This window comes from Marmota flaviventris, chromosome 3, assembly GCF_047511675.1.
Source record: "Marmota flaviventris isolate mMarFla1 chromosome 3, mMarFla1.hap1, whole genome shotgun sequence".
Classification (NCBI taxonomy): domain Eukaryota; kingdom Metazoa; phylum Chordata; class Mammalia; order Rodentia; family Sciuridae; genus Marmota; species Marmota flaviventris.
The window spans coordinates 53,714,297-54,236,670 of record NC_092500.1 but is presented as its reverse complement, the minus strand read 5'-3'; the positions used below and the strand labels follow the sequence as shown (position 1 = coordinate 54,236,670).

Genomic DNA, 522,374 nt, shown 5'->3' with positions numbered 1-522,374 from the left:
AATCTTGATAAGTCATTTCCTTTTTTAGTATCATTAAATATCCAGTCTATTATGTTCATCTTATTGCCACTATGGAAACAGGTTCTAGATTTCACACTACATTCTAAAATCATTTTTCAGTTACATGTAAGTATTTTTTACTGATATTGGAATCTTAGATATGCAAATTTTTCTTTACATGCTGTAAGATGCTGTCTTTAATCTGGTGTTGGTCCAAAACTAAATTTTTGCTGCCTGTTTTTCTCTACCCCATTTTTTGGTAATTTGGCAAGTTTTAGCTCTCCCAATTATTGTAATATAAGGACATACTTAGTAGTATTCTGTATCCATAGTAATAACTGCATCAAGCTTAGATGAGAGTTTTTTTTTCATATACTAGCCTTTAAATCATTAATTGACAATTGGCTATAAAGGTAGGTCTGTTAACTTTCTTTGTGTGTTCCTGATGGAATTCACCATAGCCTTACAGCTTTTCTCAGAAGGTAACTTGTTATAAGAGCAATGGCATTTGCATGTTCCAGAGTCAGAACCTGTACAGTATATAAAGCATACAAACCTTGAATTTGATTTTAGTTCACCACATTCAAGGATCCAGGATGCCAAATATATGTGTGAACATTTGAAGCATTTTCATTTGCTGCTTTTTTCCCTTTGATCTAGTTGAAAGAATGTATTGTCGATTGGCATACAAAACTGCCTTTTAATAGAAAATCTAAATGCTGGGGCACATTTCACATATCGACTACCTGAGAAATTGCTTTGTGTCCCACTGTTAATAAAGCAAAAAGTATAATGTTCTTCACTTGAACTAATCAAATACAATAGATTATAAATTGTGTATTGTAAATAAAAGTTCACTCTGTGAGTGCACATTTTGGTAAATTATTTATTTATGTTAGCATTTTAAAGTAAAGGAAAAAAAATGCATTTGACCAGGATAAATGAGGTATGTTAATCATGGCTTTGCTTTATACCTTGATATTAAAGCTGTTTTTTCATCCTGGTATTTTAAAAGCTGCTTTGGGTTTTTTTTCTTTTTTCTTTCTTTCTTTCTTTCTTTTTTTTTTTAATGTAAACTAACCTCCTGCATGACAGAGGTTAAAATTTTGTCTGCACTTGGGTTCACTTGAGTTTACATTTGAAATGTGCATGTTTATTTATACAGATTTCAATAAAGCTATTCAAGGCCTTATTTAGTCTTTTATTTCTTACTCTAAATATTTTGATAAAATTTTTGTATGAGTAGACGACTGTATGCTAGACTTTTTAATTATATAGTTAATATTAGACAGGAAAGCATGTCAGAACAAAGTGAATCCTACTATTAAAACATGTTTTAAAGTAGATTTTTTTAACTAAAAAATTCATTCATTAAAAAAAAAAATGTTTGTGTACTTGCCAGTCACTGTCCTGGAGTCTGGAGATAGAGAGTAAACAAATAATCTCTGCCCTCACAGAGCTTACATTCTTTCTGCCCTCCACTAAATAATAGATTGTATTATTTTTTTTAAGTTTAGAAAAGGTCCAAGTGAACTTTTTCAAGACCTAGATTTAGTCTTTACCCTAATTCTCCATAGAGACCACTTCCTTTTTTTATGCCTGTCATTAATAATAATTAATAATACCATTGAATATGTCAAACTCAAATGTCATTTTTAGCTGTAAAAAATAACTTTAAAATTGTGCAAAAGGATAATAATATAACATTAATTAGATATCCATAGGTAATACAGGGTAGTACAAATATATCTAGGTTAGAATTCTTCTAGCCTTGCCAGTTAGTAATTATTTACTATGGACCAGGCATTTTAGTAAAGTGCTTACATGCATTATCTCAATGCTACAACAGATATGTGGTAGGGACAGTCATCATCCTCACATTTCATATGGAGAAACCAAGATATAAAGCATTTAAGTAATATCCCCAAGTTCACACAATTACTATGTGGTATGGTATTCTAAAGATAATATACTACCTCTCACTGTGTTAAAATGTCTGCCTCAGGATTGTTGAGAGTTAATTTGAGATCGTGTGTTTTATGGAAAGAGATTTGTAAACTGTGTGATATCCTCATTAAAAGTTTCTTTAGTCTGAATGGAAAATCATCTTGAAGTCTAATGGCTTTACTTCCAAAAGTATATTCAGTCTCCATCTCTAAGTATTAAATAAGAAGAATACTGGCTAGAATACTGACTAACCTTTGCCTCTTAAAATTAACTTCACAAATTTATGTACATTTGTTACTATTTTAATTAAATGTTAAATATAAGATGGCTTTTCCTCCTTCATCTAAAAACATGCCCTTCTTTGAACTTCCCCAGAAGCAACCATAGTTTCCAGACTATTTTTCTGATATTTTTCTCATAATTTAGCTTGAATTGATCTCCATGAAAAAGCTTCAGCCTCTGATTCTTTAAATAATCTTGCTTTCTCCTGTAATCTGTGTACTTTGAGTAGTAATGTATTTATCTTTGCTTTTGTAACAACTGGATATAAAAAATACAAAGCATTGATTTGGAGACAAAGAAAATTAGCAAGTACCAAATTAGATATAGTGTAAAGGCAGTGCATTGTTGTGTATTGTTCATTATCAGTTTTACAGTGAGAAATATGCCATTTTATAAGTGTAGGCTTAGGGCATCACAAGTCATTATGTGTTTTAGGTGCTTAATTCATACTTTATATTAAGGAAAAGAATTTCCAGATACCTCTTGATAATAAAAATTTTCACTTTAACCTGAGTTAAGGAAAAAACCTGTTTACTGTGTTCGTATTTTTATAAGCTACATAGAATAACTTCAAAATAACAGAATTTGGAATATATAATATAGAGAGTAAGGCCTGGCAAATAGCTTCCTGGCTACTCATTATGCTACAGCAGGAGGATCCCAAGTTTGGGTGTAGCCTCAGCAACTTAGTGAGACCCTATCTCAAAATAAGAAGGGCTGGGGATGTGATCAAGGTCGAGTGCCCCTGTGTTCAATACTGAGTACCACAAAAATTTAAAAAAAATATATACATACAGTTCAAAAATTATTTTTGGCGAATATATATATACACGGGGAAACAAACTTACCCAACATCATACCTTGGTCTAATTATTCCCTGGCTCTGTCTCTGGGAGCCTAGAACTTGCCAAAGTAGTGAAAGGAAAAGACTCTAGGTTTTCAAGGGGACTCTAGAAAGAAAATAAAACCATTTAAGGAAAGTCAAGAATTGATATATAATACTTTGTTCTAAAATCTCAAAAGACAAATGGGTTGGTGGTCTCTCTTTTTTTTTTTTTTTTTTTCCTTTCTAGAAATGGGAAGCATTTACTATGAGTTTTTTCCCCCTCAAATCAGAAACTTTTAGGTAATTCTGTATAATTTGGGGTGGGGGGGGTAGTTTCAGCCAGGCACTGAGGCACACACCTATAATCCCAGCAACTCAAGAGGTTGAAGCAAGAGGATCACAAGGTCAAAGCCAACCTTGGCAACTTGTCAACACCCTGACCCAATATAAATTTTAGAAAGGGCAGGGAATGTAACACAGTGGTAACCCCTGGGTTCAATCCGCAGTAACAACAACAACAACAAAAAATGCATTTCTGTGACTTTGTTACTAGTTGGAGTTAAATCCACATACACAGAAGTAAAACGATAAGGAAACAACAGTCCTTTCCCATAATGTAGAAACAATCCAATAGTCTTCCCATTAAAAAAAAAAAAATTCACTTTTTAGTTGTAGATGGACACCTATCTTTATTTTATTTATTTATTTTTATGTGGTGCTGAGGATTGAACCGAGAGGCAAGCGCTCTACCGCTGAGCCATAACCCCAGTCCCTTCCCATTTTTCCAGTAATGACAAATTCTTAACATTTTCCAAACTGTTGTTTTAAGCCTCAAATATCATCTCATTTTTAATTCTTAGTTAAGATCTTTCAGAATTCCTAAACTTTGTAACATCTCAAATAGAAGTCTTATTAAAATATTTTGTTTTATAACATTTAAAAAAAAAAGACCATAAAGAAATTCTAGGTTAACAGACATTGTAACTCCTGTTCTGCCTCTGCTCATTTCTCTTAGGTAATGCTGAATTTTAACTAATTTAGACTCATTAAAGTGTTCTGCTTACATCTGTCCTTAAGTGTGTGCCTTCTGTCTTCCAACATTGTATTATCCCTGTACGTAGTGAGGACATTTAATTTTCTTTAAAATGAGAACCATTTTTTCATTAGATCAAAGGGATAATTTTTCATCCAAATTAATCTTATCATGACCATCTAACTAATTTCCTCAAGAAGCCCCAAGCCCAAGCCTCCGGATTTGAATCCCTGAACTACCTAATAGAATCTCCAAAGATTACCTTTTTTCTAATTGCATTTTAGTGGATTATCAGGGACCTCAAAAATTACTTAAGAGAAAGCAAATGCAAAGTATTCTAGAATTGCTGTCACCTGAGGAAAAAAATTGTAAAGATGGGGAAATTATTTTATTTATATATATATATACACACACACACACACACACACACACACATACATACACACACACATTTTTTTTTTCTTAATTCATGTAGGATTCCCTTAAATATTGAATGATGGAGGACATGATGGTTCACACCTGTAATCTCAGCAACTCAGGAGGCTAAAGCAACTCAGTCACAAGTTTGAGGCCAGCCTTAGCAATTTAGCCAGACCCTGTGCTAGGGGTGTGGCTCAGAATCAGGGGACCTCTGGGTGCAATTCCCAATGCCCCTTCCCCAATTTTTTTTTAAATTTATTTTGTTTTAGTTGTAGTTGGACACAATACCTTTATTTGCTTATTTATTTTTATGTGGTGCTGAGGATCGAACCCAGGATCTCGGACATGTGAGGTGAGCACTCTACCATTGAGCCATAACCCCAGCCCAATTTTTTTTTAATTGAGTAATTCTAGTAAAGCTATTCGATTTGTAAAATTTAAGTTCCTTTTGGCCATGTATCTATTGCATGGCTTTTAATACTGTAGATTCCAACAGTATTATTAATATGGGTTATTTGTATATTATCTACAGTGAGATAGGTAAGAATATTCTATATTTAGCATCATTTTTCACCATAGCTCCAAATAAGTCATTGTCTGAATTTTAATTTTTGCAGTCATAAAATGATACCAGTCTCCTGTGGGGATTGAATTCATGAATTTGGAGGTATAGACTATTATAAATTAATCTACAGTGCATCACTCATTAAAGGCTGACATTTTTTAAACCTATGTAACATAACTTTGCAACTTACCCATGTAAAACTTTTTCTCTGCCTTCAGGAGACAGTCGCTAAAGTCATTTGAGTTAATAATCTGAAGGCTGGAGATTATGGTTTTTATTGTGTTTTGGATATTAGTCTTTTCATTCTGACATAACAAAATATCATAGATTGTGGGGAGGACACTGAGACAAGGATCCCAAGTTTAAGGCCAGCTAGGGCAACTAAGTGAGACCTGCCTCACTCGTCAAAAGAGCTGGGGGTGTTTCATTTCCCAGTAACACAAAAAAATTTTTTTTAAATCGGGTGACTTAAGTAACATTTTCTAAAATTTTAGATACTGGGATTCCAAGATCAGGGTGCCAGAATAGTTAGTTTCTGGTGAAGAGGCTTATAGGAATTGAGTCCTCACATGGCCAGAGATAAGAATTGATTATTTAAGAACAACTTTTCAAAAGTAGATCTATTTCTTTTGGCAGGGTTTGATTCACAGTTGGGCCTATGACCTATTCATTGAAGGTCAATGATTCCAGAAGAGAGGTCTACTAACATGCTTAGAAATTTTCATGAAATTTAATTTTCATTACTTTTTAATGAAAATAGGGAAGAAACTATCCTTTGTTTTTAAACAGAGTCCTTTGTACATATGATTCGTGGAGTAGCAAAATAACATTTTGGGACTGGGATTGGAGTGGGGAGCTGTGTCATTTTAACTTATTCAATTTATTTTCTTCTGTGTCTGCTATTCAGTATTCTATTTCTCTGGAGCAGGAATACTTCTTTCCATCCCTAAAACCACAAACTCATGATATTTGAGCATCAAAAAACCAACAACAACCAAAAAAAAATAAACGGTTTTTATTCTATCACCTGGCTTTTGCAATTAAAATCCAAGGTTTTGAAAACTATTGATTTTAATGAAAAAAATTCATATTACAAGTGAACTTTCAGTGTATGAGCAGCTGCTTTATTTATAATATATGATGGTCATTTATACTATAGATAAATGTATACCTAACTCTGTTGTATATGTGTTTTATCTGTCACACTGTAATTCCTGCCTCAACACTTAACAGCATCTTTTACCACTTAAGGCTTTATATATTTTCTCACCATATTTTATTTTCAGTTCTTCTCATCCTTAGTTGCCCTATGAGGAAAGGCATGTACCATGGATATGGCATAGTAACAGGGTAAGAGTTTTCATTACTACTTGGCAATTTACAGAAACAACGTCAAATTAAGTATGAAATTAAGAATAGGTGGGGGAAGGCCCAGTATTAAAACACTGGCAAAATGACCACATCAGACTTTCAGCTCTGAGAAAGAACAGAGTAGCTTGTGTAAGACTATCACTCTTGCATGTATATTAAGAAACTAGCCAGGCATGGTAGTGCACATTTGTAATCCCAACTGCTGAGGAGGCTAAGGCAGAAAGAAGTCAGGAGTTCAAGGCCAGTCTAGGAAACTCAAAAGGGCTGGGGATATAGCTCAGTGTATGAGTCCATAGGCTCAATCCCTGATATAGCAAAAAAAAAAAAAAAAAAAAAATTGTTCAAAGAAAAATAAAAGGCAATGTAATGCTGTGGGGTGTGAAACATAAGTAGGAATAAAGTGTATGTCACATAGACATATATTTGTGTTTTAGTCAGCTTTTTCGCCGCTGTGACTAAAAGATCAGACCAGAACAATTTTAAGCAGGAAAAGTTTATTTGAGGGCTCACAGTTTCAGAGATCTTAGTTCATAGAAGGCTGGCTCCATTCCTTGGGGCTCCAGGTGAGTTAGAGGGAAGCAGAGAGAGGGGTCTCCACTTGCCAGATACTAATGTATACTACAAAGCCACGCCCCCCAATGCCCACTGCCTCCAGCCACACCCTGCCTCTTTAGTTACCACTCAGTTAATCCCAGTCAGAGGATTAATTCACGGGTTGGGTTAAGACTCTTAAAACCCAATCATTTCTTCTCTGAACCTTCTTGCATTCTCTCACACATGAGCTTTTGGAAGAAACCTGACATACAAACAATGACAACTTGTGAAGAAGGGTATAAATGTAATTATACTGCTATAAAAATTTTTATGTATAAAATAGTATAATATTAATGCAAAAGATTGTGACAAATTATAAACCTAGTGCAAGCACAAGAAAGGTATAGGTAAAAACCAGTAGAGGCGACAGAATAGAATAAGCAGTAATACTATCCCCCTCCTCCAACCTAAAGTAAAAGCAGAAAGAAAAAAGGAACAAAGAACAGAGGAACAACCTAAAGTAAAGGTAAGAGAAAGAAAAAAGGAACAAAGAACAGGGGAAAAGCTAACAAAAAACAGGACTATGTAGATTTTGACCCAACCATATCAATAATTAAAATGGTAAATGGTCTAAATCAACATAAGGCAGAAATTGGAAGACAGGATCCCCCCACACACACACCAAAAAATACATAAATAACTCTTAGATGCTCTTTCCAAGAGGCACCGTTTAAATATAAAACAAGACAAGATGAAAGTAAATAAGGTTTTACCATGAAAACACCAACCATAAAATTTAGTGTGGCCATATTAATATCAGATGACTTACATTTAGAGAACACCACACAAAATGAATGTACATGGAATAATCACAAAGATAGATCAAATGTTGAAATGTTGGGCAATAAATTTTTAGTGAATCACAACAGACTGGTGTCATACAGAACGTGCTCTCTTACTACAAAAGTAATCAAGTTAGCCATCTAGGAAATTATAGTGAGTTAAGAAATCTCAAGGAATTTGGGAATATATTTATAATTGATCATGAAAATGGTGTCAAAATTCATGAAGTGAGGCCAAAACAGATGTTCAAGGGAGGTTTATGACTTGAAGCGCTTGTTTTGGAAAAGAAGGTATAAAATCAATTATTTAAGAATCCGCCTTTTTTTTTAAGATGGAATTTTACTATGCTGTCCAGTCTGGTGGCAAACTCATGATCTTCCTGCCCCAGCCCCCTAGTAGCTGGGACTACAGGTCTGTGCCACCATGCCCAGCTTGTATAGTAATGGACTATTATGAACAGCTTCATATCTAAATTTGACAACTTAGATGAAAAAGGCAAATTCCTGAAAGAAAAAAAAAAAACTAAAAGAGCTCACTCAAGACAGATAACCTCAACATTCCTATCACTACTAACTGAATTAGTAGCTAAGTTTTCTAACAAAAGAAAACCTCAGGTCCAGTGGTTCCACTGATGGGTTATACCAGACTTTTAAGAAACAATAGTAGTTATGCAAAAATTTTCCATAAAGTAGAAGATAAATCATCCGACTCACTTTGCAATACCAGTATTACCATATCAAAAACAGAAAAACATGTAATGATACAAAAAAAAAAAAAAAAACACATAGATTCATAGATTAATAAACCTCGTGGGCATAGACACAAATACCCTCAACAAATTGTTAGAAAATTAAGTGTACCAATATTTAAAGATGCATTTTTGTACATCATGACCAAGTGGAATTTTTTTGGGACTGAAAGATTGGCCCCATAGTCAAGAAGTAAACAATATAATTTACCAAATTAACACACTGAAAAATAAAACTCCAGATTGGGAATGTAGCTTAGTGGTACAGTGCTCACCTAGAGTACACGTTAGGCCCTGGGTTGATCCCCAGCACTGAAAAAAGAAAGGAAGAAAGAAAAGAAAATCGTATTGCTATCATAATAAATACAGAAAAGGCCTTTTGCAGCATCCAAGGCTGGGGCTATAGCTCAACGGCAGAGCACTTGCCTAGGATTCATGAGGAACTGGGTTTGATCCTCAACACCACATAAAAAAATTAAACAAAGGCATTCTGTCTATCTACAACTACAAGAAAAAAATTTTTTAAAAGATGCAGCATCCATTTATAATCTTTAAAGTCTCAAAGAATTAGGAAGAGAAATTTCTTCAATTTTACAAAGATGTCTAAAGAGATTCTACTGCCACCACAGTTGCCATTGAAAGATGTGCTTTCTCCCTACAATCAACAAGGATGTCTCCCTCAACATGGTTGTGTTGGAAGTTCTACTCAGCTCAATAAAACATGAAAAAGAAATAAAACATAAATTGGAAAATAAGAAGTAAGACTATATTCAGGGAAAGCATAATTTTATGCATATACAATCAGGGAATCTGTGCAAATACTGCTAGAAGTAGTTAGCAAGACTACAGGATTTTTAAGGTCCATATTAACATTAATTGGTTTTTTGTGTATAAGCAATAAGCAATTATAAATCATTTTAAAGTACCATTTCTATTTTTAATTTTTTTTTGTAGTTGTAGGTGGACAGAATGCCTTTATTTTGTTTATTTTTATGTGGTGCTGAAGATCGAACCCAGTGCCTTACGCATGCTAGGCAAGCCCCAGCCCTAAAGTACCATTTATAAAAGGCTAAAAATCCCAGCAAAACTTTGTAAAAAATTACAAGTTTATTCTAAAATTTACACATAAAATCAAAGGAAATAGCCAAAATAATTTTGAAAAAGGAATGTTGAAGGATTCATAGTATCTGATCTCATGACTTCATGACTTACTCTAAAATTATAGTAACTAAAACACTGAAGTACTGGAGAAAAGACGGACACATAGGTAAATTGAACATATCAGAGTCCAGAAATAGACCCAGACATATGACCAATTGATAATAAATTATATTTACCTAGATGCCAACACAATTCAAAGGAAAATTTACATTTTTCCTACAAATCATACTGGAACAAATAAATACCCATAGCAGGCCAAACTTTGTACCTGCTATTTTTTCAATATGGTTTGAGTATGTCCCTCAAAGACGAGATCATCTCAGATACAGAAAAAAGCACTTTGAAAATTCAACGACTTCTTAAGTAGCTTTATCAAGGTATCATTGATGTACAAAGAATTACACATATTTAGTGTGTACAATTGGATGTGGACATTTGAAAATACCCATGACACCATCACTGTAATCAAGATAATAGGTATATCCAATACCTCCCAGAGTTTTTGTCCCCCTGGATTTTTTTTGTTATTTTTATTTTGTGTTAAAAACACAACTATCCTCTTAACAAATTTATAGTGCACAATACTGTATTGTTAATTATAGGCACAACAGATCTCTAGAACTTATGCATCTAACCTAACTGAAAGTTATATCCATTAAACCATAACTCTCATCCTACATCACCCAACCCCTAGTATCCACTATGTAATTCTCTGCTTTCACAAGTCTATTAGAGATTTAAGTGAAATCTTGTCCTTCTGGGATTGGCTTATTTCACTTAGCATACTGTCTTCAAGAATTATCCATGTTGTCACAAAAGATAGGATATCATTTTTTAAGATTTATATATATATATATATATACATATATACATATACACATATACATACATACACACACACACACACACACAGCATTTTCCTTATTCATTCATCTGTCAATGGAAATGGGCTGTTTCCCTATCTTGGTTATTGTAAATAATGTTTCAATGAACATGGGTGTACAGATACTTCTTTGAGATCCTATTTTCAAATCTCAGAAGTGGGATTGCTAGATTGATATGATAGTTCTATTTTTAACTTTCTGAGGAGCCTCTATACTGTTTTGATGCAACATTTTACATTTCCAACCACAGTGTAAAAATTACAATTTTTCCATATGCTTGTCAATACTTAACCATCCTAATAAATGTAAAGTAACATATTATAGTTTGGATATCTCCACCAAAAAAAAATTATTTTACAATAATTCAGCAAAGTTGCCGGACATAAAATCAAATTACAAAATCAATTACATTTCTATACACTATGAATGAACTACCGCCCCACCCCTGCCAAAAAAAATAAGTAAATAATTCCATTTACAACATCACCAAGAAGAATAAAATACTTAGGAATAAACTGAACAAAGAAGTAAAAAGACTATACGACATTGATGAAAGAAATTAAAGGAGACACAAATATATAGAAAGATGTCCTATATTAATGGATTGGGATTTAATATTATTAACTGTTCATATGATGCAAAGTAATCAAGAGATCCAAATCCATGATCATAAAAATCACTATGAGGGCTGGGGATGTGGCTCAAGCGGTAGCGCGCTCACCTGGCATGCGTGCGGCCCGGGTTGGATCCTCAGCACCACATACAAAGATGTTGTGTCCGCCGAAAACTAAAAAATAAATATTAAAAAAAAAAAACACTATGAAATTTTTTACAGAAACAGAAAAATGATTTCAACAGTCATATGGAACCACAAAAGACCCATAATAGATTTTCAGAAAGAACAAAACTGGAAATAACAACTTTCTGTTTTAAAATACATTACAAAGCTACAATAGTTGGAACAAGATGTTATTAGAATAAAGATAGGAATATAGATCAATGGAACAGAATAGGAAAAACAGGTCAGAAACCATACATTTACCATCCACTGATTTATTTACTTATGTATTTATTTAATTATGCAGTACTGAGAGCTGAACATAGGGATCTTCTACCATGAAGATACATCCTCAGCCCTTTAAAAAAAAAAAAAAAAAAAATTTTTTTTTTTTTTGGAAACAGGGTCTCATTTAGTCACCCAGCTGGCCTGGAACTTGTGATCCTTCTTCCTCAGCCTTCTAAGTAACTGGGATTACAAGTGTGTGCCACCATGCCCAGCCACCAACTGATCTCTGGGAAAACTAGATATCCACATGCAAAAGAATGAATTTGGACCTTTATTTTGAACCATACACACATACACACACAAAAAAAAAATTCAACTTAAAATGGGCTAAAACTTTATGTAAGATCTAAAACTGTAAAATGGTAGAAAAAGAGAGAAAGATTGTTGACATTATTCTTGGGAATGATTTCTTGGATAGGACATAAGAGGCACAGGCAGCAAAAGCAAATTAAGAAGAGGGGCTACGTCAAACAAAAAGCTTCTGCACAGCAATATAAGCAACGGGATGGAAAAACAAACTGGAATAAGAGAAAATATTTGCAAGCTAATTATCTGATAAAGGATCAATTTCCAAAATATATAAAGAACCTTACAATTCAATAGGGGGGAAAATGAACAAAAACCAAGCAAGCCAGACTGGTGTATGAGAACAGGTTCAACATCAAGAGCTTTCATGATGAAACTCTCAGTGAACTGCAAATAAAAGGAACCTTTCCCCATGAGAGAAAGGGCATCTGTGTAAAATCTACAGCCAATATCCTACTTCATGGTGAAATACTGAGTGCTTTCAAAATGCAAATAATATATTCTCTTCCTAGACAGATGGGCAAAAAAACAAGAGAAAAGAAGTAACTAAAGGCTTAGAGATTGTAAAGGGAAATACAAATGTGTTTATCTTGGCTTTAAGCAATTTCAGTATGATGTATCTTGGTGTCATTTTCTTTGTTTCATGTGCTTAGAGTGAGTGATTATTGGTCTGTGGTCTTATCATTATTTCATCAAATTTAGAAAATTTCAGCCATCCTTCAAAAAAATTCTGTATCCCTCTTTTCTCCTTTGAAGAATCCACTTACATATATTTATACTCAGAAGGTGTCCCACAGTTCATTGAGGATGCTTTCATTTTTAATACTTCATTTCTATTAATGTATTAAAGTTCACTAATCTTTTCTTATACTGTTTAATTTGATGTTAATTTCATATAGTGTATTTTTAAAAAATCTTATACTTTGTACTTTTCTTGCCTCCATGTTTGTTTTGAATACCTTTTATATTTTCCATGTCTCTAATTGAGGATATATGGAAAATAATTTTGCTATTTTAATGTCCTTGTCTGCAAATTGTAATGTCTGTATCAGTTCAAATCAGCTTTGTTTGATTAATCTCTCAGTTATGGACCATCTTCCTGCCATAATTAGCATACTTTGTATAATTTGGCCTGGATGCCAGATAATGTGAATTTTAGCTTGTTGGGTGTTGGATATTTTTCTATATTCCTAAAAATACCAAGGAGCTTTGATATAAGATGCACGTAAGTTTCTTGGAAACTGATTGTTTCAGGACTTGCTTTTATGATTTGCTTAATGGATGTTAAGCAGTTTTCAGTCTAGGGCTAATTATTCCCCACTACTAAAGCAAGTCTCTTCTGAGTATTCTGTCCAATGTCACATGCTCTGAACTATCCCTATGGCTGATGTAAACAGGCACTCTTCTCCGTCACATGTGAATGCCTGTCACTGTTTCTATATAATTTCACCCCAAACTCAAGGTGTTTTCTAGTACATATGCACTGATCAGTACCTTGGTGAATACTCAGTAAGTAACCTCTGCATATTTGCTCTCTGAATTAGTAACTCCTCTCTAGTACTCTATCCTGTAAACACTAGCTGCCTAAGTTTCCATGGACTCTCAGCTCCATTTCCTCAATTTAGGGTGTTCACCAGTCTCCTGTTTTCTCCTTCTCGGCACCACGACCTAGAAACTCTCAAGGCAGTCAGCTAGGGAAATCATAGGGATAACTTTGGGTTCCATCTCTCAGTATTAACTGTTCTTTGTTGACTAACTGCTCCAATGTTTTGAGTAATGCTATTTCATATAATTTGTCTGGCTTATTTGGGTTGTTTTAGTCAAGACGATAAATTCAGCCAGGCATGGTGGTGTGTACATCTGTAATCCCAGCAACTCAGGGAGTCTGAGGCAGGAGAATTGCAAGTTCGATTTTTCGAGGCCCTAAGCAATTCAGTGAGACCTGATCTCAAAATTAAAAAAAAAAAAGGTGGGGTGGGGGGCGGGGGGCGGGTGCTGGGGAGACTGAGGAGGTAGCTCATTGCCCCTGTCACTCCATCTTGAATTGAAACAGAAATCTAAACTTCTTTATGGAAAATTCCTAATTTAATCCAGTTTAATTTTAGTGCAAACCTAATTCTAACTCATAACATTTGGATGAAAGGATCAAAGAAGATATGGTAACATGCATTAGATGTAATGCACAAGAGATAAAGCCTCACCTAACAGTAACCCTATGCATAAACAGTCACTAATCCAGTTCTACCCTACCTAAGCTGCTGTGGTTTGTGTATGTCTTATTTTTCAAAGTGAAAGCAGCCTGCTTAATTGAATGAATCAGGCATCATACCAGTCAAGAACGTTCACATACTCACACAGACCAAGAATGAAGGAGGCCCTCTGAATCTGAGGTGTCTTTCTAAGTTCTTTCCATAATAAGTGGTGGTGGCAAGCCCATCTAACCTAGCCCTCTCTTTTGATGAATTAAATATGCTAGGTTAACAAAGGGTGTCATTACAGCCAGAGATGTTGTGTTTACTATACCAAGAAAGCCTTGAAGTTCTTCTTGAGGACTACTGGTGTGCATCTGGATCTATGTTCAAATTTACATCACTGAAAGTAATTTCTGTGATTCTCTTTCACGAGGTTCCAAGATGTGTGAAGCACAGATGATTAGACCTAGGACATATCTTCTGTGAATAAGTCAATGGAGGTACCATTACTTCAGAGAGAAAATACTTCCTGAGGCTGATTTAGAAATTCTGATATTATGTAGACTACAAAAGTTCCCAAGTTATATATTGAGTTTCACTAAGTATATAGGTTTCAAAGTATTTTATATATGAATAAATAACATCATTATATCAACCAGAATTTCTTCTTGTTAAAGAAACCCTGTTGCAGATACTTTATTTTCTTTTAAAAAAATCCTCAAAGTTGGGCTGGGGTTGTGGCTCAGCTGTAGAATGCTCACCTAGCACAAGGGAGGTGCTGAGTTTGATCCTCAGCACCACATAAAAATAAATAAATAAAGGTGTTGTGTCTAACTACAACTAAATATATATATATATTTTTTAAAATCCTCAAAGCACTTTCAAATAGTATTTGGAGGTATCTCTAAGGCAGCAATTAATTCCTTCTGCTTGCTGAGTTAGTGATAATTTTAATTATTGGTCTCAAGAACATGTGTAACTTTCAAGTTAAAACAAATATCATATGTGCTTTCAGCACTATTGCCCTTTTAGCAACTTAAATTTTTGCAATAATTTGAGAAAAGATCACATTTGTGTTTTCAAACTAGGATAAGCTCCAGAGAAGAACGACAAGATAAACCCAATGCATCCTAGAGTATCAGTTTTGCTCAACAGCAAATGGTAATCTGTTTTGCTCAATGATATTTTAAACATTTTATAGACAAACAGATCTGATTTTAAAAAGTTAATGGTTTTTAAGGTAAAATTAAAAACTACTGATTTCCTTCCCTGAGGCTGTTTTGGGTCCTGGTAACCACCTAGTCTACTTTACCCACCCATGTAATTAACTACTCCATTAAGCAATGGATTAATGGAGCTGGTTCTCTGTTACAGTGATGACATCTCTAATATAGTTCATGTTCCAGAAGTATGCAACTTACATGGAATGACTGGCACAATGCTTCTGAAACTACATTTCTCTTCTAATTCTGCTCTTTGTCTTCAGAGCGTTAGTGAGGCAGTGTGCTGCTGTTACAAGTGTGAAGTGTGGAGCCAAGTTCCTCACCTGCAAGTCTCGGCTCCACCACTGACTAGCTATTTAGCATTGGGGAATTTAATTTCTTCTTTCTTGAGTCTCCTCATCTGTGAAACAGGTAAAATATTATTTTATAGGATTACTATTAGGACTATATAAAAATATTTCTAAAGTACTTAGGACAATGCCTATTTGTACCAACTTAATTAAGTTTCTATTTCCTATGCCTGATATGTACTCAGGGTAATGCAAATATTTCTTTAATAAATCCCTGTTAAATAGAGGCAGGGAAGAACCTTTGAAAGAATATGTCCTCTCTCTCTCTCTCCCTCCCTCACTCCCTCCCTCACAGCTTTCTCTCTGCCTCTTGTTCACTCAACAAACATTTACTGAATTATTTTTATGTACCAGGCACTATTTTAGGCTGGTGATTGTATTTGAATTAGAAATACAGAGTTCCTATCTTCTTTCAATGTAATGAAACAAATCAATACTTGATCAGGATACTACAAAGTAATAAGGTGGAGGGGAGGGGGAAGGCAGAAATATAAAGTATTCTGTCTATTCATTCATATATATATATCTCTCTCTCTCCCTCCCTCCCTCCCTCTCTCTCTCTCTCTCTCTCTGTATCTTTAGGAAAATAAACTAAGAAACTTGCAGGACAAAGTACAAGAAGAACTAGCTGATTTTTATTAGAAAAATTGTGAGATTTTTAGTGGTATAATGGATAGTCTTGAGAAACTCTGGTTATAGTCAACTCTAGCCACCAGGGGGCAGGAGTGTCCAGCTGTTTAAACTATTGTAGTTTCTCTGATCTTTATAAGATTTTACAAAGTAAAAAGTGACTTGGTATGTGTGTCTTTGGATTCTTAAATTGTTCATCTGGTTTATAGAAAAAAGTGATTATTGATGTTGCCATGTTAAAATTAGTAAACTGAAGTAAGTTTCCACTGATTATGACTGCTACTTTTGTCTCCCCCGCCCCCCCCCCCAGAAAAAAAAATTTAGCCTCTTGTAATTAACCTCCAAGTTACAAAATGGTTTGCCCTTATGTTCAGCATATATTCTCAACTTCAGAAAGAGATGGACAAAAAAAATTCTTTCAGTACAGCAGGCACCACCAACCAAGCTTGTTATTTAACCTCCTTGTAGTTTACTTAAGAAGTTTGCAAAGTTTGCAAATTTCTTCTTGCTTGAGTCTCCTCATCTGTGAAACAGGTAAGCTAAAGCCTTAGTCTGGACTTCCCAGGGAACCGTGCCTCTTAGGGACTGTGGAGTAAGGACATTTTCAGGTTAACCGTGAAGTGCTAAGTCAAGGATATCACCTTGCTCTCATCTCTTGGTTTTCTGCACTCACAGCTTTTACAACAGGACCATGGATTCCCAGAAGTAAGACACAGCTGAGAACTTTGTTTAAAAGATGTGTGTCCTATATATTTCTAGAAAACATACCTATTTTCCCTTTGTTTAATTCTTGTTTTATGAAAGATACATTTTTATTTCCCACACAACAAATAAATTATAACCTAGCATTTGTTGGGTGATTTTTATAGTTTTCATTTGTGTCTTAATTTTCCTTAAAGCAAATAGATTGGGTACAAAACAGTACTCCTCGATTTCTTTTTTTAATTTTAAAAAGTCTTAGTTCTAAGTATCATTTTTAATGTTTAAAAAATGTTCAATAAAAAATTAAGTCATATATGGTTAAAAGTAAAATTTGTCCCAAATCCCACCAACCCATGATAACTAGTTTGAATGCTTTGCTATATATCTTTCTGTTCTGCTTTTTGTCTTAGAGAAAAACGGAATCTTTACACTGGTTGTGGCAGAAACTGAGAGTTGTCTGCAGTATTTTTTATTCCTAAGTAGTAAGATCACAAACTTCTAGCTCAGCACCATGGTCTATATTGGTATAGATATGTGACTTACGTTTTAGGCAATGGACTATATGTGTAATAATGTGCAATATCTAGCAAATTTCCTTAAAGAGGAGTCATATCCTTCCTTTTCTGCCTCCTCCTTCCTACTGGTTAGATTCTTTTAGTCAGCTTTTTTTTTTTTTTTTTGCTACTTTGACTAAAAGAACTGACAAGACCAATTAGAGGAGGAAAAGTTTATTTGGGGGCTCATAGTTTCAGAGGTCTCAGTCCATGGATAACCAGCTCTATTCCTTGGGGCTTGAGATGAGGCAGAATGTCACAGTGGAAGAGTATGGTGGAGGGAAGCAGAGTGACTGCTCTTGCCAGATATAAAATATATACCCAAAGGCACGCTCCCAAAGACCCACCTCCTCCAGTCATACCCTACCTGCCTTCAGTTACCAGTTAATCCCCACTAAGGGATTAATTTTTGTCATCTGAAGGAAAGTGGATGGAACTAGAGAACATTGGGTTAATGCTTTCATAAACCAGTCATTCTCTAAATGTTCTTGTGTTGTCTCATACATGAGCTTTTGGGGGACTCCTCATATCCAAATCATAACAAACATGGAAGGGCTTTAGGACCCTAAATACCCTAGAACCACCATCTCAGACTGGACTTGCACATTAATGAGAGAGTAAAAATCAAACAAACAAAAAATAAAGATTTATCTTGTTAAAGCCATTCATTGTGTTTTTGCTTTGTGTAACTCACAGCCAAACCTTATTCCAACTGATATACTAGGTAAAAATCTGTATTTGTTTTACTAAAATGTCCTGTCTCTTCTCTCTGTGTAACTATGATAGAAAAGTGTCATCATACTAAAAAGGCTTTTACATTTCACATTACACAGTGAGCATATGCCCACGTAAATAACTGAGAAAACGCGGTTTTTAGTGTACATATGATAATCTAACCAGTTTTCTATTTCCACAATAGATTAATTTATTTCTAATGAGGAAAAGTAAATCTCATTTTTTATGCCCTAAATATTTGTGCACATTGCTAATTATTTTAGGAAAAAGTCCTATGTATAATTGTAGTTATTATAGTTTTGCTTTTTTCTACTGTTGAGATTTTATTATTTTTTAGGAAAAAATTATATATTTGATATTTATAAAAGAATATACATGCAAAAAAAAAGAATATACATGCATACATACATATATATGTGTGTATATATAAATAATATGTAAGTTTGAAGAAGAAGAAGAAATATTATGGAACCCTTTGCTGAATCTCAGCATTAAAATACTGTCAACATTTGAAATGCTTATGGGCTTCTTAGTCTTAACCCCTGTGAACCTCCAGAGAAAATCACTCTCTTGAGGATTAATATCCAGTGTATATACAGAACTCAAAAAACTAAAGACAAAAAAAAAGAGAAAAGCCAATCAATAAATGGGCACATGAACTAAACAGATACTTCCCAGAAGAAACACAAATGACCAGCACATATATGAAAAAGTATTCAACATGTTTAGCAACCTGAGAAATGCTAATCAAAACTATACTGAGATTTCATCTCCTTGTAGGTAGACTGACAATCATCAAGAATACAAATCCACAATAAATGCTGGTGAGGATGTGGGAGAAAGGGAACAATTCTATACTCTTGGTGGGGTTGTAAATAGTACAAACACTATGAAATCAGTACCGAGGTTCCTCAAAAGACTAGGAAGGGAAATACCACACAACACTGCTATACTACTTCTCTGTATTTATCCAAAAGAATTAAAGGAATATAGCAATACATTCATACCCATGTTTATAACAGTACAATTCACAATAGATAAAGTATGGAACTAGCCTAGGTACCTGTCAACAGATGAATGTATAAAGAAAATATGGTGCATACATACACAGTTTTATTCAGCCCTAAAGAAGAATAAAATGTTGTCATTTGAAGGAAAATGGATGGAACTAGAGAACATTATGTTAACCAAAATAAGTCAAACTCAGAGAGTCAAAGCTCATATTTTTCTCTCATATGTAGAAGCTAGAGAGGAAAAAGAAGGGGGGAAAAAAGGAGGAAATCTCGTGAAATTAGAAGGGAGGCCTGTACAGTAAAGGAAGATGTCTTGGGGAGAGAGGAGGAGTGGGAAATTATTGGTAAATGAAATTGCTTATATGTTATATGCACAATACGTTCCACTTTATGTATAATTATAGTGCACTGAATTTTAGAAACTACAGTTCTATATTTTGTGTTATTAATCCCTTTCCTTTTTGTTATTGCATTTGTCTTAGTGCATATATTCAAAAGAGTTGATGAAAGCAAAGTTCTTGGTGCCATCCTTGATTTCTTTTTTCCTTAAATTCAATATGTGAGAAAATCCTATTGGTGCTTACTTAAAGAATAAATCCATAATTCACCACCACTGCAACACTGTACTGCCAGTCCCTGCTTTCTCTCACCTGGATGATTGCTGTCACATCCTAATTTGACTCCTTGCTTCCACCCAGGCCCCTGCCAGTTTATTTTTAATACTTCAGTTAGAGGCATTCTTCTTGAACCCAAGTCAGATTATACACACCATTGGACAGGTGTGTGGGGCTTTTGTGTTTGCTGCTGTCTCTTCTAGGTATCCAGAACATTACCTAGAACAATGTAGGCACTCGAAAATATTTGTTGAATTGAAACTGAATTGAGTACATATATTCTTATATCACATGTCATTTAGCTTTGTTTCTGAATTTTATGAAAATGGAATCTTCCTGTATGTATATGTCTATGATTGGCTTTATCTATTTGATGTTATATTTGTGTTTCATTCATGTTGGGTTAATTCATTTTCACTACAGTGTGCTATTTCAGTGTGTGTCTATGCCATTCTTCTCTATATAGACATTTGGATTGTTTCCATGTTTGTTTATATATACTTACACATAGGTGTGTATATGTGCATTTATATGTTAATATACATGTACACATATGCCTTTGGGCTCTTGTTAGCATGTCTGTACAATAAAGTTCCACAAATGAAATTGCTAGTTTAAAAGATATTTCTGGGGTTTTTTTTTTTCATTTAAATTTAAAAAATTTTTAAATTGTAGTAAATAAAATAACTTTTTTTAGCTCTAATTGTTGCTGTGAGACCAAATTGAAAATGAAGATATCTCCCAGGGGAAAAAAAAAATGATCTTCTAATTCAAAATCCTTTACATGTCCCCAGTAGAAGAGGTTGACTAGATGGTTACCAATCCAGTGTCTTATTGGGTTCCCAGAAGATTAGAGACTCCAACCATTTTACAGGCAGATTAGAAACGTGTGACTAATTTTGTTTCAGGGAGTGGTATATACCTCCTACAGTTTGGGCCCTTAAAATCTCCCAGCAGATCTTTCCACAAAAGACCCTTAGAAGACAGAGCCATGTGACAAAGCAAGTCTGGAGGAAGGCTAAAAACCCACAGTAGACTGTGACATAAGTGAATAATGAACTTCTGTTGTGTAAAGCAATTGAGATTTTGTAGTTGTTACTTTTAGCTAATAGCTAGTAATGATCTGTTTGGGTTTATTATTCCTTTCTCAAGAAACTATCAGGATATTTTCTTTATTTTTGATATTCTGAGAGTTGATTTTCGTAGTAGAGCATTTTCCTTCTAATTGTCCAGAGTGATTGCTGAGCACTTCCAATTGGGAAACTTGCATCTCTTAACTCATTTTCTCAAGTTGTCTTATTGATATTTCCTCCCCGTGCACCTTGCTTTTTTCTTCCTGGCCTTATTTTACAGAAATACAACTCATCAGGTGTTGAATGTTATAGTTAACCCTTTTTGTTCTACTTTCTTAGAGATTTCTCAACTTCATTTTCCATTTATCTCATAAGTCATTTTTTACCATATAATTTCTTAAGAGTGTAACCATAAAAATAAAAATTATCATGATTATAAAAATAATACACTTAAGTAGGTGTGGTCGTGTACTTGTGTAATTCCAGTGACTCAGGAGGCTGAGACAGGAGGATTTCAAGCTCAAGGCCAGTCTTGGCAACTTAATGAGACCCTGTTTCAAAATTATATATATATATATATATATATATATATATATATATATATATATATATCAAGGAATGAGGCTTAGTGGTAGAATACACTGGATTCAAATTATTGAAAAATAATAAAAATTATACACTTAACAGGAGTTAAGTAAATACATGAACTCATACCATTTTTAAGTCAATCTTTTTAAGTCAGTTCTAAACATATAATTTACATTTAAAATTACTTAATACAATTTTTAAACACACTATTACTTTTGATAAATATATACAGTTCAATAACCTTTACCAAAATCTTTTCTCCTCTCCAATTTTTTTATTGGTGCATTATAATTGCACAAAATGGTGGAATTTGTTGTTACATATTAGTACATGCACACAATTACACCCTAACCACAATCTCAATGTATAATATTTCACTCCAAAACCTTCCCACATGCTCCTTTGCAGACCATCTCTCCTATCCTGACCTCAGACCCTGGCACCATTTCGTGAAGAGTATTCTGGAATTCTCTATACTATTTTACAATTTTTCTATAAATCTAAAATTATTCCAAATATCACTCATTTTACAACCCAAACCTCAGAAATAGGATGAAACTACATTAATTTCCTCTTGCTAGTGTAACACAATTAATACAAATTTAGAATTTAATGACTTAAGATAACAAGTTTATTTACCATAAAGTTCTAGCAGTCAAAGTCATGTGAGAAATAGAAAGTTTGATGGTTCATTTTCAAAATCTAGTATTCAGCATTAATTGGATTCAATTGTACCCTTTCCTTTTGCCCCCTCATTCTAAAATTAACTAATCTTGTAGATTGTAAACCCCCCTCCCAGCTCTTCCCATGTGGAGCGAGGGATACTGTTGGTGGACTGCCCTTCCAGGTTTGCTTGCTCACCAGATTCCCTTTGGGAGTGCACCCTTCTGCAGAAGTCTATTTGTCTCACCTACCCACTTTTGAGCATGTGTTTGATTTTTTGCAGCCTTTCATTATTTCTAGTAGTCAGAAGTAGGTCTTATGGTTCAGATCATGGTGTTAACAGAACTACATTTCTTCTGAAGAGTCTAGGGGAGAATTTGTTTCTTTGCCTTTTCCAGTTTCTAAAGGTCATCTGCACATCTGCATTTCTTAGCTCATGGTCCCTTCCCCTGTCTTTAAGGCCAGCAGCATAGCCTCTTCAAATTCTCTCTCTCTCTCTCTCTCTCTCTCTCTCTCTCTCTCTCTCTCTCTCTCATAAACACACGTGCGCGCACACACATACACACACACACACACACACACTATACTTCTGTTGTCACATTTTCTACTGTGACTCTGACTCTCTTGCATCCCTGTCCTAAGGCCCTGTGATTTTATTGGGTCCATGTGGATAATCCAGAATAATCTTCCATCTCAAAATCACATCACCAAAATTACTGTTGCTGTATGAAGTAACATATTTGCAGATTCCAGGGTTTAAGATGTGGTGTATCTTTGGGGACCATTTTCCATCTAACACACATTCTTATGAAAGTCTAGGAAAGTTGGTTATAATCTTGAATGGTGTCATATGTTGGGAGGTACCAGAATATCAATATGAGCATACTTAGGTGGGAGTTTATGGACCAAGTTTCTGTTATACTTTGATTTTTGGATAATGACCACAGATATTAGAAAATAAAGCTAGAGAAAATGGTGTATTTTAACCTGCAACCCCATCAGGTCAAGCATTTGAATTTTTGATTTGCACTAAGAGAGTATAATTGAATGATCCAGGGAAGAGTGAGACCAACTTGATATGGCTGTTCCTGGTTTATGATCATAAATCTAGACACCACCTAAGATGGAAAGATCACCCTATGTAGCAATGGGAATTATCTGATATAATGACAACCTACAGAGGAGTTGATTGCAGCTAATTTCCACAAATTTACCAACTGTACTGCAGATATCTATTTCAATATTACAAAGATGATGCTTTGGTTCAATTAGAAAAAAGTGACAGGACTGTGATGTGGCTCAATGGCACAGAACTTGCCTAGCAGACACAAGAAAAGCCCTGGATTTGATCCCAGCCCCATTTTAAAAAAGGAAGAACAAAAGAGAAAAACAGAAAGCAATATTAGAGGCCCAGTCTCACCATACTAAGAACATTTACTTTATTTTGTAGCCATTTCAGGTAACCTAAAGACCAAAGAGGGAAAAGTATATTAAGTACCCAGGTAATCAGATAAATAGATTGTGGCTAAAACATGTTCTTAATCAAGGGGAAAACTACCTCCAGTAATCATTGAGAACAGGTAGATCCCAGAGATTGCAGAACTGAATTTTCTGAATTATAGGAGATCTAGGTAGAAATACTAATGAGTATTAGCCACACTATAAAAATAATCAGAGTCATGTAGTATTGACCTCCTGGTGTCTATCTGTTCAAGGCTTGGCCACTGCTGGAGAAGAATTTCACAGAAAGAAAAGTACAGGTTGCACAACTGACCCAGGGTATGATTACCATAGTTCCCTTTTTCTTTTCCAAAGGAGCTGTATTTTCTTTTACAAATCCATTTTCCACCATTTTCCTCCCTCCTCTGTTCTCTATGAAACTTAACTTACTATATTAATAGGCTTAACCCTTGGATTTCTGTTAAGTTTGGCCAATGGAAAGCAATGGCAGGAGAGCAGAGGGAAGGCAGAAAGTAAGGGCAAGACCTTACCTCCCCTGGCTCCCTGCCTGAAGGTTCATTGTGTGTCAGCTTGGTTTAGAGGAAAGGCCATCACTGCTACAACTGAAGCTGCTCTCACAGGGTTCCAGTAAATGAGACCTTTCCTTATTTCTTCAGGTGGATTCGGGGTGCGATAACATCTCCCCAGAGTTTTTAGCAGAGTGTTTCACCTTCCCTAAGGATTCATTCAATCCTGTACAAACCTTCATAAAAAGCCCCTTTGTTATGATCTCTTCATATATTCCCTTTGAGAGTTATGGACTACATTCATATGAAGAATTGTTAATTTGCAGATGTGACTGTATTTGGAGATAGCATCAGTAGGGAGGCAATGAGATTAAATTAGGTCATGAGGGTGAGGCTCTAATACAGTAGGTATATAGTAGGTATGCTTATCAAGAAAGGAAGAGATACAGATATCTATCTCCACACTCAGGTACAGAGAGGATGTCATGTAATGATGATACCAGTCTTGGAGATGAGGAATGGGTCCTTGTCCCATTCCCCCTTTTTGAAGATAAAACACCTGAGAAACAAGTGTAGAGAGCAAGTTTTATGTAAGAAAGGGACAGAGGAGCAGAGAAAATGTGGTCCAGAGCTGGGTGCCATCAGGATTGGGTGTTTCTTGCTCTTTTATAGACCCCAGAAGCCCCCACTTTCTCTTTTTTCTCTGTATGTACCTAAGGGCAGGAAGAAGCAGCACAATGGGTAATCATTAGCAACTCCTGGTGCTGGGCATGCTGGGTGTGCTGGGCGAGCTGGGCGCAGGAGGTTGGCTGTTAGCAACCCATTGTCTTTTCTTTGATAACCAGCCCTCTTCTTCTCAAACCCTCCACCCTGTCCTCCCCACCCCTCCCGCCTCCCCGCAGTTTGTTGAGGAATGTGACATTTCTGGTCTCCTCAGGCCAGGCAGGGCTGCAGGCAGATTGCTTTTTGGCTAAGAAAGCATATGGAGAATCAGTACAGTGGGTCCATTTTAGAGAATTATTTTCTTAACCTTATATTCCCACCATCCTCATCTATTTGTCTCCTTACAGTGATGTAGCAAGATGGTAGCCATCTATCTACAAGGCAAGAAGAGAAGTTTCACCAGAAATCAAATCTACTGGCATCTTGATCTCAGACTTCTAGCCTCCAGAAAGTGAATGAAAAAAATACATACCTAGTCCATGATATTCTGTTATGGCAATTTGAGTTAATATATTCCACGGCTGATAAACTAAGCTATAGAATAGATCCTTTACCATGGGGATTTCTCATGAGCCTGGGAAGTTCAGAATGGCTTTGAGCATGGAAATATATTTCTGAATATTACAATTTAATCTTTGACTTAAAGAAATGCAGCAACACTTGACATAGGGAGATATCTGGATCACCTTGAAATTCATTTACTCAAGTATTTATTGAGCATATACCCTCACAAAGTATATATATATATATATATATATATATATATATATATATATATATATATATATACACACACACATACTCAACACTGGAGATAAAGTAATGAAAAAAAAAAAAAAAGTTAAATAGTGCTGTGCTAGTAGACCTGTATTCTGGCAGTAGGACAATAGGAGATGTGGCCATGCCTGGAATTGTAACTGAACAAACACAAAGGGCTTGCTTCTTGGTAAGTACAAAGCCAATGAACATGACCAGAAGATAAGAAAGGAGAAAGACTTACTTCCCCCAGTGAATGAAGAACACAAGAATTATCTGCAAAGTGATGCTCTTGCTGAACAAAGGAAATGTAGGGATTTTGTTTTGGGAGCCTATACATATTCATTTTAGGGGCAGGTGCCTTCCTAAGCATATTCAGCTTAGAAAGTAAATTTCTGAGCAAACTCAGTTCAGGGTCAAAGTTCAAGATGAAAAGATGGAACCAAGCATGACGCATTCCTATAATCTCAGGAATTTGGGAGACTGATGCAGTAGGATTACAAATTCAAGGCCAGCCTTGGAAACTTGGAAACTTAGAAATACCTTGTCTTCAAAATATATTTTTTAAAAAATAGAAAGGACTACAGCTCAGTGGTAGAGTCTCACTAGGTTAAATCTCTAATATAGAAGAAGAAAAAGAAGAAGAAGAACGAAGGAGGAGGAGAAGGAGGAGGAAAGATGATAGATATCTTTCTGGGCATGCTCAGCTTGTGGTCATAGAAAACACGGTAAAAGGTTAAAATGGTGAACAGAAACACTTAAAGACAGACACCAAGGCTTCTGGGCATGCTTCAGTCACCATTATAATGAGCCACGTTTTCTCTAAGAATCTACAAAAAAACTCAGAATAGCTGGGTGATCTTGGGGATCATGAGTGGTTCTTCATTACTCAAAAAAAAAAAAAAAAAAAATTGGCAGTGCTAGAATAGAACCCAGAGCCTCATGCATGCAAGGTGTCAGGTAGATAGTTAGCACTTGGAAGATGAGGGCTTGGTATGTCAAAACCACCCCCAGCCATAATTACTTACCCTTAAGAAAAACCATCCTGTCAAGACCATGGCACACCCTATCAAGTAGCCTGGGCCCTACTTTATTGCACACTATCACAACCCTCACTCACCCTGGCAACCAAAATAACAAGACCCTCACAAAGAAAGCTTGCTGAGGGCCATTCAAAGGGTGATAAATTGACTAAGGGGGAAAGGAAATTGAGAAAAAAAAAAAAAACAAACAGGGATTCAATTTCTTTAAAAACTCCAACTCTGTGAGCACCACACTATCCTCTCTTCAAGGTGGTCCATGCAGTTTCTATGCTGAACCTGAGTAGACTTTCTGGAAGCTTCTCTGGAGCCTCCCAATAAAATTGGAGAGAAGAAGGAGTGTGCCACATTTCTCTTGAGAGGACCCACTCTCTCCCTTGGGAATGTCCCCTTTTTCCTTTTCCTATTCTAGTAAACAGTTACTCTGAGCAACATGTCTGAAATCTTTCTGGCATGATCATAAGAATCAGGGTGAAGAGGGGGCCTCCGAGATTGCCTCAGCTTTCTGGCAGGCTGGTGCCCTGTAACATTAGGCAAGCACTCTACCACTCAGGTGCATCCCTGGTGGCTCCAAAAAGTTTTAACTGAAACTAAAGAAAAGGTATGAAGGTACATTAATGTAAGGATTTGCCCTTGAAGGCTCCTGTCTTGCTTAGCAGCTAATGGAATCTTTAAAATTATCTCCTTCCTTTTATTATAGAGGAGACCCAAAGAGCCAAAGAAGCTGTGGGAGTCCACAGTCACCAGTTCTCACAATCTTTTTTTTTAATATTTACTTTGTAGTTGTAGTTGGACACAATACCTTTATTTTATTTATTTATATGTGGTGCTGAGGATCAAACCCAGGGCCTCGCATGTGCTAGGCGAGCACTCTACCGCCGAGCCATAATCCCAGCTCAGTTCTCACAATCTTACAGGAAGAATTGCAAATGACAGAATAATAAGCAGGAGTTTATTAGAGAATGCAGATATTCAGGACAGACGCTGAATGTGCTGCCTCCAGAAAGAAGAGCATACCCTTAAAGAGTCTGGGGTTTTTAAGGATTTGGGGTCGTTTTGTTCTTGTCCTAGTTTCTCACACCTCCTAAAGCAGTTTATTACCCCCTCTGAACTTTAACAAGTTTTCTACGTGAGGGACTCAATGTCCTAGTTACAAGGGGTGGGTGTGACAATCTTTGAAACACTGGTTCCCTTAAGGGGTTATAATTAACTATAACTGGGGAAGATTTGGCATACCAGTTCTCATTTTCCAGATATTTGGCTATTCTGATAAGAGTCCCTATTGTTCCCAGTTCAGTGACCTATGGACTCTCTTTTATGTATGTCTGATGTCCCCTGTAAGTTATACCCCTTCATTGTCCTTCACCTCTCCACTTGTTTATGGCTAACTAGCTTTAAACAATCCTCAGAACCAATGTATCACAGTGTAAGAAAATCATCTTCCTGAGCTTCTGTCTTTAAAGAGGTGAAAAAGATCTCTGAAGAGTTGCCTAAGGAATGGTAGGAAAAGGATATGGTCAATAGCCTGGAACCTTCTGCCCTGGGTACTTATTCTCTCCTCTCTTTCTCCCTGTGGCCCCTCTTGCAGTACAATAGACCAAGTGACTTATATCTCACAACAGTATGATCTCATAGACTTAAATAACAAGATACCTAGATTAATTACAAATTGTGTTCAGTTATTGCTAGAAATAGAAACCCATCTATAGTGATTCATAATGTAATGGACTGAATTTGCCTCCCCCACCCATTAAGAGCGAATCCCTTCTGCTAAGAATGAAACCTGAAGGGTTGCAACTCCCCTGCTCTGAAAAGAAACTAGGAGTAGAGATCATCCTTTGCCCAGGTCTGTCTAGCACAGGTTAACTAAATCAGCACATGTACATTTCCTTTCTTTTGTTTTACTTCACTGCCCCTGCTTCTTCTCCTTTAAAATTCTACTAACCTTCAGAAATTTCTAAGATGGGATTTTGAAACCATAGATATTTTCTATCTTCCTTCAAAGCTGACTTTGAATAAAACATATTTTTCTTCCAATTTAACTCCTAATATGTCTGGAACAGAGAGCATTATCACCTAGTCTCTTCCTCCTTGGCCAGTATTGGAGTAGCTCAATAACAATAAGGGCTAGTTTCCCCAAAATAGTGGTTGTCCAGGGAAACAGGCAATGAAGGGCTAATAAACAGCTGTACAGAGTCTTACAGGAGATAGGCTTTCTTTTCCATTATTCTTAGCATGCTGTTTCTACCTTTAAGATCACAAGATGGTAGTTTGGAGGTTCCATCGTCAAATCTGCTTTTCAGGTAAAAAAACAACACTTCAATTGAGCTTTCCCAAAATCCTACCTATTGACCTCTGCTTGTATCTCAATTGACCAGAGTTTCGAATTTGTCTATATCTGTATTAGTTTTCTATAGGGAAACAGAGCCGATAGAATATATTGGAGGGGATTTATTTTTTTTTATTTTTTATTTTTATTTTTTATTGTTGGCTGTTCAAAACATTACATAGTTCTTGATATATCATATTTCACACTTTGATTCAAGTGGGTTATGAGCTCCCATTTTTACCCCATATACAGATTGCAGAATCACATCAGTTACACATCCATTGATTTACATACTGCCATACTAGTGTCTGTTGTGTTCTGCTGCCTTTCCTATCCTCTACTATCCCCCCTCCCCTCCCCTCCCCTCCCGTCTTCTCTCTCTGCCCCCTCTACTGACATTCATTTGTCCCCCTTGTATTATTTTTCCCTTTCCCCTCACTTCCTCTTGTATGTACTTTTGTATAACTCTGAGGTAACATCCTCTCCTTCTATTTCCATGCAATTTCCCTTCTCTCTCCCTTTCCCTCCCACCTCTCATCCCTGTTTAATGTTAATCTTCTTCTCATGCTCTTCGACCCTACTCTGTTCTTAGTTACTCTCCTTATATCAAAGAAGACATTTGGCATTTGTTTTTTAGGGATTGGCTAGCTTCACTTAGCATAATCTGCTCTAATGCCATCCATTTCCCTGTAAATTCTATGATTTTGTCATTTTTTAATGCAGAGTAATACTCCATTGTGTATAAATGCCACATTTTTTTTATCCATTCATCTATTGAAGGGCATCTAGGTTGGTTCCACAGTCTTGCTATTGTGAATTGTGCTGCTATGAACATCGATGTAGCAGTGTCCCTGTAGCATGCTCTTTTTAGGTCTTTAGGGAATAGATCAAGAAGGGGAATAGCTGGGTCAAAAGGTGGCTCCATTCCCAGCTTTCCAATAAATCTCCATACTGCTTTCCAAATTGGCTGCACCAATTTGCAGTCCCACCAGCAATGTACAAGTGTACCCTTTTCCCCACATCCTCGCCAGCACTTGTTGTTGTCTGACTTCATAATGACTGCCAATCTAACTGGAGTGAGATGGTATCTTAGGGTGGTTTTGATTTGCATTTCTCTGACTGCTAGAGATGGTGAGCATTTTTTCATGTACTTGTTGATTGATTGTATGTCCTCCTCTGAGAAGTGTCTGTTCAGGTCCTTGGCCCATTTGTTGATTGGGTTGTTTGTTCTCTTATTGTCTAATTTTTTGAGTTCTTTGTATACTCTGGATATTAGGGCTCTATCTGAAGTGTGAGGAGTAAAGATTTGTTCCCAGGATGTAGGCTCTCTATTTACCTCTCTTATTGTTTCTTTTGCTGAGAAAAAACTTTTTAGTTTGAGTAAGTCCCATTTGTTGATTCTAGTTATTAACTTTTGTGCTATGGGTGTCCTATTGAGGAATTTGGAGCCCGACCCCACAGTATGTAGATCGTAGCCAACTTTTTCTTCTATCAGACGGCGTGTCTCTGATTTGATATCAAGCTCCTTGATCCATTTTGAATTCACTTTTGTGCATGGCGAGAGAAAGGGATTCAGTTTCATTTTGTTGCATATGGATTTCCAGTTTTCCCAGCACCATTTGTTGAAGATGTTATCCTTCCTCCATTGCATGCTTTTAGCCCCTTTATCAAATATAAGATAGTTGTAGTTTTGTGGATTGGTTTCTGTGTCCTCTATTCTGTACCATTGGTCCACCCGCCTGTTTTGGTACCAGTACCATGCTGTTTTTGTTACTATTGCTCTGTAGTATAGTTTGAAGTCTGGTATCGCTATACCGCCTGATTCACACTTCCTGCTTAGCATTGTTTTTGCTATTCTGGGTCTTTTATTTTTCCATATGAATTTCATGATGGCTTTCTCTATTTCTACAAGAAATGCCGTTGGGATTTTGATTGGCATTGCATTAAACCTATAGAGAACTTTTGGTAATATCGCCATTTTGATGATGTTAGTTCTGCCTATCCATGAACAGGGTATATTTTTCCATCTTCTAAGATCTTCTTCTATTTCTCTCTTTAGGGTTCTGTAGTTTTCATTGTATAAGTCTTTCACCTCTTTTGTTAGGTTGATTCCCAAGTATTTTATTTTTTTTGAAGATATTGTGAATGGAGTGGTTGTCCTCATTTCCATTTCAGAGGATTTGTTGCTGATATACAGGAATGCCTTTGATTTATGCGTGTTGATTTTATATCCTGCCACTTTGCTGAATTCATATATTAGCTCTAATAGTTTCTTTGTAGACCCTTTTGGGTCTGCTAGGTATAGAATCATGTCATCTACAAATAGTGATAATTTAAGTTCTTCTTTTCCTATTTTGATGCCTTTAATTTCTTTCGTCTGTCTAATTGCTCTGGCCAGTGTTTCGAGAACTATGTTGAACAGAAGTGGTGAGAGAGGGCATCCCTGTCTTGTTCCAGATTTTAGAGGGAATGCCTTCAATTTTTCTCCATTCAGAATGATGCTAGCCTGAGGCTTAGCATAGATTGCTTTTACAATATTGAGGTATGTTCCTGTTATCCCTAGTTTTTCTAGAGGTTTGAACATAAAGGGATGCTGTACTTTGTCGAATGCTTTTTCCGCATCTATCGAGATGATCATATGGTTCTTATTTTTAAGTCTATTGATGTGGTGAATAACATTTATTGATTTCCGTATATTGAACCAGCCTTGCATCCCAGGGATGAATCCTACTTGATCATGGTGCACAATTTTTTTGATATGTTTTTGTATCCGATTCGCCAGAATTTTATTGAGGTTTTTTGCATCTAGGTTCATTAGAGATATTGGTCTGTAGTTTCTTTCTTTGAAGTGTCTTTGTCTGGTTTAGGTATCAGGGTGATGTTGGCCTCGTAGAATGAATTTGGAAGTTCTCCCTCTTTTTCTATTTCCTGAAATAGCTTGAAAAGCATTGGTATTAGTTCCTCTTTAAAGGTTTTGTAAAACTCTGCTGTATACCCATCCAGTCCTGGGCTTTTCTTAGTTGGTAGTCTTTTGATGGTTTCTTCTATTTCCTCAATTGATATTGGTCTGTTTAGGTTGTCTATATCCTCCTGACTCAATCTGGGCAGATCATATGACTTAAGAAATTTATCGATGCCTTCACTATCTTCTAATTTATTGGAGTATAAGGATTCAAAATAATTTTTGATTATCTTCTGTATATCTGAAGTGTCGTGATATTGCCTTTTTCATCCCGTATGCTAGTAATTTGAGTTCTCTCTCTTCTTCTCTTCGCTAGCATGGCTAAGGGTCTGTCAATTTTGTTTATTTTTTCAAAGAACCAACTTTTAGTTTTGTCAATTTTTTCAATTGTTTCTTTTGTTTCGATTTCATTAATTTCAGCTCTGATTTTAATTATTTCTTGCCTTCTACTTCTTTTGCTGTTGTTTTGCTCTTCTTTTTCTAGGATTTTGAGATGAAGTATGAGATCATTTATTTGTTGGTTTTTTCTTTTTTTAAGGAATGAACTCCAAGCAATGAATTTTCCTCTTAGAACTGCTTTCAATGTGTCCCATAGATTCCGATATGTTGTGTCTGTGTTTTCATTAATCTCTAAGAATTTTTTAATTTCCTCCTTGATGTCTTCTATAACCCATTGATCATTCAGTAACCTATTGTTCATTCTCCAAGTGATGTATTCTTTTTCCTTCCTTCTTTTATCGTTGATTTTCAGTTCCATTCCATTATGATCAGATAGGATGCGTGGTATTATCTCTACTCCTTTATATTGTCTAAGAGTTTCCCTGTGACATAATATATGATCTATTTTTGAGAAGGATCCATGTGCTGGTGAGAAAAAAGTGTAACTGCTTGATGTTGGGTGGTATATTCTATATATGTCAATTAAGTCTAGGTTATTAATTGTGTTATTGAGTTCTATAGTTTCCTTATTCAACTTTTGTTTGGAAGATCTGTCCAGTGGCGAGAGAGGTGTGTTGAAGTCTCCCATGATTATTGTATGGTGGTCTATTAGACTCTTGAACTTGAGAAGAGTTTGTTTGATGAACATAGCTGCACCATTGTTTGGGGCATATATATTTATGATTGTTATGTCTTGTTGGTGTATGGTTCCCTTGAGCAGTATGTAGTGTCCCTCTTTATCCCTTTTGATTAACTTGGGCTTGAAATCTATTTTATTTGATATGAGTATGGACACTCCTGCTTGTTTCCAAAGTCCATATGAGTGATATGATTTTTCCCAACCTTTCACCTTCAGCCTATGTATGTCTTTTCCTATCAAATGCGTCTCCTGTAGGCAGCATATTGTTGGGTCTTGTTTTGTGATCCATTCTACTAGCCTGTGTCTCTTGATTGGTGAGTTTAAGCCATTAACATTTAGGGTTATTATTGAGATATGGGTTGTTCTTCCAGCCATATTTGTTTATTTATGTTACTAAACATGGTTTGTTTTCCTCTTTGAGTATTTTTCCCCCCTTTACTGTCCTACCTCCATCTCTTGGTTTTCATTGTTATTTTCCATTTCCTCTTCCTGTAATGTTTTGCCAAGGTTGTTTTGAAGAGATGGTTTTCTAGCTGCAAATTCTTTTAACTTTTGTTTATCGTGGAAGGTTTTAATTTCATCTTCCATCCTGAAGCTTAATTTCGCTGGAAACACAATTCTTGGTTGGAACCCATTTTCTTTCAGTGTTTGAAATATGTTATTCCAGGATCTTCTAGCTTTCAGAGTCTGTGTTGAATGATCAGCTGTTATCCTGATTGGCTTACCCCTAAATGTGATCTGCTTCCTTTCTCTTATAGCTTTTAAAATTCTCTCCTTATTCTGTATGTTGGGCATCTTCATTATAATGTGTCTAGGTGTGGGTCTCTTATGATTTTGCACATTCAGCATCCTGTAGGCTTCTAGGATTTGGGATTCTGTCTCATTCTTCAAGTCTGGAAAGTTTTCTCATATTATTTCATTGAATAGATTGCTCATTCCTTTTGTTTGAAACTCTGTCCCTTCCTGTATCCCAATGACTCTTAAATTTGGTCTCTTGATGTTATCCCATATTTCTTGGATGTTCTGCTCATGGTTTCTTAACAGTCTTGCTGAGCTGTCTATGTTCTTTTCAAGTTGAAATACTTTATCTTCATTGTCTGATGTTCTATCTTCTAAGTGTTCTACTCTGCTGGTAGTATTCTCAATTGAGTTTTTAAGTTGGTTTATTGCTTCCTGCATTTCTAGGATTTCTGTTTGTTTGTTTTTTATAACCTCTATCTCCCTGTATAGTTGATCTTTTGCTTCTTGGATTTGTTTATGTAATTCATTGTTGAAGTGATCTTTCATTGTCTGATTTTGCTGTCTGATGTCTTCCTTGAGACTCCAGATCATCTGAAGCATGTATATCCTGAATTCTTTATCTGACATTCCATCTGCTGCAGCTATTACCTCTTCTAACGTTGAGTTGACCTGCATTGCTTGTGGTCCTTTCTTACCTTGTCTCTTCATACTGTTCGTGTTCCTTTCTACTTGGTGAAACTGTTGTGCTATTGAATTTTCCCCCTATATATTTATATTGGTCTTGTATAGTTGCAAAGTCTCCCTCGCAGGCGTGGGCGGCGGCTCTGCCCCTCCTCCAATTGGGGCAATGTGCCTACCACGCCGGCAGGCCGCTGGGCCTGCTCTGCCGGTCGGTAGCAGGTCCGCCTACCTTGCAGGCGCGGGCGGCGGCTCTGTCCCTCTGCGGGCCGCTAGGCTTGTTCTGTCGGTGGTCGCAGTTCTGCCTACTTTGCAGGCGCAGGCAGCGGCACTGCCCCTCTGCAGTCCTCTGGGGCTGTTCTGCCAGTGGGTCGCAGGTCCGCCTACCTTGCAGGCGCGGGGGGGGGGGGGCGGCTCTACCCTTCCTCAGGCCACTGGGCCTGTTCTGTCTGTCGGTTGCAGGTCTGGCCTGTTCTGTTGGTGGTCACAGTTCCGTCTACCTTGCAGGCGCGGGGGGAAGGGGCGGCTCTGCCTCTCAGCAGGCCGCTGCGCCTCTTCTGCCGGTGGGTCGCAGGCCCGCCTACCTTGCAGGAGTGATTGGAAGCTCTGTCCCTCCGCGGGCCACTGGGCCTTTTCTGTTGGTGGTCACAGTTCCGCCTACCTGGCAGGCGCGGGGGGTGGGGGGCGGCTCTGCCCCTCAGCAGGCTGCTGGGCCTGCTCTGTGGGTGGTCACAGTTCTGTCTACCTTGCCGGCGCAGGGGGAGGGGGCGGCTCTGCCTCTCAGCAGGCCGCTGCTCCCCTTCTGCCGGTTGGTCGCATGCCCGCCTACCTTACAGGAGTGATTGGAAGCTCTGCCCCTCCGCCGGCCACTGGGCCTTTTCTGTTGGTGGTCACAGTTCCGCCTACCTGGCAGGCGCGGGCTGGAGGGGATTTATTAGGGTAATTGTTTCACATGATCATGAAGGCTGATGAGTAGGTAGCACAATAGGGTATCTGCAGGCCAGAGAACTAGCAATGTTAGTAGGATATCTCTATCAAAATCTGGAAGCCTCAGAACTAGGAAAAGTGATAGAATAGCCTTCAGTCAGAGGCCAAAGGACTTTCTGTGCAAGTCCAAGAGTACAAAGGTAGAAGAATCTGGAGCTCTGAGGTGAAAAGGCAGGAGGGAAAAGCATGACCCTTACTGCCTTTTCTTTTTCCATCCTGGGCCCCAGTTAACTGGTTGGTAATGGACCACACTGAAGGCAGGTTTTCACTACTCAGTCTGCCAAGCCATATTCCAATCTCATCTGCAAACACCTTCACACCCAGAAACCATGCTTTACCAGCTGTCTACGCATCCCTCAGTACAAATTTAACTGTCATGTTATCCAACTATGTAGACTAGAAAATATAATCCTCTACTTGGGCAAATTACTATCCTAAATAAAAGTAGATTTATGTTAGAAAGGAAGAAGGTAAAAAAAAAAAATCTCCATATTTTACCCAGTTTCTGCATTCAGATAAAAATTCAGGTTCTCTGGATGATGTTGTCTTCACCATCAGATCCATAAGAGACCTCCTTTTTATAGAGACCTGGCAACTAAAAGGCAAGCTGTCTAATGTACAACAGTGGAGAAGAAAAAAAAAAAAACAGTAATAACCCTCATTTATAAAATAATTCAACTATAAAGGAAGATGAAAATTCCTTCCCTGGCAGTAAAATTTCTTTGCTGATTCATCTGACCCCAGCTGATCTTGCTCTCTGGTAAGATTTCCCTTGTCTGTTGTCCTCTGAAGTTCCTGGCTCTGCCCTATATAGGGGTTCTTCCTTGCCCACTACTCTCTAGGACTATATCTGAGAAGGGTAATGGGGAGGTTGCCTTTATTACACAGCTTTCCCAGCCCACTTGTTGCTGGCACAAGTTGGGAAACATGGTGATTGTTCTAGGGCTCAATAATCTGTTTGCTATGAGCTTGTTTCTCTGGCAATAAGGTTTGGTAAGAACTAAGTAGTTTTTTAGTCTATTTGCTTCTATTCAATTCCACATTCAAATACCTAAAATGAAAAATATTGCCTAAAGCAGAGGTGTCATTTGGAGAATTAAGGGTTCCAGAGACCCATTCAGAGATATGGAAATCAAGCAAATGACTATAATCCAAGAACTGGAGAAAGAAGATCAGAGCAAACCCAAAAGAAATGAGAATAAAAGAAAGAGCAAAGATAAAAGTAGAAATCAATAATTGAAAATTTTGCAAAATAATATGAAATCTGTTTTCTTTCCTAAGTTAATTGATAAACTCTCCTTCTGGATTGAGTCCTGTAAACTTTTGACTATTTTCCAGCATTCTGACAAAGTTGATTCCGATAGTTTTTGCTCATTTTCTTTGTGTTTCCACAAAGTGTAATGGGCTATGTGCTCCCCACTCCAACATTTGACTTAACTCTGGCATTGCATTAATTTTTTAAATTTTTTAAACTAACTTCCCCAAAATAGCTTACAATGAAAATATATAATATTCAATGCATAATGTAGTGAGGGAAAATATTCACTGACTATTCTTGGCTCTGTATTAAGTGGATAGGGAGATAATACTTTTTCAGTACCAATCAAGTGCCTAAGCACTTTGTCAGAAATTTTATATTGATTTCACTGGTCTCAAGAAGAATTCTTGGGCCAGGCGTGGTGGTGCATGCCTGCAATCTCAGCTAAATTGGGAGGCTGAGATAGGAGGATCACAAGTTCAAGGCCAGTGTTGGCAACTTAGCAAGATCCTGTTGCAAAATAAAAAACAAAATAAAATAAAATAAAAGGACTGGGATGTAGATTGGGCTAAAGTGACCCTGGGTTATATTCCCAGTACTGCAAAAAAATAAAAATAAAATAAGACAAAGAATCGTAATAATAACTCTTGTTTGTGAATCAAGCTGTATTTCAAAGATTTAAGCCATTTACTTCTGGCACATACCATATGCCACAAAAAGTTGTTTTTATAGTTAAAGTCTTAAAATCTGAAGACAGAAACATCATCTTACTTGTAGCATTCACTCACTCAACAAATATTTCTTAAGGGAAGGAGGCAGTTACTTGGGAAAATATGTATGGTGGCAGGTATAAGGAAACTCTAACTTGTATAAGATTCTCCTTAGTCCTCTCTGTGGATGCAAGCTACCCAGTGCAAATACCCCCAGTTCTTTACTTTCTTTTCCTTTGCTCAGATTCTTGCCTTGATGATTTTCTCAATACCTTTCTTTCTCTATGATTAAGAACAAGGATCCATGTAAACAGGAACAGATATTTACTGCCAGGAATATGGTTACAGATAATAGATGGGCTTTTCCACAGAAGAGTTGGTATGTAATGGGGAAACAGACAAATAACATTATAATTAAATAGAATATGTGTTAGGTAGAAAAATGCTATGACATTTGAGTGCTAAGACAAACCTAAAGTTTTCTTTCTAAACAAACATTAAATTTGAAAGGAAGTTTCCAATTAATAAGATGTTCACAAAATAGATTAAGGGAGGAGACAGTTCTCAAGCTTTACCAGAATATCCATGAGACAACTTTCACTCCTGAAATACATTAAGGACAAGTTTTAGAGTCAAAAACCTAAGTTGGAATCCTGACTCACCACTTTTTAGCTGGAGGACATTTATCAAGCGAATTAATTTCTTTCAGCTCCAGTTTCCTCATTTGTAAAACAGAAATAGTAATTCTTAATTCACAGGATTTTTTGGTGAAGATTCAATTAAATGAGATAATAAACACATTTAGTATAGAGCTTCCCACACAGTCACTCCATAACTATTTTCTCTCTTCAGACTTCTTCAGAACAAAACATAGTCTAAATGCTGCTTTGCTTGACCTGTCTCTTTCCTGATTTTTTCAGTTAGGAAATGTTGATTTAAAATAATGTGGTTTCTGACCTCTATGTTTGGCTTCATAACTCTAAAGCATATGCTGTGGACCTGGTTAAGCAGCTGGACATAGATATACTGATTGAAATGAGACAGGACTAACCAGGAAGGATGGGAGTATGAAGCTGTATGTTCCCATTTGGGGAAAGAGCAGTAGGTTGAGAAGTGGGAAGAAAAAGCCAGAAGAGAATAGATTGAACCGCAACCATAAGAAGTCTAGACAGGAAGGCGGCTCTTAATATCTGAAAACAGATTAACAAACAACAAATGACATTAATATTCAGAATAGATCATTGAACTTCAAGAAGATCCAGCCAGAGGAACTGTTTGTTCAGTCATATGGGCAGAAAAGCACCTAGGTCCAGAGTGCCTACATCCAGGCAACATTCTGAGACTCAGGCAGGTGGGTATGAAGTGGAGCTGGGGATCAGGGACAAACTCTCCATCTGGGGAGGAGTCTGGGGATTAATAAGAATAATACTAGAGTATTGGAGTACCAGACAGTTTACAAATCAGGGTTTCAAGCATAGGAGACCAAAGCAGTGATATAACTATCAGAACTCAGACACTATTTTGATGCACTGACCCTTTGGAATTGATACTTCTTTGCAGCAGAGGGTGGGGAGAGGCTGACCTATGCATTGTATATTGAGCATTAGCTCTATTTACTAGAAGATATTGGCCTCTGCTCCTCAAGTTGTGACAATCAAAAATATCTCCATACACTGTCAAAGGTCTTAGTGCAGGGACAGTAGGAAGAGGAAGGGACAAAAATGCCTCCAGTCGAGAACCACTGTACTAAAGCATTTCTGTTGAGCACTGCTCCAATGGTAGAAGTCAGGGTGAGAAGATCTCAGAGATGAGCTGACCTGGAAGAGACCAGTGAATGACTTTCACTTCAGTGACTGAACATGGCCCAGTAAGAACAGTGCAGTGAGCATTACACCCAGATTCTTGTCCCTTTTGTCATTTCTGTGGTCCCTATTCTGGCCTTCTCTACTCCCTTTTTTTCCTTCAGAATACTGCATTGGGATTCTCTCATTTCTTTGCCCCATGTATACAAAGTGAAAAGAGGTCTGGGGGAGCCCTCAGCCAATAGTTGATTTGTGTGAAATAGCCCTCTTACCTAAAGGGCTCCCTAAAATTCCCTGCCCTCTATTTATCTGATTGGTGTCTTCCTCTTTCCCTGCTTCCCGTACTATTTTGCTGGTATCTCCAGAGAACACATCCTTAATAAAACACTTGAACACAAATGTCTCTAGGGTCTACTTCCAGGGAACACCTTAATATAGTGAATAAGGCTGGAGTCAGGGATAATCATGTGTGTGAAGCAAGTCCAGAGAGCTTTCAGAATGAAGGTTATGAGTCAGTCTGGCCTAATGCCCCCATTAATGTGGTTTCTGGTGTGAGATTTGACAGTGAAAGAGCTGATTTAAGGGAGCTAAGGATGTTTAGACAATGTGGTCTTTATCTCAGGAACAAGGCTGAAAGCAAGCTAAAGAAAACAAGATCTTAAAGTGATATAAAAATAACAGAACTATTAGAAGAAACACCTTTTTCAACCAGTATCATTTGTTGTTAACAGTAGATACCTCCAGAGAATTCATCACAACTACAGAATGAGTCTGCAATCCTACAGGCCTCGAATACACTGCTGTGGAGTGCTGGACTTCCATCTCTACCTCTGTATCACAGAAAAGAACCTTGCAAATCTGTATGTGGCCCTCTCCTCCCTTTGTTGGTTAAAATGTTCAGTGAGCTGTCAGCAGTGAAGGACATCTATTGGGAGTGACACTGCTTCTGCTTTTTCATAATAAATCTATTTGCGCGTTATTTGCTCTCCAGTGGCTGAGTGATACATGATTTCAGGAAGGATCAGCTAAGTTTTGTATTAAAGATGTCTGTCTTGTCAAAAATAGTATCCTTCATTCTTCATTATTATCGTCATTCCACACAACAGGGACCCACCTTTGATGTACCACATATAAGAATCATTTTAATGTTTTTATTATGTTACAATAAAGACAGGAAAAACTGTTTAAAATTGTTTGAGTGTAAGAAATAGATAAGCAACTTAATCTAGAAGATAATATTTTAAATAGTAACCTATAGGTTCTCTATTCATAATTTGCCTTTTATAACATTTTCCTAAGCATTCATCTGCAATCTTCCATTTGTATGTCATTTAGACCATTTGTAAGCTACAATTTTTAATTCTGAAAATTGAAGCTTTGAGAGTATGTTTTAAGAAATACATAGATAGTATATATTAATTGGTATTAAAGATTTAGCATTTCTGAACTAAGTAAAATTGTTTGAGAAAAGAAATTGTAAAAATGAATTAATCTCAGTAAAACTAATTCAGAGCTAGAGAGTTAAAGATGATGATAGAGTGAGGTTAACTAAAAATAAATTTTAAATTAATAATAGTTATGAACTTTTTTGAAAGACTAGGAATCAAACCCAGAGCCTCACACATGCTAAGCAAGTGCTCTACCACTGAGCTACATCCCTAGTCCAATAATAGGTATTAATTATGTGTTTAACATAATTTTAATCCACATACATGAAAAATTAAATTATAAATAATATATGACCAAAAGTGGGTAAAAATTCATCTACACATCTGTAAGTAAAAATTATTATTAATTCATACAAATAAATAGATTGCTGATGCATTTTCTTCATCATAAATGCCCATGTTCTGAACCATATGAACTCACAAACCTGACCACATCAGAAGCCATTTGGACCTGTGATATGCCCTGCTCTGAGTATAGCTGACTTGTATTCTTTTTGTGACCTAGGAGGTGGCCATGCAAACAGCGTGTCAAATTGGAATACTCCATGTACATTTCACATGCTGAACTATTTAGTTTCTTTCCCTTAATAAATTTGAATGTGATACATAAAGAGAAAGCATGTAATTTATATGGTAGATAGATAGAAGCTAAACTATACAGAGAAAGAAGGAAAGCACCAGAGGCCAGGAGATAGTAGAAGAGCTCTTTGGTAAATTGAGAACGGAGAAAAGTGGATGAATTAGAAAGTAATGAAGGAGGACAAATCAAAATAATTTGACTGCTCTTACATGTAGTAGATGAGGGGTCAGGAAGAATCAAGTCTGTTAGTTTATCGATTTAGGCAACTAGATGGATGGTGGTGATTTTCTTGGAGAAACACAAAAATGAGGACTCACTCATTTTTCAGGGAGAAATGAGGTGCTAATGAGATTTCCAGGTAGAGATATCCATAGGAAGTTTTTTTTTTTTTTCCATAGGAAGTTGAATGTTCATGTCTGGATTTTAATTAGATAAGCACTCTGGAGTTAGAAGTTTGTGTAAGGGTTTCACATCAGGACTCTCAGAAATAGTGAGAATAAAACAGCTTCTTGTTTTATTCCTTAGCGCTAAGTTGAGCAATATACTTGGATGAGGCTGTGTTGGTCTAGGGAAGTTGAGCTAAGTTGAGCAATATACTTGGATGAGGCTGTGTTGGTCTAGGGAAGTTGAGAATAAATTATTTTTTCATGTCTAATTACCTTCTGTACTGTGAAATATTTTACATTATATAACTGAGACTGACGAGCTACCCAGAGAAGACTAGTATAAGATCAATCTGGATTTATGTAGAGGGGAAAGTTAAGTTTCCAGGAGGTTTAATGTTATGCATTCCAGAAGGTCTACATATTTTGAAGGTATAGAAGTTTGCACTTGCATTTTTCAGCTGATATTGCAACTAATTCTTTTGTGTATGCCCTAGATAGGTAAACCTAAGTGATGTCTGTGTTGTGGTATTACTGTTAATCTGAACCTTCCACTGGTATTTGTCATCATGGGAATTATACAGGATAATATAAGTAGAGTGATAGTAATTGAAGCCATTCATATGAATATCACTGAAAGAGAATAAACTGAAAAGAGAGCAGAGAATAGAATTCTGTAAAACACTAATATCTAAGGAAATAAAAGCTTAAGAGGAGAATAAGTGAATGATGTTAGAAACTGAGAGATTGAACAACTAGATGAGTAATATTTGTATTTCATCATTAAACCAAGATAGATATTTCAGAATATTAGAACCAGGTGCACTGGTGTATGCCCATAATCCAGAAACTAAGCAAGCTGAAGTAGGAGGATGGCAAATTTGAGGAAAGCCTTAGCAATTTAGTGAGACCATCAGCAATTAAGCAAGAATCTGTCTCAAAAAAAAAAAAAAAAAAGATTGGTGATGTATCTCAGTGGTAAAACACTTCTGGGCTTAATTCCTGGTACCAAAAAAATAAAATAAAAACCCAGAATGACATTAGGTAAGTTTTTTCTTATTACATATGGATACTTGCTTCTTGTTAAATATATTTTTAAATAAATACATTTTGTAAAAGATTCATACCAAGGGCTCAGAAAAATACATGGATTTCCTAATTTTCAACTAGAAGGTTGAATATTAGGAACAAAACCCATTGATAATAACTCTGCTTAGAAGTGAAAGAGTGCAATGACCATGAGAATTTTCTTTTTCCAACACCCATTTAAAACACTTGACTCTGTTTCTAACTCCTAGCACCAATAATGATGATGATAATAATAATAAAATAAGAATTTAAAAAACTCAAAACTTAATTTGTGCCAGGCATTCTACTTTATCTACCAATATCTCATTTAACCTCTTAACTACCTCATGAGGAAGGTGTATTTTCTTCTTTTAAAGATGTGGAGAGGTTATATAGTAAGTATTAGTGAATACTAGAGAGCTCTAGTTAAGTCATTTACTAATTACCTAGATAGTAACCAACAGAGTTACTAGAGAATTACTCTTGGGGCTTTTTCACTTCAGAACCAGAAGCTTACATAACATGTTAATGCTGTGAAAAACCATCATTTATACTAACAAAAGGTTAACTTTGTCAAGAAATTTATGATGTAATTTTCAATAAAGACAGATTTTGCAGCTACAGGTGATTTTTACACCCATGCCAACATTTATAAATGCTAAATGTTGCTAAAAATTGCTACAATTTTGACAGTATTAAGTATTTTTTGACATGCTGAACAACAAAATATTGATCTGGATATTTGTTTTTTTAAAGTTTACTTGTTTTTTATTCTAATTTGTTACATATGACAGCAGAATGCATTACAATTCATATTACACATGTAGAGCACAATTTTTCATATCTCTGGTTGTACACAAAGTAGAGTCACACCATTTGTGTCTTCAAACATGTACTTATGGTAATGATGTCCGTCTCATTCCACTGTCTTTCCTATCATCCCTTACCTAACATCTCTTTACCCTATCTAGTGTTCATTTAATTCTCCAATGCTCCCCCCTCAATCCCATCATGAATCAATATCCTTATATCAGAGAAAACAGCCTTAGGTTTTTGGGGATTGGCTAACTTCACTTAGCATTATATTCTCCCAACTCCATCCATTTACCTGCAAATGCCATGATTTTACTCTCTTTTAATGCTGAATAGTATTCCACTTTGTATATATACCACATTTTCTGTATCCATTTATCTACTGAAGGACATCTAGGTTGCTTCCACAGTTTAGCTATTGTGAATTGTGCTGCTATAAACATTGATGTGGCTGTGTCCCTGTAGTATAAACCAAGGAGTGGGATAGATGGGTCAAATGGTAGTTCAATTCCCAGTTTTCCAAGGAATCTCCATACTGCTTTCCAGATTGGCTGCACCAATTTGTAGTCCCACCAGCAATGTATGAGTGTACCTTTTCCCCCACATCCTCGCAAACACTTATTGTTGTTTGTATTCTTTTTTTTTTTTTTTAGTTGTAGTTGGACACAACACCTTTATTTCACTTTTTTTTTTTTTTGTATGTGGTGCTGAGGCTCAAACCCAGGGTCTCGCATGCACAAGGCGAGCGCTCTACCACTGAGCCATAACCCCAGCCCTGTTGTTTGTATTCTTAATAGCTGCCATTCTGACTGGAGTGAGATGAAATTTTATGGTAGTTTTGATTTGCATTTCTCTAATTGCTAGAGATGTTGAACATTTTTTCATATATTTGTTGATTGATTGTATATCATCTTCTGAGAAGTATCTGTTCAGTTCCTTGGTCCATTTATTGATTGGGTTATTTGATTTTTTTGGTGTTAAGATTTTTGAGTTCTTTATATATCCTAGAGATGAGTGTTCTATCTGGTGTGCGTGTGGTAAAAATTTGCTCCCATTCTGTAGGCTCCTGTTCACTTCACTGATTGTTTCTTTTGCTGAGAAGAAGCTTTTTAGTTTGAATCCATCCCATTTATTGATTCTTGATTTTAATTCTTATGCTATAGGAGTCATATTAAGGAGGTCTGGGCCTAATTCAACATGATGGAGATTTGGGCCTACTTTCTCTTCTATTATGCAGGGTCTCTGGTTTAATTCTTAGGTCCTTGATCCACTTTGAGTTTTGTGCATGGTGAGAGATAGGGGTTTAATTTCATTTTGTTGCATATGGATTTCCAGTTTTTCTAGCACCATTTGTTGAAGAGGCTATATTTTCTCCAATGTATGTTTTTGGTGCCTTTGTCTAATATAAGGTAACTGTAATTATGTGGGTTTGTCTCTATGTCCTCTGTTCTGTACTATTGGTTTACAAGTCTATTTCAGTGCCAATACCATGCTATTTTTGTTACTATTATTCTGTAGTATAGTTTAAGTTTTGGTATAGTGATGAGTCCTGCTTCACTCTTCTTGCTAAGGATTGCTTTAGCTATTCTGGGTTTCTTATTTTTCCAGAAGAATTTCATGACTGCTTTTTCTATTTCTATGAGGAATGACATTAGGATTTTGACTGGAATTGCATTAAATCTGTATAGTGCTTTTGGAAGTATGGTCATTTTGACAATATCAATTCTGCCTATCCAAGAGCAAGGTAGATCTTTCCATCTTCTAAGGCCTTTTTTGATTTCTTTATTTGGTGTTCTGTAGTTTTCATTGTAGAAACCTTCACCTCTTTCACTGATTCCCAAGTATTTTATTTTTTTGAGGCTATTGTAAATGGGGTAGTTTTCTTTGTTTCCCTTTCAGAGGATTTGTCACTGATACACAGAAATGCCTTTGATTTATGGGTGTTCATTTTATATCCTGCTACTTTGCTGAATTTATTTACTAGTTTTATTTACTAGAAGTTTTCTGATGGAATTTTTTTGGGTCTTCTATTGTCAGCAAATAGTGCTAATTTGAGGTCTTCTTTTCCTATTCATATCCCTTTATTTCTTTTGTCTAATTGCTCTGGCCAGTGTTTCAAGAACTATGTTTAATAGAAGTGGTGAAAGAGGGTATCCCTGTCTTGTTCAGTGTTTAAAGGGAATGTTTTCAATTTTTCTCCATTTAGAATGATGTTGGCCTGGGGCTTAGCATATATAGCTTTTACAATGTTGAGATATGTTCCTGTTATCCCTAGTTTTTCTAGTGTTTTGAACATGAAGGGGTGCTATGTTTTGTTGAATTCTTTTTCTGCATCTATTGAGATGATCATATGATTCTTATCTTTAAGTCTACCAATGTGATGAATTACATTTATTGATTTCCATATGTAGAACCAACCTTGCATCCCTGGGATGAATCCCCCTTGATTATTGTGCACTATCTTTTTGATATGTTTTTGTATTCGATTTGCTAGAATTTTATTGAGAATTTTTGCATCTGTGTTCATTAGAGATATTGGTCTGAAGTTTTCTTTCTTCAATATGTTTTTGCCTGGTTTTGGAACCAGGGTCATATTGTTCTGTTTAGTCATACATGACATATTATACATGTATAATTACACATGTATTTTAACATATTATACATATATGGAGTATAACTTCCCCTTCTTGTGGTTGTACAGGATGTGGAGTTACAACTGGTTGTGTGTTCATATATGAAAATAGGAAAGTTATGTCTAATTCATTCTACTCTCTTTCCTATTACCATCCCTCCTTCCTTCCCTTCATTCCCCTTTGTCTAATCCAATAAACTTCTGTTCTCCTCCCCCCCATTATTGTGTATTAGCATCTGCATATCAGAGAGAACATTTGGCCTTTGGTGTTTTGGGACTGGCTTATTTCACTTAGCATGATAGCCTCCAGTTCCATCCACTTACCAGCAAATGCCATAATTTCATTTTTATGGCTCAGTAATATTCCATTGTATATGTGCCACATTTTCTTTATCCATTCATCTGTTGAAGGGCATCTAGGTTGGTTCCATAGCTTAGCTATTATAAATTGACCTGCTATAAACATTGATGTGACTGAGTCAGTACAGTAAGCTGATTTTAAATCCTTTGGGTATAGACCAAGCAGTGGGATAACTGGGTCTAATGGTGGTGGTTCCATTCATTTTCTGAGGAATCTCCATACTGCTTTTCAGAGTGGTTGTACCAATTTTCAATGTTGAGAGCCACAGCCGAAGGGGCCCCAGCAAACTTCCAGCTGCCATCTGATTGGCTCCTCTGCGGTGATGCTCATTGGGCTGTTTCCCCGCCCTTTCAGACCATGGAGCTGCTCATTGGGGGACTCTTTTGGCTCCGCAAATGCGACCCAGCCAATCGGCCTCAAGAGCAGGAGGAGTGGGGGGGGGGGGGTTGAGAGGCTTGTGGGTAGCCGGTGGTGGCAGTTGGGCTCTGAGGGAGTTCCTGAAGAGCTTGTGTGCTTCCGCGTGTGTGTTCTAAAAATAAAGTTCGTTTCTGCTTGAATTGTGCCCAGCCAGACTGCGGCATTTTGCTTTTCAGAGTGGTTGTACCAATTTTCAATCCTACCAACAATGTATGAATATACCTCTTTCACACATCCTTGCCAACATTTATTATTAGTTGTATTCTTGATAACTGCCATTCTGACTGGAGTAAGATGAAATCTCAGTGTATTTTTAATTTCCATTTCTCTAATTACTAGAGATGTTGAACATTTTTCCATATATTTGTTGACTTCTGTGAAGTATCTGTTCTTTGCCCATTTATTGAATAGCTTTTCTTTGTGTGTGTGTGTTTTTTAAGTTCTTTGTATATCCTGGAGATTAACGCTCTACCTGAGATGCAGGCGGCAAAGATTTTCTTCCATTCTATTGGATCTCTCTTCACATTCTGTTTCCTTTTCTGTGAAGAAGTTTTTTAGCTTGATACCATCCCATTTATTGATTCTTGATTTTATTTCTTGTGCTTTAGGGGTTTTGTTGAGGAATTTGGCTTCTAAGCTGACATGATGGAGATTTGGACTTACTTTTTCTCCTAGTAGTCGCAGGGTCTCAGGTCTAATGCCTAGGTCCTTGGGGATATTTGTTTTTGCTACTAAAGGGCAAATGATTCTGCTAGCTCCCAAGTTTAGCTAATTCTTTTTTTTTAAAAAAAAATTTCTAGTTGTAGTTGGACACAATACCTTTATTTTATTTATTTTTTATGTGGTGCTGAGGATAGAACCCAGGGCTTCACACGTGCTAGGTGAGTGCTCTACCACTGAGCCAAAAACCAGCCATAGCTAATTCTTTAACTTGAAGAAAAAATCTTTTTTTTTTTTTTTAATCCTCTGGCAACTTGTTTGGTATTGGCATGAAGCTATGTATTGTTTCTGGGGCAGTACAAGCTCTCTAGGCATATTTAAATACAGAGCCATTTTATTTATTTATATTTTGGTACCTGGGATTGAACCACTGAGCCACACCCCCATCCCTTTTTTTGTATTTTATTTAGAGAAAGAGTCTCACTGAGTTGCTTAGAGCCTCACTAAGTTGCTGAGGCTTGCTTTGAATTAGAGATCCACCTGCCTCAGCCTCTCTAGCCACTGGTATTACAGCCATGGGTCCCCATACCCAGCAATACAGGGCTATTTTTATGCAGTGCTGGAGATCAAATCCAGCACCAAAGATATCTCTGCAAACAGTTTCCCAAACACCTTCAGATTCATGCATGCTAATATCACTGAGTTATGTACCCAGAACCTTTGAGTCAGGGTCTCATTAAATTGCCCAGGCTGTCCTGGAATCTCAGATCTAATCCTCCTGCCTGAGCTTCCAAGTAGCTGATCTCACAGGCATATCCCACCCATGCCTGTTTGTATATATTGTTTTTAGCTAGTGAGTTAAACTGTGCTCTCTTCAACTCTATATAATATAGAAATATAGAGACTCTAGCAGGCCCATGCTTGTAATACCAGTGGCTGGGAAAGCTGAGGCAGTAGGATCAGAAGTTCAAAGCCAGACTCAGTAATTTAGCAAGGCCTTAACAACTTGAAGACCATGTCTCAAAATAAAAACTTTGGCTCAGGGGTTAGTGCCCCTGGGTTCAATTCCTGGCACCCAAAACAAAACAAAACAAACAACAACAACAACAAAAACCCAAGAAAGAGCCTTCAAAGATAATTTTGAGTCAATCATGCCAAAGCTATTAACAATAAAAATCAAAAAATTTAAACAAAAGTTGGCTATATAGGGAAAGACACCGAGAGGAAGCTTGGATTTAGATTACTGGTCCAATTATTAGCTCATTAAAAATAAAAACTCCTGGGACCTCAAGAATAATGTCTGTCTCCTGAGTCCCCCCCCCCCTTAAATTTACAGGCTTTTATGCATAAAACTTAAAAACATAGGATTTCTCAACCATTTCTTACAGGTTGTGTATTAGGCACAGATGATTCAAACTGCTGTTCTAGTACCTCATCTGCCAACTTTATCTTCCTTGCTTTGCTTGCCAGAAGGAAAAAACATGAAATTATCTTACTCTCTGCTCAGCAACTGAGAAATGCTTTGGGTAAAAGTAGATTTAACTTGGATCTTAGGAGAAATATACAAAGATTTTAGCTTTCACCTCTCATTTATTTGGCACCTCAGATCTAATAAGGGCTTTTATGCTGGCTTTTAAATTTGAGCCTCAAAACCCTGATTTAAAAAGGGTATTCATTCATTCAACAAATTTTACTGCTTGCTTACTACGTGCTGTTGTAGGCTCTGGCAAAACACTAGGTAGGAAAACAGAAAAGTAGGAAAAAAAAAATAGGAAGTCCCACTCGCCTGAAACTTTTCTTTTAGTGGGGGAGAAACCAATGTTAAAAAAGGACAGGGCAGACTGGAAGAATTTCGTCTTTTGCGTGACAGGGGAGCAGAGCGTTTGGAACCGAGGGCAGTTTAATTGACCATTTTACAGATAAAATAAGAGCCGACTTCGCAGTAGTTGCACGGCTGGCGCTTTAACGACTCAATGGCGGGCTTGCCATTTAGGTCCACGGGTGGGGGGGGGGCGAGGAATAATTAACAGGAGGTGGGCGTTGATTTGGGGACTTTAGTCCAGGGATTCGAGAAGGCAGAAACGAAGAGTGATAAGATGAATTCAAAAGGAAGCAAACTATTCACACCAAAACAGAAACGTCAGACCCCCACACGCAGAGCTACGCCAGAGTCTCCTGGAGCCCTACGGAGGCATTTGTCCCTAAACACACTTCGGCGCCGCAGACTCTGCCCTAAGTCTACTAGGACGCCGGGGGTGAGGCTCGGGCGGGCGCTGCCACCCGGAACCGGACCTGCCGGAGTGCGGCCGCGCTCCCCGCCCCGCCAGCCGCTGACCGCCCCGGTTGGCCGCGGTGGGGGCGGTGGCCGCGGTACCCGGAAGTGCAGCTGACGTGTCCCGGCCGCGCGCGGAATTGTGGGCGCCTCGGCTAATGGCGTCTGCGAGTCTAGGGAGTCTGGGGAGCCAGCGCTGAAGCTTCTTGCCAGGTTGGCTGGTGACGCCCGGTGTGGCGGGGCCCCGCAGCCGTGGGACGGACGTGCCCACCTTGTGGGCTCCTGGGCCAGCGCTGGCGGAGCCTAGCGAGACTGGGCGACTGCGGGGGCGCTTCCGAGAGGAGCCGGGGGTGTTAGAAAGAGGCTGCGGGGGGCGCTCGGGCACGCTCCGGGTTCGCAGCCCAGGCCCGGCAGAGCCCCTGTGGAGCCCAAGAGGCGGGCTGAGGAAGGGCTGGAGGCGACCCAAGGAGTTGACAGTGCCACAGCTTATTTGTGTGGCTCTGAAATTAGCTCGGACCTTGAGTGATCATGTCTGGCACCAACAGCCCCGAGGCGGTGAAGAAGCTGCTGGAGAATATGCAGAGCGACTTGCGGGCCTTGTCACTGGAGTGCAAGAAGAAATTCCCACCTGTCAAGGAGGTAAGCTTCGGGCGACGTCGGGAGAAGGCGCCGCGAGCTTGCTTGGTCCTCTTAGACCCAGTCCTTCTCCCTCAGCCTCCAGTCCGGTCTTGATTTTCATTTGTCGCTCACCTTTGCAGGTGATTTGTACCGACTTTTTATAGTGTCCGAGAGAGAGGTCTGGGGCGATTTGATTCTTTTCCACTCTCTTGTCCTCCTGATTTAAGAATGAAGTTGATGGAGTGAGCCAATTCAGTAATTCAGCTTTTCGGGTCTTTTTCAAACTCGGGACAGGCCAAGCCAGAATTGAAAAACTTATATGTCTGTTTCTCGTTCCTAAGAATGAATATCACTGTTGTGAAATCTGTGCTTCTCACTTGTATAGTATAACACTCGATTGGAAACTGCTTTCCTTGTTGATATGTGTCATTCAGCTTATCTCTTATCAATCCCATGAACTATTAACGAATTATCCAGACCCACCTAATTTATAGACAGTGTTGATACCTACAGGAACCATGTTAATTAAACCTTCTTGTTATGAGCAGTACCGTGGCGGGCAATTGGGTTTGGAGTCAAAGCAAATGGACCTGAATTTAAGTTCTAGCCTTACATCTTACTTAACCTCTTGGAGCTTCAAAAAAAATTTTTTTTTCAGCTGTAAAACGGGTAAAATGTGGTTATATAAGATTATGTGTGGCAAAAGGTCAGATTAAAAGGGTGTTGTTAGATAGCTCGTTAAAAATTTACACAAATAAAAGTTCCAAATAGTTCCTGAATTGAATTTAAAATTTAATCACTATTGGCTTTTTTTTTTTTTTTTAATTAAGATGCCACTTAATTATTTTAAATTTTAAAAAGATCTAAAATTTCCTTTTTTTTGAATGACATTTCAGTGATATTGTAAAGGTAATTATTTAATTTCTATTTCTATTAAATATAGTTTTGAATACCTGCAGTTTCACTTATTATTTGCCCTAAGAGTTCATCAAGGGATTTTATGTTTATTTGTTTTATCCTTATAAATATTCTGTAATTAGAACTTGATTAATAAAGCTTGGATTTTAGGCTTCTAAGGAATCTTAATTTTACTATAAGTGCTCTAGCTCCATCATTCTTTAACAGACTCCTTCTTGTATTTAATAAAATAAGAAAACCCATACACACACACACACACAATAAATAAGTAAATAAAGTAAGAAAACACTATCTAATACTACCTAATCAGATGTACCATTTTTGGCATGATAGCTATTACATATGTTTTATTTCATATAGTTTGCCTTGATATTTATTTTCGTTATTTTCACTCTATCATTTGTTGAAAGTTATAACATGTAATTTTGAGGAATTAGGCTGTTTTAAAGAATTTTAAAGAATTATTATTTAATATTTTTAGCTATAAATGGACATAATACTTTTATTTATTTATTTTTATTTTTTATGTAGTGCTGAGGATTGAGCCCAGGGCCTCACATGTGTTGGGCAAGCACTCTACCACTGAGCCACAACCCCAGCCTCAAGAATTATTATTTTTAATTGTGAGAAATATGCTTTCATTTAGAAAATTTCAAATCTTGTTTTGTAATTTCAACAATAAGTTATAAAACTTGTTCCTAGTTCTAAGAATTCATATAAAAACTCTGGTCCCTTTATATTGTAGGTCTTTGTAGGCTAATTTGGGAATTTAATTAACTATTTGTTAAATTACTTCTATTGGAAAATGCATTCAGAGTTCCAAACAGGTCATTAGTAAAGTTCTAGAACTCAACCCATTCCTAATCCTAGGACTTTTCATTAAAGCTAATTAGCTTTTGCTTCAATGCTGGTTAAAGACATATTTAGTAATTACACCCAGTCTTTGTGATAATGATAAGAGTAATTCTTACCATAATTTTGTATGTAGTATACATACTCTGTTAGGATTTGTTGACTGAAAAAATCTTGACTCCCTTACCAGTGACATATGCTTACATTCCTGCTTTAGAAACTGAAAAATGACTTTGTGTCATAGCTTTAAAACAAGGATGAAGTAATTAGCTAAATAGTGATGATTTTTTTTTAAAGGAGGAATACTTCACTTTCATGAATATTTTGATTTAATTTAAACTTCTTGGTAAATTAGTGGTAATGCCAAAATTTGGCTTTTGTTTTTTAAGGAACTGGTAAGTTTGGAGCTTTATTTTTCCCTTTGGGTGCTAGGTAGACCTTAAGGCAAAATCTTTCTAAATGTGAGAAGCTTTTCCTTTTTTTCTTTGCTAGTTAACATTCTCCCAGTATGCTTACAGGTGTTACCTGAAAAATGCTCATTCTGAACTACTCAAGAACTTATTACAAATCTAATTGCATTGTACTTGGAAGGGATACTTTTTAAATAAGTTAAAATAACATTTTATATTTAGTCTTTATTGCAAGTTTTAAATAATTTCTACTTTTTTTTGGCCATGCTACTTGACTATAAATCTTTATTTTTAATTAATAAGCTGAGTTTTAAGATTTCAAATTTGTTACAAAAACAAAGATTTATAGAAAAAAGATATTGATAAAGGATAGTGTCTTATTTTTACCTTTGGAGTTTTTCTACCCTCACCTTATTATGTTCATTTATGAATCTTTCCTTTGAATATTAAGTTGTTTTGTAGTGGCTATAATTTCAGTCTGCTACTTTATGATAAAGATAATTATTAAATAATATTAATAGCAATTATTATTTCTCCTATTTTTCTGCTTATTTTCCTTCAAGCCCCCCCCCCCCCCCCCATTTTTAGGGCAGAACAACTGAAGCAGCCAATTTGTTTGGAAACATTTGTATAATATTATTTTCTTTGCATTAAAACCTTTCAGAAAGACACTTTTACATAATTAATATTCAATGGCCTTAAGAGATAGTGACCTCTAAAGCTTTATATTTGTGTATTTCTTGAATGAGAACTTTTGTTCATTTCCTATTTGTGGGCACTATGCAGTAGTAACAGGTAAGGGGGAGCCAACTGAACCTGGAAGTATAATCTGAGAGTTTGTAAATTTAAATAATTTTTTTTTGTGTGTGTGGTACTGGGATCAAACACAGGGGTGCTTTACCATGAGCTGTTACATCCACAGTCATTTTTATTTTTTATTTTGAGACAGGATCTCACTAAGTTGAGGCTGGCCTCCAACTTGTAGTCTTCCTGCCTCAGCCTCCCAGGTTGCTCAGATTCCAGGTGTGCACCATCATGCCCACTGAAAGTTTGTAATTCTTGAGCTAAGTTTAGTAGTAGTATGATTAGAAAATGTTGGGGTTGGTCATTCTTGGCAGAGGAATTAGCCCATAATATTTATATTCCATGTAAAATACATTTCATACCGAAGATGACTGGGAACCATTAAAGCTCTTTAAAAAGAGTAATGTCATCAGATTCATATTTAGTAACATTATCTTGGCAGTATTGTTGGGAAGAATTAGAAGGTATTGCAAGATTGATGCAAAGATGGCAGATTTTCAAAAGTGGTGATTGCCTGTATTGAAGTAGTTGTAGTGATAGACAGCAGGTTGCTTGTATTGAGAGGAGTGGAAGGGAGAGTATAGATTAAAAAGTTTTTTGAAAACTTTAGGTATGTAATCAATTACCGAAGACAATCATTGGTTTCAATGTAGTAGTTGCTTTATGAGCATATTGTTCTCTAGGAAAAGACTTAAGGTCTTTTGTTTTAATATTTTTTTAGTTGTAGATGGACACAATACCTTTATTTTACTTATTTATTTTTATGTGGTGCTGAGGATTGAACTGAGTGCCTCACACATGTTAGGCAAGTGCTCTACCACTGAGCCACAACCACAGCCCTGATTTATGGTCTTTTTTACCTGCCATCTAAGTCTTCAGGCAGCACCATACGTAATTCCCTATGTCTAATAAGTATATTATGTTAACCAAATTGCCATTAACTTGAATTTCACATTTCTCCTTTTGCTCTTCCTTCATGCTGTGTCATATGGATAATTAATTTGGACCCTTGGTAAATTTGTTTTAATATGAACATTTATTCTCATAGAAGTTGTGAAAAATGTATGTTGAAAACGGAATAGGAGCTGGGTGTGGTGGCATATGCCTGAGCAACTTGGGAGGCTGAGATAGGAGGATCTTGAGTTCAGAGCCAGCCTCAGCAAAAGTGAGGTGCTGAGTAACTCAGTATACAAAATAGGGCTGGGGATGTGGCTCATTGGTGGAGCACCCCTGAGTTCGATGCCCGGTATCCCCCCACCACAAACAAACAAATAAACCCAGAATAGGAGCTTTTGTGAAGGGAAGTAATATTTAAAAACAAAATTTTAAAAAGTAAATCTGCATATAGTTCTAGTAGTGGGCATTTGTTAGTTCCTTCCATAGCATTTATTCCTTTTTGCTACCTTTGATGGTATTCTGCACTCTCCCGTCATTTTTAGCTCTTTGAACTTGGATGAATTAATCTCTTTTTTTATTTTTTAATTTTTTTAATATCTTTTTTTTATTATTAGTTGTTCAAAACATTACAAATTAATCTCATTCCTATTTCCATGGTACCTTGAGTAGCTTAGTCTAGTTGAAATTCTTCCCATCTCTGCCACCCCACCTTTATTGCTGCCCAAGTCACATAATGTCAGTAAGTGCTCCTAGGAAGGAAAACCTTCTTCTTTCTTTTTCAATCTACTGAAAGAGACTCTCTTCTAGATAGTGTCATGAAATTTGAGGTATAGAATAGCTATAGCCATTTTGTGTAAAGATTGGAAGCAGCCTGGGGATGCACCTATCCATACAGATTCTTCCAATTTGGTACTCTTCTAGTATCATAAGCAAAGAAGAACCAAGAGGGTGAGAGAAGTGAAACAGCAGCCCTGATGGTGTGATTCTCTGGCTGTTTTCCTTTGGAGTTTTCTATTAATGAGACAGTAAAATCACTTCTCCCCTGATTATAAATGAATTTGGATTTTGATACTACTTAGAACTTTTTTTTATTCAGGTAGAAACTACTGTTTGAAAGGCATGGTGATAGACGTTAGTAATGTAGAGAGAGATGAATGTAGTAGGTGCATTTTTTGTCCTCATGGCTTACAGTCAAAATAGAGAAACAGCTGGGCACAGTGGCACATGCTTATAATCCCAGCAGCTCAGGGGGCTGAGGCAGGAGGATCACACATTCAAGACCAGCCTCAATAATTTAGTGAGGTGAGAACTTGTCTCAAAATTTAAAAAAAAAAAAAAAAGGCTAAGAGTAGAGAAACACTCATAATGAGATGAAAGGGCTAAAGCACAGGTATAAATCATAGATAAAGTGGAAAGGTTTTTTTTTTTTTTTAAGTTGTTATAGAAAACAGTGTTGGAAGAAATGATTTTTGCTTATGATACTAGAAGGGTACCAAGTTGGAAGAATCTGCTGCCATAAGGCTAAGTCTATCTTCATGTCATTAGCAGTGGTTTAATTTCAGAATAGTGTTGTTACATTAGTGCTAATTTCGATTTGGATTTAATTTGTGAGTTTGTTGGCTTTGTAATTTAAGAACTATAAAAGTTTTTGTTTTTTCCCCCTGACTGTGGGGTGCATGCCTGTAATCCCAGCAATGGGAGGCTAAGAGGATCACCACCAGTTCAAGGCCAGCCTCAGCAATTTAACCCTGTCTCAAAATAAAATAAAATAAAAAAGAAAAAGAAAGAAAAAAGGACTGGGGATATGGCTCAGTGGCAGAGTACCTCTGGTTTCCATCTCTAGTACCAAAATCAAAAAGGTTTTTTTTTTTTTTTTTCTGTTTTTATTGTTGCTGTTATGATTATTTTTTGTGCTGGGGATTGAGCCCAGGGCCTCATGCACTCTCTATCATGGAGCTATACCTGCAGACCAAAAAATTTTTCTTAGTTGTATTTACATAATTATTCAGTGACTGGGCAAGGCTAAGATATCCACCCCACCCCTTTTAAAAGATATCCTTACACTATTTGGTTTTCAGAAACATTAGTAGAGGTAGGTCAGGGGAACAACTGAAAAGCTGAGAAACTGAATATACGAAGGACAAGATTGTAGGCAAGACAGATCCCTTTAGATTGAAAATTAGTTTGAACTGAACTGTGGAAGTGGGATTTGAGAGAAAAAGACTACAAGATATGTTAACCAAATAGACTTTGTGGCTGGTTAAATACGTAGGATGAAAAAGAAAGCCCAGATGTCAGTGATGGGATGGGTAATGCAGCTGTTCAGAAAACAGATTATAGGAAGAAACACTTTTTTTCTGGCAGAAGTTGGAGTTTGGGGTTAAAGGAAGATGATGACATCTTTTTTAACATCTTAAATTTAAGGTACCTTTTAAGCATTTTGGTTAGTTAAGTCCTATAGTTTGGGAGACAGGTCAAGAAAGGAATATAATTAACTGGGTGTGGTGGTGCTTACCTGTAATCCTAATGATTTGGGAAGCCAAAGCAGGAGGATCACAAGTTCGAGACCAACCTCAGCAACTTAAAGAGGCTGTATGCAACTGAGACATATCCTCTCTCAACATAAAAACATAATAATCGTGGCTGGGGATGTAGCCCAGTGGTAAAACTAGGTTCAATCCCCAGTACCCCCCCCCCCAAAAAAAAAAAGGAATATAGTTTAGGAGTCTTCAATTGAAACTATGGAACTAAGAATTACCAGAAAGAATACATTAAATGAGAAATGAGGCCAGGGATATTCTAGGTGTTTCTGGAAGAGTCAGCAAAGGATATTGAGAAAATAGATGCAAATGTTTCTTGACATTAATTGTGGGAGTAACATCTTTTTCCCAACTCATAAATGTTCTCAGAAATATATTAGACTGCTTATCTTTTTTTTTAAATCTTAACCTCTATATAATCTATTTAAGTTTTAGAACTAGCCACTTTTCTTTCTCTTTTCCTCCTCCTCAATTTAGGAAAAAATAACTATGTAATTATGTTAGTTCTCTACATTGTATATGATCAAAATAGCAGATACTTTAATGCAAGAATTAAAGACTCCTTTTTACACCTATAATCCTTGATAAATAGATGGAAATCTGACTCTGAAGATCTCTGTCCATACAGAATACTCTAAAAATGGTAGGGTAGGCTAGGCTTTGGTATGAAATAATACTACAGTAGTTAGGGGACTTGATATATATCTGTGGTCAATAAACATTGCTAGTGGAACTTTCCAGAAACAGTTGATGCCAGTGAGAATAAGATATTACAGTTTCACTTCTGACATTAGAGACTTGCATGTACAAAATAGGAGCTATGATGTAGGTCTAATTATAGCTAACAAATAATCTTTTGTCAATTCCTTGAATTTAGAAATGAAAATTCTCATTATATCTTTTATTTTTATTTATTTATTTGGGTATCAGGGATTGAACTCAGGGGTGCTTAACCACTGAGCCACATCCCCAGCCTTTTTATATTTTATTTAGAGAGAGGATCTCACTGAGTTGCTTAGGACCGCTCCAAGTGCTGAGTCTGGCTTTGAACTTGCTGTCTTCCTGCCTCAGCTTCCTAAGTTGCTGGGAACTTCCCAAGTTACAGGCATGTGTTACCTCGCCCAGCTCTGGTTATGTTTTTTAAAATATTACTTGGCAGCCTGGGCAATGTAGCGAAACCTGTGAGACCTTGTCTCTCAAAATGAAAAGGGCTGGAGATGTGGCTCAGTTGTAAAGTGCCCCTGGGTTCAATCCCCAATATTGCAAACAAAACAACATCACCACCAAAACCCCCCAAATCAAAAACAAACAAACAAGCAAACAACAACAACAACAAAACACTACTTCAGACTACTTAAAAATACTACTATTCCTTTTCCTTATTATTTGATTTAAAAAATTTTTGTTAAAAATGTCATGTGTCAATATTTATTCTTCTCAAGAAATCAAAACAGTGTTTGTCAAATTTGAAATCTCTGTTGACATCTAACATCTAGCATGTCACAGGACAGATTTTGGAAACAAGATTTCAGGCTAGGCATGTGGCACACATTTGTAATCCCAGCAGCTTGGGAAGCTGAGGCAGGAGGATCACAAATTTGAAGCCACCTGTCTTGGAAAAGGGCAAAAGCATTAGGGGTTTATTTCTGTGGTAAAGCACCCCTGGGTTCAGTACCCAATATTGCAAAAGAAAAGGTGTGACAGACTCTGGACAGATAGCATTGATATTCTTGATGGCTTAGTTGTTCAAATCTTGGTTGACACAGAAGCAAATTGAAATACTGAATTTGGACATATTCAGGGTATATAGTGCTATACTGGGAAGGAAGTTAAACTTTTGAAAGTGATGGTGGGAGAAATCTCAGTGGCCACAGATTAACTTCTCCTGGCCCAATAAGACATTTACCCCAGAGAGTTTGAGATAGGATGTGTGACTATTACTTAGCATGCGTAATAATGTCTGTATTTCAGTATTCTTTTATTTTTATAATAGTTAATGTGCTGTGATTTGCAAATCTTCAAACATATTCAGAATCTGGCCACTTTTTACCACCTCAGTTGTACCATTACCATTATCTCTTTCTTACAGTATTGCAGAGGATTCCTAAATTTTACTGTATATTAGAATCAACTGAAGATTTTTAAAAGTACTGATATATGACTTCTGTTAGCAGTCATTCTGATTTAATTGGAATGAGTTGCAGACTGAGCATCAGAATTTTTTGTAAGCTCCCTGTCTCTAACATGTATTGCCTCAAATAATTAGAAAACCAATTTTTCCCTGAAGAATTTGATTTTGATTGTGTTTTTCTGCTAGTAGCCCTGTTAATTTGGGACATTTCCATTTCTTAAAGTTTTAGAAGTTGTAGTGTATCTATTGTGTTTCTTAGTTGAGCATGAAAGCTGACGATGGCTGATTTAAGCTGAAATAAAATTTACTGATAGGACAATGAGTGGTTCACAGAATTGGTAGAAGAATGGATGGAGCCAGTTATAGAAAAAGTAAATCAACAAGGGGAGGTTAAACAGCTGGAACCACAGCATTAGACCATTATTGCTATCTGATGAATAGTGATTAGATGATATTGATTGCACTACTGATAGGGTTGGTCACTCCAGGCCACCACTGGTTCTGCTGCCCTCTGAAACTAGATGTTGCTTTCACTGTTGCTGTTATTGGAAAGAATTATTTTGTCTCTGACTTTTCTGTGCCACTATCCTCCATATTCAAAATCCCTGATAGATGCATCTATTTGGGTAAGCATAGTCTGCTAGGACATGTGAGAAATCAAATACCTGGAATTTTCAGTTTTAATAGTGTAAGAAAGATTTTGTATTCTACCAAAATTCTTGAAATAGAGAATTCTTCAAACACAAGCAAGGACTGCACCTGTTAAAAATCAACAAAGTGAAAAAGGTCTATTGCACATGATATAGCCTACCTACGATGTGTTCTTTATTTTATGCATTAATCTGCTGACTATTAAGGTATTATTTTTTGAGGTATACAGACCAATATAAAATACAAAATAGCCATGTTTCTAGATACTGAAAATATTCTGACTTTCTGTGATGGAAAATAACATATCAATATTTTATGTTAGTTCAATAGAAAGATAACGTGGGCCACAAATGCAGTCAATCCATAGGTGTAATTTTCAATTGCATTTAAAAAGTTAAAAAAGATTTGTACAGTGGTGTAGGCCTATAATTCCAGCAACCCAGGAGAATGGAGCAAGAAGACTGTAAGTTCAAGGCCAGCCTTGGCAAATTAGCAAGACCTGATCTCCAAATAAAAAGGGCTGAGGATGTAGCTCAGTGATAAAAGAGGGTTTACTACCCAGGAAATAAAGATCAAAACCTCAGACATTTAATTTTAATAATTTATTTGTTTCAACCCAATGTATACAAAATATTATTTCTAATGTAATCAATTTACTTAGAGAAGACTTTACATTTTTTGATACTAAACCTTCAAAATCTAGTGTGTATTTTACATATAGAACACAACTCAATTTAAACTGGCCACATATCAAGTGTGACATGTAGTCAGTGGCTCACATATTAGACAGTGCAGTTCTTGTGATGTTCTATAAAATGCTATATGAATTGCAGTTACTGCCAGTTGGGATGAAATATTTTATACACATTATGAAAACAGGAATGAATATTTAAAAACTATAACCAAAGAATAATAAGTGCTTGGTTGTTCATACTCAAAAAAGAAAACTGTCTCCTCAAATACAAAACAGTAATTTCACGTGCAGCGTTTTATAATTTATTTGTGGTAGAGAAAGGGGAGTGTGAGATGGGGAGGAGAAATTCAAATTTTTTTCATTAGGTTTTTAAATTATTTTTATTTTCCAAACATTTAAACTTGTGAAGTGTTGAGATATTTCAGATATTCCTTAAGGCAGAGGAAAGCAACATACAGTTTGTATATGAATAATCAAATTAATCATATTTTATTATATCTATGTGTATGTCACTACTAGGCTTAGTATCTGATGCTTTGAAAAAATAGGATGATAGCAACTGACTATACTTGTAATTTTAACTATTGTATATGACTTATTTAATACCTAGATAATTCATGTTGATAATAAGTTTTATTTTCTAATTGTTTTTATTTTTGTAGGCTGCTGAATCAGGAATAATAAAAGTTAAAACAATAGCTGCAAGAAACACGGAAATTTTGACAGGTAATTTTTTCCATTAAAAATTCAACAATTATGAAAAATTGACTAATACTAAAAGTAGAATCTTGAAAGAATGCCATAAGTTTTCTATAGCATGTCTTTCTCATGCCCTAACATGTTATTTATGATACAGACTACAGGAATGTCCCAAACTGATTATATTTCCCAGAAGTTAATACTATAAAATTCTCTAATATCAGAAAGATTAAAAGTTCTAATTCCTTAAAAGCAAGATTTTTTTTCTTACTGTTCTACCTCTTGCCTCTTAGTCCATCTTTATTATAAACAGTTCATAATGTAGTATTTTATATTTAGTAGTACCATTGAAGTTTTGATTCTTGGAATTAAGTATGGTGATGAAGAAAAGAATGAGAGTTTCTTTTTATGTCTTTTCTTGATTAAACTTGGTTTTCAAAGAGGAATTTTTAAGAGTTTCTATTTGGTATGCTTTTTCTACTCAGTCTACTCCTTTTTGGTTTTTTGAGCTTTCTGTTCTTACCTCAGTAAGGAACATGGACTGGCTTTTTTTTTTTTTTTTTAAAGAATCTAATATATGTGAGTACTTGTGCCACTCTATCTTACATAAGACTGTCTTGTGGGGAGATATTATTTTATAGTAGAGCAACTTCACATGCAAATAAATTACTTGCTTGCTTAAGGTGACATGGTAAGTAATGGAACCAGATTCAAATTCAGAAGTGTTCAGAGCCCAGCTTCTTCTTTCAGATGCCATTGTATCTCAAGCTTTTCACCCCAGCTACTTTCTCCCAAGTGCTTCATATTTAATCATTGCTTGCTCCATTGATCCTTCAGCGTGTATTTCCTGTTCCAACAGTGCCTTTCCTCTCATCCAATGTAAGAGAAAAATAGTCTTATTAAGCTAGTTAACACAAAGACTATAAAGAATCTCTTGAATTTTCATAAACTTTACATTTAAAACAAAGGATACCAATAAATCTCTAATTTGTGAGATTTCGGAGTATTACAAAATGAGATAAAGATTTTAGGGGGTGGTTTAAGAGTTGGGGGGCAAGCGTGGATTTTACTTAGGTTGCTCAGCTTTGCTGGAAATTGGTCCTTAGTGTTAGTTTTCTTGAGTTGCATCTGTTTCTTACAGATTCTTCCCTGATTTTCATCAGTCTATTGGAAACATCATATATTTTTATAACATATTCACAACAGTGAATAGTGTTCTGTGTGCATATTGAGGAGGGTGGTGAATGCAGTAGGAAAAGGCAAAGGTGTTTATGGTTGGGTTGGGAGGGACAGCAAGTAGATTTTGGGAGATGCATGTTGGATGGATTAGCTACTGTAGGGGAAATAGTGTTTAAAGATAAATTATGACCTAAGCTATTTTTAAGATAGATCAATCATATTAGAATATCATTGTGAATATTTATCTTTGGTATTATTATGGTTGATACCATGGTAAGTCCTTAATTATTCTCCAATAATAGAATTTTTCGTTAGTTTGTAGTTGGTGGAAGATAAAAGCCTGATTTCTTCAGAGAACCACTATTTCAGTGTTTTATGCTAAGTAAAATGTCCAATTATAAGAAAGAATAAGAAATTGTTAGTGCACATGAATTTAATATACAGGTAGACTGTTAATTTCATTTTAATTGTATTAGCTTTATTCAAATCATGTTAGAACAGATCTTTGTGCACATATAGTGTGCTTTAATCTCCATAGTTTTCCAGAGCCATTTACTCAAGGTAGATTAGCATTTAACTTGATCCTGTTATTTTTTTTTATGAAGTATTGATAACAATTGATGCCTAAAGAATATAGATTCATAGATCACTGTCATCTTGAAAAAACAAAGATTTTATATTGGTCAATATAAAGTTCCTAAATTCAGAGATCAGTTAATACTGAAAAAATTTTTATTAATTTAAAAAGTTTCCTGAGAAGTATATATTTTTTTAATACTTGAAATCAAAGGATACTGCTTTTGTGTTGTAATGGTTGTAAAGATCCCACATAATTGAGTAGTCAGATGAGACAGAATATTGAATTCTCATATGTCTCTGTATATTCAGAATATATAAAGTTGCTGTAAAAATCAGAGCCCTTAATTAGGCTTAACTAATCTAATTAATGATATTCAGCATAGATTTCTAGTCAGCTTTAGTTTCTTAGATTTATTTTCCAAAGGAACATCATTTATATTGCAACATAAATCTTTGCTTTACATCTCCCCTTTTAAGCATCCTCCTTTAATGTTTATTTTTCTTTGTTTTCACTGCTGTCATGAATGCTGACATAAGTGGAAATGCTATGCCAGGTAATGTCAGCATCGATTCAGATGTACAGATTATCTCAGATTTTTTTTTTCTTTAAAAATGAAACTCTGAAAATGAGAAATAACAAAGTTTTTCATTTATAAGGCCAAATGCCTTAATTCCACCTTTGCTATATATTACAAATTATTATTCTAGCTGACACTGTACTAGAAATTGAAAAGGCATGTGTTAAACAGAAATCACATAATTCTGCTTTTTAAATATATGTTTGAACAAGGAAATCAATGAAGTGTAATGTCTATTAAAATTGTATATTTAAACCCTACCCTAAAACGTAATAGTTAAGTCTACCCATGGCTGCTTTTAGCTGTTGTCAGTACACATACAGAATTTTTACATGAATAATCATTACGTATGATTTGTGTTCTTTTCTCACATGGTTTTCCATCATCTTTTCCATCTCTGCTTAGTCTTATAACTACGAGGTCTTTTAAGTAGCAATGAGTAAATATACTTCGGATATTTTTTCTGACATAAAAGGTAATTTACCTGCTTATTTTAATATGTTCTATCTTATCAATACATTTGCTTGTGATATTTTACAAACAAATATGGAATATATTGTGTAATGTATTTTTAATAAGTATTTATGTAAAAATTAGTAGGAGAGATAGAAAGTTGGGTGATGAAATTCACATATAATCTATATGGAAATACAAGAAATATATTTGAAAAGTGTGTTTGTGCCATTTATTCTGTTTGGCTTACCTGCTCCTTCATTTGGAGTACTTTGCCAGAAACTTAACTTTCCAGATGACTTTCTTCCTGAAATTAGTATCAACATCTTATTCTTTCTTATGTTGCTGGTATTTATCATATTACAAGGGAAAGAATAAATCTCTTATTAAATGTAGGTTAATAAATAAATGACATTGTATAGAAATAGGTCTCTTAATATTGTCTTTACTATTTTTTTCTACCTCTCTTTAATTTTTACATGTTATAATTATTTGAATACATGTATTGTCATCCTTAGTTTATGACAACTAGGTAATAGCACTCTGAAGAAGACAGACCCTAATTATAGAATTCTAATACTGAGTAGTAAAGGCCAATATGGAAATATATAGATAAGATTGTTATTGGAAGATTGATAGGAAATGCACCTAACCCAGCTTGGGAATCTGAAGCTGAGCAAGCCTAAAAGCTCAAAGGAGAGTTAGCCAGGCAAATAAAGTGTAGAAGTGGACTGCTTGAATAAACATATGAGATATATAGCAGCTTGGTGTTATGTGGATCCACTAAAAGTAAAGTGTGGAAGATATGGTTGAGTATACCATCACTGAGGCAGAGATAACTGTTAGATAATTTAGGCTAGAAAATACAGGGCCTGTATCATGTTCACATGTTGACCTGTTGGGCCAGAGATTACATAGTGTGTCTACAACATAATGTGCTTTTGTTTATTTTTTCCTTGGATTTAAAAAATAATAATTTTTATCCCATATTTTCTTATATCATAAGTTTTTTGGGTGGTGGGGTGGGGGTTGTGTCTGGGGATCAAACCTAGGACCTCACACATGCTCTGCCACTGAGTCATACCCCCAGCCCTATCACAAGTATTTGATTTCATCTTTTTAAATCTTTTTAATTGCCATACAGTGTTTCATCAATTGGATTGTACTTCCTTTATGTTAGGTGTATTCAATGTTTAGAATTACTTTATGATAAATTTCTAGAAATTTATAAAGTTGTAATGTTAAAGGGTATGAATATGTTTGAAGTGCTTGGAATGTATCACCACACTTTTTTTTTTTTCCTTTCTGGAAGGTAAACGTTTATGCCTTTACCAACAATATGAAAGTGTATTCTTATAACATCCTTGTCAGCATTATTGTTTTTTAGAAAAAAAAATTGGTACTAAAACAAGGAAATGACTGTTCATTTTACCTGACATTTTAAAAATTTTATTTTTTAGTTGCAGATGGACACAATTCCTTTATTTTGTTTATTTTATTTTTTTATATGGTGCTGAGTATCGAACCCAGTGCCTCACACATGCTAGGCAAGTGCTGTGTTGCTGAGTTACAACCCCAGCCCCTGACATTTATTTTTGACATTGAACATATTTCTCTGTGTGCATTAAATTATTTTCTTTTTCATTTTACATTCACTTCTTCTGAGTTTTGTGTTTGCTTTATCAAGTTATTTGAGCTACTTGTATAGCAAAATATTAACTGTCGATTATGTTTTAATCATATTTTTATGATGCCCTTCTCCTTCAACATAGTTTATAGTCATTTTAATTTTCTTCTAGTTTTTCTGTGTCTTGATTTTTTTCCTTATTTTTTAATATATGGAATGACATAAAGATTTAGATTTTTTTCTTTTGCAAAATTGCTAATTATTCTAACATTGTTGAATAATTTTCCTTTTAGCTTGTAATGTGCTTCTAAAATGAAACTACTATACTTTATTTTTCCTATTATTCTTGAATCATTTAAATATATTTTCAGACCTTTGAATCCACTAAAAAATGTTTAGTGGTGTTAGAAACATCAACAAGTCTTCCCCAGAACCAGATTTTAAGCTTTTTGAAAATAGAAATAATGTCTAAGTCACATTTTATTTCTTTCATAAGCATTACAATTTGTTATTTAAAGGCTGTTAAAATTTATCACAATAAAACTTTTATTAACCCCTGTTTATGTGATTTATAGTGGGGTATCCTAGTTTAATTCTTTTTTTCCAGGATAAAAACTGCAATTATGCAGTGAAACTGCTCAGAGCAAGGAAACCCCTAGGATATGGGGACCTGCTGGACCTCTTTCAGGTGTGTGAAAGTGCATCATTTGATCTCACAGTTATATAATTTGGAAATAACAGCATCTATCAAACACACAGTTGCTCTGTTAAAGTTGCTTATTAAAGGACTTAGGTGGAAAATAAACTTTTTCCCTTCTTCCCACAAAACCTCTTTTTATATCTTAATGGAAGCTGAAATTGTTTTAAAGGATCAAGCGATCCTTCTTTTTTGCTTTTTGAATGATATATAAAATAGTTAGAACAAGATGTCTTTATATTGTTCTACAATTTTTTTCTTCATTGTGATTTCTAAAATCTCTACTCCTAGGAAGGTATTTACATAAAGCTGTCCTTAAATAGTATATCATTATAACCATTGTATGTAAAGAGGGGCATTCTCTCAGTTAAAAGAGCCAGGTTAATTTTAACTTCTGCACTACTGTCACATTTGAAGGAAGAAAAATAAACCAGTAATTTAAAAAAAAAAGATTTTTCTGTTACTGAATTGTGATCTAGATATGGTAGATGTGTTTTGGTTAAATAGATGAATCAATTGTATTATTTAGTTGATCATCTATTCTGGATAACTTAGAAACTGCCATTTTTATATAAATTGGGAGCGGAAAAGTAGGAAAAGATGAGAGACAGGTATTTAATTCCTTTGAATAACATTAAAATAAAGTTTTAAAAATTTATTTTTATTACTACCTTAAGTTTATTTCACCTTGGTAGACCTGAGTGTAACGGATATGTATACACACTTCACTATGATTCATCTTATTTTATTGATTCTAGGGTTCATAGTTTTTTCACTTTTTAACATCACTTAAATTGGTATTCATCTTACAAATGATAGTATCTTTTAGAATCACTGTGGGTCAGGTGTGGTATAGTTTCCTTTGTAGGTGTGTGTGTTAATTTGTTCATATTATCACATCAATTGAGTTGCATGCATTGTTGATATCATATATGTTGAGTATTAATTGCTATTTGAAATGTTCCCCTAACTTTTTAACATTTTATGGTACGATAAAAAAGGTCAGCATCTAAATATTGCAGAATAGTGTCATGAAGAAAATCACAGAAACAATAGTGAGGTCCTCTTTGAAGAAATGAAGTATTCCCAATATTCTCCGTATTCCAGAGGATGAAGTTGTGCAGAAAACTTTTAAGTGATTAGAAAGCATTTCCATTATTTAATTGGCTTTGATTTTCTTTGTGATGTTATGGGTATGTCTTGAATCATTGGCATCTTAGACTCTTAAGAAAATGCATTGTTTTTTTCTTTTATGACCCTTCCTTTATTTATCTGAAGACTTTAGGTAGACAGTTTTAGTTATTTGTTTGTGATACTGGGTGATCCAATCCAGTGCCTCCTACATGCTAGACAAATACTCTACCACTGATCTACACTTCCAGCCCTTAGGAAGACAATTTTAAAGTATAAATGATTAAGTCCTCTTTTAACTTCATTTATCATCAGGATGATAACTTGCTGGGAAGAATAGTGAACCAGGAATTAAAAGATCTATTTCAAATTCTTCTTGTACCATCTACTTACTGTGTCACTTAGACCTAATTGTGCCCTATAAACTATAAGGTTATTGTAATGTTCCAATGAAAAACACGGGCTAATGTCACAAAAATTATGAATGCAACTTGTTTTTACTGAAAATTTTTAATTTTCCTGAACAACATTTAATAATAAAATAAACATTTAATGATAAAGTTTAACATAAATGGGGTAGCTTCAGACTTCAGTATTCAGGCAATGATTGAATTTGGAAGGATGATTTAATCACTTCATTAAAGCTTTATGATTAGCTTTAAGGTCATATTTTAATCATTAATGTTTTGAAACTTCACTATGGAAAATTTTTGTCTTTAGGTTTGAATGAAAACCTTTGTGCATAAGGAAGCAAGGAAAAAAGGAGAGGAGCCCTTTTGCCAGTCTTATTTGCTGTTTTTTTTAGCTATGTTAAAGTAGACCTTTGCATGCTCTACAAAGGTCCCAAAGTACTGAGGGACCTTTGTAGAGCATGCTCTAGGAAATCGTTGTCTTGATTTCCATAAAGAGAGCTTTTTTTTTTAAAGTATTTTTTTAGTTTTAGGTGGACACAATATCTTTATTTTTATGTGGTGGTGAGGATCGAACTCAGTGCCTCATGTGTGCTAGGCGAGCGCTCTACCACTTGAGCCACAACCCAAGCCCCCCATAAAGAGAGCTTTGGGAGAAGTAAAGTAGGACTTAAAGAGTAAAATTAATGTTAGTATTGGTTTTGTACTTTAATAATGGTCTGGATGACTCTCAGTTTCTTTTGAAAAACATTCTAAAACTCAGATTTAATTGTGTTTACGACATGTCTTTCCTCCAAAAATAATTGATGGAATTAGGACCCTTGAAAACAAGTATCAAACTCATAAGTTTAATGTTCTCTTCACATGTTATTTATTCAAATACCTTGAAAGTGACAAACCTGTCTTATTCATCTTTTTGTAGCCTATCAGTAAATGATTATTGACTTAATTCCATTTTATAAATTTAAATGTGTAAATCAGTTTGTGCATTTCCTAACCTCCTTCATTTTTGTCACCCCTTTAAATTTCTGAGAAGACTTGGCTTTGTTAGATATAAATTAAGATTTGAAGTTATAGCATATGTATCCAATTAACTTACAGTATTGTTTCAGTAATATAGGGAGAAATGCTATAATATAGGGAGAAATGCTATTGTTTTTGATGATGTATGTTTATTTCTTGAAAAAGAGATTAGAGCTCTATGAATTTAAAGCATATAATGAAATTCTAAAGAGTTTTTGAATATTCATTAACGAGTGTGGTGGGAATGGTGTGCATACTAACTTCTTACTTATTTTCCCTTCTGCACTGTAAGAAGAAATAGCTTCTGAGAATCCATGTCCTTAAAGAATGTATAGCAGAAGATAGAGAAGAATGAAAGGGCAGAGTGTTGGGAGAAAGGCATAGGAAAGCTGTAGTGATACAAAGTCTGTACTATGCATCCGAAGTATATTAACTCTTATTACTTGATTTTTATTTTGGTGTTTATATTATACAACATGGTTCTTATTAAAAGATTGACATTTGTTGTAATTATATAAAAATGTATTCCTAATTATGAATTAGATTTAATAATTTGTCCTATGTGTGTTCTAAATAAAGCATTGAAAGAGAACAGCTCAGAGGTTGTACAGCCTTTCCTAATGGGTTGTGGAACCAAGGAACCGAAGATCACTCAGCTGTGTTTGGCTGCCATTCAGAGACTCATGTCACACGAAGTTGTGTCTGAGGTAATACAGAAATTTTATTTGAACTGCACATAGAGTCAGATCTGTATATTTCGTATAAAAGAATGAAACTTACCTTTTATTTAATGTAAAAGTTTTGTGAATAGCAATGTACTTGAAGAAAATGGCTTAATTTTAAAATATTGTCAAATTGTCTCCTTAAATACTAAAAAGTTACAAATAAGGATGAAATACATTTTGTCAAGTCATTTGTAATCTAAGTCACAATTCAGTAGTATAGATGGTAATGTTAGAATCAAGTAAGTTTTCAATGTCATTGAAAATTTATTTAATAAAATTCTTGTGTTTTTTAAAAGGTAGGAGAGAAAATGATGACTATTTTCTAGATTATCTGAAGTTCTAATATGTTGTTCATTAACTTAAATATATTGTTAGTATCTAAACTGATGATGGTAAAACAAGAAAAAATATTTCATTACTATGAACCTGCATCTTGCTTTCAAATTTTACCTTAATTTTGTACTCCATAAGTACTACAATAAAAGTGGTAATTCTTTTGGTCTTGGTATGGTTTCCTAAACAATGTCAGATTTAATTGAGTATACAATGTATTGTCAATTTGCATTGTATTTTATTTTTATAATGTATTATAAATGAAGTAATATATAAGAAAAGCAGACTCCTAGTTTGTATATGACCATAACTGGATGAAAAATGCCTGTATTATTGTAGAAATTAGTTTTGATTTTGACTAGGTATTTCAGAACTGCATGCTGTTTGTTGCTATGTTACATTTTTAGGAAATTACCTTTTTTTAAGAATATTATTAATTGGTTGTAAGTATCAAACTTGTTAAGAGATGTGTTTGGATCTATAGATCTAAAAGTATGATTTTTTTGTTACTTTGATAAAGAATATTCTCAAATGAGGTAATTTTGACCCCTTTTTTTCTTTGGCACCTAAAACCTAAATTACCTGTTGACAGTTCTTAAAATAATGTTTTACAGACTGCTGCTGGGAATATAATTAACATGCTTTGGCAGCTAATGGAAAATAGTCTTGAAGAACTTAAGCTACTTCAAACAGTTCTTGTTCTCTTAACAACCAATACAGTAGTCCATGATGAGGCACTGTCTAAGGTAGGAAACCTATTTGTCAGTTGATAAATGCTTTGAGACAGTTTTTGAATAAGCTGGCTGAAAAGAACAAGTCTGGTGCTTTTGGAATCAAAAGCAACTTTCCTGTAGTTATCATGATGATCAGTATTGTACTTTAATAATCATTGGTGCCTTTGTTTTTCTCCAGATTAGACTTAAAATCATGTCAAGATCCTTAAGCAAAGCTCCTTAGGTATTGCTGATGGGTTTAGTTAAGACAAGAGGAAGAGAGAAGAAAGAGGGAAAAATGTGTCATATGGTATTGCCTTGGCTATTTTAGATCCCTATGATAGCTCTCACTTTTCTCTTTTTAAAAATAATTTCACATGTATATGTTATATAAACCAAACAGTTCAAATCTAGTCTCCTTTCAGTATTATACTGGGTAAACCTGCATATGTAATGGTATTTCTCACTTTACCTCTCTCACCCTTGGAACATGTAACAGTTGTTTTATTCTTTATCTAACTCTTTATTTAATTTTTTATAAGGAAATAAACAGAAGGGAGACTAGTAGAGGAAGAGTAATAGGGGGAGGGAGGAAGGGAGGGAAAGAGGAGGCACTGGGGACTGAAATGGAGCAAATTAAATTCCATGCATGTATGATTATGCCATAATGAACCCAACTATTATGTAAAACTATAATGCACCAATAAAAGCATTTTAATTAAAATTATGAAATATTTCTAAAGAATAAAAAGTACAGAGTAATATGAAGAATAATCTTCAATTAATGATTTATTGTCTAAGGATTGTTTTGGATTTTCAATAATAGTTTTATTATAATTTGCATATTTTTAAGGACAGCCTATAAAGAAGGATACCTTTTTTTTTGGTGGCTGGATACAGGGATTGAACCTGGGGGCCCTTAACCACTCACTTAAGCCACATCCCCAGCCCTTTTTAATTTTTTTATTTTGAGATAGGGTCTTACTAAGTTGCTGAGGCTGGCTGCCCTTGAACTTGTGATCCTTCTGCTTTAGTCTCCTGAGCCACAAGGCTCACAGGCATGCCCGACCATGTCCGGCTACTGTCACATTAAACTATGTATATTATTTCAAGTGGTTATATCTCCCTCTTTTCAGTTGTTAATGTGATGTTATTAGGTCATTGTGAGATTTTATTTAATAGCAAATAGTTTATTCTTTTAACTTCACATCTGCTACAGAAAATGTTTTATGTATTTTTGCATACTCTTTTAATCACTGTTCCTCTTAGTTTCTTGCTATCAAATTATTGTTCTTTTATATGTCAGTTGTCCTACTAAAGAAATAAGAACTGATCACAGGGTTCATTTTAGTGTGCTAGCAAATTGGAAATAAAATATTTGGGGATCAAAAATCAACAATAAAGAAATAAGACAAAATTGAGAAATTTGAAAGCTTCCATGTATCTATAAAATATGCCTTCCTTTATACTGAAATATAAAAAATAATAGTGGTATCAAAGACTTATTTCTTCAAAAATTTTTAACAATAATTAAAGTAATAAGGTATAGAATCTGACTTACCATTATATTTTTTTCACAAACAACCTCTTTTTAAACTATGAGACTCTCAGAAGAACATACAGGGCAAAATTATTGTGATATTGGGGTAGGCAAAAATGTTTTAGAGTACAAAATCCATGAACTATAAAAGGAGCCATAAAATGGAGGAAAAAATTAGCAAATATCTGACAATAGACATATATCTAGACTATATAAAGAACTCTTATAAAGATTAACAACTGAGTAAAAATGGATCAATGATTTTGACACTTGACAAAATAGGATATTCAAATGGCAAGCAAACATATGAAAAGAGAATCACCATTATAATTTATCAATGAAATGTAAATTATAACCCCAAGGAGTCATCATTATATATCCATTAGGATACAGTTTAAAAAGATTAACCATTTCAAGTCCTCTTGAAGATATTGAATAGTTCTGAACTCATATATACTACTGGTAGGAATGTAAAATTGTAAATCTATTTTGGGAAACTGTCAGTTTCTTAAAAAGTTAAACTTCATTACCAGATGACCCAGCCATTTCACTCCTACATGTTTTCCCAAGGTGAATGAAAATGAACTCACAGAGACATGTATATGAGTTTTTAAAGCAGTTTTATATAAAGTATCCCCAAACTGAAAACTACCTAAATGTCATCATCAACAGGTGAAAGGATAAACAAAAATTTTATACTTGTATCGTGGAATCTATTCAACTACTCATATAGAACAGCATAGATGAATAACACAATTATTAATTAAGTGAAAGAAGCCAGACACAATACATAGTGAATGAATCTGTTTATAAAGTTGTACAAAATGCTGGCTAATCTCTAAAAAAAAGCAGATGGGTGGTTAACTGTGGCCAATGGTAGAGGAAGAGAAGGACTGCAGAGGTGCCCAAAGAAACTTCTGAGATGATGCAAATGCTGTGTATTCTGATTATGGCTCTATTTCTGAGGACGTGCGTGTCAAACATAACTCATTAAACTATATACTTTGAAGGGATGCAGTTTATTGTTGGAAATTACACCTTAATAATGTTGATTTTAAAGAGAAAGAAAGAATGACTCTATAAAAACACACTATATGTGTATTTATTTATATACCTAGCACTTTGTATAGTTTTTCTCCAGATGATTTAATGACATATCAAGTGTTTAATTCTAACTATTTGCAGAGCAAGTCATTCTGGGGAAATAAAAGCATGATGCATTATTACACACATGTTAAAAGAATCAAATTTTGCTGGGCATGGTGGTACATGCCTGTAATCCCAAGGACTCAGGAGGCTGAGAAAGGAGTATTGGGATTCAGAGCCAGCCTCAGCAAAGTGTTAAGAAACTCAATGAGACCCTGTCTCTAAATTAAACAAATAAATAAATAAAATTATAAACACATAAAATTGTTTGTTTGTTTATTTATTATTTTATTTAGAGACCCCTGTCTCTAAAATATTGCATACAATATTTGTCTCTTAAAATTATGCATATAACATTTGTTGTATCATCAAATCATTTGGAAAACAGAGAGACCCTATCTCCAAATAAAATAGGGCCGGGGCTTTGGCTTAGTGGTTGAGTGTCCCTGAGTTCAATTCGTGGTACCAAAAACAAAAAATCAAATTTTTAAAAAAAGTGTATTTCATATTACATTAGCCAATCTTACATGGCTATATTGGTTACCAAGAGTTTGAATTATTTTAAAATCTGAGGGTATTTTAGTTTTATTGTATAAAAAGGTGAGACACTAATCTCTGAGAAACAGTTATACATAAATTATTTAATTTGAGGTTACATCTGATAAAGTTAATGGCCATGCCTTCAATCTTATTTCACACTAAATGAAAATTGTTTTTGTAGGCAATTGTTCTTTGTTTTCGACTACACTTCACAAAAGATAATATTACAAATAATACAGCTGCTGCTACCGTGCGACAAGTTGTTACTGTGGTTTTTGAGAGAATGGTTGCTGAAGATGAACGATACAGAGGTAAAGTGATAAAAGTTGTTTCCTTTTGATTTGGAAATGTTCTTACATGCGTGATTCATTTTCATTAATTTTTAGCATTTTCCCTGTGAGCACAGAATATCTAAAAACTAGAAAACTTTAAAAATATTTATTTTAAGATATTTATTTTAAAATATTATTATCAATAACAGCAATTTTGAAAATAAATCCCTCACAATTTAGGAGGCTTTTGCTTTTCCATTTGTATTTATAATGCATGCATAATTTTGTATTGAAGATAATAGTTTCACATTTTCTGCAGTTTGTATTTTTTCACATACTGCATTGTTTGTATTTTTACCCAAACATTATATCTTATAGATTTTTCATGTTATTCTTTTATCTACATAATTTAAAATTTGATAGCTACATTGTATTTTTTGTCTATTCTGTAATTTAGTGAACTAGTCTTCTATTGGATATTTGCATGGTATTTGATTTAGAGCTGTTTTAAGTGCTAAGTTGGGAAACACCATTCTAGTTGACTCTTACCCAGTGAATATCTATAGCTGACAGATTAATAATGGCAGATCAGGCAGTTAATTCTTTTGAAGATGGTGAGATAATAGAAGAACTAACCATAAGGTAATCTTTTTACATTTATTTGATACTTAAAGGCACATTGAAAGATCATGTGAATTTTATATCTGTGAGACAAAGAGGCCAAAATGGGATTTTAGGAAAATCAAATGCATGGACAAAGATATAAGGCTTATTAAAGTGATTATAAGATAATGAAGAGTGATTTTTAATGGCATTTTATATAAAAATAGATCCTCAATTATGTTTTCATTCTGGGGACATAGTTCTGAAGTTATAATTAAAGTTTATAATTATATAATTAAATAGCTTATTTAAAATATATCCTTTAAACAGAATATAAGATTTATTAAAGGCCACTATGAACTCCTAAAACCTATCCTATTTTGATTGCAGATATTATAGAACAGCCAGTACTGGTGCAAGGAAATAGTAACAGAAGATCTGTCAGTACTCTCAAACCTTGTGCTAAAGATGCATATATGCTTTTCCAGGTATTTCAGTTGATAAAAATAATTTTTATTGTACAGTTTTTTATGACTTTCATTTTAGAATTTTATATCTAATTTAGTTTTTAGTGTGAAAATGTAAAAATCTATTTCAAAGTAGGTATTAAAATAGTTCTAAAAGATTAAAAAACAACTTTTACATTTACAGTATAGCTAATTAACATAATAAAATATTGCAATTCACTTTAAGGAAATAAAAATGTATTACTAGAACTAGAGATTAGATATATTAGAGATGATTAGTTATACAAAAAAATATTTTTTTCAACAAAGAAAATTTAAGAATAAACCTCTGATCTATATTATATAATTTGATAGAAGCCTACTTTTTATATCATTTCTCATGAATGAATTGTTTTAAATAAAATAAAATTCATCTGTACTGAAAATTTTAATTTTCATTTAAAATGTTAGATCAATTATTTGTCTATCTACTCTATCTGCTATTTATATTGTCAATAGTTATATGATTCTATACATATTTACATATACAATTTAAATTAGCTATTGCTTAGTTTCTAAAGAAGGGAGGCTTTATTCTTTCTTTTTTTTTAATTTCATAAACTGAGTTTTTAGAAAGCACATTTCCTCCTAACACATGAAATTGTTTATTTTTCCAGGATCTTTGTCAATTGGTTAATGCTGATGCCCCTTACTGGCTAGTAGGCATGACAGAAATGACTCGGACATTTGGCCTTGAATTGCTTGAGTCAGTCCTCAATGATTTTCCACAAGTCTTTTTACAGGTAAGCCATTAATAGTATTTTTTAAAAAAATAAATCTTTAATTTTTTTCACAGATATTTTTCAAAAAAACATATTTTTTATATATTAATAAATGCAAAGATTTAAAAGCCCCAGAGTTTAGACATATAATAATTTAGTATTAGCTTACTTTTTTTTTTTTTTTATACTGGGGATTGAATCCAGGGGCTCTTTACCACTTGAGCTATATCCCCAGTCTTTTTTTTTTTTTTTGTGACAGTGTATTTAAGTTGCTGAGGATCTTGCTAAATTGCTGAGGCTGGCCTTGAACTTGCATTTTTTAACCACAGTCTAGCTCTTTCTCTTACTGTGCTGTTTCCCTCCCTAAGTAATATATTTTGTCCATTGTTTTTATCTACAAAATGTGTGAATCAAGTGTAAATAGTGTAAGGTCTTTTTTGGCTTGAGAATTTGAGCTAAAATTACTTTTATGTGGTTCATAATTTTTGGTATACATTAAGCAACTATTAAATGCTTTTGGTGATAATGAATTGTATTTACTGATGATTCCTTTCCTCATGGTACAGTAGGAAAAGCAGTAGATATAACTTGTTCAATAGTTTTGTGTAAAATGGTTGTTATTGTCATAATAATCACTATTGTTTGACTGTCATCTAAATGCTATGTGCCAGATTCTTTACACATCATATTTTCTTTTAATTTTCCCAAATGCCTTAAAAGTACTAGTTATTCCTATTGTCCCCATGAGGAAACTGTAACTTTCAGAAAGTTAAATACTTTGTCTAAGATTTCATGGTTTGTAAGTGATAGAATTGGGAATTAAACTCATGTCAACCAAATTCCAAATTAGTTTCTCTTCCTTTCTTCTTTATTTACATCCTATATCTCAGTCATTATCTTCAAAATATATTCAGGGCCCAGTTAATTCTAAACCATTTCTACCACAATAATCATTGTCAAATCCATTCTCACCTAAATTATTGTGTTAGTTTCCTAACTGATCTCTTATGGTGTACACTTGTGCTACGTGTGTGTGTGTGTGTGTGTGTGTGTGTTGATAGTGCTGGTATATTGAACCCAGGGTCTTGTATGTGTATGTAACACTATATTCGAATGGGTTTTTCAAAGAAGTCATATCTTTTTAGTCTCTCTCTTTTTTTTTTTTTGGTCCTGGTGATTGAACCCAGGGATGCTTAACCACTGAGCCATGTTCCCCAGCCGTTTTTTATATTTTATTTAGAGACAGGGTCTTGTTGAGTTGCTAAGTGCCTTGCTAATCTGTAGAGGCTGGCTTTGAACTAGCGATCCTCCTGCCTCAGCTTCTGGAGTTGCTGGGATTACAGGCATGCACCACCGCACTCAGCCTTTACAGTCCTTTTTAAAAATATGTCAATTAATGTCTTCTTTACCCAGAATAAAAGATGAAGCCCTGTTTTGATATGTGGAACTTGCCATAATTTAGTCTTCAATTTCTTTGGTCTTTTATCTCATTTCATTTCTTGCTTTGGCCTCACCCTTTAGCCACACTTCACCCAAGCACACTCTTGCCTCAAGGCCTTTGTTATTTACTGTTTTCTGGATCTAGAATGCTTTTCTTCCATGTGGTTTACTATCTTATTTCTTTGAGGTTTTTGCTCAATGGTCTACTTAACAGGCATTTCTTCCCTAACCACTTTGTGTAAAATGGCACACTTTTTAATGTCAGCACACTTATTTTTCCAATCCTTCTTTGTTTGTTATAGTATTTATTATCTCCTGATATATAATAACATATTCAGATTTATTATACCCATGAAATTTCTATGTTATTCTTCCTACTGTAATACAGAGAGATAAAGTAATTCTTCTATGAAAGATCTTAGAATTTAGTCCTGAAAAAATTTTTCAGAGACAGATATTAGTTTTCTTTTACTCATCACTCACACATATATTCAAAATTTACCAGACACTCACAGTGTATTGGTCTGTGTTCCATGCCAAGAATATGACAGGTAAAATCCTTGCCTGTATGACCCATTCACAGCTAATGAGGAGAAAGGTATTAACTTAATGATAACACATGATGACTGCTCTTCAGGAAAAACAATTAAAAAAATACTGTGCAAATGAATAACTTGGATACCAAACTTGGTAGACTAGTGGAGATGAATAGAAGAGATGATGCTTAAGCTTGTACTTGAAGGATGAAGTAAGTTAGATTTAGGCAAAATGGAAAAAGAATACTTCGTGCAGAGTGTATTTCAAGAGCAGTTAAATTAGGATAGGAGCTGTTTTCCTTTCTAAAAATAAGCTCTTGGATAGGGGCATTGAAAATTGTACTTAATTCTGTATCCCTTTCTCTAGCACAGTGCCTGGCAAGTAATTGCTGAATCAATAAGTGAAGTAGTTTATAGTTTAGTAGGTGATGAAAAATGCAGTCTTAGAGACGACTTCTATCTTTTTGGCCCAAGCAGTTAATGATTTGCTAAGATGAAGTACTCCGGTGGACAGAACTTTTATTATAAGAAATATATTATTTAGTTTCATACATATTCATTTGGAGTGTCTGTGAGACATGCAAAATGTTATTTGGACTTACATGCGTCTTGAAGTTTGGGGCTAAGACTTATATTCCTTTTCCATAAGATTAAAAAGATTAGCTTGGATGATTTTTATGATTCTTTCTTTGTTTATAATAGTAGCTTCAATGAAATTTTATGTGATTAAAACACCAAAATAAAATATACTTGAAGTTAATCATTAAGTGCAGATCGTGCCTTGTTTGTCACTAAAATGAGACTACTCTTAAGTAACACAGAGAATGAGAATCAAGGAAAGTTTTCTGTATAATATATGATGACTACAAATAAAATTTAAGAATTCTTTAAAAAATTCTCCATCTTATAAAATTGTGCTAGGTTATCATTGCATATTTCATCAGCTTGTGTTCTGTTCAAGTAATCCAACTAGCACAAAACCAAGTTATTTATTAAATCTTCTCTATATGAATGGGATTATTCTTTGCAAAATATAATCAGTGAATTTTATAACTTATTCTACTTTATTAATCAGGTTTTCACTCCTCAGTTGTCTATTCAACACTGTTTGCTTGTATTTGTGAAATCTGTTTTCTTTTATTCTTTGTTTTTAATCACCAATATCCAATTAAAAGTTTCTAGTAATGAGCACCAGTTCCTCAACTCTAAAATAATTCATGTTTCTTTTTAATGATTATTGAAGAAACTGTTGAAATATTAATATTTTGTTCTAAGACCTCTTAACAGCAATGTGAGTTTCAAATTTGTGTGCAAATTGTAAAATAATAAAATATATACTTACAATTAAGCTAAATTATTTATACTGATTTTTACTTGCTAGCAAGACTATTTTAGAGGTATTGAGTACGAACTAATTTCATTCTTTTTTCTTCTTTGCAAATAGCACCAGGAATTTAGTTTCCTCCTCAAAGAAAGAGTATGTCCTCTTGTGATAAAGCTCTTTTCTCCAAATATAAAGTTCAGACAAGGTTCAAGTACTTCATCTTCCCCAGCACCTGTTGAAAAACCATATTTTCCTATCTGTATGCGATTGCTGAGAGTAGTTTCTGTCCTGATTAAGCAGTTTTATAGTCTTTTGGTAAGTGCTATTTTCTATACATATTTGTATATATTCATATGCAGTGCTTTTTAAAGAAAGTGGTCTATTTATGGTGTTAGTTTTTTTTCAATTCAGTTCTACAGAATTTTTTTTTGATTACATACAAGTGTTCTCTCAAGTACTCTAAAATTTCATTCTGTCCTTTTTTTGAATCTTATTTGCATTTATATAGTATTTATAATGTATGTCAAGGAGAGTAATAACCTGTTATCTCAAAGCAGCATAGGATTTATGTTTTAAGAATTCAGCTTTTTATGTAACTCATAATAACCAAGTTATGGAGCCAGCCTAAAAGCTTATTCACAGATGAATGTATAAAGAAAATGTGGTATATATACACAATGGAGTATTACTCAGCCATAAAAAAGAATGAAATTATGGCATTTACCACTAAATAATGGAACTGGAGACTACCATACTAAGAAAAATAAGCCAGAAGCAGAATTCAAAGTTAAAATGTTTTATCAGATATGCAGAAACTAGCCCAAAATAAGGAAAAAAAGAAAAGGTAGGGAGAATTCTATCAAAAAAAGAAGAAAAATCAGTGGAGTTGAAGAAGGGTTAAGAGGGAAGGAGGAAAGATTGGTAAGGAAAGAACAGTTGAATGAATCTGACCTAACTTTCCTATGTATATACAGCAGTGAATCTTGTTATTATGTGTAACCACAAGGCACTACTTAAAAAAACAAACAAACAAACAAACAAAAAACTGTAATAGAAGAAAGATCAGTAGAGTGGAGGGAAGAGAGTAAGGGGAGGGAAGAGGGGGGAAAGGGGAAATACTTGGGACAGAATTAGAGCAAATTATATTCCATGCTTTTTAATTATGTTAAGTGAATCCTAATGTTATATGTAACTATAAAGAACTAATAAAATAAAAACAAAAGGAGAAGGACTCAGTAAGATGCGATATCCATGTTCACATTTCTGACTAATTAAAATTGGAATTGTCTTTATTAATATAGTTAGGAATATTTTCAAGTTTCTAAGATAAAAGTTGAAGATTCTGATTTTTCTATTTCTTGCAGTTGTTACAGAAATAATTTCTAAATAATTTGTAACAAAAAGAATTCAACTTTGTAGCTCATATGAATAATAATTAAAATTATAGTATCCAGTATATTCTGCTTTTATTTATACTATTTCATATGTCTTCACAGATTAAAGCAAATTTATTAAAGATTTGATGGAATCAAGGATAAGAAATATAATATTTTTCTTTACTTCCAATCCATTTTATATCTCTTTTTGCATAACTTTATGATGTGGAATATGTTGTAATATTCTTGATCATAGTGCTATTTCTGTTATGGTTTCCTCCTAAACATTCAAGTGGTATTTCTCAGAAAATGGTTCATTATAAAAAAAAAAGAAAATGGTTCATTATGTTTCTTTTTAGTTTTATTAATTTAAATCAGTATCATATAATATTTTCACATTTGTAACCTATTTTTAATGAACAAAAGTAGACAACACAATAATAGTAAGAGACTTTAGTATCACATTTTCTATAGTGTGTAGAACAAGTGGACATAAGACCAGTAAGATTTGTAGGGAAACACAGAGGGCCTGATCAACACTGTAAGCCAATTGGACTTAAGAGCATGTGTAGAATACTGAACCCAACATTAGCAGAACACATAATCTTCTCAAGTGCACATGAGACATTCTCCAGTATAGATCACGGTAGACCATAAAAGACAAATTTAGGTCTTAACAGATTTAGGAAGATTAAAATCATAGTAAGCATCTTCCTTGACAACAGTGGAATAAAACCAGAAATTGGTAGAAGAAAGAAAATAGGGGCAATAAAGTCACAAACATGGCAATTAAACAACACACTCTTAATGGTTCAAAAAATAAATCAGAAGGGAAATTAGAATATATGTTGAAACAAATGAAAATGAAAATATAACTTATGAGTTGCCATTAAAGTACTATCAAGAGAGAACTTTATGGTAAGGAATACCTTCATAAAAAGGAAGAAAAATCTAAAATTTGCAATTTAACTTTACACCTCAACAGTGTAGAAAAATGAACAATCTAAATCCAAAGTTAGTAAAAGGAACAAAATAATAAAAAATCACAGCATAAATGAAATAGAAAAATAGATACCACTGGGAGTTGGTTTTTGTAAATCCATAAAATCAGCAAACCCTTAGTTAGACTAAACAGAATGCTTAACAATTTCAGAAATGAGAGAGGAGAAAGCTGATGCCACAAAAGTATAAAGGATTATAAAGGACAACTATGAATAGCTATACAACAAAAAATTGTATAACCTTGAAGAAATAAATTCCTTGAAACTGATGATCTACCAAGATGGAATCATAATAAAAAATTTGAATAGAATCATAACTAGTAAAGAGATTGAATCAATAATCAAACATCTCATAACAAAGAAAAGCCTAGAACCAAATGGCTTCACAGGTGAACCCAAACACTGAAAGGAGAATTAACACCAGTCTTTCTCAAAAATCTTCCAAAAAATTGAAGAGAAGAAAATACTTCCAAACCCCCTGTATGACGCTAATATTACCTTGATTCCAAAGTCAAAAGGTATTACAAGAAACTATAAATCAGCATTCCTGATGAATATTGTGGCAGAAATTCTCAACAAACTATAAGGAAACCAAATTCAGTTGCACATTAAAAGATCATCAAGGGCTGGGGATATAGCTCAATAGAGTGCTTGCCTCTCATGCACAAGGCCCTGGGTTCAGTCCCCAGCAAAACACACACACACACACACACACACGTCATTAAAACCATGACCAAGTGGGATATATTCCTGGAACACAGGATATTTTAACATAGGGAAAGCAGTTCATGTTGTCTACCATGTTGTTTTGTTTGTCATGTAAAAAACAAACACATGATCATCTCAACTGATTTAGGAAAAGCATTTGATAAAATTCATTACCCTTTCATAATACTCAGAAAACTAGGAATTGAAGTAAACTACCTCAATATAATAAAGACCTTCTATGAAAAATCAGTAACTAATATCACAATCAAAACTTCAGAGTCTTTCCTGTAAGGAAACAAGGCATGGTTGCCTGTATCTACACTTATATTCAACATAGTACTAGAAGTTCTAGCCAGAGCAATTGGGAAAGAAAAAGAAATGAGTCATCCAGACTTGAAAGGAAGAAGCAAACATATCTGTTTATAGATGACATGATCTTATGTGTAAGTAGTCCTAAAGAATCTGTACAATACAACTTATTAGAGCCAATAAACAAATTCAACATGCAAAAATCAGTTGTATTTCTATACACGAACAGTGAACAATTCAAGAAAGAAATTAAGAAAGCATTTCTATTGACCATTGAATTAAAAAATACAATATTTAGGTATAAACTTAGCCAAGCTGGCCAAAGACCTGTACACTAAAAGCCAAAAATATTGCTGAAAGAAAGACACAAATGGGAAAACATCCAGCGTTCATGATTAGAAGATTTAATTTTGTTAAAATGACCATACTACCCAGAGTGATCTGCAGATTCGGTGCACTCTCTATAAAAATTCCAACAGCATTTTTTACAGAAATAGAAGATCCATTCTAAAATTTATAGAATCTTGAAGGACCTGACTTGTCAAAATGAATCTTGAGAAAAAAAGAACAGATTTGGAGACCTCACACTTCCTGATCTTAAAGCATATTGCAAAACGAGGGTAATCAAAAGCAGTTGGCTACTGGCACAAAGAAAGACATAAAGACCAGAGGAAGAGAATAGAGAACCCAGAAATAAGCCCTTGCATATATGGCTAAATGATCTTTAATAAGAATGCCAAGCTCACTCAATGGGGAAAGGACAGCCTCTTCAACAGTAGAGCTAGAAAAGTTATAATGAGAAAATCGTTAAGGAAGCCAGCACCTACCAGAAGAATGAAGTTGTATCTTTACCTTATATCACAAAAAACTCAAAATGGATATACCACCTAAATAGAAGACTTAAAATCATGAAGTTTCTTAAAAATATAAAAATTTAAAAAAAAATAAAACCACCTTGGGGAAAATATTTATAACACTGGATTTAGCAATGATTTCTTGGTACTGACACCAAAAGCAAAAGTAAACGAATGGTATTACATCAAACTTAAAACCCCCCACACCTCAAAAGAAACTGTCAACAATTTGAAAAGGCATTTTGTGTGTGTGTGTGTGTGTGTGTGTGTGAGAGAGAGAGAGAGAGAGAGAGAGAGAGAGATAGATACTGGAGATTGGTTCCAGGAGCACCCTACCACCAAACTATATCCCTATCCCTTTTTTTGTTTTGTTTTGTTTTAGGTATTTTTGTTGATAGACCTTTATTTTATTTATTTATATGTGGTGCTGAGAATCAAACCCAGTGCCTCACACATGCCAGGCAAGTGCGCTACCACTGAACCCCAGCCCCAACCTTCCCCATACCTTTTTTATTTTGAGACAGAGTCTCACTCAGTTACTGAGGCTGGCCTTGAACTTGCAATTTACCTGCCTCAGCCTCTTGAGTCCCGGAGATAAAGACATGTATCCCATGCCTGACTCAGAAAGGCAATCTTTAGAATGAGAGAAAATACTTACAAGTCATATGTCTGATAAGGGGTTAATATCCAGAATATATAAAAAACTACAGGTCAACAACAATAGCAACAAAACCCCTAGTAACTTAATTAAAAACAGGCAAAGGCCATGAATGGACATTCCTCCAAAGATACACAGATATCCAACAAGCATGTGAAAAGATGCTCAACCTGTCAAATCATTTTAGAAATGCAAAGCAAAATGACAGTGAGATATCACCTCATACCTATTAGGATGGTCACTATGAAAAAAAGAAAAAAGAAACAGGCAAAAAAAAATAGAAAATAACAAGTGTTGGCAAAGATGTGGAGAAATTGGAACCTTTGTGTACTATTGATGGGAATGTAAAATGGTGGAGCTACTGTGGAAAACAGTATGGTAGTTTCTCAAATTAAAATAGAATTACTAGCTTTTTCATAACGGGTTTGCTACCAGAACACAGGTGTTGTGAAAACCACAGCTAAATCAAAGCCAAAATGGAAAGGTCATTAGACATGTAGATTTGGGCATGTCCACCACTACTGGCCATCTGATCTACAAACATGGTGGGATCAACAAAAGAACCATTGAAAATTTTGAGACAGAAGCTGCTGAGATGGGAAAGGGCTCCTTCACATACATGTGAGTCTTGGATAAACTGAAAGCTGAGCATGAGTGTGGTATCACCATTGACAGCTCCCTGTGGAAATATCAGACCAGTAAGTATTATGTGACTATCATTGATGCCCCAGGACACAGAGACTTTATCAAAAATAGGCATATTTCAGGCTGACTGTACTGCCCTAATTGTTGATGCTGATGTTGGTGAATTTGAAGCTGGTATATCCAAGGATGAATAGACCTGTGAGCACGCCCTTTGGCTTACACACTGGGTCTGAAGCAAACAACAAGTCACCAAATAATTGTTGGTGTTAACAAAATGGATTCCACTGTGGCATTCTACAATCAGAAGAGATATGAGGAAATCGTTAAGGAAGTCAGCACCTACATTGAAGAATATTGGCTACAACACTGACACAGTAGTATTTGTGCCAATTTCTTGTTGGAATGGTGACATGTTGGAGCCAAGTTCTAATATGCTTTGGTTCAAGGGATAGAAAGTCACCCATAATGATGGCAGTGGAACCACACTGCTTGAAGCTTTAGATTGCATCCTGCTACCAACTCGTCCAACTGACAAGCCTTTGCATCTACCCCTCTAGGATCTACAAAATTGGAGATATTGGTACTGTCCCTATGGGCCAAGTGGAGACTAGTGTTATCAAGCCTTGCATGGTGGTCACCTTTGCTCCAGTCAATGTCACAACTAAAGTAAAGCCTGTTGAAATGTAGCATGAATCTCAGAGTGAAGCTCTTCCTGGACAGTGGGGGCTTCAATGTCAAGAACATGTCTGTCAAAGATGTTCGTCATGGCAGTGTTGTGGTGACAGCAGAAATGATCCACCAATGGAAGCAGCTGGTTCCACTGCTCAGGTTGATTATCCTGAACCATCCAGGATAAATCAGTGCTGACTATGCCCTTATACTGGATTGTCACACAGCTCACATTACTTGTAAGTTTGCTGAGCTGAAAGAAAAGACTGATAACTGTTCTGGTAAGAAGCTGGAAGATGGTCCTAAATTCTTGAAATCTGGTGATGTTGCCATCATTGACATGGTTCCAGGAAAGCCCATGTGTGTTGACAGCTTCTTGGGCTGTCCTCCTCTGGGTTGTTTTGCTGTTTGTAATATGAGGCAGACAGTTGGTGTGGGTGTCATCAAAGCAGTGGACAAGAGGGCTGCTGGAGCTGGCAAGGTCACCAAGTCTGCCCAGAAAGCTCAGAAGGCTATTTGAATGTTATCCTTAACACCTGCCACCCCAGTCTTATTCAGTGGTGGTCTCAGACTTTTTGTCTCAATTGGCCATTTAAGTTTAATAGTAAAAGACTAGTAAATGATAACAATGTATTATAAAACCTTTAGAAGGAAAGGAGAATGTTTTGTGGACCATTTGTTTTTTGTGTGTGGAAGTTTTAAGTTGTTAGTTTTTAAAATCAGTACTTTCTTCTTTCTTTCTTTTTTTTTTTTAATGAGTATAAGGGATTGAACTCGAGCACTCAACCACAGAGCCACATCCCCAGCCCTATTTTGTATTTTACTTAGAGACAGGGTCTCACTGAGTTGCTTAGCACCTCGCCATTGCTGAGGCTGGCTTTGAACTCTGGATCCTCCTGTCTCAGCTTCCCTAGCCACTGGAATTACAGGTGTGCACCACCGCGCCTGGCTAAAATCAGTGCTTTTTAATGGGAACAACTTAACCAAAAATCTGTCACAGAATTTTGAGACCCATTGGAACAAAAGTTTAATGAGAAAAAAAAAAAAATAGAATTACCATGTGATCCAACAGTTCAATTTCTGGCTGTATACCCAAAAGAAAATATGATATAAAGAAATATTTGCACACTTGTGTTTATTGAAATGTTTTCTATAAAAGCCAAGAAGTGGAAACAGTTCAAATATTTATTGACAGATGAACAGATAAAGATGACAGTATATACATTTATTATGTTATTTAGCCATAGAAAGAGAGAAGTCCTGTTCAGTGGAGCCTTGAGGACATTATGTTGAGTAAAATAGGCCAGTCACAGAAAAACAAATAGTGTGTGATTCCTCCTGTATCTAGAGTAAGTTCATGGAGACAAAATATGGTGATTTCCATGGACTGAGGAATAGGGTCTTGAATGGGTGTAGAGTTTCAATTTTACAAGTTGAAAAAGTTCTAGGGATCTATTATACAACAATGTGAATATAGTTAACACACTACTGTTCTGTATACTTAAATATAATTAAAAGAATGAGTTTAATGTTATGTATTTTTACCATGATTTAAAACTTTTTAAAATGTCAGCAAAATAGTAAAAGTAAAAATAATTAGGATATAGAAATATCAGTCAGTATGGAGTGTCAAGAGATTTTTAAAAAGAGAATGAAATATAAGGATCAGTGTAGTTGTACTGTTATGTTAAATCATTGCCAGGCCTTGTGGTAGTGAAGTCAAAGTGTTTAGAAATTTTTTATTGTCATGAGGCCAAATAAATACCACTTCCCTACTTGTTCCCTAAATATTATTGGCAGGGTTGAAGAAGACTTACTGGTGTGCTATACTTTCTAAAGAATAAGGATAAAGGATTAACTATGTTAGCAGAATACTAGTGTTTTCAGGGATGTACTAAGGAGATACTATGAGTATTTTTATTGCTAACTTTTCTTTATAATTACTTTTGTCTTTTTCTCTAATCACCATTAAGAATTTTTATTTCAAATCTAAAAGATTTTATTGTCTATGGCACTAAATTAAGAGTAAGAATGCAACTTTTTATTATTTTGTTTGATTCAAACAAATATAAAAAACCCTATACTTTTTAGGTAACTGAATGTGAAATATTTCTGTCACTTTTGGTGAAATTTCTGGATGCAGATAAACCACAGTGGCTACGAGCTGTTGCGGTTGAATCAATACACAGATTATGTGTGCAGCCTCAGCTGTTAAGGTAAAACCTCAGCAATATTTTGTAATGGATAGGTTAATAAACTAGTAGTAGGTTAGTAAACTAGTGGGAAGATTTTAAGTATTCCCAAATATTAGTGATTTTTAAACAGAAAATGTGTATAATTTATATATATGTATAAATATATGAAGGGACAGGGTGGAGGCATGGCAACGAATGAAGTCAAAACATGTAGTTAATAATTGCCATCTGTCTGAATTTGCTGAGTAAATATAGCCAAGATCATTTTTTTAGAACATTGACTTCAATATGAACCTTTGTCCTAAATTGGTAAAATTGCTCAGGTGTGATGAAGAATCTTTCGAGTATGGCATTGAAAGTACAATAACAACATTACTTGCTTTAAAAAAATACTAATTTTTTTAATGCATTCAAATTTTTTTCTCAGAAACATTTAAAATGATTTTACAGGTCATTTTGTCAGTCCTATGATATGAAACAACATTCTACCAAGGTTTTTCGTGATATTGTGAATGCACTGGGATCATTTATCCAGTCCTTGTTTCTTGTTCCTCCTACTGGAAATCCTGCTACAACCAACCAAGCTGGTAAAGCATATTCATATTTTGTTTTTATGTTCTGCTATAATTTACAATATTCACTGTTCTGAGAGGGTTTATTTTAGAAATTCTATCTAGAGAAATTTGGATTAAGTAAATATTTTTATAGTAACAATTTATACTTAACAAATAATTTGGTCTTACTGTGAAACAAATAATTTGGTCTTACTGTGACACTTATTTTTATTTTCTTTTCTGGTATATTTTTGTTTCTCTAATCATACGAGGACAAAAGTTTAGATACCATTCGTTTTAGAAGAATCTTCATTTGATTCCTCTTTTAAAAGAGACTAGATAGTTACTACTTTAGGAGGTTTGTCAGTCTCTTTTTTAACAAAAGAGGTTAACATGTTTTAAGTTTGTTTTAAGCTTATTTCCTTTTACCTTCTTTATCACTTTGTACTATCTGTTTGATAGACTTTTTATTTTTTATTCCTACCTTTGGTAAAAAGAGGTCTAATCAAAAGTATAATAAAAATTTTGTTCAGGGCAACCTCTATCAGGTCCCTCTTACCCTGAGGGAGTTCTGTCTCTTCTTACCTGAACAAATCCTATTTTTAAAAATATTTTTTCCATATTTTTACTTACGCTAATAGCTTTTGTATGAAAAAGGAAGTAGTGTTTTAGGGAAATAGATTTCTTTGGTAGATAGAATAGGTTAATAAATTTCATTTATTTGTGTAATACCTATAGTACAGAAAAGAATTTGAAGATTGACCAGGTGTTTGAATAGTATTAATTTGTAATCAAGTAGTAAATTGGTATCTTTGCTTTCCCTCCTTATCTAATAGGCAACAATAATTCAGGTGGCCCAGTCTCAGCTCCAGCTAACTCAGGAATGGTGGGAATTGGTGGAGGTGTTACTTTGCTACCAGCATTTGAATATAGAGGAACTTGGATACCTATTCTGACAGTAACAGTTCAAGGCAGTGCTAAAGCCACCTAGTAAGTAGTGGTGACATTATTTTATAAGGAACAAAATAGTGTTAGGAATAATATTTAATCCTAAAATGCTTTTGTGTGTATTATATTTTAAATTTAGACCCCATATTTCTAATATATTTTAGAGCTCATTTGCTATTGTCAATTTTGAGGATTTTATTTAGAACTGGATTTTGTTTGTTTTCTTTTGTGCTATTTATATAGACTGTTAACAGCATTATAAAACAAATATGATTTCTTTACCTCCTCAAGTTTCCTACAAAACTACGTTTAGCAAATTAATCATTGTTTTAATTTAATGTCTCTCTTCTATAAAATGGAAGCACTGGTATATGTAACTTTCAACGTTCTACATGGGAGGAACGTTATTTTAAATAATTATTCTTGTTGTTAAGGTTAAACACGTGTTAACTCTGGTTCTTAATTTATTGAAACTGCAGTTAGCCATCAGTTTAACAAATAAATATTCAGCAATGTATTATTGATTTTTCTTAATAACTAGTGAAATGTAATACTAACAGAAATAAAGCAATCAATATTACATGGGTTTAATATTGCTTTAGTTACTGTGAGCCAGTTACTGATATACTTTGAATAATTGTTGTATATAAGTAAAATACTATTTTGATGACAGTAAATCAAGACTTAAAATGTAAAATAAAAATCTAACTACTATAAATCTAAATTTTTATGGTATGTTAGTCTGCATTGTATCAATCTGCGTTTTGATACTTAATTATGCTTCTTTTTTTTGCCTAAAATTGTAAAAGTGTAGAATTACAGAGAACTGAAATATCTGTATATTCATTGTATATTTTATAAGACATTACTTAGTCTAATATTGGCTCTGCTTTGGTTAAAAAAAATAATGATAATGACTCTAGTGCATTAGAGGATCATATTGTAAAATAATTAGATTTCTAGTGCCAAAGGAGGCATTAATAATTATCTAGATAGTTCACGTCATTTTACAAACTGACATAAAACAAAACCAACACAGAATAAAATTCTTGCCCTCATGAAGCTTACATTTTAGTGAGTGATGTAGTCAGTAAATAAAAACACAAACATACACTAATATGGCTTGGTTTCATACTCTTCAATTTAGATCTTATATTAATTGAGTTACCTTTGGTAAATTAAATTTTTAACCTCATTCTCTCATTTATAAAATGGGAGTAGTGATATATCTAACTTTCAACATCCTATATGTGAGGAATGTTATTTTAAATATTTTGCTAATCTTCTTAGAGTTAAGCACATGGAAATCATAGAACCTTCTTCAAAATAGACCATAATTTAGGCTGCAAAGCAACTCTTATCAGATCATAATGGAAATAAATTAGAAATGAACTCCAAAAATCTATAGGAACTATGTAAAATGTGGATATTGAACAATACACTTAAAAATTATTTTTAGTAGTTGTGTATGGATAGCATGCTTTTATTTTATTTGTTTATTCTTATGTGGTGGATGGAACCCAGTGCCTTACACATACTGGGCAATCACTCTGCCACTGAGCTCCAGCTCCAGCCCTGAATAATATACTTTTGAATGATGAATGAATGATAGAAGAAATTAAGAGAAAAATTTAAAAATTCTTGGACTTAAACAAGAATAGAGATATAATATACCAGAATCTCTGGGACACTGTGAAGGCAATTCTGAGACAAAAGTTTATAGCTACATAAGTATCTACATAAGAAAATCAATGGTGGGTGCGGGGCGGGGGGGCGGGCGCGATGACTGGGGTTGTGGCTCAGTGGTAGAGCGCTCACCTTGCATGTGCGAGACCCTGGGTTCAATCCTCAACACCACATATAAATAAATAAATAAATAGATAGATAGACAAATAAATTTAAAAAGTTGTTGTGTCTAACTACAACCATAAAGAAATATTTAGAAAAAAGAAAGAAAATAAAAAAGATCCTAAATAAATAACTTAATAAATATCAAGTCCCTTTAAAAAGAAGAGCTGGGCATGATGGTAATCCCAGCTGCTCAGAAGGCTGAGGCAGGAAGATCAAAGCCAGCCTCAACAGTTACAAGGTGCTAAAGAACTCAGTGAGACCCTGGTCTCTAAATAAAATACAAAATAGGGCTGGGATGTGGCTCAGTGGTGTAGTACCACTGAGTTCAATTTGTGGTACCCCCCCCCTCAAAAAAAGAACACACCAATTTTAAAACCAATAGAAGGAAGAAAAATAATTAAGACCAGAGCCAATAGCAGTGAAACTAAGAAAAAAATACAAAGGATCCTGAATTAAAAGGAAGAATTGGTTCTTTGAAAAGATAAGATTAATAAGCCCTGGGCCAAACTAGCCAAAAAACAAAGAGAGAAGACCCAAATTAATAAAATTAGAGATGAAGAAGGATAATTCAGTTCAGACTTCACACAAATCCAGCAGATCATTAGGGACTATTTTGAACACTTATACTGTAATCAATTGGAAAATCTAGAAGAAATGGATACATTTCTAGGCACAGCTGACCTGCAAAAAATTGAATAAAAAGGACACAGAAAACCTAAAGTGAGCAATAACTAGCAATGAGGTAGAAACAATAATAAAAATCTTTCCAACAAAGAAAAGCCAGAAATGGGTAGATTCTCACCTGAATTCTACTGGATTTTTAAAGAGGAACTGATGACAATGCTCCTGAAATTATTCCATGAAATTGAAAGGTATGAAACACTTTCAAATTAATTCTACAAAGCCAGTATCACACTCATACCAAAACCAGATAAGGAAGGACACATCAAGGAAAGAAAACTACAGAACAGTGTCCCTGATGAACTTAGATACAAAAATCCTTATGAAATATTAGTAAATTGTATTCAAGAACATATTAAGAAGATTGTACATCATCACCAAGTTGATTTTATCTCAGGTATGCAAGGTTGGTTTAACATATGCAAATCAATAAATGTAATTCATCTTGTAAACAGAATTAAGGACAGAAATCATTTAGTCATTTGAATAGATGGAGAAAAAGAGTGCAACACAATTCATCAACAATTCATGATAAACACATTGAAGAAACTGAAGAATCTACCTCAACATCATAAAAGTTTATATTTGAAAAACCCAAAGCCAACCTCATAGTGGATATAGAAAAACTGAAACTATTTCTTTTAAAATCTGGAAAAAGCAAGGATGTTCATGTGTAGAAGAATGAAACTAGACTCTTATCTGTTACCTTGCACTAAAGTCAATTCAAAATGGATCAAAGGCCTACAAATAAGACCAGAAACTATGCGACTCCTAGAAAAAAATTGTAGGGTCAACATTGCCACATATAGACATAGGCAATCTCTTTCTCAGTAGGAACCCTGAAGTTCTGGAAATAATGCCAAGAGTTAATAAATAGGATGGCATCTAATTAAAAAGCTTCTGCATAACAAAGGAAATAAGAAAGTGAAGAGAGAGCCTACAGAATGGGAGAAAAATTTTGCTAGCTACTCTCTTTACAGAGGATTAATATCGATAACATATAAAGAAGTAAAAAACCTTAACAGCAACAAAACCAAGTAACCCAATTAATTAGTGGGCAAATGATTAAAACAGACATTTCTCAAAAAAAGAAATACAAATGGCCAACAAATATATGAAAAAAGCTTCCTTCATCGTTAGCTTTAGGAAAATATAAATCAAAACTATACTGAGATTTTTGTCTCAGTCTGGTCCAAATGGATTCCATGAAGAATACAAACAATAATAACTGCTAGGGAAGATGTGGAGAAAATGGAACCCTTGTACACTGTTGGTGGGATTGTAAATTAGTATAATAACTACTGAAATCAGTATTGAGGTTCTTCAGAAGGCTAAGAATGGAACCACCTTATGACCTGGCTATAGCACTTCTTAGTATTAATACTAAGGAATTAAAGTAACCAAACCATGGTGATACATGCATACCTATGTTTATAGCAGCACAATTCATAATAGTCAAATTAACATATGCAACAAATTAACATTAGCCAAAAAGAAAAAATGAGATTATGTCAATTGCAGGAAAATGGATAGAACTCAAAAACATTATGTTAAGCAAAATAATTGAAATTCTGAATGTCAAGGGTTGTACATTTTCTGTTGTATATGGAAGCTGTAGAGGAAAAAGGAAAAGAAAGGTTGGGGGGATATCATGGAAATTCAAAGGGAGGTAAGTAGAATAGAGAAAAGGGACTGGAGGTAAGAGGAGTAAAGGGAAAGGGAAAATACTTAGGAATGATAGTGGCCAAATTGTATTGTTATGAATGTGCACATATGAATATGTAATGACAAATCCCACCATTATATACAATCCCACCATTAAGCACCAATGAAAAATTTGAAGGAAAACAAGTGTGTTTTGTTTTTGACATGAATACAAAATGTAAATCACCCTTTTTCTTAACTATTATAGTACTTAAAGCCTACATCATAGAATTTAAAAATTAGAGTTTTGGGTCTTTAGAATTATTTTCATTTTGATGTATTTTCCTAATAACATATTCTTTGAAAACAGCAATCTGTTGAACAAGATGCTTCTCATTGATTTGTTTACTATGTGATTTTTGTGATAACTGGCCTGATGAAGTCCTGATAATCCATGGACTTTATCTCCCCATTTGAGTTTAAATTTCTTGATCAATAATATCAATATTTTTCTATTAGTTACCTAAATTTTACAAAGTTGATTTGATACATATTAGTGGTTCAATTGCATAAGCTCAGTCAGATTTCAGTTGAAAACTACTAATTAATAACTACTTCACTTTAATACTCAGTTTCAGTGTCTGTGTTTTTTTCATGAGTTACTTTTGAGGAACTGTCAAACTGTTTGCCAAGCAACTGCATCATTTTACATTCCTATCAACAGTGTATAAAGGATTTTAGATTTTTCCACATCCTGAGCAATATTTGAAATTGTTCATCTTTTTGATGCTAGAGATTCTAGTGGTTACAAAGTGGTATTGTGTACTTCCCTAATGATTAACAATATTGAGCATCTATTTTTGTGCTTGTAAACTACTTATCTGTCCTCTTGGGAAATGTCTATTCAGATCTTTTGCTTTTTATAATTTGGTTATCTTTTTATTATATAGTTGTAAGAGCTTTCTTATATCCTAGATTCAAGTCTCTTGTTGGATATCTAATTTGCAAATTTTTTCTCACATTCTGAGTTGTTTTTAGTTTTCTAGATACTGCATTTAGAAGCACAATAGTTTTAACAATAGTTTTGTTGAATCCAGTGTTGCTTTTCCTTTTTTAAAAAATTTATTTTAGTTGTAGATGGACATGATACTTTTATTTTATTTTTACATGGTGCTGAGGATCAAACCCAGTCCTCACATGTGCAAGGCAAGTGCTCTACCACTGAGCTGTAATCCCAACCCCCATGTTTCTTTTGTTGTTTGCACTCTTGGCTTCATGTTACAAACCATTATCTAATGTGGGATCATGAAGATTTTTACCTTTGCATTTAGGTCATTGGTTCATTTTTATTAATTTTGTGTTTTTCATTTTGTGTATTTCATTTTTTAATTTTGTGTGTGGCATAAAGTAGAGATCCAATGTCTCTCTTGTATGTCCAGTTGTCTCAGTACCATTAATTCATTCCCAATTGGATAATTCTTTCTTTGTGGTGTTATCTTGACAGAAAACTATACAATGCTTAAAACCATAATTCCTTATTTGGCATGGTGTAAGACACAAGATTTTTTGTCCTTCCCCCTGAAAGTTTTCTCTAACTATGCAGTAGAAACACTTCTGCAACTTGAACTTGACACTTGTGTTAAGTATTGTTTATACTCTTGGTATATTGTATCTGGAATGATAGGTAAACTAGGTATCTCACAATTATGCTTTTCCCCAATGTGGAAGTATTTTCCTCTTTGTAGTATTGATTTTAGCACCTCATTTTAAAAGCACCTAAAATCAGAGTTTGAAAAGTTTTTAATTTGCTTATTTATTTTGTTTCTAAATCTTTATTTTTCAAATATCAACAATTAATGAAAGTATTGTCACTGTTGTAGGGAAAAATGAAGTAAAAAATTAAAATAATTAGTTATGGCAGGGGCCAGGTCTTAATTTTTCTAATCAGTTTCTTAGAATATGATAAATGGATCTTCTCCAAATTAAACAAACTCAGAAATATCTTTTTATTTTGGCTATTCTATTAATGTCAGTTTTCATAGTCTACAAATAATGGAAAGAGTTTTCCATATTTATTGATTTTGGTTTCTCATTAGTGTTTAATTTTTTCATAATTTCAGCCTAGAGATGCTGGACAAAGTTGAGCCTCCAACTATACCAGAAGGTTATGCCATGTCTGTGGCATTCCACTGTTTGCTAGACCTTGTTCGGGGAATCACTAGTATGATTGAAGGAGAGTTAGGAGAGGTTGAAACAGAATATCAGTCTACCACAGAAGGGGCTTCTTCACCAATGCATTCATCAGAACAGCAAGATTTACAGTCAACATCAGACCAAATGGATAAGGAAATAGGTGTGTATTACCATTCTGTATTTTTAATTATTATTTTGAAATTTACAGAGAACTGGCAAAAGTAGTTGAGTTTCCTTATCATTTACCCTTATTCCCCATTGTTAACACTTTACCATATTTACCTTACCATTCTATTTATGTACATGTCATTGTTTTTTCTGAACTATTTGAGAATAAGTTGTAGATATGATGCCTCATTGCCCCTTAATTACTTTGTGTGGATTTTCTAAAACTAAGTCTCCAACATACTATAGTACAACCACTATTAGAAATTAGGATCAATCCAATAATATCTAAACCCACAACTCATTCAGATTTTGTCAGTTACCCCTATAGTGTTCTTATGGTCCAGGTTTATCTGTTAAATTTAATCGCCATGTGTCTATGCTTTCCTTCAGTGTGGATCAAATTCCTTAGTTTTTCCTTGTTTTATATGACCTTGATACTTCTGAGGAACCAAGACAATTTGCTTTTGTCTTATGTTTCTTCACAATTATATTTAATTTATTCATTTGATGCAGAATTAGCATAGAAATGTTGCTGTGTTATATTTAGTGTGCCAGTGCATTAGAAAGCATACAGTGTCAATTTGTCTCATAATTGGAGATATTTACTTTTATCTATGACTAATATGTCAGCCAGATTTCCTTTGTGTAAAGTCACATATTTTTCTAATAAAATATATTATAAAAGTTCTTTCTTTTCTCCACCATTTGCTATTCTTAGAAATTTATACATTTATATTAATGTAGATTCATGGATTTTAATTTTATTTAGTGTAGATTCATGGATTTTGATTTTATTCAAAAGACTAAATCTATGACTATCATTATTTAGTTTCATGCTCAGACTGACCTGTTTGAAGCTAGCCCTTGTGTCTTTTTTTTTTTTGCCAGGGGGTTTGGGGGCGGGGTACCAGGGTCTGAACCCAAGGACATTTATTCTCTGAACCACATCCCTAGCCCTTTTTATTTTGAGACAGGGTTTCACTAGATTGTTTACAGCTTCTTTAAATTGCTGAGGCTGGCTTTGAACCTGCAATGCCCCTGCCTCAGTCTCGTGAGCCACTGGGATTACAGGCATGTGCCACCATGCCCAGCCCTGTGTCCTCTTTAATACGTGTCTCAAGTCTTTTGACCTTATCTGGGTACTTCCTCACTGTTTAATAAAATAAGATGTTAAGTATTTCTTATCCAGCCCCAATGTCAGTCAGTTTTCCAAGAAGTCTTGGAGAATAGTATTGAAACTATCACATGGCACTAGGGATGCTTCTTGCTACTTGGATAGGAAATACACACAAAACAACAACACATATCTCAATATTTCAAAAATGTCTGTCTTGCTCTATTAAATACTATGACATCATATTAATTTTTCTATTCCAGTTCAATACCACTGGGTTTATTTTTACCTTTCCATATTTGTAACTTCAGTCTCCCACTCTTGTTTGCTCAATGTATTTGCTTATTTGCATGATTTCCAATGTACGTAATCAGAATCCTGCCCAAGCCAGCTTATTATTATATAGCTCATCCTCATTCCCAGCTGGTCCTAGAGATTGAAAGTTTGGCTAATAGAGAAGATGTTAATATATTTTTTAATAAGGTATGAATCAGTTAACTCATGTATAGAAAGATCTTACAATAGATGTTTTCAAACAACTTAGTTTTAAGACTTTATAAAGTTTTAAGCCACTGTAGTATAGCTTTTAATTTTGTTTTTTGTTTGTTTGTTTGTTTGTTTATTTGTGGCACTGGGAATTGAACCCAGTGGCACTCTATCACTGAGCTATATCCCCAGCCCTTTTAATTTTTTAATTTTTATTTTGAGATAGTGTCTTACAAGGTTGCTTAGGCTGGCCTGGACCTTGTAATATTCTTGCTCAGCCTTTGGAGTAGCTAGGAGTCTTTATGTGTACAACCATGCCTGACCTAAAGTTTTATTTATTCGGGTATATTTTAAATACAAAAGATTCAGTATTCTAACAGTTGAGTTGATAAAATATTTGACTTATTGTCAATTAACATGGGAGATTTTAGAATTTGAATTGTCATTAAATATTATGACATCTATTATTGTCATTAAGTATTTTTTTTTTCCTTGAAGTTAGTAGAGCTGTTTGGGAAGAAATGGTGAATGCTTGCTGGTGTGGTCTTCTTGCTGCACTCTCACTCCTTCTTGATGCCAGGTATTAAGTCTTTGTAAGTTTTATATTAGATCATGAGAGTTAAACAAATATTAAAATGGTTTACTTGAATTTGAAGAATTTATTTACTAATATTAGTGTTTTATATAGAAAGAACATTATAACTTATTTTTATTTTTTGACTTTAGAAACATCTTTATTCACATTTCCACCCAGAGAACATTACTTCCAACATTGGTTCGTTTCAAACTCAAAGAAATGTACATGTATGATGATGTGAGAGGAAAAAAAAAGAAAGGCATCACACTAGACTGGGCAGAGAGAGGCGATGGGAGGGAAGGGGCGGGGAAGGGGGGATAGGAAGGGCAGCAGAATAAAATAGACACTAGTATTGCTGTATGTATATACGTGTCTATATAACTAATGTGATTCTGCAACCTGCACACTTGGAAAAATGGGAAACCATACCCCACTTGACTCAAATGTATGATATGTCAAGATCATTGTATTGTCATGAGCAACTAATAAAAAAAAAGAATCTGTACTTCTACTAATGTCGACCAATTTTGAAAAATAATCCATCTGGAAAAACTGTATTAGCTGTGAAAATGACATTTCAATATTTAGAGTGCAGTTGGCTTAAGAGGAAGATTCCCTCTGTGGCCACATGTAGGCTGTGCATTTTTCTAACAGTTCAGCCTTTCAGAACTTCTGAAATCCATTTAGTCTGGAAATTACTAGGGTCTAGTTCAATCAAAAAATAAGCCTGGGTTGCTAAAGGGTATATAGAAAGAACATTATAACTTATTTTTAATTGTTCATATCTTTGGAATACAGTGCGATAAAATATATGTATACAATGTGCAAGTGATCCTTATCATTTCTTCAAGAACATTATTCTTTTACAGCCATTGCTCTTCCTCATCCGGTCCCTGCCCTGCCCTCTACCACAATTGTCACAGTGTCAGTGTTTTAATAGAAAATACAATCCCAAATTATAGAAAATCTATTCATTTTAAGACATACTACTATTTTTACAATGATCATTGTCATATTTAATTTATTTGATTTATTTTTCTTTAGGATTGCAGAATTTTTGCTGATTTTAAAATGCTCCATGTTTTAAGTTAAATCTTTTCAGTTCTTGATAATTTTCTTCCATAATAAATGTGTGCATTGTACGTTGTATTTACCCAGTTTAAATTTTCAGATATTATGTTAATTGGTTAAAATTCCTTCTTAAGTATATTGATTTTTGATATTTTGGGTAGATTTTCTTAAGACTTTACTGAATACCTAATTTCAAGTCATATTTTATAATTCAATTTAAAATAAGTTAATCAGTTAAATAAAATACCTTATCTTTTCAGCACAGATGAAGCTGCCACTGAGAATATCTTAAAAGCTGAACTGACTATGGCTGCTCTTTGTGGAAGACTGGGCCTTGTAACTTCAAGAGATGCCTTTATAACTGCAATATGCAAAGGTTCCTTGCCTCCGCATTATGCCCTTACTGTATTGAACACCACCACAGCAGCTACACTTTCCAGTAAATGTAAGACTTAAGCTTGTACAACGTTCCCTCCATCTTGTTGGGTGATATAGAGAAATGATTGTAGAAATTCTGAGTTCACATCTCTGCTGTTCCACTTACTAACTGTGTGATCTTGGGGAAGTGATTGTCCCTGAGCTTCAGTTTTTTTCCATCTCTTTAATACAGTGGGAGTGGGAGAGGATAATAATATCTTTTTAAAACACAATCATGCAAACAAAATAAAACTATAAGTCTGTCAAAAATTTAACATAATATTGAAATAGTGGTTGATATTTTGTATTAAATGGAACTAGTAGAATGGTTAATGTTTATAACTACTTAGGTTAAGCTCACCTTCAAAAATTCATTTACATTGAATACTTTAAGAGCATGTATAGTATACATTAATGTGATAGTAAAGTTTTCAAACTAAAAATATATTGCTCTCTGACTTTAACTATACAAGTATACTACAAATAGATGTTTAAACTTAATTTGTTCTAATTCCATTTTGTTTATGAAGATAATAACCAGAGTTTTATAATTTTTTTACAATCGATACTGAAAACCACTTAATATTTGCTTAACTTATCTTGGTTTTTATACCCCATGAGTTTTCATAATGTTAGCACACTCATAATAGATATTATTGGTGTTTAAATAAGTGTCATGGTAGAACTTTATTTAATCAAATTAATATTTTAAAATATTCTGTTACTCTTATTGCAATATAAAAAGCATTTTTTTTTTTTTTTTTTTTTTTACTTATTTCGACTTTCCTTTGTATTATAGCATATTCTATTCAAGGCCAAAGTGTTATGATGATAAGTCCATCAAGTGAGTCTCACCAGCAGGTTGTGGCAGTGGGTCAACCTCTAGCAGTCCAGCCTCAAGGGACAGTAATGGTAATATATTTGTTTTTGTTGGTTACCAATTAATTATCAAGGAAACATGTTTTACCCCTTTTGCATTTGCCAAAATTTATTACTGTAGTTATTACTTTCTTTTACCTGGAGAGTATTTTTAGGAGAAACTGGTTAACTATTCAGTCACATTGTAATGAACATGACAACTTTTAGTCAGATTAATTTGTGTTTTGTAAAACTATTCAAACCTGTTTTCTTAATATTTCTGTGTTTTACTTTTAAAAAGTCTTTGAATGCATTAATGCTGCTTTTATAAACTTACACTTTTTAAGAATGCTTAACAGATCTTGCAGATATATCCTTTTTCAATATAGCTAACTTCCAAAAATATCCAGTGTATGAGAACTCTGCTTAACTTGGCACACTGTCATGGAGCTGTTCTTGGAACATCATGGCAACTTGTCTTGGCAACTCTTCAGGTATGTTCAAGTACTTGGGTCAGAGGTTAGCATATTATTACTTATAATTGCTAACAGTTAAACTAAGCATTATCTATTGGTGCTTCACGCAGACCTATGACAGAGTAAGCATGTAAAATGAGAAGTTACAAAGGAATAAATGACATAGCTCATATCATAGAATGTGGTAGAGTGCTTCTCATAATGGCCTAAGTTCTACTGCTTACACTTGGTGTAATTATTTTATAAGAATATTAATTATTGATTTTAATTTTATTTACTAGTAGTTACTACTGCCTTTAATTCTAATTATTAGAATTTTTATAGTTTTATAAGTGTATTTGCTTTGTTTTAATTTTTCAGCATCTTGTATGGATTCTGGGATTAAAGCCTAGTAGTGGTGGTGCCTTGAAACCTGGAAGAGCTGTAGAAGGACCTAGTACAGTAAGTTCTAGTCCTTCTTATCTAATTAGTGCTTCCAAAAATGTCATGTTATATTTAATTTAATATGCTTCTCTTAGGTTCTGACAACTGCAGTGATGACAGATTTACCAGTGATTTCCAATATACTTTCAAGATTGTTTGAAAGCTCGCAGTAAGAGTCAATTTTACATTTGATAGAAAAATATTTTACTAGCTATATATTTTAGATCAAAATATCTTATTTCTTCATTTTTATTTTAGGTATCTTGATGATGTATCATTACATCATTTAATAAATGCACTCTGTTCCTTATCTCTAGAAGCAATGGATATGGCCTATGGAAATAATAAGGTCTGATAATCTATCTTTCTATTCTAAATATAGTATTGCATTTACTCATATAAGATGTTATGATCTCAGTGTTTTGCTAGTAGGACCAATACTTAGTTTGTTAACAATAGACTGATTGATAGGTTTTTACCATTTTGGGTTATTATTTGTAGAAGGGGGAGTAAAGAAGACATGATTTGTGTTACTATTTATATGTCTAAATATGTTATATGACTTAAATTGTGCCCATTTTTCTTGTGCAGTGATTTTCTTTTTTCTTTCTTTTCTTCCTGTACCAGGGATTAAGCCCAGGGGTGCTTAACCACTGAGGCAAATCTCTATCCCTTTTTTATTTAGAGATAGGGTCTTTTATTTAGAGATAGAGTTCCTTAGTGCCTCATTAAGTTGCTCAGGCTGGCTTTGAACTCACAGCCCTCCTGCCTTAGCTTCCTGAGCGGCTGGGATTACAGGAGTGTGTTAACTGCACCTGGCTCAAGTAGTGAATATTTCTAAAAACTATTTTTATAAAGAATAATGCATCATAATTTTTATGAATAGATTTCCTAAAATGTCACAGTAATGCTTGTGATTAAAATTTTTGATCAGAATATTACAGTATTTAAATTAAGGAATACATGTCTTCATTTCTCATGCCTTCATTGGGATCTAAAGGTAGTGACTCTCCTAACTTTGAAATTAAACTTTGTGTTTACTGATTAAATTAATAGAACAGTACTTTTGAATATTGACATTCAGAAACATTTCTTTATATTCAAATTTTCATTTTGTTATACTTGGAAAGCGCAGGAAAATTTGGGCTTATTTATATCTTAGTAATATTTCAAATAAACTGTTTTCAGGCTGGGGATATATCTCAGTGGTAGAATGCTTGCCTGGTATGTGTGAGGTTCTGGGTTTGACCCTCAGAACCACACAAAAATAAAGTCCTTTCTATATTTTGAAATTAATGAATATAGTTTCACCATTTACAAATAGCATGAAGAAAACCCAGTAATTTATTTAACATATCTATATGTATGGTCCAAAAATATGTTGTCTCCTTAATCCTTAATTCTGTGTACTGTGGCTTGTTATCTTTGCTCATGTGACTCACTCTCTAAGAAGAAATTCTCATTAAAGCATAGGTTTATTTATTATAGCATATAGCTAGATAATTACATAAACATTTAGGTGTTTGGAAACATGTATTAAAATTTGCTCCAAATTCAGGCAAGGATACAAGTATAGTAAACTAATCAATTTATTGATATGTGAGTAATCCTCCACCTTTGAGATTCTTAACACAAAACTATAATATTTTGAAGAGTGCCGTAAAGAAAAACATGCAAACTTATAATTTCTTGGGAATTTATGTGTTCATGTAACAAACACTCTGCTGGATGATATAAAAGAAATGACACTCTGCTGGAAGATATAAAAGAAATAGGTTTCTACTTTTAAATAAGATATAAACTGCTTCACTCTAGTTAAATCACAGTTAATTTGGTGTGAGAGTCTAAGCAAATAGTATAGATATTGCTGGGCTTTGTGGCACATGCCTGCAATCCCAGTAGTTTGATAGGCTCAGGCAGGAGGATCACAGGTTCAAGACCAGCCTCACAAGGCTCTGAGCAACTTAGCGAGACCCTGTCTCAAAAATAAAAAATAAAAAAGGGCTGGGGATATGGTTCAGTGGTTCAGTGCTCCTGGGTTTAATCTCTGGTAATCCCTGCCCCCACCACCCTCCTGTCCCCCCCAAAATATATAGTGTAGATATTATTTGATGAAACTTATTTTAGGAATTCTTAATTCTTTATTACATGAGATACTTATATATCTATTAAAATGAGTTAAGTTAGCCAAAATAAACTAGTGTGATTGGAACTAGATAGTAAAGGAATGGTAGGATTTAGATTTAAAAAGGCAAGCCAGGCGTGGTATCGCACACCTGTAATCCCAGTGTCTTGGGAGGCTAAAGCAGGAGGATCTCAAGTTCAAAGCCAGCCTGAGCAATTTAGCAAGGACCTAGCAACTCAGTGAGACCCTGTCTCTAAATAAAATACAACAAAAGGGCTCAGTGGTTAAGTGCCCCTGAGTTCAATCCCCAGTACCCCACCCCACCAAAAAAAAAAAAACAAAAAAACAGATTATAAAAGGCAAATTCATGGAAATCAAAAGATAAAAATTTTACAAGAAATCATAACCAATGAGAGAAAAACAGGAGCTTTGGTGTTTAATAATTGTTGTTATCCTTGAAGAATACAATTTCAAGAGGGGCAGATGTGACTTTTAAGGAAGACTTAGAGGGAACAAATGTTGAAAACATGAATATACTGAGTAGTACTGAGATAATTTCTTATAAGAGTGGATTCACATCTCTCCATTTTAGGATTCAGTTTTATAAAGTGAAATGACAAATATGAAATGAAAATGAAAGCTTTATAAAAATATTCAAGTAATCTGCAAGGCCCTGGGTTCAATTCCCTAGCACAAAAAAGGGGGGGAAATTGAAGTATATATTATATTATAAATGTATTAAATACAGACTTTATAAAAACATTTTTAGATGGAGGTTATTAAAAGTTCATTAGTCAGTTGTGACTTCTATAAAAAGTATTATAAGTGTGATAAATATGCAGATATCAATATAAGTTAATTTTCTACATTGTTAAGAAAATAGATTTAACAATGTCATCTGTTTTGAGTGAGTTAAATGTAGGGATTTCTATTGTAGAGATTACTTTAAAGTGACCAACATCTTGGTTTTGGTCTTCATTTCAGGAATTTGCACTAATGTGTTATGGATGTAATTTATTGTAAGGTTTGTAAATTCTTTCTTAGAAGGTGAGGCTAATAAGTATGAAGCAAAGCATATTACCCAGCTCAGTGTAACAATAGAAGTATTAAAGCAGCTATTTTTCATTGAGTGTTTTCTGTATGCTCACCACTGACTTAATTCATTTAATCACTTTAAACAATTTTATGAGCTTCAGTGTTAGCCTTCTCTTCTTACAAATGAAAATAGAGAGCTTAAGTAACTTGCCTGAGATCATTTATTTAGTAAACAGTAGAGTTTGGATTTGAATTTATCTATTTCTCAACCCAAAGCTTTACTCTTGCTAGTGACTCTTAACTTTGGGTGTTTTCAAAGTCACCTATGGCGTTTTTAAAAAGTAAAAATGCCAACTACATTCTAGGGTTCTTGAGTAAACTTGTTTAGGTGTGAATCCTAGGCATCTTTGTGTTCTTTTAAATGCTATACAGGATTCCTGTGTATATTCTGGCTAAAATAAGGAGAAAGGGGAAGAAGTAATACTAGACATCATTTGAGAGGGATTTCTTATGTGTCGTGTACTTTGTGATATGAGGTAGTTTCTATACTATTATTATCTCCATGTTACTGATTAAAAAGTTCAGTAGAGATAGCAATTTACCTAAGGTTACATAGCTGTTAAGTGGCAGAATCAAGATGAAATCCCAGACAGTTAAAACTTCATAGATGTCACTCACAACCACAATACCATATTTTCTCTAGAATCATTAATTTTTCTGCCATCAAAATTTGTATACACCTCCACATTAGCACAGGCAGGAAGGGTCTTAAAACCTTAATGTACTTAATTCACTGATTTCTACTAAGAAAGATACTATTAAGCATTTCCGTATTGGATATTGTCAGTACTATAAAAATGTTAGAAATATATAATAAAAAAATCTTTAAATTTGTAGATGTTTAAATGAAGTACTCTTATTGTTAGCCATCCTCTAGGTTAAGTATAACTTTTGGACTTTCCCCTTTCCCTGTAAAAGCGGTTTCAATCAAATAATCTAATTAGGATCTATTCTGAATAGTTAAGAATATCTTGACAGAAAGGCTTGTTTTGTGACAATAGGTTTTGTTATATTTATTAAGTAACTTTATATATGCTAATTAATGATACTCATGCTCTTTAGAGTATTCTGTTTTTATTTACAGTTCATGTACTCAGAATTCTCCTTATAATATTAAAATGCAATATGTTTTCTCCCTAGGAACCATCTCTGTTTGCTGTTGCCAAATTGTTAGAAACTGGTCTAGTTAACATGCACCGAATAGAAATTTTATGGAGACCTCTCACTGGTCATCTACTTGAGGTAAACTCTTTCTTAAATATTATATTTTATTTTTTTTTATTAATAAAGACATCCACATTGAGCCAGTAGTTCCAGATAACCAAAGTATTAACTTTCCTTGCCCCTTTCCTGTGCATTTACATCTGTGTATTTTATCAAGGACTAATGTTGTGTAGTGATTGGTTTGGTGAGGGAGTAGATTGCTTTTATTGGCTGAAAATGGGTGAAATTTTTAAATTGATAAATATCAGAGAAATCAGCTGTCAGCTTATTGTACAGTCTCATGATCCATTAGGCCAGTTGGAGCTGAGAGTTAGTAGTAAACACTGTTCATTTACAGATTTTTGCTACAATTATGAGATAACCTATTAGGGGAAAATCTATTTGGTATTTTTAACCATAGATAGTGCCAGGGGATTTTATCGAATTTACATTATCTTGCATTCAGTTTGAGGGTACTCTTAATAATTAGTTGCTGCTTAATAGCCAGCTTCTTGTGTTAGTACATGTGTCTATATACAATTCAGGTTTGTGTTATCGAGGTCATTTGATATTATTTTAGAAACCTGAGAAAGTTATTATTAGAAAAACTGACATACAGAAGGTTTTCTCTTTATTTTTTCAGAATTATTTTTAAGAATAAGTAAAGGATATGAGCTGATTTCTTCATGATTGGATCATCTCATCAAATGGGAACAGATAAAATTTTTAAAATGTATCACAGTCTTTGATTGTGAACTTAATTAAGAACTTAGCATTGGGATTAGAGATGTAGTTCAGTATTAGAGAACTTGCAGGGACCTGGGTATAATCTCCAGCACTGAAAAGAAAAAAAGAAAGAAAACCTTAGTATTTCAGCTTGCCGCTTTTGTTTGCTCTGATGATGTGTCCTTTACTATTATGAAATCCTTTCTTTTCTGTGACTTGTTTTAGTTTCAGCTTTTTTCTTTTGTCTTCTCTTTGTTGCTTCCTCTTGCCCTCATTCAGAAGGTAAGCTTACTGACATTTTTGATGTAAGTTTTCTTCCAATCCTTACTTGATGTAATTTTTAAAAGATGAAAAGAAAATGTAATATTTTAATTTTTCTTTGCTCAACTGATTCATAGTTATGTACACAAATTAAATATTTGATTTTTCAACATATGTACCTTCAGGTCTGCCAGCATCCAAACTCTCGAATGAGAGAATGGGGAGCAGAAGCTTTAACTTCACTTATTAAAGCAGGATTAACATTTAACCATGAGCCTCCACTTTCACAGAACCAGGTAAAAAAGAATACTTAATATGAAATTATCCTTTTCTATATGTAGTTTTTCAAGTAGATAATATTCTAATAGAGGGTTTTTAGAAATGTTTTATTTTATATTTAGGCTATTGATGTCTTATTAAAGGTAAGAGATTCTTGGTCTTCATGAAAAAATTTTAAACACTTCATGAATGACACTGAATTAAGTTAATAAATTACATAGATTGGTCTTCTAGTTTACAGGTTTTACTCTTCATGAAGTGCTAAGGCTTCATTTTAGAGCTTTGACCTTTTTGGTCCTTACATCTCTGACTTTTTCCTTTTGCTATACTACATGGAGAGAAAACAAATGGCAGAAGAAATATGCACAATAAAATAGATTTTCATTTTTAAAATTTTAAGTTATTTTTTACTTTTAGAGTATATTTAAAATATTCATCATTTTGATACTCTTTATCATTCACATATATCTTACACAGTTGTTTCAGTCAGCTTTTTTGCTGCTGTGACTAAAGGCCTGACCAGCACAATTGTAGAGGAGGAAAGGTTATTCAGGGGCTCACAGTTTCAGAGGTCTCCATACATAGACAGCAGGCTCCATTTCTTGGGGCTTGAGGTGAAGCTGAACATCATGGCAGAGTGTGTGGTAAAGGGGAGCAGTTCACATGGTGATCAGGAAACAGAGAAAGAGGTCTCCTATTGTCATATACAAATATATACCCCAAAGCCATATCCCCAATGAAGCACTTCCTCCAGCAACATCCCACCTGCCTCCAGTTTCCACCCGGTTAATCCCATCAGGGATTAATTAACTGATTAAATTGACGTACAACCCAATCACTTCTTCAAACCTTCTTGCGTTGTCTCACACATGTGCTTTTGGGGGATACCACGTCTGAACCATAGCAACAGTTTTTAAAAGTCCACCAAAGTTTTACTGCTTCAGGACTGAGTAGGAATGAAGCATTTAATAAATATTCTCATTGCCCCCACATCTATTGTATTCCAGTTCTACAAATTTACTCAACATGTAATTATTCAGCGTAGCTCTTGGAACAGAGTAGTCAACAAGACAGAAAAGATACATATTCTTTTACATCTTACATGTTAGTGATTTTATATATTTTTCTACATTTTGAATTTTTTTAAAAAAATAGTTGTGTAACTTCTCCAGTATTTTCAATGTTCACCTTAATACTTGATGTATAGTTAGAGCTTAATAAATTATTTGTTCAGTCAGTAACCAAATAAAGAACTCTTAAAGAAAAGAAAAACATGAAAAAAAAAAATGAAGCAAGTGCTTTCAGATACTGAAGAGGATAGAGTCAAGTGCTCTTGTTTACTCTGCAACAAATTTCATGGTTTTATGTCATCTTTGTTAGAATTTGCCATACTTATTCATTTTCTAAACATTTTATTCCTTTTATTCCATCACACTTAGGAATTTTAAATTTGAATACATGTAGTAGTATAATAATAAAGAATATTAAAGGTGATTTTAGTAATTGGTAATTGTTTTCTACTCTTCAAATACTGCTAGAGATATATGTTCTTTAATGAAATTGATTTTTATATGGTTCTATATTTATTATCTTTCAAAGTAAGATACCTACCCTTTTATCTTGAAATATAACATCTTAAAAACTTGGCTTTTTTTCCTCATTAAAAATATAAATGACAAATCTCTAATGAATACTGTTAGAGAAGTCATATTCAATGTTTATTTTAGTAGAAAAAAATTCTGCTTACCTTGGTAGTCTAGAGTGATGGTGAATTTAACAAGCAGTGAAAGCAACAAGCTGGGTGCTGTGGTGCATGCCTATATAGATCCAACACTCAGGAGGCTAAGGTGGAAGTATCAATTGATCCCAGAAGTTCAAGACCAGCCTGGGCAACAAGTCAGATGTTGTCTTAAAAGAAAAGAAAAAATAAATAAAGATAAGAAAAAGGGAACAACAAAGAATTCCTCTCTTTTTAAATTTCTCTTCCTAATGAGTTTCTTGTCTGCTTTTCAGAGACTGCAATTGCTTTTATTGAATCCATTAAAGGAGATGTCCAATATTAACCATCCAGATATACGACTGAAGCAATTAGAATGTGTGTTGCAGATTCTGCAGAGTCAGGGAGACAGTCTAGGACCTGGTTGGCCATTGGTTCTTGGAGTCATGGGAGCAATCAGAAATGATCAAGGGTAAGTTTTTGAAATTAATATCCCCAAAATAATACAAGTAGAAGGGGAATCCATCCTAAAAATCATGCAGTATAGTAATTTTTTATGCATGTCCTTTCTGTATAAATCCAAGACCCATAATAGTTTTTCTTAAACTACCCCCAAGTGGCTATAGGGAATTTTTAGGTATTATTACCATTGTTTTAAAAGGATGGGAATATTGCTGTTTGACCTTTATATTAGAATACAAGGTTCTTATTTACAATAAGATAAACAAACCAATTTAAAAATTTTTATAATACACCCAAAGATTAGACTTTTTATAAGATTTGGATTTGTTAAAACAAATATTTGATAAGATACAAAATAACCTTTAGGAGTGTGACTTCACTGTGTGTATGAGGAAATCTAAGAAATTGCTTTAAAATAACTTGCATTTATTTATTAAACACTTATTCTGTGTATTTCAGATATTGTGCTTACTAGTTATTCTGAGTATACAGATAAATAGCTCGGGCTTTAAAATAGAATCCAAGGAAGTAAGTAATTTGTTATGCCATGAAATTATTAAGGCTCTAGGTGGAAGGGGACAAAGCAAAAATTATAAAAAGATGCAGATGTCATAGATACCACCATGACAGCAGCAAGAGGTTAAGGTGGGAAACAAGAAAGTCTACAAATGCTCTCTAAGAATAAGAGGAGATAGATTTGAGTTATTTAACCAATTAACTCTAGGTATATGGAGGCATGAAAATCAGGCATGATTCTCAAATTTCTGACTTAGGCAATTAGGTTAGTGGATGATGGTATCATTAACTATATAGGGAATACAGAAAGAAGAGCAAATTTGAAGTCGATGTATGATCTTATTTAATTTAGGGTAGAACTCCAGTGGAGAGATTTAGCAGACACTGGATAGATATATTTGTATATAATTCTGCAATAGGACTCATAGTATCTTATTTTATAATAAGTATAGGAGTTTTAGCTGATTGAGATACTTGAAAATATTAAGAAAAACTAAATGTTCTTAAACGTTCATAGTAGTAAATTTTCTTTTTTTTTAAATATTTATTTTTTTGGTTAGACACGATACCTTAATTTTGTTGATTTATTTTTATGTGATGTTGAGGATCGAACACAGGGCCTTGCACATGCTAGGCGAGTGCTCTACCACTGAACCATAACCCCAGCCCAGTAAATTTTCTTAAATGCTATAAAATATTGAGGTAATTAGGCATAATGGTGCACACCTGTAACCCCAGCAACTAGGAAGACTAAGGCAGAGGGTAATAGGTTCCAGACCAGCCTGTACAACTAAGTGAGACCCTATCAAAATAAAAAATAAAAAGGGCTGGGGATGCAGTTCAGTGTTAGTGTGCTTCTGGGCTTAATCCCAAGTACTACACCTCCCTCCCCCCAAATAAAAGAGGCAAAGGGAGATCAGCTTAGATCAAGTTGAAGTTATTTTTCTCAGTGTATATAATAGGACATTATAAAAGTGAAATGAATTAATATGTGGAAAATGTTTAAAAAGTACATGACATACTAATAAAAGGTAGTTATTATAACCATCCTTTTCATTATTTACCATCAGAATTTTTCTTCAAAACCAAATTCTTTTTATTTTTTTTATTTGAAATTCAAAATTCACTCTTCTTGCAGTTTACATTCATAGAATTTTATATTCCTTTGAAGATTTAAAGAAGATAATTGAATATTTATAAAAGAATGAAGAACATATTTTCGTTTATTGAGCAAATTATGGTTATTAACATGTGCACGGCATTGTGTAAGATATTGGGGATACAATGGAGAGAAAAGTAGCTATGCCAATTTACCATTCTTATTCATTGTCCAAATTTTCTTTTGGTTACTTGATGTAAAGTACAAATAGAAATAATACATTGCTAATACTCATTTTCATATCCTTTTTCTTAATCTGCTAATTTTATTTCTTACTATCTCTGAGGTTCTTTATTATTAGTTGTATATTTTAAAGAAAGTATATCATTTTTACACTTATAAATATTGAAGTACTATATGATCTATATTAGGGAGGGTTTTCTTGTTAAAATTGTAAAATAAAATTTTGCTTGTTCAAATTATTGTAAGGTATATGCTTTTACACATTTCTTTTAAATGCATCAATATACATTTCTTTTGTGTTTTCAGAGAATCCTTGATACGAACCGCATTCCAGTGTCTTCAATTAGTTGTGACAGATTTTCTACCAACAATGCCTTGTACTTGCTTACAGATAGTTGTAGATGTTGCAGGTAGCTTTGGACTTCATAACCAAGAATTAAATATTAGTTTAACTTCAATAGGTTTATTGGTAAGTATCATTGCCTTTCTTACGATAGTATAACTTAGAAATTACTGTTATACATTTGGAAGTGAATGCCAAACAAGTATGGTTTTGGCTCTAAGAAAATTATTTGAATGACTGGAATATCAAATATATCTTCCATGAAGAATTAAATAACATAAGAAATAATTCATAATAGCAGAATATTTGGAGAACTTTTGATATATTGAAGATTGACTTTTATAAGGTTTGTTGTGAGATGATGTAGTAAACAAATTATATATACATAAGGAAAACCATTAGTTAATTTTAATGTGAAAGTTTACTGATTTTAAATATACTTTAATAACATTTTCTTGGACTATTCATTTGTAAGTAAAGCTTCAATAGAATTCTGTACCATTTACATAGTCCTGTCTAGGAGACAAGAAATCATAGGAGAAGACCCTGGGCTCTGGGGGATATATATAAAATATGAATTATATTTGACTCTTATTCTTGAGTTATAGACCTCTGAGCCTCATTTTACACATTTTGAAAAAAGAAATAATAAAATCTAAGTTAGGATATTGTCAACATTATATGAAGTCAACATGAAAGGAGCTATATATTTAAGACAATTGTTTAGAGTTTTAAAAATACATATTATAATGCAGACGGTTTATAAAGTTGAACTTAAATTTCCCTCACAAGCCAGGCAAGGTGGCACATGCTGTAATCCCAGTGGCTCAAGAGGCTAAGACAGGAGGATAGTGAGTTCAAAGCCCTCAGCAACTTAGTGAAGCCCTGTCTCAAAATTGAAAATAAAAAACAGGTTGGGGATGTGGCTCAGTGGCTGGGCATTCCTGAGTTCAGTCCCTGGTACCTCAAATAAATAGATAAATAAATAATTCCCTCACAAGCTAGATAAGTTAGTAGTTTACTCTTAAAAATATAATTATGTGGGGCTGGGATTGTGGCTCAGCGGTAGAATGTTTGCCTAGCATGTGTGAAGTGCTGGGTTCCGTCTTCAGCACCACATAAAAATAAATAAAATAAAAGTATTGTGTCCAACTACAACTAAAAAAATATTAAAAATATAATTATGTAAAAAAAAAAAGCATGTTATATATAAAATTGCTTCCCACAAGTGGTTGGTTAGTTCATTGTTATTTACTGCAGGTGTCACGTCTTTTATTTTACATTTATGTTTACAGTATTGGATCCCCTACATTTTTATCAATGGCATAAATTATCATTAATTCTCTTATTATATTTTGGTTGAGAATAAAGTTATAGGCATGCTTGAAGATAGTAATTGTTCTTTTTTTGTATGTAAATTATAAATAAAAACTGGGCATGGTGTCATATACTTATAATCCCAACTACTTGGGAGGCTGAAGAAGGATTGCAAGTTTGAAGCCAGCGTCTGCAATTTAGGGAGACCTGTCCCAACAAACCAAAAAGGTTTAGGGATGTAGTTCATTGGTAGAGTACCACTGGGTTCAATCCCCAGTACTGCAAGTAAAGGAAGAGAGAGAGGAAGGAAGGAAGGAAGGAAGGAAGGGAGGGAGGGAGGGAGGGAGGGAAGGAAGACTATACAGTTATTGTGTAATGATATTAAGGCATTGTTAGTAATTTAACTATGATAGTAATGGTATTATTGGTTATGTTTTAGCAATTGTTTTATCAAGGTGTATATTAATACATTGAAGTACCTTATATTCTCCTTGTTTTCTGCATGTACTTTAACTTTTTCACAAAAAAAAAAAAAAAAAAAAAGTTTAAAAAAAAACTTTTAAAAAAAAACATTTAAAAAAAAAAAGGTCAGGGGAGCAGGATAGTGCTAGAGAAGATGGATTGTTCTCCTGGAATCCGAAACATGATAGAGGAAGTAAAGATGTTTCCATTGAATTTATTCTATGAGAAAGGAGATTTATGAAGTAATTTTTTAAATGTTTTACTATGAAAAGTGAAACAACCACATTACTTATTAACTTATGTGTTTAAAACAAAATCTGTGAATAAAGTGATATTTTTCTGCTTTTTTCCTTAGTGGAATATTTCAGATTATTTTTTCCAAAGAGGAGAAATTATTGAAAAAGAATTAAATAAAGAAGAGGCAGCACAGCAAAAGCAGGCAGAAGAGAAAGGAGTGATTTTAAATCGGCCGTTCCACCCTGCGCCACCATTTGATTGCTTATGGTTATGTCTTTATGCAAAATTGGGTGAATTGTGTGTGGACCCCCGTCCTGCTGTCAGAAAGAGTGCAGGGCAGACTCTGTTTTCTACAATTGGTGCACATGGAACTTTATTACAGCATTCAACCTGGCACACCGTTATTTGGAAGGTACTATAAAGTAGCTTGGGCTTTCAGCTTTTAGTTGAGACATGCTTTTATAGTGTATTTGTTTTTTTCAGTTAAACTTGTTTCTTTTTATTTTTTAAAGAGTTTCCATGCATTTGTATATTTGACAAGACAAAAAAAAATGTCATATTTTAAAATTATACCTCCCACAGAAAAAGTTAAATATTAAAAGTTCCATTTCTGTTGTTCATCTCTTATTTTTTGTCTCATGTTCTATCTGTGCTTTTCTTTTTTTTCACTCCTTTGTTTTCCAAAAGGTAAAACAAGGATTTGTGAAACCAACAATACCTTATAATAGAGTTGAAACCTTATAATAGACCCCAAAATATTTTCTTAAAAATTAATAATATATTTTCTTTAGTTAAAAAGAATTAAAACCATCTTTCCATCCTTATTGTTTAAATTTTTATTTATTAAAAATAATTAAAAATTAAAGTTAAAAATAATTTAACTGAAAAGTAAAAATTTTATGTTAATGGTAAAAGCCCTGTTTGCTTCTGTCTTCTGTTTCACCTCTGTCTCTTGGCTCCTCCTCAGATCCCAAACATGCTTAAGTCCCTCTTTTCTTTTTTTAACCTTAGTTTTATTTATTTATTTATTTTTCTGTGGTACTGAGGATCAAATCCAGTGCCTCACACCTGCTAGGGAAGTGTTCTACCACTAAACTACAACCTTAGCCCAAAGTCCCTCTTTTTTTTTTAATGAACATTTTTTCTAATTCTTGTTTTGCTTTTAAATAGCTTCTGCTTCTTTTTTTCCTCCCCAGATACATTCTACCTCTCTGAGTGCTATTCCCAGCCCTTTTTAGGTTTTGTTTTCAGGGAGTTTTACTAAATTATCCATGCTGGTCTCAAACTTGTAAACCTTCCGCCTCATCCTCCCAATCAGATAGTCCCAGCTAAGTAGCTTCATTTTTAATATTTTTGTTGCCTAAGTTGCAATGATTTTTTTCTTCCTCACTTCCCCATTCCCTTGTTCCTTGTAATTTGATTTCCAAATTATTCTACTTCAGGGTAAGGTCTCTTAAACATTAGAGTGCGATAGAGTCATTTAGCGGATTTGTTTAAGGTTTCTAGCTCCACCCTAGAATTGACCTCCATTATTTCAGATTTTTTGGCCTGGAGTGGAAAATTCAGGAAAATTCACATTTCAGTTAAGCTTCTGGGTGACGCTGATGCTGCTGGTTCCAAAACCATACTTTGAGAACCACAGAAATCATTCATAGACTATAGATGGTCTTCTGTTTCCCAAGTCCTTTGGCCTATACCCAGTGCTAGTCCTATTTATTTTTTGTTAGCATTTAATGTTATTATCTTCTTGAAATTTTCTTTCTTTATCTTTTGTTTCACAGCATGTATATATTTCTCTATTTATTTTTAATTTTGTTTTTCATTGTGCTTATTCCTAAGTGCAAATATTCCCCAAATTATAATTAATTCTTGCTTGTTGATTTCTTTCTTTCTTTTTTTTCTTTCTAGCACCCTTAGCTAGTCCTAGAGCTTCAGTTGTAACCTCAATTTGGATATCTTCCATAAATATATTTTTTGCCTGGAACCTTCTCCTTAACCTTTGTTGTTTTTGTTGTTTTAACATTATCTCCATGGATGTCCCATTGATAACAAGTCTTACATGATGTTCTGTTTAGTTTATTTTAATGTTTTATATTTCATGACCTTAAATATGACTTGAAAATATATGGTTACTTTAATTGGTCAGTTTCATCTAATATGGGGATTAATAAGACTGTCAGAGGGCTGGGGATATAGCTCAGTTGGTACAGTGCTTGCCTCGCATACAGGAGGCTCTGGGTTCACCCCCCAATACCACCAAAAAAAAAAAAAAAAGAATAAGACTGTAAGGTATAAATATTTTTTATACAGCTTCTGGTTTTCTACACTGTTACTTAAGTATCAATATTTTTGTATGACATTTTTATAAATATTTAGGTTCTCTTTCATCTACTGGACCGAGTTCGAGAGTCTTCTACAACTGCAGACAAAGAAAAGATTGAATCTGGAGGTGGCAATATTCTCATTCATCATTCAAGAGATACAGCAGAGAAGCAGTGGGCTGAGACATGGGTATTAACATTGGCTGGAGTAGCAAGAATTTTCAATACCAGAAGATATTTACTGCAACCATTAGGTGTATATATATATTTTTTTATTTTCTTTTATGGTTATACTAGTAATTTATATTAAAGGCAATTTGGAATATATAGAAGATTCTTTTAGAACTCATAGATACTACCACCCAAGCACAATCAATCTTAATTTGCGGTCTTTGTGTTTATGTGTGTACACATGCACATTTTCATTCATTTCATTGAGAAAAAAAATTTTTTTCTTGGTTCTGGGAATTAAACCCAAGGATACTCTACCACTGGGCTACATCCCAAGCCTTTTACCTTTTATATTTGACACAGGGTTTCATTAAGTTACCATGGCTAACTTCAAATTTATGATCCTCCTACCTCAGCCTCTTGAGTCTCTGGGATTATAGGCAGGTGCTACTGAGCCTGGCCAAGAAAATATTTAATATGTATCTACCAGGGGCTAGTCTTTAGAAATATAATGATGAGCAAAATACACACTGTCCTGGGAATGAGGGAGGCACCATAACTATATCAGGCAATGCAAAAATCACTATAATAATAGATGCTACCAAGGAATGTTGTGCATTATGAACTTAGAATAGGTATTTGACTTAGCCAGTGAGATTTAGATAGATTTCCCTGAAAAAGCACTATATTACCCGAGATCTGAAGGTTAAATAGGAGTTAATGAGACATGAAGTGAAGAGAGGCTTATAGGAAGAGAAAAATTGAGGAGAGAGAATGGTGATGACCCTATCATGTTTGAAGGTTTGGAATGAAGAGAGAGAAAAGTGTGATTCCCAATGGGGTTATAGAGGTAGGGAGAGGCTAGACTGTGTAAAATGTGCTCAGAAGTTAGGACTAAATCCTAAAAACAAGGAAAAAATCCACTGCAAGGTTTTAATCGATGAGCAGATGTGTAGTGACATGCACATATGCGTAGTTCAAAAAAGACTACCTTGAATAATGTGTATAGAATGAAATGGAGCAAAGAAGGATGATGGGATACTGTTTGTCTGGTTAGGAAGCTTTTGGTGATACAGATCAGTGGTTCTCAGACAAGACCAATTTTTTGCTCCATAGTACATTTGGCAATTCTGGAAATAATTTTGGTTATTAGAACTGGGAAGAAATGGGTGCTACTGCCATCTGATAGGGGCAAGGGATAATGATACATAGCCTATAATGCACAAGGTTACCCTGCACAAGAAAAATTTTTTAACTAAAAATGTCAGTGATACTGAGATTGAGAAATGCAGGAGGTAGTAGAGAAAAATGAACAGAGATACTTTTGTACATAGTTGTGACCATACTATTTTATTTCCTTTAGTATTTAGGTACAGTTATATACATATATTTTATTTCATTTATTATTTTATGATTAACTTTTTAACCTCCTATGTTAAAAGATAAACAGTATACTTACTCTTCCCAAAGTTATTTTTCTTTTAAACATGGTGTCATTTTTTAAAATACCTTTATTTATTTATTTTTATATGGTGCTGTGGGTCGAACCCAGTGCCTCAAACATGCTAGGCAAGGGCTCTTCCAATGGGCCACAACCCCAGCCCCAAAGTTATTTATTTATTTATTTATTTAAAGGAGAAGCACAGAGAACTCCTGTCCCAGAGGCTGTGATTCTGCCCATCAAGGGGAGCAGGAGGCTTTTTTTTTTTTTTGAGAGAGAGAGAACTTTAATATTTATTTTTTAGTTTTCGGCGGACACAACATCTTTGTTTGTATGTGGTGCTGAGGATCGAACCCGGGCCGCACGCATGCCAGGCGAGCACGCTACTGCTTGAGCCACATCCCCAGCCCCCCAAAGTTATTTTTTAAATCCTTTATAAGCACTTCTTTTTTCAGAAGCAAATAATTTATAGTATCTGTTCCATCTTGCACTTTGGGGCTTCAAATATATTTTTTAAATCTTATTTTTTTTCTTTTCATTGTGAAATTTAGAAATAGTGAAATGTACAAATATTGTGTATTTGCTTTGTCTTGATTAGCCATCACTTCTAGCATCTCTATATTTTTTAGAGAGAGAGGGAGAGAATTTTTTAATATTTTTTTAGTTTTCGGTGGACACAATATTTTTATTTTATTTTTATGTGGTGCTGAGGATCGAACCCAGCACCCCACGCATGCCAGGCGAGCACGTTACCGCTTGAGCCACATCCCCAGCCCAGTATATTTACTGTATTGTAAAAGCTAAGAACCAATAAGTATAGATTTAGGCTTTTTAAAAATGAAGATATAACATAGTTCATGTGGCTTTCATAATTTCTTATAATGTGAAGACTAGGAAATTTTATTATTATTTTCTGGCATAGTTTACATTTTTGACATAAGCATGTACAATATATAATTATATCTAGTCTTATAGAAAAGGGACTTCTTTTATATTTCATAAGATGTTGTCTGTGATTTCAGTAGCCTGGGGCTGTGGCAGCCATAGATGTCTTGGATCAAATTATAAGACCCAAAATGCAAAGGGCCAACAGATTCTTTGAGAAGAGAGAGCAAAAACTCAGTAAAATATTAAAAACACTATGGTGATTAAAGGGGGAAAGGAAAAGGCAACAGTGATGCAAATACTTAGAGAGATGCATGCACTGAAAAACTTGAGGTGTTCTATATAAAAAGAAAAATATTGGTATCATAGAATGAATTTGGAAGTATTCCCTCTTTTTCTATTTCATGAAATAATTTGAGGAGTACTGCTATTCTTCTTTAAAGGCCTTGTAGACCTCAGTTGTGTATCCATCCAGTCCTGGGTTTTTTGTGGTCAATAGGCTTCTGGTAGCATCTTCTATTTCATTGCTTGAAATTGATCTCTTTAAATTGTGTATATCATCTTGATTCAGTTTGGGCAAGTCATATGACTCTAGAAATTTGTCAGTGTCTTTAATATTTTCTATTTTATAAGAGTACAATTTTTCAAAATAATTATCTTCTGTATTTCTGTAGTGTCCGTTGTGATATTTCCCTTTTTATCACGGATATTAGTAATTTTGAGGATCAGATATCACTGAAATTCTTTTCAAAGAAGTCAGATGGTTTTTTATTCATGTTTGGATCCCATAATAAAAAGCAGCCAAAAAACCTAGTTGTATGTGACTACCATGTGCTGGCTATGGTTGAATTAGGTATTGAGTAGTTTGTGTCTCTAAAAAATATTAATAACAGCAAATGTTCCAAGGGAACAAAACTCATGTCAATATTTTCTGGTGATGCTTTTGATACATCAGAAGACTAACAAGTCTTCTTATTGATACCTCCTTGACTAAGAAGATAAGCAACCTGGGGGTTGAAAAGTTCAGCTTTTCCTTCTCAGTTCTCTGTTGTTCTCTGAGCAACAGTTCTTCTTGTTCCTCTTCACTTCTTTTTTGATAGCCTCAAGGTCTCCTTTTGATGCTCAGCAGTATATTCCTAAGTTTCAGTTATTTATAATTTATTTCATTTGAAATTTTCTTGTACCATTCATATAAACTTAGACTTATTACTCTAAATTAACCTTTAAAAATTTTTTTATATACTTTGCCCTCGATTATTGTTGGAAAGTTGGTGACATGTAAATTAAATCATATTCTTTGCACTTTAAATTTAAACAGAAAAGTATTATCTGTGCCTAAATGGCGCAACATTTTAAATCTGAGTTTAGGTTCCACTCTAGTTGGCAAATGTAATGATCTTATTTTGTAACTGGGATGATAACACAGAAGTATTTCATTAAGCTATTTAATAGTTTTAAGATACAATTTGTCAAAACACTTTAATATTTTACTTAAGTATCTGTTTTTTATTTCATATAAATTTTATCTTAATTCTTAATCCTGTCTAAAGTAGGCAGAAAAGTACCTATTATTTCATACTTTCAGCATTCCTATTTACTGAATGCTTCCTCAAACATTTCTTTAAAAAAAAAAGTAAATATTTGGATGATTTATGTACACACACACACACACACGCACACACACAGTCATTTAACCCAGTCACTCCCTCTCTCTCTTTTTTTTTTAGTTGTACATAGCAGTAGAATGTATTTTGACATATCATACAATCACACATACATGGAGTATAACTTCCCGTTCTTGTGGTTGTACATGATGTGGTGTTACACTGGTATGTTCATATATGAACATAGGAAAGTTATATCCAATTTATTCTACTGTCTTTCCCATTCCCATCCTCCATCCTTTCCCCCCATTACCTCCTGTCCAATCTGGTGAACTGTAGTCCTCCTTCCCCCTTATTAGGAGTCAGTATTGGCAAATCAAAGAGAACATTTTGCTTTTAGTTTTGGGGGATTGGCTTATTTCACTTAGCATGGTATCCTCTAGTTCTATCCGTTTACTGGCAGATGCCATAATTGGTTGAGTAATATTCCATTGTTTATATATACCACATTTTCTTTATCCATTTATCTTTTACAGGGCACCTAGGTTGGTTTCATAGTTTAGCTATTGTGAACTGAGCTGCTGTAGACATTAATATGGCCGTGTCACTATAGTAAGTCCTTTGGGTATATGCCGCGGAATGGGATAAATGGGCCTAATGACCTCCATACTGCTTTCCAGAGTGGTTGCACCAATTTGCACTCCCACCAGCAATGTATGAGTGTACCTTTTCCCCCACATCCTTGTCAACATTTATTATTACTTGTATTCTTGATTCTGACTGTAGTGAGATGAAATCTCAGTGTAGTTTTAATTTGTATTTCTCTAATTGCTAGAGATGTTGAACATTTTTCATATATTTGTTGACCATTTGTATTTCTTCTTCTGTGAAGTAACTGTTATATTCCTTTGCCCATTTATTGATTTTTTTTTTTTTTTTTTTTTTTTGGTGTTAAGTTTTTTGAGTTTTTTTGTATATCCTGGAGATGAATGCTCTATCTGAGGTGCAAGTGGCAAGGATTTTTCTCCCATTCTGTGGGCTCTTTGTTCATGTTCTTGATTGTTTCCTGTGCTGTGAAGAAGCTTTTTAGTTTGATTCCATCCCATTTATTGATCCTTGTTTTTACTTCTTGTGCTTTAGGAGTCTTGTTGAGGAATTCAGTTCCTAAGCTGACATGATACAGATTTGGGCTTACTTTTTCTTTTAGTAGGGCAGGGTCTCTGGTCTAATGCCTAGATCCTTGATCCACTTACAGTTGAATTTTGTACAGGATGAGAGTAGGGGGTCTAACTTCATTTTATTACATATGGATTTCCAGTTTTCCCAGCACCTTTTGTTGAAGAAGATATCTTTTCTCCAATGTATGTGTATAATGCCTTAGTATGAGATACTGTATTACTTGGGTTTGTCTCTGTGTTTTCTATGCTATGCCATTTATCTTCATGTCTGTTTTGGTGCCAATACCATGTCATTTTTGGTACTGTATCTCTGTAATATAATTTAAGGTCTGGTATTGTGATGCGTCCTGCTTCACTTTTCTTGCAGAGAATTGCTTTGACTATTCTGGGCCTTTTATTTTTCCAAATGAATTTTCATGACTGCTTTTTCATTTCTATGAAGAACGTCATTGGAACCTTAATAGGAATTGCATTAAATCTGTAATGCACTTTTGGCAGTATGGCCATTTTGACAATATTAATTCTTCCTATCCAAGAACATGGGATATCTTTTCATATTCTAAGGTCTTTTTTAATTTCTTTCTTTAGTGTTCTGTAGTTTTCATTGTAGAGGACTTCCATCTCTTTTATTAGACTGATTCCCAAATATTTTATTTTCTTTGAGGATATTGTGAATGGGATAGTTTCCTAATTTCTCTTTCAATTGATTCATTACCGATATATAGGAACTCAGTTGATTTATAGGTGTTCAGTTTATATCCTGCTTCTTTGCTGAATTCATTTATGAATTCTAGAAGTTTTCTGGTAGAGTTTTTCAGATCTTTTAAATACAGAATCATGTTGTCAGCAAATAGCTTTAGTTTGAGTTCTTCTTTTTCTATTTGTATCCCTTTAATTTCTTTCTTCTAATTGCTCTGGCTAGAGTTTCCAGGACTATATTGAATAGAAGTGGTAAAAGAAGGCTTCCCTGTCTTGTTGTAATTTTTAGAAGGAATGTTTTCACTTTTTCTCAAATTAGAATGATGTTGGCCTTAGGTTTTGCATATATAGATTTTACAATGTTGAGTTATGTTCCTGCTATCTCTAATTTTTCTAGTGTTTTGAAAAGGAATGAATGCTGTATTTTATCAAATGATTTTTTTTACATCTATTGAGATAATCATGTGATTCTTGTTAAGTCTATTGATGTGATGAATTATGTTTATTGATTTCCATACACTGAACCAACATTGCATCCCGGGGATGAACCACATGTGATTGTGGTATACTATGTTTTAAATATGTTTTTGTATGCAATTTGCCAGTTTTTTATTAAGAATTTTTGCACCTACGTTAATCAGGGATATTGGTCTGAAATTTTCTTTTCTTGATGTGTTTATCTGGTTTTGGTATCAGGGTGATACCTAGCTTTTTTTGAGTTTGAAAGGGCTCCCCGCTTTTCTATTTCATGGAATAATTTGAGGAGGTTTGATGTTTGTTCTTCTTTGAAAGTCTGGTGGAACTTGGCTGAGAATCCCTCTGGTCCTGGGCTTTTCTTTCTTGGTAGGGTTTTGGTGCCATTTTCAATTTCATTGCTTGAAATTGATCTGCTTAAATTTTCTGTGTCTCCCTGATTCAATTTGGGTAGGTCATATATCTTTAGAACTTTGTTCATGTCTTCAAAATTATATATTTTATTAGGGTATAAATTTTCAAAGCAGGTTCTGATCATCATCTGTATTTCAGTAGTGTCCATTTTGATTATTTCCTTCTTCATCACAAATTTTTGTAATTTGAGTTTTCTCTCTCTTTGTTAGCTTGTCTAAGGGTTTATTAATTTTATTGATTTTTTTCAAAGAACCAACTTTTTGTTTTGTGAGTTGTTTTGGATTGTTTCTTTTATTTCAATTTCATTGATTTCAGCTTTGATTTTAATTATTTCCTGACTTCTACTGCTTTGAGTGTTGATTTGTTCTTTTTCTGGGGCTTTGAGATATAATGTTAGGTTATTTATTTGTTAACTTTCTATTATGAATGAGCTCAATACATTGAACTTTTCTCTTATCACTGCCTTCATAGTGTCCTAGATATTTTGATTTGTTGTATTGATATTGTCATTTACATCTAAGAATTTTTAATTTCATCCCTGATTTCTTCTGCTATCTATTTATCATTCAGTAGCATAGTATTTAATCTCCAGGTATTAGAGTAGCTTCCATTTTTTTATTTTATCGCTGATTTCTCATTTCAGTTCATTATGATGTGATAAAATGCAAGGTATTATTTCTATTTTTTTGTATTTGCTAAGAGTTGCTTTGTGCCTATGATATGGTCTGTTTTAGAGAAGGACCATTTGCTCCTGAGAAGAAATTGTATTCAGTCTTGGATGAACAAAATATCCTCTGTGTCTGTTAAGTCTAAAATATTAATTGTATTTTTAGTTCTGTAGCTTTTTTATTTAGTTTTTGTTTGGAGGGTCTATCCAGTGGTGACAAAGTTGTGTTAAAGTCACCCAGTTTTATTGTGTGGCGGTCTATTTGCTTCTTGAAATTGACAAGGGTTTATTTGAAAGTATGTAGATGCTCCGATGTTTGGGGCATAAAAATTTCTGATTGTTATGTATTAATGATGTATGATTCTCTTAAGTAGTATGAAATGTCCTTCTTTGTCCCTTCTGATAACTTTGGCTTGAAGTCCACTTTATCTGATATGAGGATAGAAACCCCTGCTTGTTTATGAGATCCATCAGAATGATATGTTTTTTCCTATCCTTTTACCTTCAGTCTGTGGATGTCTTTACCTATGAGGTGAGTCTCTTGGAGACAGGATATTGTGGAGTCTTGTTTTTTAATCCATTCTGCCAGTCTATATCTTTTGATTGATGAGTTTAGGCCATGTACATTCAATGTTATTATTGAGATATGTTTTTTTTTTTTTAGTTTTCGATGGACACAATACCTTAATTTTTTAAAATTTATTTTTATATGGTGCTGAAGATCAAACCCAGTGCCCCACACATACTAGGCAAGTGCTCTACCACTGAGTTAGAACCCCAGCGTCTGAGATATGATTTTTATTCCCTGTCATTTTGATTTATTTTTTGGTTTTTAATTTGAATTAGTTTCTCCATCGATTCACTGTTTTTTTAGTGTACTTCCTCCCTTTGCTGGTTTTCACTTTTTTTTTTTTTTCATTTCATCCTCATGGAATATTTTGTTGAGAATGTTCCGTAGTGCAGGCTTTCTGGTTGTAAATTCTTTTAACTTTTGTTTATCATGGAAGGTTTTCATTTCATCAGCAATTCTGAAGCTTAATTTTGCTGGGTATAGTATTCTTGATTGGCATCCATTTTCTTTCAGAGCTTGGTATATATTATTCCAAGACCTCCAAATATATGGGTCTGGGTTGAGAGATCAGCTGAGATCTGGATTGGTTTCTCTCTAAATTTTACATATTGTTTTTCTCTGGCAGCCTTTAAAATTCTATCCTTATTGTATATATTAAGCATTTTCATAATAGTGTGCCTTGGTGTGGGTCTGTTATAATTTTGTATATTTGGGGTCCTGTTTGCCTCCTATATTTAACTTTTTTATTTCATTCTTTTGGTTTGGGAAATTTTTTTATATTATTTCATTGAAAAGAATGTGCATTTATTTCATATTTATCTCCAAGCCTTCATCTATCCCAATAAATCTTAAATTTGGTCTTTTCAGACTATCCTGTACTTATTGAAAGTTCTCTTCATGGTCTCTTAACATCTTTTCTCCATGGTCAACTTTGTTTTCAAGATAATATATTTGTTATCATTGGCTGAAACTTTCTCTTCCAAGTGATTTAGTCTTTGGTAATGCTTTCAATTGAATTTTTAATTTGGCTTATTGATTTCTTCATTTTGAGGATTTCTGTTTGTTTTTTATCAGAATCTCTCTTTATTGAAGTGATTCTTCACTTCCTGTATTTTCTCTGATTTTACTCCTTGTACTGTCCTTTACTTTGCAGATCAGTTTAACTATGTACATCCTAAACTCCTTCTCTGACATTTTTTCCCCTGTGGTGTCAATGGATTTGGTTATTGGAATATATTGGCTTCTTTGGGGCAATTGTTCCCTGGCTTTTTCATATTGTTTCTGTGTCTACCCATCTAACAGTATGGGTCTGAGGCAGTCAGCTCTGTGGACTTCTAGTGTCCCTGAAAATTTCCAGTACCTTACTGTAGGGGGAGACAGATAATAACAACAATATGCAGTATTAAATCAAATAGTTTCTGTTCTATAATTATAATAGTTATTTATATCTATAATGAAAATTATCACTACAAACAGAAATGATATGATCAGTTATTACCTACAATAAAAATAGCAAGTTTGCAAAAGGTTTATAATTTCAAGTGATAAACAGGGTGACAATAGACGTGAGGGATATAGGATGTGATGATTATGAGGGAGGAGCAGAGAAGAGAGAAGTGAAAGATTAAAGGAAGAGTGAAAATGATAACAATAGAGATCGGCTTTTAGTGGAAAAGAGAGAAAGAGAATCAAGGGAAACGGATAGCTAAGGGAAAAATGTATACTTAAAGTAAAAATGTTTAAAAAATAAAAATAAAAGAATACAAAACAAAACTAAAATATGCTAAGCAAACATCCTACTCCTCAAAAAACTGATCCACAAAAAATAACTAGCTTCAAAAATGCTAGAAATGAGAAAAAAACAGATTGGAATATGTGTAAATGTCCATGTACCATTAATGTCACAATTAAACAGGGGAAAAAAAAAGAAAAAAAAAATCTCAATGAAAAGTTTAAAAACTCTTCCTGTTGGAGTTCAAAAGATTCTTAGCTGCTCTTCTCAGCAGTTTTGGGTGGGGTCGTCTGGAGTGTTATGCTGCACCCTCTGGATTCCTGGAGAGAGGTAATCCTGAGCAGAACTTTTGGAGGTAGGGTTTAGGCTTAGCTGGGCTCCAGGCTCTTTGCTGAATGCCAGTTGGTCTGGAGATTTTAAATAATCATACCTCCAGAGCCCTGTAATTGTCTGTACATGCTGGAAGACTATACCCCAGGGATCTCCCCTGGGTTCTACTCGTGTGGTAGAGAAGCCAATTCTTAGTCCCCTGTGTCACCTGCAGACCCCATGTTTCCTCGTCTTGGGTCAGTCTCCAAATTCACTCTCTCCTGCCCCTGCTCTTCAAATTCCCAGCCAGGTGTGTCTCTCCCAGCCTGTCCATGCAGTCAGATTGAAGCGGGGGAGGTAGAGCCAAGTGGGTTTCTGCAACTAGTTGTCCCCTATGTAAAATTCTCTCCATGTTTGATTTTCTCTTTGTCACGTAAATACACTCTATCATGCATTTTGTGTTTACTGGGCCTGTATTTTGGGCCAAACTAGGGTTTGCCAGGAATCAGATCCCTCAGCTCTTGGCTCCATGCCGTGACTCAAAATGGTTTCCATGACTCAAAATGGTTTCTTCTCTTATCCTCCACATGCAGCCAGGTGAGATGATAGCTGCATAAGGATATTGTGTAGCATGCCTTTCATTTTAATCAGGCATTGTCCTTGGTCTCTAAATATTCTGTACCCAGACATGCCTTAGGCCTCCTAAAAATGTGGTTTCCTTTAATTTCCTTATCCCTCCACATCTCTTGCAGAGGGACCATTCTAGCTGGTGCTTCTAGCCCAGCCTAGGCAATGGCTATGCCCCTGGGGATTTCTTCCTTATTTTATTATATCCAATCTCCTGAGTCCCTGATCTTTGAATGTCCAATATTAAATTCCATTAAAGTATACCCCCCGCCTTTTGTGTTTACTCACCTTGCTGAGAAGCTGCCTGTCTGTTTTCTTGGTTCACTCCACAGAGCAGCCAGGAAACAACCTCCTCTATTTTGCCATCTTGAAAAAAATCTGGATAATTATTTTATGAATAAAATCATTGTGCTTCATTGCAACAGGAATTTTTTTTTTCTTTTGAGCCTAATGGGAACAGACTGCACCAGGTCATAGAGTGCTTCATTATTAATGTAGTTAATTTGTCACAGGAGTCAAGGAATATTGAGCTGATTAGTGGAAACTAACAACTACCATTCAACCCATGTTCTGCTGAAAATAGGAAATAGTATAAACTATACTAATAGTACTAGGAAATAGTATAAACATGTATACATACACATTTTATTTTTAAAACCAAGAAATTATTTGATATTCCTACTATCATCTTGGTGTTTTTTGTTCCTGTATCTGAAAAACAAATTTATTGCTGGATTTCTGGGTTCTGATGATTTTAACTCACGTTGTTAGTACCTAATTATATATTTTTTTAGTTCTGTGTGAATCTTGGAAAAAAATGAAGCAAAATTATTTTAAAGAGTCTAATAATAAGAGAAAATTTGATTACTTTTATGCTAATTGAATTTCTTTCTCTTCTTAATATAGGAGATTTTTCAAGAGCTTGGGATGTTCTTCTTGACCATATACAGTCAGCAGCACTCAGCAAAAACAATGAAGTGTCTCTGGCTGCTCTGAAAAGCTTCCAGGAAATTTTACAGATTGTGTCCCCTGTCAGAGACTCAGATAAGCCTGAGACTTCACCTGTAGTTAATGTACCTGTGCCTGTCCTTATTGGGCCTATCTCAGGCCCTGGTTTAAGCCGGCCATTCATAAGAACAGATTCTATTGGAGAAAGACTTGGAAGATATAGTAACTCTGAGCCACCCATAGTTACTGATGAGCTTGAAGACTTGAATCTCTGGTGGGCTGCGTGGAATACTTGGTATAGAATTGGATCTGAAAGCACTAAGCCTCCTATTACTTTTGATAAACTAACTTTTATTCCCAGCCAACCCTTTCTTACAGCTTTAATTCAGATATTTCCAGCACTTTACCAACACATAAAAACTGGTTTTAACATGGATGACTTGCAAAAGTTGGGAGTCATATTACACAGTGCTGTTTCAGTTCCAATAAGTTCAGATGCATCTCCTTTTATTCTTCCATCTTATACTGAAGCAGTTCTGACAAGTTTACAGGAAGCTGTACTTACAGCTTTAGATGTTCTCCAAAAGGTAATATGATTTTATTGGCTAAGCAGTAATTAATATGGTTTTCTGAAATTTTTTTAACTTTGCTGTATATTTTCGAGGATAAATTCTAGACCATCAAATTGTTCTGTAAGTGTACTTGAGGATAAATTCAGGATTGTCAAGATCTAGTTACTTAAAAGACTCACAGCTTTCTGGTATTTTCAAGAAGGTAATTAAGGCCTGCTTTGAGTCTTTTAAGAAGCTGCCTGCATGCTCTTATTCCAGTTCACCAGCATTTTTGATATGTTAATACAGTTTTTCACAAAAGAATATGGTATTATTATTCAAAAATTAATAAGAATTGGGATTATATTTTGGTATTGTTTTCATTTGTACTTAAATTTAGTTCCTAATTTATTAGAAACCCACATTAATAAAGGATAAGTTTATAAAAGTCTTTTTCTCACAGAAATTTTAAGAAGTTATGTTTTTAGCTTTGGGTTTTGTTATTGCAAAAATAGCTAATCATTAAAACAAGCAGACCTAAAAATCATTGAAAAAGCTAGGCGTAATGGTGCATGCCTGTAATCCCAACGGCTTGGAATGCTGAGGCAGCAGGATCATAAGTTCAAATCCAGCCTCACCAACTTAGAGAGGCCCTGAGTAACTCAGTGAGACCCTGTCTCTAAATAAAATACAAAAAAAAAAAAAAGGGCCAAGGATAGGATATGGCTAAGTGGTTAAGTGTCCCTGGATTCACTCCCCAGTAAAAAAAAAAAAAAAAAAAATCATTGAGCAAATCCAAATTATGAAGTAAAACTAGATAAAAATAAAAGTGTTTTTTAGATTATCAAGGAAATTGATAGCACAATTCAGAATCATTATAATGTTAAACAAAATAAAGGGTCAACTGAAGGTTGGGAATATAGCTCAAATATACACAGTCAACTGAAAAGCCTGCCATTCCAAGACACTCTAACAAAAGCAAAATACAACTAGATTCTAGGTAGGCATGCCTAAAACCCCAGCACCTCCAGAGACTGAGGCAGGAGAATCGCAAGTTTGAGTCTAGCCTGGGCAATTTAATGAGACCCTGTCTCAAAATTAAAAAGGCTGGAGATATACAAGTCAATAAACACTCTGGGTTTAATCCACACTACAAAAACAAAACTAGATTCTGATCACATAGAGATTTTCAGTTGTTAAATAATGAAAATCATGTTTTCTAATTAACCAATTTTTTTTGTTTGTGTTTTGTGTGTGTGTTTCTCGAACATTCTGGGGATTTAACCTAGGGCAATTTGGCACTGATCTACATCCATGCTCCCTTATTTGGGGGTTGGGGAGGCAGTATGGAAATAAGGAGCACTTAGCCATTGAGCCTCATCTCCAGCCCTTTTTTATATTTTATTTAGAGACAGTGTCTTGCTAAGTTGCTAAGACTGATTTGAACTTGCAATGCTCCTGTCTCAGCCTCTCAAACCGCTGGGATTATAGGCATGTGCCACCATGCCCACCTAATTGATTGTTTTATCCAATTAGAGTGATGAAAACTTTCGTAGTAATAATGAAAATACTTCTAATAACCATGATATCACTTAATTGTCTCTGAAGGCAATATAGCTAAGTAGTAACTTGTTCTGTATTTAACCCTTAGTTGCATTATACAGGGAAACAAATGTGGAGAAAATTAAAATTTAAGAGAATCTGGCATTTTAGAAAATTGTGGGGAATACTTAATATTTCTGCCCTGCCTCCCATCTCTCCAGAATGGGAATTACTTTTTGTGTGTGTGTGTGTGTGTGTGTGTGTGTGTGTGTGTGTGTGTGTGGTGGTGGTGGTGCTGGGGATTGAAACCATGGGCTTATGCATGCTAGGCAAGCACTCTACCAACTGAGCTAGATCTGGATAGGGAAGCAACCTGCAGCTGAGGTTGGCGGCACCTTTTTCATTTAGATGTGAGGGAGGCCAGGAAAGGGTTAGCTTAATCATTTTCTATACACCAAGCTGTGCCAGTAGTCCATGGGCCCCTGATTGTTTCTCTGTAGACTGTTCAGACCAAGATACTATCGGGACAGTTAGTTGGTATGTGTCCAAATCACTGCTCACCACTGATGTTCTAGAGATGGTGAGCTAATAAACTGTTAGCTCTTACTATGTTTATCACAGTCCCAATTCCCCATCACCACCATAGGTGGTGTTAGAAAACCTTAATTCCCACCCCACCCCCACTTTTGTATGGACTACAAATAAAACTTGGGGCAATTTGCAGTTTGGAGGAAAAAAATATTAATTTTCCACAATTTGAAGTGAAAATAATTTTTTGTTTTCATTGGGGAAAAAAATGTAGTCTATCAATAATTACTCCCTCCACTGGACATATAAATAAATTGATTATAAAGGGAACCCTCAGTTGATCCTTTTTATTCCCTAAAGGGGAATAAAAAAGTTTTTCTAACAAAATAAAATTATAGGCCTTTCAGAAATACTTGTAATCTAGATCTCTCATTGACATGTTTGATTCAGGTTTTAAAATATATGTAGAAGATAAAAACAACACCTTAACTACCTTTCAAGGAAAAAAAGTATATTTCAATTTTTAAACTCTGTTTTATCAATAAGAGAACAAGTGGAATCATTCATCCAAGTATTAGGAGTTTATTCTGAGCTTTTGATACCTTGAAAACAAAATATATCTTTAAGTCTGAAATTTAGGGAGCTTTATATTTCATTTATATCAGTTCATATCCTTTTTATATGATTATTAATTTATACTCTAGCCATTGATTGTTTTATTCTTTGCATAATTACCTGATGTTGCACAAACCTTGAATGGGAAATTTATTTTAGTATCTTCTAACAGAAAAATTAACAATTTATTTCAGTAAGTGATTTTATACTTTCTACAAGTGTTAGAAAATTTTTGCACAAGCAAAATTTACTTTGGGATTTTATCTTTGAACTATCTAGCAAAACATTTCCTTGATTACAACCAATTTTCTGTCCTAAAGGAAAAACTCTCTTCAACATTGTTAGTTACCCTTATATTATTTAGTGCTTCATAATCTTAGTCTTGTTTCTCATAGGACTAGTTACTGACCAGCCTGACTTGGTTATGTGTGCTAATTGACTTTTTTCCTAAATTATTTTTGCATACATGGGGAACTGATAATTTGATTGTCTGCTTTGTGTATGTAATGTACTATAAGTTCTGATGTCAGGAGACTACATCTGACTTATGTATTGCTAAGCTTCTTTAGGTCAGGTAGCTGGGTACAACGTATGACTGCTGGACTTGTACTTCACAGACACTATCACATTGTGTGTGAATGTGTCTTTGGAGTTATGTAATGAAGCCCTATCTTCAGAATATATGGCAAGTTTCTTAATCTTTTTATATTAAGCTTCCTCATGTGTAAGATAAAAATAAATCTACAACTTTTTGCCTTTTAAGTAGAATTTGTAAGGCATTTTTTTATTTATATATGACAGCGGATTGTATTGCAATTCTTATTACACATATAAAGCACAATTTTTCATATCTCTGGTCGTATACAAAGTATATTCACACCAATTTGTGTCTTCATACATGTACTTTGGATAATAATGGTCATTACATTCCACCATCATTTATAACCTCATGCCATCTCCCTTCCCCTCCAACCTCTGCTGTATTTAGAGTTCATCTATTCCTCCCATGCTCCAGTACCTGACAGAAGGTAAACACTTGAGTAAATGTTAGCCCTTATTATTTTTATCATCATGTTCTCTGGCAAAGACATTAGTACAAGGCTGTGACTAGATGATGTGTTGGTACATGAGTTATTAAGCAAAACCTTAAACTATTTCTTTTCTTGTTTTTATGTATATGGCTTTCAAGGACTAATAAAGAAATATTGCCCAGATTATCAATTTTCATCTTTTTACTAAAATTTGTTTTTAGGTTCATCCTGTATATTTTTCTGATAAACTTCAGAATACTGAAGAAAAGCCAATAAAAATTTTTCTTGGATGAAATTTGTTCCCCAAAAGGGAAGGGGGCTTTCATATTATGCATTTCATAGTCCTAGAATTGCTTAATAAGTCAGCAGTACCACTGTTAGTATGTTTTCAAAAAAAGACCATTGGAAATCAAATGCATAATCAAAAATACTATCATGTAAGATACTTCTAAAGAAATTGTGATACTTAGCTTTCTGGAGCATCCACATGATTAGAGCATCCAACACTTAGAGTGGTAACAGTATCCACTATAATTACCACTTGTTTACTTCCAAGAGTTGAGATCCAGCAAAAGGTTAATAAAGAAGAAAGTAGAACTATTAGAAGCAGTCAGAAAAGATAATTTTCTTTAGAATGTATAAATTTTATTCAAGTTCTCTATTCACTGTTTTTGAGAAAAATAACCAAATGTTGAGAGTTGTTATTAGATGTCTTTATTGTATTTTACTACACTGTAATTGTAGGATGATCTAACTTATGTATATATGGACAGCCCTTGCTTATCTGCTTTTTATCTCAGTGCAGTTTTATCTAAATTTTAGTCATAGATAAATGACTAGGGGGCAGGGATGAAATAATCTGATAAGTTTTAAAAGCCATAGATGGGGGGGGGGCATGGGACAGTGGAGAAACTTTGGACTGGGCAAAGATGAGGGAGGGGAGGAGAGAGGGAATGGGGGTAGGAAAGATGGTGGGATGAGACAGACATCACTACCCTAGGTACGTGTATGATTGCACAAATGTTGTGCCCCTACTTCTTGTACAACCAGAGAAGTGAAAAATTGTGCTCTGTTTGTGTACAGTGAATCAAAGAGCATTCTGCTGTCATGTATAACTGATTAGAACAAATTTAAAAAAAATTTTAAAAGCCACAGATTGCATAAAAAATTTTTTAAAGTTTTTTCTTAAAACTTTTAAATGCTTTTCTAGCATGTGCAAGGCCCTGAGTTATATACCCAGTAAAATAAAAAAAATAAAGCTAAATAAATAAAACTTTAAATTTTAGTTTAGTGTTTTGAGGGTACACTCAAAATACCCTTTTAAGTGTACAGTGATTGTGTTTTTTATTTTGTACAGCACAATGGTATTTTAAATACTCCATAAATATTGCCAATAAATATTTAAATATTTTTAGCATATTTGAAGTCATAATCTACAGTATCAGGATATACATTTTATTCTTTCTGTTTAATTATTTGAAGTAATATATCTAGAGAAACTAGCTAGTATTCATTAAAATGATATGTTATTAATTTGTATTAAAATATTTTCTTGTTTTTAAATCAGATTTATTCAGAGACATTAGATATTAAATATTTAGCCTGTTAAATTTAATATGTAATTTTTTAAAATAAATTTTTATAGATGACTTATTTTCCCAACTGTAATGCACATGATTATTTGTTAAGGTTGGTAGACCAGGCATGATGCAGAAATGATCTATCATTTCAGTGAACTGATATCACTTAAGTAGAAACCAGTATCATCTTGGTCAGTGAAGCACTTTTATTCTGATAGCTATATTACTGAACAAATCAGTTGTAGAACCTCAGGACTGCCTGGGACTTTAAGTACTTGCCCCTTTTCTTCTGTGCTAAGAAATAAATTGTGCTTTATTAACAAGCATTTTTAAAAGCTGATTAACACTTTGAGGCTATATTTTATTCAATAATAGTTTTAAATAGTTTAAATATCTTTCAAAGTATATAAAAGATGGTATAATACTGACATAAAATAGTACAGTCTTTAAGATTCTTGGGTTAACCAAATATGTATATAGTAAAGAACTTCTGCATTCTAATGTTCATATTTTGCTTTTTAGGCCATCTGTGTAGGACCAGAAAACATGCAGATAATGTATCCAGCTATATTTGACCAGTTACTGGCATTTGTAGAATTTTCCTGTAAACCTCCACAGTATGGACAGCTGGAAACAAAACACATTGCAAATGCAAAATATAATCAGGTAATTTACTATAAATTTTATTTATTCTGTGAGATTTCATGGCTTATAAAAATAGTCAATTCCACTTAAGATGGACTTTGATTATCTTGGAAAAAGAATGTTTTTAATTCACATATGGTCAGTTCCAATTAAGATGCACTTTATCTCAGAAAAAGAATTTTCATTCAAAATAAACTTACAGGTGTCTGTTAACAATTTAAGGTGAACAGAATATTATTTGAGAAACCATTTCTGTGTTCATTCCTCCTGGTTTATGACTTTCCCAAGTTGTTCTTCAGAAAGTTTTACCTTTCATGTTACTCTCTAGTACATGTTTCTTGAAAAAAGGTAAATTCCTTGGAACCTTTTTCTTGGTTGCCCTATTGCACTACAAAGCAGCTTTTAAACCCCTAAGCCTAATCTTATCTAAAATAGATACTTAAAATACAAGATGAAGAAATATGTGTGTACTGAATAAGAAGTTGTCTATTACTGGTGTGAAATTTAGTTGGATTTTATGTAAAACATTTTTATAGCAATAGTTGTCAAATTTTGACTTCATTTGGGCTTAGGGGAAAAGTCAATTTCTAAATGCATGCATATGCTGATTTTGTTCACCCAACATAAAAAAATTATAGTTTATATAGTCCAAAAAGTAGTTTTAATATGTATTAACTTTTCTCATTCTATTTGTCTTGCAACACAATGGAATCACAATAGATCCAACTATTTGCACCGGTGAGTTAAAGTTCCTAAAATTGTCCTAACCTATTGGCAACAAATTAAGTATGTATTTCCCAGTTCTTCATAGAAATGCTCTCTGCTTTTTCCAATAGTGTTAATTTTTGCCTGGCTAAAAATTGTTTTTTCATTTAGCACATATCTCTTCGAGAACTTTGCATGTAATGTGATCTGACTTAAGACCAAGGCCTGAACTTTAAGACAAAGCTTTTTTTTTGTTTTTAAAACAACATAATTTTCTTTAATCCCATTTTTTTAACTCTCTGTGAAAATATTACTTTCTAGGCGGAATGGGTAGCCTTGAATTATGTACCATTTGCTGAAAGGTCTTTAGAAGTAGTTGTGGATTTATACCAAAAAACAGCCTGTCATAAAGCAGTGGTGAATGAGAAAGTTCTACAGAATATTATTAAGGTATTTTTTTTCATTTCTATACTTTTATGACTATATCACTGAAATTACTCTTTAGGTAATAGCATTATATTGGGATAAATGAAAAATACTTCTTATTGTTTATTTAGTAACATGTCCTCAACATTCATGAATTGTATTTAGCAAGCCATTTTTCTAAACCATGAGGTCTTTTTAATGAAACATTTAAGAACAAGTGTGCAGACTGGCGGTTATAGCTCAGTGGTAAAGTTCTTGCCTAGCTCACATGAGGCCCTGGGTTTAATCCCCAGAACTGCAAAAAAAAAAAAAAAGAAAGAAAGAAAGAAAGAGAAAAAGAAAGAAAAAAAAGTGTGCAGTAGATTTGTTACAGTTTTTAAATTTTGCCATGTAAGACAATGATAATCCTGTCTCTTAAGACAGTATATATACCTCAACCCTCAATGTTGACTAGTGTTCAGGGAGAAATTGACAATTAGTTTAATGATCATGTAGACTGTTTTTAAAAGTCAGTTCCTTAGTGTGTGAACAATGATTTTTAAAATTTATCTCTTGTTGACTGTGTCTCATTCCTTGTATTTCATCTTTCCCCTTCTATTTTTGTTTTTTTGTTTGTTTGTTTATTTTTTGTGATACTGGGGATTGAACCCCAGGCCTTGAATATGCTAGGCAAACAGGCTACCACTGACACTCCCAACCCTCCCCTCTATTTTGAAGAACAAACCTGACAGATTTCTTCCCTAGCCTGTGGATATACCTTCTGTTTACTAAATAAATACAGGCCAATTTACTTTCTTCCACCAAGAAAGATGGTCTTTCTCTGTTCTTCCTCTTGCTTTTGGCTTCTGCATACCTTTTTTTTTTTTTTTGTGATTCTTTCATGTTCCTTTCTGCATCTTATACATCCTGCGAAAAATGATTAAGCCTTTTATACTACAAGAACTTTCTCTTGCTGGATGCAGTAGTATGTATGCATGCTGGTAATCCTAGTGGCTCAGGAGGCAGAGGCAGGAAGATCTTGAATTCATGGCCAGCCTCAGCAACTTATTGAGGCCCTAAGCAACTTAATGAGACCCTGTCTCAAAATAAAACATAAAGAGGGCTGGAGATGTGGGTTAGTGGTTAAGCACCTCTGGGTTCAATCCCTAGTACCAAAACAAAACAAAACAAAAACAAAAAAACTTTCTCTTAACTCTACTTCCTTGTTGTGACCAGTACGGGTATTAATTCAGAAATCTAGGGGTAATGGGGATTGAGAAAAGAAAAACACATAGAGAAAGGTGGGACCAGTGGTGGAACACTGTCCTCTGATGGACAAACAGTAACCCAGAGATAAGCTCAGCATGTTTATTATATAAGTTTTATCATTAAAAATTATTTGTGGGCTGGGATTGTGGCTCAGTGGTAGAGCGCTCGCCTAGCACATGCGAGGCCCTGGGTTCAATCCTCAGTACCACATAAAAATGAATTTATAAAATAAAGATATCTAAAAAAAAAAAAAAAAAGGTTATTTGTGGGAAAATTTCTGCAAAGCACACAGACTAAAGGACCCAGCACTGATGAGATATTAGTGTTATCTTGTTGTGCTCAGAATTCTCTATCCTGCCTAGTGCAGTGATGCATACCTGTAATTCCAGCAGCTCGGGAGGTTGAGACAGGAGGATCACAAGTTCAAAGCCAACCTCAGCAACAGTGAGGTGCTAAGCAACTCAGTGAGACCCTGTCTCTAAATAAAATACAAAGAAGGGCTGGGGATGTGACTCAGTGGTCAAGTGCCCCTGAGTTCAATCCCCTATACCCTGCGCCCCGCACCCAAAAAAAAAAAATCTCTATCTCTGGGAGCTGGTGCCTGAGCTCAAGGTCCAGACTGATACAACTTCATGCCTTTGCACAGAGCCACTTCAGGTGTCATCATAGCAACTGGGCAATCTTGACTTGCATCTTTGTACAGGAAGTTCCCAGAGCAAATACAGCCGTGATGTAGTCAGAGATCGGGATCCAAGTCACCACTTTCCACACGTCCTACACAAATTGCCATCCTCTTTTTGCTTTCCTTTATTTCCAAATCCCATATGACAGCTTGTGGCCTTCATCTAGCCACCACTTACTCTTACTACATGTTGGCTTATGTCCATATTACTCTATAGAAACTGATTTCTGAAGTGGTAGAAAACCAAATTTTCAAATCTGTTGTTTTCTTACTCTTTATCTTCTTTATAGAATGGGAATACTTCTGCTCTACCTTCTTAAATTTCTTTTTTCCCCTGAATTTTGTGATACTTCTTTCTATTCCTCAACACATATCTCCCAAAACTCTCCCTTCATTCTTCATTTTTTGAACATATTTTTAAGCATTTCTATGTACCAGGTACTAACTAAATACTGGAGATTATAAAAATGTAGATAAGTTCTTATGTAATAAATGATAGAGTATGCTGAGTGCTAAGTGAAGACCATAGAGTAAAGGTCACTTTTATTCAGGTAGACCTTACTTCAAATAGTGTCTGCTGTTTACTTCTTGCCTTTTGAGTTTGGGCAAATGAATTTATTTGAGAGTGTTTCTTATCTGTGACAGGATAATTGCAATATTACTTATATGTCCTAACTATAGCAAAGAGAATTTGTTGAACATTTAATGATGCTTGTCTTGCCAAATAGTCAATGCTAAATAAAAAAATTATTTCCTACCACAGACAAATAATTGAACTGCTGAGAGGATTTGGGATAGGATTAACAGAAATGACACTTGGAGGAGTGAGAGTTTGCTAAAACAGACAGGGAGGCATTTTAGCTAAATTAAGATGATGGAATATTTTCGAGAAATCTAGAGAAATTCCGTTTAGAGAGGTCACGGAACCTGGAATAAGTCTGAAAAGGTACCTGAAGGTTTTAAAAATCATCATAATATCAGACTTTATTTTTCAATCATTGAAAGCTCAAACACTGAGGAATGCCATCATATCATCAGAGGTTTGGTTTTTGTTTGCAGTACTGGAGAGTCTCATGCATGCTTAGCAAGTATTTTACAAGCTACATTGCCAACCCTTATTATTTTATTTTGTGGCAGCCTCTCTGAATTGCTCAGGATGGCCTCAAATCATCTGCCTTAGTATCCCAAGTAGCTGGAGTTACACAGTTTGTATTTTTAAAGGAATTAAATGATCCCTTTTCTGTACTCTCAAACACTTTGTTGATACCACTTCTTACTGCATTATATTGTGTTTAATTGGACAAGGCTCTTTTTTTCTTAGAAATTGGACACCTGTGATGTCTGAAACTAAATTTCCCAGTTCAGTATGCATTTACTGAGCATACACCGTTGTACACTTATTGTACACTTACTCCTGTATTATTTCTTTAAACATTCTAAGAAATAAGATGTTCCAGTTGAATAGATCAACTGTGCTTAATATTCAATAAGATATTAATTGCAGAAGTCTATCATAATTTTCTTTTATCTAAATTTGAGTTATGAAATGTTTACTGAAAATGATCTGTGTGGCCTTTAGTATTCCTTTGGTTACAAATCACATACAGTCAGGCTCTGATTAGCTTTAGCAATAAAGAGAATTTTCAGTATGCTTAATTAGAAAATTCAAAGATAGAGGACGTTAGGACTGGTTGATCCAGTGGTTTAACAGTATCATTAAAACTCAAATTTCTTTCTCTGTTTTGCTTTCTAAGGGTTGACTATATCCTGTGTTTCTCCACATATCCAGTAAAAGGATTGTGTGTGTGAGCACACAAATACATGTACACACAGTTTTTTACCACATTCTTAAATTATTAAAATTAATGTTAGAAGATGGACCAGCTTTGGTCCCATATACATTTTGTGGGTGGAGGGGATACCAGGAATTAAACCCAGAGGCTCTTAACCACTGAGCCACATCCCCAGCCCTTTTTTACATTTTACTTAGAGATAGGGTCTCACTGAGTTGCTTAGGGCCTCATTAAGTTGCTGAGGCTGGCTTTGAATTCAAAATCCTCCCACCTCAGCCTCCCAAGCTGCTGATTTTACAGATGTGTGCCACCATGCCCAGTCTGTACCCATTCTTGAACCAGTTCACATGGACAGGGAAACGACATGTTTTGATTATCTTATTAACTTAAGCATGTCTTTACCTGAATTCCCAACCTGGAAGTGGAGTTAGCTCCTCAGAAAAGAAATAGGTTTTGTGGAATTACATGCATGGGAAAGCAGTAAATAGATTCTGAGTAGACTAATATCTGTTCTTGGAGGCCTGTTTCATGCAAATAGGAAATGGTTCATACATTAAATTGGGTGGCAGAGGATGACACTAGGTATTATATCCTTGAAATATAAAAATTTATCTCTTAGAATTTTTTATGTAAAAGCTGAATTTTATCTCTAACTCAGATTATCTAAGATGATACCAAATTTTTAGTGATTGAAATTTCTGGGATAATTTGCCATAATAGTTTTGTCAGTCTAGTCTTCTAATTGTTGAAAGAACTATGACTCAAAAAGTTCATTCTCAATCACCAAATTATTTTTACAAAAGCCATTTTTTTGAAAAATTGACCAATTTTTTAAAAGAGTCTTAACATCTTGGGCACTATACATAACTCAGATGCTCTACTCCTGTACTTTTGATAGTCAAAGATAAGTCATATTAATTGAATTTTCAGTTTCATTAAAATATTTGGAAAAGAAAGATACATAAAAATATTAGAATGGAATATAAAATTCAAAGAATTTTAGAGATAAAACTTCAAAGTAATGACATTTTAGGTTATGTTTACTCTCCCCTAACCATTAATGGAAAAATATAAGCAGTATTAACCTCTTTTGGACGGAGGAGCCACATCAATGAAATTACTTTTCTCTTAGAACAAAAATGGCATGATTTTCTAAATCCATAATGTCGAGTTGAGAAAAAGTGCAAAATTGTAAGTTTCTTACTCTTTAACTTTTTAAATAATATCCCCCTTTTTTATAACTAAAAACTGAAAATCAGGGCGGGGGCTGTGGCTCAGCAGTAGTGTACTTGCCTGGCATGTGTGAGGCACTGGATTCTATTCTCAGCACCACATATAAATAAATAAAATAAAGGTCTATCAACAACTAAAAATATATATATTTTTAAAAACCCTGAAATTCGAAACCTTATTTTTTTTAGAGTTATTGTTTAGAAGATAAAGACAGGATTTCAAAGTACATCTTTTGAATTTGAGGGTGTAGGACTCGGTGGAAGAATATGTACTTTTAGCACCACAATCCCCAGCATCCAAAATAAATAAATAATATGTTTTTAATAATTAAATAATATTTTTTTTCGGAATTAGGTTTGAAGACCATGTTTGAGACTCTGCCTTTCTAAAAAAATAACATCTTCTCTGAGTGAAAATACCTATGCTATTATTTTTCTCTCTGCTTTAGTATTTTGTTCTTAAGTAATTTAAGTTGTATGTGTGTGTTTTAATTAATACTTATCTTAGACTATCTTTATTTTCAGGCTCTTAGAGTTCCTCTCAGTTTGAAGTATTCCTGCCCTTCTGAAAGCACATGGAAGCTAGCAGTATCTTCACTCCTCAAAGTTCTTTCTATTGGGCTACCTGTTGCCCGACAGCATGCTTCTTCTGGAAAATTTGACAGTATGTGGCCAGAACTAGCCAACACTTTTGAAGACTTTCTTTTTACTAAAAGGTCAGCTCATTTATTTAAAAGATTAAGACAATTTTTCAGAAATTGGCACATGATATATGCAGTTGTTCTAAAACCATGTTGTTTTTTCAATAACAAAGTAATTGATTAGTAGATTGTTAGACTATATATAAAACATGGCTGGGTTTGGCATTTATCCACTAAGTACATTATCCATGGTCAGTGGTATTTTTTTGCTTTTTGCAATGTTTTGTAAGACAGGAATCATACATATAAGACCATATGAGTGCAACATAATTAAGGAATTATGATTTTTAACTTAATGAAACTAAGAAGATTGATTTTTTTTTTTTTAATCTGAGCCCCACTTGGTGTTACAAGAGGAAAATTATTTTAGAAAATCAGTGTTTTCTATGTTGATATATTCTTGAATTCTTTAACTGATTTATACATATTAAGCCTCCACGAATAATCATATCTTTTTCCATGATATTCCTCCATTTTTTGATCTGTAAGCTGCTTTGCAAAGTAATCTAATAACAAAAAAAATACAAGTAAAATCAAAATCAACTTGAAGAAAAGAAAGGCTTTGGACTGCATTAAGGGGTGTTATAGAAAGTAAATTATTTGTTTCCAGGAGTCAGAGAAGGGAGAAAATGGGGAGTGACTGCTACTGGGTACAGTTGCCTATAGGGTGATAAAAATGTTCTGGATTTTAAATGGTGATAGTTGTACAATTTTATGAATATGCTGAAAATTACTAAATTCTATACTTTAAAAGGATGAATTTGGTTACATGTGACTCCTATCTCAATAAAAAATTTAATATACCATACCAGTAGCAGTCACTCCCCATTTTCTCCCTTCTCTGACTCCTGGAAACAAATAATTTACTTTCTATTTCTATGGATTTGCCTATTCTGGATACATCACATAAATGAAACGTACAATATATGACGTTTTGGGTCTGGTTTCTTCCCACCTGGCATACTTTGAAGGTTCATCCATGTTAATAGCATGCATCAGTCCTTTTATTTTATTATTTCAGTCCTTTTTATGGCTGAATAGCATTCTGTTGTATAAATAAACCACACTTAATTTATCCATTCATCAGCTGACAGATATTTGGGTTGTTCTCGTTTTTTTGGCTATTATAAATAATGCTGCAATGAATACTAGCATACAAATTTTTGTATGAATATGTGTGTTCAACTGTTTTGGATAGTACTTAGTAATTTTTCTTAAAACATATGGTTCTGCTGTGTTGTACAGGCTGGCCCTAACTCCTAGATTCAAGCAATATCCCTGCCTCAGTCACCCAAGTACCTGGAGTTACAGGCATATGCTACTGTGCCCAACTTAGTACTTAGTGATTTTTAATGTACTATATACAGACCATAAATTGTATGATTTCCTGATAGCCCACTGTGTACACTAGAATAAGTACCATGTTTTGGTATTAAAAGTTTGGCTGAATGAATTTCTAATACACCTGAAGTGTCTACCAGATTACAGTCCCTATGTTTTTCAATTCTGTTACCTTTTTTCTTATTTAAATTATTTACTTATAACAATTGCAAAGAGGAGGGCTAATTCAGATTTTATAAAGCATATAATTATTTCAACAATAACAGGAAATAAATAATTCTGAGAGAACCAATGGGGATTTCAGACTCTGGCTCACATGAATGAATAATAAAATGGTCATGAACATAAACAGTGAAATATTAACTATTTAAAACTGCTGAAAGGGGCTGGGGTTGTGGCTCCATGGTAGAGTGCTTGCCTAGCATGTGTGAGGCACTGGGTTCTATCCTCAGCACCACATAAAAATAAACGAATAAAAATAAAGGTATAAAAAATACAATAACACTGTTTTTAAAAACTGCTGAGAATAGGATAGTATTATTACAATAATAATGATGGCTAAAATTACACATTATAATAAGAGCTTTATTTGTATTAATCTCACGTTCCCACAGCAATCCCATGCAGTATTATAATTATCCTTTAATCAACAGAAAACCGGGGCTTCACATGGTCAATAACATGCCCAAGAACACACTGCAAACACAAGGCTGCAATTTGAACCTGATTTATCTGATATTTAAGCCTACACTGTTCTCTTTTATGTTGTAATATAACAATAATGATAGTACACTTGGGTTTAGAGGTATTTACAGTTCTCTACCTAGGACATATGGGAGTGGACCTTGGTTGCATGATTTCCACATTTTTCATTCAACAAATATCTGCTGAGTACCAACTACTTTGTATCAGGCATTATATTCTTGGTGTTCAAGATCCAGTTGTGAACAAGACAGACTCAGTTATGGAACTTACATTCTAGTGTACAAGTCCTCAACTAACTCTATAATCTAGTAGTAGGAACTAGAGGAAAAAAATTACAAAGACATGAACCCAAACCTAAACCAATGGCAGGAATTTTATAACCACTACCAGCAAAGCAGCTTCACAAATCCTATCTGTATCTCTAGATAAAATTTGTTTAATTCTAAGTTACAACCAAGGAATGTACATGTCTATAGTCATACTAAAAGATCTTTGATAATGGTGGAGATAATTAATGATGGGTTACCAATAAAAAAAATACATAAGCCTTGCACAGAAGAGCATGCCCGTAATCGATCAAATTACTACTGGGTACAGTTGCCTATAGGGTGATAAAAATGTTCTGGATTTTAAATGGTGATAGTTGTACAATTTTATGAATATGCTGAAAATTACTAAATTCTATACTTTAAAAGGATGAATTTGGTTACATGTGACTCCTATCTCAATAAAAAATTTAATATACCATACAGAATTTGATAAAAAGTACAAATAATACTATATCAGTTTGAAGGTTTTTTTGTTTTTTTAATTTTTAGATAAAATCCTAGAAAAGAATTTGTTAAAAATTACTGTACTCTTGGGCTGAGGCTGTAGCTCAGTGGCAGAGCACTTGCCTAGCATGTGTGAGGCACTGGGTTCTATCCTTAGCACCACATAAAAATAAATAAAAACATTCTGTCCATCTACACCTACAAAAAACTTTAAAAAAAAATAACGTACTCTTTAAATGCAGAGAATTTAAGTCTTATATAGGCGATTTTTATCTACAGTATTGTGATTAAGAGGAGTAAAATTTTCAGTTATTAGTTTTGTTTGTACCTCTCCTCTCTTACATTTTATGTGACAACCCAGTCTGGTATTTCTGATACATGATGCAAATAGCATTAATATTATTTGTGTGTGTTCCCAATAAGATGTATGTATATATGGGGTGTGTGTGTGTGTGTGTGTGTGTGTGTGTGTTGGTTGAGGTACTGGGAATTGAACTCAGAACTCCACACATGCTACTCAATCACTGAGCTACATGCCTAGCCCCTTTTCATTTTGCGACAGTGTCTCACTAAGTTGCTGAGGCTGCCCTGGAACTTGGAATCCTCCTGCTGCAACCTCCTGAGTAATTTGATCTCTACCATGGAGCCACAACCCCAGCCCCTTTCAGCAGTTTTAAATAGTTAATATTTCACTGTTTATGTTCATGACCATTTTATTATTCATTCATGTGAGCCAGAGTCTGAAATCCCCATTGGTTCTCTCAGAATTATTTATTTCCTGTTATTGTTGAAATAATTATATGCTTTATAAAATCTGAATTAGCCCTCCTCTTTGCAATTGTTCTCTTTTTTGTATAGAACTTTAATACATTATATTTATTACACATTAATGATTTAATTTGTCTCTGAGTAAATAATTCAGCAGCTTGACCCAGGCTCTCTTAAGTCACTGCCTTAAGTGAATTCAGATACCATTATGATAATTTTTACTGCAGTTGCAGATGAGGCAATATCTTTGCCTTTCTTTCTTTTTCATAGTACTGAAAGAAGTTTAATGCTACCGGTTTTTAATTTGGAATTGGACCAAAGTGGGGTTTTTTTTAGTGTTTCTGTAATTTAAAAAATTTTTTTTAAATATCTTTTATTTGTTCTAATTAGTTATCATGAAAGTAGAATGCATTTTGACCCATCATACATAAATGGAGTATAACTTCTCATTTGTCTGGTTGTATATTCTGTAGACTTACACAGGTCATGTAATCATCTATGCACACAGGATAATAATTGGACCAAGTGTTTTTATAGTTAAGAGTTTTTATATTTGTAATTAGCCTAGTTTTTAAAATATTTAACAATGTTAATTAGAAATAGTATTCTTTGACATAAATAACAATGTCCCAACCTGGGTGGAAAGATATAATTTTTTATCATTTGAGTACTGTTTATCTATTTTCTGTTTGTTTTTCCAGGGACTATTTTACTATTAAAAACTTGGTATTTTGTTTATGTTTTTTAGCATACCTCCAGATAATCTCTCTATTCAAGAGTTTCAAAGAAATGAAAGTATTGATGTTGAGGTGAGGAAGCTATTTAAAACATTTTCCTGTGATCATTTGTGAAAACCAAATAGTAGAAATGTTGAAGTTATAAAATTGCTAACAGAATAAGGTAAATAGATTAAGACTGAACCTAAAAGCATTAAAACTCTTACAGATTAAAGGTTGATTTTTAAAGCACTGACATTCTAAAAATAATCCCTTACGATTTCTTATAGTCTTTTGCTATATGCATGTTGTCTATCCATTTAATAAGTTTATTAAAAAAGCAGGTTGATTCACTAAAATAAATCCATAAGTGAACATGTATGTGTATTTAAATGTTTATTCTGTAATTTGGCATGCCAGGTATCTATACTTCAGATCAGTGACTTGCTTAGTGTTTTTTTTTCATTTTTAACCAGCTGTACATACAGCTTGCAGAATTATTAAGGCAATAGTTTTTTTAATAATACATTTTGAGGATTATAAATGGAATTTGAAGAAGCAGCTTTTTTAGCTATGGATGTTTTGTTGATGGCCTTTTGGGATCTTTTTTCTTTAAGTTAGAGGAACTTTTAAATAAATAAAGTTATTTTAAAATGTACATTTAAAAAGCATAGACATCATCATATATATATAAAACATTGCTTTTTTGACATTACTGTGTTAATACTTATGTGAACTTTTCTTTTTCTTTAGAGGACAAAATAATAAGCTGTATGTTAGAATAAATTATTTGATCAAAATGAAAACAAGTAAATTCTCTTATAGCTCATAGTTTCTCATTGTAAGAAGGTGATTTAAATCTTAATTTGGGATATTTTATTCTAATATGGGTAAGTTTCATATGCTGGCTATTTTCTTTCTGTAGCTCTCCTTATAGTTATGCTGAAGATCAACATGAATCCAAATGATGGCATAGTAAATAGTTATAGTATTGACTGTTTTGATAGATGAGGGAAACAGACTAGTTATCAAGTACAGTAAACCCAAAAAATGTTTATATACTAATATTAGGAGGGTTCTTTAACTGATTTCCTTTCAAAATAAATTTTAAAATTTACTCTAGAAGTTATGAGTTAGTCTCTTTCAAGAAGAAAAAATGTATTTGAATTTTTCCTTTTTTTTTTTAGGTAGTTCAGCTTATTAGCACTGAGATACTACCTTATGCCAATTTTATTCCTAAGGAATTTGTTGGTCAGATAATGACTATGCTTAACAAGGGCTCCATACATTCTCAGTCTTCTTCATTTACAGGTATGTTATTTTAATGATTTTTTTTTAATTTTTAGGTGTTAGAAAGTATTGAAGAAAGTCATTTAAAATGTTTACTCTCTGTAGTAAATATAAATTGGAGACTGGTAGGATAATTTTTAGGAAGGTAATATAGAACATTAAACCTTATGAGGAAAAATGTAAATATTCTGTGGATATAGTTATATTTGTAAAATGATTAATTAAATGACCTAGCATTTATGTAATCTGATACAGACATAGAGGCTGACCACAGTTACCAGTTTTGTGAGGTCATGGATGCCACTTATTATTTTGGTTAACTTCTTTTAACTCTCACTTCTGTAATTTTTAAAATGAAAATATTAATACTAACCTCTCAGAACTATGAATTACAGAATTAGTCCATAGGGGAGGGAAAAACATGATACCTTAAACATTTATTAAGGGAACATTTAATGAATGAATGCTGTATACAAAATACTATTCTAAAATGTTATTCTTCAAAATATTTCTTTGAGGATAGGTACTGTGATATTATAGAAGGGGAAAGGGATTCATTATGGTTGAAAAAATTGCCCACAATCTTAAGGCTGGAGGCCAAGTTCATACTAAAAAGAACTGTATGCTTCTTTCTATCCCATCATTGTACCTTATTTGGGAGGTGATATATAAGTTGGTTTTTGGTATTTTAAAAAAATCTAAACCTCTGCTTAAGTCTTAAATGTAATTGTGGCATCCCAATGTATTTTTTCAGCATGATTATTTAAAAATTGTAAATTTATACAATGTATATTCTTAATCTGCAGAATTTATTGGAGTTGTGACTAGTATTTTGTGCTGAGTACTTTAAAGAACATTTATATATGCAGTCTGACCACTAGATGTCTCTCATACTGCTTACTTTACAAACTTGTTTTTTCCTAGCCCTAACAATTTTAAAAGCTAACCTGGTAACTTGCAGGTTTAACAAACATGAGACTCTCAGAGAAAAAAAAATTTAAGTCCATTTATAATGTAATCACCTACAATCCCAGCTACTCAGGAGGCTGAGATAGGAGGATTGCAAGTTTGAGGCTAAACTCAGCAATTTAGAGAGGCCCTAAGCAACCTCGTGAGAATCTGTCTCGAAATAAAAAGTAAAATGGGCTGGGGATGTAACTCAGTGGTAGAGTACCCTTAAGTTCAATCCCTGGTACAAATTAATTAATTAATACATTTATAATATTTTAAATTATATTATAATATAGTTCTATATATATATCTGTATCCAGGCATGGTGGTAACGCATTTGTAATACCAGCTACTCAGGAGACTGAAGCAGGAAGATTGCAAGTTCAAGGCCAACCTGGGCAATGTAGTGAGACCTGTCTCAAAATTAAAAACAAAAGAATGAGGATTTAGCCCAATAGAGAGTGCTACTGAATTTAATTCCCAGTACCCCGCCCCATACACACAAAAGGTGTGTGTACACACAAACACACACAAACATATAATCTTTAATAAAATGCATTAAGAATTAGGTATAAATATCCTAAGCTAATTGAGGGCTGAGTTACCAAGTATTCTTTTTTTAGCAGTTTCTTATTCATAGTACTAAATGTACCAAGATAAGAAAGCTACATGGACATCCTTCCAGGTATTTTTGCCATAAGACACAAATATCTTCTGAGCTTTAACTTGTATTTTTTTAAAAAAACATATACACACAAAGTCATTCCTTGCTAAACAAGGCCAACCTATAAATAAAGAAGTCACAGTGCTCATATTGGTTCTCCATTCTTAAGTATGACCTGACATCCACAATTCACAGACAGAAAAGAGAAAGACCAAAATAAATGAAAAGGGAAGAAAAGAAACTAGTGAAAGTGGGGAACAATAGCACATGTCTGTAGTCCCAGTAACTCAAATGACTGATACAGGAGGATTACAAGTTCATAGCCAGCCACAGCAACTTAGGAACCCTGTCTCAAAAAATAAAAAGAACTGGGGGATGTAGCATTACACCCCTTGATCTAGCACACACAACCCCACCCCCACCAGAAAAAAAAATAGAAACTGGGAAGAAACAGATAAATGCATAGCCGTAGAAAACATAAGAACACAATAATAATTAGGATCGTTGAAGGGATAAGATTTTTATATTCACGAAACAAAAAATGTTATGAAAAAGGAACAATAAGAACTCAAACACTAAAAATATTGTAGCTGAAATAAACTTAGTGAATGTTGGCAAAAAAAATTAAGGAAATCATCCATAATATAAAGTAAAAACAAAATGAACAACATAAGCAAAAAGAAAGGAAACAAATCCAGGCAGTCAAACATCAGACAGCAGATCTTCCAAAAGGAAAGAACAAAGAAATCTAGGACAGGAAATTGTCAAAGAAATAAACTGAAGAAATAGAGCTACATATTTAAAATGGTCACTTAATACCCCAAATCATGAAGTCAGACAAAAGACCTTCAATAAGGCATGCCATCAAAAATATCAAAATACCTAGGATAAACAAAAGATCCTTAAAGATCTCAGGAAGAAAAAATTCCAAAATAGCATTAGAATTCTTAGTAGCAATACTGGATGCTAAAAACATGAAACAGTGGATGTTTTTAAATTATTATTATTTTTTGGCAGTACTGAGGATTGGTTGGTCCCCTGGCCTCAGGCATGCTAGGCAAGCACTCAGTTGAGCTACACCCTTAGCCCTTGAAGCAGTGGTTTTAGAATTGTAAATGAAAAGGATTTTTAACATGAAGTTTCTTACCCAGGCACACTTTGGATAAGTATTAATACACAACACTAATTCTCAAATTTTAGCATGTATTATAATGGAGGACAAGCTGTACTTCCAGATTTACTTCTGCAGTATGACCAGAGTAGGAATCACATTTCTCACAAATGCTCTTGTGATGCTGATGTTGTTAGGAACCACACTTTGAGTACCACAGTAAAATGATGACATTTTCCAGAAGTATAAGGTCTCAAAATTTTTTTTTGTCCATTCAATCTTTCTTAGGAAGCTACTATGCTGCATGAGCCAGGCACGGTGGCACCCACTTGTAATCCTAGCAGTTCAGGAGACTGAGGCAGGAGGATTGCAAGTTCAAAGCCAGCCTTAGCAACTTAGTGAGGCCCTAAGCAATTTAGCAAGACTCTGTCTCAAAATAAAAAATAAAAAGGACTGATGATGTAGTTCAGTGGTAAAGCACCCCTGGACTCAAATCCCCAGTACCACCAAAAATGAACAGCCCCACAAACATCCATGAAAACAAAGAAGTAAGCAAAGACAATGATGTGAGATCTAGGAAGTAAGATATAAAAGGAGGAAGGATGAAATTGGTACCCAGGGTGTTGGCCAAAGACTACTTTTAGATCACCACTAAATAGCATGATTGGAAGACAAAACTAGTCCAGATTGGAAAAAGAAGTCATCTTCCAAAAATGATGTTGCCAAGAGAGGGGAAGAGAGAGTGATTATTGAGTTTGGCCCACAGAAAATTGTTTTATTTAGAAGTATTTTTATAGTGCTGTTGAATGATATCAAAAAACTTAGATAAGAAAAATGGTAAATAGAAGAAGTGACATGGGGTAGATGGTTTGCCTTATTTTTAATCTTGCAAGGGGGAAAACTGTTCATTTTATATATATATATATATGCGTGTATATGTATACACACATATATATGTACATGTGTGTGTGTGTGATTAGTTATAGGTTGGTCATAAATACTTTTTCTGAGACTGAGAATTTCTTTACATTTCTAGTTTGGTAGAATTGTTATTGATGTATATTAATTTGACATTTTATTAACCATCAAAAATTGTTAACTTTGCAGAAGCAGAGATTGATATTCGTTTGAGAGAAGAATTTTCTAAAATGTGTTTTGAAACACTGCTCCAGTTTTCCTTCAGTAATAAAGTCACAACACCTCAAGAAGGCTACATCTCACGAATGGCACTCTCAGTGCTTTTAAAAAGGTCTCAGGATGTACTACATCGCTATATAGAGGATGAAAGATTAAGTGGTAAATGCCCTCTTCCAAGGTGTGTTTTTTATTAAAGGAAATGTACTTATGTCATGATTATTAATAAAAAATACCAAAAAACAAAAATAAAAAAGATAACTCTGAAAACCAAGTATTTTCTTAAGTGATTTGAACTAAGGATGTTCATAGTTTTATTTATTCCATACAGTGTAAATATTCGTAGATTTTTCTGCAGATAACATTAATGTGTTTTATTATGGGGTGGTTTTTCAGACCCTTTGTGGAGGTTAAGGTACTATGTGAAGTATGTACTAAATTACCTTTTTGAATCTGAAAAAAAATTTGAATTCCTAATTATGTCTTCTACCAAAGATTTCTAGATAGAAAAGTATAAGGACATGATCTTATTTCTCTAAAGTGAAGATAAATTACATTCTAGGAACATGTTTGTTTTATAGTCATTTCTAGGTTTCTCTCTATATCAACTATTTACATCTTAGATTTTTTTTTTATCTAGTCTGTATATATATAAGCCCATGATCCCAAACTGATCTCCTTCTCATCTATCCCATTTCTGTCAGTAGAAGGGGCTCTAGGCCTTTCTGCTAAGCCAAAGCTAATCAAAATTGGTATACAGACCAGAATTCATCAAAAGATGCAGTCATAAATTAGGGTAGACACGGGCATGGTGGTGCATGCCTGTAATCCCAGAGGCTTGGGAAGCTGAGGCAGGAAATGGATTGCAACTCTATATTTTAGAAAGGAAGGAAATGTTGGATTGCAACTCAATTTTTTAAATATAAAAATTAGAGCTTAAATCAAAGCGAATGAAGCAGACAGAAAATAATGTGGGAGGACAAAGTTATCAAAGTTAGGAAAGGGTCAAGAAAATCACTGTGACTTCCATCTCATAAATTACTATAGGAGAGGCAAATCACTTACCTTAAATCTTTGTGTACATTCTTATTTACTTATAATAAATTTCAAAAGTTAGAATTGATTTGTCAAAGGATGTAGACATTTTAAAGCTTTTTATATGTATTACTAAATTGCTTACCAGAGGTTTATATTTATGTCTGGAAATTTACATTTTCCAGAAGTGTATGTATGAATATCCTTTCCTCAGTTTTTAGCATTTTAAAATGGTTTACCAGTTTATCATTTATTTCATCTTTTTCTAATTGATCAATGAAAAAGAGCCATATAATAGCTTACCTTTTTATTTAATTACTAATGCTTATTAGCCATTCATAAATCTTCTTTTAGAGCTCAGCATATTTTGAAATTTCTAGAACATAAATTATAAATCTTCACATTTAAATTTAAATGAAAGAACATTGTAAAGACAGGTGTTAGTAATTTAGTTATGGGCATGATTAAAAATTGATAATCAAAATTGATTTCTGAAGTGTATTTAGAAATACAGAAATAAAGTTGCTTTGAGTGGGCTATTTTATTTATTAGATTATAATATATTGATTTCAGAAATCATCTTTTCCTTTATGTTTTTATGTTCTGAGTATTTAACTATTACCTTTAAATTGACCTTATTTATGGATGTCCTGTGGCGTTATATTGTGTCAATCTGTTTGTTGCAGTATTATTAAATTTTCTAAAAAGCTATACACTGCGGCACAATCAAATACTTTCTATGCCTACAAAAAGGACTTAAAATAGTACCATGTTTTGGTATTAGAAAAGTCCTATCTATAAAATGAAAACAAACTCATGTCAGGAATAAGTGGGGGCAATGGGGGCTATAAAGCAGAAGAGGTTTATTTCTTTCAGGAGAAAGAAGTGAATCAAGCTATTCTTGTTGGTCCTGTACTCCTAGGTTCATTCTTTGTTGCTAATGTCTCCATATAGTGCTACCTTAGGGTTGATTTCTAGCATGTTTCTTGTTTATTAGAAAAATTGTCATTGCAATTTATCTACCTCCCTCCCTCCCTCTCTCCCTTCCTTCCTTCCTTCCTATTGGTACTGAGTATTTAACCCAGGGGCACTTAACTACTTGAGCCACATCCTAGCCCTTTTTTTTTTTTTTTTTTTTTTGAGACAGAGTCTCACTAAGTTGCTTAGGGCCTTGCTAAGTTGCTGAGGCTGGCTTTGACTTTGTGGTCCTTCTGCCACATTCTCCTGAGTCACTAGGATTACCCATATGGCCACTCTGCCTAGCATATCATTGCTATTTTGAATGTGCTTTTAACAGCATGGTAAAATATATGCCAAGTGGTAAGTGTATTCTATTTCCATTTAATTTTTGGCAAATTTCTTATACTAATTAATTAACAACAATGAAAACCTCTTGTAAAGATGTTTTAAAATCACATTATAAAGTATTTTAAGTAGTGCCAGGCATGGTGGCCTACGCCTGTAATCCCAGTGTCTCATGAGGCTGAGGCAGGAAGATCTCAAGTTCAAAGCCAGCCTTAGCAAAAGTGAGGTGCTAAGCACCTCAGTGAGATCCTGTCTCTAAATAGGGCTGGGGATGTGGTTGAGTGCCCCTGAGTTCAATCCCCAGTATCTCTACCTCCAAAATTTAAGTATTTACATGAAATATTTTACAAATAAATTTAGATTTACATGAGTAGTTTGCCCTTTTTAAATTGATAATTTATAGTAAGAATAGCTACTAATCAAATTTGCACACTGAAAAATACATATTTATATGTACTTATTATTTAAATAATGTATGAAATGACTTTTCCTTTTGTAATAATTTTAAATTAACATTAACTTTTAATTACATTGTGTTCAGTATTTTTCTGAAGTACATCTGTGTGTACAGACCTTGAAGACACACAGTATTCACAGTATATTTTAAAATCTTGATGGAAATAATTTCTTATTTCTTTTAGACAACAAGTAACAGAAATCATATTTGTTTTAAAAGCAGTCAGTACTCTCATTGATTCACTTAAGAAAACTCAGCCTGAGAATGGTAAGTGCTTAGAAACTCAGTTATCCTAAAATTCATAGCATTTATGTTCTATTTATGATATACTTTTATGTTAAATTTTAGGACTAGACTTTATTTTCTCCCCTTCTCATGACAACAAAACACTAAGTCCATTAGGTTGTCAACTAAGTTAATTTAATTCATAATGGGTTTTTTTTTTTTTGGTCTTTAAAAAAATATAAATTGGTTTGAATTCAGGGTGTTGCATGGACAATTCATATTTCATAAATTTTTAATGTAGAAGATCATTAACGTTGGGGTGATAGGTGAATGGAGGACTTTCATCTTCTATTTTTACTGATTTTATAAATAGAAGCTGTATAAATAACTTAAAGTTATTTTCACAGTGCTTTCTCATTTGTTTTCCTTTCTGATAGTCATTCCTTTCCAGTCCATTCTTTTTTTTTTTTTGGTGAACTCAGGAGAACTCAATCATTGAGCCACATCCCCAGCCCTATTTTGTATTTTATTAAGAGACAGGGTCTCATTGAGTTGCTTAGCACCTTGCTTTTTTGTGTGTTCCTATAATAATCCAAGAGTCTATTGACTTTTCATCTGGCTATCTAGGTGGGTTTCAATGTATATAAGTTTGTTTTAAATGATGAATGTAAGGTTTCCCAGAAGATGACTGGAATAGACTCTTTAAACTTCCTAGACCAGTGGTGTTTAGCCTTTTGTTTTTGACTTCTGTTAAGTTGCAAAATTCTTTTTACAAATGAAATGTGATATGGATTCCTAACATAAAAACAGATAAAAGCAGAACAGCTCTAGTCTGACTTTCCACACCCTTACCAATACTCTTCCTCTTTTCTTTTTCACACCTCTATCCTGAGAAAGCTTCTTTTTGGGAAAACAGATTTAATGAACAGGTCAGCATTTTCCAAGATGTATACTAATGAGTTACCTTTATGATGAATGATATTTTATTCTTTTTACATTACAGTTGATGGAAATACCTGGGCACAAGTAATTGCCTTATACCCAACTTTAGTAGAATGCATCACCTGCTCATCTTCAGAAGTCTGCTCTGCACTTAAAGAGGCACTGGTACCCTTTAAGGATTTCATGCAACCACCAGCATCCAAAGTTCAAAATGGAGAATCTTGACCAGCTACAATACATTTGAAGGAAGAAAAATATCCTAAAGATTGTTTGCTTCTGAGTCTTCTGTAAGAAGGACATTTCTTACTACAAATGATTCTTGGCAACTGTTGTTTGCCTCCTTTGAATTGTAATTACCTGAATTCAGTAATTCATATTACAAGCTTACACATCAACAAAGGCTCATGAATGAGTAGCAGTGCAAGCCTTTAATAAATTAAACTGATGGAAGGGATCAGTTAATGCTATAACATAGCTGCTACCATATCTTCAGTTGGTGATTTAAAAGTGAGCTTATGTACAGTTTGTGGTGTATGTGTTAATGATGTACTTTTTAAAAAGAAAAGATATTTCAATTCCGTCAGATTTATTAGGCTGGTGTTTTTGCACCCTTTTTCAGGTACAAAATTGTACTAAAATTTTATGCAAGATTGTACTGTAACATTCCATATTATCTACAACCAGCCTTTGTAAACAAAGGGAACTGATATACTTGTGTGTATAATAAATGGTACAGTTCTGTATAAAATAGTTGGATTTATTGTTTAAATTTTAAAAATATTGATAATGTTAAATGCTTGAAGCTCTATTATTAATTCAAAATTATTTGCTCACCTTTTTTAATTTGCCTTCTTATGCAGCAAATAAGTTTACCATGTAAATCATACAGTTAGCTTCTTGTTTATTTTATATGTATTGTTAGTGACCATTAACATCCAACTAGAAAGGTCATGAGATTCTAGATTCTCTAGATTCACTAGAAAGTTTCATAATCAGCAAATAGTCTATGACCTGCTGATTTTGCAACTTTGAAATATAGGTTATTAACCTAATACATTGAGATAATTATAGCACTATGACTCCATCATACCTCATTTATTTAAATATCTCTCCAAACTTTCACTTAAGTCTGTCTGTTTTTATATTTGCTGTCTTTTAAAGACTTTTCATATTTTATATTTCTACTGATTTTTTTCCTGTGACTAACATTTGTCACTGTCTTTGAATTATTACCCAGACAAGATTTCAGATTTCCCAAAATTTTGCCTGGGAGATTTTGTTCATTTCAGTGCTTCATTTTGTAATGTTTTCACGAGAAGGAAAATAACTATAGTAACCCACATGTAAAAAATGTGTGTATGTATTTCAAAACAATGACAAGTGTATTTTTGAAAATAGACAAACATTTAGAAGTATAGTAAACTTACTGTCTTGGAGTAAAATGCTAGTTTTTGTTTCACTCTCCTATCCTAGTGAAGAAGAAAAGTGCTCTTGAGTACATTAACTTGTTTCTTTAAAAACTGACCTAGCTCACTGTATTTTTTATTTAATGTATTATGCTATTATAATATTTTTCTTCTGAGTTAAATTTTCATAATCACTTATGTGAAAACATGAAGATGTTTAAAACAAATGATTATTCATAAGAAATAATAATGGTCTTGGTATTATTTTAGTGTACTGGAAGGATTTTTTATTTTAATAGAATTTATGAATTTCAGCCCCTCTAGAATAATCTTAAAACTGCAAGGAGATGTTAGAATTGAGTAATGAAGGGAATGCAATTTGGGAGTCTCTTGTAATTGTTTAATTATTTAATTTGCACTATTATCTGTAAACATGGTAAGGCCTAGTTTTTGAGGGAATGTGTTTGTTTATATGAATCAGTGAATTTCTATTTTATTATTTCACCTGATATTAAGGTAAAATATGGCTTTTCATAGATTTTACTTTCAGCATTTTCCTTAAAGTTGTGGGGAAAAAAATTACCCAAACTTAATTTTCTATTTTTGAATAGGTTAAGTTGGGAATTTACAAAGTATGAATATCATGATAGAGTATTGAAGTGGAATAACAAGGGTAGTATACCATTTTAGTAACATGTTAAAAATATTGCCATGAACTTACATGAAGTAAAAATGTTTATTTTTGAGAAATAACAGATCAATTGCATTCAGAATGATTGTTCTCCAGGTTAAATATGAATCAAGGGTATACAGCATACATTTATGTAAACTGAATAGTTTGAGCTAATACTGTTTAACTTTCAATACTAGGACCATGCCCTGCTGTTCAGAACACATTAATGTGATGAATGTGAAAGTCTTAGTGTCAAGCATGTGAGCTGCCCCCTGGGTAGAATAATTGACAGACCTTTTCCCCCAGCATATCTCCTACAGCTCTCCAGGAGTCACTGATAGCAATTCATGCTCTTGAGCCAAGCTTTCCTCTAGACTGTATTTTTCGAAAATATCCGGACTCCAGGGAGGTTAACACATTGACCTGGCCTTATTAGTGTGAATTGGGTTCTTTAGAAGAACTAGGTTGTATAAAATTGCTCGATGCCAAGAGATTCAAAAAGGAAGCTCCCAAAACTATGTTCATTTTGTTGCACAAGTGAGCCTGTTAACTAGTCCTTGAAATAGTACTAATAATGTTCTCTGGGATACATATTAGAAATACAAAGTATTTAAAGCCTCACATGATCACTTTTTGTCACTGACAAGGCCTATGTTGTAGATTGATGAACAATAGGCAACAATTGGATGATTAATGAGGTTCTTTTCTATTTTGTTCTTTATAAACAAACAGTTTTTAACTAGATTGATTTTCAGTTTCCAACAATGTTAGCACTGCCAAGAAAGAAAAGTTCGTTCTGTAGTGTCTTATTTAGGATTTCTTTTTAACTAGTGTTAAAAGTTTTATTAATTTTATTGCATATATTCATGAGTAGCATTTACTAGGAGCCTGTTTGATGCCAAAAGGGGAAAAAATGCTATGAAGTCTGACTTTAAGACTTTATTTTTATTTTTAATTTTATTATATAAATAGCTAACTTCTGTGTTGTTTCTCTCCTATTTTCCTCCCTGTGGTTATTGATTCCAATTTTGCTACATTCTTTAAAGAATGTCAGCAGAAGGAAGAGATGAACAAGTTAGTGATATATTTTATCATGGACGATTAACATTTACTTTAGGTAGCAGGCCAAAAACAACTGTTATATGTTCTTTCTCATATAACCTTGAGTATTTTGTTCATTATCACAATTTGGTACCACTAGTCCCAGGTAAAAAGATCCAAATTAAAAAACTGAGGGTGAGGAAGCATAAATTATTGAACAGAACTAGGAAACAACTGAAAAGTATAGTATGCATTAATGAAGTGGTCATTATTACATTGATGTCAATGAAGGGCAGTGTAGTTATTGTATAATGGCTAATACATCCTCCATATAGAATAATCTAGATGGGTAACTAAATCCTTAAAAAGACTGCTTGCTATATAGGGGGATCTGTCTAGCCAAGGCAGAATACTTTCAGGAACGAACCTACCTTTGATTACTACAGAAATTAACTGGAAATGTAGAAACCCTGGAATGGATCAAAGTCTGGACCCTAAATATTGTGGTCTATAGTATTTTTGTTTTTGTTTTGTTTTTGATAGAAAACTACCAAAAATGTGTACAGAAGTGGTCTCTTTGGAAGCCTTGCTAGCGGCCTAATATGTTCCTTAGATTTCCACTTAGTAGATTTGGCATTTTGGCAGATATGTGTAATGTATTATATTTTACTATGCTTAGTGTTGCTGGATCATATTTATTTACATTATTAGTGAATTTTGCTTTTTTAAAAAAATCACCATTTGTGAGAAGAACAAGAATTCATATCACATGGTGTGTCACCAACTTATATTTAGTGGGTAAATAGTTTTTTAATATTTCATGACCATTTGGATTAAATTTTTTTGTACTTCTGGAAAGTAGAGTGATGCTTTCATTTTGCATGAAAAGTTTTTATAGATTGGAAAAAGAAAAATAATATCATTATGTCTTGAATTGTATGCATACCACTTCAGATGGGGTTAGATAAAATAAATTTCCTATAAATTTAGTAATTCAGAATATACCAGCAGTGTTTTTTTTTTTTTTTTTTTTTAAAAGACATGCCACGAGTCCTTTGAATCTGAATACACTTAGTAATTTTGGCTAATTGAAGGCAGTGAAGCTGAGATTCTGCCTATTCTTTGACTTTTAGCAGTATATTAATTTCTCAAGATTCTCTTTCTTTTTCTTTTACAGTACTAGCTATTAAACTCAGGGGTTGTACCTGCTAGGCAAGTGCTCTACCACTGAGTAACATTCCCAGACCTTTTCTTTTATTATTTTGAGACAGGGTCTCACTAAGTTCTTAATACAAGCCTTGGACTTGTGATCCTCCTGCCTCAGCCTGTGGAGTTGCTTGGGATTACAGGCATGTACCATTGTGTCTGGCTCTGTTTCTTATTTCTAAAACAGATATTATAGGTTGCTACTTTTTAAAGAAGAAATGAATAATTTGAGTTTGAAATTGATTTCATGCATAATTATTCAGGTCATTTGATAAATGTACCACTATATTCTAACGTTTTTATCATCCCCCTCCTCCCTGGCCCACCATAGGCATCTGTTCTGTTTTTCTTTTTTTTTAATATATTTACCTTTTCCTCTTACTTTCTTCTGACTTTTCTCTTTTCATTTTTTTATTCTCTGCGTCTTCTCATTCTGTTTTTCCTTTAATTCACCTCTCACTTGATCATAAGTAGCAGAACTATTAACGGTAGAACCACAGTTCACTACCTAATAAGATTTTGTAAGTCCTTCACTTTGCCCACTATGCTTAATGTTAAATAGAAGAACTTTAACTTGTTCTTCATTTTGCAAAAAATGAAGTTCCCCTGCCATTTCAAAATAGAAGAACAAGATAAAGTAATTGGTGACTATAGCTTCTACTGTCTTTCTGAATCCACAGGATGCAGCAAGCAAGATGCTCCCAAAATGGGATTCTATAAACATGAGGGATGCAACTGCTAAATTTGGAAACGATCATGTCTTTGCTGTGATGTGAATATAGAGAGATGATGCCACTTTTCTCAAGGAGGAATATTTAAAATCAATTTACTTGAGGGTTTTTTGTGTGACTGTGTTTCGTTGTTTTTTTCTTTTGGGGGAAGGTTGTTTTGTTTTTTAAAGATAGGTGCTTTGAACTGTTTTAGATTTATGTTGTCCAAATATTACTTATTGATAATATTTGCACTGTCTACTTTGAGGAAGGATTTGAGGAAGCCTATTGTCCTTATATTTCATCCATTTGTTTTTCTGTTGCAAAGTAGTAATTTTGTGGAACACCTAGGACACCTAGTTCTTATCTCTGAATCTTTCTATACTATCCATATGCTTGTTGCTTATGGTTATGCAGAGGTCAATTAAAACATTCCCAATTATGCTATGGGATTGATTCTAGTCCATCAAGTAAGAAAAAGGAAACTATTGAGTTTTGAGAACATTTTTAGTTGCTGCAAATGATGTTACCTTAAGTTATATTTTAGACTAAAAGTCAATGAATAGAGCAGCCAAGAAAGATCTCCTAAACCATGCCTTTATTTGGAAAACAATTGCAATATATTAACAAGTACTTTTCTGTATGAAGCTTTACTAGATGGAGAAAAATTCCAAAGCTACAATATTTCAGGCTTATTCTTTTTATCTAAATAAATAAATAAAATATTAAGCTTTAGCCCCAACTATGCAAATTTTGTTTGCTTTCCCGCTTTTACTACCTCTGTCACAATTTTAACACCTAGCATACAACCCCCATCTCTTAAGGCAGTTACCATATGGTGTTTATGTCAGACGATATATTTATCTAATTTTGTAAGATTCTGTTTCAGTTCCCAACACAGTTCTTAAAAGTAATGCCACTGTTGTACTTTTTCCTGATAATTTTTACATTGTTGATGTGTATCAGGCTACATATTATAATCATGAAAGTCTTTGAGCTTCAAACTGAAATGTTCTTTGTAGTCAAGGATATATTTTTCAAAAAGCTACATTGTCATAATGGTAATTGTATATATAGATCCTGAATTTCTTTTACAGTTATTAGCATGATTCTAGGTTTTTATTTATGTGCCAGCAGAACTAGTTTTCTCATTATAATATAAAATCATAATTTTTTTGATAGTGTACCTTCAGATTTGATCATTGATTCATTTTTCTTTACTATCTTTTGTTTGCTTTCTCATCCCCATTAATTCTAGACATTATTGACACCCCACATTATTTGACTGTTTAAAAACAATAGTAATTCAGGTGTTGCACATCTGTAATCCCAGTTACTTAGGTGGCTAAGGCAGGAGGATCACAAGTTCCAGGCTAATTCAGTCAATTCAGGAAGACTGTTTTAAAATAAACATTGTTTAAAAAAAAAAAAAAAAGCTGGTATTCAACTCTTTGAGTTTAGTGGTGGAGTGTCCCTAGTCCGTCCTTGATGTACTGAGAAAAAGGGTGGTGGTGGGGACTTTATAAACCAAGTCTGGAGCCAGACTGGTTAACTTCAAATCACAGCTCTTTTATTTACCAGATATATGACCTGAACAATTTAATTAACTTGTTTTGGTTTTCTCATTTATGAAACAGAGTTAATAGTGATATTAACTATTGTTTATTGGAATATAAAGAGTGTTATAAAGCATTGGGCCTGGCACATGGTAAGTTTTAAGTAGTAAGAAACATTTGGCACACATAATTCAAGAAATATGCAAAAAACCCATAACTTCTCATGCCATAATAGGAACTAATTATTCCTTTTACTGGACAACCACCAACTATTAAGAATCTACTGTGTGTTCTTTATTGTGTCCTTGTTGATATGTGACAAAGTCATTAGAGGATCTTAGGTGCTGCTCATAGCTAGTTGGGGGAACCACGTGCCTAAAATAATAAGAAATACAAGAGTATATCAAGAATAGATTTGTCATTAACATTTTAGCTCTGATTTTGTGTTAAGTATTGAGTTATTAGTCTCTTCCCTTATGGAGGTCACACTATAAACATGAGGGATGCAACTGCTAAATTTGGAAATGATCAAATTTAACAAATGTTAAATGACCTTTAACAAATGTCCAAAGTACAAAGAAAGACAAGCTTAGATTAATATGGGATCATAAAATAAGGAAACTTAGCCTAGTCATCTGTGGTTCAGGTTATTATTGCTATTAGTATTCAACAGAAAAATCAATAAAGAAATGAAAGAGATGGGCATGGCAAAGACTTCAGGAGGCTGAGGCAGGAGGATCTCTAGTTCAAGGCCAACTTCAGCAACTTGAGCCCTAAGCAACTTAGCAAGAACTTGTCCCCCCACCAAAAGAAAAAAAAAAAAAAGAAAAGAGGGCTGGGGGTGTAGCTTAATGGTGAAGTGCCTCTGGGTTTAGTTCCCAGTATCAAAAAGAAAAAATAGAAGAAAGAAAGAATCAGTGGTGGAGACAGAACTTAAAATGAACCTTAGAAGCTCAGGCTTTCCAGTGAGTCTAAAGGATATTGGAGGGTATTTTGGCAAGTAAAAGTGAGAAGGCACATCTGAAATAAGAGGAAACTGATAATGCATTTTGGTTTGTAAAACAAGTCGGCTGTGAGAGATTGAGGCTCAATCATGAAATTCCTTGAAAGCTAAGCAGAATACTGTGTGGCAAGGTTTGGTATTTTTAAGAATAAATAATGAAACTAAGGAAGAAAAACTCTAAGTTATAAGCAGGATAGAGTATAGGAAATATGGAGGAGAGAAATCTAAGGTGTTCCAATTTTCCTGCTGAGGTGATGATAAAGATTAGCTGAAGGTGGTCACATGCAAAGAATGCTTAGACTCCCACATATTATAGGTGGAGAGAGTTGATGATGATAGCACACTGTGGATGAGTATACTGATGTCAGCACTGTAAAAAACAGGTTAATTGTGGAATATGGTAGGGTAATAGCTTGATTAAATTTGGTTGGAGACTTTATTGCTCTAGCAAATCTGTATACCTTAGACCAAACAACTGTTTAATGGCCACTTAAAATGCTATGCCATTATGACAAATGAATTTGCTATGGTGCAAGATAATGTGATCCACTATACAATGAATTAGCAGTAAGAGTGGGGTCACAGCAGCTGTATCATTGCTTATCAAGCAGGGTGGTGTGAATTTTCTACACTTTCTAGAAAGGATCATTGTGATAAATAGTTGCATTTATGCTTTGTCAAGTAAAGCATTTAATTCCAAGTGTATATATACATGGACACCTAAACAAATACATAAATATTCTTAATTGGAAATAGTTCAGGCAAAAGTGCTTCAGCAGTTGCTTTAAAATTAGCATAACATTGGGATCTAACAGTGGACATATCCATATATATTTTATTTTCTGAGTATGCACATATAAATATGAAGCCCATCTGGGTTTTGGTCCTGAAAATGGTTTTTGTCCCATCACATAAAGCATATAGAACAAAAGGGGGAGGCAGGCGGTATTTAATTTGCAGTGAGATTCTTGGCCTCTCTTCTCCAAAATTAAGATTTTTTTTTTAATTTTAAAGAATTACATTTGTTTTGTATGCATTTTTGCCCAATTTTGCTGTGAATCCTCCAGATGCTGTGAAAGGATCAAAATATGGACAAAGTCCCAAAGTGTTATCTGAACACACACTTTATTTCTCTCCATTCCATGATTTTGCTAGCCTGAATTTCCAGGAGCTTCATGACTACAGTAAATTAAAAGTGAACGCCTAACTGGTTATGGTGGCATAAGCCTATAACTCTAGCTACTTAGGAAGCAGAGACAGGAGGATTTCACTTTGGAGGCCAGCCTCAGCAATTTAGCAAGGCCCTAGCTCAGTGGTAAAGCGCCCCTGGGTTCAACCCAAAATATCAGGGGAAAAAAACAGGATGTCGAGATAAATTTTAATTTCAGCTTAACTTTTAAGAAAATTGTCCAGACATGCTTAAAAAACGTACTCATCTGAAATTTAACTGGGCCTCCTGTGTTTTATTTGGCAACTTCTAGGGACTTCTTCTTTTAAATAATTTGTTAACGTACTTAAAAATTTCTAAACGAGAAGTTAAAAAAAAAAAGTTTGTTTTTTTTTTAACAACAGATGAGGCTCCATAGCAGTCAGCCTTCTGCCAAATTTGGCCTAAAAAAGTGGGAAAGAGAAAACAAAAACCACAAGTCTCAGGAGCCTGCGCATTAAAAGGAGCTGTGCAGCAGCTTTCCCGCCAGTTTTCCGCGGAATGTAGCACAGCGGCCACGCCGCGGGGGTGGAGCGCTTACGGCTGTGTCCTTGCCAGATAGGAAAGGAGGTGCCGGAAACTTTAAACGCCGGCCAGAGTACAACGTGTCCACTTAGGCGGCGGTAGGCGCCGCCATCTTCTTCGCCGGCCGAGACGGGGAACACACTGGCTCCACTTTGCCGGCTAGAGCAGACTGGGGGGCCTTGCCGCGGCCTCAGCACTCTGGTGACGTGGAATCGGAGTCCCCCTTTTAGGAGCTGATTTCTGGTAGCACGTTGAAATCCGCCAAGGCGGGGAACGAGGACGCCGCCTCGGTCCCGGATGTAAGATGGCGGCGCAGGGGGCGGACTGGCTGGGCGGTCACGTGGTGGGGAGTAGCGCGCCAGCCTCCTTAAGTGATCTCTATGGTTCGTCCGGACGCACTGGAGCAGCGGAGCGCGAGACGGGTCGTGTGTCCGCGCGTGCCGAGCCGTCGTCACCCAGCCCGCCGCGCAGCCCGGTTTCAGTTTGACAGGGTTTCTGTGTTCTGTTTTCGCCTCTTGCAGAGCTGAGCGGGATTTCCCCGAAGGATGCTGGGGAACGGGTGGCTTGGGGACTTCCGGGCTATCCCTCAGCTTCGTCGGGGCGCTGGAGCCCGCGGCCGTCTTGGCCGGACGCGTCCGCGCGGAGAGCGGGCAGACAGCGGCATGGCAGGGGTGAGGCGGGAGGGTGCGGGCCCGCCCAGCCCCCACCTCGGGCTCGGGGCGGCGGGCGCAGGACGTGGCAGGCACCCCCGAGGGCGGCGGGCGAAGCCTGGAACGATGCTCGCCGCTTTCGGGGTTTGCTGGACCTAGTCGGCGCCTCGCTGCGCTTTTACCGCCCATTTCCTGCTTTCTAGCGGCGCAGGGGACGAGCGCCCCACGGGGCAGAGGAGGGCGCGGCTTTCTCCGCAGGACCCCACCGCCCCTTCTCCAGAGCGGTCGATGGCGCGGAGATCGCGCGGGTAGCCGAGCCGCCTGTGGCCCCGCAGCTGGGCGCGCGACGGCAGCGTCCCAGCTGGGCGGGGTCTCGGGCGCGGCGGGGAACGCCGAGGAGGAGAAGGCGAGGCGGGCCAGCGACGGCCGAGGAAGGATGCCGAGCGGCCCCAGCCGCGCTGCCCTCCGCGTGGTCCGGTGGCTCCCGACACCATGGCCCTGGCTGAGGTAGTAGTTTGTGCTGTTGGTCGGGTTGTGACATTGCCCGCTGTGGAGATAACTGCGCAAGCTACTGCCTTGCTAGTGCTGGTGATGCTCAGCGCCGCGAGGACAATGGCTGGGAATCCCCTTTGTTTTCCGGGGCGCGGGGGCGCAGGGACAGCCTGCGGAGCCCCGGTACCAGCGCCGCGGAGACCGTTAGCTTCGCGTCTTCCCGGAGGAAGGCGCCAGGGCGGAGGGGTGGAGGCGTTGCGTGGGAGAGCCTAGGGGAGAGCGGAGCCGTCCGATTCGCGCTCTGGAGGGAAGGAGTGGAATTGTGTGAGATGCCGACACGCAACTTTTCACCCCAGATCATTTTAACTGTGCTTTCAATGGTTAAAGCCAAATTTAATTTGTACCTGCTCCATTCGTGATCTGTAGGGCGGAGTGGAGAGAACTGTGGTGTCGTGCAGAACTGGTGTGGGGACAGAAGGGTGAACCCCGTAATTACAAAGTTTATGCCTTACCACCTTAGATCTATGTTTTAAAAATTTTAATATTGTCTCGATAAATTTAGAATTTCTTGAAAAATGTAAACCTAAAGCAATTTATAGCTTCTGTTTTAACTTTTGTTTGCAACTCCTTGAAGGAGATTGAGTTTGTAGTCGAACTGCACTATTCCGATTTTTTAAATGTGTAAAGCAAAAATAAATTATTTCTACATTGTGCTGTGTTTTGTTTTTGTTTTTTTCTGCTTTCTTTTTAGTTAAACTTAAGAAGGTCCAATAAATTCTGGTGCAGTGGGATTTCAGGCTTTCAATACCCATGTTATGTGGTACTTTATATCGTGTTTTAGTATGGAAGTCAAGACTGTAGGAGTTGTAAGGTATGTTTTCTAGAAACTAAGAGTTTAAAATCTAAGAATATCTAGTTTGATTCGTCAGCGACTTCTACTTCTAATAGGAAAATACAGTTTTTATAGAGAAAATGTAATTTGGGTAACTAATGAAAATTACTTGATATTTTAAATATCCTGAAGTCTGTGTGGAACATAACCTATTTTTAAATTTTTTTCACTGAGAGAAGTAGGTGGTAAATATTAGTACTTTTTTCTTAAAAACTTGTATTTGAGTTGTGCAGATCGTTTGAATGTATTGTCACAATTTTCTATTGTTTTTAGATACTCTGTAAAAAAGGGGGAAAAAAGCAATTCTTTGCTAAGAAAGATGCACATACAAGGAAAAAACTTTTTGAAACCAATTGAATCACTTTTGTCCTCTTCTGTAGGAGTTTGGTGCTTTTGTAATTCCAAAATGATCTAATAAGCCTACCTTGATTGGATTTTGGTTTAGCCTTGTGGATGACCTTAATCTGATCTCCTCAGGATGGAGCCATCTCATTGTGAGGACATGAAGAACCTTATCTTGAATCTTAACTTGCAAACAATATTTGACTATTGGCTTTGTTTGCTTTTGTTGATTGCAAAGAGCAAAGTAAATTTAGGACTTATTAAGTGCCTGTTATTTTAAATGATGAAAACCTCTGGGATGCTTTATCAATCTTGATTTACAGAGAAATTAATAATAAAATTTTTAAATTTCGTTTTCCAGGACACTTAACCAAGATAATTTCTAACCACTACACAGTTTAACCTTTTTATGGAGAATCAACAGTTGCTAATTTACATCCACCTTGAAGTAATATAAATTCTGTTGGTAGTTTAGATCAGAAACTCTCAGTGGCCTGAACAGATAAACTTACTTGTAGTTTGTCTTGTGCTATTAAAGTAAAATTTGTTCAAACTAAACTGCCTACACAGTTAATTTTTTGAATTATTAGATATTTAGGAACTTTCATAGGTTGTTCTTGTTTGCCAAGTTACCAGAGAAAATGCTGCCATCAGCTGACTTTTTAGTCCCATAGTTATATTTTGCTTTAATCTTTTACTTTAAAAATGAATCAGCTTTTTACTTTCCCAGTTTTCTACATGCTGATGGAAACTACCAACTGAATATTTTCATTGTTGACAGTTGCCTACAAGGAGAAGTTGCCTTATCAAAAAATATAGCTTTCCAAGTCAGTATTATTGACATTTACTTGGTGTAATTAACTTTTTGTAAAAGGTCTGCTGTCAAGCATTTAAGTAATTTGTAGTCGCAAAAAGCCACCGATGAGAAGAAATAAGGCAGTATTTTGAGAGCACTTCTCAAGAACTGAATCAAAGGAAAGATGGGTCATGGCAATGACATTTTAATAAATACCATTCTCAACTGGAAATAGATAACATGGTATATGTGTTGTACCTTGAAAAGACTCTTGGGGTGCACAGTTTTGCTTCATATCCCAAGACTTCCTAAATGTTGTATATATATAAAAACTTCATTTATGAGTTATTTTAGATAATTGCCTTTTGACATGTAGTCAAGGCTGACCAACAAGGATGCACCCGAGACATTTTGTCCTGTGAAACAGCACCAAAGGATTTTTTTTTTTTTTTTTTTTTTTGGTGAGAAAGAGACACTGGGAATTGAACCCAGGGCCACTTGACCACAGAGCTACATCCTCAGCATTTTTTATTTTCTATTTGAGACAGGGATTTGCCAAGTTGCTTAGGGTCTTGCTGGATTTTTACTGAGTACGGTCTAAAAGGTGAGATCCTCTTGCCTCAGCCTCTTGAGTCATTGAAATTATAGGATGTGCCACTCTGGCTGTCTCAAAATCATTCTTCCTAGAGGCACTTGACAGAGATTAGTTCTTAGGAAATAGGACTGAGGAGCCAAGAAGGCAATATTTCCTCATAACTACATATTCACACTCCTGTTTATTCCACCCCACCACCTCCATGGCGACGAAACCTGACAAAAGAGATACTTTACTTTCCCACCATATAGCCCCCTTCATAATTTCTGCAACAAAAGCAAATGGAACAATCTTTAAAAATGAATTAGACCAGATCTTTAATAACGAAAAGGAGATTTGTGACCATCATATAATCCAAAAAGCTATTGATGCCACTAATAGCTAGATAAGGAAAAATATTAAAATTACCCACGATTGTCTAAAGAAGTTCATTATTTTTTCAGATTGCACTGTTAAGTACCATGGGAAAAGTGAAGTAATTTTACAGGTAGGTCATTGCCCCAAGGGAAAACAGAAAAGATAAAATGTGAGTTGTTTAAGAATCAAAATGTGGACAGATGAAAAAGTTGCTAGTGACCTACTTGCCTTTTGAGACCTGGCCAAAAAAAAAAATGGGTGAAAGAACTGGGGGTTGTAGTACTTAGAATCATATAATAAAATAATTTTGAGTGTTCTATTATGTCTGTTGCTTGAAATCTTGAAGATAAAATGCAATTGTAGTTGATAACTGAATAACATTCTAGGTGACTAAGGTTTTAATTTTGTATTACCTGCTACTAATAAACTGCATGTCATCTAAATTTAAGAGAAATACTAGTTCTTCATGGAATATAGTGTTTTCTTAAGTTGAAAGTTAAATATTTGCTGGAGGGAGGGGTTGCTAAATTTCCATTTTATGCTTACCTTTATTTAAATCATCCAGCAGAGCGCCCTTGGATTCAATTCCTGGAATGGGATTGGTGAGAGGGAGGCATGTAGATCCTGGGGCATGGATGAGCTGGTGTTGGTCATATTGCTCAATAAGGCAAAACAAATCCTATCTGTGTTTAATGTCTTAGTGAATGAAACGATATGTTCTGGATAAACAATTCTTCATTTTATTTAACAAATAAGTTGAATACCTATTATATTTCAGACACGTGGAATACAGTTGATAAATGTGTTATGAAGTTTGCATTATAATTTATTTCTCTAATAATTACAAATAGGTAATGAGGACTGTCAGGGTACCTGAGATTGTTTCAATAGGAGTTACTCAGGTACCTCTTGAGCCCTTGCTCCAGAACCACTATTGGTATTGTGCTTCCACTTAAAACACACCCATTTCCCATTGTTTTTTTTTACAATTTTTTCTTCTTCCTCTTTTTTTTTTTTTTTTTTTTAGTGTTATTCCCAACAGAGCTGCCTTCTATCCCCCCAACTGGGGATAACACAGCAGGAAGTATTTGTCGGTGGAACTATAAGACCTTTAAGAGCTTAACAATGTAGCAGATGTCTGACAACCTTTTGGAGAAATTCTACCCATGGAGAAATCTAAAGGCTATACACAAGATGTCACATTTTGTGATGGGCCTCGTAAATGTTGCGAAAAAGTTCGAAAAAGCAAGAGCACGATATTGAGGGTGTCCAGTGTGGGGTGTAGAATTCACCTCTCTGGAGCTGAAGTGTGGGATTATTTTAATGGTATTAAAGACAACCCATAAGAGCCTTGCAGTCTGAGAACAGGAAAGCGGCAGGTGCTTTATTTATCCTATCTTCTTTATGCCAGTTACACCTAAGGGTAATTAAACAGTTGTGAGGAAGATTTTTTTTTATATTTCAGTTTAACAATGTAGAAGGTATGAAGAAAATAGATGTTGACATTTACAAAATTTAATGAAAAAATAAAACTACGTCTCTTCAATGGCTGTTGAAACTATTAAGGCAAATGCTGATGGGCAAGTATTTAATTCATGAATCAGGCTGGACCCACTGATGGATCTTCACATGACAGGTAGATATTCTGTGCCTCCTGAGGTGATGGAATAAAGAACACCATCAGGGAGTTACAATAATTCAAGTTAGATTTGCATCAAGCTTCTAGATCTGACCATCAAGTTATAAGAAACTTGACAGAGGAACATGTTAAGTAACCACAGGGGTGCAAGTAGCAAAATTCACGCTGGGAAACTACAGGATAAATAATCTTATAATAAGTTGCAGGAAAATGGGAGGTGAAATCTACACATTAAAATTAAAGCTGGGGGCGTTGGGATTGTGGCTTAGCGGTAGAGTGCTCGCCTAGCACTGACGGGACCCACGTTCGATCTTCAGCACCACATAAAAATAAAGGCATTGTGTTGTGTCTATCCACACTTAATGTTTCTAAAAAATTAAAGCTGGGCTGGGATTGTGGCTCTGTGGTAGAGCCCTTGCCTAGGACATGCGAGATCCTGAGTTTGATCCTCAGTTCACATAAAAATAAACAATGAAGACATTGTGTCCAACTACAACTAAAAAATAAATATTTAAAAAATATTAATTTAAAGTTATCAGTTAAAATGTATAGCCCTTGTTTGGATTCTGGTTGATCAAAGCCACCTGGAAAAACATCTTTGAGACAATTGGAATAATTTTAAATACAATGTTTGAAATTGAAGAATTGTTAAATTTTGATAGTAGTATTGTGTTTTTTGTTTAAGTCCTTATCTTTTAGGAAATATATACTACTAAAGAATTTACTTACAAAGATATGATACATAGACTTTGCTTCATGCTTCAGAATAATTCATGGGGTCAGGAATGTGCACAGTGGAACTACACATGACAAAGTTGACCTTGTATGGGTATTTGTTGATGCTCAGTGATGAGTACCTAGGACTTCTTTATACTCTTCTACTTTTACATACATTTGGAATGCTCTATAATAAATAAATAAATAAATAAACAAATAAATAAATAATACCTTAAGAATGGCAAAGGAAATATGAGAAACAGCTTGGTTGTTGGAAAAACCAAAGTGAAATGAGAAGACATATGAAGACACATCAAAGTGAGTAAAGTACAGGTAAGTGTTCTTTGGGTGTCCTCCCAGACCACTTTGAAATAGTACATTGATCCCTATCATGAGATCAATCCATTTCCTTAGAATCCAGATCAGATTTACTGACTGATACAGAAGTTCATGCATGCCTAAAACATGATACCACTGTTTAAATATAATTAAAACAAATTAATAAGGGATGTGTTTAGAACTTGTACTGAGTACTTTGTATAATACTGGCTTTAATGTTACCCTGTTAAACTAAATTAAATATAGACATTTTGTTGGTTACAAGGTCTTTTTATAGAAGTATGCCTTCCTAGCATACTTTTTAAAAAAATACTCTAAAACAAGTACTCTAATCTAAATCAATTTACTGGGGGAAAAAAAACTGTTTGTCATGAACTGCTTTCATTTAGTTGTTTTTCCTCTTATTCCTCCTAACTGAAACCTTGTACCCTGTGGCCAACATCTCCCAATACCCTTTCCTCTACAAATACACACCTGGCAACTATCACTCTAGTATCTGCTTCTATAAATAACATTTTTAGGTTCCACATGAAGTGATACCTTGCAGTATTTGTCTTTCTGTGCCTGGGTTAATGTCCTTATGTCAGGACATTGAGCATAATGGCCTCCAGGTTTATCCACATTTTGCTGGTGACAAAATGTTTTCTTTCTAACAATTTATGAGATTTTTGTTCTACTTAATGATTTCAGTTTTTTCTTATTGTTCAGTATATTTTACTGATGTGATATGCAGTATTCCCACTAATGTATTATAACCCTTAGCAATTGGTTGTGTTTCTTCTATATATTAATTATCTAAATAACTGAGTGCCATTCTTACTTTGGATATAATAGCACACTGTAATAGTTAAAGAAAATGTAATCAACAATTTGTTGTGGGTCAAAATAAACAATGATTTTGCATTTTACTAAGCACAGAAATGATTGTGTTCCTGAATGTCTGCCACCAGCCAGGTATACACATACATGTACAAATAATATAATATTGAATAGAAAATTTTTATTGAAACATTATTGCAGATATAATTCTTTTAAATTTAGAAGCATTGTTAAATAGTTTACTCAAAGTATATATTCTGGTGGGTTTTTAGTTTAGTGCCTCTTAACTATGTATATTTAGTAAACCACTGCCTGGACTCATTATTTACCTTTTGAACTTAGCTCTGACCTTAGCTGTTATGTGGACATTTTCTAATTTAACACTGGGACTTCATTTATCTTAGAGGACTATAAACAATAATTGCTGTTTGCATAGATGTTACAACTACTAACACATTTAGTATACTCTGGTGACTATTCATGAACCCTATGGAGATCATTGTAGGGGAATTGGCTTAATATTTCTTAAGCTCTTCCAGTTTCTACTTATAACCTCCTCCCTTGTTGACTATCTTATTAAAGGGATTCAGAGCCACTCTTTCCACAGTTGGGCATTCTCCAGTAGTCAAACCAAGAAGGAAAAAGTTTTACCACTTCCAGGAAATCGGGAAAAAATAACCAAACAAACATGTTACTCCCAAAGTTAGTATGCAGGTTCCCAAATGGCCTCTGCGCATTTTGTTTCACAGTCCATCTTTTTGTTCCCTTATGTACTACTTATTCTTCCCTATTAATAGAATGATTTTTTTTAATGTTTTTCTGTGTGACTGTGGTAAAAATAAAAGTCATGACAAACTGATGTATAAATGCAGTTGTGATGAGATGTCAGGCCTTGTATGTGTGTTTAAGAAAAGGTAAGAAAAATATAGTGGTGATCTTATAGGTACATATGTGATTTATGCACTGTGAAACTGTTGGAACTGAAGATGATGAAATGCATACAGTTGAGCTAGACTAAGTGGAAAGTCATGTTAGGGGACAGATGGAGTTTTGAAGTGCTAAAAGAATGAGAGAATGAAACTGGGGCCATAAAATTGCTAGAAAGAATGTAGGTTGATTTATTCCATAAATTGGAGGCTCTGGGAATAGAAAAGACAGAAGAACAAAAACAGGAAGAGATGCACATCAGAACTGCACCTCTGGATGAGCTCTGGGGAAAGGTATGTTTTCGGAGGGAAAAAAAAAAAAAAGAAGAATGAGGATTATTCGCTTTTTTTTTTTTTTTTTTTTGAGAAAGGATCTTGCTAAATTCCCCAGGGTGGCCTTGAGCTTGGGATCCTCCTGCCTCAGCCTCTAGACTTGTTGGGATCACAGGCATGCATCACTGCACCTGATTTTTGTGTCTCTTTTCACCTCTTCTTCCTCGTTTTTCTTATTCTTCCTCCTTAGAAATGATAAATCATTCTTAGCCTGTGAGCCATTTGAAATAGGCCATAGGCCACATATTTCTGACCCTTACTCTACACCTTAGCTTTCTCAAAGGAATATTCCGTGTTCTCCCCCATCCCTTTTCTTCTCCTCCTTCTCTCAATAAATGCAAGGGAAAAAAATATTTTCTTGGAGCACAAAAATTTGGAATAATTTAATACATTTAAATGTATGTGGCCCCTGACCTGCTTTTATCCATCATCACTCAGATTTGTGGCTGTAATTGTCAACCATTTGGGGCCACAGGACAACAGTCTTTAAGCCTTCCTTTCTGTCTGTCATTTTCCCAACTGCAGTGTTTTAAAAACATGTCTGAAAATTCAATGACACTTACTCCAGTAAAAAAAAAAAAAAGAGTGTATTCCCTTCCCTTCAACCTAACCTCAACAAAGAGGGTATGACAAAAATGACACTATGTGACTTGTGAGACAGGGTTATAAAAGGTGATAGTCTCTCTCCTTCCCTCCCTCTCTGTTTTTGGAGTTTTGACCTCCATGTCAGAATAGCTACCCTGAAGCTACCATGCTGAAGGGACCACAATGAGATCACATAGAGATGGAGAGAGGTCAGCCAAATCTCAGCTGCTCCTGCCCAGCTTGCCAGGCTGGGTACACCAGGTGCCATTTATGCAAATGAGTAAGCCTCAAATAACTGGAATGACTGTAAACAAACACAAAAATTCTCCTCCTTCTCAATCTCATATGTCCATATAGGCCGGGTGTCTAGCACAGGTCTTCCCTGGAACATAGTTATTCTTTTGTAAATATTAGTTTCCTTTATCATTCTTTTTCCCTGTCAGTTATCTTTCTTTCCTCAAGATATCCAGCACCTCCTGCTGACTTTTAATTCACCAGGATGAGCCCCTACAATCCCCTTTACCTCCAGCCCTCTCCATATGCTGCACTTTCTGATCTTTTACTGTCATCCATCCAATTTTGAATTTACTTACTTTATTTTTTCAAAACCTTGCAGAAGGACTAGATAGCTAATGGGAATAATGCTAGAGTATTAATACAAAAATTTTACTTGGATATATGCAATAGGAACTCTTGGTGTTTGCTCCATGAAACAGGCACTTCTGTAGGTTAGCTGAGTCTTCTTTGGGTAAAGCCCCTGAAGTTCATACTCAAGCCATGGCATTCGATACGCTTTTCTAGTGGATATTTTTTTTTAATATTTGTTTTTTAGTTGTAGTTGAACGCAATACCTTTATTTATTTATTTTTATGTGGTGCTGAGGATCGAACCCAGGGCCTCGCACAAGCTAGATGAGCACCCTACCGCTGAGAGCCACAACCCCAGCCCTCTATTAATGGAGATTTTTTAGAGATACAGTGCCATGTAGAAATCTGGCTCCTCTTTTTTTTTTTTTTTTTTGGCCATCTGAGAAGATTTGGGGTCTAAGTCAAATGTATCTTGTCTCTTCCATCATTGGTGTACAAGTTTCCAATCTAATCCAAATGTCAATAGAAATATTGGAGGAGAAACCTAGAAGAAAGAGCATTTTTGAAGGAAAAGGAGTTGGAACAAAGGAGAGCAGTCTTACTTGAATTGTTTCATCTTGGAAAATAATTTTGCTCATGTAATTATGTGAGTGAATAAATATATGCATATAAATACACATTATTTAACTATTTTTTATTATCACTATGTGACCAGTGTACTGGCTACTATAAAATTAAACTCCTTTTTCTACAGAACTAGTTCCAACAAGAGTTTGGCACTGTGCCCTGTGCAGGCCTGGGAAATGCTATTTTGCCATACCTCAGAGGAAAATTTTGCATGATATTAGGCCCTGTTTCTTACTACAATGATATGCATTCTTAGATTTAGAAATTATATAGAATTCTCAGGAAATTCTATCAATAATAGCATCTTTCCATAAACTAAAGGCTTGCAGAGCCTTAATTTAAAAAAAGAAATCATCTAACTTTAAGAATGAATTTATTACTAAGTGAATTTAATTCACAAAAAGAATTTTCCCTATTGTTGGTTTTAGCTTTGTTTGTAAGTAACATTTGTAGTTGTTTGGTTTGATTGAATATTGAATTTGAGTTCAAAGATGCATTTCTTTTGAGGATGTAATCTAGAGGCCAAGTAAATAATGGAAAATCATAGTTTCTAGGTTTTGCCAAACAATGTTCTCTTGTTTTTCAGTGGCAAAGAGTACATGTGGTTTTCCTCAGCATTTTACAGAATGGAGCTTCTCTCTCTCATCAATCAACCAACCAACCTACCAACCTTCCTTCCTTCCTTTCTTTATTCCTTTCTCTCTCTTTCCTTCTTTCTTCCTTTCTTTCTTGTCCAACAGTACATGTCCCCCCCCCCCAGTATGTTACAGATTGGAGCTTTTCTTATCAATCTTTCTTTCCTTCCTTCCTTCCTTGCTCAGTCTCTTTTCTTTCCTCTTCTTGTTTGCCTAGTTTGTGTTTTTCTTACTAAGTAATATGTGGTTATCTTTAAGGAGAAAGCATGTGGTACCAGAAACAAGGGGCAGAGTCAATTATGTCTTGCTAACTTGATGTGGGATTCCAGATGAGTCACGAATCATGAAGTTGGGGGTGCAAATGCTGTTTAAGGAGTTGAGAAGATGTAGATAAAACCCAGTATCTTCAGGCCGTCAATGATGAACTCCTACATATTTCCATTTTCACCACTTAAGTTATAGCATTAGATGATTCTTCAGTGAGTTATTCACTGCAAGAGGAGGCAAGGACTTCAGAATCATGTAGCTAGGCGTTATTTCCTCTCTGTGCCATTTAATAGTTACGTGCCATGAGGTGAATTTATCCTTAATTTCCTTATCTGTAATACCTGCCATGAGTTTGTTCTCAGTACCCTAGATAATACACTGAAGGTACCCAGGAAAGTGCTGATGTGGGGAGGTGTTTCATAAATGTTAGCTACTTAAGATAGTATAAAAGGTATTTTTCGAATGTGTAATATGCCCATATATTCTCAATGTTAATCTCTCTCTCTTACACTCATACACACAGTGTTTACCATTCTAACTGTCTGAAATTACATATCCAGTCTACTATTTTAAGAGTGGATAAAACCTAGTATCTTGGTATCTTAAGAGTGGGCTTTTGTAATCAGGGAAATGGCCCTGGTTGCCAGTGTAAAGGAATATTTAGGAAACAGCTCAGTAAATGATAAAAAGCAGAAAAGTATTATTCAAAAAATTATCAAAGAATATTCTCCTTCCCTTGCCCAATTTTGATGTCAGCTTTATAAAAAACAACAGCCAATCTGACTTGTTTCTTATTGATTGAGCTCTGGCCAGCATAAGACTTGAGTACCCTTCCTTGCTTGCTAGCAATTGCAGCAGCAATTGTATAATATTGCTTGGATTGAAAAATAAACGGCCAGGTGTCATTTTGCATGACAGCCTTCTAGTTCTGCAGAAACTGTAAAACTGACCCAAACAAATGGTTAAAGTCCCCTGGGATTTTGGATTTGTATATTGCTCCATCATTAGAGTACTAGATCCTCTTCACTGCCCTGCAGGGCAAGGATGCAAAGGCACTGGGCACTGTGCAGCACTGGTGACAAGAGGCGGGGCCAGGTGGCATGCTGCTAGTAGGCTGTCATCTGTGGGAGGGACTCTGTCTTTGCTGGTGTATTGTTATGACAAGTGTCTTTTTAGTCAAAAGTAATAAATGTCCCCTTGTTTAAATGACAGATGGTTAGGATTATTACTTCTGTTTGTAGCAAACCCATAAGTGGGAAAACAAACAAATAACTGACAGAGTTCTTGGTTTCAAGAATGCTAAGGGAAAAAACCAGGTGCAGTGGTGCACGCCTGTAATCCAGTGACTCAGAAGGCTAAAACTGGAGGATCACAAGTCTGAGACCAGGGTGGGCAAGCTAATGAGACCCTGTCTCAAAAATAAACATTAAAACCCCACAAAATTAAAAGGGCTGGGTATGTAGATTGGTGGTAGAATACCCCTGGGTTCAATCCCCAGTAGGATGAGGTGAGAATACCAAGTGAAAAAGTGGAGTTAGTAGTTTCAACAAGGTTACATAATGCTTGTGGCCAATAGAATAATGGTGTCTAATGAGGTCTGAATCCTAATTTCCAAAATCTATGAATATGTTAGATTTACAAGGTAAAGGGCAATTAAGACAGCAGATGGATTTAAAAGGTTGCTAATTAGCTGACCTTAAACTAGGGAGATCATTCTGGATGATCCAGATGGGCCCAATATAATCATAGAAGGACGTCTGAAGAGAGAGAGAGAGAGAGAGAGGTGTGACTACAGAAGCAAGGAGCATGATGCTTTGTAGGGACTCCACCTGCCATTGCTGGCTGTGAAGATGAAGGAAGGAAGCAGTGGGCCAAGGGTTGCAAGCAGCCTATAGAGACCGGAAAAGCTAGGAAACATAGCGCACCTTAGTACTTCCAGAAAGTCCTTGATGCTAGCCCACTGAGGCATTTTGAACACCTGAGCTCCAGAACTAAAAGATAATATAGTTTGTGTTTTTTTAAGCCATTATATTTCTCATAATTTGTTGCCACAGCAGCAAAAAAGAAAAATGAGTATAGCATTTAAGTATGAAATATTAAATATTTAAAACTGATGAATCCAAATTTCATCTCTCCCCCTCTAAGACAGGTGTTACAAACAGTGAAATGGCAAGGCAAAAGCAAAGCAGAAGAAAGCAACGGTGAAGGGCATGGCTGGCCAGCTGCCGACTGCAGTGGTCTTTCTTGAATTCCTGTATTAATAGAGCATCTGCTGCCTTTGACCATGAGGGGTCTTTCCCTCACTACCTCAGTCTCTGTGTCTTCATGTTGCTTCCATTGAGCTTTCTTTCTTTTCTTTTTATTTTCCCTGCTGTGATTCCTTCTTCATTTTCCTCTTCTTGCATTTTCCTAATTATTTTCTCTCCGTTCTTCCCTCTCTATCCTGATAGGAGCTAGCAATGGTCCACGCTGCTAGCGTGGAAAAGAAAAAAATGGGCATTCCTAATGTTTTCTCCCTTATTTACCACACCAACATGGCCCTGTGGGAGAATCTTGAATGAAAGCTAGTGAAGAACAAGAGGAGTCTGCAGGAAAAGAGGAGGCTCTGAAAACAGTAAGGGCAGAAAGTCATGGGTATGGTGATACATAGGAGATGCCACCTCATCTGGTTGACTTAGCTGTCACCATTTTCCTTAAAGAAGTTATTACAATGTTTGTGACGCCATTGCAGAATTTCAATATTGTTCCTGTGCACCTGGTAGGACAGTAGAAGTTCCTCTATTTCTCTAAATAGTTAATGGCGCAGTAACAGTTCTTGACAGAGTTTTGAATGCAAAGTTAAGGACTCTGAGCGCAGCCAGCCCCATTACCATCTGTGATCTGTTCAAAATTTGATACATATTTTAAGATAGATATTTACTGAGCCTCACTGTATATCTGGTGAAGCATCAGTTAGAGGTAGTGTGGTGGGCCTCGAGTGGCACATCCAGTGGATTGTTCTGGTGGAGAACAATCTCTGGGTATCACTATAAGAAGCTGCTATTGTTTGGCATAGTAGATAAGCAATGTACTGGAGTTGTGGTCCTGAAGACATGGGCTCACCTAATTTAGACAAAAATAACAAAAAATTCCTTAGCCTGTAAGTCTGGGACTCCAAAAGGAATGGTAACGTTTTTCTTTGGATCCAGGCAGGTGCTTCTGGAGCATAAGGAAAGAACACTACATTGTTTCTGTTTTTTCTGCACCTTTGACATGCTCTCCTAGATGTGCCAAATAATGCCTTGATATTGTTTTCAACTTGTGTTGTTATTTTCCAAGTTTTACCAGAAGATGACTTTGTATTACATGGAACCAAATTTTTAAAAGGGACCATCCCACAACTTTAACAGGTCATCATGCTCTGGGCATACTGTCAGAGAAACATTCTCACTCATTAGAAACAGAGGAGGGGATTTCAAATGTTTAATTCTAAACATACACCAGCATTGCTACAGCCCTCTGACTGGCCTCCTTGGCTTTCCCTCCACCAATATCGTCCATGAGCTTTTGCTAGAGGACAACAAAGCAACATGGGCACCACCTCCTCGCTCCTGCCTCCTTATCTGAGTTAGGTGTTCTTATAACATCCTACACCTTCCTGTTTGCCAGCAGTAGTGACCCTGTAGTGTAGTTGCCTGATTACTTATTTGTATCTCCCACTAAACTCTGATCCATGGTGTCTGGCCCTGGCCAGTCTTTGTGAGTTTGTCTGTAGACCATTTAGCTCTTGTGCTGGGAGCATTGAGGGAGTGAAAGCCACTTTGCTCCCTAATAACTTATACTGATTCCCCAGTGTTTTCCAGATGAGGCCCAGACTCTGTTTCAGTTTTCAACTCCTCTGACTTTTCGTGTGTACAAGCCTTCAGATCTCTTCTTTGTTGTCATCTGGTTCTTGCATCTTTATACTGTGGGTTGTTTCCTCTGCCTGCCCACCAGAGGCAGCTTGTCTCCAAAGACAGCTTTCAGCAATTTCTTCTCTTCTATATAAACATGCCACTCTGTCACCGAGAGAGATGGAGTCTATTAATTTGCCCCCTTGAATCTGGACTGATCAGTGACTGATTTCACCAACAAAATATGGCAGAAGTCACATTGCCAAGTCTAGATTTTTCATTTGCTCTTTAGAACTGATAGTTTCAATTCAGTTTTTCTTTAGAACTATAGCTTCTATGTCTCATTTCCCAGAACCCTGCACTGCCCTTAAGTCCTGGGAATTCCTTTGGAGAGAAGCCATGTGGAGGAGTCTGAAGCAGCAGACATGAAAGTGAAGAACCCCATCTTGGACAATCAGCCCAGTAACTTGAGGTAACTCAGGTCCCAGGTGCTATCTAATTATAACTATGTGACAGACCCCAAGTGGGACATTCCATGAACAGTCATCCAACAGAACCACTGACTAATGATATTGTTTAGCCAGTCAGTTGTAGGGTGGTTTGTTATATGTTAATAGATATCCACAAGACCATTCTTCAAAGTCGCCAACCTAGATTTTTCTATGAAGCCTTATCTTGCTAGTTTAGTTAACACTGATTTCTTTCTTCTCTAACGCATATAGAACACATTGATACCACACACTTTGTTGTCCAACTGTAAACTATTTTCTAGTTTACAGTATGACCAAACAATATAATCTTTGAAGATACCAAACCATCGAAATACGTCTTTTGTAATTCCTTCAACAACTCCTACTACTGGACAAAATGTAAAGAATAAGCTGTTGAATAGAATTAAACATTTTCTTGGTCAGTTTTGCTCTCTGCCAGTATTTTAGCTTTGACTTTTCTTCATAGTATCTTTTAGAACATTCTTTCAAATCATGACTAGGGAAAGTTTGGCAGCCTTTAGGATCCTTCCACATAAAGCCAACGTATTGTAATGCAGTGATTTTCCAAGGGTGGTCCAGAATCAGCAGCATCAGCACCTCTGCTGTCTTAGTCCATTTTGTTCAGCTACAACAAAATACCTGAGACTAGGTAATTTGTAAAGAACAGAGACTGACCATTCTGAAGGCTGGGAAATCCAAGGTCAAGGGCCCTATATCTGGTGAGGGGATTCTTGCTGAGTCATCCCATGGCAGAAAGCAGAAGGGTGAGAGCAGAGGAGAAGGGGCCAAGCTTATCCTAAAGTATTAAAGTATAATAAGGATCACTCTCATAGTAGAAAGAGTCCTTGGTTTTATAGCCAGAAGGCTTAGAAATTTTTCATTCTGATACTTACTAGTTGTATTTTCTACTTATCTCAGCCTCTCTTTCCTTATTTGCAATATAATTCCAACTCTGCTAACCTTCCAGGGATAGGAGAGTCAAGCGATATTTCTGCGATCCTCATTCTTAAAAACTGTAGAAGCAAAATAATGAAAGTCAAAGTCTGGTTCTTCACTCACAAGGTAGAATGAGATAAACACAGGGTAGGTTGCTTTTATATTTAATTATTTTTCTTCCTTTCCCTTCCTGTCCTGAACTCCATATTATTGTGATTTGGCAGGCCTTAGGTTTCACAGGTTCATGAGCAATGGCTTATGTAACAGTCATAAGTCAGGTGCCAGATTGTCTGTGTAGACTTCTGCAGCAGTGGTGACCTTCACAGCAATTTTTACTTTCTCTCTCTCTCTCTCTCCTTTTCTTTTTTTCCAAGAGCTGGGGATGGAACTCAGGGCTTTGTACGTGCTGAGGACACAGTCTACCAGTGAGTTACTTCCCAGCCTTAAAGTAATTTTTAAGACCCAGGTGATTTTATAGTGACGTAACTGAAAAAAGACAAAACCCCATTAAAATTAAGACATTCAATAATTTCACTAATAGAGGTAAGAACTGAACCAGGGGAATGTAAGCCAACGAAACAAGTTTTAATTGAATTTAACAAGTATTCCTGAAAAATCAAGCCATATTCATAAGAGATATCAACTAGTGAAGTTCAATTTACTACATGGGAAGTGCTGTACCCTAATTATAAATCTGGTGAAATAAAGGGGAACTAAAGAGGAAGCATAATATAGTTTTGAGTGAACAAAGTGATGAAGGCCCCTTTGATGACTGGACAATTTCATAAAAGAAAAAGATCCCTTTCCAGAATTCAGGGCATGTTTCTTACAAACCACCCATGTTTCTCAGTTGCAGTTTACTGGTCCCCAAGATAGTAAATCCACAGGAGGGTAAAGGAAGCCAGTGATTCTTCAATCTGTGTGATTGTCTAATCTCAAAGATTGCTCCAGTGATTATCTAATCTCAAAGAAAAGCAATCTCTGCTGTCTAGGGCGAGCTAGTCTGGGAGTTCCAATCAGATACATGGAGCTGTTGCTCAATTTCCAGTGCCTTCTATCTGCATAGGATGTGAGTATGTGATTTGGGGTAACCCTTGTCCTGGACCAGGAAGATTCAGGCCTCACGGTTCCATCTTCTAACTGATTCATGGAGTGAAATTGGACACATTATTTCCCCTTTCTGGACCTCAGTGTACTCTTTTGTACAATGGTTGTACTCTCAGGCTTTCCCATGCCTAAGATAAAGAGGATCAGTCTGGAGGTGGAAAAACAGAGCTAAAGTTTAAAGAAGGAATCTGCCACCTTTAATAATGGAAGGCAGTGGGGCTCCCTTCCACATGAAATGTCAAGGGAGTGGCCGCCATTGACAGTGCTGTAGTGTATGTAACATTGCAAACAATGATTCCCTCACATAACAGTGACTGATGAGTGGACTTTTGGAATAATGAACTGCGTGGTGGACACACACAAAAAAATAAGGAATATAGCTCAAGGAAAACGAAAGCAAGAAAAGCAAATTAATTACCTATAGGCGTGCTGCGGTTTCTGTGGAAGAGTAGAGTAGCACAGGAAGGCAGGCTCTGGGTCTCTCCCAATGCTACAGTCACCTCATTCACAGGGCTCTTGGCAGGATTCAGTTTCTCGTGGGCTGTTGGTCTATCCTTTGCCATGTGGGCCTCTCCATAGAGCATCTCACAATGTGGAGCTAATGGTATCAGAGCAAGCAAGGAGAAGGACAAGAGTAAGTGCCAGCAAGAGAGTGCTGGCAAGATGGAAGTTGAAGGGTTGTAATTGCCTACTCTCAGAAGTGATATCCATCATGACTCTTGTATTCTGTTTTTTAGATCGAGTCACTATATCCACGCTCAAAGGAAAGGGGTTGACACAAGGGAGTCAGTACAAGGAGGTGGGATTATCGGGAGCCACAGCAAGGGTCCCTCCCACAAAAGGCTTTCTATATCCATTTTTATCTGGAGAATTGCCTAGTTCTGAGGCCGTGAGGGAAGACAGTCACATGGCAAGGAAAGACAGAATCTCTCCTCCTCCTCTTCTTCCTCCTTCCCTGCCCCTCAACCTCAGGATGCCTCTAGCAGCCCATTGTGCATCATTGGGTGAGATGGATCTGGTGTAAGTCATGATGGTGCTTGCCCTGGGAGTGAACCTGGCTCTCCACAGCATGGGTGCAGCTCACTACCAGAGAAAAGCCCTAATTTCCCTTTCCACTCTGTTGCGTTCATCTTTCTCTTTTGTTCACGCTCTCTTTTCAGTCAACCTCATACTCTTTCAGGCCTTTTCCCTCTACCTATCCCTTTTCTTCTCTCTTGTAAGCTTTACTGTTTGCCTGTGGCTAGCATAACTTTCCATCCCTCTTCCCCTTAACCTGTTCCTCACCCTTCATGACCCAGTGCAGTGGGCAGCATACATGGGAAACATTCCCTGGTTCTAGAAGATTCTTCAGCACTCTCTGATTTTCTCAGAGCTCTTTTCACCTCCATTGTACTATCTCACATGAGCATTACATATTTAGGTGTTTGCTTCCCTAAACTGTGGGCTTCTTATTCATCTCCACATTCCCTGCAATATATGAAAGGGCTTCTGTAATGTTTGCAAAATGAATAAATAAAAACCCAGAGGCTGTCAGAGTCCCGGGAACTGCGGTTCACAAGCTCAGCTTGGGCCCCTGGCAAGCCCCTGGGCTATCCAGCCTTCTGCCCTTGTTATGTAGGCTCGGTGATTCCTCCAAGAAAAACTCTCCAAAGGCTCAAATCCAAAGCACACAGAGAGGTATTGAATAATGCAGCCCAAAGGGAAGTGCTGTGCTTTCAGGTAAGATAGGAAATGGGCAGTGTGTGAAAGAGGTGTTTTGAAAATGCTGTTTGTGATGTCTTAGAATCCATGACTAAGGAAATGTGTGTTCTCCAAGACAAAATTAGCAGCACTCCATCTTTGTAGAGCATACTAGAACTGCTACAGAGACACACAGCCTGTGAGGTTGAATGAAGTAAAAGAGGTGTTTTTGTTTTTCTTTGAGGACAGCTATCCATTGTGCTTTTATAATTCTGATACTGGACAATGAGTTGTTCAGAGGGAGGAGATGAGGAGGCTAAAGAAGAGAGGAAGAAAGAGAAGCATCCACTGTGTGGCCTGTGAAGGAGCTACCCAGTGAGCAAATGAATGCAAAGGAACTGAGCTGATTTCTGTTGTGATGACAGATGAGTTTCCTGCAGGGTCCAGAGAGTGGCCCAGCAGGAAAAGGTGAAGGGCAGAACCCATCATTATGCTAGATGTAGGGAGTGCTGCCACTTAGCTGCCAGCTTGTCTGTCCTTAGAGAAAAATACCACCAGAGTTCAAGTTGGAACTGGGATTTGTTTCTGTGTCACATGTCATATTAGTGGAGCAGGATTATTTTAAGCTATAAGCAATTATTCTAGGATTTCAGAGTTTAGTTCTTTTATAATTTTGGCTTGCCCTGTGATCATTATGGTTAGATGCACTTCAAGAAAAACATACAGGTTTCCATTATTTTCTTTAGGAAATTAGAAAAAACCTGACTCCTCTTCTTTACTAGGGAGTGAAGTTTAGAGGTGAGAACAGGTTGCAGTCATACCTTTAGGATCTTCAGCATTACACAGGATCGGGAAGCTTGGACCATGTCCTCTTTGTCTTTTCTCCTTCATGCTTGTGCTCCATCATGGCTAGTGAGACTTACGCCCTTTTTCCTTGATCAACTCCTCATCCTCCATGATCCAGTGCAGTGGTCAACATGTAGGGAAAACCTTCCCCACTGACGTGTGTTTGTGTGTGTGTATGTGGAGGGGATTGAACCCAGGGCCGCTTTACCACTGAGCTCCAGCTCTTTTTAAAATAAACTTTGTTTTGATGGGCTGGCCCTGAACTTGTGACTCTCCTGCCTCAGCCTCTTGAGTAGCTGGAATTACAGTGTTTGCCACTGTACCCAGTCCCTTATCGATTCTTAAATTCTTTGTCCTCTGGTTTTCCACAGCACTCGTCTTTCTATTATTTACCTATCTCATGTGTTACACCTTTAGGCAGCTGGGCACAAGACCTTTGTGTCCTGTGTATGTGCTATGGCTTGTGGCCCAAACAGGTTCCTGCCCCTGACCTCCAAATCCATTTTTGTCTTTCTGGGGGTTACCTTTACCTTCTGTTCCATTTTGTTCTTGTAATAGGACTAAATGGGCCACCTTCATTTCTACTCAAACAGCATTTGATGAGAGGAGTCAGTGAAGACAGGCGGCCCTTGTTCCCCACTGAGGCAATTCCACCTGGCAGGATTGCACTTGCCCACCTTGATAGGTGGCAGGACAATCACTGATCACCTTCTAGACCTGCTTCAATGCTTCCTGTAACCTGGCAGTGAATGAAATGCACAACCTTCCAACTCAATGACATTTAAGGCGACCACTCATCGGTTCAGGCAGCAAAATAAATTGGTACTCAGCTGCTCCCAGTCTATTTTTCTGGTTTGAGCTATAAATAAAAGAAATGATTGTGCCACCGCATGTGTAACACCAACCTGCCCCCCTCCCCCAAAGCAATCAAGTTCTCTCGCTGTCTTTGTTCTGGTGCCCCTGAGGAACACAGTGTTAAGGATTATATTTGGAGGTTGCCTGGTGCTCTGTGTCTACATTTCAGTCCTATACACACAGATAAATATAACAAATGATCGGGGGTACATTGAAATTACACATGCAACCCTGCCAAATTTGTAATCCATTCATATGAAAAAATGTTCTATTAAATATTATAACCCCCCAATATTCTTATTTAGTCCTTTATTCATGGGACTAAGTTGCATCACTCAATGGTGACATTTAAATGACAGTTACTGCAGTAACACAGAGTAATGACCTAGTGAAGTGTGGTGTATTGGTGTGTTTATCCAATAATTTATAGATCCCATAAATGCTAGTTATGATGTCTGATGAGAACTCAAAAGGCAAAGAAACATTTTTTTTCCACATAAAGATTATGAAGTTCAATATTTTTAAAAGCACATCCGAATACTTGGGCTCCCCACATTCTTTCCCATAAGTGTTGCATTCCCCCACCCACCCAAACCATCGAAAATAAAAACAAGAAAACACCCTTCCTCCCACCCTGAAAGCACAGATGTCTTTGGTCTGTACAAACATGAAGAGGAAAAAAAAAAAAAAAGGAATGAGCCTAAATCAAACCAAACAATCTTCACTTTCAGGCGAAATCGGCTTTAATCAGCATGCTGCACATTCTGTCAAACTGCCCCCCCCCCCCGCTTTTTTTTGAAAGCAATACATTATTTCTTCGATTTTGGCAAAAGCTAGACTTCTGCTAGCCACAAAGTGACTACATAAAGGCTGTTACCAAGCCGATTTCCCGTCTCTGCCAAGAGGCTGTTCCCCGGCACTGCCCTAAATTAATAAGGCCAATCAGAAATGCACAAAGCCTGGATGGCCAATCACTCTTCTGGAGGTTTTTGCCATCTTCTCTGCGGTCAGATAAATCACGTTAAAGCCATTACACCAATGACCATAAATTAGGGGGCCTGGCGGTCCGTTCCTCCGAGGACGCTACAGACTAAGATGATTCCCGGGGGCTGCACTGGGGCCTCGGGGGTGTTACTGAGTTGTGGGGGTCCTTGGGGTGCGGGAGGGTGGATGGGCGAGGCGCCGGGTATCGGTTCTTGCAGAATGCGGGAGGTGGACTCGCGCAACCTCCAGGGTCCACATTTGAGCTGCACCCAGCTGCTGACACGCGCTGCTCAGAGATGGCCTCGATTCCCCAGGTGCGGGGACTCCATCTGCGCGGCTCCTCCAGACTATTTACAACCGAGGTTAGGTCGGTGATTGCTGGCATGGAAAACTCATTTCTCAGCCTGACTTTTATTTACAGTCTTATTAAGGAGGCTTTCGCTCACTTAGGACTGGCAGCAAGAAGCTGGCGGCCGATTGCGCGGTGGGGGGAGTGACCGCGGCCCCAGTGCGGACAGGAGAGTGGCAAAGCGCGGGGACAAAGGCGCGGGAAGCCTGGGCGCCGGGCTCTGCAGACGGCAAGGGGCCGCTGCTTTTCCACCACCCTGGGAAAGTTCGATGGCTCCGTGGCTGAATTTTTCCTTGCAGTGTTTAGCTGGTTCCTGGCTCCATTCTCCCCTGCCCCCGGCCCAGGCACTCTTTGTAAATTCATAATAACACGCACCGGTTACCAAAGTGCTTCACCCCCATCTAAAACCCGAGGTAGAGGTCTAATCCTTCTCCCGTAATAGACCCATTTCCACCTGCAGCTCAGGATGGCTGGAAGAAGGCTCTGAACGCCCTCTGGGGTCTCCGCTGCCTGGCCGAGCCCGGGGAAGGCGGCGGGGTTGGACTCAGCAGTAACGACTCCCGGGAGGAACAGCTCCGGGCTGTTCTTTCCATTGGCACCGTCTCAAACCCGAGCAGGCCCTCGTGTGTGCGTGTGAGCCTGCATGTCCTGAAAATGCTCCTGCAGCCCCGGCACATCTGGGTCCCCTAACCATGCATATTCATGCCTGCCAGCAGTAAAACCCAGGTCAGCTGCTAGGAGACAGTGAACTGCCTTCTTGAAAGCTGACCAAGCCCCAGAATCTAATAAAAGACCCAACTGTCTCCTCTCCAACTCTATGCAGAGCCTCATAACACTTGAGACATTATTTTTGTTTTTTTCCTAAAAGGAACAAAGGAAACCTGGAGAAGTCTTGCTGCTGTAGAGCCGAGGAGGGGTTTCTAACCTTGTTCCCACTGCCATAGAAACTGATTTCACTCTGGTAGCTTGCCTGGTTCCCCTGGCCTCTTGGATGAGGGGATGACATTTTCTTATTCTGTCTTCTGCACAGGGTCCCTCCCATTTAACATGTTTACCATCCCTTCTTTTATCATTTTCCTTTTTGTGTGAGTTGCTCTTTCCCTTCCTCTTCTTCCCAGAAAAGAGTGGTTTCCTTTTCTACCATCCTACATTTCTGTCACTTTGTTCAGAAATGCCCCTTTCCTTCTCTTTAGTAGCTCAGGGGTGCAGCCCCTCGCTGGCACAGCCTGGGGGATGGGGAGCTAAACCTGGTGCACTGGAAAGAGAACATCAGAGCAATGACACTTGGTTTTCCTACCAACTTGACTACCCACAGTCCCCCAGGACTCCCATCTAGTTGCGGGGCACTGCACTCTATCCACTTCAGTATTATGGGCTGATTTGTGTCCGCCAAAATTGATGTGTTGAAGCTGTAATCCCTATCACAGAATGTGACTGTGTTCAGACACAGAGCCCATAAAGAGGTTTAAGGTTAAATAAGATCACATAGGTGGATCCTAATGATGCCCTTGAACTTGCCATCCTCCTGCCTCATAAGAAAGAAAATTTGGATACACGAAGAAATCCTAAAATGTATGGTACACAGGGAAAAGACCGAGAAGGAGGCAGTCTCTTGCAGAGAAGCTTCAGGAGAAACCAAACCTGCTGGCATCTTGATCTTGGACTTTTAGGCTTCAGAACTGTGAGAAATAAATTACTGTTATTAAAGGTGCCCAGTCTGTGATTTATTGTTACGGTGACCCTAGCTAGCCAATACAGGCATGAAGGAAGCCTTCCTGGACCATTTCTGTGGCCCTCCTTCCTCCTCCATGTCTCAGAAACTCTTTCCCTCAAATTGGCCTGGTACAACTTTTCTTTTTGTTATGTTCCAGATGATCCTGTTTTTTGAGACAAAAACTTTTACTTAATGACAATTTTCTGATAAAAGAGTTTTACTTCTACACCTCTTGTTTGATTTTTGGTTTTATTCTATGTAGGGTTTCTAGATAAATGCAGGACACCCATTTAAATTTGAATTTCAGATAAACAGCAAATAACTTTTTAATATAGATATGCCCAAATATTGTATGGAACATGCAGTACTGAATAAGTAAATTATCTGAAATTCAAAATTAACAGAAGTAGGTTTGTTTGTTTGTTTTAGTCCTAGGGATTGAACCCAGGGAGTGCTTTACCAATGAGCAACATCCCCAGCCCTTTATAATTTTTTAGTTAAAGACAGGGTCTCACTAAGTGGCCACGACTGCCCTTGAACTTGCCATCCTCCCGCATCAGCCTCCTGGCAAATTAGATGTCTTTGATATTTTGTTTGCTAAGTCTTCCAACATTGGTTCAGTAGTGGATCCTTAATATATTTACACAGTGGGTCTCACATTTGAATCATCTGGAGAACATTAAAAGAGTTCTGATGGTAGGGTTCCTCTCTGAAGAATTCTGGTTTAATTGGTCTGTGGTCTGAGCTGGTTGACAGAATTTTTTTTTTTAAACTCCCAGGTGATTTTAACAGGCAGCCTGGGTCTAGGACCACTTTAGGAAGTGAGAGTTGCTAACTATTTAAACACTCTTAGCTATCAGGTTGTTGGATTTAGGCTCCTTTAGACTTGGAATGTCATCTTATCACTCTTCTTATAGCTGAGTCCAGAGGCAAAGGTCAAGCAGATGAAAAAAAAAAAGGGCCCTGTTAGTATGTGAAATGGTCAACTTATTTCAGGTCAACTGAACCCATAAAGAGAGATGTCAAGAGCTGTATATTGATACCACTGTAGCAAATGGCTCTCTATCCTGACACTTTAGGTTTTGTAATAAACAGTGCAGCTGGGTACCCTGGTAAAAGATTTACTTTGTACCATTGATTTTATTACAGGCCAATGCTCAAGAATGTAGGATATGTTTTAAGCACACTTGTAGTTCAAGAGGATTTGAACATAATTTTGTTCAGCCTCCAGAGCCTAGATATCTGTCCTTTTTAACTATTAGTTGGCATAAAAAGAGAGCTAAGGCTTGCTTTTTACTGGAAAATTCATAGAAAATCCATATACTACAGTTACTACACCTGGAGTTGAACACCATTCATTCTGCTTGGGCAAAGGTCTCTGAATTGAGTCTGGTATTCAATTAGCAATATATACCTTCATAGCAAGTGGTAAAGAGCTGCTGGCATAGAACTTCAGGCAAGTTAAGAGTCAAGATTAGCTGGATCTTAGGTGGTGGATATTAGGTGGTGCATGCCTATAATCTCAGCGACTGGGGAGGCTGAGGTAGGAGGATCCCAAGTTCAGAGCTAGCCTCAGCAACTTAGCAAGGCCCTAAGCAACTTAATGAGGCCCTGTCTCAAAATAAAAAATAAAACAGGCTGGGGATGTGGCTCAGTGGTTAAGCGCCCCTGGGTTCAATTCCCAGTACCAAAAATATAGTGTCAAGACTAGAGTGAAGTTTGGTACTATGGTACTTGTCTGTAGGCTCAGCTATCAGGAAGGCTAAGGGGGGAAGATTACAAGTTTGAGGCCAGCCTGAGCAACTTAGACTCTCCAAAAATAAAAAATAGGGTTGGCAATGTAGCTTAGTGGTAGGATACCCTGGGTTCAGTCCTCAGGACCACAGTGGGAGGGGGAGAGCAAGAAATGGCTGAATCTCAGTAAGAACAGGGAGCTTTCTGACCTTTTTTGCTTGACAGTTTCCATACCCTTTTCCCCAGATCTGTGGTAGTCTTGACCATCAACAGCCTCAGAGCCATGGTAACTGAGAATCAGCAGACTAGTAGCTACTGGAGGGGCAAAATGGATTAGAACCTCTTCCAAAAGCTCTAAGCCTGGAAAATTGTCACTGTTTGACCTGTCTGAAAGCTCCTGAAAAGGCCTCATTCTCAGGGCTTGTCTTGACCTGTTTTGTGTTCACAACTCTATCTGCAGGGAATTAGTTGAAAATAATCATCAGCAATTGTTTAACATCATAGTCAGTGATAGCAGTTGAGGCTAACCAGGAGGCTGACCAAAAGACTGAAAAAGAAAAACTCGTGAATGAGATGTCCACAGGGTGCTTTGAAAAGCACCAAGATATTATTGAGGATCTAGAAGTCTTTGAAAATGTGCAGGGCAGCGTCTGCTTCCAGGAAAGACCCAAGAAGGTCTTAATCTTTCGTCTCTGTCGATTGTAGAGCTCTGGAAAAGAAGGAAGTGAAAGCTAAGCCAGAGTTGTAAATTGCTTACTAGAGCACTGAATGTATGCCTGAAAAACAGATCTGATGAAAAAAACATGACACATTCAAGAAGTACGAAGAACTCTATGTAGGATGAGAGACAACGGTGACTCATCACATTCAAGTGACTCAATAAGATTAACAACTAGCTTCCCATCAGAATCATGGAGGCCGGAAGTTAGAGGAATGACGTATCTAAAGTGCTGACTGAAAAAAATATCTGTCCATCAGAAATTCTATGTCCAGCAAAACTCTTTTTTTAAAATGAAAGAGAAGCTAAGACTTTCCCAGATAAAAAATGGAGAGAATTTATCCCTAGTAGACCTGTTTTACAAGAAATACTAAAATGGGTCCTAAATTGAAAGAACACTACACAGTCACTTGAATCCACCAAATGAAGAAATAAAGAATTCCAGTAAAGGCAAATGCCATACGAAATATAAAAGAAATATAAATGTATTTTTGTTTGTAACTCTTTTCTTCTTATATATATTTAAAAGACAACTGTATAAGATAATAATTATTCATCTGTTGATGGGTTTATATTTGCATGATAAATAATAATATGAAATGAGAAGGAAGAGAATGGAAGTATATACTGGACCAAAGTTTTTTTTTTAATACTAGTGAAATTGTTTCCATTAATCCAAACTAGAATGTTTTAAAATAAGATGTTAATTATATTCGCCAAAGCAACTGCTAAGAAAATGCCTCAAAAATAAAGAAACAATTAGGAACTAAATTATGTATTAGAAATTATTTTACACATAGGCAGCAATGAAAGAATAAAAGACCAAAACAAAACAAATAGCAAAACGGGACAGTGCAGAGGTTCTCTACCAGTGAGTTACATCCATAGCCTCAAATAAGTCCTGTCTTATCCACAATTACATTAAATGTATGTGGATGAAACATTCTAATCAAAAGGCAGAGATTGACAAAATGAATTAAAAAACATGATTCAGGGCTGGGGATGTGGCTCAAGCGGTAGCGCGCTCGCCTGGCATGCGTGCGGCCCGGGTTCGATCCTCAGCACCACATACAAACAAAGATGTGTGTCTGCCGAAAACTAAAAAATAAATATTAAAAAATTTAAAAAAATAAAGAAATAAAAAACATGATTCAATTATGGTCTCTCTAAAAGGCATTTTTTTTTAAGAATAAAAATCACAAATAGGGTGCGAATGAAAGAATGGGAAAAGTTATACTATGAAAAAAGTAACCAAATTAGAGCAGGAGTGGCTGTATAAATATGTGAAGTAGCCTTTAGATAAAAACTGTTTCTGGAGGCAAAGAAGGACACTTTATAGTAATAATGAGATCAATCAATGAGGAAAACAATTATAAACTCACATGCACCTAACAACAGAGACTGAGCCACAAAATACATAAATCTTACAGGATAAAAGAGATAAAAAGAACAGTTGGAGACTTTCATATCCCCTTTCAATCATGGATAGAACAAGTAGGCAGAAGATTAGCAAGGAAATAGGAACACTGAATATGATAAGCTAACTAAAATCTAAAGAGATCTATTGAATGTTCCATCCAACAAAGGTAGAAAGAATACCCATCTTCTCAGGTGCACATGGAACATGTTAAGCCATAAGACGAATCTCAATACATGTAAATACATGTAAAATACATCTTAATACATGTAAAAGAATGGAAATTATAAAAAGTTTGCTCTCTGATTACAATAAGGTTGTCTTCTGGTCTGTAAAAGATAATCATTTTTACTTCAGAAGGGGATAAAAGAATCCAGATCTCAAGTGCCCTGCATAGGGCATTACACATAGTAGGACAAATTCCATGTAAGTTTTTCTTTGCCTCATGGCTAGAGTTTGACAAACGAGGAGTTAACTTACTCCTTGCAAATTAGAGAAAAAAAATTAACCATTTAGAATCGGTGGTGGATTATATTACTGATGCTGTATTAGTATTAAGGAGACAGCTTCAGAACCATGATGTAGCCATCTTCAGTATAGCTAAAAGCCAGATGGAGAGGACTGTTTAGGAAAGAAACCAGCAAATTTCTAAATTGTCCTCTGTTTATGACTCAATAGGTCACTAGTGTTCATTAATATGTGTGATTGTCTTCATTTATTTCCCACCAGAGAAGTGAGATGAGGCTACACTTTAAGGAATCAATTCTTCTAAAGCTTGACTTTACACTGCCTTAAAAGAGATCCTTAGTTCAGCTGGTCTACGGCTGCTTTTATGTAACGATAGCTGAGTTGAGTAGTCGTGATAGAGTCCAAATGGCCCATAAAGCCTAAAATATTTACTGCTGGGCCAAAGTTTGCTGACCCATAACCTAATAACTAAATAATCCTTGGGTGGCCCTGGCAGGAGATATTACAGGAAAGACATTGAAAACATGTAGTCATCCTATTTTCCCAAGTTTGCATAACTTTAACATGGTCAATCTTGTTTCATCTATAAACCCATCCAGCCCTCCCCCTTAACTGCTCTGAAACAATTCCAAGACATACATTATAAATATTTCATCTATAAATATGAGTTTCTTTACATTGTATTTGAAGGCGTGTAATACAAATGATAGTACTTATCTTTTTTGTAAGTGTGAGACCTATATTGTTGTTAATTTTTCTTCAAGTTCCACTTTGCAAATAGTAGACTGGGGGCTTGGGTTGTGGCTCAGCAGTAGAGTACTCGCCTAGTATGTGTTCAACCCTCAGCACCACATAAAAATAAATGAAAATAAAATAAAGGTATTGTGTCCATCTACAACTAAAAACTAATTTTTAAAAAATGGTGGACTGGCCAAATGTTCTCTGACTTGCATTTAAGGATTCTAAGAATAGTAAATTTCATTTCCTAACCTAGAATAATGACAGTGGAGATTTTACAGTTCTCCAGAAATTTCTCCCAACTTTTTTTCTCACTGAACAAACTCAACAGGCTAACAGAATCACTAAGACCTCTGCTGGCAGGTTCTAGGATTCTTTTGTTTTAATAAGTGATGTGAGGTTACTGAGCATATTGATCCCAGAAGTGTTTAAAGGCTTTGAGGTGACTTGATTTGGGACATTTTGCTGTTGTGATTTCACTTTTCTCCCACTCTCATGTCAACCACTGTCTTACTCCCCACTCCACAATAGTGCCTTCTAAATGAGCTCATCCACTCTTACTTCATATTGACTAAATTTGCCAATATTAACATTGAAAAAGAAGATGGGGGGAAAAAAAGCTCAGATGGATATGCCCCCTTTAGGGAAGTGTGCATTCAGATCTTCCAAAGCCCTGATCAGACCTGGTCCCTGGAAGACAATGGAGGTACACTCTGCCCCTACATTGTGCTTGGACATACCCTGAATCTCTTGTGATGGCCCAGTTGGAATCAATGAATCAAGACAGGTTAGTTGGCTGAAAAAACCCTGTCAGAACTGAAAGACAAGAGACTGAAAATGTGGAGAGATACATGGAGCCAGCAGCAGCCTTTTAAAGGCTCTAATGATAGAAAAAGCAATTAAAAGAGAGACTAATTGCTGGGATATATAATTCATTCTTTGGCTTGTCATTTAGTTAGAGGAAAATGGCAAATTTGAAGTATTTTGTAGATGGGGATTTTTATTTATTTTTTCATTAAAAATTTTTTTTTTTTTTTTTTTGTACTGGGGATTGAACTCAGGGGCACTTGACCACTCAACCACATCCTCAGCTCTATTTTGTATTTTATTTAGAGACAGGGTCTCACTGAGTTACTTAGCACCTAGCAGCTGCTGAGGCTGGCTTTGAACACATGATCCTCCTGCCTCAGCCTCCCGAGCCTCTGGGATTACAGGTGTGCTAGATAGGGATTTATTTATTTATTTATAAGTTGTAGATGGACAGAATACCTTTTATTTTATTTATTTTTATGTGGAGCTGAGGATCGAACCCAGTGCCTTGCCTGTGCTCGGCAAGCGCTCTACCGCTGAGCCACAACCCTAGCCCCTAGATAGGGATTTTTAAATGATAACTTTTTTTGATGATGAGATTTAAAAAAATATATACACTCACATATTATTTTAAAATTGTCTTGTTTTCCCTAACACTCTCAAGCAACACAATATTGGAAACCAAAAATCCTAGGAGTGATAAATGTTACAACATAGGAAGGTCTTATCCAAAGCAAGGAGTTAAGGTTTAACTTTGTTTTCTCCTTCTGGGCTCAGTGTCCCACAATGGTCATCATTTTCCTGGATTAATACTGATCAATACAAGTGGCATGAAGAACTAAAGGCAGTGGAAGCGGTGGTGTGTCCTGTAATCCCAGTGGCTTGGGAGGCTGAGGCAGGAGGGAGGATCCAAGGTCCAAGTCAGCCTCAACAACTTAGTGAGGCCCTGAGTAACTTAGTGAGACTGTCTCAAAATTAAAAAATTAAAATAGGCTGGGGATGTGGCTCAGTGGTTAAGTGCCCCTGGTTCAATCCCTGGTTGGAAAAAAAAAAAAGTAGAGGGATATATGTATACACGTAGAGGATCAGCATGGTGTCTGCATTACAGCTATAAATTGGTTCTCCTCTCTCCTACCAGGTTCCACATGGAGGATTATTTACCAAGTCACAGGTGTATTTTCTGAAAGTCATTTTCTTTTTTATTTTTGGTGATGCTGTGGTTTGAACCCAGGGCCTCACACATGCTAAGCACACACCCAACCACTGAACTACATACATTTTCCAAGTTTTTATTTTTAATCATTTTACCCCAAGCTTCCCAGAGCCAGGTTCTCTCTATACCTTATTCTAGTTGCCTTCTCCCCGCCTTGGAATGCTGGGGATGGAACCCAGGGCCTTGCACATGCTAATCAAGTGCTCTACCATGAGCTATACCCCAGCCTTCCAGTTATCTGTTAATAGGTAATGAATTGTCCAAAACATGGAGGCTTCAAACAAAGACCATTTTATTTGCCCCTGGTTCTGTGGGCCAGGAGCCTGGGCAGGGCTCTGTGGGGATGGCTCTTCTCTGCTCCATGGTATCTGTGGTCTCCACTGGAATGCACTGGACAGTCCAGAGCTGCTGGGACTACCTTTTTTCATGGTATTATCTGCAGTGATTCAGTTGGAGCTTTAGGGACTGAAGGCCTAATTCTTAATGCCTGGGCATTGTTTCTTTCCAACATGGCCTTTTATTACTCAATAATCAAAGTCTGTCACTTTCAAGAGTGAAAGCAGGTGCTATGAAACCCCTCTCTGGCTGAATGTCTCAGAATGTCACTTGGGTGGTCCATTAATCAAGGTGAGTCTCAAGCCAGACTGGAGTCAAGAGGTAGGGAAACAAACCCCACTTCTTCCTGGGATGGGGAATATCTGCATCCAGACATACAGGCATTGTTGGCAGATAAACTACCACTCCTCTCAGAAGCTAACCAGGTAAACTGAACAGAGCTCGTAGAAAATTCCAAGATGCCTCCATTTTCCATAGAGACATCCCAATCTTTAGGAATCTAATCCAAAGATGGACCCTTTCCATTCTTTTTTTAAAATTTTTTTTTAAGTTACAGATGAACACAATACCTTTATTTATTTTTATGTGGTGCTGAGGATTGAACCCAGTGCCTCATGCATGCTAGGAAAGTGAGCTACCACTGAGCTACAGCCCCTGCCTTCCATTATTTTCTCCTGTTAACAGTGACCTAAAAATATGAAATGGAAAATTTCAGGAATAAATAATACATAACTTTCATTTATTGTTACAAAAAATTGTTCTGTTTTATTAGTTTTGTGATTTCTTATTGTTCCTAGTTTATAAATTTATTTAAACTTTATCATAAGTATGTATGTAAAGAAAAAATATATAATATGTATAGGGGTAAGTACATCCACTAGGCGTTCTAGAAAGTAGCTCCCATGGATATGGGGGGATGATAGTACTTTGATCATATTTTAACAATTTGTTGATATTTTCTAGATTGTCTTTAACTTCCTGAATTCTAGAACTAAGCAGAATTAGCATTCTTGGATGCTTTACTCCACCTGTTAAGGTGCCTTTTCTGTATAAGATGGTACATTTTACTAACACTTGGTGTTTAAAATGCTTATGTGATTAAGGGTTGTCTTGAATCTTACTGTCTTTAGCAACATTAAGTACTAGCCCTCTTGCTTAAGATTACCTCTTGGGAGTAATTTTTCTTCTGAATTCTTTGTGTTTATTTACATGCCTATCCATGGTAGTTCCCCCAGAGGCCTAGTGGAAATGCACTAGGCCTCGCTGCTGTGAAGGCTTGGTGTTAGCAGCCCTCCCCTTTTGGTTTTGACTCTGTGCTCACAGTTGATAATCTCACATTGACCCATTAATTTAATGTCACTCCATTACCCAATATGAAGAAATTTCATAGTGAATTCAAAGACAAGACACAAAAAGTTTTGCTAAAGATGTCCTATATACATATATATATATATATATATAATATTTTATTTTAAAATGTCATTGAGCATATACATTTCTTTAGCTTCTTCCAGGGGACATTGCACCTAAGTTTCAAAACACACAAAATAGATCCCCTTTGCTAAACAGTTTTCATTTTTGGGTTACAAAAGTCAATGTTTCACAATCACAAAGCATAAAGGTACATGGTTCTGAAACCATTTTCAGGCAGATTCCTCTCAATTCACTGTACGTAGGATAGTTTTGGAAACCCAACCCATGACACATTTCCTGATAGATGATCCTCACCAGGGCCTCCCTGGGTCTCCAGAGAAACAAACAAACAAAAAAAACTGGAAGCAAAATCAAAGTGAAAGAGTAACCTCAGGACTCCTCAAAACAAACACAAAATACTCATAGGAGATGGGAAGAGTGGAGGACACAAGGTTCCTCTTCTTCAAGTACATCACAGGAGAAAACAACAGCACTTTCACAGCCTTACTTGGTCACATCTACCTGGTCGCTACATGAACAAAACTTCATCTAAGACGCAGAGGAAAAATTAAAGCTATTTACACAGATAACATTGTGGATCAGAAAGAGCAGCGCTCCCTGGACTGGCACTCAAGTCTGACAAACAGCCATGGTGCTTACCCAAGAGGCAAGTTGAGCTGCTCATGTAGTGTCCTTTGAAAATCCCAGTGTACACATATAAGCCATGTCACCACACAGAACCAAAGCTTGCCAGAGAGGTGGGTGAGGTGTGCAGGCTATACTTCTCTGCACTTGGGAGTCCTCAAAAATCTGAGTTCTTAACACAAAATTCTCTCCTGGAGCCAGAGACTTTTACTATTCTCTTAGATCCGGTATTTTTTTTTTTTTTTGTACCAGGGATGGAACTCAGGGGTACCCAACCATTGTATTTTATTGAGAGTCAGGGTCTCACTGAGTTGCTTCATGCCTCACCATTGCTGAGGCTGGCTTTGAACTCGAGATTCTCCTGTCTTAGCCTCCAGAGCTGCTGGGATTACAGGCATGCACCACCACGCCCCGCTTAGATCTAGTATCTTTTAAGGTCGGGATGGTTGTGCTTTGCATAGGCGATGAATCTCCTTACTTTTGCCAACTGTTCCAGAAGCATTAACTTACTGAAATTAGAATCTCACCAAGCTTAACATATTCCCTCTGAAAACTGTGGGACTGCTGCATCACTTTAAGGAATGGTTACACCCTCAAACTGGTGTAAACAAAACCACTAACCACTTGTGGCCTTATAAATATAGCTGACTGGCAGGTGAGGGAAGAGGTGAGGAAAAGGATAACAAGAGGAAAATAAGAATTTTAAAGACGTGGGAATCTTTTCCCAGATGTTTCCATACTAGTGCTCTTGGTAAACTGAAAACCCTGCTCAGATGGCCAAGATCTGGGGCTGAATCTGGTCCCCTGGATTTTCATTCTTGCCCACCAATATCTACCCACGTTTCAAATTCCTCCCAAGGAGTATATGAATACTTACAGAGAAGAGTAAGTGTGGACACACTGACTTCACTCAGTCCCATGGAGGCAAGTTGCTAGGAATTTAAAAAATGAAACACTCCAAATTCTCCAAAGCTGAACACTACAGAAAATACCAGAAGTCCCACTTAGGTTTTGACCTATTAGACAGCTGAGTACTTGGCCTAGCCAGATTTTCTCCTCTCCCACCCCACTTCAAGAATAGGAACGCAGAACCACGGTTGGATCACCCTCCACCTCTCCGACTGCTAACCCTGCTCTGGCTTCGTGGGTCACAAAGTTCACGCTTTGGTAGCTGTCTGGCAAAGCACTGAAGAAGACAGATGGACTGTGAGTTCACACTTTTTAAGAAAGGGTGTCTCAAACAGTCCAGAGAGCAGGGGCCAGCCCAGCAAAGAGATTTAGAGTGGAAAGAGACTTTCATTAAAGGAAGTAGCCACACAACCCCCAAGACAACCATTAAGACTTGACTAGGAAATCAAATGCTTTTCATTATACCAGACTTCCTCTGAGGCTATTAGGGCAAGCAGATTTGGCTTTAAGTCAGATACACAAGATTTCAGAACCACATATAAACATGTTCTGCAGAATTCTATGTTGTCTTTTGACCTTTCCAGGAATGCTCCAAGATCCAACCCATTATGTAGACACAGTTACTGTTCTGGGACAGGGTGACTTGGGGCCTGGGTGGAAAATAAGGCCAAAAATGGAGTCAGCTCAATTCACACAGCAATATCAGTGCTGGGTAGATCTGCCATGGGCATTAACAAATCACTGTTTCCACTTTTGATTTATTCACCTCATTTGTAGTCTTCCACCTATCCCCCAAACACAAACACGGCTTTAGCTTGCTACTAAGATCTTTCTAAAGAGACTTAATGGGAAGAATTCCTGGATACCTTTCTAACCAAAACCAGCAGGACTAAATGCTCAAGATTTTAGGATAATTTGAATGTGGGGATTTCCAGAGTTTTTCCTGAGACTGGCCTTGGCAGTAAATGAATTAGTGAATTGAATGGAAAGTTGTCATGATATCTACACCCAAATTCTGACTCCAGTGGCTTAAGACTAGAGAAGCTCAAGGTAGGGCCCAGAGAGAGGTCCAGAAAAGGAAATAAGAAAGTTAAAAAAAAAAAAAAAAAAGACAACAGGAACACAGGAAAGATTCCAAAGGAGGTGGCTCAGGGTCCTCCATGCAGGACTTTCTCAAGTTTCTATTTTGTATATAACTTTGAGAGTTGGGGCAGGAGCAGAAAGGGGACTACTCTGCCATGGGAGGACAGAAAGTTTCCCCATAGCATCATATTGTTCCAGTGAAGCGAGTGGCTAACCACCAACATCTCCCCACAGAGATGTTCAGTGTTGCTCAGATTTACTGAAGGCAGAGGAAACACACGATCAGATGGAGATGGCTCCCAATAATGCTGTGCCCAGCTTGCCTCAGGCAACAGGGTGGCAGACACCCGGAGGTGTCTATATCTGCCACAGTGCTTCACCTGCCAGACAGGGCATGGATTCTACACTATGGAACAAATTTATTCCTGAGTAGCAAGACTCCAGGCCTTTCCTAAGAAAATACCGACAACTCCAGGAATGTAGGTGATTCACTCCCCGGGAGGAAAGGATTTTCTCCTCTCCCCTGGGGAAGGAATTCAGATAAACATGGCAACTGGAACTGGCTCTCCAGCAGTTTGGGGAAGTCACCCCTTGACCTTCTTTATTGGGCTGGAAGAGTGTTTGAATTACATGAAGTTGTCAAAATGGTGACAACACCATTTTGGTTTGGGAAGAGGACTAGGTAATTAGATGTCATCCTTCCAGGGAGATGGGAGTGATTTTTTTTTTTTTTTAATCGACTTTGCCATTCCTCCTGGCAGAGAAGTAGCAGGTGTTCAGGGGGTCCAGTGTGTGCTGCTGCTGTGCTTGTGAGGTGTGCACAGAGGTGGATCCACAGTGGGCAGAGGGGTCCCGGTTCTTAGGTAGCTACGACATGATGCTCTGGAGAAGAGACTGGGAGGTCAGCATGAGGGAGACTAGCCTACCCGATCTGAATTCACTTTGATTAAAAGTACAATCCTGAGTGGATTCTGCACCAAACAGCAGAAACACAACTGCTGCTCTACAGAACTGATATTTAATCTGGAGGGAGCTGGAGGACAGTCACAGCTCATGAAACCTGGACCCAAAGCTGTCCTCAAGTGAGGTACGGTGAACTGAATGATATTAAGAGCTCTCTAAACTGCTCCAAACTTTCTAAACACTGCAGGTGGAAGGGGGCCAAACATTCCAGGATGAAAATCCAGACTCTTGCAGCCACACAAAGAGGGACGCTGAAGATAACAGAGGAACTGTTGGTCCAACGGAACACCCACATTTTCAAGAAAACACTGATTTGGTGAGAAAGCACGACTTGTTATGCAACAGAGACACAGTCGGTCATGCAGGGCATCGTTCCAGATGGCTACCTGGGTGGTGGGGGCCGTGGGATATGGGGACAACCCAGCCTAGGCTGGACTTTGACACAAAAATTCCTCAGGAAAGGAGTTGGAAAGTCCCCGTCCTGTTCTACTGAAGGGAAACAAACAAGATTTAAGGAATGTCAAAAAGAAAAGAAAAAAAAAAAAATCCCTGCCTCACCCCACCAATACCACAAAAGAATAAAGAGAAGAAAGAAAAAGAGGGGGGAGAGGTAGGGAAGGAGAGAGAGAGAGAGAGAAAGAGGAAGGCAGAATCCCTGAAATTCATCTTGAGCTTTCTAAAGGTGGACGATTTCATTTTCTGAGGTGTGATCCCCAACTTTCCAATGCGGCACTTCTAACCCATAGAGAAGTTGGCACTTCTAACCCGTAGAGAAGAAGGCTGCGGAGTCTTCTGCCAGTTACATCTGAACATGGCTCTGCCCTCGCTACTCTAGATCAAATAAATAGGATGTATGTGCCCCAAATAGGCAAGAGCCACCTAGGAGGCCTATTTTAAAAACCAACCAAAATATGACACTCAGTAGGAGGCTTTGTTTTCCCGGCTCTTGTTGAGTCCAGACCTGTTACTAAGGAAATGGAAACCTAAGGGTCATTTTGAAGCGCAGCCAGAGGCCTCTTGGCAAAGAACTCCCCACCTGGGCTGGGAAGAGATGGCATCACCTGGAACTCAGCTGGGGCACTTCTGGGTTCCGCCCTGCTCAGAGGCATCCCAGTTTTCTTCCCCTCTGTCCTCCCAATCCCCTGGGTCATTTTCATGACAGTTTATTTCCATGTATTAAAGGAATGACATATACAGAAATGTCATCTCCTGAGCCCAGTCGGTCGTTCGATATCCGCCATCCTCTGTCCTTCAGGACACCCCGGGCACGCATCACCAGGTCCTGAGCTGCCAGTGTATACCTGTGCAGGGAGAGGCAGGAATAGGACAGTCAGAACAGCATCAGGTAGAAGCCAGGGCAGCTGGGTCAGGCAAGAGGCAAGGCTGCCGAGGACGCACCACTATAGTTGAACAGTTTTCAAACACCTTTAAATTCAGAGAAAGCTGAGGTCATCTTTTTCCCCAATGTGGGATACCTGATGTGAGATTATTTTTTAGGTGGTGAATGGGTAAGGCATTAACTATATCTCCTAAATTACTCTACTGCTTGATTATCTTATTTTTATTTCTGGTGCTGAGGACTGAACTCAGGGCCTACCACTGAGTTATGGCCCCAGCTCCTATTTTGGTGTTGCTTATTACATTGAGGAGAGTCTCAGTCTGTTGCTAGTGTATCTTAAATCTCAGAGCTTTCCATGGCAAACAGCATCTAGTTAAAGAGGTTAAGTGGGGAAAACAAGAACTTCTGTTTTCAATGTATTTATTTTTAGGGCTATATTCCTTTTGTGACAAAGGATAGCCATTTTCCACTTATGGTAGGGGTAAATCTCCTTTTAAAATAAAATTTTTAGCTGGGCATGGTGGTGCATGCCTGTAATCTCAGTGACTCAGGAGGCTGAGGTAGGAAGATTGCAAGTTCGAGGCCAGCCTCATAAATATAGTGAAGACCTAAGCAATTCAGTGAGACCCTGTCTCAAAATAAAAAAAATAAAAATAAAAATAAAAGGGTCTGGGGATGTACCTCAGTGGTTAAGTGCCCCTGGGTTCAATTCCTGGTACCAAAACAAATGAATAAATAAATAAAGTAACATAAAAAAGTTTTAAAAATTGAATTGATTTAAAGAAACGTATTAATAATAGAACATGTGTCATAGCAAAAAAGTCAAACTCTTTTTAAAATTTATTTTAGGTGAATGACAGATAAGCCTTGGTGGGCGAACTGCCCCACTCATCCTTACTAATGTCATAGTTTCTAGATCAATGTAAGAACAGAGAGGGATCCCTCAAGAATTTGAAAATAAGATTGCTTCATTGTGATTTAAACTATAAAATGAAGAAAGAAAAAGAAAGAGAGAGGATGACCTGATAACCAGATGCAAAGCATTAACATGTAGACAAAGTCTAACACAGAAGGTGATTTGGTAGGTGTGGGCACTGTTAGCCTGGAAACATAAAAAAATGAGACAAAATACTGGCAGGTGTCTCTACAAAATTCTGATCAGGGTAGAGAGAATCTCAGTTGACAAACTTTGAAAAAATTAAGTTCCAGTGGCAGGTCCCTAATTGGTGTGGGATGGATTACTCTCTAGCTTATGTCCGTAAACGTGACTCACCTGTATTCTGATTTCACATTTGACAAATAACCTTCTGATTATAGTCTGCCTCACTGTGTAGGCTTGCCCACAGGGGAAGAATAAGCTAGCCATTTGTAGTCTAAGAATATAAGTCAGTTACACATCTCTGTATAGTGCTAACTGGCTTTAAATTTTTTTTCATCCCTACCCCTTTTAATTTTTTATATTGAATTTAGCACATTGGTTATGACTTAGCACACAGGGTCACACTAAGCTGTCCAGGACTTGTAATCTTTTCCCTCAGCCTCACGAGTCACTTGGATTACAGGTGTGTGCTGCTGTGTTGGGCTCGAATTTTGGTTTAGGAATCAATTTTGGGAGCTTAGTTAAAGTAAGCCCAACTGATAATGAATCTGTTCCTTGTATCTTGATTAAATCAGGTTCTGGACCTGAAAAGCTAAGAGCCAGAGTCTGGTAAATCACCAAGAAACTAACCATGTCCCTCTAAGGCTGTTGGAAGCCAGCCATGGACTTTTATAAGGGACCACCCTGATATTGCCAGTGACCTTTCCCCACACGGAGTGTCTCAGTTGAGTCTTCTGAACTCTGAACTAGAGAATTCCTTCCATTAAGCAATACTCCATTCCTTCTGTTAAAACGCCTTATCAATTTACAAATGCTCATGTTAAAAAGACCTGTTTTTAAGAACAAGGTCTGTAGCAAATGATCCCAGGATTGTGAAGGTTCTAAGTCATAGAGTGTGTGAGAATCAAGTCTTCTTGTGCAGCCCAGGGAGCAGACAGAGGGTAGCATCACTAAAGAGAGGATATGGTGCCTAATACAAAATGAATCCCCTTCCTCCTAGAGGATGAGGAGTCGCTGGGTGGGAAAGATACTGTTTTCTGTCTGTATTGAGAAAAGTATTAGCTTTGAGGCAGAAATTTCTCACTTACACTTGAGGGAAGACACAACCAGTTCATCCTCCAACTGTTCTTCTGAGATTAGGAAATAAACAAAGACATCCAAAGAGGCCTTTGACTGAACACATAACTGTCTCAAAATCCACATGCTGCAACTCCTATACTACATTCAAAAGAGCCTCTCAGATGCTCACCGCAGGGTACTCTCCGTTTTATATTAAACTGTTTATGTGAAATACAACCATGCAGGCAAAGGCCAATGCTAAGGTGATGTTTATTATCCTGGTGACTGACCAGGCTCTGGAACTCAGCTGTCCAGAAACCTGGCTGAGTCAATAGTCATCAGAGCCGAACACACCTTAACCCCGCTCATAAGCCTACGTCGAGATGTAGAAAATTATGACAAGCTGTGACAAAAATATGGCTGACAATAAAAGACACTCAAAGAGGTCAAGAAAGCAGACAGGAGGACTCCAGACACAGCTGTCTGAAGCTCTTATGTCTGGAGGCAAAAAGGCCTCCACAGGTCCCTCAGTCCTGGAGAAACCGCTGAGTTCAAAACAAGGTTAGCTGAGGACGTCTGGCTGGCTTTGTTCAAGTCACGAAAGAGCATCATCCACAGTGAAGGCGAGAGACCATGCTGGTATGGCTACTGCTGGTGACTTTTGGTATTTTAAAAATGGTCAAAATTAGCTTTGGTATTTTAAAAAGCAGGCATTAGGTCACCTAGAGAAGCTGGTTACCCGGGAAACTCGTTTCTCTGAGGGCTCCTTATCATTAAGGTCTTATTGTTAAATATGATTATTGCTCATTCCAACATGACTTCCTCAGAGGCTGCTTCTCTCATCACCTTCTATTCTGTCTTCTCTCAGAAGAGAGAAATCGTTTGAGAGAGAAATCCACTCTTGCTTTCTCTGTTTCTTGCTTCCTATTTTCTTCCTCTGTCTCTTATCAGTAGGTCCAAAACCTTTCCCAATCCGTCCTCATAAAAGCTTGCTCCAGAGGCAGCTTCTCAATATTATTTCCAGCACAAATACCACTGACCATTTTCTTTTCTTCTTCTTCTTCTTCTTTTTTTTTTTTTTTTTTGATGGTGGCAGGGTTTAACCAGGGATTGCACTCAGGGGCACTCAGCCACTGAGCCACATCCCCAGCCCCATTTTGTATTTTATTTAGAGACAGGGTCTCACTGAGTTGCTAAGTTGCTGAGGCTGGTTTGAACTCGTGGCCTCCTGTCTCAGCCTCCCAAAGCTAGGATTACAGATGTGCACCACCGCGCCCAGCCTTCCACTGACCATTTTATTTATCCCGGAGATCTGTTCTTGAATCTTCCTTTCTTTTTTGGATGTTCATGACATGACACAGTCCAAGTTCTCCTCATGAGTCTGTATTTCCCTGGCATGTGGCACAAGTTCTCTTAGATGCTACTTTGTTTCCTTTGTGGGCTTCAATTAAGACTTAGGAAGTACTCCATAAATGTTCAGTTATTTCCACTTCCAAGGTGATTTCCCATCCCTCATCCCAAGTTAACGGTATCTTTTTAAACTTTGCATTATTTTAATTATATTTCATTGGTGGCACATGGCTAATGAAAATAAAATGAAATATTAGAGAGTGAGAGTAATTTGTTTATTGTAAAAACAGGTATAGCTGAACTTACTCTCCCCCTTCACACACACACACACACACACACACACACACTCTTATTTTGTGCTTTCAATATTTGTGTTTCTTTTTTGCAGTGTTGGTGATCAACTCAGGGCCTTACTCACGCTAGGCAAGTAGTCTACACATGAGCCACACACCAGCTTCCCTTTGTTCTTGTCAGGTTGATAACTTTTTAAAATACCCTCCTCCTCTAACAGGTTTGGAAGGATTATTTTGGGTGCTGTTAGGGATTGAACCTGCCGCAGTCCGGCTGCAGCAAAATAACCGGGGGGTGACGAGCAACTTGTGTAGATTGATACAGCAGGAGTGGGAGCCGTTTATTATAGGACAGGAGGGGTATATATACATTCTACACAGCTTATCTAATTAACATAAACTAGATACAGCAGTCAACCAATAAGGAATCTCCACACTTAATGGCTCGCTGGCGTTACACAGTGGTCACAAATCACTCCCTCTGCAAAATGCCAGGCGCCATCTTGACTTGTTTACAGACTCTAACAGAACCCAGGGGTGCTCTAACACTGAACACTAACTACATCTCCAGTTTATTTATTTATTTTTTTTGAGACAAAGTCTTGCTAAGTTGCTGAAGCTGGCCTTGGACATGAGATCTTCTTGCCCAGTCTCCTGAATAGCTCAGATTATAGGTATGTGCCACTGTGCCCACACACTTTTTTTTTTCCTGTGTATTCCTTCCTTCTGGATTAAATTTCCTTCTATAGAAGTACATTTTTAGTAATCCTCTTAATAATGGTATGTGACATTATTAAGGCTAGGTTTCATCTAGCCTTTGAACAACAAAAATGGTTATTTTTTGCCTTTTATCTTGAATAAAAATCTTTTTGGTATAGAATTCTAGATTAGCTATTATTTTCCCTTAGCAGTTTTGAAGATGCTTTTCTACTTCTAGTTTCTAGTCTTATTGAGAAGAAATCTGTCTTTTATCATTCCTTTATTATTTTATCATTTATTTCTTTATTATTTTATCATTCCTGTTCTAACTGGTAGCATTTCATATTTTTTTTCCCCCTGGTATTGGGGACTGAACCCAGAGGGGCTCTATCACTGAGTCACATCCCCAGCCCCTTTTCTTTTTTATGCTAAGACAGTATCTCACCAGACATGGTGGTTCATACCTGTTTAATTCCAGCAACTCGGGAGGCTGAGTCAAGAGGGTGGCAAATTCAAGGCCAGCTGCAGCAATTTAGGCCCTATGCAACTTATTGCCCCTGGGTTAAATCCCTAGTACAATCAATCAATCAGTCAATCAATCTTGATAGGTTTCCCGGGCTGATTCCAAATTTGGGATCCTCCTGCCTCAGCTTCTCCTGTTTCTGGTATTACAGGCATGTGCCACTACACCCAGCTGTTTTGCTGTTTATGGTATGAAGTTCCACTAAGATTTAACAATGGGGATTCCTTTTTATTTTCTCACGGTTAGAATCCATTTTATTTCTTCAAACAGAAAATATTTAATTCTAAAAAATTCTCAGCCATGAACTTTTTGAATATTGCTTCTGCTCTAACTTTTTATATATTCTCCATAAACTCTAACTAGGCTTTCCCATCTTATCTCCCAGATTTCAACTTCTCTGTCATCTAAGAGCTTCTTCAGTATTTATTGTTCATTCCATTTAGCGAGCTACTTTATTTCAGTGACAGTGTCTCACTATTGTGAATTTCCATTTGGTTCTTTTCCGGGGCAACCTTACAATTCTATTTTCACACATTTAACTCTTTTCTCAATCTGTTTCTGTTACATGCAGGTTTTCCTTGGGGAGTCTTTAACTGGATCCAGTTATTCTTTCTCAGGGTGGGTTTGAAAATGAGATATAAGCTGCTTTTCAGAGAGCATTTTATTATGTGCTCCAGGTTATCCACAGAAATTTAAAAATCTGCCTTTACCTGGTGTTACAGTTTGGAACTGGAATGTCCCTCAAGGTTCAAGAGTTGAGGATTTAGTCCGTAGCCACTGGTACTATTAGGAGGTGGTGGAAACTTTAGAAGATGGGGCATTTTTGTAAGAGGTGGGTCACTGAGGAAGTGACCTGGAAGTGTATACCTTGTCCCTAGCCCTTTCCTCTTGCTTTTTCTGCTTCCTGGCTGTCATGAGCTGAGTAGCCTCTTTCCCATCATACTCTACCTCACTTCAGGTACAAAGCAATGGAGTCAACTGACCATGATCTGTAACCTCTGAATCCATGAGCCAAACCAAATCTTTCCCTCTGTAAGTTGTTTTTCTCAGGGATTTTGTCACAGTGATGAAAAGCTGATTAACATACTATGGGCTTTCTACTTTCTATTGCTAGAGCATGTTTATGTTAATGATGATTTTGGCTTAGGATCCACTTGTCACATTAGTAGTATAAGGATTAACTTCACATTTTTTTCTTATGTGGTAGGGCTACACAGCCATTTCCTCCTTATAAAACTTGAATTTTGTCATGTATCTGCTCTCATCCGGGTACCCTTTAAGTCCTTACTTAAAGGAAGGACTGATCCAACCTGAGGGAGAGCCTATGGAGAATCCCTAGGATCTCTTGGTCATGAACCATTCCCAGTAGTTGAGATTCCTTCACATGACTTTTCTTTGCCAGGCTTCATTAGTGTATGTGATATTCCTCCCTGTCCAACAGTTGTCTTACTGGACAATTGAAGGGGAATGATTAGACACTGCATTTGATAGGTGAACAGTGCAATAGAGCTCTAGAACCAGCTTGCTGACATGTTGTTCACGCTACAGGAGAGCCAGCATTGGGATGAAAGCAACTGGGTCAGATGAAGTCATCTGTAGGAAGCTTTCCTTATAAACTGGTAGCTCAGAACAACCCCAGGAACCCAGTTCTTAGGAGGCTATTTGCTCCAGTCTCCATACTGGAGGCTAGTGGACATCTTAGAGTTCATTAGCATCTACATTCATGAGTCACACTGCCCCAGGCATGAAATCATTTGAAGGTTGCTTATCACCAAGACTGGTGCAAAAAGAAACTGGAAGCTGGTCACACTGGCGCACGCCTGTGATCCTGGTGGCGTGGGAGTCTGAGGTGGGAGGATCCCAAGTTCAAAGCCAGCCTCAGCAAAAATGAGGCACTAAGCAACTCAGTGAGACTCTGTCTCTAGATAAAATACAAAATAGGGCTGGGGATGTGACTTGCCCCTGCATTCAATCCCCAGTATCAAAAAAAAAAAAAAAAGGAAAAGAAACTGAAGGGAAAGAACTGCATCTTCTTCCTTCCATTTCTACCTCAAATTTCTACCTTACAAGCGCTGCCTAGGTTGGTAATGATAAAAACAAAAAACAAAACAAAACAAAAAAAACCCCTGCTTACTGTGTCAGTAAAACAGGACTCTATTGATTTTGGTACTGAGGCTGAATACAAGGGCATATATGTGCCATAGACAGAGAGATGTAGGGAGAAAATTTGAGTTAAAACATAAAACACATGCATAAAACATGCAGGGGAGCAGTAAAGAACAGGGTGCAGCTGAAGGCAGGGAACAGGAACTGGATCCTGTTATATACCAACTGGAACCATAAGGCAGGGTGAGGAGGAGCCTGATGTTTCTGGAAGCTGGATGTGGAACAGCCTTAGGGCGTTAGGGAATGCCTTATTCAGGACTGCCTGGTCAGGCTGTATTAAGGAACTGTTGGAGTGGTTTGAAGTGCCCACTCTCTCCTGAGGAAGATTCTCCCCAGGAGACAAGTTTTGAATGTTGAGTACATTTTTCTTCTCTGGCTGAAGCTTTCAATATTGATCAGCAAAGCTCTGCTGAGAGAAATGGCTGCTGGGGAAGGATCTGACTTGGCAAACTTCACAGGGCTGTGCTCTGAAGGGGAAGGGAGCCGAAAAAGGACAGCAGGGGCTGAAAAGGAAAACAAAAAGGGAAGAGGGACTGAAGAACCACGGGAAGGCCAAAAGCTCTTTTCACAATCACCTACTTGAAAGTCCGGGCAGGAGGAGGCCCATAAATCCTTGATTCTCTCTCTTGTCCTTGCCATTTCTGTGACAGTTCTTGATTCTTTCACCTCTTTAGTGGCACATAAAAAAGGGCTCAGGGTGTGGGTGTGGATTGCCTAGATTCCAACCCTGGCTTTCTCACCACCCGCACGAGTGGCTCTGGAAAGACTCGTTAGCCTATTAGAGGCCCTCTTTTCTTAATTGTAAGTCTGGAATAATAATTGTGCAGACCGAGAAGGTTCCTGCGAGGACCAAATGAGATTTTTCCATAAAGCATTCAGCACCAGCACGGTGCTGGCACATGGTCAGAGGTCAATAAATGTTAGCTATCATTTTCCTCATTAGACATAAAATGCCTTTCTCCTCCTCATGAGATTTTTGCCTTAAGTCATCTACCTCTCAGAGAGTCTGGTTCTTACCCATCTGAATCACCACTGAAGTGTCAAAAATAAGTCAATTTCAGGCTTTAGGCTCTAACCATGCTTACAGTCTTTCACAGTGCTAGCTGGGTGGGAACTTTTATTTGCCATTTGGATGGTATGGACAGGGTCTTATAAGAGGGAGGAACTGGGGAATTAATGGGTTCCAAATATTTGCATATAAAAGGCAGCCTCCATCTGCTGATACCCCTCAGTAATACCATGTGATGGGAACAGGAGGAGGAATCCTCTTTGCATTCTGAGCAGGCCTGAGATTTAAGAGGTGGAAGGCTCCCCCCACAGCTTTGGAACGTTGGCCCTGATCTATGGTGACTGGGTGGTGGAGAGTGGGGGCTGCCTTGGAGGTGGCCTTTGTTGTGCTTGGAAAGTGGCAAATAGACTTGGTAGGAGGGACACATCTAGGTTCACCAATGGGAGCCAGGGCCATACCCTGGCAACCAAGCTCTGAAGCAGTTGAAGGCGGTGAAGCTGCTCACACCAGCTTCTGTCCCCAGCCTAGGGTACAGGGACTCTACCCTGAAACACTGGAACAAGGATAGGCTGGAGACAGCTCCCCACCCCTGAGGGAAGGGGGGACAGGCTTTGTCCACCTCTCTGCATCTTGGCACTGTCTCCCTGGCTTTTTTAGATGGTGAGTGTATTTTAGTTCAAATTCCAAACAGTAATATTTCAACACAAAGGAACATAACACACCATTGCCTCCTCAGTTCCTCCTGGCAAGCTCTTTGAAATGCCCTGATGTGGCCACACTGCTAAGTGGCCACATAGCTCTGCTCCACCAGCCACACAAACAGCACTGGGGATAGAAAACTGGGCCTGTCTGTGCTGTGCAGAGGCTGCTGCAGCCAGGATCTCCGGCTGACTTCCAAATTCCCACGGATCTGAATATGCTAAACAGTGCACAAGAAACAAAAATGCAGATTTTATCTAGTCTTCAAACACCAGATCAAACACTCAACGAATTTGTTCTGAAAACCTGTAAATGACATAGTAGGGGGCAGGGTGGGGGGGAGGAACGCTTCCTTTTTGCATTTGAGGCATGGTTATTGAATACCATATGGTGCTGCTAAGAAATTAGTTCAGCTAACTCATGGAAAGATTAAAAAAAAAAAAGGACCTTTGTGTCTTTGCCAAAATAAATTTTATTTTATCAGAGTAAGAAAAACTAGCATTTAATACCTATATTAAACTAGCATTTAATGCCTGTTATCAGCATTGGTGGGTGTTTTACCATTAACCTTCCATGGATTAACCCCTTCCTTCTCAAGACTCACAACTAACCAGAGCGTGGCAGTGAAGGAGGATAGTGGAAGCAAGATCTGGCCCCTGAGAAGACTTCTTTCATTGGAGGGAATGGGATTATGGTGCACTGGTACTTGCAGACTGAATACTTCATTAAAAGATCCTGGTAGGGCGGGGGGGGGGGTGCAGCTCAGTGGTAGCGTGTGTGCTCAGCATGTGCAAGGTCCTGGGTTCAATCCCCAACGTACATGTGTGTGCGCACACATGCACACACCCTGAGTATATATCAGGAGAATAAAAGGTTGCTAGGTCCAAGACATAAAAACTAAGTTTGCTGCAAACAGGTTTAAGGAAATAAAGGATGGGCAAAGTTTTGCTTGGGCATTTGGAACATGAATCTATACCATGATTTCATGTTTGGTTAACTGTTCTCAGGCTTCAATTTCTCTTGACTTTGTCCACACCCTCTCCCTTTGGTAATATTAACAATTTATTCCTTTCTGACAAAATATTAAGCTTCTTTTTTGAGTGTTTACATACTTGCTTCCATTCTGACGATTTCCCTCAGGAGACCCCACCAACTAAATCTCTGGGACTAAACCTCTGTTTAGTCCCGACAGAGGGGATAGTCAATTGTAGATTGTTTTGCCTTAGGAAACCCCTTCCAGGTCTTTCTCTGAGTACCTTCTCCAAATCTTGTAGAATCTTTAGGTCTCAAAAGAGAATCTTACTGGAATTATGGGAAACCAGAGTCCTGCATAGCCAACCCCCATGACCTCCAACAACCCTACTCTCGAACGCACTATGATGTGTTTCCTGTGAACAGTTTATTTCATGACCCCACAGAAGAGTCAAAAGAGCTGCCAGCTCTGCTACACTTCAGGGCAAACTCCAATAAAAAGAAAAGAAAGACAAAAACCCACTGCACTCATATTCTGGCTCATCTACAAAGCTGCCTTTAAATTTTTTAGTTTCTTTGTCAAGACAGTTCAAAAGGAGCAAAAGGGCTTAACAAGATGCACTAGGGTCAAGAGGATCACAGAGCCATTTGTCCCCATCCCTGCCTGAGAGGAGGGTGTGAGGCGAGAGCTGGGCAAACACCTCTTTATGCCATCAGTCTTTTCTCTCACAAGCCTTCGGGTGAGGGTGGTGGTGGTGGTGGTGCTATTTTAAATACCTTATTGGGAAGGGTGTCATTAGGGAAATACAAAAAGAAAAACCCTGCACACAATATAAACAAATGCCCAACAATCAAGAAACTCCAGATTCCTGTCTGTCAGCGGTAGACATGTGCCTTGCCTCTTTCTGTTTCCTTTCTAGACAAAACTGGGAAAACCTGGTAAAACTCAAAGTACAACAGGCCCACGCAAAACCTCAAATGCAAAAACATTTTGTTCAAAACCTCAAATGCAGAAACATTTTGCTGTTCTTCCTTGCTTTGTTCCCTTCCCTCCAGCCCTGGGGACTGTATCTTTCCTTTCTCATCTTGTATCAAACAATAGGCTGGCATCCTTTGGTCAGCCCCCCAAGCTTGGACCCAGCCACTCCACTGCCCCATGATTCCAAGGGCAAACCTGGGGTCCTGGGCTGTATTTACAGCAAAATGAACTCCCAGCCAAAGAAGGGCTGGTAGAGGCTTTGCAATTACAGTTGACCTTTTATCATCTCAGAAACTGACTTGGGCTAAAACCCATTAGGGTGAATTCCACTCATATTTCCATTTTGTGAGGCAAGATTAGAACAGCTCCCAGCTGGGAGGGCACCCAGCTTTTGGGATTGAGTGCTGTGTCCTTGGAACTCCCAAGGAGACATGCTCAGCCTGGGGCATGAATGTGATGTCCTCCAGCCAAATTACACTCAGATATGTGCAAAGATGCCACACGCATGAAAGAGAACACCATTTGACACGATTCCTGAGTTTGAAACAAATTAAGTTGCTTTGATGTCCCAATACGTCTAAAGTTACTAAGGAGCACACAGGGGTGGGGGATGGTCCTCATGCTGATTTTCACCATCAGATTGTACAGAACGTTTCCTGATTATGGGCCATAATGAACAAATTATACAAATTTCATATCGTTTCCATAGACTTTCTTTCTTAAAAAAATTTTCATTCATTAATCTTGTGAATGCATAAAGCTTGGCATGATATGGCTGGGACTGACCCCACAGCCTGTCTGCTGACACTCTACCTCATGTCAGCCCAGTGAGCCACAATGACCGCTGGCTTCCTTGAATGTGCCATGCTTGCCCTCCCCAACTCCACCCAACCCCTACACTGCCTGCTCATGCTTCTTTAATTCTTCAGGTTTAAGTTTAGACATCCCTTGGGCTATAATAAGCTCCTCTCTTGAATCATCATAAGGTGACTTTCTGAGCTTCTGTAACCCCCTCTAGACTTCAAACTCCAAGAGGACAGAGATGAAGTCTATTTATTTCACAGATTCTTTCCCAGTGTCTAGCAGGCCTTGGATCATAGAACAAGTCCTTAGCATTATTTCCCAAACGAATGAATCCAAATGGGAGTTATTTGTCAAAGAAGAAAACCTCAACCCCTATGTCCTGTCTCAAGAGCTCAAAAATTATCCATACTTTTCCTGATCTTTAGCCTGAGGGTCTCTCTCTTACCAGTGATCTGGCCTTCAACTTTTCCTTTCACTCATTCATCTTATTGATAGAGGATTCTTTGTCAGGTTAGGATTTGCTGTCTTCCCTGAAAGGCAAACTGAAGAATATTTTTTATTTCTGTCCTGTTTGTTCAGAGAAAAGGCCGGCAAACTCTGCGTCTGTAGGCAGCAGTTCTCTCTGACCCCAGGAGCCTGCTCTGACCTGGCACGCATGCTGCCCATAGGTAACCATTCCTTGGCAGGCAGATTGGTTGCCATGGAGAGAGACGGGCTGGCAGGCAAGACCAGGCCAGCTTAGAGAAATTTTAAAAAGTGTCAAGCATCTTTTAACTCATAACCGGCAGCTGGCCTTGCAAAGCTTTATAAAAATAATCATAGTAGAGAAAATCGACATGAGAATGTTGCTAGCAAGTAGGACACATAACACAGAATAAAAAGTTGGAGGGAGAAAAATACATTCAAATTCAAACAAAAGAATCTTTAATTAAAAGTAACAGTAATTCTTCTACACCTGAGCAAAATTATACCAAATAATTCTGGGAGGAGACAGATTGTTTAGTTTCACATTTTTCCTGAAAAATTTTTTTTTTGTGTGAAACATGAAACGTATGATAAAAAAAAATGAAAAAACAAAACACTTCTATGTGGGCTTGGTGGCACTTGTCTATAATCCCAGTGGCTCGGGAGGCTGAGGCAGGAGGATCACGAGTTCAAAGCCTTAGCAAAAGCAAGACACTAAGCAACTCAGTGAGACCTTGTCTCTAAATAAAATATAAAATAGAGCTGGGGATGTGGCTCAGTGGTTGAGTGCCCCTGCGTTCAATCCCTGCTACCCAAAACAAAAACAAAAACAAACAAACAAACAAAAAACACTTCTTTTAGTGCTACTGTAGATCAGGCACTTCACTTTTATATCTATCTACAAGGCTGGCACAGTTGGAGCTCCACTTCACACTAGAGGAACCAGAGGCACAGAGGAGTTAAGAAATTTTCTCAAGGTCATCAAGTCTAGAAGAAAGAGCCAAAACCTGAACTTGAGAAGTCCAATGGCAGATTCCATGCTCCTAACCACTAGACTACACTGCCTTTCATATTTTACTATATAACATTTGCAGTTGAAAAGTAACAGGAATTATGTACATGCTATCTAGGCTAAAGGAACAGAATGTTGCCGGTAAATATCTTGGTGGTCCAGTGAGTGGCCCCTATTCAAGCACATATCCCCTAAGTCCTTACCTTTCCTCCCAAGTTAATTAGTATCCTAAGTTCTGGGTTAATTCCCCCATCCAAGTACTAAGCAGGCCTGACCTTGCTCAGTTTCTGAGATTGGATGAAAATGCATGTACTCAGGATGGTATGGCTACAATTTGGGTTAATTCTCTTGTTTTTTGTTATGGTTTTAATATCTATATCTCTAAATGATATATCAGTAGTTTTTGCTTCATGTAAATGGAATTATATTCCCATCATCTCTGTTTTGTTTACTCAACTCAACATCACATGTTTGAGATTCTTCCTAGTTAAGGAGTATAGAGCTTTGGTTTATTCCTATTTGGGGATGTACAGTATTCTGTTTTTATTTTACCCATCCTATGACTGGACATGCAAATTACTCCTGGTTTTGGTAATTAAAAATGATTCTCTGGGCATCATTTTGCATGACTGATGATGTCACAATTGCTCCAGGGAAGTGGGTTCTCAAATTTTAGCAGCATCAGGTTCACCTGGATGGTTGGCTAACACAAAAATTGTTGGTCCTACCAGTGGAATTTTGATTTGACTGTTGTGGAGCAGGGCTTGAATGTTTGCCTTTCTAATTAGTTCTCAGGTGTTGCTGGTGCCACACCTGAGGACTCTAACTTTAGATCCACCACTGCAAAAACAGACCCAGGGGTGCATGCTCCACTTTACCAGGTATGCCAAGGTAAATGACTTCATTAGAGCTATTTCTCAAAATAGAAAGTGCTGTGTCCTTGGAACTCCCATTGACAGCTGTTCCACCTCTTTGCTAACTCTTACAATTAGATGATCAATCAGACTTCAAAGTGTTGTCAATCTGGTGAGAAAACACTTCTCAATGTGTTTTTATACTTCTCTGATTATTAAGGTCGAATATTTTGCTGTATATTCATTGGTCACTGTTCCTCTTCTGTGCAATGTCTGGCTGGTTCCTGATCATTTTTCTGATTTTTTTTGTGTGTGTTCTCTTTATTGCTCGATGAGAGCCCTTTATATAAAATGGATAACAGTCCCTCTTCAGTTAGCTATATAAGTTTCAAATACCTTCTCCCAGTTCATGAATTGTCATTTTACTCTCTTTATCTTCTGGAGAATTAAATTTTGTAATTTTGACATAAACTTATCAATCTTCTTAAAACAACTGTGCTTTCTACATTTTGTTTACGAAACCCTTCCCTATCGCAAGGACCTAAGATTATCTCCTATGCTGTTTTCTAAAAATTGTATTTATTTTGGCCTTTCACATTCAAGTCTTACTTTACCTGGATTTGATTTTGGTTTATTTTATGAGATAAGAACCAATTTTTATTATTTCCACTGCCTTAATTACTTTGGCTTTATCTTAGTATCTAGTAGGGAAAGAACTATAGAGCCCTAAAGAAATGTTACAAACATTCGTGGCATCTTGTCCTTCAACACAGTACTTAGAATCAGCTTGTTAAGTTCAATGAAAATACCACAGAAGGCTGGGGATACAGGTCAGTTGGTAGAGTGCTTGCCTTGAATGCACAAGGCCCTGGGTTCAGTCCCCAGCATCACAAAAACAACAACAAAAAACAACTCCATGGATATTTTGGTTATAATTGCACTGATTATATAGTTTAATTTAGAATAAAGTTATGTTTATAATGTTCTTATTAAAGAATATGTATATGTTCATAATTACATCTTCTATTTTAATTGCTGCTGCATCTGAGTTATTACTCTTTTGTATTCCTAATACTGTTTATTTGTCCCCCCACTTTTTGATTAATCTTTCAGAAAATTTATCTACTTTATTAATTTTTATTGCTTTTTAATTGCTTTTTTGGCATTGTGATAAAACATACATAAAATAAAATTTAGCATATTGACCATTTTAAAGTTTATATTTAAAGTGCACATTTCGGTGGCATTAAGTTCACTCATCATTGTGTAACTATTACCACCCTCTGTCTCCAAGTGTTCTTTCTTCTTTCCTAGCTGAAACTCATTACCCATCAGGCTCCAACTCCCCATTCTTCCCTCCCTACAACCACTGGCAAGCATCATCTCTATTTTCCATCCCTACAGAGTTGATTACTGTAGGTCAAATTCATGTAAGTGGAATCATACAATACTGGTTCTTTTGTGATTACCTTACTTCACTTATGTGAGTGTGAAGTGGCATCTCACTGTGGTTTTGACTTGTATTAGCCTAATATGTTGTTTCAAAGGATGAAATTTTGGCTTTATAATTTATTTTTATTATACATTTATTCTCTCACTGGTCTTAATTTTTTCCTTCCATTATTTTCCTGATATTTATACTTCTTACATTAGGTGCTGTTATTGAATTAAGGACCACAGACTTAACATTTTAAATTAACACAGATGTTGACTCATGGCCCGCACAAAGGAAAAGTACACATAGTCTGCAGGTAGACGGCTCCATCCTTTGGCTCTGTCCACAGAAGTTATAAGAATTCCTTTGTACATGTTTATGTGGAAAATATAGGAAGAACTCACCAAATAACATAAGTCAGCCCTCAAAGTCTTACTCCAAGAAACAACTTTCTCTGTGATTAAGGGCCTCTTCCTGTGGTCAGGGACCCCATGACACCAGGGGAGCTTGGATAAAGTTCCCTCAGGATGTGGAAAGAAGGGAGTCACTTAAAGGCAGGTCAGCGATGAGTAGTCTTCCATCTGTGCTTAGCTCATTAAATTAGAAAAAAAGAAGGCTTGGGGCTGGGGTTGTGGCTCAGTGGTAGAGTGCTCGCCTAGCATGGGTGAGGCCTTGGGTTAGATCCTCAGAACCACATATAAATAAAAGGTACTGTGTGCAACTACAACTAAAATAAATGAATAAATTTAAAAAAAAAAGAAAAAAAGAAGGTTCAAAATTCAATCTTTAAATTGTTGTTATGTAGTACTATTATTCAGGTGCAAGTAATTTCCAATTTTCAGTATGACTTCCTCTCTTGATTAATCAGTTGTTCAGAAGCTTGGCTTTTATTCCATGTGGGTTTCTCTTCTTCTACTAGTTTAGGAGTTGGATGTTCTAGTACTTTAGTTGTTTCCTTAGCTATTTAAACTTGTTTTCTCAAAGTGTAAAGTTAAGTATCTTTCACCTCTTCACAAATAGAAGAACCATAGCATCCCAAAGTTGATTACTATTCCTCTTTGTTAATTTATTTACTATTTTGTTCACTAAATGTGTCTGATTTTTAACTCCACACATCAGACATTCTTATTATTTTATACAGTAAATATATATTTAAATACATCTGTACATTTACTAACTTTTTAGCTTAATAATCTCTCTTCTCAGGTCTCCCACCTTGGATGATTTCCTTTTTTCATGTGAGTATGTCCTTTAGAATTTTCTTCAGAGGAGGCTGGTTGGCAGTAAAATTTCTCAGTTTTTGTGTGACCTGAAAATTTTCTTACTTCATCCTCTTTATTGATAGTTTTATTACATATGAAAAACTTTCAGGATGACAGTTTTTTTTTTTTTTTTAGCCAATTGAAGATACAATTCTATTGTCTTTTAGCTCCTATTGTTGCTTTTGAAAAGTTGTCCATCAGTCTAAATGACAGCTCTGTGTATCTGTCTTTCCAGCTGCTTTGAATATCTTAGGTGAAGTCAAGTTTTTTAGTTTCACTAAGAAGTATCTATTTACAATTTTCTTCTTCTTTTTTTTTCTTCTGGCTGAGATTTATTGGGATTTTTGAATCTTAGGGTTAGCACTGGGAACTTTTCCTTCAGACTTTCTATAGTATTTCCATTTGGAAATTTATCTAGAGCATCTTACATCATCCTCCTAATCTCTTAGTCTCATTTCACATTTTCTCTTCTCTTTGTCCCACTGAGCCATATTTTGGGTTATTATTCAGATGCATTTTCTAGTTCACCAACATTCTCTTTAACTATCTCTAATCTCTAATCTGTTTAATTCACTGAATTATTGATTCCTATTTTTATATTTTCATCTCTAGAAGTTTAATTTCTTTATTTAAAAAATGTGCTTTGTTGTTTTGTAGTCTCTTATCCTTGTTCATATTTTTTATGCCTTTTAAAAGATTTCTGAGTCATGTTAAAAAATTTATATTTTTGATAAACCCAGTAAGGAAATATTTACAGGTCCAATTCTACTGTTTCTGTTGTTATTGTTGGCTTTTCATCATGTTGACTTGTTTCTTTGTGTTCCAGTTAAAGCTGCCTTTCTCCAGGGGTGAGTTCTATTTATTTGTGAGAGCCTTCTAGGGTTAAGGTATTAACATTGTCACTATACTTCAAAGAAAAATCTACTTTAATCTTTTTCTCCCTTCTCAATGTTTCTCAAAAACAAAACAAACAAGCAAACAACAACAACAACAAAAACCAAACAATTATCCAGTGGATGAAAATCCATACTGGAAAGGATCTGTTACCACCCACATCAGCAGGATCTAATACTGGAAGATATAAAGTAAGAATGTGAAAAAGATATGCTGTTAAAATTTCTCAACAAATTAAATTCTTTGCCACTTGTATCTTGGGTCAACTTAAGGAGGACTTTCACTTGGCCAAGAAAGTACCTCTATAGGTGTGTTCAGTTCTGAATCATCCACGTCAGCCTCTATTATAAATCATGCATGATGAAACTGCATGTTGCTGTTTGTTTCAGTCATGTCATGCAAGACTGTGTAGGGAACAACCCCATGGTCATAGAAAGGCACAAACCTGTGAGGGTCATCTGGATCACAGTTAGGAAGAAACTGAGTGATTGCTTCTGCCACTTCTTCATTTGATAAAACATCCCACAGTCCATCAGTGGCCAAGATCAGCACATCATCTGCTCCATGCTCATATTTAGAGAGATCGTAGACTCTTACCTAAAAAGAACAGGAGCATGCCTTTTATGGTCTGTAACAAACTGACTTCTTATTCCTCTTCCCTTTTCCTATCTAGCTTAGTGGTTTCCAGGTATGCATTGTAAATTACTTGATTATACAGAAGCTTTGTGGCCGAGGGTATATTCCTTTGAAGATTTGCCATACAAACATATAGGCCCAATACACAACTGTGAAAGAGCCTAAGAGGTGGGCTTAATAATTAGATTAATTAGATGAAAATGTAATGCCTGAGGTGGAGTTAGAATGATGACCAAGTAGGCATGGTGTGAGCCAGAAGATCAGTAAGGACCTTGCTTCCTGCTCTTCCTTTGCATATTCACTTAGCAAACATTTATTAAGGGCCCACCCTGGGGCTGGGGATATAGCTCAGTTGGTAGAGTGCTTGCCTCACATGCACAAAGCTCTGGGTCCTATTCTTTTAGGACTAAAGGGACATACTTCATCTAAGGCACTCATGCAAAATCCTTGCCTTACTTGTTCTGAGGTCCAAGGGACCAGATTCCTCTATGTAAGAATGGGGCTCACACTACATTCAGATTTAATGAGTTCCAATCTATGCTAAGTGACAAAGGAATCCGCTCAGTCCAAATCTTCAAAGTGTGCCTTTGTCTGGAGAAACTTTAAGTCTTTCCTTACCTCCAGCACCTTGAATGACTTGGATATTTCAACATTTACCTAAGCTCTTCAAAACGAATAGAGCAGCCCTGGCAAAACTAAAAAGAATAAAAATCAAGCCTTATTTGAGTTAGGTGACAACTCCATGTTCACTCTATTTGGGCAGGGTTGGGGATGTGTAGGGAGGAGTGGGGAGGAGTTTGGGGTTTTATTGCTATTCCTGCCTAATTTGGTAGAATCAGCCCCTGCCTGTACCACTTCATCAACTGACGACTAAAATAGTCAATTTAGGCTGGGTGCCGTGGTGCATGCCTGTAATCCCAACAACTCTGGAGGCTGAGGCAGGAGGATCCAAAGTTCTAGGCCAGTCTCAGCAACTCAGTGAGACCCTGTCTCAAAATAAAAAAGTAAAAAGGGTTGGGGATGCAGCTTAGTGGAAAAATGCCCATGACTTCAATCCCAGTACAAAAAAAAAAAAAAAAAAGCAGGTCAATATAATCAATCTCCTTTACCCTCTCACTTCTCTGTCATATTTTCTAAAAGTGAGACTGAATAAAAGCTATAGTTCAGGGGATGAGGGAGAAAATAGAGGGTGGTGGAGCCTTGTTAACTTCCCATGTGTCCATCACATAGTCAGCATTTTGTCACCTCATATCTAGAGACAAAAGAATTCTAAGAAGCTTACCAGCTGTTTGAATGCAAGTCTTTGACAGCCAAGCCTCCTATGTTTTTGTAAGGTTTGCCTGGTACAGTGATACCCAGTGGGGTGCTGGTCCTTTGGGTTAGCATTCTATCCCCAGCTGCAGAAAACAACAAAATGCCTACCCCTGAACCTTGGTAAATGAGCTCAAATGAAAAGCAGTTACCAGGTGCCAGGCCTCTGTGGCCTGCATATTAGATGGTAACAATTAGCTAATAGCCCAGAATATCAACCACACCCAGGGGAATATTGCACTGGCTTCTAACATCATCTCCTCAAAAGGCATGCTCACTCAAGGTTATAGAAACTTAAGCTTCTAGCAGACTGGAAAGTCCCTAAATGCCAGAATTTTATCCTCTAATTTTCACCCCTTTTGCTTTATCTCTGCGGTTGCCCAGTGTGTGAGAGCAGGGTTTCTCAAATGTTATTGCACACAGCAATGACGGGGGATCTTGTTAACATGCAGACTCTACTTCAGGTCTGGGCAGGGGCTTGAGAGTCTCTTGTTCTCCCAGGTGATACCAAAGGTGCAGGTCCATGGACCACACTGTGAGGAACAAGGTCATAGAGAAGCCCTCTGGGTCAGGTTTGTCAACAAGGAAATCAAGGGCCCTGCAAGCTCTGTAACACCACACACACTGTTCCCTAGAGTAGAAAGGACAGCAAATGTCATTGTGTTGTCACTTCCAGTATGCAATAACTTTGCATACTAGACACTGCTAGCTTCATATCTACAACAAATTTCTATGATAATTTGAGCTCCGATGAAAAGAACACATAAAGTAATGAAAGATGAGGATGTCAGACAGCCCAATCTTTTGCTTGCAATTAAACAGAAGATTCCAATTAATGTCCAGCTCCTTCTAACAGAGATGTTTCCAAATCTAAAGATGTTCACTGGATTTCAGAATCTTTCCAGTGAAGAGGGTTCCAAAACCTTTTTGAAATGCTTCCTGCTGACTCAACAACTTTGACAGGTTGAGTTTTCAAGCTAAAGTTGTCTTGCCTAACACACCCATGAAAATCTGGCCAAAAGAACAGGGTGAGTTCATACATACAAACAGGCTACAAAATGCTACTCTTCAATTCCATCAGTAAATGGAACCCTTCCCTACTTCTATTCACATTTCCACTCACAGCTCACTAATGCAGTTTCATTAGCTAACATGAAAGTCCCTTTCAATACCATTCTCCACGTAATTTTTATGTCAATAATAAAAAGCTAGTAGCAACCCTATTCCCCTAGGCACCCCTCAATTAACATCCTTTTAGGTTTTTACTGCTACCCTTTGTTTCCTGCCCTTTAGCCAATTTCCAAAGGACTTTGCCAACTTTCCACTTACAACTCGGGTCTTATACATTAACCTACGATGCAGAACATTTTGTGAAAATGCTTTCAGAAAAATTGGATTGCCATGCAAGTCACCCTGCTGCATGCTCATCCTCCCCAGAATCGAGGGCTTCAAAGGATTCCAGAGGCCTCTGGAGTTCTGACTTTCCCTCCCTGAAGCTATTGTTGGCTTTCCTCAATTGAACCACACTCACCTCCCCAAAGTTCCCCGGCTCAATTTCTGAAATAGCTTCTCAATGTTCTTGGAAGCCTCACATCAAACTAATGGGCTCTGAGGCTCCCTGGGTCTTAGACATCTGGAAGAGAGTCTCAGCAGTCTCAAGGGAGAGAGGTGCCTACAGAACTACCTTTGTCTGAAGGGGGCTGGAGAACATGGTCAGGGCTTCCAATGGTTCCTTCCCTGGTTCCCATCTGGATGGGAGCCAAAGACCATGGAACTCCCTGGGTCTTGTGGCTTCTTAGAGCAACATAAAGATATTCCTTGACTTATGACGGGGTTATGTCCTGAAAGTCCCATTGTTAAATTAAAAATATTGTAAGTTGCATCTAATACAACTAAATTACTGAACATTATAGCTCAGAACACAGTATAGTGTAGAATACTGGCAGATGCCCCTTAGGACTGTGCACTGTGGCTTGATGCTGCGACCCAGCATTGCGGGGCAGAATCACACTACATATTGATAACCTGGGAAAAGATCAAAATTCAAAATATGGTTTCTACTGAAAATGTATCGCTTTTATACCATTTTTTGATTTATAAAATGGAAAAAATTGTAAGATGAGGACCATGTGTAATCTGAGCAACTAAGATGGGGTCTGTTTGATCCCTCTAGCTTCATTATTTGTCTAGAGAGCATCTGTTATGTGCCAAGCACTGGGAAAAATAGTGAACAAAAGTGACAAAGTTTCTCAAGTTCTAATCTTAGTAGATAAGGTGACACAAATCACAATAGCAAAGAATGACAGGTGCTCTGAAGCAATAAGGCAAGGTAAGGAGAGCAACAGAGTGAGTTTAGAAGATGTGGTCATGGGGTGGGGCGCTCTCAATGATGCTACCATTTTGAACAAGTGAGGTGATTTCTGATGGGTCCCTTCCTGCATCTTCTGTTCCTGTTACTCCTCTTGATTAAAGAGTATGTAGATAGAGTGTGAAACTATTGGTAAACAAGTGGGGCTGAAAGGAATGGATACTACCCTTTATTGTGACAGAAATCCTAGGGAAGACCAAAGAACAGCCATTGTTCTCTCCCCTAATCCTTTGCAAACACAGTATAGTACTTCAAGTCTCCTAATGCAGTATTTACCTATATGTATACATCTGGGTTCACCTGTCTGTCTCCTCTCCAAGATTAGTTATTCTGAAATTTTCATGTATTTAAGAATCATATTGAGTGCTATTTAACCAATCCACGGGCTCCATCTTTATAAATTCTAATCATTTAGATCTGGGCTGGGGTCCAGGTGTCAAAACAAATAAAAATCCCAAATAATACCTATGAAAGTGGTGGGGGTATCTCATCTTGAAAATCACCGTAATAAGCAATTAACTTCTCTAGGGCATGGTCTGCCTTGTCCTATTTGTTTCTGTGCCTAGAACAGAGCCTAATGCTTGGTAACAACTCAGTAATCAAAAGAAGCATTTCCCTTGCAGGACATTTACCCCTGTCTAGTAAATAATGAACACCAAGGGAGGTGGTCATCTTATCTTCCACCCAAGATTCAGCTTCTAGAAACCAGAGATTCCATTAGGCATTTTTTTTCCTGTGGGCCTGGAAGTATCTTTTACAGTGTTGGCCACAATAGCACTTCAGGAAATACTTGCTGAGACAAAGAATAAATAGGAGCAGAAAAAAAAAAAATTAAACCATGAGATCCATTCAGAAAATCATGGTGACCCAACAGTTTTTGCTGGATAACTCCGCGATACTCCTCAAGAATCATCAAAAAGGACTGTGCTGACATGTAACAGGAGTACCACTTTCCTTTTGCTGCCCTTTCCTCGGTAAAGCTACCAACAAACAAATAAACAAGGAAAAAAAAAGTCAAGGTCAAGGAGCAGGAATGAGTCTGGGAGCACAAAAGACCCTTGGCTAATGTGCCCTGAATGAGTCAAGTGTAGTTTTCTCACTGGGCTCTCGGCTTCTCAGCACTTAGAGATGTCCTAATGTCATCACTGGCTCCTATTTTAGCAGAAGCTGGTGACAAGCTACTCTTTAATCCAGTCCCTCCCTTAGCCCTCAGCTGCAGGCTGCTGTTTCAGCATTTGTCTGATATGCACCCCTGTCTTTGTCCTATTACTGATGATATTTTGGTGGCATGTTAAGAGAGCTCATAGGACTGTAAGCTGATGCGGGTGTCTTGAAGCCACATTTTAAAAAAAGAATCCATCCATTCTTCCATTTGCCAAATCTCTGCTACTTCTCTGGGATGCCCTTGCAGCTTTTACCTCTTTATGAGCTCAGCAGATTCTTCAAGCCTATTTTCCCTTTTAAGCATTCCATGTAGGATGCAGAGCTCCTGGGGTTCAGGGTTGGCTTTGTGGAAGAGAAAGAGCAAGAAAAAAGACCTTGCTTCAGGTCTCTGTGTCTAGCCAGCTCTGTGACTTCAGACAAGTCACATGAGAAAATTGAGAGCTAAAGAAAATAAGTGGCTTGTCCGAAGTCACAAAATTTTCTCATCTTAGAAATCATTTTTTTTTAAATTGAAAAAAAAAAACAAGGAAAATGAATAATGTAACATCCCCTCTAACTTCCTCACAAAGCTATTATGAAGGCCAGAGAAGATCACACAGAAGGGAACTGCAAATCCTAATGTATTACTTGTTATTCTTTGTGATCTCATAGCAATAACTCCGAGTATAACCTAGTTGGTGGAAGGAAAGGAATAAGACTGGGCTCAGGCAAACTGGGGTTCAATTCCAAAAAATCTCATTTAGAATAACAGTGGTTAGGGCTCTCAACAGTGTACCTGGCAGAAAAGCCAAAGGTGATTTATAAGGTAAAGGCTGCCAGTAGGTGGTAGGAGATAAAGAGTATGAAGTCTTGTCCTCTCTACTCCAAGGGACAACCAAAAGCTCAGCCCACAGAAGTTCAAATATATCACTTATACCAGAAGAAAAAACTCTAACATATTTCCTCACCGTTTGATAAACTAGGCAGATTGTTTCAGGATTCTGGCAGGTCACCAAGGTTGGACCCATGTTCTCTGTAGTGCTTCTTTGTATATTATATGAGGTCATGAAACTAACACTGAATCTGGTGGCAGAATTCAGTTCGAGACCTACCTCTGTCTCCTTTAATAGTCAGGTAAACCAACTTTGTTCATTCACAATTTCAAAGCGTCGGGACCACCTGGCTAGGTGGACCGAATGACGAGGAGTACCAAATCCTCAGAGGGAGATTGCTGGGGTGAGGAGTTGGACATCATATGCCTTCCTTGGGAGGGAACTGTATCTGGAGACGTGAGACAGATGCATGTCAAGCTTTTCCTACTTTGGTTTAGTTATAGAACTGGATTTCTTCTGGGCAGTGGTGAGGGATGAGGCTTGACCTCCCAAATCTCCTTTTGTGAAATGAAAGGTTAGGATTAGGTGGCCACTGGACAAGCGTGTGGCTCTAACATTCTCCGACTCTGTCATCATAGAATGAGTTAGACCTTGGTGTGACTGGCCCCATGACTTCAGAGCATTGGCTGCAAATGAATCAAGTAGCATTTAAATATTACAAATATGCTGGCTGCTCACACTACCCAGAAAGACTTAGTTGTTTTGGCTGCGGGTATAATTTTATACTAGAAATATACCACAGATATTCTTGAGGTTTTTTTTTTTTTTTTCTTTTTGGTGTCTACAGACAAAATAAACATTTGACTTTGGATTGTGGGTACAATCTAATAGTTCAAAAAGTTTCTAAATGAGCTAAAATATTAGGCAGCGGAGAAGACAGCCTGAAGTTATATCAGATGCTTGGCTATATAACACAAGGCTTCCATTTTCTCCACATGAAGCCTGGTAATTCATGACTTCATAAGGCAAGCTATAGGAAGGAACTAGGCTTACCTGCTGGGATGTTCCCAGATACGAGCCTTCCCCTGGGTTTCTGCTGGCTTGCTCACCTCCAAGTGAAAGGCTCACTGAACACTTTAGTAAACAAGCAGGCTTGAATCTAGCTCAATAATCATTTGAAGAGCAAGCCCATTGGAATGAGTTCAGTGAAATGCTCATTTATGGTGATAAGGGTCAGAAGAAATCCCAGCCTGTGAGTGCAGTGTGGATGAATTGAGTTATCATAGTCCTTCAGGAGGGAGGAGAGGCACAGAGTGACCACAGAGCCCCTTACCTGCAATGCTTTTGACTTGTGCTTGGTAACAGTGCCTGTACCTTTTGAATATCTAAAATTTCCTGGTTGAAACCAGGCATGCTGGTGCATATCTGTAATTCTAGAGACTCAGGAGGCTGAGGCAGGAGAATTACAAGTTTAAGGCCAGTCTCAGCAATTTAGCAAGGTCTTAAGCAACTTAGTGAGACTCTTTTTCAAAATATAAAAGGGCTAGGGATGTGGCTAAGTGGTAAAGCACCCCTGGGTTCAATCTCTAGTACCAAAAAAAAAAAAAAAAAAAAAAAGTCATGGTTGGGGCATAGGTACTATGGTCACCTACGGTATGACTGCTATTCTTGATTCCCCCTGGCTACTGCTTCCGGTGACTTGGCCTGAAAGAATCACCTCTGTTACTACTTCACAAGGCTCTTTTTACCATGGTGGGTTTTCAGAGATTTTAGGTCAACAACCAGCTAGGCATGTTGCCTGAGAAGAGAAGGTGCCACCAAACTGGTAAACTGTGGCACACTTGTTGTACAGCAGGTTGAGCCTTCTGATTGCAGTTATTCTGGCAGCAAGAAGTCAGGTCACAGCAGACTTATGTTGGATCAGAGATGAGTGGTTTGCCTCCCTAGCCTTCCAGCCTGGCCACATGTGTTGTAAGAATAAATCACAGTTCAGGACTAGAGTATGGAGGACTCTCAAGCTCATTTTAGGATTATGAAACAAGTTCCTGAAGCACAGTACAAAATGGCATAGCACAGCATTTCTCAGAGCAATCTTTGGGTCACCAGCTTCAGTATTATCTAAAAATGTGGAAATTCCCAGGGCTTGCCCCAGACCTATTGATTCAGATTTTCAGGAAGTGGATTCCAGGGATTTGCATTTTTTTAAAACTAACTTCTCTAACTATTCTTACATGCATTAATGAAATAATAATGCAAAAAAGGTACTGCATGTTTTACTGAAATTTCCAAATGAAATTATTATTTTTTTTGGTAATGGGTCAGAGGCTAACAATCTCTAATGACAGCAAAAATTTGACACAAACTTCCAGGTTGGCTCTTATTGTGAGGTCATAAATAAGTTGCTAAACAAGTTTTTTTTTTTTTTTTTTTTTTTAGTGTGTTTTAAGAGTAAATAAAATAAACCTCAAATTTTGGTTTTATTAAAAAAGCTGGTTGGCAAACCTCAAGTCATTGGCTAAACAACTCCGTAAATGACACGCAGATGCATACAAGTGATTTTTTTTACTGTTGAGCTTGACAGAGAAAGAAACCAGCAGCACAAATCATGAAGTTTCTTACAGGTAAGGTTAGAGTGTACCAGAATCATAGAGAGTAGTTTCTGTACAGTCTTTAAAAACAAAAAAACAAACAAACAAAAAAAACATTTTATCTTTACATGGTGCTGAAGATCAAACCTAGTGCCTTACGCATGCTAGGCAAGTGCTCTACCTCTGAGCTACAACCCCAGCCCTTCTGTATACCCTTAACATGTGATCAATACCTGACATTCAAAATAATGGTGATGGTGGGAAGGGGGACACTTGGCCCCCACAGTCACATCACCCCAGCTGAGGACTCAGAAGTATGAGATATTGCAGATATACAGGACTAATGAGGAAATTAAGAAAACTGTTAAATCTGACTGTTATATGAAACCAAAGTGTCCTTAAAACTTCTTATTTTCCCTTTGCACAGGGGGATCCATTCTTTGTGGTGATGGATGAAGTTTATATAATTCTTGGGATTGGATTCTCTTTAAGAAAAATAACACAAAAGTAATTATGAATACAAATTTACATACTAACATGAATGCTTATTATGAATGAGAAAAGAAACCACAATAAATTGCTGGAAACTTGGATTCTAATCTTCCTTTCCTCAGACAAATGTTTAGAAAAATGTTTTCTGATTGTGACCTTGCTTCTCCTCTCTATCTAGAACATTCTACATTTTCCAGCAATAAGCAGGACTTGTAGGACCTGATCTGACCTACAGTCTCCAATACTTAAATTTAATTCGCATTTTCATAAATCTGCCCTTACATATCAAATTGGATTTCCTTTCTTAATTATCTAAACAGGTAACTTATTGATTTGTAGTTTGTACTAAAAAGTAGATGATTAGGTTATTACTTTAATTCTCAAGACTTGAGGGCACTTCTACAGGAAGGCTCTCATAGGAAGTCTCCCAAAAAACTGCCATCAGTTCCTCCCCTCCTTTTGTACAAGCACGGTGCTCCTCACATCAAGAAGTGACTTCCACTGCCCTTCTCCTCAGATGTGGGCTGGCCTCAGTGATTTCCTTGACCACAGGATATGGCAGTGTGATGTTATGGATTTCAGAGGCTAGGTCTTAAGACTAATCTGGGACTCTTGAATCACTTGTTCTTGTGACTGTTTCTCTCAGAATCCAGCTGCCATGCTATGAGAAGTCCAAACCATGCAGTTTGGCTATGCATTGCTATCTCAGCTGATCTCTTAACTGCTAGCCAACATCAACTGCCACTCATCTGAGTGAGCCATCTTGGACTTCCAGCCACTGTCACATAGTGACATTTGTCACTGTCATATAGTGACACAGGCTGCTGCCCACCCTCCAGGAGCTCCCCCACCTACATGCTGTTACAAGCTAAGATACTCCCTTGCTTCCTTAGGGTCCAGTTCAAGCACCTCTGCAGTAATCAGCTTTATTACAGCTAATAGCCCTTCCAGCTAATCTTCCAAATTCAGTGACTCCCTAAGGCAAATTTTATTTCATACCAAACTCACTCTGACTTCCTTCTTTTTCTTGTCCTACTTATTCCTCTCTTCTTTAGATTATATAGCTCTCCCTCCCTTATCTAAACTCCTTTTGTCCCTTAGGACATAAGAAACAGGGTTTATGGCTAATTATTCTTTAGCAAATCTTACCTTCCAACTGGCCCTAAATTCTAATTCCGTGAGGACATGTTCTCCAGTGTTTTACTCATGATCCCTGTAGAAAGAGCCACTGAAATCTTGTGGTTTTGATGGAGTAGGAGATTATATTTATTATGCCAGGTTGTGTGCTAAGTACTTTATATATGCCATTTCATTTTTTCCCCTTGGTTTCCTTCATATAACAACCCTATTGTCCTCTTTTTTAACTAAAGAGGAAGTTGAGACTTAAGTAACTCTCTCAAAGTCACTTGGCTAGTAAACCGTAGAGACAGAGCTTTGAGCCAAGATTGAGTCCCAGGCTGAGTTTTTATCTACACTATCATACTGCAATCCCTAAGGTTATTCTGAGAGGTCTACAGAATCTCAAAAAATAAGTGTTTCCTCAGGTATCAGCCAAAGAGAATTACTGGCCAGGTGCAGTGTAATCCTGTAATACCAGCTACTTGTGAGGCTGAAGCAGGAAGATCACAAGTTTGAGGCTAGACTTAGCAACTTAGTGAGACCCTGTCTCAAAATAAAAATATAAAGGGCCAGAGATGTAGCTCAGTGGTAGAGCACCCCTGGGTTCACTCCCCAGTACCAAAAAACCTAAAACAAAACAAAACACATAGATAATGGCTGCTGCCCTTTTTGAAAACTTCAAGATGCTCAGTCACATATATACCCTTTTCACCTATTTATGTTTATGCACTGTATATATAATCATATTCTGCTTAAATTCCTACAGCACAGCCATATCATACACCCATACTGTTTCTTATGACCTGGCCAGACTATAGAAAGCACAAAATATATAAAACATGCTCTTTCCCCAAACCAGATTTTGGCTTGGGGTACACAAAGCCACCAAGAATCAGAAGTCTACACATGTTAAGATGTATACATAAGGCCTCAAATATTATTCATGTTTTCATGGGACACAGCATGAGTCCCAAACAAAAATAGTCATTCTCTTTCAACATCGAAGTGAACACTGGGAATCCCTAAGTGTGAAGCCTTCCAAAAGCTGGGAGGAAAGGAGAATATTATTTACTGGTTACCTGTGACCTCATGCCAGGCAGTTTCACCCATGTTCTTGTCAATATAGGCCTTTTTGCCCCCCCTCCCTATTCCCCAAGAGGAAAGGCAGGCGGAATTATGTGTGTCGGCCACTGGTGCCAGGGCTGGATCCTGTCTGTTCTTTTAGAGAAGGCTATTTCAGATAAAAAAAAAATATATATATATATATTATCTAGATAAAAAAAGTCCCAAGAATGAGCTAAATGAGTGAACTAGAGCCATTAAAAACAAAATAAAACAAACAAATGAACAAAAAATAGCTGATCGGAATCCTGAAAATTAAGAGGAGGGAAAAATGAAGCAGAGAGAAAAATCAGACTCCGTGGGGTTCTGTCTGGCAGGGACAAGAAGAAGAGGGAACTGCTGAGTGGGGGAAGGAGTTGGCTCCCAAACAGAAAAAGGCCCTGTTCTTCCAAGAGCCTCAACTGGGGCTAAAGCAACAGCACTGTCTTGGAGTGGAGGCTGGAAAGAAGGGTGAAATTAAGAAGAATCCTGGCTGTACACAGGGCCTGTCACAGGCCACAAACGGGTGTGGAGCAGAGAACATCTGGAAGTTGAAGCTGCAGGCTGGTGCCAAGCTGCCTGAGTCATAGGACATATTGTGTGTGTTGGATGGAGGTGGGAGAATTGTTTGAAAAGAGAGGAACATGGAGGGCCTGGGCTCTGGGGCCTATGAGTGAACACATGCTTTTCTTCTCCACTTGAATTCTTTTTAGGATGGCACAAAAGTTTCAGTGAGCTTCATCAGCAAGAAGATGGCGACCTGGCTGGGGAGGTTTTCTTTCTGCTAGGGCAGGGGGTGCAGCCTGTGCTGCCACACACAGAAAATTCAGTGCTGTCAACAGAGTGAGAAGGCTCCTACCCTGCACTTGGAGCCACAGCCAGCAGCAGGCCTCAGCTCCCTTGGCGGGGCCTCTTATGGAATTCAGGGCTTGGCCAGAAATCCTTGCCTTCTACCCCGGAAGGTTTGAGGGAGACTCAGCAAACCTGGCGGCTGCTCTTCAGGTTTGGCAAACTGGAGATTTTTCCAGCGCCTTGTGTTCAGAGAAACCGAAAATGTGTTTGGCTAGAAACCCTTCTCTAATTTTTAAACCCCTGTGCATTTTTTACATAAATTTGACCCACATGTTTTTGATTTATTTATATTTAACTCATCAAATCAAATTAAGAGCTACAGTGATGAATGGGAACAATGCTAATTTCCAAGAAGATTTTTGAGCCCCTTTTCTTAGAACTAAATCACATTTCCTCACCCTCACTCCCCCCACCCCCCCAAACCGTTAAAACTACCAGACTGAGCTAGGTTTGAAATTTAGAACCAAATGTGAAATAAAGATCCATGCTTGGCAAAGACAAAACTTAGCACGGGAATGTTCTTAGGAAGTACAGTTGGAAAGTGGGGGCGGAGGGGGGGGCAGAAATGAATACAGAGAGGAGTCAGTCTTCATGAGATATTTAAACATGTTAACCTGGCTTTCTGGGTGCCCAGCAAAAGTGCCCCAGCCATTTCTCTTGGGTATGATCTTATCACTCTTCCTCAGGGCAAAGAGTATTTTAGCCCCAACGTTTGGGGATGGGGGTAAGGAGTGGTCCCTAAACCTATCTTCCTTTTTCTGTTCTCTTTCATAGTAGCCAACCAAAGCTGTTCCTCTTCCCCCTTCTAATGGCACCCTTCCCCACTTTCCTGGCTCTGGCTAAGCCCTCTCCATCTGGAAGTATTTAAAATGTACAGCAATTTTAATCTCGTGTAAGAGAATCTTAGGATATACAGTACGTATCCATTAAGCTAAATTATAGGTACTCAATCTTATTTTGCACAATTCTTCTGGCCTAGGTTTGCATACACACACACACACACAGTCACTACTGCCTTTCCCAGTCACCTCTTCTAGTCTATTACTTCAGTCCAAGGCCAATAGTATTTCTTTGAGAAAGTCTGTCCTCCAAGGTGTCAAGAAAAAGCTGCTCTCTTAGGTTCAAGACAAAGGTACCCTCTATAGAGCCCTCTGAGCAAGTACCTTGTGGGTCACTAGGACCGTGGCCATAGAAATTTCCTTGAACTTGGCTCTCTCTCCTATAACCCTTGATCTCATTAGATAGACCTAGGTTCAAGTACTACTTAATAACTGCTATTAAGTGCTACTTAATAACTGTGCAACCTTGGGGGAGTTATTTTATTTCCTTGAGTTCTAATTTCCCAATCTATAAAATGAGTAGAAGAGCTCACAGGGCTATTATGAGGATTAAATGAGATACTGTCAAACCTTAGTATGTTGGGTGGGGAGCAGGGAGGGGTTCAAAGGGTAAAAAGGGTCAGTTAAACAGGAAGAATACATTTTAGGGAATCTGCTACACAGCACTGGTGACTATAGGTATTATAGGTTTTAAAATTGCTAAAAGAGTAGATTTTCAAAGAGTAGACCTTTTCCTGGAATCAACAGTAGCACAGTGATTAAGAGGTCTAACAGCATAGAGATTCTCCTTCAAACCATATTGAGCTTCTTCTCACCTTATATTAAAGGTATTTATATGTGTAGATGGGGAGGGGAGTGAAAAGGAGGTTTTCAGTCTGCTTTAAGAAGCAAAATGGTTAACTAGTGTTTCCTGAGATCTCCAGATACTTCTGGAAAGTGGAAAGAGAAGGTGCCATTTAACATGTCTGATAAATGCCTCTCATCCAAGGGGAAAAAATAGAAATATCTGAGTCAAGTTACAAGTCCCATCCTCAGCAGAGTTCAAAGAAACAGAGTTTGAAGTCCCTACTTATTCCTTTTTTTCTGGTGGGAAGTCATTTTAGCAGTAATTTATGATAACAACATCCATGATGTGGGCCAGGAGAGACCAGGAACTCACCAGCTTCTGGGGGCCATTCTGTAGTAATGGTCCTGACCATGCACAATTGCTGTGAGGTCTCAAAGAGAACATCTGTAGGCTCTTGAGCAATGGTTATTTCTACCAAGCTGACCTCATTTAAAATCCTGGGTGATGGCAGGAAATGTTTGTTTTTTTCCAAGTTCAATGTTTACTAGAGATTTCCCTCTCAGTGACCTATTAGGCCCTGTATCTAGAAGAGTTTTAGATGCCAGTTTAAGCTCTAAAGGACTCTAAAGGAACTATCCTGCTCACAGCCCTGCCAAAGGGTTAGGCTGTGGGAGACCAACCTTACACCTGACTGAGTCACACTCTCCGGCTGGGCGCTTAGCCACAGAAATGTGACAGAGCTTTCTCCACCCTTCTTGGGTTCGAGGGTCATGTCCTGTGCATGGGTGTGTCTTGCTACAGCCTCATGGATGAAGCTACACTCACCTGTTTCTTTGTAATATTACCCCTTGCCCTGTTTAGGGTAGAATCTTCCATGGAAGTGCCTTGTGTGTGTCCCCTTCTCTTACTGTGCCCCTGGGTGTGGCCTACCCAGGTGTCAGTCAACCTGCTGACAGTGGACAGCATGAAGATAGACTCAGTCCCTTGAAACCTGACCCCTTGCCTCATTTGAATAGCTTTTCCTCAATAAAAGGGGTCAGCACGTGCTCTCGCTCTCTCTCTCTTTCTGCGGACCCTTAAGGTCAGAGGAGCCGTCACAGCGACCCCAAAGAAAAAGGTATTTGTGTCTCTTGTGTGATTATTTCGTGCAGCCCAGTTAGCCCAGTTTAACTGGAGTGACCCCTGAGCCTTTCAGTCACGAGAACAGAAACCTGGCATTAGGCCAAGATGGCTATTTGTGTCCATAGAAGGCACTGGAGTGGACATATGCTCTGAAGGGTCTGGGAAGACTACTGTGGACTTGTATAAAAGGTAAGTTGGACCAAGTAGGCTCCCCTCTAGAAATCTGGACTGGGGAGACTGAGGAGATAGGTTGATCGGTAGCAGAGATATATGCAATGTGGCTGGCCACATTAATGGCAGAACTCTCTCACAAAGGCTGACAGATTCCTGGTATGGTAACTCTCCAGGACCGCTCTGATTCTAGAATTACTCTACCATAAAGTCTGGATGTTCAAAGACTCCTTTGGGAGACACTGTGAGCGTCTCTTCCAATATAATTTAAGTAAGTATCTCCTTTTCTTTTGGTGTTAGCTTGAGTGGGTTTTTGCTTCCTCCAATCAAAAGAGCCTTCATTAAAAGAGCACTTACAGAGCAGGGGCCTGGTGACTTGTGCTTCTAATCCCAGCTACTTGGGCAGCTGAGACAGGACAATCCTGAGTTTGAGGCCAACCCAGGCAATATAGCAAGACCCTATCTAAAACAAAATATAAAAACAAAACAAACCTCCCTCCCCAAAGCCAGCATCAGAAGCTGGGGGCATAGGTCAGCGTTAGAGCTTGTAAGGTCCTGTGTTCAACTGCCAATCAAAAACCAGCCAACCAAACCTCGAAACCAAAAACCCGGCACCTATTCTTGAGAAAAACATACAGGTGGAGTATATCTAAACATTCTGGCATTTCCAGTGTGAGGCCTGGGTTTACTACTCAATTTCACTGTAAGGCCTTCTAACTCACTCCTTCCCCTTTCTCCTCTACTACAGAAACTGGTAAAGTACCCCTCTTCCCTGCCTTTTACAGCTAAGGAGAAGTCATGTGACACAGTTCTGGCCAATGAGATGCAAGTCAATGTGCTGGATTGATGCTGCCTCTCCTTCCTGTCTTTCATGAGAATGTTATACTTGGGGTTGCTGCCACCGCCTTGCAACCATGAAAGAAAAACCAGAAAACTACAGGGATACCAGCTCTGGCACAGCTGAGAATCAGAACCTGCACTAGGAGCTATCAAATTCCAGCCTTCTTATTATGTAAAAAAAGATCAATGTCTAAATTACTAAGAGATTTTTCTATAACATGGAAGCAAAATCTTTTCTAACTGATATACTCTGCAAGTGAACATTGAACTGTTAAGGTTTCCAGTACTGTAGGAAACTTGAGTTTTAAAAAACCACATGTATATTCAATATGTTTTTTGATTTAACTTGTTTAAACAGCACTTGAATGATGCAAGTTCTCCAGGTAATTAAAATCTAACGAGAGGATAAGGCATACCTGAATAACTGTGATGTAAGGCAGTAAGTGAAAATGCCATTACAGGGCAAAGCTCACTGTGTGTCAGGAGTAGGCAAAGATGTTACTTCTGGTTGGGGTAGGGGAAAATCAGAAGCCCCCTTGGGAGAAGCACCTGAGCTCAACCACAAAGGAAAACAACTGTATATTTGGAGGTCAGGAGGAAGGACAGTCATGGCAAATGGAGTAGTTTTAAACAAATATTGGAAAATTAAAGGTCATGTACAGGAAACAAATTCACTTGGCTGATGCAGGGGAACAAAGATCAGATTAGAAAGTTAGACCAAAATTACAACAAGCCTTGCATGCCAACTGAACGAATCTGGCTTGATTCTCCAACTCAGTGGGGTGCACTGAAGGTTTCTGAGCAATTAGGAGTCAGAGGAGTTCTCTGGGAAAATTCTCCTGATTGCAATCTGTGAGATGGACTGAAGGAGGCAGAGAGGGAGACTGTGCAGCTCTCTGGGCAGGAGGTGATGAGGGAATGAACCAGGGTAGTCAAAGTGAGAATGGAGTGACGTGAGACACTGAGAAGCACACGCAACGTGAGCTGGCTACTGTCTGGACATGGGGGTTGGGTCAGGAAAGGAAAAATAAAAAAATATTTTATAGTTCAAAATACAAATAAAAACCTCAAATGGTACCTCTGGAGCTGAAGACAGGAATGGTTTTATGTAGATGTTGGAGTCATGCACCTTCAGGTCATGGTCCCCAAGTCCCCTGGTCACTCCAATAGTTGCCATTACCCGGGCCTAGGAGTATAAACAGAGGATCATCAGAAATAAATACAGCGTGAAAACATCTTATCACACTCCAGCGGCTATGGGCTAAGAATGATGAAAAAAATTGTCCAATTACTCCTGCCCATCTTTCCATGTCCCTTGCTGTTAACTTATATAGGTAGTTGTTACCAAGGAATAGTGCCACAAAATCACTTCTGTATTTGAGGAATGGTTTTTCTACCAATTATCCTGACCTTATTGAGTTGCTGTTGTCTCTTTGCAGCTTTCTTTTGTAGAGACTAGAGACAAGAGTGCTCAATAAACTAACTCCAATCCATGTATAATGTCTGCAGTTACTGAAATCAGTTCATACCAAACCCAACAGCATCCATCCATCCATCCATCCATCCATCCTTCTGTAACACATCCACACTACAAGTATTTGCTGAGCCCCAGGTTTGTCCCTAGCTCTATGATAGGTATTAGCAAAACAAACAAACAAACAAACAAAAAAATCAGAGGACCCTCCTGTCCTCCCAAAGCTCACTGTTAGGCTTTATGACTAGAAAAAGTAAATTCTTAGCAACTCTGTGACCTATCCTTTCAGTGTTCCAAATTCCCTCTGGGTGGACAGGAACAAAATTTCACTAGTGCAGTAGCTACCCAGAGACCTCTGGGCTGAGAACTCAAGCTTTCTTCAAATTGCTGGGTTTTAAAAAATGTTTTAAGGAAGCAACACTAGTATTCTAACATCTATACAGTCAGCTTAACTATCTCCTGAGATGCCATAGATTTGATGTACCCAAACATTTACTGAGCACCCACTAAGTGATAGGGGAAACAATTTTCTAAGGCCTCATCCTTACTATAAAGGAGCTTGGTAAGGAACATGAGAGGTAATGTCTAACTAGTAACATAGGAAATATGGTCAAGTACTGAAGGACATGTGGACAATGAAGACTATGTGAGTTTACAGGAGATAAAAATTCTGCTGAGAAGGTCCCCTGGAGGAGGTAGCACTAAGCTTCCTGCTGAAGGTTGGATAGCATCAAGACAGGCAGACTCAGAGAGAGGGGGAATGCAAGTCAGAGTGAACTGGGTGACATGGAGCCCAGTGGCCGAACCCTTAGGTCATCAATACTAAATTCCATGTAATGTTGTGGTACAAGGACCTGAGCTTGAAACCTCCCTCTAGTCCTTGGGTAGTAAGAACCCTCACAGGGGTACGGATGAAGTAAATAATGGCTAAGAATCAATACAATCCATTGTCCGATACAATACTTTGTCTTCACCTTCCTATCCTCATTTTCCAAAAGGACTGTGCATTTTGGAGCTGGTCTCAAACCAGAAAGTATCTGAGTAGAAAGGTTAAGGGCCAGAGTCAAAGGGAATAAAATGCAAACATGACATGTGAAGCTTGGGGACCTCTGGTCAGTCAGGCTGCAGAAACCTCTGCTCTGCTGGGAGTCTGGACAGACTTCCTTCTAGCTAAGAGGTGTTCAACGTGAACTGTGAAGATTCTGAGTCCCCTGTGGCCCTTGCACTCTCTCCCTGCCAGGGCAGCTTTCTCTGGCTGGAAAAAGCACATGCCTGTGTTTTAGTTCAAAGAAATCTGATGTTCCTGCAAGTTCCTGAACTTGTTTACAAAGCATACAGGTGTTACCCACACAAATCTTAATAGCTTTTCTGGAAATAAAAAGTAACAGCTGTGAAAGCACTCAGAGCCTCCTGTGTAGGAGTAGGCATGGAGAGAAAAAAACCCCATGAATGTTCTAGAGGGAACTGCATGAAATCATGGAGGCCTCAGACAGGGATGGTGTACTACTTTGGGTCAGGGAGAGGCCACCAATAAAAGTCAAGAGGAGACACAGTGGCTTGCATTTATTTACTTAAGTTGTATTTATTTAAGTTTGTCTTTGCAGTGCTGGGGATCAATCTTAGTGCCTGGATGGAGCATGCTCTCTGCAAGCACTCCTACCACTGAGGTACACCCCCCAGCCCACATCAGCTTTTAAACAGGCCGACAGGTACAATGACAGAACTTGCCAGCTGTTCATCATAGGACTGTCAAGCCTTAACTAACTGAAATGCTTGAGAAACATGATGTTTTCATGACCCGAACTGGAAGAAATCCTTGACCCTTTAAATCTCCTGGCTGATAACCTTCTAAGAACACATCAGTCCATTTTTCTGCTGCACTGAGAGTTTACTGAACAGAACTGCACAACTTAACTTCATACTTAGGCATTTACTGAAGGTCTTCCATGTGTCGGGGTCAGGCTGGGCAGGCACTAGGGCTACAAAGATAACAGAATGTGGTCTTATTGGAACTCACTGGAGAAAGCAGGGTAATGCTGGGAATCTCAGCCCCACAAGGAGCTGCAGAAGCAAGTGCAGGTCACTGACCTGAACCATGAGGCACATTGATGGCACCCATTGTACTGAAGAACACATACTCTTGTCAGGAACAGAGCTGGGCCCTGTCATGACTCTAAGCCAGACATGGTCAATGAAGGCCACGTTAGTGTTTAAAATGATCCCCACCTGGGTCAGATATTCATGTTTTGCTTTCATTCATGAAATGCCTCCTTCCATTAGGATCATGGAGGGGCTACACCAATGAAGACTTTTCTGTGTGCTCTCTCTCTTTCACACACACTCACACACACAGACACACACACTCACACACACAGATACACACACATACAAAACAAAACAAAACAAAAAGCCCACATATGTTCTGCGCAGGAAGGCGTGCTTTGGTTTTCTCGTCAGTCACTTTTCTTGATAACATTATCAAATGCTGCAAAAAATTTCAGTTGAAGATTCTTCTTCATGTGACCACATTTCACTTCTATTTCAAACACTTAGTACTGAGTTGAAATGTATTTGTGTTGAGAGGAAGAAAGCAAAGATTTAGAAGGTGTTTATTCTAATTGGGCTTCAAAGCTTTCTCATCTTTCCTCCATGATTTCAGTCTCCTCCAGGTATCTGCTCACAGAGCATCTGAAGGTCTCCAGTCCTTCCTTTGGTTCAACCCTGTGCCACTCAGTTCTGGCTTCTGACTGGGGCCCAGCTGATGATAGTGTTTGCCACCTCAGTTGGGCTCTGGTTGATGGGATCCTATAGCTTAATTATAGTGAGGCTCTGAGGCACAGTCTGAACTTCCATGGTGGAGCATGAAACTGGTAGAAGGGGACAGATAGCCATGGCTACACTTCTGGAGCTGCCCCTGGCTGGCTGTGCAGCTCTGCCTGAGCTGTTTTAACCTCACAGTCCCAGCTGTCTCCTCTAGCAAATGGATATGCCTCCTAGTCTGCTGTCAGATATAAAATGAAATGATGTATGTGAAAGTAGTCATGTTTCAACACTGTAAAAAGTTACTCAAATGGACTGGGAAGGGGGATGTTATTTTCACAAAATTGACTTTCATCCCTGGAGTTTACCACCCACCTCCTTTTCTACAATCTTGCCACTTCTTGGACCTTCAAGACAGGTGACCTGAAGGATGATGGATGTGGCATTCTTTCAAGCTGGGAAAGCTATAAAATGACGAGCTGCTGCCACAGGCCATGCAGAGCAACAAGGGGACACAGGCTTCTCTCGATCCTGGGAAGCACAGGCACTTACCTTCTTGCCTTCTCCATATATGAGGGGAAACTTCAAGTCATCATCTTCAATGGTTTTGTATGCCCTGTAGGGGGATAAACAACACTGTAGAAAAGGGTTGCACTCAGTTAATGACCCTCTGCCTTGACATAGGTTGCTGGGCCCTTCATCTTCCCTGAGACCCCATCTGTTTTCCACACTGACTCTTTCCTTTTTATTCCACGGAGTTGTTCTCCTTACAGAATTGCGCATGTGTCTTATGCTTAAGATGGAAAGAATAAGTTGGCATATTCATCATGGTGAGAAGGGGAGCTGGGCTTTTCTCCTTAATGTCTTTGTGATTGGGGGAGACCCAGGAGCAGACAGTGCATCTTCATCATCAATCTGCAACCGTGAAACACCAGAGCTGAGGTGGATGGAGTGTGATATGCTCCAGGAACCAGTTCTCACCTGCAGGGGCTTGTCACACCAAAGCAGCCTTGCATTGAGATGACTGCAAAAGGAGTATTTAGAACGTGTTTAATCTCAGGATGATATTCAAGGTTGGCAGAAAGTTTTTTTGTTTCACAATAACTTCTAAATGGCCATTAGGCACACAATAAGAAAATCCAGTTTACATTTCAAGAGTCTGTTTCAGACATGTTGTTCAAATGCCCTACTTGCATATGAAATCCAGGTCTTGCAATTTTGCTGGTTAGCAAGTTAAAAACAAATAAGCAAATAAATCTCGTGCCTGATTATTGGCTACATCACCCTGAGCCAGTACATTCACCTTTTTTTAATTTTTAGTTTCCTCATCTGTAAAATATGGATAATAATAAAGAGCTTGGCACAGAGCCTGTACTTATTAAAAGCCAATTAGCAGCAGTTGTTACTAATATTTTGGCACAATAGTTTCTCCTTCTGCAAAATGGGGTTATTGCTGCTTATGAACCACCTGAAAATGAAGTGTTTTCTGGTCCACAGGATCTTCATTAATCAAACAAGGCCAAAAAAGCTATTAAAGAAGACTAAGTAAAAGAAAGGACAGGTTAGGCATTTCAAGTAGATGCTTTTCTAAAAGAGCCTCCTGAGCATGGAGAAATCCAATTTATTAAATGGCCTCCCAGTCCCAGCTACACTTAGACAACTTGGGAGTGAATACGAAATCAAATTTATGGAAGCTCTCAAAAACAAAAGAATGAAACTCAATTTAAATAATGTGCAACCCCCAATTCACAATAGCTAAGTGGAATCAACTTAGATATCCTTCAGTAGATGAATGGATAAAGAAACTGTGGTACATATACACAATGGAATATTATTCAGCAACAAAAGAGATTAAAATCATGGTATTTGCAGGTAAATGGATGGAGTTGGAGAATATAATGCTAAGTGAAGTTAGCCCATCCCAAAAAACCAAATGCCAAATGTTTTCTCTGATATAAGGATGCTGATTCATAGTGGGATTGGGAGGGGGAGCATGGGAGGATTAGATGATCTCTAGATATGGTAAAGGGGTAGGAGGGGAAGGGAGAAGAATGGGGGTAGAAAAGATGGTGGAATGAGATGGACATCATTACCCTAAGTACATGTATGAAGACACGAATGATGTGAATACACTTTGTATACAACCAGAGATATGAAAAATTGTGCTCTGTATGTGTAATATGAATTGTAACGCATTCTGCTGTCATATATAACAAATTGGAATAACAAATAAATAAATTAATTTTAAAAATAAAGAGGTTACCTCTTAATAAAAATGTGCAACCCCAAAGTTAAGCAAGTTCATCCTTATTGTTCAGGAAGCTATTTGGATACACCATTCTTCCCCAGGGATACAGAATTAGAGAGGTTTTGGCAGCTAATGTACCTGGGCTCAAGTTCAGTACAGTGCTCTCTGGACCTCAGGGTCCTCGTTAATCAAATAAAGCCAAAATTAGGACTCACTCATGGGGTTGTTATGAGGACTACACTGATATAATGCATATGCTGAGCCGAGGAAGTAATGAGAGCTCAATAAAGGCACGTGGTTGCTGCTATTCCTGTCAAGGCAGCCAAGAGGTAATCTAGGAATTTAATTTTCAAAAAAGGAGCTCTACTATTTCCTTCCCCCAAACCTACCCAACTAGCACAAAGAGGAAAAGCACCACTTTGATGTTTTATATATTCACATGGACTATTTTAAACACTGTGGCACACAAGTCACTTGGGGAACAAATAAAGCTATTGTTAGAGTCTAGCTCCAATTTTAGAATTGGCTGGGTTGTAGACCTGTGGATCCCAACCTTGGCTGTACACTGACTGAATCACCTGGAAGGGCTTTAAAATGTCCAGTGACTAGACCTCACGTCAGACAATGAAAGCAGAATCTCTGGTAGGGCTCAGGTATCAGGAGTTTTTAAAGCTTCCCAGGCAATTCCAATGTACAGCCAAGGTTAAGATGCCTGTTGTAGATCAAGATCCATTGAGCTAACATTCAAGATGAGTTAAGCAACATACCCCTCATCATCTTGACTTTTAAGGGTGGCTCCAAGGAGGGGGGAGAGTTGACACTAGAAAGGCCCTGAAACGGCAGGAGCAGGACTTTTAGAGAGGGAGGTGTGAACAGAGAGAAGACAGATGCAGACAGAAAAGGGTACGGTGGGCTCCATAAGCAGAGGAGGCCTGAATTTGAGATCCAGGCCCAGGAGTGTGGAGTTAGACAGGAGGCAGGAGGCAGCAGCTCTAGAATCAAGGACAGGAAATTGATTACAGCTCATGAGAGATTGGCTCAGAGCACTGTGAACTGACTTGAAAAGGCAGTAAGAAAACTGATCTCTGATCCCACCACAAGCCCAGGTAATCAAATTCTCCCAGGGCAGAGACTTTCAGGAGCACGAAGTCCACATTACCACAGCTCTGAAAGACAAACACTCATCTTGCAGTTGTCACTCTTGGGATGGACCAAGGCAACTGAAAATTTTAATATCATATTTTAGCTTCTGCTTTTTTTTATCGTTGGGAACAACAAAAAATTAAAAATAGAAATGATAACCTTGGAAAAGGAAGATTTATTCTGTGTCTGTCTGTGTAGGTTTTCAATCAGGTACCCTCCCTTCTCCCCTGGCAAGAAAGGACAAGGATAAAAATTGTAAATAAAGAGAGAAAGTAAAACACACTGTCTTGTCTCAGTCTTTCTGGGTCCCAAGCAGAGTTCATCATATAAATGTAAGTGGACTCCCATCTACAGTAAAGAGTTCTTGAGTGAAAAATATAAAATACCTGGGGCTAGGGTGTAGTTCAGTGGTAGAGCATGTGCTTACCAGGTGCAAGGCCCTGAGTTCATTTCCCAGCACCAAAAAGAGCAACACAAAACCCTTGAGAGTTCAGGGCTGGGGCTGGGGCTCAGTGGTAGCGCACTTGCCCGGCGTGTGTGAGGCACTGGGTTCGATTCTCAGCACCACATATAAATAAATAAAATAAAGGTCTATCAACAACTAAAAAAAAAAAAAAATCCTTGAGAGTTAAAATGGGCAACTGAATTAGACACTTTCTACATGCCAGGCACTGGGCTTGGTGCTTATTTATAGTGTGCAAAATCTGAGACCCTGCAATGTCTAATTTTACAGATGAGAAAACTGAGTCTCAGGGAGATCAAGATCACATACCAAGTTAGTGGCTGCAAAGCCAGACTCAGGCTTTCCCAGAAAATATACCCGTTATGGTTTAGATATTAAGTGTCCTTGAAAAGCTCACATATGTGAGAAAGTTTAGGTGAAATGACTGGGTTATGAGAGTTAACCTAATCAGTGCATTAATCCCCTGATAGGGATTAGCTGTGTATGACTGAAGGTGGGTAGGGTTTGGCTAGGGGAGAAGGGTCATTGGGGGCGTGCCTTTGGGGGAGTGGACACTTTCTCTGCTTCCTGGTGCCACCTTCCCAGCTGTTTTCCTCTGCCACACCCTTCCACCATGATGTTCTGCCTCACCTTGTGGTCCCCAACAATGGAGTCAGCCATCTATGGATTGAGTCCTCTGAAACTGTGAGCCCCCAAACAAACTTTTCCTCTAAAATTGTTCTTGTCAGTTCTTTTGGTCACAGCAGCAAAAAAAAAGCTGACTACTACAGAAATTGGTACTGAGAAGTGGGGTTGTTGCTGTGACTAATCTGATCATGTGGTTCAGAAGCTTTTGGAGCTTTTTGGAATTTGTGGAAGAAATTTTGAAAAGTTTGGCAATGCAAGCTGGAAAACATTTAGAATGCTGTAAATGGACCTTAATGGGAAATCCTGGTGGGAGTTCAGAAGACCAGAATGTCAATAAGACTGTGGACAGCAAAGACTGGGGTCACGAGGTTTCAGAGGAAAAGAAGCATTCTGTTGGAAATTGGACGAGAGGCCATTCGTGTTATATTATGGCTATTAAGTTGCCCGCATTTTGCCTGTGTCCTGAGACTTTCTGTGAGACTGAATTTAAAGGCAATGAACTTCTTAATCTGGCAGAAGAAATTCCTAGGCAGCATAGTATTCAGGCAGTGGCATGGTTATTGCTAGTGGCTTTTAGCCAAATTTACTGTGATAAGCAGGAACAGAAAGCAAAGCAGAAAGATTTGAAAAACTTGCAGTTTGGCTAGAAAACTGTGAGTAAAACTGGGGCTAAGGAATGTGTGGTTTTTAAAGACATTACAGTCACTAAAGAAATGCCAAAGACAATAAGAGAGATTACTTGAGGGCATCTCAGGAATTGGTCAGACTGCATCCATCTCAGGCTTAAGGGCATAAAAGTAAAAATTCCCGGGGCTGAGGCTGTGGCTCAGCAGGTAGTGCGGTAGTGCACTTGTCTGGAATAGTAGTGCGCTTGTCTGGAACGTGTAAGGCACTGGGTTCCATCCTCAGCACCACATATAAATAAATAAATAAACAAATATTCATTGACAACTAAAAAAGTAAAAATTCCCTTGAGCAGAGATCAGTGGAGTACCCTGCTTGTACCCGGGTGGAGAGGGTTGGGGGGAGTTGGGGGGTGGGGGGTGGCGGTGGTGGCTAGGGAGTTGCTACATCATGCTCAGCCACCCAGGCATTCAGAGGCTGCTGCCAGCCAGGGTTTTAGGAGACTTGACTACTGCTCGAGATGGTGGCAGACCTTGGTGTCAACATGGGGCTGGTTCTGCGGAACTACAGGATGCTGGAGTTCAGTGGTCATGGAGGCTTCCATTGAGATTTCAAAGGAAGGCCTGGGAGCCCAGGTAAAAAGTTCAGCAGGGTCAGGGTGCCTGTGGGCTGCCCCTGAAAGGGTGAAACATGGAAACGTGAGGAGGAAGCTGAAGCTGCAGTGGAGACCTCCGCAACGTCAGTACTGTGCCATGTTTGTTGAGGAAAGCTGCAGGAATGGAGCAGAGACAAGTCAAGAGAGAGGCCATGTGGGCCGCAACCAGCAAGGCCACAGTGGTGGAGCTACACAAGCCCTTTAGGGAGAACATCAGGATGTCATGTGCTCCAGATGTTGGACATGGAGCTACAGAATTTGTTTGCCTAGCTGGATTTTGATCTTGCTTTAGTTCCATCCCTTCTTTCTATGACCCTATTTTTTCACATGGAAATGGTTATTTTGTGCCTTTGTATATTGGATATAGGTAACTTGCATTTGATTTTTATAGGGGCTCACACTGAAAGTTTGCTTTGAGACTTTGGACTTTGACTTTTGGGCAATACTAAAATGTTGAAACTATGGGGACTCTTGGAAATGGACTAAATGAATCTTGCCTTATGAGATGAGCAGAAATTTTGGGGGCCAAGGACAGAATGTTACAGTTTAGATATTAGGTGTCCCCCCCCAAAGCTCATGTATGAAAAAATGCAAGAAAGTTTAGAGGTAAAATAACTGGGTTATGAGAACCTTAACTCAATCAGCGAATTAATCCCCTGATAGGGATTAACCGGGTGGGAACTTGTAGCCAGGTAGGGTGTGGCTGGAGGAGGTGGGCTACTGGGGGCGTGCCTTTGGGGTAATATATTTTGTATGTGGTGAGGGCAGACTCTCTCCTTCTCTCTTTGCTTCCTGGTGCTATGCTCCCAGCTGTTTTTCTTTGCCATGATGTTCTGCCTCACCTCAGAGCCCAAAGAATGGAGCTGGCCATCTAACGACTGAGACATTTGAAGATGTGAGCCTTCAAATAAACTTTTCCTCTTCTAACATTGTTCTTGTCAGTTCTTTTGGTCACAGCAGCAAAAAAAGTTAAAATAATGCCTCAGAAACGTGCCATCAGGGCTCAGCTTTGGGAATATCTCATTCTAGCCAAAGCGTCTAAAAATGAGAACACTACTGTCCACCTCTCAGTGGGTGGCCAGCAAACATTTGAAGAACAAAAGGGGACTTTTGGCAAAGGAGGGAGGAGAATTTTCTGTGAGTGGCAAACGAACAAAGGTGAACACATGTAGATAAAACCAGTGGCTGCTGCTCTCCAGAGTTCACAAGGAAGAGGAAGGGAGGTCAGCAGAAGTGCCAGCCCATGTTCCCAAACTTGTGACTGCTTTCCAGGCCGTCTCCCCTGTGGCCACAAGGTGCAACTGAGCTTTTTCCCACTGAGAACAGGTCTCCCTCAACAGATCTGGGGCATAGGTGAAGGTCCCCTCCTAGCTCCTGTCCTCTTGGAAGTCCTGTCTGCTGTTCTACATACAGTACAGCCCACTTGTAGGCCTGAGTTTATGCTTCCAGCTCACTCTTGGCTTCCATCCTTCTCATCTGGGCGAAGAGAGAGGGCAGAAGAGAGGTTTGCAGCTTTAGAGCTTCAACACATGGAAGCACTCCGAATCTGAGATGAACAGACAATGTCTGGTCTCAGAACCAATGCCTTCCTGCCAGGTCCTAAGATATCTGAAATCCTGATTAAATATAAAAAAACCCCAAACCTCTGAAAACTAGATCACTTACTAGTTTTATAATAATATAACTGACCAGAGATTTATATTCAAATAATGACTTGTTACAAGATAGCAAAACCCAAAGGCTCAGGAAAGATATTTTAGAATACTCTTATTATTTTGGGTCAATTCCTTTATGAATATTTATGAAGTCAATTGACAAAAGGATAAGATGAAAAAATAAATGCGAGTCTTAAAAGGGGCTCCTAAATTCTTGGCTTTCCCTAATTCAGAGGCATTATCCTCAGAAGTTTCCATTAAACTATTTTTTTTTTCTTTAAGTAATAGTTTCTCTTGCCATGTTGATTATACAAAGTTGAAAAAAGAAGCCACAATCAATCTGGACATATTGGAAGGAGAAGCTCCCCAATGAATATGGCTGACAGGCCACCAAATCACCCATACTGAGTGGAGGAACCCCTTCCACAACATAGCTTATCCTGGCCTCTATTGAAAGAACTGTTGTAGACAGTTGTTGTCCTACGAGCTTTGCAGTACTTAACGTGAGCTCATTCAAGTGAAGAACAGAATTGGTAAATTCTTCCTTAAACTGACCCAAAGCCATTGGTACATTTGGTATGTATTATGGAAGAACATGAATTAAATTCAGTATCTCTACTGCTTGAGAGCTCTGCAAATATCTGGAAGAGCTTTTCCCTTCCCTAATTCCCTCACCTATTTTTTACAGGACCCAGGGGACCATCCCTCACTGCTCAAGTTGCTATTCATTCAACAAATACTTATTAATTGAGCACCCAAGTACTATGGTAGGGGTCCTCTGGGGGCTTTACAGTTTGTCTGCAACCTCCAAGAATTGAACTCAGAACTGAAAACACTTAAGGTGAGTCTAAATAAGGATGAAACTATTCCTTTTTTTTTTTTTTTCTAATTTGGACTTTGCTTTTTCCAAAATATTAATGAAGCTGTTATCTGCATTATGTGCATGCACATGTGTCTGTGTAGGTGTGATTTACAGTCTTAGATTAAGACTATGAGTGAAAACCAACCAACCAACCAACTAACAAGACACAAACAAATAAAATAGACCCAAGTCCACAAGAAAAAAATGTCCTGGAGAGATGTTTTGGCTCACAGTCTCCTCTAGTTTATGTTGATGTTATACAATGATGGTTTACCTTGAATGGAGATCTCTAGTGCCCTTATTAATTTTATATTGCTAATTTCAGTCTTTTCTTCTAGTCCACTGAGAGTTTTCTGAATTCAGATCCTTCCATCCAAAATGGCAGCTCTCTGCCACATCATGTTAAATTTGATAAACAACTCTGCCATCTTTAGCCAGATCACTGAAAAGAATGTTTAGTGGAACCAAGCCATTAGAGACCTTCCCTTAGGGCTAAGCTAACCAGACAAGGGGTGTATAAGTTCTTGGAGGTGTAGGGAGGAAAGCGTGTGAAATTTGAACAATCATACTCAGCATTATAATTCTGTCTTATGAAAAAAAAAAGGTCTATCAATTTCCTTTTTAATACAATCAATAGATGATAAAGTGCTTAGGAGAATTTTGTGTGGTGGAAAGACACAGAAGGTAGACTCAACAGAGAGTGGACAAGGAAAAATAAATGATTACAGTGGGTGTACTTAGGCTTAAAAAAAATACTGAACCAGTGTTTTTCAAGTGTTTTTAACTCTTCAGAGCTAGCTCTCAGGCTCTCTAGGAAGCAACCTAATCAGAGCTATGTGTTTCACTGTGTTGTACAAAAGGCTAAGAGAAGAAATAATCAGATTTTCTACATTCCAAATGCAATGCACACTATTTCCATGATCAAGCATCCCAGAAACCTACCCAAAAGGAAAGATTATGAATTGAGCTCGACCTATTAGTGAACCCAAGGTGGCTCTTCTGATTCTACCACCTCTGATGTTCCTTCAAATTCCTCTTACTTCCAAGGCAAGATATGCTTTCTCCATAGCATAACCTTCTAGACTGAGGCTCCCTCAGTGGCCACAAATCAGGCCCTCTCAGTCTGACCTGATACTCCAGACTTCCAGGAACTTCTCCCGCCTTCCCCAATGACTTGCCTTGGTTCAGATTGCTTATCCTCTCCCTTGATGGTATTCTCAGTAGTTTTACAGATTTTGATGTTATTTCTGGAGTCCTGGCTTTGTAACTCCTAGCCCACTTTCCCCATCAGCACCCTGGTCACAGAGACGGCACCAAGAACACCCCTCATCTCTGAGATTCAAATTCTGAACCATTTCCCCTTTCTTGCTTCCCTGTTGTGGTTCTCAGGCCAGTTCCCTTCTACGGACCTGCTATTCTACCTACCTTCTAGTTATGCTTCCTCCTAATCCCAACTCTACTTGTGACCAATCTTTCTGATAGTTTTTTTTTTCTTTGCTAGCAGCCTAGAATGACTCACCATCTTGATTTGCCAGAAATACAATGAAAATTGAGTAGTTGGCCTATTAACACTATGCCAATTACTATAACTATTTGTATTTTCAAAACAAATCCAGAATCAGAAATTTTCAACTCTTCATGACCCCAAAGTCCCAGCACCATCATCTCTTCCGGCATGACTGTAATTGGCTCACGGGGCCTTTGTGCAATAATCTAGGCAAAAGGCAGTGGTGCCAGGACAATATCACTAGAGTGATAGCTGAAAACTGTTCGTATTTGTCCCTTACCTCTGTTCTCAGAGCAACCAGGGTAATTATTTTAGAATGTCAGATCATGTCATTACTGTACTCCAATCCTCCAGTGGATTCCCACCATACTATAAAGTCAAGTAATCAAATAGCCTTCTTTACAATTGCTCCCCTCCCCCAAATTTTTGAGCTCACTCCTTGCTTGATTTTTCTCCAGAGTATCTACTACCACAGAAAAATTTACTTCTTTACTATGTTTATTTCTAAAATATTTTTTAAGTTATAGATGTACATAACTTTATTTATTTTTATGTTGGTCTGAGGATCCAACCCAGTGCCTCACAAGGACTAGGCAAGCACTCTACCACTGAGCCACAACCCCAGCCCCACTATGCTTCTTTTCTTGACTGCTCCCCCCATGCCTCTTGAATTCTGTGAGCCCAGAGATTTTTATTTTGGGAAACAGCCGTTCCTGGTACCACCATTAATATTATGCCAAATATTGTTGCTTTTATCTTTAAAACAAATCCAGAATCAGAAATGTTATATTGTGGGGCCAGGTGCAGTAGTACATGCCTGTAATCTCAGCAGCTTGGGAAGCTGAGGCAGGAGAATTGCAAGTTCAAGGCCAGCTTTAGCAACCTGACAAGATTCTAAGCAACTTAGCAAGACCTGTCTCTAAATAAAATATAAAAAAGGGGCTGGTGTAAGATATCCCTCTTGGTCATGACAACCTTTTTTTTTTTTTTAAAACTTTCTTATCTCTGTTTGCTAATGTTTTTTAATATCTCAGTCAGTATCCATAAAGGAAAATTGTTTGTAATTTACTTTCCTGTGCTGCTGTTATTTGGTAAATCTAGCCTTATAGAAAGAATTGATAGTATTCCCTCTTTTATTGTTGGAAGTGGTCATGATTGATTGGAATTGATTTCTTCTTAAATACTTGATAGAATTAAAAAAGGAGGGGAAGGTCTGGGGATGTGGCTCAGCATTTAAGAACTGGTAGGTTCAGTCCCCATTACCAAATTAAAAAAAAAAAAAGAGAGAGAGAGAGAGAGAAATGTTATATGTTGGAAGAGTACCTACCATATAATGGGTACCCAATAAATACTGAACTGAAAGAGCAAATTAATGAATACCACCTTCCCTAGGTGGAGCCTTTATTCTGTCCTTACATATTTTCTTGTTCTATACACACTTACAGAACAAAAACAAAGAGCCTCTGCTAAGAGCCATTGCCCGAGTAGGAATGACGCATGGCAGCATGGCAGCATGGCATTTTTGGTTGAAAGGTGAGCCAGCAAGCCATTGAGATGATAATGATTATGTTAAGATGTGCATTCAATTGGATATTAGACCCCTGCTGTCCACCTTGGCCTGCTACTTTGGAGCTCTGCAGGACTCCTGGAGAGTTCCCATTGGTTGGGGAAATGCGGTAGGAGGGATTTCCGGAGGAGGGATTCCCAGTTGGTGTGTGTGTCCCAGTAGAAGGCCGCGTGCATGGCGTTCACGGGAGTTCTGGAAATAAAGTTTGTTCCTGCTTGAGTGGCTCGTGATTTTGTGCCCAGCCAGACTGCGGTAAGCCTCCTTGTTTTCTTTTGCGGCTAACTCTTAGAAGTGCCTTACTTCTGCTGAGACTCAGTTACAGACACATCCCTTTCTTGTCTCTGGCTTGGCCAGCTCTGTGCTGCTCTTTGAAGACTTGGACACTTTCTCAACATGTGACATAAAGAGGTTCCCATGTGACATGTAGATGTCCTTTCACCTGTCTGATGAGCAGCAACAAGAGGACTCTTCAGTCACGAACATATGTTGTCTCTGGATCAGTTTTGTAACTTTCATCAGAAAAAACTTTGCTCATATTTTTAGCCTGCTTAGGAGGTCTGCTAGCAAATCTCCCACAACCATTTCTCCCTCTTTGAATCCACAATCTTCACTCTTGCTTCGAATTTTCCACTGGCTTCCCAGCATCATATATGTATAGTCCTACCATGAGAACCTTTGCATACTCCGGCGTCTTCCTATCCCTCTGCCACACATTTGTAACACTGTTTGTGGCTGTTTCTTTAATAAAATGGAGCCTTGTCATTCTCTTGCCTGGGACACTCTTCCTCAGATCCTCCCCAGCTGGCTCTTGGGCCTCACTAGTACCTGATTACTCACCTAACAGTACCATGTTCCCTGTTCCCATCTGCCCTACTTTGGCTCTTCATAGCACTCACACTGCACATGGGAAATTACCTTATGTATTAGTTTCTTTCCTTGTTTATGTTCTGCCTCCCTCTTACACATTAGGTTCATGAGGGCTGGGACTCTCTTCTTAGGTACTGCTCCATCCTCCTCTTTACAACTGTGCAGGCACATTGTGGATATAAAGTAGACTCTAGCTAAGTGTCTGAATCAATGAATAAAGGCAGCCCTTTTTCATACTGAAGATATACGATGGTCCAACATCTCCACTCACCTTGCCTTGAGCAAGTTGTTCTTTGACTGAAAATCAGAACTGAGTTCTATCAGTGACACTACTTTTGTTTATCTCTTCACATTAAAACTTCGGTTTCTTGTTTATTACCTCTATGTACTAATAGATACTTATAAAGTTATAAAAATACCATTTATGACCCTCTTGCCTATTAGTGTCTCCAGATAATTCCTAAATACCATCTCAGAATGGCAGACTTTTACATCACAGCTGTTTTACTGAGTATATGGTGAGACAATTTTCTAACTGAATTATCTCAGTTTAAAGCCAACTCTTCCACTTGGGAAAGTTCTTCTCAGGGGTGGTGGTGCATGCCTCTGGTCCCAGTCATAGGCCTGTGGAGGATAGTGGGAGGATGGTTAAGGCTGAGGCAGGAGGATCACTTGAGCCAGGAGTTTAAGGCCAACCTGGGCAACATGGTGAAACACCATCTCAAAAAGAAAAGAAAAGAAAGATGCTGAATAAAGTAGTTTTTCCTAGTCTTTGCTGGATTCTTCCAGAGTTCACGCTTTGGCACCATTCACAGAGATCACTTCCCACGATCTCTCTTCTCTCCTAAGTCATGACCTTCCACTAGAAAGAGGGACTGAAAAACCACTTGTCTCCCTAAGTCTTAATTTCCTTAGCAGGACTTCAAAGCCATTTTAAAAGAATATGATCCCTTCTGAGGGGAATAAGAAGTCTCTTTCCCTTCGGGGACTGCATAATCTGGACAATCCCCTCGTGTGGCTCCAATGACATGCACCAGTGAGTCACATTCTTCCACTAACCTCTGGACAGCGCCTTGGATGCCTCTGCTCCCCTGGGGCTCTTTCTTCCTGGATTCCCTCTTCCCTCCTGGCAGAGCCGGCTGTGGTATGTGAAAGACACCAGGCTCGGAGTCAGGGGTTCTGAAGTCACATTGCAATCCTCACGTGAATTAGCTGTGTGAATTTGGGAAAGCCTGGAAACCTCCCTAAATTTGCCTCTTCACAGGATACTTGAGAGGATTAAACACATACTTTTCTGGGAAAGTCCTCTGCACTAGCTAAGGTGCCATCTAACCATGCGCTGTGTCTGTTAAGGTCACAGGACCTTCATTCTTTCTTCAGTGTAGGTATGGAACTCAGACAATTGGCTACTAGAGGCGGAAAGCACATGCTCATAGAAAAACTGCTTCTTGCTAAGCAACCAAGCCACCCTACATTATGCCTTTTCTGCCGCTGCTAATGAGATCAGAGCATGAGGGAGAGCCCACATGCAAAGCTATCGGGAAGAGTCCCTCACTCTGCGCTAAGGTAAAGCCTTGGCAACTCAGAAGGAGGCTATTAGCCAATAATCTAGAGGGAGCATTGTTGGGTTAGTCTGAAATAGTCTCTAAAGGAGAATTTCCCCATATTGGCCAGAAGCTCAGGGCACCTTGAGGAGGGAGGGGAAAGCCACAGGCACTGGTCTTGTTTTCCTCATAGCAGAAACCCAAGTCCAAGCCTGGCAGAGGCACTTCTCACAGGGGCTGAGCAGACCTGCATGCAGGATGATGGGCAGAGCATCCTGGTCCGGGTCTCCTCTCCTGCCTTCCCACAACAAAATCTCAACAGCAGCTCGAATCCCAAGAGGCCTGGAGGAAACACCACCCAGGCCTGGCTGGTCAGGAACAGACACATGCCTGGAGCCCAAAGCACTGGTGGCTTTTAAGAGCTTGGCAAGACCCCAATAAAGCAATTCTGGAATCTGCAAAGGCTCTCCCCTGTCTCACCTCCCCCGACACCCGCCCTCCTCAGACCTTCCTGGAAAAAGCAATATAAAACTGGCAGCCATCTCGTGCTTCCTTTTTTCTGCCAGCCATCTGTATTTCCAAAGGAATCAAGCCCAAAGCCTAACCACAGAGCTCAGGAAATGGAGGCTGCTTCCTGCTCCTTGAGGTGGCCCTACAGGCAGCCAACTCTCCCCCTCACTGCCAGAGAGAGGGAGGGAGGAAGGAGGGAAAGAGAGGGGGAAGGGGTGGGAGGGAGAGGGAAAGAGAGGAAGCAAGGGAGAGAGGGAGAGGGAGGGAGGAAGAATGAGAAAATATATTTCCTTTAAGGGCACACAAGATGACTTTAGTATTTGAGTAGCTCTTACTATAATTTTTTTAAAAAATTTAAAATTTTTTTACTTTTTATTTTTTGGGTACTGGGGATTGAACTCAGGGGCACTCAACCACTGAGCCACATCCCCAGCCCTATTTTGTGTTTTATTTAGAGACAGGGTCTCGCTGAGTTGCTTAGCACCTCACTGTTGCTGAGGCTGGCTTAGAACTTGCACTATTCTTGTCTCAGCCTCCAGAACCGCTAGGATTACAGGCATGTACCACCGTGCCTGGCCTTACTATTATTTTTAAAATGTTGTCTTCTAAGAGTCCTTTTCCCCCTTACTTCAAAGATTCACAATTAGAATGTTCTAAGATATTTCTTGCATCTGCTTGTGGATGGAAACTTTGTATGGTGGAAAGAGTGAGCTAAACTGTCAGAGACTATGAATCTGAGGCCAGCTTATTGAGGGCAGTCTCCTTGAGACTACTTCAGACTAACCCAACAATGCTCCCTCTAGATTATGAGGGAATTGTGCAGTGAGGATGAGTCCTGGGGGAGCCTGAAGGGATGGAGAAATCTCCCATATCCAGCAGGCAGTTTGGGGGTTTAAAGTCTCCATTCCAATGTTCTGCATCTGGCCCAACTTCTGTGCCACAGGCTCGCCACTGCACTGTAGGCTTTAGTTATCTGCAAATCTAAGTTCAAAGCGGGAAGGGGTCCTTTTTTGACTCACTGGGTTCCTGGATTTAAGTGCTGGGAGCAATTTTGCAATAGGTATCACAATTACATGATTCCTCGGAAAGTTCCCTGGTGGGGTCAATTTGAGGCTCTCCAAACAAATGCTATCTGGTTTTCTTCCTTTGGTTCTTGGAGTGTCTTCTAGATTAGATGAAGTCTGTAGGTCCTAAACTATGAACAGGTTGATCCACTTCTGCTAACACAGCACAACAGATGGATCCAGGCACAAACAGTATGTTTGAATTGTCAGCGTATGATTCATATTGGTGATAAACTGAAGAGTGTTGGCAACAGTCTAGTTTAAGCATACCTGGTTATGTGTGATGGAAGAAAACAACCTATCCTCTTAACCACATGCAAGGGGGAGTCTTCTGACCTTCCCTCCAGGAGAACTTTCCATAACGGGGCTTAAGTCCAGCGCTCAAGGAACTCCTGATTAGTAGGTCTGACCCACAGTCCCTGGGACAATGCCTGCCTCCCATCTTGTCCCCATCAGTATGCCCAAGCTAACCTTGCCTGGAGTTCTGCAGGTGGTATCCATTCCTCTCTTTTGGCCTAACTACTCTTTTTTCCACCCCACTAGGCCTGTGGTTGATAGCAGGAGGCTGTAGAGCTGGCTTTCATTTTGTGTTGTCTGGGGAGTTGACTGGGTCAGAGCAGAGGTTTCAAACTTTAGGATCAGCTCAACTTGATAATGGAGATGCACATACAAACACATCTTAAACAACCCTATTTACCCTTTCCATGTGATATATACTGGTTATTTTCTTTCCCTCCTATGTGATTTAATTTAAAATGCTTACCTCTATATACTAAATTTAATTGCACAATCCACTAATGGGTCCCTACCCACATTGAAATTTTGGACACAGGAACAGAACCTTCTCTTAGAAGCTTCCAAATCAGGAGCTTAGGGTTTGATCAGATAAAAGGAATGAGTTCTACTGGATTTATTCCTTGTATTTGCCAAGGACCTATTAGGTGCCAGGCACTGGCACAGGTGTTACAAATGAGAAGTTAAATAAAGAAAAGATTATCTCTTAACTTGAAGGCCCAGATTTATTAGCAAAAAAGTATTTTCAAGGAAGAAAACACTTTGAATCAGTCATTTGAAAAACAGCATTGTGTTCATGCAAAACAGAACCAATGATATTTCAACATAAAACATTCTGAATGACTCTTAGGGAAATTCCAGATTTGGAAATGATTTCTGATTCACTGTCCTCTTGGTATGCATTAGCACTTGGCTCAGAGAGCTTCACATTCTAATCAATAACATTTAGATCTCCCCACGGCTCTGAATCAGAGACCCTTACTTTATGAGCCCACAAATATGGAGTGATTTCAGCTTTCTCAGGGACCATTCATTCTGAAACAAACATGAATTTGGTAGACATTGGCCTTTTACATTGTATGATATAGTCAATATACAAATCAGGAGATGACCAAAATTGACCCCACTATACTCACAAATGGTAGGGAGAAAACTGTAAAAAGATGTTACAGAGAGGTTCCTCCTGCTGAGGCAGTTCCCCTGTGCTGGCCCTTGCAGCCCTCACTTATGGAGCTTGTCCCACCCTGGCCATATGGATACAAGTACCATGGAGCATGGTCCAGCAGTATACCTGGAAGTCACACCTGGATCTCTACCCCATGGCACATCTTTCAAAACTTTTTATCCAAGTGCCCTTCAACTGGTACCAACAGACAGAGCAGAACATAAGTATCTCAAAGTAAGCATCAGTACTTTTTGAAGTCTTCTGTTGTATCTTTTTCTTTTCTTTCTCCTTCTCTTTCTCCTCCTCCTCCTTTTTTTTTTTTTTTTTTGGTATAGAGGACTGAACCCAGGAGTGTTTAACCACTCAGCCACATCTCCAGCCCCCCTGCCCCCTTTTTTCTTTTAAAGTTTTGGATAGGTCTTGCTAAGTTGCTTAGGGCCTTGCTCAATTGCTGAAGCTGGCTTTTAACTTGTGATCCTCCTGCCTCAGCCTCCCAAACTGCTGGGATTAGAGGCATGGATTAGAGGCATGTACCACCATGTCTGGCCTTCTGTTTTATCCCAAAGGACCATGGGGATTTGTCACAAGCCTACATACCATCAACGTTTACTTTAACACACAAAACACCCCCTCTCCATTCTTGAAATGTTCAGGCAAAAGAAATGCTTATAGTGTGGATTTCCAAATTCTTGGGAATCTTTGCTAATCCTAAATCACTAGAGCTCTCCAGGGAAGAAGCTGTCAACTCCTGGGTGACAGCTGCCAATCTTTACTAATGAGAGGAACATAGTACTGGGCTCCTGCATCAAAGTGGTGACCCTACTGTTTCAGAGGATATGGGGATGGTCAGGAAATGAGGAGGCAGCAATTGGTCAACTGTTATCATCCACCCCTAATATTTACCAGATTCTAATATGTGTAACATACATGCTATACTTACTTTGTTCTAGGCACTCTTCTTCTTCTTCTTTTTTTTTTTTTTTTGGTACTGGGCATTGAGCTCAGGGGCATGCTTTACCACTGAGCTACATCTCCAACATGTTTCATTTTAAATTTTTAGATAGACTCTTACTAAGTTGCTTAGGGCCTTGCTAAATTGCTGAGGCTGGCCTCAAATTTGCAATCCTCTTGCCTCAGCTTTCCAAGTCACTAGGATTACAGGCATGTGCCACTACACCCAACTAAGCAATTATATTCTTTTAAACATATAACTCTTATAATATTATGTCTTGTAAGGTATAAATATGGACATATACTCATTAGGCAAATAAGAAGATGCAGGCCATATAATTAAGGAGAAAATAGAGGTCAAGCTCACTTTCCAGTCTGCCCCAAGCATATTATACTTTTTTCTCTGCCCATTCTTGAAGAGCTATGGGTCTCTATAAATACCACCAAATGGCGCAATTGCCAAAGCATGTTTAGTTACTAGTTCCCCTTCTCAGGTTAAATTATAAAAATTTTTAAAAGTCCATCCTTTCAGATTTTTACAGTGGTAGGTCACACAGAAGTTTAAACGTATAGACTTTCTTCTCTTAACAAATGTGATAGATGTACAAGGTTACTGCAGAATTAGATTTAATATGAGGTTTGGTTTTCAAATTATTCAAGTGCAATAAAGTTGATATTCCAAATCTTTGTGTCAGCTTTCCAAAGGGTCATCCAAGGCAATTCAGAGGATTAGGCTACATGGGAAAAAAGGATGGGTGGGTATCATTTACTGAGGATTAACAGGAATGAGAAATCAGCAAGTTAAATGCCTTGGGAGGCTCCTGCTCTACCTGATATATTTATGCGACTGGGGCCTGGACTATTCAGATTATGGGAAAAAGCATCAATAAAGAAAGAGGCTTAACTTGAACTTGATGCATTGTTGCACCTGAGGGTTTTATGTTACTACTAATCCCTGCCATCCACTGCTAGTTCAGTCTATTGGCCCATTCTGAATGCCACCCTGGGCTCACTGCCAGTGGACAAAGAGGCTCTCAAGCAACAGAGAGTGAATGACCAGGGGCAAAGACTGCTAGTACCCTTAGGAGTCACGAGCCTCTTATGGAGACCAGACTGCCCAGTGCTCTTCAATCAACCACTTTCACATACTGTTGCTTGTATACATGGCGAGCATGTCAAGGGCTGCCCAAGGTCAAAACTTAAGGATCTAAAAGAATCACTGGGGTGCTTTTAAAACTGCAGTTTCTGGGCTGGGGTTGTGGCTCAGTGGTAGAGCACTCGCTTTGCACGTGCGAGACCCTGGGTTCGATCCTCAGCACCACATACGAAAATAAACAAATGAAATAAAGGTGTTGTGTCCAACTACAACTAAAAAATAAATATTAAAAAAATGCAGATTCTAGGGTTCTGATTCAGCAAGTGGGTGGAGCTGCAATGTTTTAAAAAAAATCACCCCAGATGATAAAAGTTCACTGTGGGTATATCTGGCTATCAGTTTTGCACGGGTTTATAATTACCCATTTTTAGGCCTGACTTGACACTATTCTAAAAACACCATGAAGGTAGGGGCTATTTTTCTCTTTATCTCAAATGCAACAACACATCACTTGGTTGACTGAGTACATAATGGTTTAAACAGATGATTCCACAGGATGACACCCTGTTCCTATCCATTAGGTTCTAAGCATGATGTCCAGCCTCTGACTTCTGTGGGAGTATATATAAGGTTTATCCAATCTTAGTGGAACATGAACCTAGAATTTGACAAGTATTCCTGCCTTTGCCAAGCAACAAGGTAAAGAACAAAAGTGAACGTGCTGGGGCTGGGATTGCAGCTCAGTGGCAGAGTGCTTGCCTACCACATGTGAGTCACTGGGTTTGATCCTCAGCACCACATAAAAATAAATAAATAAAATAAAAGTATTGTGTCCATCTACAACTAAAAACAATTTTTTAAAAAAGTAAACATTTTATCTACCACCCTTTCATGAGCCTTCTGAAACCTTCCACATGATCTGAGCACAACAAAAGAGAGGGACATTTGACAAATAATATATTGGCTCTCAAAATATGCCTGGCATGTTGTTACTACCCTTTCCAGTTCTTATACATTTGTGTTCAGTTCTTAAGCCAGGCGCAGACTCACATCCTTATCCTTCCTCTGAATAAGTCTTTGACTCACTCATATGAAGGCAAGAGGACCAGGGTAGTCAGATGAGATCTCTCAGGGTTTAGAGCAGCAGTTCTTTAGTGTGGATTCAGACAATAGGGGTTTTAAACCAGCACCCGCATGGATTCTGATGAAGATACTCCTGGGCCTCACTGGGTTAGCATCTTCATTGGCTTATGAACTTGAAACTAGCAAAACCCAGCCCCTACTCTGAATCGTAGTGGGGAGGGAAGAGGGAAAAAATGTTATAAGTTGGAAATATCCTAGCTGAAGGAGTGCTGGCTGGACATAGGAGAACATTTTCTGGCAGGCTTGTAAAGTACCTGGAGAATTTGTAGGAGAGTTATGGTTTCTGCTTCTCTGAAATTTCCTTAAAATGGTATCCTATAAATAGGCTGAGGATTGGTCCCTACGTCCTTTCAAATATTCCGTCAGCTCTACATTTCTGTTTTGCTGCGTGTCGTGTCACTTTTGTCCTTTACAGAGTGGTAGGGCCCTTAAGGGTGGGAGAATAAAATTACATTAGCAAGCACAGCTCTCAGAATTCCCCAGGGGGTGACTCTAGTCCACTTGCTGAGTTCGGTGGCATATTCATGCACCCCCACTCTACACCCTCACCTCCTCCTACAGGTCATTTATGTGAGGTTCCCACCAGGACTGTTATCTAGCAGATACACACCAATAACTACATGAGGAGAGTTAAAACATGGAACTGTTTCCATAATGGCTGGCAAATGACTGACCCAAGCCCACTGAAGGTACCACAGCTGCTGCTCTGGCCCTCCCCAGGATGCCCATCATGTAGAAGTCAGTAAAGGGTTAATGCCTACTACGGCAGGGGGTGTCCAGGCCTCTGCTGCCACCCAGCTGAGCCCACTAATTCTTTTGTTTTCTTTTTTTAAAAAATTATTTATTTTTTAGTTGTAGTTGGACACAATACCTTTATTTTATTTATGTATTTTTATAAATAAAATGGTGCTGAGGATCGAACCCAGTGCTAGATGAGTGCTCTACCACTGAGCCACAACCCCAGCCCCTGAGCCCACTCATTCTTGCTGATTGTTAAAACATCTGAATTTTACCCTCTGGCTTCCACATTCCCAACATACACACACACACACACACACACACACACACACACACACACACGTTATTTTCATCCCTCTGGGATTCTGCTTGTGCTGTGCCCTATGCTCAGAATGTCCATCCCTCCAGCCCCCAACTCTCTTAAAACCGCCCTCTGATTCAGATCTTTGGTTCAAATACAATCCTCAGGTAGCTGTTCCTGATCCCAATCTCCTCTCTCAAAAATAACCACTGCCTCTACCATAGCCACAGGCCTTTCCTTTAAAGGCTTTCTAGTAACCCCTATATTTTTTACCTTGATTTCTTCGGTTTTACACAATTTCCAATAGGCTTATTTTTCCCACTGCTGAGATTTTAAGAATAAATTTAAAGGCAAAATGGTATTGTTCAATAAATTTCCAGAGAGCCAGTCCTGCACCACCTGTAATTTCTAGGAGACTAACATGATCCTAGTTATTAGCTCCCTCTATTTGAGGATATGATTTGGCCACTGAGGGGCTTAGTGTCCCAAACCCTTGGGCATGGCTCTTTAGGGCTGCAGGTCCATCCTCTAAGACTAGGAAGGCAGATGGCAAGGTGAAAACCAGAAAAAACCCACAAAACAAAAAGTATTCTCCCATTTAATGCTCAGGGGCAGAGGACTGGCATGAGGCTTCTTGGGGGCATGGATGGTGTCTCTTCTTATAGTTAAAGCCTAACCTCCTCTGAGCTCACCTGCTCACTTGCCATGCTATGGGACAGACCTGTCAGGTAGGGGTGGCCAGTTCACCTTGACCTTACTTCAGATGCTTACGTCTCTAAACTTTCTTTTCCTTTTTGGTTTCTAGCTTCTCACCACCTTGCATAACAAGGGTCTCTAAGACACATAGTAGCTTGGAAGCCTCCTGAGGCCACAGTTGGCCCTGGCTGATTCTTTTACTTCTACAACATGTACTGACTATGGTATCAGACACCCATCCAGAACTTGCTACATGCTAGGCTTTGTTTAAGGACCCAGCCATAAGTACCATAACCACCACCAGGTACTGCAATTAGCCTCAGTTTACATATGGAGAAACCAAGATTGAGAGCAGTGATGTGAACTGTTCAAGTCACAGATGTGGAAACTGACCCAGTCAGGCCATATGGTTGCACCATTCCTGTTTTTAACTACTACTCAATGTTTCATATGCAGCAGGTACACAAGAATATTTTGTCAAATATAAAAAGAGTGCCTTACGGGCTTAGTGGTCAAAAGGATGTTGGATACTCTAATTAGGATTTTTGCAAACTTTTGATATTCCAAAACTTTCCCAGATGACTTGGAGCTGTTACCCTCACGCTCCAGTGTCATATATCTCCAAATATAAGTCATAGGAGATGAATGGTATATCTGTTATGCTTAGGGGTATGTGAATGTATACAGTAAATGCTGGAGCTATTCACAGAGTCTGAGGAGAGATGAAAGACTTAGAAGTAATTTAACTACTTAGGAATAATAACTTAGAATTATCGTTGAAGGAGAGAGACATGAGGGTGTGTGTGTGTGTGTGTGTGTGTGTGTGTGTGTGCATGGTGAGTACATGATCAATAGGGAGTGAGCTGGTGGGACATCTCTTTTTTTCTCCTCCCTATGGCCTGGCGAAGCCTGTCTGTCTTGGCTTGCAACCATTTGTAAAGACCCCATAGCTTCCAATGGCCTCCTGCACAGGGTGGGAGCAGAGTCATTCATCACTGTCAGGAGATGTGCTGCACACAGCAGGGCAGGCTTTCTTCCCTGCTGCTCCTGCAACTAGAGCTGCAAATCTTGAAAAGATGCAGAACATGCACATTGCAAATAACCATCCATCATCTTGGCTCTGCAAGCCCTGGGAAAGGGGCCTCCCCACATGGGGCTGACCCATTCTGACTTCGGCTCCAGCCCCAGCTAGAACTGGGACGATGAAGACTTTTGGGGGTGCCTCATTCCTGCCCCAGCCAATCTTCATCCTGGATAATCTGTTGAGGTTTGGGGTTGAAATCCTCTGAAATGATAACCAAACCCCCACTTTTCTCTGCAAAATCAGATTTTTAGATTGCTTTCAGCAATCAGACTGCTGCCAAGGTGGCCCATAATCATTAAATTATGAAAATACAAGTTGCTGGGAGGAAATGAATACCACGTTTCACTAGGGAAAGGCCTGCTTTCTTGTGAAGTAATTATAAAATTAAAATGTGATATTTCTCTGGTGAGTCTAGAAAGCCTCCCAGCGCGGTCTGTGGCACAACAGTAACATCAGAATTTGCACTGGGGCGGGACTGAGAAATCCTCTGTGCCCCAAAAATGCCAGTCAGGGACATGGGCAGGTAAATTTCCAAAGATTGGGTTAAGAGTGATTAAAAGCAAAGAGAAGGAAAAGTACAGAGTTTGGATTTTTCAATTACTTTTTAAAACTCAGGAGTCAAGCTGTTAGAAAATGCAGGCTTTCAAAGCAAGACTACTAATGCTGAGCTAATTAGACCCACAGGCATGGCTAACATATAAATTCAGGACCCAAAGAGGGGCACTGTCCCTTTAAAATCTGCCTTGGGATCAGTGGAAGAGTTAATGGGTAGTGTCAGGGGGGCTGCTTTATTAGGTGGTCCTAGAGAGGATAAAGCCTGGGGTTTCTGTAACAGGGCTTCTGTGCTTGATTCAATAAATCAATTTATATTAAATGTGGGTGCAGCTCTGGAGCTGGTTCCACAGAGCACTCTGTGGCGTTTCTCAATCTGCTCATCCACTTCCCTGTCAGCCTGCCAGAATGTGCTGTCAGAGGGCACTGAAGAGAGCAATAAAGAATACGATAGAAGCCGCATCTTCAATATTTGTAAAACTCGACCTGGCAGCTCCAGACCACGCTTGGGGCTGCCTCCAGTGAGTTGCTCTCTCCAGAAAATGAACTGGACTGTTGGTAAGAAGCCCAAGGCTGTGGGGCTGTGCCTCTCATTGCTGAGAGGGGCTCCAGGCTGCCGATGAGGGTAAAGGTCACCCCCAAACAGAATGGAAAGGCGTGGAAGTGAAGTTGCTTTTTAATCACATTCTCAGCGTCTGAAATACTCTCCAAAAGGTAAAAGGAAAAAGCGACAGAAATGGAAGTGCCAACAGCTGGTACTAGTCCAGGAGGCTAAGACAAGAGTGGGCGGCTGGGTGGTTTGGGGAGAGGGAAGCATGCTACTGAACCAGGCAGAGGAACTGGGGCTCTCTTGGCGGGCCTGGAGGGTGCAGCTTCTCCAGTACCTGGTGAAGGACAGCTGGAGACAAATCCAGTCTTTCTAAGACACAGCGACCCATGTCCCTGCAGATCTGGAAGGTGGAGCCCTTCCCCCAGCTGACTCAGTCCTTCAGCAGTGGGGCCAGGAGCCACGGAGTCCGGCCTACGCCCATCCGCTCCCCCTGTCTGTGCTTGCCTTTTAAAACCCTGCGCTGTTGAGATGTTCAGTTACAGGCAGCTCCTTGCACCACATTCCAAGCCCTCACTAGGCCCACACTCTCCTTTTATCTGGACCACGGCCCCATCCAGCAGACCTTTCTGTGGTGATAAGAGTGATTTGCACCATCCAGGGCAGTAGCCACCATCCAAATGTGACAACTGCACAACTGAGACACGGCTAGTGAGAGAGAGGGAGTGAATTTTTCATCTTATTTAATTTTAAGTAATTGAAATTTAAATGGCCACGTGTGGTTAGTGGCTACTATGCATGAGAGCATAGAAAAAAGAAAAGATTTCCTTTGCCTCCGTTGAATCAGGGAGTGCTAGGACTGGGGTTGTGGCTCAGCTGTAGAGCGCTCGCCTAGCACGTGCGAGGCCCTGGGTTTGATCCTCAGCACTACATAAAAATAAATAAATCAAATAAAGGTATTGTGTCCAACTTCAACTAAAAAATAAATATTTAAAATAATAGTAATTAAAAAAAAAAAAAGAAAAGAAATAGGGAGTGCTGAACCAGGCAGATGATGATTGACTCCGCTGTTCCCAGTGGAAAATCCCTTGATTTGCTCATAGTTTTAAGGGAAACAGGGGAGGGGAAAATTACCCTGACACATCATTAAGTTAGAATCATAAAAAGTCAAGGGTTGTAAGAGACTAGAATAAAAGGTTACCATCTCTGAAATCTATCTAGAGGGATCTGTCTTTCCCAGAAGCTCTAAAAGCAGAACAAAGCTCCTTCCCCCAAGACACAGAGGCTGGCAACAATGGGCAAAGGAAGGATTTTACAAACGAGAGACTTTGGCAGAGCAAAGTCTCAAAAAGCCTATTGCCCAAAGCAGTACTCTCTTACTAAGTAAGCCATGTGATCTCAAGTCACCAGCCCTGCCTGGCCCCTGAAACAAGACCATCATAAAGGTTAAGAAAGGCTTGGCTTAAAGGACGATTTCTGGTGTACGTTGTTCATAACCAGAACCATCTGGAAGCAATCTCGCTTCACAGGATGGACTTTTCTTCTTCGGCTCTTTTTTTCCTCTACAAATCCCATCAGCCCAGGAACAGCTGCTGGAGAATCTGGCCAGAAGCCAGGGGTGAAGTCACAGCCCCCTTCCACACCAATGTCATCATGCACCCCCAGATGGCTTGTTACCCTATGTGGCTACACACAGGGTATGAAGAACGCTGATCCTACATGAAAAAGCAACATCACCAGCAGTCACAAGAGGAGGGACCTACAGCCACAAAGCCAGCTGTGAGAAACTTGTTTCAAGTCAGTAACACAGATACTTGCCAGCAAATTACTGCCTGAGACAGCTCAGAGGGACATGGGTCGGGATTCATAGCTCTTAGGATGACACACTGCCAGTTTCTGTGTGTGTCCTGCAATGGCAGCTCTACACAAAGGGCCAGGGAGGAGGGGCACCAGCCTGGGGATTCTGGCACCAGGGCCACTGACACCAGACACAGAAGGTGAGAGCCATGTGGGTGACGGGGACATCAAGGGAAGGACACATCAGGGACCAACTCAGCGATGGGCGTTAGACAAAGGCTTTGTAAATCAAGCCACTGAGCTAACTCTCTGAGGAAAGAAGGAAAGGGAGGTTGGGGGGAGCCAGGGAAGAGACCAATTTCATTATGATGGGCCTGGTGACAATAACCTTTTGTCCTCTAAACAATCTGGGCCTGCCAAGCTGCTCCACAGTCTCCAAGAAAGCATGAGGATCCCGTCAGGAGGCAACAGACTCATCCTTAATTATGAGACAAGGCTTCCCAGAGCTGACATCCTCTCCCACACTTCCTCCCTGCTGCAAGCACTCCACAGAATGCTGGCATGATGCTCCTCTAATGAGAGCAGGCAATTTCCCTAAGCACAGGAGATCTGGTTATTCAGGGGATCCTCCCCTACCATCACCATCCCCAAATCACGCTCAGACTCCTGGTAATGAGTGGTAATGAGTAGCGTTTAATTTGACCAACGGTCTATGGGGTCACATGGGGAGCTAGAAAAGTCACTGCCTGGCAGCTCCTAAAATGCTTCATTCCATTGTCTCATTCCCTTAAGGATTGTCAAGGAGACACCAATTTTAGCAGAGAGAGGCCCCCAACTTAAATTTCTATCAGAGGTCAAAACTGTGTAATACCATCTAGTTCTACCCTGAAAAAAGTTGATTGGCACTGCACATCAGAAAGAGCCCTGGGATGAGAGTCAGGACTGGGCTCTAGTCCTGACTCTGACGCTTGTGCATTGGTAGACGCTGAGCAAACCACAGAGTCCCTCAGGCTCTACTTGCTCAACAGCAAAATGGGAAGAAGGGGCCACCATTTCACAGCTGGCAGTTCAGCACAGTGGCTAGCAGTGCACACTCCAAAACATAACACTGCCTAGATTTACAGGCCAGGTTCTAGAACCTTCTTAGTTGTGTAACCTTGCACAATTTAGCCTCTGTGCTTCAGTTCCCTCATCAGTAAAATGTACTTAGTTGATAGGCCTGTTTTAAGATTTGTTTTAAGAGTTAAATATGAATAATTAAGTAAAGCTCTCATCATAGTGCCTGGCCCACGGCTCTCCCAGTAAATATCAGTCAACCTCATTACTATCATGATTAATGGGAAAGCAGGGGGGGAATTAAAATCTCCACAACTAGAAATTTACTATAAGGATTGAATAGCTTAACAGTAGGTAGACCCTTTGTTAGGGTTCAGAGAAGTCAGTTCACAGCCCAAGGCGACTTCTGAAGCCAAGGAACATAAAGGAGGGTCTAGGGAAGGACTTGTTCGCATCCTGGAGGACCACACACTCCAGATGTCACCAGTCCACCTTCAACCAATTCCAACAACTTGGGAGTGATTAATGACTTTCATGGGAAAAGAAACAGGCTATAGATCCTCACCTCCCTTTCCATAAATTAATTTTCCAGTCTTTCTCTTCTATAGACAATTAAGAAAGACAGAGAGCCACCGTCTTTTTCCCCAGTGCTGGGGATCAGGGACTCACACATACTAAGTGACCCCAGTCTTTTTAAGTCCTAAGAAAATAACTGTTCCATTTTAGGCTGTTAGAGGATAAAAATATTTTTTAAAGGAACTCATTAGTTGGGGGAGGGGGTTACATAAACCATGGTCTAAATTGGTTTTAAATATCCCGAGTTCCTCCGACAAAGATATAAAGGGCTTTCCTTCTCCATAAGTCCCATTTTCAAATCAAAATAAGAACAGGTAAGAAATGCACAAAGGTGTACATAAATCTCTGCTTGTAACTATCCTTGGAGCCAACAGCCATGTTGGGAATTATACTGAAAACAAATCAGATCATGTCTGACTGAAGCCATTCTCGGTCTTGGCTTCTCAATTATTTAGTACCTTCTGTGAAGTTCCATGCAATTAAAAACAGCCCACTTATGGGCTGCTTATCTGCATAGGACCCTGCTAACACAGAGAGACAGAGAGAAAGATGGGGGTGGGGAGAGAAAATATGTGCATGTAACGTTGGGTATAATCTAGTTCTAAATTTACCTGCATTGAGAAAGTTATAAAATGAGGGCAATCTTTAGATGTGTGTTTCAGGAAAAATGTATAAGCCACTCCAAAAGGGGGAAAAATACAGCTTCATGGGAATATAAAACACTAACCTTATCACATGGTTTGAGTGGACTGTTTACAGCCTTTGAAAGCATCTTGCCCATTAAAGTGATGATGCCTCTCATCTCATTAGAAGTGCTTTCCAAAGCTAGTAACAATATATTGTTCTCCCTGCCCCAGATGAATTGACACTAAGCAGCTGCAACAAAGATATTCGTCCAAACAAGTCCTAGGCATGCCATTAACCAAGTTTGTGTTGACTGCTTAGATCTCATTTGCCTTCCTGGCACAGAAAAAACATCCAGACACACTTGCCTCAAGCTCAACGTGTCTCCAATACAAACCCATTGTTCCTGCCTTTCTCTTTGACTGTCCATGACACTGACCTGTAGGCTTACCTTCTGCCAAATAAACCCCTCTACTTTCAGCCAATAAATAACTGCTTTCTATCTACTCTGGGTCATCACAGGACTAAGCACTGGTGCCTGCCTCACGAGGAACTTACAGGCTAATGGAAAAGACATATTTAAATACGTAATTGTAGTCATCAAAGACTGACCTCTAAATAATTTTCTTTTTTGTTGATTTCCTCTCTGTTGTTTTCTGCTTCCATCTCTCTATTTAGTGCTTGAGACCATATATATATATATATATATATATATATATATATATATATATATATATGATAACTTTTCCCTGAGTTCCTAAATCTGCTTTCTAAAGTCAGTATCCTGCAGATTTCTCTTAAGATAACCTCACAAAAATATTGCTTTCATTTATTTCTTCTTCTCAGAAATTCACAAGATCAACCTAATAGTCTCTCCCACAGCAAATCACCCATTTCTCTATCTGGCTTTGTATGTTCCCTTAGTACAAGTTCAATGTGTTTCTCACAATCTCTCCTCTTGTATTTAGCCATTTTCCTTATTGTCTTTTTAGATATATCCTCCCACCTCCTTTTACAACCCCGGGGTTCCTAATCTTTCCAAATTGTACAACACCCAGACCAAACTGTCATGGGTATTTCCGAATGACACTAGCCCTCATCTTAAACATCTCTGCAAGAAGTGCTGATCTTGTTGATTGAATACAAATGGATTAGAATAATGACTCTAGGACATAAAAATCCAGAGCTGCAAATATGGTGAACCCTTTTTTGATAAATCCATTTACCTTTTAGAGAAGGGGCAAATATTTTTGGCTCTGTGGGTTACACAGACTCCACTGTAACTACTCAACTGCCTTGCATTGGGGTGAAGGCAGCTATAGTTCAAATATAAACAAAGGGGTGTAGCTGTATTGAGAAGAGAATTATTTACAGATACAGGTGGTGAGCCAACTTTGGCTTTCCAGCAATAGTTTGCTGACCTCATTCTAGACAAAGAAAAGTGGATCTGGGTGAGGATCTGCTTTTTCAGAGGGCAAAGAACAACTAAAGGTCCTTTAGATGAGTCTCTTATGGGTAGTTAAATTTGTTCCTTTATGACAATGTGTGCCCTAGAAGTAGGTCCCCAGCCTGGAAGTCATCAGCATGGGAATCTTGGCTCTGACCATCTGTTCGCAATGAAGAGGGACAGTGAAAGCTATGGCTCTGCTTTTGTGGGAGATGTGGTAAGGAGAGTAAACGACTTCATTCTTCTATTATCCTCCAGACTGACAAGAGGCTCCCTCATTAGATCTCAGGACATAAGCGTAAATCCCCCACACTTCTGAATGTAAGGCTCTGCTCTTTCATTGAATCCTTATTCCAATCCCATAAGGTGTAAGAACTTGTTACCTGTTTACTACTCTGAAGAGACAGGAGGTCTTAGTCAACATTAGACACTGAGGTGTGTTTAGGGAACAAGACACCCCAAGTCAAGAGTTCTTATATCAATCTGAATGTGATCAAATGTAGTGGATCCTTCACATCTGCAGGTGTCATTTCTATGGTGTCAATCAACGTGGATGGAAAAAAATTTTTTTAAAGTATCTATAGTGAATATGTCCAGTTTTTTTCTTCACCTTTACTTCCTATGATACAGTGTAGCAACTATTCATATAGAATTTACACTGCATTAGATACATTAAGTAATTGAAAGATGACTTCAAGCATACAGGAAGGAAGATGTGCATTGGCTACATGCAAATGCTATACCATTTTATATAAGGTAGTTGAACATCCTGGAATTTTGGTATCTGTAGGGGATCCTGGAACTCATTTATTACAGATTGAGGAATGAATATAGCCCATTATCTTGAATCTTTACAATGATCCTCAGAGAGCATATCTTTTCTTCACTTTATCCATGGAAAAATAGGCTCTAGACATTAAGTAGAAAATCAGAATCAGGATTCTGCTCATTTAGAAAGTCAAGGGTCAGGATTCAAATTCAAGCCACTTTGGCTCAATAAATCCTTGGCAGATTCCTTAAATCTTCTCTACCTCTTTAATAACCCTGGCCTAAAAGCACAAAGCTTAATGTGTTTTATAAGGCCCCAAATGATTGTTCCATGCAAAGTGAGGAATTAAGTCACATGAAGAGAGAGGGTCCAGTATCCCCAAGGAGGGCCTCCAAGAAGCAGAGAGAAACCATTGCCTGTGATTTCAGAACTGGTCTTAAGTGAGAAATTCAGAAGCAGTCAAGGCCCATGTCCTTCACCACAAACCCAGGTCTCTGGCTGCACATCCTGATACCAACTGCATAAGTGGCTTTTCACAGTGGTGACGCTTCCTATGCACACCCACTGCAGTGGTACTGGGGAAGAGGGAGGCGTGTTCTTACCAGCCTGTCATATTAAAGTCCCTGTAGAGCATCTTCTTTCCAAGTTCCTTTCTCTGTACTCTCCTTGGAAACTCCAAATGTGTGAACTCATTTCCCAGCAAGTGAGGCTGCATGAATGCCTAATATTAAAAAAAAAAAAAAAAAAGAAAAGAAAAGAAAGAAAGCCACACACATTTAAGGATGTTTTATAAATTGAGACAGGCCATAGTTCATAAACAAGAAAATCATCTCATACTTTAAGGGAAATAAATAAGTTTCAGTATTTAAACACTAATAGAAGATGACCAAATAGAAATCTTGCACTTAATAAAGGGATGTCACTTTTTCATTTAGTATGAAATATTGCTATCAGAGACGCATAGAATAAAAGGTGTAATGAAAAGAAACTGAGCTCCAAAGTTCACAGATGGCTCTCTATCCTGAATGGCACGTGGTGAGGTAGAAGGCAAGCACTCTTACCCCGACTCTCTTTGCTCTCATCTCCTTAATACCTGCAGTTACCATGGCCTTGCCTTTGAAAGCTGCATGTGAGTCTCCAATAAACTCAGGGCTTGAGGCTGCAGGGTGGGGCCAGATTCACCAGACAGGAACATTTTTCTGGACCCCCTCCAGTTTGTACTGCAGTCATTTGCTCCTGTCATTGGAAGACTATTCCGGAGCAGATGGCTTCTCCCCCCCCCCCCCCCCCCGCCCTCCCCCGCCCCCAATCTCTGTTCACAGGACCAAAGTCTTGAGCAAACAGCCACTTAGGGAATTGCTTTGAAAAAAACAAACAGTCTCATTGTCACATTCAGAATTAAAATCTGGCTGTCCAAGAGCTGGAATGCTCCTGTTTTAACATCCCTGCTCAGGGGCCACACACTGTAAACGTACCTACACTAGAACTTCCCGCATCACGCCTGACGCCTACATAATACCAGAGTGGTGGGATGGATCGTCTCTCTTCATTGGCAGGGAAAAGAGTGGGCAGAGCACATCATGGCCTGGCACTGTGGGAAAACAAGGGATCCCTACCGCCAGACAGATGGTCATATCCTCAGTTTACAGGAATAGGTTGAATAATCCTTATTTGAAATTTTTTGGTCCATGAAGTACTTAGAATTTTTTTTAAAAAAATATTTCAATACACCTAATAAGGCACCTTGGGAAGGGGACCCAAGTTTAAATACAAAATTCACTTATGTTTCATATGTATCTTATACACATATCCTGGTGGTAATTTTATATAGTATTTTCTGGTGTGCCTGTGTTTGGAGTACAATCTGTCATGTGAGGTCAAGGTGGAATTTTCCATTTATGGCATTATGTCAGTGCTCAGAATTTTTCAGATTTTTAGAGAATTTCAGGTTTTGGGATTTTTTTTTATATTAGGGATGTTCAACCTACAACAGACAGCTCTCATGGTCTCCTTCCTAGGACCAGAGGCCAGCAGATCTTCCACTGATGCTCCTAGTGATTTAGAGGTACTAGTTAGACATTAGGCACTGGAAATTAAGTTTTATTAGGAGCCAAGGGAAGCAAGCTGAATTGTCTACCAAGCTGGTCATGTTTGGCCACTGGTAGAACTCTGAGGCAGTAGTTCTGGGCAGGTGGGGGCTGGACAGAATGGGGTGACAGGACAGGATAACTGAGGCTGAGAGGCTTGTGTTTTTCCTGTCTGAAGCAGGTTCCAGATCTGGTGGGAATTCTGGAGGGTCTGAAACTCTGTGGGAGGTGAGACTTGGGCTGCTGCTGATTACCAAGAAAGCTTTAATTCTGGGTTTTATAGAGAAGTTCTCCTGGGAAGGAAGGAAGGAAAGGAAATTATATGCAAAAGGGCAGGTCAGTGATATGGGCTACATATGAGACATATGAGTCTGCATTCAAGATAGCCCTTCTATTCCTCACACTTACTTAAAAAAAAACAGCAGGAGATACACAGAAGGCCTGTGAACCTTTGCTCCTAGACCATGCAGCCTGAGTCAGCAGAAACAGTTAAATAATAAATGAAATACAGATTTGCACACAGAATTTATAAACTACATTTATGAACTGTGTGATTTTAGTGGGTGGTTTAATTTCATGATTTCCTTACCTATAAAATGAGATTAATTGTATATTTTTATAATTAAGTGAAATGTCTCTAAGGTACTGATCAGGGTTGTCATTGCTCGAAAACAATAACTATTATAGCCATTTCATGATTATTGAGTCCTATCACAACCTGAGTACTATGCTCAGAGACTTGTATGTTTCATCTCACCCTCCAACAACCACATGGGCAGGAGTAGCTACTTAATTTGTCGGGTCCAGTGCAAAATGAAAATATGGAGCCTCTGTTCAAAATTAAGAATTTCAAGGAAGGCACTGGGTACATTAAGCCAAACACAAGCCCTGTGTGACTGTACAAGAAGTTCAGCCATTTTGAAGGGTAGAGAACATTTTAGTCCTCTTTTATTTTGGTCCACCAATGAAAACTAAGGAATAGAGGTTTAAGTAGTCAGTAAACAGAAGCATCTGTTGTGTATCCTTTATCAAGTTTCAGAACTTTGAGACTGTATGAGCATGGAGTTTTGATCCACTGCAGTCCCTACTTGCAAGCTGGAATCACACTGATTTAGGGGTTACCATCTGCCTTATACTAGGGACTTGATACATGCCATCTTAGTCATTCAGTACTACAAAGCCTATATCACAGAACCCAACTTACAAATGAGGAAACTAAGTCTCAGAAAGGTTAAGACCCTAACCCAAGGTCATCAGCTAGGACTGAGTGGTTCTACAGCCTGAGTTTAACATCCTCCTCAAAACCCTATCCTATCACCCTATGGTAGCCCTTCTATCCCTCACACTCACTTAAAAAAAACAGCAGGAGAGAGACAGAAGGCCTGTGAACATTTGCTCCTAGACCATGCAGCCTGAGTCAGCAGATACAGTTAAATAATAAATGAAATACAGATTTTCACACAGAATGGTTGCAAGGATGTTCCTGACATTATTTTTAACAGCAAATAACTAGAGAAAATCATTTAATAATGAGTGACTAAATAAACTAGCATAAATTCATTCCAAGGAACTCCATGTTATCATTTAAGATGATGCTACAGAGAATATACAACGACTCACCAGAGTTGATTTCACTGTACGAAGAAGGTTAACAAATGCTACGTGTCTGCACAAGAGCATAAGTTTACATGTGTCATGTCATGTATACACAGATCTACATATTAAGTATATATGTATGTAAAAATGAGTGTGTGCTATGGTGTGAATGTGTCTAAAATTCATGTGCTGTACACAATCCCCCAATGCCGTCTTCTGGGAGGTAATAGGTCCTGGGGCTTAGCACTTGTGCATGGCTAATGCTGCTGTAAAAAGGACCTGTGGGAGTAGATTTCTCTTTCCCTCTGCTTTCTGCAGGTGAGGACATAGCAAGTAGGCCCACACCAGATAGCTGGCATCTTGATCATGGACTTCTAGACTGCAGAAATGTGAGAAAGAAATTTTTTCTTCTTTATACATTACCCAGTCTGTGGTATTCTGTTATATCAGCACAAAATGGACTACGACAGCATGTGTGTATAAATAGATACACAACATATACGTGCATTAGTGACAAACCAGACAGGACCCAAAGAACGTTTCTGAGCACATCTGGGACATGTTACACCCAAAATGACATTTGGCACTTCAGGAAACAGCAGAAGTAGGCTGCTATGGTTTGAAAGCATCCGTCAAAAACCACTGTATTGAAGGCTTGGTCATTAGCCTCTGGTGCTAGACTGAGATCTCTGAGACTGTGAGCAAAAATAAACCTTTTCTCCTTTTAGATTGATTTATCTCAGGTACCTGTTACAATGGCAGGCAGCTGACTAACACAGAGACCATGAACACTAGAAAGAATTCTTCCTACCTCTTTCCCCAAAGCAGGCCATAAAATTTAGATGACTGTCTTCTGAAATTGGTTGTAAGACACTCACTCATTCCATACCCTGCTCCATACCCAGGGGAAAGGAATGTCACACAAGGATGCCAAGAAAATTCTAAAAGAACAGGCCTTGCTGAGCTAATCCCCTTCCCCCAGGTAACGACCATTAGATCATAAACCTTCTATTCTCCAATCAAATTTATACATGACTGTCCATAAAAATAAGTCTTCTTTGTTTCTTTGGCTCTTCATTTCCAAAGGATCTTGTATCACATGCAATTTATATTAAATACATTTTAGACTTTTCTCTTAATTTGTTCATGGCTATTGGCCATGAACCCAGAAATGAAGACCAACAACAACATCCGTTCTCTCTTACAAGGGAAGTGTGAAGTTTGAGGCCCTATACCTGTTAACAAATGAGTGGACCTGTGGGTGGTGCCTTAACCAGGTACCCTTGTGCCATTTTTTGTTGGTATACGTTTGCCTGGGCTGCTGTATCAGAGGATCTGTTGAGGCAGGTACCTGCAGGCTAGCTGGCAACTCCTCAGTGGCTTTGTTATCTGCAGGGGCTGCTTCACCTCTCCTTTGAGGATGTGCGTGTTCAAAGGAGGCTTGAATTCTGTGTCACTTGTGGTCGGTAGCCTCCTCACATGTGAAGTCTTTCACAATCTCAACAGAGTGTTTTCTGTACAAAAAACTGTATTTCATCCAATCTAAGATGCCATTTATTAAATGCACCATTATTTTATGACCTCTAAGAAAATAAGAGCTGCCAATTAAATTGTGCTCAATGCTTTCTTACCGTTTCAGACTTTTGCTTTGCTCATTCTGGAAGAGCTCCTTTAGACTGAAGACAAATTTTATTACCTTTTACTTTTGTGTATACTTAGTAAAGGATATAGAAGCAAAGTACAGATGGTCCATGACTTACAATGGGACCACATTCCCAACATAATCCACTATAAGTTGAAAATGCCTTTAATAGTCCTAACCTACTGAACATCATAGTTGGGCAACACAGGGCCATGCAGAACATCCACTGTTCACCCTTGAGATCTGGTGGCTGGGACTGGGAGCTGTGGTTTGCTGCTGCTCCCCAGCATCATAAGAGAGAATTGTGCTACATTTCACTAGCTTGAGAAAAGAAATCAAAATTCACCACTGAAGCATGGGTTCTATTGAATGTGTATTGCTTTTACACTGTTGTAAAGTCCAAGAATCATAAGTGGAACCATCATCAGTCAAGGACAGTCTGTGCACTGGCTCAGGTTTTCCAAAACTTTTTCACAGTTAGAATCCTACAGCTCTCATCACTTTTCGACTCAGGATCACGATGTTCATGATTTTCCACAGTGTCCTGGGTTTCACAAGAGCGCTGGTGATGCAGCACTTCTTAAATCATCCACAACAGAACTACATGCCACAAAGCCAGCGGTGCGGAAGCTCTTAAGCCAGTTCTGCAATCATCTAGAGCCAGCTTACCGCTGACTCCCACTTTGGGAATGTAGTTCAACAAGTCTGATTCACTCCTTCCCAACTTCCTCCACACAACCAGTTTGATCCAAAGAGACTTCACAAGTGTGTCAATTTTGTCTCCACAGTTGTTTTCCCAAGCTGATGAACCCCCATTCTACAAACTGGTGTGATGAGGTTCAGGACATGCTGCTCTAAAATATGGCATGTTGGCATTTGAGAAAGCAGAACAGAAGAGTCTCTCTCATTTCCCCCTGGTCCTGCTCTCCTTTAGCATGTCACCAGACATGCGCTTAGAGGGGAGGAGCATCCTGATTTCTGACAACACTGGATTGCAGGAGAATCTGAATAAAGACATCTTGCTAAGTTCCCCTGGAACTTATTCCCATTTGATCATAACCCCATTGTGCAATCATTCACAGATGCCCACTCTATCAAACCTAAGGCATAAAAAATACATAAATTTACATGTTTCTTTGGAACTTCATGTTCTTATGAAGGCGCCTGAGTCCAGTACACTTTGTAGTACACAAATTTGTTTTTTGTCTTGCTGACCCCTCTTTTGTTATAGGGACTTTGCTCTCACTGTAATGGGCAAGAAAAATAAATCTTTCCTCCCTTCCAGATGCTCGCTCATGTGACGTTTGCACATGCCCAAGTCATGCAACTGGTTGACAAGAACTGCAAACTATTCCAACTTCAAATATATTAAAAGTTGGGGGAAAAGTGCGTTAGCTCTGTGGGAACACTGTAATGTTCATCCCACAGTGAGATTAATGCCACACCTTGAGCATTCGCTATCTTTTTGGTGATTTTTCTTTTCCACTTACAAATGGCCATAACACATGTGGCATGATTTTTTTTTTTTTCTGTTACAATCATGTCTACCGTGGAATTTTGAGTAGCTCATGTGCACCTGGGGCCCATTTTACCACTCTTTCTTCTTTGAAGTCACCATCGACCTCCTAAATGGTAGGCCTGCTTCTTAACAGCACTTCAAATACTCACTGTTGTTGCCCCTGGCAGACCCTCTGGAGTTAATGGTGTTCAAGTGATATAAGTCTGAGAACCAAGGAAGAGCAGAGTGAACATATGGCTGCTTAGTGAAAAATGAGATGCTAAATTACATAGAAGGCACACAATTTGTAAAAACCACCTGTTGGTTTTCAGAGGGAGACACTGCTACTCATTAGTGTATCATTTTATGCAATCATCATGAAAGCTTATAAATGGTCTCATATGTACACATTTACATATGTACATATGTTCAATGTCATTGAAATATCTAAAATGTTATTTGAGTATTTCCTTTTTAACTAACCCATATTTGTGAATCTTCTACCATTGAACATTTTTTTTTTTTTTTTTAAAGAAGTGCCGGGAAGGCTAGGGTTGTGGCTCAAGTGGTAGAGTGCTCGCCTAGCACGCGTGAGGCACTGGGTTCGATCCTCAGCACCACATTAAAATAAAATAAAGACATTGTGTCCATTTAAAGCCAAAAAAAATATTATAAAAAAAAGAAGTGCTGGGGATTGATCCCAGGACCACATGCTTGTAGGCAAGTGCTCTACTCTGAGCCTCGCTCCCAATTCAGGTTACTCATATATTTAAAAAACTCTCCAAATTACTAGTTTTGAGAACTCAGGTTTTAAAAAGTTGAGAGGAGATTTACTGCTCCTTGTTCCAATAATTTTAGGGAAACCTAAAGTCACTGGGAGGAATTAAACAAGCAGGGACCTGGCTTCCATGAAGGGGATACAGAAGCCCAGAGAGTCCCTAAAAGGCCAGCATGGAGTCAGTTACTTAGCAGAAGTAGAGGGGCCTTACAACCTGGGAATCTGGAAACTTCTTAGTACTTGCTCAGCATTCAAGTGCCATGATTCACACCGACCTGTCCTGCTAGAGGGATTGCTTACATCAGCATTCAGGAGACTTGAGTCCCAAAGCCACTTTACTTTCACATTCACTATAAGTAACAAACACCAAATTTAAAGTCTGTAAAATGTAGGGGAACTTGTTAAGTTGTATTAAGCAATAAAACCTAATGATTTCCTGGCTCGAAACTTGTAAGATACATGAATAATTTCAGCATGATTTACCCCACTGCCTGTAACCGGGCCGTTTGTAAATATGTATACATGATGATAGCTCCTTTCCAAGCACATTTCATTGGGATGCCGGCCTATTAAAAATGTGGGATGAATCCAAGCTGGGATCAAGCACACGTTACGAACCCAAGTCCACCTGCAAAATAATTCTGGACACTCTTCTAAATGTTCCTTATTTATCTGATATGCTAGATATACTTTAGATTTTTTTTCTTCAGTGATGTTACTTGGATGTACACATGCTAGAAAAATGTTAGAGTGATGCAAGTTAGTAAAATAAACCTCTGGGTATAAGTGAACATCAGCTAACACTTCATATGTTCATGATTTTTAAAATTTTAGCTTAACCTAGCACCTAACATAGTAAAGGCTTTAAGTAAGTTATTTGTTGGAAAATGGAATAGAAATTCTCGCCTGTTTTACACAAGTACAGTTTAGTGATTATTTAAACTTTGTAAAAAGTAACATAGCTTTCTATCTTTTCAAAAAGTTAAAGGTTTTTTTTTTGGTACCAGGGATTGAACTCAGGGGCACTCGACCACTGAGCCACATCACCAGCCCTATTTTATATTGCATTTAGAGACAGGGTCTCACTGAATTCTTAGCACCTTGCAGTTGCTGAGGTTGGCTTTGAACTTGTGATCCTCCTGCCTCAGCCTCCCGAGCCATTAGGATTACACGTGTGTGCCACTGAAAAAGTTAAAACTAAAACCCATGGCATGTAAAAACAATCTTGGACACAAACAATCTTTTCTCATTTGATAGAAATCTTCCCATAAATCATGTGAATGTGACTGTAGTTATACTATTTAAAAATCTCATGATATATCACCATGCTAAGAATATAATAAGACTATGTCTCTTCTCTACTTAATGAGCATGCAGACTAGAAACCCAGAAATTAGCATTTTATACTATAGTGCAATTTAAAGTGTGCTAGCCTGCTCTGTATAAAAAACTGAACCTCTTTTCCCACACTCTCATCCTAGATGTTGAGGCTTTCCTTCAAGGATCCATAATAGAATGTTCCTGGAAAAAAGGTGTGGAGGGATACCTCAAGTTCATGTGTGTACCACAAATATTACCTGGAGGAAAAAAGCCTGGTAACCAGCACTCTAGAACCACTAAAGACAAGTCACCAAGACTTAAGAATTCTGGAAGACACAGGTTTGCTAAAGAGAGGGTATATCCTTGTCACTTCTTGGGCAGCTAATAAGGACAAGCTTATTGACAGATCTGACTGGCAACAAGAAGGACATCATCTCTCTGTAAAGGATGTTGGAAAAACCTAGTATACCAGGGCAGGGCACCAGAGTTGGGGCAGGGAGACTGGATGTCTTCTTATGGCTGTAAGTTCTTCTAGTTGTAGGCAGAAAGGAGACAGAAATGAGTACTATGTTTGAAAAGGATGTTGTTGTGTCCCATCCCAATGAGAGTCTGTGGATACCCAGGGCAAGAGGAGACACCTTCTGGAACTTTTCAGTAAGCTCTCAACTTGAGCAGAGGAAGAACAAAGGTCTGAGTAGGGGAGGAATCTGGACTGGGACCTGTCTTACTCAAGAGCACATGAACCTGAGTGCTCCCCTCCTGGGCTGGGGGAAACTTTGAGAACCTTGGCAAGACTGAAGAACAGGAAGCTGGAGCAGGCAACCCAGACCCAGGGAAGGAAACTGGGCCTGGTTGTGGGAGCAGACCAAGGTGACTGGAGCTTCAGCTGAGGGCTGAATAGGGGCTTCCAGGGGACGTAGAAACCGTGGGTCTTGAGGTTACTTAAATTGCCTGCTAGTGAACACAAAATGCTTCCTCATTTTCTTTCTCTTTTTAATAAACTTTCTTCCTGCTACTCTGTGGTCAGCTGGCCAGTGAATAGTGTCAGCTGATGAGGAAACTGTCTCAGCTTTTGGGGAATCCAACCAAAGGAATTCATGTAACCAACATGTGAGCTCCAGCATGTACCAAGCACCAGGGGCCAGGGTTTCAAAGAGTAAGGAAAGAGACACCTCTTCTCACAGTTCACTCACTAGCAAGGAGATGAAGGAAGGTTTATGGGCAAAATGGTGGTATATCTAGGGGCCAAGGGACAAAGAGTGGGGCACACACCAGGTAGAGAGATGTCAGAGAGAACCTGCAAAGGATTTTAGGAGCTGGTCAGTCAAGGACTCTGGGGAGAGTGCCGCCCAGAGCAGAGGCAAAAAAAAAAGTGGGGAGCAGCTCAGTGTCCAGAGGTAGACACAGTGTCCAGAGTTTCTCTTAGAACGTGTGGGGCAAAGAGGTGGCAAGAGTGTGGCTTTCTGCAGGACACCAAAAAAGGTCCCCCGGCAAAGGCTAATATAAAATTAGATGATAGATACATATAGTTGCATAAAGCAGAAGTATTTAAAAAACCTTCAGTGAAGTATAAGATATATGGAAATATGCTTATATCATACATGTACAGGCTGATGAATTTTCACAAAGCGACCACCCCCACAGAGCTAGCGTTTAGATTAAGCAGAACATGCCAGGAGTCTATCCAATCACTGCCGCTTCTCTGCTTGGATCAGCTTTACCTATTTCTGTACTTTGTTTGGAATCCTACAGGATGCCCCCTCTGCTTTGTTAAGTCTGTGAGATTCATCCATGCTGTGCATAGTCACAATTTGTTCATTCTTGATGCCGTACAGTATTCCATCCTGTGACTGTGCCAAAATTTATTTACTCATCCAACTCTCCATGGGCACTTGGACAGTTACCAGTGTGGGCTATTATAAGCAGTGCTGCTTTGCACATTCGAGTCTTTTGGTGAACATTTGTACACAGTTCTGCTAGGTACATACCGAGGAGTGGAACTGCTGGGCCAGGGCATGTTCTGGTTTAGGACTGACTGCCAAGCCCTTTCCCAAAGGAGTTGTTCCAATTTCCATTCCCATCAGCAGAATATGGAAAGTAAAAATACTTACGTGTTCCATAAGACGGCGAATCCCACACAGGCAGTATTTTGTAAAGTCCTCTAGCTAAAACATTCAGATAAACTAATTTTTAAATGTTCAGACCTCTGAGTGTTTGGAAGGAAGTTATCAAAAGGAAGAATTTCAGTGTCTAATACAAATCTTTTTTTTTTTTTGAGTAATCTCTCCTTTTTTTTTGCCTTTAGGGAGAAGAAAAATCTCATCAGACTATAAGAGGAGCATTGGAAGTCATATAATTCAAGATGATTTATCATGTAGAAGTCTAAGGTCAAGAATGAAATGAAATTAATAATGTCAGCCAAGCCACTGGTGGTCACGCTAATAGTTAAATGAGAAAGCTCTTCCAGGGCCAAGGCTGCTCACCTGATTTTACAGAGAAGGAATAGAATATTATGGTTTGGGTTAAAAAAGTGAAGGGAAAATGTGAAATGGCTGAGTTCTTAATAAGTATGGGTTAGAATTTTTCATGAAAAATTCTCATTCATAATTTGTCCTTCAAAAATCTCAAAGTAGCAAGAATCAAGTTTGTATATGTAAGTTGTTATAGAACTGAATACTGATGATACTCTGCCTGGTTTATGTGGTTTCCAAGAAAAACACACAATGACATTTCTGCATAAATATGATAAATGTCACCACAGCTTTGAGCCTGCCTTTATTTAATTAGAAAATCTGCAACTCACATGCATTGTCATGAAAGGGGATTAAACGGGGAAGGAGATGGCTTTGGGTGGATTTTTTCCCAAGATTTGTACATTTTCCAGGGAGTAAAGCAGAGAGCTCTCTGTCGAAAGCCAGGCTGGCCAGTTTAATCCTGCTCTCAAGGTGAAGTGGGATGCGAGGGTGATGAGCCTGTCCTTTTTACTCATGAGTACACTTGAGCCTCCCCGTGATAGCCTCCTGTCTTAAAAGCAGGTTCAGGTTTAAGGAATACTTCAGTGGAGATAACTCTTGAGCAGGAGAAATCCCAGTGAGCCAAGAGGCTTGTTCACTTGAAGTCTTTCCAAGATTCACACCAGGGAGAACAGACAAACAGAATGAGGCGGCACAGAGAGCCGGGACAGTTCCAAGGACACTGCAAGAAATCACCTCAGATAATGTTGCACTTGCGTGTATCAAATGTGTATTTGAAACCCACTTTCATCTCTTCTGTACATTGCCCTTGATGAAAAACAACTGCAGACTTGGATTATTCTACAAGGACAGAAGTACATTATTTGAAGGTTTGATGATACCAGCACATCTTAATGTAATCAAATCAGAATTTATAAATATGTCTAGGCAGAACAGAGGGAAAGCCATCACTCTCGCACCTTGGGGCTGTAGAGGTCCCTTGAGGGAGATCCCTTTCTGGCTATCACCTGAAGCGAATGTGGGGGCAATTTCTTGGAGGCTTTGGCATTCGAGTATTCAATGCTGCTGAGAAACACCCAGAAACCAGACCCCCTTCCCTCCTACCTGAGCCTGACTCCATTCAAAACACTCTGTCTAGCTTGGTGGACCCTCTTACATATTTTATTTTAATCACTCTGGAAATATTAAACAAACAAACAAACAAAACAAGCCCAACTACAAAACAGCAAGGCTTTTTCATGACTGTAGGATCAGCGGCTCTCCCTGACTGCTGGGGCAGGAGTGCAGGGCCCCCGATGCCCTTGTCACACACCTGCCACATTCTGTGTGAACATGTCAAACTGGCAAGCGTGCTCGATTAATCACCCAGCCTGAGAATCTACGAAACAGAGTTCACATTACCCAGAGAGCTGCAGGAAGGGCCCTCTGAGGTCGGGATGCAAGACCAAACAGAATTAACGTGCCTGCCACATCCATCATTTTGTAATCTGCTTCCAGTTCTATAATCCCCCAACATCCGGACTGTGCATACCAAGAACATTCCTCACCAACGCAGATCAAAATGGCTCTTGTACAAAGGGCTCTGGCCGCCCTCCCCAGCCTAAAAACACCATTAGCCATTTCTACAAGTCAGATGCCTCTGGACTACAGGCTTCTGCTCAATGTGGCGAGGGACTTAGAAGGTTTGATAAATCTTTCACGAGTGGGTTCTTCACACACTGTACATATACAATTTGATTTGACCTAAGAACAAGAAATCCATTGTTAATTTTCCAGCAATATACTAACAGGGAAGAGATCATGTAACAGAAAAGGACACTACAACTATCACTCACCAAACTGTTTCACCATTACTTCCAAAGAACAGGTGTTCAAAAAACAGGAATAAGTAGGTTAATCCTAATGATTATGATTTTAAGATGCACTTAAAAATCACTTACTGTAGAGATGGTCCCTGACTCACAATGGCTGGACTTAATGATTTTTTGACTTTACAAAAGTATGAAAGCAAAACCACGTGAACACTCTGGTTTTCACTTTCAGCATAGTATGTAGCACATTACATGAGCTAGCCAATAGTTTATTATAAAACAGGTTTGTACTAGAGGATTTGCCCAACTCTAGGCTAATGTAAGTGTTAAGCTTGTGTAAGTTAAGCAACGCTAAGCTCTGATGTTTGGTAAGCTGGGGAAATTAGCCACACTATTGACTTAAGGTATTTTCAACTTACGATGGGTTTATAGGGACATAACCCCATTCTAAGTTGAGGAGCATCTGCATTTTATATTTTCATGGAATTACTTCTCATTTTCATTTCAGAACATGTTCTGAGTATCTCAAGGGAAATACTATTACCTGTTTCTTTTAGGAGAAAAGGAGATTCAGAGATACTGTGTGAGAGGACTGAGGTTACACAGCTTATGATTGGGGTGAGAGAAGTCCACATCACACTCTGGTTTCCTGGTTGATGCTATTTTTCAAGATTTTAGGCTATGAACCTCCTAATTCTCACAAGTACTTTACCATAAAGATTTCACCACCAAATTATTTTATGCTATAAATACTCTTATTCTCTCAAATACCTTGTCACATTCACATAATTTGATTATTGTTACTGGAGCTGTTCATTTCAAAGTATACATCCCTAGATTCTTAAAGGAATGAAAAGTTGGACAACCAGGGCATTTTATGTTCTGAGCATTTATAGCCCTGATGTCTGAGAGGAAAAATTTTAGTCATCAACTGGAGAAGTTTAGTTACAAGTTTTACTTATAAACTTATTTAGGAGTGAGAATTTAAAAGAATATGAACAGTGTTATCTTTTGGAAATTTAAACACTAGGCTTTAGTTCTGTGAGCTAATAGTGTCCACAGGAATAGTGGACAAGAATGGTCTAAGAGTGACACCAAAATACACATTGATGTTAGCAACATTAGAAGTTGTTCTTAAGTACAAAAGAGGAAAGGATATCGGTGTGGTTGCTGGCCATAGGGTTTTGCTATAGACTGAATGTTTGCATACCCACATAATTCATGTTAGCCAGGTGGTGAATTCCTGTAGTCCCAGAAACTTGGGGGGCTGAGGCAAGAGGCAAAAGGATCTCAAGTTCAAGGCCAGCCTGGCTAACTTTGTGAGACTCTGTCTTGAAAACAAACAAATTAGTGAACAATTAAAAAATGCTGGTGAAGTAGCTCTGTGAAAGAATATTTGCATGTGCAATGCCTTGGGTGCAATTCCCAGAACAGGAAAAAAAAAATCACATGTTGAAGCCAAATCTCTAATGTGATGGCACTGGGAGGTGAACAAAACCTTGGGAAGGTGATCAGGTCCTAAGGGTAGAGCCCTCATGAATGGGATTTAATGCCCTTGTAAAAGAGGCTCCAGAGAGCATCCTTGTCTCTTCCACCATGAGGTTGCAAACAAAAGACAGCTGTCTATGAAGCAGGAAGAGGCCCTCACTAGACACTGAATTTTGTGACACCTTGATCTTAGACTTGTCAGTATCTAGATCTGTGAGATGAAAATTTCTTTTGTTTATTAGTTACCCAGTCCATGGTATTTTGTTATAGTAGCCCAAACAAAGACATATGAAGCAGTAAGGCTTTGATTCAATAAAATATAGCTAATGAGTTCTTGTGCCACAGAAGAACTGTGCACATACAGTTTCATTTAATCCCTATGTAGCCTTCTGAGGTTTTCTATCCCCATAAGTGAAGACTGGGGATCATTAAATTGCTTTGTGGAAATAATGCACACAGTTACGTGACAAAGCTGAGATCCAAAGCCACACACATCTTATTTCAACTATCCCAAAATGTGCCACTGATACTTGGAAATCTGAATAATTTTAGCCTTCTCATCCCTCCTTAAGGGCTAGCCTCCTAAGTTCATTCCTGAAACAAGAAAATATGAAATTATTTCAAAATAAAAGGTACAAAAAGTCAGGCTATTATTATTTATTGTCTCTAGTTAGAAAATAGACACCTGAGGGAACAGGAAATAGGTTTCAATAGGCTGAAGAAGGTGATGAAGTTGGGGTACAGAAGAGGCAGGGGAGGTAAAGGTCTTGTGTCCTGCTGTGAGACACCTGGGAGAGGGCAGAGGAGAGAGTTCTGCTTGGCAACCATTCTGTCCTCAGTCAACAAACACTGATTCCAAATCTTCTCTGTTATGAGCCACACTGCAGGCCTCTAGACATTGCTGTATGAGCACTGGGGACTGACTCCCTGGGAGGATTAGTGGACACTTTCCACAAGTGTCATTAGCTGGGGTCTCAAACAATGAGGAGGAGTTCTCTTGGTGGAAAAGGGAAGGCAGTATAGACAAAGCATGCTTCCAAAAGCCTGGAGGTCAGAGAGACTGTGACATGTGCTGGATGTGGAAGATAGATATTTACCATGGGGTACATGGTGACAGGGTGGTGGCAATAGTGAGATGGTGTACAGGAGGTGGGCAGGATTCTGATCAGCCAACAGCATGACCTGTGTTCTGTACGTCGTGGGCAGCCAAAGGCTTTTAGGCAGGGAGCGACAAGATCCACAATAAGATCACTTGCATGTTCCTGAATGACAGACCAGGGAAAATCAGGCAGGTAGTGAAGAGGCCAGCTGGGTCGAGCTGCACTTGGAGGAATCCTTGCAACTCCAAGGCTCTTTGTGACACTCTTGTCTTTCACTCCATTTCACAAGTGATAAACCAAGGTCCAGAAAGGTTAAGAGACTTGCACAAACCTATCCAGCCTTGGAACACCAGAGCGGGGACCAGAATAAAGATCTGTGAGCTGCCAAAGGATGCCCGCCACTTGTCTAGACAACCAAAGAAAACAAGAGGCCTAGAGTCTGGATTCTGTGGCTTTAAGGTTATCTGCTTGAGACAACACTCAAAGGCTAGAAGATAATAGTAGCTGAAAGAAGGAAGCAGATTTTCCACTGATTTGGGATTTCTGCCCTCACAAATACCAGGTAACTAGCAACGGTGACACAGCTTGGTTAAAAAATAAGACAAACACAGAGACCAGGGTATTGAGGGAATGGGCACAGCAACTTTATACATCAACCAAAGTGATCAGATTCGGTCTGTTTGCACATACTGAAACTCAGAGACATGAACAAAGTCCTTTTGGAGCCATGTAGATCAATTCTTTCCTAAGAGCAGACAATCACTGCTTGACTATGTTGTCTAAAAAAGAAATCCTATTGGCAAGAAAGTATTTCCTTCACATACTACTATTCACAGGGCTAGTCCCCAGAGATGCTCACCCCAAAGAAAACTAGAATGATTACCACAGTCACTTTAAACTGAGATCCTATGCCCAACACCTGCCCCTGGACTCTGAAGACACAGATTGTTCTGTATTCCAGAAAAATGAGACTTTTAAGGAAGCAGAGCTCTCCCGTAGCCTTCTCATGATTTCACCCCAAAGAGGAGGATCTACACACAGAATCTATTTTCAGGGTAGAAATGGATTTTATGACATCTACACTTTTTCCAAAGGGCCTTGAACTTCCCATCTGAGCATGCAGCATGATATGTGTGAGCAGGATCTCAGAGCTGCCACGTGGGCAGAGGGCCTTTCTCGGGATGTGAGGCAGAGTGAGTCCCTGATACCTAGAAGGTATCTGCACTCTTCAGAACTGCACTTCACATTGTGAACACCAACCCATGAAAAGAAACACAGCACATTATGTCTCCAATTGGTTACAGATGGGAGAAAATCAACCACAATAATAAATTCACGGAGGTGGAGTGTGTCGTCACACAAGGAGCCAGGATGTGTGATCCAGAAGGTGTGTGTGGGGGAGTTAATGCCATATGTCGTTTGACTGCTGTGGGCCCGCTCTCATGTCCCAGCAGTGTATTCTTCCCAAATAGCTCTGATGCCATCCTTGACACCACTGCCCTCTGCCAAGCCTACATGCCTCTTACCAGGTACTGAAGTCGCTGGCGCTCCGTCTCGGGGGTGAATTCCGAAGACATGGGGATGATTTCTCCATTTCTGATGATTATGGCCCTGAAATAGTGAAAATGCATTGTCAGCAGCCAATTTCATAAGTATTGTGACGAAGATCAACCACGGTGTGGTTCGGGTCACACACAAAATGCCAGGACCGGCTTTCTCCTCCCACCTGCGCTGCAATTCTGGATCTCCTGTGAGGTTGGAGGTATCTCTGTTTTTAAGTGCGCTGCATTCTGGTCAGCTTATGATTACTTTTTCTGCTGGCTGGCACTATTGCTTTAATGCTTGGCACCAAGCATATTACTTAGCACACAACAAATAAATGGTGAATAAGTGAATGGTGCAGAGGCTCACTCTAGTCCAGGGTTATCTGAAAGGACCTTCTGTGATCATGGTAACACCCCCACACCATCACTCAGGGGTGCTATATCACTGAGTTACACCCATAACTCTTATCTTATTTTTAGATAGGATCTCACTAAGTTGCCCCTGGTAGGCCTTGAACTTGGAGATCCTTCTGCCTCAGCCTCCACAGTTGCTGGGATTATAGGTGTGTGCCACTGCACCTGGATGGTAACATTCTTGTCTGTGGAATCCATCATTGAAATATGTGACTACTGAGCATTTGAATTGTGGTTAGTGAAGTCAAGGAACTAAATTTCTAACATTATTTAATTTTAATTAATTTAAGTAGTCCCATGTAGCTAGTGTTCAATGTAGTGGATGGTTCAACTTCAGACTCTTGTTATTCAAAGGATCAATGGGCTAGGATCAATGGGCTAGGAGCATTTGGCCTTACCTGGGAAATTGATAGCAAGGCAGAATCTTAGATTCCCCACCCAGACTCTCACCAGGTAGTTCATAAGCACATTAAAATCTGAGAACATCTGGCCTAGATCTTGAGCATCCTTGGTAATATCCTGGGTCCAGAGATAGCCACTTTCATTTTGTCTCAAGGATCAGAAAATTCACACTCTCCAGAAAAATGTGCGCAAGAACTATTGCCCACTCAAGGACTTCTGAGAGAAGAGAGCTCCCAAAGCTGATGTCTAAAAGAGAGGCTGCAGGATCGATAACCATGAAGCAACTTTTCTTGGACCTGGTCCCAGAGGTGCCTCCCATTTTCAGACCTTCTGATTCTGAAGTGGCTCCTGACAGCCACTTTATAGCCACCGATCCATCAGTTGTGGCAAAAGGCTGTCGTTTTTGTGACAAATAGGATTGGCTTAGGGAACTGCATTTTATACATCTGAACAACTCCCTGGCACCAGGGACCCAGAGACCTGAGACCTGACTCACTTCTTAGTGAGGACCCGTAGATGTGGGAGATGCCTTCCATGAGTTCAATCAATGAGGTATCTGGTGGATGCCTCATTGATTCTAGGGCATGCTGCTTCTTTGTGCTACAAAGCCCGCAGGCACCTCTCTCCCGACCTGGAGAGGCAGTCTCTTTCTTGGAAGCAGTCCCTAACTTGGAAGCAAGCCCTATAATGGTTCCAGCTATTACAACCCTGCCCCTAACCCTGACTACCTGTGCCCCAGTTGCTGCTATCATAGAAACTGGGGTGGGTGTAGGCAGGGGAGGAGATGACAATGAAAATCTTGGGGGCTTTAGAGCATTTAGGGCTCCAGAGGTAGAAGTTTGAGAAAACGGAAGTGTAGGGAAGCTAATTCTGCGAAAAAGACGCCTCTTACTGTAATATTCTTTATCCCTTCTATTATTATACTGCCTAAAATGTGACAAATTTGATTCCTTCTCATAAGCCTACAACCACTTATAAAATGCAACCCCCTCACTCGCAACCCAAAAGATGATATTCACCATTCACAAACCACGTGAGTTGATTCACATGGTCACTGTCCTAATTATGAGCTGAGATTTACTACCAAAATAGACTAAGGGTTTGACAGAGAATGGAGAAACTTGGAGAATTTGAAAGGGTGCCTGGAGTCAGGAAGGTCTAGGTGAAGGCCTCGAGATCCCTGGAGCTGGACTGAAGTTATGTGATAGATTCCAAAGGAGTCTTTTCTTTCAAAGGTTTGCTTCAAGCTAGTCTTACTTTGTTTTTTCTTTTTTTTCTACATGACCCCTAAATTTCAGCTGATTGCTGGGTATAGAGTAGGAAAGTGAGACACCCCAGAAGGAAGCAAAAGAGGATGAGGAAGAGGAAGGAAGGGAAGTCAGAGGTTGGGGTGTTCCAGACCCAGGAGAGAGTGATCTCATCACCACACAGCCTGGCCCACTGGGACACGTTGTTCCACCAGGCTATGGAATCAGGACCTGAGTGTCAGGAGGTCAGGGGCTTTTTGTTCCTGAATATTCCAGATGTTTAGTATCATGTCTGTCACACAGCAGGAGCCCCATGAATATTTGCTAAATGAAAGAGAAGAGGAGAGAACTTGGGAGACACTTTCTTGAACTTCAGGCAGGAGGAAAACAGAAACAAGAGGCAGCAGACGTTCAGTTAAATAATGTGAGATCGACTTCATAGAGAGGAGGAGACTTTGCCTGGAAATCTACCTGCTCCCCGAGCCATCTTCTCTTCCTGACTAGCGCTAGTTTGTCCATTACTCCTCACCCCAGAATCCTCCCAACATTAGTATTTCAATTTTTCTCTCCACTGGATATCTGCCATAGTACAAATCCATGCTCTAGAACACTTTGTATGTATATGCTGGGTCTCTACTTCCTTGCTTCCCATTGATCCCTCAAACAGTGGTAGATTCATACCCTGCCTCTCTGTCCCCCCAGCTGCTATCACAAGAATCACCAAATGACTCCCCCGTTGCTATGTTTACTGGAAAAAAAAATCATCATTCTGATCTCTCTGGTAGCATTTGCTAAGTCTCTCCCAAACTGGCTCCAGGGGATCTCTTCCTCCTGGTTTTCCTTCTACCTCCTAGGACACCTTTGGTGCTGGGGATGACTATGTCTCACCATTCTTCCACCCTGGGCAATCTAATTTCTTAGCCCCAAGGTTAAGTTCAACTCATCTCTTAACATTTTTCCTTAGCCTGGTACTTCCCCTAGTATGGAACATGTCACACTTTGGAACTGAGGACTTGTCTGCCTTCCATGCTAGCATGTAAGCTCCTAAGGCAAGGACCATGTCTGACTTGACCAAGAGTGTAGCCCCACCACTGTGCACAGTACCAGGCCATTGCAGGCAGGACTAGCTATACTACCTCAGGGGCCAGTGCAAATATATATATGCAGGACCCCTTGTTTAAAAAATGAGAGTTTCAAGATAGAAATGATAGGGCACTAAATGGAATGTGGCTTCCTTTGGAGAGTGGGGTACTGCATGAGTACACAAGTCACATTCTCACAAAGCTGGCCTTGATAGTATGCCCTTGATATTGGCTCAATGAGCTGACTTCAACAACCACATATGCCAATGATTTCAGATCAACTTCCCAATCAGCACGTCTCTGTTGTGCTCCAGCACGGACCAGCCAGTTATCAACAGATATAGCCACTTGGATTTTTGCAGGAATTGCAGACTTAGTGTAGTGTTCAAATTGATGATGCTGTCCCCACCACCCCTTCAAATTGGACTTCCAGAATTCCCAACCTCAGGGAACAACACTATTTTACACCTAGTTGCCTGTCCCAGACTTCTCTCACTCCACATTTCCAAATAGGCATCCCATCCTGTAATTTCACCTTTTCAGTTTTTAACATAAATCTCTTTCCATGACTCCTATTACTGGTGCCTTGGTTCCAGTTTCCATCAGAGACTGCCTGCAGGACTCAGGAGCTCTCCACAGTCCTCTCACCTCTGAGAGTAGAGTGATGGGTACATTTGTGATGGGTACTTTCAGAATCTTCTCTTACTAGCTATTTTGAAATATACAATTAAATGTTCTCAACTGTAGTTCTTCTATAGAACATTAGAAGTTATTCCTCTTCCATCCTCTTCCACCCTTCCCGACCTCCCTAACCACCATTGTATTCTCTACTTCTATGAGACTGGTATTCTCTACTTCTATGAGATTGTTTTTTTGTTGTTGTTGTTGTTGTTTCCACACATAAGAACATGCCACAAGGTGATTTTAAAGCACCACTGTCACCTGCCACATCCCCAACCTAAAGCCCATTGCTGGTTTCCCAGACCTTCCGAGTTCCTTCATTATCTGGTTCTTGCCTATATTTCTGTCGCCTCACTCTTGCTACTCCTTTCACATCTACTTCTCCCTTCTAAAAGCCAACCTACTCCCCTCTAAGCCAGTTCAGAGGGCCCTCTCTTGTCCTTCTGGGCTGCTGTGGATGCCCCTTCTCTGTGATAACATAGCTGCACCATAGCCCTTACGAGCCCTGGCTGCAATGGCTGGCTTCCAAACTTGTCTTTAACTATCCTGAGGATATTTTCCAGGCAGAGCCCAAGTCATTGTCTCTGATCTCCAACGCTCAGTGTTTGGCATGTGGCAGACATACAATGGGTGTTTGCTGAGGAGATAAGTGATGGAGTGGGTGCCAATGAGCTGGACTTGGGTGGTGAGCGCAAGTACCCAGAGACTCAGGCCGTAAACAAGACTTTTCTTAATAACAACATTATTAACTGTAGAGAGTCTGAGTCCTCAAAAACACATACAAATTTCCACTGGTTGTTGGAAAAAGACAACAGGCCTAAGAGAATATCATTGCTGAGAAGTGACTTGAAGGACACCGGGAAATGAGGCAGAGCTTCCCTCCTCAGGGGTCAGGGAGGGAGAATATAGCAAGGGCAGCAGTGACCACCACGTTTACCCTGTTTCTATATTTTGAATTCACAGACAAAGTATTAGCATTCAATTCCAATAACTGCCGGGGTAATCCTAGCTCATTATGTTCTTAAATAGATAATTATATCTAAATCCGTCCATGTACAGAACACTCTTCCCTTCTGTTTGAACTCCAAGTTCTTGCTTTCTGAGGCACCATGGATTAAAGATGACAGCGTGTCCGGCTGCCAACCTTTCCGGGCCCTGAACCGTGGTGCCTCTTCCCATGTGATCCTTGGCTTCCTTTTGATCTCTCACTCTCTTTCATCCCCTCTGATCTTGGGATCAATTTGTCAGAGTGCTGGTCTCCAATCTAGAGCCAGGCAGTGAGAGGAGAGGGGTTTCAAAGGGAACAGAGTGCAGGCGAAGGCCGACAAACCTCAGATAAGCAATCAATAGAGCGGAGAGATGCCTTTAAAGTGGGGACTTCACATCTTCTTCATTATTTTACGAGATGCTTCTCCTACAGAAAATTAAAATCAAAGCAAAGTCGTGGCAGTGATGAGGGTCTAGGAGGGCTGGGTGCCAGCTCGACCTCCCTCCTGGGGGCTCAGGCCTCACCTGTGGACATTACCGTGGCTGGAACTTGAATGGAGTTCCATTATCCACTCAGGGTTGACAAGGTTGAATGAGAAGTTCCCAGGTGTTGGGGTGATTTAATCAATTGGTAACTAGCCCCCACCTGGGACCCCTTACCCTGCAGAGGAGATGGTTCTGAGCATGTCCCCCAATGGGAAGGTGAGACTTTCATTCAGGTAAATGTTTTCATGTTAATCCCAGTATAATAGATGGGGTATGATATTGTGACTGAGGAGGTTTAATTTTTTTTTAAATATTTTGTTTTTTAGTTGTAGATAGACAATATTGTGTCTATTTATTTATTTATTTTTTGGTGGTGGTGAGGATCAAACCTAGTGCCTCACATGTGTGAGGCACGCACTATACTGCTGAGCCCCAGCCCCAGCCCATTTAATGTGTTTTTATAAGTCAACTGCAAGGATGGTGGAAGATGAAATAAAGACAAGAGGAGTTTTCCAAATGATCCCTCCCAAATAGTAGTCACCGCAGAGATAAAGGCAATTTATTCCTAACTGATGGGCAGTCTGAGTTTAGAAAATAATTCCTAGAAAATCCTGCTATTTCTATCAGTTTAGATATAGAGTAAAACACCCTGTTTTTTGTTCCTAGAGTTAGTGAAAATGTTAGGTGGTCAAGTGGAAAAAAAAAAAAGGTAAAATGGAATGCTCAAATATTTGCTTGATTTTGCAATTTCTCTTAAGGAGATCACACCAACCCCTGTTATATCTCACCTCAGCGTGATGTCCTCAGCACAGTAATGACAGGCATTTGACAAACAAGTAGAAGAAAAAAAGCTGATAAAGATACCATTAGGCAATCAACAGAAGGGAAAATGCAAATGTTCAATGAACATATGAAAAGATGCTCAATCTTCTGCTAGTCCAGGAAAATGCAAATTAAAGCCAAAGTAACATCTAATTTTGTTCATCAGACTGGCAAACATTGAAAAAAATCAACACTACCTCATGGTTCTTATAGGGTAAGTGAACAAAGTCATCCTCATAATTAATGGGAATGGTTATATCTTTCAAATGTATTAAATTTCAAATGTATTATAACTATGTATTCCATAGTTGGGCCCTCTCACCTTTAGGAATATATACTTAAGAGATTAAACACTCAATACATAAGATACACAAGTGAGAATCCGTGCTCTGACATAATTTGTTGTGGGAAAGACTGGAAATAGCCTTAATGTCAAAAGAAGAACTGCTCAACAACTTGTTTTGTAGTCTAAATTATATGGTTGTTTAAAAAAAAAAAAAGGGCCAAGGCGTATGTTTTGTCACTTGGAGGTCATAGCATATCATGTGAAAATAAAAAAAGCGAGTTATAAAGTAATGTGTGGTACAATCTTGTTTTTATAACAACAGAAACCATACATAGATAACTTGCATACATTGAGTCTGATTCCAGGCCAAATTTCTGTATGTGGTCCTTTGGGTTGGTCTCACCAGAGACAATCACAAAGCCCTCTCCACCCAGACTTGGTGCTCAGCCGGTGTGCCACAGTCCCAGGGGACCCACAGCCAAGGACTGACTCCTGCCCTCCCGTGCCTAGCTGCCTGCTTGGCCTCACTTGCTGAGACACTTCTCTGCGTGCTGTCTCAGGACTTTTCCATCAGAGTCCTTTCCCTTCTCCTTCCTCCCCTACCCCAGGTCCATAAAATGGCTGGAGACTTTAGATCAGAGCTTCTGGGCAGTGATATTCTCTCCTGCCTCCTGCCTGAGCTGCAAAGCCTATGTCCAATGCACCTCGTGGGGGAGAATGGACACCAGGGAGGTGGCTCTGTTCTTTTTCTTTGTCTCTTGCCTGTAAGACTGCAGTAAGTGATTGAAGGTTGGAAGATTCCTTCCAGTTTGTTTCACTGTCTCAGCTGACCCCCTTGGCACCTGACAGCTTGACAATCTAGAGTTATGTTTGAATGAGCAGTGTGAGAGGTATGGAAGTGGGAGAGATGGCCAATTTTCCTGTACATATCTTTGTATTATTTGACTGTTGCAGGAAATGTGTTCCTTTTGTAAATTCAAATTTTCTCAGATTTGACTGCATATTCCCTAGTCTTCCCAAATGTGAATTCATCTTTGCAATACTCCCAATCATCACCAACCTGGGTGCCCCAGGCACCAGTCCACAAGTTCCACCCCGTGGCCCAACCTCTTAGAGGTCATTATATGGACCTTAACCATGCCTGAAAAAGTATCTAACCCAGAAGCCATTAACTAAGAAGCCAGAGGCCAAATTTTGTTATAGAAACACTGGCTGCGCCTAAAAATGCTTGTGCTTTTCTCTCTCCCTGGTGTTTTAAGAGGGGTCCCCTAAAAGTAGGTTCAGAACTGCCAATCATGCTCAAAAGTGAAAAAGCATAAAAAGAGTTTCTGAGAGATTAACTGGGTGACTAAAAATTTATCAACTTCTCTTGTTGATGGTCAGTTCATTAATCTTAGCCATGGGTGCAGCCAGGGCATTCACACTGGCCTGATAAAAACATTTCTCTGGGGATCTAAGAACTGACTCAAAACTTAGACACTGAAAGTATATAACCCTGCAGGAATTATTCAATGGCAACAGGGAAGTTTTCTTTCTTCTTTTTTTTTTTTTAAATTTTATTTGATCTTTTTAGATGTACATGACAGTAGAATGTATTTTAGTGTATTATACACACACAGAGTATAACTTCTCATTTTTGTGGTTTAGGAATACATGCTTAAGAGATTAAACACTCAATACATAAGATACGCAAGTAAGAATCCATGCTCTGACATTACTTGTTGTGGGAAAGACTGGAAATAGCCTTAATGTCAAAAGAGGAACTGCTTAACAACTTGTTTTTGGGCTACCTCCCAACATGGAACTTCCAAAGTTCAAGGCTCAACACAGCCACTTGGCAGTCAGGAGTGTCAGCAGGATGTGAGAGCCCACTTTCCCCTAGAGATCACTCCTGGGAGTAAACAGTACAGGCTAGGTCCCCCTTTGGGAGGTAGAAAACAGCCAATTATACCTAATATTGCTCAGAAGACCTTTCCCTTGTTCTCGGGCAAGCAAAACCCAAAGTGCAGCTGGCCCTCTGTATCCAGGGGTTCTGCATCCACAGGCTCAACCCATGGTGGATAGAAAATATTGGAGAAAAAGTGTTTGTACTAAACACATACAGACTTTTTTGGTCATTATTGCCTAAGCAATGCTGTACAACAATTATTTACATAGCATTTACATTACATTAGGTATTATAAATAATGGAGAGATGATTTAAAGTTTAGAGGAGGATGTCCACATGTTATACACAGATACTACACTATTTTCATGTAAGAGACTGGAGTATACTCAGATTTCGGTGTTTGGTAAGGGTGTCCTGGCACCAATCCCTCATGGGACTAAGGGATGAGTATTCTGGAGTGTGTGTGTGAACCCCTCTCCCAGAGGCGTTGCTGTTGGAAGAGTCCTCCTTCTGCTCCCAGAATTCGAAGAGCAGCTTAGTCACACTCTTTCATTTCTAACCTTCACTAAAGTGGGATGATGTGGCCTCAGTGCCCTGCAGAACTCCTGTGTTATCAGCTGCAGCCATAAAGAAAGTTTCAGAACAAGGAGAAAACAAATTGAATGTTAAGAAGAAGATGAGGTTTGGAGAATCAGGTAGGGCACATGGAGGGAACCTTTGGCTGTACCCTCTTTCTGTTAACCTAAGCATCCCTGCTCCTCAGGGTACAGTCCAGAGCATGCCACCTTTCAGCCCTTCTGCCCCTCAAGGTAAAACCTTTTGCTTTAAAACCAAATAAAATCCCCAAATTCACACTTGAATGATTTTATACATAGGTATTTGGTAAACATGGCATAAGGATAATCAATAAACATATTGCTTTTCAGTCTCAAGAGAAGGCCTAAGCGGGTATTTGAGGGGGAGAGAGAAAGAGATAAGGGGGAGAAAAGAATGAGAAATACAGAAAGCTAGTATGCATGTGAAAGATGTGCTCAAAAATAAAGGAAGAATCTCTCTGTAGAGCAGGATGGGAAAGAAATCTAAAATGGTTAGGCTGCTAGATTTGAGAAACAGGTGTTAGTGCCTAGGTGTCTGCTTTCCATGGAGTCAAAGGTATTAAAATGCTCTAAGCAAGACAAAGAAGAGTGATCAAGCTCACACCTGAAGTCAGAATCCAAACCAAGTTGCTTCATGTGGTTGTACCTTGGGTTCTCTCTGCAACACAGGAAGTTGCTGGGCAGCAAAGCAAAGTGGTTTGAGGCTGTGGCTTGCAAGAGTCCCGAGAGGGCAGAATGTTGTTGTCATGCCTAATTGCTAAGCAATCGGCCAGTCCTGCAGCGTGACATGTACGGTGAAATGTGTGTCAGTGGGGAACACACAAACATGCTGGAGGAAGGCTCTGCAGTGTGTCACCTTTTGGGTCCTAAGTTCTGACAATTTACCTGGGAGGTGACAATGCATTGAGTGCCAAAGCATTAGATGACAGACTATGGAACAAAGTCCAATTATCAAGTTCTTTTCCAGCTTCGAAAATTCCTGGCTTTGGAGGAAATTCAAGCACACGGGAATGATTGGTGGTAGTGAGGCCTGGGAATCAGAATTTCTAGATGGCTACTTTACCTTGGTGTTTAATTTGAGCACTGGTCACCCTGCCTATAAACAGAAAGGGTAGGGCCAGATGATTTGTTAGGCACCTTTCAGGTCTAAATTGAAATGCTTCTGAAAGGAAGCCTGACACATGACGGGTGGGCATATACCCACAACTGCTACAGTTACTGCTTTTCTTCTCAGGAGGTGACAATCACCGCAATTTAGATTCTAATAAATATGAACCCAATGCAGAAGCACCAGCATGGGACAAAGCACTCTTAATCAAAAAGGACAAGGAACCCATTATGGAGCAAGGTCCCCAACGTAATTTCACTGTTGTCACTAGTCCCCTTGGAACCCAGAGCTACAAACAAAAGGCAGCATTGACACTGTTAAGAGTATTCATGGATGCCTCGATTCCATTACACACTTTTTCGGCTGGAAGTGATTTGAAACGCAACATTAAGCTGCACACTTCCAGAATAAAGGAGAAAATCTGGTACAAGGTGACACAGAGGAACCATTCAGAAAATCCTTTGACAGTGCATATCAATTCCTAGGTATAAGAGGGAGGCATCCATTCCTTCCAGAATCATCAGACCTTGTGGCTTCTGTTCAGATGTGGCAGAAGCGACAACCTCCTTCAGAAGAACTGGAGAAGTGTTGCTGAGAAAGAAAGCAGGGCAGCCGACAGGACAAGCCAGGGTTGCCACTGACAGAGGACAGCCAGGCTGCGGATGCTAATTAGAGGTGTCAAAAAATAGCTGAAGGGAAAAAGTAATCCCACGAGCTGGGAATTAGTTTGGGTGTGTTTCTAGTCATTCTAATTTCAGAATGGATGCTAAAGATGAAGTTTGCAAGTGCAATGATTTATTTGCTGAGATCTCAAGTACACAATTAAGCTCCTCAGCAAAAAATATTTGTGAGAAATGAACATGGCAGAAGATTCCGATATTTCAGCAGCAGCAAAAATAAGCGACTACTCATAGACTGGTAACTGAGTCACGTGTTCCTTGCTTTTCTCACAGCCAGCCCAGTCTAGGTTCACAGCACCCAGAATAATTTCTCAAAGTCATAATTCAGCCACTTTCTACAAACATCTTGCTCTACCAGCAACATGCAAACCCAACACACCAGCACAAAATTTTCCAGTTCAGGTAAAAGCTGAAAAGCCATTAAAGAAGTTTTCAAGGTGCTTATTCTTCCTTCCTTTTCTTCTTCTTTTTGTGGTACTGGGAATCGAACCCATGAGCCTTGTGCATGCTAGACAAGAACTCTAAGACCAAGCTATACCCTAGCCCCAAGATGCTTACTATTTAAACAAACAAACAAACAAACAAAAGAGATCAAGGGGTGGTCCATTTGTAAATTAATGTGGGTGGCTCCCTGTTTGGGGAACATAATCTACCTACATAAAACTCACCCTTTTAAGCGTACAGGACAGTGGTTTTTAGTATAGTAACAAGGCTGTGAAATCGCCATCATTATCTAATTCCAGGACATTTTTCTCATCTCAAAAAGGATCTCCCATCCTCTGCACCTATTAGAAGTTACTCCTCATTTTTCCAACCTCTAGCCTCTGCAAACTCTAATCCATTTTCTGTCTTTATAAATTAATATATTCTATACATAATATAAATGGAGTCATACAATACATGTTTGTTTTTTTTTAATTACTGGCTTCATCACTAAGAATATGTTTTCTTTCTTCCTTCCTTTCTCTTCTCTACCAGGGATTGAACCCAGGGGCACTTAATCACTTAGCTACATCCCCAGCCCCTTTTATTTTTTTATTTAGAAACAGTGTCTTGTTGAATTGTTTAGGGCCTTGCTAAGTTGCTGAGGCTGGCCTTGAACTTGCAATCCTCCTGGCCTCAGCCTCTCAAGCCTCCCAAGCATGCACCACTGCACCTGGCTTAAGCATATATTTTCAAGTTTCATCTATGTTGTAACATGAATCAGAACTTCATTCCTTTTTATAGCTGAATAATATTTCATTGCATGAATATGCCACTTTTTTGTTTATCCATTTATTATTTGAGGAATATTTGGGTATTTTTTGTATCACAAGTGATGCTGCTATGAACATTTATGCACATATTTTTAATTCTCTTAGGTATATACCTATGATTGAATAGCTGAGTTAGCTGAGTCATATGATAACTCCTTGGAAACACTGACTGGTTTTCCAAAGGGGCTATAGTTTTATAGTCCCAATTGGTGGGTTTTAAAACTTTCTCTTATCGGACTACAGAGTTCAAACTAAATTTATTTTGTAAAATCCCACAGTGAATTCTTACTCAGCACTGCTTTAAAACCACCTTGCTGGTAAAGTTTCGCCTGCATGCTTAGATGTCAATGCATACACTAAACACTTAATGCTTCATTTCCATTTGCGTCACAGGGTACATATTCTGTTTTTCTCAAGTGCAGGTTCAATGCTTAAAATCCACAGCACCGTTCAATCCCCTAGCACAAACGTGTTTGGCCAATTTCCAAGTCTCAAAACAAGCACATTTTTCTCCTTGTAGCAAGTAGTCAGATTGGGTAAGGCCCCACAGGCATTCACTTTTTTCTCTACTGCCGTCATTTTTGGAGTAGGATGACTTTTTCTTTTTTTTCTTTGTAAATGCTGATGACTACGATAGTTCACTGTTTGTGTGCCACGGCAGGTAGGACATGCAGAGTCTGGGAAGCAATCTCTTTACTAATACTCTGCATTAGTCACACCTTTGTTACATCTGTGTCCAATTCTGATTTCTTTACTTTAAAAAGGCACTGTGATGGGAGCAACTGATCAGAACCCCAGGAAGAGAAGTAAAAACAATTCAAGGGGTGAAAAGCCTATGCTTTGAAGGCAGTTAAAGAAATTGTGGTCTTTTTTGCCTGAAGGAAAGAATGAGGAGTGATTTGATCACACTTTCCTCCACATATTTGAATTGGTTTGGAATAGAGAGTGGTGGGTGACTGACCAGCTCTTCATGCTCAGAGGGAAACAAACAAGAGGAAATTCTATTTAAATCAAATCAGCCAGATTCTATGGTCTGAAATGGGAAAAAGAATTTCCTCATCTCCACATTCTACATTTGACAAAAGGCCATGGATCTCCATCCCTGGAATTCTTCAAAAGGATATGAAGGAGTCTTGTTTACATTTACCTGCCAAGAATCTTGAGCTATCCTTCACTGTTGTTTCTTTATGATGCTATAAATCAGGAATTATATCTTCTGCATGAAGGCAAAACTGGATCCATGAACAATTAGATCTGGACCGTATAATGGACTGAGAAAGTCTTGCAACCTTACTGTGAAAGTAAACAAGGCCTCTTCTTTGCTAGATACCTCTGTTGAAAATAAATTACATATTCCATCTGGTAGGGCAGGTGGGCTCATCTGTGCTTCCTGGTTAGGTTACCCAGGCAAGGTGCTGCTGCCAGTCAGACCTGTAAGGCTTCTCTGGCTCTCCTGGTCACAGTTCCCCAAGGCCTAGGAAGTCTATCTTTCACTCACTGAACATAACCTGTTCAGTTGGGTCTGGGAGCTGGTTGGGGTGTAGTAGAAAGCAATCTAGGCTTGGAGTCCAAAGTCTAGTTCACTTTGTGAACTAGCTATGCTGCAAAAGGGAGTCACTAAGACTCAATTTTACCCACTTCATAAATGGACAGTACTGTTTAGGATGGTATCAATTTATGTGCAAAAGGACTTCCTTCAGTATAGCTCTTTAGTGATACTGAATGAATCACTAAAGGAAATACTTACCCAAAAGTCAAAAGTAGAATAATCAATTACTTGGAACTTTGTTATTTTACACACAATGATAAGCTGTCCATAACTTGGATTGTAAGGAACTATATGGAAGAAAAATTATATTTAGTGACCTCACTTAGGCTTAAATGATGAAATATTATGGTAATTTCCATTCATGTGTTGCCATTCCCCCCACAAGGCTACAGAAGAGATTCACAGGGCAGAACTGGGGCACTCCTGCTTCTCTTAATTAACAGCTTTAAGACCCCATTACTACTAATGTTAGAATCTTCTTAACACCTTTCCAAGCATATTTGTAATTTATAATTTTGTTTTGACAAACAGATATATAAGGGTTCCTAGGTCAAGTCCCTGTTCCCTGCTGAAATTCTACTCGACCCATAATTTACCTAAGGCTCTGGCAATTGTCTAAATGAAAAGCGAGTCTGGATTATGTCTGTAGAAACAGAGAAAATTCTTAGAGATAAGATACATACTTTGTATTATTTATTTTTTAAATGAAGGAAATGAAGAAGAAAAAGCCTGGGATCTACTGCAGTTCCCAGCTTGGTGGCGGAGGGTGAAGGAAAGACAGACAGAAAGGCCAACGTGGAAGAGAAAACACTGTGTTTTGGACACAGTGAATTTGGGCATAAGCCTAGTGCCAGGTGAAAAAACAGATTTGGGAATAGTCATGCGTATGTGGTAGTTACAGCCATGGAACTGAAACCAGCGTACCAGTGAACACATACAGAAAAAGTCAGGATGAAAACACGGCTGAGAACAGAATCAACATACTAAGTTGAGAGCAGAGCAGGATAGGTTCCCGCCTTCATCTACTTTCTCCCATGTCTACCTGGTGAGCTCTTCTTTTTTTTTAAATATGTTTTTAGATGTTGATGGACCTTTATTTATTTATTTGCGGTGCTGAGAATTGAACCCAGTGCCTCACACATGCCAGGCAAGTGTGCTACCACAGAGCTACAACCCCAGCCCTGGTGAGCTCATCTTTAAGGAAGTCAGTGAATTTCAACTCACCTCTGAAAGTTTCTCATGGAATGTTTTTCTGAGTGATACACACACACACACACACACACACACACACACACTTCGTTTTCAAAAGAGTTCAGGAAATGTTTCTCTTGCAGGACTTTTCTGAGCCTTTAACATACTAATATGTTACTGCTCTCCAAGACCAGGAGACCTACACAACAATGACTAAATCTGGCTAGGAGAAGAACATCTCCTAACATCTCTTCATTTTTTTACCACACATGGGTCAGATTCCTGGATGGATGTCCTTGAGTGAAATATAGCTTAGGGACACAATGATGTCACTCTTGGAAGCCTCATCCCCTACTCCCAAAGACTTGTACGATGAAAAAAATCAGAGTAGTTCCCTCTTGGCAAAAGGCCCACTCAGTTATCTCTCCTTGATTCCATTTTCTTTGCTGAGATGCACAAGCAGAGGTAAAAGGGACTGAGATTGAAGTTGGGGGGAGCCTGGGAGAAAGCCAGACTAAGGTCTGTCTTTCCCTAATCTCGGGCTTTCTTTATTCTTGTTCTTATTAGTTTGCCAGGTAAGAAGGCTCAAGGTGTGCACCGTCTACCCTGATCTAATAGTTCTACTGTGAAGCTTGGGGTTTTCTTGTAGATTCTCATTTTATGTTTGCATTGGCAGTTTCTCTGGAATGTTTTTCTTTCATCACCAGGATTATAGGGAAAGAGGGAATAGGTGTATTGGTTCTACACCCTGGAACAGATTTGCGCTTAAACAAAAGAAATATACTTTAGTCTGCTTCATAAAGAACTGCACTGGGATTTAATAGCAGAATGTATTGCTTATAAAGCGTGTTCTCTACTGTATCCCCTCTCCATACATTTCTCTGTACAACTTCTTGGGCTTGGGAGGCAATGGAACCAGAGTTTCTAACTCTCCGTAAGGGAAAAGGAGGAAGAGAAAATGAGGAGGGTGAGTAGCTGAATCTCCCAGAAGCTGACCAAAGGGAGCTAGAGAAAGATGATGGCACATGAAAGATGGTACTCACTGTGGTAGCCATCTCTGTTGCCAGCTGTGGAGATGAGGGGGAGGGAGAAACTGGAATTTCTAACCAGGAACCAGTTGGACATCATCAAGGTGGCTCAAGAGGTGGTTGTGATGCCTACAAAGATCTAACTAAAGTCAAAGAGAGCATCTCCAAGGGCTCAATGAAGACAAACCTCTTTTTTCCAGAGTTCACAAAGGATACTCAGTGCTGCAACAGATCCAGTTGAAAAATGAGGCTGGGAAGAAGACGGGTGACCAGAAAATGATGACCCCATGGGGAGACTCTGTGGAAAGACGAGGAGCCAATGGGCACTGCCCAGTTCTCACAAGAAGCCCCAGATGGATGGCCTCTTAATACCCATACTCCCCCATGCTCTGCTACAGCTGGGTTATGAATATGAATTATTTGTACGCGGACAGTAGGAGACAGGAAAGGAGGAAAATCATCATTGGTAAAATCAGGATTGTGACTTTGGCAAGTCACAAGTGGAAACTCGGCTTCCATGAAAGAGAAGGAATACCAGTCCCATTTTCAACACAAGCATGAATGGGGTGCTGGGCCTGGTGGGGCACACCTGTAATCCCAGCTATTTGGGAGGCTGAGGGAGAAGGATGGCAAGTTCAAGGCCAGCCTGGGCAACTTTGTGAGATTTGTCTCAAAATAAATAAAAGGGATTGGAAATTTAGTCCAGTAGTAAAGTGCCCCTGGATTGAATCCCCGGTTTCACAAAACAATACAAAACAAACAACAGCAGCAATAAAAATAGATGGGAAATAATATTTATACGTATGTTATTTACTAGTGCATTTGGGGGGAAAAGCTTTCAATTCACAAAAAAAGTATCTAGTAACAACTAGTTACTTAGGGTTTAGGTTCTTCCTCAAAGTATAAAATACAGACAAACCAGTTCATCCCTACATGTTTCACAGGAATGAAGGGAGAAAAACAATGAAGATGTAAATTCAACAAAAGAAAACACGCTCTAGTAAATCCACCAGGAATATCTTCATCCATTGACTAATTTCAGATGGTCCTCTGGGGGGCAAAGTTCAAGTTGAAAGCCTGTCCTTCTAACTACTCTGGTGGAGAGGTACTTTTTCTCATAACACCACTACAGAACACACTCAGGAGAAGCACTGTCCCTCAAGTCCCACGTTTCTGTGTCCCAATTTCTAAGGGCTTGCTTAAATTTACATTTAGCATCCGTTAAGAAGTTACACACTCCATAGAACAAGAGGCTCTTGTTCTTGGAACACGATTAGCCTATTCCCACTCGCTGGTCTTATTTGCAACCACCTCTCAACAGAGCAAAGCAGTGGGAGGCAAAGCTGGGTGCAATTTAGGAGTGAGGTTCAGAAGAAAGCAGAGAGGGCATCAATAAGGGACATTTGTTGTAATTTGAAACACAATTTCCTGCTCAAAAGGCTAAAATATAGTGCTGAAAGCTCAGTGCTTAAAATTAGCACCAGATCCTAAAGTAACATGTCCTCATTACAATCCCATCCGTCAACCACAGGTGAAAAACTTAACACTTTCTCAGGTTGGGCTGATCATTCGAAGCAGTTGTGAGCTCTCTCTCTCTCATGGGAATCAGCATCTTCATTTGGTTTCCACATGAATAATTCTTGGAAGCTATAAAGTCTTTGAAGGGTATCTATTTTTGCCTTGAGGTCTGGTGGCCTCAAAGTTCACAGGAACCTCACAGATGCAAACTATCTAAGCGTGATTCATCTATGCCTACAGCGCTCTCACCAAAGGGAGGTCTCTGAGTGTGTGGGGTTTCTGTGTTTACACTGATTATGTGTTTATTTGTAGTTAAAATTGTTTTCACAAGTCTAAGGAATTGAAAGATGATCTACAATGCAGATTTATGGAGAATTAAACCAAATCGCAGCTTCTTAACCAAATCAGCGTTTGTTGTACCTTGGCACGGAGACATATGCTTTGCCAAAGCTTCAGACTTTGTATCTTTCTGCCTACACCATTGCAATCATTTTGCTTCCCACACTGACTACATTTTATTTAAATCTTTAAACTATGGAGAAAGAGAGGTCTCGCAGAGATGGGAGCCATATGACAGCTGGAGGGATTTCTTCTTCAGATGTTGTGGAGATGAGACCACCTCTCAGAATGATTTTTAAAAATTACTTTTCCTATAAAAGAGGATGAATGGCCAAGTGACACAGACTAGTTCTATGGGGTAAACACCAAGTCCCAGGTTGAAGCCTATGTTCTGACCACATAGCAGTCACAGGCTGATCTATAAAAACCTTAAGTCCTTTGCTTATGGCCCTCTGCCCCAAACTTATATCCTACTTACTTTTAGTTTATTCACATGTGGTAATATGACTTTGCAAATAAAGCCAGACTAGAAATAATACAAAAAAGAAGAAGAAAGTCCATTCCATGTAGGCTCATTGACAGCAGCAAGAAATACCGATCAACACAGAAGGCTGTAGAAGAACCAAGGAACCAAGGTTTTAAAGAAGATGGCAGCCACCAATATGCACCCTAAAGAAAGATCCTAAGGACTCCACAATTATGGAAGAGCAAGGGATGGAAGTTTTTGTGTGTTTAGTGGTGCCAGGGATTGAATCCAGGGATTTGCACATGCGAGGCAAGCACTTTACCACTAAGCTCTGTCCTAGTCCTTTCATTTTTTATTTTGAGTCAGGGTCATGCTAAATTGTCGAGGCTGGCCTCAAACTTGTGATTCTCCTGCCTCATCCTCTAAATAGCTGCGATTCAGACATGTGCCACTGTGCCTGTCTGGGAATGGAAGTTCACACACATGATTTGGAACCTGAAAGAAATGTGTCCATATACTCTCTGTTTCAGGAGCGAGATAGAAAGAGGTTCCAAGATAGTACATAGAATACCTTGACTGGAAAGATACAACCAAAATTGTTTAAGTGTTTGGGGAGAGGGTGAGATAACATGTAACTTTTCTTTTTTTTTTTTTTTTTTTGCCTGTTTGTATTTTCTACAAGGAAGATAACATAAATATACATATAAATAAACACAAATTATGTGAACATTTTATAATATATATAGCCGTACCTCCCAAATTCAAGTTTTCATGCTAAAATAGGCTTACCTTTCATATAGAATAGAGATTTCTATATGTGTGACCACAGAACATTAAGTGGAGATTGGCCTGTCTAGTACACATTACCCCCAGAGAGGGTACTGAGAAGTCCCATAAAAAAACCAGTCATTTACATGGGTATTTTGTGAGTATGCAGGAAGGGATATTTAGGGATAGGAAGAGGCATTCTCTCTATAAGCTTTAGCACTGATAAACATGACCCACCTTAATTTTAGCTATGGGTAATGATAAAGCTTATAAGGCTTAGAGACAAAGACTGACCTCTGCCAACTGGTGTGAAGTAATGGTTGTGGCTCCCAGAAGGGAGCCTCCCCGCTCCTGGGACCTGATGCCTGTAGCCTGCACCCAGAGACCCACATATAGGCAGAGATCCTCCCAGTGGGCCCAGTCAATGCCCCATCTGAAGCTCGTCTCTGAATAGCACTGCCCTACTGTGTCTCACAACTTGGAGTCACTGTTTTAGAGAATCCAGCTAGGTGGTCAGACTGGCTTCTGACTAACCCTGCCTGGCTGTGGTTTCTCTTAGGGGCCTTCAGGAGGTTTCTGTCTTATGAAGGTGGTCAGGTGGGTGTGCACAGAGCTCTGTGATCAGATCAGATGGTGGAGACATCTGAGGTGTACCTGCCCACAGCGGTTCTGTGCTGTGGAGTCTGCAGTGGTGTCTGCCTAAGCCAGAGAGTCCTTCCTGACCTTCTGCTGGGGACCCTTGACAGACAAGGGGCTTCCCTGAGTTCAGAAGGACATGAAGCTGATAAGGAAGCTCAGAAGCTTGCCTTTCGCTCAGGATAGGCTTGCTTGAAGGCTCAGAAGAACATGCATTATGAGGTAAGAATCAAGGCAAAAGCAGTTTAGGTAAAAAAAAAAAAGACCGTGACCAAGATGGTAGCGGCTGGTATGGAATCCTAGAGACCATGCCTTTGGACTGGAAGAATCTTGCATGATCAATCCTTCCTCTCATTGAAGGGAAAGGAATTGTTCTTTTGTTTTTGTTTTTAAAAGCACCTATTAAGAGGCTAGTACTGGGGCTGGGGATGTGGCTCAAGCGGTAGTGAGCTTGCCTGGCATGCGTGCAGCCCGGGTTCGATCCTCAGCACCACATACAAACAAAGATGTTGTGTCCGCCGATAACTAAAAAATAAATATTAAAATTCTAAAAAAAAAAAAAAAAGAGGCTAGTACTGTCTCTCTCTTCACAATCCAATCAGGCAAGTATAATTCTTATTCGGACTTTGAGGAACCATCTCAGAGTCAAGTGATTTGCCTGAAGTCACCAAGCAGGACTGAGAAGCAGGTTAACCTTGGCCCAAATACACACCATCTCCCAGATCAACCATGGGGACCTTTGAAGTCTATAGATCCTTCCAAAGGAACCTCTTGCCTGGCCACTACCAGGAGCTATGCAGGTGGTGTCAGGTAGATGGGGGGTGGAATGACAGTTCTTCCCTTTGTCACCTTCAACCTTGTACTGACTATTGGAACCTCCACAAGTTTCCCTGAAACATGGCACCTCCCACATGCCAAGCTGTGAAGGTCAAGTCAGTCAGTACCTATCCAGGGCTGAGCACTGACCGCATCCAGGAGGGGTACACAGGCATGGGGTACACGAGCATGAGTGGGAGAGCGTCCGGAGCAGCATTCAGCTTTCAGATCACCTGCTTTGCAGGTGGCGGGCTGCTTTTCAGTTGTGAGACTAATTGTTCACCACTTGACAAAGGAGGTAAAGTACGACATAAACCGCTACAACCTCTGAGTCCTCAGCTCATTTCTTCATCAGCTCCTCCCCTCTCAGTGGGTGATTAGAGAGAACACTTGTCAAATATACAAAGTCGAAATCACTAATGTGACTCCAAAACTCACTGCAGATCATCAAACATTTACGAGAGGTGCATAATGCAGAGATGTAGTAAATGACATTTCTTCACAGAAATTCTTGAGCTTAGAAATCTTATTAGTCATTTTAGGGATGAAGGAATCAAGATCTGGGGAGGCTTACACTTTGGCCAAGTACAAACCTGTTCATTAACTTTCACCTTAGGTTTCTTTCTTCAACCGGATGTTCTTCTTCCTGTTTTTAAACAACTAGGGACAGCTTTGTGACAGGGGAACACTCCCTGAGATATTCAGCCACCTTCCTGGGAAGGTCAGGATTCCTCTCAGGCCTCCATTTCTGCTTTGTTTTGTCTGCACTGGGTTTGTGCCTCAAACCACTGGTGACCACCCCCTTCCTCTCCTTCATAAAGTCCAATATGGGGCTGGAATTGTGGCTCAGTGGTAGAGTACTCACCTAGCACATGTGAGGTCCTGGGTTTGATTCTCAGCACCACATAAGAATAAATAAATAAAATAAAGGTATTGTGTCCAACTACAACTAAAAAATAAATGTTAAAAAAAATGTGTAGGTCCCCTAATATGTGGTTTCAGTTACCTAAGGTCCAAAAATATTAAGAGGAAAAGTCCAGAAAAAAAACAGTTCATAAGTTTAAATAACTTTTATTACAGTACATATTATAATGATTCCAGCTTATTATTGGTTGTTGTTGCTCTTACTGTGCCTAATTTACAAATTGATCACAGGTACATATGTACAAGAAAAAAAACAACAAAACAATATATAGGGCTCAGTTCTATCTGTAGTTTCAGGCATCCACGGGGAGGGGGTCTTAGAACATATCCCCCACAGATAAGTAGTGTTACTACTATGTCACTAACAGTGTTGAACTCTGGTGAATTTCCATCCAGACAATTACCAGGGACAAAAATAGTGAAATGAGAACAAATGGGAGTGACCCAGAAGAAGAGAGAGAGAGCGTACACCCAGAGAGACCACTTACTCTGGAGCCATCATGTTGAGAGGCACCGTCTGGGGACACCGAAGTCCCCTGGCTTATGTCCTACATTGCCGAGAGGGGAGACGTGCACTGGAAATCTAGGTATGCCCTAAATTAGTGAATGGAGATCATGGCTGCAAATGGTAGGCAGAGCCAAACCACCGATCTGAAGCAAATCTGTCTCAAATGTTGGGTAACAGCGACACTGAACAAAAACATTCCCTGCAGATGGAGGGCTCAGCCTCCAAAGGAGCTTCAAATTTTTTAACCATAAAAATTGACTCAAATTAAATCCATGTGACCTTGAGTGTAATGGAGCCTCAGTAACACAACCCTTTTACCAATTGAATTAGAACTTCTAAGACCTTTCTTTTTCCTCATTTTCTTTCAGCAAACATTTTTCTTCAAGCACTTCCTCTGTGCCAGGCTCTCTGCTAGGCACTGGAATCAGGTGGGGAACCAGGAAGAACAGTACTTCCTGCGTGGAGCCCACGATCTTGGGAGGAGCCACGGTGGTCTAGGAAATGGAAGACCTGGAATGTAGGGCTGGGAGGGCACCATGAGGCACGGCTGGCCAAAAGGACTGGTGGGAGCCATTGCAAGATCTGGGGGTGCAGGTCAGGCAGAAGCATTTGCTGTGTGAAGTCTGCAGGATGGGGAACTGCTGGGTGTGTGAGGAGCCGGATACGCCCTGTGTGGCTCTTCAGTGAGAAAGGCAGTTGGCACAAGGAGGCTGGAGAGGTGGGTCAGGGCCACTTGGAAGAACCTCACATGTCATTTAAACAGTTCATATCATTCAGCAGTCAGCTCTCAAGGGGTCTGAGCAGAAGACTTTACTTTTTCAAAGGTGATCCTTGTTGTGTGTGGAAACTAGAGAGGTTCAGGAGGCAGGAGAAGGGAAGCCAGAGCCTCTGAGGAATTTTAGTGAGAGAGGTGTCCGTACCTGAGCAGGTGGTATGACAGAGAGAAGTGCTATATTCCAGATGTACTTTGGAGTCCACATTGATAAGACACGTGTTAGGATGGCTTGGACACTGAGGATGGTGAGGTGGAGGCCATGTTTATTAGAGTGTCTCTGAGTAACACGAATGGGGAGGGGGGTTTTCTCCATAATTGGACATCTCTGTCATAGTCCAGGTCTCTGTGCATCCACCTTTAGTAGGGTCAGCTCCAGAGTCACGACGTCTACTTTCCCAGGGCTCTAAAGAAGACTGGAATGCCTGCGATGGTATCAACACTGTCACAGCATTTCCAAACAGCAATGCTATTTATAAACAGTTTTAGAAGAGCCTAAATAAAGTTGAGCCTGCTTCTGGAAGAGCTTTGAGGGGATATAAAATTGAGATTTGATTCCTGACACAAATGAGCTCTGTCCTAATAGGAAAGAGAGAGAGAGAGAGACCCAATTATGCTGTATTGGAAAGGGACGCAGTAGCACAGGGAAGGCAGACCCAGGGCCCTGGCACGTGGAAGGGGAACGGGGAACAGGTGTCTATCTGGGATGGGATGGAGAGGAAGGAAATCCATCAGGGAGAAGTGACACTGAAGTTGAATCTTCTAGAAAGACATCCCAGGGTGTGCTTGACAGAGGCATCCTGGAAGTGGAAGCATGGTATAAAGACAAGGAGAAGGCGCAGTTTAGTTCTGGGAGATATAAGTACCTGGTCTGGTATTGCGGGGGCTTGGTGTGTGAGTATAAGCAACGACAGAAGAAGCTAAAAGAGGTTGACATAGAAGACCAAAGAGTGTGACTTTCATTCTGGAAAACAGGAAATCACTGAAGGGCTCTGAACAGGGAAGTGGTGTAGATACCTTGCATTTCTGTAGCCTTAGGAACTAACCAGATGAGTAGTAGCAGTGAAGTGGCGATCCATGTACAGAATCCAGGGGAGGCTGCCTCATGGAGTCTACAAGATGCAGGAGCTCGTGACAGATAAGGGAGAGAGAAAGGGAGGAAGAGAAGGTGTTGGCAAATTGCTCTAGGTTTTTGGTTTAAGCACTCAGTGGTACCTTAGAACAAAATTGGGAATTCAGGAGAAAGGGCAGCAGTTGGGAAAATAGATTCTTTTAGTTCTGGACATTTTAAGTGTGAGTTTTGTAGGACATCTTATGTATTCACACCTTATCTTGTTCCAGAAAGGATTTAAAGGGAGATTACATAAAGGCACACTAGATAAAAATAAATATATGTGGAAAATGAAACCAGAAAGGATGGAGGAAGCTAGGAATTAAGGTAATGCCCAAAACATGCACTGCAGGCCCTTCTGTTTACTAGAAGTGGGTCACAAACACATCTCACAGGCAACACAGACACAACCAGGATCAACTGACACAACTCAGGGTCCAAAATGGAAAAGTAGCCACCATCCTGCCCTTGACCCCAGTCTTTTCTTAATGTGCACGTGAGAGAGAAGTTGGTGGTGGCACTTTAAAACGAGGAGGCTGTGTGATAACATAAACAAGTTTTTTCCTCAGGATCCTTCAGTGATACAGCATCACATTTCACAGAGCTGACTCCTGCAACCTTCTCCAACGGAGACTCATGACGTAGATTTGGGAATTTTTAGAAGAATGCAAAGATTGGAAATCCTCCCTCTATACGGTCTCTCTGAACACAGCTTTTCAGAGGCAGCAAAGACAGGAAGCTCAGAGTTATCTTGCCTGAAAAATACCTGGAAAGCAGCTACTCTATGTAATAAGCCAAAGGTGGGCAAAGATGTTAGACTTTGGGGTTAGGGGAAATGGAAGACCTCATCTGAGGGAAGTTAAATTCCAACCATACCATGTGCCTCGCGGAAGCCCATGATGTTCTGTAGAGGTGGGATGGGGACACCAGAGAGGTGAGATGACCAGAGACAGGAGGTCGTGGACCTGAGCTGTGGGAGAGGTTGGTTGGGCTTCCATATTTGCAATGTCAGCACATATGTGGTTGATGAAGGTGCCTGAGATGGCTCAGGATGGGGTACAGAGAAGTGGGCTGATGAGGAAACCCTGGGGTGGTCTGCCTGTCAGGGACAGTGTGAGGAGGACCCATCAGTGAGGGAGAAGAGATGAAAAGAATGAAGACAGAGAGTGAGATCCTGAAAGTTGATCAAAGAGATTGTTTGGAGAATAGTGTGTACATGTGGAAGTTGCCTTTGTCTCTCCTTTAAGTAATGTTTTAGTTAAGGGTAATAGTAGCTGCTGTAACAAGTAAACCATAAAAGCCTCAATGGTTTAACACAGCACATGCTTATTCCCCATACGAAATACAAAGTCTGATTAGCTTGGGGTGAGGTGGGAAGCTCTGCTCCATGGAGTCATAGGGAAGAGGCTGCTGGGTACCCTGCCAACTTTAGTATGTGCTTCTGAGGCCATCCTGGTTTGTGAACCTCTGGTTGATAGAAGGGGCAAGAGGGTGAATGGAGCATATGGTAGTTCATATGAATGGTGTGACAAATTACCACAAGATTGGTGGTTTAAAACAACTGAAATCTACTCACAGGTTCTGGAAACCAGAAGTCTAAAAGTGAAGCATCAGCAGGGTCATGTCCTCAGAAGGCTCTGGGAAGGAGTCATACCTTGCCTATTCCTTGCTTCTGGTGGTTACTGATAATCCCTGGCTATGTCAATTTATTAACTCCGATCTCCACTTCCATCTTCACTTGGTCATGGCCCCTGTGTCTCTTGGTCTCTACTGGTCCTCCTTACAAGGACTCCATTTGTTGGATTTAGGGTACATCTAACGCAGATGGCCTCATCTTATGTTACAAAGGTACTGGTGGTAGGATTTGAACATGTCTTTTTGGGGACACAGTTTATCATTGTACAAGAGGTCGTATGAATCACATACCAGTTCTGCCCAAACCCACCTGATTGAAACTTAGTCATGTAGCCATACCTTAATCCACAACAGACTAGGGAAGGTAGTGCCCTGTGCCGAGAGGAGGAGGGATAGTGGCTGAGGGCAGCCAGAAAGTAGGAAAAGGAGATGGAGATGCACTACAGGAAAGTGGCAGGGACAGAATGAAGTCTGTCATGAGAGAAGAAGAGCCAAAGAGAACCTGGATGGGAAGGGAACCAGCAAGATGAGAGAACGTGCCTGCATGTTTGCAGGCAAAGGGGAGAAGCCCGGGTAAGACGGAAGATAAAGATAGGTGAGGGCAGAGATGATGGGTATAGACTGTTTTTGGAGGAGGTGAGACCAAGAACACCAGTGGAAGAAATCACTATATTCTTGAAGCTAAATATAGCAAGGTGCAAATCCTCTGAAATTCCCAATAATACAAGAAAAGAGAGTTGTGTTTTTTTTCCTTTTTTGCATTTTAAGCCCGTTGCCTGATTTCTTTTAGGCCCACCCTGGAATATATCTATTTTGCACAGCTCACTATACTTTTGTGCCCATGTACCTATATTACATGTAGATATGTTAGGAAACCCCATGAAGTTCAATGTCTCTCTTCCCAGAGACATTCCCAGTGTGGTGAGCCTGAGAGTTCTTGTAGAAATGTCAGCTTGACCAGAAGGCTGCCTGGTGGCAGTGTAGCAAAACAGTCATTAACACCTTGCATGATGTAATCACACATCAGCTGCAGAGGGCACCGTAGCCTGCAGAAGGGCAGTGTCTAGCACTTCTTGGTGTGGTGTCACCACTGAGAGGCTCCACTGTCAGAGCCCAGTGTTCGTGGGAAAGACTGTGTATGGGAGAGCTAAAGAAGACCCCCTGGCCCCCTTAAGCAGAATAATGATGGCTGTGACATGCAAAGATGGCCTGATGCATCATCCTGTGTGTGAGCACTTGGTCCTTGAGCAGAGAGACAGGGCACAGGTGCCTACTCACCAACAGAACTTATACACAACTTGGGCTAGTTGAGAGATCACTCATAAACTAAATAACTGAGTATCCATTCTAGAAAACAAAGATTCGTTTATTGGTCTTTTTTGACATCTATTCAACGTCTTCTGTGGACAAAAGCAATACGTGCAAAGCATGCATTGCCGGCATAGTACATCATGGAAAACCCGTGGGGACTACTGTTGGGGGATAATGTTACTAATAACAATTATGATTATTATTATATTAATATGCCAAGCACCTACTGAGTACTAACTACATACCAGGTACAGTGATTAGCATTTTATATACTTTAAATCACTTAATCCTTTCACTAAATTTATTCTAGATAAGTCTCTAGTTGTTCATTTTTACTGATGTGAGAGACTGGGTATTGTGTTCAAGGTCACACAGCACTATGATAAGTGGCAGAGGACAAGACCTCAAATCAGCATGTCTGTCTCTAGAATAGTGCCATTGACCACTATATAAACTGCACTGTACCACAAGCGCTGTTACCTATTTTACATACTAGGCTTCTGCTTTAAGATTCCATTTAAATAAAGGGTCTGCATATATGTAATACAGTCTAGCCACTTTTAAGACTACCTACTCACACTAAGGAATGAAATAGTCCATTTGGAAAAGGGACCACATCTCTTCGAAATATTGGTGGCAATTATGACCTGCTACCTCAAAATCATAAAGAACATGACTGAGAGAGGCAGGGTAAAAAGGCCAGCTATACAAAAACTTTGACACAGAAAAGCAGAAAAACAGGATTGAAAAGCAAGGAGAGAGATGAATCAGCGTGAAAATTAATTGCCTGAATCCAATTTTGCAGGCAGGCCTGGTGGCCCAGGGAAGGGAAAGAGTCTCTGCTCTGCAACTTCAAATGCCTCTTTATTCTGGGATGCCACTGGAAGAGAAAGGCAAGGGTCCAGGAGCTGGGTGGCAGAGCTCAGTCCAGCACGGAGCGCCAGGGGCGGCTCCGGGGCTGTGGGCTTCTTGTGCAGCTGAGCTTCCTGGGCAGCAGTGACCTTGACTTCACAGCTGACTTCACAGCTCGGTCTTGCAAGAAAGAGAAGGAAAGCAACAACAACAACAACAAAACTTGTGTGTTTGTCAAATGCCGGAGAGCCCAGAGGCTTTTTAAAGGGCTTTGCTGAAAAGGAACTTTTTTTCTGCGTTACTTAGAGACAAACACTGCTTGCCAAAACACTAGGTTAAAAAAAAAATAAAAAAAGAAAATTCACTAAACTTGAGAGCAGGAGAGAATATTACGGGTCGCCCAGGGTGCCCCAAAGCAACTAAATTATCCCTGTAAGCTATCTGGAGACATAGACACATGCTGTGTGTGCATTCGTGGTCCTATAGAGTGTGCTGACTTGAATTCAGCATGTTGTCCAGAACCAATCTAGTCAGAATACAGTGCTAGGGTCCAGCACTAATATTGGGCAGCAATATCAGTGGCTAAGATGAGTTACACTCTGCACTGGAGTCTGGAAGCAATTGAGAATACAATCTGAAAAGTTCATACACACACCTGTACCCATAGTTCATGTTGCCCTTTTCATTTCAAGCCCTCTAGACCATGATGCAAATTTGATTTTATTTTGTATTATAAACTGAGATATATTAAAGTGTCAAACCTCACTATTTCTAGTAGTGGCAACAGCAGTAATAATAAAATTGTTAATCACCATTACTAACTACAACTTATTAAGCACTTTCCATTTAGCAGAGAAACATTTTAAATGTATCCAATTCTTTTGTAATGTTTAATGATTTTACATGAATTAATGCTTTACTTATTTATTTTGAGTCTCCCTCACATACCCACTAAAATGTAAGCTCCAGAAGAGCAAGATTTTGGTCTTTATTATTATGTCTCTAGTTCCCAGAACAGTGCCTGGCACTCAATAAACATGCAAATTTTGGGGGTTTTTGGTGGGGGGAAGGGGATACTGCAAATTAAATCCAGAACTGCCCTACCACTGAGCTATATCCCTAGCCCTTTTGATTTATTAATTTACTTTTGAGACAGGGTCTTGCTAAGTTGCCAAGGTTGGCCTCAAACTTGTCATCCTCCTGCCTCAACCTCCCGAGTTAGGATTATAGGCATGTGCTACACCCAGCTGCAAGTATATTTTGAATTGAATTAACTCATTGACTTACATGTGGCCATACCTCCCTCACCTCTACTTTCTTTATTTGGTCTGTTTCTTTCTAGTCTTCAACTATAAAAGGTCCATTCCTGGTTCAAGGCCTTTGGTATTTCATCTGCCAGAAGGCTTCTCCCCAGACACCAGCTCAGCTCCTGCCTCGCATCCTTCAGAGCTTTACTCCGTCACTCCCTCCATGGGGGATGCCCTCCCTCCGTGCCCCATCTGAAACTGCAGCCCCTACCTGACTACTAAGTCCCTTGTTCTATTTTTCTCTTTAGAAACCATCACCATCTACTATACCCAACATGTCACTTATATGCCTTGCTTATTATCTACCATTCTAGAATGGTCTATAAGGGCAGGGGGTTTGTTCATGGCTATGTTCCCCACCTGACAGTACCTGGCATGGGCTTCATGCATACTATCTCTAGCCTGAATGGCAACCCTGAAGAGCAGAAACCAGCTTCTTCCACAGAGTGGAAGGCGAGGTATTTTCTGTAGGAGTGAGGGCTAGCTCTTTCAGACTGTAGCACTTGCAGGACTTGTCCCACTTTACCACACTGCATCCCCACAATGCTGGTTCACTTCCAAAAGGTGATACCTTCCTTCCTCACTTCTTGCCACTAGCAGCTAAAATGCATTTGGCCCTGGAGTGTATTGACTTGTTCACATACAAGAGCACCATGCTGAAAGTTCAATACTCATGTTGTCCAGTTAATTTCTCAGGACAAACCACTCACCTGATAACCGCAGACTGCACACCAGTGAGGACAATCTAGTGACTATCATAAAATAGGAATGACCTCCATGTTCCCTTTTCTGCTGATGACAACATAATGAGGGTGACATTTTACAAAAAAAAAAGTATGGTCCCATCAAAAGTATTTGTACCACAAAATGACCTCTAAGTGCCAAAAAACCTTCCCAATGCTATTCATAACCACAACAACACTGGAATAATAAAGCCAGGGGTCCATATGTGAGACCCCATTACATTGGATTCTGACTTGTGAAGCAATCTTGTTGATGCAGTGTATCATCATTGCTAGTACCAAGGACAAAGAACCCAATTACATACATGCTTGAGCTTTTTCCCAGCCCAAGGCAGTCTTCATTAAAGTCCAGTGCTCCATCTGTCACCCAAAACACCTGCATCTACTCATTATACTGCATTGTAAATGTATTTCTGCCTGCCTGACTTCCTGGGCTGTCAGTACAAAAAGATGGGGACCCCGTCTGCCTCATTTGAAGTAGGTGCCCCAGTACACTGATCAGCAGAACATCCCTGGCCAATGCATCCAAATAAATATTTGTTGAATCCTACTCCTCCTGAGGGAGATATAGAAGAGCCTAGGCAACTAGGGCAAGATGGTGAGTGAGGAGGTTGGGGGCAGCGCCACAGAAAAGGAACATGGAGAGGGTCTCCTAAGGAGGTCAACTTCCTGCCTGACAAAAGTGCTTGTGGACACAAGCAGGAGACCCAATCAGACAGACGCTTCCATTCTTGTGCTCCTAAGAGGGGGACCCAATGGATAAACTAAAACAGTGGTGTGGACAGAGGGGTCACCAATCAATAATAGTGAGGAGCGTGAGGACAGGAGAGGAGATAAGGAAAGGAAGAAATTCCAGAGATCATAAAAATAACAGGCCAAAACTTCCCCACTGGATTCCCAGTTCTGGGGCTCCTTCTCTTCAGAGAGTCTATCACTTTTGCAATAAACCTGCTTTGTATCTCTGTCTTATTCTTCCATTTTTTGCTGAATGGAGAATATGAACCTGGCATCTCTAGACGGTAACACTAACATGACATTTTACTCAATTTATATCTTTTATTCACATTGGGGTTCCTAACAAATGCACAAAGAATTGAACAAATTCGTCATAAATAAATATTAGATGGATTAAGGCATATTTATAAACGGTCCATTTATAGTAGTTACTTCAACCCTATTAAGGATCACATCAAGAAGAAGAAATGAGTTCAAATAAAAAAAAATCCTGAAAAATAGTTTGAGAGCACATCACAGACTAAACTATACAGCTGAACTTGTATGTCATTTAAAAATCTCTTGAATATAACATGACAAGCTAAAAATCATCTTAAAAGAACCGAAGTTGTTAAGCATCAGTAATCCTACCTAGTTAATGTAATTTTTCTTCTTTGAGCATGAAATGAGTATTGCTTTCTATGATGAACTTTCTAAAGACAAATATTTGGCATGCAGTCTACTTGGAGGTTTTTCCATTAGTGACATGTGCTCTTCTCAAACATGAAAGTAGATCATACCAAGTTCACTCTTTCTTCACTGTCTTTGACAGTTGGAAGCTGAACTGATCTCTCTTCTAAAATGAACCGTGACAAAATTAAAGTAACAAAAGAGCTAACGGTGTTTGGGCTTTAGAAAAGATAGTGACATCCCTATTGTCGCTTCATTGGAACAATGGGATGAAATGTATCAATAATGAATGAAGACACCATTACTAACTGAACCTCATGAATTCCCCTCCTAATGCCCACGGGTGGCCCAAACGGCTAATTGTGTGCCAAAATCAATTCTCTTGGGCCTGGGAATACAACTTAGATGACATTTCCCGGCAGCCTTTCTTGCTTCTCAGTATAGCCATACAACTGGATTCTAGCTAACAGAACACATGCAGAAGGGGTATGTGCCTCTTCCAGGCCTGGTCAATTAAACGGTTCCCTGTGTGCTCCTCCATGCTCTCTTTCCCTTGACTAGATGGAGATATGCCCAGAGCCAATGGAAGCCAAGTGTTAAATATTAACAGAGCCTCTTTCAGCCTGCATGACACAAAGCCACTGCTTTTCTTAGGCCAGTGAAGTTTGGGGTCTATGATTTCCATAGTCAGCCTACCTGATACAGCAGCTTACAACAGGGGACATGTGTATCTCTGCTGAATTCAGAGATCATTAAACTCTTATAACAAGAAAGCAAAATGAAAATAGTCACAAATTTTTTTAAGATCCTCAAAGTCATGGAAATGTAGTGCTGCATAAGGATCTTGAAAAATCCAATTATTGAGTACATTCTAGATAGGAGCTCCCACGGTTGATGCACAATTATTTTCATAAAGAGAGAATCCACTGGGTTCTTTGGCAGCTTGCTCCCTCTCTGGTTGGCTCTCCTGATGAATATGACAATAATAATAGCAGCCTGCCATCACTGTGGACTTGACCCCGTGCTAAGGGCTTTTCTCAGCTGCAAGGTGGGCACTGCCTTCAACTCCACTTACAGCTGACAAAACAGGTCCTGAAAACTTGGCACAGGCCCAAGGTCTCACAAAGCCAACAGTGGCAGAGCCAGGATTCAACCAAGGCAGCAAGTCCAGAGTCCTTCCTGTCAACACTGCCGTTTCCTGCACTGTCACCTCTGTCCCAGACTCACAGGGAGCCAACTTCACTGCTCACACCTGAAGTTATCTTTTACATCAATAAAACTCATCTTGTCATTCTAGCTGTTGTGAATCTTCCTTGTCTCTCCAAATGTGGCTCCAAATCTCACCACTTCAGCTTCTTTGAAGGTTTCAGTTTTATTCAAAAGGGTTGATTTGTGTCACCTACAAAAGGACTAAGGGGTCAGGAGACTAATAAATAGTACTCCCCAAAAGGGTTGGAGCAAGGATTAGTGAGTCGTTATTAAAGTCCTAGAAACTGGAAACAGTTCTTGCAACAAAGTGAGCCAATCGACACCCTAGCTAGGATTTGCCTTGTGTCTCAAATACTGCAGCGTCTGATTGAAGGGATCTGGATCTACCTCACATTGCTGACCACATGGAATTTAATATCTGCCTGAACACATTTTTTTTAAAAGGTACTGATAATCTATCTCTCACGTCCTGATATTTTTACTTTCTTTGCAATAGGAGTTATACCTGGTTCCCCTGGTAAAGAAAGTTTTATCTGGTTAGGTTTAGCCCACACTCTGGGGAAGTGGGGTCTCTTTGAGGTTCACTACTTCATCTTACTGGGTTTCACATCATCTGCAAACCAGGTGATGTGGCCCTGAGAGTCTTTATCTTAGCGGACTGGAGTGGATCAAAGATAGAGCCTTGGGGTCTTCCACTAGAAAGTTCCCTCCTGACTCTGATGTATTGTTTTACCCTCTTCTGGCACTCAGGGACAGAAAAGATCACTAATCTGATCACAACAGCCACATGCTGGCATTTCTAAGTGCGAGTCCTGCACTTTTACACCAATTCCACAAGACTTTCCAGCTCAGCCTCTCATTGGGCTAGGAGAAAAGGGAAGTGGAGGGGTTGGGGTGGGGACAAGAGCCATAGCTCCACTTCCTAAGGGCTCCACAATAAGGGACTAAAAGTTTACATGGATCATGTCTGACCCATTCCAGATGAGGCTTAGCTGGGGTAGAATAGTGCCACAGTCTGGCTCTATTCCCAGCAGTAGATAGGGGAGATAGGAGCTAGATCATGCAAGAATTCTCACCCCCAAATCCCACTTTTCAAAGGAACAGGGCCACTGGGTGCCATGGAGCATGCCTATAATCCCAGCAGCTGGGGAGGCTGAGACAAGAGAATCATGAGTTCAAAGCCAGCCTCAGCAATGGCGAGGTGCTAAGCAACTCAGTGAGACACTGTATCTAAATAAAATGCAAAATAGGGCTGGGGATGTGGCTCAGTGGTCAAGTGCCCCTGAGTTCAATTCCTGGTGGTGGTGGCGGGCAGGGCCAACATTCCTGAATACTACTGGAAGAAAAAAAAAGACACAGCCACAGGACAGAGGTGTAGGCAGTCCCCCACCCCACCACAGAGGCACACTGTGGACTGGACCTGTGGGCTTCAGCTCCCCTGCAGTGCGATGTCCAGCTATAGCACCAATAGCTGAGACTGATGGTAGCCTCAGGCTTGGAACAGCTATAATTTTTAAATACTGAGGACCTACTAGATCCTTCCTGGCTCTCTCAGATGCCCAGGAGGTAGACTATAGAGCAGTGATTCTTAAACTTGAGAATGTATCAGAATCACTGGGAGGACTTGTTCCAACGCATGCTGCTCAGAGCAAGGGGTGAAAATATCCAAGGTAGGAGATCAGGAGGAAGTCCAGAGAGAAGGGGGCTCTCAGGTGCCCTCAGTATAGACAGTGAGTGGCTTGACAGGAAAAGAAGAGATTGTTTGGGGCCGTCACCTGGTCTCCAGGACTCTGCATGTATTTGTGATCATTTGACAATATTATTTTCTTTCTGCCAGTCCCTTCTACGAGCACAGGCACAGCTAAGGGATCATGTAAGAGGCATTCAAAAAAGATGAGGGCGGTACAGAAAAAGGCTGAAACAGCAATTTAACTTTCACAGTGGAGACTGGTTGGTTAATTTGGTACCTCTGCATGCTATTTTTCAGATACATGTCAAAGAAAGTGAGAGGTGTAGTGAATTTAATGTAGTCAATGGAAGAAGATCAAATATATTTCTGAACTCAGAGGAAGGCTACTATCAAAGAGGTAGCTGACTGGCAGGGATGAATAGATGAACCACTTATAAGCAATGAGGAGCTTCAGGAAGGTTCTGTAATGGACATTGGTGAAATCGCCAACATAAGAAGGAATGAACAGTTCTTTACATTCTCTTGGGTTTGGAGGCAGTTATATAACGTTTCATTATCTTTTCACCAACAAAGGGGAGAAGCTTGGGAGAGAAGACACCACAGATGTGTAAGTGGTTTTGAATTTAGAATTGTATAAGTCTTGTTTAATATCTCACTCCTATCCTCAAGAAAATTCAGACTTGCCAATAGGAATTCATCTCTCACCTAATACAGAAAGGCTTCAACTTAAAATGGGGTCTTACTGGAAAACTAAGAATGAGTGAAAGAGAAATGAAAGAAAACCATCCTGGATGGACTCACAGGGTTCATTTAAACAATTCATGGAAGGCTTGTTCAGTCTTGTTGAACATAGTTAATGAACAAACACATTTACCTCCCCACCTTTTCAAGCCATGAAGATGACTTTGTATTTTCAAGACTCCATGGGCTCATATTATATTAATAATAATTACAGCAATAATAAAAAATAGTTATTATTAAATAATTATTAATAATAACAATTAATATTGGGGTACTGGGGATAGAACCCAGAGGCACTTTACCACTGAGCTACATCTGCAACCTATTTTAATTTCTTATTTAGAGACAAGGTCTTGCTAAGTTGCCCAGGCAGACTGACTTTGAACTTGAAATCCTCCTGCCTCAGCCTCCTGAGTTGCTGGGATTACAGGCTTACACCACTGCGACCAGAATGGGGAAAAAGTCATACAACTAAATGAAGGGTTTGACTTCATGGCAGTGACCACTGATAGAAGAGTTATCAGAAGATCTGTATGTTACTTCCAATGCATCATTATGAAAATGGAAACAACACTTCAAATGGTCTCAAAACTTTGGGACCCTTGGAAGGAAATGGCAGCCCTCACTTTGGGAAAATACCTTTTCCTATACAATAAGTGAATGAGCTGGATCTCTCCAACCTTATTTGCTTGATGACTGAAATGCATTTCAAATAGCCGCTACACGTAGCTCTCCATGTACCTACACTCCATAATCCATTTTAGGTAAAATCTAAGATGCCATGGAATATAGTATGTCATGAGTTTACGTACAAATAAGCAGGGAGGTAAGATGTTAATTAGAAATTCTTGCTTTACAAATGTTAAAATGAGAAACACACAAAATCCCAAATCTTGGCAAGGATGGGAGATCCCGAGGTGTGGCAAAGAGTTTGAGGACATAGGATTTTTGACTCCCACTCCTGGGCTAGATGGAAGCCTTGCTCCTCAGTAGCTGGGGGACTTTGAGCAAGTTGCTTCACCTTGCTGTGTCTTCGTGTATTTTTCACGAACAGTATTTATCTAATATTAGCAAGGTCTTCTTATTAAATACGATCTATTACAGTATTTAGTATGTGCCTAGCATTTACTAGCTATCTTATTATTGCTGTTACTGTAATTCTCACAAGAATGGAATTAAGAATTTAACAAATTTTAAATGGTTTCCTTTAATCTGAATGAGCTCACCTCGTCTCAGTTGCCAAACCTTCAGACATTGTTTGAAACAAGTGGTAATGGCTTAGCTTCCTCAGTGCCTTAGTTCTCTAGAAATAAAATGAAATCGTCTAAAATGGAGCCAAAGCACCTTCCTAAACTGAAAAACACTCAGTGCCCTAAGGAGCTGATGACTCAAACACAATGGGTGATAGTTTGCATATTGCTTTGCATGACATTTGCATGCTACTAGTTCATTTTTGCTTGAAGTGAAAATCCACCCACCATCTGCTTCTTTCCTAGTCCCTTAAGATTGCTAGGTAATGAATTGGCTGCCTTTGCCTGGGAAAAAATAAAGCAACTGGTGAGCAACATGCAGTGACTGCATGCGTCTCTATGGCTGGTTAGCTCTCGGAAGTCTGTCTTTGGCTGCAGATCAGACCTCTGAGGCTGTCACCCGCACCAGTGTGGACCACTTTACACAGAGGATGGCCACCGACTCAAACACCAGTAAGCTACAAACAGCATCAGGCAGCATTTTCTGAAGACAACCCCTGAACACACATATGCCTGATGGTAAATATACAGCTAAGTGGTTTAGGACTTAGTTCTTGACCACTGGTGGCCTCCAAATCAAGACAATGCAAAACTTCCCCATTTTCTGAATGTGAATAATTATAGGGCAATGAACATACAACAAAGATTTATTTTCACTCTCAAAACTGTCATGGTCTAAAGTAAACATATGACAGCTAATATCTAGAAATTAAAAAATAAATTAGCACTTCATTAATCAGGGCCCTGTTACCAGAATCTGTCAGCTCTAATCATGTTTAAACTAAACTCTTGAATTCCTGGACTGCTTGTCCTTAGGTGATAATAGAACTACATTTCTATAGATATGAAAAAGTTCACTTAGGTTGTTCTCTCTTGGAAATAACTGAATATTTTTAAAAATTCAATTATTTATAGTATATCATTAGTATATAAAGTAGGCAATGATCCTATCATTGTATAAAATGATACAAAGTATCTATGGTTTATAAAAAAAGCTGTAACTAGCACTCTAATGAGTAAGTGTCCTAATGAATTACATAGGATAGTTAATGGGCCTCAATTAGTGTGTGTGTGTTTTTCAATGTAAAGGCCACTTCAAGAGGTCAACCTTTAGGAATATTCCAAATATTCCAGCCAACTCCTTTGTCCTAAAGTGATGGGAATAGGGAGTGGGATAGACCTGAGTAAAGTCTACAGACTCAAGGGCTAACCAAGAGCCTTAATGATTTTCTAATACTTACTTAGCATGGATTTTGACCAATAGCCTCGGTACTTTTCCAACATCTGTCTAACATGGATTTTGATCAACGTCCCATATCCAGAAGCTATATATGCACCTAGACTATTATTTAAGTGGCAACCTGCTATCAGGTACCCTCTCACCCTGTGGGAGTTGTCTCTCTTTTCTTCTCACCTAAATAAATCCTTTCACTTGTGCCCTCTATTATTGCCTACGGTTTATATTCTTTGAATTCGTGAGACAAAAAAACAGAAAGAAATTGGCATCAAGTTGCTAGGGTTTGCTGCAACACTGGAGGGCACAGCCTGTCACTAAAAGCTGCAATATGCCAATCAATAATAGTGGAGAAGAATCCACTTTTCTAGCTGTGACCTTTGTAGCTGATGCCAGTGGGCACTCCCTGCCTTGATTCGCTGCTAACACTAAAATAGGCTTTTTTGGCTGCAGAGGCCTGCAGCTTACACAGACCCCACCTATCTGCCAGCAGAAGTAGAGAACTGAGTTTTATCTCAAACTGCAATTTCACTATCAATGATTGATAGAACATAGAAATGTTGATAGAACATACAAATGCCAATTTATATTGTTTATGCTTCTATATGAACTATGACCCACGTGTGACAACCAATTAACTTAAAATCCCAAATTCCTATCTGGATATGGGGACCTGAATACTACAAATGAAATTAAGCTTATTAGGGTTTAGAGGTACTATATTATCATAGGTTGATTTTTATTTTATGCTTTACAGCTTTATTAAGGAAAAAAAGCATTTGTTAGGTTTTAAAATTATTGGAAATAAATGTAGGGTGGGTGCAGCTCAGCGGTAGAGTGCTTGAGCAGCATGCATGATCTCTAGCACCACCCCCCCTAAAAAAAAAAAAAGAAAAAAAATCATACTTTCATAAACACTTAGAAAACAGGGTCCTTAGTTAAAATTCCAAAAACTGACCCTTAAGAAACATTTGCTGTAGAGACCAACCTCTCTCTCCCAATGATGTCATGATCTAGAACTGAGCAAGAGGCCAGAGTCTGGCCCTGCAGTATGTTTGACAAGCTCCTGATTCCTGTCCAGAAGCTGCTTAAACCCTGAAGCAGGCAGGGAAGGAAAGGAGGAGAGGCAGATGTGCTATGATTTTTCCTTTGTCCCCATCTTGAAGATGTAGTCTTGGCCTGTGTCTGTACATTAATTTACTTTCCATAAGTGTCACTTCCACAGGATAATCTTCAGAATGCCAGAAATTTTAGAAGTTATCTGGCCCAATACAACCACCTGTATAGATAAGGAAATCCAGGTCTGGTGTGGAAAATCAGCTCTCAAGGAAAAAAAAAGGATGGGGTGGGGGCAAGAGCCCAGGAGATGAACACAGGATAGGAGGCTCCAGGGCCAGGGCTGGAACTTCTGGGACATAGAAACCATGGCTAGGCAAGTGTCTCTGGTAGGCAGTGTGGACCTTTGATGGAAAACTTGTATAAAAATGAGGAAAAGGCACTGGGGAGAAATTCAGTCTTTTTTTTTTTTTTGTACAGGGATTGAACTCAGGGGCACTTAAGCATGGAGCCATATCTCCAGCCCTTTTTAAAATGTTTTATTTGGAGAGAGGGTCTCATTAAGTTGCTTGGGTCCTCACTAAGTTTCTGAGGCTGCCTTGGACTTGTGATCCTCCTGCCTCAGCCTCCTGAACGACTGGGATTACAGGTGTGTGCCACTGTACCTGGCAGGAGTTAGAAGGCGGATATTCTAACATAAAAATATCTGGGCTTGGAAGTTAACTTCCGAGTCTGGGGTCAGTTGGTAGAGGTGCTTCCTCATGGGTGGGTAGGGTGGGAGGTGGCCAGGGAGCAGGTACTCAGTTTGCTAGGAAAGCAAACTCACTTTAAAAGACATGGAACTGGACATGAAGGCAAGAGGCAGACATGAGCATGGCTGCCGAGTCACCCATCTAGTCCTGTTTAGTCAGAACAGAAAGGAATTGCTCCTCTGCTGCTCATCTCTCTCCCAATGATGTCATGATCCAGAACTGAGCAAGAGGCCAGAGTCCGGCCCTGCAGTGTGTTTGACAAGCTCCTGATTCCTGTCCAGAAGCCGCTAAACCCTGAGGCAGGCAGGGAAGGAAAGGAGGAGAGGCAGATATGCTATGATTTTCCTTTGTCCCCATCTTGAAGATGTAATCTTGGTCTGTGTCTGTACCCAGGCAGGCCAACCTCGATGAATGGCACTCCTAGGACTTCCTGTCAGCTGGCTTCCAGGCTGGGCTCAACAAATAGGAAGCCCAGGCAAGAGATGAGAGGGTGGGAAGAAAGAATTTCCTTAATTTCTCCTGTAGCTCCTGCCCCGTGGCCCCTCATTAATGGCACCTACTCTCTTGGGGCTCTGGAATAGCATTTTTGTGTGAGTGTGTATACGGTCTCTGCAGGCCTAGGGGGACCAACTCCTTCCTGGGGGCCTCCGTACTCCTGGCCAGTTCCCTTTTACTTCTTCATTGATGCAATGAATTGGAGTCTGTCTCCTGTCAGAACCATGCCTGGGCACTGGGAACAGAATTTGAGAAAAAAGCATCTATATTCTATCATTTACTGGGCAAATGTTTACACTGAAACCTGAGCTATCTTACACAGTAAAATAGAAGATGTACTTATACTTTTAAAATAAATGTTCCTTCAAAAAATCCATCCTTGTGGGGGAAAAGGTACATTCATACACTGCTGCTGGGACTGCAAATAGGTGCAACCACTCTAGAAAGAAGTAGGGAGATTCCTCAGAAAACTTGAAATGGAACCACCATTTGACCCAGTTATCCCACTCCTCAGCATATACCCCAAAGATTTAAAATCAGCATACTACAGTTATGCGGCCACATCAATGAAGGACACTAGGTGTCTTTCAACAGATGAGTGGATAAAGAGAAGGTGGCATATATATACAATGGAATATTACTCACCCATAAAAATGAAAAAAATTATGGCATTTGCCAGGAAATGGATGGAACCGGACACTACCATGCTAAGTGAAATAAGCCAATTTCAAAAAACCAAAGGTCAAATGTTCTCTGATATGCAGATGCTAACACACAATAAGGCGGGTGGGGAAAACAGACGAACTTTGGATTAGACAAAGGGGAATGAAGGGAAGAGAAGGTGGATGAGAATAGGAAAGACAGTAGAATGAATCAGATATAACTTTCCTGTGTTCATATATGAATAAACGACCTGTTAACTCCACATCATGTACAACCACGAGAATGGGAAGTTATATTCCGTGTATGTATAATATGTCAAAATACATTCTATTGCCCGGTGCAGTGGTGCCCGCCTGTAATCCCAGTGGCTCCAGAGGCTAAGGCAGGAGGATTGTGAGTTCAAAGCCAGCCTCAGCAATGGCAACTCAGTGAGACCCTGTCTCTATATAAAATACAAAAATAGGGCTAAGGATGTGGCTCAGTGGTTGAGTGCCCTTAAGTTCAATCCCTGGTACCCTCCTACCCAATTATATTCTATTGTCATGCATAACTAAAAAGAACAAATAAAAAAAAATTTTAAAAATCCATCTTCAAACTCCAATCACTGCTGCCTTGGCAGTTCTGTGTCCTCTGTTCTCCGGGATCTTCAGTGGGAAAGGATGCTACACTAGAAGGAATGGAGGCACCTCAGGCCTCGGTCTCCTGTTTTGTCCATGGAAATAAAACTGGGTGCTTTTCCTGATATCCTCCAGGGGGCTGGTTTTGCAGGCTACAGAGATAGTAGCAATGAAACAAGCTGGTGACTGGGAAGGGGAAAGGGGTGGGGGTCAGCCCTCCAGAAGGGCCAGAGTGAGCAGGGGTGCTCACCATAGGCATGGGGCCTAGAGGAACGAGAGAATCCACTGCAGCCCTCACCAGTGAACCGCTCCTCTTCTGTAGACACTGTGTTTCGATTTTTTGTTATTTTCAGAATAAAGAGTTTTTAGGAAAAGGTCCTGTTATATAGCCATCTATTTTGTTATGAAAGTGAAGAAGTGTATAACACATAGTAGAACATTTTTCTTCACCAAGTCTGTAATTTTTAAATTCCTCGCACTAAAAGGTAAAGAAGCATCTCATTATTTAAAATAAAATTATAACACACATTTATCATTTTCCCTGGCCGTGCTGGATAAAGTAGGGTTAAACATGATCTCTTGGCCAAAGTTCCCTTTACCTGAACCTGGGAGAGAAGAGACTGCAGCCTCTAAGAATATGTGCATAAAGGGAGCAACTTCAGGGAGGGGACAGTGTGAAGTCATATGGGGAAGTGTAGGCAGCTGGGAGCCGGGGTCTGGTCCTCCTCCAAGTACCCACTCCATTCAAATCCCCTCTCTGCTTTAAATATTCTGCCTCTGCTAACCTTTCATTGAAAATAAGGTTCTGAATTCAAAATAACATTTTAATACTACTGGTGTAAACTAATTGCAGGTCTATATACGATGAACAACTAAAAGACTACCTTTAATTCCAATCTGATGGTTCTTAAATGAATTTTTATTATGACGTAGGTTTATGTTTCTTAATACCGAATCCAAGCAGGATTATTTTTATCTCTAATCGTTTAATTTTTAAAGAAAAGATAAAAGCGATCAGAAGGCATTCGAACTTGGTAGGAATCAGACAGTGAATGCACTTACCTGCTGTCCCCAGCGTTTGCCACATACAGCTTCCCCAGGAGGCAGACCACAATGAGGGCCGTGCAGCCACCAGATATATTATATGAACTTCTCTCTCGTTCTATCTGTAGGTCCTGGAGAAGAAAAGAATGTTAGTGCTGGGTTGTGAGGAAGTTGTATCCAAGGCTTTCTTACCTCTCATTCCCTGGACAAAAACCTATGTGTCTGGATATGCTTCAAGAAGGGACAAGGACATCCTCTTTCCTACCACCTATTGAGCACTTCTGGGAGGGCATCTGTACTAGACCATCTGCACACCAGAGACAGGAAACAAAGGATGGCAAACAATATTCTTCAGAAATGAGAAGAATAAATGCCACTCATAATATATCACAGCTTCTGAAAGCTTGCGTCTTTGTATGGACTGCCTGAGCGGCTCGGCAGTATATGGATTAGAGAAGCTGGAGTGCTAAGAACTTGGACCTGATTAGTGTTTTTAACTCCAAAGTCTCAAAAAAATACTAGTTTCCTGTGCAGCTGGATAGGCAGCTTCAGCATAGGCAGGAGTCAACCCATGACTTATAGATCAAACAGAGAGGCTTCTGAACTTTGATCTGACTTTCCCTCTTCCCATAGCTACTCATTCAGAATGGTGACACACTCATAATAGTAACATCCAACATTCACCCAGAACTTTCTCTACATTGGGCAGCACGCCGAGCACTGTACCTGCACCACCTCATTTTAACCTCAGGATCGTTATTACCAATCTTGTTGTTCAGATGCAGGGAAGAGGGGTAGACTGCTCATATTTACCTGGTTATAAACCTGATTTCAACCTGGTTCTCCTCCAAAACCTTATTATCTGCCACTTAATGTGGCATCCCCAAGAAACTTAACAAAAGACCCATTTTTTTTTTTCTTTAAAGTACTGGGGATTGAACTCAGGGGCATTCGGCCAGTGAGTCACATCCCCAGCCCAATTTTGTATTTTATTTAGAGACAGGGTCTCACTGAGTTGCTGAGTGCCTCACCATTGCTGAGGCTGGCTTTGAACTCATGATCTTCCTGGCTTAGCCTCCCAAGCCACTGGGATAACAGGCATGCACCACCTCGCCCAGTGAGACCCAAATTTTTATTGACTTAATGTGAACCATCAAGACAGATGCCTTTGTCATAAGACCCAGCTATACCATGCCTTGGTATTTACCCTGAAGAATAAAAGTCATCATACCACAGTGATATCATACCATATGCATATCCATGTTTATAGCACCACAATTCACAATAGCCAAATTATGGAACCAGCCAGGTGTCCATCAACAGATGAATGGACAAAGAAAATATGGTATACATACCAAATGGAATTTTATGTAGCCATAAAGAAAAATGAAACTATGTCATTTGCAGGAAAATGGGTGGAACTAGAGACCATTATGTTAAGTGAAATAAGCCAAACCAGAAGGCCAAGGGTCCTATTTTTTCTCTCATATGCGGAAACCAGAGGAAAAAAGGAAAAGAAAAGTGGCAGTGGGGAGAATCTCAGGAAAAGCAAAGAGAAATCAGTAGAGGAATGAGACTAGGGGAGGGAGGGGGAAGTGGTGGGAAGTGATATTGGCCAAATTATACTGTTATATCATGTGCACGCATGAATTTGTAACAACAAATACCATCATTATGTACAACTATAAAACACTAATAAATGTAAAAAAAAAAAAAAAGATGTCTTTGTGAAATTCTATGTTAGTGGCCAGAGTTAAGTGCTCTGTGTCCTCAGAAAAATTCAAGTTGAGTGGAGAAGATACACTGAACACCAAGCTTGAAGCTATCTACCACTGTTGGGGCAGAGGGAGGGGAATTGAGGGTTGGGTAAAAATTACAAGAAGAACGGAGCCCAGCCTGATTTTTGATGGTGCTGTTGGCAGATTTAGGACCAGGGCACTTTTGTGATTCTTAGAAACCCAGGGAGTGAGAGCTCAGCTGCTTCAGCCAGCCTCCTCGTGGAACAGGAGAGAAAACTCTGTAATCCAATGTTTTACTAGCAACTGCTATGCTCCGGGGGCCAGAGATGGTGGTATAAAGAGATAAATCGCCAGTGGGAAACTGCAAGCAGAAGAGGCTCAGCTGAGGAAATAAGATTAGGAGCAGCATGGTTAAAGAGTAAATACAGAGAGACTCAAAGACAGGATGGAGGAGGAACTGACATACTGAGAGTGAAGTGGGCAAGAAGAGGGAGGGCTGAGAGCCATGGGGTTTGGGGGGCATACAAGGAAAGATTTTGATGAAGATTTTGGAGGGGGCAGCAGCACCAAGTCACAGAAGGGTCCAGCAGAGAACCACAAAGCCAGGACTACACTAGATATATATATATTTTTTACATTGAAACTCCATATAGACTTTCTTAAAGGATTGTCATAAGGATTAAATTAGAGGGCATATGCAGGGCTAGGGGAGCTTAGCAGCTCATATGGATCCTTCCTACAGCCTAGAAGCTTCATGATGGAAAAAAGTGATTTTTTTTTTTTTTTTGCTTACTTTAGACTCTTAATACCTACACAGGACCAGCTAAATGGTACTTTAATAAATGTTAAAAGGACAAATGAATATACTTTAAAATGCTTGGGTTCCAGATTATCTCCCTACCACCTTATCTCTGCATTATCATGAGAAATGGATTCTGCATTTCACATATGAAAAGCTTACCACACGAATGCTCATGGAGATAACAATTAAGCAGGAACCTTTGCTTCAGTGAAATGCCCTCAGCGGATAAGAAGGAATGAATGATTATCAGCTCTTACTGAAAGAGGGTAGGAGGCTGGAGGGTAAAAGGAAGATGTAAAAAATGTCAGATAGGATGGATTATCTCAAGGAAGTTAAAAAGAGGAGAAAAAAAAATCCATATCAGACTTTTTGTGTTTAACCTCCAAAATACAAAGCCAGAACCAACAAAACCATCCACAAAGTTTTTTTTTTTGCATTTAAATAATCATATAAAGTTGATATCAGGGTACATCCATATTCCATATATAATCAATTGGTGTATCCAAGTCCACAATCCAAAAATTACTGTTTTTAATACATTGGAAGGAATTGCTCTAGAGCTACAGAAACTATCCCTTCTCAACCAGAATCAATATTTGTTTGAATACCTAAAGTCCGATTCAAAGATGATTTTTATTAAAAACTTGGAGCACCCAGCTGCTTGCATGCGATGTGTATGGTGCCTGATCTGCATCTAGCGAATTATCAGTGCAATCCAAAAGGGAGGAAAGCCTTTAGGGTACACAAAGTCCATGTAAAAGAACTGTTGGAGGTGAAGGATTCCCTCAGGACTCAGATAAACAAGTTTATTTTGCATTTTATGTAGGGGTATTATTTATCATGGTTTGTAACAGAAGAAAATCTAATTTTAAAATTACTGAATCCTTAGGGGGAGGGGGAAAAAAAAAAAAAGACCGAGCATTCAACACCAAGATATTGTGCTATGGTGTTCGTAGTCACACTTCTTCTTGAGTGAAAACATCCCAGTTCCTAAGCTGAGTTAATTCCTTAGTATTATATTAATGGTGTGGCTCAAGATTCTTTTCTAATTAATTATATTGTTTCTTTCATCTTTTCCTATGTTTCAACTACATTCCCTCCTTAGCTGCCTCCCAATAAGGAATGCTAAATCTGGCAGTGCTTTCTCACCAAGCGTGGACTCCAGTGTAACTATTTTTTTATCCAAGAAACTTTCTAACTCAAGCTTGCTTTCTTTGGTCCCCTCCTCCACACCCATGTGGGACTATGCATACAGGCCCAGTACACACAGGCACACATTAATTACAAGTGTGCTCTCTGCAGTCACGGTGGCAAGCATTTGAAAGAAGTGTTTCTTGCAGCCTTCATCCCCCTGAAGGATTCACTGACATTAAAACACACTCTTCTACTTCTTCTAAAACGGAGCACAACTAGAACAGATTTCTAAAAATAATTGCTTCTTTCCCCTCCTCCCTAGAAGCCAAAATAGCACATTTATTTTTTCCTACTTACACCACCTACTCCTCTTTAAAAGATGTTTCACCAAATCTTAGCACTGAAAGGAACATTAAAGCACCATCTGGGTGGTTCTTTTACTATCAGATTAAACATGATAAATGAAGTCAATAAAGATATATTTACCATCGAATTAACTGCCTTTTCCCTCGAACCCTTCATCTTTCAAATTAGCTTAAGCTTTTTACACTCTAGGTAAAAAATAAAAATGTAGGACTGTTTTTTTAAAAACCTTCAAGTTCTGGGAATTTTTTTTCACAAATCAATGAAATTGTGAGAAAAGCTGCCTACTGCTTTGTGCGAAGCAATAACTTATTTGCAATGTTTCCCCATTTTAGCCGTCAATGAACTCCGAGACATCCAAGACATAAGTCTAGAATAATTCACTAGCAAAACACATACTATCATTCCTTTCAAGTGCCTCTAAAGGATCACGTAAATGACTCAGAAGATTCAATTAACAAGATAATTGGTTTATCTGCTCAATCAAGGGTCCTGAAGCCCTCTCAAAGCAATTTTCTGCTTAGCAGGACTGAGTTATTCTGGGCTGTGGCTGCTTAAATATTACATTTAAGCCAGACTTATCTCTAAATCAAAGAATAGATCCGATTTTTAAGACTGGGATTTAATTTTACTTCTTTTTGTTGCAAGCAGTGGGAGCAGAGAAGGAATGGAGACATGTGTGTGAAATGAGGCTGATTCAACAGGAAAGAATTGCAAGGAAAAAAAATCATATTGCCCAGAATGGTTGTAATTTGGTTTGGAAGTCTCACAGATGATGCAACTCCAGGGTCAGTCTTTGTTTCCTGCTAATTTCAGGTTGCAAAAGGAAAGCAAGAGCAATCTGCACAAGAGAGCGCGGGTGTTGGGTAGTTTCAACAGGACGTGTCAGCTCCCACTAGCTGGGTTAAAATATGGTTCTGAGCATACTGCTAATAGTGTCAGTCACAAATAATAAGATTCTGCATGGTTTTAGTATCCGGGTCTCATCCTGGTTTATTCTGAGAACAAGGCCATCTGCCAGCCAGGCAATGAGGGAAAAAGGGAAAGAAAAAAAAAAAAAACCAGTACTGCTTACTATTGCCACCTGCTGGCTGCCATGAAATCACATGCTTATTCCTTCCTGAAGGAACTTCCCGTTCTAACAAAAATGAAGACAAAACAAAACTGAAGCTTAAATAAAGGCAGACATCCAAGTTCCCAGCTTACCATTAATATGTTAATTTTTAAAGTGCTAGGATTTATAAACTATGAATTAGCTTTGTATTCATTCTCTCCCTTTTTGTCCCAATGTCACTATTTATATAGTTTTTGACAAAACCAAGCTGGTATTTCCAAACACCCTATAATAGAAAGATGTATGGTGATTTTACAAGTTAAAATATTTTCATTTTCCCCTTTTCATAATAATCAAGTTCCTAGAATATTCCTCACAGTGGCAGGAAATCGATACCCACAATGAAAAGGAAACAGAATTTAAAATCCTCCTGGCTACGTCCAGAACTCCAATACTGTAGTGATGGGCTAAAAGGCTTGGTTCTGATTCCTACCACAAGCCTCCTGTAACTATCCTGGCACTGGATCTGGCTTCCTCAGAGAGTCTGAAATATGGAGTATTCAAGCTTTTTTTTTTTTTTTCCTGGAGGATGAGGAAGTAGGGAGTTTTGAAATAAGGACTTAGAAGACATATTTTATGCATCTGGATTGTTTGTCCTGGACCAAGGAACAACTTAACCAAGTGATAAAACTTAGCTGCTGACCCAAGTTGCTGCTAAGTATTGTTGGGAAGAGAAGTCAGTCGAAAGGTTTCTGTGGTTCTGGTCCTTTAGGAAGGCACGGTTTGTTTTTCATGGTGGACACAAAGGGGACTAGGCACACAGCCTTCTTCCTAGGAATGAAGACCCAGGATGAGACACAAGGGAGTCAGGGGTAAACCTGCCTCTGACAGCTGCACAGTAAGTCTTAAAGACCAGAGGTCAGAAGCCACCTTCCCCACAAGCCCCACGCAGTGCCAGGCAACCCGAGGATCAAAGATGAAAAGCAATGACCTCAAAGAAGCATAGTGTTTGATGAAACCACCAACTTTCTGTATTCAAAGCACAGCTTCCTCTCTTCTGTTAGACTATATTTTGCAAATTGTCCCTTCTGTTTCCTAGAAATAGGTACTACTAATTCTGGAGAGTGTTTCTGAGTATCTTTACAGATAGTCCATTACTAGTGATATGAACTCACTACCTCCTTTAATGTCATTTAGAACATTAAAATAAATGAGATGTGGTGCCTCTCTACATTCATATAATGTATAAGTACAAATGCCCCCAAATAAAAGATCTTACCTTTTATTTCTGTCCTCCGTGGTGCTTGGAAGAATGTTGATTATAAAAAAAGAATTGTTGAGAGAGAGAGAGAGAGAGAGAGAGAGAGAGAGAGAGAGAGAGAGAGTGTGTGTGTGTGTGTGTGTGTGTTAGAGTTCCAGGGATTCTCATTGCACATTACTGGACTACTATAAATAAGGCAAAACCCTTGGAAAGGAAACACTCCACCTCTGAGGACACTACAACTAACATGCTGCTCCTCAGGAGCAGAAGTTGCAGAGATGGACGTCAGTGAGGCAAAGTAGAGGCTCAGGTGCTGGGGCTCGGGGACTGCACTTTTAAGGACTAAAAGTGGAAGACAAAGCAAGAGAAATGTTGATATGGAAATCTTAGTGGAAAATGAATTTTCCTATTATGGATCAGAATGGCAGAAACCTGCAATACCCAAAGAACATCTGGAAACAGAAAGTGGTTGGCTTTGTGGGAAAAAGTGTTCAGGAATGGCTTGGAAATTCTAAAGCTAATTCTCCCTATAAGAGCTGGTCAGGTCAACAAGTAAGGAAACTGGCTGTACCTTGGGCATTTCAAAAAACCCAAAGCTTTGCCTTGAGACAATGACCATCAAAAACCTAATAGTGAGAGGAGGAGGAGGGAAAAAAACTTGTTTTATACGAGTTGGCAGTGGCCTTTCCAGGCTGTTCTTTTGAGAGGATGTGACGTAATTTCTGTGCTGCTCGTTCTGAAGCACACCTAGAACAACTAAACGATTAAGCTGGCAGGCTTTCTGACACGGAGTAGATGTTTCTGAAGTCCCTGACAAAGTAAAGAAAAACAAAAGTACCTCTTTAGGATGAAGGTAAATATAAGCTTATCATTAAACATGGACACTTCTGAGAATGAAAGAGGACAATATTAATAATTACCCTGGGACTACAGGCATCAAGTAGCGCAGTCCCTGTCAAACAAAGCATGAAGTATGGCAAATTTATCAAGCACCATGAGAACCAAAGAACAGATGGCAGTTCTCACTTAATAAGGCCAACCATGTGGTACAAAGTCTAGGTAGACAGTAGGCATGTTGAGGCTGAGAAACAACCTGGGGGAAAATGTGTGAAGGGGAAGCTGGGGTGGGATAGATTCAGTAGGAACAAATATGGAAAGGAGGTGAGGATCAGAGCTGGAAGTACATCCAGGTTGAGTATCTCTAACCCCAAAAGCCCAAATCTGAAATGCTCCAAGATCTGAAACTTTTTGAGCACTGACCTGACACCATAGGTGGTAAATCCTACAAATAGAACTTTGTTTCACGTACAGTTATTAAAACTATTGTACACAATTACCTTCAGGCTAGGCTTATAAGGTGCACATGAAATTTAAGTGAATTTCAGGTTTAGACTTGGGTCCCCTTCCTAAGAGCTCACATGGACATGCAAATATTACAAAAGCTGAAAAAAAATCCCAAATCTGAAACATTCTGGTCCCCAGCAATTCAGATAAGGGATACTTAACCTATAATATGCCATACTGAGTCGCACACAAGGTGGGTTCCAAACTGCCTCTCCAGCTCACCTTGCATCATTTCTATGCTCAAAATCTACCTCCTCACCACAGCAGATATCAGTTTGCTGCTTCTCTCTCTCTCTTTTGTGTTGCTGGTGCTTGGTCTCAGGACATGCTAGGCTAGTGCCCTACCACTAAGCCACATCCGCAGCCCTGGGCTCTTTCTTTGATGTGGTTCTTTGCAGTTTCCTCAGCTCAGAGCACTCTACTAGCCACTCCCACCCCACCAGTTTTGTGTCCTTACCTCCCACAATTCCATCACCTCCCCTTTGTCTCTTCACCAGACTCCCACTTTGCCTTGTATCTTCCTTCCTCAGGCTCTTCCCATTTATATTTTATTTGATGGATACCTGTCTTGTCTAATTTGTTCAATGCTCTATTCCCATTCAGGCCGGGCTTATAGTTCATTCTCAAAGATATTTATTGACTGGGCTGGGGATGTGGCTCAAGCGGTAATGCGCTCGCCTGGCATGCACGTGGCGATGGGTTCGATCCTCAGCACCACATAAAAATAAAATAAAGATGTTGTGTCCACTGAAAATTGAAAAATAAATATTGAAAAATTCTCTCTCTTCTCTCTCTCAAAAAGAAGTAAGGAAAAGGATTACTGGGGCATTTTCTTTAATATATATATTTATTGACTGAATAGATTACATAAAAGTAAAGCAAGATTCCTGCTCACCCCACTCCCCCTGCCCCCCAAAAAAACAGTTTAAGAAAAATTCCAGGTAATAAACTGCCTAAGCCTGAAAAAACATTAAAAGACAAACATGAAGCTTATTATTAAGTATTTTTTTTTCTTTTTCTTTTTTTTTTTTTTCTGAATGAATATCTTAAGTACAATTGTTGGCAGCAACCCTGAGCCATTCATGTTTAGAAGCAGCCCAAGACCCTTGTGGAAGCCTGAGTCAATGTGACATTGGCCTCTAGTGGATGAAATTGAGAATACAGCCTTTCCTAGTCAAAGGTCCTTGTAGCCCTAGCAATGACTGAAGGAAATGAAAAATCCCATAGTTCCCTTTATTTTTCTCTTCTACAGTGTAAACTGAGATTTTTAAAAGTTCTGTTCTTTTCTTCCTTTATCCATTTCAGGGAGAGCACAGCATCAAATTCCTGCCTCAGTTAAATACTTAGCATTGGGAACATTAGTGTCTAGAAACATTCACATCACAGCTTCTCTGAGAGAAGCTAAGTGTGAGAGTGTAAGGTTTTATAGCAAGTGTAAGGTTAAAACCATATATATATATATATATATATATATATATATATATAAATAAAATAAATACTTTTTCCTAAGTGATATCTTATCCAATATCTATTGGGATTGTAGGGTTGGAAGCTACCAGACATTCCGGAAACAGAGTGCATTTTAAACCATCTGCTAATCAAAGGGTAAATATAATGTGTGTGACAGGAGAGAAAAACTGAGACCAAAGAAGGGATGAATTTAAATTAGAAGTAGATAGCAAGGGTGTGGGGGAAAAAGGTACACTGATTCATTGCTGGTGGGATTGCAAAATGATACAACTACTTTGGAAAGCAGTATGGAGATACCTAGAAAATTTGGAATGGAACCACTATTTGACTCAGCTATCCCACTTATAGGTCTATACCCAAAGGGCTTAAAAGCAGCATGTTACAATGATGCAGTCACCTCAATGCTTATAGCAGCTCAATTCATAATAGCTAAACTGTGAAAACAGATGCCCTTCAATAGATAAATGGATAAAGAAACTGTGGTATATATACACAATGGAATATTACTCAGCTTTAAAGAAGAATGAAATTATGATATTTATGGGTAAATGGACAGAATTGGAGAATATCATGCTAAGTGATATAAGCCAATCCTCAAAACCAAAGGCCAAATGTTTTCTCTGATAAGTGGTTGTGGATCCATAATGGGCCAGGGAGGTCAGTGGAGGAAGAATGGAGGAACTTTGGAATGAGCAGAGGGAAAGGAGGGATGGGGAGGGGGAATGTGTGTGTGTGGGAAGATGGTGGAATGACATGGACATTATTACCCCTAGGTATGGGCATAACTGCACAAATGGTGTGACTCTGCATTGTGTACAACCAGAGAAATGAAAAGTTGTGCTCCATTGTGTAAAAAGAATACAATAAAAATAAAAAAATAGTAATAAATAAATAAATTACAAGCAGATGCAAATTTGAGGTGCAAATACATGAACTGTTTTTTTCTAAACAAACTGAATGATAATGCTCATTATTATTCACTTTTCCCCTCTTATTAGGTAGATGACCTAACATGGTAAAATCCTGGAATGGGCACAGTGTACATTCAGTCCTGGTGAGAAGCTTCTAGCTGCTCTTGCTCATGGAATAGCCTGTCATCACTTTTCAATCTCTAGGTTTTTTAAGGACACTACCGCCCACTTGCCATACTCAAATACTTAATAAACATCCTTAAATTTTTCTTTATTGGTATGCAGGCAGCTGCTGCTCAGGAAAGAAAATCTTTGCAATCAAAATAATTGCCTCAATAAAAAGGTGGCTCAAAGAGGGGAGGAGATGACACAGAACACAACAGAGGGGGCCTTCTTGGTGCATTCCTGACAGGCAGCAGGACAGCAAGGATCACCCTTGAGAGCTGCTATTCAGTCTGCCTCAGTTCATTCTCCAGAGCAAGGCTGGGAAGGATGCTGAATTCTCTGATTAGAACTGTTCAAATTCAAATGTACAAACAAATCATGTGCCAGGTAAACAAAAGATGCTTGGATACCTGCCTGTGGACTCTGTTTTCCAGCCAAGGCTCCCTTTTCACTAGTGTGAATCACATGACCAACCATGGTCAAATAGCTGTTCTCAGATCAGAGTTGACTAGGAAGCCTACTTTTGAGCACTTTACTGAACTCTGTTTCCCCAAACACCTGGACTTCATACGCATGTGTAAAACAGACGGCAACCAGCTCACATTTCAGCCAAGTAGAACTGTGCCAGCCGGCATCAGTATGAGTCTGATGAAATGGAAGTGATAAGGCAGAAGACATCTAATAAGCCGAGGACCTCGTGTGCTGCTAGCGTTCCCTTTTCCTCTTCTTTTTAATTTTTGCAAGCACTTGGGCCAGGAACTCTATCTGGCCACCAACTTTTGCTGAGAATGGACGCCCAGTTATAAAACGGACATGTCCACATGCAACAGGCGGTGCAACCAGGTCCTTTTGGACCAGCTTCCAACAAAGAAGGCTTTGACTCAAGTGACCCCCGGGGGCCCTGGTCCCCTGGACTATTCGCGATACCTACCATCTCCTTGAAGGCGCTTTCCAGAGCCCCGATGACCAGGCACTCGTGTGGGATCTTCTTCTCCGTGAAGAAGCGCGTGGGCGGGGTGCTGGGGGAGCCCGGGGCGCCCACCCCTCCGCGCAGGGAGGCGGCGCGGGTCAGGGTCCGGCTGTTGGCGGGTGTGTTCTCGGGCTCCTCTCCCAGGCAGGTCGGGGGCAGGACGGCAGAGTTCTTCAAGATCTCCACAATGTCCTGCAGCTGCTCTGTGACATGGTGCTGCAGCAGGCGCGATGCCACCACGGCGGCCCCGGACCCCGCATGACCATCAAACAGCGACCAGTAGTGGCAGGAGACGCCCTCGGATTCCTGGTGGGACAGAGCGACAGGGAGGAGTGAGAAGGGCAGTATAGCCTCTGTCCCAGGACCATGTTGACACTGCTAGGACTAAGGGACTCTGTGTCCACTTGGTAGTCTCTCCTCTGAAGATGGCGGGATTAAAACATGGCTAAAATGCTCAGAGAAGGGTCCCCAGATTAGTCACTGCTGTGACTGCCACCCAAGAGATGAAGTGGTGCGCCCAGAGGAGAAGCCCACATTATCACATACGTGGTTACTACTTGGAAGGCAAGATCTGCTTTTTAATTCCATGCACATAGGGTTTTCCATAAAACTCCATACCAAGAGTGGAGGCCTCCAGGAATCCTGCTTTAACATCTAACTTCCCACCTCCCTGTGATTTCAACCCCAGATTAGGTTTAGTCTGGAATCTTTGGAGAAAGTTTGGCCTTTTTATAAGTAACAAGTAGACATACATTACCCCCCAAACCCCCCCGCCCCCCCCCCCCACACACTTTAGAACCCTATACTAAGATAATTGTCCCATCCTCCTTGGTCTATATCCTGAATACCGATGACATATTCTCTTCCTAGTCAGAGTCTGGTCCAGGCCCCATGAGAGGCAGCCAGTTCAAAACTGCTTTCCCCATCTCCCTTGGTTCTCCAGCAGTTATCACTGACATCCTTCTGTTCCCTCTTCCTTGAATTTATGCAGTTTATGATCCCTCCCCCATGATGGACTAAACCATGTTTAAATTACACACGCCTAAGATCTTGGCTCTAAGAGTGAGAGTTGAACTATGATTAAGTGAGACTAGAGAGGCCCAAAATAAACCCATGTGTATAGGGTCAACTTGCAGAAAAGCCAAGAATACACACCAATAAATGGTGTTCAGAAAACTGGATATTGACATGCAAAGGAATGAAATTGGGCCCTTACATCATATATATAAAATTAACTCAAAATGGCTTTAAAGGCATAAAGGGAAGACCTGAAATCATAAAACTCCTAGAACACAGAACAAAATAACTCCTCAACAAAGATCTTGGAATGATTTTTTTGAATGACACCAAAGCAAAGAAAAAGAAAAAGAAAAAAAAAAAAAAAAAGAAAGCAAAACAAAAACAAGTAGTACTACAAACCTAAAAGCTTGCAGAGGTGCCAATCACCAAAATGAAAAGGGAGCTGATGGAAGGGGAGAAAACATTTGCAAACCATGTGTCTGATAACGTATGAAGAGCTTGAACAGACATTCCTCCAAAGAAGACGTACAAGTGGCCAACGCCTGTATGAACAAGGTGCTCACCACTAACCATGAGGAAACAATGAGGTGAGAATAAAGGAGACCTTCACCAGGCATGGTGGGACATGCCTGTAATCCCAGAAACTCAGGAGGCTGAAGCAGGAGGATCCCAAGTTCGAGGCCAGCTTCACCAATTTAGAGAAGCCCTAAGCAACTTAGGGAGACTGTGTCTCAAAATAAAAAATAAAAAGGGCTGAGGATGTGACTTAGTGGTTAAGTGCTCCTGGGTTCAATCCCTGGTACAGAGAGGGAGGAAGGCGGAGGGGGGAGGGGACACCCCTTCCATAGTCAGATAAAGAGAGTCTACAAGAAACCTACAGCTAACATCAGACTTTATGGTGAAATACTAAGTACTTTTCCCCTAAAATTGGGCAAAAAAACAAAAAATGTGCTCTCACCACTTCTATTCAACTCTGTACTACATACAGGTCCTATATAAGCTTGAAGACTGTAAAGGAAAGTAAAACTGAATTTAAAATTGAACAATTTGATTATGGTGTGCCTTGGTATCATTTTATTTGTGTTTTGTGTTCTTGGTATTTGTCATTTTTGAATCTGTAAGTTTATAGCTATTTTATCAAATTTAGAAAAATCTCAGATTGCATTTCTTCCTTTCCTCTTTTTTTTTTTTTTTTCCTTTTTTTGAGGCTAGGAATTGAACTCAGTACATTGCCCATGTTGCACTAGCACTTGCAAGTGTTCTACCACTGAACCCTGAGCTCTGCCCAAAGCCCCTAAGCCATTATTTCTCTCTTCTTTAAGAAATCTCATTACACACATATTAGTCTACCTAGATGTCGTCCCAGGTTTAGGAAGGATGCTTTCATTTTTAAAAGTTTCATTTTGGCCAATTTCTATTGCTATGTAAAGTTTACTAATTTTTTTTCCAACTTTTTCTGTTTTAATTTTAAAGTGAGAAAAGGATTGAACAGATTTTTTTCAAAGGAAGATTTGCAAATGGCCCACAGGAATATAGAAAAGTGCTCAACATCACAAATCATCAGGGAAATACAGATCACAGCTTCATGCCTGTCAGAACGGCTACTACAAAAATATTAATAAAAGATAAATGTGAGTAAGGATGTGAAGGAAAGGAAAGCTTTGGTTTTAGGAATGTAAATGGGTATAGCTATTATGGAAAACAGTATGGAGATTCCTCAGAATATAAAAAAACGAAACTACCATATGATCTGGGTTCATACCAAAGAAAATAAAATCAGTACCTCAAAAAGATATCTGTGCTTTCAAATTCACTGTGGCATTACTTACACTAGCTAAGATATGGAAACAACCTAAATATCCACCCATGAAGATGTCATAAGGACATGAATGGACAAAGAAAACATGGGATCTTATTCAGCTATAAAAAGAGGGAAATTCTTCCCATTGCAACAACATGGATAAATCTGAGGATGTTAAGTTAAGTGAGATATGCCAGGCACAGACAGGCAAACGCTGCATTATTTTCCCTCTATGTGGATTGTAACACTGGATATTGACATGCAAAGGAATGAAATTGGGCCCTTATATCATATATAAAATCATGAGAGAATCATGATTTCCAGGAGCTGAGGGATGAGCGAAGGGGAGATAATGTGGTCAAAGGTTATAAACTTTCTGTGATGAGAAGAAAAAGAATGTTATCCTTATAACACAATAATGTACACAATGCGACCACAGTTAACAATACTGGATCACATATTTCAAAATATCTATGAACTGGTAGTTATGTGAGGTGACAGATGTCTTCATTAACTAGTGGAAATCATTACAAATCATCACACTGTACACCTTAAATACATATAATTTCAGTCACATATCTCAATACAGGTGAGGAAAAATTTACATGTGAAAAAAGTATGCTATAACCAGAGGGTTAGGATATTAAATTCTAAGATTAAATAAACATTTGAGATCTTTATTTTCAGAAAACTGATAAAGATATGGGCAAGGTGCATATTACATCTATTTCTAACTAATAGGTCTATCTGACCCACAGTAACAAATAATGAAGTCTTTTCAATTTTATTTTTTTAAGTTGAAGTCATCAAATAAAGTTCTTCTGGCTTATCTTAGAACAATGCTAGAAAATGCTGCGTAGGGGCTGGGGTTGTGGCTCAGCAGTAGAGCACTTGCCTAGCACGTGCGAGGTGTTGGGTTCAATTCTCAGCACCACATTAAAAATAAATAAATAAAAAAAATAAAGGTATTGTGTCCAACTACAACTAAAAACAAAAAATTAAAAAAAAGAAAATGCTGTGTAGTTAGTGTAACAGTATGCCATTACTCTCTGCTCTTTCAAATACTGTTTTCATTTAATTCTATGCTAGGTAATGAGATGAACTCATTGTTTATTAGTTAATAAATATTTACTGAGCACTTTTTATATGATAGGCACTATAGCAGACAGTGAGATTAAAAGACTAGTTCAAGAGATATCAGACAGGGGCTGGGGCTGTAGCTCAGCCATAGCACACTTGCCTGGCATGAGTGGAGGACTGGGTTTGATTCTCAGTACCACATACAAATAAATAAAAGTCTATCAACAACTAAAAAAAGAATTAAAAAAAAGAGATATCAGATATAACCTAGTCTTAACAATCCAGTAGAGAAGATGCTAATCAAATAATAACCAAAATAAATGGGAGATCACAAGGAGAGGTTCTTGGTGCCATGAGACCAGCCTATATTGACGGTTACACTGGAGATGATGTCATAAGGACATGAGGATCAGGCTGAGGGCTGCATGGCAGTTCACAAGATGAGGAGAAGAATGGAGAGACTGCCAGACAGGAGCAATAGCAGGTTCAAAGGCTCTGTGGTGGGAAGGTGCATGAAGAGTTAAAAGGAGACTAAACCATGGCTCCTTGGCTCAATGTGGGGAGTAGACAGGAAAAGGGAGAGGAGGAGGAGGAGGCTGGAGAAAGAAGTAGTAGTTAGACTACTCAGTCCTTACAAAATGCATGAGGGATCTTGGCCTTTAGTCCGAGAGTAATAAAAAGCCATGAATTGAGTGAGAATGACAAAATTGATTTGTTTTAAAAAGGCCACTCAATCCATACTGTGAGGATTAAGAGAGAAGAATAAAAGTGAAAGTATCAATCTTACTCTAAAAGAAAAAAAAAAAAAAAAAAAAACAACCAAATTCTGGCAGGAAAAAAACACACAAGAATAATAAAATCACCCTAAAGCAGGCATCCAAACTCAGAGGCAAGCAAAGTGGAAAGAACAAGGACTTCACTATTAGGAGGTTTGGATTTGAATCTCATCTTCCACACCAATCAGCTGAGAGGTCGGCAGTGCCAGGCTAGGGCGGCAGCAGGGGCTGGACCCTGGCTGGGTAGGGTGCCAGCTGGCTGCCCCTGTTGCTTAACAAGTCTTTGCCATGATTTCCGAACATGCAAAATGCAGGTGCTGGTTGGTTACCTGATGGGGAGTGTATGGGAGGGCTAAAAGGCAATTTATGTCAAGTGACTGGCTAAGCAGCATGTGGGGAGCAGTGTGCAGGTGTGGCTGCGACCACTGCCATCAGGACAAGGTCTGTGTAAGTTGTTCTCTGCACTTCAGCTTTCCACCGAAAGGCGGGGCCGCCCAAAGGACTCCCGTGAGTCTGCTGATTCCAAGTTTTCTCCACTGAAGAAGTTGGGGAAGAACTTGGGCCTTGAAGACAAGACAGACACAACTGGGAAGGACTGCAAGGTGACATGGAAGGCAGCACACTGGCAGTCCGGGAGTGCTGAGTCCCAGGGGCTTGGGTGACAGGAAAGAATCTGGTAGAGGCTCACCCAGTATCTATGCCCCCTTCTTGTTACTGCTGATTTCTGTTTGGGGCAGCAACGTGCCCATTAAAACTATCTCCCAGACTCCCTTGCAGCTCTGTGTTACCATATGATACACTGGCTGCAACTGGGAGTTCCCTGGATGAAACTTCCAGGAAAGCTATCATTTTCCTGATAAAAAGGCTCAGCTTGACTGGCCTGGTCCCTTTTATTTTATTTTATTTTTCCTATTTGGTACCAGGGTCTGGCATGTGCTCGGCAAGTGCTCTACTACTGAAGCTGCACCCCCAGCCCTTTTTGAAATTTTGAGACAGGGTCCTAATAAATCACCCAGTTGGCCTTGAACTTGCTCTCCTTCTGCCTCAACCTCCCAAGTAGCTGTGAATATAGGTGTGCACCACTGTGCCCATACGGCTTCATCTTTGGTCCTTTATTCTTTCCTGTCTGAGTGACAGAAGCAGTACCTGGGGGCAGAGTAACCCCCCTGCAAACAAACAAACAAAAGTCTAAAAGTGGAAGGCTCCGTGTGATGGGCCCTGCTGTCCTGCCTGGGATGCCACACAAGACCTGAGTGGTTTAGCCTCTGGGCTTTTTGTCATGTGGGCTTCACGATGTGGATAAGCCATAGTTGATAGTTTTTGTAACAAGATCCAGGGACATGGGACTCATTGGATGCCCAGGAGAGAAAGCAGACTGCTAGATAAGGCAGGCGCAGGCACAAAAAAGAATGAGAAGTAGGTAGAAGTGGGTATCAATCTGGAGCAAAGCTGGTGCCAGAAGCCAAGGTTCTTAATTTAGGGCATCTGTGAATAGGATTCAGGGATCTTTATTTTCACAAACCTCTGAAGTTTAGCATTTTAGGCTGGGATGTAGGATGTAGCTCAGTGGCAGAACTCTTGCCTCACACATGAGAGACCCTGGGTTTAATCCTTAGTGCCACACAACAAACAAACATACAAACCCCTGAAATTTGGCATTTCCTCTTATCATGAATATAGGGAACAATTATATCAGCAGTACCTGTAACTTGGTTTTCGATAGAACCAGCATACTGCTATTCCAAATATCATGAGTTACTGTTTGTGCTCACTACCACTTCGAAATTGCAGTCATTATTAAACCCTCTACTAGCTCTTTTTGTTATCTTCTGCATTAATAAATGTCATATTACAAATTTGGTTGAATTTTTGATAACCACTTCAATATAATTCATTTCCTTGATAGTGTATGTATTTTTATTTATTTATTTTTGCATATAAAAACCTAACCAAGATGAGTCAATAGGCTTTGAAGTCTGAGCACCAGCCTTCAACTTCTGTGGAGATGGGCATGTGGGAAACAGGCTGTGCTATACTCCCTACATGACCTCTGTCCAAACAGTGATTTTCCTTCATGCCAAAGGGATATTAACCAGTAAGTCTGACCATCTAGTGGATACATCAACCCTGTCAAAAAGGAAGTGATCCAGTCTGCATGTTGAGCATCTGCCAGACTGTTTTAGGGGGGAAGAGTCCTTCTCTCAGGTTGGATCTCCCTCACCAGGGTATAGTGTCTGAAAACATCCTCACAATCAGGAAAAAGTGGTAGAACAAAAGGATTTCTTGGGCTGGGGTTGTGGCTAATTGGTAGAGTGCTTGCCTAGCATGCATAAGGCACTGGGTTTGATTCTCAGCACCGCATATAAATAAATAAAGTCTATAGACAACTAAAAAAAAAAAAAAAAGGATTTCATGCTCACTATACCTAAGACCCCAAAGAACAGAAGTCCACCAGACTAAATCCTGCATGCACAACCACAGCCCTCTTTGAATTAAGACCCAGCAAACATCTTTTAAGGGCACTACCACAGGAGCAGATGAGAGATACGGTGATAGGAATATCAGTGTCCAGGCCCGGATTCTGTTATACGGAACGTTATCATGTTTCCAGAACCATGGTTTGGAATGAATACTAATAAATCCCATAAAATGAGCCACAGTACAATCGGGTTCTATTAGTTTTTTCTTCTTCCTTTTGCCCAGGGCTTCACACATGCTAGGAAAGTAAGTTTTCTACCACTGAACCACATCCTCAGTCCCCACTACAGTTTTTAAAAGGCAACTTTGAAGTTCTCCTGACAAGTAATCCATCTACTTCCTTCAGCGACGGGAAGCAATCCACAGTCACTGCAACAGTACTCAGTTGAGGAAATATTTCAGGACCCTGGGTGCCACACACAAAAAATATTTTTTAAGTGGTCAAGAGGAAACTTGACTAGGGACTCCAATGCAGAGAACCCCTTTGCATGACGATGCCATAACTGGTACAGCCTGGTTTTTTAATACAATCAGTAATTCTTACAGGTAACACCTGGAAGGCTTTCTTTTTCACAAAGAAAGTCTGTTTCTTATTAAACACGGAATAATCCAGCTGTGGCACAGACCAGTTCAGCCAGTAACTTTGAAGGTGGGGCCCTGGCACTGATTCTTTTAAAAACTCCCCAGATGATTCTAATGAACAGCCAGAGTTGAGAATCCCTGATCTTAATGGAGGGGGGACTGTTAAGCAGTCGGGAGACACACACTGTAGCCCCTAAACTGCCATCTGTTCTCTCTGTGCCCTTGGTAAGTCACATCTCCCAGAGCCAACCAGAACAGTGAGGCTCACAGTGTGTTCCTTTGGTTCTGAAATGTTACCTCAGGAAAGAGGAAGTACAGTGGTTGTGTAAGAGGTGAGTCCCCTTGACCTTTGTTTCAATCACAGAAGCAGGGCTTTATTAGTTATAAATGTAAGGGCTTTAACAAGGATTTTGGTGGATGAAAAGACTTAAAAGTTTTTTTTTTTTTTAAAAAAGCCCCTGAACTAGATAAAACTAAGTTCATCAAGAGTTTTCAAAATTTTCAGTGTACTCCTAGGACATTGAGAGTGATGTAGGATTCAGGGAATTACAAACACAAAATGAGCTCTCTCTATGTGCTTAGGTTCCAGCTTAGCTGTTCAAGAGTGAAAGACCCTAAAGTCAGAGAAACATCCAGTTATGGGTCTAGAACAACTGACCCACCATTTAACAAGCCTTTTGTAGTAGGCAACATTCGAAATGCTTTACAAATATGAACTCACGTAATTCTTCCTCTAGTCTTACAAATAACTACCCTGTGAGGTGTGGTTATCATACCCACTTTACACAGTTGGAAAACGAGGAACTGCTCTAGGTCACCAGCAGTGAGGTGGCCAGTACCTGCGTCCATGCCCTCAGCCCTCAACACCACCCCCTATTCTGCCTGCCCAGAGGGAAAGCTCTCCTTAACTCCCACGCACTTGGCACAGTAATCCACTTCTCTACACTGGAATTTGAGTTGCAACCACTGTTTTTTTTTCCCCACTAAAACACAAAACTTGATCATAGATATTTCTCTTACTGGCCTAACAACCTGCTCCTTGGGCTGGCTTCTAACTGTGGGCCCCCAGTTTGAAATCTCTGCTGTAGCCTCTGATGGTCTCTTCATGTTCCAGCTCTTATTCAAAATCTCACTCACACCAATATCCCACCCCCACTCTCTACCTCTTTGCCTAACTTCTGCAGTACTCAGCTCAAATGCCACTCCTCCTGGAAGTTCTTGGTGATACTGACACACTAGGGACAGTGGCCTTGAGGTCTAGGTAAGGCTGGGGTGAGAGGTTGGAGACAGAAGCCTCAATCCACTGGCTGGCCCCTCAAGCATGGCACTGGCTCTACATCAGACAGCACCACAAAAGCTGTGCTGCCAGGAGGTCACTGTCACAGGGCAAAGAGGGCCCAGGTTAGAGTAGTATCAGTGTAAAGATGGATGAATGGCTTCAGGAGACAGTTTAAACACCATCGGACTGCTGGTCACTGTGGCACACGCTTATAATTCCAATGGCTTGGGAGGCAGGAGGATCATGAGTTCAAAGCCAGCCTCAGCAAAAGCAAGGCACTAAGCAACTCAGTGAGACCCTGTCTCTAAATAAAATATAAAATAGGGCTGGGGATGTGGCTTAGTGGTCAAGTGCCTCTGAGTTCAATCCCTGGTATGCCCCCCTGCCAAACAAACAAACAAACAAACAAACAAAAAACACTAGGAGGCTAGAGAGGGTAATAGGGTCTTTGAAATGTGACCAACACATTATGGAGAATAAAAATGTGACCAAGATATGACAGAGAATAAAAATCTGTCTTCAAAAGTAGCATGATCAGGCTGGGGAGATAGCTCAGTTGGTTGAGTGCTTGCCTCGCACACACAAGGCCCTGGCTTCAATCCCCAGCACCACAGGGAAAAAAAAAAAAAAGTAGCATGATCAACGGGATGTGCTGTGTGCTTATATGGAAAAGGCTGTGAGGGCTGCTCCTCTTTCAACCTCTCCTTAAAATGATGCCATCACCTGCTGCAAGGTAAGGAGATGGTTTGCTTCTAGTTAGACCTGAGAACCTTGAGGAACGAGTGTCTCCCCAGTGTCACACAGCATTGAGGACTTCATCAACATCAGGGGTTGAAGCCAGGAGTAAGGCAACCAGAGTGACCCAACTGTCACCAGCTGTGAGCCTCAAGATAGGCTTGTAGAAACACCAGGTTCAAGAACATGATATTTCTATAGCATCTCAAATCTTATTTCTCTGTAAACACACCTGTATGGCTTTGTTGACTAGAACCCTTACTGATTTTCAGTGTCCTGGATGCTGACGTCACTTACCAGCTTGGAATGATCTGGCAGCTACTCATACTCCAGCATATCTCTTGCTCCTCATCAGTGGTCCTGAGCATCCCTCATTTCCTTTCTTCTAACCCTCAGTTACCTCTAGAACTATGTTTTTCTTCTGTCTGAAACACCTATTCCTAGTTCTCTGCTTTGGGAAGTATTTTCCTCCATTTTTTGGTGGGAACATGATCTCCCCCTGGCCTCTGCATGTCCCCCGCCACAGTGTTTATCCCATGATTGGTGGCATTGCCTAGGCAGGTCTGTATTAGACGTAGTCCCAGAGACTCCTGTGTCTCTCACTTGCTCTGGAATTCCCAGGGAGTGCCTGCTAGAGAACAGAGGCTCAGGAACAACACTGGCAACACAGCATCACGCCTTGGCTACTTAAAAGTGGGGTGATTTACTTAGGCAATTGCAAATGAGAAAAAACATAATTTTCTCTCTCATGGTGTGTCTTAACATAGAAAGACCACAGGCTGCAGGTCAAGACAATCCCGAGTTCTGGAATTTACTATCATGTGATCTTGGGCAAGTTCTTTAACTTCTCTCATCTCCTTATTGAAAGAAGGATAATAGCTGGGGCTGTGGTGGAGCACTTGCCCAGCAGGCACGAGGCCCTGGGTTCAATCTCCAGACCTGCAAACAGGACAGAGACAGACAGACAGACAGACAAAAACAAATACTTTGAAGCTCGTCCTTCTCTTCTGTGTATATACTGGCAACTAAAAAAAGTGAACTGCAAAACTGCTTTTTGAATTAAACAGCAAATTTAATAATAACTTTTTTTTCCCTTCTTGTCTTTAAGGGGCAAAAGGAAGAGGAAGAAAGAAGAAAAAAAAAAGGAAGAGGAGGAAGATAAAGAAAGGGTGAAACTGAGGCACAGACAGTAAGGACTGATTCCTGTAAGACCCGTCTTGGAGTCTCCCCTCCTATATGCCAGGCTCCCTGTGGGCACTTAGGGTAAAGCAGGGAATAAGATAAAACAGTTCTTAAGCTCTTGACACTAATAATCAAGAATAGGACCATATGAAGAAGAGGACAAGTGTGATGAGTGTTAGGAAACAAACAAACAAAAAAAAAAAAACCACACCCAGTGCTACAGGAGGGGACAACATGCATTCAATATGCAGATGACCCTGGGTTAGAGGGAGCCGGACTAGAAAGGATGGCAGGGGAGAGATGTTGTGATGGAACATTGATGGATCCAGAGAGTAGTGGTGATTATTCACATCCATGCACGTGTTAAAATTCACAAAACTGCATTCCAAAAGAAAAAAAAGCTAATTGTACCATATAATAATAAAAAACAAATAAAGTAAAACACCATGACAAGAGAAGCCAATGCCCTGAAGCAATGGTGACTGCCTACTATCAATATCATACAGCCTGGGGGACGCTGGGCAGGAGGGAGGCCAAGCTGCCTCTTGAGCTCTTCACTCTTCACCCTGCAAAATGGGGTGCTCGTCTCACCCCACTGTGGGACTCTTATTTTCTAATTACTTCCCCTCTACAAAGTCCCAGTTCAGAGGGCATCTACCGAGCATCTACTGTATTTAACCTCCCTAACACCCCCATATAACAGTGGCCATTATCCCATTTTTTACTGATGGTGAAACCAGGGCATGGACAGAGGTAGGACTTGAATCCAGTTTTTCTGACCTCGACATAAGGAATCTTTCCAACTTCCCAATGCCACACAACTCTGTGTAACCTCCCTAGCTTCCATTATTCTTAGGCCTTTGGCACATCAGTGTTGCCTGCATTATTTCAAGCTGGTTTGCTGCTTGGTAGTAACTGTGTACAGGTCCTGGTACAAGTTGATGGCTACAACTTTTCAGCACTGACTCCGCATTACTCTCCTGATAAGTATCTAAAAACATCTCTGGGCACCAGCTTAGAACCAAGCTCTACGCCTAAAAAAACCAGACCCCCAGATTTACAGCAACATGATCTAGACAAAATGAATTTTAAATTTACCAATATTATATTTTAACAAATGAAGTTCATTTGTTCATTCTAACTTACTTCATTTATCAACAAAATTAGTCTTACATGAAATTTACAACTTGCATATCCTTCTCTGGAAAATTATATGTACAATCTGATAAAGGAAGGTTCCAGAAGGTGACAAATAGGTGTTTTTAAACTGTACAGTTTCTCTTAGGCTTTCTCTAAAGTAGGCCCAAAGTTACATTCTCTTTTCTCAGAAGTCCTAGAAACAGCTGCTTAATAATATGGCTTATTGTCTTTTCCCAATTTTCAAGATCATCTGTAATGCTGGAGCTTATTATGTCCCAACTGGAAAGGGGTCCTGGGCTTCTCAACAAATATGAGTGCTCTGAGCAGAAATCTATTACTGATCAAGGAGCTAATTCGAATTAATTTCCTATATAAGTAGGTGGTATCCATTCAGCTTCTGCTGTAATTACACAACCAACCAAAAATAATAAAAAAATCATCTGTCTGCATTTTAGCCCTATCGAAACAGGAGCCTCACCAGGTGCACCTTAACTCTGAGGAATCCACAGACCCCAAAAGTCAGAGACCCATGTGGGTGGCAGTGAGGTACCACCACCTCCTGAGAAGTGCTGGCAAAGAAGATGGGGGCGGGTGGGGGTGCTCTAGACAACCTCAGATGTTATCTGTGCAGCCGGATAGAGATACTGAGATGCAAGGCAGGAAGCAAGGAAAACCTAGAGTGAGGTTTAGGTATTTAGCAGCTTAAAGAAATAAGGGCTTTGCCTTCTTCCAGTCACTGCACAGAGTTCTAAAGGTTGGAAAACCTCTTCATTCCACCCCCTTCCCCCAGGATGCTCTCCACAAGGAGCACACAAACCCCAGGGGGTGTTAAAAACAATCAATCAACACATTGGCATCCTTTCACAGTTAAAATGCAGAATTTAAGCTTTACTGGTGTTTCTCATAGACTCTGACTCTGGCGCCCTCAGGTGGCAGTAAGAGGGACATCTGGGGGCATGTGCAGCTGGGGGTGCTCTGGTGCACGGTGACCCACCCTGTTTCCAGCTACATGGTACAGAACAGTATAATACTAATTTTTAAATGAAATTATGCCTTGCAGAGCGGACAGCAGATTTTAGAAAAACATTTCTGCAAAGAAACTGCTGACTGAAGAGATGAGCACATAAAGATCCTGTCCGCTCTGGCACTCTTACTCCCAACGATGACAATATAGTCATGTCTGACAATGATGATATTCATATTTAGTCAAAAGAACTGAAACGCTCAAAGAGACAGCTGAAATATGGAATTATACTCCCTATTGTTACTGGTGAGCTGTGCCTTGAGACATGAGCTAATGATAGCATGAAGCCTTTGCTCTCAGCAAGATGGTAAATGAGGTGCTGCGGGTGGCGGGGGTGGAGGTGTTGGGGGGTGGGTGGGACTCAAAACAATGCCTGGAATATAATTAACACCAAAAAATTGTAAGCTGCTATTATTTGAAAATAAGGCCTTTGAATTATTTTTAAAACTTTAATGGTATTCTTTCAATTGTAAAGTAATTATATACTATATGGATATATAGTAATAGGGTTATGTTTCAATGAATGAAAAACACATTGGGGATACATTCCAAAAAATTGTTTTTAACTGACAGTCTGGAGACTGCTACTATTGAAATAACTGTCTTGAGGGGGAAGTAGTGTCCCCTGGATGCCTTCCATTGGGGACAGAAGTTCTCCATGCGTTCTCTGACCCTCTTCTTTTCCCTACCACATGAACAAGGGAGGGACTGTATACGCAGAGTAAAGGCAGAACCACAAATGAGAGTTGCCACCTTCAAATCTTGAGGATCATTTTACAAAACCTGCCTCAGGGGTATGGTATGCAGGTGCCTCCCTCCTTTCGCAAAGACAGAGAAATGGGATTAAGTCTTTCTTATTGAGGAAACATTGAGTACACGTTTTCTTGGTTCTCACTAAAATCTATTATATGGTTTGATTTGCATAAAATTTCTGGCCACTTTTCAAGGGGTACAGCCAACATAATTCAGGGTCCAAAATTATCTGTGGTAGGCCTTCTGTCCATAAAACTTTCAATCTCGTTTCTAACTGGATCCTCACCGTTACACATTGAGTGCAAGAATAAAGTCAGTGAGGAAGAAAGGTGAGGAGGAATTTGAATAACTATCAAAGTCCCTTCTAGGGCCCACATTCTATTGCTGTCCACTTGGAACCTTGACCATAGTTTGCTTCTTTACTATACCTCCCTTTTTGACTTATTTAGATATTTTGCCTCACAATGGGGGGGGGAACACCCCTTAATTTTATATACTTCAATGAGTATACTGTTTCCTTCTCATGAGACAATAAGATATAGGATAAGTTTATTTTTTATTTTTGAATTGCAATTTTAATTTATTTATTTACTTACTTATTTAAAGAGATAGGATCTTACTATGTGGCCCAGGCTAGGCCCAAAGTCTCAGGCTTAAGCAATTCTCCTGCCTTAGCCTTCCAAGTAGCTGAGCACATGTCACCATATCTGGCTTGTCTCATATTTTAAAACACTATTAGATACATACCAGTTTCACAGAGCTAGCAAGTCTGAAGTTTGCAATAGTTTTGTTGCAAAGTTGTGTTCTGGTTTATTCTAGAATCAAATTATTTTAGGAATGTTCTCAAGCTATCACCTTATACATCAACAAATTTTCCCTAAATTAGTTACAAAATACCCTATAAGTACTGTATGATAATATTGAAATGCAGCTGTAAGTGCTGCTATTATAATAATAACCGCATCGGATAATTTTTGTCAAGCACCACATGCCAGGCACTATTCTAAGCACTTTTCATATTTTTAACACTATGAGGTAGAAACTATTATCCCTGATTTACAGATGAGGAAAATGAGGTATTGGCAAAGTCAAGAAACTTGCATAAAAGCAGCTCATCAATTAAGTGGGAAATCCAGGATTCAAACTGATATACTTGTTATTCAATCAGGCTTTTTAATCCTTGTCATGGTTTATGTGAATGAGAGTCTTTTAGTCTTTTTGTAATTTAGCAAGAATTATGTACTCTAAGGACAATTCACTTCACCTGTCAGGAAGAGCTGCTACCCAATTTTGAAGTCAACAAGGGACACCTCTAACTTAACTCACAGATGAAATGAGAAATGATAAGGAAAAAGGAGAAAATATTTAGTATCAAATGGTATTGAAATATACATATCAGCCGGGCACAATGGTGTATGCCTGTAATCTCAGTGGTGCAGGTGGCTGATGCAGCAGGATCTCAAGTTCGAAGCCAGCCTCAGCAACTTAGTGAGGCCCTGTCTCAAAATAAAAATGAAAAGAGGAGAGGAGGGGAGGGGAGGGGAGGGGAAGAAGGGGAGGGAGGGAAGGAAGGAAGGGAAGGAGGGAAAGAAGGAAGACATATCAACATTAAAAGGTGCTACATTTCTCAACTGCTAATGTATAAAGAGACAGCATGTTTCAAATCTGGACTCCGAGGCCAGACTGCCTGGGATCCGTGCTGTCAATCTCTGAGCTTCAGTTTATTCATGAGCACAACAGAGATAATAATAGCAATACATATTTACTTCTGTAGTCTGAGGTTAAGTGAACCAATGCTGGCAAAGTCCTAAGATCAGTGTCTGGCACGTGAATGCTAAGTGTTATATTTGAAAAATAAAAGAAGACTCTGATGAAGGAGAAGGAAGGAAGAAAGAAAGAAAAAAAAAATCTTAAGAGTTATGGCCCTTTCCAGCATTCTTCCCACCTAACGCTGTGGAAAGTTAGACTACAAGTGAAGCAAGGAGAAGTTTCCAGCTCAACATTGTTTATTTATTTATTTATTTATTTGTAGCCTGAAGATTTGCCACAGTGGAGAAATCTACTGTGGAAGCAAGTTTTAGTTGTGGACTCAGCTACTGCATCTATCTTGGTCAAACCTGGCCTTCAGGATAAACCAACACCCACCGAGGTGGGAACTTTTACAATTACTCTGGCTGACATCAGCCTTGTTGATTCCTGGTGGTAAAAGTCATCCTTCTTAATCACTGGCATCAATTCTTCATCCCTGGGCCCAAGAGATAAGAGTTCTAAAGGAAATCATTGCCCTCCGACTTAAAAAAAAAAAAAATAGAGAAAGTTTACATCTTCTTGACACACACAGAACAAAGTGAAAATTTAGAGTAAACACGGAGAGATGAATAAAAGGTCACTCTTATTGCTTTTTATAGCTGACATGGTCTCAGGGAGCGGACCAGCAGATATGAGTGTCCAGTGTTCCAGGAAGACTGCCACATAGAACCAGAGGCAGCTTTCCTTTAATATTCTGGAGTTGAAAGAGTTCTTTTTTCAGAAAATGGATGGAAAGGCGGCAGACCTTTAGTTCAGAGTTGAATGAGCCCCCTTTCCCTTTGCTTTTACCTCTCCCTGTCCCAGTTTGGTCCTACTTGCCTTGAATTCCCACAGTGCTGCCCTATGGGCTGCTGAGAAAGATAATCAGCTTCCCTCTCCCCTGCTGATGAACTTGGCCTGATGCTGACACAGCCATCTCCTGTTATTGTAATCAGACACTGAACTAACATACTGAAACCACACACTTTGATGTGTTTTGACTAAAACAGCATAAGGGTACTCTCAAGGAGATAGACTTGGAATGCATGGTCCATGAGAGTCTAGTCTCAAGCCAAAGACAATATGTTCCAAATATGGAGCCACTCATGGCAGGGGCGGGGGTGTTCTGGTGACTGCCACAGTACCCTGACTATTCCCACCCAAGCATCTCACATACAGACATACACTTCTTTTTTTTTTTTTTTTGTGGTGCTGGGGATTGAACCTGGGGCCTTGTGCATGCAAGGCAAGCACTCTACCAACTGAGCTATATCCCTAGCTCTGCACTTCTTCTCTTAATACTAAGGTTGTAACATACCCATAAGTGTGAACTCTCTCCTTCCTTACAGAAATCATCTCTTGGTATTCTCCCCCTTTTTATCTCATTCTCAGAAGGACTAGATAGTTGGGAACTGAGAAGCAAAAGCTCTTGGAAAAGCTCTGACTACTTGTGCGTGGTATTCACTATGATAAATAACTCTTTACATCCTTTCAAAACCAAAGGAAAGAAAACCTAGAGATGCTCATAAATTCCCACAAGTCTTGGTCTGTGAAATAAAAAGGCTTTCAGTGGGAGCAAGAGGCTACTTGGAACAGTGTGTTCTCCTTAGTTAGCTTATGGCATCTTTCCTAAGGGACAGTCTTATGAAAGTGATTGTGGGAATGCTAGTAGCATTTTAGATTTCCTTCCTCCTGGTTACTCATCCTACTCCCTAAGTGAGTAACTAGAGTAGAGGAATGGTTAAGAGGCTTATGGCTCATCACACATAAAATAGCCAAAATTCATTCAGGCACAGGAAAAGTTTCACCTTCACTTGTCATTGAGAAAAACCTTCTCTACTGCACTGTGCATCCATGTGATCAGAGATCTCAAAACCCATCTACCTTATTCCTCAAAAGAGATGCTTTGACTTATTTCTTATGAATCCTATCACTAATCTCTTAATTAAAAAACAATCAAACTTAGATGGATTGCAGAGTAGTTGAAAGGGAGAAGAAAGTAATTCAACCATAGCTCCTTGAGGCTACAGTACTACTAAGCTGAACACTTTAAAATTTTTAAATTTGTTCTCCTTTTAAGTTTTGTGACTTCTTTAAAGTATTTCCTTTTTCAACCCCTGACATTTTACTTTTCATGTAGATGGAACTTGACATCAATTTGTTTTCTTTCTTAGAAGTAAGGCAGCCAAATACAGGAAATGACACACCCCCCGGACATCCTCACCAAAGTCAGGAGAGGCAGAATATAATGCTTGATTATTTTATCCACCAAAATATTTTGAAGAGGATTATATGTTTTAAATTAGAAGGCTTAAGTTGACTTCTTAGGCTAAAAGACGGCTTGTATTCATGGGATGAAACATCCCTGAGTTGGCATGAGAAATGACTTAAGGTTGCCTTAAAATCTTAATTATCAAAATGATAATTATCTGTAGTTGAGAGTCATCTCATCACTACCTAGCTACCCTGTTGCCACTCAGTGTAAGAAATGTCATCAAATATAGTCACACTTTTGCTGAATTGTTGTGCACATCACTGATAGTTCCTACAAAACATTCCTATGACAATTCCTTTCACTGTGAATTTTATGTTATTTGACAGGAAATTTTAGGTTTTCTACAATCATTCATGAAAGAAGTCTTATGGGAATACATATTATGATTTTACTAAATTTGTTGGGAACAAAGAGATCAAGGAAGGAGGAGGAAATTTTGCACATGCCTCCAGGATGGAGCCCACCCATCTTCTTTTGCTATTCTTCAAGGCTAGTAACTGTGTCTACTGGTAAGTTGCTATTTGTCCTGTTGTTCCACTTTTGCTCATGATATTATGTGACAGCTTTTCCATCCTTATCTTTCTTGAACTTTCTGTGGCCCGTAGCAGAGTTACCCACCTCCTTACAACTCCCCTCACTTCTTGGAACTTCTAGAAAGCCCTTGGCACCAGATTTTTACTTTGTATTATTTTTGTTTTTGAATTTTTCCTGTTTTGTGATATAAGTCACATCTTCAACTTCAACTCTTAGAACTGCTGAGATCTAAACCTCTTTAGACATGTTCTTAAGCTCCAAACCTTTATTTCTTCCTATGAAACACTTTTGCCTAGAAAGGCAGAATTAATATCCTCAAAGTTCTGGTTGCCCTCTCTGCACGTCCGCACCCTTCCACCTGCACCTCCTCTGGCCCAACATACACTGCTTGGGGCCTGCCATCCTCACCTCCTCCCTGCCTCAAGCAGCCGGTCAACTGGTCCTCTCAATTGCTGTCTCTCACATCATCTCTTCTGAGCCAGTCCCTCACTTCATCGCTGCCTCATTTTAAGCCTTCCTCGTTTCTTCCCTGGATTTCTGCACCGGAATCTCCCTCTCAACTGGCATCCGCACCTTCCAGTCTGCACTGCTAGACTTCCCAGCTCAGCCACCCACCCCAACCACTACTGTCTTGATTTAGTGTCCCCTTGTCTAAAATCATTTGGTTAAAACTACAGATTACTACGGCATCTGGTAACTGTCATGTGTGAAACTTGCTTGCTGTTTCTGCCTTACCACCCTCCAAGTGACCACATGTGCTCTGAAACAATAGAAGACATGTGTCATGTCTCTCATGCCAACCTTTCTCTGCCTAGGCATGTTCCTCATGTCAGAAACTCCCTTTTCTCATATTTGCTTGGTTAATATCTATTCAAATTTCCTTTTTACCTTTCCCCTTTTCTTTGCAGTGTAGGGCATTCAATCCAGGATGTCTTGCACATGCCAAGCAAGTGCTCTTACCACTGAGCTACACCCCAGCCCTCTTGTTCACTTTTTAAGACCATAGCTTTTTTTTTTTGGGGGGGTGGAGGATACCAGGGATTGAACTCAGGGGACTCGACCTCTAAAACACATCCCCAGTCTTATTTTGTATTTTACTTAGAGACAGGGTCTCATTCAGTTGCTTAGTGCCTCACTGTTGCTAAAGCTGGCTTTGAACTCCCTGACTCAGCCACTAGAACCCCGGGATTACAGGCGTACACCACCACGCCTGGCTAATACCATGGCTTTGAAGACTCACTTTTTTTTTAGGAAATCTTCCTTAAACTGATCTATCTCTCGACTGTTCCTAAAACTACCAGTTCATGATGTGAGGTGGGCTTCCATACATACTGGGATTTTTATCTTTATCAAAACTCACCACACGATAGTGTCACTGCTTACTGACTTTCTCCTCCAGCAGTAGGCAGACTGGAGCTGTATGGAGCTCATCTCCTTATCCCAAGGCTCAGTATGCATACCCAGTGCTCAACTGTGTTTGAAGGAACAGATTCAAGGGGGGAACCTGTGTCCCATAGATGCTTTTTGGCTCTGAGCCCTGTAACTCTGAATATCCTTTCTTTAAGCTGTTTTGAAATACACTGTACATTATCATTATCTATAGTTACCTGACTATGCAAAAGACCTAGGCCCTCTAATCTCATTATGTTTCCTTAAGTGCTACCGCATTTGAGTTTTACTTTTCAAGGGACATCTTCTAGGTGGGAAAAACTACTGGCCTCTTTAGAGAATATCCAGTTGGGCTGGGCTTGTGGCTCAGTGGTAGAGTACTCACCTAGCATGTGCAAGGTCCTGGGTTCGATCCTCAGCACCACATAAATAAATAGAATAAAGTTATCGTGTTCAACTACAACTAAAAAATAAATATTAAAAAAAGAATATCCAGTGTCCTTTGCTAATAAACCGGTCATTCAAAATAGAAGCCCCAAACCTGACCATGACCTTCAAAGACCTGCCAGATTGCTACACCCCACTTCCATGGCCTCCTTGCTCATTATCAAGAACACAGGGCCTGCTCCCACCTCATGGTCTTCATAATTGCCCAGAATGCTAAAATGTTCTTCCTCCAGATAGATGCTCATGTTACCTTCTCAGCGTTGCCTTCTACAGCTCCCCCTAGAACCTCATACTTCCTAGAATCCTGCTTCCATGTTTCCCCATTTCCTAGAGTCCTGTTTTCCTATTCCATTTCCCCCACTGCATCTATCATCTGGCACACTGTGTATTCCAACCATTTCTCTCAATAGATGTCAGCGGCCTGTGGGTAGGAATTGTAGTCTGTTTCATTCCCTGCTGAACTCCCAGCATCTCATTCCTTGTACACAGCAAGTGCTCAGTGATTGATCTGCACACTAGATCATGGTTTGCAATCTTTTAAAAAGCAAACAAAAAAAGGACAATCCAACTTAAAAAAATGTGCAAAAGACTCGAATAGATGTGTCTCTAAAGAAGGTGTATAAAAAGCCAATAAGCACATAAAAATACATCATTTATCATGAGGGAAATGTAAATCAATTCTATAATGAAATATCACTTCATACCCATTGGCAAAACCATTATTTAAAAAAAAATAGAAAATAACAAGTGTATGTAAGAACCCTTAGGCATTGTTGGTGGGAACGTAAAATGGTGCAGCGACCGTGGAAAACAGAATTACCATTAAAAAAAAACTAAACAGAATCACCACATAACCTAGCAATTCTACTTGCCTCCTATGTATGAAAGAACTGAAAACAGTAACTTGAAGAGATATTGGTGCACCTATGTTCATAAAAGCCTTATTATTCACAATAGACAAAAGGTGAAAGCATCTCAAGCCTCCATGAATGGATGAATGGATAAACAGAATGTGAGATACACTTAAGATGGAAATTTAAACTCATGAGGCAACCTAGATGAACCCTGATGACATTATCCTAAGTGAAAAGAGACAGACATAAAAAGACCAATATTACACCATTCTACTTATGAGGTACTTAGAGAGGTTAAATTCATGAAGAAAAAATATAAAAAGTGGTTGTCAAGGATCAGGGGAAGGAAGAATGGCGGGGGTTAGTGTCTCAAGTACACAGAGCTTCAGTTTGAGAAGAGGAAAAAGTTTCGGAGTTGGATCCTAGTGATGATGGCATAAATTCGTGGATATAGTCAATGCCACTAAACTGTACACCTAAAACTGTACACCATACAATAACAAATTTTATGTATGTAAATAATTTTATGTATATTCATGCAGTGTACCACAATGAAAAATAAAAGGAAGCACAGCTCCTGCCTGAAACTCTTTAATAAGAAGCCTACCACATAAGGCAGATATGAGTGAAGCTACTGAGGCTGAGGCAGGAAATGGAGGCCCAGGCTATGCTCACTTTGCCCAGTACCACATTGCTGCCTCCTGGGGCATGGACCCCACAGAGATTCAGAGCCATCATAGAGCAGGGACAGGGCTCCACCCTAAAGTTCATCACACTTAAGCTCCACAGTTTTTACGGACAGGAAGGTAAACATCACCCCTGGCTCCATTTCTAGAAAGAACTTAGTTAGCAAAAAGGAAAAAATGCCATCACTAACTGGCCTTAGGACAAATTCCACATTGACTTGTTTTTGGAGAAATCACTGTATTCCCAGTGGCAGGGAAGAAATACCAGAGGAAAGAACAACATTAAATCACTGACACTCACACTCCATAATCATTAATACCTTACATTTTCTGAGCCCTTTCCCATAACAGCCAAATTCTCAAAATAATCCTGTCAAGTAGGAGTGAAAGGAGTATAATCTCCAATTCACAAGTGAACAAACATATGAAATTCACTGGACCTTATCCATGCAGTGACAGAAGAAGAGTTGCCCTTGGGATAATTGTCACTAACATTTATTAGGGATTTATTAATTAAGACACTGGCTCAAAGTTTTCCACAGACTATTGGATTTCATATATTTAACCAGCCTGTTAATATCCCTATTTATGCAATAGAAAAGTAAGGCTCAAATAATAAATAACTTTCCCCCAATTTTTTTTAAAGAGAAAGAGAGAGAGAGAGAGAGAGAGGAGAGAGAGAATTTTTTAATATTTATTTATTAGTTCTCGGCGGACACAACATCTTTGTTTGTATGTGGTGCTGAGGATTGAACCCGGGCCGCACGCATGCCAGGCGAGCGTGCTACCGCTTGAGCCACATCCCCAGCCCATCCCTAAATTAAATAGCAGATAAGTGGTAGATTTCACCGGGCCATCTTACCCTAGAGCCTGTATCCCTAGCCATGATTATTCTATCTTTCCCATTAGCATCCTTGATTCTGGTTCTTTGGGATGGGCCTAACACAATATTTCCTTTGGCCCTGACACAGTACAACTGGTGAATCCCTTGGTCACTATGTTTTCCAACTCTAAAATGGGCTAATACTTGTAAAATTAATCAGTACTCTTATTCTCTAAGCATAAATGTAAAAAGGCACCATTTTTTTAGACTAAGAAGAGATTCTTAGATCTTTTAAAATTCTATAATTTTTTTTTTTTGTACAAAAATACCCTTAAGATTATTAGAATAGTCACATTTGGGTTATTTGGTTCACTGTCCCCTGGTTTTCCTAGGGAATGTTTCTCCATAGGATTAATAATCTGCTGATGGATAGAGACTGTTAATAATCTGCTGACTGTTCCCTATCCTATTTTGAGGGATTCTTCAGAACTTTCTGAGGATATGTCTGCTTTATTCTCCAGAAACTAGAGAGAGGAGACATGCTTTGTGGTTGATTAATAGGAGGGCATTCAGTCTGCAAGGCCACCCCATGGGCTGCAAGGGCTTTAGGCCAACTGAAACAAATATTAATTTGGAACAGTGTCAGGCACAGGCTCCAACTGAACAACTCTAATGAATAGGCAACGGAAAGAAAGGGGCAAAGTCATTGCAGGGCTCTGAGCCAACAGCTGGAGCTATTTCCACCCCTCATGAGAAGCTTCTGGATCATTGCTTTCACAAAGACCTAGAAGTGGCTTCTTTGAAACCACCAAAGATTAAGTATACAACTCTATATAGAAAACCTATATAGAAGGATGGTGATTTATTTACTTTGTTACAGATATAAACACCAGCTCACTAAACTAGTGCTACCCTCTTGGAAGGTGTGATTCCCTGAGCATGGACCCAGCACCCCGCTGAGTCTGGGATGATGCTTTTCTCACCTCCACTCCTGACATGCTACGGTGGGGGGGCTGTTCCTCTCCCCTGAGAACCAAGGAGGGGGGCCTTACCGAGTTCTCCTTTAGCTGCAGCCCTTCCCCGTTAGGAAGGGAGGACCGTCTCTTGGAGTTCCTGTTTGGGGTTGAGGTAATGGCCCCTGCTTTCTTCTTCACAGTGAGCACCTCACAGCTGGCTTGGTCTTCATTGTGTGTGCTCTTCCCGGCATTGATAACCCTGGAGAAGAAGCCAGAAAAGCTGATCAGACAGAGTGGTTCCCGGAAAGCTGAGCATCTCCCTCTCAAGGGTCAGCCAAGGGGTCTCCAGAGCTGGCAAAAAAACTGAAGCACCACTTAAGGCAAAGGACCTTATGGTCTCTATATTTTATCCTCCTGAATAAACAGATTTTTAAGAAATGGAATTATATTAGCCCCCGCTGGAACACTCACTGAAAAAGTTGTTCTGAGATTGGCTCACATTCACAGGCGTTTGATAGATGTGATCAACTCCACGACCCATTCTAGTCAACACAGGAGGTGATCACTCCTTCAGGTTCATTTGGAGCCTTAACACTGTGGCAGTTACAAGGAAGACAGACTGGCTGGCTCAGGGAACTGTGTTTCCTCTAAGTGATAAGAGAGGAAATCCACCTTCAATCTTAGCAACCAACATGGTAGCAGTTTACAGCACATTGTGAACTCTGAGCAAATAAAGAACCACACTTCACTATGCTGTGTCCATTTTACTCACACCCAGAGAAGTGAATGGATCAAAAGTGTATTCTTTTAAAAGCATTATTTTTAGTAACTGGGGATTGGATGCTGGCTTGTGCATGCTAGGCAAGCTAAATCACCAAGCTAAATCCTCAACTCTTTTTTTAAAAAAAAATTTATGTGTTTATTTATTTAGAGACAGGGTCTACATAAGTTATTCAGGTTGGCTTTAAACTTATAATCCTTCTGCCTCAGCCTCCTAAGTCACTGGGATCACAGGTGTGGTGCATGGCTATTTTAAAAGTATTTTAATCCTCCATCTTTTGTCCTGTAGAATAATGCTCATCACACCAGGCTATAGCACAGTCTGGTTTGGACACTAAACACCCATAATAATAATAATAATACCACAGCATGTAGACTTGGCCTTGTCTAATTAGGAAGCACAGGGATGTTTCAGAAAACCACAATGCGTCTTCCATACACTTTTCCCCTGTGTTAGGCGATTGAATACTCATCTTCTGGGCTTCAGCACCATGATGTTATTAAACAATTAAGCAGCAGCTAGAATAGATTTCCTGAAAGACAACTCTCCTTGATTTGCCATTGGTTGTGTTTCCTTTCTGAAACTTCAACAAGGTCAAAGTAGCCGACAGTGTGGAGTACACAGAACTCAGTGGCAAGGAAAAAAAAGGGTGGTTTTTGTATTGTTTGTTTTCATTTAAGGTAAGCCAAATGGAAATTTACTCTGTGAGTGTGGTGTGTACACAGCTCTGTTCATACAGCTATACACCCTCCTACCAGTTAAGTAAAAAATTATCATTCTCAAATGACTTTAAAAAAAATTCCCCCTTAATTATAGACTTGAATAAGCTGCAGAAATAGTAGAGTCTTATGTACCATCTTTCCCCAATGGTAACATCTTATATAACTATGGTAAAATATCAAATCCAAGAAATCCATGTGGATATAATACCATCGCCCAGACTACAGACTTTATTCAGATTTTACTAGTTTTTCCATCAAATAGTTTTGAGTCCTAAAAATCATTTACCTCCTGTCTGTCCTCTCCTGTCCTTGGTAGTGATATTAAACTCCAAAGCTGACCTAACTTCACCAAGAGGTCCCAGAAACCTTACTTTATGCATGAAAAACCCAGGGCCCTGGGAGACTGTGGCCCGCACAAGGTCACAGGGCTAAATGCAGCAGAGCTGTGAACACACTTCCAAGTCTGGAGCTCTTTCTGCCCCAGCTCTCCATTGAGTTATTTTCCTACTGTGCACCTATTCCTGGCAGCACGTGGTTCAGAGGTCTGTGCTGCTGTGACTCATCAAAGCAGGAGAGCCGTGAAAGAAAAATCACTGGTGACCTTACTTTGCCGTATCACGCTGAACACAGCGAAATATCAAAAAGCCAGAACTGCCTATCTAGTGGCCACATGGCAGCCCCTACCCTACAAACCTGTCTGTTTAGTCAGACAGTTGATTATTATCCAGATGATAAAATACTAACAAATATCATTATCAAAATATCAATTCAAAAATCAAGCCCTTTAACACACACATAACTCTTATCCACCCCTACCCCCTGCCCCCATCTTTTGTGTGGTGCTGGACTTGAACTCAGGGCCTTGTACTTACTTGTTAGGCAAGTGCTCTACTACTGAGCTACATCCTTGAGCCCTTACTCCATATTTTATATCATTTCAAATTCCATACTCTGGACAACTTTATTGGAAAATACGGATTCTTCTCAATCGTGTTCTCCAAAATTTAATCGCTATCAACTCAAGACATTTTATTTTGCTCTTCAAAGGCAAAACGCTTTTTTACCAAGTGTAAAGAAAATCTTTAATTCATCTAAAAATAAATTGAGGAAAACTTGTTTTCCCAAATTGTGGAGTTAATACACTCACTACTTGGCATTTGTATCAGTAACTACATTCCGTTCTTGTCTTTTGCTTTAGTGTGAAATCGGCACTCCCTTGAGAGCAACAGATACTTTTCTTCATCTAAATCATACCTGCCCGTGATGCTTATTTTGAACACTTAAAATGTACTGGGACATGAATCATCATACTTTTGGTGATGTTATTTTCCAATCTCTTACAAAGAAGGAAAACATTTCCCTTGAAATTAAACTAAAGGTAATGGACTGTGAGATGAAGAGCCCAGGGTCTCTCTGCAGAACATGACACATAGCAGGTGCTATTGATTAAATGAAGGAATGAACCAGACAGAAATTAACCCTGATACTTCCTGATGGGAGAAGAGTTATGTTACCTTAAACTTGTTGAAGGCTGTCTACATGCCAGAGACTATTGTTAGCATTTCATATGTAGCAATTACTGATTTCATCCTCTTGACAACTCTAGGAGATAGCTGTCACCGTTAGAGTTTTTTAAAAGATAAGCATCGATAGTGTGGCAGAGATTAGTCAAGTTACTTCTGCAAATCTCAGGTCCTTAGGTGTATTTCATGAATCAAATTCAGTGAACTGCTAAATTTGTGTGTTGGGCAGGAGGAGTTTTAGTCACTTAAATAATTAGGTAATTTGAACATTTTGACCAAGCTATCCCACTCCTTGATTTATACCCAAAGGACTTAAAAACAGCATACTACAGGGACACAGCCACATCAATGTTTATAGCAGCACAATTCACAATAGTTAAGCTATGGAACAAATCTAGGTGCCCCTCAATAGATGAATGGATAAAGAAAATGTGGTATATATACACAATGGAATATTACTCAGGCATAAAGAAGAATGAAATTATAGCATTTCTGGTAAATGGATGGAACTGGAGGCTATCATGCTAAGTGAAATAAGCCAATCCCAAAAAACCAAATGCCGAATGTTCTCTTTGATATAAGGATCCTGATTCATAATGGGGATGAGGGGGGAGCATGGGAGGAACAAACTTTAGATAGGGCAAAGGAGAGGAAGGGGATCAAAGGGGGCTTGGGGGTAGAAAAACAGCAGTGGAATGAAATGGACATGATTATCCTAAGTACATGTATGAAAACATGAATTGTGTGACTTTGTGTACAACCAGACACATGAAAAATTGTGCTCTATTTGAGTAATATGAATTAAATCACATTCTGCTGTCATGTATAACAAATTAGAATAAATAAAAAAAGAAAAGAATTATGTAAGTTGAAGTTAGGACTAAATTAAAAAGGAAAAATGTAGACGATGAAGGGGAAGGAAAGCTATTGTCTCATCAATACAGAAAGTTTATACCCACTTTTTTTCAAATCTAAGAAGAACAGCACATATCTTTCTAGGGAGAGAGACAAGTAGCAAACTTACTTAATTTGTGTATTGCTTTAACCTACCAACATACCTTCAACTGAATCATCCCTAAGTTTTCTTTCTGTCCTGGTAAAAACAGGTAAACAGAATTTCAAAGACTCAGAAGTTAAAAGTCCTATGTGTATGTGATAGATGTAGCTCAAAGTTATGACTTACATACCACGTGACCTTGAGAACATAAAAATAGCAGTGATCCATTCTGCGCTACTCTCATATCCTTGGGAAACTTGTTTTCCTTCTTTCTATTGGTAAAATACACTAGTCCCTTATTTTGATAACCAGCTCCACTTGAATTTCAGCAGAAAATTCCTGCTTTTAATTGCAATTTTTAAATTATGAAGTTATCTGATTTCTCAACTTTTCATAAACTTAACTTCAAGGATATTCATCTGACATGAGAGCTTGCATCGGGTCCCCATACCTAAACACAGGCAAGTAAATATCCTCAAGAATTCTTAAATAGTGAGCCCTTGCCACAAAGGTCATTGGACCTAAGCACTCATCATTGTGGCTGTTTTCAAAAGGATTTGCACAAGACAGTGAATCAACAAAGACAGTCAATCATTGACGTGGTTTGAAGGATCCTCCAGTGCCATGTACTAGGTGTCAAATCATTAATCACCAACTCCTCCTTCCCCTCCAGATGCACCCAGTAGAGCAGGGACAAACTAGTTCAAACTTGCTCTCTGCTAATTCCCAGCTCTAGCTGTGGGTTCCTGGGCAGGTTACTTTGTCCCTCTAAAAGGGGGATGCTCATAATCACTTCCTGTCATGGAAGAGTTGTGAGAATTAAATGGTCTAGCTAAGAGCACTCAACAGTGCCTACATGCTGTGAGCACTCAATATGCTATTTAATATAAAAGTTCAAATACAAAAATAGCTGCCTCTTCTGTTGGACCCAGGGGACTTTATACAGACAGGGGACTTTATACTGCCAGGTGACTTAGAGGAGAACCTCCTCCTCCCTCCCTCCTCTTCCATCAGCTTCCCTTTGCCACCTCAAGGACACAGCCTACCTCCAGACATTCAGAACCCTTCAGTGGCATGGCAGGACACTGCCCAGAGCAGGGGACCTGGACAAGGCCACTTGCTCCTGAGCCCTCCTCTCAAGCCATATGTGATGGTGCTGAAAGAATCCCACAGGGTTACAAATTCCCAGCCAAAGCACTTGCACCAGACCCCAGTATCCTGGACTCAGAAGCTCAGGTCCCAGGTCCCCAGAAATAAACAAAAATAGAGAATTCACTTTTATTTTTAGAGGAAATATAAAGACCTGAAGAGTTTAGGCTTAAAAATTCACACTGTTGATACTGCTCAGCAGGAGTAATTACACTAGTTAAGGAAGAGCTATTTTTTATAAGGGGCATCAGGTGAAGTGAAATATTGCTGATTCATATATAATTGAGACGCCGACAGAAAACTGCTTTATGGGGGAAATGAATCTTTTACGGAAGACAAAATGCAGCCATCGATTATGACAATTCTCTTTCCCAGGTAACCTCTTAGGCCTTGCTTTGTGTTGTTCTCTGAAGCAGTTGCTGATCACCCAGGCAGGCTGGGGCAGAACTTAACTTAATTCCTAGCTCCTGGGGAGAGAGAATAATGGCTCATTCTTAGGGTATGGAAAACCAGGGCTCTGACCAGGGACCTAATCCTTTGATAACAGCCATCAGCTAAACCAGCCAGAGGATCAGCGGGAACTCCCTAAAGAATGATGACTTCTGGCTTCTACTGGTCAGTTCCAGCCAACTCTGGGTAGGAGGGAAAAATAGTGGTCACCATCACCTAAGCCAATGCAGTTAATAGCAGTCAGGTGTCACCAGGGTGGAAAAAAGACAGGATGAAACAAATTTGCTGTGGTTTTGGAAGGTACCACTTAGCAGAAGAGGCAGCCGGTTGAAAGCAGAATAAACACACCCAGGGAAATGTCCTTCTCTCAAGGCACAACCCCAGGCCGCCTGGCCCCAGGCCCTATCTGTGGCTAATGAAGGGCTTGGGGTTTGCAATCAGGGGTTGCAAACTGGGGTCTCAAAGGCCACATTCAGCCTAAAGATAAGCTGGTGTTTTAAAAGTTTAGTCCACAAGTTTGTTTTTTTTTTTAATTAAAAAAAAAGGTAAATTAGTTGTCAATATTTAAAGCTTGGTTTACATTAAAATCAATTTCTCAATTCTCTTGAAAACTGGCTACACTTTGTCACATTCCTGTGTGACAACAATCAGCTGGACCCAAGGGGGAGGCTTCTCCATGATGCTTATAAACAACATTAATTTATTTCTCACAGTTCTGGATGCTGGAAAAGCCCAGTACAAGGTGCTGGCAGATTCCCTGTGTAGTAGGGTCCCCTGGTTCACGGATGGCTGCATTCTTGCTGTTATTGCTTGTGGTGAAAGCAATAGGTGGCTGTCTGGGTCTCTTTCATAAGGGCCTAGAGGCTCCACCCTCATGACTTAACTCCTCCCAAAAGGCCCAGCCCCTAGTATCATAGCTCTGGAGTTGGGATTCAACAGTGAATTTCCGGGGGACACAAACATCCAGTTCATTGCGCCTTCTCACAAAAAAATTACAGTGTTCTCAAACCGATGCCATGGTTGAGGTTTGTATCACAAGGGAACCAAGAACACCGACGAGAAAAAGCTACAAGAGTTGCAGAAAGTGTCACAGGTGAGGTGGCACCTGAGTTCCATCTCAGAAAATGTGTGCTGACCCCTGGACTTAGACTGAATTCTTTGAAATTATTTTTGTAGATCAGAAATGGCTTCTTCATACTGGTTGTTTAGAAATAAACTTTAATGTAATAAAAACAAATATTAGAAATATTAGAAAGTTTCCTGTAGATAATGAAAAAGCCAAGACTCTGTGTGTGTGTGTGTTTTTCCCAATTATATCCATGCCGCTCCCCCTCCGCCCCCCCCCCCCCCCCCGCTTGGCAAAATCATTAATATTCTCAATATCTGACTTCCATATTTAAATAAGGAAGTCTGTGCTCTGTCAGATGCTGGAGTGATCCCCACACAAGGCTACAGCACTGTCCTATGGGGACCAAGTGAAGTCAAACTAAGAACCTACCCAAAAGGAGCTAAAATCTTGAGGTTTTTGCATTTGTAATGCAGAAAAATGCCTTTTGTAGGCTCACCCCAACATTGCTGTTAGTGTCTGTTGGCCATTAAGAATAAAAGTCAACATGTTACTTTTATAAATAAGCCTACTATCAGCAATGTGAAAAAAAAAAAATATATATATATATATATATATATATATTACAAACAGCGAAAGTTCTTTTTTAACATGTAATTTAAAAACACAAGCCTTTTTAAGTTCAAAGTGAATAAAATGAATTCAGAAATCAAAAGAGAAATATTCAAATCTCTACAGATATCAAGTAAAATAATTTTTTTCTTTAATCAGCAGTTTCCTTGAAAAAGTCCCAGACATGATCTAGGCTTTTCCCTTGCTTTTGGATAAAGAAACTACTAGACTCTCTAGGATGCTGATATTTCCCTTATAAATCTTTAATGCAATACAAGTGGAGCAATGTTAATAGAAGAGGGCTCTTTGGTGGAGAGCAGGTTTGCACTCGAACTTACTTGGAGTTCCAAGTCCTGGATTTAGATAATAACTTTTAAGAATGTGCTATCAGCCTTCTCATAAGAGGGAAGCCACTCCAACTAAACAACAAAGCAGGAAACACCAGGTGGGGAAAGGCAAGCGACAGGATCCGCAGAAAATTTGAGCAGAGAGACTGGAACCAGAGTCCCTGTGTTTGAATCCTAGATCAGTCAGTTGGTAGCGACCTGACTTTCAGCAAGTTAACTCTTTGTGCCTCAGTTTCTCATCAGTAAGATGGGGATAATCCACAGTACTTTCCTAGTAAGAGAGTTGTCTGACTGTTGGAAAACAGAAACATCCAAAGTGCTGTACATCTAATAATGTATAACCCTAAGCATGAGGAAAGGTATTGTCATTGTCCTCATATTATTAGCCCCATCAGTATCAGGCAAAAGGACTCAATGAACCATCCTAGACAAGCCATTCTGGCATTTCCTCATAGCAACGGAGATTTTTAAATGATGTATCGTGTTCACACGGATGATGCTCTTAAAATTAAGTGCACAAATACTAAATGGAACACAGGTAATGCAGGGTATATGACAGGCCACACAGTTTCAGCACTACAACTTATTTTTTTCAAAGTCAAACCTAGTATTGCCACAAATGTACATTAAGAGCAAATTTTTCCATCATTACTTCAGTCTTTTGTTTATTTATTTTGGGTACTGGGTATTGAACTCAGGGGCACTCAACCACTGAGCACATCCCAGCCCTTTTTTATATTTTATTTAGAGACAGGGTCTCACTGAGTTGCTCAGCACCTAGCTTTTGCGGAGGCTGGCTTTGAACTCTCAATTCTCCTGCCTCAGCTTCCAGAGCAGCTGGGATACAGGCATGGGCCACTGCAACTGGCCTTTTATTTATTTATTTTTTAATGCACTATATTTGAAAATAATCTGTTTTGGAAAATCTTCATTCCTGGGTTAAGTAACTTGCAAAGAAAGTTTCCAGTGTAAAGTTTGAATAATATACCAAGTAGCCTGTTGAAAACTGGTTGTTATCTGATCAAACATTTTTACCTTTGTCCCCAGAACCAGGGCAAAGCTCAGTGAACAATCCAAATCTCCCCAATTTACCAGGGAATGAACATGACCATTTAAGCCTCGAGGCCCCAGAAAGGCCAGTCTGGGTTCCATTTTAGGCAAATTGATCTCCTTACTCTCAAAAAGTAAGAAAGGACAATGAGATCTGTCCAGGCCTTGAACAAGACAAAATCCATAAATGTAAACTATTTTAAATTGGATATCCAATATCATGTTCAAATAAAAAGGACAAGGTGGACTACCAATATGTTTCAGTTAGTAAAAGGAAAATATGTTCCATAATGGTCTATGTTTACTTTGGTTATGTTTTCCCCAATCTCAAACCACTCAGCTGGGAGCAGGCATTCAAATATAATGAACAAACAAATTCATTTTTGCCATAATACCCCACGGAATAAACTAATGAATGAGTTCTAACCCTGCCTATTTGTTTGTTAAAGCATAAAATATTTTGTCTGTGGTTTCCCATCATTGGTGCTAAAAAACAAAGTTTCATCAAAATGATTTTAATGATCAAATTAGCTTTTATTGGTGATTCATGAATCAGGCTAAATTCCATCTAAAATTAGAAAGGTACTCTGATGGACATGGCAGAACACTCAGTTTTTAAAAAGTGGTTTGAACAGGAACAAGAAGACAAAATGATGCACAATTGAAAAGCAGATTGGTTAATGTTAGTTTACTTCGGGTCACTTTCTTAAGGATTTTGAGACCATGGCCTCTCCCTCTTTACTTCTTGGCTAGATGGGAAACAGTTTTGTCTTGCCACAGGCCCAAAGCAATAAAGGTCAATAGATCATGGACTTAAACCTCCAAATATGTGAGTAAAACAAATTATAAATTTATAAAATTATAAATTAATGTACTCAGGCATTTCATTGCAGTGATGAAAAGCTGACGAGTACACTGCCATTAGCACTCTGCTTAAGGCTGCTTCAGGTACACTTCTTTTTTTTTTTTTTCTCTCTCCTTCCAATCATAGTTCTTAAGCACTTGCAGGGTAAACATTAAGTCATGCCAGGCTTCCACTGATGGAAACTACCAGAAACGTGGACTGGTTTTCTAGTTCCACCAATAACTACTAGTGTAAGTTGGGTGAGTTAACTGACCTTTCTAAAACTTATTTTCTCTTGTAACATTGGGCTACTGTGTAGATTAAGAGAAGCAGTGGATGTGCATAGAGCTGGTTTTATCTACTCAGACTCTTCTTAACATTCTTTTCCTCCCCCCCCCCCATCCATCTAATAACTAAGCATACAGTTGTTCTGTGGCCACAGATGATCATTCTAGAGATTACCAAACTGACCAATTAGCTCCATGGAAAATGAGAGAAAGATAAAGGTAGGGGAGAGGAAAGAGAAACAGACATTTCTCCCCAGGAAGAGAAATAAGGAAGATTACATAAGAAAGTGTATAGATTAAAAAAAAAAAAAAAACAGTCTCAGTGAAGTTCCTAGTTCTGACTATTTCCAAGAACCATTTATCCTTGGAATATCTGGGTAACTCCAATATCCTATGCTAAATTTCCCTTGGTGGCTGTCAACTGAAAGATCAAGAGTCTAGTAATTCATCTAATAATTAATTAATAAGACTAATAATTCATCTCTCAATTCATGTTCATTTGTCCTATTAGTATTAAATCATAAGCACCCTGAAGGCAAGGATGGACTCTTATTGTATTTTTTTTTATCCTCAGTAACCACACAGTTCCTGATCACAGTAGACAAATACCTGCAGAATACAAGATGGCTGACTTAGGGGCAGAAATGGTAACTTGGGGTTAAAATTTAAAACAAGCTGTATATACTATCCTGTGCTAAGAGATAAAAGAAAAAAACAACAATAGCAACAAAAAAAGTAGCAATGAGCAAGAAGAGCCAGTGGAGTACACATCTGAGAGCCACCGTTCAGGCATATGTAATCACCTGAATATCTTTGACTTATTATCACCTGAGCTAATCATAGTTTATTTGAGGGGAAAAAATAAGTTGTATTCTATGAATAAATGTTAAAGTCACATGGAAAACTATTACTCTTGCTACAAAGAGAGACAGGAAGTCATCGGAAATCTAGCAACTGAGGAAACAAACCACTACCCCCAACCATGACCCTGTGATATGAAAGACTCAGATAAGTCTCAGAAACCATTGGAAATTCCACAGACTTGAAATGAGGTAAACTGTTTACCTTCCTTACTGCATTTCAATCTAGTGATTAAAATAGGTCTCATTGTTCTAGAATCCTGGCTGTAATAAGAAATAAGTACTCAAAGCTGAGAATGAATTTTAATAGCAGAACCAGGAGCATGAGAGAAAATCGGGAGGAAGAATTTTTTATCATAAAAGGGCACGAGGGTAATTTTCATTTCGTTAAGTTTCTAAATTGCATATATTTTTGTATGCTGGTTGCAACACATCCTTTCTGCTTTGACACAAAGTATAATTAGTAAATAATAAAAGTAGTATAAAATCCTTACATCTTACATTTTCTAAATACTTTATATCTTACTAATGCATTCTTGAAAGGACCTTTGTCCAAAAGTTTGTCAGTAAGGTTATGAATTTACTAGATATACAATTTGACCTAAACCAACATCAAGTAGTGTTAGGCTTACCTGGAAATTTTACTAACTCAATAAGTATACTAAATGGCTACAAATGCAACTTATGACAGAGTTTCTGTGTTAGAGTACATCGATAATTCCAATCTCTGCTGTCTAGAATGTTCTCAATCTCCCGTGTGCCCACAAGTCACCTGGAGGACCCCTTAAAGCACAATTTCTGGACTCCACTCCAGAGATTCTGACTCTGAGGTAAGGCTGGACTTGAGGAAAGCCCCATGAGGTTGCATTACTTTCGGTCACTGATGACAGTTGAGAGGCACCTGGTTTGATGAAACTTGACTGCTTTGCTTTAGCCAGGGAATGGATTCTTCCTGCACCTCAGGCTCATTCCATGGGGCTTCAGGAGAGCCTGTAGTACCCCTAGTTTTCAAGTCCCTCCTGGTGTTACTGAAGCCAGAATTTAAAAATGCAGTCAGTATGGATAGATAGGTAAATGGAGGTATGTCAGATCAAGGAGGCCAATTTGGGTCTGTGAAGTTGGAGAGACTGAAATGCTAATGCCTTCAGAGCCCTTCCTTTACCCTAATCAAGATAACCTGCCCCTGCTCCAACCTGTTGCTAAGGTAACCTGTCCCAGGGATTATCCCAACAGATAGTTGTTAATTACACCCGGTTCCTCCTTGGCCCCCATCTGCTTCTCACCTTTTGGTCATCCCACCTGAGTATCTCCTGGGCCTAGTCACCTATGCAGAAAGGATAGAGATAAGGGGAAGAGATCAGGAGAACAAAGAAAGCCTAACACATATATAAAAAAAGGCAAAACCTATCACTTCTTGGGATACCAGGATACCAGCTATGGTATCCCCCTTCTCCCTCCAGGGAGAGTCTATGTCACCCCTTTTGAAATAAACCCCGCTTTTTATGCTTGCGTTGCATACTTCTCTAATGTTATACTTCAACACGTGAGGGAGCAGAACTTGTCACGGGTAACCGGCAGCATCATTACCCCTGCCAAGGGCATTAGCTCAAGAGGCTTTTAGGGCAGGAAAGGGGATCCCACTGCAGCACAGTGTCATGGTGACAGTAACATGAACTTGGGGGTGGCGGAGAGGACAGTCATCAAGAGTGCCAGGAACTTGTCTAGGGCAATGGGATTCCCAATGAAGGGGCTGAGAACAAGACCAGGCAGAGTTTATGAGTCACAGTAGCTGCAAGGGAAGGGGATTTTGAGTAGTGGTGATTGAGTCTATTATACAGGGCACTCATGTTAGGAAAAGAAATGTAAGGAGGTGGGGGAAAGCCAAGACATAAGAAGGTTGTTTCCCATGGTAGACTTGGCTGCAACAAAAAGGCATTTGGATTATTTAGCATATACAACCTGGAAGGTAAATTACCACCTGGGGCAACTACTCTCATATCCAAGAGAACTATACTCTATAATCCAAATAATTAACAAGATACTTGTTATTAGAAAGAAAAATGACATAATATGACACTTGTAAATACTATATGATTTAATTGTTAAAATATCTTACTTGAGCCTCAACAACCAGGTAGATAGGAGAGGTATTATCTGTCCCATGTAATAAAAATCGACTCCAGAAATTTAACTGACCTGGGGTCAGACAGCTACTGAGTGGTAAACCTGCCTCAGATCACCAAGCCCATTCCAACCCTGCCCTAAAATGCAAAGAAAGGAAACTGAGTAGCTCTCAACCCCAGAAAGAAAACGGGTCAACTGGAATCACAGAAGTACAGCAGCAAGGTTTTTAGAAAGGAAGTGTCCAGGGCTAAGGAAAGTTCAAGTGCCCACTGGATCTTGCAATTATGAGGTTACTGGTGGCCACTGTTAAGGATCATAGAACTTGAAGTACTAAAAATACTCTTCCCTCTCAAAGAAAGAAAAGTTGTGTGGTGATAAAATGTGCCAAGTCTGAGACTGAATGCCCTAATTTCCAGGAAAGTATTTCACATCTGCCTGTCTTCATGAATAAAGTAAAAAACTTAAAACAGCATCCATGAGTCTCCACAGACAGAATCTGTAACTGGAATCCAAAGGCGATGCTTTCAAATGACTGCTTCAAAATGCCCCCATAAATTTCTAAAGCTTAATAGTAATGGCTAGAGCAGCTGAATAAATAACTGACAATGTTTAAATCAGCTTTAAATGCTAATACTACATAGACATCTCAAAAATGCAAGGTATGTATTGTTGTAGTTAAAAAATTTACTGATGGACTGGGAATGTGGCTCAAATGGTAGCTCGCTCGCCTAGCATGCGTGAGGCACTGGGTTCGATTCTCAGCACCACATAAATGTGAAATAAAGATACTGTGTCCACCTAAAAACTAAAGAAATAAGTATTAAAAAAAAGATTGACTGATAAGTTATGAAAGTTTTAAATTTTCATATTATTCTTTTAAAGCTCAGATTCAACTTCTGCTTAAAAGGTTTTAATAAACATTTCATGGACAAAAGCTTTCTTAGTAAATCTATATTCTCACTGTCATTTCCAAGATATAAAATGAAATAGAGCAATATTGTACTGTCTTTTGTCTGAGAAAAGAATACATTTGTATATATGTGTGTGTGTGTGTGTGTGTATATATATATATATATATATATATATATATATATATATATATATATATACTTATTTATACATATATGTATACACATATATAATAAAACACTGAAATGATAAACTGGAATCTAATGAAAACAGATTCATATAAGGGCTATTTTTGTAAGTACTGGAGCAAAAATAATAATGGCAAATAACGTTCCTAACTAAAAAGTAATCTTAATTTCTGAAGATTAAAAATGAAAAAAAGCATATCCCATAATTGAAAACCATCTCAAATTTAACTGCATATCAAATTGGTAATCTAACAATACATGTTATTGCAAGCAACTTTTAAACAACTACAGGGTAAAATATAAAGGGAAAAAAACCTGTAACACACCGGCATTTGTTCAGAGTTTTAGTGAACTACTGTTATTGAAAATTTGAAGCCATGGTACATGTACTCTCAGGATACAGAAAATACTGGTGTTATTTATTTAGTGTAAGGCAATAAATACAAATTAAATTCAAGTTAAGGAAAACCTTGTGATGTTAACTTTGAATCACAAATATAAAAATGATCTCAACTGTTGAAACTCAAATATTTTTATAAATTTGTCCATTCAAAGGGTATGAAAGCAGGGACTGTGAGCATTCTGAGCTCCCAGACACTGGTTTCTAAATACCACTCCCCTGAAAAGAATTTCTGGGCAAAATGGCCTGGTTCCAGACACAGGGACAGAACAAAGTGAGTCAGAGGTATCTTGTTGGGCCAGAGGTTAAAGAAGTATTCAGAGACAGCAGACTACTTTAGAAGGACACAGGAGTATAACTAGTGAAATCTGAGGCAATTTGAGCATCAAAACCAAACTGATTTTAGCAGAGAAAAAAGTTGCCAAATCCATAGTGATAGTTGAAAAGAAAAAATAAAAAAAAAAAAACTAAATTGTCACCACTGGAGGTAATTGTTATATTAGCTTCTTATCCTGAAAATAATTTAAGAAACTAAACATCAATTCTATTTTATTTAGAAAGAACTGCAGTTCTTTCCCAGTTCATAAAGTGCTATGAACGGAATGTTTGTATCCCCATCAAAATTCATATGGTAAAATCCTAACCCCCATGTGATGCTATTAAGAGGTAGGGGCTTTGAAATATGTTCAGGTCTTAAAGGAAGAGCCCCCATTCATAGGATTAGTGCCCTTATAAAAGAGATCCCGGGCGGCTCTTAGCTCACTTCTGCATGTGGGGATGTGAGGAGAAGTCAGCTGTCAGCAACCAGAAGGAGGGTCCTCACAAGAACCCGACAACACTGGCACTCTGGTCTTGAACTTCTAGCCTTCAGAGCTGTGAGAAGTACATCATGTATAAGCCACCCAGCTAATGATCCTTTGTTATAGCAGCCTGAGCTAAGATATAAAGAAAAGTCCTTCTTTACAAAAAAATGCCATAAAATACATAGAATTGATCATTAGAAAACATTCTTCAAATGGTACAATCAGAAAAATAAGAAATTATACCCCATTTGATTCAAATGTATGAATTGTCAAGATCATTGTACTGTCATGTGTAACTAATAAAAAATTAAAAAAAGAAAACATTCTTCAAATGATAAAAAATGGTTTAGTCAAAACTCATTCACAGATGCCAACACCCTTAGGTCAAAGATTATTGTCCAAGGAATTTGATATGGTGTCAAAGTATCTTTCTTTTGCAAAGACTGCCTGTGAATTATATGGAGAAAAACATACCTTAACAATACATGTTGATTGCCACCTTCACCTCTCAACAGCCTGATAATACAAATTGGGTACTGATGAGAAGCAACAGGAAGCTGGAAAGTACCCTCCCAACCTAACCAAGACTTTAGTTATAAATTCCAGTATATGTGTACAAAAAAGGAAAGAGAAATGGGCTAAATAACACAAGGAAATATGCACAAAACCCTAAAACATGACACATGTTGCAAACTAATTTGATTTCTTCAAGAAGTTAAATAGCGAAAAGGCTTTAGAAGAAATTTTTGGGATAGTGGGGGAAAATGTAAATTGGACAATATACCCAGCACATGGAACAATTAGAAGAAATTTTTGGGATAGTGGGGGAAAATGTAAAAGTGGATAATATACCCAGCACATGGAACAATGAGAAGTTTCTTGGTGGTAATTATGTTTCTGTGCTATGTAGGACAATGTGCTTGTTTTTAGGTGATTCGAATGGAAATACCTAAGCACAAAGGTATTTTAAAAGGATTCAGGAGAAAAATATATATTTAAAGAGATAAAGCAAACTGGTAAAATGGTAATAACTTCTGAATCTAAGTGAAAGGTACTCAGGTATTCATTGAATTATTCTTCCAATATTTTAGACATTCAAAATGTTTAATAAAAAGTCGTGAAAATAATCTACATCTCACTTTAATCCTATGAGGAAATGAAAAATTTTTATGAATGCATGCAATAAGATGGTGAAAAATACATATGTAAGTCTCCAGATAATGGCAAAAGGAATAAAAGAGAAGATCATGGATGGGAAAATTTAAATGCCCATATGCTGGCTATAGTGCAGACATTAAAATTAAGCCTCAAATGCAGCTCTCAGTTTCCTCATTGTCACAGCAGAATGGAAACTGGGGTCTCTGTCACAACATTCTATCATCCAAAGACCAAGGGTTTGAGTGCCACAGGGAAGACTCACTGATAAAGTGAATGTCCTCATCATCACCCCCGTAATAAGTGCAAGAGGAAGGGAGGCCATTCCCTTCTGATATTTCTCTATGCATAACTAAGAGGGTACTTTCAATGTCAAGTGCATTGAAAGAGCTCTGGGATAAGGACTAAGGACAAAGTTTACAGAATATCACAAAAATGGGCATTCAAATTAACTTTCATAAGTGCCATTTGAAGGCTTTTGCTCAACAGCTACACTGCAAACAACAACAAAAAACCCTGCAAGAACCACAAAAATTTTCATTTTCCGTTTGCTGCTCATATATAGAAATAAAAATGATGTTTTTCGGGCAACACAAGATTTCCTGTTATAGTCTGGCAAGTGCACACAGTGCAGAAGATCTAACAGACTTCTGGAAAGACTAGAGGGATCAGGTAACTACCCAACAGATGGCCGCCCCACCTCCACAGGACCAGCGTTTTTCTAAAAAGTCACTTTGGTTTGCTGTAACTCAGGAGTGATCTAGATTCTAGAAAATCTTACAAGTTCAATGCTGAAAAATAATTTCTCCACATGAAAATGACCCAAACGGTGGTGGTCATTTCCCACAAGTTTTCCCCCTTTTAACCTTATCCATATGCCATTTCTAATCATTTGGGGTGGGAGGTAGGGGCAGAGGTGACCTTGGGCAAATTAGTTGCTACTTAAATTTTCCAGCTTCAAATGAGGATAACTTAGCATTTTTATCTCTCAGTGTTTTAAAGAATAAATGAGTTTTATTAGAACCTATGTAATAAGGCCTGTAGAGACATCATAATGACCCACTTAGTTTGTCACCCTAAGTAACAGCCATGAAATCACATGCATCACATGGAAGCTTTTTCTTTTTTCTGAGAGATATCGAGATCCTGTGCCTCCTAAATGATTTGTATCCATCAGAAACTGGCAAATGTTCCTCTTTATGTCTTCTGAAATGTGGGATGATGCACAGGCAATATAAAAAAAAATAGAATAAAAATTTGGAAAGTATGTGTGTTTGGGGAGAAAAGAGGAAGGACTGAAGATCTCATCATAATGGTAAGAGAAGTTCCCAGGATCCTGACCCTCACCTACAGTGGATGTCTTCAGGGTTTAGGTATCTATTAATATAAAGTCCTCTAAACAAGCCACAGTCAAATATAAAGAAAGGTCAATACTAGTCACTTGTTTGGATGTTCTTGAAGAATTTCTCCACGTGAAAAAGAATACACTGACCTTGGTCACTAGTCAAATTAAGTTAAGGTAACCCATTGTCCCTGCCTGCCCAGGGCTGTCCTGGTTTCCTAAAGTCCTATGTTCTCAGTCCCCAGCATAAAGGGCTGTTGGCACTCCTCCTTAAAGCTCACTTGTTCCTAATATAAAACATTGCTCCAAGAGACTAAGTTGGTGTTTTTTTTTTTTTTTTTTTAAAGTTGAAACCAACATACACAATAGACTGTCCAACAAACTGGAGCTGAAGCTGAGGAAGGCAGAAGTGGATGAACTATATCTCTGGGATAACAGAAGCAAGTTGTCATGGTGCAAAGTCCCAGAATCAAGTGGACTTTGAACACCAAGGTGGCAAAAGTGCTAAGGTTTTAATTAGTACTGACAAAAGATGACTTCTTAGGATTCAGCATTCAAAGGGCTAATTTGTTAGATTCACAGCTGATTCTTTGGATCCCTGGGATTTCAAAGTTGTATGAATCCAACCTTTCAGATGGCAGGGGGAGGTTGAAGACCTCCATCTATAGTACTCATGTTATTCCAGGTCACAGGGCCTGTGCAGGCACATCAAAGCCAACAACCGAGTCATAGTCCCCTGCTTCTTTGCATGCCTGGTAATTTTTTTTTTTTTTTTTTTTTTTTTTTGTGTGTGTGTGTGTGTGTGTGGTGCTGGGGATCGAACTTAGGGCCTTGTGCATGTGAGGCAAGCAATCTACCAACTGAACTATATTCCCAAGCCCCTTGCCTGATAATTTTTGATTGGATTATAGACATTATGAATTTTACCTGAGTACCAATTTATTTTTGTATATCTATCAATATTCTTAAGGTTTGTTCTGGGACATGGTTACTTGAAAACAGTTTGAACCTTTCAAGTTTTCCTTTTAAGATATGTTAGGCAGGACCACAAAGTGTTTAATTCAGGGCTAATCATTCTTCATCAGTTCAAGCAAGTCCCTACTGAGTATCCTACCCAGTGTCCCATGAATGATGAGGCTGATGGGAACCTGTTTCTGTTCTTGGCTCCTGAGTAAGCACTGGGTGATTTCCCTCTAATTCTTTTGGATGGCTCAGTTAGTTTCTTTACATGCATGTGCTGATCAGAAGAACACTCTCTTCAGACCCCTGGAACTTTCTCTCTCTTCTTTAGTTTGCTGTTCTGTAAAATATGGCCTCCTTGGTCTTCTCAGACTCTCAGCTCCTCTTCAATTCAGGGAGTTTGCTTGGTTCTACCTGGGTTCCCCTGTCTCAAAGTGAGGACAATCGGGGATCCATCATTTATTTTCTATCACTCAGAGATCACTGTCTTTTTTTTGCCTGATGCCCAGTTTCCCCAAATCACCTCTTCCTATATTTATGTCCCACCTTTGGGTCACTCCAGTGGGCTGGCTCATTCCTCCTGGCTGGGTGCAGACATGTCCCAGGCTCATTTTCAGGACAGAACCTTTGTCAACATTGTAAAGTAAACTGATGCCAAATAGGACCTGATGGTGTGCCTGGCACTGTACCAAAAACAGCACTTCAGAAGTAAAATAGTACCAGTATCAAGGAATGGACTGGGAGCTTACAGGGGCTGGGGGGGACCTATAGCTTTCCAGGTTACTAGGCACATGGTTGTTTCATCATGATAACCTACTTCGGCTAGGTTAATATCTTAAAGTACCTAAGAAATGTGTTCTGTCTTTTCTTAAGTTGGCTACACATCAAGTCAGAGCGGAGGCATGGAAGAGTCTTTGGCAATCAAAATCCCTTTCTGCCTTTACCTTCAGTGCAGACAGGAGTTTAACGTGTGTATATGTGGAGAGGGTGGAGGAAAGGGGGACAGGAGTCTTATTGATCTCAGAATCCCTAGCACCCAGCAAGAAGGCTGGCACAAAGGCTGCACTCGATGTTTAATGAGTGACAGCACTCTACGACTTTGAGAAACTAAATGTATAACCCAAACTCCTTCTAGTGGTCCCAAGCCATCTTGGATAAAACGCTTCCCTTGCTTTATGCAGTGGTAACATAGATGACTGGTTTTTACGGTTGTTATAAAATTTCCTTTAAAAATTCTTTTTTATTATCCTACTTATTCCCACAGTAGGCAAGACTACAAAAGCACCCCAAAGAGATAAAAGCTGATTCTAAAAAGCCTCAAAATCCATTTTATAAGTGATTTCAAATTAGAAAGTCTCTTGAAACCTTTCAGACAAAGCCTCAAGAATGGACTCAGGTAGTGTTTATCTGGATTCAAGGTCCACTGGGACTTCAAGCTTTTTATTTTTAAGTCCTTCATATGAAAAGGTCAAATTCATTTTATTGTTTGTCAACTGATGGTCCTCTTCACCTGCGTCTTCTCCACATAAGACCACCCTTTCTTGTTTTTTCTGCTTGTCCCTTTACCCCTCTAATTCTATAGAACATTTATTGTACTGCAGATATTATACCTTATTGTCCTCATTTAAGCATACCACAATTCCTTTATGAGAGTTATGTCAAGGCAGAACAAACCCAGGACAGCAAATGACACAAATTGTTATGTAATGGTCATCAAATACATAAACCCTTGTCCATTTGTCATGAGTCTTCAAACTCCTTTGCTCCATCTTTTAAGCCTGAACACGCATTTGTTATAGATGCTCCAAATGGACCATGACCTCATAGAAAAGAATTTCACCCATTTTTTAAATTAATTACTAACATAAAAATAGTACAATGAATAGTGAATTCACAAGTTCCCTTATTTAAGAAAAACTTTTACTTTCCAAAGTTATGTAATATAGTCAGATACCAGACAGAAGTAAACCTGTGGTTTTCCTTCTTCTCAAAGTAATAAGAACAGTATGTCCTCGTGGCTAGACTTAACTACTTTTATCCGTAGTCTTTGTTGAAACTTTTATATTATATTCACCTCAGCACTATCGTTATTCAAGAAAATTTACATTAGATCAAACGTTTGAGGGTAAAAAATTATATAAAAGAAGTGAAAAGGAACAAATCCTGTTTTACGTGTGACACATGTTTATCATAAAATTAGTGATTTCAAATAAAGTAATATTTATTTTATAAACATGAGAATAAATGATCAAAATCAGTGTTTCTTGGGTGGGTAGGGGGTCCAGCTCAGCAGTAGAGCAGCTGCCTATCAAACAGAAGGCCTTTAGTTTGATCCCTAGCACTGCAATCAATCAATCAAGCAATGTTTCTCCATCTTTTCACTACTGCTTCCTTAAGGAGAAAAAACTGAATTTAAATTCTTCCTAACAAGATAAATTAAATAAGGAAAAAGACTCATCAGGTAGGGCAACCACACTATAACATGTAAAATGTTTCTGTGTCCTCCCCCTTAGCGAACATATTTTTTGCACTAGGATATCTTAATATCAAAATACTCCATGTTTTGGCATCAGGGTCCGCACTCACTAATCAAGCACATTTAATATGTTCCATGTGGTAGATAGAAGTATTACATTCCCAATGCTTTCCCACTTAAAAAACATTCTCCTAGCATTTAGCCGAATTACCCCCAGAGAATCTCCCTCACTTATACCATGGGACCCATGGATTTTACATCTCTTTGCCACAGAACACTATGTATTCTGATTATGTAGGCAGATATTTTCTACCCTACTAAGTTGGTAAGAGCCCCCCAAATCAGAACTCAGAATAGTCATCTTTAGGATAAATCCAACAGGTTAGTACACAGGTACAAATGAATATATTTTGCTATTAGTTATTATAGGCACTGAGAGAGATTGACCAGGCCTTCTCCTGGGGTTTCCTGCACAGCTGGCTTAATTGGATAACTTATGCTCATTTATCAGCCCTGGGATATGTAATTGCAAATTGGGAAAGCTTTTTTTGCGCATTTGTTTTTCATAAATGACTCTAAAACTTTCCTTCTTAAAGTTTGCTATTCAGAAACTACCTACAAATACTCCATCTCTCTCGTCTGCTGTCCCCACCCTCATAGAGAAAAAAATTACAGGTAAGCCACCATTCCTACAATGTCCCACCAGTTCTAGTCATGCCTTAAAAGCTGTCCCTTAACTTTTCCAGTCATATTTTGCCATTACTCACTGGCAAGGAAAAGCAAACTATTGTTCACTTACTCTTAAGATGTTACTCAAATAAGGAGTGAGGGGTAAACATCACTGGGTAATTCAGTGGACAGTTTCACTACCCAGCCATAACACCATTATGATGTAACTGCATTGGTAAAACCTAGGAGCTTTGAATAACTCCCACTCTGCCAGACAACAAAGAAAAGCAGGGAAGGGGCACTTTTTTAAAAGTTTATTTTTATATATTTTTTAAAACTCATATGATTTCAAGGAGAATATATCTAAAACCCAGTTTAAGGTTTTTATTTTTTTCCTTATATATATTAAACAGAAAATATGGGAGGTCACTGTTTTGGGCTAAGCTCCTGCACTAAATTCCAACAGGCCAGATCAAAATACAGTCACTCCCACCAAATGTCACATCATCAAACTGAAGGTTTAGGGAAGTAGATTGATCTCAAAACAAACCAGTTTTTCCTGAAAACAGGAGATTATAGTCCACACAAAACACTGTACTAAAAAGGTCTCCTCTGCTTTTAACTAAAAAAAAAAAGTAATCTGAGGTTAACTAGTCTTTTTTTTCCCCTAATTTTCACCTTGTTCTGCTAATGTGCTATGGAAGTTCCCATTCTATTGTGAATTGAGAGTTCAACCCCAGCCCTAATCTTGACTTTTGATACCTCAGATTTTCATAAAAGGTACCTTAATTTCTCATCATTTGCCTCAAATTGCATTACAAACACAAATAAGCCAAAATTCTGTAAAGTCAGAAGCTAAGTTCATACTAGCAAGCTGACGATTACCGTAATGGGAACTACATAAATTCCATAACCAGTTACATTTATCTAGTTTCAGCATAACAGCAAATCATGTCTGGAAGAGACAGGGGAGGTGTCTCTTAAGGAAGTGGCTTCATTAGGAAACAAGCCTCTAAAAAGCATGTGGCCTTCAATTCTAGTTCCTCATTAACATTCATCCAGAAAATAAGGGGGAGTAGTACATAAAAAGCAAGACCTCCAGATACACGGAGGTCACAACTTCACAACTAACTATAGAATCAGAAATTTGTTCACATTTCTGACCCTCTTCCTGTTCCACAGGTAAACCAAGAGGTTCAAATTTCTATTTGCAAAATGAACCCTGCAGTGACTTGCATTTTAAACAGCATAATGCATTATCTTTAATAATAGCACTGGCCACATTTTGGAGGAAGTTAAGTGTCTCAGCAAATGACAGAAAATGATCCTTTCACATCTGCAGCTAGTAATCTAAGCTCTGAATAGCTGCTCATTCACATCAGTCAGCCAAGCGACGGCTTAATTCCTCTTCCAAATTTGTAACTGCTCATTGTCTTATGGAACAATCAAACATGAACAGCCTTCCATACTTTGCAGTCCAAAAATCTGAAGTTAGGAAGTAGATCACCTGAGGGAGAAGAAACAAAGTTATTTGATGTCCAGGCTTGGCTCCAGGTTCTTCCAATCCCAAGGGACAAGCTCCTGCCCAAAATAATGCTAGGAGAGGGTCCCTCTTGTTGCTGGGGGCCCCTCTAGCTAGGATTTCTTCAGTAAGCTTCGCTTTCACTTCTTACAGGACACTCTAAAGTCAGAGGCATGGAATTTTCAAAGGAATTAAGCATGAACTAACAGAAAACTTCTTAAATCTAAGAGGCTAAAAAGGAAAGGGTGGTGTCTGTGTTTGTCTTCTGGGGAGGCGAGGACAGGTTGTAGAAAAGAACCAACAGTGGAACCCTTTGAAAGTGTTCCTGACAGGACTAAAGACCTTGATAAATATTCATCACAAAAACCAAGACACTAACAAAACAGGAACACAGCTTGGTGTCATTTAAATTGATGATTGTGGAAAATCAGAGCTGGAACATTGGAAATGCTTTGTATAAACTGACTCATCTTTCAGATGAGGAAACTGAACTACAGCAACCATCCAAGTTGTCCAAGATCACATGGTGAAGATCCTCACCGTGGGGTCTTGGATCCCTGTCTAATAATGCTGTTCCCACCACGAATGCTAGAAGGCTCAGCAGGTCTCAGCACTCTTCCTTCCAAACATAAAGATTAAACCTACCACAAAACCCCAAACCTCTGTCTTCTGATGGGTCCCATCCCAACATCACCTCCACCAATTTACAGCAGTTTGAATCACTTTTCTTAAGTTTCCTGGCCACAGAAAAATGGGGCTGGTGGATGAGCACAATATAACATTGCTGGACCAGATGGGGGAAAATGGAAGTGTGTCCCCTCTTCTAGTTAGTGTCTTGTCTCTTACCCAGCACCTCCATAGCCATCATCTTAGCGAACGTTCCAACAAGTCTGAAAGGCCAGAGAGTGGGCATCACACCTCCACTTTTCCAGATAAGAAAATGGATCACAAGACCAACAATATGAGTAAGAGGATACTGGAAATGTACTGAGATAGACAGTGAGGTTTACTGGGAATCACATCAATACAAAAATCAAATTAAGACTGGGCTAAAACCCTACCTTGTCTCTTCACTGGCAAAATAAGTTATGGACCTCATTTCTCTCCTCTGTGAATTGGGGCTACTATACCCACCTTCCTTTTCCTGGCTCTTATGAAGATTAGACAGAACTTCTGCACAGTGTCTGGCACTCAGCAGTCTCTCAAGTGAGTGCCAGCTAACATTATGAAGCACTAAAATTAAACACTCTAACAAATTACAAGTCTCAAGTCATTGAAACTGTAACTAGATAACAGAGCAGTTTCATTAAAACTGGAAGATCTTTAGGCATGGAGTTGACAACAGCTGATTAGCCACAATGATGCTGGTAGCTACCCCTTCTGTTATTTTTTGCCATATTGACTTTTTCCCCCCACAAGTTGCTTTCCTGTTCTCTCAAAACATTAAGCTCTTTGTGTGTCTGAATATGTCTCACTCTTCATTTTACTCAGAAAAAAAAGATCTTCTAATTCCTGAAGAAAAACCATATTGCTGTAGAGAGAAGAGACAGGTGAGAAAATGAGCTCCACTGCTAAGACTTCTTGGAAGGACTTGTCAGGGTTTTTACCCCCTTAGAGGAAGGCTCAGACCCAAACACTGCCTAGGCTAAAATGTATCTAGGGCAGGTGGTGCCACCAGCAAAATGGAGAGCATGTGCCCCTTCTAAAGAGGGCAGCATGTACCCAGCTCCAGTTGATTATAGGAATATGGCTTAGAGTTGCCAAGTATCTTGGCATTTTAAGAAGAGCAAAAAAATATTATGGAAAATTTCTAGATTTTGAAAATATTGAGTAGGTCTAACTAAACATGCTTATGTGCAAATGCAGTCCATGGGTCACCAATGCTTCCAGGGTTGTCTTTAAAGCCTTCTGAGATACACTATACTAAAGCGCAGAGACATGCTGGGGTTTATACCTGGAAAGGTAGGCAGAGAGCAATGATCATGAAAGGACTAGAGAGTGGGCTGCTGAACTAAAAAGATGAAACCCTGAACAGAATCCATCAGAAAGCATGCAAATCAAGAAGTCAAGGATTAGCATAATAGTCAAGGCAATCCTCAGCAAGTAAAGCAGGAGGCATCACAATGCCTGACATTAAATCATAGTACAGAGCTATAGTAACAAAAATGGCATGACATTGGCACCAAAACAGACATGAAAACCAATGGAACAAAACAGAAGATACAGAGGCAAACCCACATAAATACAGTTATCTCATACTAGACAAAAACATCCTGAACATACATAGGAGAGAAGACAACCTCTTCAACAAGTGGTGCTGGGAAAACTGGACATCCATATGTCATAAAATTAAATTAGACCCCTATCTCTCACCCTGCACAAAATTCAACTCTAAGTGGATCAAGGACCTAGGCATCGGACCAGAGATTCTGTGCCTACTAGAAGAAAAAGGAGGCCCAAATCTCCATCTAGTCAGCTTAGGAACCAAATTCCTCAACAAGACTCCCAAAGTCCAAAAAGTAAAATCAAGAATCAATAAATGGGATGATATCAAACTCAAAAGCTTCTTCAGAGCAAAGGAAACAATCAAGAATGTGAACAGAGAGCCTACAGAATGGGAGAAAATCTGTGCCACCTGTACCTCAGATACAGCATTAATCTCCAGCAAATATAAAGAACTCAGAAAAATTATCACCAAAAACAAAAACAAAAACAAAACAAAACCCAAACAACCCAATCAATAAATGGGCAAAGGAACTGAATAGACACTTCATAGAAAAAATATGAATGGTTAACAAATATATGAAAAAATGTTCAACATCACTAGCAATTAGAGAAATGCAAATTAAAACTATGCCGAGACTTCATCGTATGCCAGTCAGACTGGCAATTATCAAGAATACAAGTAACAGTAAATGTTGGTGAGAATATGGGGGGAAAGATACACTCATACATTACTGGTTGGACTACAAATTGGTACAATTACTCTGGAAAGCAGTACGGAGATTCCTCAGAAAACCTGGAACCACCATTTGACTCAGCTGTTCCACTCCTTAGCATATACCCAAAGAACTAAAGTCAGTGTACTATAGTGAGGTGGTCACATCAATGTTTATACCAGCTCAATTCACAATAGTTAAGCTATGGAACCAACCTAGGTGTCCCTCAATAGATGAGTGGATAAAGAAAATGTGGTATAATTTATACAATGGAATATTAGCCATAAAGAATAATAAAATTATGGCATTGCTGGCAAATGGATGGAACTGGAGGCTATCATGCTAATAAGCCAATCCCCCAAAACCAAAGGCCAAATGTTCTCTCTGATATGCAGATACTGACTCATAATAGGAGTGTGTGTGTGGTGTGGGGGGTGGAGGTTCACTGGATTGGACAGGAGATAGAAACCATTGTTCAACAAGTCAATAGAACTGAGATGTCTTAATTTCATTCTGACTTTTTCCTCTATTGAGGCAGTTGATAAAAAAATTAACAAAATAATACACAAACCATAGAATATAAGGGCCTTTCCAGCGCCACTCATATGCTTCAGTGTTATAATCTTATTTTCCACATTCATCCATGAACACCAATGCTTAGTTTACACATTCTGGGTACAGTAACCAGGTGAAAGGGTTCTAATTGGCAAAGAATTCATGTAATTAACAATTTAGTCATAGAATTGGAAATTCCCTTGCAGTTTAAATGGAATGGGTAGAAGCCAAGGAATGCTGTTCAACATCCTGTAACATCCGAGGCAGCATCCACCACAATTATCCCACCTGAAATGCCAATACAGTCAAGGTTGAGAAGCCCTGGGCCAGAGGAAATTTTAAAAAAATTAGGCATTTCTTCTATAGAGCAAGTTTGCATTAAGAAAACTGGATATGGTATTACTGGGGCAGCATGGTACACGATTTGTAAGACAAGGGCCAATACTGGTAAAGAGTCTGGAACAGGCATTATAACTAAAGATATAAGGCAAATTTAGAGTATATGGCCACTCGACTGACACTCTCTGCTCAGGATGTGCTCCATTCTTATCTATTTAGAATAACCGGTTTACTTTTGTTTTGCAATAATAAAATAGAATTACATAAAGACTTTTTTCTTACTGAAATCCACGTGGGAAAGTAAAGGTTGCAGATCTAAACTCTCTTCACCCCTCAGCCAACGCTTGCCCCATCCTGCTTCAGGGTCACACACAGTGGGCATTCCAGAAATGTTTATTCAAGAGCTCCTCTGAGTCAAGCCTCAGCCTGTGGCTCATTCACAGCTCAGAAAAAAATGTACCAAAAAGCTGAATTGCCTCTCGAATGCTCACAGAACTTAAGACAGAGCCTGGTAATTTGTAACCTGCCTTTTCATTATGAAGGGTTTATTATTAATATGGGCTCTGGATTTGGAGCATTAGATTGGGCTCAGACTTTTAATCTGTCTGTGCTAATTTAATGCTAAATCTGAGCTTCAATGCCTTTATCTCCTCGGTGCTCATTTCAGATCATCAGTCATTTACTATACATTAGGAGTGGCAAAATTCTATTTTACACCAGATCAATGTCCCCTCAAGCTCTTTATTCTAAAACTTGTCCCTCTGATTGTTTTGCCCTCTTATCTACTTTCCTCTGTTAACCTTCCTGCCTCCTCCCACAGACCCATATTTGTGCTAAATATAACTCTAGGGAAACAAAACACTCTCTGACATGGTCATAACTGATACAATTACTTTAAACCAGCTTCCTCTTCTGGAAAGGGCTTAGGAGTACATGTATCCAGCAAAGAAAGCAAACATTCTTTTGGAATTTTCTTAGGATGCCCCCAAAACAAAACACACTGCTTTTTGCCTGGGGGCAACACAAGCTGGTATAAATACCCATGTTAAGATTTGGGTGGTTCCAGGGATTGGTTCTGTTTCACTTTGTCTTCAGTTTCTCACCATGTCTAACAAGATGAAACAGGACTATGGGGCTCTGACAAGGTCACATGCAGGGTAGGTTACCAGAAAGCTGCCAAATGCATGATTATTCTCTTCTGCCTCCTGCCTGTCTTGACCTAAATCTGTAAGGCGATGCTGGGACCCCAAAATGATTTTTTAAAATACTACAAACAATGCAAGGCTAATCAGACTTCTTACAAGCCAGGAATATGAAATTGTGAGTCTCTTCTACTCAATAAAAATCCCCGTATACATCCCCTTAACAGAACCTGAAAATTAAGGACACGTGACAGATTCCCTCTAAGGACCACGTACATCTGAGTTTGCAGAATGTATAGGTCCCTGCTGGTACCTACCTCCTGCCTTACTGACTCAGGCTCAATGAAGGGGAACCTGGGCTACACAGCAATAGCTCCCACCTCTGCCCTTCCTCAAAATTAAAAATCCCACAGCTAAATTTTAAAAACTATGTTGGCATCCACTCAACACTACCTTATGGACAGTTGCCTAACATTTACTGTTTCTGTAGCAACCAATCTTAGCAGGCAATGAACTGAAATTTTAATTTTTTTCCTTTAAAAGCCATTTTCACTTATATCAAGAACATGACAACATACCATGTGAACATCCCCAGGAGATGGTGCCTAGCTTAGGCCATGGGAAGTGCAAATAAGAAAAAGAACTGACCCAGAAATGAAGAAAAATAACATCAGCAGCCACTTCCATAGGCCTGAGTGCTCCTTGTGGGGGTAATGGGGAGCAAAGTGTTCTTTGCACATTATCAAGCAACTCCTTCTATGTCCAATGAGTTCCTGAGGACTCCTAATTCCTCATGTGAGGAAGCTGAAGTTCCTGGAGCCTGTAACATTTGCCTAGGGATGCCCAGCTAAAAATAGCAGAGCCTGATCAAAGCCAGAGGTGAATGACTCCCAGCCCCTGGTCAGAACTACCCACTGCACTGTACCTACTACATGCTCCAAAGTCCACATGGTCACACAGATGACAATGTGACCAGTGCCCCTGGAGCCACACCCCATAGTACATGATGCTGTCCTCAGATTCACCACCACACTGTATCTGGCTCCAGAAATTAAGAACAAGGGGCTGGGGTTGTGGCTCAGTGGTAGAGCGCTTACCTAGCATGTGTGAGGCCCTGGGTTCGATTCTCAGCACCACATAAAAAAATAAAGATTAAAAATAACAACAACAACAAAAGAAATTAAGAACAAGGATATAAAAGCATCCTGAAATAAAAACAACCATCTTCCTAGAATTTCTCCTATAGTTTTGTTTTCACAGTATTTTCATTTTATGCCTTTATTTATCTATGAAAAATAATGTTTTCGTAGATCATTTGGTGCTGGGATTTTTTCTATATTCTTCGCACATATTAACTCTTTTAATACTCAGAACTCAAAGGGCATGTGACATTAACGGTCCCACTTAATAGATATACAAACTGAGGACTGAAGAAGCTGAGTAACTCTCTCAGGATCCTGGAGTCACAGGGGGGCACTGGGATGCAAGCATCATTACCCAGAGTCCACGTCATAACCGTAGACCACATCTCGGTGCTGCACCCTTAGATATTCCCCAATGTGCACGCCTTCAAAACCACTACCACACAAAAGATCTCCCTGGGGATGCACTAACTTCAAACAGGAACATGACACAGTGTTGAGTTTCATTCAAAGTCCTTTTAATGGTTTCTCAGTGCAGTTGAGATAAAAATCTAAAAAGTTTTTTAACCTAGCCCAAAATCCTTGTGTGGGCTGATCCCTCCTTCTCTCCCACCAGTCTAGAGAATGCTCCTTTTGAGCATTCTGTCTGGTCTTTTTCTTCAACACAATATAGTCATATTTTTTACTTCAAAACCTTCAAACTTGCTGGACATATTTATACCATTCTTGCCTCCAACTCTTCTCAGCTAACTTCTGCTCAGTTTTACAAGTCATTCATAGTGCCTCAGAGAGAGGCCTCCACAGCTTCCTGTCTGCAGGCAGAACCATGTGTAGGGTCTACAAACACCCAACAAAGCCTGGTACATTTGGGGCACTCAGTAGATATTTGTTGAATAAATATCTGATGGGTTACTCTATCCCAGAAACTACCAAACTCAGAAAGCCAGAGACAAAGACACAGAGAGACACAATGATTACATGATGCTCTGAGATAAGAACATGGACAGATGTTATGAAGGAAGAGGGAAGAGAAACAAAACTGAGATTGGAGATGACTGGAATCAGAGAAGCCAGTCTTGAACTATATTTTGAAATAACTTTGGACTAGTAAAAAGGCAAGGATCCAAAGCCTTGCAGGCTCCCTTCAGGCATGTGGTTATTACCCTAAAACTTGGGTAGCCCTGGAAGGATGGTTAGCAATCTGATTTTGCTTCAAACAATATAGAAGAGAGAGGAGGAGGAGGAGAAGGAGGCTGTAGGAAGATCACAGAGATCATTTTAGTTTTTTAGGAGAGAGGAGGGTCTGAAGCAACATGACAATAGCAGAAAAGGAAAAAAGGAGAGATCTGAGAAATATCAAAGAGGAAGAGTCCACAGGACATGCTAACAGACTAAAGATACTGAAAGGTGAGAAGAGAGGATTCCCCGATCCCTTGCAACAGAACAAAGTGATTCTGTTCATGTGATAGGTAGGGAAAATGGTAAAATGACAGGTTGGTTCTTAGGCTGGGGAACACTCAGGGACTTCATGCCAGTTTTAGGTTCTTAAGGAACACATGGGCAAAGCATTTGAATAGATTTTTGCAAAGTAATACACTAATGGCCAATAAATACATGAAAAGATGTTCAATACCTTTAGACACTAAGGAATGCAAATCAAAATCACAATGTGAGACCATATACCTACTAGGATGGGGAGAGTATAAAAGATAGACAATGAAAATGTTGGTGAGCGTGTGGAGAAACTAGAATGCTCATATATTGGTTGATGATGGGAATGTAAAATGGGGTGGGTCACTGGAGAAAATAGTAGGCATTTCTTGAAAAAGTTAAATATAACCCATAACACGCAGCAATTCCAGTTTTAGGTATGAACCCAAGATAACTAAAACCATTATATTCACATATGAACCTGCACATGAATGTTCATAAGAGCATTGTTTGTAACAGTTAAAAAACAGAAGCAACCCAACTGTCCATCACTGATAGGGGTAAACAAAATGTGGAAAACCCATACAATGGAATGTTATTCAAACATAAAATAAAAAGGAAATACTAATTCATGCTACAACAAGAATGAACCTTGAAAACGCTATGCCAAGTGAAAAAATCCAGACAGAAAAGCCACATATTATATGATTCCATTTATATAAAGTGACCAGAATATAGGCAAATTTAGAGATAGCAAGCTGATTTAGTGGTAAGGGGATAGAGTATGCAGAGTCATTGCTAAAAGGTATGGGGTTTCCTTTTTGGAGTGATGCAAAGGTTCTGGACTTAAATGGTAATGGTTGCACAACTCTGTAAATATTCTGAAAACCACTGAGATATACATTTTAATTGGGTGAACTATATGGTAGGTGAATTATATATCAATTAAAAAAATCCCATATAAATTACAGAAGACAGACCTTATATATAGCTTTTATTATATGGGGCACATTATTTAATATTAGTTGTCAGGATTTGCAAACACCTTCTATAAGCTGGGGGCAGTGGTGCATGCCTGCATCCCAGAAGAAGGCAGGAGGATCACAAGTTCTAGGTTGGCCTGGGCAACCTAGTGAGACCTTGTCTCAAAATTCTTTTTTTTTTTTTAAAAAGAGTGTTTGCAGGAGTAGGGGGGTGCGGTAATGGAGTATAGTTTAGTAAGAGAGAACTCCTGGGTTCTATCCCCAGTATTAGAAGAAAAAAAAAAAAAAGCCTTCAAGCCTCTACAGGCCCTTACTAAGCTTTTGAAACCTGGATCTATGGAAATCAATGCGGCATTTAGTTTCTTGCCAAATGTTTCTCCATAAACTTTAAATGTATAGCTTTTGCAATCTCATCAGAATTTCTGAGATAAGGTATAAATATGTTAATTGGAAGAATGGAACTTTAACGATTTTCTGTTCTACCCTGAAAATGCACATGCAAAGCTGGGATTGTGGCTCAGCAGTAGAGTACTCGCCTAGCACATGAGAGGCACTGAGTTCAATCCTCACTCGACACCACATAAAAATAAATAAATAAAATAAAGATATTGTGTCCAACTACCACTAAAAAAAATTTTAAAAAGAAAATGCACATGCACAAAGAAATCTTTTGAATTCATAACAAGAGACAGGGCTAAAATGTTGAAAGCAACACTAGTACCATCAATTAATTGAGGTGTTCTGAGAGATACAGGACATGTGATGGCTCTTGATGCTGCATTACAGCCTGCTCTTAACCTCCAAGTCTCTAAGAAGGACAAGACAGGGAATGTTCTTAATTCTAAGATTTGTTTTTAATATTTAAATTTTTCTGACATCAAGATGAAATAGAATACAATGGTTACCTTTTGTGCTAAAACACGATTATTAAAATTTTGGTGCAGTTTAAAATCAACTGATATCAATAGGTAGTCCAATCAGATGGTGTTGGCTGGAAGCACATTTCCTAGTTCGATTTCTCTCTGAGACATTTATACCCCACAGGCATGATTTCTAAGTTAAAAAGAATAATTACATTTGCATACATTTTAGCAGTCACCATGTAAAAATAGTGAGGTACTCTCTTGCTAGCAAATGTTGATCAAAATATACTACCCTTAAATCAATCAGGATGTATGGAAGTTCTTTTCCCTAAAGGTTTTTCTACAAATCCACGAATAGCAAGTTACCGCATTCATAAGCACTCTAGCTGCAAGTGAAATTATTTGACTAAAATATATTTCTAAGACATTTATGTATGAAGTATGTGCAAAGGAGGTACTTCAGACAGTTATTGGATGGATTCTTCCACAATTTTTAATTTAAGCACTATTATCTGCATATTATACCTTATATATTTCCAAAGTGTATTGTATACTCTTTCATTCAACCCCTCCCCACAACAGCCCTTTAAGATTGAGGACAAAAAGACAGTACTGTTTTTATTTCTAGTTTATCATAAGAAAACAAAGGAACAGAGGTTAAATATGTTTATAAGGCTACAAACCTGGTTAATGGCAGGGTTAGAACTTTCAATACATCTCTCTCTGAGTTGGGAATCTTCCCACCATGGTACATGACCTACACATGGAAATGGTACAGGAACTGGTACGAATAAGCATCAGTACCTATCTCACATCCTGAAACATACCTAAGGAAACTAGGCACAGACTTCTGACAGGGATGACCCATGAAGCTTTGCACATCCTACCTCTACACACACACACACACACACACACACTCTCACTCACTCACACACACTTCTGGTGCCTGGCATCTGCTCCTTCCTCCAGCCATCATGCTGGCCCCATTCCCAGCCCTTCAGTTCCTTTTATCCTCTGCTAGTCATGATCTGAATTATCACAAGACAATAGACTTTAAGGACAAGTATGTGCTCTGTTGCATAGTTCTGAGCCCATTCAACCAAAAATGATTCATTTGAGCTTACAACAGCTACCCAAGACAGGTCAAGATCTTGATATCTTCAACTTAAGCAAAAGATAACTGGAGGACAGAAGATCAAGATATCTATCTAAGATTATGAAGCTGATAATCAGCTGGATGGAGCTTGGAATCTTATCTTTTTATTACCATGCCATACCATTTTCCATTTTACCACTTGGGTGAGGTTATGTAGCACTAATCCATTCTCCTACATATTCATTCAACAAATATCTTTTTCATCTTTTCAACAAATATTCCCTATTTAGGTTGTAGGGAAAACAGTAGAAAACAAAATAATTTCCATCCTCCTAAACTTTATAGCCCATGGAGACAAAGATTTAAGGAGATAATTATAAATTGTGATAGCTGCCAAAATAATCAAGAGCCACTGAGAGAATATGATAAGAAGCCCTCATTTAGATGAGAATGCTGGAGAAAACTTCTTTGATGAAGTTATATTTAAACTTTGGCATAAATTAACCAGGAGTTGGGTGGGGGGGAGTGAAGAGTGGTCCTTGTAGAGGAATATATGCAAAGGATCTGGAGCAAAAAATACCTTGGAAGAAGGATCATGTGCCAGGTGACACAGCTGAAGTGATATTCCAGAGGTAAATCATGGGCCTCATTCTACAAAGTAAATAATTTTGTTTTGTCCCCAAATTTCAAGTGGTAGCCACTGAGAGGTTTTAAGCATATGGATGCTGTGGTCTGACTTACACTTTTAGAAGTTCCTTTTAGCTGATTTTCAGTCCATAAAATGAACTAGAAGGAGATAAGATGATAGTGAAAAGACCACTTACACCATGACCGTGTCCGAGGAAAGATCGTGGCTGCTACAGGATGGTGGCAATGGAGACACATAGGAGTGACTGTGAAGGGACAATGAATGAAGTCTCATTGGCAAATCCAAAGGGTCCAAGAGCCAGATCACTGTCTGAGAGGCCAAGCATACACCTTTAGCATCCTGTCCTCAAACAAATCTCAAAAACAGATCACGAATCTGAAGTGAAGAGATGGGAAGGTTTTCCAGATGGTTGTGGCAACTAGCTACTTTTTTTTTTTTCTTAATGGTTAGTTGTCCAGACTTCTTTGAGTCAAATATGGAAGCCACTTCCCAAAGATGGCTGCGACAACCTTCTAAGCTATTTCCAGGACTTGGGACCTGGAAATAGATATTGGGCCAATGCTGAGAACCACTTCCTAAGGTCAGAGATTATTTCTTGTTTAGGAAAGTTCAAGATCCGAAGTGATAAATATTCTCATCCATAGATACATACTTTCAAAGGTCTTTTTCCCAAAGAAAATTAAGATGACTTTATCTTAAGAACAGCATGAACACACTTCTATAGCTTCTGTGCTTTATGTTAATTTAAGAATAGAAAACCGCCTTGCCATTTTCAGTCTCAATATTTGAGTTGTGTAACACTTGAACACTCACCCTTGGATTCTACAAGATGAGAATGAGGAGAGGAAAGAATGTGTAGGAGTAGAAGGAGAGTCATAAAAACTCACAGATAAATCACAACTACTCTGAGGTCTGTTTTGCAAAAGGGCAGATGGCCAAAGCTGAGTTCTCATAGCACTGTCCAGGGCAGGATGGCTATTCAGTACCTGCACATCGGTGGGACTCTCTTTGGTATTTATACATGGGATTCAGGCCTGGGAGAAGTCTTCCTATTGTTTACTTAGAGACCATCAGCTTGGCTCTCACATCCAGTGAGTAGTAAAGCTTAGGTTAGAAATTCTCAGGCAACAAAACATGGTCATCATTGAACAATTCAAAACCAGAAGAGCGTTCACGAAGGGGCATAAACTCTGACTAGGCAATGCCCAAAAATTCTATGAGAAGAAAAGTGAGGGTTGCTATGGAAATCAAGGAGGTTGCTTAGATCTCAAAAGGTCATGCTCAAGGTTTGAAAGCCAAATGGAAGGAAAGGCAGTTGGGGTGCCTATAATACAATGGAGTGGCAGGTAGTGTTCACTCAGAAATCCAAAATCCAGAATAAATCGGGGATTACAGAGCTCACACAGACAAAGGAATTAGGCTTTGGGGACAGGCTCTTTTGTTAAGATCTCATAAGTGTTTTTAAATAGCAAATCAAGCCTGGGGTATTTTTGGTACATGAGGTATAGGGAATTTATATTTGGCCTTTTTAAAACAAATTTTTGCTTGGATAGAAAAGAACAAATGAACATTGATAAGGTGGGATGAAAATCAAAGATGAATAAAAAGATCGTAAAAAGCAATTAACTGGTTCAAAATGCGTCAAGTCATCTGGCATGGTTTTATCCTTCATTCCAACAACTTAAAATTTTTATTGCTGATCCATTGTTGGCGAATATCATCAGGGAGAACGGGGCTATGCTAAAGCCTCTGGGTGGTTTTCACAGTATTCCTACTGACTAGGTGGTAGCTGGGGGAGAGCAATCTGCATGTTAATGAGTGGTTCTGTGCCTGGCAGGGGCAGGGGGCTGGCTGATGCCCCTCAAAAACCCTTTCATTGTGCTCTTGCCCAAAGGGCAAGGCCTGTGCTTTGAAAGGTGATAAAGAAGGCAAGGTTATCTATCACATTTGTGGTTGGGAGGAAGCCAGGGAAATAGTGAATTTCCTGGCCCACTGAATCAGGATTTGATAATTTTTACAAGCTGAAGAAATAAAGCAGGGATCAAATAAAAGATCTGAACTTGGGTTGTAAAAACAAAGTATATAAATACAGGAAGGAGAGCAGACACTTAGGAGATACTAAACTATCAAAAAAACAAAACAAAACCACCTCTATAGATTTTAGCTGACAAGCCAGCTCACTATGTTAGTACCAGAAGCTCCTACATGAACAGAGCAAGTTTAGAAAGATGAAGGTGAAGATTCCTAATCTTGCTCCATTCAAGGTCAATCAGGCCACTTGTGGAATGATTCAGTGCTTTCGCCACCCGGAAGAGGAGCAGGAAAAAACTAATGCATGGAGACAAGTTATCAAAAGAGGGCAAAAGGTCTTGAAACCACAATATACAAGGATATTCAACTCAAGGAAAAGAGAAAAGCTGTCATGAAGAGACATACAGATGGGGAGGTTGCATATAGCACCTCACTTGCATGCTCCCACGAGGTAGAATCAGCCCCAAGAACAGAAACCAGCTGTTCAAGGCGCCAAGGGGTTGCTCCCAAGTTCACCATAATTTGAAGTTTCAAATGGAAACTGGATGCCACTTGACAAAATCAATGTAGAAATGACTGAGTAGATACCCTTCCTGGTACCTTATAAATCTGACATTCCATTACATAATTTCAGTGACTAGTTCCCAAGTGGTACCCAGTTGCTAAAGGTGCCAAGTCTGATGATGTAAATGCCACCTACCATTTTTTAGCACACACCCACATGCTAAGGCTTTCTTTTAGCACAGGACAAGCTTGAGTCAACGCTTATGCCCATTGTGAGTAGAAGTTTAAGTCATTTCTGCCCTTTGAACATGCTGCTGCCCAGTTTATTTCGTGCACTCTCTTATCTCAAAAACAGGCATATTGTGTTCCCTGACCTAGGCTTTGTATATTTTGTTCTAATTAGACATACAATCTATGCTCAGTCTGAGATAGCCATTCTGGAGGTATATTCTTGGCCAAAGCTTTTGAAATCTTGGCAGTATCTTCCTCCCAGGGCTCATACTGTGTGAGCAGCCTGCTATTATGGGCTATTCTCATAGCTGTGTGTCCACAGATGCAGCAGGCCCATCTGCAAAGGGACTGCACACTGACTAGGGGATACTAATGAGGTATCCTCATGCATCGAGGCACTAAGCCCTTTGCAGAGAGTGGCCCACACCTCACCAATGCAGCAGTCAATGCTCCTGGACAAGCTAGCGACGTCTCCTCCTGTCACTGTCTGCAGTCCTGGCAGCCCCGTCCCTTAGTGCTGGTCCATCCTTAAACTGTCCTTCATGGACTCTCATACCCCCTCATCTTTGTCAGGCCTGTGAGTCTGAAATCCCTCCCTCCCCCCACCCTCCATGCCAATATACCCTCCAGCCTCTGCTCTTCCCAGGCACCTCTCGACCAAGCCCCCCCCCCCCCCCCCACAGCAGAGCTCCTGTCATGCAGTCTTGCTGCACCACAGCCCCTGTGCCAGATTTTAAGCCCACATCGGTTGTCAGTAAGTATTTATTACATGAATTGATAATTCCCAGTAGCGTTTTCCACCTCAATTATAAGCTTCTTGAGGACAGAAGTATTTTGTTCCAAGGTGCCACACATTAATAATAGTAATTAAAATCAACTGAACTTATCATGTGCCAGGCTCTGCTAAATACCTTATATGAGACAGATAAGCTGCTTCCTGTTTTGAGATGAAGAAAACATGTAAGGTCATGCAGCTGATAACCATCCTCGCAGACCCTAGATGGCCTGCAATCTTAAGGCATGCTGTTCCTAGCACAGCAAACCTGGGCGAATGAATGATTCACACCCACATCTGCAGAGCAAAAACCCTGCAGAACACACAAGAATGGCTAATACAGTGGCTCGGGAGACTGAGACAGGAGGATCATGAATGCAAACCAGCCTCAGCAACAGTGAGGTGCTTAGCAACTCAGTGAGACCCTGTCTCTAAATGAAATATAAAATAGGGCTGGGGATGTGGCTCAGTGGCTGACTGCCCCTGAGTTTAATCCCTGGTACTAAAAATAAAGAGAATGGCTAATAGGGGTTTGCTCGACTAGACCTTACACTCCCAGTTGATACTACAAACTGATTACTGTGGCCAGGCATGGTGGCACATGCCTGTAATCCCAGAGGTTGACACAGGAGGATAGCAAATGTGAAGCCAGCCTTGGAAACCTACTGTGATCCTGTCTCAAAAATAAGAAGGGATGAGGATTTAATGCAGTGGTAGAGTGCCCCTGGGTTCAATTCCCAGTACCACAAAAGAGAAAAACAAAACAAAAACAAAACCTGACTACTATTATTTTGTCTTCGCAGAGGTGTTGGACATTTGAAATAGTGAAGAAGGAAAGGTTAAGTCAGATGGGCTCAATGTGAATGTCTGATATTACATTTTACTTACTTCTTAATTCCTATTCCATTTAAAAAATATCATCTATACTGAGAGAAAAAAAAAAAAAACTTTTTCATCCCCTTCTGGGTCCCCATCAGGGTGTGACATACTGTTGAGATGGAAAGATGATGTTCTGAGGTGGAGGAAGCCTCAGGCGGAAATAATAGACCACGGTTTGATGGCTCCTTATAGAACAGCTAGTTTCAATTTGATACTATTTTTGCTAATTTTAGCTTTTATTAAACACAAAAGTAACTTTAACACTTGATGCTTTGGTTTTTGAGTTATTTTGAGGAAACCTACTGCTACTAAGAAGGGTCTCAAGCGAGCTGGTGACCAAAGGGTAGGTGTTGGGGTTCTAAGATTTAGTCTGAAATAATGTTTACATGGTTTAAAAAAACAAAACAAACAAAAACAAATAAACAAACAAAAAAAACCCCAAATTGAAAACTATTCCCTCATTCACATCCCCTAATGACAGCTGGGTTCTGCTTAGTTCTGCTTTAACACAGAAGTCTGTTTTCACTGTACACTCTGACTAGTCATTTGCACCAAAGTCTGACCCTCTAGGTGAGAAGGGGCAGGAGGCGTGGGCAATGCTAATGAGTCACCATTTAGGGCAAGTGCTGCTTTGGCTGTGTCCTTATCCATCCTCAGAAGCCTGTAGTGACTCTCTTCTCCCTCTCCCTCAGTAGATGTCAATGGTGTGATCAAAACCCGGGGTAGAACACCGGGTGTGCCTTACTTAGTATTTAAAAACAGTATTGCTGGCCAGGTGCCTCTGCTGATCAATTAAATTGAAATCTCTGGGAAGTAGGGTCAGCTTCGCATGTCTGAAAAAGGCCTCAGGTGACTCCACTGGGTGGTCGGGACAGACAGCCTGGATCAGACATTCTATTCTGTGGTCATTTCTGCCACAGGGTTGAGTTCCGAGGTCTGTGAAACTTGTATTATCAAAGATCTTTATTTCTCAAAACTTTAAAAACTGAACTTTGGAGAGTAAAGTGAATTTTACCTTGATTTAAGCATGCTCATGGATGAAAGGAGAGAGGGATAAGTTGCTAAAGATGGAACAACCACACATACATCCATGTACACACATATAAACAGACCTATAGAGCGCGCGCACGCACGTATAAGAGCTCTGTGGTATAATGTAGATGTAATTTAGTAGCTGTTTCAGTCAGCTTTGTTACAGTGAGCAAAATACTAGATAACAACTTAGAAGAGGAAGAGTTTATTTTGGCTCAGACAATCACAGGTTTAGTGCAGGGTAGGTAAATCCTATTGTTCTGGGCCCAAGGTGAGGCAGAACTTGATGGGAGAAGGATGTGGTGGCAGATAGCTGCTCTGTTCTTGGCAGCCAGGAAGCAGAGAGAGGGGCAAGGAGCTGTGGGGAAGATGTACTTGACCCAAGAAGTGGGTCAACCAGGGCATGCCCTCAGTGACCCACTTCTTCCAACCATGCCCCACCTGCCTATAGTTACCACCAAGTCAAAGGAGAGAGGGACAAGTTGCTAAAGTCACTTGAAACTAGGATGGATTGATTAGGATTCAGTTCTCAAAATCCAATCATTTTACCTCTGAAAATTCCCGCAATTACACAGGAGCTTTTGGGACACACCTCATATCCAAACCATAACAGCAGAAAACACACATCTTCCTAGTCAAGCTTAGACTAGGTTGTGAAACACTATTCTAAAGAAAAATGAATTCATCAAGATCACAAGATCACATATGGTCAGGATCACTGGGGGGAAGAAGGTACCACCACCACCACCCCACCACCAACTTTTTGACCAATTCCTACCTATCCCAGTGGTCACAACTTTTGTTATTTCTTCTGTGAAGCCTTCTGAGCCCCAAGACTGGATAGAGTCTTCTCCTTCTTGCTAGGACCCAGCAGGCACTTGCATTCACAACCCCTAACTTGGAGGCTACACCCAAAAGATGGTTAGTGTAGACACAATCTGCCACGATCACTCTTGTCAGACTCCCAGTTACATTCCCTCAGTGTCTTCCTGTGATTACGTATCAGCTGCAAAGTTGTCCTCATCTGCTATTCCAGGCTACAAAGAGAAAACCATACCACTCACAGACTTAAGCCTCAACTATCCTCTCACTTATACATGCTCAGGTCCATCTCAGCACCTTTGTAGATCCATGTTTGGACTCCTCTTCCCTCCTCAACTCCTTGTGTGTGCACACTCTCTGCTCTCGGTGCTCTCCCTTCTTCCCCTAAATAATCTAGAATAGTCACTTGGTTCTAAGTACTATGCACATGCTGGGGACCCTCATTGTGTCTTCAGCCCAGATCCCTCATCAGTGATAGTTCTGTGGTATCAATTTGGCCAGGCTAAATTATACTCCCCTGAGTCCCCTTCTAGTGTGTTTCTACTTAGAGTGGGCTAGAAGATGACCTCTCATGAGAGGTGGAGGATGGGAGGGGGGCACAGACATCTTGTAGCACACTTACATTCTCCCAAATACTTAGTCTAACATAAATCTAGGTGCTGCTGTGAAAGGATCCGGAAGATATAAGTGTTAGTCAGTTTTTCATCACTGTGACCAAATACCTGACAAGAATAACTTAGAGGAGAAAAGCTTTATTTTGGGTTCATGGTTTCAGAGGTCTCAGTCTATGGTTGGCTAATTCCATTGCTTTGGGTTTGAGGTGAGGCAAAGCACCATGTTGAAAGAAAATCTCTACTCACAGCAGTGAGGAACAGAGAGGAAGGAACCAGGGACAAGATACAGTGCCCAAGGGAATGACCCTACTGACTTACTTCCTCCAGCCAGGCCTCATCTGCCTAATATCACTATCCCGTAGTCCATTCAAATTAATGCATCAAATGGATCAATCCACTGATGAGGTAACAGCTCTCATAATGCAACCTTTTAACCTGTGAACACAGCTGCACTGCCTTGCTCATGAGCTTTGTGGAAGACATTTAACATCCAAATGAGCTGGGTGTGGTGGTACACACCTATAGATTCTAGCAGCTCAAGAAACTGAGGCAGAAGGATCACAAGTTCAAAGCCAGCCTCAGCAACTTAGCGAGGGCCCCATCTCAAAATAAAAAGATAAAAATAAAAAAGGGCTGGGGATGTGGCTCAGTAGCTGAGCGCCCCTGGGTTCAATCCCTGGTAAAAAACAAACAAGCAAGCAACTAACCAAACAAAAATCCATCCAAACCGTAACAATGTAGTTAAAGTCAGCTTTGAAGGAAACTATACCGGGGAATACTCAGTGGAAAGCGCAAAGGAAGAGAAGGAAAAAAAGCAGGAGGGAAGGAGGAGGAGGGGAGAGGGAAGAGAGAAGTGAGAGACGGAGAGAGAGAAGGAAGAAAAGGAGAGAGGGGGAGGGAAGGGGAGCAAAGAAGAGGGAGAAAGGGAGAGAAAGAGACTTGACTCCCACCTGTGCATAACAAGTTTCAGCTTGAGCCTGTGGGGTTCCATGTGACTCAGGGAGCCCTCAATTGCACAAGCCAGGTCCTTGTAATAAATCCTATCAAAACACACATACCTATATACCTACTTACTCTCTCAGGACCTGCTTATTCTGCTTCTACAGTTGAACCCAGACATTGAATTTATCTCTTCCCTCATCTCAGCCAAACTAAGTAATTTTCTCATTCAATTCCTTCATAAACATGGTCACTACCTTAGTTCATGTCATCTCTTGCTTGACATTTGTAAAATTAAGCTAACTGGTCTACCTGCCTCTGGTTTCTCTCTCCACCAATTCACCCTCCAGATTATTGCTGTTCAATATGCTTTTCAATAGAAGCTTCCATAATGAAAGAAATGTCCACCGGAACTGTTCAATAATAGCAATCTCTAGCTATATATTTAATAGCAGCTTTTTTTTTTTCCTTTTTGTGGTGCTAGATAGAACCCTGGGGTGCTTTGCCACAAAGCTACATCCCTAGCCCTTTTTATTTTGAGATAGGGTCTTGCTAAATGGCTGAGGTTGGCCTTGAACTTGCACTCCTCCTTCCTCATCCTTCAGAGTCTCAGGGCATTGGTTTTTAGAGAGCTTTAAAGTAAAGTAGCATGTAATTTTATAAACTATGCACTTAAAGCCCCTTCAGTCCCAGGCATACTTTTTAGCGGTTGCTGGGATTACAGGCATGCACCACAATTCCTGGCTTAACAGCACAATTCTACACCAGCAGTTATTTTTCTTAAAAAAAAATGCAAGAAATATGCCAAATAATACAGACATTTCTCAAAATGAAGCAAATCCAATGTTGAAACATGCTCAATACTTATAAATAAAATTAAAATAAATATATGCATATGTATAATATGAGGGAATATATCCAGCTATTTACATTGACTTTGCAATTTGAACTGCAAATCAATTGGAACTCTCCAATTCACTTAATAATAACTGCTGAGTATTTACCCACTAAGTGCTGGTGTCCTGCTAGATTCTGGAGACTACCAACAGGACAGTGAGTCTCTTGTCACCTGAGGGAGGCTTAACATCTAGATTAACTGTGCAATGTCTACCCTGGGTGGTGAGAAGTGTAGCAGGTGCCAGAACCAAGGCAGGCAACTAAGGCTTTGCTCTAGGGCACTGATTTTTCAAAATCCCCGAAGTGAAATAATATGTAATTTTAAAAACTACGTGCACTTAAAGTCCAGTCCCAGGCTCTCTAAAAACCAATGCCCTCAGACTTTGAAGGAGGAGGGAGGAGGAGTACAAGTTCAAGGCCAACCTCAGCCATTTAGCAAGACCCTATCTCAAAATAAAAAGGGTTAAGGATGCTAGGAATGCATGGGGCTATTCAGATCAGGGGCAGACTGAGAGTCCTTGAAATGAAGGCAGGGTGAGCTATCTGGCTGGTACCTCATCTTGATTTAAAGGCAAATGTTTTTTTCTGCTATGTGTTCTAGGTTCCAACATGGCAAGTTAGGCCCCTCAGGGTTCTATGGGAGCCAAAGGATGGACCAATGCAAATTTCCAAACCAATGGGCAAGCAAACCAAAGGGACTTCTATTCCCATGCCTCCTTCTCCAGCAGGCTCTCCTCTACCTCCTCCAGCTTCTCTGCCAGACCTGCAAGAGAGGAGAGATGATACTGTTTCCTCTGAGTACAAGAGGCTGACCAGCCACACTCCCAGCCATGAGATGACTCGGTTTTATGAAGCAGAAATTCATGACTGCCAGCTGAACCAGTTCTGTCCCTATCACTGCCTCTGGCTCCCTGATTCTGGGTAAGTAAAGGGACCCAGTGGCCTTTAACCAGACTCCGGTTGGGATATGGAGCTTTGGATGTTTCTCATAAAGAGCTCAATTCTCACAGTGGAAAGCTGCCCAGAGCCTTGCAGCAGAGTGTGGTGTAGTTGGCAGGGTTCAATATGAATGTTTCTGGTCTTTGGATAAATTCCAGCAAAACAGCACCCCAACCTTACCCTTGATCTGTAACACGAGCATCCAGCAGACCATGTGGGAAAAGGTTAATATGCTGACAGAACAACACACTAGAAGCAAGAAGGCCTAGATTCCGGTCATGGAAAACTCCCCATGCACCTTTAAACCTAACAGTCTCCTCTTTGTCACCTGGGAAATGAATGCACTGAGTATAAGGTCACCATCCTGGTTCTATGGAAGCTGGAGCATTCAGAAACATCTTGCCAGGCACCAAACCAGCTATTCAAAGTTCAAGAGTTAGAGCCAGCAGGAGGCATTTCCTCACACAATCGCATCTCTTCCAGACAGCTGGATCCTGGGCAGTAAGAAGAGGACAAAGGACATGAGAGTAGGAGGCTTATTTCTTAGCCTCCCAGCATTCTGTTGCATCTCTGCTTGTACCTGACAGATCACCTGGAGAGATCCCTTTGACAGAGACAGGATCAACAGACAAAAGAACTCCATGTCCTGGAGAGAATTGTTACTGTGACCAAACATGAACTCAAATATTCTGAATACACTCCCTCTTGGTTCCCCCAACCCCAATCCACAGCAAGTCAGTGAAATGAGATATCCTGCAGACAGTCGATTTGCAGAAGTTGATTACTTATCATGAGATGTCAGGTGGAACTTTCATCTTAACTTATTAGGAGTAAGAGGGTTAAAGGATCAAATTTTGAGTGGATCCTAGGACAGAAAAAGGACAACAGTGGGAAAACTGGTAAATCTGGACAAAGCTTGTATTTCAGTTAATGATGTGGCGCTATGTATTATTAGTCTTCTATTATAACAAATTACTATGAACTTCACACAACACACTTTTATTCTCTCTAGTGTTTGTGGGTCAGAAGCCCGAGGGTCAGTCTTGGCTCCTAGTGACCACCCTCAGGCTTTAGCCACAAGGCTCCTTCCTTAGGCCATTCACAGCAGAACTGTTTGTAGCAAGAAAGGGATTGCAGCTGCTTCTTGCCTCCCATAGGGGCCCATCTAACTGGGTCAGGCCTACCCAAGGGAATCCTTTCTTGATTATTCTCAGTCAATTGATTAGGGACATTGGTTATTTGCATTACAATCACAGCATGCTGTCCCATAGTGACAAGTCTTGTGTACACTCCAGAGAAGGGGATTACGCAGGTCATGAACACCCAGGGGCTGGAGCCTTGTGGTCAACTTGCAGTTCTGCCTACCACAATGTTAATTTCTTATTTTGGGGCATTATACTATGACTACGATCTTAACAATCCTAACTATGAGTAAGACCTTAACAATAAGAGAAATAGGAAAACAACTATTTTTTGCAATACTTCTGCATTTCAAAATGAGAAATTTAAAAACACGGAATAAAAACCACGTGCTTTGAAATAACACAATCATTTGCCAGTCTACGCCATCCTGTTCTCCGGTCTATGTTTCTATGTTGAACTTACCAAAAAGGAAGGAGTGGTGTCAGGGCTGTAAAACTTCAAATTATTGGAGTAAAAATTTTAGAGCACCACAGTACTACTTCTTTACCTTCAAATATGGGTGAATGGTCCTGAATTTAAGATAATCCCTCCAAAAAGGCAATGTGAAACTACATGATACATCTATAGACAATATTTGCTTCAAGTATAAACACTGCTCATTGGTGAACTGACTTTGCTTAGGTTAATTTATGTTTTGCCACTATTGTCTTTGGGCCTTTATATCTTACATGGCTTCTGGATGCTATCACCATTACTATCACTGCATTAGACACATGCTCACACAGTCTCCATGTAACTTCTGAGTAAGAAGTCTCCATTAACTATAGATTAAACACTGCACTGGTTAGCTTACAAACCTATGTGTATTGTGACCAAGAACAAGGTATTCATCCAAGTTACCTAGTATATTTTGGTTAAAAACAATTTCTTAAAAGTGGGTTTGCTGCTTAAAGTTGTATGACTTGAAAAATGTAACATTTTAAAAACCATAAATAACAGAAACTGAACAGTGGCACTAAAAGCACATAGTCATTCTGTAGGAAATGTCTACACCCTCCCACAGAAACATTCATCAAAGCGTAAACCCTTATTTTCTAACTTTTCTGGCAGTTAGACGTTACCATAAATGTCAATCAAAGAGAACTATATTTCACAAGACTAACAGTTCACCTCAAGATATTTTACCAGAAGCAGCAAATTAGGGGGAGCAATTCATTACAAATATTTCATCATATTAAAGTCTTTCAATCCCTATCACAGAATAGTTGGGATTTTCTAGTCTTTGAAAATTCCATTTATACAAAGAGATGTGTTAGAAAGTCCAGTCAGATCAGGAACTGTTAAAACAGAGGGCTTAATCATGGTGGTTTTGATTTAACAAGCAATGGAATCATGCTGGTACTTTCAAAGGGAAGACTAACACAATGGTGTAATGGAGTGGAAAGAGACGGAAAGACCAGTTTGACCACCTGTAAGTGAATAAGCCAGAAATGAGGAAGCTGTGGACCTTGCTGCTCTTAGGGAACTACTTAGGCCAGAGATGGGCAAACAAAGCACCATTTAACATTCCAGGTAACAATGGCCAGTGTTCGCTAAGCACTAAATCCTCAAAGTGATACATGGAGATGCAGCCAGGATTAGAAACTTCAGGGAGGTTCCAGAGCTTCCATTCTTGAACACAGACTTGAAACTTCAGGCAGCTGAATATGACCTGAAAGAGGGTTTCTAGTGACATACACCATTCCTGTCAAATTAAACCATCCAGAATCCCCAGCAACGCCTGAATAGAAGTCATGGCCAAAACTGCTGAGTCAATTGTAGCCTGGCTACCTGCAGCTAAGGCTGCAGTGGGTCAAGACCCACTTCCATTCCAGAGACAGAATTTCAAAATCAAAATGAAAAGGTTCTCAATATACCAATATGTCAGTTTTTTTCCAAGTTGATCTAGAGATTTCATGTAATCCCAGTCAAAATATTACAAAATCATTTTTTTGTGTGTGTGGATTGTTGATAATCCTAAAGTTTGAGAGGAAAAAGATCTGGAATAACCAACACAGTATTGAAAGAGAACAAAATTGAAAGAGTGATGCTTCCTGACTTCAAGACAAAAGCCAAAGTAATCAAGACAATGTGGAATTGTCAAGGAACAGACAAATACAAGAAACCAATGGAACAGAAGACAGAGTCCAGAAATATAGGCTCATGTAAAATATAATTAACTGATCTTTGATAAAGGAGCAAGGGAAAGATGATGGAACGAATATAAATCTTTTCCATAAATGTAATGAAACAACTGGATATCTATATGCAAAAATAAAAAAAAACTAGATGTAGACTTTACATATTTCATAAAAATTAACTCCAAATAGATCACAGACCTAAACGGAAAATGGAAAACTTTTTAACTCCTAGAAAAGATGACATAGGCACAAACCTAGATGACTTTGAATCTGGTAAAGACTTTTTTAGATATAACACCAGAGGCACAAACTCTCAAAGAAAAGAAAATCTGGACTTTATTAAAATAAAAAAAAGTCTGCTCTATGAAAGACACTGTCAATTGATTAAAAAGAGAAACCAGAGATTGTCAGAAGATATTTGCAAAATATGTACCTGGTAAAGGACTGTTACCATAAATATATGAAGAACTTCTAAAATTCAACTATAAGAAAACAACTTGATTATAAAATAAGCCAAAGACATTAACAGACACCTCATCAAAGTAGATATGCAGAAGACAAATAAATATATGAAAACCTGCTCCACATCATATACACCATCAGAGAAATGCAAATTAAAACAACAATTAAATACCATTAGATGACCAAAATCCAGAACACTGATAATATCAAAGGCTGGTAAGGATGTGGAGCAACTGAGACTCTCATTCATTACTGTTGGGAATGCAAAAATGGCACAGCCACTTTGGAAGACTGTTTGGGGTTTCTGACATACTCTTACCATATCATTCAGGAATTGAGCTCTTTGGTATTTACTGAAAGGATCTGAAAACTTATGTTCACATGAAAACTCGCACATGGATATTTATAGCAGCTTTATTCACAACTGTTAAAATGTGGAAGCAACCAAGATGCCCTTCAGTAGGTGAATGGGTAGACTGTGTTATACCCAAACAATGGTGTATTCAGTGTTTAAAAAAAAAAAAAAGAAACTAACAAGCCACAAGAAAGCATGGAAGAACCTTAAGCACATATTATTAAGTAAGAGGATCCAACTTGAAAAGGCTACGTACTATATGATTCCAACTACAGAATTACTTGAAGTACCAGAATTTCCAGAATTGGAGTAACTAGACAATTGTTATCTTTGTGGCACTTTTAGTCACCAAAGATATGAACATTGGTTATCTTGATGAGGAAAAAGTGGTTGTCTGGGTTTAGAGGGGAGAGAGGAATGAACAGGCAGAATTCAGAAGTTTTTTTAGAGCAATGAAACTTCTCTGTTTGGTACTATTTAGACAAATGTTTAATGACACAGGGTCATTAAACATTTATCTAAATCCATACAATGCAAAATATCAAGAATGAACCCTAATGTGAACTGTGGACATTGGGTGATAATGATGTGTTGGTGTAGATTCATTATTTGTAACAAATGTACCACTCTGGTGAGGGATGCTAACAATGAGAGAGGCTATAAATGTGTGGGGATGGGGGGGGGGGTTCGGGAATAGGAAGGCTTTGTATCTTCTGCTCAGTTTTCTTGTGAACCTAAAAGTGCTTGAAAAAATAAAGTCTATTTTAAAAAATAAAACAATTCTTGAACATTTGTTATCTCTAGGCATCATGAAAACAAGGATGAGTTTTAGCAGCTGCTAAAAGGGGAACAGCTATTATCAACTGAAGACTTCATCTTATTTTAAAATCTTTCAATGGTTATTCATGGAGTCTATACAGTAAATTCAGCACTTATTGATTTGTTGACAATATGTAAATACACATGTGAAATAGCAAGAAAATAAGTCTAATATCTAATTCCTTTAAGACTTGGCTGTTAGGAATCTGAAGTATATTTTTCCGTAAGAGTTATATAAATGCTTCATAATCTTGCTCTTATGCACTCTTTCTGGGAAAATGAATTTCCACATTGGAACTTGGTAAGAAATATCCCATCAAACCTAGACTGGAAACATGAAAACTTGAAACAGCAACTTTAACATCAGTGCCTGGCGTGTTTATCTAGTCTAAGATGCAACTGATTATAAGATGAACCATCGGTCTGCACACATCCCAAAAAAGATGCTGCCAAGTAAATCATGATGTGATGCTTTCTTGTCACTTATAATTATTGGAAAAGCTTTTAGAAAAGTCTATTATCAATCATGTACCTATGTAAAAATAAACTGACTTAGATATTTATAACACATCTTCACAGACCACATTTGACTCTCCTAAATCACTTTAACTCAGTTTCTGATGTCCATTTTCTTCCATCTGATGCTCTATTATTGTTTTGGGGACATTTTTATCTAGCTATTCTACATTTAGCACACCAGTTTTGAGGTTGCACTTTCTTGTTGTTACCTGGTATAACAGAAGAAGGCTTTTTAGATAACCAAGGCTCTTATGTTTTTTAACCAAAAGCGTCACAAAGATAGCAGTTGTCTAGTTTTGCCAACAGAATTATAGCAGGTCAATGTACTTTTTAGTGAATTTATTCTTCACAGTTCAGATACTCATCTATGAAAGGAATCAAGAACCTACTATATTCTGGTGGGCTTTGCAGGGCTCTGGAATGGTTTTTCCAAACAATTTTATTTCTTCTTCAGTTTGGCTTGAGTGTATATGTACATGTGTGCTTGTGCACAACAATTTTGGGGAAGAACTCTTTCTTGGGAATTGTTCTGTACTTTAAGATTATTACGGCTGCACGTTCCACCATCAAAAATGCAAAGCAGAACTGTAGTAACTGTTTTTCATAACCAGTGCTCATGACCTTGACCTCCTTTGGTGCTTTTAACATTCCAGAAAGACTTTAGAGCCTTGAAAAAAAAAAACACCGAGTCTTTCATCAGCATTTCCTTTCTAACTAAATTCAAGTTTTGCTCAAGTAAGTCACAGATCACTACAAAATAAGCAGCAATAACAGTCCAAAGTGGGCTGGGGATGTGGCTCAAGCGGTAGCGCGCTCGCCTGGCATGCGTGCGGCCTGGGTTCAATCCTCAGTACCACATACAAAAACAAAGATGTTGTGTCCGCCTGAAAACTAAAAAATAAATATTAAAATTCTCAAAAAAAAAAAAAAAAAAGTCCAAAGTTGGTGTAAGTTTGATGACTTTCTGTTCCATAGCTCGATGACAGTCTTATGCAATTTAGGAACTGGACATACCAATCTCTTATTGCTTTGAAATTCCTTTCATCTCTTTCAATGGATCTACCAATTTCTCCTAATTTTAGTTGCATAATTTGTCTTCTGGGAGGCTATGTTTTTGCCTTAATTATGATACAACTTTACCTACTTATTTTCTATCTTAGTTATCCAAAGTTCTTGTTTCTTTGCAAAACAAAAGAGCAACTGAGGTCATTTTAACAAAAATGTGCTTCACTAATATCAACTATACATCTTGTCACTGTTTCTGTAACTTTTTATTGTATATAGCAACTTTGTTCTAGTGTTGAATCATAATGTTTTTGAGGACCTTTTATAAGCAATTAAGCTCAACACATGCATTACCAAGAATATATAAACACAATTGCTATGTCCAAATTTGTACAAGTACAGGTAACAAAAAAACACATATCAATACTGGGTATCCAGGGGTGATCAGATGCTGTCAACAGTAAGATACATCCTAACCTCAGAAATCCAAAGATGTGGGGCGGAATGTACATCTCAGAATCAATGGAACATAGTGAGACATAAATGAACACTGCTTTATTTTATGTAAAAAAAAAAAATTTCCAAAGACAGATACTATTCATGCATGCTACTCCTCACATCCAGAGTTAAAAGTTTATCCCCCTCCCTTTAATATGGATCAGCCTTATGACTTGTTTTCTTTGAAGTTCTGAGACTTCAAGCTCAAGTCTTCACCAGCTTCCACATTTGCCCTCTTAGTAACCCACTCCTTACCACCCAGTGTTGGGCTGAGGTGTAGCTCACAGAAGAACACATGTTTAGCATGCCTGAGGCCCTGGGTTCCATCCCCAAAAATGCATACACAGAGAAAAGGAAAAAGCCTGTGTTAAGGTGTAATGAGGGGTTATCAAAATATGGTCAAGTGGATCAAATCTGGCCAGAGGCCTGTTGTTATATTGTTAAAAAGTTTTAGAATAACAATGAATAATAGAAATCTTATGTGCTCCAAAGCTATGAGGCCAAAAAATTTCCTAACCAGCTGTATTTATTGCTAGGGTTGCCTTCATAAAGTATCACTGATGGAGTGGCTTCAACAACAGAATTTATGCTGAAACCTTGAGAGAAAATCTGAATAAACCCTAAATGTTATTTGTTTCTAGTTGCTTATCACTGATGTTAGAAGTTGCTTAGCTGAATAAAATGTAATAGACCCCTGCTAGATTAGCTATAGATAACACTTCTGATACATGGCTACTGTGTACAAGTCAAGTTGCTTCTTCAAGAACTTCGAGGTGACCTTGTCTAGCTCAAACTGGTTGAAGTCACTGACCTGGTCACCTGGCCCAGCACAAGTGGCTGATGAGTGAACTTTTGACCTTGAAGGGCCAAAACTCCACCCACAGATCATGCTAATGCTGCCATTTTCTGAACATGGGTCCTATGAAGGGCTATAGCCACCTTTGTGGCCTCACTCGTTAATTTCAGCTGGAAAAAAAAAAAAGGTCAGCTTGGTCAAGTAGATTCGCTCAAGACTGTAAACCAAGAAACACAGGAGGGATGTGCCAAACAGCTGTGGGAGCTGAACCAGAAAACGCAGTGAATTCTTGGGGCTCCCTAAGAAGCCATGATGGGATCCTGCTGAGCTGAAGTTATGTGGGAAACAAGGTACAAAGTTGTGGAATTACACATCAGGGGTGCAGAGGGAATCAGAGCCTATCACTTGCAGGACAGAAAAAAGAAGTGACCAAGCTCCAAGTGCCCAGCCACTGCTGGATCACCAGGCCCAGCTCAGGAACAACAGCTCCTCCCCTCTGCTGCCAACCACCAGCCATTCCTCACAAGCAAAAAAAAGCCAAGCTATAGCATATAGCACAGCATCACCCTTGAATGGGTGCAGCAAACACTTCTGCATTTCCTTGTCTACAGAGGCACAACGGGTGCAAAATGTTTCCAAGGTTAATTAAGTGGATTACTGTAGATACATAAAATGAGGGTGAACTCTGTTTTCATTTTTTAAATGATCCATCTGCTTATCAAGCAGTGTTTTCTAAGTTAATTAAATATGGAGCAGAAAGTCCTCCAAGCAGACACTTTTAATTAATTTTTAATTATAAATACCCACATAAGTACTCCAAGTGGCAAAAAATGTAGGATAGGGAGACAAAGAAAAAAGGCACAGAGGAGGAAAAACATTCTTGTACGTTTTAGTCACATTTATCAAATGTTAGCTTAAGAAATGCCTACCTTTAGGGCGATTTTCAAAACAATGAGAACATACACAAATCACAACACACGTCTTACTTAATTTGTTCCCTAGTTCTTGCATGTTGCTAAGAGACTGTCTTTTTCAAGGTTCAAATACACAGATTTTTCCAAATTTAGAAACCAGGCAGACTTGTAAAGAAGCTTCAAAAAGGCTTCCAGATAGAGGCAAAAATTTATTCGGTAATGATCAACCCACATTTCTCCAAACAACTTCCTGAAACGCATCATTGAATGCTTGGGTGACTCACACAGACTTCAAAATTTATCATTTCTGGTTATGTAGCAATCTGCCTTGTTAGTTTACACACATTCGAGTTTGTGATCTCTGCATCCCTTGTTGAAGGGAGAACAGAGGAAAGTCAACCTTCCACTCAAAGAGAAACAGGCTTCAATTGGGGTAAACCATTTGGAGGCCACTGAAAGGCCCTAGATACACCATGATTTTTTCATGAGTTGTCAGGAGACCTTGATCATTATCAGGGATAAATTGTAATCAAGGATCAATATGTAGAGATGGGGATGATTCCAAGTCACATATTAATAGTAATACAGCTGGGCACGGTGGTGCACATCTGTGATCCCAGTGACTTGGGAGGCTGAGGTAGGAAGATGGCAAGTTTAAGGCCAGCTTCAGCAACTTAGTGAGACCCTGTCTCAAAATACAAAATTTAAACAAGGACTGGAGAATCTAACTCAGTGGTAGAACACCCCTGGTTTCAATCTTCAGTACTACAAAATAAAATAAAGACAGTAATACATGCAATAATAGTAATATTTATGTTCCTTAATTTAAAAATCAGTGCACACAATGTATCATTTTGTTAAACAGGTAAAGCTCAAATGCCCAAGATTTCCCAGTGGGCTTGTGCACATTCCCTGTCCACCCCACACTCCCCAATATGTCTGTAAAACTATACAACAGTCTGGGGTAGGGCTTTGAAGATCTGAGCTTGCAATGCACCAAATGTTTATGTCCACCTAAAATTCATATGCTAAGATGCTAACCCCCAATATGATGGTATTGTGATGGGGCCCTTGGGAGGTGATCAGATCATAAGGGTGGAGCCCTCATGAATGAGATTATGCTCTTATAAAAGAAATTCAAAAGAGCTCCCTCTCTTGCCACCATGTGGAGGACTAGAAAGAGTTAGCAGTATGCAACCTTCTTGGGCCCTTACCAGAACACCACCATGTTGGCACTGTGATTTCAGACCATCAGTCCCTAAGACTTGAGAAACAAATTCCTGCTGTTTATTATAAGCACCCAGTCTGCAGTATTTTCTTATAGAAGCCCAAATAGCCTCAATTCTGCAACTCCGGCAAGTCATTTAATTTCTCTGAATATTGATATCCTTATCAGGACAAGAGAGGAAAGCCGTACGTGGAAAGGGTTGGTAAGGGGCATTAATGTCTTCTGAACGTCTTCTCTGTGGCCGGCATATCCTCATGTCATCTAACCTAATCCTCACACCAGTTCCTGATTTTACAAAACAGGACCAGAGGCCAGGGAAGGAAACTGAACTGGGTCACAAGGGAAGTAGTACAGAATGGATTAAATTCTGGTCTCTCTAGCTTCAAAGTCTTCCTGCCTGGTTGTTATGATGATCTCACCAATCAATTCTGTTTCCAGAGCCCAAGGACAAATATGAGCATCCTCTTGTCAATGCTCCCACATATTTCTATCTCCATATGCTGTGATGTAATTTCCAAGTCACATCACAGATCTCATCCTCTCCAGCCAACTCCCTGGCTTTTCTCTCTTACCTTCACCACCACTTAAATTCAGACAAGCTCTTGGGGCACAGAAAACTTAGAGGCTAAAAAATGCCAGTCATTCACCTCTATTTCTATATAACCTGATATATTTTTGTGAGATGCAGTTTGCCGAAAACAAAGAATCCAGTCCTGAGAATCTGTGCCTTCCAATCACTGTGGAGAGCGTTCAGTTGCACAATGACTGTTAGTATTCACTGATAGCATATGTCCCTGATGGGCACCAGCCAAATCCCCAAAGCCACTTTTTCAAAACCCTTAAGAGGTTAGTTTACATTTAAAATGAAGGAATGACAATTATCGGCAACCAATTCTAATTAGTTCTCATATTTCTATTTTTAAATTTCTTGAACTAGAGAAAAAGACTGAGTATCATTAATAATGGAACTTACTGTCTAGTTTCATAAAAATCTTGCCACTTCACATATGAAATCTGAAGCAAGCCAAAGAGAAACCCTGGCAGTTTGTGCCTTCAGGCAACAGAGGCCTTTTGGGTAACATTATATTTTTGTGCTGATGGGAACTGCCAGTAGTACTTACTCTAAAATTGTATGTATCTTTATAAAATCTGCCTCTACAAAAGTGCAACCATGCTGATACACACATGCTTATACCACGAAGGCTATCAAGTTGAATGGTAAGAGCAGAGCTGTTCTCTAAGTGAGACTCGTTCCTAACAGGTGAAGAAAATCCTTTCTATACAGGATAGCTAATTAATGACTATTAAAATGCTTCAAGGTGCCATGGTAGCAAGTCCCTGACAGATAGATTTGACCAGAAAGAGCCTCAGCTCCAGGCATCCCTGGGGCTCTTGATTGCCACTAACCCTTGAAGCTGCAGGGGGCAAGGCCAAGTTCTTGCTTCCAAATTAAGACACGGAGGATAAAGTTCTACCAGCTACAATTCTGACATAAGTTTCTCAGGTTAGAATAAAATGGGATGATAAAATAGAAAACAAACAAGAAATAAACTAACTATAACACAGTTTGCTTACTCTAAAGGGTTCATTCAAAGGGATGATTAACCAATATATGAAATGATTTTAAATAAGCTTTTAAAAATTGGGGGGATTTTACAAAAAGTTACCAAAGCAGACATACTCTAGCACTGTTAGTGACTGCCCAACATGCGACCATTTTCCTGACAAAGTTCACAACCCCAGATTCATCTCAGTCCCTGTTAACACAGCCTACTAAAAGCCATGCTCTACTGGGGTACCCCACCTCTAGTGGCAGCCTCAGAGGTAAGAGTGCTGTCTCTTACTCTTGTAGGCTGGGGCACTGGACAAATTATTTGACCTCTAAGAGGCAGTTCTTCATCTATGGTAAGGTTGGGGCCTTCTGGGAAACTGAGACAGTGCAAAGACCTGCCTCCCCCCCCAAAAAAAACTTCAATTCTTGTAATCAAGTTAGAAAGATTTCAGACATGTTGCTCAGAGTAATGAGTATGAGTTTATTGAAGAGACAGGAAAAGGGAGATACTCAAGGGAGAATAGGTCCTCTTAAGAGAAGGACAATGTGCCTCTCTTGCACTCTAGTTTTATGGGAGATTCCATAGAAGTTTCCAGAGAGTCCCACCCAGGTCCACCTCTTGACTTTTGACTGAGAGCAGGATGAGATCAGACTTTCAAATCCCCACTGCCATGACAACTCTAGGTCACTTGGCCCATGCTGACTGGTTCTAATTGGATTCTTAACCATAAGTTCTTATAGATTTTACAGTTCGGAGGAATTATCCTTATCTCCCTCAGTTCCTGAATCTGGTCTGTGAAAAGGATCACAGAAGTCTCCCCCTCCAGAGTTCCTCTTACCGACATTATTTTGGACCTGCATTTTTTCTGCTGATAACAGTTTACTGAGGAATGTGACATATCCTGTCCACTTAAGCCAGGCAGGGCTGCAAGTAAATTGCTTCTTGGAAAAGAAAGCATGTGGGGGTCAGCAGAGTGGGCCCATTTTATAAAATTATTCCCTTACCTTGTGTTCCCACCACACACATCTGTCTGTCCTCTATCAGTAACAGTCCTGACACAGAATTACTTTGAGGATTAGTTAAGATAATAAATGTACAACCCTTAACCCAATGGCAGCACACAGGAAGGGCTGAATAACTAGTTGAGGTTCTATGACTTTAATCATTATTATTGCTTCCAAGCATGATAGAATAGTAGTGGAAATGGAACCAGTGAGAACCTTCTTTAGATGGAGCCCTCTCATGATCTGAAACATCCAGCCACAGTTTAAAGACAATCATACCAGTGCAATAGCTGTGGCCAGTGGAACACCTCAACACATCAAGTGGGCTGAATGAATCCTACTAGCCTGAACAGTTCATCACTGCTTTTCTATGGGATACTTAGTGAGCAACCAAATTGTGGGTTTTTTTTTTTTTTTGGAAGGACACAGGTATACTGCCCATCATGTAGAGTTTACTTTGTACATAATATGAAGGATATTGTCAACCCCCTCCTAACTAACAAGTGGATAGACCAGGAATTATGCTGGAAGAATGAAACTTGATGGCCACTGCACTTCAGACACCACAGATTCCAAATTCCTCCCACGAGAAGTAGGAGTGTCATCCATTTCTTTAGAGACACTTCCATCAACACAAAGCCTGAAAGCCTCTCTAATGCCTTAAGATTAACACAAAAACAGCTGGTGAAGGGGTGGAAGCCTGTCAATGGCAAAAACTCTAAAAGGAGAATACCTAGCTTAGCTAAAGTCAAAGCAACAGGAAGTCAAGCTCGTGCTTGACTGGATTATTATTTAAAGACTTCCACCTTCCATGTAATCTCATTTTACTTGATTGCTTTTGTGATATTTGAAGAAAGAAGCAAGAAAATAATCATAGAGGATAAAATGAATTCTGGTTAAATAACAACTGGGCCTAAAGGCCAGGTGTCAACCACAGAGGATAAGAACTTTACAGTTTCGGATCTGGTCTGAGAGAAAATGATAGCATAGCTATTTACTTGTAGTGTCTCCATTAGCAAAAAAATTAGACATTAATAACCAACTTAAGATTGGTAAACTTCATATAGTTCCAATTAACCAGCACCGTGTGCCTAGTTGCCATCTCAGTGCTGTGTGTGACAGGAGGTAATGTGCAGAGTTCAAGTGAATAGAAGACTTTCAAATTATTACCCAGTAACTAGATTTTATGTGAACATTTAGTCCAAACAGACTTGGAAGGGAGCCATCCATTTCTGAGAAGTTTAAGGGCAACTCTTAAAATCTAGTGCTCACTGACATGTTCATATTCTACCCAATTACTGGGTAATATATTTCTGAGTTTCTTTCTTTTGAAGTCATCCTGTAATAAAGGATCATAGTGGCTGATAAAACCTCATACTGTAAAAAGAACAGAGTATAAAAACAAAACGCAAACTGGCATTGGTTAATACTATTCACATTGTCACCATCTCCGTGACAGTGTATGCACTGGTGGTATTTCTTATGTGGAACTGAGATACCATTGGAAAAGACTTCCAAAGGGGCTCAAGGAGAGTCAGCATTGAAACAAGAAGTGACTGTGTACACAAAACACCCACAGAGGGGTGGGGTTCCAAACTGGTTGTCAGCAGAGCTGGCATTTCTTATAGATAAAGGACCACAGTGCCCCATCTTCCTACAGTGCCGCCACTGACTGCTTCCTGGGCCCTAAGGAAGAAAGAAACTCATCAGTAGATGCAACTGTGCATGTTTTGTCATGAGACAAAACAATAGGATTGTTGTCAGATGCCAAACAGCGAGAGCACAGGCAGGAGGAACTGCCTCTCTAGTTAAGGATGAAAGAAACTTCAGAGCTGCAGAGGTAGTGACCAATAGGCACCCAGGGCCTTCGCTATGAACACTGTGTCATATCTGGGTTGGCAATTATCTTTCTTCCTTTCTGACATAAAACAGCAGTATGCATAATACTGATATCTTGGTATTTGAAATATTTACTTCTTGAGAAAAATGGAGGAAAACCTATGCACTTTACAAGAAATATTTTCTAGGCTGCCTTTGAGGGAGCCCAACAGCTGCAGCAGCCCCTTCCCCTGCCAGCAGCTCTCCCGGGTACTCACAAGAAGCAGGATCAGCAGCTGAGAAAAGACTTCATAGCCAGACTCCTTGGGTTCAGACACAGGCTGTGTCACTTACTAGTTGTGGGGCCCTGGCCAAGTTATCTTTCTGGGCTTCAGTTTCCTCATCTATAAAACAGGGTAACAGTATCGGCTAGGGATCTGGAATGTTCCCCAAAGGCTCCTGTGTTGAATGAAGGCTTGTTCACCAGCCTGTGCTGCCATTGGGAGGTGGTGGGACCTTAGGGGGTGGGACCTGGAATGAAGTAAGGTCACTGGGGGAGTGTCCTTAAAGGGGACATAGGGACCCAGGCCCCTTCCTCTCTCTGCTTCCCTGATGCCACCAAGTGAGCAGTTTCCTTTGCCACATACTCCCCACCAGAAGGCCAAGGGACCATGGGCTGAAACTATATAAACCAATAAACCTCCCTTTCTTTTACTTTCTTAGGGATTTTATTAAAAGCAATAGAAAGTGAACACAGAACCCATCTAACAAGGTTGTTACAATAATTAAAGGAGACAGTACTTACAAAGAGCTTTGAACAGTATCTGGCATACAGCAAGCATCATATAAGTACTTGTTAAATAAAACTAGCAGCCATATTTTGGTGTCAAAAGGTTCTCCAAAGAAAGGAACCAGGGTTTCTTAGAGGGTAAGTAATTACATATCTTGGGGCAGGAAAAAATGAAGGATGAGCAAGGCCCAAACTGTGATTGGCAGAAAGGTACAAGGCATTCAAGAACGGGGCTAATGTGGGAAAGACAAATCACTGACTAAGATGGGACACATGGGTATCAAAAATAGGAAAGCAAGCCAAATGTGAAAGGCATGATTTTGTCATGACAGTACCACAAGAAGAGTTCACATAAATTACACGGTGAGGTGAAAGCATGCGAAAGAAGGGAAAAAGAGTATCTTTTGATTTTAAGAAATAGAAGAGTACTAGGTGTTTGGTCTTCCTATCAAATAAATATTTATCTGTTTAAGTAGAGAAGGGTGAAAGCAGGGAGCTTGGTAATATTAGTTGGAGCAAAAGTGGAGGGCACACTCGTAACAGAAGGCCTGAATACATTGAACAACCAGGGGAAAGGAAAATTGAACAGAGTGTCAAAATGATGAATGAGCTAGATATTATAAGAGGTGCATTAACGGCGGACTTCATCCCTCGTATCCTAGGAGATAATATCCTTAGATGGCCTTACTGATTGGAGGGAGTAATAAAGTATGTGTTAGCTTCCAATAATGCCAAACTACAGGCAGACCTGACTGTGATGGACAATGGTCTAGAAAATGCCAGCCGAGCAAAACATGCAAACAAAGCCTTCTGGGATGAGTACCATGCTGCCAGAATTAGGAGCTGTATGCAAATCCTGGCTCTGAAATCTTGTTTCAAATGGGGCTTAGGCTTAGATGACCAGTGGCTTAGATTTGATGACTATAGAGGTGACGAAAAATAAATTAGCTGATAACTAGATCCTATCACCTCAGCTGGTCATACTATTTTCCTGGCTCCAATAAGCTTCTGTCATTGTGGAAATATACTATTGTACTACTGTATCCCTAGGAAAGTCTCAAAATGCACCTTGCTCTAACCCTAGGAGTTATCAAAATATATGTTGCCGCAAACCTACGAAAGTAAGAAAATTTAAGAACTTCCATGGTGTTGGTGTTTTAGAACAGGTTTAAATGTATTATATGTTATCTGGATCTTTATGCATTGTTTCCAGTATTGAGTGTTAGAGACATCACAGTAGTTTACACTGTTCAAAGATTTAAGTCTGCAATCTGTGTTTAAATAAATTTGAGAAACTGATTTTCAGAATTTGGTTTTAGATGATTTAACCGTTTGAGCATAAAGCAAAAGTAGGAGCAGGTGCTTCATGCTTCTCTCCATGAACAAACACTCCTTGGATATTGAAGGATGCATGAACTGGGTCATCAACAGAATGTCTAGAGGATGTAAATTGCATTTCTCCACATGAAAGACCATTTGGAAATACAGCAATCCACTCCTTCCACACCAATGACCACCAAAGGAAACAAAAGATAAAGGTAACAATAGAAGAAGACATGAAAAAGAAACGCTACACAGTTGATCAAAGTTCTTCCCCACAGTTTATTAAAAAGTAGGACACGGGGACAACTGGAAATTAACCTCGACAACCCTGGCTTCAGGTTACCACACAAATGCAATCGGACACGTGTAGCCCTGTGACACATGGCTTCTGTTTCAGCTTTGAAACAAGGTGAATCTGAAAGGACAGAGAAGGCAAAAGTGTTCAGAGCAGTTAAATATGATCATGATGTTTTCGATGTGGAGAACATGGAGTTGAGAATCACTCCAAAGATCCCTTGGCTTATTTCTCCCTGAAAGGATTAATCCAAAACAGATCACCTTCATATCCCTGGGTCTGTCCATTCCTGGAAACTATTCCCCTTATAATGTTTTTCCTTTGGAAAGGTTGGGTGTCCTTCCTGCTACAACTCTATGTCCTAGTCCCCCACCCCCAACTAAGACATGCAATTGGAATGCTCACTAATGGGAGAAAGGCAGACCGAGAATGGTAGGTATCATTGGGCACCAACATGAGCCCAGCATTGTGGGGGGAAATTTCCATTATCTCATGACTCTTGAGAGCTGGGTTTCATCACGCTAGCTTTAGAGATGAAGAAAATGGAGCTCTGAGGAAATGAGCAAAGTGCCCAAGGTCATCATAGCAACCAAATGTCCTGGTATAGGTTCAGGTCAGCCAGCATGCTCTTCCTCTGTCCCATGCTGCCTTTCAGTTCTCTGTCCCACTCTTCTTACTGGGCCTGCCTGTCTACAGCTGTTTCTCAGATGAACTGCCAAATCAAAAACCTTGGTTCTGAGGCTGGGGACATAGCTCAGTGGTAGAGCACTTGCCTAGCCTGCATGAAGCCCTGGTTTCCAACCCAGCATAAAACACACAGAAAACTTGGTTCTGAAATCAGCAACCAAAAAAAGCAGCATAAACAAGATCTTATCTAAGTCTCATTTGTTGATCCAACAAGTACTTCCCTCATTAGGGGCTAAATCAGCCCCAGGATGGATCACAACAGCTTTATGTGTGACCTAGAGAATCTGACTCTGTACCTGTGTCAAGGAAGCATGCATGCTCTTTCTGTTTTCTAGCCAAACCCATGTGCTGAACTCTTCATACCCATCTTCCCTTTGGACCCAGGTCTGGGAAGGGTGCCTAGCAAGGAGCATACGTCCCAGAGATTGACAAAGAACTACCCTCCTCCCCTTCATGACTGTCTCCACAATATTACCCTACATTCAATTAGGACACAGTGTAAAGGCTTTAACCCAGACTCTAAATCTATTAGGGCAACAGCAATTAAGATCATTTTTTAAAAGCTCAAGGCAGAAAATAAATTAACATTCCATTTATTTTAAAATGTAGTGCACAAGAGGAAAATAAGTATTGAGGACAAACAGAGGACAATCTATTGAATTTCTTACAATTGTGCATATGTAACAGATCATCAGGAATTAAGCCTTGCTTATTTTTATTGAAAAAGATCTGAAGAGGCAAGAAAAATTTATATCTACTAAATAAAAGTCATGTATTACCCACACCTTGAATATATGTGTGTCATTCAGCTTTGCATGGCTGTGACCAAAACATCTGACACGAACAACTTAGAAGAGGGAGAGTTTTCCTTGGGTCACAGTTCAGAGGTGTAGTTCATGTTCAGCTGAGTCCATTGCTCTGGGCAGCACATCATCGCAGAAGGGCATGATGGAGGAAAGCTGCTTCATTCATAGCAACCACAGGAAGAAGAAAGAGGGAAGAGGAGAAGGGGTCACAGAGAAAATGTTCCCAGCTACCCACCTCCTCCAGCCATGTCCCCCATGCCAACAGTTATCACCCAGTCTATTCAAACTAAGAGAAACTGATTACGTTGCAGCTTTCACAATCCAATCACTTCAGTTCTGAATATTTCTGCATTAACACAGGAGCTTTTGGGGGACACCCATGTCTACATCATAGAAACTTGTAAATGGAGAAAAACAACCAAGAAAGCCATATAAGGTTGGACAGGGTGTCCACTGCATAAATATGCTGGTTTAGAAACCAAAGTAGATAAGAATCATAGCAGGAGTTGTAACTTTTTGAAGGATAAGATCCTTTTAAGTGCCCTGCCTGTGCTAGAGCTGGGAACAGATCAGTAAACCGCTACAGACATACCCTTAAGGAGCTTCCAGAGTAGGTAGATACCAAACAATTACAATTAACAATTTAACATATGACGTAGTTCATTTTCTGTTGCTGTAACAAAATACTTGGGACCAGATAATCTATGAAGAAGTTTATTTGGTTCATGGTTTCGGAGAGCAGGAAGTCCAAGAACATGCCGGCATTCATGAGGGCTTGTTTCTACATAATTAACAGGTGGAGGGCACCAAAAAGCAAGACAGGGCAGGTAAGGCAGCTTGGGTGGTTCTTCTCCTGAAACCAATCACGTTGTCATGGGGACACCATTCATATTCTCATCTAATACTAATTACCTCCCCAAATACCATTCACATTGCCTCCAAATACCATTCACACAGGAACATGGGGATTAAGTTCCCAACACATGAAGTTAGGGGACCATGTTCAAACTATAACACTGATTTTTAAAATTCTATGGTGCACCTTTTCCCACACTTATTTGATCCTCACAAGCACCTTATGAGATACAACCACTCTCTGGTCCAGTTGAGGAAACCTGTATCAAGCATCAGCTAGAAGGGGCTAGGATCAGAACTTGGACCCACGAATCCAGTTGCCCATTTCTTTAAGGACCAAATGACACCAGTTCCTCCCTGACCCAGGCTCCCTGATTTACACTACAAGTAGAACCACCATTCACCCAGCTTCTCAGACCAAAACAATCTAAAATCACCCTCAACTCTTTTTCTCAGCGGTAAATCTTTCCATCTTTCCTTTCAAGATAGATCTAGAATCCCTCTGCTTTTCCTTCCTCTCCTACTACTACCCTGACCCAAACCATCATCCTCTTTCTCATGGAGTAAGCTCTTGTGGTTTGGATGTGAGGTGTCCCCCAAATGCTCCTATGTTAACGCAGAAGATGACCCGGTTAGATTAGGAGAACTATAACCTAAAATGTGAATTAATCCATTTAAGGGATTCATAATTTGAATGAATTACTGGGTGGTATATGTAGGGAGATGGGGCATGGCTGGAGGAAGTGGGTCATTCAGGGTGTGTCTTGAGGTAAGCAGTTTTTTTTTTTTTCCCCACGTTCTTCCGCCATGATGTTCTGTCTCACCTCAGGCCCAGAGCAATGGAGTCAGTTGACCATGGACTAAAAATCCCTAAAGCCATGAGCCACAATAAACCTCTCCTCTTCTAAATTGTTTTTGTCAGGTATTTTGGTCACAGTGACTGAAAGCTGACTAACACAAACATAAAAATTTCTAACTATTTTCCCTGCTTCTGTCTTTGCCAGCGACCATTTATGCCTTAGACAGTGACCAAAACCATTCTTCTAAAACATAATATCACAACTTCCTGGGCTGAAAATCCCCTACCACTTTCCCACTCAGCCTCTACTGGCCTTGGACTTCGGTCCTCCTGTGCTCTCAGTTCTTAGGACTCTCTCTTCCACACCCTTCTCCATAGCCACCCTGACTTCCCTGCTGGTCCCGGAACACACCAAACTCATGTCTATCCTGAGGCCTCCACAGCTGTGGTTTCTGCTGCCCAGAACACTCTTAAGGACCCAGCACCCACATGGCCACTCTGTCCTTCACTCTGTGCACAGTCATCTCTTTCAGAGGCTCTTCTTGACACACTCTGAGGAAACACCGCTGTCTTCTTTCTGTCTCCTAATTCCTCTCAGTGCTCAGGGCTATCTGCCATAGTGCTCCACAGCTATTTGCTTATTATCTCTTTCCCCCACTAGAATACAGCTCACTGTGGGCAGAGGCTGCTTTATCCAATTTACCTAGACCTTGGAACACCTCCTGGCATGTGGTGGTGAATGAAAGGATGCATCTTAAAATGTAAGTGTGGTGAATTCATTAGTCCGTATCATAATGGATAACATCTAAGAATTTAAAATGATCTAATTGTAACCATGGCTATGAAGAGTATGGGGAAATAAATGAAATATAAATGGAGTGGGCAGTCATGGGTCCTGGGATGCAGTAATGACCTTTTCAAGGTCGGCTCTGCAAGCTCAAACCTGAGGCTCAAGAATCAATCCAACTAAGCAGGTGAGAGTGTTAGGAAGGCCATTCTTCACAGATGACGTCACAGACTTCAAATATGTAGAAAGCCTGGAGCTGAGAAGAAACATGACTTGGAGAAAAATGCTAAGGTATGAAAGTGGCTGAAGCACAGGGAGAGGAGAAATAGGAAGAAACCAGGGGGCCCAGGGTGTGAGGGGTGTTGTGGGTCATATTATTAAATAAAACCCAATTATGCCAGATATGGCGGTACATACCTGTAATCCCATATTGTGAATTCCTCCTGACTCCAGAGGCCAAGACAGGAGGATTGCCAGTTTGATGCTAGCTTCAGCAATTTAGTAGACCCTAAACAACATAGCAAGACCCTGTCTCAAAAAAAGGTGGGGGTGGTGATAAGTGGGGGAGGTTGGAGATGTTGCTCAGTGATAAATATTTCTATTTTAATCCTTTTCTAGGATTAAAAATCATCAATTCCTCAAAAGAACTTTCCAGCAACAGAGTCAAGTGCAGGTACTGGAGGTGGGGCTCTCAAGTGGAAAAGGATACTAATTCCTTGGAAATTTTCTTCATTTTGTCCTTATTCATAGTAAGTTTGGGACATTTACATAAAATAATTGAGCATGTTAGATTCAGAGATCTGATGCTTGTGATGACAATTTTTAATGGGAAGTTCTGATCATATCTTCACCCTTTCTCCAGCCTAACCCACCTTAATTGAGAGGATTATCTGATGAAGAAGGGCTTAGCAGTGGCTTAAAGATGTCTCATGATAATAAAAATGGCCATCACCTCCCACCTTTCATGTGTGTTAGCAACTGTTATCTCTCTCTAGCAGTACTAGTTTATCTGAAGAATCAATCCAAACCACCTGAGCACAAGCCAGCAAACTGTGAAGTACATACAGCACAGCAGCTGAGATGACAAAGAACTCACAGGCGAAATGTCAAATGGTTATAAAAGCACAGTGGGCTGTGGACCTCAGCACAATCATGACGGTGCTGTTCAAGAAATTATAATTTACATCCATTCCAAGTTGTAAATGCTAGTCTTTCCTTTTTCCAACAAAAAGACCACTGACTTAAAATAGTAGTAAAGATTCAAACAGAGCACTGTAATCCTGGCTCGGGAGGCTGAGGCAGGAAGATCATGAGTTCAAAGTCAGCGTCAGCAATGGTGAGGTGCTTATTAGCAACTTAGTGAGACCCTATCTCTAAATAAAATACAAAATAGGGCTGGGGATGAGACTCAGTGGTTGAGTGCCCTGAATTCAATCTCTGGTACCCCAAAAAGAAAAAAAAATAGTAATAAAGATTCAAGACAAAAAACTAAAAGAATTACATAAGTATTTCAGCATCTTTTGCTAGGCTTCCCAGCTGAAGATATGGAATAGAAAATCTCCAGGGGTCACTGTCTTATCCCAACCTTCTTCACAAACACTATTAAGCAGATTAGTAAAACAAAACAAACAAATAAACAAAGCCCAAACCCTGAAGAACTGAAATAAAAATCACCAGAATTCTTTAAGGTAGGGGTAGGGATAGTGACATGGCTAATTGTTATACTGTCCCTAGAGAGCATTCAAAAGAATAAGCAGAGCTAGTAAAACTGAGCATTTTGACCTTCTGGTAATCTGAAAGGTATTTTCCCCAACAATATTACAAGTTGTAAAATTACACTGGTTTTGACAACTTTTAAAACCAGCTATGTAAAAGTTCTTATTCTTCCAAAAGACAAGTTTAAAAATCTAATAATTTTTAAAATCAAACATAACATTCAAAAATCTGTAGTTTTTTTCTGGGTGTGGCCGGTGCATGCCTATAAATCCCAGTGGCTCAGGAGGCTGAGGCAGGAGGATTACGAGTTCAAAGCCAGCCTCAGCAAATTAGCGAGGCCCTAAACAACTTAGTAAGACCCTGTCTCTAAATAAAATACACTTTAGAGATGGAGATATGGTTCAGTGGTCAAGTGCCCAGTTCAATCCCTGGTATCCTCCCCCCAAAAATCTGTGGTTTTTGTTTTATAGTTGTTTCGTTAGATGTTATTTCAGTTCAATCCCTGGTACCCTCCCGCCAAAATCTGTAGTTGTGTTTTATAGTTGTTGTTTCATTAATTGATATTTATCCAAGAAATTTGTCCTCTTGCATAGTTGACTTCCCAGCCTTAATTCCGTCAGCATGTCATCCAGTGTTACTGAATAGTGATGTGTGGAGTTCTTCCTGTGAGCCAAGCCATTCTCTCCTGGCTCTTCTTGAGCTTCAACTTCCAACCCTAGTATTTATTTACTCTTAGACTTTGGCACATTGGTTTCCATTTTCAGGGAATGTGTTAGCTCATTCCTGCTCATCCCCATTCCTCCATCAGGTCTCAGGTCTGACCATAAAGTTGGCAGGGGCCAGGGCAGGGGAGCTCATGCTTCTCTTCTCTATCCCCAACATCTACCACATACCTAGCACCAAGGAGGTGTCTCACAAATCTTGGTGAACACATGAATAGTCACCTCTCCAGGAGAACTTCTCCTAAGCTCAGATTTGGGTGGCCCTCCTATCCTGTGCCTAACAGGCTGTTTCCTCCTCTGATGACACTTGCCATGTGAGACTATAACAGCTGGTTGATCTTCTTTGCTAGATTAATCTTTCAAACCCCAGGTTCTGTCTTGGTCACTGTTAATTCCCAAAGTCTTCCACAGCACTTGAAAGCACTTGTTGACTGTCTTTATTAAATCTGTGAGGAACATACTTGTTTTCCTTTTTCAATTAAAAAAGGGAAAGATGACATCTATTTCAGACTCTCATGAGTCTGCAAAAGCAACAAAATGGTGATTATATGAAAATATTATAATTAGAAATTCAGATAAGTGAAAACTCACTTGTGAAGCTACACAACTCATTCATTTCCTGGAGAAGTATTTCTCCACAGTTCTAATTTACAGTCTGGGGTGGTAACAAAATCTAGAACCATCTCATTCCCTAGGCAACCATTTACTTTTCTAAGTATAGACAACATTTGTGGAAAAGCATCCAGAAGGATAGGTTACCTCAGAGTCAGTAACAGAGGTGTATTTCTCATATACTCTACATATCCATTCCAGGTTGGTTCTGTCTCCTCACTCAGGGAGGGCAGAGTATCCACAATTTAGATGGCTACCAGTTGCTGAGACAGGAGAAGTGAACAGCAATGTGAGCAGAAAGAGAAGTGGAAGCCATTGGTGAGCAGCATTAGTGACCAGAACAGAAGGTTTGGCAGGAATAGAAACACAGTATAAGAGTAGCTAACATTTTACCTATGGCACCCCAAAAGGAACTCTGAATCAAGACACAAGCTCCATCAGTTTTTTTTTTTTTTCTGCTTTAGCAAAGCTAATAAGACAAATGCCAAGTATTAACTTGGTATATGGCAATTTTCCAAAAAACAAACAAACAAATAACAACAACAACAACAAAACAACAACCCACAACTGAAACATAATTGAACAAGAAAAGAACATATTTATGTTCCCAAAACCTACATAACAGCATTTTATTAGCAAACCAATGTGGCTCCAGAAACTAAAAGCAGATTTGTTCCCCAGCTGTTCCTAGGTATTGACACAGGGAGGGCTCAGCATTATCCCATGGCTTCCACCTGGCCCTGTCAAAAGCCATTAGCTTGCAAATGATGCACGGGCTTGGAGCAACCACCACATCCTCTACAGCTCCTGTAACTGACGCTCACATTTCAAACAGATATAAACTCAGAGACTCATGTAAACATACACGATGAAGGAATGATCACAGCAGAGGGGGCCATGTGGAGACTTCAGAAGACAGGCGAGGCTGCAGATAAACTCAAATTCCAAAGAAAGTGGTGTGGATAAAATTGTTAATGGTGAAGAAGGGCGGGAGGGGGGTCTAGAAAGTTTAGGGAACAGTAGTAGTTAAGTAAGAATTGAGAAGAAAAGGGAGGGTGATGAGAAAATCAGAAAGGAAGAGTTTGCAGAAGTTAAGGAATAAAAAAATTCATGGGCCAGAGCATGAACAGCAAGAATCACTGCTGCAGCGAGGATGCAGAGCATGAGCAAATTGTCACAATGACTCTTTGAACCTGAAAAGTCACTGGGACCTCTGGTGAGCATTTCCCTAAGTAGCACCCCAAACAATGGTGCAGCTATGTTCATCAAACAAACTCTTCTCAAGTTCAAGAGTCTAATAGACCACCATACAATAATCATGGGAGACTTCAACACACCTCTCTCGCCACTAGACAGATCTTCCAAACAAAAGTTGAATAAGGAAACTATAGAACTCAATAACACAATTAATAACCTAGACTTAATTGACATATATAGAATATACCACCCAACATCAAGCAGTTACACTTTTTTCTCAGCAGCACATGGATCCTTCTCAAAAATAGATCATATATTATGTCACAGGGCAACTCTTAGACAATATAAAGGAGTAGAGATAATACCATGCATCTTATCTGATCATAATGGAATGAAACTGAAAATCAACGATAAAAGAAGGAAGGAAAAAGCATACATCACTTGGAGAATGAACAATAGGTTACTGAATGATCAATGGGTTATAGAAGACATCAAGGAGGAAATTAAAAAATTCTTAGAGATAAATGAAAACACAGACACAACATATCGGAATCTATGGGACACATTGAAAGCAGTTCTAAGAGGAAAATTCATTGCTTGGAGTTCATTCCTTAAAAAAAGAAAAAACCAACAAATAAATGATCTCATACTTCATCTCAAAATCCTAGAAAAAGAAGAGCAAAACAACAGCAAAAGAAGTAGAAGGCAAGAAATAATTAAAATCAGAGCTGAAATTAATGAAATCGAAACAAAAGAAACAATTGAAAAAATTGACAAAACTAAAAGTTGGTTCTTTGAAAAAATAAACAAAATCGACAGACCCTTAGCCATGCTAGCGAAGAGAAGAAGAGAGAGAACTCAAATTACTAGCATACGGGATGAAAAAGGCAATATCACAACAGACACTTCAGAAATACAGAAGATAATCAAAAATTATTTTGAATCCTTATACTCCAATAAATTAGAAGATAGTGAAGGCATCGATAAATTTCTTAAGTCATATGATCTGCCCAGATTGAGTCAGGAGGATATAGACAACCTAAACAGACCAATATCAATTGAGGAAATAGAAGAAACCATCAAAAGACTACCAACTAAGAAAAGCCCAGGACCGGATGGGTATACAGCAGAGTTTTACAAAACCTTTAAAGAGGAACTAATACCAATACTTTTCAAGCTACTTCAGGAAATAGAAAAAGAGGGAGAACTTCCAAATTCATTCTACGAGGCCAACATCACCCTGATACCTAAACCAGACAAAGACACTTCAAAGAAAGAAAACTACAGACCAATATCTCTAATGAACCTAGATGCAAAAATCCTCAATAAAATTCTGGCGAATCGGATACAAAAACATATCAAAAAAATTTTGCACCATGATCAAGTAGGATTCATCCCTGGGATGCAAGGCTGGTTCAATATACAGAAATCAATAAATGTTATTCACCACATCAATAGACTTAAAAACTAAGTAGCACTAAAACAGAAGCAAGATGTGGAGACCACAGTTTCTGAAGCAACCCCCAACCCTTCCATGTACCACATGGGCTCTCCTCTTTAGCCCTCTGCTGGCTGACTTTTCTAAGGGCCAGCTCCAGTCTCAGGTCCTGCACATTGGTTTCCATTTTCGGGGAATGTGTTGGCTAATTCCTGCTCATCACCAGCCCTAGGCTTGGTGCTCCATGATGCTCTGTGCTATACTTGTGGTGGCCTGTTTGGTTGGGTGGGACTCCTACTGGACAGTTTCAGGGAAGAGGCCTATCTTATTTATTTTTGTATCCCTTGTCCCCAGATGAGTTTTTGGCACAAAGTAGGTATTCAACCTGCATTTCTATAAGGAAGGAAATAAAGGAGAAAGGGTTAACAAAAAAGAGCAAAGTTTGCAGGACATATCCAGGCCAACCTACTAGCCATGGGGGAAATAAGTACCTCCTCATTAGGACCTTTCCTGTAGCAAAAACTGTAGTGTACAGTACAGTCACCTTGGGCCTCCATCTGTGACAAATCCCAGCAGGTTTTATGTGAGAAGCAAAGTCCCTTCCACTTCCCCTTCAATCTTCAATATTATTATTATTGAAGATAATGATTCTTTAACCCAATCCAGAAAGATTCCTAAATACTGAGGAATCTCTTAGATGCAAGTCCTTCTTCCATTGTGAGGGAGCACAAACTCATGCGGAGGTTCTAGAGGCCATACTTGGCCCACCTAAACAACTATCGATTCTTATTGGCACTTATATTTTCCATGAGAAGAAAGAAACGTGGATGTCTAATGCCAGGTGGTTCAGCACCGATGTGGGGATTTTGTTTTGAGAATTTCCTACAAATGAATACCTACAAATAGTCACAAAAGATTATTCTAATCTCCCAAAATAGTTGCTTTCCCACAGCCATGCTTTTATTCATGCTGTTTTCTCCCTCACAGGCCTCCTCCACCCACCACCCACTCCTCAGGGTTAGATCAAGGTCAGCTTTGCTAAGCCCCTTTCCTTTTTCCCCAAACTCAGCAGAATTTAGCCCCCTCCCTGACCCCATTTGCTGGGTTCCCACTGCATTTGATTAATTCCCACATCACAGTAGCTCACTGGATTACAGTTAGACATAAAATCTCTCCCCTACTGACCTGTGACCCTCTTGAAGATAGGGAATGCATTATTTTGTAACCTTGAGGACCTTATACTAAGTAGGGATTTAATAAACATTAACAGACTAAAAACTAAAATTAACCTAATGCTTTTTGCTAACCTGGATGTGTACCTAGTACCCCAGTATGATTTGCTAAAATTGGGCATTGTTAATCATACATTATTTTCTTTATAAGTATAATTTTCATCAAACTATTCACTAATACAACACAATCAAAACATCTTTTGTTGGAGTTCTGATTTCTGTCAAGTTTGAATATCACAGAATGAGATGAAGATGGCTTTCAGTCTATAAGTAACTGTATTTACTGAAAAGAATAACTAAACCATTTAGTTTTCTAATAGAATTGCAAATTTAGCCTCACAGATGAGGTAAGTCACTACTTTGAAATAAAATAAAATTAAATATATCTCAGAAAAGTTCAAACACCAAGAGTATTTTTTTGTTTGTTTTTTGTGAGAAAAACAAATTGTGGAACTGGCTGTTTTAAATAGATCCTATTTAAATCAGAATAATCTGACCATAGAAATGGATGCTGAAGCAGTTCTACTATGAACAAAAGTATGGAAAAACAAAATAAATCAATCCTATAAGGGTATCAAAAAGCACATTAGGAAGGAAGCTGATGTAAGCAGAGTCTGGACCACTCATCCTTAGCTACTTGTCCCTGATGACCTTCAGGGAGCTATTGATGCTAACTGCTGGTCACTTAACATTGGAAATGCACAGATGGCTAGGTGTCTTTCACTTTAGAAAAACAAAACCTATGAAAGATCACCTCACAAATAACCAATGCAGATTAACAGAACTGTTCTGAACATTGGAAAGTATGACCTGCAGTGACATTAAGTAGAAAGCTTCCCAGTGCTTTAAACTACAAATTGACTGATGTGAAGTTTCAAACTTAAATCTCAAGACACTGTCCTTTACTTTTAGGTCAGAGATGCTCAGAGCAGTACAGTGACACAGTGGCTGCAGGGCCACATGGAAGTACAAGGTATTGATTAAAATTACATCAAGTATAGCTGCTTTCAAAGCGATTTAACTGCCAAAGCAGGAGGACATTAGCTTATGCCAAGTGACAGCACAATTCTGAGAACTATGGAGATGTCTTGGGGTCACATGCCTACAGACAACTTGGGGCTTACAAGAAGGACTAAATTCAAAACTATGTGTGATTTTCATTCTTTTTTTTTCCTTGAAAGAATAAGTAAGAGGTTTCAACCAATTTTATACATTTTTTTCAATTTTCAGTGGGCCCTATTTGCACATCTAAATATAATTTGACTATAACAGAATCATGTCTCAAAAAAAAGGACACCCCAGAATGGAACCAACAGCTCATCACCATCATGATAATTTTATCTGATTCAAATACAACATTTTGAAGCATCTGACCTTCTAGAAAAATACTGCAAGTCACCTTTCCTATAGTGACAGCATCACTATTCTAAAAAAAATTAGGCGGGGGGGGGGGGGGGAGTTTACCATTTTAGCCCTTTTTAATTCAGAGTAGGCTTTTATTTAAAAGTTTACTTTTTAATAATAGAGTAGGCAGCGAAAGGCAGGCCACCCTCTAGGCAAAAGGATTAGTTATCAATACACCAGTAGGTTTTCACTGTTGTTACACTTAGAAATTTGAATCATTAAATAAAATGTAATTAGATTTTCAATTCACTTCTACCTCTTATTACAATGCATATTCAGCCAACAGATTTTTTTTAAGATAAAGCAAGGCAGAGGAAAAAACATTCATTTTTAATGAACTGTACATAAGTATCCTACTTAAAAGTCAGTAGAAATTAACCAATCTGTGCACAACTTCATATTACCATGGCACTGTATAGCCAGAGAAGACCAAGATAATCTCCTAACTTTATAATAAATATAACTGAGGACTGAAAATGTGAACCAGCTTGCTGAAGCCACAGGCTGGCTAGGGGAAGAGCCAAGACTGCTTCCAGCTGCCTCTTCACATTCTCATCATGGAACTACCCAGCACCATGACATTCCACTGTCATGCTGTGCCCATGCTTTCCTCTCTTCATGAATTTACCTTCCCCCAAATAGTTAAACCCCTAAGGTCAAAAGCTCTATCTTTTGTCTCAGTACATGTGAAGTATACAGTCAATGTATGATGATCATGTGAAGAAAACCAGTGCAATATTACTACTAAATAATCCCAGAAGTGCCACAAACGAAGTGTTCAAAGATGTGTCCTTTGGCTCTGACTAATGAACTCTGGCTCCTATCATTTTTGTCATTAAACACACCCCTTCTGATTATCTAATAGCCAACATCCCAAACACACATGACATATAAGCCCAGTGGAGAAGATCAAGTGCTCACTGCTATGTGAAAAAGACCACAGGGAGGTGGAAAAGTATGTACCTGAATCAAGGCAAACGTTCAAGGTACAAGTGGAAGAGCTGCATTCTGACATAACTTTTTGAATTGATTTACATTATGCAACCTGTAAAATATAGTTTTAAAAAATAAGATAGCAAGCTCTGGTAGCAAGCACCTGTAGTCAGGAGGCTAGGGCAGGAGGATCACTTGAGCCCAGGAGTTTGGGACCAACCTGGGTTACATAGGGAGATCCTGTTGAATGAATGAATGGATGAATGGGATAAAAACTATTCTAACTCTCAATATCATAAGCCACACCAGCGTTCTCAAGAGTATGGTTGGGTAATCCTTGGAGGTCTCTAAGAGATACATTCAGTGAAAATTACTTTCACCAGCATAATGTTATTTTCCTTTATAACTCTCATTCTTTCATAAATGGAGTTTTCTTGTGATGGTGATAATACAATCAATTGATGTGGAAGCAGATAAGGATCCAGCTGTCTGCTATTAAGCCAGATGTTAGAGCCTTGCAAGTTAGAGGTGCCATTTTTCTTACTAACTTTGCTTTTGTTTTGGAAAATATGATTTTTCATTAAGAATATGTTTACATATTTATTAAGTGAATTTTTAATATTCACTTACATTTTTAAAATTTAAAATTTTAATACAGTAAATAGTAGATACAACTGATAAAAACAAAAGCTCTCAGGGTTGGCTTCAGTATATATAATTAGCAAAATTTAGTCCAGAATTCCTTGTTCTAAAATCATGTACATGATTTTTAGATAAGAAGAAACTAACTTGGGGTTGGGCAGAGAGGGAAAAGAGCCTTAGATAACTATAAGCTTTTGTTTAAAAAGCAAACTGCAAGCTTCAGTATGCACAATTCAAGCCTAATTTAATAATACTGTAGCTTGTGCACAAAGGATTAATGGTCAGGTAATTTATGAACATAGTAGTTCCCACCTTACCCATGAGGAACAAGCTCTGAGGTCCCCAGTAGATGCCTGAAACTGAAAAAGTACCATACATATGGTACCTTTTTTGGTTTTTTTTCTACACATACATATCTGATGAAGTTTAGTTTATAAAGTAGGCACAGAAATAGATTGACAATAATTCTAAATAAAAAACAACTATTATTATAACCACTTACTGTGATAACAGTTTTGTGAATGTGATCTCACTTTCTCAAAATATCTTATTGTACTATAAGCATATATTACATTTCTTGTGATGTGAGATGATACAATGCCTATATGACAGAGGAAACAAGATGAATGGGGTATGCCTTGTGACATAGACTAAGGCTGCTACATAAAGGTGACTTAAACACAAGCACTTTGATACAATTGATCTGATAACTACAAAAACTAACTACTGGTGATTTACAGGCAGGTGGCACAGGCACTGTGGATATGCTGGTCAAAAAGATGAGTTATGTACTTGGAAGGATGGAACAGGGTGGTGATAGATTTCACTGTGCTACTCAGAAGGCACACAATTTAAAACTTATTTCTGGAATTTTCCATTTAATATTTTCAGATTGTGGTTGACCATGGGTAACTGAGACCACAGAAAGTGAAACCATGGGTAAGGAAGAATTATTCCATATCTCTTCCCCTCTCCCGGTCCCAATTTTTTTTAACCATATAAAGAATAAGACAGTGGGAGAAAGGCACAAAAACCAACCAAACAAACAAACAAACCCCACAAAAGTTGAACAAGTGAAGAGGGCAAAGGAGGGATTGACAAAGTCCAGAAACTTCAATGTGCTTCTGAATTCAGAATCCATGCACAAGATGCACTTTTCATTCACATAAACCAAGAAACAGACTTTTCCCAGCAGGAGCTGTTCTTACCTCCCTCTCGCCTGCGAAAGAGTTGGAAAGCACAACAGGACGAATTTACTTTCCTCACAGGCCAGTCCAGATGCACAGCATACCACGTGATGCCACCAATAAATATTTATTGAGCAGGATGTCTAAAGCCTGTAGGAACTGTGATAACTGCTACATTCCCAGAAGCTGAACATAGAATTTACCTTAGCCAATAGCACAAAATTCCGAATGGAGTTTGAAATTTTCATTTGAACTTTAAAGTACTATATTATGTTTCCACTGTTTCAGGACTATATATGTAAGCATTATGTTCATGGTTCTACGTAAAATATTGGAGGAGAAATATACAATAATACCCACACCTCAAGGTTATTCATTAAAAGTTAAATCAATAAAAACAAGAGATGGTTGGGGGGTAGTGGCACATGCCTGTAATTTTAGCCACTTGGAAAGCTGAGGCAGGAGGATCACAAACTCAAGCCCAGCTTGGGCAACTCAGCATGAACCTGTCTGAAAATAAAATTTAAAAGGGGCTGAGGCTATAGCTCAGAGACAGAGCATCCCTGGGTTCAATCCCTAGTACTCCAAGAAAAAAAAAAAAGAGTGTTGAGGCGTGTGTGACCCATTGCTCTCAAATGCATAATAGCCAAGACGTTCCTTTACCTCTGAAGACAGACTCATTGGGCAATCCTACAGAGTAGGGTCTAAAACTGTCCCATAAAAGATATTTTTCTGAAATTCAAAATTTAAATTAAATATTAAAATAAAGCAATGGGGTTTCTTAACTCAGTCACTATGGTTCAATAAAACATGACCTCGTTAAAGTACTTTCAAATAAAGTCCATAGCAGACACTCCCCAAAGTTCTATTTAAATATGTTCCCCAGAAATTTTTTTTTTCCGCCATTGCTCATTTTTCTTCTTTTTTAAAAAAATTAGTTTATTTATTTTAATTAGGTATATGTAACAGAAGAATGCATTTTGATTCATTGTAAATTCTGTAGCACAACTTTTCTGATATACAATATACTGATTGTATATGATGTAGCATCACACCATATGTGCAGTCATACATGTACCAGGGTAATAATGTCCATCTCATTCCACCATCTTTCCTGTTCCTATGCTCCCTCCCCTCCCACCCCTCCCCTTTGAAAATGACACTTTTGTTAGTTATGTTTTAAACAAAGATTTTTATCTGTAAGGATGATCCTCTCATGCCTGTTTTTTTAAAAAAATATTTATTTTTCAGTTTTCGGTGGACACAACATCTTTATTTTTATTTTATGTGGTGCTGAGGATCGAACCCAGTGCCCCATGCATGCCAGGCGAGTGCGTTACGGCTTAAGCCACATCCCCAGCCCATCGTGCATGTTTTTAATAACAAAAAAAATTGGCTCCTATCAATGAAAGAACCATAAATAGAATGCAAATGCTACTATTAAAAATGATAGAGTAGAATATTTATTTACATGGACAGATAGTCACTCCATTTTAAGTGAAAAAAGCTACTGATCAGTCTGTAGAATTAGCCCATTTTTAAAATAAATACCTAGGTACTTATAGATACGCAGAAATTACCTACTGAAGCTGATAATGAAAATGAGGGACAGAATTCATGGATGATTTCTCTGCTTTTCATAGTGCTTATGAGAATCTGAAATGCCTATGATAAACACATCATTCCTGGAATAAGAAAAAAAAGTATGTCATTAAAAAATTATTCTAAGTTCCTGAGTAGTCAATGCCTTCCTCCAGTTTGACAGTTTAATAGACACCTAAAAATGATTTTAAGTTCTTCTCATTCAGGGTTAGAGAATGATAGAAGTTTTTATAGGAAAAACATTTGCCCAAGGGTCAAACTCTGCTAGAAAAATAATATTCTCAGCACGAGTTTAATTAAACTTGTCGCTGACAAGCATCAGGCCTCTCGGGCAACCTGCAGCACTTTGGAAAGTGAGAAAATAAAACTATTAAAACAGAGTTTGTCAACAAGAAAGAGGACATTGGGGACTTTGGAGTAATGTGCCTGAGGAAGACCCTACACATCAGAATCCCAAACAAAAGGATCTTGACACTAATCTGAGCACACCTGGCTGAAAACCCAGTGGTGGATCCTAATGTGTGGTCTAGGCTCCTTGAGGATGTGGGAAGGTAGCAACAGGAGACCTAAGCTCTTCTAAATATGGGCCTGGGGTGGCATGGGCTGCTGGTGGGACTAATAAAAAATCAGACTGCAGGGCTAGGATTGTAGCTCAGTGGTAGAGCATTTGCCTTGCATGTGGGAGGCCCTGGGTTCGATCCTCAGCACCACATAAAATTAAATAAATAAATGTATTAAAAAAAAAACCCAGACTGTAGGCAGTAAGGACTCAAGGATAACTGAAACAAAGGCTAATCCTTTGCTTTTGACTGCAATGTTATCAGTTCAGTGTAATCATCACCATATCCTTTATGCTTAGATATGATGTGTCTGGTTAACATTTTTAAATAAAGACATTTACTTAACATAGCTTGCTAGACAGAATCGTTCCCAACGAATCCATCCCAGAAACAAATAATGCAAGGGTCCATGATGGTGAGACTGGGGGAACCAGGACATGAGGAATCCACAGCACAGGTGGCTACTGTGTGGATCTTAAATGACCCACAAAGGCCCACGTATTAAAGGCTTGGTCCCCAGCCTGTGGTGCTACTGGGCGGTGATGGAGCTTTTAAGATGTGCAGCCTAGTGGAAAGAAGTTAGGTCACTAGGGTGTGCCCTGGAAGGGTGACAGGGCTGGGGCCTTCTGGGAAACAGGCAGTGCAAAGACAACCCCCGTCCTTCAAACCCAATTCTTGTGAATCTTTCTTGTCAGATTTCAGACGTGTCACTCAGATTAACAGGCTAAGAGTTTATTAGAAGTGATGGAAAAAGGGAAGAGGAGACACTCTTGAGGGAGAGAATGGATCTTCTTGGAGAAGAAAGGGACAGGTGCCTCCTGCACTCCAGTTTTATTGGGGATCCCAGAGAAGTTTCCAGACAGACCCACCCAGGTCCATCTCTTGACTTTTGACTGAGAGCAGAATGACATAAGACTTTCAAGTCCCCACTGTCATGACAACTCTAGGTCACTTTGGTCCATGCTGACCAGTTTTAATTGAATTCTTAACCATAAATTCTTACAGATTTTATGCTTAGGAGGAATGATACTTATCTCTCTAAGTTTCTGAATCTGTTCTGTGAAAAAGGTCATAAAAGTCTCCCCCTTCAGGTTCTTCTTATTTTGTTCCTCTTATTGACATTATTCTAGGACTGAATTTCTTCTGCAGATAACAGGTAGTCTGATGGGGAATGTGATGTATCCTGTTTACGTAAGCCAAGCAGAGCTGCAGATAAATTGCTTCTTCGAAAAGAAAGCATGTGGGGTCAGCACAGTGGGCCTATTTTAGAGAATTGTTTTCTTAATCTTCTATTCCCACCACTCACTTCTGTCTGTCCTCTATAAGAAGAGATATTGGGACACAGTCCTTCTCTCTCTTTGCTTCCTGGCCATCATGAGGTAAACAGATTTCCTCTGCCACATGCTCCTGACATGATATGCTATCCTGCCACAGGCCAAAAGCAACAGGACAACTGACCATGAGCTGAAACCTCCCCAACTATGAGCTAAAATCAACCATTCTTCCTTATAAATTGACTTATCTCAGTTATTTTGTTTCAGTGATGGAAAGCTGACTATTACACAGGTCCTAGTGGAGCCCAGAATAGAAGACAAACCACATCCCGTGTTCCTCTGAGGAAGGCAAGGCAGGAAACAGGGCTTCCAATGCTATGCAAGGTGCAAAAGGGCTATGTGATCAGGTGGCTTATGTCAGCACTAACTTGATGACCTGGGACACAGGGATAAGAGGAGAGGCAGGGCTTCAGGTATGGGCCTGTGTGATTCCCATCTCTGTGCCAAGTTACATTTTTTAAATAAACACCAGCTGCTGTAGTGCAAGTTGCCAATTCTTCTCTTCTTCCCATTTGATGTTGAACTGAATCACCAGCTCAGCTCTGGACACCTGGTTCTAACAACAGGGCAGCATGGCCTTTGGTGGCTTCACCCATTATTGATAATCATAGGCAGAGGTGCCAAGAGGCCATCTAATCTGACTCTTTGACTCTACTCCAACCCCTACCTTATGGAGAAACATTGTTCTGAAAGGCTGATTCCCCAAACATGTATTTCCCCAAATTATATTCCCCAAACATAAAACAGTTTATTCTTATAGGCTATTTATTTGCTACCAAACATTATATCCATTTCCTCTTTTATATTAAAAACCCTCAGTTTGGTTTCCCAGCTCCACTTCCCCCGACAGCCTTTTATAGGCAACTCACATTCCCTGCACCTACTAAAGTTTCTTCCTACTAAACGTTTACATTCCTCTTTATTTTGGCTAGCTATTATTGCATTCTAAACACATTTGTCAAAGCTCACCTTAAGAATGACTATGAACACACCATAGCAGACCACACAAATACATTAATTCTATAATCTGCTGCATTTTTAGTTTTTAAAAAGTCCATTTATCACTTGAGGTCCCCCTACCCCGCCCCCTCAACACTCATATGAAAAAGGTCACACGGTAAAAAGGCATCATTTTTAAAGCTTAAACCTCTATTTCTCATTCCCTGAAAGGAAAGTAGAGCCACTTTGGCCCTCTAAGCTTGGAGAGTAATTCAGTTCTGTCTGTGCCAGACCAGTGATGATTTATTACACTGCCCATCCAGCAAGGTTCATTAGGCTTGGCTTGTGCAAGTCACAGATGCAGATGCGCACACTGCAGGCCAGTCCTTGCAGGAGCACATGCTGCCCAGCTCCAGCAAATGGATGCTGCTCTCAATACTGCCAGCCTGGTTGGTCCCCCAAATTCATGAACCTGAAAAATTCTGGCTAAAGTGTGACTCTTCTTAAGTAGGAACTTAACCAGATCTCCAAAAGTCAATTTTAAAAGGGAATCTCTAAAAATCTGATTTATGATTTCAGCCCCATTATTAAGAATTCCTAAGCATTATTTCCTCATTTCTAAGTATCTGCTGATAATAAAACACATGATCTATTTATTAACTTTTGTAAAAAGAAACACCACCATATGAAATGCATATTATTTTTTAAAAAAAATATTAATTTTTTTTAGTTGTAGCTGGACACAATACCTTTATTTTATTTATTTATTTTTATGTGTGCTGAGGATAGGACCTATGGCCTTGCACTTGCTAGGCAAGAGCTCTACCACTGAGCCACTCCCCAGCTTAATAAACTCCACATAAATTGGTTTTAAAGACTTACTAGGTTTCCAAAAACCAACTATAAACAAAAAAACTTTCCAGTCAAGAAAATATGGTAATTTTAACAAAATTCAGATGATTATACTTAGGAACACACAAATACAAAAGTTAAGTATAATTGATAAAAATTATTACAATGGGATTGGTGACATACTCCTATAACATCAGTGACTTGGGAAGTTGAAGTAGGAGGATTGCAAGTTGGAGCCCAGCCTGAGCAACTTAGTGAGACTCTGTTCTGTCCCTGCCTCAAAATGAAAAGGGTTGGGGGTGTAGCTCAGTGGCAGAGCATCCCTGGGTTCAATCCCTAGCACTGAAAGGAAAAACAAAAAAATAAATAGATAAATAATAAGTAGACTAATATATTCAATAGGATTATTTTAAAGTGCTTTGAAAATCATCCTTTTAAACAAAATCTGATGTGTTTATATGTCCTTATCTAATTTAAAGCCACCTGAAGATTGGGCCTTAGTAGTTTCCTTTGAGTAACAAAACACATTAAACTCTCTTATGTGACATTCTGTTTACAGGAATAGGATACCCTTTGATTGATGAATAATTTTATGCAATGATCCATCCAGGTTCAACTGATTCAGTGAAAGTCACTAGGGTCATGGGACAGCATGAGAGTCTAAAGTAACCTTAATTTTTCCTCTTTTATTGTTTTGGTGTTTTTGTTTGTTTTATGGTGATGGGGTTCTCTTTTCTTAAACATGGATAGTGGATGCTTACATTAAAGAGCACATGGCAGGGCTGTAATAATCATACAGAGCCATATAGATAGAAGTAGGTAGTATCATTCTTTTCTCTCATTAGTAAGAGAGCATAAAGCCCACAGGGAAAGAAAATACAGGAAAGCATTTAACTTCTATAGACATTTAGAGAAAACTAAGTCACAGCATAAATAAAGCACTGCAGAGTTACATTCCAAAAGACACAAGGGGTGACCATGCCACAAAACAGCAGTGGAGGTGCTGTCTTCCCTAATCTTCCTAGTAAGGAGTCTCTAGCTCAGAAGGGGAGGACAGTGCAGTAAGGTCTTGATTCCCTATGAGCACTTCTCAGGCAACACATTCTGAAGTCTTTATTAAACAGAGTGCTCCTTGGGTGGCATTCATGGGACCGAGTGCCAGAAAAGGGGACTGATTCAAGCTTAAAACAAAATTTCCACTGATTTAATTAAACAGGAGCATAACAAAGAGATCCTGTCCAATTTGATCCCATGTAAAGCTCTCCATTGTGTGAATGCCAAGTTATGGAAAGTTTATCAACTGAGTGAGCATTTGCAGGGTGCCAGTGTTGCAAAATCAAGTCTGGGGTGCCCACCTTCTGTGCAGGAGGACCTAACGTCTGTGGGTTTCTCAACAGAGGGTGTCAAAACTGTTCAAAGCTAATTTTAAATTTTATTGTGAAAAAAAGCTTAATAGCATAAATTAAAGTCACTGGACTAAAACATACTTAATAACTCAAGAATAGACTGATGGATGGAGAGAGAACTGGATACAAAGGAAACCAAATGATACAATCAAATATAGCAAACTATGAATTTCAGACTCTAGATGATGGGAATATGAGTGCTAAGTATAGAATAGTTTTGGCTTTTCTGCATGCTTGAAAAGTTTCATGATAAAGTGTTAGGAGGAAAAATGATTTAGAATCATAATCACAATGAAGAAGGCAGAAGGTCCACTGTGAAAAACTTCAACCTTGAAGGTAAGACACTTGGCTCTTAGTTGACCCCAGAGATTCACAGACTTTAGAACTGGGAAAGGCTTTGGCAACACTCTAGGGCAGGTAACATGCGGGTTTACAAAAATTTGGGGAAAACAGTAACAATTTCATAGTGTTTTTAAAAAACGGAAAGTATGTAATTTAAGAACATTCTTTTTTGGTGAGATTATATGCCTATATACTTTTGATTTGAAATACAATCAATATGTTGATGATAATCAATGATAAATTTGATGTCCTCCTAGCAAAATAAAAATAACCCTGTCATTCTTCTCAATATTTTTGAAATGATAATTAGTTTACAAATAGAAAATTCCAGGAACTAACAATCCAAAGAAGAAACTGAGGCCCCAAGTAAAATTAGACAGAGTAGTGGCTAAATGTATAACTCTGGGCAGTTTACCCACTCTAGAAGTCATAAAGTGATTCACATATTATAGGTGGGATGTCCATCCAAAGGACAAATATCAGGTTACACATATAGGGACAGGGGCCTTTTGGTAAGAGTCACTCAGGTGGTTGACTGTTAAGTGTTGCCATTGGTGTATGGTACAAAGAATCTCTCGTGCCCACATTTAGAGCGACTTTCTTGCAGAAATCAGTTTTTGATTTTTGATGTGAGATCTTCAATCATGCTTCCACAAATCTAGCTTAATAATGGCACAGAGTATATAAGGAGATGCAAATTTACCAATTTACCACTTTCAAGATGATCATTTGCCAGTCTTCCTATCTCAAAGATTTCTCTTAGCCAAATGGCCAGCATAAAATGTTATGAGGAATATTCTGAAACAAACAGAACGTATTTCCTTTGTAGGCTTCTAATATTCAGAAAGATTCAAGATGACATTTGTGAATAATATAAGCAGTAGCTACAAAACCTCAGAATGTACTCAGTAAATCTAGATGTAAACTGCAAAAATAATATAAATAGATAAATACTAACTTGAAACCATCTCTAATGAAGGGAAATGGTTCATATCTTGGTGTCATAAAAAAAGGAAATTGTAAAAGATAAGTTGAACTTCTGTTTTATGAAACAGATTAGAAACCCCATTCATCATATCTCTCATTACCCTAGTGCTGTCTAGACAAGGAAGATGAGGAAAATAAAATAAATAAAAATGACATGGAGCAGAGCTCTGCTGTCACCATAACCAGGTTAGCCAGGGTTATACTTCCCTGGCTGAAAAGCTACAACACCTGATATTATTGTGTATTGTAAGTTCATGGAGACAAACCTTCAAACCACATTTAATTCTAAAGTTGAACTGAGTTGTGATCCCATCTAGAGCGGAGAGGAAGATAAAAAGAACTAAACTCAGACTCTGGGGGCTATGTACGAGCAGATCTAGATCAGTAGCATAACTTCCCAAGAGCTACAAGGCAGGGTAGCAGGCATATTCCAGCACAGACACTATTTCAGATGCTTATTTGTGTCTGAAAATAACCAAGCGTACACCACTGCATAAAAGACTAAATGACAAAACAATACTTTTACTTCTGAGGGCTGCTCAGTTATAACGTACTTGGGAATGCTATAAAAACAAGGTCATTTCACCTTACGATCTCCCAACAGAAGCCTGCAATAAATAAGACTCAAGTATTTGTCTCTCAACGAGTCACCTATAGTAGAATCTTCTGAATCACCTGCCAGACCAAACTACCACCATCTCCTTGAAGAACTGCCTGTTCTCAGGAGTGGGCCCACATGAAATTCTGGGTCCCTAGCCACAGTTATGCATGCCAAGGGTGGATATATGACACAAAGTGAGCCAAATATTTTCTTTCCCCAAACTCAAATTTGGAATTGAAGACTCAGTTGGTATGGTCTGGTTGCTTGGTGGTGGTATAAAGAGGCAGATGTGAGGTCCTAGTAAAAGACTTAAAAGTTGCCACTTTGTTCCTAGGTGGCTTTCTGGTGCAGTGTTGCAGCTCTTTCTGAATTACAACTGCATTGCTATGCTTAGGTTCCATAAAAAGAATGGTAATTCTCTATAACCCCTCTTTCCTGCCTCTGTTCTCAGTGAGGTTAGCTCAAAGGCATTTCTATGACTTGCAAAGAAACAAGAGGAGTAAGTAGGCTAAAAGGACTAGTAGATGGTTATGTAGTATTTTAAATATTTCAAATATAATACTAAATATAAGCCATAAAGAAGATTAGATATGATCACCTAAAGATTAAATTTGCATTTATAAAGGGAAAAAACAAGAAGTTAAAAGTGAATATATTACAAAAAAATTTCAACATAATAGGCCAAAAGTTAATGCCTTAATATATGAAGAGCTTGTATAAATAATATTATTCCAAGAGAAAAATGGACAAATCATATAAACCAGAAAGTCATAGAAAGAGATTAAAATAGCTAATTTACTATATAAACCTATATGTGATCATTTAACCTCTTTAAATAATCAAACATGAACTACTATAATGGTGTGGATTTTCATCTATTAAATCAATGGCAAATATCAAAAGCTTAATTCTAAAGTAATTTCCAAGCACACACTATTGGCTGGAGTGTGAATTAATAGTTAATCTGATAATATATAATTGTGAATGTGCATGGCTTCTACCCACACTTTCCATGTCTAGAAATTTATCTTAAGAAATAACTTGGTGAGATGAATAAATCATATAAGGCTGTACACTAAAAACCTAAGAGTAAACCCCAGGTGGGATGCCTAATGGGGGGCTCAATAATGCCTTCTGTAGAATATTAGGCAGTAGCCCTGCTTGCCGACTTGGAGAAGAATAAAACACATAGTGTTACTTGGAGAAGAATAAAATACATATTGTTACATGAAGAAGTCATTTTAAAAGACATATAAAAGTATGGTCCACTTTTATTTTTTAAAAACTGTTAAAATGAAAAGATCTAAAGTATTAACAGTGGTTGATGGTTTTACAATTTTCACCTTGTTCTTTATAACTTCTATATTCTGCACCATTTTACTTTTCTGTGATAACTATTTTACAGTAAAACTTTTTTTTTTTTAAAGTTGTTCATTGAAAACACTATGAGTAAGGGGAAAAAGAAAAGAAAGCCTACAAATTTCAAGCAGAGAGAAAGCAACATTTACAAGACAGTTTAAAACCACCAGAGGAAGGAGTCAGATAGAAGTAGGTATAAGTCTTAGAGCTGCCACTTGCTAATCTTTATGACTTTGAACGAATTGCTTACCTGTGTTGCATGCATCTCATTGCAGTCACAAATAAAGTGCTTAGTACAGAACTGGCATGCAGGAATACTTCAAAAAATATTAACTATTGCACTTAGTATTTTTTCAGCATGTAATAAAGCATAAACAGTGATAGGAATAGATATATGAAGATAGGCCAAGCAAATCAAATGCTGTCCAATTCTTCAGTTACTTTCAAAGTATCTACTATAGTCCTAAGTTGGAAAACTAGTGAAAATATTGAAACAACAACACAGGAAAGGTTCCTCAATTCTTTGCCTTAACATTAAGTTATAAAATTAAGTTCCTGCTTTGTTGGCACTATAATTTAAAGACATTTTCCCCTTACATGATGGGTATGGACACAGTTAACTGTGGAAGGTCACAGAGGCAACGCATATAAATCAGAATCAAATCATGGCTAAATAACTGCAATCCTGTCTTCTTCTCTCCCCTTCCCCAACTTTCAGGGATGACAAAGACTCATGGACCAAACTTCAGTTAGGTTTCTCTGAGCTCTTTTCTCTACAAGGCCATGACTTTCACCCCAATCCTGTCCTCTTAGTAAAAATTCTGCTAAGTGGGTTTAGGAGGAACCCCAACCTTGATATCTGATCAAACTCCTCATCCTTCACGTTTATGTACAGGTCTCTGGCCTGCTTTCTACAAGAATCCTACTTCTTCAGTTCAGTTTAGTTTGATGTCTCCTCTTAGTAACTTTTCATACTGACCCCTCCCTCTGCTCTTTAGCTATCAATCCCCAGCTGTCAGGAATCTTGAATAAAGTCTTCCCTACTGTTTAAACAAGAATCAAGATAATTTTCTCTTAACAGTGGGTATGTCTAAAGGTCTTTGGACCTGCAGGTACAGAGCTAATCACAATGCTCTCTGGAAAAAATTAATTTGCATCCCTAGTGTGACATAAAAGCAACAAATTCTAAGATTCAAAATAGCCCAGAAGCATTCAGAATTAAAATCATAACAAGCAAAACCCTCCTGTGAGCCCCTTTGAATCATGAATCCATGATTCCATTTTGACTTAATTTCAAAGACAGAAAAGGTGAGTAGGAAGACTATGTTATCAAGTTTTCTTTAGGATGATGATGACTGTATCTTATTATACCACAGGACCAGCATGGCACCAATGCCTGACACATAGTAGGAGTGCTATTCATTTCATCAACTTCATGAGAGACATAATGGAAGCAGATGAATGATGTTTATTTTCTGATAGAGTAGGGCATAAATTCAAGGATAAAAAATATCAATCCTCTGTTTAGTTAAATCAAAAGGCCTAAAATGTCCTTGGGATTTTTTTTTTTTTGGTTACTTCTACCAAATATCAAGAAGTAAAACTACCTTTTATTGAACAATAATATGTTTATAGGAAATAACTCCAGTATACAGTTTTAAGTTATCAGTTAGTATTACTGTAACCCTAAATAGCAAATGCTGTGTGGTGAAGAACATCAGAGATAATACTGTCTATCTAAACCAGAGCTGAAACACAGGGTATACACATCATTTTGAATGGTTAAATCCTGTTCCTAAGCTATGGCAGGACATTGATACCTTTCCCTAAGAAAATGGGTACCTCAGGAACTCTGCAAAAAGATCTCTGTAAAAGGGGTAATCTATGCCTGGGGAGATTAGAAGGGAAAATGAAAGACCAGGGGACTTCTGAGCTTTAGGGCAAGGGAGAAATAGTGGTTTCTCAGCCAATGGATGCTATCTGCTGGTAATTGGTAATTAGCAATGACCAAAAGAGACAGAAAGGCTATAGATTCCAAAAGAAATCCAAATACTTGTGGGTTGGGTGCTAGACTTAAATAAGATTATTTTATCAAAATTTCAGTTTTGAATCTGTGAGACACAAAGAACTTACATAACATAAATTTAACAGAGGCTCTTGAGGCTCTCAAAGTAGCTTTTTTTGTTTTGTTTTTTGTATCCATATCCAGGGTTACTTTTATAGGAAGGTAATAGAGGAAAAACAGATTTTATAATTATACCTATAACCTAAATAAAACTATACTAAAATTCTTTCTTTTTGAACCAAGAAATGTACCATTGATAAAACTTAAATATCATGCTTTAATATCCAAAATAGTGTCACTCAAAATGGTAGCATATTCTTTGGCTTTTTGTTTAAGGCCCAAACTCCATGCATGCCTGCGTCTTTAAGTCCAACCGCTTATGAATGGGAGAAAAGTTAGGCAAACAGAACAAGAAGGAAGAAAAACAAGAAAGTCAGTCAAAGTGCATTTTTAATTCATTAAAACAAAATCAGGAAACTGACTTTCAGGTTTCTGTAGTACAGGGACCACTTGGGTATTTGAACTTGTAGAAAATTAGCTGCTCCATGACTCTGGGTCAGACTGTTGCTTTCCTGTGGATGTTCTCTGGGCAGACTTCACATACTCAGTGAATTCAAAGCCACATTTTACAACAAAACCTATGAATGCATATTTCTGAGAAGATTTTAGTTTAGTGGATATTGTCATTAACTGCAATGCTTTCCAGGACTGTATAACCTAATAAATTCTACTGAATTAAGTGGCGCTTTTTTTTTTTTTTGGACACAATAGGAAGCTTTTTGAGGAGTCAGGAAATATCATCAGTACAATGTCAATAAATTCTGAAAGGATAAATAACCATCTCCAGTTTCTGTATCCCAAGTTTTATACAGATTGCTTATAGCTTATTCTCTAATTTATAACACAGACTATCTCTTCTTGAAAAGGATTAGTAATATGTGGCAAAAAAGAGACCATTTCTCCTTAATTTTTCTACCATTAAAAAAGGTTGGTGATTAACCCCTTTCTTGAATCTTTCAAGCCCATTCCAGTGGGGCCAGTTCTTCCTTCCCAGGAAGGCTGGACCAGACTTACTTTCTTTTTTTTTTTTTTATTATATTTTTTTATTGGTTGTTCAAAACATTACAAAGCTCATGATATATCATCTTTCATACATTTGACTCAATTGGGTTATGAACTCCCATTTTTACCCCAAATACAAATTGCATAATCACATCGGTTACACACTCACATTTTTACATAATGGCATATTAGTGACTGTTGTATTCTGCTACCTTTCCTTTCCCCTACTATCCCCCCCTCCCCTCCCCTCCCATCATCCCTCTCTACCTCATCTGCTGTTGTTCAATTCTCTCCCTTGTTTGCCCCCCCGCTTTCCCCTCACATCCTCTTCTATGTAATTTTGTGTAACATTGAGGGTCTCCTACCATTTCCATATGCTTTCCCTTCTCTCTCCCTTTCTCTCCCCCCACTCGTCTTTGTTTAATGTTAATCTTTTCCTCATGCTCTTCCTCCCTGTTCTGTTCTTAGTTGCTCTCTTTATATCAAAGAAGACATTTGGCATTTGTTTTTTAAGGATTGGCTAGCTTCGCTTAGCATAATCTGCTCTAATGCCATCCATTTCCCTGCAAATTCTATGATTTTGTCATTTTTATTGCTGCATAGTACTCCATTGTGTATAGATGCCACATCAAGAGAGGAAGACAAGGCACTTCTGATTAGACCTTGGCTCACCAGCACCCTTCCTATCTCTACCAGGTACCATCCAGCACAGAGAAGAGGATTTCCTCTTCTCAGCTGATCCTTTGGGCAAGAGCAACATTACTCGTGGCCCCTTGTGACTATGGCCACAGTTCCCACTCGTCTTTCTCTTCCCTTCTCTATTTCAGCCATTTTGGCCACTCAGGGTGTATCTCTGTAGGAAGAAAAACTATAGCCCAAGGTTTGAGGAAGTGGTGCAATACAATATCTGACAAGACTAGGAGTAAGAAGAAAGAGGTGACAAGACAATGTTAGCTATTCATCCTGGGTTCAGATGCAGGTTTCATAATTTAATACTGAAGACAGTGGAGTTTAGTGTTGTCTCTGGGCTCTCCTAAGATGTGTGACCCTGGGCAAGAGGTTTAACCATTCAGTGATTCTGCTTCCTCATTTATAAAGTAGAAATGGTAGTGCCTACCCCCAGGAGATTGTTGAGAATCAGATTACATAATGTGAATTTTAAAACAGTGGAAACATTAAAGAGTAGGCATTAACTATGTTAGCTATTGGAAATACTATGTATACACAGAGTTGTAAAAGGAATGTGGTAATTCTACTTCTATTTACTTGGGATAGTATCAGTGACAAAGTGTTTTGTGAAAATGCTATAGAATAATATACTTAGTATGAACCTGTTTGGAGAAGAAAAAAAGAAAGAAAGAAAAGAAACCAGTATGTGTTTATAGGCACCCAAAGAAGTCTAAAAAGGCACACATCACCCAAACACTGGACTACTATTACTGCTGGAGAGAGAGTGATAGGGGATGACAGGGAGTGACATTTGTGTACAGGTCTTTCCTTGAATTAGCATGCATGTGCTACTTTTATAACTAATTTTAAAAACTGAAACTTTTTAATAGCCTTTCTAGCCAAAATTAAACAGCTCTCTGTTCTAGTCTAGGAAAAGATAAGCTTCTTGGGGGTCAGCAAGTTTGAAGTAGAGCCCTCCACCCTCCTGACCCTCCTACTTTCTCTTTTCAAATTCCCTTCTATTCTTCACAGTCCTTGGAACATTATGTTCATAACCCTGACATATCTAAAACATTCTGAAATTGTTTTTTTTTTTCTTTTCCTTTCTTCCACTCATATCTGAGTTTTCCTTTTCCTGTGCCCAAGTGGCTTCCACCTTCAATGTCTTACTATCTTCATTCCTCTCAGTATTTTCTGACCATATCCCTCCATGCCTGTGTGTTGTGTGGTTCAAGCCCAGGCACCCCTGCCTTGCCAAACCCACTGAGTAACAATAAACCCCTACCTTTCAGGTGTTGGGCAGGCACAACCTCCCCAGCCCAATTATATAATGGAGTATGCCTCTAAGTTGCTTTTTGCCTTGCAAAAGGTCCAAATGGGCTTTTAAACATTTATTATCATTATTATTTTTAATGCAGGAAACTGCTTTATGTGTTTTGGTAGGCACTTTTTTCTTTAAGTCTTTCTTTATACAGGTGTTTTAGTTCTGTTTTGGCTTTTCCTTGGACATTACAATGCTATTTTGTATTGTAATCAACGTCCTCTTCCATGCTTGACTGATATATAATATACATATCAGTCAAGCATGGAAGAGGACGTTGATTACAAATATATATAAATATATAAATTTTATATATATATATATATATATATATATATATATATATATATATTTTTTTTTTTTTTTTTTTTCCTGTTGAAGTACACACCACTCTCACTTCTGTCCCCTCACATTCCAGTTGTCCACCCCCACTTATGCAGAGGCTCATGCAGGACCGATTAAAGGATGATGTGGGATGGAAAGGAGAATTCCAGACTCTAGGCAGAGTGCCTTTCAAGCCTTCTCTTGCCCCGGAACCTGGAGCGTCGGAAACCATGCCTGCCTCGGGGTATCCGGGCCACCAGAACCGGGTCAGCATCCCGGCGCCCAGGCGTAGGGGAACCTGATTGGTTTGGGAATGAACCAATCAGCGAGCGAAGCTATGCACGGGTAGGGGAGGGCCAAGATTATAAAGCGGATGAGGTTAAAGGAAAAGAGGCAGGTATGATAGGCACCCGGGTTTAGAAGGCACTTTTTGCACCCACAGTGTCATTATAAACTTGAGAGTTCTGATCTAAATACTGTCTCCCACTTCCAATTTCGTAAAGCTTAAATAGTAGATGGGGCGGGGCATTACTTATCCTACCATTCATAAGATGGGCTATTAATAGTCAATGGAGAAGTGGTCATCGAGTAAAGGAAGGGCAATAAAATCTTCACTCCCTCCTTTCTCCCTTCCACTCCAGGCTGTCAACCTAACTCAATCAGTTTTTTAAAAGAGCAAATCACTGAAACGCTCACTTAATCGCCAAAGCTGATTACCAAAACGTTGTATTAGACATCTGGAATAAGTTTCCATCCTCTCCAAGGACGGGGGGAAATAGTATTGGCATCTGCCGAACGCCAGCGTTTACTACCTGCTCAAGCAGAATCAAACGAACTGAGGTGGACCTGGGAGAAACTGAGATCTTCCGAAATGTACAATCACGCACACGAACACAGCCACCTCCTGAATTCAGACACCCGCCCCCAGGCGCGGCGACAGATCTTTCAAGCCTCTACCCCCACAAACTCTCCACATGGAGGAACAAGATTTTTTTTTTTTTTTTTTTTTTTGGAAGGTGGGCGCACAGATACCAGATTCTCCTACTACGTTTTAACTTCAGCAGAGCTGTTCTGGCCACTTTCCCCCCCAAGTGTCACAGCCCCCGGATTCACGGACCTGGTCAACCTCAGCTTTCCCACGGTCCAGCAACTGCTACCCTCTGCTTCACCACCCATAACTCGGGTTGGAGAGAGATGCCGTGTCCTAGGGGGTGAGGGAAGGGGGAGGGGGAGAAGAGGGAAATGACCAGTTAAGTAAAGCAGTCCCCGCCGAGGCCTGGATTGCGGCAGCCAGTGGGGAGCCCTGGATCCCAGAAGCAGGGAAAGGCTGGAACCGTGCGGGGAAGGGCCGCGAGGAGAGCAGGGGCGCCGCCGGTGTCGCTACACTCACTCTGCGTAGCCAGTGGCCCAGGGCAGCCGCCGGGTCTCCTTGAGGATGAGGATGGGGCGGGCGATGTGGTCAGCGCTGCACTCCACTTCGTCCTGAGACAGCCCGAGGAACTCCGGCCGCCCGTAGGGGAAGCGCAGGGGCAGGTCCGAGCCTCCGCAGCCGCCGCCGCCGTGCTCAGAGCCTGAGCTGCCAGCCATGATGCCGCCCATGAAATTGGCTACGGCAGATTTCACTCGAGTTAGCATATTACTCCGGCGCCCGGCAGCAGCGGTGCGAGCTGGAGGCTGCAGCGGCGGCCGGGCGAGGCTCAGCGCGGGTCATGCAGGCTGCGGCTGGCGCCGGGCGCACGGGAAGCGGGGCCGCTGGGGCGCGCCGCACGGGGTTCCTGGAGCTTAGTGCTGCAGGGGGCCGAGCCCCGGCCTCCTGTACTCGGTGCCGCCGCCGCCTCCTCCCCCAGCTACACTTCCGCAACGGAGAGACATGGAGCGGGCGGGCCGGTCAGGAGAGACACCGAGCGGGCCGGTCAGGAGAGACACCGAGCGCTCCGGGAGCGGCTGGCTGGCCGCCGCTGCAGCAGGTCCCTTCCCCGCCCCCTGCGCTCAGCTCCTGCGTGCGCGGAACTGAGCCCACCCGGAGAGCCAGCGGAGCCGCGGCGGCTGCTGCCACGGCTACCGCCGCCGTGTCATGTGATAATCAGGCTGCAAGGGCTCAGTCTGCGGCTGTGGCCGTGGCTCAGCCCCTCCCCTGCCGGTCCGAGAGAGGCTTGCACCAGGACCTTGACCTCCTAAGGCAGAGGGAGACCAGCCGGGTCGGTGCCTGGCGGAGGGGTTGGGGGCGCTGTGAGCCGGAGGCAGTACAGGTGTTAGGGGTTGTCACGTGGCTCGCGGCATTGGGGCGAAGCCAGTTGAGGAATCCACTCTGGGAGCAAGACTGCCTTTGCCCTCGGAAAGGAAAACTTCGGGATCTGGAGAGGAAAAAGGAGACAGGTACAATCATGACCGGGACCGCTCCAAGTCCTGCGATGGAAATAAGAACCACATGGTCGAAGAGACTTAACCCCACGCCGATTGCACAGAAATCATTAAAAGTGTCCCTCACCCACCCCCACGCTTTGTAGAATTACTTTTGTTTTTCTTTCATTACCATCTCAAGCATCATTATCTGAGGAGCAAACCTGTTTCGAACCTAGAATAAGCTCAACAGTGAAGAAAACAAAAGATCTCTAAGAAATCAGAAACAAGCACTGTTTTAACCCGTACTCAGTTGCTTAACAAATTTGTACAAGTATTTTTCCCCAACGTAGCAACAGAAGTATCTTTTCAAAGCTGATTCTGTTTTCTATGGAGCTACTTACAGTAGCTGTATTTTATTTTCTTTTTATTTAAAACATTCCAACAGAATTATCAAAGAGCACGTGTAAAGCTAAAGAAACAATGCAGCAACTCAAAATGCTAAAGTTAAAAATGATTAGGTTCTTGCAATGATAAAATATTTTTGGTAATTTTATATTAAAACTAAACAGAAAAATGAGGGTGAAATAGTGAATGTGCTTCATCAAGGGTAACATTTGTTAAATATTGGCCTTAATTTTTGTTGTTGTTGTTGGAATTTTTGCATTATTAATACTAGTATCCTGTTCATGTTTACTTATTCCATATCCTGTTCCTATGTTTACCTACCGTTTAATTTGCCAGGACTCTGTGTTACTTGTGCAGTTATGCACCGAACAGCTCCCTTGGAGTTGGGGAGGGAATACAGGCCCTCATTCTTCTCAGTGAGTAGCCCAAGTGTTAGAGAAGAGGCCAATTCTCAGAAGAGGAATCGGAATTCTTACTGTTATGGGAAGCCCGGGCAAACTGCACTGATCTCCTCCTCTTTCTCCCCCTTCATTTGTGTTTTCTTTTTTGACTTTTTCATGAGTAGGTATTCCAGTTCAACTATATACTGAATAATTATGAAAAAGATGGCAGTATTTCAAATGGTCAGTGAAATGCCACTACTGTGTTCTTGTAATGCTCTCACAAAGCAGAAATGTAACTTTATCTTGATTCCCTTCTCCCTCTATTAAAATGGGGGCAGAATTTTAAATGGTGCAGTCTTATTGATGGCATAAGATCATTTAATAAACAAAGCTGTAGTATTATGAGTCAAGCAATGAGATTATTTTGATATGAAAAGCATCTAAGGTCTATATGTAAGTATTTCCAAAATTAATATTCTATAAAGTATTCAAACTCACAAGTTGAATGAGGGATGGGAGGGGGTGTAACAGGACAGACTGGGCCATATATGCAGTGTATAGCACTTCAAGGTTCTCTCAATTCCTGATCACTGCATCATTTGAATCCAGTAACACAAATCCTTCCAGAAATTATACCTGTAATAGGTGTGAAAGTCACTTATTCTCAGGGGTCCCTCTAAGAAGGATGGCTACCACTCATTGAAATCAGAAACTGTATTTCCATCTCTTATTATAGAAATAGTCTAAAGAAAGTTAGTATTTCTGTTTGCAGGACAAAGTTTGCTGTGCAAAGCTAAATGACAAATTAACACTTTTCTGTGATAGGTAAAAATTAGGTTATGGAAAAGCAGAAAGACAACTTCTTGGAAAACATTGGTTCACAAATCTTGCTAATATTATCAAATTTAATTATGCCAAATGATTAAATAATTAATAATTAGTGCTGTTTGAGGGGGGAAATGGAAGCCTGTGGAAATTGTTAGTCTTACTTTTGTCTTTATGGCTCTGTATCATTGGATTTTATCTATTTATAATATACCATTATCAGGTACTACTTTTAAATTGAAAATCACAGATCAGAATTTTTTAAAAAAATCCTACTTAATGTCAATACTAAAACTTTTCTATTAAGTGAAATGAAAGGAAGACCATATTAAATTCAACTCAATAAAATTTACTTACCAAAATATACAAAACACAATGTTAAAAGGCAATTGTTCACCCGGCATGGTGGCTCACACCTAGAATCCCAGCAGTTTAGGAGGCTGAGGCAGGAGGATCACAAATTCAAAGCCAGTCTCAGCAACTTAGTGAGGTCCTGAGCAACTTGATGAGAGCCTGTCTCAAAATAAAATATAAAAAAGGCTGGGGATAACGTTGTTCCATAGTTTAGCTATTGTGAAATGAGCTGCTGTAAACAATGATGTGGCTGTCTCCCTGTAGTATGCTGTTTTTAAGTCCTTTGGGTGTAAAGAGAGGAATAGGATAGCTGGGTCAAATGGTGGTTACATTCCAAGTTTTCTGAGGAATCTCCATAATGGATAAAGAAAATGTGAGATATATATACACAATGGAATATTACTCAGCTTTAAAGAAGAATTAAATGATGGCATTTGCAGGTAAATGGATAGAGCTGGGGAATATCATGCTAAGCAAAATAAGCCAAACCCACAAAACCAAATGCTGAATGTTTTCTTTGATAAGCGGATGCTGATCTGTAATGGGGGTTGGGGTGGCGCTTGGGAAGAATAGAAGAATTTTGGATTGGGCAAGGGGAATGAGGGGAGGGAAGGGGATGTAGGGTGGAAAAGATGGTGGAATGAGACGAACATTATTATCCTATATGCATGTATGATTGCACTACCGATGTGACTCTGATCATGTACAGCCAGAGGAATGAGAAGTTGTGCTCCATTTGTGTACGATGTGTCAAAATGCATTCTACTGTCATGTATAACTAATTAGAACAAATTAAAAAAAGATATTACACACAGTAAAAAAAAATAAGGTGGGGGAAGGGCTGGGTGGTTAGTGTTCGAACACACCTGTATATAATTGGAGATTTCTCATTCAGAAGTTTACAGTTTAACCAAGCAAAAGTTAAGGTGACACGTATTAACTAACATCCTCTATCCCTGACACGATGAACTCAAAGAGTCATAATCTCAATATATTCATTAAAAAATTAGTCAAATCTCACCTGAGGATGTTCTAAAAAAATATCTGACCCATTGTGTTTAAAAGTGTCAAGATTCTAAAAGGCAGGGAAAGACTGGAACTGTCACAGATTGGGGACCAAGGAAACAAGAACTGAAATGTGGTGCCAATATTAATTTCTTAGTTTGGATGTTATCATTGGGGGGAAGATTGGTGAAAAGAATAAAAGGAAGAAAAATTAAACACATACACATCGGAGGCATTTTATTTGTTTCAGGAAGAAAGGGAAAGCTCACATGAAAATCAGTCCAGGGGAAATATGACAGATGCCTTTCCAGAAATCATCCCTTCCAAAGCTCTAGATTCATGCTTCTTTTATGGTGTTAGCCTTCCAGTGTTGTAATTAGAGTTTACATGTCTTCCCAGTAGAAATCCTACAAGGTAAGAATATTCTTAACCATGTTTATATTTCTAGCACCTATCATAACCCTAAAAGTAGTAGAGTTCAGATGATAAATTAATTATTAAAAAAAATCCCAATAACTAGGTGTGCTAGTGCATGCCTGTAGTCCCAGCTACTCAGGAGGCTGAGGCAGGCATTACTTCTTGAGCCCAGCAGTTCTGGGCATCATAGCCAAACCCTGGGAAGGGGGGCAGGATCTCATTCAGGGAAGGGAAAAGCTAAAATCTCTTTAACTTGATCAAATCTGTTATTTTGATACACCACTCCTTTCTTTAATGGAGTTGGGTTTTGAATCCAAGGGCCATATGTGTGCTAGACAAAAGCTCTGTCATGAAGCTCTAACCCCAGCATGCCCTCGATTTTTCTTAGGACCTTGCTAGTTTTATCCCTTAAGATCTGTTCTATCTGTAAGCAGAACTTTCACCACCTGAGGTCTGATAAAAGGCTTCATCAATTTCAGTTAATATTCAGATTGGTAATAATAAGGATACTAAATCTCCTTTATATGAATCTAGTAACCTGATATAGATCATAAACCAGGGTAATATTAACTTGTTTTTGCTTCAGAAATAGTTTGAATTCTGGTTTAGTATGAAGTAATGTATTATCTGGAAATCCCTGTTTTATTGAAAGGGATTGGCTACTTATTTCTCCAAAGAAAACAATACTGTTTATTTATAAGTGTCAGTTTTCTTATAAAACAAGAGTTTTATGTATATCAAATATTTAGTAAGGTTATAAAGTGTCAGCAAAATTCACACTCATAAATGCAAACATTCCTTAGATTATAAACACCTGGTTTAGGAATAGTTGGTCCCTTCAATCAATAGATTACACCTGACTTTCCCATGACTTCCCATTGCCCACCTTCTATGGGCTATCCTATTCTACATTGTCCGAGACAGGAATCACTGCTTTGTAACTTATGTGGGAATGTATGAATCAGAATCTCTTTCACATAATTCCTTGTACTATACTATCTACTTTAGACTCTGAAATGGGCTTATTCTCAGACTATGAAACCAAAAATATTTTTATAGGTTGGCTGTATGGATATGTGAGTTGGTAGTTATAAGTGTTATAACTGATGTTGGCCTGCAGTTAATACCCTTCTCTAGTTAAATCTGTTTTCTTTTGTAGGGACTAATTTTTAATATTAAAATATTAAACATTTCCTTTTTATATTCTTCACTTTTAATAATGAAAAGAACAATACTTACATTGTAGAATTATTTTGATAATAAGTTAGAACAGCATGTACATTCCTAGTACTCTAGGTACAGAAGGGGTGATTAAATAGATACGCATCAGGACAACACCCTGCATTATGGGGGAGGGTGAGCTTACATACATGGCTCCCAGTGCTTTCAACCAGAGGCATAAGGTAAACATTATTTCTAATGCTCTTCACCTATACTACCAGTTTACTCTTTAGGAAATGGAAGTTGGGAGGTGCATAAATGATTTGCCCCAGACCACACAGCTAGTAATTACACCATAGTGTTAATTATTTTATAGAAATAAGTAGTATTTCCAGGGGCTGGGGATATGTTTCAGTTGGTAGAGTGTGTGCCTCACATGCACAAGGTCCTGAGTTTAATCCCCAGCACCATGAGAGAGAGAGAGAGAGAGAGAGAGAGAGAGAGAGAGAGAGAGAGATAAGTAGTATTTCCGTTTAGTAATGAAGCAATCATGTGCTTTCTTTACAGAAAGTCAACCTTACAAAATATTTTTCCTACCATTTCTAAGCAAAGATCCAGTACTTCAGTTATCTTGAAGATTTTGCAATTTTTTTTTCAATTTAATGGATCTGGAAACAAAACAACCCATTAGCTACCTTAGATGTTGTAAGTGCAATCATGTCATTTAGAAATTGTTCCGAATTCTAAACCAACTACTTGCCAGTGAGGTTTAGGTAGAACTTGTTTCTAAGTTGGTAGCTGCTGCCTGGGTTGTGCTAAAGTAATATGGAAATTACAAATTCTCTTCAGCTGAAAAAAAATGTCTTTAAAAAAGAAGATTATAATGTTACCAACATGTTTCCAAGCTTTTGCCTTATCAACTTCCCTTTTAAATACGACCTATCACCTCTGTTCTGCTGCCCTATGAAAATCATTGTATCAGAATTATTTTTCCAAGATGGTGGCTTTACTAAAGTAACAAATGCAGGTTGTTCCTTGAATAGGAAAGTCAGAGTTTGTTCAGAGAAGTGCATGTGATTCACAAAAATTCAGAAATTAAGCATCTAAAGACAGCTCCTTCACTAAGACCTTAATCCCAAATTACTCTTTATTCTCTCAGGGGATCAGCATCCATCTATAAACAGTACATATGACAGCAAGCTAGGAGGTGTTGAAGTGAAAAATTGGCTGCTTTGTCCTTTTTGTCATCAGTTGTATTTTGAATCAAATTAGATTTCTTATGCTTGTCTGTAAATATTTTTAGGGTCATCTTTCCAAAACCAAAATAAAATTGAGTGTCACAGCAAACAATCTCTTCTTTTATTCAAAAGCAGGGTGCCCCTCCCCAATATGACGTTTATAATGAACATATCCTACTTTTATCAACTTCTGCCATGTGCCTACTTTTGTAAATTAAAAAAATTAATTTCTTGTCATAACTGAGTAATTGTCTCAATTCTCTTCTAATTGCTTTGGCTGTTGAAAATTGGAATGTCAGATTGTGGTGCCCCCTACCCATCCACTCACGAGCCCCCTCATCGAGATCACCTGCCCCCTCACCAAGATCACCCCTCACCAAGATTCACTTAAAAAAGTGAATTCCCTCTCTCAGACCTACTGAGTCGGAACCCCTGGAGTAGGATTCAACAATTTAGCTTTGTCAATCCTCCAGGTGATTCTGATACAAACCATTTGAGAAACACTGACACATTGGAAACTTGTACTTTTTACTTAATGGGCAGGAAGACATGAAGGTGCAGGGAATATGTCAAATAAGAAAACAACCAGTGACCCATATGTTCTACTCTAAATGGATACAGAACAAGCTGAATGAGATTCATGAGCTGTTTCTATTCAGAAATGTTTGAACCTACCCTTTTTGTTTGATTTCCATGGGCTGTTAGTGCAGAACCCTGAGTACATTTGCTGTGGGCAGATATGAGAATTCTTCAGCATATGGGAAGCTGTAGAGAAGGAAGTACAATTGACTACTGCCTCCTGATCATCTCTCAGGACTGGATTACCCAATATATGTCTATGCATATATTTCTGTCATATGCGAAGCAGGAACAGGAAAAATAAAAATAAATAAATATATACATACATTTGTATAAATGCATTTATATACATTTGCATTTATAATAAATTCATGTATGTCATAGCAATATATATATATATATTAGATATGAATAAAATGTTCAAGTAACTACATTCTTGGTCATTTTTTGAAAGGTACCAACATGGCCTCTATTAGAATAACCAAAGCGTTCTTGGTCTTTGCAGGGAAGTGAAACTGGAGTTTGAAACAAAATTTACTTCTCCACTTCTGCTCCTGGGTGGGGGTCTATGAAAGCTGCAGACCTCTGCAGTTGAGAAAGCCTGTTTACGTATTAGCAGCTAATCACAGGAGGAGATGCCTGACGTGTCAGCTCTGAGTGGTTGGATTCTTCTCCACTACTATTGAGGGGTGTGTTGCAGATTTTAATGGTGGGCTGTGCCCTTCAGTGTTGCTGCAGATACCAGCAGATCACCACCAATTTCTTTCTGGGTTTTTATCCCACAAATGTGAAGAATGAAATCCATGTACAATAACAGAAGGCAAGGGTGAAAGGAGTGAGATTTTTTTCAAGTGCGAATAAAAGAGACAGAACTCACATAGGGTGAGAGGGGACCCAATAGTAGGTTACTGCCTTAATGTACTAGTATAGTAGTTTATATAGCTCTTGGGCCAACACTATTGGTCAAAATTTATGCTAATAAAATCTTGGAAAAGTACCAATGCTATTTATTAGCCCTTGATTCTGAACTTTCCTATAAATTCCATTCAGGTCTCCACTTCCATTTTCCTGCTGTTTGGGGACAAAGTCTTAGATTCAGAAGTTAAAATTTTCCCTCTGCTATCATGTTCTTCTGATGGAGGTCTGCAAATTAAACAGATGAAAGACAGATTAGTAAGAAAAAAGAAAGAATTAGTTTATACGTGCAATGTTCATGCATGCACAAACGCTCAGGGATGAGTAACTCAAAAGGCTAGTTAGAATTTAGGGCTCATATACTTAATAAGGAAAAGGGATGAGGAGAAAAGTCTATGGGAAGGACAAATAGGTCTCTTTAGAAAACATATTTTTAAAAGAACAAATGGAAATAATTTAAAAATTATAGTAATGTTTACTCAGATATGAGTGTTCTGTTTTCTTTATGGCCATGAAACCCCCCTTAGAGAAATGAGAGGGTTCAGAACAAGCTACATCAAGGCATGCCACCTTGGCATTTGAGAAAACTGTCAAGAAGGTCACACTAGCCTTCCAACTGTCCTTCTACCCTGAAGAAGTTCATAAAAGCGAGGAAGGATTTTCTGACCTTCCATGAAGCAGGACAGAAGACCCTCATTCAAAAGAGACCCTCCCTATACCTGGAAGAAAAGAAAATCCTTATTTCTGACAATAGGGAAACACAGAGAAGAATCTGAACAAGAAGGACTTGCTCTGTTTATTTGTTTATTATCATTGGAAATTAATTTTTTAATCCAATTCTATTTCTTCATGGATACCCACTTTTAAAAAAAAATCAAATGTACCATAAAAAATACACAGGTTTATTCCTTTGCTCAGGTCTTCATTTCCTTACTAAGGCTCCCATGTTGTAAAACAACAAAAACAAAAACAAACAACAGAAAAAAAATTAAGTAACATTGTATGCTTTTTTTCTCCTTATTAACCTGTCTTTTGTTACAGGGGTCTCAGCCATGAACCTAGTGATAGGGTGTGTCAAGACATACTTCCTCCTTTGTCGGGGGCTTTGGTAATGGAAGGGAGAAGAAATTTCTTTCCCTACCTATTGCTGATTCGTGGTTGGGGCCTTTATAACAAAAGACAGACATAAAGTCTTATTCATACATCTACATGTATGAAATGAAGAACCACAGAAGTGAAGAACCATAGATCAGGGAAACTTGTGTATTTTTATGTTCAGTCTGAGGCACAACGGCACAGTGTGGAGAGGTATGATTAGATAAAGGAGTATGAGCTCATGGAAGTAAACCTAGGGCAATTTAACAAGGCCTGTTGTTCATATTTTTCTCTGTGTCCTCCTGTCTCTAGAGATGAGGACATCCCTTTCCTCTGGGTACTAGAAAGATATCTCTGGGATGTCATTCAGAGAATGACCTGCTTCAGGGAGAAGGGTAAGAGAGGGTCAGATAGAGGCCTTCCTGTTTCTGCTGTTTCCTCAAACGCCAAGGTGCCATGCTTTGGGGTAGCATGCCCTGAACCCCATCATCACCCTCATTTCCCAGAAGTTGCTGCTTATAGTCATTTATGAGAAGCTCTGAAAAGGTTTTTTTCTTACAGTGTTTAATATCAAATGCCTGTAAAGTGTGGTGGTGCACACCTGTAATCCCAGCAATTTAGGAGGTAGAGGCAGGAGGATTGTAAGTTAGGTCAGCCTGGGTCATTTAGGAAAAGCCTGTCTTGAAATAGGGCTGGAGATACAGCTTAGTGGTAGAACATCCCTGGGTTTAACACCGCCACCCCCCCCCCCATTACTGGAAAAAAAATTCAAATGTCTTCATCTTAAAATTATTTTTATTCCAAGTCTGGAGGGCCAAATGGGTCCCCACAGCTTCCTTCATTGTATGGTTTTGTAATATTTTTAGTTTAATTGCTTCAAAGCGTTTTAATCTAACTCCACATTCTCATCTTGCATATCCCACAGCCACCTCAAATTGAACATGTCATAAATAGAATTCATTATCTCTTCTGGATGCTTCTGCTCCTCCTCCTGATACTATAGTCTCAGCTGATGACATCAACATCCTCCTACCCAATCCAGAAATATGGGAGGCATCTTCCATCCCTCCCCCTTTCTCAGATTCTCCTACCCAATCTGTCAACCAGTTTTGTTGAATCTGCCTTCCAAATGCCTTGCAAGTCTCTCTCCCCCAGTCTGTTCCACAGTTATATTACTGAGTTGGCTCAGCTCCTCCTGATCTCAGACTTCTATGGCAGACTTGCTGGTGTTTGGGTGGAGCTGTCTTTCAAGCAAAGCTAAAAGGAGCTGTCACCACACAGCACCTGGTGATGTTACTTCCTTCCCAGTTTTATACTCTAACTGGCCAGTTGATTAAATGCTTTGTATGAGCCTTGATAGATGGTGACACATTACCTTTCTAGTCACAGGTTAACCTTTCCTCTGTTCCAACAACTCTGTGTGTCAGCCTTATCAATTACTTGCTATTCGTACTCTCTGATGTCCTTGGCCCTGACTCCCTTGTTTGAACATGCTGCTTTCCTTTGCCTAAGATGCCGGAAGCCCTTCCTTCTGTCCCTCTCCACACATCCGGTGGCTAACTCTGATTATTTTCATATCTCCCACATCCTTTCAGCAGTTACGATCTTCCTTAGAACTTTTACATAACCATATCCATAATTACAGAACATCATATTGTGTTGCAAATGTCTGATTCCTGCCATATAAATGAATTGACTATCTTTTTTCCTCCTTGCATCTGTAATATTTATCATATGCTATATGTAATGGTTGAGAAAGTGAGTAAAAAAATGATTATGGCAAAAAGGAGACAGCAATAATAAGTGTGTCACTTAAAAGCCAAATTCAAAAAATTTAGAAGTGCTTTTTAGAAATAAAAGAAGATGGAGTAAAAGGTTCATAGACCTAGGTCAGTATTCATAATGTTGGTGTCCAGGAGTTTACCCAAATTAATATAAATGTCCTCAGTACTGGCAGCGTCACCCAGGGACCTCGCCTGGATCTCAGCTGCCCACCCATTTAAGAAATAGACAAAAATGATAAAAGGTAAAAATGAACCTATGCAGCTTGATTAAATTGGAGAGAGGTAGCTAGATTGGCCCACAGAAATAGTGACAATTTATAGAAACAAAAGTCAGTTGACAACACATATGTAGATTTAGTTGGCCTGAAAAGGGTGAACATGGGACAACAGGCAGGAAAATACACACATGCAGATTTAGTTACCCTGTGTTGGCAAGGGGGTGATCTTCCCTTTCAGTCTCTTCGTCACCTGTCAGGGTGCAGAGTTAACTTCCTTTCTCAGCAGGAGAAATTTTGTTCTTAATTGTGTATGTGGCAGGTGGGACAAATTCAGTCTGTTTCAATATACAAACCAGGTGCTTCTACATGCTGAAAATGTTTAATTTCGTACATCTGGATAAGACAACTGTGTCCTAAATTTGAATGTAATGGAATATTTTTAAAATTCCTGGTTTTAAAATTTGCTACCAAGCTACAGTAAGCAAAACGGTGGTGTATTGGCATAAGACAATCATATAGACCAGTGGAATAGAGTTGAAAAATGATTTTCAACAAGTGTGCCAACACCATTCAGTGGAGAAAGGGCAGGTTGTTTTTAACAAATGGTGCTTAAAAACTGAATATCCATATACAAAGTGAACTTGGACTCTCACCTAATACCATTATTTAAAAATTGACTCAAAGGCCTGGGGTTGTGGCTCAGTGGTAGAGTGCTTGCCTCACATGTATGAAGCACTGGGTTCAATTCTTAGCACCGCATATAAATAAACGAATAAAATAAAGGTCCGTCAACACTAAAAAATATTTTTAAAAAAATTGACTCAAAATGGATCCATGACCTAAAAGTAAGAAATAAAACTTAGAATAAGGCATTCTTAGAATAAAATACAGGGCAGAACTTCATGACACTGGACTTGGTAGTGATTTCTTGGACATGACATCAAAGCTACAGGCAAAAAAAGAAAAACTAGACAAACTGGACTTTAAAAAAAATTAAGACACCTTGTATATTAATAGCCACTGTTAAAAGAATAAAGAGGGTAACCACAGTATGGGAGAAAATATATGTAAGTCATGTATCTGTTATGTGATTATTATCCATCAAGAATTGAAAACAACAGAAAAACAAACTACCCTATTTAAAAATGGAGAAAGGACTTAAATAGACACCAAGAAAATATGGGAAAGGTCAACAAGCCCATGAAGAGATAGTTAACATCACTAGTCACTAAGGGAATTTAAATCAGAACTCTTGAGATACCACCTCACCAGCCATTAGGATGGCAATTAAAAAAACCATAAAATAGCAAGTGTTGATGAGAATACAGTGAAATCAGGACCCCCATGCGCTATTGGTGGTGCACCTACCATAAAAAATAGTAGCTTTTGAGGTTCCTCCAAAAGCTCATCAGAATAAGGCACTAGAACTTTGTAAAATAATTCAGCATTTTCCCTCACTGAAATACTGTAAAACAAAAAAATATAAAGTGCTTACAGTGTGCCTAACACATAGTAGATATTTAATAAATGCTAGCCATCATTTTTACTAAGAGATTGTCTTAGTCTGTCTTCTGCTGTTATAACAGACTATAACAGATTAGGTAATTTTTATAAAGAAAAAAATTTCTCACAGCTCCAAAGTCTGGAAAAGTCCAAGACTGAAGGATCTCATTTAGTGAGGTCCTTTTTGTTGAGTGCCTTCTTGCCGCCTCATAGCATGGTTGAAAAGGTGTCACCTGACAGGAAAGATAGATGGTAGACCCAACTTGTTTTTCATAAGGAACCCACTACTGAGATAGCAAACCCACTAATGATAACAGCATGAATCTACTCAGGACTTACATGTAACTACCAGGTCTCACCTCCCCACACCTCCACATTAGGGATGGAGTTTCCAATACATAGACACATGGAAGCCATAGCACTCCTGGTTCCACATTTCAGCAGAGCAATTTTCACTGCCTTTTCTTTCTACTCCAGTCTCAATTACTCAGAAAAGTCTTTTAAACAAAGGAGTTAATTTCCCCCATGTTCATTTTCATTCCACTCCATGAAAGGTGTTTTCTAGGAAGGAGACTTAGAGAAGGAAAACATGGGGGTTTGAGTTAAATCCTGGTAGGAACTTGAGTCCTGATGTTGTCCTTGCCAGGACTTAGTGAGAGTGGGAGAAGCGGTCCGTGGCTCCCTCGTAGAGGCTCCAGTGTGATTTCACTTGTTTATTAGAAAGATTCAAATAAAAGTAAGAATGTTTTCACGCTAAAGGCATACAGGTGCCCCTCAATTTAGGATGGCGTTGTGTCCCAATGAACCCACTGTATCCTGACAATACTGTAAGTCAAGAATGCATGTAATAACACTTCACCTCTCAAACATCATAGTCCAGCAACAAAACACTCTGTACCCCACGGGGATTTTCCATTTGTGATTGTGCTGCTGCCTGGAGCTGCAGCTTGCGAGAGAATAATGCATAGCACTAGGCTGGGGAAAACATTGAAATTCAAATTTTAACATATAGTGTCTACTGAATACACATCACTCTTATGACATGGTAAGTTGGGGACTGTCTGTAGAGATATATAGGGGTGTGTATATATATATATATATATATATATATATATATAATATATATATATATATATATATATATATAATATATATATATAATTGATAGACATATATATGTCTATCAATTTATATGTCTATCAATTATCCCTGATTTTTTCTATTCGTATATATAACTGAAAATCAGAATATTTATTTTTGTTTTTAACCTTTAAAAAACTGTTTTCATTTTTAGTGCAAGATCAGTACTTGGCAAACATAAAATACTAAGGATATTATTTACCAAATCGATTCCTGGCAATGAAAACATCAGAGTAATTATTAACTTTAGGACTTGATTTACCATCCTTAAGTTTCTAGTCTTCATTGAACATGCTGTGGAAAAACCAGGGAATTTTTAAAACACCAACATGGTTGCCAAGATTTATTGATTTTTAAAAACAAGTATACTAACACACATAAATAGATTTTCAAGGAGCCCTTTAATTATTATTTTGAGGAATTTCCCTTCCAGATTACAGATAGTGCTGTCTGTTGCTCTTCCTTTTACAAATTCTTTTAAATTTTCAATTTATCAAACAAGATGGATTCTTTTCCCACAATTTAAGAGGAGGAAAAAAAAAAGGATGAGGCTTTATTTTATTTTATTATTTTAATGTTTTCTTCTGTGTTAGACATGCCACCTCACTCTTTTCTGGAAGAGTTCTGTCCATTTGTGTGTGTGTGTGTGTGTGTGTGTGTGTGTGTGTGTGTGTTCCCTCCCTTTAGTTTTCTATTTCTCCAGTTGCTGTCACACAATTTTCTGAGCAGAAGCACTTTTCTTTGAAAACATATATCTACTTGTTTGTTTGTTTTAGCTTGCTGGCCAGTGAGAAAGACTCTACAGCTCAGTCAGCTGCCTGGTTCCAGGGTTAGATTACGAGGATGGCAGCCCATCATAGCAACAGCTAACTCCTTACCGCCATTGTTCAAGGAAAGGTCAGGACCTGTGACAGTCAGCAAAAATTGTAGTGGAAGGCTGATTTTCTACAAAAATGAAAGAGGCATAAGGGCACCTCCGGCTCTCGGCTCTCGGCTCTCATTTGTTATCTTATTGCTAGGAAAAACAAAACTATATTTGTCCAAGGAAGATAACCTCGCTCTCTTAAATAACCACTGTGTTCCTTTGAATTGGACACCACAAAAATTTACATAATGTTAGAACACTCTGTAGAGGAATCATTGGTATGTGTGTTCTATGGGTGCTGAGGACCAAAACATAATTCTGAATTGTTGCAAAACACTTGACGATCTTAAATTACAAAGAACAATAACTTCAATACACTGGTGTGTTTTGTTAAAGTTTCTTGTCTATGACCAGATTAAACTAAATATGCATTCATGATGTGATTGTGCAGACCGAGCCCCTATTTTTATTTTTGAGGAAAAGTTCTTAGGTTACTTGGAAAAATACAGAAGCTGAACATAGAGTACAGTTAAAAACAAGTAAATACTATCCTTGTTTTTGGAGAATGCCAGAAACAAAACATGTGGTAAGCCACATTGGCCCTTCACACCTCCTTCTTAACTGTAGCCCCACCTCTGTCCCCAGAAATCATCCCTAAACACCACCTCTAGAGATCAGCTTTCCTGGACTCTTGCCCTCCTTGGTTTCCTGGTTATTCATTCCTTGAGTCAGCTCTTCTTTCCTCAAACTGAAATAATCCTGTCCTTACTGCTTCACACTGGCCCTGGGTCCTGCACTCTGCTGGTGAACTGAATCATCACATCTCTGCAATCCTGGTCAGGAGAGGAAGCCATAAGCACCTTTGCAAACCTGAAAATAGGTATCTAATGTGTTGAGCAACCATAGGCCATGCATCATGATCAAAATGCAACCCTTTTGTCTCACCAGCTCTTTAAAATCAGTTGAGAGCAGAGGAAGGCTAATTTCTGTGATCCTTGTTAAGAAAAATTATTTAAAAAAATTGAAAACATTGCTGACAGGATAAGACCTCTCCTTGGAGCTAGGAGTGTAACTCAGTGGTGGAGCATGCCCTTAGCATGCACAGACCCTGGGTTCGATGGCTGGTACCAAAAGCAAAAAGTCTCCCTTTCTACAGAGTCTAAAATCCCAACCAAGATAGTTGCTTATTTCTAGTAAATTTAATTTGTAAATGTAAAGGAAATTAGAATAAGATTTTAACTCACTTTTTAGTGAGGCAAGAGGATGGCTGTGTTTTCTACATGTCATCTTGGACTGTCTCAGAGGCCCACCCAAAGAGACCTCATTTCTAGGAGAACATGCCGGTTCATTATCACTAATGAGGGCTCACACTTTCTGATGTTGCAAGTGATTTATGTCTGATAGAAAAAAGAAATAACCCAAAGTTATGGTTTTATTGCTTGGTAAGACTTTAGCCAGTTTGGCTTCTAATTTCTCAGTCTTCCAACATCCTACCCTCATCAATTCCTATAAATATTCACTTCGTCAAATGCTATTGAGACTGCATTAACATCCTTCTGGTTCTTTCATTGATCAGTTAAATAAATGTTGACACATGGTTATTCTGTGCTTATATGAGGGCTAATTTTTTTCCTTTGAAAATTATGCTTTGCCATCCTGAATGATATTGTAAGCAGGCATCACCTTTCCTGGTCACTCTCGGACAATATAAAGTCCTGTAGTCAGCTTTGGTAAAAAGCAATTCAGTAACTAGAATGGCTAACTTATTTAGCTATCAAGATTCTGAGATCCTCTCCTGCAACCACAGCCTGCCCTAGGAAGGAAGTCAGCAGTAGGAGGTATGGTTCTTGTACTCATTTACCTTAATACTCACAAGACAAAGTGTCATGATAGACTCCAACTGAGTCAAAGGGGAGTGGAATGAATAGAGAGGGGTTAGGTGATTAGCCAGGGATTTCTTGACTCCATGGCTGCATACTCTTTCTCTATAGTTAGTGCTATAGTTTCTCTGACAGTTAGTGCTGACAACATCTCTGCCAAACCCTTCTCTCATGCAGGCCCCTTGATCTGAGATGCTTTCATCAGTCCCTGGGCAATCAAGAGGTTTAACCTGCTTCTTTCTGCAAAAGACCTCAGTCCACTGGCAGTGGCCTTATTGGGCAAGACCCAAGACAAGACAAGCCACTGGCTCCTGCCTCCCTCGGGAAGTGCCTAGCCCTTTCTCTCACTGTCTAAATTTCCTGGATGGGACTCAGACCCCTGTTAAGACCACTTTAAGCTTTCTTATGGAGAGTTACTCACCTATTTCCAAATTTAGGGAGCACAGTTCTTAAAGTGGATATATTTAAGCTTGTTCGTAGAAGTTTGTAGCTGTCATCCAAGGTAGAAGGAAGGGTCAGTCTGGCTTTCTGTTTCCTCCAAAGAAATCTCTTCACTAATTCAATTCCTGCCCACTTTCTAAACCCTGTGGATAGTGTTCATTCTGCTGAGGGTTTCACCAGCCACGGAGCACCTTCTCAGTGCCTTTCTTTGTAAGTCAATATGTAGTAGTGGTGTGGCATGGGGGAGGTTGTCCTGCTCTTGCATTAGTACTCTGATTACTGCCTAACTCAAAACTGAAAGAGAATCTCATTTTAATTTCCTGTTGAATTTATATTCAAACATACTAGAAATGATCAGCTAGCCTGGTAGGGATTTTACTCTGTAGGAGAGGAGTCTTTATTGGATCAGAAGAGGCATTGGCATGGCAGTACCCCCAACAGGTCATTGCCTGCTTGGTTGATGAGCAAAACTGGATTTGAAATAAAGGCCAAAGATTTGTTTGTTTTGTTTTCCAGTACTGAGGACTGAATCCAGCTCCTTGCCTGTGATATACACTCTACAACTGAGCCACATCCCCAGCCCTTTTTAAATCATATTTTTATTCAAGTTTTCACTAAGTTGCCCAGGCTGGCTTTGAACTTGCTATCCTTCTGCCTTTATTCATACCCTATTCAGGGTGTTTTTATTTCTTTTTCCTTTTTTCCTGTGCTTTGCCTCCTCAGTAGCTGGGATTACAGGCATGCCACCACAGGGCCAAAGATTTATGAATATGCCTATTATTCAGCAAAAGCCGTACACTTTCCCTTCTTGCACATATGATGAGTATACATGTACATTAAAATCCCATATTTATAATGGACTTGAGGTGGTACCTGCAACTCTTCATCTCAACTCTCATTTGGTGTCTATTGACTCAACATTGCAATTGGTGCTGGGTTATATAGTAGTAAGCTTGTGTTTTCTTACAACTTATGGTTCTCACAAACTGCACTACCCTGAAAATAATTGTGTTCTTGGTATTCTTTCCATCACATCCTTGGGATATACTTGAAAAGCACTTTATTTGAAATTAGAACTGAAATTGAAGAACAATTCTGCCCCTCATTATGAGCTTTGTGACTCCAGCAATTCAACTATTCTCTCCGAGTCTCAATTTCTAAGATGGACACTGAGCAGCTTAAGCTGTTGGATTAACTGAAATGATGTCTTTAAAGTGCAGACTTGAAGAAGACATTCCCTAAAGAACTCCCTTAGGAGTTTCCCTTCATCCAGTTTCTGAGACATCAGTTCCAATTTGGGTACAGGGCTAAAGTTTATTATCAAAGCAATCTTGTCTCCTGTGTTCTTTAAACTAAAAGTCACTCTTTGTACTTGTCATTCGGAGCATGAAATTATCCACTCTTGCTATACACAGTAGGGTGATGGCTACATTTTAAAACTCAGATTCTAAATAACCACTTAAATCACTGTGCCAGTTCACAAAAAGGAGCCAGACTGCTATACTTTATGCTTATCCACTCTCCCACTGCACCCTTGCTCCTAATTATTTCTTTAGGATGATTGCAAAGACTCGTGAGTCTTTAAAAATCATTAACTTGCTTCTTAAAATACAGCAAATGATATATTTAGCTATTAATTACAAAATTAGCTCAGGATCTGAGCTAATAGTTCAACAAGCACCTCATGTGTGTCACCTTGTCACCCATCACTAACTAAGTGATATATTGGGAGAGCAGCCAGAAAGTACTATAGCTCTACAACAACCAGGAAGGTCATTTCACAGCCACAAAACTCTATGGCATCAGGACTTCTGGGTTTCAACTCCAAGGCATCATCCTGTTCAGATCATTCACTCCCATTGAAGCCCTGGACTGACATCTAGCCTGTCCTTCCTCTTCCCGACCCAAATCATCAAGACTCAGTCAGCAGGCTGGGGTTGTGGCTCAGAGGTGGAGCACTTGCCTAGCACGCGTGGGACACTGGATTCCATCCTCAGCATCACATAAAAGTAAAATATATTGTGTCCACCTATAACTAAAAAGTAAATATTAAAAACAAAAGACTCAGTCAGGACTTCAAGTGGGAACAGCCTTATGCACTCACCACAGGACTGGCAAGAGATCAATGCCCTTGCCTTGACTATTACTCCAGTACCACCAATCAACCATAGTTATAACTATCCTCTCTTGCCCTTAGCATAAACCAGATTCCTCATAAAAAGGACAAGTGTAAAAATATCATTAGAGGATCAACTTGATAGTTGATTTTGCTAATAAATTTTTAAAAAATAATTGAAAACTTTATTCCAAATATAAGTGTAAAAATCATCTTAACAAAAACCAGTAAAAGATGGCTAGCGTGGTTAAAGCAAGGCAAGGGATCTCCAGCCCTCCCCTCTCAGTGGCCCTTTCCTCAGTTGTTTTCTTAAGATTCTACATTGTTGTGCAGGTCACAGTCTGAAATGCATTAGTCTAGATTAAACCTTTCATTTTGCAGATGAAAAAAGAATATAGACTATATATGAAATATATATGAAAACCTATTCAGGGCAATCTAGGGATTAGTGGAAGATCTTATTCATACCCTATTCAGGGTGTTTTTACTCCTTTTTTCTTTTTTCCTGTGCTTTGCCCCATCCTTTCACTTTGGGTGATGGCTACTTAGCGCTAATGGGCCAGGACTAGAGGGAGGCAAGTGAGGTATACAGAGTACAAATTCATGGAGATGCTCTCTCTCGGGTCCCGGAAAGTGCCAACTCTGTGCTTGAAGAGTCCAGGTGTGAGTCCTTCCTTAAATCTTGTTCTCTAAGTACCTTTTTTGCTTCACCTAATCCCATTTGTACCTCTATTATCTTTAAAATACTAGCATCTCCTAAGCATGCCACACGGACCCTCTTCCTCATGCTCCTCGTCCCCTTCTCCTTGTCATTCCCATTAGACTATGAATCTTGGAAATCATGAACAATGTTTTTCATACTTCTATTCCTACAATTTGGCATAGTATATGGAGAATATTGGGCACTCAAAAGTACCCATGGGATGGACAGATGTGTGGGTAGATCTGAATTTTATCTTTTATGAAGGTTTTTCTGACCCCTGAAATCCACTCTGACTTCTTTGTCTTCTGAATTTGTAACACATTATCTGAATAATTCAATCCACATTTAATCATGTATGCTGACATAACTTTTATGTTTATGTAACTCTTGTGCAGCAATTTAGTTTTCTAATGCTCTGTCTTTATGCCCAATTAGATTTTAATTAATTAAGGGCAAAAACCAGTTTTGGCTCTTTGAATTTTCTCAGCAGCTAGAAGATTTTGCACACTGGAGGCCATAGTAAATGATTCTTCAATACATGAATGAAGAATAAATAAATAAAAAGCATTTTATCAACTAAATAGAATCCATGGAATTTGGTAATAGTTTCAAGTCCTAGCTTGCCTCTTAACTTCTGGAGTATACAAATCATTTCACCTCTTTTGTTCTCTTTGGCCTCAGTTTCTTTACTTAAAATGAGGAGGCAGCTTGAGTGGTTCTGAAGATAATTCTAGCCTTGGTTCCCTATGAGTTTAGAAATCTGTTATGTAAGAGCCTCCTTGGGTGTAAAATTTGCTACTACGAACACGCTTGTCATCTAACAGGAATTGTCTAAATGTAATTGATGGCCCAATTTTAAAGTGTTCATAGAATCCTGACATTTTGAACAGATTGTGTGTTTAAAAATTAATTTGTAACACACCAGGAATATTACTATTGACTGAACTTTGTGGTTTAGCCTGTATATTAGACACTTGGAGTATAGAACCAGTAATATTTCAAATATGGTATATATATTAATTCTTAGCATTATTTCTATGGGAAAACATTCACAATTCTAACAAAGGTCTTCAAGAACAAACTTCCCCAGGTCACGGTGTGGAGAAGAATGGGAATGGAAATAAACAAAATGTTTCCATGACTTTAATCACAGTACTAGGAAAAAAAAAATCAAACATTGCACCTTCAACTTTTTATCTTGATTGAGAAAGTCATTAGCATATAACAAGATCAAAGTGTTTTATTATTTCAGGAAGGTAAAAACAGATCTTTTAAAATAGTCAATTTTATCATTATGTAATCAGTTGTTATATGTAATCATGTAGCAAATGCAAGACTGAAAGTAGCTTGTTAAAATGTTTTAGAGAAATCTGAGTTCTCTTCCAAAAGATTCCTGGGGAAATATTTAACTCTTTTCTTACCTCTTTTTTATACAATGCATTCAATTCTTTAAGATCTACTGTTAAAAAGATACCCTAAGTGAGTAATAAGGTCCATGATAACCATGTGACAAGGTTATTCTTATGGAAAATTATAATTTCATAAGGAAGTATTTGGTGGGTCATTGTAGGCTACATGCCATCCTAAGAATTCATTTTCAGAATTATGGTCTAGGCAATTGCAGCTCATGGCAACTAACCATCCCTAAATATGATATTGTAATTTCCCCCAGCTCCTCATTTATCTAGGCCCACGCTTACTTGATGCATTATCACAGAGTATAACAAAGAGCACAGGGCTGTGTCTTAGATCTGAGATCTGACAGCTTTGTTATTTAACATGGATATCACTTATTGGTCTCTTAGACTCTGCTTCACTCAACCTAGTTTCTTTCTTTCTTTTTTTTTTGTTATTATTTGTTTCAGGTAATAATTTTATTACAAAACTTTGGTAAACCAATACAGTATGCTTTAATTTTTTCTTTATAGGTTCTGGGGATTGAACCCAAGGATGCTTTACCACTGGTCTGCATCCGCAGCCTTATTTATTTATTTATTTATTTATTATTTCGAGACAGGGGTTCCCTAAATTGCCCAGGCTGGCATCAAACTTGTGACCCTCCTGTCTCAATCTCCCAAATAGGTGGGATATTATTGGCATGCTCCGCTGTGCCCAGCCAATTCAGTACTCTTTAATAAAATAAAAGAATATTTTTGTTGAATCAAATATTTTTTAGTGATGATTTCCACTCCAAGAATATCATTTATGTGCCAAATCAAAACTCTGTGATGATTGGCAGATCAAGTTTATTTATATAAGTTAATGTGTTTTTTTTTAACCACTTCTCCTTTCAAAGTGAGTTCCCTCATGCATGATGCTTTGGTTTACCACAGTGAGGCAATTGTGTGTCTGTGGGAGGGGACTCTGCTTTGTTCTCGGGTTGGTCCAAATCCAGGTAGAGTTTCAGTGTCTAGAAACCTTTAAAATTCCACTTAAGGAAACTCAACATCAATACCAATTTCTTTCAAGTACTTTTAAAAAGCCATTAAATTTTCACATAAATACTAGAACCCTCAAAAATTATAGTCATTTTAAGCTACACTAATCTCAGATGATCCCTTTGATTTAGAAGCCTTATATATTTTTGCTTTCATCAAAAGTCACATAGATTTATTCCAGCTTATTAAAAGAATTCTCATGAAATTATAGTTGCATTTTTAAAGTAACAAAACAAAGACATTGTCAGCTTGGAGAGACCTGGATGAACTGATATTGTATACTAACATCCATTATGATTTCTCTACAAAAACTGCTGCCTTTGGTGTTCTTATCCTTCCTCTTGCTGAAGTTATCAGCTCCTCAGTCTTGGCAATTAATTTATATATTATCCATTCCTTTGCTTATCAGCCATTATTAGCATTTGAAGATATTGTGCCCATCATCAGTCCTCCAAGATAACTGCTGAGGCTAACTCTTTTCACAGTTATTATGGCTTCATAGGTCAAAAGACCTTTTTTTTCGGGTCCTGAGGATATAGTTTTTATATAAGTATCTTATCTATTGAAACCACTTTGGTAAATTAAATATTAGTACATTTAAGTTCCACTGTTTTCTTTTTAAAATTTATTTATTTATTTGTTCTAATTAGTTATACATGACAGCAGAATACATTTCTATTCATAGTATATAAATGGAGCACAATTTTTCAGGTCTCTGGTTGTACACAAAGTAGAGTCACACCAACATTTGTATCTTCTACATGTGCTTAGAGTAATGATTTCCATCTCATTCCACCATCTTTCCTATCCCCATGCCCCCTCCCTTTCCCTCCCTCCCCTTTGCCCTGTCCAAAGTTCCTCCATTCCTCCCTTGTGTCCCTACCCTCTACCTACTCCCCGGCATTGGGGATCAGCATCCATTTACCTGAGAAAACATTTGGCCTTTGGATTTTGGGGATTGGCTTACTTCATTTAGCCTGATATTCTCCAACTCCATCCATTTATCTGCAAATGTCATGATTTTATTCTCTTTTAATGCTCGGAGATATATATATATATCACAGTTTCTTTATCCATTCATCTACTGAAGGGCATCTAGGTTAGTTCCACAGTTTAGCTACTATAAATTGTGCTTCTATAAATGTTGCTGAGGCTGTCCCTGTAGTATGCTGTTTTTAAGTCCTTTGAGTATAGACTGAGGAATGGGATAGCTGGGGCAAATGGTGGTTCCATTCCAAGTTTTCTAAGGAATCTCCATACTGCTTTCCAGATTAGTTACACCAATTTGCAGTCCCACTAGCAAAGCAAGAGTGTGCCTTTCCCCCCAGATTCTCACCAACACTTATTGTTGCTTGTCTTCTTCTCCTTCTCCTTCTCCTTCTCCTTCTCCTTCTTCTCCTTCTCCTTCTCCTTCTCCCTCTCCTCCTTCTCCTTCTTCTTACCAGGGATTGAACTCAGGGGTGCTTGACCACTAAGCCTCATCCCTATCCCTATTTTGTATTTTATTTAGAGATAGGGTCTCACTGAGTTGTTTAGTGCCTCATCCTGGCTGAGAATGGCTTTGAACTCGCAATTCTCCTGTCTCAGTCTCCTGAGCAGCTGGGATTACAGGTGTGAGCCACTGGGTCTGGCCCTGTTGCTTGTATTCTTGATAATTGCCATTCTGACTAGAGTGAGATGAAATCTTAGAGTAGTTTTGATTTGCATTTCTTTAATTGCTAGAGATGTTGAACATTTTTTTTCATGTATTTGTTGATCATTTCTATATCTTCTTAGAAATGTTTGTTCAGTTCCTTAATGCATTTATTGATTGGGTTATTTATTTATTGGATTATTTATTTACTTTTTGGTGTTAAGTTTTTTGAGTTCTTTATATATTCTGGACATTAGTGCTCTATCTGATATGCATGTGGTAAAAATTTTCTCCCATTCTTTTCTCCAATATATGTTTTTGGCACCTTTGTGTAGTATGAGATAACTGTATTCATGTGGGTTTGTCTCTATGTCCTCTATTCTGTACCATTGGTCTACAGATCTATTTTGGTGCCAGTACCACACTGTTTTTGTTACTACAGTTTTGTAGTATAGTTTAAGGCCTGGTGTTTTGATGCCTCCCGCTTCACTTTTCTTCTAAGGATTGCTTTGGCTATTCTGTCTCTCTTATTTTTCCAGCTGAATTTCATGATTGCTTTTTCTATTTCTATGAAGAATATCTCTGGGATTTTGATTAGAATTGCATTGAATCAGACCCTGCACCTACCCATTACCTAGTTTCTATTGATCATAATCAGTGAGATTATTTTTCAATATTAATTCTGCCTATCCAAGAACAAGGGAGATCTTTCCATCTTCTAAGGTCTTCTTTAATTTCTTTCTTTAGTGTTCTGTAGTTCCATTGTTTTCTTTACAGGGTAACTACAGAGTATTTTTGCCCATGTTTTGGTTTTTGTTGCACCAATAAGAGACTTCACCATGGAAAGCAGTTCCCACTCTGTGTTGAGGCATCTGTGGCTCTGCAGCTTTCCAGAGATATCTATATGTCTGTCTAGCACACCAACTCTAACCACATTCCTGTTTATATGGTTTGGGTATTTCTACGTGGCAGATGTAGAACTTCCCACTAGTGGTCAAAGATGTGCTCCAAAGTTCAGATCTTCACAGTGCTTAGGCCTGTGGGCTGTCTAGGCAGTGCTAGTGGATGATGAGGCACAGAGATACACCTGCGTGTCACCCCACACTCCCCATGTTCAGTGCACAGGCCTGGTGGAGTCCACGTTCCAGAGCAAAGAAGTCCCAACCAGTGGACCATGTCCTTTCCCAGTTCAGTCAGACACTGCACCTACCCACCACCTAGTTCCTATTGATCATAATCGGTGAGGTCATCATTCTTGAAAACTGTATCTTCTGCATTCCTTTCATTTGTAGTCTTATCCTTTGTCTTCTATTAAATATGAACATTTCAGTCCAAATATTGAGTTTTTCCATCCTCATCATCAAGCTTTTCCATATCAATGTCTAATCAACATCATTTATTTCATCTTGCTGTTCCTTGGCCTCAATACAGTAAGTAATTAGTCTGACCCAAGGGATCTTTTCAAACTTCTTCCATCTTTATTGTGTTGGGACCTTGCAAGAGACAGGGAGGCAATGGACCATGTGCTTTGGGGCCTGGCCTGGCCTCCAGCTCCCTTTCTCCCAATATGTATATTACACAAACACTTAAGGCAGAGCACTGTGCTGTAACTAAGTCATAACAACAACATCTCTCATTACTGAGAGTACTAACTAAAAAGGCACTAGATCATTTATATGTATCATCTCTGCTAAAACAATATATGATTATGTAGATATGAATATTATGATCTCTCTTCTGCAAATGAGAAATTTGAAGTTGAAGACTTTTAAGGATTTACCCAAAGTCACACAGGTGTTCAATGTCAGATACAGGATTCAGCCAGTCATATGGCAACAAAGTTTGGTATCTTACTCATTATATCTTACCCATTGGTTCCCCCAAATGACTGAATGCTCTGGGGAAAACATCCAGTGTTCATAGCACAAGTTTGACTGTTTAGCCTGGTAGATCAGAGATACATACAAATAACTTTCCCTTAAGGCAGTATGGCATAAGTACAGAAAAAAAATCCCCCATGGTGCAGTGGGATTCAGAGTTGGGAGAGTATTTCCCAGAAACCATGATACTTGTCTGGAAGATAGATAGCATTTTAATGGGTAACTGAGCCATGCAGATTTATGTGTAATTTTATTCTGGCTTGCATTATTTATGTCATTCTTTTTATTGATTGTCACCTCGACTGGAGAAGTTTTAAAAGCAAGGTTCCTGTCTTATTCCTTTATATTTTTTAAATATCACTAGCACAATGTCATGTCCATAGTAAATTAGAAACAATTTGTGATTGTTCACCTAAAGATAACGTTTATTCATTAAACAATTAAACCAGGCTTTCCCAAAGTACATCTTACTAAATACCACCTTGTCCTAAATGTTCTCAGGACAGCCTGTATTTTATTAGATTTATCAACCTTTAAATATAAGCTTCACATGTGAGTTTTCTCTATTTGGTTTTAAGTGCCTCAAGGACCAGGACCATGTGTATCCCATATATCACAGAATCTCAGGAGCTTGCAATGTGTGCACATAGTAGTTGTTTAATAAATACTTGTTAAATGAATTAAACCATTCTCTCAAGTAACTCTTTCAAAAAAGGCTTCCCAGGGATTGGGATTGTGGCTCAGTGGTAGAGTGCTTGCCTAGCATGCATGAGGCACTGGGTTCGATCCTCAGCACCATATAAATGTAAAGTAAAGATATTCTGTCCACCTAAAAATAAAAAATAAATATAAAAAAGTCTTCCCATAGATAGTAAGTTTAATTCACTTAATTCATAGTAAGTGGATATTCACGAATGCACAATGGAAAATGAAATTCCCAAGAATCTTGCAGTTATCTATTTAAAGTAAGTTATGCAATTGATTAAACAGAAATTATATTGACCAAAGAACTACCAGTCTTTATTTCTCTGAGAAACACTTATTAATGTTCAGTAAAATCACTATTGAGAAGAGGCTTTTAGTGTTGTGGTTTAGATATGAGGTGTCCCCCCAAAAGCTTGTGTGTGAGACAATGCAAGAAGGTGTAGAGGTGAAATGATTGCGTTGTAAGAGTCTTAAATTAATTAGTGCATCAGTCGCCTGGTAGGGATTGAAGGAGTGGTGACTGTAGGAAAAGTAGGCTATGGCTAGAGGAGGTGGGTCCTTGGGGGTGTGCCTTGGGGATATATATATTTTGTGAGCTGAGCTTAGTCTCTCTCTGTTTCCTGGTGCCATGTCCCCAGCCACATATTTCCACCATGATGTCCTGCCTCATCCCAGGTCCTGAGGAGTAGAGTTGGTCATCTATGGACTGGGACCTCTGAAACTGTGAGCCCCCAAATAAACTTTTCCTCCTTTAATTGTTCTTGCCAGAATTTTGGTTGCAGCAGGGAAAAACTGACTAAAACACTTAGGAAAGCCATTTAGGGGGTAAGTGAGTAGGAATTTGGTCAGGATTTTTGTGGTACTGAGGATTGAACCCAGGTGGGCACTCAGCCACTGAACTACATCCCCAATGCAGGAGGAGTAATTTGGATACAGCATTCACCATACAATGTTTTTGCCACTATACATCCCTCACAAATGGGCCTTAAAAAAAAAAAAGTATGAGTCTCACTGTTGCCCAGGCTGGTCTTTCGCTCCTGGACTTAAGCAATCTTCCTACCTCTACCTCTATTAAAGGCTTATATTCCAAATATGGGAGGATTGTCTTATTGGTATGTTTTTAATACGTAGCCATAAGCTTCAACTTTATTTATATGGACTATGGGAGAATTAACTTCATAGGGTTCAAATGGGAATAATAATAAAGATGAGGGGTCAAAAGCTCTGTCTTTGAAGAAAGGTTAAATGAGTTCAAGTCATTTTATTTAAAAGAGACATAAAAATGATAGGGGAGGACAGGCCTAATGAGATAAAATCCAGCCTGGTACATGAAATAAGGTCTGTGTGTCAGCTACTTGCTTTTTGTCACCATATGCCTGGAAGCCCAAAAGCCAATCCTGGTTAATGTCTGCCTTCAAGTGCAGCATTATCTCTGATTCTAGAAACTACGCCAGCAGTCATTCCCTGCCCCATATCACCATCAGAGCTCTGCTCACCCCCCTTTTTGAGACTAACATTAAATAAATGCTTAGTATGTGTTAGGCAATGTGCCAAGTGCATTTTAGGCATCATTATTCATTCATTTGGTGAATGTTTTTCAAGTTCCTTTTGTCTATCTGTCCGCCCTGGAACACATTAGTGAATAAAACAGATAATTCACGACTCTAAGAACATATTCACTAATGGGTGGATATGGACAGTAAATAATAAACAGAAGAAATAAGTGAATATATCATATATGAAGGTTATAAATATTATGAAAAATACAGCAGGGAACGAAGGAGGCATGGCGTATGTAAGGGGAGATGGGATGCCATATAAATATTTCGCACAGGGTTCGCCTCATGGAGAAGGTTGGGAGCCCAAGCAAGTTAACTGTGTGACCATCTGAGGGAAGTACAGATTGGCTGGAAGGAAAAATCAACATGAAGGTCCTAAATCAAGAATGTGTTTGCTGAGTTCAGGAAGGGTGAAGAGGTCAGGGGCTGGGTGCTGAGGGTCAGGGACTGACCCTTTAGAACCTTTAAAATGTTTTAAGGACTTTGGGTTTTACTCTGAGAGACATGGGGAGCCAATGCAGGACTTCAAGCAGAACAATGTCATGCATGACTTGTTTTAGAAGTCCCACTAGCTAGGAGAAGAATGGGAACAAGGCCATGGGTCAAGAAGTAATTGCTGCTATGCAAGAATGCAGGCAAGCAATAATTCAGGCGCAGACCAACAGTGGACTTGGTTGGTGAGAACTGGTCAGAGATGGGATATGTATTCTGAACCCAGAGCAGCAGGTTGATTTGGAAGGGTGTATGAGACAAAGCAAGAGAAGTCAAGGATGACTGCAAGAATTGTTATCATCAGTTAATCCTTACATCCACATAGGTTGTACAGATGAGAAAACTGAGGCTTTGAGAGACATTACTCTGGATTATTAGCTAGTCAGTGGCAGAGCTGGGATTTGAACTCAACACTGTCTGATACTAATGGCTGGGCTTCCTAACCATAACACTGTATGGGATAAGGAACTATTGAGATATAACTGTGAAATCTGACCTTAGATTTCCAAGAAATCTATTTCAGAAACATTTTCTATTTATTACCTTCCTTGAAGCCCAGTTTCCATTAGAATATTTTCATGCCTTTAACCTTAGTTAGTGACCTTATTCCCTTCTTTTCTTAGGGTCTCCTACTTCTTTTTAAAATTAAAAAAAAAAACATTTTTATTGCATTATTATTTTACACCTCCCTCCCCCGATCCCTTCCTTTACTCTAATGGTCTCCTACTTCTGATGTCTGTTGCCAACTTTTAAACTTTCTGATCACCTGGACATTCATGATTGGCTTGATTTCACCCCAGGTCTTGGATCTTAGTTTCCTCCAAAGCTTTCCTTATTGGCAAACCTTCATATTTCCGAGCTATTTTCTAATATTTGTCCTCCTCGACTCACTTTACATTAATTGACCCTGACCACTTTAAAAAGCTAAAATCAGGGCTGGGGATGTAGCTCAGTTGATAGAGTGCCTGCCTTGCATGCATAAAGCCCTGGGTTCAATCCCCGGCACCACACCAAAAAAAAAAAAAAAAAAAAAAGCTGAAATCATATGACTTTCCATGAGCAGGAAGGGAGTGTCTGATAGTCTAATAGTCTGATAGGGAGAGCCAGGCTGACAGTGACATCCCTGCATTCTTTATACTTTACCCTGTTAAAGGTGAAAGAGGAAGATGTGGCAAAAGCACCCAGCAGGGAGCCTTCTAGGCAGGATTGATTCTGATCTGTTAGTTAGGGATACATGGCCTGATGGAAATCTTTAGCATTCTTAACTTCTCCAACTTGGACCAACTTAGTGTTGAGAGCCAACGGTGGGCTGTTTGAGGACTATATTGTGAATCGCAGCCTAGTGAATAGGATAATCTGTTGTCTGGGAACTTCCAGTGGACATTTCCTCTGGTTGACTACCCAGACACATTGTGAGCCATATTCTGCTCTGCCTGGTCTGACACAGCACTGGAGATCGGGTGACCCGCTGTAGCTACACACACCTCTGAGATGAGTGTGACTTGCCAAGATGCCAATCATCCTGCTGAATGCAAGACTCAGGAAGCAAGGCTCCACCCCTGTAACCTCATTCCTGACTTTTGATGTACTCCCTTAAATAAGCCACAGGGGCCATTTTCTAATTGTCTAGCCCAACTCCTGTGGGGACTGGATCTATCAGGCCCTCCATCCTTTAAAACTAATTCTGACTTTGTCTTTTGTTCTCCACTAATTAATCTAGATTTTAATTTCTTAGGTGGCTTATACCCTCTTGAGCAGGAAGAAGAGCCCCCCCTAACGAGGCGCTGGCCACATCGCCATAAACTTAATATCCTCTTTATCTTCCTTTTCAATCCCAAGGAAACTTATAACAAGCTTACAGTATTATTCTACCCACCAGTACCAATATTCCTCCTACAGAGGAAACTACCAATACCAAGGAAAATATTTTGATATATGCTTGGAATAGAAGGTGGGTTCCCCAATGGCTGGGGTCTCTGGTGGTACCCAGATCTTAGAGGAGGGAGAAGATGCTAAGGATGACAGAAAGAAAATGAAGCTCCTGGTTTGAGAAGGAGGAGAAGGTGAGCAGCAGAGATGGACAGAGAAAGAAGAGGAGAGAAACGGCCTTCAACTTGGAGGAAGACTGTCCGGGGCACTGAGATTGTTTCCAATCTACAGAACTGTTCATCTCCCAGTGACTTGGTGTGAATGAGGGTTGGCTATGGATCTCAGGAACAGAACCAGTTTTAGGTTTGGGTCTTCATAGGTAGGACAGGGGTTTGGTATGGAGACAAAAACTAAGGGATACTGGAAGCGGGAGAGAGCTTTGGATGCCACTGGTCATGAAATAAATTCCATTTTCTCTTCCTGAAAAGACTCTAGTTCCACAATTTCTCAATATGGAAGTCCTATTCAACTCAAATGCTGTCCCTTTAGACAGCCTGATCACCAGCATGGAGTGAATTTTCTCACATAGAAGCCTGCATGAAGTTTTGCACCTGATCCCCACTGTTTGAGGTGGATTTTAAGCTTTAGAAAAATAGATACTTATTGAATTTTCAAAATAAATAACTTATACTGTCTTCCACAGGTGATATTATTTTGAAAGTATGATACAAATTAAATCAAATTTCATAAGAGGAAAAATCAAATTCATACAAATAATATACATATGTGGATGCAGAGTTTCCCCCCCAGTATCCAAATAGCTCTGTGTCCCACTTCTTTCATGTCAGGTATGCCCTCCCTCCTCCCCCACCCATCCTCAGTCCATTCAGCATGATTTTTCTCTAACTTAACACAACTTGATATGTCATGTTATCTATTTATGTATTTGTTGACAGTCTGTCTCTTGCCACTAGATTATAAGTTTCATAAAAGCAGAAATCATGTTTTAATCTCTGCTGTATCTTTAGTACCTAGAACAGTGTCTGCCTGGCCCACAGTATGACCCTCAATAAATATTACATGAATGAATCCATAGCCCCAATACAATTGTGTCTGTCTTGCTGCCACATTTACGACATTCTATCCTATATATTCTGTTAGCAAATATACATGTTATAATTATTATTTTTTTGCCTAACAAGGTAAATCACTCAGAATTTACTATGTAGCTTCATTATCTATGAATAGGAATAAAAAGGCAAAAAGGAAAAAATCAGTAAAGAATTACTTCTCTTAAATTGAAGTGTGATATCTAGGTTTAAAGTTTACAAGACCAATTTATGCAGTCGTTTCTTTTTTGATGAATTGAGATGCATTTGCCCATCTGCATAGCGTTGCCAACAACTCAAACGAAACTGTATTATTATTTGTACTGGGGATTGAACCCAGGGGTACTCTACCACTGAGCTACATCCCCAGTCCTTTTTATCTTTTATTTTGAGACAGGGTCTCGCTAAGTTGCTGAGGCTGGCTTTGAACTTGTGATCCTCCTGCCTCAGCCTCTGGAGTCACTGGGATTATAGATGTGTGTCACCACACCTGGCCTGAATGATATATATATTTTTAAGAAAGTCTGATTCCAGGTACATTGAAGAAATCTAATAGGCCAATTTATGGTAACTATACCATACCCTCACATACATAAAGACTTAGGTCTGAAAGATACTTCAAAGTCTAGTCCAAGAGGATTATTTTATTCTATAAGTGAAGAAGAGAAAAACCAAGTGGTTTGCTTGAACGGACATGCATGTGAAGGTAGGAGCCAGCCTGCAGCCTAGGAGAGCTCTTGCTCACTTCACAGCATGGCTTCTCTTTATGGCTGGAAGTGTGATAGTTCTGCCCAGTTTCCCTGTGGTCTTTGTTTTAGAGTCCTGCTTGCAGAGTTGATCTTACTTGGCAGGCAGATCTATTCTCATTTCCTTTCTGTTTCTGGAGACCTCTATGCCTAGGAATAATCTTTACTTTATTAAAATAATAATCTCTTTCCTTTGGTCTTCCACATAATTTTTCCCCTTTTCTCTCTTTCTTTACATGAATGTTCAGCGTCTTTTTTTCCCTCTTTCTCTGTTGGTGACTTCCTAAACTCTAAAATGTGTTTGACTTATCCTACTTTAAGGTTACTAGTAATTATTTTATGTGTTTTCACATCTTCTCATTCATGGCAAGTTTTCATCTGATCATCGAAATTTAAGCTCCTTGAAATGAATATTAAAATAAAAATGAGATAAACTATATATTTTTCAGAATTAAAAACAATTACCAACAGCTGGGTGTGGTGGCATATGCATATAATCCCAGCAACTCTGGAGGCTGTAGTAGGAGGACCACAAGTTTGAGGCCAGCCTCAGCAACTGTGTGAGACCCTGTCTCAAGATAAAATTTAAAATGTGCTGGGAATGTAGCTCAGTGGTAGACACCTCTGGGTTCAATCTCTAGCAACACACACACACACACACACACACACGATAAACCCAGCCTAATGCCCTCTTATGATTGGGAGCCACCTTGCCACAAAGGCATGAAAAGCTAATTTTGGCTTTACTATAAATTACTGCGATTTCTAAACTTGCTTGGAATGCCTGCCCATGCCTTGAACTCACCCATGCCTGGCTTTCCCTGACCAGATAACAACCCTCTCTGAAACTTTAGTGGCCCTCATAAATTCTGGCTTTCCCTGGCCAGATAAGGACCCTCTCTGAAACTCTAATGTACCTCATAAGTTCAATGTTGAGATCTACTACCTGCCTTTGTGTTATGATTGTCAAAATTTTGTTATCTGTAAGTTCTCAAGACACCTCCCTTTGTGTAACTTTCTGGGCTATAAAGCTGTGCTCCTAGAGAGCTGCGGGGCTGTCTTCTGTTCCCGTGGTTTTGGGGAGAGACAGCCTGGCTGGTCAAAATTATAAGCTTGCTTTAATTTGATTTCAGTTGGAGTTGGTGGTCTTTTCTTTGTGTCGTTAGTCTAACACACACACACACAAATGACCATTCCAAATGTTGATATGGAGCAACTGGAGCTCTTATCCACTGTTCTGGGAATACAAAACTGTACAATTATTTTGGAAAAACAGTTTGTCAATATCTTTAAAAGTTAAACATGCAACTATCCTATGATCCAGGCATTCCACTCATAGGCAATTACTCAAGATCAACAAAGGCATGTGTCCATACAAAGAACTGTACACAAATATTCATAGCAACCTTATTCAGAGTAGTCCAAACTAGATACAACCCAATGTCATTAACAGCTCAATGAATAAACAAATTATGGTATATTCAACAGAATACTTCTTGGCAATAAAAATGAAATACAGATACATATAACAATATGAACGAATCTCAAAATAATTTTACTAATAAAATAATCCAGGCAAAAAAAGAATTTTATATACAATTCAATTTATATGATGTTCCAGAAAATTAGAACTTGTCAATAGTGACAAAAAGCAGAACAATGATTTCCAGAGCACCCAAGGAAGATATAGGAATTACAAACAGATTGCAGGAAAAATTTTTGGTAGTGAAACTTAAGTTCAATGTCTTGATTTAGAGATGGTTTCACAGGTATTAAAACTGATCAAATTGAACATTTTAGATATAGGCAATTTCCTACAGGACAATTAGATTTCAAATGATGGTTTAAAAAATTTTTAGACTCTTGAAGCTGAAACCATGACTTTTCTTTACTAGCTCTCTGAAATGTTTAGTGAAATACTGCACACCCTCTATGGACTAAGTAAATATTTACTGAAATAATTTGATTCAATAATAGTTTACAGGTTTCCTTAGAACCAAGAGTTTTAGGTATTTTCTGACATTAACAATAGTTCAATTAAGATCTACTAATATCATTTAGTTTTTCTTACAAAGCAATAAAATATGAGATGTGCTTTTGAAGAATTTATAACCAGGCTGATTTTAACTTATCCAGGGAAACAGGCACTTCCTAATCTACATCAAAACAATCACATGAAATTCTATAAATATTAAGGCATTTCTATTTAAAAAATGAGTCAGGCTAGTTTTGCATCATACAAGTTAAATATTTAACTGATCTTTCAGTAATTGTAATATTATATGATGCTCATGAGGGAATTTCACCTCTGTTCTTGCTGATAACAACAACAGTATTTTCCGTTTATTAAATATAGATGATATTCCATGTACCAGGAACTTTTTAGAATTAAATTTATTAAGACTCAGAGAAATTAGTGATTAGACTGAGGTCATATAACCCATAACTAGTGGAGGTGAGATTTGAATCCAAATTTATCTGACTTCCAAGTGCTGTTTTCTTTGTAGCTCTGAATCTCTTGGTTTTTCTACAGGAATGACATGGACTCAATACTGCTAACTACTGTTAAAGTCAAATGTAAATTCCCTGGTTTTGGACGGATTAGAAACCAAGATGATTAAAAATTGCATTTTTATAATAAAGCTAAATGCTACTAAAACTATTTGTACTTAGATACATAACTATAATTATATCCCTTTCACAACTATATGATACTTCTTCCTTCACAGCATTTGTTACTTTAATTCTTCTAATCGCTCTTTAATATATCTTTCATGCCCAGGTGACTAATAAAGTATGTTACACTGCTGAAGATTTTCCTGGTTCGTATATAAGTTTCCAATAGGTTTGGACATTCTCAGTGTGACGTGGAAATTTTCTAGAGGCAAAGTTGTAGCATCTGGCATGTGGAAAGTTCCTCTTATGTGGGGTTGCTCAGATATTTACATTCTCTGACTTCTGCCTACTCTTTCACTCCTACTTCACATGTTCTCCCACTGTGACAGACTTTCAGTTTTTCTAACCAACATGAAACACAAAAAAAGCCAGTTACTTAAGCAGCAGCAGTGCAAATAGCTGCCCAGTGCTGGTAATGATTTACCCTTGCTATTGTAGCAGACCTTACAGACAGACTCAAAGAAAGGAAAGGACGGGAAAAAAAAAGTGGGAGCCTTGCAGCCAGAAGATGATTTTCTGATGTTTGCTTTGCAGTGCTGGGTATGGAACCCAGGGCCTCGCCCATGTCAGGCAAGCGCTTTACCATGGTTCTCATAGAACAATTTTTGTTTTAAATACTCCACTATGATCTTCGTGTTGTTCCATTTTGATGATTTACTAGCCTCAAGGACAACCACGTTAGGCAGAAAATATGGCAAAACTTAAAAAAAATTAGGTAAAGATAAGTTGATATGAGCAACATTTTATTAAAAATTTAGTTAGGAGATATGTTGGTTTAATCAATTTTTAAAACCTTTAGAGTAGATTAGCATGACTTCCTCAACAAATACGAATATGGACTCATCTATTTGGAGGTGCTGTGTGGACCGTTTAGAAACCGCAACATCACAAGTACTCCTTTGTGAAAAGAAGGGTTCCCTGGATGAAAAACATGCATGGGAGGATATGTAGAAGGATGAGATAGTGTCTTTTAGAAGAGAACCATTCATATTAAGTAGGTGGCCAGTGCACATGGACCTGTAAAATAAAAATAGAGGACCACCTATGACAGACTGCTGTAAAATAAATATAGATGTTCAGAGTGGAGAAAGTCCACTATGGCCTGAGATGAAGAGCTTGGTGGTGGTGTACTCTTATTATGTGTAAATCTATCACATGATTATTCAGGATAAGGATAAAAAGACAAGGCGCTTCCTCTTTGAGGGTAGAATGTAGACACCGGGAAGTTGGAGCAAGTGGCATGGTATTTGTAGGGAGGAGAAACATCCTGAGGCAAGACATCGAGGCACTGAATTATAGGATGGTCAGAAGAAATATGCCTCAGTGATGTGAGGGAGAACAGAGCCGCTGGAGATGGGGGTGGAGGGTATCATGGTGAATGAGATGGACAAATAAATGACTTTTTTGTGGGTAATGAGGAGACATCAGAGGTTTGATATGAGAAGGAGCATGATCAAAACTATTGAGTAAGAGAAGAAAAGAGCCCAGGACAGAGCTCTGAAGAACTTCAGGTTTTATTGGATAGATAGAAGAATGCACATCTAAGGAAAGAGAAGCAGCAGCCAGAAAAGTAAGAAGAAAATCAGGATGCAAGTGGACATATGAAACGAAGAGTGACCACATTTAAGGAGTGGTAGTCAATAGACAGGTCAGACAAATGAGGACTAAGATATACTGTCTTTATCACATGGGGGTCCTTGGAGTTCTTGGCAAGTTGGGTGATAAGGGCAAGATCCGAGGAGATTGACTTGTGATTGATGGGTGAGGAAATTCAGACAAATGTTTCTGTTTGGTTGTAAAAAGAGTAAATAAAGTGAAAAATTTATCCTAAAAATTAATGAGCATGTACATTCTGTTCCCTAAGACATTTATGTCTGTTTTAATTTAAAAAATAGCAAAAAGGGGCTGTGGCTGTGGCTCAGCAGTAGAGCGCTCGCCTAGCATGTGTGAGGTGCTAGGTTTGATCCTCAGCACCACAATAAATAAATAAAATAAAGATATTAAAAAAAATAGCAAAGAAACTTCAAAGAAAATAAATTAAAAGCTGTCTTCCAAAATCCTTGAGTAAAACTGGCCTTGCACAAAGGTGTATTTCATTTACCAGTGGCATTGAGTATCTCGTGGCCCACTATTGTGTGTCCTACTGTGTATGTAGCAATGGAAGCTGATGGTTTTTGAAGCTTGGAATGACTTGATCAAAGAGATGTTCACAACATTAACCTGGCAACGTGTAGAAGATGGATTGCAGAGTACAAGCCACAAATCATTGCTGAACTTCCAACTTTGTAGGTGTGGAAACAGTACATGTATATGGATGTGTGTGTACTTGCTTAAGTGATCAGTTAGTAATTTTGTCTCATTCATTTCATATGTTAGGCTCACTCATTTTTGTCTAAATTCTTATCTTATAGTTTAGTCCCTCAACAGAGTGGACCCATTGAACTGTGGTCATCAAGAGCACTACAGACTGGGTAAGCAGCTTCCTTGGAGAATATAAGGTAAGCAATTGCAGTAGTACAACTACATTTATATGACTCACAACAGGATACTCTTAAGATTATGTTCACCATGAAGAATACGTTTGCACATTGGGAGTATCCAGGAGAAGATGAAACATTCAGAAACCTAGGCTAATAGAAACTAATGAAATTGAGACAATAAATTGTCAAAAAAAAGAGATGATATACAAGTAGAAGGAAGATGTCTTAATCTATTTTGTGTTGCTAGAACCAGAGGCTGGGTACTTTATGAAGAAAAGGGGTTTACTTTGGCTCATAATTTTGGAAGAGGGACATTCAAGAGAGCAGCACCAGCGTCTGCTCAGCTTCTGCTGAGGGCCTTGTGCTGTGTGTCACAAGATGTGAGAGAAGCAAGTGTGTGGAAAGAGGAGGTACATGTGCAAATTTAAAGGGTAAAGGAATTTGATCCACTTTATAGGAGTCATCTGTGTGGTAACTAATCCAGTCCTGGGAACTAACCCATTCATTCCTGTGAGGTGGCATCAATCCTTGGAGGGTGGTGCACCATGTCCCCATCACCTCCCCTTAAGGGTCCAACTCCTCAATATCCTGCTATGGTTTAGTTATGAGGTGCCCCATAAAAGCTCATGTGGGAGACAATGCAAGGAATTTCAGAAGTGACATGATTAGACATGCCTTTGGAAGTATATATTTTATCCCTAGAGAGAGGAGTTCTCTCTCTGCTTTCTACTTGCCATATCCTGAGCTGCTTTCCTCTGCCAAACTCTTTTGCCATGATGTTCTGCTTCATGTTGGGCCCAGAGTTGGCGTCTATAGATTGAGTTCTCTGAAACCATGAGCCAAAATAAACTTTTTCTCTTCTAAAGGTCCTTTGGTCACAGGGATGAAAAATCTGATGCCAACATGTCTAAAAACTGCTACACTGGAGACCAAGCTTCTGGAACATGAATGTTTGGGAGACCGTTCACACCTGAACTATACCAGGAGATTTTTGGAAAGACTCAAGTCAAAATGGAGATGCTTTCTAGTGCTGCACAATCCACAAGTGCCTACCACTGAGGCTATGTTCATGTGCATCTAGTTAGCAGAGGGCAGCAGGCGTGGTGTTCCAGGGGTGCTTATATTAACAACATTATCTAAAGTCTTTAATTGTGCACTAAGGCCATTTGTAATTGCTCTTTAAGATTGCTATGGGATGTGGCAACAAACAAACAAAAAACAGAATGAAAATAATATCTGGTTTATTTTGATGCCTTTATTTCATTTTCTTTCTTGGCACCAACCTACATACTCAGTTGTAGGTGTGGTGAAGATCCCAAATTTATATTAATAGTCCTTTTTGAAAATTTATGGGCAGACACTGAAAACATGGGCCTGTCTTTCAAGCCATATAAATGGGGGTTTGATACAAGTACTTTTATTCCTATGAGCTGACAGAATAATTCTTATTGATAGAATAATTCATACTGATGAGTATTCTGGAAGGACTGACACATGATAGGTATTGATGAAACTTTTTCTAAGATAAATACGAGCCCTTATTTTTAAGATATTGGCTCTTGATATGTTGCCTGGGTTGACCCTGAATCCCTAGTCTCAAGGTATCTTCCTGCCTCAGCTTTTGGAGTAGCTGGCTAGGACTATAGGCATACACTATTATACATGGTTAAATCCTTATTTTGTATTAGAGAAAAATTAGGCAGCTATTAAGAGATTTTCTGCTTCCATAATGAAGCTATACATTTATTAATGCCCATTATTATGTGAATGAAATTTCAACCCTGAATAATTTAAAATAATTTTAGTCATTAATCAATAGCCATTGCAACTGAAGCTAAAAGTAAAAATTTACACACACACACACACACTCACAAATGCATATTCTTAAGGTCAGCTTGATTGTCTCCTTTTTAGTCCCACAGAATTTTTTAATGAACCTACCTGGTGCTATTTTGTGAGGATATTAAAAATTGATTAAATTTCTTTATGGTTTATCCAGATGGACTCTTTCATCTTGTGAGGGTCTGCTAAATTCTTGATAAATTCTGTCCTTCAATAAATTATTCCATTTCATCTAGGTTATCCAATTTTGGGGCACAGAGTTTTCACAGTCTTCCTTTATGTTGTGATTTGTATAAGTGTCCCCCAAGGGGCCATGTGATAGAGGCTTGGTTCCCAGTCCAGGGAGCTGTTGGGAGGTATTGGAACCTCTAAGGGACAGGACCTAGGGGGAGGGACTTAGGTCACCGGATGTGCCATTGAAGGGGTCTTGCTTGGGAGCCCAGACCCTTTCTGTCTCTGAGGATAGCAGTCTCCTCCATCATGTTCTTCTCGCCATGATGTACTGCTTTCCACAGGTCCAAGGGCAATGGTGTCAAATGTGCCAGTCAGCTTTTCATTGCTGTGACCAAAATACCTGACAAGAACAACTTAGAGGATGAAAAGTTTATTTTGGCTCCTGGTTTCTGATGTTCAGTCAATGATTGCCTAACTCCATTGCTCTGGGCCTGAGGTAAGGCAAAGCATCATGGCAGAAGGTGGTGGCAGAGGGAAGCAGCTCCACTCATGGCAGCCAGAAAGCAAAGAGAAAGAGTGTGAGAGGTCAGAAGCAAAATATAATCCCCAAGCAGCCCCCCAATGACCTACTTCCTTCATTCATGCCCCATCTGCTCAGTTACCACCCAGTTACTCCATTCAGATTATTAATCAATCGAACAGATTAATCCACTGGTTAGGTTATAGCTCTCATAATCTAATCATTTTACTTCTGAACATTTTTGTATTAATACATGAGCTTTTCTTGGGGAGACACCTTATATCCAAACTGTAATACCAAGTGATCCTGGAATAAAACCTCTGAATCTGTGAGCCAAGATTAATCTTTATTCCAAATGAATTGATTTATCCAAGGCATTTGTTACAGCAACAGAAAACTGACGAATATAATAAATTGGTACCCCTTAGGGTCATTACTGTGACCATAATTGATGTAGTTCAGAAGCCTTTGGAATCAGTTTGTGGGAGGAATTTGGAAAATAATACAGATCTAACATTCAGATCTACACACAAAAAAAAGAAGATGTAAGCAAAGGTTAAATAAAAACTTTCAGTTTTCTTATTCTTAATTGGCCTAACAGATAATAGTTTATTCAAATTAATAATAGCAAAAATGTATTCGATTTCATATTCAATATATTCAATTATGTCACGCATCATTTAACGACAAGGTTACGTTCTGAGAAATGTGTTCTCAGGTGATTTTTGTCATGTGAACATCATGCAGTGTACTAACACAAATCTCGAGGTTAGACCCTACTACACACCTAGTCCCTCTGGTATAGTCTATTGCTCCTAGGCTACAAACTTGTACAGCCTGTTACTATGCTGAATACTGTAGGCAATGGTAACACAATGATAAGTATTTGTGTATCTAAGCATAGAAAAGATACAGTAAAAATAGGAGGCAATAGGAATTTTTCAGCTCCATTAAAATCTTAAGGGACCACCATCATCTATGCAGCCCGTCACATGATTGTTTATTCAGTTATACTTTCCTAAAATTCCTTTTTCCGTGTTCTGCCATCAAGGCACTCGGGGTCGCTGGGGCTGTGATTAAGTGGACCCTAGAACAGATTGAGCTGGTGGCAGATCTTGGTATAGTCCATGTGATGCTGGATTTGCAGGCATGCAGAATACAAGAATTAAGAGATCATGAAGGCTTCCAGTGAGATTTCAAAAGAAAACCTGAGAGGCCAGAGAGTTGGTAGATTTGGAGTCCCTGCAGGCAGCTCCTGGCACGGTGATGAATGTGAGAGTGAAGGTGAACTGCACTGGAGACCCCAAGAAGTCAGAGGTGCCAGGAACATGGAAAGCCCGCCAAGGAGTGCTACAGGCAGTGAGACAAATCTGCCCAAGAGAATGATCATGTGGACTGCAATCAGCAAAGCAGTGGGGGTGGAACTTCCCAAGCCCTTTGTATCTCATATCACATCTCCATATGCCTTGGACACTGGAAGTGGAGCATTAGGATTTAATGTTTGCTTTTCTGAGTTTTGGCTTTGCTTTGGGTCTGATCCTTCATTTGCCCCTATCTCCCCCCGCCCACCCCCCAGCCCCTTTTGGGAATAGGAATGTTTAACCTGTGTCATTCTGTCTTGGAGGTTTGTAACTTGTTTTTTGATGTTTACAGAGGCTCACAGCTAAGTGTTTGCCTTGAGTCTCAGACTGAACTTTGAACTTAGACTTCTGAGCAATGCTGGAATAGTTAAGACTTAGGAAACTCTTGGAAATGTTCTGAAAGCCTTTTGTATTGTGAGATGGATGTGAGCCTTTTGGCATTAGCAGCAGAAAGCTGTGGTTTGGATAATTGTCCTGCAACAGCCCATGTGTTAAAGGCTTGGTCCCCATCCCATGGGGGAAAGTGATGAGACCTTTAAAAGGTGGGGCCGAGAGGGAGGATGTTAAGTTACTGGAGACAGGTGCTTAAAGGGAATATTGGGACCGCAAACCCTTCCTGTTGGGTGCAGAGCAGACTGAACTGTGTTGTCTGCAGGGCAGGCTGAACAGATGTTGGCTGCAAGATAGCCCACGCACTCAAACCCCCCCTCTATCTAGTCCTTTATCACCTGTTTGCGTCAAGTCTGAACATTCAACCCAGCTCAAGGCTGAACACTTAACCCCCCCTTGGGCCAACAAGGCAGCTTGCAGACCCAGAGGCCCCATTAGATTTGGGCTATAAAAACTCCCTCCTGCCAGGCCCCCCTCTCTCTTGCTCTTTCTCTCTTTCTTGCGCACGCTCTCTGTCTCTCTCTTGCTCTTGCTCTCTCCCTCTTCATCTCTCCTCTTCTCTTCTCTTCTCTTCTCTTCTCTTCTCTCCTCTTCTTCTTCTTCTTCTTCTTCTTCTTCTCTCTCTCTCTCTCTCTCTCTCTCTCTCTCTCTCTCTCTCTCTCTCCTTCTTTCCTTCTTTCTTTTCTCTTTGTTGCACTGCTGCAATAAAGATCTTTTGGTTGCTCCGAGTGTTGTGGTCACTTTTCTTTCACTTCCTATCTCTTTCTTTGCTTCCTGGCTGCTGTGATGTGCGCAGCCTCCTCCACCATGCATTTCTTTCCACAGGTCCAAAGGTGACAGGGCCAAGTGACCATGGACTAAAGGAAACTGCTGAAAATAGTAGTATGGTGGTAAAATGTAGCAAAGAGGATGTGTTCCCCAGCCATATGATTATGTCTTAAGTCTTTTAATAAGTTTTGCCTCTGGGTTTTCATGACTGGAAGAAGCATTTTATGTTTTTTGTTTTCTTTTCCTTTTCTTTCCTGTATATGTTTCCTCCCTTGGGTGGTACAAGATGTCTAGAGTCAGCTAGAGTTGGATATTTCCCTTCCCCCTGGTCAAGAGGTTCTGATAAAAGCTTAGCAAGTTAGGCTCTGGTTGGTTTCTCCTCAGGGCAGATCTTGTTAAGAACAGAACGTTCTGGTGTGTTTCAAAATAGCTAGCTTCCCTCACCCTGCTGGATGAAATTTGGGGACTAGAGGAGTGGGTATTGGGGATTGGGGATTGAACCCAGGGGTGCTTAACCACTGAGTCATATCCCCATTTTTGTTTTTTCTTTTTTAATCTATTTTTTTTTTCAAATCTTGAGATAGGGTCTCACTAAGTTGCTGAGGCTAACCTCCTGCCTCAGCCTCCCCAGTCACTGGGATTACAGGTGTGAGTCACCATGCTTGGTGCATGAGAAATTTTTCTCTAGTTTTTACTGCATGTACCTGACAGAGCGCTTATAAATAAAATTCATCCTAGACTGCAACCCCTGGAGCATTTAACTCTTAGACTTGTCCCTTGGTCTCCAGCCACATGCCCATTAGAGTCTAGATTTTCTCTCCTTGGCACTGGTTCCTGCAGAGATGTCTGTTTCTGGGTTTCTCCTCTGTTAAGTCAGGATTCTTTGTTTCTGTCTCAAGGAGCAGCAATTTGCATGGTGACTTCTCTTACTGAACTAAGAAGAGTTGTTGATTTTTCAGATTGTTCAGCTTTTTACTTTTTATTAGGCTGGAATGGTGACTTACAAGCTCATCATATGCCAGACTGGAAAACTGGAAGTCCATTTTCCCTATTTTTAGTAAAATCTTTCTTAGTTATGTCGTTAATATGTCCTTTTTTCAAGATAAAAGTAATGTTTCAACAATAACTAAAAAACTTTAAGTTGCTTTTTAACCCTGAAAAACTTAAGTACACAGAAAAGTAGGAAGTAGTATTTATCAAGATTTGCCATCTCATTTCAGCTTTCCCTTTTTGTTTTTATTGCTGAATATTTCATCTGACATACTTTCATATGCATCTCCAGAATATATGGACATTTTCTTTTAATTACACTGTTAAAATCATAGATAAGTACGTTAACATTTCCTTGGTCTTATCTAATAATCGATCCTTATTCAATTTTCCTTGGATGCTTCAAAAATTGTCCCTCCACTCCCAACTCCTTGGCACTGGAGATTGAACCTAGGGTACTTTACCACTAAGCTACAATGCTAACACTTTTAATTTTTAATTCTGAGACAGGGTTTTGTCAAGTTGCTGAGGCTGGCCTCAAATTCATGACTCTTCTGCCTCCGCCTCCTGAGTAGCTGGAATTATAGGCATATACTGCATTTTAACAGTTGATTTGTTAAATCAAATATAAACGGTCAATAACTGATTTTAAGAAGAAACTCTTCCTATGGAGAATATATTTTGAAAAATAGATATTTGAAAGTGTTTTCACTGTTATGTGATTTTGTGCTTTTTTTTTTTTTTTTTTTTTTTGCATGTGTGCGTGATGCTGCGGATTGAATTCATGGCTTTGTGCATTCTCGACAAGCACTTCACCACAGAACTATACCCTCGGCTCCCTCCATTCTTACCATGCTGGAGCTACACCTCTTCTGTAGGCAGACTCCACTACAGAAGTTGTCCTGACAACTTTCTGGGAATGCCTGCAGAGCCCAGATGCAAAGGGTTTGCTCCTTTCCTGTTTGTAGGTGGGAAAAGCTTGCACTCCAGGCTGTATGCTTCCAGACTTTTCTAACTATTAAATCATAAATCATATTAAATATCTATTGATCTATCTTGTCTTTTATTCCTCAGAAACCCTTTCCTTATGGGTATTGTTTAGCTTTCCCTGTCTTTATCACATGGCACCTGAGGTCCTAAGCTTTCTCTAATGCACAAAATGCTGCCTTTTGAAAGTTTAAAAAAAAATACGACTGCTTCATGTTTTTCAGTTAAATTATAGCTTAAAATGTCCAAAACACCATTTGCAGGTAATATCTTATTTGGCTTTCCCAGTCTCTTGTGTTCTTAAAGCACGCCAATGAGAAGACGCAGAATGAAAGAAAACTGGCAGAGAAGGGGTATGTTGATGCAGGATAATTAATGCCTCAACCCACTCAGGTTTCTGATGTGGTTTCTAGTCTGAAAGTATAATTTGGAAACTGTCTAACATGAGAGTACTTCCAAAATCATACCTTACCTAGACTAAATACTATCGAATTTATCAGAGGGGGCTTTGACTTCCTAATGTAGGCACAACCTTAGGTAAACTCATTGTGATACTTTTAGTACTACACTCAACTCATTTTAGAGAACCCCAGTTCCATTATGATTAATTATTTATTGAAACCCATCTGTGTTCTTTAACTCTGGATAGACATAAATGAAAACCTGGCACTTCCCCAGGGGCCTTCCAAGCTAAATTCTGTTGGTTAATGCTCTGGTGTTATTGGACAATGGATTGATCTACAGGCTAAAAAACAATTCTCTGAATTTTATATTAATCATTAAAACTATGAGGAATGATTATCTTTTGTATCAATTCTAAGCCAAAAGTTAAAATTATTTGTTTAAGTACCAAATATAGTTAAAGGCAAAGCCTTTAGGTAACTTCAGAGAATTAGCATAAGGATACTCTGGTTTTACTAACTTATGATTAGATTAATGATTAAATAAAAACCACTTGACTTAACAATGGACAGATTCCATCAGTAGTTTCAGTGTGGTAGATTGAGTCACTGAGGAAGTTTTTCACTATTTTAAAAAGTGAAACATTTAAAAACCCAGATTTTGCTTACTTTGGCTAAATGGTCTCATTACCTGCAAGCCACCGTATGGTGCTCTGGGCTTTGCTACTGAAAGTTCGATCTGGTTAACCAGCAAATTTGTCATCACCTGGACCTTGTGCAGGTCACCTAGACTTGTCGAGTCAGTGTCTGTATTTTCAACAAGATCCCGAGGAGATTCAAATGCACTTCTAAGTCTGCGAGACATTGTCTCTAGTCCATCAGAGAACTGTTGGACCTGTGAGAGCCAGGAGGTCCTTCTCTCTCTCCAGGTAGAAAACAGGGCCCAGAGGGCTTAAGAGACTTGCCCAGTAACCAATAGGCAGATGAGCTGCACATACAGAGGCAGGTCAGGTCCTGTCCTGTGTGGTTGGTGACATCTGTTATTGTCTGTGCAGCAGCCTATCCTCTAGTTTTCTGTACCAACTTCAGCATTGCCTTCCTTGGGAATGTACCATCTGCACTGCCAGTTAAAGGAGACTTTCTTGTTCCTCTTTACTCTGTCCTTATCCACAGAGAATGAGACTAAAGATGGACTTAAGCTTTTCACTCCAGTGTATGTAATCTTGAGTTGAGACCCAGGAATGCAAAGAACTTGAGAGTTGAACCATTTCATGGGCAGCACTACAAGGAAAGACCGGGGAGCTCCCTCCTGCTGCAGCTGGGGCCCAGGAGAAGAGCTGATTCCTGTGAGAACAGAGTTGTTCTGCACTTTCTTCTACTGGATTCCACTGTAAATTATTTCTCTATAAAAATATATATACTCTTTTTCAGAATTTCCAGGCATATACAGTGTGTCAACTTGATCATCCTACAGACAGTATTCTGCATCTTGTTTGTTCACTTAGTGTAGGTCATAATTCCTTGTTGAGAGTTCAGAGTCTTGGGGATTTTAGAGAGTCAAACAGTGCAGGTAGCAAAATGTACACGACACTACTAGTGGGGTCTGTGAAGTACTTCATAATTAATTGCATTAATTTTTTTTGGCACTGGAAGATATGAATATTCACACCAAGTGAGATAAATCAGGACTTTACATATTCTCATGTCAAGTAAGTATTTTCTGCAAAGGAGGTTTAGAATTGGTCAGGTTTTGCTGTCATTTAAGTTAAAAAACAAACAAAACAAAAACACCAAAACCACTTTTGTTTCTGGAGTTTTTGTGATAAGGATAAGCTATTGAGGAACATGTAATATATCTTGGAGATATGATTTTCAAATCAGTATTTATGGATCTACTTCAATCTCTTTCATGGCTGCTGAAATATTCAATTATATAAATACAAAATTATTCAATTAACCAGTTTTCTATCGATAGGATAAATTTTCCAACTTCTGGTCTTACATATAATGTTGCAGTGATTGTCTTTGTGTATTTATTTTAATGTACAAACATGAAACAACAATTTAAATGTATAAATAGAACCAATTTGAGAGACAATGTTTCACATTTGCTCATTGCAACTGATTTCTCCCATTGTGGAAAGACATTTATGTAGAAAATCTAAATCTAAAGATGGAAAATATTCTAGTATTGTTAAAGCTACTCAGTCTTGAGAGTCAGGACTCACGATCTAGTTTAGGCCATGCTAGTTAATGTGGGCAATTTCAGTTTTTGCATACATCAGGTTCTTATTTTATAAAACAAAGAATTATATGACTTCAATCAATCAATATGAGTTCCAATGAACAGGCACTGTTCTAGGTTCTCAGAAATGGCAGTAATGCCAAGCAGACAATAATCCCTATTTCATGGCCTACATTGTAATGATGATCAGTAAACATGATACCTAAAATATTTGTTATGTTAGATCCTGATAAATGTTAAGGGAGAAAATGGCAGCTCAAGTTGATTGATTGGACATGTCAGGAAGATGGATTAAAATTTTAGACAAAGGGGCCAGGGAAAGCATCACTGAAAATGTCTGCATAGAGCCTGAAAGAAGGAAAGTGACTAATCATGCACATTGTGGGGATGAACTGTCTAGGCCGAGGGTGCAGCAAGTACAAAGATGCTCAGTTGGAATAATGCCAGGCAAGTTCAAGGAAGTTTGAGGTCAATGTGGCTGAAGTGGGGTTAGAAGATGAGACAGGGAGGGGAAAGAAGGACAGCCCAGAGACAACAGGGGCAGATGAAAGGGCTTTACATGTTTCAGTAAGAAAATCTGGCTTTCTATCTCCACGGAGATAGAAGGCACTTGGGAAATTGCAAGCACAAAGGAAGGCGATCTGGTTGCTGTGTTGAAAGGCCCTCTGTGCTTAGACTATACTGAAAGGGGGCAAGGATAGAAGTAGGGAGACCAGCTAAGAGGCTATTGACTTAATCCAGACGAGAGATGATGGTGTAATAGTAAGTACTGGTGAGAAGTGGATAAATTCTAGATGTCATCTGAGGGTAAATCTAACAGGAGTTACTGATGAAATTCAGTATGGGATCTGAGAAGAAAAGGATTTGATGGTGACTCTGGGTTTGTTGTCTGAGCATCTGGAAGAATAGAGCTTCCATCTAGTGAGACGGGGAACATCCCGGATGAATAGATGGCAGGGAGGCCAGGGGCTCAGTTGAGGACGTGTAGCAGTCCCCTCTCACCCACGGAGGGGATGTTCCAAGATCCCCAGGGGATGCCTGAAACTGCAAATAAAGACAAAACATAGGGCTGGGGATATAGCTCAGTTGATAGAGTGCTTGCCTCACATGTGCAAGACTCTGGATTCAATCCCCAGTACCACAAAAAGAAGAAGAAGAAAAAAGATGGAACATATATTTACACTGTTTTTTTCTATATCTTCACATCTATGATAAAGTTTAATTTATAAATTAGGCACAGTAGCAGATTAACAAGAATAACTAATAATAAAATAGAGCATTTATGCTACACCCAAAGCTACGGGAATTTGGTCTCTCTCTCAAAACCTTACCTTTCTTCTTCCTGTGATGATGTGAGTTAAAATACCTACGTGATGTGAAGAGATGAAGTGAGGTGAATGACTAAGCTTTATCACACCCTGTGGCTGCAACTTTTGCAATCCAAGGTGCAACAGCAAAACTAGCACACATTTCTCATCTTTCCTTCATGATTTCAAGGTTAGAACGTTCATTCTGTTGATCTTAGCAACCTCAGTGTGTGATTTTTTTTTTCATTCCTTATTAAGTTGAGAACTTTCACCTTTTTACTTAAAGGAAGCACCTTGTGGCTTCCTTTGACATTTGAATTTCCATCCCCTTTTGCATTCTGGGGCTGTTATCAATTGAAATAAAGATTAAACACAAGCACGGTGGAACTGCAATGGTTGAGGTGATGATAGAGACGACTGACCATTAATGGGTGGGGAACCTACAGAGTATGCTATGCTGGACAAAGGGATGGTTCACACCCCAGAGGAATGGAGCAGGGTGGCATAACATTTCATTATCCTTCTCAGATGAGTGTGTAATTTAAAACTTATGAATTGTTTACTTCTGGAATTTTCAATTTAATATTACCGTTTACCATTTTAATATTCTCAGTCTCATAGCTAACTAACACTGCAAAAAGGAAGACCACAGATAACCTGGGAGGGGAGGTCTATGGTAATGAGATGACTGTATTGAGTCTGTAATACAACAGACAAGTAGATGGTTGAATGGAGTTGAGTTTGGAGTTACAGGGAGAGATGTGAGTTGGGGATAAAAACATGGTTACCATCAAGAGATAGGAGGCGTTTGAAGCCTTGAGACTGGATTAGGTTCACTCAGGGACTGAGTGCAGCGAGAAAGAGAGAGAGGTCTAAGAATGGGACCTGGAGGGATTCCAACATTTGGAGGTCAGAGGAGGCAGCAAGATTCTGAAGGAAGGAACACACAGGGAGGAGAAAAATCCTGGAAGCCAAAGGAAGACAAGGTTTCCAGGGGGAAAGTGTTCTACTGTGCCGGCTGTGTCCGCAGGGACAGGTTATGAGAGGAGCTTGATGTCAGAGCATCATTATCAATCAGATAAGAGCAATTTCAGCAGAGTGGTGAGGATGAAAAACACATGGCAGCGGGTCCAGGAGAGACCAGAGAACAGAAATGGAGGATGGTGAGTATTTCCAACTCTTCAGAAAGTTTATGTGGGTTTATGATGGAAAGAAGAGGAAAACAGTAGAGTCTGGAGGGAGCCATTGCCATCAAGAGAAGTTCTGTTTTTAAGATGGGAGAAGTAATGACATGTTTATATGCTAATGAGAGTGATTCAGTAGAGAGGAAAAAGTAGATGCTGCAGGAAAGAAAGGGAAGAATTGTTAGAGCACATCTGTAAGCAGCTGGAGGGTGCAGGACCTAGAGAACAGGTGGGGGTCTGGCCTCATCTAAGTTCACTCATGGTACCAGTACAGGATAAGTCGTTGGGTGTCGAAGATTTCCTGAGGTTCTGAAAACATGAAGAATATGACAAGTTGGGGCTGGGGATGTGGCTCAAGCGGTAGCGCGCTCGCCTGGCATGCGTGCGGCCCGAGTTCGATCCTCAGCACCACATACAAACAAAGATGTTGTGTCGGCCGAAAACTAAAAAATAAATATTAAAAAATTCTCTCTCTCCCTCTCTCTTTAAAAAAAAAGAATATGACAAGTTATGAAACAGCATTATTGCATTTCAACAGGACTCCTATTAGGAAGGATTCTGTTTCTTAGAATTCCAAATATATTTCAGAGGCCAAACAATGTTATTCATTCATAGTTTTGCCTCAATTAAACAGTTATCCAGATGTACGATGTTGGGAACTATTAGCATCCTTCTTTCTAGAAGGCTGACTAGACATGTGCCCCATGTCCATCCCCCCCTCTCCCTCTCCCTTTCTCCATCTCTCTCCTCTACTTGTTTCTTTCTCTCTCCTTCATCCTATTTTAAGACACAGGCCTCTGTACAACATATTCTCAGTGGGGAGCTTCTTTGTTTTTTTCTGGAAATCGTCCTTCTTTTCTCTTGTTATCTAAATTAGACCTAAGTTTCAAGGTTCAGATCAAATCTGCTTTCCATTCTTCAGTTCTCTTTGCCTCTTTTTCTTGGCTGCTCTCATACATGGAGAGAGAAAAGACCCAGATCTACTGTTAGGAATGGTAGAATGGTGTCCAGGGTGTGCAGCATTGGGGAGAGCTCCCTGTGAACTTTTTTCCTTTAGAAAAAGGAAACAGAAAAGAAAGTTTGAACCTGAGAGAATACAAATAAAGACAAATATGAAGGTGAAGGAGGTCATTTCTAAGTGGCACAGAACAAAGATTGCAACTAGGAGTTTGTACAGGACCCCCTTGATTTGGGGCAGGGTCAGAGGCCCAGCTGGAAGGGAAAAGGGAATTTTTCAATATGGCAGAGTTGGATTAAAAGTCAGGGAAGTTGTATTTTAGTCCTGACTCTACAACTAGTTGTATGGTTTTGATCAAGTTATATGATTTCTCTGGCCCTCAATAACCTCAACTTTAAAATTAATGGATTGGACTAGCAGTTTCAGCAGTAGACATGATGGCTAAAATGCAGGCATTCAGCCATGGGTTGAAGGTAGAGTGTTGGTTGTGTGCAGATTTTTGGGATTATAGGTTAGCTCTGGGATTCATATGCCTCAGAATAATATCATTATCTTTATCAGAAGCACTCTTTTGAACTACCATCTATTCTTTGGGCCACTGACTCTGCCCCAAATCAAGGGGGTCCTGTACTAACTCCTAGTTGCAGTCTTTGTTAGGTGCTACTTAGAAATGGCCTCCTTCCCCTTCATATTTGTCTTTATTTGTATTCTCTCAGGTTCAAACTTACTGTTTTCTTTTTCCTTTTTCTAACTCTAACTTGCTCTTCAGACTTAATGCTCAATATTATATTCCTGGCTAGGAGTTTGGGTGCCCTTGAAGATAACCTGGATATTCTATGTGCCTATGGGTCTAATTCTGCCTTGGGAACACACCTCTCCTTTCTCTACTGGACTTGAATATTATGAAACCCACTCTTTTTCTGGAACTCAAGCCCAAGGCAGTCGCCCCAGGTTCCTATGTTCAGGTAATGACAGGTGTTGATGTTATCTTATTAACTAGATAGTAGTTCCGCACATGACAGGGTCAGTGCTTTTTCCTCTCTCATTCCCCCAGTCGCCTTCTGTAATACTGAGCTCTCATTAGATAACTACAAACTACTTGTGATTTCATACATTCCCATTTTTGTGTTGTTATTTCATTATTTTCCAGTCTTCATGTTTGAAGAGCCTCAGGAAACCTTCCATATAGCAGGAGATGACCCTGATGTTGGTGTCCTCTTCTAGAACCATGACTTCACTCAGGGACTGTCTTCCTCCCTGGCGCTGATCTGTCCCTCTGTTCATCTCAAGGACAGTCTGAAATTCCCCATATACATAAGCCAGACATGTTCCTCTCTTTCTTTACAAAATTCATGTTTTATCCAAACCTTTTACCTTTTGTTGGAGGATCTTATAAAAACAAGAGGGGAAGAGCAGACATTGCTAAAAGAAAGAAAAGTGAGGCGCTGTCTTGATTTCTCCCGTTTTGTCTTATCCTTCCTGTTTTTTTTATCTCCTCTTCCTGCTTTTAATGTAGTAATAGAATTTGTACTGTATGACTAGCCCATATATTTGCTTCACTTTAACTTAAAATATCCATTCTAGATTATCTTCCTTTTCCATGAGGGTACTATATCTTATCATATTACTAGTTTCTTATTAATTAATTTCCTATGATGACTTTTATTCACTTGCTTTCTATTAAGTAATCTCATAATGGACAAGGAACACCAGTACCTGGTTAACTAAGGCAGGGATCTTTGCTCTCAGAACAGAAACTCATTTAAATGAGTTTAGGTCCAAAACAAAAAATTTACAGTTTTTTTTAACGTCTTAAGGTATCTCTTGTAATTACAGAATAAACAATTATAGAAATGAGGTACTGAAACCAAAAATAGAAAGTTCATATCCAATGATACTTGCTCTATCTTCCCTAGAATGCTGATATTTTGTCTTTGCTTCATTTGGTAATTTTTCCTTGATCTTATTATAGATTATTTTGCCCCAATGTGTTTGGTCTGCGTTAGTCAGTTTTTCATTACTATAGCAAAGTACTAGATATAATTAATTTAAAAAGAGGAAAGGTTTATTTTGGCTTCTAGTTATAGAGGTTTCAATCCACCATCAGTTGATTTCATTATCTTGGGCTTGTGGGAGTTAGCACATCCTGTGGGAGTGCATGGCAGAGAAAGTTATGCATCTCATGGTGGCCAAGAAGCAGAAGACAGGAGGAAGAAGAGCTAAGGCTTACTCCAAAAATAAAAGGGCTCACTCCAAATGATCTAAGACCTCAAGTTAGGGCCCAATGCTTAAAGATTTCTTCCAACTTCCAATAGTGCCAAACTGAGAACTAATTTTTTAACGTATGAGCCTTTGGGGAACATTCCAGATTACAATGGCATGGTTTTAGCATATGCTTTTCTGGATCTCTTAGTTCAAGCACTTGTAAAAGCTAAGGGCAGTTTAGTTTCTATGTTCTGATGCTAAATTCCAAGAAGAGATTCTGATTGGCCAGTTTTGGTGAGATACCTACTCCTTGACAAGTCAGCAATGGCAAATGAGGGACTGTCATGTCCTACAAACATGGCTACCAATATGATCATGGGCAATGGGTGGCCCCTACTTTAGAAGGTCCTTAAATGTTGGCACAGAGCGGTTCCTCCATACATACTGTTTTTTTCTGTCAGGCTCATAAATAAGGTTTATATAAATAGGTCTTTCCAATTTCCTTGCTTTTGAATTCAGCCAATGTCTGAATATAGAAACAAAAGAAAGAGCTGTTTGTAGATTTATCTTGAAAAGCAATCATTTTTTAACTTAATAGTTATCTTAGATCTTGATTTACCTGTCTTTTTTTTTTGTGGGAGGAGAATTTGTTAGATCTTGTCTTAATATTAGAAAAGGCACAGCATGCGAATTTTATGCATTCCTGAAAAGTTAAGCATATTACCTTTTGTTGTCAGGTACTAATTTGTATAAGGAAGGCAAAGTAAAAATGGGTTCAAACAAATGATTTAAGTTCAGAAGTAAGCGAATTAGTCTATTTTCTAACTAGTTTTCCCTTTAATTCTTCTTCTTCTTTTTTTTTCTTTTATCTAAGAGAAGGTTCTGGAAGGCATCTGAGAACATAATCACTGACCTGGGGAAGCAGGTCCTGATTTGGGAAACTGATCATAGAAGATGTTAACACAGCACTGTTGAGTAGAAATGCAAGTTTGAATTTTCTAGGAGCCACTTAGAAAAAAGTAAAATAAACCAATAACATTGATTTGAATAGTTTCTTTCAAACTTATAGATCTAAAACAGTATTCTAGCATGTAATCAATTTAAAAATTATGAATGAGGTGTTTTATACTGTGTTTTTGTACCAAGTTCTTAAAATCCAATGTGTCTTTTACATGTGAAATTCAACTCAATTCAAATACTAATTTTTCAATGATAGAAGAGATATGGAGACCTACTGAAAAAATAAGTTTGTGTTTAGAGGAAAAAATATTTTATATTGATTCAGTTTTTAAATTTTAATTAGTTAAAAATAAATGAAATACAGCATTCATCTTGTCAGTCTGCACTCGTTCCATCACAAGTCCTCAGTAGTCACATTAATTTCCTATTAAATAATCTTATGTAATGGACAGTGGCTTGTGACCATTGTATTGGCCAGCGCAGCTGTGGAGGTTGGGATTCATGAGACTTGAGACCAACGTTTATCTTCTGCCTGAGCAGTTTAACCTAAGAAGGAATTTCACTGTGAATTGTTTTCCACTCTGTCACTAATTAAGTGTTGCTCAGAACTTGGTCTTTGTCCCTACATTGTTGACAGGGGATCTATTGGTCTTAACCTCTCTTGCCCCAGTCTCCCAGATGTAGTCTTCCCAGACCAACTCAGGACTGGTGGCTCTGCTTGTATCTGTGACATAAGCCAGAGATATACCTCTACTTTCTTGAGATATTAATTTATTTCTTCTTTCTTTTTATTATTATTATTTTTTGGTACTTGGGATTGAATTTAGGGGCACTCTACTGCTGAGTTACATCCCCAGTCCACTTTTGTTTTGTTTTGTTTTGTTTTAAGACAGTGTCTAAGTTGCTGAGAGTGGCCTTGAACTTTCTTTTTAAAATTTTTTTATTTGTTTAATTAGTTATACATGACAGTAGAATGCATTTATGCACTTTGATATATCATACATAGATGGGATATAATTTCTCATTTTTCTGAGTGTACATGTTGCAGAATCATATTGGTCATGTAGTCACATATATACATACAGTAATAATGTTTCATTCTACTATTTTTCTTATCCCCACATTTCCTACCCTCCCCTCCCACACTTCCCTCTACCTAATCTAAGGTAACACTATTCTTCCCTAGTGCCCCCTGCCTTATTGTGAATTAGTATCTGCATATTAGAGAAAACATCATTCAGCCTTTGGTTTTGTGGAATTGGCTTATTTCTCTTAGCATGATATTCTCCAACTCCAACCATTTACTGGCAAATGCCATGATTTTAGTCTTCTTTAAAGCTGAGTAATATTTCATTGAGTATATATATATATATATATATATATATATATATATATATATATCACATTTTCTTTATCCATTCATCTATTGAGGGACACCTAGGTTGGTTCCATAGTCTAGTTATTGTGAATTGAGCTGCTATAAACATTGATGTGGCTGCGTCACTATAGAATGCTGATTTTAAGTCCTTGGGATAGCTAGGTCAAATGGTGATTCCATTCCAAGTTTTCTGAGGAATCTCCATACTGCTTTCCACAGTGGTTGCACCAATTTGCAGTCTCACCAGCAATGTATGAGTGTACCTTTTCCCCCACATCCTCACCAACATTTATTGTTGCCTGTATTCTTGATGATTGCCATTCTGACAGGAAAGAGATGAAATCTTAGAGTAGTTTTGATTTGTAATTCTTTAATTGCTAGAGATGTTGAACACTTTTTCATATATTTGTTGATGAATTATATTTCTTCTTCTGTGAAGTGTTTGTTCAGTTCCTTAGCCCATTTATTGATTGGGTTATTTGCTTTTTTTGGTATTAAGTTTTTTGAGTTCTTTATATATCCTAGAGATTAATGCTTTATCAGAGGTGCATGTGATGAAGATTTTCTTCCAATCTGTAGGCTCTCACCACATGTTACTAATTGTTTCCTTTGCTGAGAAGAAGCTTTTTAATTTGAAACCATCCCATTTCAATTCTCTTACTTCAGCCTCTTGAATTGCTGGAATTATAGGCATGTGCAACTGTGCCTGGCTTGCTTGCTTTCTCTTTCTTTCTTTCCTTTCTTCCTTTTGCTATCCTCCTTCCTTCCTTCCCTCCCTCCCTTTCTTCCTATTGTACTGGAGATTGAACCCAGGGAGACTCTAACACCAAGATTTATCCCTAGCCCCTTTTTAAAAAATTTAAATTTTGAGACAGGGTCTCAGTACGTTTCTGAGGCTACCTTGAACTTGTGATCCCTCTGTCTCAGTCTCCCAAGTGGTCGGGATTATAAGTGTGTGCCATCATGCCTAATCATTATTTTTAAAATCTCAGCTATGCAAATGTATCCTTACTCTAGCAAACACAGTGCATGAGTTAGTTCTAACCTCACTTTTGGTGTCATCATGAATAGTTCAGGAGGTGGCATGAGACCTGCTATGGTTTAGATATGAAGTGTCCCCCACAAGCTCATGTGTGAGGCAATGCAAGAACATTTAGAGATGAGATAATCAGGTTACTAGAGCCTTAAGTTAATCAGTACATCCACTTGAACGGGTTAACTGGGTGGTAACTGTAGGCAGGTAAGGAAGGGTATAGTTGGAGGAGTTATATCACTAAGGTGTGTCTTTGGGGTATATATTTTGTCCCTTGTGAACAGAGCTCTGTCTTTGTTTCCTGATTATCAAGTCCTGAGCTGCTTTCCTCCTTCATGCCCTTCTGCCCTAATGTTCTGCCACATCTCTGGCCCAGAGCAATAGAGTCACCCATCTATGGACTGAAACCTCTGACCCATGAGTCCCAAATAAACTTTTCCTCCTCTACACTGTTCTTGTTAGGTCTTTGATCACAACAGCAAAAAAGCCAACTAAAATAAGACTCAATCCAATTCAAAGCCATTCTTAGGATATTTGTGCCAATGCTAGCTGAATTCTTTCTTTGTGTAATAGCAGTTGACTTGTAGAGTCTGTATCCACAACCACCATTTTTGCCATAGGAAAATATCTGGTTGAGAATTAAGTCAATATTTTTAGAGGTACAGTATCTAGAAATGGCAAGTAAGAGCCCCCATATTGTTATGCTTTAAACAGGACTCGTCATTGCACTTCTGAATCAAATAAGACAAGTTACAATTTTTTCTTAGCTTAAATCAGAATAATGTAATGTGCCATAAATCCTGACACATAACTATGTTTTCCCCTTATTCTGACACTATTCCTTGCTATTAGACCCTGCCCCTTCCCCCCCCCCCTTTTTTTGTAACAAGGATTGAACTCAGGGAGGCTTAACCATTGAGCCACATTCCCAGCCCTCTTTTTAATTTTGATTTTTATTTTGAAACAGGGTCTTGTTAAGTTGCTTAGGGACTCACTAAGTTGTTGAGCTGGCTTTGAACTTGCAATCCTTTTGTCTCAGCCTCCTGAACTGCTGGATTATGGGCAAGCACCACTGTGCCTGGCCAGACCCTGCCTCTTATTCAGACTTGACAATGGTCATGCTCATGCTTGCTTGCCAGGGCAAATCAAGGCAATTCTACTGCATAGGAGACTCAGGAGAGCCAGTTGCTCTTTGGATAAAATAAACGTAGATCGTTCTGTCATGGGAACCCTGTGTGCATTAGAGGAGAGTCAGCCTCTGTTTACCTCATTGTCTTAGGGAACTCAGTTTTTTTTTCGGTCCTCATCATTTCCTTCCTCTCCATAAGTATAGGAGGGATGCTAAAATAGCTAAGATAGATGAGGGAAATCCCTGGATCAAAGGAGACAGAGCTGCTTCCTAGATGAACAAGGGCCCATTTAGATTAGAAAGCACCATCACCATGGGTATGTGGAATAGAAGACCTCACACGACAATGTCAAGAACTAGGGAAGCAAAGGTCCAGAAGGAGAAGTTGAAGATCATAATAAGAGGCACTAATCAATCTTTCTTAGGATATTTGTGCCAATGCTAGCTGAATTCAGGACAGAATGCAGGGAAGATATGAGAAATTAAAGACTTCCTATCGCTGGAGTGGGAACACAGAAGGAAATTCTCAAGGAAATCTATGGGAAATGGTTTGCTCTATTGCCTCTTTGGATCTGTAACTAGGCTTCTGGTGGTTGGCACAGGGCTTCTGTGAAAAAGCCGGGCTTGTGGTCAGGAAGAAGAATTGGACAAGGAGCAGAGGATTCTATTTGACTGAAAAGACCTTTGGAGAACAATAGCTACTACTTCACTTTTGTTCTCTAAATCCCGCATCCATTTAGCCAATGCTAACCTAAAACTAGTCAAGGCAAAAATTCTTAAAAATATAATTCCTGACTAGGCCACGTTGACTTTAGAACAACTCATTACAGGGTCCTTCTGCAGATGGAGATACCATGGTAAACTGTGCGTGTTGGTAAAAGGTAGCACCTGGCAACTAGGCACCATGAACACATCTTGCCCGTCAAACAACCCAGGCTGCTAGGCCAGGTTAATGCTTTGTTGCTTCTGAATCTGATTCTTATGTAAGCCCTCCATGTAGACTGTGCCTACCACAAAGGGGTTCCTCACTCTCTCTGCAACCCTGTTTCTTCCCTGCCATTGGGTTGTCAAAGCCTGACATCTGGCTGCCTCCTCCTCTTCCCACTAAAGTTTTTAGCAGGAGTACTTGCCAAGCCCTAACTTATCCTGTTTCTCCTATTTAGTCTGGATCTAGAAAGGCCAGGGAGGCCCAGGAGTCTTGCCAAACCAGGCTCCTGGCTGGGCCTCGGTTTCTGGCTCCTTTGCCTTAGCTTCTGGGGAGGCCAGGCTTTGCTTGTGCTTGCCAAGTGAACCAACTTCTCTGACTTGAAACCTTGGTGTTATTAGTGATTTTTTTTTTGCATTTAGCAGAGGTCATTTTTTCTGCTTAAATGTGAACTAAATAGATTTATTTGATGAATAAGTGGAACTGAGTAAAGCATATGGGTTTGGTACCTACAGAGCTGCGCTTCTATAAATGTGTTGTGGTAGTTAAGTAAACACATATACAAAAAACAAACAAACAAATGGAACAATACTGGTCTGATCCTAGACCCACTCTTAAAGTTAGGATATGGATGAGAATTCAGAGATGGGATCAACCTTTTGATAGCAGAGGCTCAGCTAGGAAGCAAAGAGTGACATTCTTCTACCCCGACAAGAAGTTTCTGCCTTCCCCACACACATTTTATTTGGACTAGGACTAGATGTGCATCACAAATTAGCATTGTGACTTTGGATACATCATGTAAACTTTTTGAGCCTAAATTTCTTTATGTATAAAATGGGATAAAGAATTCCTTCTCTATAGGGTTGTTATAAATGTTAGGAATTAGAGCCAAAGCTGAGTTGGGCAGCTACTAAAGCTTATTTTTTTTAATACTAAATTTCAGCACTTTCCAAAACACTATAGCAAGATGAAGCTGGCAGCCAGGAGTTCTGGTGGGTCTCTTGACAGTACAAGCTGGTTTTTGTCGAATGTTCAGGGATTAGAGTGGAAGAAACTGCCCTTAGTGGAAAAAATCCAGAAGAGCCTCACAGTCCCACATGAACATGAACACACATGGCCTCACCAAGTTAAGCAAACTCTAAGGGCTGAAGGTGGTAGAATCTAGGGCCTGGGTCCTTTCACAGACAAATCTTAGTCACAATCGTGATATGTCTCTCCACACTGAGGATGGCTGAACAGATGAGTCCCTGATGACTGAATGATGCTGCAGCACCTGGTTCCCTCAGGACTCCTTGCTAGGAACTTGTTTAAGCCATTGTTTTCTGAATCTCTATTACTAGAACTCAACATAAATGCCATTTACAAGACACGTACATTATTAATTCCATAATGGCATTCTGCAGCTGACCTCTCCCATGTGGGAAAAATATCTTTGCAATTGAAGCAATATTTGGGTCTTAGAGGCCTGGAGGGAATCAGGTGTTCATTGTCCTTTTTGGAACTTTGAGCATTTCTGCACAGTGTTCCAGCTCACCCAGGATCAGGGTGAGCTATTGCTGCCTTCACCATCAAAGAGCCAGCACCACAGATGAAAACCAAGATCTTAACTTGGCTGGGAGAAACTCCTTTAACTCATTTGAGCATTGTCTAACCATGTGGCTGCAGGCATTTGATGATTTCCATAAGGGGTTGATAGCAGTGAAGCTTTTATTAATGCCTTTTATTATGGCACGGTCTCATTATCATTGAGCTTTAAGCTAGTGTCAACCTTTGCAATGCACATTCAATGAGTCATTATTCTTATGGACTTGGTGCTTTCACATTTCTTCTCCTTCTCCTTCTTTTGTTGTGGAGATTGAACACAGGGGCACTTACCACTGAGCCACATCCCCAGCCTTTTCTATTTTTTATTTTGAGACAGTGTCTTGCTAAGTTGCTTAGGGCCTTGTTAAGTTGCTGATGTAGGTTTTAAACTTGCAATACTCCTGCCTCAGTCTCCTGAGCTGCTGGGATTACAGGTATACGCTACCCTGCCCAACTCCACATGTTTCTTTCTTTCTTTCTTTCTTTTTTTTTTTTTTTGGTAGCAATTCTAGGAGGCAGGTCATAATTTTGTTAATAGCTCAAGTGGGTGTGTGTGTGTTTGTGATCACTTACTATATACCATGCACACTTTCAGGCACTTTACTAATACATGTACTCTGTATAACACTCCTCTGGGATAGTTCTTATTAAATTGCCCACATTTTTGGGGTGAAGAAATCACATATGGAGTCAGGTGGCTCCATGGTTCACACCATTTGACTACACTGCCTGCATGTTTTAAATGAGGAAGCCAAGATTAGGCTGGTAAATGAGTCACCCAGGAACCCACTGCTGTTAATGAGTGGTACCACTACCATAATTCAGGTTTTTGGATTTTAAGATTTATATCCTTTTTCATTATTCCATGACTCTTCTATCAGTTACAAGGGGTGAACTTGGGTAAGTCATTTGATTTGTTGAGCCTCATTTTTCCACCTATAAACTGAGGTTAATAATGCTTACTTAAAAAAATTATTCTGAAAACTAAATGTAATTAATTACATAAGTTTAATTCAGTCTCTGGAACAAAATACATGCTCAATAAATGTTGATTTAAATAATAGATGGGTTACCTACAAACATTCAGACTAGATTTATTAAGAATATGTTACCCTTGAAATTGGAATATATATAAAGCAAGATTGTCAGTTTTACATAATTTATGATTCTGAATCTTTAATGGTTATGTTTTGGCTAGGTCAGCTTTGGAGCTACAAAGTTGTTGTACTGTGGAAACACTTCGTATAAAGGGCAAAGAAGTTTTCATGTCGGTGGCACATATCTGTAGTCCCAGTGGCTTGGAAAGCTGAGGCAGGAGGATTGCGAGTTCAAACCCAGCCTCAGTAACTTAGTGAGATCCTGTCTCAAAAAAAGAAAAAAAAAAAAAAGTTCTGGGGATGTGGTCAGTGGTTAAACACACCAGGGTAACAAAACAAAACAAAACAAAAGATGTTTTGGGGTGGGTTCTTAAAAATGCACTCTAGTTAAGACCTCTCTAAAAAATTTTAGATATTCATAATTTATGTTAATTTTAAAATAACATTCTTTCCATATCAAAATTTTAGTGTATGTTAATGTTGAAATATTCTGTTTTCTCCTTCTTAAACAGGGTCTGATGACATGACTTGATCTGTTTTCCCTTTGTTTGCTGATGCTTTTGTTGACAGAATCAATGGAAATTATCAAGTTACATAGTAGTTTTTATTTCCTTTGAATAAAATTGTGATGTACTTGTCAGACTTCAAAGATATGATGGAAGGCAGTGTAAATATGCCCTAGATGATAGTACTCTAGAGAATAAAAGGTCCAGACAGTAAGAGGTAAAAGCCAAAATATTTTGAACTCAAATTGGATAGGGATATTTTAATAATGTAGATAGTAGCTAGAAATGGATCAATAGAACAAGAATACCAGTGGTTTTTGGAGCGTGGCATCCATTTTAATGCATATCTGGGTTATTTTTTTTTCTGGATTTAAAATTGTTTTTTTTCCTTTTAGTTGTCAATGGACCTTTACTTTATTTATTTATATGTGGTGTTGAGGATAGAACCCAGTGCCTCCCACATGCTAGGCAAGTGCTCTACCACTGAGCCACAACCCCAGCTACCCATATCTACGGTTCTATGCAATATCTTTCACATTTACAGGTTCATTTCTGTCCGTGCCTGTTATCATCCCACCCTTTCAATTCTTACTTATGTTGTGACATTAGTGTCTTGTTCCTCACCATTTAGATCCTATCAAACGTTTACACTGATTTATCTATTACCTTTAAGTTGAAATTCACACTGCTTAGTTTGACATCAATGTGCACCATTTTTTTGGTGTGTGTAATCATTATACAAAGATAGTATATATTGGTTCATGAATTCACTCATTTGACACAGGTTTATTAACATATTGCTGGACCAGTCCCTGTGGGAAACTTTGAATATATAGTTGGAGATCATGATCCTGACTCTCACAGCAGAGTACACCTTTTAGAGGGGGAGACAGACAAGCAAGACCTCCTTCCCAGTGGAGTCAGTGTGGTAAAATTACCTTAGAAATGACCTGGGGATACTGTAGAAGTTTAAAGGTGGAATGGAAACTTTCCCAGCTTACTTCCTAATCCCTCTTTATTCAGGCCTTCTGGGTTAGACTGGTTTATTTGTAATTTATCCTGAATATCATGCACTTTTCCATCCCTCTGATTTTAAAACATATTTTGTTTTCATTCATTCAACCAAATGGATTGGAAGTGCACTGCATGACATAAAGTGGGTGCTATCCCCTGCTGATGAGAAGGGACTCAGCCTCACATGGTCAGTTGCCTTTCCCTACCCCTCCTGCTCCCTCTACACCCCATTCTCTGGCCACTCAGCCCATGAGCTCCTTCTTCTTGAGCCCCAGGAGACTTATTGTCTGCCACAATATCAAAGCATACAGTTATTGGAGAATCAAACAGAATTATCTGGTTTAATAATTTATCCACAGTAATGCAAATATCATGGGAAAATAAATATTTTATTTTTAAGTGTCTGCTTTTATTCCTCCAACTGAATGATAGTTGGCAGTGTCCTAAGGATTAGTCTTCTTGTCTGTTAAGTAAGCAAATGAAGATGTAACTTAAGTTCTTTCCTAAGTCTGCAATTACATATTTTTTAAATGCTAACTTTTGTATGGATTTAATAACCTGGGTTAAGTTTCTTCATGTTTCATTCCAAGTGCTCAGAGACAGCTTGAGAAAGGAGAAAGATTCCAAGGTGGAGAATGAAGAAAGTAAATAAAGAAGATAAAAAAAGGAGAAAAAGCAAGGACCCCATCAGGAGAGGGACTAGAGGTTTTCTGAAATGAGGACAAAGATCTTGCTTTGCAGAAAATAACCCTTATCAGGGTTTCTTTCCTCCTATTTTCCATTAAATCTTGTAAAAATTCTGTATTTATTATTAACCTTGTGTATAGATGTTTTAGTCAGCTTTTTCCCCTCTGTGACTAAAAGATCAGATCAGAACATTTTGTAGAGGAGGAGAAGGTTATTTGGAAGCTTAGTTTCGGAGGTCTTAGTCCATAGAAGGCAGGCTCCATTCCTCGGAGCTCCAGGTGAGACAGAGGAGCATGGTGGAAGAGTGTGGCAGAGGGAGGCTGCTCACATGGTGATCAAGAAGCAGAGGGAGACTCCACTTTCCTGATACAAAATATGTACCCCAAAGCCACGCTCCCAATTCCCACCTCCTCTAGCCACACGCTACCATTTTAGTTACCACTCAGTTAATCCCTATCAGGGGGATTCATTCACTGATTGGGTTAAGACTTTTCACAACCCTATCATTTCTCCTCTGAACCTTCTTGCATTGTCTCACATATGAGCTTTTGGGGGATACCTCACATCCAAACCATAACAATAGAATTCACATATTGAAAAGCAATGACTGGATTGTGGAGTGTGAATTGTATAACTAACCTCCTAATGCTCTCAATATGTTTCTCATAGATTTGATTAAAATAATTTTTTAAAAACCTTCAGACTACATTTTTATAAATCTATATATTTTTTAAAAAGTTAAATGTTAAAGTTTTCCAAAACAATGTTTCCTGTGTTCTCAAGTATTTCTGATAATTTAATTAAAGTATAATAAACCAACTCTACTTTTTCCTAGACAAGTTATTTTGGAATGGGACTACTGGGTAATTCACTTTATTGAGCAATGACTGTGTGCTGGGCAAGTTTTATAACAACAGATAAATGGAAAGTAGTTTCTATTCTCAAGGTATTTACAGTTATTGGTATACCTGTTGCGTCAGAAAATCGAACAGGCTACAGCATAGCATTTTATATGACATATAAATGTGTTAGTCAGCTTTCTGTTGCTGTGACAAAATGTCTGAGAAAAACAACTTAAAAGAAGAAAGATTTATTTTGGTTCACAGTTTCAGTTCATGATCACTTGGCCTCATTGCAGTGAGTCTGTGGAAGAGGAACATCATGGTGGAAGGGTGGGATAGAGCAAAGTTGCTCACCTTGGCAGGGAAAGAGAGAGGCAGTGGGTAGTGACATGTCAAGGACAATATAAACCCTTCAAAGGCATGCCCCCAGAGCCCCCCTTTTCCAACTAAGCCCCACTTCCTAAAGTTTCTGCCACTTCTCCATAGGGCTATGCACTGGGAACCAAGCCTTTAATGCATGAGCACTTTCAGGTCTGATCTAGATAGCTACACTTATTTTACATTTCTTCCTGCTTATATCTCTATATGCATTCACCTACCTAGACATGTACATTTATAATACTCTATCTTGCATATGCATGAAAACATTGAAACATGGAAAAACATTTACTTCTATTTAGTTACACCAAAAAAAATTTGTGCTTTTAAAATTACATCTCTGAGAAAAGCTCCAAAAGTCATAAATGATAGTATCCCTGATTCTACATATTTTGGGTTATAACCCCACCTGAAAATTGCATAAAAGTTAAGGAGACTCTTCCTTAAAAATACCCAATGTGAAAGTTTAAAAAGTTGGGGACTGCAAGGGGTTTACTTGCTAGGTTAGAAATCACAGGCATAAGCAAAATCAGGCCTTCCTATTGAAAAAATGGAAATTGCAATTTTTTTCCTTTGGCAGACAACTTGATGCTGACTTTCAAAAATTGAAATGCCTACAAATGCAACACCTGTACTCTGCACAGTTTAAAGCTCTTTGTAGTGAATTCAAATGAATGGAAACCGACCAATGAATTAATCATTCATAGTTGTATTTGTAGCATAATCTTTCAAAATCATCAGAACATGTAGATCTCATTCTTTCTTGAATTAGTGGAGCAGCTGTGGATAGACTCTTAGTGATGTTGAAAAGGTTTACCTTCGGGGAGAGATCACTTGATAGTATTTTGAGAAGTTGATCTAGCGCTGGCTGATTGGACCTTTCCTGTAAATTTTCCTGCATCAGTTCTAAGGGAATCAAACAGCTTTGTGTTTTTGCTAGCTGCACATGCTTCCTTGAACTGTCATCTCAGCACCTGCAGCTTGTCTTGTTCTCTGATGTTATGCAAAACATATCAGCCTTTTAAATTGCCTGATCCAAAGCTTATTTGTCATGCATTTTCTACCCTTTGATCTCTCTCTGCATTGTTATATTTCAGTACCAAAAAGCTGTAGTGGAGCCCTAGGCAAATTCAAAGGTGTCCAGCATTGCTTTTGGCCTGGGGTCCATAAAATTAAGTTGGTCACAGGTTTGGTTTGGTTTTCTCTAACTTGTCAGCCTGCATCCTAAGAGCACCATTCTCACCTTTATTTATAGAGTCATATGAAAGATTGGATGGAGTTTGTCTTTGAAACAATGAATAACTTTCCCCTGCTCATAGCACACAACAACCTAGTCATCTATATGAGATCCTTTTCATCATTTTACTATAACTTCCCCTCTTAAAAATTATCCTGGTTTTACATTGCATTCATGTGGTTAATATCTGTCTTCCCATTATACTGTAAGCTTTATGATTCAGAAAGTGCATCTAGTTGGCTCACCTTTACATTCCTTGCACCTAGCCCAGTGCCTGGCCTGTAGTAGGTAATAATTAACATGTATTAAATGAATTTAACTTTGCCTGAGTATGTTGGGAGTTTCTTCTATGAAGGTGTTTTTAGAGCCAGTTTCTCAACAACAAAACATGGGTTTCTGAATTAACTTTGAGGAGTATGAAGGCTTTCTTTCTTGTCTGCCTGCTATTTTTGTTCGTCTCTCTTCCCTTTGCTCCCTGTAGCTCTACTCATTGGGCCTCCTTTCCCTCTCCTCTCAGTAAAGGTGAAACAAGCACCAGAAGTCACCCAGTACTGCTTTGCTGATGCTTATATTTTTCTCAGGTTGGTGGACCTCAGGGCAGGCTGAGGGAAGAAGGTGGATAAGGCCCTTGGTGGAATACTCATTGCACTGACCAGATTCACCCAATGCTGCCTAACTGCTGTGACTGCTAGAAAAACCTTAAGTGGGTGCAGT

The 522,374-nt window shown here is 38.7% G+C and overlaps 2 protein-coding genes and 2 pseudogenes across 6 annotated transcripts; 2 read left to right on the top strand and 2 right to left on the bottom strand.

The window, feature by feature from the left end:
• The first annotated feature begins 50,142 nt into the window (after window positions 1-50,142).
• On the top strand, window positions 50,143-154,725 carry Mon2 (MON2 homolog, regulator of endosome-to-Golgi trafficking). Of its 3 annotated transcripts, XM_027925790.2 has the most exons (35): window positions 50,143-50,627; window positions 61,166-61,229; window positions 69,459-69,586; window positions 70,552-70,683; window positions 74,058-74,187; window positions 75,142-75,239; window positions 75,875-76,000; window positions 79,400-79,594; window positions 87,591-87,715; window positions 88,145-88,281; window positions 89,085-89,238; window positions 95,493-95,725; window positions 97,832-97,913; window positions 99,242-99,426; window positions 100,198-100,310; window positions 100,646-100,750; window positions 101,093-101,173; window positions 101,251-101,324; window positions 101,414-101,504; window positions 105,516-105,617; window positions 106,751-106,861; window positions 108,858-109,033; window positions 111,188-111,350; window positions 113,359-113,652; window positions 115,617-115,815; window positions 127,240-127,868; window positions 133,651-133,794; window positions 134,494-134,511; window positions 134,800-134,928; window positions 140,385-140,575; window positions 144,896-144,956; window positions 146,051-146,174; window positions 149,987-150,194; window positions 152,995-153,077; window positions 154,039-154,725. In XM_027925790.2, the coding sequence occupies exons 1-35, from the start codon at window positions 50,517-50,519 to the stop codon at window positions 154,200-154,202; spliced, it is 5,160 nt and encodes a 1,719-aa protein (XP_027781591.1). In that variant the 5' UTR covers window positions 50,143-50,516; the 3' UTR covers window positions 154,203-154,725. The 3 variants fall into 3 exon arrangements, with proteins under 3 accessions (XP_027781591.1, XP_027781599.1, XP_071465807.1); XM_027925798.2 differs by lacking the exon at window positions 134,494-134,511; XM_071609706.1 differs by lacking the exons at window positions 50,143-50,627; window positions 61,166-61,229 and adding an exon at window positions 66,223-66,306.
• LOC114088351 (elongation factor 1-alpha 1 pseudogene) lies at window positions 84,637-86,019 on the top strand (annotated as a pseudogene).
• Window positions 154,726-190,106: 35,381 nt separating the features above from the next.
• Ppm1h (protein phosphatase, Mg2+/Mn2+ dependent 1H) lies at window positions 190,107-456,473 on the bottom strand. 3 transcript variants are annotated; one of them, XM_071609704.1, is made up of 10 exons: window positions 455,989-456,473; window positions 363,515-363,677; window positions 339,778-340,122; window positions 328,622-328,734; window positions 287,022-287,106; window positions 270,304-270,422; window positions 240,082-240,145; window positions 236,374-236,481; window positions 219,539-219,690; window positions 190,107-190,179 (listed from the first exon to the last, which is right to left on the bottom strand). In XM_071609704.1, exons 1-10 carry the CDS (start codon window positions 456,231-456,233, stop codon window positions 190,149-190,151), a joined length of 1,425 nt encoding a protein of 474 aa, XP_071465805.1. In that variant the 5' UTR covers window positions 456,234-456,473; the 3' UTR covers window positions 190,107-190,148. The 3 variants fall into 3 exon arrangements, with proteins under 3 accessions (XP_071465805.1, XP_027781584.1, XP_071465806.1); XM_027925783.2 differs by lacking the exon at window positions 190,107-190,179 and adding an exon at window positions 196,612-201,484; XM_071609705.1 differs by lacking the exons at window positions 190,107-190,179; window positions 219,539-219,690 and adding an exon at window positions 196,612-201,484.
• Window positions 456,474-478,697: 22,224 nt separating this feature from the next.
• Window positions 478,698-481,215, bottom strand: LOC114086164 (PRELI domain containing protein 3B-like; annotated as a pseudogene).
• Between the last annotated feature and the right edge of the window lie 41,159 nt (window positions 481,216-522,374).

Bases quoted from the DNA above. Each gene is read 5' to 3' on its own strand.
- Mon2 (XM_027925790.2), top strand. From the start codon at position 50,517: ATGTCTGGCACCAACAGCCCCGAGGCGGTGAAGAAGCTGCTGGAGAAT. The intron at 79,595-87,590 runs GTAAGTGCTATT...TATACTTTTTAG, and splicing joins AGCAGTTTTATAGTCTTTTG to GTAACTGAATGTGAAATATT. The intron at 150,195-152,994 runs GTGTGTTTTTTA...TATTTCTTTTAG, and splicing joins GGTAAATGCCCTCTTCCAAG to ACAACAAGTAACAGAAATCA.
- Ppm1h (XM_027925783.2), bottom strand. From the start codon at position 456,233: ATGCTAACTCGAGTGAAATCTGCCGTAGCCAATTTCATGGGCGGCATC. The intron at 240,146-270,303 runs GTAAGAACACGC...ATCCCCCTACAG, and splicing joins GACTTTAATATGACAGGCTG to GGCATACAAAACCATTGAAG. The intron at 236,482-240,081 runs GTAAGTGCCTGT...TTATACTCCTAG, and splicing joins TATATGGAGAAGGCAAGAAG to GCCCGGGTAATGGCAACTAT.